The sequence below is a fragment of the Macaca fascicularis genome, chromosome 11 (assembly GCF_037993035.2).
Source record: "Macaca fascicularis isolate 582-1 chromosome 11, T2T-MFA8v1.1".
Taxonomy (NCBI): Eukaryota; Metazoa; Chordata; class Mammalia; order Primates; family Cercopithecidae; genus Macaca; species Macaca fascicularis.
The window spans coordinates 58278207-58766335 of NC_088385.1; the positions used below are offsets into that span (position 1 = coordinate 58278207).

Sequence of the window (488129 nt, forward strand, 5' to 3'; positions counted from 1 at the left end):
GAGTAGAAACCCTGGGCTTTTGCTTGTGGGGGAGGGGTTAATGTCAGTTCTAAAGAAGATTTACATTTTCACTGTTTCATTGGAGTCAGTTCAGTTTCATGCAGGAAATGGCTGAATGGAATAATATTTCTAGGAAGCCATACAATTAAGTAGAAAGCGTTAGTAGTTCTTGACTCAGCTCTGCTATTAACTGCCCTGGGCAAGTCCCTATACCTAGCTACATTTCCACTTCCTAGACTTCAAATATTCTGTGTATATTTACCAATCCATTGAAGATAAATGAGATAGTAGTGATTACAAATGTCAGGTGTTGAATTTGCTGCCACCTTAAAGCTATCCCAGGCCTATGGGCTAAAAGTGAAATAAGAACTTCTCTACTTAGTATAATACTTAGTATAACAAGCTCAGGAGGTCTTATCCCTAAATAGATAAGATGTGGAATGAAATCACTTTAAATAGACCTGATTTCTAAGCAGGGTTAGGTTTGGTTAGACATGGATAAGATAAATGTATTGACTATGAATGTGTTCAGCTCTTGTATCAAGGACTTGGCAAGTAGTCCTTGGTTAACACCTGCTGCTTTCAAATTTCTGAATGGCTTCCCATCTGGATCTGGAAGTCCTACAGCTTTTCTCCTCCAAGGCCTATTCTTGACTTGCAGATGACAACAGTTTTTTACAGCCAGCTTTTCTGTTTTGTTCTGCTCCCTCTAGAGGTCCCTTCCCCTACCTCTGCCTCTGTCCAAATATCTTAATAGTGATACCAAAGAAGGCAGAAGTCAGGTTTTGCCATTTCACTTGTATTCTGCCCCAGCGCCTCTCTCAGTCTGGAGCAAAGTGTAACTGAGTGTGGTGTAACGAAGTTCTGTGGATGATGTTGATGATGACGAATAGTGGGGAGCGATTTTCACAGCCAGGAGCTTGGCTCTCGGCTTTTGTGGCACCTCAGACTCTTCCCTGGGATGTGTAGTGTTCCAGGCTGGCAGCATGCTGTGAACAATGAAAATTGTATTCTGTAGTCTCTTTCAATATGCTGTGACTTGGCAAGGGCTGAAAGCAAATCATGCACCTGCATAACCTTTTCAGCTTGACAAAGAAGCTCTCTCACTCCCCTTCTCACCCCTCCCTTCCACAGGAAATGCTCCCAGACGACAGCATGAACAAGCCCTAATTAAGTCTTTCCTCAGATCCCAACGTCTTTTCCTCCAACCACATCTTGGGTTTAGATGTGTAAGTAAGAAGAAGTGGAGAAATAAAATCAGGTATAAGATGCAGTTGGAAACTGGGAGCTATTTAATGGCAAGTAAAGCCTAAGACCTCGTCCCTCGTGGCCCTTTGGACAGTTCACACAGAACAAGAGACATAGTAAACTGATGGAGGAGTTAAGATGCTTTTGATGAAAAAACTGGTTGCAAATTATTTAAGAACATTTTCTCAGACTTTATGCATTTCTTATATTTGTGACTGTCTCTGAATAGAAGAATCTCAATGTCTTTCAGGATATTTAAGGATCATATGCGTAAGGTGCCTCATGCTTCCTTGAGAAGTCTGTGAACATATCCTTACAATTATATGCAAAATTTTGGGCTTTGTTTACTTATCTGAAAAAGATAATCCATAGATTTTCTAATGTCTCCAGGGAGTTCAAGACCTACCACTTTCCGCAAAGTTTAAGAACCACTGGTATTATAGAAGAGAAAGAATGGGTCTAAAACAAAATCTGGAAGGATGGCCACGTCAGGAAGCCACAAAGACAGAGTGGAGCCTATGAATGTTAGAGAAAGAGGAAATTTCCAGGCATCCCCATGGGAGACAGTAGGGTGGTGAAGCTCATGCACTGTGGAATCATTTCATCTGAGCTCAGTCTAGTGTCTCCATCTATTAACTGTGCTGGCCGTGTGACCTGGGGAAGTTACATCTCCAAGCCTCAGTTTTCTAATCTATACAATGGGATGATAGTGCCTACCTCAGAGTTGTTGCAAGGATGAAGCGAGGCCATCCATGTAGCATACCTCCCTGCCTCCCTATTGGTATGATGTGCGTGCGTGTGTGTGTGTGTGTGTGTGTATGTGTTGTCCCTACCTCTACACATGTATTTTCCATTTTCTTGCCCACTTTATGCCTCTTTCTGGGCTAACTGAAGATTCAAGAAACTCTGAATTCTGTTATGCTTTTTTTTCTGATTTCTTTAGAAAAATAATCAGTGTGAGGTGATGTCCTTGGCTGAATACCCCAGCTCCACTAGGACTTGTCTGCTGCCCAGGCTGAGAGCCATGTATTTGAGTTTTTCCAACCAGGGTAAGGAGCAGTAGATGGTAGGAGCCTCGTGCCTAGAGCCAAGCGAACCAGCTTTTTCTGGGAAGGAGAGACCAAATCATCCTTAAGGATGGGGATGGTAGAGTCTGTCTTCTGCAGTGCCCCAGATAGCAGCAACCTTAACTGCTGCCTCTGTGGCCTACTTCCCTTTGTAATTTGCACAATAGGCCAGAAGATGGGGCTCTTGACCCTGGAGTCAAGGGCCAGAGGCTCTGACTTTTTCCACATTTGTACTGGAGAGAAGTCAGATTCACCAGACCTCCCAGGAATCACCACTACTTCTCAATTCCTTTCCCTACCCTACCGACTCCATCCAATTCTGCCATGGCTGGGACTTGCCTTCCAGGGGAGTGGGGGATGTGGGCACATCTTTCCTTTGGCCACCATCCTTGGCTCCTGAATTACCACGTTGCTAGAGTCAGTCTTTCTGATGCCCTGCCTCAGGTTTCCCCCTCTAATCCATTCTCCCCTAAGGGCAGATTTTGGAGATGGTACCATTTGTATAGGCCAATACAACATAGTGGTCAAGAACTCTAGAATCAGAGAGCTTGTCCTTGACTCATCTCCTCAGGTGAATCTTTCCCCACCTCCTCAGAGAAGTTCTCCCTATCCCATGCCAGTTACTCCTGTTCGCATAACCCTTTATTTACTTAACAGTAGTGATTATAACTAGTGATTATCTTGTTTGGTGACTTGTTTACTTTCTCCCACTTGATTGTAAGGCTCATGAGGCCAAGGACACTGTCTTAATTGCTGTTTTCCCAACATCTAACACAGGGCACGATACATAGGTTCTCAGCAAAAGTGTTTTGAATTAATAGATGAATGATGGAATCCCAGCTTCATGACTGCCTGACCTTGAGTAAGTTGCTTAACTTCACTGAGCCTCAGTTTTCTTACCTGCGAAATAGAAAAAGAGTAGAGACATTATGACTATTAAATGACACAATGCATTTATACCACTAAACCCAGGTTCTGGTGCATGGAAGTTTTCCCTAAAGCCTTCAGTGTCCTACTTTTTAGCATATATGAAAAATAAAGTCTGAATGAATTAGCCAGATCTCCACAATTTGATCACAGCCTTCTTTTTATTTTTTATTTTTTTGAGACAGGGTCTCACTCTCTCAGCTTGGCTGGAGTGGAGTGGTGTACTGAAGCCTCTCCTGGGCTCAGGTGATCCTCCCACTTCAGCTTCCTGAGGGGCTGGGACTACAGGTGCATGCCACCATGCCTGGCTAATTTTTTTGTATTTTAAAAATAGAGATGGAGTTTCTACATGTTGGTCCAGGTTGGTCTCGAACTGTTGGGTTCAAGGGATCCATCTGTCTTGGCCTCCCAAAGTGCTGGGATTACAGATGTCAGTCACCATGCCCAGCCCACAGCCTTTCTCTATCACAACTTTTACCTCCCACTGCTCTTCTCAATAACTTTCTGCTTTGGCCCAAATTGTGGCTACCCTGAATGGGCCATGTGCATTATTATTCCCTTTTTTTTTTTTTTTGAGACGGAGTCTTGCTCTGTCACCCAGGCTGGAGTGCAGTGGCCGGATCTCAGCTCACTGCAAGCTCCGCCTCCCGGGTTTGCGCCATTCTCCTGCCTCAGCCTCCCAAGTAGCTGGGACTACAGGCGCCCGCCACCTCGCCCGGCTAGTTTTTTGTATTTTTAGTAGAGACGGGGTTTCACTGTGTTAGCCAGGATGGTCTCGATATCCTGACCTCGTGATCCGCCCGTCTCGGCCTCCCAAAGTGCTGGGATTACAGGCTTGAACCACCGCGCCCGGCCTATTATTCTTAAGTCTTTGTCAAAGACTTGAGATGCTTGCTCTTCTTACCTTAGATCAGCTAAATCTTACCTATGTTTTCAGACTTAGCTCAAATCTGTGTCCTCTGTGAAACCTTCCTCAAGATCATTTTCTCTTCTGAATTTTTGTAATCTTCGTGGTTTATATAATATTATTCATTAACATATATCCTGTTTCCCTGATTAGCCTGTTAAGCTCCCTTGGAGATATATATCTTAGATTTCTCTGCCTCTACAGTGTTACTTGGGCCTGCCTGTTCATTAGTAGGTGTTCAATACATTTTTTATTAGATTGAATTAAAAGCATTCGTATTTACTAAGCACTTTCTATGTGCCTGGGATTCCTTGAGGCTCTGTTGAGTATACAGAAGGGCATAAGAAAAATAATCGTTGCTTTCAAAGAACTTATAATATTCTAGTAAGCTAAAGTCAACATATAAAGTACTTAAATAACCACAGCACGGCAACTACTATAAGAAAAGTGCTTTGAGAATTCTGGGGAGGGTGAGATGACACCTGTTTGGGGTATCAGGGACAGTAGAATAAAGAAAGGCTTCTTGGAAGAGGTGGCTTTTGAGATTAACTTTGAAGGACGGTTAACATTTTGATGGACAAAAATGGGGATGAGGGTAGGATGTGAATTCCAGATTCAAGATGACAGGAATAGTAAAGAGATGGATGAAGTGTGTGGCAATGAACACTAAAACTCAGAGATGAGACACGAGGCTTATACAGGACATCAGAAAAACAATTCTGCTTCAGGGAAACTGAAGCCCAACCTTGTTTCCAATTTCAGGACCAACACAAAGGATGGTAAGCAGTGGTGGAAACTTTTTTTTTTTTTTTTTTTTTTTTGAGACGGAGTCTCACGCTGTTGCCCAGGCTGGAGTGCAGTGGCGCGATCTCGGCTCACTGCAAGCTCCGCCTCCTGGGTTCACGCCATTCTCCTGCCTCAGCCTCCTGAGTAGCTAGGACTACAGGCGCCCGCCACCGCGCCCGGCTAATTTTTTGTATTTTTAGTAGAGACGGGGTTTCACTGTGGTCTCGATCTCCTGACCTTGTGATCCGCCCGCCTCGGCCTCCCAAAGTGCTGGGATTACAGGCTTGAGCCACCGCGCCCGGCCGGAAACTTTTAACATGTATCAGACTATGTTCCCCAACTGTAGCTTCTTTTGGGGCTGATAATTATTTGCAACAATTCTTCCCCTGACCCCAAATTTGGACCTACCTGAAGTCTGGTATTGTAGTGCATATAAAACAAAAGTCCCCATGGCCAGGCACGGTGGCTCACGCCTGTAATCACAGCACTTTGGGAGACTGAGGCGGGTGGATCACCTGAGGTCAGGAGTTCCAGACCAGCCTGGCCAACATGGTGAAACCCCATCTCTACTAAAAATACAAAAAAATCACCCAGGCGTGGTGGCAGGCACCTGTAATCCCAGTTACTCAGGAGGCTGAGGCAGAAGAATAGCTTGAACTGGAGAGGCGGAAGTTGCAGTGAGCCAAGAACATGCCATTGCACACCACCAGCCTGGTCAACAAGAGTGAAACTTTGTCTCAAAAAACAAACAAACCCAAAAACCCCAAAAGGTACCTTTCTTTTTCTTGAGGCGAGAGGGTTGCTTTGAGTTTAGCCAGCCTCTCTTTTCTAATAAATCCAAACCAAATTGAATGCATTATTCATTATATTCTAACGTTGCGTTAGGTCAGTAGTTCTGTTGTTAAATAATAATTTGCCTTAGATCATTTCCTGGAAAAGTTGGAAGCCTTTTTGTAGAATTGCTTCAACAGTCATTCTCAGCTCAACCCTGTGTTTTTTGCTTCTGACTTGAGACTCAAGAAGAAGACCTAAGTCATAGTGAGTCTGTGAGGGGGCCTGACACTGCCTGCCTTCTTCACTTTAATGCTCTTTAATCTGGCCATTAGCTCAAGGAGAAACAATTAATTTTAGAAGGCCCTCTCCCCTCATCCGCAATTACTTCCTCCTGCAATCGCGAAGGATGTTTCCCCGGAATTTAAACATCATCTCCCAAGGAATGAAATCAGAATAGGCAAAACCGACACTTTCGCAGTTTTCAAGGGTCAGGTGCAGCTGCAAATAGAAGCAGAGATTTTCTAGCAAGCAGTTGGAAGGACCTTCACGCCCAGAGGCCTCTGAAGGGAGGGAGGCGGTTTCCAAGGCAACCGGGCCCTGGAGCGGTTGGCTCCCCGGCTCCTCCCCCTCCCCGCGGTAGCCCAGGGTACCGCCGGACAGCGTCCTCTCGTGCTCCGCGCCCTGATTGGCTGCGCAGGCCGCTCGCTGATTGGTTGCGGCGGATGCCTCGCGGGCCGGTGGCTATGGAGGCGGCGGCGGTTGATGGTTGACCGTTGGCTCCGGGGTAGGGGTCGCCGTTCGAGTGATCTGCTCAGACCTGACGAGAGGGCGCGGGCTGCTGACGCTCGGCCTGGAGCCCGCGGGTGAGACCTAGTTCGGTTCCGCCATGCCGGCCGCCGGGAGTAACGAGCCGGACGGCGTCCTCAGCTATCAGGTAGGGCCCCGCCTCCCGCGCCTCCCGCTCCTCCCCGGGGCGCAGCCTCCTCATCCTCTACCCACCCTCCTTCCTTCTGTCCCCGAGCCCAGGCTTCCCAGGCCGCTCCCTGAGGGCGAGGGGAGGCCAGCCCGGGACACCAGGGGGCGCTCCGGGCGGTTGGGGACCGGGCCGGGGCTGCAAGAGAGTGACCTTGGGCCGAACCTGGGAGCTGGCCCATCTCTGCCGCATGCATTGCGCCGCCCGCCCAGGAGCCCTGACAGCCGGCGGGCTGCGACCTCTTGTTCTCCTAGCGTCTTTCCGTTGGAAGGGGCCGGCGTCTGGCCTCGAGTTGTCCTGCCCTAACGTGGGCAGAAAGGGTAGCCAGGGACCTTGCTCTGGTGGGGCACGTCTTCTCTTTGTGTTTTTATTTCTGGGGGTTTTTGGTTCCCCAGTGGTTCAGAGGAAAAGCCGGAAAAGACTGTGGAGACTGGGACTAATCCCCGATAGGGTGACCCGGTTTGTGACTCCCTCTGCCCCATTGCACAGACACTTGAAAACTTCTGGGTAGGGACTGCAAACTGGGCTGAGGATGTGTGGAGGGGTCAGGAACAGGTGCTTATTTAAGGGAATGAGAAAACCAAGGTTAAGTAACTGGTATTAGAACTGTTGGGGCGGCTAACGTAAGGAAAAGCATTGGACTAAGTGTTAGAGTCTGTAGGTTGAAATCCTACCTCTGCCTCACACAGACTTTGTGACCTTGAGTAAGTCACTTGCCTCTTTGAACCTCAGTTTCCCCAACTATTAAAATGGGAATAGTTATGTCTGCTTTGCTTGCTTCACAGGGTTGTTTTGAGGATGAGACGAAGTGCTGTTTGTGAAAGGGCTTTGTGGAGTAATGTTTATTATGTGACACTCAGTTAATGAGTTGCAGCCCATTGAATTCTCACTCCCCGTTTCCTGTGCAATCAGATGGTTTGGTTTCTGCTTTGGAAAGAGGGCTGGAAGAGGAGGCAAGTCTGAAGTGGAGGGCTCTGAAGACGGTAATGGGCCATCTCAGGAAGGATGACACATCTTGGAAACAAGTGCCATGTTGACCTCAGGGATGTTTTCCCAGAGGAGACAGGGGAAATATCCTGAGTTTGCAACAGAATGAGTATCAGACACTGACTCTCTCCTCTTCTTCCTGGTTAATAGTTTGTTACTATTAATAGAAGATACATTCTTATTTCCTTGCTCTGTCAGAAAAGAATATCTAAGATTTTGGAAAATCCATATCTAACCCCCTTAAAGCCTATTAAATGTATTCAATCTTTGGGATACAATGGTAAGAAAAAATAGGTAATGTTCTTGCCCTCCTGCAGCGTATCATCTAGTGGGGGAGGGGAGAGGTACTATTTTTAATCAAATATCACACAAATAAATGTTATAAACTGTGATAAATGCTTTGAAGAAAAATAGACAGTACCATAAGCGTGTATAACAGTGGTTCCAGCCATGGTCTCAGAGATTTGCTAAGGAAGAAAATCTGGGCAAAGAGCTAAAGGATGAATAAATGTTAACTGAGGGAAGAGGGGGATCACAGGGCCTGAGAGGCAAAGAGAACAGCTACACAAAAGAACTGTGGCAGAGGGGGACACACCTGGTTAGAGACCTTAGATAAGGCCAGTGTGGTGGAGCAACAAGGAGCAATGAGGGGAATGGTATGTGAGGTGTGTTCTGGGGTAATAGCACACAGGGCCATTTGGAGCCCATGCTGAGGAAGTTGACATTTATCTGAGGAACAAGGGGAAGCCACTGAAGGGGTTTAAGTAGAGGGGAAAGGGAAGAGAGGGGGTCTCTCCTAACCAGGAGAAAGAGGGCAGGAGAGAGCAAATGAGATCATGAAAAGATTTTCTTTTTTTTTTCCTTTCTTTTTTTTTTTTTTTTTTTGAGACAGTCTTGCTCTGTCACCCAGGCTGGAGTGCAGTGGCGTGATCTCCACTCACTGCAAGCTCTGTCTCCCAGGTTCACGCTATTCTCCTGCCTCAGCCTCCTGAGTAGTAGGGACTACAGATGCCCACCACCACGCCCAGCTAATTTTTCGTATTTTTAGTAGAGACGGGGTTTCACTGTGTTAGCCAGGATGGTCTCGATCTCCTGACCTCGTGATCTGCCCGCCTCGGCCTCCCAAAGTGCTGGGATTACAGGTGTGAGCCACCGCGCCCCGCCCAGATTTTCCTATTGAAAGATTTCTTTGGCTGCAGTGGGGAGAATAGGTTGGAACGGATGTGAGGATACAGTGTCCTTAACATGCCCAATGTTAACAGGTTGTATTATTGAGGGCATCATGATCCTTAGGTTTCTGTTAGTGTTCTGTGAGTAGGATAGATCTGGAGTAGGATAGAAAATATCTCCTTTATATCTAGTTTGTGAAACTTTCATGGGTGGTAGGGTGAGGAGAAGAAAAGGAATACAATGGGAACAGTAGGACCTCATGAAGGCTGGAGTCACGTAATATAGACAAATGGGAACTTGAGAGATAGGGAGGAAAAGAGAATGAGGGTAGAAGGAGGAAGGGAGATGGGGATGACTTGCGGGAGAGACAGTCAACTGATTGGCAATGACCAGTTAAACCTTCTGTGTGCCAATTAGGCTGTGTGGAGATGGGCCTTGTAAAGTGAGCAGATTGTGTAACTTGATGTAAATGGAGAGGTTCCAGACATCACCTCTAAATATCATAAGGCTGTGCTGTTTTCAAAGATGTGAGCTACTGCCCTAGCCTTCTAACAGTTCCCTCTGCTTTCTTTCTTGCCATTCTATAAGACTACTCTCCACATGGCAGCCGCAGGGAGCTTTTAAAAACACAAATCAGATCATGTCACATCTTATCTTGAAACCCTTCAGTGGCTTCCTGGTGCATTTTAGAATAAAATCCAAACTCTTTATCATGGCCTACCAAGCCTGAATACAATCAGGCTCTAGTCCACCCTCCCAGGACTGCCTCTCCTCCACTCTCTTTCTTGCACCTCCTCTGGCTTTCTGTTTCTTCAATATAGTGAGTCTTGCATACTTCAGGACCTTTGTTCCTGTCATTCCCTCTGCCCAGGATGCTGTTTTACCCAGGTCCTCTCATGATTCAACTGGAGTATCACTTCCTCAGAGTGGCTTTCTCTGAACCTTCATCCCAGTCACTCTCTTTAAGATGATCCTGTTTTATTTTCTTATAACATATGACTTGTTATAACAACTGAACTGTTCTTCTTTTGGTTTCTTGTTTGTTTGTTTGTTTATTTATTTATTTATTTATTTTTTTGAGACGGAGTCTCGCTCTGTCGCCCAGGCTGGAGTGCAGTGGCCGGATCTTAGCTCACTGCAAGCTCCGCCTCCCGGGTCTACGCCATTCTCCTGCCTCAGCCTCCCGAGTAGCTGGGACTACAGGCGCCCGCCACCTCGCCCGGCTAGTTTTTTGTATTTTTTTAGTAGAGACGGGGTTTCACCGTGTTAGCCAGGCTGGTCTCGATCTCCTGACCTCATGATCCGCCCGTCTCGGCCTCCCAAAGTGCTGGGATTACAGGCTTGAGCCACCTCGCCCGGCCGGTTTCTTGTTTATTATGATCTCAGTTAGAAGCTTCTTGAGGGCAGGGGACAAGCAGAAAATCTGGTCACCTAGCACAGTGCCTGGTATAAAATTGGTGCTCAATTGCATATGTGAATGAGCAGCTCTCCCGTATCCAAAGCCAGATGCCTCCCCTTAAGGAGCTCAAGGTCTAGTCAGGATTGGCACAGAGTGACAGATGGCCATTACTTCATTACACAATGTCTCTTCCCTCTGTGTTGTGTCTTTGCTCAGGCATTGAAGCTGGAAAATCTTTCCCCTCCTCTCCACCTAGAATATTCCATTTTAACCTTCAAGGTCTGGCTCCATATCATTATATTATATTCGTCACTCACTCCCTCTGCTCACAACACCTACCAAGTGCTATCTTCCACGAACCCTTACTTGTGGAATATACATATTCATCTCTGCTGCTCACCTGACAGCTCCATTTACTGTCACTGTTAACTTTTATTGAGTGCTTGCCTTGTGCTGGGCACTATGCTAAGTGTTTTCCATGCATTATCTCACTTAATGCTCTCTTTAACCCTGAGAATTATGCAACTTTATTATCTTTTCCAAATGAGAAAGCAAAGATAATAGAGAGGTTAAGTAATTCTTTTTTTTAATTTTTTTTTTTTTTGAGATGGAATTTCACTCTTGTTACCCAGGCTGGAGTGCAGTGGCACAATCTCAGTTCACTGCACCCTCCACCTCCCAGGTTCAAGCGATTCTCCTGCCTCAGCCTCTCGAGTAGCTGGGATTACAGGTGCCTGCCACCACCCTTGGCTAATTTTTTGTATTTTTGGTAGAGACGGGGTTTCACCGTGTTGGCCAGGCTGGTCTCAAACTCCTGACCTCAGGTGATCCACCTGCCTTGACCTCCCAAAGTGCTGGGATTATAGGCATGAGCCACCTGGCCCGGCATAGAGAGGTTAAGTAATTCTAAGTGCCGGAGTTGCTTGTGGCCCTGCCAGACCCAGGACTGCGTCTCTCCAAAGGATGTGCCCTTAGTCACTGTGCGTTACTGTGGTTGTGTCTTTGATGCCTGTATCAGTACCTGGCCCTGAATAAGCACTAACTAAGTGTTTGGGAAGACAGGATGGGAAGAGACTGCAACAAGGGAGGCCAGCTAGGAGGCCATTGGTGTAATTCAGGATGAGTTAATGAAGACCTACATTAGTCGTCATTTCGATGAGATCTCTGAACGTGGTTATGAAATTTTTATTTATTTTTGAGACAGGGTCTTACTTTGTTGTCCAGGCTGGAGTGCAGTGGCATGATCTCAGCTCACTGCAGCCTTGACCTCCTGGGCTCAAGTGATCCTTCCACCTCAGGCTCCCTAGTAATTGAAACTACAGACATGAACCACTATGCCCAGCTTTTTTTTTTTTTAATTTTAATTTTTATAGAGACAGAGTCTCACTATGTTGTCCAGGCTGGTCTTGAATCCCTGTTCTCAAGCGATCCTCGCCCGTTGGCCTCCTGAAGTGCTGGGATTATAGGCATCACCACCACGCTCAGCCTGTTATTGAAATTTTAAGAGTCAATGAGCTTTTAATAGGGAGTAGTAATAGAGGAAGGAAGTCAGAAAGCTTTAAGGAAAGCCCCTACTTTGGACTGGAACTGGGGACACCTGGTAGCTTCACAGTTCTCCTGATAAGCACTTTCAGAACAAGCAGAAGGAGGTGTTGAAAGAGAAAACTGGTGAGGTTGGAACCCTTGAGCCAAGTGGTGCTGGGGACTGAAGGAAAGTTCAGGGAGGGTGAAAGTGGTAGATGGGGAAGCATGTGAATTTGGGCAATTTATGTGGATCAGGTCCACTCAGAATGGAAAATTTTGCAGAAATCTTCAGAATAATAACCCCTGGTAAATGGGTGATAATTGAGAAACATGGCTGATGGGAGTAGAGTTACACCCCATGTCTTATGATGAACCTGAAAAAGCTCTAAGACAAGAGTTCTGAAGGAGACCTGGATTCTAGTGCCCAGTGACTGTGGCACATGTTGGAGCTCAGTAAATATTTGCTGAGCGAATGAATGAATGGCTCTGTAGGGAGTGGGTCAACTTTTCTGCGGGTTATAGTCAGTTTATGGTAAGCAATCAGTAAATATTTGCTCATATTATTGAATAAAAATATCAACTGTAGATAGCAGTTTCTCTTCTCACTACGTTGCACATACCCCTCCACCCTCTCCTCACACATACTAGGTATTCTTTCCATATGTGAGAATTGGGGAACCTGTGGGCATTCTTTTTATCTGGTTTTCCCAGATCTGCTGGGGAGCTTCAGTAGGAGAGATGTGGGCAGACTTGCCAAGCAGAGACTTGAGCAGAGAATTGGGGACAATTCAGACTGCAAATTTACTTCCTTCAAAATTTGTAGGTAATTGTCTTAGCTCATGGTTTGCTTTGGCAAGGGTAGACAGGGTCATGGTAGTAATCAGGACACAGAAAAGCAATCATGTCTATTCTAAATCTGCTGCCAGGTAACAGCAACAGATCTTAGATAATGGAGAGGTTGGTTGTCTCCCATAGGTAGTAAGAAGTTTACTGATCCTGGTCTTGGTAGTCAGGAAGTCATAATATATGTATTGGTTTTCAATTTCTGCCATAACAAATTACCACATATTTGGTGGCTTAAAAAACACAAATTTATCATCTAACACTTCTATAGTTCGGAAATCTGATACAGGTCTCACTGGACTAAAATCAAAGTGTTGGTGGGACTGTTTCTTTCTGGAAGTTCTAGGAGAGAATATGTTTCCTTGCCTTTGCCATCTTCTAGAGACTGCCTGCATTCCTTGGCTCATAGTTCCCTTCCTCCATCTCCAAAGCCAGAAACATAGCATCTCTCAGAACCTACTTTTGTCATCAGATTTTTCTCTGACTCTAGTCTTCCGTCTCTCTCTTTCACGTTAAGGATCCTTATTATTACATTGAGATTATATAATGGTTTTCATAATTTAGGAGGATCTCCTTATTGTAAGATCAGCTGATTAGCAACCTTACCTCCGTCTGCAAACTTAATTCCTCTTTGCCATTATAAGGCAACATATTCACAAACTCTAGGGATTAGGATGTGCATCTCTTTAGAGGACTATTAATCTCTCTATCACAGTGTACTATCTAGTAATCTATACTGAACAGGAGTGACTCCAAGTGGGGTTCAGCAAAAGAATCACTGAGAAACCAGAGCTGTTTTGGAATTTTAAGCCTCTGGCAGGCTGCTGAACAGTTAGAATGGGAAGCTCATGGGTATTCACGAGCTCATGGCCACTGAGAAGAGGAAGTCTAGAATAGCTGCATGAGTCCTCGTGGATTTTTTTTTTTCTATAGGGTGTTTTCATTCAGTGAGAAAGTATTTGAGGGCATTGGAGAGTTGGGGACCCATGGGTTAGATTTGGTGATGGGCTCTCCAAAGGGCCAGCATTCTGAGGCTCTGCTGGATAAAGAGGAGGATGGAAGTGAATAAGGAGATGAAGAACTATTGGAGGTCTGGTCAGTAAAGGGCAGTTTGGGGTGCAGGATTCTGGAGCACTAACGATTTAAGAAAGTAATAATGTGGATCTTAAGCTATTCTTAACTGTGGGCATTAATCCCTGATTAGTCCCTCTGACTAAATGGCCAGGTTCTTTGCTTTTGGCAGTCTTAGCATACTGACTTACTAATGTTAGTAAGGAACACAGACTTGATTAGAGTTCTTATCCCACTTAGCTTTTGTGAGATCTTAGCCTTGATTTAGAACTGTTTTGAGAATTAAGTGAGGCAATATATGTAAAACACAATGTGAGGTATATAAGTGTATTACCTTGGTTTGCTGATTAGAAACCCTGGAAATGGCTGGGTGTGGTGGCTCACACCTGTAATACCAGCACTTTTGCTACTCGTGCTGCTGAAGCAGGACAATTACTTGAACCCGGGAGACGGAGGTTGCAGTGAGCTGAGATGGCACCTCTGCACTCTCCAGCCTGGTGACAGAGCAAGACTCTGTCTCAAAACAAACCAACAAACCCTGGAAATCATATCTATATTTGTTGATTTTTAAATAGTTGAATGTATTAGAACTCAATAAACACTTGACTTTTTTGGGGGGGCTCTTGGCAGGGTTAGCGGTGGGAGTGAAGTAGAATGGTATTGTATATACTCTCTGAAAACACTGAAAAAGATGAAAGGGTTCTTTGAGGTAAAAAGTCTGAGACCTACTGCAGGAAAGGAGGTGGGATTCATTTGGGCAGGTCCACCACCACGCAGGTCTAGAGAGGAGCCTCAGGGGAAGTGTGTTAGAGAGAGAGCTTGAGGTGGGCTCTGCTCCCCACCTTCCCTGTCCCCTGTAACCTCTGTGGCTGCTTCCAGGAGCTGGGGCCATTATGTAAGACTTAGCTCTGCCCGTGCCTTTTAATTTCCATTTACTGTAAGTGAGAATCTGGTCTGCTACTCAGTTATAATTCATTCATTTTTCAAGGCTCATAACAATGCTTTCTCTCTCAAGGCTTGCTTTGCAATTTCAGCATTTTAATATGTATTTAACCCTCTTAGTTCTTTTTATCTATCTAGTCCTTGAGGTAGGCACTCAAGTCAATTCACATTTACGTAGTGGGTCATTATCAGTGAACTAAGAGGAAGTTCAGAAAAGAAGATACTCAGAAATAGGGTTTTTTCCGTCCCCCTCCCCTCCCCTCCCCTTCCCTCCCCTCCCCTCCCCTTCCCTCCCCTCCTCTCATCTCTCCTTTCCTTTCCCTTCTCTCCTAAGCTTATATAATGTGTTTCTCATGATTCTAATCTTTTCTGAGTCACAAGCCCCTTTGAGAATCTGATGAAAGTTATGGACCCTCTCCCAGGAAAAGTGCACATTCACACATATTCCCACAGATCCTCTGAAGCCCATTTACAAGCACCCTAGAAATCCATGGACCACAATTGAGAGATCTTTTTTGCCATAAATAAATGATAGTATCAGAGGAAATAATAGCTAATTTGTGAGAAATCTGCAGCAAGCACAGACCAAAGAGACCTGATGTTCCTTTCTTTTCATTTTTAATGATTTCAAACACACTCTGTATGTGCCTGAAATTTATGGATCATTTCAAGCATATAGCAAAGTAGAGAGATTTTTGCATAGTGGGTCATCATGTACCCATGACTTGGCTTCAACAATGAACACACCATCTGGTTTTTTTTTTTTGAGACAGGGTCTTGCTCTGTTGGCCATGCTGGAGTTCAGTGGTGCAAACACAGCTCATTAGAGCCTCCAACTCCTGGGCTCAAGCAATTCTTCCACCTGAGCCTCCAGAGTAGCTGGGACTACAGGCCCATACCACCACACCCAGCTAATTTCTGAATTTGTTGTAGGGACGAGGTTTCACTATGTTACCCAGGCTGGTCTCGAACTCCTAGCCTCAAGCGATCCTCCCACCTCAGCTTCCAAAGCTCTGGGGTTATAGGCATCAGTCACAGAGCCTGGCCACACAATCTTGTTTCATCTATGTTCATCTATTCTCCAAATCTCAGACATATTATTTCATGAGTAAAAATTTCAGTGTGTAGCCCTAAAGATTAAAGACTCTTTTAAAAAACGACATAACTGCCATAACACAAGATTATTATACTGAAAAAATAGTTTCCTAATATAATCAAATTTTCATTTAGTTGTTTACATTTATGCGAGTACTTTGTAGTTTTTTTTTTTTTTTTTTAAATACTTGCTTTATTTGAACCAGGATTCAAACAAAGTCCACACATTCACATTCAAGCCTGACCTTTCAAATGCTTTCGCTAATGGTTATTGACAGTGGCTCTGTTTTCTTTGGCAAGACAAAGAAAATGGATGAACAATTATTCAGTGAATTTAGGCTGTGGTTAACCAATCTAAATTAAGGAAACTAAAAACAAGAAAGTTTTTCAATCTGAATTTTTCAGATGATTGACCTTGCTCTTTATATTTTGCAGTTACAATTTTAAAGAAATCAATCATCTCTCCTACCCTCCCTCCCTCTGTTCCTCTGGATTCCCACTGTGTTCTCTGCTATGTCAGGTGTCTGAAGATAGTACCAAGTATTATAATTAATTGATTCCTATCCTCTGGATATTAAAAACCAGTAGGGGAGCCAACATGAATAATTATTCATATATATAATTATTTATATATATAGTTTTATGAGAAAACATCTGATCAATTATCAAAGAGTTTATAAAACTAATAAACATTCATTGAAATGTATGGGATACTTACCATGTGCTGGACATTGTACTGGGTGCTGGGTAGATATTGATGAATATAAGACACAGTACCCATCCTTCTAGAACTTTTGAGGGGACACAGTCTGGATTTTGCTGATTGTATTCCCATGGTGTTGTTTTTCAAGGAACTGTGTTTTATTGTACTTTCAGTAAACTGGTATTTGGATTTAGAGGCTTGATCAGATTCAGGGACAATTTAATTGGTAAGATTACCTCATGGGTGGTGATATGGTCTCTCATTAGGAGGCATACAATGTCTGATTGTCTCTTCTTTGTGATGTTAGTGGCTGTTGAAAATCAGTGCAATCCGTTAGGGATTGCAAAATGGTTTTGTTCCATCATTCCCTTTTCATGTATTCTCTTCCATAATGAGAAGCTTCTCTCATCTACTCTGTGGTACCACTCTATGGTACAGTTTATCTAGGAAACGCCAGATAAATTATTTGCCAGTTTTCAAAGTAATGAGTTGGTTCATTAGTGCTATCCTCCAAATGTGACCAATTAGTTAATTTTAAAAGTGACCGTGTGAGGCCAGGTGTGGTGGCTCACACCTGTAATCCTAGCACTTTGGGAGGCTGAGGAAGGAAGATCACTTGAGCTTAGGAGTTTGAGACCAGCCTGGGCAACATAGTGAGACCCCCCAACTCTGCCACCTCTCTATTTTAAAAATAAATAAATAAATAAACAAATAAAATAAAAGTGACCTTGTGAAGTGAACTCATCAATCTTAACATATTGACATGGTCAATCTGTTGTAGACATTACCCTATTGATGCTCAAATTGTCCTATTTTTTGGCAAGAGACCCCTTTAAATTGGCTCCTGAGTCCTTAGGACACAACCCTAGTTGTCTTTGAGTGCTTCCTTAGTATCTAACATAATAAGATGTTTTAGATTTACCTTGTACATTTCCTGGCTGGGACCTATGACCAACCATTTCTCCAAGGAGCTCTGATTCCTTTTATTACAAAATGGTATTTTAAGAGACTATAATGTAGGTACTAATTATACTCATTGCTACTGATTGATCATTTTTTTCTAAGCCTTTGAGTGAGCAGAGCTAGAAAATATAAATTTGTAAATTTAAAAACATTAAAAATAAAAACACATTATATATTATTGTTGATACTTCCAATTCAAATTTAGGACTGCATGGCTCTTATTTACCTTTTGTCTTAAAACTGTATCTCCTTTCTCCCTTGCCAAGAATCCCAGTCCTCAGCCGCCTTGGGAGTGACAGAATAAGTTCACATAGCTACTTGTTTGTTTTATCTCACAACACACAACAAGCCTCAGAATACCAACACCAGCACTACAACCAAAAATAAGATAACCAAAAGCAGTTTGAGATCTTTTAAAATTCTTCTTTGTCCTTCGAGTATATGCCACTAAGGATGTTCAGTCAGTTTATTATGTTTTAATGTTACTTAGATTAATTTCTCTTGGAATTTACACTATCAATTTGACCTTTGTTTTCATTTTGTTTTTGATTTTGGGGAATTACTTTAAAAATTTTAATTTTACGTTATGTAAATTATTTACAAAATAAGGCATATTCAAAAAAGTCTAGCTTCTATCTTTGTCTCTTGCATCTTATTCTCTCCTTCCTCTCTAGGTAACTATGTAAAAAAATCTTTTGTGACTTTTTCTTCTTTTATTTGTTATTTATTTATTTATTTATTTATTTGAGATGGAGTCTCGCGCTGTCATCCAGGCTGGAGTGCAGTGGCGTAATCTTGGCTCACTGCAACCTCTGCCTCCTAGGTTCAAGCGATTCTCCTGCCTTAGCCTCCCAAGTAGCTGGGATTATAGGTGTGCACCACCATACCTGGCTAATTTTTGTATTTTTAGTAGAGATGGGGTTTCACCGTGTTGGCAAGGCTGGTCTTGAACTCCTGACCTCAAGTGATCCACCTGCCTTGGGCTCCCAGAGTGCTGAGATTATAGGCATGAGCCGCCGTGGTCGGCCTATTTGTTTTAAAATGTAAGCAAACACTTATGTTCCAACACCCTTTCTTAGATAAAAGGTAGCAAATCATACAGTTTTCTCCATCTTGCTTTTTAAACTTAACGTTATATTGTGGAGTCTCCATTTTTCCATGGTAGTAATAATATATAATTTTAAGTGTCTATAAAGTTAATTTAATAAATAAAATATCCTAAGTAGATATTAGACTATTTTATTTACTTCCCTAAAAATTTGTTTATTCCAGTTGGCCTCAAAAACTGTATTTGAATCTTCCCATTGGGAAAATGGATTGCCTTATGTTCAGAGTTGTCTTATTTGGGAGCATAGATGATAACTACAAAATAGTAACTTTGGAACAGTAAGCTGGAAACTTGAGGGGGTTCCAGAAGGAAGGTGATATTGTTTGGCTATTTGTCCCCACCAAATATGTTAAAATGTAATCCCCCAATGTTGGAGACGGGGTCTGGTGGGAGATGTTTGAGTCATGGGGTTAGATGCCTCATGAATGTCTTGGTGCCATCCTCACAGTAATGAATGAGTTCTTGCTCTGAGTTCACACAAGATCTGGTTGTTTAAAAGTCTGGGCCCTCCCCTCTCTCTTGTCCCCTGTCTTTCCATGTTATATGCCAGCTTCCCTTTTGCCTTCTGCCATGATTGTGAGCTTCCTGACTCTCTCACCAGAAGCAGATGCTAGCACCACACTTCCTGTACAACCTGCAGAACTGTGAGCCAAGATAAACCTATTTTCTTAATAAATTACCCAGTCTCAGGTATTCCGTTATAGCAACGTAAACGGACTAATACAGGAGAGGTGGGGATTTAATGTGCTGGAGAGTTTGGGGAAGTGGGATGTTAGATGACTAGATGACCTGACAATATGAGCAAAGGCATGAAGGTGGGAATGTGCACAGTGTTCTCGGGATCAGTCAGCTTGGCTGGAGTTGCAGGTTTGAGAAGGGAAATAGATTGCCAGGGAAATCAGCTAAGAGTTTTTTTGAAATAATTCAGGGTCTTGTGATTCAGGGTATTGATAGGATAGGTGCCATTATATTCATTCTTTTAAAACGTTTAAATTTTATTTTGAAATTGACAAGTAATATTTAAGTAATATTGTAGATATTCATTGGGGTGCATAGTGATGTTTCAATACATTTAATGTATAGTGATCAGATCAGAGTAATTAGCATATCTATCATTTAAAACATTTATTATTTCTTTGTGTTGAGGTTACTCAATATCTTCCTTCTAGCTGTTTGAAACTCTATATTATAGTCATCCTACTGTAGTATAGAACACTAGAACTTACTCTTCCTATACAGTTGTAATTTTTTATCCTTTAGCAAATCTCTCCCTACCCTCTTCCCCCTTGCCTTCCCAGTCTCTAATATTCTCTGTTATACTTCTTATTTCTATGAGATCAACTTTTTTTAGCTTCCACATATGAGTGAGAACATGCAGTGTTTAACTTTCTGTTCCTGGCTGGCTTCACTTAAGATAATGTCCTTCAGTTCCATCCATATTGCCTCAAATGACAGGATTTTATCCTTTTTATGGCTGAATAGTATTCCATTGTGTATATATGCCACATTTTCTTTTTTTTTTTTTTTTTTTTTTGAGACGGAGTCTTGCTCTGTCGCCCAGGCTGGAGTGCGGTGGCCGGATCTCGGCCCACTGCAAGCTCCGCCTCCCGGGTTTACGCCATTCTCCTGCCTCAGCCTCCCGAGTAGCTGGGACTGCAGGCGCCCGCCACCTCGCCCGGCTAGTTTTTTTGTATTTTTTTAGTAGAGACGGGGTTTCACCGTGTTAGCCAGGCTGGTCTCGATCTCCTGACCTCGTGATCCGCCTGCCTCGGCCTCCCAAAGTGCTGGGATTACAGGCTTGAGCCACCGCGCCCGACCATGCCACATTTTCTTTATCCATTAATCTGTTGTTGGACACCTAGGATGATTTCGTATCTTGGCTATTATGAATAATGCTGCGATAAACATGGGGATGCAGATATCTCTTTAATGTAGTGATTTCCTTTCCTTTGGATAAATGCCTAGTAGTGAGATTACTGGATTATATGGTAGTTCTATTTGTAGTTTTTTGAGGAACCTCCACTGTTCTCCACAGTGGCTGTACTAGTTTATATTCCCACCAACAGTGTATAAGGGTTGTTTCTTCTTCACATTCTCGCCAGCATTTGTTATATTTTGTCTTTTTGATAATAGCCATCCTAACTGGAGTGAGATGATACCTCATTGTAGTTTTGATTTGCATTTCCCTGATGATAAGTGACGTTGAGCGTTTTTTCATATATTTGTTAACTATTTGTTTGTCTTTTGAGAATTGTGTATTCGGTCTTTTAACAAAGATTTATTGAGCACCTATTATGTGAAAAGTCTGTGCTGGGTGCTAGGATACAGTGGCGAGGAAGATGGATGTAGTTCCTTCCTCAAGGAACAGAGGAGACTTTTTTTTTTTTTTGAGACAGAGTCTCACTCTGTCTCACTCTGTACTCATGCTGGAGTACAATGGTGCGATATCAGCTCACTGCAACTTCTGCCTCTCCGGTTCAAGTGATTCTCCTGCCTCAGCCTCCTGAGTAGCTGGGACTATAGGCATGCACCGCCACACCCAGATAATTTTCTTATTTTTAGTAGAGACGGGGTTTCACCATGTTGGTCAGGCCAGTCTTGAACTCCTGACCTCAGGTGATCCACCTGCGTTGGCCTCCCAAAGTGTTGGGATTACAGGTGTGAGCCACCACACCCGGCCAAGACATTTTATTACTAAGAGAATTGCAGTGCGCTGTGAGGGTATATAAATGGGGAACCTAGCTTAGTTTGGAAGTGGGGGTGCGTAATCAGGAAAGGCTTCTACGTAAGTGTGTTGAGGCTGAGATCAAAGAGAGGATGATCTTTTTGATCATTCTCAAAGGTGATGGCAGGTGGTGGGAGTGACAGGGAGAGAATGGTAGTTCCAGGAAGAGAGAGCAGCACTAAGTAAAGAAGGTGGGTGTGGTTCCACTAAAAAAAAAAAAAAAAAAAAGCCTAATATGATTTAAAGGGTTGGAGCATGTAGTGAAGAGTGGATGAGAGAAGAAAATTAATTTTTTAGAGAAATTGCAAAGGAAGAAAGACTTGGTAAGAAAAGGGAACTAGCTACCTGAAGGCATATGGTAGGCACTCAAAACATGTGGAATGGATGAATAAGTAACTTTGAAACTTCACCTGTGGGCTAATAAATGATGATGCCATTGGCAGGAATAAATAAATGAGCACAGGGTGTTAGTTTTGGAAGGAAAGTTAGTTGGGTTTTAGACACATGGTTCTTGAGGTGTGGCATCCTAGTGGCTTATCAATTACTGAACCACAGTTTCAGATTGCAGTTGAAATTGTAAGTCTCAAGTAAGGAAAACAAAGAAGAGAGAGCTCTTTCTTGGAAATTACGGTTAGAGGAAGAAAAGGCCTAAGGATGAGACAGAGGAGGCCTGGTAAGAGGAGCAGGATGGAGAATTTCAAGGACAGTGTGTGGTAAACAGGCTCAAATGCTGCAAAGAGGCCAAGGAGACCAATCTACAGCAAATGGGACAACCTGCTTCATAGCACTTGCAAAATGCCAGCATGTTACACAGAGGTATAGATGGAGTGTGGAGGTGGAAAAGGCATGAGTTTTACAGCCACAAGACCTGGGCTCATGACATGTCCTAGTAATCCCAGCTGCTCTGGAGGCTGAGGTAGGAGAATTGCTTGAGCCCAGGAGTTCAAGGCTGCAGTGAGCTATGATCGTATCACTGCAATATAGCCTGGTTGACCCAGTCTCTCTCTCTCTTTTTTTTTTTTTAAAGACCTAGGCTCAGTCCTAGGTCTGCCTTTTATGACATTTGTGACCCTGCGTCATCATTACTTAATGTTCTCTGAGTCTCAGTCTGCTCATTTATAAAATGAGAGAGAGAATGGCTGCCATATTTGCATCTAAAAGGTATTGTGAAGTTCAGATGTAAAAATGCATGTAAACCATTGTATTTTCCCCATAAGTATCTCAAAAGGATCTGGCATACACAAGATTTGTATATTTCAATGAGGTATGTGTATTACTGTGACTACTTATTTGTGTTTAAACAGAGACCAGATGAAGAAGCTGTGGTGGATCAGGGTGGGACCAGTACAATTCTCAACATTCACTATGAAAAAGAAGAGCTGGAAGGTAAGAACTGCTGTGATGTGTAATCAGGGAAATTGGTGAGGGGCAGCCTGGTGTGGGAAGACCTGGCTCTGTGTCCTAACTCTTTCTCACTAGCTGTACGACCTTGGGGAAAAATCACTTGATTTCCTTTAGCCTCAATTTCCTCATCTGGTAAATATAAGTGGGGATACTAATACCTGTACTACCTTATAGGGATATCATTAGGATCTAATTGCCCACATAGGGGATAGTGCTTTGAACACCGTGAATTCCAATATAAATATTAACAAATTACATGTTATTTGAGAATGTGATGTACTCAATTCAGTGCGTTGATTCTTGACAACTGCCTGGAAATACAAATATATACAAAACTTAAAGAGAAAATAAAATACAAATAGTTTTAAAAACTCAGTTTGGGCCAGGCGCGGTGGCTCAAGCCTGTAATCCCAGCACTTTGGGAGGCCAAGACGGGCGGATCACGAGGTCAGGAGATCGAGACCATCCTGGCTAACCCGGTGAAACCCCGTCTCTACTAAAAAATACAAAAAACTAGCCGGGCGAGGTGGCGGGCGCCTGTAGTCCCAGCTACTCGGGAGGCTGAGGCAGGAGAATGGCGTAAACCCGGGAGGTGGGGCTTGCGGTGAGCTGAGATCCGGCCACTGTACTCCAGCCTGGGCGACACAGCGAGACTCCGTCTCAAAAAAAAAAAAAAAAAACTCAGTTTGGCTATAAAACCCTATTTTTATCCCATTTCCAAAATTTACTGTTTCTATTCTAATTATACCCATTTCTGCCTGGTGTTTTCATCTAAACAAGAGGGAAAACAGGAACACACCTGTGACATACTCTGGAGTTCATAACATCAAAGTTATGTAAAAGCCCAGCTGAAGTGGAAAGGAAGGAAGAGGCATTTTGGATGACCCACTCTATCCAGTTTACCTTATTTCAGCTCTTCCTTTCTCTACACCTCACCCCCGGCTCCCCACATGACCGTTGTGTGGTGTCCTGCTTTCCTTCTTCCCTTGGGGACTAGCTGGTGTGTTAGGAGTGTTAGGAGTTGGACCCACACCTGGCCATGGTTTTCTGATTATCAGTGTTGATGCTCAGTTTCATTAGAGGAAGGCTCATGTCCAGTATAGCTTTAATGAGAAGCCACATTTGGCTCAAAAGCCTTTGTGAAATCTCTGCAGCATCCCTGCAATGTTGAAGGCTATGAAACAGCAACTTTCTGATGCCTGAGACAGCATGTGAAATGTTCTCTCTGTACTGCCTGTTCCCGTGACAGTTTTTTCATCAAAGTTGTACAACCTCCAGAGAAAACTTGTCCTTTTGATGGGGAGAACGGAAGCTGTAGAGGCTGACTCAGCCTCTGGGTCTGTTACCATGAGAACTGATGGTGGGTGGCTCTGTGGAGGTCAGTGGTGTTTGGGTATACCAAGGTGAAGTTTTCCAAGTTATTTTGACCAAATGGAAGAGAAAATGTGAGTTGCAGCAGTTGGGAGGGAGTGGGAGAAGGAAAGGGTGTGGAATGGAAGGCTAACATTTATTGAATGTTAGGCATTAGATTAGGCACCTTATACAAGTTGTCCTTTTCATCTTCATAGCACCCCAGGCAGGTAGGTATCATTATCCCTATTTTACACATGAGGAAACTGCTCAAGATCATCGAGCCTAATAGCAAGTGAGGCTGGGGAGAGAATCCTGCTCTTTTCATTCTGCCACACAGCCTGCAAGGGAGGACAGTAACTATCATTAACCACCCAACCTCAGTATCTTGCCCCATCAAATAAAATTTTTGTATGTTGCTCTTGCCTTTTCTTCTGTTCTGATAATCCCGGGATCTCTCTACCCTCTCGTTGCATCTTGGGGCCACGTTGCTGTCAGTTTAGTTGTCCTATAGCAAGCACCATTGGACCTTTGCCCTCGGCAAGGAGGTAACCATTTATGAACACTCTTGTCTACTTGGGAGTAGAATAAGAAACCTGGACAAGCTCTCTTGAATCTTAATAACTGGTTCCATCCATGGAGATCAGGCAGTGGGAGCAGCTTCTCCAGATGACATCATCTGTTCTTTATGCATGTTCTACTTTGCTAAAAAAGAAAGCCTCCTATGATGATAGCCTTACTAGTGCATAGTGTGCTGGGAGATGGTCCTTTGTACACAGACTTTTTTGAAAACTAGAAGCTTATTTATGTTAACACTTAAAAAAAAAGCATTACATGCAAATAGTGGACAAGCTAGAACCAGATCTCAGGCCTGATGTGCTTCTAGACCAGCTCTGGAGAAGAGAAGAGAAAGTTGGGATTTGCTGTAGGGTTGGCTGTGCTGTGGTTTCCACCCAGACTCACTCTGAAGGCAGCCCTAGGACTCAATGAGGCTGTTCTCAGGGTAGTGTTATCTCTTGAAGGCATAGAATAAAATGAGTACCATTTTGATGGAACACAGAAGCAAATTGTGTTCAGATTCAATATGCATGCCATGATACAAGGTTCTGTGGCTGCAAAAAAAATCTCCAGGTCTTCCTTCCCCTTTATTTCATACCTTCTGCCCACATGACATAAACTATAAATCACTGCCTTACCCCATTTTATTTATTTATATTAAACAACAACCTCTAGTCCAAGAATATGAGTTTTTTGTTTTTGTTTGTTTGTTTTTTGAGGCAGTCTTGCTCTGTCACACAGGCTGGAGTGCAGTGACCCAGTCTTGGCCCACTGCAGCCTTGACCTCCTGGGCTCAAGTGATCCTCCCACCCCAGCCTCCCAAGTAGCTGGGGCTACAGGCATGTCCCACCATGCCTGCCTATCCTTACCCCATTTTAAGAACTATTTCTGAGATTTAGTCTGTGCACATTGTTAGAAACTTTCTAAGTGTGGGTCTTTTTGCATAAATTAATTCTATCAGTAAGAGAAGTTGGATTAAGCCATTATGTTGCTTTTTTTTTTTTTTTTTTTAAATATGTGGGAAGAGTCAAAAGCAAACATCAGAACACTTTCCAAAGATAAACTCAAGAAGAGCAATAGTCCATGATGTGCTTCAGTGGACTTTCCCAGTCCCAGAGGAACAAGAGGCAGTTGCTTTAGTTAGAGGAATGGCTTTTTCCATTTTTTCCGGCAGATCATTATTCCAGATTAACTACTAGATTAATGAACTCTTCTAATATGTTTTTAACAGGGGTAAGAGCCATTTGGTCATATTTATAACTTTTAAAAAGGCTTACAGCTGCTTGACATGTGAGATTCACCTCCTCAGTTACTGACTTTGAGTTAACCTATGAGCCCAGAGGAGCCGAGCACCTTGTTGTATGTGCTAATGAGCTCAGTGTGAGTGCTGGGTGCAAAAAAAAATCTCCAGGTCTTCCTTCCCCTTTATTTCATACCTTCTGCCCACATGACATAAACTATAAATCACTGCCTTACCCCATTTTATTTATTTATATTAAACAACAACCTCTAGTCCAAGAATATGGGTTTTTTGTTTTTGTTTGTTTGTTTGTTTTTTGAGTCAGTCTTGCTCTGTCACACAGAACACTTTCTGGGCTTGAGTTAACCTGTAAGCCCAGAGGAGCTGAGCACCTTGTTGTATGTGCTAATGAGCTCTGTGTGAGTGCTGGGTAAACTGTGCATGTACTGCATTGTACCTTGGTAGGCCCAATCTCCATTTGCAGGGTAGGTCAAACCTATGGTTCCTGTCCTGCTTCACATGATTCATTGCCAGTTCACTAAAGATTGCTCTCTGCATGTGTATATGTACTTATTTTTTAAATATACAGTAAAATTACATCTTTCCCGTAATTTTTACTAAATTGGAATACTTTATTTGCACGCAGATAGTTCCAAAAGACTAGGTTTGACCCTTTTTGGAAAAAAGAATAGGGAGTTAGATGGGAAGAAATGGGATTTGGGCGAGTTGGTAGGTAGAAGAGCGGGGCAAAGAGCGGTTGAATGGCCAACAAAGTGACCACAGAATTAGTTTAATGAAGTCACTGGATGGCCAGATTCCAGTTAGATGGACTGGATTTTATTGGTGCTATATTCATTTCCTAGTGTCTGTTTGTCATCTTTTCTGCCAATTTTTCTCACAAAATCCAAATCCTTGCTTTAGAACCCCCACACTATAAAATGATGCCTGATTTTCTAACAGCCACTTGGTCCTTCTTAGCTCTGACCCCCTGCCGAACTTGACTTCTTTTTTGCCTGTCTCTCTGATATTTTCAAAAGGCAGGCATTGTGATTGGCTAATGTTCATGAGAATTGATTGTACTAAAGTAAGCTTTACCTTACTTCCTACAGAACCATTCAAGGCATCTACAGGATGTCTTCCCCATTATGCCTCAAACATACATAGTGGGAATTTAGATACCAAGCAAAACCATATATTATTCAGTCAGCAAACATTTACTAAGCCCCTTCTGTGGTCCCTTTCTGCAGTAGTAAGTCAGGACAGTGAGAACAATTGGGCCATCGTGTCTTTTCTGAAGAATAACCTAGCCTGAAACTTTCACAGGACTTGAACGTTAGAACCTGGACTAGCCATCATCTGGACAAGCCCGGGAAGTCATTTGGTCTGGCCTCCTTGTTTTACTTTAATAGTGACAGTGAGTAATGTAAACCAGTAACATGGAATCTAATAATGCAGTTTCTAATATCCAATCACTGCCTCCTCAATTTCTCCTTTAAAATTAAATAATACTAGCCATATACCAGCGTGAGCCCAGTAGAAGTATTTGGAATGGGCTCAAGGAGCAAGGAGAAGTAGAGGTTCTAGCCTGGCCAGTAATCCTTTGCGGGATTTGTTGGGAAGAAGAAACCCATGGTTGGGATGTCTCTATTGAAGAACTGAAAGTCACCTCTCACTGAGGCTGTTCTTAACCTAAGCCCAGCTCTATCTAGCTGTACTAGATTTTACAACACCCAGGTCATCATTTTAGAGGCCAAAGTGGTTGTTTAGTTTTAAATTTTGTTTTGTTTTGTTTTGAGGCAGGGTCTCACTCTGTCACCCAGACTGAGTGCAGTGGTGCGATCGTGGCTCAACCTCCTGGGCTCAAGTGATCCTCCCACCTCAGCCTCCCAAGTAGTTGGGACTACAGGCATGCTCCACCATGCCTGTGCTAATTTTTTATTTTTTATAGAGGTGGAGTTTTGCTATGTTGCTCAGGCTGGTCTCAAACTACTGAATGCAAATGATCCTCCTTCCTTAGCCTCCCAGAGTGTTGAGATTACAGGTGTGGGCCTCTGTGCCTGGCCTGAAGTGGTTGTTCAGGATCTAATTATGCTTTTTACAGCCCATAGATTCTTCATGAACTGCCGCTGCCTGTTTTTCTGTCCTTGTACATCTCCTTTCCTTCCCTTTTCTACCTTGTCCTGGCCCGACTGGCCATCCTTTTGCCTCAGAACCAGCTCTGCACATTCCCACCTTAGGACCTGTGCACTTGATCTTCCCCCTTCTTGGAACACTCTTCTCCCAGGTCTTCTTATGGCCTCTCCTTCTTATCACTCAGATGTCCCCTCTAATCATCTTAAAGTCTCCCTTCTCCATCCTACCCCTTTCCCTAGACACTCTAGCATTGCACCGTATTTGGTTCGTAGTAATAATCAATATTTAAATGTTTTTTTTGTTTGTTTTCATTTCTGACCTCCTCCAACCAGAATATGTGTCCTGAAAACTTTGTTCTGTTCACTGTTGTATCCCCAGCCCTTGGGACAGGATCTGGCACAATTGCTTGACTCTAGTCTGCTGCTAATGCCACCTGGGTTGGTCTCAGTAGTGTGCTACAGGGATTTCATTAACATACTATAATGGAACATAATGAGTTAACAAATGATATTTTATTAAGATGGTATTCAATTTAGTATTTTCACTCTATATGCTTTTTATAGTTTATACTGATAATGTCAGGGTCTGGAATCCCACATCTTAGCAGATGACCTCCTCTGGCTCTATATTTCTGTTTCTATGAAGTTGCAAGATGACTCCATTATGTTCAGAGATCTGCCTGTTAAAAATGACCTGAGATATACACGAGGCAACAGAAGACTCTCCTGAGACAGGAGGGTAAGAAGTGCAATTCCACCGGATACTAAACATTTTATCCTCCTGCCTCTTAACATTCTAGCAGATCTCTGATCATCTTATCCTCTAATCCTTACTGTTTCTTTTTTATTTTGCTTTATCACTTTGGAATTTGGAAAACAGAGAGGTCAAATAAAAGGAGAGACAAATAGAGAAAGGTGTTAGAGTGGCACCCAAGGCACTTTAACCTGACTTGGAAGTGGAGAGCACTATCAAGGAAATTGAGTGCAGCCTTAGGAAACCCCATTGCTGGGAAAAGAAGAAGATAAAGAGTTGGCAACTCTTCCCATCAAGTCTCCTTCTCGGGGAAGTCTTCCTGATGAAGCTCTCCATTCTCAGGTCAGTTAGGACTTTATCAGCCTCCCCATGCCCTGGTGAGTACTTTATTTGCCCTAAACACATTCACTTTGGTTACATGTTCCTTTTGTGGCCCCTTTCAGGTCAGAGTCAGAGGCCCTCTTAGGTCAGATTATGTACTCCTGAGGAGGTCCTAAGGGCTTATGCTCTGCAGGGAGGTACTTAGGAGATATTCTATTTGCTGAACATTTGTGGAACAATGACCATATGTGAAACACTGTGCTTGATTATGTAGGCATTCTGAGAGAAAGGTCTAACTTGGGACACTGAGGAAATTGCAAGTGAAGAGTGGATAATAAGAGAGATAGCTGCTTAACTTTGATGCAAAGTAGAAAAATAAGTACATGAGAAAAGCGCTAACCAAGGGTGCTGGGAATCTGCCTATCTATCTATCTATCTATCTATCTATCTATCTATCTATCTATCTATCTAGAGATAGGGTCTCATTCTGTCACCCAGGCTGGAGTGCAGTGGTAATGATCATAGCTCATAAGCTCATGCAGCTTTGAACTACTGGGCTCAAGCAATCCTACCACTTCAGCCTTCCAAATAGCTAGGACTACAGGTGCACACCGCCACACCTGGCTATCTTTTTTTTTTTTTTTTTTTTAATACCTTTTGTGGAGATGAGGTCTCACTGAGTTGCCCAGGCTGGTCTCAAACTCTTGGCCTTAAACAGTCTTCCTGCCTTGGCCTCCCAAAGTGTTGGGATTACAGGCTTGAGCCACTGTGCCTGGCCTGGCACTGGGAATTTAAAGGAATGAGGCAGCACATCTGATGGGGGAAATCAGAAATAATACCAAGAAGGAAGATGTATTTGCAGTGCATCTTGAATAAGTGAGCCAAGCCAATGTTTAGAAAACATTGGCACTTTTGTGGAATAGCAGTTTGATTCTGGTAGAGAAAAGAGTATGAGGTGATGGTGGGTACAGCAGTCAAGGCCATGAGGAGGAGATGGAGTCAAAATCAGGCCATTTGGTTGCTGAGGTACATGGCAGTTATACATCTCTAGATTTCTTTCCCCCCAGAATGTTGATTCTCTGTGAGCATGTGGGATTTTCATTTTTTATTTTTTTGAGTCAGAGTCTCGCTCTGTCACCCAGGCTCGAGTGCTGTGGTGTGATCTCTGCTCACTGCAACCTCTGCCACCCAGATTCATGCCATTCTCCTGCCTCAGCCTCCCAAGTAGCTGGGACTACAGGCACCCACTACCACGCCCAGCTAATTTTTTGTATTTTTTAGTGGAGACGGGGTCTCACCATGTTAGCCAGGATGGTCTCGATCTCCTGACATTGTGATTCGCCCGCCTCGGCCTCCCAAAGTGCTGGGATTACAGGCGTGAGCCACCGCGCCCGTCCGGGATTTCTACATTTTATTTCTCTTGAGCTCATTACTCAATTCTTGAGAGGTCTTTCATTTTATTTTCCCACTGAATGTATAATTTGTATTAAAAGTATAAAAGACTAAAAAGGAGATTGAGTACTGAGCATGAAGGTCCTAAATTCATATGGGTGAGCCATGCATGATCAGAGCTGTAACTAGGAGGATTTGTTTGCAGGGTTAATTTAATGTGAGAGACAGGAAGGGGCCCCTACTTTGTCAAAGTGGGAGTTTTGATGGCCCTAATCTATAGAAAGTACAGTGAGAGAGAAAGGGAATAGAGTTGAAAATCTAAGGTAATGCTCAGGTTTCAAGCCTAGGAAGTTGAGAAAATGGCAAGGCCATGAACAGAAACATGGAATGAGTATAAGACCGATTTGAGATGGAGGATGGTGAGTTTGCTTTGTGACATGTTAATCATTGTAGATAGAGATTTGAAGGTCATTTGCAGAAGTGAACTTTGAAAATAGAAGAGTGTTTAACACTAAAAAGAGAGAAGAAAAGGGCCAAGGACAGAAACCTGAGGAGCTTTCCTTTGGTGATTTGTTGGGGGATGGAGCAGCATAGTCAGAGTAGTGCAAGTGAACCAGGGGAGGGCAGTGGCACCGGAGCTCAGGGAACCCAGAGCATCCAGGTGGTTTGGATACTGCCTGCAACGTGTGGGCTCTCAAGAAAGTCTTTTGAACTAAGCTGAGAGAGATGTAAGATGATAGAGATTTGGTGAATGAGTGGTGTGGTGGCCCTAACGAGGGAAGCTTCAGCACAGACTGGGATCAGAAGCCATATGCAGAGGCTGTGGAACAAGGAAGTGGTGAGGAAAGGGAGTCAGGCTGTGTCTGTTTTTGGAAGTGGTTTGATAGAGAAGGAAAGAGGAAACAGCAGAAGCTTGGGAGGGTAGCACTGCTTAGGAAGGTTTCTTTTTAAGAAGTCAGGAGAAACCTGTGGCAGGGATGGATGGAAAGGAGAGACTGAGGATAACAGAAGCAACAGGACATTAGAGGGGTGGGAGGCAATGAGATAGAGAGTCATACTCATTAACATACCCAGCTTGGCAGAGGAGAGGGGGCCAGACTGAGGAAGAGAAGAACTTCTTCCGTCTCTTCTCAGGAAAAATTGAAGTGAGGGTTGGATGCAGTGGTTCACACCTGTAATCCCAGTACTTTGGGAGGCCAAAGCAGGGGAATCGCTTGAGCTCAGGAGTTTGAAACAAACCTGGGCAACATGGCAGGACCTTGTCTCTACTAAAAATCAAAAAAATTAGCTGGGTGTGGTGGTACACACCTGTGGTGCCAGCTACATGGGAGGATCACTCGAACTTGGGAGTTCAAGGCTGCAGTGAGTGGTGATCATACCACCACACTCTAGCCTGGGCCACAGAGTGAGACCCTATCTAAAAAAGAAAGAAAAAAAGAAAAGAAAAGAAAAGAAAAGAAAAGAACTGAAGCAATGTCACCTGCTCTCAGCAGGAAGGAAAGTGGATAAGGTTGTGGATTTGAAGACAGTGGCTAAGGATTAGAACAGCTCCTTTGGTGGAAGATGTGGGGAATGGGTCTGAGATCTAGAGTGCTGAGCAGCAGTAACCAGGCAGAAATGGGAGAAGACCAAGGCATGGTGCCTTGGGCATGGGAGCATCAGCAGCCCCAAATTCTGGGCTTCAGGTTTGGCAAGAAGGCAAGGGGAGGCCAGGTAGAGGTGACAGAGACCTGGAAATCTGGATCAAAACAAAAGCAGGCTTATAGAAGGAATGAGGCCAGATGTGGTGACTCCTGCCTGTAAACCCGGTGCTTTGGGAGGTGGAGACAGTAGGATTGCTTGGGGCCAGAAGTTTGAGATCAGCTTGGGCAACGTGGCCAGACCCCGTCTCTACAAAAAATTGAAAAATTAGCTGGGTGTGGTGGTGCACACCTGTATTCTTAGCTACTTGGGAGACTGAGGTAGAGGATTGCTTGAGCCCAGGAGTTCGAGGTTGCAGTGAGATATGACCAGGTACTGCCTGGGTGACAGAGTGAGATACTGTCTCAAGAAGAAAAGAATAGGAGGAAAAGAAAAGAAGGAATAGGAGCAGAGGAACTAGGGAGGGAACAATATTGGGTCACTTATTTTCTCATGTTCCCCTCTCTCCGTACAGTATTTAATGTCTTTTTTTTAACCCTAGCCTCACCCTCCTCATGACTTATAACTAGTCTCTTTTAGTACTGTTCTAGATTGTGTGTGCTACAATGTAGAAAATAAAATAATGGAAGCTGATCCTAGGATGAATACATCCTAGGCTGCTACAATTTATTCCAGGCATTGTGTTAAGCATTTTGCATGCATAACCTTATTTATTGCTTATGAAAACTCTGTGAGTTTAAATGCTAAGCTTTTAATATTTCTTCTTAAAGATGAGTCACAGAGAGATTGGATAAATTGTTCAAGGTCACATGGCAAGTGAATGATGGAACTGAGTTTTGGACCCAGGTGGGCTGATTTGAGCCTTACCTGTGCTCTTAACCACTTTTCTAAACTGCCTCTCTGCCAAGACCTGCCACACTTGTCATAGAGCAACTGCATTGCCTTTAAAAAAAAATCACTCAGTCAAATTGTCATTGTCATAACAATAACATCTGAATCAGCCTTTACAGTTTGGAAATCACATTATTTCTTCAGTCTTCACAAGATCTCTGTGAAGTTTGCAGGCATGTGCAGGACAAAGGAAGAGACCTTCAACTCCAAAATCTCTATATCTTTACTCCTGGAAGTCTTTGAAGTTTTGTTGTTCCAGAGTGTGACCAGACCAAAGAACTGTGATATTTTTTTTCTGTTAACTATGCTAGGCTTTTTTTTTTTCTTTTTTTAACTAAAGGAGTTCTTTCCACAGACCTTCTGCTTCTTTCCAGGTCATAGAACTCTATATGTGGGAGTTCGGATGCCGCTTGGCCGGCAGAGCCATCGGCACCACCGCACTCATGGCCAGAAGCACCGGAGACGAGGGCGGGGCAAAGGAGCCAGCCAGGGGGAGGAAGGCCTGGAAGCCCTGGCCCACGGTAATGGCCTTGGGAGACAGGGCGGGTGTCCATGGCCCAGAGGCATGGGGAGGCTGAGGGAACATGTGACTGACATTAGAAGCTGGTCTTGATTCTTGAGCCTTTTTGTAGGATTTTCAGCGCTTCCTTCCAAGAAGAAATGCCTCTAAGAGGCAAAAATATTTTCATGAAAACTTCACAGTTCTGACCTCCTAAAATCAATACCGTAATAGGTAAAATCCCTTGCTAGAGAATTAGCCAATCTTTTTGATCAAAATTCACCAGTTTTCCAGTTTCTTGTGGGTTTTCTTCAAGTGGTCTTCATTCATAAATTTTTCCTCCCATGAAGCTACTTCTACAGAGTAGCTTTTCCTCTGAGAATAAAGAAATATTTTTCTTCTGCATTCGTTGTCTATATATATTCCTAAAATTGTTAGGTAGGGAAGAATGCTATTTCTGTTCTAAGTGTGAGGCTAGAGCAGACCTTTCTCTTTGGTTGATTTCCTAGACACACCATCTCAGCGTGTTCAGTTCATTCTTGGCACCGAGGAAGATGAAGAGCATGTGCCTCATGAGCTGTTTACAGAGCTGGATGAGATCTGTATGAAAGAGGGAGAAGATGCTGAGTGGAAGGAAACAGCCAGGTAAGGCCCTAAAATGGCCTGCATCAAGATCTGCTTGGGTAGGCAAATGTATACCTTTCAGCAAGTGACAGGCCTGCCTGCCTTATTTCTTCTTGGGAGAAGCTGTGACTGACACGGGGACTGACATTCCAGCGTCCCCCATGGAGAGTTTTGGTGTTGGCATCTTTATGATATCTTTGGTGATATCTATGCCAGTTGACCTGGAGCATGGGATTGGTGAAATAACATGGGATAGTCAGTCAGGGGTCCCCTCTCATTTGTTTGGGGCTCAGAGTAAGTTTATGGGCTATCTTGGTACTATTATAGGTCTGGCTTAGAAGATGTAGACAGGGCCACCTTCGTGGGGACCTAGTTTAGCAGACGCAGCATAGGTCCAGACTTCTTCTGCAAGTGAACTATAGGGTTCAAATTCACCGGCAGTCACAGAGTTTTTGAGACTTTAACTTCCTCTGGGACAATTCAACCTCATAGAGACCCTTGGGATTATATCCAGCCTGACTGTAGGCTTCCTGGAGTGGTTATAGAATAACTATGCTTCTCTGAGACTCAAATCCCAGAAGAGCCCTCAGGATAACCAAGGACATGTCTAGGCTCCTCTAGTAACTGACCAGTGAACCTTACAGATGATGCCTGAGCCTCGAGGAAGGAGCGAGGTGGGTAATTAGGAAAGTGTGGCTTCAGCTCTCACTGAAACAGTTCTTGCTGGATGCCTGCTGTATTGTAAATGTTATGGGTTGAGAGATTTAAACAGGCCAATTGACCTGGTACTAAGTGAAAAGGCAATCAGTCTTTTGTTATTCCATCTTGGCAGACTTCTAAAGGTCACACAGAAAACTGAACACTAAAGGTCACATAGGACAATGATAAAAAAAAATATATCATTTTATTAATGTGATTTGTCAGTATGTCCAAATGATATAGATTAAATCTATTTTTTTAATTGTACAGGTAACTCATGCTTATTATAGAAAGTTTAAGAATAAAGACAAGCAAAAAGAAGAAAAAAATTGTCTGTAATTCCACAGCTGCAGGGTTAGTGAGGAATGTAATATTTGGTGTCTTATACATGTAGGTATTTGACTTTTAAAATTTTTTTAAAAATGAGAATGGAATTAAACTATACTCAATCTTGCAGTGTTCTATTTCCTGCTTTTTTCACTTATCAATGTACCCTGAACATATAGATTAGATTTTACAATGTTCAGTATGGCTATCCAGATATTTTCCTCTGTGGCTTACATTGAAGATTCTCTCTTAAAAATTCCTCATTTTCTATCTTTGGCATCTAGTTATTTGTAATGCTTTCAGGTGGCTGAAGTTTGAAGAAGATGTTGAAGATGGAGGAGAACGCTGGAGCAAGCCTTACGTGGCAACCCTTTCATTGCACAGCCTGTTTGAGCTAAGGAGCTGCCTTATTAATGGAACAGTCCTTCTGGATATGCGTGCAAATAGCATAGAAGAAATTTCAGGTAAGGTTGGGGAAGGAAACACAGATAAACTTTCTTATAAATTTAAGAAGAGTGGGAAAAAAAAGAGTGTGGTGTGGCAGAAAGAATACAGTGGCTTGTGTGACCTTGGGCAAGCCACAACCTTCCAGGCCTCAATGTCCTTGACTGTGGGAAGTGTTTCAGGCTAACAAACAACTCTACGTACTTCACAGGTGTATTATGGGATTCAAATGACATGGTGTTAAGTTTCCATTTGTCTGTTTATTCAGCAAATGTTTTATTTTGTATCTGCTATATACTTGGTAATGTGCTAGGCATGGGGGAATAAAGTCCCCTTGGGTACGGTGGCTCACACCTGTAATCCCAGCACTTCGGGATGCCAAGGTGGGTGGATAACTTGAGCTCAGCAGTTCCAGGCCAGCCTGGTCAACATGGTGAAACCCTGTCTCTACAAAAAATACAAAAATTAGCGGGGCATGGTGGCTCATACCCGTAGTCCCAATTATTCAAGAGGCTGAGGCATGAAGATCACTTGAGCCTGGGAGGTCAAGGCTGCAGTGAGCCAAGATTGTGCCACTGCACTCCAGCCTAGGTGACAGAGTGAGGCCCTGTCTCTTAAAAAAAAGAAAAAAAGAAAAAGAAAGAAATGATTCCTGCCTTCAAGGAGCTCACCTTCAAGTGGGGGAAATAGCCATGGAAATGACAATTAAAATAAGTGCAACAACAGAGACATGCTTGATAATAATTAGAGAAAGGGACAATTGGAAGTTGTGTGGAAAAAAGGAGTAAAGAGAATTAAAGACTTTAAAATATAGCATCTAGGGCAGATATGCAGGAACTTGAGCCAGAGTGCCTCTACCTCTTCAGTAAGATGTGAAGGGGAGATGTCTAATTGTTCTTCCTGAAGTGATTGAGTGTTAAGTTACTGTGTTTGGGGCCTGCATGGAGAAACACCTGGGCGCATGGTGTGAGTTTTCCCTTGAATTGGTTCTGTTTGGCTGGACAGGTTAAAGAAATATTTCTCCAAATCTTTCTCTATTTCAAGTATCCGAGTCATTCTGTCTCTCTGGGATCATAGGAGGACCCAGGGGAGGGGTAAGCACTGATGGGACATTGGATCCCCCTCTTTGTACCCCAGAAGTATCACTTTGCCTGGGAAAAATGAAATTCTCATGTTCATCATTGGAGTCACATTTTGCTAACTTTTGACTATTTGTCTGAAATCCTATGAATGTCCCTAAAAAGGTTGTTTGTTAGGGAGAAGAATCCCTGGGAGCCATTGAAGCTGTTTAAAACTTTGTAAACAACAGCAGTCACTGGAGAGTTTTGGACAGGGTGATGATCAATCAGATTTTGCATATTAGAAAGATAATGATGACAGCAATATGGAGGGTGAATTGATGGGAGAAATGCATTAGGCTATTGCAGTAGTTCAGGTGAGATCACCTGCACTGTGGGCAGTGGCAGTTAAGGGATGGATAATTTTTCTCCTGATAACTTTAAGTGATAAGAGAGATAGAGGGAGACATGAGGTGGATGTTCTTTTTTTTCCCCCAAGATGAAGGGTCCTGAAGCATGATTATAATATCGGGGGAAGGAACCAATGAATATAAAGGTTAAAAATACAGAAATATGGCTCTTCAGCTTGAATATGAAATAGATTTTCCTCATTTATTGCTTCTAGTACTTGGATAGTCGTGGATGGAATTAGAAATTGAGGATAGGTTGAGGTTTTTGGGAGGCTTTTGAAGTAGTATGTAGGACTGAAGTAAAGTGCTATGATTCTTCACATCAGGTACCTAATATATTCATAATATTTTAGTGATACAGAGTAAAGTGCATAAAGGAAAGTCAGCACTCTCTCTATATCATCTCGTTTAATTTCCTGTAACAACCTTCTGACAGATAATATGAGCTCCATGTTACAGATGAAGAACTGAGGTATAGAGAGATTATATACCTTGCTCAAGATCACACAGCTAGAAAGTGGTAGAACAGGGAAACAATGTGGGCCTTTAACTCCAGAACCCATACTGATAACTGCTATGTTGACTGCCACTTATCCCTAGGTATTGAGATTTTTTTCCCCTTCAACTCTGTTGGGCTTGATAGGTTTAAAGGTGATACTTGGTGGTAATTGTCTGGGGTGAGTGGTTAGTTAACTTAATTTTTCTTATAGATTCCTCTTCTAAATATCCCTTTGGAGTTCTACAGTTATAGTTCTTCTTGACAATTACAGCAATGTTAAAATCTTGGAGGAAGGGAATGTAGGGGAAATTTGGCAGATGACAGAACAAAGTAGGTGATAATGTGAACTTTCAAATTATACAGTCCTGAATTTGAATCCCAGCTCTGCAAACTGCTAGATGTAAGACGTTGGAGAATTTTCTAGCATTTGGGCCTCAGTTTCCTCATTTGTAAAAATTGTTGTGCTAGTGCTCACTAGTTTCTATGCCCAATAATAATAATTTGTAACATGAATAAAGTATAACTTTTCACAGTCACTATCATCAAATGGTACTTTCAGACATGAAGCTGAAATTGCACCTCAATGACCCTAGTGGAGCTGCTTCCCCCTACTCTATGCCCTTTACCCCGCTCCACCTGATGTTGGCCTCTTTGGGTTCATTAACCCTCAGTCTGAGTGTTCATGTGAGTGCCTACTTTCCAGACCTGATCCTGGATCAGCAAGAACTGTCCAGTGACCTGAATGACAGCATGAGGGTTAAAGTGCGGGAAGCCCTTCTCAAAAAGCATCATCATCAGAATGAAAAGAAGAGAAACAACCTCATTCCCATTGTTCGCTCCTTCGCTGAGGTTGGCAAGAAGCAGTCTGATCCTCATTCGATGGATAAACATGGTAAGATTATTAGGTGATTTTTCTCTCTTTATTAATAAGACATTGGGAACTAGTTGGAGATACTGACTTACTAGGGGTAGGGGCTGTATTTGTCTAATATGTTTCCATGTCCACTTAGGCACTTAGTACTTTTTCAAGACTGGTAAGATTGGTGACTGGGACTGGTGCCCATCTCTGTCTCATGGCATTCCTCAGATAGGTTTTAACGGACCCAAGATGAGGGACTTATGCCCCAGGGTGGCCTCAGAACTGATGTAGCTTTTGAGAGATAGCCACATTGGGGATAATTTGAGACCAGAGAAGGTAAACTGGAGCTTTTTAGAAGCAAACAAATGTCTTAGATTAGGGAGGCAAAATACAGTAGAGTAGGTTCTTGAGTCAGACTTGTAGGCTTGTGATTGTGGCTTTACCACTCACAAAATATATGACTTTGGGCACTCTACTAAGCCTCTTTAAGTCTCACTTTCTTACCTATAGAGTAAGAGTAATAATAGGACCTACTCCACAAATTTATTGTGAACTTCAATGAGTTAATCCATGTAAAGCCTTAGCCAGATGCATGGTGGATTATAAGCACTCAGAATTTCAGCTGCTGATTGGTTCCTTTTCCTGTGGCCAGGCAGGGTCTCATCTACATTTATTTCCTGGTCTCTACTCATATTGAATCACCATGTGCAGGGGATATGCCTGGGAATCTATATTTTTGAAAAGTTTTCCATAGGGGTCTCTCATATGCATGTCTGGTGAAGGATCACTGCCTTAATAGAGAAATAAAAGAGGGTCATAAATGTGTTCAGAAAGAAGGTGCAGAAGTAGCAAGAGCTCTGTCCTTCTCTTACCACTAACTAGTAGATAAGGAGAAAGATATGTGTGGGTCTTGACTTCATAGTCATCTTAACCTCTTTTCTATGTGGGCTTTGCAGGAGAAGGCAGAACCACCTGATACTGGGTGGGATGTATCAGAAGGGGAAAAGGGCAGGGACTCAGGATTTTGTTTGATTTTCTCCATATAGGTCAAACCGTGTCTCCTCAGTCTGTTCCAACTACAAATCTTGAAGTAAAAAATGGAGTGAATTGTGAACATAGTCCTGTGGATTTAAGCAAGGTGAGCAGAGTCGTGGGAAATTGGCTTCTAGGCCTAAGGTTCTTTTTAGTGAAATCCAGAGTTTAATTGCTGGAATCTGGGTAAGGTTTAGTGTTTCAAGACTCTTTCCCTAAGACTAGAGCTTTTTCTGCATAAAAGGAGGCCCATCTGTGCATGTCTTTTCCCTTCTACTTCAGCCTGGGTGAAGCTGACTCAACAGTTTCTTCCTCCAGATTCAACCTACTGAAAACTGAGACTAGCTACTTAGAATCTTCCCTAACACAGATCTCTTGATTTTTCAATTATTTTTTTGGTGCCTGCTCTCCAGCAGTTCCTTCTCACCCCCAAGGGTTTTGCCAAAACAGTATTTTGGATATCTATTTAGAGACAGATGTCTCCTAAAACTAATTCTTGGTTGAAGCTCTCCTTGAGGACTGTGACTTTGGTATCTGAGGCCTTCTGTAGTAGCAGTGCCTCACTGCAGCTTCTGGTCCAAGCCTTGGTCTCCTTGTCTCTAGCCTCTCCTTGCTCTGGTCTGTCTTTGACACTGTGTTTCTAAAACACAGATAGTGTCTTATCACTTTCTCTGCTCATAAGGCTGTCCATTTTATTTAGAAAACCTGAAACCCCTGACAAAACATTTGAGTGTTTAAAAAGGGAAAGAATGTGACCCAGAGCTTCAGAAACATTTTTCTTGGAGGAAGCTTAGGGGACTGGGATTGAAATAAGAATACCTGGTTTTAAAATCCAAATCTATACCTTAAAAGCTCTGTGGTCCTGGGCAAGGCAACTTCACCTCTCTGGGTTTCAGATACTTCATTTTTTTTTTTCCTTTAAGTGGGATGAATGCAGTCTGTCATATCTTCCTTCTGGGGTTTTTGTAAGGATCAAATAAAATAGTGTAAGAAAACATTTGCTAACCATAAAATGACATATGAGTGTAAGGTATGAGGAGGGTGATTGATATTTAAGGTGATGGGGCCGGGTGCCGTGGCTAACGCCTGTGATCTCAGCACTTTTGGAGGCTGATGCGAGTGGATCACATGAGGCCAGGAGTTTGAGACTAGACTGGCCAACATGGCAAGACCCCATCTCTACTAAAAATACAGAAAAATTAGCTTTACATGGTGGTGCATGCCTGTAATTCCAGCTACTGGGGAGCCTGAAATACAAGAATTGCTTGAACCTGGGAGGCAGAGAGCTGTGAGCACTGCACTGCAGCGTGGGTGACAGAGTAAGACTCTGTCTCAAAAAAAAAGTAAATAAAAATTTAAAAAATGATATTTAAGGTGGTGGTTCCCAAGTTGTCAGAGGATTCTTTTGAACTTTCAGGTAGACCTTCATTTCATGAAAAAAATTCCTACTGGGGCTGAGGCCTCCAATGTCCTGGTTGGTGAGGTGGATATTTTGGACCGTCCCATTGTTGCCTTTGTGAGGCTGTCTCCAGCTGTTCTTCTCTCAGGCCTAACAGAAGTGCCAATCCCAACAAGGTAAAGGCAAAGATAAAACTCATGCATTCTATCTAATATTCAAATTTATGTAGTGCTGGTAGAAGAAACCAGTTAATACTGAAGTTTAGAATTAATTAATTTTAGGAATGGTGTTTACAATTCAGCAGAAAAGCCAGATGTGCTGGTGTGTGCCTCTAATCCCAGCTACTTGAGAGGCTGAGGCGGGGAATTACTTGAGCCCAGGAGTTTGAGCCTGCAATGAGCTAGAATCCTAGGATGGCACCATGGCACCCCAGTGTGGGTGACAGAGTGAGACTCTGTCCTTTTTTTAAAAAAAGTCAGTAATCTCAGAAAATTGAGGTATATTTGATTAACCACCATGAAAAGGAATTCTGAGATTTCTCAGGCTGTGACTGCACAGTATCTTCAGTCTTGGAAACAGAGAATTGAGACCATTCACAGGACATAGCAAGGGCCAATAACTTGTTAAAATAGGAAGCCAAGTCTTATCTTCTCAGTTCTATAGAGCCATATTCCAGGGAAACGTCTCTGAATAAAGGTATTTGTTTCCCTTTACACAATTCTGGCAGGGTTTGCATGGTTTGCAGATATACAAGCATTTGTTCAAAAGGCTATTCATGCACTCTGAAGGTGGTGATGCTGGTGATTCGGAGCCCTGCTACTTACAGAGAGTATTCAGATGTCCAGAACACATTTAGACTCCTATGTAAGGCTTGATCATTTCAACTTCCTTATCCCTCTCCTCTCCCCATCATTTTCTTATTAGAACAATAAGTAGAATTCAGACAACCTTGAATTTGCACCACAGTGCCATGTTTTGAAAAAGCATATTTTCTACAGCTAGGAATTGTGTCTATGGAAACCCTAAGAAATGTAACCACATTATTGAATGATGCCACACAATAGCTTCCAATGCCCATAGTAGAGCTATTATTAGGTCAAAGCAACTCAAAGTGCTCCTTTATTACTGTCTCCTTGTTTTGTTTTTTTTTTTTTAAGGTGCAGTGATGATTTCTGTATGATAGGAGAGAGAAATCTTCTGCTGTTTAGAGAGTACTAATAGCCCTTCTTTATATTTACTCACATAATTTCCTCCTCTGTGTGTTTTGCCAGATTTTTGTTTATCTTATTGGGTCCAGTAGGGAAAGGTCAGCAGTACCATGAGATTGGCAGATCCATGGCCACCATCATGACAGATGAGGTATGTGCAACTTCTGCTTCAGTCTTCCATCTCATAAATATTTATTGAATATTTACTCTGTGCCAGGCACTATGCTAGTTGTTGGGGATAAAATACTTTCCATTGCAATGTCTGCTGGGAAGTAGTTCAGGGCACTTCTCTGAGAGCCTAGTGTGGAAGGACCAAGCTCTAAAGGATTTTTCTTCCTATGTTATCTCTCCTTTTTTGAGTAATCAAGAATGCAGAGAAATCTTTTTCTGGGGAAACTACTATTGCCAAGTAGGATACAGAGAGAAATATATTAAGGTTGGCTTAACTTTCAAGAGAAGATGGTTAATTAAATACATTCAAGCTATTTACATATAGAAACCTCACTCCTGTTCCACTAAATGAGACCGGTTTGTATAAGGTCATGGGTATGACCTCAGGCAGTGTAGTGTGAATGTCTTGACTAGTCTGTACCAAAACCACCAGACATTTTGACATTTTGACATAGAACCCACCGCGCATACTCTGATAAGGACTGCACTGCTTGGTAAACTGCAAAGTAGGGCTTTCAAGGCATATGCCTTAGGCGGCAGAGGGAGGTGTGGCGTGTTTTTTATCAGCTTTCTTTGATTGGTAGGCTTAATTCATGAAGGACTTTCATTAGTAATTCCATCCAGTGTTTCCAACCTTCATAATCAAGAAAATTTCCCTCTCAACCTGGGAAAACTGATTTAAAAAAATTTTTTTTTCATACATCTTGCCTTTCCTTCCATCCTTTGTGGAGGTAACATAATTGTACAACTTTAGAGTCATGTCTTATCTCTTCTTATACTAGCAGACATGTATTTAGCTCTTTTTGATGCATCTCTTTCCACACTCGTTTTTTAAATCCTTTTATCCTTGTACTTCTCTAAGTGCTAAAGTTTTCTGCATCTCAGATCCCCATGACAGAGATAAAAATCAAGAGATTGTATTCATTTTTCACCATATCCATTGGTGATTGTTTCATGTAAAGTTACTTTTAACTTTCCTGAGGGTTTTTTCTTCTCCGTAGATTTTTCATGACGTAGCATATAAAGCAAAAGAGCGAGATGATCTCCTGGCGGGGATTGATGAGTTCCTAGACCAGGTGACGGTGCTTCCTCCAGGAGAGTGGGATCCCTCCATTAGAATTGAGCCACCCAAAAACGTCCCTTCCCAGGTAATGTATGCACATCAGCCAATGTGGCTATTGTCACTTACTGACTGCCCACCATGGACAAAGCAAAGACCATGTGGGTATATGCTAAATATATCAAGATGCAGCCCTGTTTTGGTGCACCTAGAATATCAAAACAGTAATAAAAATAAATCTGGGCCGGGTGTCGTGGCTCATACCTGTAATCCCAGCTCTTTGGAATGCTGAGGCAGGTGGATCACCTGAAGTCAGGAGTTTGAGACCAGCCTGGCCAACGTGGTGAAACCCCATCTCTACTAAAATTACAAAAATTAGCTGGGTGTGGTGGTGGGTGCCTATAATCCCAGCTACTTGGGAGGCTGAGGCAGGAGAATCGCTCAAACCTGGGAGGCGGAGGTTGTAGTGAGCCGAGATGGTGCCACTGCACTCCAGCTTAGGTGACAGAGCAAGACTCCACCTCAAAAAAAAAAAGAATTTGCGTAACATAAATTGGCTCAGGTGTGATGGGGTTAGTCAGGATTACCTGAGGATGAATTTTAAGCCAAATTTTGAAGGATTAATGTGAAATAGCAGAGAGAAGGCAGAACATTTCTTGTGACTACATTGTATACAAGTCATCAAATGAAAAAATCAAGTTGTATAAAGAGAGCAAATAGAATGTCTGATATCTTTCTGACATATTAAAGATGGGAAAGGAACTCCTACTGTATACTAGACACCAGCCAGGTGCTTTATATATGCAAATTCAGCCTTCCCGGGAACATCCCTCAAAAGATATTGCTATCTCTGGTTTTACAAAATGTGGAATAAAACTATCTTCTAGGGCAAGATTTTAAGGTAAAGTAAGATTACACAGAGGCAGATTTGCAACTGGAACTTAGGTCATATTTGATGCCAAAGCCCCCATTTTTCTCTTTCTAGGCAAGGCTGAGTTAGGAGTCAGGTACTATGGAACAGGAAGAGAAATTATGGGGTATGTGTGTGTGTGTGTGTGTTTCAGTAAAGTCAATAAACTGCATCAAGTCAGTAAGTGTATTTGAAAGCTACAAACACTTGGGCATTTTTGGTTGCTTTTGGGTTATCCCATTGCCACTCCTTGCTGATAGCAGGATGGAAAGATAGATGTTACCTTTACTAATTTTGTAGTCTTCTGTTAAAAGGAAAAAAGGAAAATGCCTGGAGTTCCAAATGGAAATGTTTGCCACATAGAACAGGAACCACATGGGGGTCACAGTGGGCCAGAACTTCAGCGCACTGGGCGGTAAGTCCTGGGACGTTTTACAGCAATGCTGCTTATTGGGTAGAAGTTATGTAAAGCAATGAGGCATCCTCTTTCTTTCAGCCTACTTCTCTGTAGTGGGAATTTATTGGCTGAAGAATGACATTTCAAATGGAACCACTGACTAGAAGTATTATGAATATATCAAATATCGTATTCATTCAAGTTTCTCAAATCACCTACCATGTTTTGTCTCACCTCCAGTCCTTCCTACCATTGTTCGCTCTGATTTGAACACTCTTCCCTTTCCTCATCTCCTTGCTAACTCCTACCTATCCTTAGTCTCAGTTCTTGTGTCGCTTCCTTTGGAAAGCCTTCTAGGACTCTTTCTGGATGAGGTTAGATGTTCCTGCTATGTAATGTCACAGTATTGAGCTCTGACCTCCCTTCCCCACATTACAGCCTTTATCATACTTTATTATTATTGGTTGATCTATTGTCTTTTCTGCTAGACTGTTTGTTCCCAAAGAGCAGGGGCTCCATTATATTCCTAGGACCCACCACAGTGCCCTGAACAGAGTAGGGTCTCAATATCTACCAAATGAATGAAATGAATAAATACTTCTAGAATGATGTCTGTTCTGTAGCATGGAATGGACTAGGTATGATAAATGTTGAGTAATCATTTTAGGTTAAGAAACTCCCTTAGATTAGGAAGACAGGTACTATTTTAGGTGTGTGTGCCTCAGAATAGGCAATCTACTCTTCTAGGCCAACATTTTAAGGACAGATGTCCAAGGAGGAGGTAAGTGAGGGAAGCAGGTCCCCAGACTAGGAGGTTTTATTCCCTAGGTCCGAAGGTGGTAAACGAGAATGATATTTTGAGTTAGTGTGATATCCAGAGGTGTCCCCAGAGAAGGTTGAGACTATAGCTCTGTCTCTGTTAAGCTGTACTGTGTCTAAGAAGGTTCTGCTGGGTAGAGATTCTCAGGGCAGGACTCAGATTATGGAAAGCAGCTTTTATGTCCTCTAACCCCTTGCTTTCTTCTTTTCTGCCTCCTTGCTTGAGGTTGCTTTCCTTACTCTTCTATCCTCAGCACTCCACCCAGTGGAAACTCAGAGTTGTTTTGGAATTGTGGAAAGCATTTTATTTTTCCAATCTTGGAAATCCAGGGAGAAACCAGGAGAGGAGACAGAGAAACAGGAGAGAATGGCACTTGACTAGCAGTGTCCTGACGAGGAGCATGTTTTCTGGTAGGAAAAATGTGTTGGAGGGTAGGGGAAGATGGCTGTGCTCTGGGAGGGAGCATTGGTGGAAAGAAGGAGTGCTTGCAATGGAAGGGCCACTGAAAAGAGGGAGCAGCCTTCCCTTTTTAAAAAACATTTTCTTTAAAGTTGGGAGAGGTCTCAATTGGGTGGGGAGGCCTGGTATTGAGAGGCAGTTCAAGGGAAGCATGTGTCCTCAGAAGGGGTTCCAGGATAGAGACTCTCCTAGAGGAGGTGGTAATTTTTTCAGGAAAAGGTTTTGAGTATGGATTTGATATTTCAAAATTATAATTTATCTTTTGGATATAAAGGGTATCCATAGTTTAGGAACTTAAGAGTTTGAAAGTAGTAGAATTTAGGGCAACAAGGTTTTCCTCAAACCAGTATCTGTGCAGAGGTGAGATTTTAGGTTGCTATTGGTGCCAAAGAAAACAAATGGATTAGCGTCCCAGGCTTTGTGAGAGGGGGTCACTTATAATCAATTCCACCTGAGGGTTTGGGAGACCATTATATTGGATCTCAACAGTTATAAGATCTTGGAAATGGCATCTGATGTCCCCAAGGAAATCCCATATTGCCAGGATCATATGCTTATTCACAAACCGCAAGTATCTTAACTCACAAATTCAAATGGAGTTTGAAGGAGTTCTCCCATAATGTCATGTCAGGAACTTCTGGAACTGACAAAGCTAAAAGGAAGCTCTGGGCTCAGAGCTTAGCTCTGCTTCATATGGGAGATGCTTCCTCTTTCTGAGCTTCTGTCATTTTCCTTAGAGCCCTTAGTAAAGGGCCTCAAGCCATATGACCTTCCTCCCATTGTAGCTCCTTAGGCAAGGTGACATAATGGCTGCAAAGATCATATTTCCAGGCCAGCTCTGGGCTCTTTCTCAGTCTCAAATTATGTGGGAGGTAAATGTGAGCCTTTTTTTGCATGTGGACATCCTGTACGTTTCTGTACTTTCCTGGACTGCATATTAAAACCACATTAGCCTGGGTTTTATAATTTTTTGGACTATTAGTTGTGTTTCTTTGAGATGCAAAACTGCTTTATGCATGCCATGTTGCACAATCTTGGAGCAAAACTTGAATAACATCTTGGGGAATATTATCCTTGTTGGATGGAGAAGTATTTGAAGGCAGGGTGAAGTAGACTCTAAGAAGGTGGGAAAGAAGACAAAATTGAAATGGTACTGTGAGTTCTGTATGATCTGACCCTTCAAGCCAGGGTTAAGACAGATCTTAAACCTCCCTGATATTGACTAAGGCAGGGATGCCATAAGTAACAAAGAAGAAAGTATGACTAGAGTGTTCCTAGGCCACAAGCTCCACAGCAAGGAGGGTGCTCTGGAAAGGGTCTTTTCAGGGTAGATTTCTGTCCCTTATCGGAGATGCCACTTTTGGGAAGGGTTAATGGAAAAAAGAATCAGGAGCTGCTATCTGGATGATCCCCCCACACTTCAAACAGGTTTCTTCCAAAGTATACCAGACAAATGGATAGCTGGCCTGTTTCTAAAGCCCTCCAGGGAAGGGTTCCTTAAGTCTATGCTCCAGAGCCTAGTGACCCTCTACACGGGTAAGTCCTTTCTTGCATCAAGCTTAAATTAAACTCATATCCCTGTGTGCCTCCTGCCCCAGAAAACTTGAATGTGAAGGACAGTATTGAAAGGGAAAGGAAATCCCAAGTACAGAAAGAAGCATCCATGCCTGATGAATATCTGTTGTAGATGTGCAACCATAGTCTGATTTTATGCATGAATGAGGTATGAGGCTGACTTCATAAAGTGTTCAGAAATTATTTTATTAATTTATAGTTATACCATCCATAAGAGCTCAGATCTTTCCCTGCCTTTTAATCACTGCTAGACAGATAGATGTCTTCCCTTTTCATGGCTTCTCAGAAATCCATTTCACATAAATCTTTTGTCTGTTGCTCACAGACACTCCTCTCCTCCTGTGTCTAGGGGCTGAGTATTCATGGCAGCATCTCAGGTAGCCTCAGAGTGTGTGTGTGTGTGTGTGTGTGTGTGTGTATGTGTGTGTGTAGGGGGTCACTATTATACAGGGAGATTCTTCTCACAGAATTATGCTCTCCAGAGGAAGACGACTGGTAATGAAGAGGTGATAATCACATGATAATAAGATGCTATGTTAGCTAAGAACCCAGAAATACTTGAATCTTACCCCAGCTAAATTACTGCTGCCTGCAAGGTATTGAGGGGCTATTTACCTAGAGGAGAAAGCAAGACAAAGTGACACTTTATTACTAACTGAAGCATTGGCCCCAAACCCTGAGGCCTCATGATTTAGGCTAGATCATGTGTATAGCTCCTTTACCTAAGCTAAGTTGGCCAGATAGGCTAAAACTAGGGCAGATCACAAGACTGGCTTTGCTTCTCTTCCTTAAGCCCAGACCTAGATTATGATGTTACTGCTGTAAGTTGAGGAAAGGTGAACCCAACTATACCCACCAGAACCAGAGGAAAAGAGCAGGTGGGTAAGTGTCTGTCCTGTGTCCACCTGCACACCCATTGTACTAGCTAGATGAGAGAGAGTGTTCCAGGAGAAAGGGCTGGCTGGATCTTCTCCCCTGGCATACAGATCCCAGGCCTCCTCATACTCCTCTAGTCTTCTAGGTGAGAGAAGGAAAGAGAGCTCACCAAGTCTCCTTCCATAAGAGAGTAGCTTGTGTGCTTTTTTAAAGATAGCTTTTTGTTATAGAAAATTTCAAACATAAAGAAGGGAGAATAGTTTAATGATCCCCCAGGTACCCATCAACTATTATCAACATTTTGCCAATCTTGTTTCATCTGTTTCTTCCCAGTTAATTTTATTTTTATGTTTTCTAGATTATTTTAAACCAAATCACCAACATTTTACCTGTAAATGCTTCAGTATGCATCTCTTTGATTAGGACATTACAAAAATTATCATGCCATTATCAACCTAACAAAATTAGCAATCATTCTGTACATTGTCTAGTGCTCCATTCTTATTAAACCTTTCTATGATTGTGTTAGCAACATCTTTTTTAGAGTTCATTTGTTTGACATAGGAGTCAATCAAAGTTTGCATTTGGTTATTATGCTCCCATTTTGTAATAGTCCCTCTTCCTTTTTTTCTATGCCATTGATTGGTAGAAGAAACCAGGTGATTTGTGCTATAAAATGCTGAGTGGCTGTTTTTGTTATTCACCTGACAGCCCTCTCCCTGGTGCAGTTACTCCACTCTTAGAAAAAGTGATTGAATTGGGAACACATCTCCTCCTTAGTATGGGATATCTTGGTCTTGGTCTGTCTCATCTTTGAGAAGAGGAGAAGGGCGCTGAAGTCCTGCCACCAAGTCCTGTTGATTCTACCTCCTGATTAGCTCTTGAATCCATCCACTTCTCATCCTAATCTATGTTCCATTCATCATACTACCACAGAGTGGTCCTTCCAGAATGTATGTTTGATTATGTCACTCCTCTGTTTATAGTTCTTCAGTAACTTGACATGCTATTAGGATAAAGTTTTAATTCCTTAAAACCATTTCTGGCAGGCGCTGTGGCTCACACCTGTAATCCCAGCACTTTGGGAGGCTGAGGCGGGCGGATCACAAGGTCAGGAGGTTGAGACCATCCTGGCTAACACAGTGAAACCCCGTCTCTACTAAAAATACAAAAAAATTAGCCGGGCATGGTGGCGGGCGCCCATAGTCCCAGCTACTCAGGAGACTGAGGCAGGAGAATGGTGTGAACCTGGGAGGTGGAGCTTGCAGTGAGCTGAGATTGCACCACTGCAATCCAGCCTGGGCGACAGAGCGAGACTCTGTCTCAAAAAACAATAATAATAATAATAGTAAATAAAACCATTTTTAAGGCCTTTTTGGCTTAGCTTCTCCAGCCTTGTCTATTGGCATTCACCCTTCGCACTGTATTATCCACTCACATCTCTCAGCACCTTGATCCACCAAGCACTCTCACCTTTAAGTGTCACCCATGTTGGTCCCTCTGCCTCATCTGCTTAACTCCCAGTCCCTCCCTGAAGTCATGGCTGAAATGCCCCTCCCTGCTCTATGCGACCATAGCACCCTCACAATACTGCCTGTCTCCTGCGCTAGACTTGGTCCTGAAGAGCAAGGCTGTTCATGTCTTGCTCATTGCTGCATCTCCAGTACCTGGCACAGTGCTTGGCACCAAGTATCTGCTGCTACTTGTCAATTGCATGAATGAATTATTATACACATTTGTCACAAGTAAGGGGGGTAGTTGTTCAGAGTAAGAAAGTGCATGTGATAGGGGCTTTTTATCTAGAAAACATTTAATAAAACTAGCAATTTTAATATCTTAAGTTGGTTTTGCACATTTCCTCCTAACAGCTCAGAATTTAAAGTCTGAAGCTAATACTTGCTTTCATGTTAATTTTTTTGAACTTTTTATTGAATGGATAATATGCATATCTAAATTAATTCTTTGTATGTTTAGGGTATTCATTTAAATATACCATAAGTCATACCCTTGGTTGCAAAGAGACTCTGTGCTGACCAAAGAGAGATATCTGTACTGGAGTCAAACTGAAGCCAAAGTCTTACGTCAAAACAGAGCACATTTGAAATGCTTTCAAATGTGTGCTGTTTACATGCTTTTAGGGAAGAGGGACTATGTTAGAGGCCTGTCTATTGTGTTTCCACAGGCTATTTGGGGGCTTGGTGCTGGACATCAAGCGGAAGGCCCCCTGGTACTGGAGTGACTACCGGGATGCACTCAGCTTACAGTGTTTGGCCTCCTTTCTGTTCCTGTACTGTGCCTGCATGTCACCTGTCATCACCTTTGGGGGATTGCTTGGAGAAGCCACTGAGGGACGCATAGTAAGGACTTTTAACCACTTCTAATGGTCCCAGACAAGACCTAAAATATTGTGGCGGCGGCCAAGTCCACTGTAGGGGAAATTACCTGGTCTAGGACTGAAGATTTTTCCTCTGAATTACCATGGTCTTCTGACATCATACCAAAGAGCAACACAGTCCTCTCTTTAGAACAGACTCTTCTGCTTGAGCATCGGCTTCAGTAGCTGGTTGCCTAGTTGAATTTTCTATTGCCTCAGTGATGGAAATTGGATATATTGATGCCATTTTAAAATAAGATTTAAAGTGACTCTATATGTGAGCTTGTAGTGTGAATGGTATCACTGTGCTTTCTATATATTTTCAAATACCGAATTGAGTCACTGAAGAATAGGAGTTAGTTAAGGAATCATGTGTCAATGGACCTGGGCACCTGAATTATTAAAGTAGTATCTGTTTATAGGAGTATTAGATGGTGTGTGCACATCACTCTTGCTAAGATGAAATACAAGCAAATGGCCATCAAGGCACACAGGAGAGCAAAGTCAGGAATGTAGCTAAGCCAACATTACTCTGTACTGATGGGCTATGGACTCAGTGATGGCTTTTTTTCCTCTCAGAGTGCAATTGAATCCTTGTTTGGAGCCTCCATGACTGGGATTGCTTATTCCTTGTTTGCGGGACAGGCTCTCACCATCCTGGGAAGTACTGGGCCAGTGCTTGTGTTTGAAAAGATTTTGTTCAAATTCTGCAAGTAAGACATTTGTTTTTCTGAAAACCCTAACCAGATTTAGTGATTATGTTGCCAGGATTAAATGTTGCCAGGATTAAAACTCAGTACAGACAGACAATATCATCTGGATTGGAAGAAACCTGAAAGGAGACCATAATTTGGTCTGTTGTCCTGCCCCCAGGTAGCACCATACCTAAAATAGCAGATCTCCTGTTCTTTTTTTTTTTTTTTTTTTTTTGAGATGGAGTCTCGCTCGGTTGCCCAGGCTGGAGTGCAGGTAGAGACGGGATTTCACTGTGTTAGCCAAGATGGTCTCGATCTCCTGACCTTGTGATCTGCCCGCCTTGGCCTCCCAAAGTGCTGGGATTACAGGCGTGAGCCACCGTGCCCGGCCTCAGATCTCCTATTCTTAATGAGTTTGATTAATATTCCTCAGCCATTATTGAAGTCTTGACATTTTATGTTTAAAAAGACTTTCCCTAGCTAATTCAAACTTCTCCATTTCCATTGTGAGTTAGTTTTTAATTTGGCCTCATATCCCCCCGCCTTTTTTTTTTTTTTTTTTTTTTTTGCTAGCGGTAGTGGGGCACACGAGTGCTGTGGTTTCCCAACTTTTCCTATATAATCTTTTCTTTTTTCCTTTTATATTTCAAGTAGCAGCTCATGGGACTAGGGCCAGCCCCCCCTTTTTTTTTAACTGCAAGAATAAGATCATAATTACATTAGGTAGTAATGGCAGGAATGTATATGAGACAATTTCTTTTTTCAGTTTTCATATCCTTGCCCATATCCTGTGAGGCAAATCTGTATTATAACTGTGCCAGAGCATTATTTAGAATTAAAATACAGTCAGAATTAGGGATAAACTGGGTTCCAGTGCTGGTTTAGATGAGATGAATTAACCACATTTCTGACTCCTTGTCTCTTAATGCCATCCATCCGTGCTTTCTGATGAACTTTGGTCTTGTTTCAGAGACTATGCTCTTTCATACCTCTCCCTGCGAGCTTGTATTGGACTGTGGACCGCTTTCCTGTGTATTGTCCTTGTGGCAACTGATGCCAGTTCCCTTGTGTGCTACATTACCCGTTTCACTGAAGAAGCATTTGCCTCCCTAATTTGCATTATTTTCATCTATGAAGCAATAGAAAAACTGATTCACCTGGCAGAGACCTACCCCATCCACATGCACAGCCAGCTGGACCACCTTAGCCTCTATTAGTAAGTGTGCTTTCTGCTTATTTTTAAAAATTGAGCAAAGGGCCTGAGTTTAATTGCTGATGTAGAGTGCTAGGCAGTGCTTACAGCTTCTGGTCAAGAAGTGTCCTTCCCTTTGGGAAATGATCTCAGATACGGACAAGGAGTATTGGAGGGCTGTCAGAGGAGAACAATCAAAAGTGTTGACAGAGAAGATCGACTAGAAGTCACACATAGGGGACTCAAGAAATGCTTTCCAGACCATGTCTTTTGGTTCTAGGCACTGAAACAAAAATGGGCTGCAAATGTAACAGGGAGAATTTGAGTTAGTTATGGGGAGGAACTTCTTTTTGCAAGGACTTGTGAACCTCTGGACTATGTTATCAAGTGAGAGAATGGACTCTCTCCTTTGTTGAAATGAAGGACTCTCTTTCTCTGAAAGTATGTACAGGCAACTCTTAGGGATTATTAGGTGAAGATGTATTAATCATTCCTTTCAGATCCAGAAGTGTCTCACACTGTATCATAAAGATCCAGAAGCCTACTTACTTCCTAGATTTCAACTCAAGAAATTATGATTTCTTTATGTGTTCAATATGGTTTGGATCACTTGGAAAAGAAACACGGTATCTGGCTGTGTTTTCAACCATCTAGGACACTCTGGTCCTATAAACATTTCTTCTCTGTAATAGTATTCTCCAAATTATGACTAAAGTTCCTCTTCCCTTAGCTCTGTACATCAAGTTCTGGCTGTACAGTTCTGATGTGGAGGATCTGGTTGTGAAATGCACAACTTCAGTCTGAAACTATCTCAGAAGAGAGAGTACACTGTCTGGAGGCATCTGCGAACAAGCCGCAGATACACTTTCATCTATTCTAGTTATTCACTCATTAACCTTTTAAAAATCAGAATTAATAAAAAATTTACTAGAACTTTATTTTACTAGAAAGTAACAATGATTACGGAGTATCATCTTCAAAGCCTAGTGAATTGGCTCCTATTGGCATTAGAGTTCTCATTTCTGTAAGGTTCATTCTTTGACCTCTTTTTATCATTATTTTCTTTGTTTAACAAATATTTATTGAGCACTTATTATGTACCAAGCACTGTTTTAGGCCTTGGAAACATAGTGGCAAACATGACAAAGGATCTGTCTTTATGAGGCTTTTATCTGAGAAGACAGGCAAATTGACCAGCCCTGGATTGAGTAGACTTTGGTTCCAGAAACAAATTCTTTGTTAATAAAGCTCAAGATGGTATTTTTTTAAGTCGCATTCTACTGTTAATTCATATGGCGCTGATGTGAAGCTAGAGCTCCTCAACTCTTTAAATGATTTTATGTTAATATGTATGGAATTGATTTTTAAAAAATGGTTTATTTTTTAAAGCAGTTTTAGGTTCACAGCAAAGTTGAACAGCAGGTACAGAGAGTTTGCATATACCCCCTACCCCAGCACAGGCACAGTCTTCCCCAGTATCAATATCCCACACCAGAGTGCTAAGTTTGTTACAATCAGTGAACCTAAACAGACATATCATTGCCACCCAAAGTCCATAGGTTACATTAGGGTTGACTCTTGGTGTTGTGCATTCTGTGAATTTTGACAAATGTATAATGACATGTATCCTCCATTATAATATCATACAGAATACTTTCACTTCCTTAAAAATCTTCTGTGCTCTGCCAGTTGCTCTCCCCCTCCCCCCAACTCCTAACAACCACTGACCTTTTTATATCCTTATAGTTTTGAATTTTCCAAAATGTCATAGTTGGAATCATACAGTACGTGGCATTTTCAGATTGGCTTCTTTCACTTTGTAATATGCATTTAAGGTCCTCTGTTTTTCATGACTTGATGGTTCATTTCTTCTTAGTACTGAATAATACTTCATTATCTAGAAGAATAATGAATTATCTAGAAGAATTAATAATTATCTAGAAGAATAATAAATAATGAAGAATAATACTTCATTATTTATTTTGAATTGATTTTTTAAACCTAAGTATAGGGCTTTATAGCTTTCCCTGTTACTTTTCATTTTGTCGATTTCTTCCTATTATTCTAACCTGTTGAGAGCTTTTTGAATTTTAATTCAGTCATGCCATATCTTAGAAGGCATGTTTATTAAATTCACAGATCATACGAAGTTAGTAGGGATGGCTGTGTCAGTTGACCATATTGGGAGCCAGGTTGTGCATGAAGCATGCTAGGACTGGGAGGCAACAAACATGGTGGCTGATGGCACCGGTGTGGTCTGGTCTGGTCTGGTTTGGCTGGAGTAGGAGGCCTGGGGAAGCTAATGGAGCTTCTAGGTCTGGCTCCACCATGAGTGACCAGGGAATGGCCAAGGTAGTGGGATATTACCAAAGATAACTCAGTGTCAGGAAGTGCTTACGTCATGATTCCAGGAGACTCTGACTTCTAGAACAAGAGCATGATGAAGGGTATAGGGAATAAGATATTCAGGCTTGGAGGAAGTTGTTGAGAAGTAAATAGGATATTGAGACCTCCTTGCTATGCAGATTAAATTTCTTAGCAAAAGCCTAAGAGATAGAAATCAGGCCAAAAAAAAAAAATCAGGACTCATTCTGGGCATATCAGATGCCAAATGTGGTTGTCGGCACAGTTTAATCCAAGATCCATGGGCTGATTTGAGTCCAACTTTAGTAATGACCAACTGAAAAATTAGAGTGTGATGGGGCCTATAGAGGGGCCTCAACTACTTAGGTCTGAAGTATGCAAAGAAGCAGCAAGGCAGCTCCTGACAGCCTTTAAACCAGTTGTTCTAAAAACATTTAACTGAGTATTTGGCTGTTTTCCTCAGGAATCTTTTTAATTTTTCCCCTCAGCTGCAGGTGTACTCTCCCAGAGAATCCGAACAATCACACCCTCCAGTACTGGAAGGACCACAACATCGTGACAGCAGAAGTCCACTGGGCTAACCTGACTGTCAGTGTAAGTTTTGGAGCTGTCAGATATCCTAGCATTATGACCACAGGTTGAGGAGGGACTTCTAAGTGAAAGGGAGGAGTGGCCCTTTGGCAAACTCTGGCATTTACCGAAATAAAGCTTTTTAAAAAAAAATTCTTACTCATTTTCTTTTATCCTTTCAGAAGTTTTCTTGTACATAAAAGGAGGAGAAGATTACCCTTCTCTTTTCTCCCCCCATATCCTACCTAGTGACCCTGAACTAAGGGTAGGTGGGGATGAAACCATGCAGGACAGGGGGCAGATCCAGACATGTCGGGCTGAAGAGTATTCAAGTTTGGAGGTCCTCTGTGATAAGAACAGTACAAGTTGCCAGGGTCCTTCCAGAGCCTTGGAAGTAGTATTTGTTCAGAACACTTCTGGTTCTATGTCTTAGGACCATAAATAGCCACCCTACTTGAAAGTGGCCTCTGCAAGAGAGGACCCCGCAACTGCATAAAGGTCAAGGGGATGCTGCTTGCAGCCTCTGCTCCCAGCAACCATGGATGACAATGAGTGGTGGACTCAGAAGGAAACAGCTATTTATTCGGTTGTGTCTGCCTTTCATCACCCGGAATGCTTGTTCCTCCAGGAATGCCAGGAGATGCATGGAGAGTTCATGGGATCTGCGTGTGGCCATCATGGACCCTACACTCCTGATGTCCTCTTTTGGTCCTGTATTCTCTTCTTCACCACCTTCATCCTCTCAAGCACCTTAAAGACGTTTAAGACGAGCCGTTATTTCCCAACCCGAGTAGGTAGCATGTTCATGCATTTCTTTCATGTTAGAATCAAATATAACAGAACCTTTTCTCAGCCTCTATGCTGCTTATGGGGTTGATTGGCCAGGTGGAGAACTCCAGATGTCCTGATGAGCCACACTGGCATTCTCTCCTAGTGTCTGGCAGCCTCTTTCGTAGATCTGTGGTTGGGAATGAAGGGTTAATACTTAAAATCTTTTTGGTCTACAAGTGCCAGTTAAGGTTAAGGTGATAGTGATGGTTTTTAAAAAGTTATTAAGTCTTATTTCCAGAATGCTGTTATGTTTCATTTCCAGAATTCTGAGACACTTAACACACAATAGCTACAGCTGGCTCCTGAATACAGTAAATTGTGGTTGTGACCTTGGATACTTTAGGGGACCCAAAAATCTTCTCCCAGGGATGGCTTTTTAAATAGCTTATGAAATCGCTGACGACAATGACTGCAGCAACCAGCATGCTCCTGACTTGGTTTGTATTACTGGTTGAAACCTCAGCAACCTTTCCATGATGCAGATAGCATTGTTTGTATTATGAACAAGGCTTTTGCCAGTTTTGGCAGGGCAAGATTAGAGGCTGAGTGTGGAGTAGCTACGTGGGCCGTTTCTTTGAAAGGGAACTTGAGAAGGTGGAGAATGGCTACTGAGACCTCCTCACAGAAAGTTAACACTGAAAAGAATAAGTGCATGAATTATTTACATCCTTCAGTCACATGGAGACATCTATAATAAATGACCATTACATTTGCCATATCAAAAATATAAAAGGAAGATGGGTGATCTACAGTGACCACAAAGTTTGTGCCACAGAAAGGCCCCCTAAAGGCCTGGATTACATGTACTTTTACCACAGTATACCAAGCTAAACCTCAAACATACGAATCAGTGAGAAGAAGCCACATACCTTTTTAATTTGCCAAAAAGTTAGAACAGTCAGATATGAAGAAATACATTGGGTATTCGTAGTTTATTTAAAGAACAAAATCATGCTGGGTGTGGTGGCTCATACCTGTAATTCCAGCACTTTGGGAGGCCCACGCGGGTGGATCACCTGAGGTCAGGAGTTTGAGACCAGCCTGGCCAACATGTTGAAACCCCATCTCTACTAAAAAAACAAAAGTTAGCTGGGCATGGTAGCACACACCTGTAATCCTAGCTACTCGGGAGGCTGAGGCATGAGAATCACTTGAACCTGGGAGGTGGAGGTTGTAGTGAGCTGAGATTGTACCACTGCACTCCAGCCTTTGCGACAGAGTGAGATTCTCTCTCAAAAATAAAAAAGTTAAAAAAAAAAAAAAGAGCACAATCATTTGATGCCTTCTGAAATAGAACTGAGAAGAAATTTGTATTAGTGATGATACACTATTGTAGATAGTTTTAATAAATGTTTAAGGAGAAGATAATATTAAAAAGGGTGTTCATTTTGCTGGCGAGAGATCTACCATCAGTACATCAAAAATGGGGATGTGCTCCCAGTCCTCTACTGGGGAATGGGTGGTAGTGGCCTTCAGAGAAACCTATTTATGTGGCCAGTGGTCTCGCCTTACCTGCAGTAAATGAAAAACCTTCTTGGTGTTTCATATAGAAAATCAGCTATTGGGCGGAGCATTATTTATGGCATTTTTTTTCATTGCACACAATAATTTCTGACCTATACATGTATAATACAGCATTTTCTTTTCTTCTTTTTTCTTTCTTTCTTTTTTTTTTTTTTTTTGAGACAGAGTCTCACTCTGTTGCCGAGGCTGGGGTGCAATGGTGCAATCTTGGCTCACTGCAACCTCTGCCTCCCGAGTTCAAGTGATTCTCCTGCCTCAGTCTCCCAAGCAGCTGGGATTACAGGCATGTACCATGTCTGGCTGATTTTGTATTTTTAGTAGAGACGGGGTTTCTCCATGTTGGTTAGGCTGGTCTTGAACTCCCAACCTCAGGTGATCCGCCTGCCTCAGCCTCCCAAAGTGCTGGGATTATAGGGGTGAGCCACCATGCCCAGCCAATACAACATTTTAAATAAAAGATATTTTTAATTTAAATCATACAAAAATTCATAATATGAGTTTGTGAATGGGTATGATAGTGTGAGACCAACTGTAAAGGTTTGCTTTTTGGTTTTTAAAGGCTAAGCAGTTGGTATTAAGCAAGTACATATTTTAATGAAACTGTAACTCAGGAACAGTTTAAAATATTAGTTTCCCACTTATATTTCAAAGCGTAAAAAGGGCCGAATTATCCCTTTAAGTGCTGTCAAGAATTCACTTGGGTTTGTGATATTTGGTGGTACAATGCCAGATGCCCACAGCAGCATAATATTGTACTTTGCTAAAGGTAGACAGATGAATTCTCTATTTCTCAGCAGTCATTTCCCCAAAAAGTATAATGTTTGTTTTTAGTTAAAATAGTATTGTTTTACCGTACCACATGATGACTCCCTGGAAGTTGTCATTGAAGTGCCCCAAATTTGTATTTTCTCATTTCTGAGCTCTTTGCCTGCCTCCATTTCTACACTTTTCAGGGACCAGAGGCTCATCTCCACAATTTTTCCATGTATCGCCTCCTGATTTGACTTCACTGCTTATCTGCTGTGACTAGCAGTGTGATTTTGGACACTTTGAATTTCAGATGTGGCCAGGCACGGTGGCTCACATCTGTAATCCCAGCACTTTAAGAGAGGCTGAGGCAGGCGGATCACCGGAGGTCAGGAGTTCGAGACCAGCCTGGCTAACATGGCAAAACCCTTTCTCTACTAAAAATTTAAAAATTAGCTGGGCGTGGTGCCAGGTGCCTGTAATCCCAGCTACTTGGGAGGCTGAGGCAGGAGAAGCACCTGAACCCGGGAGGCGGAGGTTGCAGTGAGCCAAGATCACCCTACTGCACTCCAGCCTGGGCAACAGAGCGAGACTCCGTCTCAAAAAAAAAAAAAAAAAAAAAAAAAGAATTTCAGATGCAAAGAAACTTTATGTGATGTTATAAAAGACAATTCTTTCCATTTTGGTTATTTCAGTATTTTAGTTGCAACCTGGGATTAAATTAGAGTTTCAAATGTGATGAAAAGTAGAACGATAGCATTCTATAATTTTCCTACTGCTCTGCACCAAATTCCAGAGTCTCTGGAGTTTCTACTTCAAATTATTCAGTCGAATGAAACAGGATTTATTGCTGTTTGCTTAACATATATTTGTTTGGTTGAAAGGATTTTTCCAGAAACTGTAGAAAAATAAAGCACAATCAACTGGGTGAAATATAGCACAAACATTCGATTAGGATGTGGTGAGTTGTGAACAATCAGGATTCTGGTTATGACTGGGGCCCCTGTCTCATAGGAGCTTAATACCATGTGAGCCAGGAATGCAGTGTCCAAGGCCCATGGCCTGGAGACCTGGATGCTGGCTGTGGACCTTGGGCAAGTCCCTCATCCTCTCTGTGCCTCACCTCATCTGCACAATGTTGTGATGACACCTGCCATCTCTTTCCAATTATGCTTCAAGGATACAGTGAGATCTAATATGATGAACCAAGAGTATAAGGTGGTGTGCTATGGTGGGTCCTAGTTTAGCATGCTCCCTGCCTTTTCCTCTCTGACATTTTCTTCAATTTGGGAACAGATGGGATTGGCAGAAGGAGGGGAGCTCATGGTGTAGTAATACTCTACTCAAGTATGCCTACTGGTGTTACCTTCTAATGTTGAGTTGGATTTCCTAAAGCAGCCCACTTTGTTACTGAAGTTGCTGACTCCTGTGGAAATCCCCATACTAAGCAGCCTTACAAAATCCAGTCCCCATAGAATAGTGACTCCACACAGGCATCAAAAATGGATTGTCTTCGATTATGTTACAAAGCAAAGGCCTTTTTGGGGGATGGAGGATGATTGGGTGTTTGGATTGAAATGTAGATAAAGGGGCTGGGTGCAGTGGCTCATGGCTATAATCCCAGCACTTTGGGAGGCCAAGGTGGGTGGATTGCTTGAAGTCAGGAGTTCAAGACCAGTCTGGCCAACATGGTGAAACCCTATCTCTACTAAAAATACAAAAATTAGCCGGGCATGGTGGTGCATGACTGTAATCCCAGCTACTGGGTTGAGGCACGAGAATCGCTTGAGCCCAGGAGGTGGAGGTTTCAGTGATCTGAGATCGTGCCACTGCACTCCAGCCTGGGTGACAGAGTGAGACTCGGTCTCAAAAAAAAAAAAAAAAAAGTGGACAAAGATAGCTAGCATGTGTATTTTGAGCAAAATACAAATTTTATAATAAAATTTTATAAATAAACTTTGTAAAATCAATGGTATAAAATCAATATTTAAGATTATAGCTTATCTGTTACTTAATTTCATTAAATAGAAAAAGAAATTCAGCCCTTCTGGTGCCTAAACATATTGTAGGAAAGTGTACTATGGCTGCCCTTTTTTCTGCCTCACAAAACAGAGGGCTGTTTCTACAAGGCCAAGTTTTGTATAAATGCAATTTTTTTTTTTTTTTGAGATGGAGTCTTGCTCTGTCGCCTGGCTGGAGTGTGGTGGTGTGATCTCACTGCAACCTCCGCCTCCTCCCGAGTAGCTGGGACTACAGGCACGCACCACCACACCCAGCTAATTTTTGTATTTTTAGTAGAGATGGGGTTTCACCATGTTGGCCAGGATGGTCTCGATCTCTTGACCTCGTGATCTGCCTGCCTCGGCCTCCCAAAGTGCTGGGATTACAAGCATGAGCCCGGCCAAGTGCTATTCTTTATTTCAGATTGAGAGTTGGGAAAAACTGGAGCAAATAATGGGTTTCTTTCTTGCTTAAAAATGTATTTATATATATGTCTTAATATATACAAGGCAGTTTCCCCTGGAATAAAAGTCTAGAATGTACTGCTTAATTTTACACATGTGTGCAGACAATACTATCTGTGAGTGAAAAGTGGATTAATACGTGGATTGGGTCAACTGATTATTAGCCTGTTAGGAGTCCTCTGTGTGAGACATGGTGGTATAAATGTGAAGTTCTCACTGTATGCAGATGTTCATGTGAAAGATAGTACTTTCTTCCTGTAAATATCTTTTGATTTCCATTTGTATGGAATCCCAATGAACATATCTTTGGAACACATAATGTGTCAAAATTTGTATTTTGTTCATTGATCTAAATGCCCATGTAACTAATCAGAAATCCAATTTGGCTCAGATTGGGAATTTTCTTTTAAAGGAAAAAAAAAATACAGAAAAGACTACTGGAAGAATCATGTTCAAATGACATTTTACATCAATGTTTCTTCAATATTTTGGAGTTGACTTGGTTGTTTTCTCCTACCTACGATAGAATGTGCCTGTTTCTCTGTCTCTCACTTTGGGCTTGCAGGAAGTACAACGGGAATAGCCTGAGCCTCTTGCTCCCTGTATAATTTATTTGCTTTACCTGAACTGCCTTACCTGCAGTTCATAGTGAGAACACCTGGGGTTGTACTCTGACTCCACCTTTAAGTGTGATAGGGCCAAGTTGCTTTACTTCTCTGGGCATTTTTCTTTAGAATGAATGGGTTAAACTAGATGAGCTCCGAAGTCCCTTCCTGCCCTAACATTCTCTTCTATTTTTATTTTCCTGTGGTTACTACTGTTAGGGTCAGACATGTGAAATGTGAGGGACCATTTAGAGATTTAGATGTTATATTTTTTTATTATTACAGAGTGTACGCCCAAGTTTAGGACCTGTGTCATTTTTAGTGTCCCCACCCCATTTCTATTTCTGCTCCACTTGTCTTTACTTTCTTTGTAATCATCTCATTTTTTTTCCACTCTTGAAACTCACAACTTTCCAGTCCATGAGCTAGTTTGCTACCATCCCCCTCAAAAACAAATCTATTTAAAACACCCTCCTAGAAAAGCCTCCGAACCACCTTCAGCTAAATTTGTAACATTTATAGAATATTTTAAAATTTTAATTCAACCAGAGTTATGATCCCCAAACAAGTGCTGACGAAGCTATCACAGAAAGGATGTCTTTTTCACCTTGTAGGTATCATTGTTGCTAAATCACATCAGTACAGGCCTTCTGTGGGGAGACAGCAGGGAGCAGGGGCAGGACCAGGGGATGGGAGTAGATACAATTGTGATTCTATCCTTTCCTTTAGGTAAAAAATCCTAGGTTATAAAACAAGGTTCAGGGCCAAGCAGAGTGGCCCACACCTGTAATCCCAGCACTTTGGGAAGTTGAGGCGGGCAGATTGCTTGAGCCCAGGAATTTGAGACCAGCCTGGGCAACATGGCACAACCCTATCTCTACCAAGTACAAAAAAAAAAAAAAATTAGCCAGGCATGGTGGTGTGCGTGTATAGTCCCAGTTACTCAGGAAGGCTGAGGTGAAAGGATCACTTGAGGCCAGGGAGGTCAAAGCTGCAGTGAGCTGTGATGACACAGTGAGTTATTGCACCCCAGCCTGGGCAACAGAGAGACACCTGTCTCAAAAAAAAAAAAAAACAAAGTTCTGCACTCTTAGGTTGGTAATATAAGATGACCTGCACGGTGTCACAGAGATTTCCCACTCACTAAATCACTCTGAAAGAGTTTGCATAAGATTCTGTAGACTTGCGGTATTTAATGTGGGTAGTCAATAGCTACATGTGACAAATGGCCACTTGAACTTAGGCTTGCCAAATTGACACTGTACTGTACACATAAAATATATACCAGATCTTGAAGGATTGGTACCAAAAAAGAATATAAAACATTTCATCAATATTTTATATTGATTACATACTGAAATGACAATATTTTAGATATATCTATTAAATAAAATAATTTGATAAATATTATAGTTATTTTCACTTATTTTTATATTTTTTATGTGACTGCTAAACAATTTAAAATTAGACATATGGCTAACATACTTTTTTTTTGAGACGGAGTCTCACTCTGTCACCCAGGCTGGAGTACAGTGGCACAATCTTGGCTCACTCCAACCTCTACCTCCTTGGGTTCAAGTGATTCTCCTGCCTCAGCCTCCATGTAGCTGGGATTACAAGTGTGCACCACCATGCCTGGCTAATTTTTGTATTTTTAATAGTGACAGGGTTTCACCGTGTTGGCCAGGCTGGTCTTGAACTCCTGACCTCAAGTGATCCACCCACCTCAGCCTCCCAAAGTGCTGGGATTATAGGCGTGAGCCACCGTGCCTGGCCTGGCTAATGTAATTCTACTGGACATGCTACTCTACACTTACATGGTATGGGGTAGGCAGTGAAATACCATAGGTAGAAGATAATTCAGTGAAGCATCCAAATAGACAGAAACAACACAAATATTTTTGCTGGAGGCCGAAGCACTGTGTGGCACAGAACACCTCCCAGAAAGCAGAAAATTTTTCTGCCTGAAAACCAATGTATGTGTGAGACCCCAATTAAAAACAAAAGCAAATAAGGCCCAAACTGTCTTCCCTCAGCTTTGCCTGGGAGCTGCTACCTTTGCACTTATTTTTCTAGCATCTTCTAGGTGCCAAGGATATTAGCCACATGAGGGAGACGAGCATATGTGTTTCATTTTAGGCATCATTCTTTTGTGGTTCCCCCTACCCCAGGTATTGTTGAGTCTGTCCAAAGCTGGGTGAAATACCATGCAAGTCTTGCTGCTCTCAGTGTGCTGCTTCTCTCGGCCTTGGTGGAGGCTGAGCCTGTTGCTGGTACCCACCAGCCCAGTAGGTTTTAATGCTGCTTCCTGAAAGAGATTGTATTTGTTTCATTTTTCACTAGTCACAGTTGTTGTTTAAACTACATCCAATTTGGGGGAAGAATACTTGCCTCTGATGGAAAGAGAGATAGGGGATTTATTGCTTCAAGTGTTTTAAATTAAAGCTATTCTCACAAAAAAAAAAAAAAAAGAAAAGAAAAAAAAAAAGAAAGAGAGAAAAAGAAAAGAAAGGGAACTCAAATCAGGAGGAAATGGTGGTTTTTCCTGTAAGTGATGTTTCAGCCAGGCACATTTTCAATACAGGGTGCATAAATGGGAGGAGGACTCAGTTAATTAGATATTTTGTGTACAACCATATATGACTAGAACACAGACTTCAGTGAGCCTACATGGCAGTCATGAGAGGTACATATTAAATAAGTTCTGGGTCTTTGTTTCCTGTTAGGACAAATAGTTAACAAGTGGCTATTCTGTACTGACTACTTGCTCAGGCCTGGGTTAAGTGCTAGGGGGATGCAACAGAAATTTAGAAGATAGTATCTGTCATCAGATAGGAAGGAAAAACACATGAAACAATCAGGTGCCATATGCGACAGTAGTAAACAGTTGGATGCCCAACTGAGGTGTATGTGCTGTAGGAGTTCAGAAGAGAAAAGGGCCACTGGGCCCCAGGATGGTCAAGTGGGCTTCATGTTGGGGATGGGGAGGCAGTGGATACTCAGAGAATTTATATTACATTCAGAGAAGAACTAACAAAACCATGGAGGAGGAACTGGAAACCTTGGGCTTCAAACCAAAGTGAAGTCAGGCTAAGGTACCAGTGATATTACGTGTGGCTAAGATATATTTTGCTCTCAGTCTTTTGGAAACTTAGATTAAGGCAGGCACGGGTCATTTGCCAGGCACTGTATTTTATTAAAGCCACACTATAAAGTGAGGCAGTCCTTTTAAGATGGATCCCAAATTGGATGGGAATCTCCAACAAAATAGAGATATGTGCCATGGTGGAAAATAAAGCAGTAAAGAAGTACAGGAAGTTCTGTGGGGAGGGAGGTGGCCGATTTTAAGTAGGATCATCAGAGAAGAGCTCAAGGAGGTGATATTTGAGTTGAACCTAAAAGACGTGAGGGAGCTACCCAAGAGGTTACCTGGAGGAAAGGCATTTTAGGTAGAGGCATGAGCAAGTACAAAGACCCCGAGGTGGGAGTGAGCCTGGCATGTTTAAGGAAACAGCAAGGTGGTCTGTGTGTCTGGAGCAGAGTGGGCAAGCAGGAGAGCAATAGGAGCTGAGGTGGGAGATGTGATGATGCCAGTTGTGTGGCCCTCAGGCCAAGAAGGCTTTTTGGCCCAGAAGCCATTTCAGGGTTTTGATAGAGGAGTGACATGACCCAACTTATGTTTCAAATGATTACTCCAGTGGCTGCATTTAAAAAACACTGGAGGGCAAAGGCAGAAGCAAGTCAGGAGGCTGCTACCATTACCCAAACAGGAGCTGATGGTGACTTGGATCTGGGTGGGAGCAGTGGCGGTGGTAAGAAGCGATCAGACTTGGGATATGTTCTGAAGGGAGAGCCAACAGGACTTGCAAATAGACTGGATATTGGGTATAAGGGAGAAGTGGAGTTGATGCTGCTGCTGAGGTTTTTGGCTAGCACTGAAGACCTTGGCTGGTCCCAGAAAATCCAAGTTCTCAGAACTACAGTCCCAACTTTGCCCTAAATGCCCCAAACATAACTCTTCAGAGGCTGGTCTGGGTTATGTTAGCATTTGTCAGGAGGGTTCATTTTCCCTCATCATATCCACACTTTATGGGCATTAATTGGGCGATTAACATATTCCTGTTGTTTAAATTTGCTTGCATTAATTCAACCATAAGATGAAAACATTCTTCTGAGGATTTTTAAGCCTTTTACAATACTAACCTCTTTTCTACTGTATTTGACCTGCCAAAACATGTTTCCACTTCTTTCTCATGCCAGGTACGCTCCATGGTGAGTGACTTTGCTGTTTTCCTCACTATCTTCACAATGGTCATTATTGATTTTTTGATTGGAGTTCCATCACCAAAGCTTCAAGTTCCCAGTGTGTTCAAGGTAAACAGATCTCAGAGTGCTTGGTGCACTCATGTAATTTCATACATTCTGATGCCAAGTAAATTTCAAAGGCCTTTTCATATTCTAATCATGAGTTTTACAGTCCTCTAAATCTGAACCTTGCTCCTCACACCTTGTCATTTAGAAAAGCAAACTTCAGACTTGGTTGAATTCAAGTCAGAAAAGTCAGAGAACAGAAAAACCAAGGTTGTTTAATGAATGAAAAGTATTATTATTATTATTAATACCACTTATTGTTCTTAATATATTAATATTTAAACAATGGGATGTGCACGTTTACATAAATATATTCAAGACACTGTGGAAACATGGGTCTCTGGAACAAGCCTTGCTAACAGCACTTCCATTGAGCATCAGCTGTATAAGGGCACTGGGAAGGATGAAAAAGGTAAAGGACTTGGCCTGAACCTTCAAGGATGGTGCCCCTTCCTTGAAGGAGGAGAATGGAACTAAGAGGAGCATCATCAGGAGTCTGGGGCCCCTGCCAGAGTAATCATGACATCTCTTTTGAAATCATCTCAATCTGATTTCATTGTTTGTATAACTTTCTCTAATATATGGTATTTTTCAAGAACCTGTACAAAAAGTCAAACAAATATCAATACCTGGGGACTCCAAATCGATTTCAGTTTGGGAGCACTGACTAAGTAGACAAAGAAGATGGAAAAGCTGAGCTCAGTTCCATAGATCCCCATAGGGTGGAGAGGAGAGAAAATCTGTACGTACTCAGTACCTTGAGAAGAATTATGAAGTAGGAAAATGGGAGAAGTTGGTGAGGAGAAGGCCGACAGGAATAAAGGCAGTCCCTGACTTCTAAATGCTCCCTTCAGTTGTCCCTTTCCTTTCTCTTTTTTCTCTCTACCCGTGAAGTAGGCCTGTTGAAATACCTTCTTCCATATTGTCTGAAAATTTTTAATTTTGTTGAATTTGCTGAAATGCCACCAGTTGGAAGTTTATGGACTAACCAATCCCTCTTGTAAGTATAATACCTTCTAGAATATGGCATTCTCACCTTTGTGTGAATGAGCACAATCAGCTTTCTCTCTAATACCTAGCTGAGGTCAGTGCTTCAGGAGGAATGGATTTTGTGTAAAAATAGGTAATTTGGGAACATTAAGCAGTCTTTGGAAAGGTTCCCTAAGGGATAGGCCTAAGATAGTCAGAAGGCACTGAATTTCTGGGACATCTGTGAAGAAGGCCTCTGGGAGGTAGGACAGGGGAGAAAGGGAAACAGGAGAATGTCAAAGAATATGTTGCTCATGAGAGACTCCATTTTCAGGAGGCAGAGAAGAAGTTTTCTTCTTTTTGTCCCTCCCTGTTGTACCACATGACACTTAACTCCCAAGACCCAATCTGAGGGCTAGTACTATTACTAGGGTATAACGTCATTAAGGGTTTATTTAATAAGTTTTTGTGTTGGTCTGAGAACTTAACTACCACTTAGAACATTGTTACTAAGGAAACATAGATTCTGTAAACTTTTAGAAGCTAACCCATTCATAATTTTGGACTTGGTGGTGTTATTAAAGCGTCTTTAAATCCTAGAGCCATACTAATAAGGAACTAAATCAAATATAATAGTCTACGCTTTGTTTCTTGAGTTTGGGTCAACTCTGGGCCAATTGGTGTCCCGGGCCTTTTGTCCTCTAGCACCACTTGCCAAAAAAGGGTGAACTTGTCTTCCTCAGAGTACACTGCAGGAGTAGGGTAAGGATCTAGGTGAGTTTAGATATGTTGTGAACACCCCAATAAGATTTATAAACAGTTGTATTACAGGGGAATTAGAGAGGATCCTAGGTCAAACAAACCCCCAACTTTAGCCGTCTTAGGCTCCTTCTCAGGTCTCTGATGGCTGGACCCCTGTTTCACTACTGATGGGAGAAGACCGTTGGAGCAATCCAGTCCTATCAAAGCCCAAGAGATGCCATGCAGATGGCTGCACTTTGCCTTTGTTTATGCTGTAGACACACATTATATGGCTCTGGAGAGAAGTAGTAGGAGAATAGTCTAAGTTATTTATATTTGTCTTTGGAAGTCATTAAATTTTTTTGACAACAGATATAGTTGTTAATTATATTTTAATTGGATTAACGTTGAGATACAATTGTTTTCTCTCTACACAGAGGTTTGGAAAGTAAGTGGAAGGAAGTGCAAGATTAATGAATATTTCACAAGAAATTGATAATTGAAGATTGACTGTTTCAAAGGGGATTTGGAACTATTACTGAGCAAAAGCGGCTTGCTGCCCAATGTGCTAGAAGCCAATACTATGATACCAGGTTTTTGAGAGAAGAAAAGTGTTTTATTTCAAGTTTACTAACAAGGAGACAGGAATTCAGCTCAAATCTGTCTCTCTGCACTGGCTTTACTGCAATAATTAGAAAAGGTTTAGGGGTGGATTCTGGGATGGTAGGTTATTGGTAGAAGGAAAGGGGAGGTCTGGAAAGTCCTCAGGCATTCTTAGTTATCTCTTCATGCTACCTTGGGTCCCATGTGCCAAGGGAGTTTCCGCAAGTTGTTTCTTTTCTTATCTACCACTCTGCAAACCCAAGAATTTCTGTTAGTCGTTGGCGTCTTTAACTCTGGGGAATGGTATCAGAATAAGGTCATAGATTTCCTAAGGAGTTGCTGTATTTCATGCCTTTTTTTTTTTAAGAACCTTCACTCAAGAATAAAAAGAAATATGGATATTGTGATCCAGTTTGATATGTTTTACCCTAATAACTATAACTTAAAATACCAAAATAATATATTTTTTCCTCCTTAGCCAACAAGGGATGATCGCGGATGGATTATTAATCCCATTGGCCCCAATCCCTGGTGGACTGTGATAGCTGCAATTATCCCAGCTCTTCTCTGCACTATCTTGATATTCATGGATCAGCAGATCACAGCTGTCATTATTAACAGGAAGGAACATAAGCTCAAGGTAAAAAGAGGTTCTGACCTAGAAGGCTGCTATGGCAATCTGTTACATTTTTTTTTTTTTTTAATTGTAGGGTAAGCACATCTAGACCAGAAACTATAAAATCTCATAGAAGAGGTTCATAAGAGGTTTCCATTCTTTATTAACAAAGATTGCTTTGGAGATGAGACTAGAGTGGAGCATGGTGGTATGGTATGAAAGCAACGTGGACTCCATTACTGTCCTCTCACACCTGTGGGGAAGGTGATTGGGTAGAGTTCCTGGTGATCCCTATATAGCTATATGCTTTGGGTCAAGCAGCTGTACAGCTTGTCTTCCTGAGGTTCAGGTAGGGGCCTGGGCCACTGTTTCCTAAAGGCAGGTATTCTCCCATTGGTGTCTGTTACTGTAGTTTCTAGGCTGAAACTGGAACCCTAGGATCCTAGGGAAGTAACAGAGCAGGCAAGCAACATCCAAATCTGTCAAGGATCTGGGGGTATGTGGTAGGAAGCCAATAAGGACATTTATCTCTAACTCCTATAGTTTCTGCCATCTAGAATGGTCAAGATGTGGCATGGTGTCTGATTACTCTTCCAGAGAAGAATGGATCTTTGAATGTGTAAGACTCAGAGTAAGCTAGAGGCACTTGGAAAAAGAATCAATATTGGCATATACAGGACAGGCTAAGATTCCCCTTTTTCTTCTTTGTTTCCTCCTAACCAGGAGGGGCTACAAGACTCCTCTTGGATCCCTGAACCTCTTCCTTCTTATCCATACACCCCTTCCTGCTTTGGGCCTGAGAGCCCTAGCTCACTGTTCTATGCCGGACTACAGCTAGCCTACTGATGTGTTTCCTCACAGAAAGGCTGTGGCTACCACCTGGACCTACTGATGGTGGCCATCATGCTGGGTGTCTGCTCCATCATGGGCCTGCCCTGGTTTGTAGCTGCAACCGTCTTGTCCATCACACATGTGAACAGCCTCAAGCTAGAATCTGAATGCTCTGCTCCTGGAGAACAGCCCAAATTCCTGGGCATCCGAGAACAAAGAGTGACAGGCCTTATGATCTTTGTGCTGATGGGCTGCTCAGTCTTCATGACGGCTATCTTAAAGGTAATCATCCCTTCACTTATTCGGCAAATATCAAGGGCCTGATTTGTGCCAGGAATCCTGCCAGATGCTGGAAATACAGTGGTGCCAAACAGATATATGTACAAATTCCTGCCCTGAAAGAGTTTATTCTAGAGGGGTAAGGCAGATAATATGTAGTTAAGAAAATTAGTTAAGAAAACAAAGATGATAACTACAGAATGTGAGTAGTGATATAAAGGAAATACACAGTGCTTTCTGGCACTATAGAGAATTCAGAGGGGTCTATTTTAGTTAGGGTGGTCAGAGAAGACTTCTCTGAGGAGATGCTATTTAAGATGAGGTGTAGGCCGGGCGCGGTGGCTCACACCTGTAATCCCAGCACTTTGGGAGGCTGAGGCGGGCGGATCATGAGGTCAGGAGATTGAGACTATCCTGGCTAACGTGGTGAAACTCTGTCTCTACTGAAAATGCAAAAACAAAATTAGGCGTGGTGGCGGGCACCTGTAGTCCCAGCTACTTGGGAGGCTGAGGCCAGAGAATGGCGTGAACCCAGGAGGCAGAGCTTGCAGTGAGCCGAGATCGCACCACTGCACTGCAGCCTGGGAGACAGGGCGAGACTCTGTCTCAAAAAAAAAAAAAAAAAAGATGAGATGGAGCCAGTCATGCCATGGATGGTGGGAGATGGCATGGAAGGAGGGGAGAAAAGCGAAAAGCAGTCTAGTCAGGCCCTGAGGTGGGAAAGAGTGATACGAAATGTCAGGGCCATGTAGCTCATGGGCATTGAGTCAAGACAAGAGCACAGTGCAATGAGAAGGAAAGAGGGGCAGGGGCGGGTCACATAGGGCCTTGTCGACGGTGGGTAAGGTAACTTTTGAAGGGTTTTAACAGGAGAGGGACATGATCCAGCTAGTTTAAAAAGATCACTCTGGCTGATGTCTAGGGAAGAATAGAAGCAGACAGACCAGTGAAGCTGTTGCAGGTAACAGATGCTGGTGTCTTGGATAAGGAAGCTGGTAGCAGAGACAGATAAAAAGGCGTGGCTTCTGTATAGCATGGTGGCAGACCCAAAGGTCTCAATTGTTGACTGGATGTGGAATGGGGTGAGGAAAATAGAAAAATTGAAGAAGCCTATTAGGTTTCTGACTTGACCATCTGGTGGAGAGTGATGACATTTATGAAGATGGAAAAGATTGTATGATTTTTGTGAGGGGTAGGGCTGTGATCAGATTTGGAGTGAGATGTCTGGGAGTCATCTAAGTGAAGAGGCTAGAGGAGGTTTCTGGAATAAAATATAAATTTGAGAGTCACCAGCACATAGGTGGTATTGAAAGCCGAGGGAATAGATGAGAGAGCTCAGGGAAAAGAGAAGACATAAAAGAGAAGTGGGACATGGGAGAAGAGCAGAGTTAGAGGTTGGGTAGAGGAAGAGATAGCAACAGAGTCTCAGAAGGAGTTGCCAGAGAGGTGGGAGGAAAACTAGGGGGATGTGGTATCAGGGAAGCCAAGTGAGGACAATGTTTCAAGAAAGAGGGATTGGGTAGACACATCTTGGAAGATGAAGACTAAGCTAAGGCCATTGGATTTAGCAACATTGGAGGCCTCGGGTTATCTGACAAGAGCAGAGTCAGTGGATTGCATTAGTTTCTGCTGCCTGTGGGTGATTTAGAAGTAGAAGCAAAAGCAGAAGCTGACCATGATAAAAATCATTGTGTTCTGAAATGAAATGATTACATGTAAGTTAAATTACAGGCCTCCGTGTCTGGCTCTTCCTCCACCCCTGTCTGGGGATGGGCAGACACACACACACACACACACACACACACACACACACACACACACACACAGCCCTCTTTAACAGAAATGAAGCCTTTTAAATCTTCCATAATCTCAAAATTTTTCCAAATCCTTAGGGATTTAGTGTATTTTAACATGCAACTTTTTTACTGACCAGTAGCTTGAGGCAGGAGTTGAGGGTATCTTATCAGAGAAGGAATTCAGTGGAACTATAGGGTAGAAATCCAATTATAGGTGGCTAAAGAGTGAATAGGAGGGAAAGAAGTAAAGAGTGCAGGCAAATCTTTCAGGAGGTTTTTCTGTGAAGCAGGATGGAAAAATAGCAGTGGCTAGGATGAGAAGTGGGGCTGAAAGAGAGAGTGTTTCTTTTTTTTTTTTTTTTTTTTCCGGTACAGATAGAGGATACTTTGAACATTAAAAAAATGTTTTGTGGGTGGAAGGCCTGCATTTGGGAGATTGGGGTAAGAAGGAAACTTTACGGCTGTATTACCAGGTACCAATCATTCTGGAGCACTGCCTTGTCTCCCTTGCCTCCTCTTTCCTTCTTTTTGGCAAATCTTCAACCACCCCAGCCTGTACCACAAATGCCCTTCAAGGGTAAGAACTGAGAGGGATGGGAAGGATTTCTGAACCATCTTCTTGTCCCCCCACTTTCCACTCAACCTTACCACCCACCTCTCCTCATGCCCCTTTCCCACCACATATTCCCTGTCCCCATCCCAACTCCCGCTCCCACCTGGTTGAGGCACCATCTGGAAGAGCCTAAACGTTGCTGCTTCTCCAAGATAGAACCATGAAGCCATGGCAGTGGCCATCACTGGGCCTTCCTCTAGCTGCTTCAGGACAGTTCTCTTAGGACAACTATTCAGTAGTTCACAAACAGCATAGAATTGGCATGTCTAGTCACTCTACAGCTGGAACATAAAATCCAATGGGGGTTTTTCTAGTTCTTTGTTTTTTAAAATTTTACTTTAAGTTCTGGAATATATGTGCAGAACATGCAGGTTTGTTACATAGGTATACATGTGCTATGATGGTTTGCTGTACCTGTCAACCCATCATCTAGATTTTAAGCCCCACATGCATTAGGTATTTGTCCTAATGCTCTCCCTCCACTTGCCCCCAACCCCCCGACAGGTCCTGGTGTGTGATGTTCCCCTCCCTGTGTCCATGTGTTTTCATTGTTCAGCTTCCACTTATGAGTGAGAACATGCGGTGTTTGGTTTTCTGTTCCAGTGTTAGTTTGGAGGGATTTTCTAAGTCTAAGAATTAGGTTTGGGAATATTCTTTAGCCCTAAAATAAAAACGAGTCCATTTTAGTTTTCAGCTCTGAGACTTTCCTTGCCTTGATTCTATAGGCCCAATTTCCCTACCTCAGAGTCAATCTGAAGATTACCTAGGTTGATAGACATGATGTGATCAGAAAGTCGTATTCAAATACTATGTGGATGTTCAAGTGCAATATAATAATGTCGGTGTTTCCCCCCAGACTGTTACCTCTCTGATAAGATACCTCCCCACTCTTGCCCTCAAGCCACTGGTCAGTAAAAATGGAAGCTTTTTTGGTTCACGTTAAAATGCATCAAATCCTTGAGGAGGTGATTGTGAGATTACAGAAGATTTAAAAGGCATTATTTCTATAAGAGAAGGGTGTGTGTGTGTGTGTGTGTGTGTTTGTATGTGTATGTGTATGTGTGCCCATCCCCATGGAGGAGGAAGAGCCAGATGGCTGATATAGGAGGCCTAACTTACTTGTAATCATTTCATTTTCGAACAAATGATTTTTATCATTGTCAGCTTCTGCTTTTGCTTCTACTCCTAAGTCACCCACAAGCAGCAGAAACTAATGCAATGTTTCTGCAGCTATTTTGTGGCTTTATTTCATTCTTGGAGATTTAAAAGTTTATATAGTTTTGAGTGTGCTGTGACACCAAATTTAATTTCTGGCCTTTCTTGTCCTTTTGTCTTCAGTTTATTCCAATGCCAGTACTCTATGGAGTTTTCCTCTACATGGGAGTTTCTTCACTACAGGGAATTCAGGTATTGTATGGTTCAGCCAGGGAAGTTTCTTCTCACTGCATGTCCTGTCCAGGGAGAGACAGCTCCCCAAGAGAAGCGCAACCAGTTCTTGAGAAAATTATTTCCTAGTCTTGCCACTTAGGCTATTTTAGACACTTATTTGGATACAGGGAGAAAAACAGCCATGTTGGCAGGAGAGTACAGAGACTTTCAGGGTGGTCTGGCTTGATGTCACGGCCCCAGTCATTCATTAATTATTCAACAGACAATTTTTTTTGGCACGTATTAAACATTAGGTGCTTTGCCAGGTGCTGGTAAACTTGGATCTGAAAGGTTGATCAAGAACCAAACTGGCTTTCACTCATGGACAGATCTAGTTTAGTGTCAGGCTAAAGTGTAAAAATGGGGTGTTTAACTTTGAGGGGGTTCACTGGCAGAGGAGAGATGGGGGAATAGTGCGAGTTGCTCCTGGTAAGCAGATGTCACTTCTTGTTATACTCTGCATTTTTCCATCCATCAACTCATTGCTCTAAGTCTTTCAAAAAGAAAAATCAGGAGCTTGTCATTGATAACTTGGGTATTCCAGATAATATAGTAACTTAGGCTTATGATTCTTTGTTTGAATGGAATGCCCAATGGCCATTCTTATATACTGAGTTCTAATATGAACTTGGGCAGATTATTTAATCTCTGGTTCTCTTTCTTCCTTTTTGTAAGGATGATCATTTTTTATATATCTAGGATGTTATGAGGTTTTATTTTATCTTTTCACTATAAATAATCAATGAATAGCTCCAAACTCCTAAAACAAGTAAGAGATTTGGTTTTGATAATAAGCAAAAAGATGTAATTTTGTTTCCAACACCCCCTGAGAAAGAGCTCTCTTAGGAGCCACAGAGTGGGATGGGAGAAAGAAGTTTGAACCTAGAATTAGAAAAGATGGATTCAAATTATGACTTTGCCACTTACTAACCTTGGCCAAATTGCCTGGTCTTTTAAAGTCTCAGTTTCCATTTCTGTCCAGAGGAAATGGTGTTACCTACCTTTCAGGGCAGGTGATGTAAGAGATATGAATGGGTCTAAAAGCTTCCGACCCAGAGAGCCCTCCAGAAAATAAATGCCAGTTCCTTCCTTTCAGTTCTTTGATCGTCTAAAGCTCTTTGGGATGCCCGCAAAGCACCAGCCAGATTTCATTTACCTGCGGCATGTGCCACTGCGCAAAGTGCACCTCTTCACCCTCATCCAGCTGACCTGTCTCGTCCTGCTCTGGGTCATCAAGGCATCTCCAGCTGCCATTGTTTTCCCAATGATGGTGAGGTGGTTTTAAAAAATAAATTTTTTTTTATCATTGTTATTTTTATTTATTTATTTATTTATTATTATTATTATTATACTTTAAGTTCTAGGGTACATGTGCATAACGTGCAGGTTTGTTACATATGTATACTTGTGCCATGTTGGTGTGCTGCACCCATCAACTCGTCAGCACCCATCAACTCGTCATTTACATCAGGTATAACTCCCAATGCAATCCCTCCCCCCTCCCCCCTCCCCATGATAGGCCCCGGTGTGTGATATTCCCCTTCCCGAGTCCAAGTGATCTCATTGTTCAGTTCCCACCTATGAATGAGAACATGCGGTGTTTGGTTTTCTGTTCTTGTGATAGTTTGCTAAGAATGATGGTTTCCAGCTGCATCCATGTCCCTACAAAGGACACAAACTCATCCGTTTTTATGGCTGCATAATATTCCATGGTGTATATGTGCCACATTTTCTTAATCCAGTCTGTCACTGATGGACATTTGGGTTGAATTAAATTCTTATTATCATTGTTATTTTTTTAATTGTGGTAAAACATTATAACTATAAAATTTACCATTTTTAAGTGTACGGTTGAGTGGCATTAAGTACATTCACATTGCTGTGGAGCCATTACCACCCTCCAGCTCTGGAACTTTTTACATCCTGCAAAGCTGAAACTCTGCACCTATTAAACACTAAATCCCCATTCTCCCATACCCTCAGCCCCTGGCAACCACCATTCTACTTTCTGTCTCTATGTATTTGATTATTCTAGGTACATCATATAAGTGAATCACAATTTGCCCTTTTGCGACTGGCTAATTTCTTTTCTTTCTTTTCTTTTTTTTTTTTTTTGAGATGGAGTTTCACTCTTGTTGCCCAGGCTGGAGTGCAATGGCGCGATTTTGGCTCACTGCAACCTCCACCTCCCAGGTTCAAGCGATTCTCCTGCCTCAGCCTCCCTAATAGCTGGGATTACAGGTGCCCACCACCATGCCCAGCTAATTTTTTGTATTTTTAGTAGAGATGGAGTTTCACTATGTTGGCCAGGCTGGTCTCAAACTCCTGACCTCAGGTGATCCACCTGCTTCAGCCTCCCAAAGTACTGGGATTATAGACATGAGCCACTGTGCCCAGCTTGTGACTGGCTAATTTCATTTAGCCTAATGTCTTCAAGGTTAATCCATGTTGTAGCATGTGTCAGAATTTCCTTCCTTTTCAAGATTGAATAGTATCCCACTATATGTAAACACTACATTTTATTTATCCATTCACCTGTCGATAATACTGCTATAAATATGGCTTTACAGATATCTGTTAGTGTCTCTGTTTTCAATTCTTTGGGGAATATACCAGGAGTGGAATTGCTGGATCATACGGAAATTCTATCTTTAATTTTTTTTCTAATCTTCTAGATCCACAACCTCCTGGTGGGTTTCTCAATTTTGTCAGAATACGTATAAGGCTTTGCATTTGTGTGTTATATTCATGGGTTAAAGAAATAGTAAATTACTGGGAACTCCTAGAAGGGATCCTATCAATTCCAGATGTATCAGGAAAGTAGTCACTAAAATCAGAGAGAAATGTACTTGAATTTAATAAGCCTGATTTGCCTCATTCCTTGTGCAGTCACCAAATATAGCTGATGAACACCAGTCCACCCAGACAGGATTAATTCTTTGTTTTCCTTTGGCTAAAATGGCCCTCATGGAAAGAAAGTGGAGCAGCAATTGGGATGCCCTGGACCTACCTTTATTGGGGAAATCAACTGTCAGATTTTAGGCAAGTCACTTTCTCTCTGGGCCTCAGTTTCCTCATTTATAAAGTGAGTGTCAGGCCAGGCCAGAGGGCAGAGACAAAAACCACTGGAGACACATGATGCAGGCCCAAAGCAAGGATTTGGGTAGGGGAATATATAGGCAAAGGATCAGAAGGAATAAAGATGATCTTCTAAGAACCCATCATCCCACTGTGAGGAATGCTTGGGCTGGCTGTGGCTGGTCTCACCATGGCCCAGCTCCAGCAGAAGCTTTCTACCCACCTGCTGTCCTGTAGCCTTCCTGCTGACCTCTAGCCGTCTGCAGATGAGGAGCTCATCTTTTCAATGACAGAATCCAGTTAGCTGCTCTCTAAGTTGTAGAGCTATTGTGGTAGTTAAAATATTGTATATAACATATGTTACCTGGCACAAAGAAAGCATTCAATAAATGGTGACAGTTATGATTCTTATGAGTTTGATTTTGCTTGAAATGTCCTAGTCTGCTGTAAAAATAAGGCTTTGCTTTTAAGTCCAGGAAGGAAATTTGTACCTTTCATTCACTTTCTTTTTTCATTTTTCTTCAGGTTTTGGCCTTGGTCTTTGTCAGGAAAGTCATGGATCTCTGTTTCTCTAAGCGAGAGCTGAGCTGGTTAGATGATCTCATGCCTGAAAGCAAAAAGAAGAAGTTGGATGATGCCAAAAAGAAGGCCAAGGAGGAAGAGGTCATAGTCCTTGCACCAACTGTATACCTGAGGGCCTCAAATTACAGAACATAGGAAAGGCCACATGAAAAGTTGGCATGTCTGGAATCCCAAGGGTTATATTTAGGAGCTAGGAAGTTTACCTCCAAAGATGCTCTCAGCTGAGAATGGATTAGGGATTCTTGCTCCTGTCTGTTCTTCATTTTTGGGTTTGACAACCAGTTATTTTTTCCTTTGTCTACAATCTACTCACCAGGCTCATACCTAGAATGTGAACATACAATATGCCCTTATTAACAGATTCAATGGCTCACATTCTTTCAAAAGGACTAATTTGACAAATATATAAGACCCATTATTTCCTAGAATGTTTGTAATGTATCTAATTGCAAATGGTGCTGTGGTTGGCACCATGCAAAAATAACTTGCATAGGACTTTCTATCTTTTTTCATTTCCCTCAGCACTTGGCATCTTGTCATCTACACAATGGACCCTCAATAAATGGCCTATATATGCAAAGAAAGAATGTGTAGCAAAATGAAAATACCAGACCAAGAAATGAGTGAGCTGGGAAGTGTTTCCAAATACAGTTAGTGCCTAAAATAGTGTCCTTTGAAAAAACTTTTAAAAGACTTTTTTTTTTTAGGCCAGGCACAGTGGCTTATTGCTGTAATTCCAGGGCTTTGGGAGTCGAGGCTGGAGGATCACTTGAGGCCAGGAGTTTGAGACCAGCCTAGGCAACATAATGAGACCCTGTCTCTAAAAAAAAAAAAAAAAAAAGAATTAGCTGGATGTGGTGGCACATACCTGTAGTCAGCTACTTGGGAGGCTGAGGTGGGAGGATACCTTCAGCCCAGGAGGTTGAGGCTGCAGCAAAGCTGTGATCATGCCACTGCATTCCAGCCTAGGCTGAGTGAGATCCTATCTCGAAAAAAAAAAACAAAAGAAAACAAAACAAAAGTCTTGTATTTCTAAATAAGCTTCAACAATTATAAAATATAAAGTCAATGGAAGAAAACTTTAAAGATAATATTGATAGAATTCACTACATAAAATGTTATGCTTTCGGGCATCCAAAACTCTAAACAGAATTTAAAAATAACAGATAAGTTGAGATGTGTTAATATCTTTACTATTCAAATAATTCTTATATATTAATAAGAATAATATGAAATTGAAATGAGCAATGGACATATATAATTTACAAAAAAGAAGTACAAATGGCTAGTTGCCCTATGACAAAAATTTCATTCTCACTAATAATCAAAGAAATGATTGTGCAGCATCTGGATTTTATGAAATGAAAATAAATATTAAAAAATAAAAAAATGAAAATTTAAACAAGGAGAATACATTATTTTTACTTGTCGAATTGGCAAAGATTTTTAAAAGATAAAAACAAGTGTTGGCAAGACTGTAATTGAAATGGGCTTCTCACACTCTAAAAGTGGTAATATGAGTTGCATAAATCTCTTTAGAGGGCAGTTTAACCACAGAGTCTTAAAAGTGTATATGCCCTTTGGCCCAGCAACTCTAATTTTTAAATTTATCCTAAGGATACAATTAGCAATGTAGACAAAATATTTTAATTGTGGTGGCATAAAGAAAAAAAAAGAAAATTAGAGTAAATATATTACAATAGACTATTGTACAACAGTTTAAAAATAAATTTTTTTTTTTTTTTTTTTTTTTTTTGAGACAGAGTCTCGCTCTGAGTGCAGTGGCCTGATCTTGGCTCACTGCAATCTCTGCCTTCTGGGTTCAAACAATTCTCCTGCCTCAGTCTCCCGAGTAGCTGGGACTACAGGCACGCCACCATGCCCAGCTAATTTTTGTATTTTTAGTAGAGACGGGGTTTCACCATGTTGGCCAGGGTGGTCTCGATCTCTTGACCTCGTGATCCACCCGCCTCAGCCTCTCAGTGTTGGGATTACAGGTATGAGCCACTGTGCTTGGCCTAAAAATAAAGTTTTAAAAAATACTTAATGATGCTATTTTGTAATGATACTTAATGATATGTGCTGTAGTCCCAGCTACTTGGGAGGCTAAGGCGGGAGGATCGCTTGAATCTGGGAGGCGGATGTTGCAGTGAGCTGAGATGACACCACCTCACTCCAGCCTGGGCGACAGAGAGAGATCTTGTCTCAAAAGAAAAAAAAAAAAAAGGCTGGGTGTGGTGGCTCATGCCTGTAATCCCAGCACTTTGGGAGGTCAAGGCGGGCAGATCACCTGAGGTCAGGAGTTTGACACCTGGCCAACATGGTGAAACACTGTCTCTACTAAAAATACAAAAAAATTAGCCAAGCATGTTGGTGCATGCCTATAATCCCAGCTACTCAGGAGGCTGAGACAGGAGAATCACTTGAACCGGGGAGGCAGAGGCTGTAGTGAGCTGAGATCATGCCATTGCACTCCAGCCTAGATGAAAAAGCAAGACTTTGTCTCAAAAAAAAAAAAAAAAAAAAGATATGTGGACATGTTTCTGACATTTTATGTGAAAAACATAGAGAACATAAAATGGAGCATACAGTAAGACTGTCAAAGAACCTCACTTTTACTAAAACATATACATATACACATACTGTACACACACACACGTGCATGTGTGCACCCCACACACACATGAAAAAGATGGGAAGAAAATACACCAAAATGTTTATTGTGGTTCTCTATGTCTCTCTAGGTGGTAAGATTATACATTTTTTTGATTAATTTCCTTCCTTCCTCTATATTTATTGAATCTTTACTCTGTTGTCACTGTTCCAGACCCACTAGTATACAGGACAGAGAGAGTCCCTGACCGACCCCATGGAGCTTACATTCTCATGGAGGTGACACTGTCAACAAGCAAACAAGTCTATATTTATTTTCTTGGTTATAGTGCTATAATTTATATACATACATATATAATTTTAGGTAGTGATATGTTTTAAGAAGGTAGGGAGTGAGAGAGTTACTTTATTTAGGATGATTAGAGATGACTCTTCTGAGGAGACATCTGAGTAGAGACCTGAATAAAGTAAGAAGCAAATTATGAGAATATCTGGGATTAAGAACATTCCAGGCCAGGGGTACAGAAAGTGCAAAGGTCTTGAAGGAGGGATGAGCTCGGTGTGCCTGAGGAACACCAAGAAAGCCAGTAAGACTGGAAGGGACAGAGTGGTAGCAGGGAGACCAGCTAGGAGGCTGGCAGCAGCTCAGGCAAAAGGGGAGGGTGGCTTATGCTAAGGTAGTGGTGATGAAAGTGGCTGAATTGGGTACTTATTTTGAAGATAGAGCTGATGGGTTTTGTTAATGATAGTGGGCATGGGTGAAAGAGGAATCAAGTATGACTCTTAGATTTTTGGACCGAGCCATTGAATGAATGGTTGTACTGTTTATTAAGATGGGGAAGACCAAGGAGAACAGCAGGTTTAGGAGGAAAATCAAGAGATCTGCTTTGGATGTTAAGTTCGAGGTGGCTGGTAGATATTATATTCCTTATTTTCCAAAATTCCTGAAGTAAGCACATATTTGTTAACATGTGTTACTTTATAAAATTGTTTTAAAAGCTAAATGAAATAAAAGAAAAAGATGAAGACTTGACTCCAAAATTTCTCCATCTGATAGCCAACATTCATGTTCATTTCTTTATGTTGTTTTCCATTTTTTGACATAGTTTTCACATAACTATGATAATTATATAATTGTGAGTTCATATTTATATATATAGCACATATATATTCTGTTTTTTTCCCTCAACCTGATTTCATAAGACACTTTCATGTTTCTATTTGTCTGTATCATGATCATATTTTAAAAATGGATATATAATGTTCTATAGTATTATCTCATATTTAATTTAAATATTTTTCCTTTGTTAAAATTTTTAGTTGTTTTATATTACTTTAAACATCTTTGTACAGATAGTTTTTTTCTCTGTAATTATTTTCTTTAAATTAGCGGGATTGTTTTCTTTTTTTTTTTTTTTTTTTTTTTTTTTTTTGAGACGGAGTCTCGCTGTGTCTCCCAGGCTGGAGTGCAGTGGCGTGATCTCGGCTCACTGCAAGCTCCACCTCCCGGGTTCACGCCATTCTCCCGCCTCAGCCTCCCAAGTAGCTGAGACTACAGGCGCCCGCCAGCCACCACGCCCGGCTAGTTTTTTGTATTTTTAGTAGAGACGGGGTTTCACCATGTTAGCCAGGATAGTCTCGATTTCCTGACCTCGTGATCCACCCGCCTCGGCCTCCCAAAGTGCTGGGATTACAGGCTTGAGCCACCGCGCCCGGCCAGCGGGATTGTTTTCTAAGAAAACATTTTATTATGGATTTCTAAAAAAAGTTATTTTAGGCTGGGCGTGGTGGCTCACGCCTGTAATCTCAGTTATTTTGGGAGGCTGAGGCGGGCGGATCACAAGGTCAGGAGATCGAGACCTCGGTGAAACATGGTGAAACCCCATCTCTACTAAAAATAAAAAAATTAGCCGGGCGTGTTGGCGGGCGCCTGTAGTCCCGGCTACTCAGGAGGCTGAGTCAGGAGAATGGCGTGAACCCGGGAGGTGGAGCTTGCAGTGAGCCGAGATCGCGCCACTGTGCTCCAGCCTGGGCGACACAGCGAGACTCTGTCTCAAAAAATAAATAAATAAATAAATAAATAAATAAGTTATTTTAGATTCAGGGCATGTGCAGGTTTGTTACATGGGTGTGTTGAGTTATGCTGAGCTTTGGGCCTCTAATGATCCTGTCACCCAAAAGTGAATATAGTACCCGATAGGTAGTTTTCCAACCCTTCCCCTGCCTTCCCCCTTTTGCAATCCCCGGTGTTTTTTTGTTCCCATCTTTGTGTCCATGTGTACCCAATGTTTAGCTTCCACTTATAAATGAGAACATGCATTATTTGGTTTTTTGTTCCTGCATCAGTTCACTTAGGGTAATGGCCTCCAGCTGCATCCATGTTGCTGCAAAGGACATGGTTTTGTTCTCGTTATGGCTGCATAGTATTCCATGGTATATATGTACTACAGTTTCTTTACCAGTCCGCCATTGATGGGCACCTGGATTGATTCCATTTCTTTGCTATTGTTGATAGTGCTACAATAAATATATGAGTGCAGATGTCTTTTTGACAGAACAATTTCTTTTCCTTTGGGTATATACCAAGTAATGGGATTGTTGGGTCTAATGCTAGTTCTATTTTCAGTTCTTTGAGAAATCTCCAAACTGCTTTCAACAGGGGCTGAACTAATTTGCATTCCCACCAACAGTGTAGAAATGTTCCGTTTTCTCCACTACCATGCCAACATCTGTTATTTTTTGACTTTTTAATAATAGTCATTCTGACTGATGTGAGATGGAGTTTCTTTGTGGTTCTGATTTGCGTCTCTAATGATGCATGATGTTGACCATTTTTTAATCTGTTTGTTGGCCACTTATATGTCTTCTTTTAACCAAGAACACAATCCTAACTACAATAGCCACAAAGAAAATGAAATACCTAGGAATACACCTAATCAAAAACATGAAAGAGCTCTACAAGAACTAGAAAACATTGCTGAAAGAAATCAGAGATGATTCTCTGAAAAAGAAGTCAGATTAGAGATGATTCTCTGAAAAAGAAATCATCTCTGTTTTCTTTCAGCAGTGTGTTTTTTGTTCGTTTGTTTGTTTGTTTGTTTGTTTTGAGACAGAGTCTTGCTCTGTTGCCAAGGCTGGAGGGCAATGGCGTGATTTCAGCTCACTACAACCTCCTGCTCCCAGGTTCAAGTGATTCTCCTCCCTCAGCCTCCTGAGTAGCTGGGATTACAGGTGCCTGCCATCACGCCTGGGCTAATTTTTGTATTTTTAGTAGAGAAGAGGTTTTGCCATGTTGACCATGGTGGTCTCGAACTCCTGATCTCAAGTGATCTGCCTGCCTTGGCCTCCCAAAGTGTTTGGATTAAGGCATGAGCCACTGTGCCTGACCTTTTTTTTTTTTTTTTTTTTTTTTTTTTTTTTTTTTTGAGATGGAGTCTCGCTCTGTCACCCAGGCTGGAGTGCAGTGGTGTCATCTCGGCTCACTGCAACCTCCGCCTCCCAGGTTCAAGCGACTCTCCTGCCTCAACCTCCCAAATAGCTGGGACTACAGGCGCCCGCCACCACGCCCTACTAATTTTTGTATTTTTAGTAGAGACAGGGTTTCACTATATTGGCCAGGCTGGTCTTGAGCTCCTGACCTCGTGATCCACCCGCCTCAGCCTCCCAAAGTACTGGGATTCCAGATGTGAGCCACCGCACCCAGCCAGCCTGATCTCTTTCAGTAGTGTTTTATAGTTCTCTTAGTAGAGATCTTTTACCTTATGGATTATTATTATTATTTTATCATTTTTATTTTTGTTTTTGTTTTTTTGAGACGGAGTCTCGCTCTCTCACCCAGGCTAGAGTGCAGTGGCGTGATCTCGGCTCACTGCAACCTCCGCCTTCCGGGTTCACGCCATTCTCCTGCTTCAGCCTCCCAAGTAGCTGGGACTACAGGTGCCCACCACCACTCCTGGCTAATTTTTTATATTTTTAGTAGAGACGGGGTTTTACTGTGTTAGTCAGGATGGTCTCGATCTCCTGACCTCATGATCTGCCCACCTCGGCCTCCCAAAGTGCTGGGATTACAAGTATGAGCCACCACGCCCAGCCTACATTTTGGATTATTTTAAACCTACAAAGGTAGAAAGAAAAGACTTCTTATTGTTAATAATTTGTTTATTTGAATTAGAATCCAAAGAAGAGCCATATATTGCAATTGGTTGATATCTTTCTTAAATCTTTTTGGGGGTTCCCTTTCCATTTTTTTTAAAACTGGAGAAACAGGGTCTTTGACCTCTAGGGCTTCTCACCATTTATATTTTGCTAAATGCATCCCTTGGTGTCATTTAAAATGTTCTTCTGTCTGCTATATTGTAGTAAATTGGTCATTAGATCTAGAGGTTTACTCAGATTGACGTTTTCTTTTATTCTTTTTTGAATGCTATTCCACATGTATAAATATCTGGTTGTCTCTCATTTTGTGGTAACTCAAATCTATGAAAGAACCTAATCATATTATTTATAATAAATGTGCAATGAAATTAGGTAGAAATTGTGGTAGAAGAATGGTCTGGTGAATTTTGGTCTTACTTGGTCCGAGATGTAATAATGTTTATTTTTCTTCCAGGAGGCCGAGAAAATGTTAGAGATTGGGGGAGACAAGTTCCCCTTAGAGAGCAGGAAGTTACTAAGTAGTCCTGGAAAGAGCATCAGTTGCAGGTAAAACTTCCAAACACCAAGGAGTTTACTTTTTGGGTTATTCTCTAAGTGTTCTGGCTTTGTGGTGGTGGTGGTGTCACACATGCAGCTGCTAGCATAAAGAGCTAAACATTCAGCTTCCCAGTTCCATCCTGTGAAAATACCTTTTCCATCTCATTGTTTATTGAATACCTGCTATGTACCAGGCACTATATCAGGTTATGGGAATCACAAGGAGAAGAGAGGTAAGAAAGTCAATGTACTGAGTGCCTCCTTTGTGCTGGGATTGTGCTGGAGGGTTTACTTATGTGTTGTCAGTTAACCTGTACTCATATGAATATCACTATCCACATTTGTATAAGTGAAGAAACTAAGTCTTGGGTTCTAGGCAGTTTATCCAATGTTACAATGTTGCTGAATAGAAAGATTAGGATTCAAACCCTGGTCTGTCTTCTATTCCTCAAACCAGTGCTCCTTCTGCCTTTCCTTGCCATCTTCCAAAGATGAAAAGGACGTGGTCTTTATTTCCAGAGAGTTCTCAGCCTAGTAGGCATGAAATTCCAATGCTTGGGCAAGCTTTTGGGGATAGGCAGAAATAGTCAATGTTAGCCTGGCTTGTGGCATCTGTAGTTCTGGGAGCAAGGGGGAATTGAACTGGGATCATGAAAATTACTTACTTCTCCCAATGATTTTAGCTCCTTTCTCTGTCAAACCTATTGCTCACCACAAATGACAGGAAACTAAATTGGTCCATTCATGGTTTTACTCCTGGCGTCTTGTTTCTGAATTGGAAGAGATACACATAGCACTGTGTACCTATAGGTACCATAGGCTGAAAAACCTAGAGGTCAAGAGGGAGCAGAGAAGGAAGAGAGCAGGATATCTGGGTCATTGAGATTCTGAAGAATTTATTGCTGAATCATTGAGTTGGTTGTGGTTTATACGGTGGGGGAAATTAGGACACTCTTTTTCTTAATAATAGTCTTGGTTCTTAATAAACTTTCTACACGTTGTTGTGGAAGGAGCTGTGAGCTTGATTTATCTGGTGGCAAAGTAGGAACAATGTTTCCCCTTTAACAGGATGCTGCCTCCTCTCTTGGCATTTTAAAAGGAGATAATCTGGCTTGCAGAAAACATCAAACTATTCTGTTTCTAGGAAATCAAGGGCTGGGTTCAAGGTCTTGATTCTCTACTTGCTGTTGTTTGACCTTGGATAGTCACTTAGCTCTGAGAGGTTTCATTTCTGCATCTTCAAAATGAGGATGTTAATAATCTCTGTTGCTATGATAGTTAAGATATTAGGAAAGTCCTTTGTGAACTATGAACAGAAGAGATTTGACTGTGTAAATGACATGAATGAAAAGTGCCTGGCATACAGCTAGTGCTCAGTAAGTGGTAGTTCCTGATGCTACACTGTTGATAGCATAGCGTTGTCAGCAGCATCTCCAGTGAGGCCCTTTGGAGAAGTGCACAGTTGTGGGGGCAGGACTGGCTGCCATGTGACACACCAGCCCAGCTTTCAGCACCATCTCATGGGCCACCTTGCCTCTTCCCATTCTGACCTCAGTGGCTGCAGAAGAAAGATCAGACTTTATCTTGTTCCCAGAGTTCCTGAGAGCTGTTAGCTGGGTGGTCTCAAACCTCATCTTTTCCCTTCTGGTGGGGCAGTGATCATTATAGACTGTGATACGTATTTTATTTGTATGTCTGACAGTCACTGTCGTAATCGCTGATTTCAGATGTGACCCCTCTGAGATTAATATATCTGATGAAATGCCTAAAACTACAGTCTGGAAAGCTCTCAGTATGAATTCTGGAAATGCAAAGGAAAAGAGGTAAAGCGAACTGTAACATCTGATTTTTATTTATTTCTGGCTTTTGACAATGGCAATATTGAAGGTAAAATGTGTTTTAGTTGTAAAATGGAATTTGTGTAATAAATGGCACTTCCAGGAATGGCTGCTAACTGCATAAGAATAGCTATAAACCTTTAAAAAGTAAGAATGTTTTCTAAATATTTGGTGAGGGTGTTTTAAGCAGCCCGTTTACACAGGTTCAAGGTCTGAATGGGATTATTTTGGCATATAAATTTGCTTTGCCTGTTTATTTCCTTTAATCCTCTTTCTAGTTCTCATTTCAGAATCTAAAGGGCATGTCTCTGGTTACTGCAACCACACTAGGTAGAAAATTGCTAAAATATTCAGATAGTGTTGATAGTACTGATACATTCTTTAACGTGTTTAACTTGTTACATAATGAGGACTAACAACAAGTAAAGATTTTTGAAATACTAAATTGTAACTGTTTTTTTTTTCTTTTTTTTCTTTTTTTGTTTTTTTGAGACAGTCACTCTCTGTCTCCCAGGCTGGAGTGCAATGGCACAATCTCAGCTCACTGTAATCTCTGCCATCCGGGCTCAAGCAATCCTTCTGCCGCAGCCTCCCAAGTAGCTGGGAGTACAGGTGCATGCCACCCCTGCCGGCTAATTTTTTTATTTTTATAGAGACGACGATTTACTGTGTTGCCCAGGCTGGTCTGGAACTCCTGGACTCAAGCGATCCTCCTACCTTGGCCTCCCAAAGTGCTGGGATTACAGGCATGGGCCAGTGCACCCGGCCGTAACTGTTTTTCTGTTTTGAAACCAAATTCTGCATATCATTTGCTAATACCATAGATCAACCTTAATCAGGTTAATGAAGAAAATGGAAGAACTTGAGGCATTTTTGCCTGCACTGAGGTAGGCTATATGCCCAAATTTATTGAATAGTTTAGTCCAAATACCATTTAAATATAAGTAAATAACTGAAGACAAAATCTGAGGCCTTCTTAAAGTCAACTTTTCTAGTTAAAAAAAGTAAATAAATAAGCTGGGAATCAGGAGACCTGGTCCTTTGATTAATTCCATGTATAACTTGACAGACCACTGTTTCTGGCGTTCAGTTTACTCAGCAATGGAGATAACAATAACTCACTGCCCCACTCCTGAGGCTACTCTGAGGAGAAATTAAAGTGCTCTGAAAAGTCACAGCCACCAGTGGGTGGTAGTGGTGATTTGTGTCTTCATCGAATGGGTTAAAATGAATCTCTGCTGAATGTGAGTGAAATATAGAATCTTGTTTCCTTCGGAGGAAAATCCAGGCAGCTGCTGAAATGTATAACGCACATGGTTATTTTTAGTTGAGAACTAGTCTACTTGTAAATGAACTTAAAATATAGCCAGATCCAAATTGTGGTGACATCTTCAAAGTATTGTGTTAAAAGGAGGAATGAATCATATGTTCCCTTTTTGTCTAATTGTAACACTTTTATTCAGTCTCTTCAACTAAGAGTCTTTGCTGGGATGGAAGATTTGGGCCGTGTGGTGCCTCAGGGAAGTTCTGGTTACAGAGAAAATGGCGAGTCTCTCAGAGAAGAAGCAAGACCAAGTCTGGCCCTGTCCTTGGTCATCTCAAAGCCATGCCGAAGCATTCAGTTATTTTTGGTGTGCATTGGAGGGCATCCAGCTATCCCCATACCAGCAGCCAGTCACCAGATATGAATGTGGAAGCAGAAGACCACCTCCTGTTGGTTCTTCTCCTCTTCTTCCTTCTTTTTCACTTTAGAACAGCCACCATTGAAGACCTAGCTTCCCATTTTCCAGACATTTTCTCTGAAATTCTCTGCTGGCCTGCCAAGCCATACGGATTCATTCTGCCGCTGAGGAGTCCTTCAGTGAGGTCCCTCTTCCTAAAGGATGGAGTGCGGAGTAGGAGGGGAACAGAGAGGAAATCCTCTCTGGCTCTCCAGTGCTTTTAGTGCCTGCAGGCTCCTAGGCAGCCCTGGGCCTTGGTTTGATTACCTCCCCTGGGGGATGCTGGTCAGACCCAGAGATTGTCAGGAGGTCAGCTACCAGGAAGATCCGTGATCTGGGCATTGGCAGTGCCTGCCACCACAGCCAGAAGATGCCTCTGACTTGGGTGCATCTCCATCACTCCCTAGCAGCAGCCTGCATAACTGGCAAGAACCTTGGATGATACAAGGGCCAAGAAGGGACATTTGAATTGTGTCGCTTAGATAGGAAAAGGATCCCCGGAAAATCAACAATAAGTGAGGATGAGCAACTTCTCTTGGTTTTCATTGAGGATAGAGTAAGAGATTGAGCTTAGATTGCAATAGAAGGAATTAGTTTAGATACCAGGAAGGACTTCCTAGCCTGAAGATTTGTCATAGTGTCTGCTTTCTAGATATCTGGGAAAGATTTGATAATAGTTGTTTGTGAATAGAAAGGAGGATATGGTGTTTTTATTGGCCATTTTGCGGGACTCTTCGACTTCTTGCTGCTGTTTCTTGAGGATACATTCCAATTCCATCCTGGTGAGATCCAAGTGCTTACGTACTGTCTCCTTAACTGCCTTAGTAGTGAACGATCATCAGTTCAATGGACCAAAATCACCTTCAGCCATGTGGTTTCTTCATCATCATGGATTTCTTTTGGTTGACAAACATTCTGGCTCTCAGATGCAAAAAGTCACACTGGGAAATGAACTGTAAGTGGTGAAATTAGTTTTGATATTTAATTTAAAACTACATTCATGGTTTTTCTCTTCTCTTCTATGTTGCAATGAATGTAAAGTATTTGGGATCCAGTGCTTATAAATCTTTCCCTCCTTTGTGCACAGAATGTAATGAGCAAGCCCATCAGCACCCAGAGAATTCTATCATGTTAGTTTTCCATCCTGGAAAATCTTTGTACAGTGGGAAGTTCCCCAGTGTGTTTTTCTTTCTTAGGTGAAGGGTTGGCTATATCACTTTATTGAATTTTGCATTCCTTAGACTTTTAAAATATACTAATGTATTCTAGTCTTACTCTAAAGACCTTTGATGTTAAAGGAATCCTTCATTTATTTCATATTCCCTATCTCCTAGGGCCACAATTATTTTAATACAGAGATGATTTTCAAAATATTTAACAACTGGTACAGTACAGATGCCAACCACTCAGAAGGGATGCCTGCTGTAAACAAGCAGTATGTATGGTTGTACCAATGCCTATTGGCTGAACATTATGCTACTTTCAGATATTAAAATGATGTTCCTTTGAATCGTGGGTATTGTTCCTGGTTTGTCTCATTTCTATCACAAGGCTGTTTTGGAAACAGCCTTAGCTTCCTTTCATATATATATGGTGCAGACAGGATAGGTCATGCTTCTTTGAACCTATATGGGCATTAAAATCTTCATGAGCCAAAGCTTCACATTTTATCACTTTAGGATAGCTGTAGTAATTGTACTCATTTACCTACCTAATTGGGAAGAATTAAAAGGCAGCCTGTCAGGAGGATAAGCTTTCTCGCAGACTTTTCCCTTGTCCCTCTCTGGCTGCTTCCTTAAGCTTGCCTCTTTTTCATCCTCATTGTTCCCTGAGAACATCTCCCCTTTCTTGTCCTATCTTGACCCTCCCATCTTTTCCTGCCACCTCTGTGTGGGGAGGTTGATGACCATTTCACCTCTTTCCCTAGCCTCAGCACAGCTGTTAGGAGTGTATCAAAACTGGGTGAGAGTATCACTCAGAAAAATGCTTCTCCTAACACACTGTTGCCTTGTGCTGCCTTTACTGCTTGAGGGGAGGAGCCTTCTTTAACTCTGTGTAGTATGGGTATAGGACCACCTGTGCACTTTAGGGTACTTCTCGAGCTAGACCCTCCCAGATCACTGCGCCTTAGGAATGTTAGCTACTTTAAAAAAATATGATTTGGTGTGTTGTTGGGGCGAACTCGATGGGGGATTGTGCGTGAAGATGGGAAGGGATTTGGGTGGTTTTGCCATGAGGTGATGGTTGGGGTTGGGCGAATGGGTTGGATGATCCTGGCTCTGTGGGTGTGGTGCTCAGTTGTCTCCGTACAGTTGCAGTTCACCTTTGTGCATGGTGGTTACCAGTCACTCTCGGGATTGTAGGTCCCAGCAGTGGTTCCAGCAGCCTGCACAGCAAGTGTGAGGACAGCTGGAGGAGGGTCTGATATCCCTGCAAGTGATGCAGAATAAAACTTCCTGGCCGGGCGCAATGGCTCACGCCTGTACTCCCAGCACTTTGGGAGGCCGAGGCAGGCAGATCACAAGGTCAGGAGATCGAGACCATCCTGGCTAACACAGTGAAACCTGTCTCTACTAAAAATACAAAAAAATTAGCCGGGCGTGGTGGCGAGCGCCTGTAGTCCCAGCTACTCAGGAGGCTGAGGCAGGAGAATGGTGTGAACCTGGGAGGCAGAGCTTGCAGTGAGCCGAGATCACACCACTGCTCTCCAGCCTGGGCGACAGAGCAAGGCTCCGTCTCAAAAAAAAAAAAAAAAAAAAAAAAAAAATACCCAGTAGGAGGTATCCCTTGATGGCTCTCAAATGCATGAATGATATATCAGTTTGAAGTTTCTCCAAGTTTCCATCAAGGATCTTGAATTTTTTCTCAATTATGCTTGCTAATGTGTCAAAGGCCAAGTACACTGCATCAAACTTGCCATCTATAGGATGCTAAAATTCTTTGATCAATCCAGTGTTTCAGCCAGTTCACTACTGACATCAGACTCAACTTTGTCCCCTCTCTTTCTTTTCATCAAGAGGTTTTAAGGGTAACCTCTTGAGTTGGAACTGTCTTGGAAGTGTGGCCCTCCTCTTGTGTGGCTAGAGAAAGAGATGGCACCAGGATCTCTTATGGCAAGTGCTCAAGGGGCATGGTTGGTTTTGTCTAGTCTGGTCTTTTTGGACGTGGTGATTTCCTGTCATCCTCATGGTCTGACATTGTTTCTTACAGGATACTGGTTGTGGCCTTTGACTCATTAGCTGATTGTTGAATCTCTTTGTGAGGTTCGATTTTTTTTTTTTTAAATCCATGGGTCCCTATGGACTGTCGCCTGTTGCAGATGGTGGTGATTCTTTTCTTTTTTTTTGGTCTCCAAGAGTTGCCTAGATGATTTCATGGGTCACTCCACATGATTGCAGGATTTCCCATTGCTCATCTGTGAATGTTGATTGGCCAACCTGTCTGACCTTTCAGCAGATGCATCCTTGAGCTTAGTTTCAGGAATTCCTCCTGGAATTGGTTTTCCTTGGTGGTAATTTCTCATGGTGGAGCTTGTTTCCGAGGCATGGTACAGTGCTGCAGAGGCAAGGCAAGGCTGTTGTGGTGATTTTCACAGCATCTGGATGGCAAATTGCCTTCACAGAGGGAAACCACACAGGACTGATGGCTTTCTCAAGGGATCTCCAAGCATTTCTGAATTTGGGGATTTCATTAGTTACTCCTGGAATCAAAATGATTGCAGAGTCGTACTTTTTTTTTTTTTTTTTTTGAGACAAAGTCTCACTCTGTCGCCCAGGCTGGAGTGCAGTGGTGCAATCTCATCTCATTGCAACCTCTGCCTCCTGGGTTCAAGTGATTCTCCTGCCTCAGCCTCCCGAGTAGCTAGGATTATAGGCATGCACCACCATGCCCAGCTAATTTTTGTATTTTAATAGAGACGAGGTTTCACCATGTTGGCCAGGCTGGTCTGAAACTCCTGGCCTCAGGTGATCCACCCTCCTCGGCCTCCCAAAGTGCTGGGATTACAGGCGTGAGCCACCGCACCTGGCCTCGAAATCTTTAAGGAAGTTATTTATCGTCACAAGTGTTGTCATCTGTTATTCATGGGCCACTAGATGAACCTGAACCATTAGTGGTTGTCCAGATCCTCCAACTTTTTCAGACAGTATTCCAATCAGGGTTTTATGACACCAGGGTATCCCAACTTTTTTGCAACATAGGCAGAAACACCAAGCTGTAGGTAACTGATGTGTATGTCACTGATCCCTGCAGGAGCTTTGAATGTATTAAATCTGTTTTCAGCAGTCCTTGCATAGGTGTTATCTCTCGAATCTCTGTAAAGAGCAGTAAGAGTATGTAACGTTGCATGATATAATCCAAGCCTGTGAGCTGTATTATCTGGGATTGTTGGAATTTTGCGTGTGTCTGTTCCATATCCCGCTAGTAACCAGCTTACATACCTTCCATCAGGTTGGTTTAGATGATCATCAACAGGTTGCCGTAGTGATGGTATGATGCTGGATGCAATCATTGTGCACATTGTTAATTTGGTATGGTGGTGCCACACATTATCACTGTACAGTATTAACAAGGCTGGAGTATGGCCCTCTGCTGTAGGGGTTGCGGCATGTGTGACTTGCACTGGAATAAGTAGGAGGCTTTCCCCAAAGGATATGGAGACTGATGTGTGCTCCATATCTTGAGGGGACCTGTCTTGGTTTCCTTTGGCAGGGTCTGTTAATTACTTTTGGAGGCCATGCCAACCCTTTTAAGCCATTCAATTTTTCTCAAACAATAGCCAGCCTTATTTCTGTTTCATCTCTGTGGTAGGAACCATTCCCTACTCTTACTCCCTCCTCTTGTCCAACTTCCACCAAACACTCAACCCGAGTCCTGGCTGCTTTCTTGCTTTGGTCTGTGGCTGGTGCCTATGGGGAAAGAGTCAGGGTGGGCAGTGTTTGGGGTAGGAAATGAGTAGAGGTGAAGCAGCAGCAGTGTGTGTGTGTGTGTGCGCGCGCGTGCACATGTGCATTTGCATGTGTGTGTGTTGACAGATGAGAGTGTAGCAATAAGATTTCATTGTTACTACTAGTCTTTGTGTACCTAGCTGGAGGGACATTAACAAAATATGGCCATTCTCCCATCTCGGGGGTTCCCATCTCAGACTTCTCTGATAAGAGTAGTTTGAGAACAAATACAGATTCGTCTATGGAAAAAGATGTTTAAACTCAGTGTGAAGGAGAAAAATGTAGGAGTGGAAAGCAAGGCAGGTAGTTAGGTGATTTCCATGCCCACATTTGCTTGGGCCAGAGAAGTGGTGCACCTCTTTTATGACAATGGGAGATTTCAGAAACAGTTTGAGTGTTGGCAGGCCAATGCCTGATAGGCTTGTGGTATAGAGGTAGGAAGGGAGGGAGGCCAGAGATTTGAGAAAGTGATGGTAAGTGGGATCTTAGCTCTAAATGAAAAGAACTGGACTTACTAAGTGGGTGGATTACTTGCTAGCCATAACTTTCAGGGAAGAGTAGGTCTGGAGAGAAGGTGAAGACCAGCAGAAACATACTGTGAAATTGCCAAATATGTTTGGTTGCAGAAAACACAGCCTGGCTCTTTGTGGCTACGTGAGACTTCCAACTCCTGAAGACAGGATTGCCAAGAGATGTGTTCTTTCCACATACGGCTTCTGTCCCCATCTCTTTATGTGTAGAGACCTGGATTTGGGGTAGTGGGTGGTGAACCATATATTTCCAAAAGATGGTGTGAAGAGTCACTGTTCCTCTTTGTCTGGGATGTGATTGGCTTTTGTTTTTTGATTTTTTTTTTAATTTGTTTTTTTGCTTTTTTTGAGAAGGAGGCTTGCTCTGTCGCTAGGCTGGAGTGCAATGGTGCGATCTCAACTCACTGCAACCTCTGCCTCCTGACTTCAAGAGATTCTCCTGCCTCAGCCTCCCGAGTAGCTGGGACTACAGGTGTGCACCACCATGCCCAGCTAATTTTTATATTTTTGGTAGAGACAGGGTTTCACCAGGTTGGACAGATGGTTTCGATCTCTTGACCTCATGATCCACCCGCCTCGGCCTCCCAAAGTGCTGGGATTACAGGCGTGAGCCACTGCGCCTGGCCAGTGGTTGGCTTTTAAATTAATCGTAAATGTTTGATAAAATTCTGGTATATGCTAAGTCCCAGGCTTGGCTGATATCTCAGACTATGATAGCTGTGACCTTCAAGAAGTCTCTGGCGGCCGGGCGCGGTGGCTCAGGCCTGTGATCCCAGCACTTTGGGAGGCCGAGACGGGCGGATCACTAGGTCAGGAGATCGAGACCATCCTGGCTAACATGGTGAAACCCCGTCTCTACTAAAAAAATACAAAAAAACTAGCTGGGCGAGGTGGCGGGCGCCTGTAGTCCCAGCTACCCGGGAGGCTGAGGCAGGAGAATGGCATAAACCCGGGAGGCGGAGCTTGCAGTGAGCCGAGATCCGGCCACCGCACTCCAGCCTGGGCGACAGAGCGAGACTCCGTCTCAGAGAAAAAAAAAAAAAAAAAAGAAGTCTCTGGCTTGGGGAACCTGTAGTTTCTGGTTGTACAAAAAAGATAGTTCTTAGTCCTGCTTTATTTTCTACCCACTCAACTCTCCAGACTTCCCCCTTAGTAAAGGAATTCGTAATTCTCCCTGCATCTTCTCTATTGATTTCAATGTCCAAGTTCTGAATCTCTAGTTTTCCTGAAACACAGGAGCAGGCTTGGCCCCAGAGCCCCTGGCTTTTTCTACGAGCATCAGAAATGCTATCACTATATTCTCTCTGTCGCTTTATCAGCTTTTCTAACTTTATTTTGTAAGGGAGTTAGCACCTGCTTCCAGGACTTTAAACAGTTGTTTTTGCCAGTTTGTTCCCGGATTTTCCTTGAAGTTCTCAGGTTTCCAAGCCACATCCTAGCAGGGCATCCAGGAATCTTGCACTGAACTTCAGCCTTTTTGACTTTCTTCTGGTCATAGGTGTTAGGCCTCCCATTAGGTAGAAGAAGTCCTTTAAGCAGATCCGAAATGGCCAAATGAGACATCATCCAAGTTCCTCCCTCCTTTACTGTCTCAGCTTTTTCAATCACCCCTTTCTCCTCTCTGTTCTGCCTTTTCCTCAGTCTGTCAAGTTCTTTGGAGGAAAGAATTTCTTGGTCAGAGGTCCTAAAACCACCACCAGCTGGGGGTGGTGAGAATGGTGAGGAGTTGGACAGTCCCAGGGCTTTTTTGAAAGGGGACTTTATGGTTATTTCCCCTATTTAGGGTGAGGGACTAAGAATTCTCAAGCCTTCAGTTTCATCCGTATTTCAGTTTAAGCAGAAGAGCACATTTCAAAGCCAAATAGAAATGATTTTCTACTAAGCCTATCCTTTATGATTCTTGGTTCCCTTGGTCTCTTAATATTAATTATAGAGAATGGGCAGTTGAGTCAGTTAACATCTTTTCATCAGAAAGAAGGGTAATATTCATAACCAAAAGAGATGTAAAGGAACTATATTACTGCTTGAAGTGTGAAAAGAAGAAAAGGAGTGTTATGTGAACCTTTTCAATAAGTAAATTCAGAAAATGGAATGATTCATCCATAGGCATAATTCTTTTAGCAGATTCTGTGCTCAAAGGGAAGGGAATGGTTTCTGATCCTTCTGAAGAGAAAAGGAAGAGCATTTTTCTTAAACCTAACCCAGTTTCAGCATTGGAGAATACAGAACTTTTTCTTCTAGCTGATGGCATTAATATTTCTTGAGAGAGAGAACCCACCCACGGCACTTTTCTGAGCCCAGCAGAAATCAGCGGAGCTTGGGCTTCGCTTAGCAGGTTTGCAATTGACTTCAACATGCAGGCTTTTCACATGTGCAATAATGCTGGAAACAGAAGCACCAACCTGATTGTGCAATTACTCCTTCTGTAGAAGAGGCCAAAATCCTCCTCCTCTTTCCTTTCCCCCTATATTCACTCCTCCAGGATCATAAAGCCTCCCTCTTGTTTATCTGTGTCTGTCTGTCTGATTGGTTAGATTTGGCTGCCCTTCCAAGCTCATGGTGTCAGATGGAGAACAGCAACCTTCCCTCGGAAGGGGACAACTCGAGGTGCTGGTACATTTCCCTTGTTTTCTATGTTCTTCTTTCTAGTGGGTCTTATGTAGAGATAGAGATATTTTTGTTTTAGAGATTCCAAAGTATATATTTTTAGTGTAAGAAATGTACCCTCTCCACACTCCATGATGTAAATAGAACCAGGAATAAATGTGTCATTGTGATAATCCCATAGCAATTTGTGGTAAGAACAAGACCCCTTTCCCTCACCACCAAGTCTCATGGTCTGTGTCTGTGAACCAGGGCAGGTAATTGTGACACCGCATCTCATAGACCTCTGCCTGCCCAGATTTTTGTGTGCTCACCTCAATGGGTGAAAAATAAAGTCTGTATAAACTGTTTGCACCTGTGGTGTTCTTTGAGTCCAAATGAAGGGGCTGAGCCAATGCTGACCAATTTCAGAGCTTGTGAATGAGAGAGTGAAGATGGGGGAAGAAAGGCGTGGTGACTGCTGAGAGTGCCCTAGGAGGGATGTGTGCATCTCCCTGTGCAGAGCGTGAAGGAGGCTGTCAGGGCCTCTCTCATGGGATGGCTAAGCTTATGTTGGGGGAGCAGCACAGCCTGAAAAGAAAGCTCATTCTGAAGATACAACAGGCTGATGAGAGTACTTGTTAATATTTAGGGACTCCGCCTAGAAATTCAGATTTTAAAAATCTGCAGTCACTCCAGAGTTGGCTTTTTTGGGTGGGGGAGGCGTGTTGTGTTTCTCTTCCTCTCATATCCCATTGTTGGAGACTTAGAGAAGAGGCGGAGAGGGAAGCAATGGAGTGAGAGTAGAGCGGGCAGTGAGGGGGTGAAAGGAAAGGGTGGGGGAGCCCAGCAGCAGCTTTATTGAGTGCCAAGAAAGGCACCCACTGAGAACGTCCTGAACATGTGGCGCCGCGTGGACATTTATTACACAGCCAGTGCCAGCACGGCCTGTGGCCTACAGACAGAGAGCTCACTACTTCTGAGGCCTTTTGCTATCTTTTGGCTATTCTTTACCCCAAAAGTACGCACATCATGCCCTTTGCCTCACAGAGAGACACGCTTAGATCGCATTGAGTAGAGTATGGGAAGGCTGCTCCTGCAGGAAACAGCAGCCAGTTCTGATGCCTGGGACTGTGGAGGGCTCGGGCACGGGGCAGAGAGATGACATGTGTCATTTTCACACCCAGGGTTGTTAAAGATTCCATTAATTGATCAGGGAAAAGTGCTTAGAACAGCACCTGACTCATGGTAAGCACATAGTAAGCAATAAAAAATTCAGAGGTAGGTGATTCCTGGGTTGGTTAATTCAGCAATAATCCTGTCAGGGCTCTGGTCAGCTTCTCTGCAGTTCTCTTGGGCTTTCCCCCTCATAGTCACAAAACGGCTCCTGAAGCTCCAGGTGTCACATCTGCAGCACAACTTCCAAATGCAGATAGGGTGAGGGGGTTTTCTAGCTTCCCCCGTTCTCTCTCTAAAAAGGGGAAAATCTTTCCCAAAAGGCCACCTTCCTCCCATGTCATTGGTTAGAACTGAATCACATACTCATCTCTAAGATGGGAAAATGTGGATGGGATTATCATGTTTGGTTTGGACCCATTAGACGCAATCCTGTGGGGTTGGGCCCATCTTCCTTAACCATTTTGCGACTCTAATACTTGTACAAAATCAGGGTTCTGTTATCAAAGGATAGGCAGGAGTTGCGAGTGATTACATGTCCCAAAGTGACTGCCAGTGGACCCAGGAGAACCTGCACCACGGGGCCTCTGCAGAGCTGGAGCCAGAGTGTAGAGGGCCACGAACCTCAGCAGCAGGGATGCTGGGAGGCCAAGAAACTCCTCTGAAGGTCAGTGGAGAGATTTCTAACCCTTCAGTACCTGAGTCCCACTCTACACCAATTACATAGACTCTCTGGAGGGGAGCCAGGTGCCAGTATCTGTGAAACCCTCTCCAGATGATTCTTCTTTGCAGGCAGGATTGAAGGTCAGCTGCCATAATGCTGCTTCTCTGCCTTGACCAGGCTCTTCTGTGTCTGCTTCACTTCCAGCTCTCCACTCTACAATACTCAGCTCTGCTACAATGTCAGTTTCTCCTGCCTAGACTATCACAGCCTTAACCACCTCCAGATTCTTTCTGCTTCAACCCCCACTCTTCACAGCTTCATTGCCTCTGTATTTCCAAAGTGAGATTCCCAAGACTGAGAATGCAATTGCTTGTCATTTCTCAGCAGGCCACACTGTAGGTCCCTGGCCAGCCTATGGGTTAGGGGCCTTTGGGTCTGAAGCCACCTTTGGGCCAACTGGGGAAGAGTGAGAGTCAAGTGATAAAGAGTATGGCAGGTGAAGGGTGTTCCTTGTCAGGGTTGCAACTTCGTTTCCCCTAGAAGGAAACAAGGGCAGAGAGACATAGTAATGATGTGTCTAGTTGTCTTAGTGATGTCCAAAGGCTGTTCCCCGGTTACAGACCTGGCTACAGAATTACCCCTTTTACCTTTTACTTGTGTTTAATTAATTAATTTTGCTTGTTGTCTAATTGGTTTGGACCCATTAGTTTGGTTTGGACACACAGGCACATACTTAGAAGAACAACCTGCAAGTCACTGCGTCGCTCCCTGGACAGAGCACGCTTTCCATGGTCGCGCTTGCTTGTGATGTCCGTGCTCACAGACAGAGGGAAGCACAGAGCCTCCCTGTCCAGAGGCTGAAGGTATGATTGAGGCCTTTAGCAAGAGATGGTGTATCATATATAACAAGCCAATCAGGAACAAACTTGCCTGAGTTCAAGTCCCAGCTCTGCCCCCATAGCTGTATGCCCTTGGGCTACTTGCTTCATCTATGCCTCAGTTTTTTCACCTGCAAAATGGGAGTGATAATACTACCTACTTTATAGGGTCAATAAGGAAGAGTCAGTGAATTCACACGCATGCTAAGGCAGGCTCCTCTCCATGTGCCCTCTGAGCCTCCTCTGGTAGCAGCAGGCCCTCCCTCCTCTTGCCCTTTTGATGATTGGATTTGCAGCTGTGTGGTGGAGTTGACCCCTAGAGTCCAGGGGAAAGGAGGCATAGTCACTGTGGCCTTTGTCTGTGTGGTTTATAGGTATTAACTCACAGGAAGAGAGAGTTTGCTCGGGCTCCTAGTCTACGCCAAGTTCTCCAGTGCAACTTCCACCTTTCATCTGGAGTTAGGGAATGTTTGCCTGGTAGGAAGATCATTAGTACTTTATTTGGCCATTGATCTTTGGTGTATATGGAGGGACTGGAGGGTGGGAGTGGAAATAGTGCTATGGTCAATACCCCTAAAGGGTAGTGACCATTTGTCTATTATTATTACCACAGTCCCAAAGCCCCTCCACTCTCTCAGAAATTACACAATGCATTATCATCACCAGATTTCACTAATAGCCATAGTGGACAAGGAGTAAATGCCTTGGCCTTCACTACCCAGGCTAAACAGTAGTAAAACAGTTTTCTAGTAATGTTGAGCTGTGGGATTCCAGCACTAGTTTTGAGTCACAGGGGCCTCCATGTCTAGTTTTATGTTTCATCATCACAGTCATCATCATCAAAGGCCTGCTTTGGGCATTTCATAACCTATCATGCAGGGTTGAAGCACTTCACTGAGAGAATCACTGGCAGTAGTGGACAGCACCTGGTGTGTGTGTGTGTGTGTGTGTGTGTGTGTGTGATAAGCATGTCACAAATACCCTTCTCTGATCTAATCTTCACCATACATGCAATGGGTACTGTTCCTTCTACAGATGAGGAAACTGAAGCTCAAAAAGGTAAATAAGTCACTGAAGTTCACATAGCTGGTAAGTGGCAGAGCCCAGGGTGAAGCCATGTTTGTTTGTCTTGAATCTGTGCTCTCAGCTTCCCCTCTCTACTGACTCCGTTAAGGGGTCTGACTACGGGATTGTGACTATGAAGGCTGCTTCTAAAACACATACCTGATATGTAAGTTAAAGGGCGTATTGAAAAATAAAACAGTAGAGAAATGTGAAATTAGAGAACATACCAGTTACATCACTTGTAAATAGCAAGAGAAGTTGAGAAAATGAATAAGAATTCAAATTCTTCTTCTGGAACAATTCAACAAATTCACATTCTAGAATTTGTTCCAGAAAGTATTCACAGGATATGGCAGATATGCCACTTTTTTTTTTTTTTTTAATGAATGAGCAAAGAAAGTCATCCCTGCTCCTGAGCAATCCTGGAAAAGTTTTCCCAGGAAGAACATAGGACTCATTAAGATGTGAAGAACTCAAGCACTGATGAAATATTTTGGTAATTTAAATAAATAATTGTCACATCATAATTTATTGCATCCCTTTCCCTACCTTGTGTTCAGGGAAACCGTGGTTTCACTCTACCTGACAGTGGTCAGACCCCCACAGAGAGCACTATGGTCTATTCAGAGGCTGCTGGAAAAACAGAGAAACCCAAAGCTTGCCCTGAGGAGGACTTGTTGAAGGAAATGGCAAAGAGATTCAGGGAGTCATGTCAGCTGGATGTATCTCATCACTGTCCTCAAAATTCATGTTTGAGGACATGAGTTTTGAAGGGCATGGAGGTGAAATGAGTTTTCTGAGGTTCCACAACTGAACTCACATCAGAAACGAGATGGTATATGCAAAGCACAGTGGTGAGGCCTGTGGGTTCTGTAGCATCAGGGAAGGGACTCTTTCAGAGACAGGAAGGCCTTCAAAGAGAAGACAGGGTGGGAGGAGGAAAAGAAGTTACAGGTTGGGTCCCACAGGCGGGATGACCGTGAATTGACTGGTTTGCTTGCAGTTAAGGGTTTTGTATGAGGAAGTAATTGTGCTTAAAATAGGAGACCTGGGAAAGAAGACCTTAAATGCCAGATTATGAGGTGGGGACTATCCTGTAAGCTCTAAGGCACCATCATGTGTGCTCATTGGCATTTTAGAAAAATTCATCTTGTAGCAGTGAGGGAGAAGAATTGGAAGAGGGAAAAACTTGATGTAGCTAGGCCACGGCAGGGCAGTGGCAATGGAGAGGAGAGGGAAGGTAAGGAGACAAATGAAGAAAGAACAGACTTGGAGCCCATGAGTGACTGGCCGTGGGGGAAGCGCAGGTGGAGTAAAACAGCACCCTGATGTCATGCATCTGAGAGAAAAGCTGTCATGTGAAATAAAGATTAAGCTCATTTGACAGAGCTCCAGAGGATGTAACCAAGACCAACTTATCTTCTGGGAGGCAGATTTGGGCTCAGTGTGAGGAACTCACAGCTAATGCTGTCCAAGAATGGAATTGGCTGCCCTGGGACCAGCAAGTACCCAGGGTTGAGGATGCCAGGAAGCTGCACGTGTGGGAGGATGGACTTGAGGGCCCGTGACTTCAAGACAGGGACAGAGAGGGCGCTGCAGACAGACACTGCCTGGGAGCAGAATGAGAGATGGGAGGGTGGTGACGAAGGAGTGGGTGGGGAACAGATGTCTTCGTTAGGAGGAGGGAGCAGACGGGTGCGGGGAAGAAAGCATGGGTGGGATGAGGCTGTCTGTGGCTGAGGCCCAGCGGGTGGATGAGGGCCTCAGCACTTGGAGTCCCCACTGCTCGGAGGCTGGATCTTTGAGTGACATGGGACCCAGGTTTCGTGGGTCTAGGTTAAAAACAGAGTTTCATAAGAACACAGGAAACTATTTTTCATGACTGTCCCGCCTCCAGCTGCGATCGTAGGACCTCCAGACTCTCTTAAAAGTCCCTAGGGCGGAATGTCTGACCTCCTCGTTACAGGCTCCAGTTCCAGCTCTCTGTGTCATCCCCACTGCTTAGCAAGACCCTGTGCTGCCACCAGCTCCACCACCCATTGCCCACATGTTGTGCTACTCCACCCTGCAGTGGGCCAACACCCCTGTTTGCAGATGGCATTGGCTCATGGGGGACCTGAGTGCAGCAGTGCTGAGCTGTTTTCCCTGATCTAGGAGTCAAGAGCCTTTTCCCCCCACATTGAGGCACCCTCTGCCAATGGATTCCCACAGCTAAGGTGTCAAGATTTCTCCAATGGGTTAAAGGGAGAGAGTTCATTGCAAGGCGGCCATTGCCTGGAAGGCCCAGGTCCCACAAAGAGGACCAAGCAGGTTGACCCTTACTGCTAATTCTCCACCCAGGTCCAATCAGATGTGGCCAGTGTCAGGGTCAGGCAGATGGCAGAGGCTGTGAATGAGGGCTGCTCTTAGATGGAGATGTGGGTAGGACTGGCAATGAGTGTCATCTCTAATACGCTTTGAGTGCTCGGGATATGCCAAATGCTGTACTTTAAGTGCATAATTCATCTAACTCTCACGACAGTAGGCATTGTGATTCCTTTTTTGCAGGTGTGGAAACTGAGGTTAAGAACAGTTAAGTATTTGTATGATGTACAACCAGTAGATGGCAGAGCTAAGATTCCAACCTAGGTCTGTCTGAGTCCAAAGCACATTTGTGCTTAAATATACATCACTGTTATGACCATACTGGTCCAGCTGGTCTAATTTTCTAGGCCCAGAAGACCATTTTGAGAGCTGAATATTTGGTTTTGCCATATCTACACTGACTTGTCTATTGAATCAATAAATAATGATGGAGCACATGCTTTGTGCCAGCCCCCATCCCTGACGCTCAGGCCGCAGTGGTGAACAACTCAGGAGTTTCCAGTCCAGAAAGAAGCAACAGAAATGAGTACATTACAGTGAGGAGGAGGCTGGTCTCACCAATACACAGTGCAGAAAGTCTTTGTAAGGGACCCCTAGGCTAATGATTGTCACACAGCCCTGGCCGGGGCAAGTCAAGAGACAGTTCTGGTTCTGGTCCTCACTCTGCTCATTACTAGCTTCAGTTTCCTTCTCTGAACTCCAGTTTCCTTATGAGGGGACAGACTGAGATGGTTTCTAAGCTGTCTTCCCATATTTCCTGAGTCTATAATGAGGGCAGGAATTGCTTGGCAGGATCCACCCTGGGCCTTAGGTGTGGTGAGTCAGGAACAACAGAGGTGTGACGAGGATGGAAGATTAGACAGATATGAGTCCAGGGAACCATGCTCAGGACCAGAGACATCCAAGAGAGTCCAGGCAAGCTGAAGTCTGGAGTCCAGCAGGTGAGAGCTGGAGGCAGCAGCATCAGGAGGAAGAAGCCCCTCACAGGACCTAAACCCTCAGGGACCCTATTAGGGCAGGCTGGTACCCATGTCCCTGAGTGCTCGCCCGGCTCTGGCATATTGCCATTGATGAAGGTCCAAAGTAAAGGGTTCACACAGTCTTTAATCCCTTGCCCGGAGAAGGGGACAGCTTCGTTCATCTTATCACTCGGTCACAGACACAGCTTTGCCTGTCCTTTAATGAGTTATTGGAAAAATCTAACCAGAGAGCATCTGCATTATGTTACTGCAGAGATAAGTCACACCCTCAGACGACACCGTGACCTTGCAGATCAAATCCCTGGAACCAGAGTCTTCATCCCATGGGCAAAGTCCCAACCAGGAAGGTGGAAATGAAAACCCATAGAGGAAGGAGAGGAGAGGCCTGTCTAGGCCTCCCGATCAGCCTTTCATTGTCTCCATGACAAATAGCTCACTGCCGACATCGCACTGTGGTTATCTCACCACCTGCTTTGAAGAGGCAATGGAAGAAATCAAGCCCCTGCCTCTGGGTCCCATACTTCCCACTGCCTACTCCAGCACAGCCCCTCCCTATATCTTCAACTACTGGTTCCTCCCATCCATCTCTCCCCTTGCACAGGATAAACATACTAAGGGCGTTACATGTCAGGGAATGCTCGGGAGCCTCATTCTCCTTGTCAAGCCCCTGCTCCAGATCTCCCCCGGTTCCTGCTCACATTGACCCTCACAGTGCATGCCCAGCAAGTCTGCCAGCTTCTTTTCCCTTTTGCCCATTGCTCCTGTCCTCCCCAGAGGATTGGAATTGGATGTGGCACATGGATGCTGTTGGGCTAGACATCGTTTCAAATAAAATATACATTTTGTGGAGCACTATATAGTAGGTATAATTACAGATGAAGACACTCAGTCTCAGAGAGGATAAGTAACTTTTTGAAGGTCACACAGTTATTAAGCAGCAGATCTCCTTCAAAGCTCTTTTTTTCTTTTCCATCACATTTGTTTTTTATTTATTTATTTTTTAGCTGGAGTCTTGCTCTGTCGCCCAGGCTGGGGTGCAGCCCAGCGTGATCTCAGCTCACTGCAACCTCCACCCCTGGGTTCAAGCGATTCTCCTGCCTCAGCCTCCCGAGTAGCTGGGATTACAGGCCCTTGCCACCACGCCCGGCTAATTTTTATATTTTTAGGGTTTCACTGTGTTAGTCAGGCTGGTCTCAAACTCCTGACCTCAAGTGATCTGCCTGCCTCAGCCTCCCAAAGTGCTGGGATTACAGGCATGAGCCACCGCACCTGGCCTCCACCACATTTATTTATCTCCCAGAGCCTCCTGCCCCACCAGCCAAGGAGATTTTGTCTAGCTTCAATTTCTGTATCTTAGGAAAATAAGTAAATTTTTATCATTCAAATATACAATTATTATTATTACTATTTTATTTTATTTTTTGAGACAGAGCTTCACTCTGTCACCCAGGCTGGAGTACAGTGGCATGATCTCGACTCACTGCAACCTCTGCCTCTCGGGTTCAAGCGATCCTCCTGCCTCAGCCTCGTGAGTAGCTGGGATTACAGGTGTGTGCTCCCACGCCCGGCTAATTTTTGTATTTCTAGTAGAGACGGGGTTTTGCCACGTGTTGGCCAGGCTAATCTTGAACTCCTGACCTCAGGTGATCCACCCTCCTCGGCTTCCCAAAGTGCTGGGATTACAGACGTGAGCCACTGCACCCAGCCACAATTATTTTATAATATAACTATGCTTTTCCCACTCGATTCTGTTCTTTCACCACCACCCCCTCCCAGAGAGGCTGCTGTGAGCATTCACAGGAAGAGATTCTCGCCACCCGCACCCCAGCTCCTGAGGGCCATGAGCTGCCTTGAAGTGGTGTGATTCCACCTGGGCAGGAGCCAAGATTCCCCAGTTCTCAGCCAGAAGAGCACATCCAGAAAGAAAGGTGTCTGCCAGTGCCTTCGACAGGCACACACGCAGCTTTCAGCTGTAACCACAGTCACAGCACAAGAGAGCAGAGCTTCCAGGGGCCCTAGCACGGAACACAAGAGCTCATCCTTCCTGTCTCCTTAGCCTGAGCTTTCGGGGTCAGAAAGCACCCAGGTTTCCCAGAAAGCAGCTTCTCTTCCATTCAATTTGGCCAGAACCAGAGGGGAGATAAGGCCTGGCTTCTTCCTTCATGACAGCCTTTCTGCATGCAGCATCTTCTCTGACCCTTGAAACTGAGGGCAGTTATTGCTATTGCCTTTCTAGAGATAAGAATATTCAGGGCCAAAAGACCAGTGAATGCTGTCCCTGCTGTACCTCGATGCCTCCTGCTTAGGTGTGATCATTTTCTCACCATTTCCTTTCCAAGTGGACATTTACCTGCAATTTGTTAAATGGGCCAATTTTTTAAAAAATCGTAAGAACGAAGTATAGAACTGTTGTCCAATATGCTATTTACTAGCTACATGTGGCTATTTAAAATAAAATTTTAAAGAATTTCATTTCTGAGTCCCACCAGCCACATTTCAGGTGCTCCATAGCCGCGTATGGCTAATGACTGGTGGATTGGATGGCACTGGTGACAACATTTCCGCCATTGCAGGAAGTTCTAATTGACAGCACTGTAAATACTTAGAAGGTACACAAAATTGTAATATCAAATACAACTATAAAGATACTCATTTTCTTATTGCTGTAGTAAGAAAATTACCACAACCTTAGTGACTTCAAACAATACACACTTATTTATGTATGTATTTTATTTTATTTTATTTTATTTTGAGATGGAGTCTCGCTCTGTCACCAGACTGGAATGCAGTGGCGTGATCTCGGCTCACTGCAACCTCTGCCTCCTGGGTTCAAGCAATTCTCCTGCCTCACCCTCCTGCGTAGCTGGGATTACAGGCACCCACCACCACACCCAGCTAATTTTTATATTTTTAGTAGAGAAGGAGTTTCATCATGTTGACCAGGCTGGTCTCTATCTCTTGACCTCGTGATCCACCCACCTTGGCCTCCCAAAGTGTTGGGATTACAGGCGTGAGCCACAGAGCCCAGCCCACATTTATTATCTCATAGTTTCCTTGGATTGGGAGCCTGGGCGCGGCTCAACAGGGTCCTCTGCTGAGGGTCTCTCAGGGGCTGCAGTCAAGGTGTCAGCTGCAGCTTCTGTCTCCTCAGAGGCTGGAGGTCCTTTTCTAAGATTCTGGAAGTTGTTGGGAGAATTCAGATCTTTGCGGCTGTGGGCTGAGGCCCTCCACTCTCAGAGACCACTGGTCTCCATGGCCACATCATGGCATGGCTGATAGCTTCTGGAGGCCCAGAATCCAGGCACAGACTTTCTAAATTTCAAAATATTTCTCGAAGTTCTTATTTCTCTAAGTGCACCTATGCTCAACAGCAGGTAAGGCTGGGCACGGTGGCTCATGCCTGCAATCCTAGCACTTTGGAAGGCCAAGGCAGGCAGATCACTTGAGGCCAGGAGTTCAAAACCAACCGGGCCAACATGGGGAAACCCTGTCTCCACTGAAAATCCAAAAATCAGCTGGGTGTGGTGGTGGGCACCTGTAATCACAAGTACTCCAGAGGCTGAGGCAGGAGAATCGCTTGAACCTGGGAGGCAGAGGTTGCAGTGAGCCGAGATTGCACCACTGCACTGCAGCCTGGGCAACAGAGCGACCCCGTCTCAAAACAAACAAACAAACAACAAAACAGCAGGTAAACCCCTTCTGGAGAGTACCTCTTATTCCTGGACCCTTTCTTCAAGAACTCACATGGTTGGGTCAGGCCCTACTAAGATAATCTCCCTTGTGATTAACTTACAGTCAACAGACGAAGGCCTGTAATTACACCAGAAAAATCTCCTCACCTTTGCTGTATAAGGTTCATAATCACGGAGTGGCATCCCATCGCCTTTGCTGCAGTCTGTTGGCTGCATCTTACAGGTTCCACCCACACGCGAAGGGAGGGAGTGTACAAAGGTGTGGGCACCGCAGGATGGAACCACAGGGGCCTTCTGAGCCATCCGCCTAACAATCAGGTTTAACAATATGAAAAGAAGACAATGGAAATCCATGATTCTACCACTGAAGGAAACCACATCTTGATACATTTCTTTCTAGCCATTTTCTGAGCTTATTTCTGTTTACATTATTAAAATCATGCTGTATGTAGCACTTGAATTGATTTTTTTTAGCTTTATTACACTATAATCATCAAAAATCATATAAAGTGAACAACTTGATGCTTTGATATATGTATACCTTGTGAAATGATCACCACCCCAAGCTAATTAATATATCCACCACCTCACATAATTATCTTACACATTTTTTTTGTGGTAGGAATCTGGATTTTTTTGGCCACTATCATGTCATCAAAAAGTCACTACAAACATCATTATTAATAACTGGATAACATCAAGGGATACACAATGACTTATTGAACCAATTCCCTATTTTTGGACATCTGCGCTAATTTCTAATTGCCTGTTATCAAGATTGTGACAAACATCTTTGTAAGTAAAGGTTTTTCTGTCACATCATTTCTTTAGACTAGATTCGGTAATGGTAATTGTTTGTTTAAAGGATATGCCGATTTGTAAAGCTCTTGATACTACTCTTGAACTAACTGCTTTCCCCAACAGAACCGACGGGTTCTCCCCCTGCAGGGAATGGGCGTGCCGTTTTGCTGCAGCAGGAGATGGTTTGGACTGCGTGGGTTTTGGTTGAGTAGAGATGATCAAGCATCGCTGAGCAGGCTCTCCAGCTCCCCGCCAGACTGAGTCCCCTCATTGTCCCCCCAAACCCCCAAAACCAGGTAGGAGTAGCCCAGATGCTTCATCAGCCACCAGGACTTGAACAAAACCTTTACGGAGAAGTTCAGTGTTTCCCCAGGCCAGAAAAAACAACAGATGCCAAGCTGGGCTAGGGCCTCCTCCAGGCACCGCAACATTGAGAAAAGAAAGAGTGGGTTCCTACTATCAGAGGTTTACCTGATGTTTGAGAATAGTACAAGTGCACTTTAAGACAAATAGGAACTTCAATAAATATATTGGAATTTAGAACACCCGGCCAGGCATGGCAGCTCATGCCTGGAGAATCCCAGCACTTTGAGAGATTGAAGTGGGAGGATTGCTTGAGCCCAGGAGTTCAAGACCAGCCTGGGCAACATAGCAAAACCCTATCTCTACCAAAAAAATTTAAAAATTAGCTGAGCCTGGTGGCACACACCTGTAGTCCCAGCTACCCAGGAGGCTGAGGCAGGAGGATCGCTTGAGCCCAGGAAATTTGAGGCTGCAGTGAGCTATGATTGTGCCACCACACTCCAGCCTAGGTGACTGAACATGACTGTGTCTCCAAAACAAAACAAAACAAAACAACAAAGAAAACCTGTGCCTGGATTCTGGGGAATTGCTACATTTTTTGGGGGAAAACCCGCCCACACATATCACTAGTTTATTTGAGGGCAACCTCCCCCTTCCATCTTGAGGTTGGCATCATGGAGAGGAGAGATTTGCTGTCTCAGTACTGAGCATGCTGAGGACTTCCTTTCAGCTTCAGCTATACAGGTGAGGGGCAAAAGCAAGGCCTGCCCAGCAACCACTGGTGAGCCTTTTGCTGGGTCCCAACTCCACTTCCATCTGGCCACGATCTCAGCTCCTCATCCCCGCTCTGCCACTCACTAGCTGCATGACCCACCCTGGGTAAGACACTTCCGCAGTTTCATATCAGTTTCCTTCTCTATAAAAGCAGGAAATGAAGGTCACTTCATTTCATCCCTGTCATTTTATGATATATTTGAAATTACTTTGCTACAATGCAATATATATATATATAGAGAGAGAGAGAGAGAGCGAGCGCGAGAGAGAGAGAGAGAGAGGGAGTGTTTAACGTTTATTTTATGGTGCATAAATATCATCCCAGTGGCATTCACAGAGACTGGGCCTCTGTGTTTAATCCACAAGCATTTCTTGGGTATGAGCAGAGCTGCTGCTGAGCCGAAATACAGAAATGATGCAGAGGAACAGAATCTGAGGTGCTGGCTCTGCTGAGGGAGTCTCAGGGACTCTGGGACCTCTTGATCTGCCCTTGGGTGTTTTCCTCTTGAATTCCTGTTTCCATCCTTGCTGCTGCCCTCGCCTGCTTCTCAGACTTCAGACTGATCTGTCATGGCTCATCGATTACCTGAGCTGAGCATCAGTATACCCTGGGGAAAGTCAGGCTTCAGTGAAAGCAAAGCTCCAGAAGTGTTAGCAGGAAAGCTCAAGAACATAGGGGAGTGTGCTCGCAAAACACGGGGCATTCCTGAGGACACAAGGCAAAGGAGGGCAGGAGCCTGGGATGGGATGGGCATATAAGAGTAAGAAAGCACAAGAGCCAAAAGAGGTTCTGAGGGCAGGGCTGACATTTGCTGCTCTCCCCAGGACACTCAGCCCGCAGAGCATCAGGAATGTGCCAGGAGCTACAGGCAGGGGTTTGGCGTGGCAGTGAGCTAATAATACCTGCAGAATGCCGGGAATGGTATCCGGCACATAGTAGGTGCCATGTAAGTATTTGATAAATAAATACGGATACAACATTAAGGTTTTTCCTGGCTGCCCTTTATCTTGGAAGGCAGCCTTGCTCCAAGCAAATCTCCAGTGCCTCAGACAAGCCACAGGATCTGCTTGCTGAAGGTTCAAAGGGCAGAGCTAATGAAGGGAAGAGGCTTTCTCTCCCGCACCTTCATCATCTCCACTCCACAGTCATCTCTTCTCCCTGCTTGCCCTTGGAGTGGGTTGTTATCTCCAAAGAATCCTTCATATGCCAAAGTCCAAGAACCGACCTGTAACTAGACTAGACTAAACTTCCTGAGACAGGGACCATGTCTGCCATGTCCATTTTTACATTCCCCGTAAAGCACCACATCTAGCACACAGTACGTGCTCATCGACTCTGTGAAATGAATATATGACCCAACCCTGAGGTAAGTTAGCTTGCAAGTATATCCTAATTAGGCACAATAATGTCTGGGGAGAAGTCAGACCAATACCACATAGATTAATTACAGAACAGTCTCAGTTGGGGCTATGTTGAGAATCTGCTTACTGGTGTCTGTGCAGGAAAGGGTTAACACAGCAGGTCTGGGTTGCTCAAACCTTGCACATTCCAAAGAAAGGCCTGTCTTCAGAACTGGGCCCTTGACTGGCTCCTGGGAGATGACCTTTGAGCCCTTGGAAGATCCTGCCTGGTTGACTTTTTTTCTATGCCCCAGACCATAGGCCACACTGTGTCAGTCTGACCAGTTTGTGCTAATAAACTGACTTATAGTGAATGTCTGGTTTTGTATGCCTAAGGCCCTGCCTGGGCTGTGCACTAACAGTTTGACCTCTCAGCAGCGTGGGGAACTAGAGACTGAGTGGCTAAAATAAGTCATATGGATACTGCCACCACATAAAACCCCCGGACAGCAAGGCTCATCCCTCATTGGTAATATTTTGCACGTGTTGACACGCGTAATTTTTGGGGATTTAACTGCATTCCTGTCAGGCCCACTGGGAGAGGACACCTAGAAGGTTGAGCCTGATTTCTCCTGGACGTCACCACCTACTTTGTCCCTTTGCTGATGTTCATCTGTATCCTTTCCCTGTAATGAACTGTAACTGTGAGTATATCAACTTTTCTGAGTCCTGTGAGTCCTGCCAGTAAGGCACTGGAGATTTGCTTGGAGCAAGGCTGCCTTCCAAGATAAAGGGCAGCCAGGAAAAACCTTAATGTTGTATCCGTATTTATTTATCAATAAATAATACGGATTGAACCTGAGGGGGGTCTCAGGGCACAGACAATGCAGTGTCTGTAATCAAAGAAGTTTAGAAGTGGATAATTTGTAATGATCCTTGTCTTCGGTTACTCTGATGCCTCTCCACACAATTACTTCATTCATTCATGCAACACATGTTTTTTGAACACCAACCGTGTGTGGATACTGCATTCCAGGCACTGGAACACAGTAGTCAGCCAAACAAAGATCCCTGCCCTCATGGAGCTCATGTTCTAATGCGGGAAGGTGAGAGACTAAGCAATACACATAATAAACAGGTGATAATGCTACGGTAGAAAGAGTAGAATAGGTACAGGGGATCAGGAGCACTGGAGTGGGGGTGGGGCTCCTTGAGAAGGTGAGATGTGGCTTGACAAAGGTGTGAGTTGGCCATAGTGGTTCCTGAAAGTTCTCTGGAGGACTCATTTGCCCCTTGAGTGCTTGGGCCATGGCTCTCATTCTTTAATGAGCACCAGAATTACTAAGGAAGTTTGTGAAAGAGGCAGATTTCCAGACCCCTTTTGTGTGTGTCCGTGGGGCAGGGGCTGGCAGGGAAGTTAAGATTATAAGAAGCACTTGACATAAACCTGATGTTGGAGGTCCGGGAACTGCACTTAGAGACTCACTCCATCAGGCAGGCCTGGACAAGGAATGAGAAACAGCCCTTGCTCTCGGAGAGCTCCCACTTGAGTGGTAACAGAAGGGAGAGCTGGGTAAAACATAGCGCCTGGCAGAGCATCTCTCTGCCGTTAATGCATCCACGGGGAACGTCAATGCCTGAACTGACAATTAGCTGAGGGTGGAGAACTCTGAAGGGATGCATTTTGAGGAGTTGGGGACAGGGATGAGGACTCCTGCAATAAAAATACAGGTTCCCAAGAGCAACGCTGCAGGTGATGGGAGACCAGAAATGATCTCTTCTGAAAAGATAAGAGGGCTTGGAATCTTCCTGGGTTTCCCCAGTGGTGGTTCTGTCTGCAGGACAAAGTCTTTGGTCATGGGGAGACTGGATAAACACAAGGGGCCTTGGAGAGACTAGCAAAGGCGGTCAGAGCCACACTCAACTGTCCTCAGATCCCCTTTCCAGCTGTGTATGTTCACCGTCGATGGCTCACATCAACACATAAAGCATGGGCTCCTGGGGCTACGTCACCCAGATGCGCCAAGAACTGGAAGGGGCTGCCAGCTGACGTCCCCCTGGGGCAGCCGTAGTTAGCCGCTGGTGGGTGCAGCAGTACAAAGCCCTGTTCCTTTGCCCTGAGGGAGGGCAAACTCTGTGCTGCCAGGCATGCCCCTGGAGCTCCCTCAGGCATCAGGCCGATGCTGGGACTTCACCCCAAATCAGACACTTGCCTGGCATTTACTCCTCCCCTATTCTGCTGTCCCCACTCCCTTCTAATATTTTCTTGGAATATTTCCTTAGTAAACCACTTGAGCGTGAATTATTGTCTCATCTGACCTTAGACAGAGAAATACTTTAAGCACCAAAGCAACCAACCCATGCCTCTGCTCCCAGTTCCTTAGAGAGGGTGGGGAACAAGCTCCCATGGCAACCCGGAAAGGCAATCCTCTCCCCTTCCCCAGGCTGGACTGCCCAAACCTGCCCGTCCTGACTTCTCTAGAAAGGGCATCTTAGTGTCCATGGAGAGGTGGCACCCGGGCAGGTAGCACCAGGTTTCAGTTACCACCCCTATTTGGTAAACCCAGAAAGCCGCCTAGACAGTTCTGGGTATGCAAAGCCCCACCCAAGACTGGGCTGAAGAATCGGACTCTCCTTCCCGTCTTTGCTATGCCTGCCCTCTGCTGGAGCAACTCATGAACAGCAGCTGGTTAGAAGGGAAGGAGTGAGCCAGAAGCACAAGGGCTCCAAACCACTCACCCTTTAGGGTCCAACTCAAATGTCACCTCCTCCAGGAAACCTCCTCTGATTCCCGCAGCTGAAATCAAGCTCTCTGCTGTAAGCCCCCACAGCCCGCCCTCTACGCGTCGCTCATGGCGCCGTCTGCCTTATGTCCTGGTTATGCACTACATGTTACCTCCCCAGCTCATTTGTGAGCTCCCAGGGGAAGACGATTTTTTTTGTTGTTGGAATTTACTCCCAAAGGATTTTGCACCTCCCTAGAAATATCTCCCACAACGAAGCCCTAAATTCACATCCTTAAAGAGAGCCCTTTGAATTCAAGTGTTGTATCTCTAAAAAGGCCCAATTAAAATGAACTATGAAAAGACATAAACAAGTTGCCTGGACTGCGAGTCATTAACCATTGAGGGCATTAGCACATTCATAGAACTCAGAGCGCCAAGAGCCGAGGTGTTATCAGAAACGTTTTGGGTGCCAAAGAAAGATGAGAAAAGGAAGAAGGGTAAAGAATAAAAGAGGAAAAAGTTGAGCATGAGGAACTTCTGAAGAGAGTTGACTGGATAAAGTTGGGGAGGGGCTGGGGGGTTGGAGGGAGGCAGAAGGGTAATAAAGTCCCATTTACCCTGGGGTAGAGATTCCAGAAGAACAGGTGGGGAACACATTTCAATAGGGCCATTTTATCTTGTGGACCCAAAAAGAAGTTACTGGGTCCAAATGCCAAAAACAAACAAACAAGCAGCCCAGTAAAACAAAATTGATAAATGTTTAATTAGATATCAGTAAAATATAACATTATGTCAACTTCATTAATTGCTAAATTTAGTACTTATAAACATTTATTCCATTAGAAAAAAATTTTGTGGTTTCGAATTTCTCACTTAGAATTCCTGGGTAGAGATGGTGACTTGTGAGTAATCTTACCCAATTGTAAATTAAATATTACTCATTGCCAAATAATTTCCAAAGCAAAATTATAAAGTTCCTTTCAAACTTACAGGTCAGGGCCAGGCACGGTGGCTCACACCCATAAACCCAGCACACTTTTGGGAGGCCAGGGCATAGTGGATCGCTTGAGCGCAGGAATTCAAGACCAGCCTGGGCAACATGGTGGGACCTTGTCTCTACTCAGCCTCCTGAGTAGCTGTAGTCCCATCTACTCAGGAGGCTGAGGTGGGAGGATCGCTGAGCCCAGGAGGTAGAGGCTGCAGTGAGCCGTGATGGTGCCGCTGCACTCCAGGCTGGGTGACAGAGTGAGACCTTGTCTCAAAAAAAAAAAAAAAAAAAAAAAAAAAAAAAATTACAGGGCATATTATATTTAATATAGGATATGAGTGTGTTTTGATATATTTGATATAATAAAACTAGGAGTCTCTGGGGCTTATAAAGTTCTTAAAATGGCCCTTAATATCAAAGATCCATTTCCTCCATCTACTTCACCGCAGTTTCACCCTAGATGATATCACAGTCCTCACCTTCCATAAGCAGACAAAGCACCTAGAGACAAACTGCTTTCTTTTCTTCAACACAACTTGAATTTACCTCCTTGTCCACCCGCATGGACAAATTAGTTGGTGATTAAATGCTTAGAATAGCTAACGATAAAGTTTTTCTGCTTTCAAGGAACTCTCCAGAGGGAAACAATGCTATCATTTCGTTTGTACATTTTCTGTGCATTTTATGTATTTCCAGTCAAAAACTAAATAATATTCTCCACCTTCTCCTTTGACACAAGCATTAATATTCTGTGTATGTTGCTCACACTGCTATATTCCTCTTTTTTTCTACTTAACAATTGAATCCCCCTTTTAGAGCCCATAATTATTAGTAAATTAACAGTAACTTTCCCTCCACAGTGGTCCAAAGGGGGAGAAAAGTACAGCTTTTAAGAGGTAGGAGCAATCTGTACCCAGTCAGAAAACACTGAGCTACAGAATGTAGCCAAAGAGAACCCCTAAGTCATTTTATGCAGAAATTATTTAGACACTGGCAGAGCATGTCAAAGTCAGGGATATGGACTGGGTGAGCTTGTAGAAGCCTGAAGGCCAAGAGTGACAGTTCTTCGGTGCAAGAGAAATGGTGCTGGGGAAAACCAGAGCCTTGTCTTTCTCCTCCCCTTCTCCCTCCTCCTCTTCCTCTTCCTCCTCCTCCACTCTTCTTTCCTCGCTTATTCTTGCTGGAAGGTAAAAAAACAAAAAAGGTTGCCAAGAAGGCTGCAGGAATAGCCACACACAAGCAGAGAGGCTGATTATTCCATAAAAGCTGCACACACACTGGTGGGGCGGGGATGGTGCAGGCAGCAGAGAACAGAGCTGTCATGTAAGCAGCCAGGGAAGCCAGGGCTGAGCCCATCCTTAGGAGGGAAAAGGAAGGAAGTCCCAGGTTTAGTCAAGTCATGTTTTCTTGACTTGTATCTAGAAGCTTGGAGAATTCTACAATGAAGTGCTATTTATTTCGTGGCTGCTGTGCACCAGGCAGTAGGACACAGCAGGGAGCCAAACAGATAACAGTCCTGGTTTCATGCCGCTGACTTTCTAGACAGGGAAAAGCCAGTAAGCGAACACATGGCACGTGTATGTGACATAAGAGCAGGCTGTGATCAGTGCCACAAAGACACAGAAAGAGGGTAAGGGGACGGAGAATGATGGGGTTATAGGTGAGGTGTGTGCGTTTAGCCAGGGTAGGCAGGGGAGGCCTTTCGGGGGGTGGTGTCTGGGTGGAGACACAAATAAGGATCCCATCTCTGGGTAATGAGGGTCCCAGCACGGAAGCCCTGGGTCTTGGCAGTGTGTGGGGCTTGGTGGAGATGAGGCCACGTGGGGCAGAGTCCCAGGGAGAGGCTCATCGGCAGGTGAGACCAGCACTAAAACAAACGAAACAGAATAGAATAGAAAAGAAACATCATTGTGCACCAGGAGTGATACAGTGGGGATTGTCTGGGGACATTTCTGTTGCAGATATATACATGTGCATGTAGTAGGTTACAACCGAAAGTCTTTTCCAGTCAGAAAAGCGTCAAAGGCCCTGAAACAAAGGTACAGAATCTGGACGCGGATTATCTTCATATACATATATAAGTGTATATACACACTATATATATGTGTATATATATATATATAAGTATATATACTTATTCTTCTAATAGTGAGTGAATAACATACTTATTATTCTAATAGTGAGTGAGCAAAACACCAGAAAAACCGATATTGAGAGAGTCTTAAAAAATATCTCACCAATACTTTTGGTGTTGGGGAGGAATACAACAGAGGCGAAGGGCCCTCACATCACATCGTATCAGGGGGATATGATATTAACATCACTTATCACTGGTGAGGTTAACCTGGACTGATTTGTTTAGACAGCGTTTGCCAAGTGTCTCCACCATAAAGTTACTATTTTTTTCCTTTCATTACTGTATTCTTGGAATGTGAGTGAATAAGTCCAGCCCACACTCAAGTGGAGGCAAGAATTAACCTCCACTTCCTGAGATGAATTTATCTACTTATATTATTTGGAATTCTTCTGTAAGGATGATCTGTTTCTTGTGCTCATCTATTTATTGAATCAATTTACACCAATATGGACTTATGTATATTGCATACTTTGGGTTGTAATCCAGTATATACTACTTATTTTGTTGCTCAGCATTATCCCAGTGGTGACCACTGAGAGCTATTTCAAGCTGGTTCCTGTGTCTCTAGAGATCCTTTCATTTTCTGAGCACTTCCTTGCTCTCTGACACTACAAGTTGCTGTTCTTTATATTTTTAATGTACTGCCCTGCATTCATCACTTTGTTGGGATTTTTCCTGGCAAAATTTTACATATTTATGCTATTATCTTAGGCATGAGTTGAAAGGGTGAAGTGAGGAGGTGGAGACTACTTGTCCCCCAACCATCTAAAATTGCAGAGTTTTAGCTGAGTATGAGGTCAGCCAGGTAAACTTACATTTGTTAGCCTATTTGCAGCTAGGTGTGTCTATTGACTTAACTCTGACCAGCAGTGCGTAGGTGGATGTGGTGAGCCACTCCCAAGTTCTTGCTCTTAAAAAGACTGAGCATGAAGCTGGGCATAGTGGCTCATGCCTGTAATCCCAGCACTTTGGGAGGCTGAGGTAGGCGGATCACGACGTCAGGAGTTCAAGACCAGCCTGGCCAACATGGTGAAACCCTGTCTCTACTAAAAATACAAAAATTAGCTGGGTGTGGTGGCGGGCGCCTGTAGTCCCAGCTACTTGGGAGGCCAAGGCAAGAGAATCACTTGAACCCGGGAGGCGGAGGTTGCAGTGACCTGAGATCACACCACTGCACTCCAGCCTGGGTGACAGAGAGAGACTCTGTCTCCAAAAAGAAAACAACAACAACAACAAGAAAAACAAAACAAAACAAAAGACTGAGCATGAACGAGCTCCCCAGGTGGCCCTCCTCCTCCCTGCCGGCTGACAGATGGTGAAATCCACAGCAGTCCTTTTCTATCAGCTGCAGCAGCACAGGCCTACACCCCTTGTTGGGTAGTGCTTCCCGGCAGCTGAACTGAGGGAGTCCCACAATCTGTTCTCTGTCCCTAGGAGTCCTGACAACTCCGCACAGGCACGACAAACAGGCAGACAAGGCAATCAGAGAGTGGACATCGCCATCAAGACAGTCCACACTTCGGTGGCCTGCAGCAGGTCTAGGGAAACTGTGCTTAGGGAGGGATGAGCTGCCTGGGCACCAGCAGGCTCTGAGCCCTCCAGCGACAGCCCACCTTGCCACTCTCTCCAGAGGTGGCTGGGCAGAGGTGGTGAGGCTCAGAGGCTTGGCTCAGGCAGTCAGATCGAGGTCTGAGACCCAGCTCCTTACTGTCAGTGGGCGGTAAGTTGCCTTGGTTAGTCACCAAAGGGGGACAGCATTCCGATTTCACTTTTGTTCCTTTTCTCTCCACCTCTTCCCTACTCCCTTTTAAATATGACAAATGCTAAATGATCAGAAACTGTGAAATGTTTGAGGAATAAAAAGAACTCAATGATATTTGGAATCCCTGGGTAAGGATCAAGGGAAACTAACATTCATTGAGTGTCTACTATATGCCAACAGTGTGTCACGCAGACTATATGATTTTATCTCTATATTTTATCTCTCACTGTTAAGTGGGAGAAGGTATCAGAGAGATTAGGTAACTTTCCCAAGTTGCACAGCAGACAATCGGCAGAACTGGGATTAGACTCAAGACTGCCTGTCCCCAGCTCCTGCTCTTACCTTGTCATCACTGGGTCTCCCTGGACACTCGGGGGCCTGCTGTACGTTTAGCGTTGGTTACCTGGCTCTGTTCTTTCTGGAGGAGTTATTTATTGGAACTCAGCTTAGGAGGCCCATCATTCAGTCACCTTGGCTCCCTTTTCTTCTGGGCAGTTGTGGTGGACACTGCTCTTCTCTGACACTGAACCTTCGTGGGTGTCATGCGTTCCATCCTGCAGCCCTGGGTTCGTCTGGGTCATCCCCTATCATCCCTGATGGAAGAGCTATCGGCAGGGTCCCTGAACAGAAGCCGCAGAGTCACTGCCTGGTGGTATGGAACAAATTCAGGGGCTTCTATGAAAACAGGTGGAATGCTTATGTTTTTTCTCTTGCCCGATGATGGCTGCTAACGTCATCTGAATGGCCTGGTGCTTGATGCGTGAGTGTCTGAGTCAGACAGCCTGGGTTTGTCTCCAAGGCTTGCTACTATTAAAACTTGCTACTATCTGTTGCTCTGTAACAAACTGCCTGGAGGCACAGTGGAAAGCATTTTATTACAGCACATGAATTTGTGGGTTGGGAATTCAGACAGGGCCAGCATGTCCATCTAGCATCACCTGAGGTCACTTGATATTCAGCAGTGACACCTGGCAATTGAGCTGGTCTGAAGAGCCTAAGACGGTTTCACCCACACATCTGGTGTGCTGCTGGGTAAGCTGGAGGGCTGCACTCAGGGGGGCCGGTGTCTCCTTCCATGTGGCTCAGGACCTCCCCACATGGTCTGTCAGCACGGGAGTCAGACTTCTTACGCAGCCGTTGGTGCTCCAAGAGACCAAGCTGCCAGGCCTTCTAAAGGTTAGGTGGGGAACTCACGGAGCACCCTCTGCTGTTCTCTATTATAGGCCAGAGCAGTGAGAGGCCTGCCCAGATTCAAGAGGAGGGAAGAGAGACCTCCCCTTCTATGGGAGGCGTACCATGTCAAATAGCTTCTGGTCATGTTTCATCCGTCAGTGCAGCTCACAAGTCTGTGTCCTCAGGTTCTTTTCTTTTTTCTTTTGTTTTCTTTTTTTTGAGACAGAGTTTCACTCTTGTTGCCCAGGCTGGAGTGCAGTGGCAAGATATTGGCTCACTGCAACCTCCACCTTTTCCTGCCTGGTTCAAGCGATTCTCCTGCCTCAGCTTCCCAAGTAGCTGGGATTACAGGTGCCCACCACCACGCCTAGCTAATTTATTGTATTTTTAATAGAGACGGGGTTTCACCGTGTTGGCCAGGCTGGTCTTGAACCCCTGACCTCAGGTGATCCTCCCACCTCGGCCTCCCAAAGTGTTGGGTATACAGGCGTGAGCCACTGCGCTGGGCCAGGTACAATTTCTTAACTTCTCTAAGCCTCATTTCTTCATCTGTAACAATGGTGATAATAACACAAATGGCATAGAATTGTTGCTATGAGAATTACATTAGAGAGCTTGTGTAAAGCACTTAAAATGTTGCCATGCATGTATTATGTGCTCCATCAATAGTAGCTGTTACAGTGCAAGGCTCGAGTCCACAGGCTCTGGAGTCAGACTGCCTGGGATTCAGTTCTGCCACTTGGCAACCGTGTGACCCTGAGAAAGTTACCGAATTTCTCTTTGCTTCCATTTCCTCTCTGTACCTGCCTCATACGACTGTGTTGTTAGGATTAAGTGAGATCATATGTGTAAAGCAATGGCACATAGAAAACACCCACATGGGCCAGGCGAGGTGGCCCATGCCTGTAATCCCAGCACTTTGGGGGGCCAAGGTGGGCAGATCACCTGAGGTCGGGAGTTTGAGACCAGCCTGACCAACATGGAGAAACCCCGTCTCTACTAAAAATACAAAAAATTAGCTTGGTGTGGTGGCAGGTGCCTGTAAGCCCAGCTACTTGGGAGGCTGAGGCAGGAGAATGGCTTGAACCCAGGAGGCGGAGTTTGCGGTGAGCTGAGATTGTGCCATTGCACTCCAGCCTGGGCGACAGAGTGAAACTCCGTCTCAAAAAAGAAAAAAAAAGAAAGAAAAGAAAAGAAAAGAAAAAAGAAAAACACCCACATGCTGTTTGGGTGGTGGAGTGTGTTCCCACATCAGGGGAAACAGAGCTTTCTCACTTCGGACTTTAGCAAGATGTGTTTCTAGGCTAATACTCTAGAAACATTTTTTTTGAGACTGGGTCTCACTCTGTCACCTAGGCTGGAGGGCAGTGGCACGATCTCACCTCACCGCAAGCTCCACCTCCTGGGTTCAAGCTATTCTCCCATCTCAGCCTCCCGAGTAGCTGGGACTACGGGCACCTGCCACTGCACCTGGCCAGTTTTTGTATTTTTAGTAGAGACAAGGTTTCACCCCATGTTGGCCAGGCTGGTCTCGAACTCCTGACCTCAGGTGATCTGTCTGCCTCGGCCTCCCAAAGTGCTGGAATTACAGACATGAGCCACTGTACCCCACCTACCCTGGGCACTCTTAAGGAAAGCCAGAGAAAAGTGCAGGTGCCACACGACACCGAATCTACCAGTGACCTTTCTGGTCATAACTTTGAGTCAGGTACCGGTGCAATAGGATGGAGGCTGCCTTGCAGAGGAGCTGGTGATTCCACCATAAACCAGTGCAAAAAAACATACTCTACCTTACGACAGGGCAAGGCAAGTTCCTCCTGGAAAAGCTAAGAAGAAAATCTCAAAACAAAACCAGAATGAAGGAGCAAAACTGTCAGAGGCTGTCAGGAAGGACGGGTACAGGTAGTGCCACCCAGCCTGCACTTGGGGTTTTGCAGAGTTCAGGGAGCAGCTGCTGGCATGGAGGCTCTGGAAGATGCCCAGTGGACTGGCATTTGGGTAATCCCAACACCACAGACTCCCGAGGTTACCGTAGAAGGAGATGGCATCATTGAGTCTCAGGGTTGGGAGGAGTCTCAGAGGCCCTACCAGATGTAGAATAACTTCTCCATTCAGGAAAGTGGTCGATGTCTGCTTGTCACTGCACACCAAGTGGAAGGTGACTCAGCTGGCATTCATTTCTTTTATGTACATCTCTGATGGTTATTCTCTCTTAATTAAGGAAAATCTTTCCTGGAATGTCCACCCAGTGGTCCTAGTTCTGGCAGCATACAAACACATCCAATAACACACGCTACTCTTCTAGACATCTTAAATCAGTTCCCCATCCCCCCGAGGCTTCTCTTCACCAAGACAAGCAACTCTAGCTCCTTCTGCTGTGTCTCATTGACTCCCCTGAACTCCATTTACACCCTCATGATTTTTCTCTTGACCTTCACTTTCTAGAAAAACAAAACAAAATAAAATAACGCAGATACCCCAGAGCCAAAAACCAAAATAACATTTAATTCCTGCGTGTTCCCTTTCTACTCTTTATCGCTCTGCTGACACCTTCCTATGTGGTTGCTATCATAGTGCTTCAGGATGCTACCTTTTTCACATAATGGGATGGATTTTAAAATGTCACAAATTCTTTGCTGATCTTCCCAACAAGAGATGGCACCTATTTCTCCCCCGCTTTGAATCTGGGCTGGCCTTTTTGTGTGCTTTGGCCAGTAGAACATGGCAGAATGGTAAGACTTCCAAGCCAGAATCAAGAGGCCTGGTGGTTCCCACTTTGGTCCTCTTGGATTCTGCCCCAAGACCGTCATGCAGAGAAGCAGCAGCCCAGGATGTGAGACCTGGTGGAGCGAAACGCTGCTCAGCCTGAACTTTCCAGCCATCGTAGCCGAGGCCCCGGACACACGAGTGAGGCTGTTCTGTACCATCCAGCCCTGAGCGCAACCTTGAGTGGGCCCAGGAGAGACCAGCAGAACTGCCCTTCCTACCCACATCATGGTATGAAATAATATATTGTTGATGTTTTAGGCTACTGAATTTTGGGGGGTTTATTATGCAGCAATAGATAACTGATATGTTTATAGTAGAAGTCATTGTATCAAGTGCTTTTTGCTCTACACTTACCCAGAGGGTTTTGTTATCTTGCAATAATAAGATATTTATCTACGGACTTTCTCTTGCAAGGTATCTCCAGCTTAGGGCCCCCTGCCATAGGGGGAGAGAGTCCAGCTATATCATTGTGCCAATCAGCTATGCCATTGCTAGGAATGTGTGCCCAGCTTGGGAACAAGCTGCCTAAGCCGGGAAACTAGACCCTTGTTTTATTTTTTTAATTTTTATTTTTTTGGAGACAGAGTCTCACTCTGTTGCCCAGGTTGGAGTGCAGTGGCATGATCTTGACTCATTGCAACCTCCGCCTCCCGGGTTCAAGCAATTCTCCTGCCTCAGCCTCCCGAGTAGCTGGGATTACAGGTGCACGCCACCACGCATGGCTAATTTTTTGTTTTTAGTAGAGACAGTTTCAACGTGTTGCCCAGGCTGGTCTCAAACTCCTGAGCTCAGGCAATCTACCCGCCTCGGCCTCCCAAAGTGCTAGGATTACAGGCATGAGCCACCGTGCCCGGCCTAGAGCCCTGTTTTAAATGACAGTTGTCATAGAAAAATAGGATGTCTGAAACTGACAGTAAAGAAGAGTATTCTTCAGTGGCAGGTATCTCACTAATATTGGGAGGGGAGGAGTCAGCAAGCTAAAGGAAACATGGCAGATGGGAGAGGCCAATGGCAGCCTCTCTTGTGGAATCAAGAAAGGAATGGAATAGCTTCCATTTCCAACACGTTGTGTTTTTTTTGTTTTTTGTTTTTGTTTGTTTGTTTGTTTTGTATCTTTTTTGGATCTTTGGATTCCCAGATAGTGAGGTATTAGCAGAGTTGCAGAAATCAATTCATTCCAGCAAACAATTCTGACCACCTACTAAGAACCATACCCTGTACACAGGGACACAGATTTAAACAACACGGTGTCTGCCCTCAGGTAGGTTCATTTAGAGTTGCTCAAATCCAGATGCGTTGGCTGCAACTAGCAATGAATGTAAAGATTTCAAGACATCTGCAGTAGCTGTGCTGTGACATGACAATATCTGTGGGTTTTATTGATGACAAATTCATAGGTACTGCTAATCCTATTGGAGTTTGTTGCCTACACTCATAATTGAAGAAGATGCTAATTTTCAGTTAGTAATCACAAAAAATAAAGATTTTTTTTCCCATTAGAGTTCACAGGCCCCTTAAATCTTTCAACAGATGCTAGCTTCAGAACTCCCGCGTCCAGTGCAATAGCAGAGGTGAGAAAACAAAACAGTCATTTCCGTGTTATCACAGCCCAGGTGCTCACCTCTCACCACACAAGAAGCTGAAACTGTTCAAAGTAGCTGGGGGAGCCCAAGCGCCTTCTGGGGTAACCCCAGAAACTGGACATTCAGGCACTCTTGGAGCCATCTGGCTTTCGCACCCCTTGATGAATCCACACCAATGTCTTCTCCACTGACAGTTCCTCCTCTGGCTCCTAATTTCTGCTCCTGTATAACTTTGACTTGCAGGGCTTTGTTTTGCCATGGTGCTTTATTTTCTGAATTTTTAGAAAACATTTGAAATAATTTTAAACTTACAGTTGCAAAAATGGTATAGATAACAGAGTGTACACTCATGTTCACCACATTTTTAACATTTTTATCATACATATTTGTTTTATCATTCCCTCTATCCATATATATGTATGTGTTATATGCATACATACAATATCTATAATACATACTGTACCTATATTATATATGTACACACACATAGTTTTCTAAAACAGTTTGAGAGCAGGTTGCATGTATCATGTCCCTTTACTCCTAAATACTTCAGTGTGTGCACTGAATAGGGATATTCTCTTACATTTTCACATCACAGTGATCAAATTCAGGAAATTTAACATTGGCATATCACTTTCATCTACGGTGCATATTCCAATGTCTTCAATTGCCCTAATGATGTCCCTCATGGCCATCCTTCCCGTATACAGCAGGGGTCCCCAGCCTTTTTGGCACCAGGGACTGATTTCATAGAAGACAATTTTTCTACCGACCGGGGGTGGGGGATGGTTTGGGGATGATTCAAGCTCATTACATTTATTGTGTACTTTATTTCTATTATTATTACATTGTAATATATAATGAAACAATTACACAACTCACCATAATGTAGAATTAGTGGGAGCCATGAGCTTGTTTTCCTGCAGCTAGATGGTCCCATCTAGGGGTGATGGGAGACAGTGACAGATCATCAGGCATTAGATTTTCATAAGGAGCATGCAATCTAGATCTTTCGCATGTGGAGTTCACAACAGGGTTTGTGGTCCTGTGAGAATCTAACGCCCCCGCTGATCTGACAGAAGGCAGAGCTCAGGCAGTAATGCAAGCTCTGGGGAGTGGCTGTGAATACAGATGAACCTTCACTTGCCCGCAGCTCACCTCCTGCTGTGTGACCTGATTCCTAACAGGCCACAGGGTTGGGGACCCTGCTATAACAGGGCCCAGCCCAGGAAGGAGCGCTGCATTTGGCTCTCCCACATTTTCGGCTCCCTTCCTTCCGGAAGAGCACCTCAGTCTGTCTTTGTCTTTCAAGTCAATATTTCTGAAGTATACAGACCAGTTATTTTATAGAGTATCCTTCAGTTTGAGTTTCTCTGATGTGTCCTTGTGATTAGGCATAGGTTATACATATTTGGCTAGAACAATGTATAAAGTTATATATTTTTCCTTGGGAAATCACATCTGACAGTGTGTGATATTCATTTGTCCCTTATTGGTGATAACGCATTGCTTAGTTTCTACATTATGTATTTACTGTTTCCTTTGTAACTAATAACTCACTTGTGAATGGATATTTTGAGACTATGTAAAGGTTGTGTTGTTCATCAAACCTCCCCCCATATCTGCCTTGATTTCAATGCATTGATGGCTCTTTCCTAAATCCATTTTTACTATGGCAATTGTGAAATGGTTACTTTTTAAAGTCACTTTTTCCGTATTTATCTGTCAGTGTCTATCACTTATCCGTTTCTTATTACTATGGACTCGTGGATTTTTATTTTATTCAATGGGTTATGACTCTCCTTAACTATTTTGATGTTTAAATTTTTATGGCCCAGATTTTGCCAGGGGAAATCTCATAAAGCTGATTGCTGTGTCTTTTATTACATATGCTCATCATATTTTAAAAGCACTTACTCACTCTCCGGCATACTAAGGCATTCCAGGCTCATCTTGTACCTTCCTGCTTCAGCTCTGGAATCAGTAATTTCTCCAAGGAGCCCTGATTCATAAACGAAGATATGCTCTCGGTCAGTAAGCACATAAAAACATGTCAATATTATTAATCATCAGGAAATTCATAATAAAATCACAATGATATACCTCTACACACTCACCAGAATGGCTAACATTCAAAGAATGACAATTAAAAACATGGACAAAGATGCAGATGACTAAAACGCTCACCAACTGCTGTTGGAGCCACTTTGAAAAAAATTAACAATTTTTTATAGCTACACTTAGAAAGCTTTTATACTTACCATGTGACCTAGAAATCGTAATCCTACATATCAACCTAAGAGCAATGAAAATATATGTCCACACAAAGACTTGTACATGAGTGTTCACAGCCACTTTATTCATAATAGTAAAAAATTATGAACAACTCAAATGTTCATTAACAGGTGATTGGATCAATACATTGTGGCATATCCAGGCACTGTACACCTCTGTAGGTAGCTTGAATACAGTGGGAGTATTTACACCAAGGAAACACCAAAGTTACAAAGCAGGACTTTTGCAGGTTGTTTTGCGTGGATCTGGTTTCCCGCCCACTACGGCCTCTGCTTTGTCTGCTCCCCATCCCAGCAGGTAACCCATGTCACTGGTTTCTGGTTCACTTTGCCTGTGTCTTTTTGTAACTAATAAGCAGATATGTGTTTGTTTTCTCATTTCCTCTTTTGTTTTTTTACACAAAATTGGTGTACTATATATGCTCTTTTGCATTTAGCATTCAATTTGTAGCGATCATCTCCATTCTTTCTACAGCTGCGTAGTGCTCTGTGTGTGACTGTACTGTAGTTTATTCAACCAGTCTCCTACTTTGGGGCATTTAAGTGGTTTCCAGTAATTCGCAGTTATACATAAGGCTGCAGTAAATAACTTTGTGCCTATGTAGTTTTGTATTATTGGAGGGGTCTCTTGAATTTAAATCCTAAAAGTGGGATTGCTGGGCCAACTATCAGTTCTGTTAGATATGGCCAACTTCCTCTGCATAGTGTACTAGTTTTTACCAGCAATGTAGAAGAGTGCCTGTATCCCCACGACCTTGCCAATCACATATGTTGCTAAGCTTTCAAATTGGTGCTAATCTTATGGATGAGGAATGGTATCTCAGTGTAGTTTCAAGTGCATTTCCCTTATTATGGGTGAACTGAACACCTTTTCATGCAAAAGGTATGGTACAGACTCTTGCTCCTGCCGGACAAATCCTTGCATTTGCAGAGCCCATTCGTGTCTGACCAAGCCTTGTTCTCTCCCTGAGAGAATCCGATGGGCCCCACCTGTCTGGGAATTGGTTGTCAACACAGCTGCACTCAGCTCTGATCAGCTGGCTAGGCCTGTCCAGTGACAGGGGATTAGGGGTTTAGGGAATTCTCAAAAGTGGGTGTGGAAAGAGCAGAAACTGTAAGTATGAAAGATGCTGAGTGAAAAATCAGCTCTAAAATGTGTGTTGGAGCCAAGATGGCCCTTTTGCTAAGGCTGCTGTCAGACATTTCCATCATTCAATACATATTTTTTGAGTAACTACTATTTGTAAAGTACTGATATAGGCACCATGGAAGAGACTTTTTTGTATTAAAAATGTATTAGGGAACATCTCAAACATATACAAAGTAGAGAAAATATATAATGAAGTTTGATGGACTCATGACCCAAGTACAATTATCAACTCAGTTCCATTTTTTTTCATCTATATACCATATGCCTCCCTCCCCATGGCTTTAAATCATCTCACCTGTAAATATGTTACCCTGATTCTCCAAAAGATAAGAACTCACAACTATAAGAACATAATCATAACATCATCATACCTTAAACATTAACCATCGGCCGGGTGTGGTGGCTCAGCCTGTAAACCCGGCACTTTGGGAGGTCGAGGCAGGTGGATCCCCTGAGGTTGGGAGTTCGAGACCAGCCTGACCAACATGGAGAAACCCTGTCTTTGCTAAAAATACAAAATTAGCCAGGCATGGTGGCGCATGCCTATAATCTCAGCTACTCGGGAGGCTGAGGCAGGAGAATCGCTTGAACCTGGGAGATGGAGGTTGCGGTGAGCTGAGATTGCACCATTGCACTCTAGCCTGGGCAACAAGAGTGAAACTCTGTCTTGAAAAAAAGAAAAAAAAATTAACAATAATCGCTTAATAGCAAGTATTCACTCAGATTAGGTTTGCATGTTTGTTTATTTTTAGTTTGTTTGAATCAACACCCAAATAAGGTAAATATATTGCAATTGATTTCTATGTCCCTCAAATTTCTTTTAACTTGTAGCTTCTTGCCTTCCTTCCTCTCTCTCCTTTCCCTTGCAATGTGTATGTTGAGGAAACCATGTCATTTGTCCCATCAGGATCTTGCTGATGGCGTGCCCCTGTGTTGTTATTTAAAATAGTCCTCCATACCCTCTAATTCTTTTAAGTTCATATTTAATGGAGGAGGGCAGGACTTTTCAGACAGGCACAAAATATATGGTTGTCTCTCCTTTTGAGATGTCAGCCAGCATGTTCAATCTATTATTCATTCTTGAGGGCAGGGGTCCCAACCCCTGGGCCATGGACTGGTACCTGTCTGTGGCCTGCTAGGAACTGGACTGCACAGCAGGAGGTGAGCAGCTGGCGAGTGAGTGAAGCGTCATCTGTATTTACAGCTGCTCCCCATTGTGCACATTACTGCCTGAACTCCACCTGCTGTTAGATCAGCCGCAGCATTACATACATTCTCATAGAAGTGCAAACCCTATTGTGAACTCCGCATGTGAGAGATCTAGGTTGCACACTCCTTATGAGAATCTAATGCCTGATGATCTTTCACTGTCTTTCATCACCCGCAGATGGGACCATCTAGTTGCAGGGAAACCAGCTCATGGCTCCCACTAATTCTACATTACGGTGATTTGTATAATTATTTCGTTATATATTACAAAGTAATAATAATAGAAATAAAACTCACAATAAATGTAATGCACTTGAATCATTCTGAAACCATACCCTGCCCTGTCTGTGGCAAAATTGCCTTCCATGAAATCAGTCCCTGGTGCCAAAAAGGTAGGGGACTGTTGCTTAGGGTATATGAAGTGGTGATATTTTAATCCTATTATTCCTTTTTTATTTATTAGCTAAAATATTTCCACAAAGGGACACTTCTCATTAGCTATTTGGTTATCCATATTTCTAGTTCCCACTGAAAAGCCTGGATAAATGCTTGAATCTTTCCCTGTTTTTACCAGTTTTCAACACAATAATTGGTTCCCTAGCATGGAAAATACAAATTGAATCCAAGATGAATCTTGCCCTCAAGGAGCTTCCCATCTAGTAGGGGGATAAGACATGTAGACAGAAGTGATGAGAGAAGCCAAGAGGGGCAGAGGACTATGGGCACATGCAGAGGATTCAAGATTGTTTATAGCACCACTATTCAAAATAGGCCTGAAGTGGAAACAACTCAAATATCTATCAACAGCAGAAGAGATAAAGGAATTGTGGTACATTCATGAAATAAAATAACACCCAGCAATGAAAACAGGTAAGCTAAAGCTACACACAATAACTTCAAAAAATTTCACAAACATATTATTGAGTGAAATAAGCCAAAGTAAAATAATATATACTATATGATTCTATTGACATATAAAGCTTTAAAATGGGCAAAACTAATCTATGGAATTGGAGTTCAGAAAAGTGATTATCTTTGAGGATCAGGGTGGAGTTGGTGACTCTGAGGGACCCACGGAAGGTTTCTGAAATGCTGTTAATGTTCTACTTCATAACATGGGTGCTGCTCACCTAGTGATAATTCATCAAACTGTATATTTATAGTGTTGGGATTTTTTGTATGTATACTTCACTCTAAAAGTTAATTTTAAAAGAGTTGCATCTTGGAGCAGTGGCTCATGCCTGTAATCCCAGCACTTTAGGAGGCCAAGGTGGGTGGTTCACCTGAGGTCAGGAGTTCAAGACCAGCTTGGGCAACATGGTGAAATCCTGTCTTTACTAAAAATACAAAAATCAGCCAGGCATGGTGGTGGACCTATGTAACCCCAGCTACTCGGGAGGCTGAGGCACGAGAATCGCTTGAACCCGGGAGGCAGAGGTTTCAGTGAGCTGAGATCGTGCCACTGCCGTCCAGCCTGGGTGACAGAGCAAGACTCCATCTCAGAAAAAAAAGAGTTGGATCTTACATTCTTAGGGAAGTAAAACTGCAGACAGGTGTGATGGAATTAGGATAGATTATATATGGAGGAATTCTTTTAGTTTCAAAGTAGCTGTCGCATTTCTAGAGCAAAGCACTGCAACATACAAGATATTTTATATATCCTGCAATGTATATATACATATATACTGTGTGTATACATATGCATGGTATATAAAATGGTGCCTAAAAGAGGAAAATAAAACTAGCTGTTAGATTTAAGCAAATCTTACATACCACTTACCATTAAATGCATCGTTATTCTATAAACCATTAAGGGGGGGAAAAATGCTGTAAATTAAGTATGAAGCAATGTCTTAATGATGGTCCTGGGCAATGCATGAATTGATTATATATCAGCTTCTTGCTGCCTTGAGATTTCTTTGATTTATTTCAAGGAATTTGGCAGATTTTCCTACCTTCCATTGCCTTGGCTTATCATAGACATTGCTTTTGCATGTATTTCAGTAGCAAATGGAACACAAGTTCATCTAAGTATGGGCCTCTTCCTTTCTTAGGTCCTATATAACTCTTTTTTGGTCTGTACAAAACAATTTGGAATTTTAGCCATTCCTCCAAAGTGAAATTTCCCCCTGCTGCTGCATTTCCCTGCCTTCTGTGACTACAGTAACCTTTTGTTGCAATGAGCAATCATTTAAGACATTTTAAGCAGCAATCAAACTCATCGATGGTGATGCCATATAATAGCTACGGCCAAGTTCACACATGGGAAGGCAGTGACACAGCTGCTGCCTGGCCAACAGCGGCTGGAAGAGGCTTCTCGATTTCAGAGATGTTAAGATGTGAAAAAATATGCATCCTAGAATCGATGAATCAGTGTGTTGAAGGAAAAGGCAAAGTCAGAAAATTACTATTTACAGAGTTAGAGGAAGTCTTACATACTTGCATAATTTGGGCTGAAAATAAGCAGTGATGTATTTCAAGGACTTAGAAGAAAATCAGGGAATAGGCCAAATGAAAATAACATAGTTTGCCTAAAATAAATATACTATGCTTGATGGAGGTTGGTATTAATTAACTTGACAGAGAGAAGCATGACTGCTCTCCCTTTCCGCTGGGGAGGCAAGGTGGTATAACTTAGAACAGTGGAATGCTGGTGAATATTAGCAAATGTGCATGGAGATGTAGTTTTTCCAGAGAGCTAGTTTATTATGTTTATTAAAAATTTCTTCCTGACAACTGATTTAATAGATGTTAATTATAAATTTTACTGACATAAAAGATGTGCAGCACATAATTCACAAATAATGTTAAATACAGACATGCCTCAAAGACAGTTCAGGTTCAGCTCCAGACCCATGCAATAAAGTAAATGTTTCAACAAAGTGAGTCACATGAACTTTTTGGCTTCTCGGTGCATATAAAATTATGTTTACACTATATTGTAGTCTGTTAAGTGTGCAGCATCATATGTCTAAAAAACAGTGTACATACTTTAATTTAAAAAGACTTTATTGCTAAAAAATGTTACTGTCATCTGAGCCTTCAGTGAGTCATCATCTTTTTGGTGATGGAGGGACTCACCTTGTTGAGGGCTGCTGACTGATGAGGGTGATGGTTGCTGAAGGTGTGTGTGGCTGTGGCAATTTCTTAAAATATGACAACAATGAAGTTTGCCACATCAATTAACTCTTCCTTTCATGAAAGATTTCCCTGTAACATGCAGTGCTGTTTGATAGCATTTTACCTGCAGTAAAACTTTTAAAATTGGAGTCAATCCTCTCAAACACTGCCACTGCTTTATCAACTTAAGTTTATGGGATATTCTAAACCCTTTATTGTCATTTCAACAATGTTCACAGTATCTTCACCAGGAGTAGCTTCCATTTCAACAAACCACCTTCTTGGCTCATCCATCCTAAGTAGCAACTTTTCATTTGTTCAAGTTTTATCATGAAATTACAGCAGTTCAGTCACATTTTCAGGCTCTACTTCTAATTCTAGTTTTCTTGTTATATTCACCACATCTGCAGTTTCTTCCTCCATTAACATCTTGAACCTCTGAAAGTCATCCATGAGGGTTAGAATTTACTTCTTCCAAACTCCTGTTGATGTTGGTATTTTGACTTTCTTCCACGGATCACAGAGGTTCTTAATGGCTTCTAGAATAGTGAATGCTTTCCAGAAGGTTTTCAATTTATGTTGCCCAAATCCATCAGAGGAATCAGTATCTACAGCAGCCATAGTCTTACAAAATGTATTTCCTAAATAATAAGACTTGAAGGTTGAAATTACTCCTTGATTCATAGGCTCCAGAATGGATGTTGTGTTAGCTGGCATGAAAACAAACATGAATCTCCTTGTACATCTCCATCAGAGCCCTTTGGTGACCATGTGTATTGTGGATAAGCAGTAATACATTGAAAATAATCTTTTTTTTTTTTTTTTTCTGAGCAGTAGGTCTCAACAGCAGGCTTAAAATATTTAGTAAACCATGCTGTCAACAGATGTGCTGTCATCCAGGCTTTGTTGTCCCATGTATAGAGCACAGCCAGAGTAGATTTAGCATCATTCTTAAGGAGCCTGGGATTTTCAGAATGGCCAATGAGCATTTGCTTAAACTTAGAGTCACCAGCTACATTAGCCCCTGGCAAGAGAGTCAGCCTGTCTTTTGAAGCTTTGAAGCCAGGTATTGACTTCTCTCTAGCTGTGAAAATCCTAGATGGCATCTTCTTCCAGTAGAAAGCTGGTCCTTTACAGTGAAGACCTGTTGTTTAGGGTGGTCACCTTCATCAATGATCTTGGCTAGATCTTCTGGATAACTTGCTACAGCCTCTCTATCAGGACTTGCTGCTTCACCTTGTACTTCTATGTTCTGGAGATGGTTTGCTTCCTTAAACCTCATGAGTTTAAGGAAACTGTGCTAGCTTCCAACTTTTCTCCTGCAGCTTCCTCACCTCTTAGCTTTCATATAATTGAAGAGAGTTATTGCCTTGCTCTGGATTGGGCTTTGGCTTAAGGAAACATTGTGGCTGGTTTGATCTTCTATCCAAACCACTGTTTCTCCGTATCAGCAATAAGACTGTTTTGCTTTCTTAACATTCATTTGTTCACTGGAGTAGCACTTTTAATTTCCTTCAGGAACTTTTTTGTTGCATTCACAACTTGGCTAACTGGTGCAAGAGGCTTAACTTTCAGCCTGTCTCAGCTTTTGACATGCCTTCCTCACTTAGCTCAATCATCTCTAGCTTTTGATTTAAAGTGAGAGATGTTTAAGTGAAAGGAATGTTTTTTCTTTCACTTGAACACTTAAACAACATTGAAGGACTACCAATTGGACTAATTTCAATATCATTGTGTCTCAGGAAATAGAGAGGCCTGAGGAAAGGGAGAGAGATGGGGGAACAGCCGGTCACTAGAGCAGCCAGGGCATACAATATTTATGGATTAAGTTCGCCATCTTATCTACGTGCAGGTCCTGGTGCCCAAAACAATGACAATAGTGACATCAAAGATCACTGATCATAGATCACCATCGCAGATAAAATAATAATGAAAAAGTATGAGCCTTGGGAGAATTACTAAAATGTGACACCAAGACACATGGTGAGCACCTGCTATTGGGAAAATGGCACCAGTAGACTTGCTTGCTGCAAACCTTTGATTTGTGAAAAACACCATATTTGCAAAGCACAAGAATAGGAAGGATGTCTGTATGTAATGCTCTGTTGTAAATGACCATACAGCCATTTGATTCTCACAGAGTGCTTTTGTTGATATTTTTCCTGAAATCTGTATCCATAACTAACTTATAGTTGCAACTGAAAAATGAGTACAGTTCTAATGTGAATGTTGGTTGATTTTTTTACATTAATAAATAAAATCAAAGTGGATGAGCAAAGACATATTAGAACTTCACTAATTTGTCAACGACATGAGTGACTGCTGAATTGATTAACAGTTTTCTGATTCTAGAAGACTATTTCCTCAGTGTTTTTGTGTTATGCAAAATGGAACAGCTATAGACATGACAGACTTTTAAGTTTAATCTATAGACATTACACACTTTTAAGTTTAATCTATAATGTTACTAATATAGATTATCTTTAAAAATCGTGCCATTGCGCTCCAGCCTGGGCAACAAAAGTGAAACACTGTCTCTGAAAAAAAAAATTTACTTCTGTTTAATGTTAATATATTTTGCTTTAAAAATCTATATTATTAACATTTTCCCACCATCTTCTTAACTCTAGATAATCAACACTATGCCAAACCAAGCCATAATTTGTAACATGTGCCAATTGCTATCTTGTAAATACTCTTATCTTGGCCAATTTCCAGCTAGGATTGTGACCTTACTGGATGTGGAGTTGGGAAGAGACGTTCAGCAGCACGGTGATATATCATATTTCTACCGTGTAGATGGAAGAGATTAAGTCAACTTAGGAGCACAGACAATAGTCAAAGGTAGTAATAATAACTAAGAAATGATACACTTTGAGTATTTATTATCTTGTTTTAAATACAACTTACTTAATTGTAAGTTTACATCAATTAATTTTTAGTGGTGGCTATGTTTAACAAATGTTCACAGGCTGAGCGTGGTGGCTCACACCTGTAATCCCAGCCCTTGGGAGGCTGAGACAGGAGAATCACTTGAACCTGCGAGGTGGAGGTTGCAGTGAGCTGAGATCATGCCATTGCACTCCAGCCTGAGCAATAGAGCAAGACTCTGTCTTGGGAAAAAAAAATAATAAGCTCACAAAATTCCTGAAATTTTAACTATCAGGTCTTGCAAGCCTTTATAAGTCAGCTCCAGCATACCTCCGCTTTGGGGTCGGACAATTTTAGGTTTAAATTTTACTATACCAGTTCCTTGCTCTCCAACCACGGACAATATAAGTAGCCTATTCAAGCCTCATTATTTCTGTAATAAGGCTAATAACACCTACATCATAGCGTTGAGTGAAGATGAAACAAGATAAACTTGTAACATGCCAGTATCAGTGCAAAGTAGGAACCCAATATTAAATTCCTTCCCCTCTGTCTGGTCTTTTCCTTGTCTGATCCATCCTGAATACTGCTTGTTAAACAGAGATATTGACATGTCATTCCTCTGACTTTCAGTGGTCTTAAGCACACACTGCAGTTTGCTATCAAAGTCCACATCTCACCAATCTCATTTTTTTCATTTCTCCCCAGGAGGCTGTCTATGCCCCAACCACAGATCTGATGGCATCTCCCACACAGTCCCCATAGTCCCTGGGGATCCCATCTCTACACCTTTGCTCATGGTTTTCCTTCCCATTGACTTCTTTGTAACATCTGTGCCACTTTCTTCCTTCCTCATGCAAACATACCTCCGTGAGATTCCTCTTGTTAGCCCCATCTCATAACAGTATCTGACCTGTACTGAGCGCTGGGGGTGTGCCAGGAGCTGTGCTAAGTGCTTTGTCTGCATTATCCCAATTGGTTCTTCCCATTTGAAGGTGACACAGTGGCACGGTGAGAGTACACAATTTGCCCAAGGTCATACACCTAAGTGGACAGTACAACTGGCATTCCAACTCAAGTAAGTCTGATTCTAGAAGTTGGGCTCTTAGACATCATATCCGACTTGTTGCCTGAATAACTACCTTTTAAATAAATTACCTCTGTTTGGGCCGGGTGCGGTGGCTTACGCCTGTAATCCCAGGACTTTGGGAGGCCAAGGTGGGCAGATCACCTGAGGTCAGGAGTTTGAGACAAGCCTGACCAACATGGTGAAACCCCGTCTCTACTAAAAAATACAAAATTGTCTGGGCGTGCTGGCACATGCCTGTAATCCCAGCTGCTTAGGGGGCTGATGCAGGAGAATCGCTCGAATCCAGGAGGCGAAGGTTGCAGTGAGCCGAGATCGTGCCATTGCGCTCCAGCCTGGGCAACAAGACTGAAACACTGTCTCTGAAAAAAAAAAAAATTACTTTTGTTTAATGTTAATATATTTTGCTCCTGGCTTTTTTTCATGTCTATGTTTATATGCTTTATCGCAAACCACCTTCTTGAGGGTGGAGGTTTGATTCATTTATCAAATATTTGTAAAATGCCTTCCCTATGTAACAGGTACTATACTAGGCATTAGGGACAGGGCCAGTCCTTGGTTAAATAAGTTACAAAACACCCTTAGAGTGGAATACTATGCAGCTATAACAAAGAATAAGGAGGCTGTTTATATATGAACATGGAAAGATTTCTAAGCTGTATTGTTAAATGAATATAAGTAAGGCACAGAAGACATTGTATACTATGCCACCTTTTGTATAAAATATGAGAGATGGTTGAGTTGTGTGTGTGTGGCCGGGCGCAGTGATTCATGCCTGTAATCCCAGCACTTTGGGAGGCTGAGGCAGGCAGATCATGAGGTCAGGAGATGGAGACCATCCTGACCAACATGGTGAAACCCCGTCTCTACTAAAAATACAAAAATTAGCCGGGCGTGGTGGCACATGCCTGTAATCCCAGCTACTCGGGAGGCTGAAGCAGGAGAATCACTTGAACCCGGAAGGTGGAGGTTGCCGTGAGCCAAGGTCATGCCACTGCACTCCAGCCTGTTGACAGAGCAAGACTCCATCTCAAAAAAAAAAAAAAAAAGAATTGTGTGTGTGTATGTACTTGTTTAAAACAAAAAGACCTAGTCCTTATTATTATGTCCACATCCACAATGTTAGTGAATGACCGTGTGGAGCAACGCCACTTCACATCCCTTCCTCCTGCTGCCCTGTGTGTTTATATGGGAAATAAAATTCTATTATGTTTAGCTACTGAGATTACAGCGTTTACCTGGTATTGCAGTTTGTATTGTCTTCACTAATACCCTACTCCAGTATACAATTTTCATTTTTTCACAAACTAAAATTGTAAGTGACTCCTTCAGACACTTAATAATTTATCTCACCTGATAATCATATTTTTGTATACAGACTGGAACACTTGCTGAAACAGATTCACAAATTGCTTTTTCTTTTCTTTTCTTTCTTTTTTTTTTTGAGACAGAGTCTTGCTGTGTGGCCCAGGCTGGAGTGCAGTGGCGTGAGATGTCATATGTGACATCTCACTCTCTAAGCGATCCAATAGTTCCATTTTCTTACAAGAACTGCATTTTCTTAGACCTTTAATGTCTGTCTGTAGTGTTAACAGCTGCCAGCTTTCCTCTTACTTTTCTTCTTTTTAAAATTTCACTTTTTTATGAGAGATATTATCATATACGCAGAAGAGTGCACAAAACAGAGAATACAGTTTTCAATAAAAAAGTGCAAAATGAAGATTTGATAACCACCATCCAAGTCAAGAAACTGCACATTTCCAGCCCCCAGGAAGCTCTCCCATCATCCCTTTCAAATTACCGCAGAGGTAGACACTATCCCGACCTTGGGGAGAAGCATTTCCTTGCTTTTCTTTATAGCTTTACCACCTATATGTGATCTCTAAATTATCTAATGTATCTGCTTTGGAACTTTATATGAAGGGATATATTTTGTGCCTTATTTCTGTGTTCAACATTATGTTTGTGAGAGTCATCCATGATTCTTTGTGTAGATCTATTAATAGTTAATCTATTTTCATGGCTGTAGAGTAGTCCTTTCTGTGACCATACTGAATTTCACTTAAGTATTCTACCGTTGAAGTGTCTTTGACTATTGTAAACATTGCTTCGGTGATTCTTCTTTTGCATATATCCCAGTGCAGGTGAGCACGTGTTTTCTAGGGTATATGCCTAGGAGTGAACTTGTCAGCATATGGCCTATGCCTGTCTTCAGCTTTACTGGAGAATGCCATACTATTTTGCAAGTGGTTGTACCATTTCATGTGCCCACCAGTGGTATATGAAAGTTCTTGCTCTGCATCTATGCCAACACTGGTGCTTTCAGATTAAAAAAAATTTTCAGTCAATCTGATAGGCATTTCATTTTGGTTTTAATTTGAATGTTTTTAAAGGTTTAAAAAGGTAAAAGCCTCTTTTTAGACTTATTGGCCATTTGGATTTTCTTTATTGTGAAGTACCTAGTTAAGTCTTCTATTTCCTTCCTCCCTTCCTTCCCTTCCTTCCCTTCCTCCTCTTCCTCCCCTTCCTCCCCTCCCCTCCCCTCCCCTCCCCTCCCCTCCCCTCCCCTCCCCTCCCCTCCCCTTCCCTTCCCTTCCCTTCCCTCCCTTCCTTCCTTCCTTCCTTCTCTCTCTCTCTCTTTCTTTCAACAGAGTTTTACTGTTATTGCCCAGGCTGGAGTACAGTAGCAGGATCTTGGCTCACTGCAACCTCTGCCTCCTGGGTTCAAGCAATTCTGCTGCCTCAGACTCCCAAGTAACAGATTACAGGCGCCTGCCACCATGCCCAGCTAATTTCTGTATTTTTAGTAGAGACAGTGTTTCACTATGTTGACCAGGCTGGTCTCGAACTCCTGACCTCAGGTGATCCACCCACCTTGGCCTCCCAAAGTGCTGGGATTACAGGCATGAGCCACGGTGCCCAGGCTTTCTGCCCATTTTCTAATGGTTGTTTTACTGTTGATTGTAGGAGTTCTTAATCTTAGACCCATGCCAGTTACATGTTTCAAATATTTTTCCTACCCTGTAACTTGTCTTTTCATTTTCTTTATTGTATCTTTTGAAAAATAGACACTCTTATTTCAGCAGGTCTGAATTTGTCTTTTCCTTTCTAGTGCTTTTCGTATCTTGTTTAAGAAATCCTTTTCCCTGAGGTCATGAAGTTATTTGCCAGTATTATATTCAAAGGTTTTATAGTTCTGGCTTTCACATTTAGATCTTTATTTCACCTGGAACTAGGGGTCTAATTTCATTATTTTCCAAGTAATTACCCAATCATTCTAGCACCATTTATTGAAAAGTCTGTTATTTCCCAGTTGATCTGCAGTGCCCCGTGTGGTCATACATCAAGAGTTCAAATATTGGGGGTCTATTTCTGGGCTTTCTATTCTGCTCCATTGATTTATTTGTTTAACCCTGTGCCAAAACCAAACATTTTTTCCCCATTTCAGTTTTCGTCATTCATTCAACACATTTGGAATGCTTAATAGACAACATTCTAGGTAGTGAAGATAAAGCCCTGCCCTCCTAGAATTTATGGTCTAGTGGGAGAGTCACACAATAAACATGATAAATAAATAAAATACATGGTATGTTAGATAACAATACATGCTGAGGAGAAAAATAAAGCAGGGAAGGGGATTAGGAAGAGTTGGGGATGGAGTTGGAATTTTGAGTTTTGGTCAGGAGATAGTAATGTTAATATCTACGGGGAATAAGAGGGCCCCCCATGGCTGTCTGGAGGAAGAGAGCTCCAGGTAGAAGGACCCACAGGTGCAAAGGCCCTGAGAAGGGACCATGCCTGGTGTGTCTGAGTAACAGGTTTGGCCAGTGAGCATGTGTGGTGCCAGCAGATACAGGGAGATGAAGTTGGAGCGTTAACGGGGCCTATCGAGGGAGCCCTGTCATTCACCGTACGGATTTTAGCTTTTACTGCCATTAGAGGCTTTCGAGTAGAGTAACTTGATCTGCTCTATATTTAAAAGGATCCCTCTTGATATTGAGTTGAGAAAAGACCAAAGAGGGGCCAGGGTGGAAATAGGAAGACCAGCCAAGACTCTGCTGAAACAATTCAGGTGAAAGATAATGGTGACTTGGACCAGGGGCGTAGCCCTGGTGAAAGAGGTGAGATTCTGGATGTGCCGACGGATTCCATGTGAGGCTTGAGAGAAAGACAGCAGTCAAGGAGGACTCCAGGATTTCTTCTCAGGGACATTTTCCACAAAGGAAACAAGTCTTTATTATCTGATGAGCATTACTGCACACAGAATGCTGACAAGCAGGGAACAGGAGCTTCACTCTGAGGCAGGTGCTGGGCTGAACTGATCCACCACTGCCTCCATCTGTGAAAGTCAAGGCAGACTTCCTAGAGGAGGCTGAATCCAATCTCATTTTTTTGAAGAACAAATGAGAGTTCGCCAGAAGAACCCTGGGCATTTCAAGCATGGGAACAGCATGAGTAAAAGTCTGGGAGAGTGAAATAGTACAGAGCAGACATTTCCAAACCTTCTCAGTTTACTGAGCCCTTAGTGTCTTGGTGAATTTTTCATGGCATTTCTAGTCCAAAAATAATGCCTAACTGTTCCATGATTGACTGATTAGGTCCAAACAACTTAATAACTATTTATATCCTAATACCTAAGTAGCTGCTTAAAAAATCATACACATAAATTGAAAAAAAAGAATGTTTTAATTTTATTCTTAAATAACCACAATGACATACTAATAGAATGTGTACACATGCTGGGTACTACTCAGTTTCCCAGACGCTAGGATCAGATTGGACACCACCACCATGCTTTCCTGTTTCACATTGATTTTTCATATGGTATGTGTATTTTATTATAGCAACTCTTGAAAACCCAGTTTTGTGAAGAGATAATGTCACTGAAAGGAATGCGTGTATTTAATGTTGAAATTGTGAACTACTTAAGTTAAAGGTTATGCAGTATCTGACAGATGCTGAGAATTGGTATATTTCCCTCAAAAAGTTAAAATATTTTTCAAAGCCTCTGTGAATTAAGTGTCCTGGGGTGCCTTGGTGCACATTCTGGGAGCCACAGGGTATTTGGGGGAACTAAAAGCATTTTCTTTTTTTTTTATTTGAGATGAAGTCTCGCTCTGACACCCAGGCTGGAGTGCAGTGGTGCGATCTCGGCTCACTGCAACTTCCGCCTCCCGAGTTCAAGAGATTCTCACACCTCAGCCTCCGAGTAGCTGGGGTTACAGGCACGCACCACCATGCCTGGCTAATCTTTTGTATTTTTAGTAGAGACGGGATTTCACCACGCTGGCCAGACTGGTCTCAAATGCCTGACCTCGTGATCCTTCCGCCTTGGCCTCCCAATGTGCTGGAATTACAGGCGTGAGCCACTGCACCCACCCAATTTTTTGTATTTTTTAGTAGAGACGGGGTTTCACTGTGTTGGCCAGACTGGTCTTGAACTCCTGAGCTCAGGCAATCCGCCCGCCTTGGCCTCCCAAAGTGCTAGTATTACAGGCATGAGCCACCGTGCCCAGCCAAAGCATTTTCATGCTAGGAGAGAACATGTTTGTACAGGGGAGAGTGAGAGGAAATGAAGCTAAACTATCAGGCAGGGGCAACTTACGCAAGACATTGTCTGCCATGTTAAGCTTTATCCAGCCAATGGAACACCAGGAATGCATGGTCTTGGTCTCAGGAAATGTATGTTATAATTTGAAAGACAGATATGTGTACATATATACACACATATACATATATACCTGCAATACATTGTGAATATTCCCCTGAGAAAAAATATGTACTAAATGCTTGATTTTTGACTCAGGAGGAGGTTAGAGAAAGCATTATAAAGTATAGAATATATAGGTTGGTCCCTGAAGAATGAAGAAAAATTTACCAGAAAAATAGAGTCAACTGCAAAAGCAAATCAACAGATGTGATAGCGCATGGCATGTTTGTGAACTGCACAGGACTGGTATGGCCAATGAATTAAAATGGTAGGAGGTGACAATGAAAAGGTTGCCTGGGGCCAACTGTGAGTGGTTCTGAATGCAATACTGTGGAGTTTAGACTTTCTTCCAATAACTGTATGAAGCTGTCAAAGATTTCTAAGAGGTGACTGATTTGATTAGTTTTGTGTTCTAGAAAGACAAATCTGGCAATGTGAAGATTGACTGGAATGTGAAGAGATGAGTCGTAGGGAGACTGGCTAGAAAGATGGTTGTATTGGTTAGCTAGTGCTACACTACTGCTGCATAACAAACCACTCCAAAAGTAAATGTTTCTCCCAGCATTTCTTGCTCATGAGTCTGTGGGTTGGCTGCAACTCAGCTGGGGTAGGCTAGAGTCCAGGCACAATTCTGCAGGGTAGGTCCAAGTCTGTCCCATACTTTTCTACATTAGCTTTGGCCCAGAAACTACTTGGGGGCATGCTCTTCTGATGGTAGATCTTAGTGCAAGAGACTAAGCCAAATGGTGCAAAGGTACATGTAAAGCCTCTGCTTGTATTGTGTCTACTTTCTGTTGAACTAAGCAAGTCACATAGCTAATCCAAAGTCACTGACATGATCGCTTGAGACCAGGAGTTTGAGACAAGCTTGGCCAACACAGCAAAATCCTATCTCTACTAAAAATACAAAAAATCAGCTGGGCGTGGCAGTGCAGGCCTATAATCCCAGCTACTCAGGAGGCTGAGGTGGGAGGATTGCTTGAACCCGGGAGATAGAGGTTGCAGTGAGCTGAGATTGTGTCGCTGCACTCCAGCCTGGGCGACAGAGCAAGACTCAGTCTCAAAAAACAAAAACAAAAACAGAGTCACTGACATGACACAAAAGAGAGGGAAGAATGAACAACACTCCATTAACAATACTCCTGTACTGGCCAAGTACAGTGGCTCAAGCCTGTAATCCTAGCACTTTGGGAAACCAAGGCGGTGGATTACCTGAGGTCAGGAGTTCGAGACCAGCTTGGCCAACATGGTGAAACCCTGTCTCTACTAAAAATACGAAAATTAGCTGGGTGTGGTGGCACATGCCTGTAATCCCAGCTACTTGGGAGGCTGAGACAAGAGAATTTCTTGAACCCAGGAGGCAGAGGTTTCAATGAGCCGAGATCGTGCCACTGCACTCCAGCCTGGACAACAGAGCAAGACACTGTCTCAAAAAACAAAACAAAACAAAAAACTCCTGTGCTGTAGTAGAAACAAGATATAATTAGGGCAATAACAGCGGAAAGGTGGGCATAGAATCAAAGGTATTAAGCAGCACCAGCTCCTAGGACTTAGGGTTCTTTAGAAGTGAGGTTTCTATCTTGGGAATATGGATTATAAACTAATACTTACAGGGTGCTCAGTAGGCCCTAGGCACCATTCTAAGTGCTAACCTACACTGATTAATGCAACCTGTCATAACAAACCTATGAGATAGGAGCTACCATTATCTCCATTTTACAGATAAGGAATCCAGACCAGGCACAGCGGCTCATGCGTGTAATCCCAGCACTTTGGGAGGCAGAGGTGGGGGGATCGCTTGAGCCCAGGAGTTCAAGATTGGCCTGGGCAAACAGGGTGAAACCCCATCTCTGCAAAAAATAGAAAAATTAGCTGGGCTGATGGTGCATGTCTGTAGTCCCACCTACTCATGAGGCTGAGTTGGGAAGATCACCTGAGCCCAGGGAGGTTGAGGCTGCAGTGACCCATGATTGTGCCACTGCACTCCAGTGTTCCAGCTTGGGTGACAGAGCAAGACCCTGTCTCAAAAAGAAAAGAAAAGAAAAGAAAAGAAAAGAAAAGAAAAAGAAAAGAAGGAAGAAACCCAAAGTTCAATGGTTATATAACTGCCCAAGATTAAAAGGCTGCTACATGGTGAAGTGTGGATTTGAATTCAAGACAACTGGCTGCACAGTCCACATGGCTGGCCACAATGAACACGATCTCTCAGTTGTGCCTATCGAAGAGTGTACTTACTACATAAGATGCATAGCAGTGCCATCTATACCATTACAGATGCCGATTTTGAGGCATGAAGTATGCTCTTGTAGATGCAGCTTGACCAAATTAATTGGCAAATTATTTGCAAAGCTACAATAATCCAAAAGTAGGATGAACCAAGAAAAGTTCACAGGCTAACACATGAGGCCTATTGTCATAAGTTGCAGTGGAAAGGAGGGCTAGAGGGAGCGACATCTTCCACATCACCAATGTTTCTGCGGGGCTTGCCAGTGTGGGAGGAGATTAAGAGTAATCTCAGAGATAAAATCTTCAGACTGGAGTCTGCTGGCATCATAAAAAGCTAAGGGATTAAAATCCGTCTCCATTGAAGGGAACAGTACATTTAGAGGAAGCAATAATGTCTGGAATGAGGGATGGAAGATTAAGTAAACTATGATTGGGTTAAAAGGTAGAAAGAAGTGAGACAGAACATCCAAAGAAGGAAGGTAACTTCCATTGCTGGATTTCCATCAGGAAACCTTAAATAACCTCTAAAGGTAGTGGTGAGAATGGGGATTTAACCAGAGGGTCCTAGACTCCCAGAGGTGGAAGGTACACAGTCCTACTTTATACTTTAAACATCTGTATACCCTAGACATTGTTAACCTGGGCCTCAAGGATGAGTTTCACAGTCAAATGCAAAATTATGCATTACTCTGTGTGTGTGCAAGTGTGCGCGTGTGCATGTACATGCGTACATGCATGAGTATATGTGCATGGATCTGAGCATTTTTCTGGGAAGAAAAAATATCCATAGTGTCCATTCAATTTTCAAAGAGGCCCTTGAACATAAAAGTATTCAGGACAACTGATTGTATAATTTTTCCTTGAATAAACATGGCTGGCTCCTTCTTTTGGTGGCCTATCTTGTTGCTGATCAGCTCTGTCATAACATCCTTCCTCATATTGGGCTGGTGTTTATCCTCCAGGAACTCCCACCCCCGGTCCTGGTTTGCCCTCTGGAGCAACACCGGATAAGTCTAATCCCTCTTTCATCTTTCTAAATGGAAACTCCTTTCTCAGAGTATTGAATTTTTTTTCCTGATATGAGCTTGGTTGTTAAAAGAAATCCTTGACATTTTTGATTCTTCTAAAGATTCTCATGGAGTCAGCAAATATCCTCATATTTGAAGAGTTTGTAAGCTTAGCTACCTGGAGGTGAAAGGTAACAGATTCCATTACTACTTAATCTGATGTAGTCCCATTGTGTGTAATTTTCATGTTTGTTAAAATATTGGAGAAAGGATATAGAATTCCATCCTCTCTCCCTGTTTGGCAAATAATACTTAATGATAGCTCCAAAAGGTCTGATTTTCAGGAAATGCAGCTTTAACAAGGAGGACGTAACATTCTGATTGTAACCACAGAACTTTAGAAAATGCAAAATAAAAACAAAAGTAAGTTTATTACGTGGTCTTTATGTCATAGGATTGAATTTTTTTTAAATCCATGATCTCAAACTTTTCTTTTAAACTTATTTACACATTGGCTTTCTTATAAATTATACTATATAAAGCCTTTAGTAATTATATTTTAACCATATTTGTGGATTTCTCTTTCTTTCCTTCTGTTTACAATCACGTTGATTTAGTTACCGTACTGGAAATCAATGCTCCATTTCCTTTTTTGTTTTCTTTTTGAGATGGAGTTTTGCTCTCATTGCCCAGGCTGGAGTGCAGTGGTGCGATCTCGGCTCACTGCAACCTCCGCCTCCCGGGTTCAAGCGATTCTCCTGCCTCAGACTCCGGAGTAGCTGGGATTACAGGCATGTGCTACCACTCCCGGCTAATTTTGTATTTTTAGTAGAGATGGGGTTTCACCATGTTGGTCATGCTGGTCTCGAACTCCCAACCTCAGGTGATCTGCCCGCCTCAGCCTCTCAAAGTGCTGTGATTACAGGCATGAGCCACCACCCTGGCCTCCATCTCCTTATCTAGTATAAGATCTGCTTCAGTTGAAGCCAACTGCTAATTCAGCTATCTGGAGCAGCCTTAGCAGGTAATCACTAAATGTTTGTTGATATAAGCTGAGAAAAAACAAATGCTCACTCATTCAGTGAGTATGTATTGAAAACCTACTGTGTACAAAACATGCAAAGTGCAAGGAGTCAAAGCGTTATGGGTGGATGGTATCCAGGTAAAATAATTGGACAACATGCACAAACAAAGCAAGGAAAGAATGAAGCAAGGAAAGCACAGATTTATTGAAATGGAAAGTACCCTCCACAGACTGGGAGCAGGCTTGAGCAAGCAACTCAAGAGTGCTGGTTACAGAATTTTCCAGGGTTTCAATACCCTCCAGAGGTTTCCCATTGGTTACTTGGTTTACACCCTATGTAACTGAAGTAGTGGCCTGCAATCAGTCTGATTGGTCAGAAGGTGACCAATCAGAGGCTGAAGTGAAGTTACAAAGTTACCCACGAAGTCTTGGTGTACAGCCATTTTGATTGCTGATTGGTTGCAGGAGAGGACCAATCACAGGTACTTTCACTTTTCATCTGCAATGCAGAAAATGGGGGTGTGCAAATGGATTAGCCTCTGATCCTTTTGTTACTTGGTGTGGAGAGGTGGGGTTTTCCCTTTTGATTCACTTTTAGGAAGTCACCGCAAATGCACCTTAGGTTCCCTGCCTCCAGACCCTATTCTCCTGCCTCAAAAGAACTTACAGTTTAGTACCCAAGTTAAGACACATATTTACATTGATGTAGACGTCAAATAACGCAACAAAGAATATAGCTGATACACCAACAATGTATATAAAAGAATCGTAAAATATATACCAATTAATTAAAAGCAGAAAGAGAGAGGAAACAAAGAACATATGGGAACAAATAGGAAACAAAATAGCGCAATGTTAGATTTAACCCCGATATTGATAATCACATCAACTATAACTTGTCTAACCCAATTGAAAAAAAAAAAAAGATTGTCAGATTGGAAAATAAAGTAATACCCAACCATATGTTGCCTAAAATAAACCACCTTTTTGTGGTGGTGGTGGGGGAGGGCTTTTAAATTGACAAGTAAAAATCGTATATATTTACGGTGTACAATATAATATTTGGAAATACGTATACATTTCCAAATTTGATTTAGTGTACACTAAATCAAGCTAATTAACAGATGCATTTTTTTGTGATGAGAACACTTAAAATCTATTCTCTTAACAATTTTCAAGTACTGGTATATCTTGTTTTACTGTGCTTTTTAAATTTATTTTTTATTTTTTTATTTTAGTTTTTGAGATGGAGTCTTGCTCTGTCACCCAGGCCGCAGTGCAGTGGCACAATCTCAGCTCACTGCAACCTCCACCTCCTGGGTTCAAGCGATTCTCCTGCCTCAGTCTCCCGAGTAGCTGGGATTATAGGCACCCGCTACCACGCCTGGCTAATTTCTGTAGTTTTAGTAGAAAGGGGATTTTGCCATGTTGGCCAGGCTGTTTTGAACTCCTGACCTCAAGTGATCCGCCTGCCTTGGCCTCTCAAAGTGCTGGGATTACAGGTGTGAGCCACTACGCCTGGCCTATTGTGCTCTCTAAAATTGCACTTCACAGATATTCTGGTTTTTTTCAAATTGAAGTTTTGTGGCAACCCTGCATCGAGCAAGCCTATGGGTGCCTTTTTTCCAACAGCACGTGCTCACTTTATGTTTCTGTGTCGCATTTTGGTAATTCTTGCTATATTTGAAACTTTTAAACTGTTATAACATCTGTTATATCTGTGGTTAGCGATCTTTGATGTGACAGTTGTAATTCTTATGGGGTACCACGAACCATATCCATACAAGGTGGCAAGCTTAAATGTTGTGTGTGCTCTGCTCCATCAATTAGTTGTTCTCTGTCTTTCTTCTTCTCCTTGGGCCTCTCCATACCCTAAGACACAATATTAAAATTAGGCCAATTAATAATTCTATAGTGCGGCTGGGCACAGTGGCTCATGCCTGTAATTCCAGCACTTTGGGAAGCCAAAGTGGGTGGATCACCTGAGGTCAGGAGTTTAAGACCAGCCTGGCCAACATAGTAAAACCCCATCTCTACCAAAAAATACAAAAATTAGCTGGGCAGGGTGGCATGCGCCTATAATCCCAGCTACTTGGGAGGCTGAGGGAGGAGAATCACTTGAACCTGGGAGGCAGAGGTTGCAGTGAGCTGAGATTGTGCCACTGCACTCCAGCCCAGGTGACAGAGCGAGACTCAGTCTCAAAAAAGAAAAAAGAAAGAAAGAAAGAAAGAAAAAATCCTATAGTGGCCTCTAAGCATTCAAACAAAAGGAAGAGTTGTATGTCTCTCACTTTAAATCAAAAGCTGGAGATGATTGAGCTTAGTGAGGAAGACATGTCGAAAACCGAGATAGGCTGAAAGGTATGTCTCCCAGGCTAAAGGGTAGGGCACAATCATAGTCCATCTTAACCTCAAACTTCTGGGCTCAAGTGATCCTCCTGTCTCAGTCTCCCAAGTAGCTGAGATTACATGGCCCACGTCACTGTGCCCAGCTATGTTTTAAAGTTTTTTGTCGAGAGAGGGTCTTGCTATGTTGCCCAGGCTGGTCTTGAACTCCTGGCCTCAAGTGATCTTCTTGCCTTGGCCTCCCAAGTCCTGGGATTACAGGCATGAGCCACTGCACCTAGTCAAGGAAAAATTTTTGAAGGAAATTTAAAGTGCTACTCCAGTGAACACATGAATAATAAGAAAGCAAAACAGCCTTATCGCTGATATGGAGAAAGTATCAGTGGTCTGGATGGAAGACCAAACCAGCCACAATGTTCCCTTAAACCAAAACCCAATCTAGAGCAAGGCAATAACTCTCTTCAATTCAATGAAGGCTGAAGGAGGTGAGGAAGCTTCAGGAGAAAAGTTTGAAGCCAGCAGAGGTTGGTTCATGAGGTTTATAGGAAGAAGCCAAGAAGCCATCTCTAGACCATGACAGTACAAGGTGAAGGAGCAAGCGCTGATGGAGAATCTGTAGTAAGTTATCCAGCAGAACCAGCTAAGATCATTAATTGATGAAAGTGGTCACACTAAACAACAGATTTTCAGTGTAGAGAAAAAGCCTTCTATTGGAAGAAGATGCCATCTAGGACTTTCACAGCTAGAGAGGAGACGTCAATGCCTGGCTTCAAAGTTTCGAAGGACAGCCTGACTCTCGTGTTAGGAGGTAATGCAGCTGGTGACTTTAAGTGGAAGCCAATGCTCATTGATCATTTTGAAAATCCTAGGCCCCTTAAGAATGATGCTAAATCTACTCTGCCTGTGCTCTATACATGGAACAACAAGGCCTGGAACAACAAAGCACATTTGTTGACAGCATGGTTTATTAAATATTTTAAGCCCACTGTTGAGACCTACTGCTCAAAAAAAGAAAAAAAAAAAAAGATTCCTTTCAATATATTACTGCTCATTGACAATATACCTGGTCACCCAAGAGCTCTAACAGAGATGTATAAGGAAATTAATGTTGTTTACATGCCTGTTAACACACCATCCATTCTGCAGCCTGTGGATCAAAGAGTAATTTCAATTTTCAAGTCATATTATTTAAGAAGTACATTTTGTAAGACTATGGCAGCCATAGGTAATGATTCCTCTGATGGATCTGGGAAAGGAAAATGGAGAGCCTTCTGGAAATGATTCACCATTTAAAAAGCCATTAACAACATCTGTAATTCACAGGAGAAGGTCAAAATATGAACATCAACAGGAGTGGGAAGAAGTTTATTCCAGCCCTCTTGGAGTGTAAATTAGGAACCATTGTGGAAGACAGTGTGGTAATTCCTCAAGGTTCTAGAACTAGAAATACCATTTGACTCAGCGATCTCATTACTGGGACTATACCCAAAGGATTATAAATCATGCTACTATAAAGACACATGCACACGTATGTTTATTGCAGCACTATTCAAAATAGCAAAGACTTGGAACCAACCCAAATATCCATCAGTGACAGACTAGATTAAGAAAATGTGGCACATATACACCATGGAATACTATGCAGCCATAAAAAAGGATGAGTTCATGTCCTTTGCAGGGACATGGATGAAGCTGGAAACCATCATTCTCAGCAAACTATCACAAGGACAGAAAACCAAACACCACATGTTCTCACTCATAGGTGGGAGGTGAACAACGAGAACACATGGACAGGGCAGGAAACATCACGCACCGGGGCCTGTCGGTGGGTGGGAGGCTGGGGGAGGTATAGCATTAGAAGAAATATCTAATGTAAATGACGAGTTGATGGGTGCAGCAAACCAACATGGCACATGTATACCTATGTAACAAACCTGCACGTTGTGCACATGTACCCTAGAACTTAAAGTATAATAATAAAAAAAAAGCATAAAAAAAGATTATGATTTGCTGCAGGCTCAGATGATGGTTAGCACTTTTTAGGAATGAAGTATTTTCAAACTAAGATATGTATATTTTTTAGACATAATGCTATTGCACCCTTAGTAACTACATTATAGTATAAACACAGCTTTTTATATACACTGGGAAACCAAAAAGTTTGTGTAACTTACTTTCCTGTGACATTTGCAATATCTTGGAGGTATGCTTGTATACAATACATTGTTATTAACTATTGTCACTATGATGTGTAACAGATTTCTGGAACTATTCTTACTGTCTAACTGACATCTTGTATCCTTTGGCCAACATCTCCCCAATCCCCTTATCCCGCAGCCTCTGATAACCACCATTTTACTCTTTACTTTTATGAGGTTGACTTTATTAGATTTCACATATTAGTGAGATCATATGGTATTTGTCTTTTTGTGTTTGGCTTCACTTAACGTAATGTCATTCAGGTTTATCTATGTTGTTGCAAATGATGGGATTTCCTTCTTTTTTAAGGCTAAATAAAAATACCAAATTTTCTTTATCCATTCACCCATTGATAGACACTTAGTGGACTTTATATCTTCGCTATTGTGAATAATGCTGCAGTGAACAAGAGAGTTCAGTATCACTTCAAGGTACTAATTTTATTTCCATTGGATATATACTCAGTAATGGGATTGCTGGATCATATGGTAGTTCTATTTTATTTTATTTTATTTATTTATTTATTTATTTATTTTTTTGAGGAGCCTTCATATTTTTTTCCATAATGGATGTACTAATTTACATTCCTATTAACAGTGTACAAGAGTTCTCTTTTCCCCACATCCTTGCAATAACTTATTATTATTATTATTTTTTACAGTAGCCATTTTAACAGGTGTGAGGGGATATTTCATTGTGGTTTTGGTTTGCATTTTCCTGGTGATTAGTGATACTGAATTTTTTTTTAAATATACTTCTTGGCCATTTGCATGTCTTCTTTTGAGACATGTCTATTCAGGTTCTTTGCCTATGTTTTAACAGGGTTCTTTGTTTCCTTATTATTGAGCTGTTTGAATTCCTTATATATTTTGGATATGAGCCCCTTGTTAGATGTATGGTTAGCAAATATTTTCTCCCATTCTGTTGGTTGTCTCATTATTCTTTTTATTGTTAAGGGACCCATTTTAAATATAAAGACACAAAGAGGTTAAAATTAAAAGAATGGGGGGAAAAGAAATACCACGCTGATGCTATATTAGACAAAATAGATTTCAGAGCAAAAAATATTAGAAGGATAAAGGTCATGCCATAATGATAAAGAAGTGATTTGATCAAGAGGACATAACAATCCTCAACATCAATGTACCTAATAACAGAGCTTCCAAATAAAGGAAGCAAAAACTGATAGAACTGCAAGGAGAAGTAGACTAATCTACAATTATATTCAGAAATGTCCTTTCTCAATAAATGATAGAACAAGTATAAAGAAAATCAGTAGGGATATGGGATACTTGGACATCACTATTAATCACCTTGACCTAATTGACATTTATAGAGCATTCCATCCAATGACAAGAGGGAACACACTCTTCACAAATGCATACAAAACAGCTGGGCACAGTGGCTCACACCTGTAATCCCAGCACTTTGGGAGGCTGAGGCGGGTGAATCACTTGAGGTCAGGAGCTCGAGACCAGTCTGGTCAACATGGTGAAACCCTGTCTGTACTAAAAACACAAAATTTAGATGGACATGGTGGAGCACACCTGTAATCCCAACTACTCCGGAAGCTGAGGTGGGAGAATCGCTTGAACCTGGGAGGCAGAGGTTGCAGTGAGTCAAGATCGCACCACTGCGCTTCAGCCCAGCTGACAGAGTGAGACCCTCTCTTGGAAAATAAAACAAAAACCAAAAACCAACCAACCAACCAATCAACCAAACAAACAAACAAAATACAGAACATTTACCAAGATAGATCATATTCTGGGCCATAAAACAAGTCTCAAAAGACCATCCATTCATATAAATCTTGTTCTCTGACTACATGCACTAAAATTAGGAATTGACAACAGAAAGTAATCAGGAAAATCCCTCAATATTTGAAAATTAGGTCATATGCTTCTAAATAACCCACAAGTCAAAGAAAAAGCAAAAGGGGAATTAAAAGGCATTTTTAACTGAATTAAAACAAAAATCCAATATATCAAAATTTGTGGGATGCAGCTAAAGTAGTACTTACAGAGAAATTTATAGCACTAGGTGTCTACTTTAGAAATCAGGAAAAGTCTTAAATAAATGACCTCAGCTTTTACCTTAAAAAATTAGGGGAAATTTGGGAGGCCGAGTTGGGTGGATCACCTGAGGTCAAGAGTTCGAGACCAGCCTGGGCAACATGGCAAAACCCCATCTCTACTAAAAATATAAAGATTAGCTGGGTGTGGTGGCGGGTGCCTGTAATATCAGCTACTTGGGAGGGTGAGGTTTGAACCCAGGGGGCCAGAGGTTACAGTGAGCCAAGATCATGCCACTTTACTCCAGCCTGGGCAAAAGAGCGAAACGCTGGCTAAATAAAATTTAAAAATTAAAAAAAAAAATTAGGAGAAAAAAATGAAACTCGAAGTAAATAGAAGGATGGAAACAATAAACATTAGATTAGAAATCAATGAAATAGAACACAGAAATATCAGTGGAGAAAAATCAATGAAACCAAAAAGTATTTTTTTGAGATCAATAAAGTTGATTAAACTTTAGCCAGACTAACTGAGAGAGGGGGAGAGAGATAGATAGAGATAGAGAGAGAGAGAGAGAGAGGATACAAATGACCAATATCAAGAATGAGAGAGGTGACATTACTACAAATTCTATATATAGTAAAAGAATAATACAAGAATTTTATGAACATCTTTTTAAATAAAATAGACAAATTCCTTGATAGATAAAACTATCAATAAGAAATTTAAAACCTGAAAATCCCTATATTAAAGACAATAAATTTGTAGTCAAAAACTTTCCCTCAAGCCAGGCACAGTGGCTCATGCCTGTAATCACAACATTTTGGGAGGCTGAGGCAGGAGGACTGCTTGAGCCCAGGCGTTTGAGAACAGCCTGAGTAACATAGCGAGAACTCATTTCTATAAATAATAAAAAATTTAGCCAGGCATGGTGGCGCATGCCTGTGGTCCCAGCTACTAGGGAACCTGAGGTGGGAGGATCTCTTGAGCCTGGGAGGTTGAGGCTGTTGTGAGCCGTGATGGCACCACTGCACTCCAGCCTGGGCAACACAGTGAGAACCCTGTTTCAAAAAAGCAAAAATGGGCCAGGCACGGTGGCTCATGCTTGTAATCCCAACACTTTAGAAGGCTGAGGAGGGGTGGATCACCTGAGGTCAGGAGTTTGAGACCAGCCTGGCTGGAGCCCCTTCTCTACTAAAAATACAAAAAATTAGCCAGGCGTGTGGCGGGTGCCTGTAGTCCCAGCTACTTGGGAGGCTGAGGCAGGAGAATCACTTGAACTGGGAGGCGGAGGTTGCAGTGAGCCGAGATTGTGCCACTGCACTCCAGCCTGCCAACAAGAGCAAAAACTTCATCTCAAAAGAAAAAAGAAAAAAACCAAACAAACAAAAAACAAAAACAAATCAAAACCCAAAACCCAAAAACTTTTCCACAAAGAAAACTCCAGGCCCAGATGATTTCACTAGGCAATTCTACTAAACAGTTAAGGAACATGTAATATGAATTTTACACAAATTCTTCCGGAAAATTGAAGAGAAGGGAATACTTTCTTTTCTACCAGGCCAGCATTATTGGGATATCAGGACTAGACAAAGGCATTAGAGGAGAACTACAGACCAATGCACTTCATAACATAATTGCGCTAATTCTTAACAAAATGTTAGCAAACCAAAGCCAACAATATATAAAAAAGAATAAGTCATGATCAATACATTACCCTAGGAATGTGAGTTTAGTTTAACACTTGAAAATTCACCACTATATATACGACTAAAAAGAAAAAAACATATGCAGAAAAAGCGTTGACAAAATTCAACATCCATTATTGATAAAACCCCTCAGCCAAATAGGAATAGAAGATTCCTTCCTCAACACGACAAAGGGTATTTAGAAAAAGCCTACAGTCAACATCATGTTTAAAGGCCAAAGATTGAAAGTTTTCCCCCAAGATGAGGAACTAAACAAAGATGTCTGCTCTTACCACTTCTATTCAACATTGTACTAGAGGTTCTAGCCAGTGCATAAAGGCAAGGAAAACAACAACAACATCTAGATTGGAAAGGAAGAAGTAAAACTGTGTATTTGCAGATTGTATGTTTATCAGTAGAAAATCTAAAGGAATCTACAAAAAGCTCTACTAAAGGTAATAAATGAATTTAGCAAAGTTTCAAGACACATGATTAATATATAAAAATTAATTATATTTCTATACCATGCCAATGAATAATCAGAAATTGCCATATAAAAATAGTATTCAATAACATCAAAAATAGGAAATATTTAGGAATAAATTCCAGAAAGGTGAGCAAGACCCATATTTTGAAAACTATAAAAAATTGAAATTAAAAAGGACTAAAGTGTCCATGGAATGAAAAATTTGATTTTGTTATGATATAAGTTCTTCCCAAGTTGATCTATAGATTCAATGCAATGTTGATCAAAATGTCAGTGGATTTTTGTTGAAATTTGACAAAGTGATTCAAAATTCATATGGAAATGCAAAAAACCTAGACTAGCAAGATCAGTACTGAAAAAGAAGGGCAAAGTCAAGGGCTGAAACTACCTGATTTCAAGATTTATTATAAAGGGAGAGTAATCCAGACAGCGTGGTATTAGTGCCAAGACAGACAAATATATCAATGAAACAGAAGGAGAGTTTAGAACTAGATTCTTACATACTTGAGTAAATGATTTTTTACAAAGGTGCAAGGGTAATCAGTGGAGACAGGATACTGTTTTCAACAAATAGTATGGGGACAACTATATATCTAAGCAACAAAACAACAAAAGAACTTCAAACTACATTTCATACCACATACAAAAATCAATTCAAAATGGATGATAAACCTAAATGTAAACTCTAGAACTATAACATTTCTAGAAGGCAACATAGGAAAAAATATTTGAGGCCTTGTGTCGGGCAAAACTTATTAGATATGACACTAAAAGCATGATCCATAGAAGAAAAATAATAAATTTAACTTCATAAAAATTAAGAAGGTCTTTTTTTTTTTTTTTTTTTTTTTTTTTTTAAGAGACAGGTTCTGGCTATGTTGCCCAGGCTTGAGTGCAGCAGCTATTCACAGGCCCGATTATAACACATTATAGCCTCCAACTTCTGGCCTCAGGAGATTCTCTTGCCTGAGCCTCCTGAGTAGCTAGGACTACAAGTGTGCACCAGGGCACCTGGCTGAAGAAACTCTGCTTTTGGAAAAACACTGTTAAGAGAGTAAAAAGAATAAAAAGATAAGCCTAAACTGGGAAACAATATTTGCCAATCACGTATCTGATGGATTTGTATCCACAATATATAAACAACTCTTTAATTTTTTTTAAAGAAATTTAGAATCAGAGTCTCCTGTGTTGTCCATGCTGGACTTGAAATCCTAGGTTTAAGCAATTATTCCTGCTCAGTGTCCAGAGTAGCTGGGACAGCAGGCGTGCGTCACTGGGCCCAGCCAGGATATATAAACAACTCTAAAACTTAATTAACATGAAAAAAAATTTTTTTTAAATACACTAAAGACTTGAAGAGACACTTCGCCAGGAGGATTTACTGATGACAAATCCATGAAAAGATGTTCAATATCTTTAGTCACTAGTGAAATGGAAGACAAACCCACAGTGAGATAAAACTACACACCTATTTAAACAGTTAAAATTAATCACCCCAAATGTTGATGAGGATATAGAACAACTGAAATTCACATGCTGCTAGTAGGAATGGAAAGACATAACCACTTTGGAAGGCAGTTTGGCCCTTTCTTAATAGGTTAAATATACAACTAAAACAGGACTCAGTTATTCCATTCCTAGATACTTATACCCATGAGAAACAAAAGCATATATATCTATACAAAGACCTGCACACGAATGCTCCTAACAGCTTTGTTCGTAATAGGCAAACACTGGAAATAACCTAAATGTCATCAACAGGTGATTGAATAAACACACTGTGGTGTATCCCCATAAAGAATACTACTAAGCAGTAAAAAGGAACTCTTGATAGGCAACGACTGAATAATCTCAAAACGATTATGCCGAGTGGAAGAAGCCATACAAAAAAGAGAGTTTGTACTGTATGATTCCATTTATTTAAAATTCCGGAAAATGCAAACCAATGTACAGTAATAGAAAGAAGATCAGTGGTTGCCTGGAGAGGGTGTGTGGGGGCGAGCGATGCAGGGAGTGATTACAAAGAAGCACACGGAGAAATTTTTGGAGGTGATGGGTGTGTTCATTACCTTGGTGGTGATGGTTTCATGAATGTACACATATGTCAAAATTGTACAATCTAAACACATGCAAATATACTCCAGTAAAGCTAATTTTAAATGTATTGTAGAGGGCACATTATGTGATAAGCATACCGTGTGCCAGGCTGTGTTAGCAATGTGTGAAGTGCATTCTCCCCGTTAATACAAACAAGAAGTTTATCAGGTTGCTACTGTGATTGTTTCCTTTTACAGACGAGAACATTGAGGTCTGGAGAGGTTGTTACACCCTCTTTCCCTCTTGTGATTGGTGGTAGGAAAATATTAAGTAGAGGAGAAGCACAGTAAAGTGCCAAGAGCTCTGGCACTCCTTACCTAGATTCTGGAGTGAGGGTGGAGTGAGTGGTTGAAACGCTCATGCCTACTTTATAGATGGACAGACTGAGGATCGGAAAGACTGAGGTGGCCTGGGGGCTGTCAGGGAGGCAGCGCCTCCCCGCTCCTAGCAATAGGTCCCTGTGGGCTGAAACACGAGCCTCCACCTGCCGCTGATTGACTTGATTTTTTCAGTGGGCCCAAGATCCTGTAAATTGAGTTCCCTGTGCTTTTGGATGTCAGAAACTTCACTGAGAGCGGCACTGCTGCGGGGCAGGAGAAAGGTAAGACTTGGCACTGACGTGGGCCACGGAGCACGCGAGTCACCACGACAGCTTTCGGGTCTTGAAGCCCGGCGCTGGCCGGGAGCCAGCCGGCGTCTCGCGGCGGGTCCCGGCCCTCAGCCCGCGGCCCCTCCCGGCGGCTCCGCGGGGGTGTCGCGGAGGCGGACCCGGGGACGCTCGCTGGCGCTCCCGGGCGGCGCCCCCTGCCGGCGCCCTGCTCCCTCTTGCCCCTGATCAGCTCCCGGCGGCGCGGGGACGCGGGCCTGAGAGCCAGCGGGCGGGCGGCGCGCTGCGGGCGAGCGGGCGAGCGGGCGCGCCCTGCAGGGGTAGGTGGGCCGCGGGGGCGCGGGCGGGCGGGCGCGAAGCACGGGGGCGGGGGCGGGGGCGGGGGCGGGGGCGGGGGCGGGGGCGGTGGCGCGTGCGGGCGGGGGCCGGCCCGGGCAGGGGGAGCGCGCGGAGGGGTCGGCGCGGGGGCGGGGCGGGCGGGGGGCCCGGCGAGCGGGGCGCGCGCGCGGTGGCGCGCGGCGGGAGCGAGTCATCAATTATGCAAGGAGTCGGGCGGCGCGGGGGGCGGGCGCGGGGAGCGCTCCAAGATGGCGCCCACCGCAGTCCCGCCCGCCGCAGCCTCGGCACCTTTGCAGTCCGGCCGCGCCTCCCGGGCCCCGCGTTAGGGCCGCCGCTGCCTCCCTCGCCGCCGCCGCTGCCGTAAGTCGCCCCAGAGCCCCCGCCCTGGCGCTGCTTCCTGTCCTCCGGGTTTCCCTTCTCACCTCGGGACCCTTGAGCGGGGCTCGCCCATCTCCAGTCAGGGGCTTTGCCGCAGAGTGCGCGGCGGGGCTTGACGGGCCGTGGAGCTGGGGTTCTGCTCTCCTTGTTTTGGACGGGTGTTTGGAAGTCTTGCTTCCTTCTACCGTGTGTACCGGGGGTCTCTTAGGACAACTGAGGACCACCAGTCCCCACCCCGGACACCCTGCTCTCTCCGTCTCGGCTACAGTGAGGGACACGGCCTGTCCTTGGTGCCCCTTCCGCGGTGCAGCCCCCCACCCCTCCCCCAGTGCCGGGGCAGAGTTGGGGCCCCTAGCAGGCTTGCACTGGGAAGGGCAGCGCTGTCGGGATCTTCCTACAGCTGCCCCTCAGCTCTACCCCTCCCCCATGTCTTACTGCATCCTTCTCCCTCACCCGGCTTCACATTGCTAAAAACTGCAGAAGCCAAGGGCTCCTGGGTTCTTCCGGCAGCCAGCGCTCCCGACTCCCTCTGTCCTTTACTCGGATGCATTCGTCCCCCTCCCAACAGGGTGCTCTGGGATTGTGATGGGGGCTCCCGGGACCTTCCTCGGCAGGCTAGGATCCCTGCATTTGGAAGCACATCACTTTGAGAATATCGCCTTCCCCCATCCCACCCCCACCCCCACCCCTATGCCACCCGATGCAGAGCTTGTTCCTCTCCTCTCCCTCCCCCACCTTACCATCAGCAGCAGCACCCTTGGCTTCTTGTTAGCGTTGGGGTACAGGACTGTTTGCCCAGCTCCGTGGGCTTGGACCCTCCTTTCTAGTTCTCACTTGGTACCTTAGGGCACCGCAAAGCCTCTGCAATTTCTCCTGAGAGCTCAGCTCCATCCCTTCCGTTGCCAGCAGCAACCACCAGTGGAGACTTGGCTAACTTTCCCGGGGTTAGCCAGGACTGTCAGACCCTTTCAGGGGCCCCAGCTTCGAATTGGGATGGAATGGGAACCATTTTTCAGCCCGATAAATAGGATTCTTCAAACCATGCATTGCATCCAACTACTCCACCCTATGCCCTCTTCCTCACTTACACTGCAGTTTTTGAAGCATGGGGGAATACATTTTATGTGCGGAGATTCCAAGATTCTGCATCAGCGTTCATAATAAATGGATGTCATCTGTTTGGGGGGAGGGTAGAAGAAACTTTGGATTGCATCTGGCTAAATTCAGGGGGAGGGAGAAATAATTAGCATGGAGCAAGCTCTGCCACACAAGGAAAACTGCTTTTCATGCACAGTGGGCTCCGGAGAATCAGGGATGGAAGCAGGAAGTGTGGGTGGGGGCTTTGGGGGTAAAGGGGGAGAGTGCTTTTTATAACTGTTTTCTCAAGTTTGAACCTGGAGAGCCTTTAGAGAGAGGTAGCAGTGTGTTAGGGCTGGGGGATGTTTTAGCTTTCCAATGGAGATATCGGGTGTGGTAGGTTTTTCACTATCTCAAAATCCCTCTGCACTTCTCTTTTCTCCACGTGCATTAGAAGATATGGCGGGGGGGATATTGTGCTTTTTTCTCAAAAAAAAAATTTTTTTTATTTGTAATGCAAATGGCTGGATAACATTACCACACGGTATCATCCTGGTAGGAATCTTGGGGGAATCAGACTTAAAATGCTGAAAGCTTTGTAGCACATTACATGTAACCTGGTTCTTGAAATACTGCAGCATTTTTCTTTGGAACTCATGACCCATAAGGCCTTCATTTCTCCCTGAAAGAGGATTTGGTTGCTGGTTGGTGGGGTGGTGGTTGTGGGTAGTGATCCTTTGGTGTTCAGCACGCATTCCCTGTCCTAGAAATTGAGGTTCTCCCTGGAGAGGGCTGCAAGCATGTTCCGTGTTCTCCGAACATCTGATTCAGGGTATATGTAAATGTGTTGTGTTTCTGAGTAGAGCTTGTGGTGGGTATTGCAAAGCAGTTCATAATGGTGCAGGTCAGTTACTGGTTTCTTGGCTTCAGTTTGAGCAGCTTTGGTTTTCATTTGGGGTTTTGTAAACTTTTATCAAAATCCTTTGAGGATTTTGTTTTCAATTAATAAAGGATAATCAAGTGGAATACAGCATCCTTAAAAACAACCATCTGGTTGCTGTTGTTTTCCTTGTAGGACCCTTAACAAATTTTTCTCCTGGTCCAGCTTTGGGTTGCCTCTGTTTAGGCTTGTACTCGGGTTTCTTGCTGTGGTGCTGAAAGGACAGTTCCCCGACCAGTCCTGCGGCGAAGTGCACACACGCTGGACATGATTGGGTTTTTCTTTGCTTTTTATTATCAGCAGACTTTCCCATGGATGTGTATGTACATGCGCAGCTGGGTTTGTACTTGAGGTTGAAGGCCTAGTTATCATATTTTATTACTCCCACATAGCTCTTCATTTTGGCTGTCCCTCATGGAGACAATGTTTTACAGGCTGCAACAGATCCATATGTAAGCCATAGTGACATTTTGCTGACTGCATTATTTCAGCACACTTCAGTCATTTCAAATAGCAAGCAACTGTTAATATTCTTGGTCTCCACAAGAAGTAATCCGATAGCTGACTAAATTAAATTGGATCAGAAGAGCATCTTCTGTGGGTTGATTTGAATAGTGAACTGGGCAAGGCACTTGACACAGCAGAGGTATTACTAAAGTAGATTTGTCCAAAAAACTATTTTAAAATCATAAAATAGGAAGGAGGCCATACAATTCACTTGGTACCACCTCCCATCCAATACAGGAATCTCCTTTATGGGAGATCTTTGCTTTGAATACATCCATTGGTAGGGAACTTACTGCCACATAACGTAGCTCATTCCATTTGGATTCCACTGTGATCAAAGTATTTTAATCTCATTGAAAAGGTAATATACATAAAGTTGAAAGACACATAAATTGGGGCTATATCAGGGCAAATGCCATTCTTGTGCTTGTTTCCAGGAAAAGATTGAGAATTATTGTTCTGTAGAGAATGTACAAGAAACGTGCACTTAGTTGAAAAGAATGCAAAAATAGAGACATGTCCACCTAAAGCAAGAAAAACATTCTGTGAATGGAAAGAAAAATAATTATCTTTAATGTGCTGGTATTATGTAACAAATTGTTCTAGAAGGCACATGCTTGAATTAATGAATATTCAATTCCTATGGATTATATTTAAGGACAATAAAGCTATACTATAAAGTGTTAAAAATCCAAAGTTTAAGGCCGGGCGCGGTGGCTCAAGCCTGTAATCCCAGCGCTTTGGGAGGCCGAGACGGGCGGATCACGAGGTCAGGAGATCAAGACCGTCCTGGCTAACACAGTGAAACCCCGTCTCTACTAAAAAAAAAAATACAAAAAACTAGCCGGGCGAGGTGGCGGGCACCTGTAGTCCCAGCTACTTGGGAGGCTGAGGCAGGAGAATGGCGTAAACCCGGGAGGCGGAGCTTGCAGTGAGCTGAGATCCGGCCACTGCACTCCAGCCTGGGCGACAGAGCGAGACTCCGTCTCAACAACAACAACAACAACAACAAAAATCCAAAGTTTATCCAGAGTGAGATCAGTTACCATAATTATAAAAATACATACTTATTGCAGAAAAATTTTAATATATGTAAAAACAGAGGGAAAAAGTCGTCCCTAGTTTTACCATCCTTACCATCTTTGCTTCTACCATAAGCAAAACAATTATCTGTGTTTTATTATGTTTTTCCAGTCTTTTTTATTTCCCATAGAGAGGGAAAGAAGCACTTGTAAAGTTATCCAGAATGACAGTATTTTAAAACTGAGCCCTTTAAGCTCTTAATTTTATAGTTCACTAGCTAGTCATTTAGGGACTTAAACAGATTGTTGTATTTCAATTTACCTTTTTCTTAATCCTTTAGAAATGTTCCAAAAAAACTTTAATGTGAAAGAATTCACTCATAGAATTGGACTTCTATAAAGTCTCTTTTTTTGTATTTAGCACATTAACTGAGGAAAAAATAAACCTTTTCTTAGTCAATGAATCAACAAATAGTCTCACTCCGCACCTACTATGTATAAGGCACTGTGCTGAACACTAGTACAATGCCTCTCTAAGCTGGTGAGCACCAGCTTGAAAAGTAATACTGTGCTCAAAAACTGTGGCTATTAAAGTGTCGAAGGAAACAGAACTTTTACTCTATAAGTTTATTAATTGCTGAAATGTGTGGCAGTCTGTTAGGGCCAGCCCAGTGATTTAACCTAAAAAAGAATAGTTTGTGCAAGAATGGGAAGTAAATGCAGGCAAAGAAAAGACAAAGAAGGTTTCTGGAAAAATTATCCCTTTGTGAAGTTAATAGAGACACAGCCAGGACATGTATTTAAGTACTATGTTAGAGATTAAGGTGAAATGAAAATGCAAGAAGGTTGCTATAGTTACACCATTGAGAAGAAAATGTCAGAAGCAGTATGGGCTTTGGAATCAGACAGAACTGGATTCAAATCCTGACTCTGCTACGTATTAGCTTTGTTACCTTGGGCAAGTTATTTAATCTATTGGAGCTTCAGTGTTCCTATCTATAAAAGTGGGAATAATAATACCTACGTTGCAGGGTATTTGTGGGGATTAAATGAAATCTCTGTTTCCTTATGGTTTCTGACACGTAGTGCTTAATATATATTAGCCCCTTTTCCTCTAGGGATTTGGCTGCTTAATGTGTATTTATATATGTATTTGACATGGTATATATGTACTGTATTGAATTTCAGTAGTCTGAAAAGCAGACGGTTGCTTTATCTTCAGTCTGGCATAGAGGATGGAACCCGTAGGTACCCTAACTTGGATGGACATTGCTAAGAAAAGTTTTACTGCACAATTGCTCTGCTGGCTTCCACCAACACAGTGCAAATGTGGTTACCAAAGTAACTTTTGCGTTGTCCATTCCCAAACTACAGTAGAATAGGACTCTCTACCCAAAAGGAATGCTTTGGCACTCTCCAGCTGGCAGGCAGCTGGGCTGTTTTTAGCTGTAGCCTGGGATCTGAAGGTGAAAGGGACTCAAAGGCTGAGGCCTGCCTTATGCTGACTTGAGCTGGATTTTTACATTGTGGTCAGTGATTATACGTGTTTGGAGTTGGTTTTGTCTTCAGCACCATTTTACGTTTCCCCACTGTATAGTCTTTGAACTGCTTTATTTGTATGGGTCTCATAGGTGACCTGCCACCTTTGGTAAATGTTACTCTGTGTTTGTCTATTTATAAAAACTTTCAAAACCCTTCTATCAGTCGATTGAGAAGGAGGTAAGGCAAATATCCTACCCACTTTATAGCTGAAGAAACTGAGTATCGAAGAGCTTAAGGAAGGAAGTTGTCCAGGCTAAGGACTATCTACCTGGTGTAGTGGAGACTGGTACCTAGGTTGGTCGACTCATGTTTAATGACTTTTTTCTACTAAATGGTGTTATATTCTGATGTTCATATAACCAAGTAATGTGAACAATTTTAGTTTTATTTTAAGAAATTTTCATTAACCTAGGTAGCTAAACATATCTCAGTGAGTGGGCATAATGAAAGATTCTGGGATAGACAGAGGGAGGGCAAAAGTGCCTTTGAAGGAAAGCATTTTGGAAGCAGGAAGGATGAGGGGAAATTAACAGAAGATGTATCAGTAAGTAGAATATGGATGAAAACAGGAGGCGCTGAAGTAACACTCTTCTGTTCCTTCTGCAGCTATCCTAGCTACTTTTAAAAAGGTCATATCTTGGTGTCTGCTTATCTTTCTCTGTGTCTCTTTCATGTAAACACATATAGTTGGCTATTCATGAAAGCTCTCCCATTGCCAACCTAGGTTGTAACCAGGACTGTAGGGAATTATGACCACTGTTACCTGGACTTCTTTGCTTATGCAAGGCTGAAACTGGTGTGAGACTCAGAGAACAGAATATGCTGGGGATTGGTGATGGGTGCGGGCAGCAAGTTGGGGCCAAAGAAGTTCTGGGAGGACTTTAGGCTAGAAGTACTACAAAGGTAAAAGAGGATAACAGTTAAGATTTTCCTTGGGTATATGGAGATGTATCATACTGAGGAGAATAGAATGAAATAACAGCCAGAAGCCTGAGAGTCTGAGAGGTACTTTTAGTTTGGTACTGAAGCTCTCTTGATCCTGGAAGGAGTTGATTGGGGTGGGTTGACTAAAATAGGCAATGGAGAGATTTGGATCACTTTATATTCTCTATTGATGGTAGGCATCCTGTGTTCACTGGGCGTGTCCCAGGATCTGGAAGTGGAAAGCAATGAACTCCCTCAAAAGGCACATTCACAGGCTCCTTTCATATTCAGCTGATTAGTGCAGTTTTTGTGTTATAGTTTTTTTTGGGTTCCTGGGGAGTAGGAATGTTAGAGAAATGTGGATGCTTACTTATCCAGGGATGGATCATCAAGCCGGTGAATTACACAGTTATTTATTTTTCTCCTTTTTCCTCCATTATGAGCACTTAACTCATCATTAGCATTTCTACCAGCGTGAACTTTGGAAGGGAGAAAAAGCCAAAATTAAAATGTTACTTTTACTTTTTAGATAATGATTGATAAAGGAAGAGATGGCAACTACTTCGTCAATGAAAAAGCACCTCATATTTGATCTATTCTTCTCTGTTTATTTTAATAGTATAGACAGTTGAAGGCCGAGCCTCTAAAAGTTTAATGCCCACTGCAAGCTGGTGTAAATAGCATTTTTCTTTCATTTTACTGAGCAACAACCCTGTAAACAAGTAGGGTTTAATTTATTATATATTTAGCTCCTTGTTTCAGGATTAATTCCTCAATTAAGGATAAGGCAACAAGCTTTTGTGTTACATTCACTACTGTCTTTTTATCTTAGCAGGAAGCTGAATGCTTTTAAATAACAAAAATTGATGCATTATTAAATTGCAGAAAAAAAAATAAATCAAGCAGGTTGCAAATGAGACTGGTAGGGCATTCTCAGAGGTCAGAATACCCAGAAATCACATTTGCTACAGACTTCTCAATTGGATTTCCTATGATTTGGTGAATACTATAAAGAGGCATAATGCCTTGTTTGTAGGAAAGATGTCTTGAAGATAATTAGTCATTTTTTAAGATGAGTATTGTAATAGGGAGGGAAGAAAGTGTTTGGAGTGTGACGAATCATCATAGGGAGAAAGCAAAAGAAGGTGAATGACAGAGTGAAAATGGGCAAGGGGATTTGGGTGTGAACGTGGGGAACTGCTCATATTTTAAGAGTAGGTATTCACTCCCCTCTGACAATTCTTTTGGGTACACCTCCATGTTACTGAACCATATTCTCATGTGCTGGACAGGGCACAGAACCTTAGGAAGGTGGTTTTTGTTGTTGTTTAGTTTCATTTTATCCTTAGCTCTGCTAGAACTTTGCTGCAAATTGCTTTCTTTATCTGATCTCTGCATTGAGAAAACTGGATAATATTTTCTTGCTTTATGGAAAAAAATGTAGTAATATTCTTAAACGTTTCTTTCATTTCCTCTTGATTTTTAGTCACATAATATAAAAACATTTTCTCAGAAGGCTCTGTTGACAGTTTCTCTTCCATTCTATGTCTTGAAATATTTGTTTGAATATTTAACAGAGGCACAGAATTCAAAAATCAAAAAGTTCGAAGTTAAGTCTTCTTTTACTGTCTCCTAGTCATGCAGTATGCACTCCATAATAGCAGTTACTGTTACTAATTTCTCTTGTAATGCTTCCTGCATGCATACATACACATATACGTATTATCTCCCCCTGCTCCTCACACAGTTATTTCCATTGTCTTTTAAGGAAGACTTAAAATAATTTGGGGATTTGGACTCTCATTTTAGATCATCTTAGATCAATTAATTACCCCTTTTCCTTAAGAAATACATGATCCCTCTGTTTTATTTTTCTTACTAAAATTTATATTCTAATTTCTTGGCTTATTTAATGTACAAAGTTTGTTTGGGCTGAAGCAGCCTTTCCTACTAACCTACATTGCTTTTAGAGTTTTCCTTATAGAATTATCTGTTAAAAATAAAAGTGCAGGGGGAGACATAGCCTTGAGAACTATTGGTTCATTGCTGTCTGTGAGTGAACTCTAAATCACCTGTCTTGACCACATCAGTCAACAAATATTTAGCAAGTAGCAACTATGGGATATGTAAAAGATAGATAGACATTATGTTCTAGGAACTTATTTATTTTGTGAAATAAGTCATAAACAAAATATTAAATAAGAAAAGATTTTCACAATGGTTGATGATTAAAAAGTTGAAAAGGATTTATTGCTAAATAAATGGTATAGTTAATAAATTGATTTTTTTTAGGAAAGAGAGAGCATTTCAAGCTGGTATGATTAGAGACAGGTTGATGGAAGAAGCATGATTTGAGCTGGGCTTTACAGAATGGCTGGGTAGAACAGTGTGAGCCAAAGTGAGAAGGCAAGAATGTACAAAGTGTTTTGGGGGAGCAGTGAGAATCTCCTTGTGGCAGATAAGCCTGCAAAGATAGGATAGAGTTAACCAAATATTAACGACTTTTTGAAGTTTCATTCATGACATGGAGAATGTAGAATTTTGAGAGTATAGAGTGACAGATGATCGAAGCTATGCTGTTGTGTTTTAGGAATACTGGGCAGCAGTCTAATTGGATGGAGTAGAGCAAGGAATAGACATCTACTTAGTTGGCTCTTTGATTTGTCCCAGCTGTGTAGTGATGAAGGATTGGAGTAGTGTAGTGGTGATAAGGATGGGAAGGAAGGAAAGTAAATATAACTTTGTATATGTGTGTTACATGGATGTGTATGTTTAACATTTTTTCTAATGTAAGAAATAGTTTATAGGAAGACTCAGCAGAACTGTGTGTAACTGTGTGTGTTTAACATTTTTCTAATGTAAGAAATAGTTTATAGGAAGACTCACTCAGTAGAACTCAGTGAATGACTTTACATGGAAGAAAGGGAGAGGGAATAAAGATTATTTTATTTTATTTTGAAGATTAGAGATAGAGAATCTCCTATTTTGAAAATCTGGGGAAGTATGTTCTGTAATACATGGTAGTCTGATCCATAGCATTTTGGTTAACAAGCTCTCTTTATTTCTAATTTTCTAATTGTTTCTCTGCAGAGGGTTTTCTTAAGCTTTTAATGTTATTTCTTGTAGGAAAACCTGAATCTTCTGAACTTTATTATCTAAGCTCTCACTGATAAAGATGATTGAATCTTTGTTTGTGGGTCTCTACCCTTGTTTTGGAGTTTTACAGTCTGTCCATTCATAGACACTTAACTTGTCATTTTCCTTGGCATTCTCAACTAACCTTCAGTTTGGAGGATAAAGGAACAAGAATTCTGTACCTTTTTATAGACTTGGTAAATGACTCTTCTGTCCTTACCAAAACTCAGTATATTTCATTTTTTGATCATTTGTTTATATTCCATGTACTTCATGACAGCCATAGTATTTGAAATTGCAGGCTGAGTTAAAGTTAGTAACTGAAAGAATTCTAGTAGGTGAAAGCAGAGGGAAAGAAAAGGCCTTATGAGCCAGTGATGTTGCATTCTGTTTCAGGTACTGAATCTTAGGCTATCGATGAAAAATGTCAGACTTGACTTACATGATCTTGGTATAGCTGGGGTACAAGACGGTGACCAGAGGGCCCTAACGTACAACTTCAGTATACAGTGGTAACTTAGAGCAAAGGTGGAGCTCAGGGAGCTTGGGTTCTGCTACTGCCCTTTTTCCTCAGAAATGATCTTCGAATAAGAAAAAATAAAGGGTTATTGGATTGTCAGAACATGGACATCAAAATAACAGAATACACCAAGAAAAAAAAAATCAGAAATTTAATGCAATTTAAAAATCTCATTTAATTTGTTAAAATTATTTTCTTCTTACCACAAAAGTTACTGAGTTCTTGCAAAGTCCATCACATTTACCACAGTTTGCACTCAGACATTTGGCAGAAGTCCCCATGGTTTGCTGGGGAACCAGTGGAGCAGGCACAGTTCATGTACAAGATGTTAATAAATTTAGCACTCTATTTAGGGGTGTAAAGCACCCTTACAGTAATTCTATTAGGAGATTCTCTGTGCAATCCCATTATAAGTGCATACCTTTCTCCTAGTTTGAATGCTCAAAGTAACAGTAATTAAGAACTGTTATACAATAGCCTCTTGGAAAGGCATTCTTAAGGTAGCCTGGGATGAGGAAAGTCCATAAAGACCACTTAACTGAATGACAGCAATCTGTTTTATTAATCTGGATGTTCTCATGCAAGTAATATTTTAGTAGACCTATAGATTTTTATTATTTCTTAACCATCTTTTTGTTTGTGTGATTTCTTCTTCCTTGTCTCTAGAAATGCAGGAGAGGGTTGTGTAAAACCCAAGAAAGGTTTTACTAAGTGCATAGACTGAATGATTAAGTAGTGTAGTAGGGAAACAAAGTACAGTGATCATATGAATGTTTCACTTACCTAAGGAGGCCTTTTTTTTTTTTTCTGACTCATGCAGGAAATGTCACCCATAAGTGCCCAGGGGTAAGACTTATTTTGGGATCTTAAGGTAGACTTCTGGCGTTAGAAATTGCTCAAAAGCTTTGTAGGTCAAAGAAAATAAATTCATCTTTGTGTTATGAGTGGATATCAAAGATTTGCTATTAATTAGATATGAGTGTTTTCCATTTTAATTTTAATTAGATTAAAATTAAAGTCTGACCCTTGGGGGCTGATGTGCTTCGTTCCTAGCTAGTTGCCTTGTCTTTCACCTCGCACTTCTCCACAGGCTGCCTGCTGGTTCCAGTGCTGAGGCTCGGCAATCAAATGGGGATGTGACTTATCTGCCCCACTTGGGCTCTACCCTGGAGCCCTATCTTTGCCAAGGGTGGTGCTCAGAGAAAGGTGGTTTTTTTTTTTTTTTTTTTTTTTTAAAGAGCAATGTGTTTAATACTCAATGCAGTCTGTTGCAAAATCTCAAGGAAAAAAACTCATTCCCAGAGATGAAGGAGTGTGTATGTTTCTTTTCTAGTCAGGATGCTAGAACCATTAGCTCCTTATAGGCACTGCTTCTGTTTATATGGATGTTGAGTTGTCAGGCCTTTCCAGTTTTTTTTTTTTTTTTCCCTTCCATGGTTTAATCCTAGAACCTAGAAAGAATTTTTTTTTTGTGGGAATTGAATGCTGACTTTGGGAGTGTTAGGAAAAATCCAGTGTGGATCTGTAGAGTTCAGAGCATTGGTGCTCAACAAAGGAATGATAAATGTTTGAGATTATGGATATGCTAATTACCCTGATCTGATCACTGTATATTATATGAATTGAAACATCACTATGTACCCCATAAATATGTACAGTTATTATGTGTCAATTAAAAATAAAGTGAAGGTAAAAATTTGAGAAAGTTGGTAACACAAAAGGCCAAACATTGTGTGATTCTATATATGTGAGGTACCTAGAATAGTCAAATTCACAGACAGAAAGTAGAATAGTGGCTATCAAGGGTTGTGAGAGGCGGGTAATGGAGAGCTACTGGTTAAGGACTACAGAGTTGCAGCTTGAGAAAATGAGATTGTTCTGGAGATTTATAGTGATGATGCTTGTACCACAATGCAGGTACTTAATGTTACATACTGTATACTTAAAAAATGGTTAAGATGGTAAATTTTATGTATATTTTACCACAATCAATCAATCAATATAAAACAAAAAATAGATTATGGATGCTAGTCCAGATTTTGGACAAGAGGGTATGTGGTGTTTTTATGGCCAAAATATAGGGACCAGAAACCCCGCATTCTCTAGTTTGGCTTTGGGCCAATACACAGTGCCCCTGGGACAAGCAGGTACTGTTTCCTAGTTGGAAATACTACATTTCCATAGTATTCCTGTTAGAATACTACAGCCAAATAAAGCACTACTTCCTTCACAAGAATAAGCTCAATAAAACTAATCTTTGAAAAGATTTTGAAGTTCTAGCTCATGAATGGCAAAAATTATTTTCCTTTTTTTCTTTCTTCTTTATCTACCCGAGATAGTATTTCATTTTTCCCTTTTAACATTTTAAACAGGTTTTGTTTTATTTTTTATTATTTAAAAAATTTTACAAACAGTAAAATTGAAACAAATCTTGGTGTACAGTTCTGCATTTTTACACATGTATAGATTCATGTAACCATGCCACAATCAGGATACAGAACAGTTCCATTACCCCAAAACACTCCCTCCTGCTGTCCCTTTGCAGTCAAACTTTCCCTAATCCCCAGCCCCTGGAAACCTGATTGGTTCTCCATTCCTGTGGTGTTACCTTTTCCAGAATGTCATAAAAGTAGAATCATACTACACTATATAACCCTTTGAGACTGACATCTTTTGCTAAGCATAATGCCTTGGAGATTTAACCATGTTGTTATATTTTTCAATTGTTCTTTTTTATTGCGGAGTAGTAGTGCATATAACTGTTCCATTGCATATAACATTGTATATAACAGTTTGTCAACCTGTTCATCTGTTGGAGAACATTTGGAATATGTCCAGTTTCTGGTGATTATGAATAGTGCTGCTGCAAACATTCATGTACAGGTTTTTGTGTGACCCTGCCTTTATATTTCTCAAAGCTGATCCCGAAGAGTAGGATTGCTGGGTAATATAGTAAGTGTATGTTTACCTTTATAAGAAACTACCAAAATGTTTTTCAGAGTGGTTATACCATTTCGCATTCCTAACAGCAGTGTATGAGAGTGCAGCAGCGTATGCGAGTTCAGGTGCTCCATATCCTCATTAGCACTTGGAATTGTCAGGTTTAATTTTTTTTTTTTTAATCTCAGCCATTCTAATAGGTGTGTAGTGGTATCTCATTGTGGTTTCAGCTTGCATTTCTGTAATGGCTAATGATGTCTAACATCTTTTCACGTGCTCTCTGTGTACCTTCGTGAGGTGAAGTCTTTGGCCCATTTAAAAAAATTGGATTGTTTGTATTCTTACTATGAGTTTTGAGATTTTTGTTTTAAAAAATTTGTTTTTGAGATCTAAATCTTTTATCAGATAACTTACATGGGCATATTTTCTCCTACTGTTTAGCTTAGCTTTTCTTAATAGTGTTTTTTGTAGAGCTAAAGTTTTAAATTTTGATTTAGTCCGATTTGTCACTTTTTTTCATTTATGGATCGTGCTTTTGATGTCATATATAAGAACTCTTTGTCAAATTCAAGATATTCCTGGTTTTCTGTTACAATTTTGTGTAGTTTTGCATTTTACCTTTAGATCTGTAATCCATTCAAGTTAATCTGTGTATTAGGTATGAGATTTAGACCTAGATTTATTTTTATTTTTTTTGCTAATAGATGTGCAGTTAACTGAGCACCATTGTTGTTGAAAAGACTATCTTTCTCCTGAATTGATTTTGCACTTTTGTCAAAAGTCAATTGCCTATATTTATGTGGGTTTATTTCTGGGCTCTCTGTTCTGTTCCATCAATCTGTGTGTGTGTCTGCCCCTTCCTCAATACCACACGGCCTCTTTTTTTTCCCAGGTTTTTTTGTTTGTTTGTTTGTTTTATGATTTTTTTTTTCTTTTTGAGACGGAGTTTCACTCTTGTTGCCTAGGCTGGAGTGCAATGGCACGATCTCAGCTCACCACAACCTACGCCTCCTGGGTTCAAGCAATTCTCCTGCCTCAGCCTCACAAGTAGCTGGGATTACAGGCATGTGCCACCACGCCTGGCTAATTTTGTATTTTTGCTTTTTAGTAGAGGTGGAGTTTCTCCATGTTGGTCAGGCTGGTCTCGAACTCCTGACCTCAGGTGATCCGCCCGCCTTGGCCTCCCAGAGTGCTGGGATTATAGGCGTGAGCCACCGCACCAGGCTCCAGATTTTTTGTTGTTGTTGTTGTTAGCTTTTATTTTAGATTTGGGGGTACATGTGTAGGTCTGTCATATAGATAAATTACGTATCACCGGGGTTTAGCATACAGATTATTTTGTCACCCAGGTTATAAGCATAGTACCTGATGGGTGTTTTCTTGATCCTCACCCTCCTCCTAACGTCCACCCTCAAGTAGGCCCAGGTGTCTGTTGTTCCTCTCTTGGTAAATATGAGTTTTTCATGTTCCTCAATTAGCTATTCTATTGTCATAGCTTTCTTTTTTTTCCTGTAAGTTATTGGGGTACAGGTGGTATTTGGTTACATGAGTAAGTTCTTTAGTGGTGATATGTGAGATTTTGGTGTACCCATCACCTGAGCAGTACACACTCAACCATATTTGTAGTCTTTTATCCTTCACCTTCGTCCCCAAAGTCCATTGTATCATTCTTATGCCTTTGTATCCTCATAGCTTAGCTCCCACATGTCAGTGAGAACACACGATGTTTGGTTTTCCGTTCCTGAGTTACTTTACTTACAGTAATAGTCTCCAGTCTCTTCTAGGTCACTGCAAATGCTGTTAATCCATTCCTTTTTATGGCTGAGTAGTATTCCATCATATATATATATATATACACACACACACACACACATATATATACGCACACACATATATATACACACACACACATATATATATGTGTCAATCACAGTTTCTTTATCCATTTGTTGATTGATGGGCATTTGGGTTGGTTCCACAATTTTGCAATTGTGAATTGTGATGCTATAAACATGCATGTGCAAGTATCTTTTTTGTATAATGACTTCTTTTCCTCTGAATAGATACCCAGTAGTGGGATTGCTGGATCGAATGGTAGTTCTGCTTTTAGTTCTTTAAAGAATCTCCACCCTGTTTTCCATAGTGGCTATACTAGTTTACATTCCCACCAGCAGTGCAGAAGTGTTCTCTGATCACTGCATCCACGCAAACGTCTACTGTTTTTTGATTTTTTGATTATGGCCATTCTTTCAGGAGTAAGATGGTATCGCATTGTAGTTTTGGTTTGCATTTCCCTGATCATTAGTGATGTGTTGAGCATTTTTTCATATATTTGTTGGTCATTTGTTTATCTTCTTTTGAGAATTGTCTATTCATGTCCTTAGCTCACTTTTTGATGAGATTGTTTGTTTTTTTCTTACTGATTTGTTTGAGTTCATTGTAGATTCTGGTTATTAGTCATTTGTCAGATATAGAGATTGTCAAGATTTTCTCCTCTTGTGGGTTGTCTGTTTACTCTGCTGACTTCCTTGTGCTGTGCAAAAGCTCTTTAGTTTAATTAAGTCCTAACTATTTATCTTTGTTTTTATTGCATTTGCTTTTGGGTTCTTGGCCATGAAATCCTTGCCTAAGCCAATGTCTAGAAGGGTTTTTCATTGTTATCTTCTAGAATTTTTATAGTTTCAGGTTTGGTTTTTTTTTTTTGAGACAGAGTCTTGCTCTGTCGCCCAGGCTGGGGTGCAGTGGCCAGATCTCAGCTCACTGCAAGCTCCGCCTCCCGGGTTTAGACCATTCTCCTGCCTCAGCCTCCCGAGTAGCTGGGACTACAGGCGCCCGCCACCTCGCCCGGCTAGTTTTTTGTATTTTTTAGTAGAGACGGGGTTTCACCGTGTTAGCCAGGATGGTCTCGATCTCCTGACCTCATGATCCGCCCGTCTCGGCCTCCCAAAGTGCTGGGATTACAGGCTTGAGCCACCGCGCCCGGCCTAGTTTCAGGTTTTAGATTTATTCCTTAATCCATCTTGAGTTGATTTTTGTATAAGGTGAGAGATGAGGATCCAGTTTCATTCTCCTACATGTGGCTAGCCAATTATCCCAGCACCATTTGTTGAAAAGGATGTACAATCCCTACTTTATGTTTTTGTTTCCTTTGTCTAAGATCAGTTGGCTATAAGTATTTGGGTTTACTTCTGGGTTCTCTACTCTGTTCCATTGGTCTGTGTGTCTGTTTTTATACCAGTACCACACTGTTTTGGTGACTATGGCCTTATAGTATAGTTTGAAATCAGGTAGTATGATGCCTCCAGATTTGTTCTTTTTGCTTAGTCTTGCTTTGGCTATATGGGTTCTTTTTTGGTTCCATATGAATTTTAGAATTGTTTTTTCTAATTCTGAGAAGAATGATGGTGGTATTTTGATGGGGATTGCATTGCATTTGTAGATTGCTTTTGGCCGTGTGGTCATTTTCACAATATTGATTTTACCCATCCATGAGCATGGGATGTGTTTCCATTTATTTGTGTTGTCTATGATTTCTTTCAGCAGTTTTGTAGTTTTCTTTGTAGAGGTCTTTCGACTCCTTGGTTAGGTATATTCCTAAGTTATTTTATTTTATTTTATTTTATTTTCGGCTATTGTAAAAGGGGTTGAGTTTTTATTTTATTTATTTTATTTATTTATTTATTATGTTTTTTGAGACAGAGTCTCGCTCTGTCAGCCAGGCTGGAGTGCAGTGCCACAATCTTGGCTCACTATAACCTCTGCCTCCTGGGCTCAAGCAGTTCTCCTGCCTCAGCCTCCCGAGTAGCTGGGATTACGGGGGTATGCCACCATGCCTGGCTAATTTTTGTATTTTCAGTAGAGACGGGGTTTCACCATGTTGGCCCGGCTGGTCTTGAACTCCTGACCTTAGGTAATCCACCCGCCTTGGCCTCCCAAAGTGCTGGAATTACAGGCGTGAGCCACGGTGCCCGGCCAGGGTTGAGTTCTTGATTTGATTCTCTGCTTGGTTGCTGTTGATGTATAGAAGAGTTACTGATACATTAGTCTTGTATCAGGAAACTTTGCTGAATTCTTTTATCAGTTCTAGGAGCTTTCTGGAGGAGTCTTTAGGATTTTCGAGGTAAATGATCATATCGTCAGCAAATAGTGACAGTTTCACTTCCTCTTTACTAATTTGGATGCCCTTTATTTCTTTCTCTTGTCTGATTGCTGTGGCCAGGACTTCCAGTACTGTGTTGAAGACGAGTGGTGAGAGTGGGCATCCTTGTCTTGTTCCAGTTCTCAGAGGGAGTGCTTTCAACTTTTCCCCATTCAGTATTGTGTTGGCTGTGGGTTTGTCACAGATGTCTTTTATTACATTGAGGTATGTCCCTTGTATGCCAGTTTTGCTGAGAGGGATCATAAAGTGATGCTGAATTTTGTCGAATGCTTTTTCTGCATCTATTGAGATGATCATGTGATTTTTGTTTTTAATTCTGTTTATGTCCCTGTATCCCTGATATGAAACCGACTTGATCATGGTGGATTATCTTTTTGGTATGTTGTTGGATTCGGTTAGCTAATATTTTGTGAAGGATTTTAGCATCTGTGTTCATCAAGGATATCAGTCTATAGTTTTCTTTTTTGGTTATGTCCTTTTCTGGTTTTGGTATTAGGGTGATGGTGGCTTCATAGAATGAATTAGGGAGGGTTCCTTCTTTCTCTGTCTTGTGGAATAGTGTCAAAAGGATTGTATCAATTTTTCTTTCAGTGTCTGGTAGAATTCTGCTGTGAATCTTTCTGGTCCTGGACTTTTTTTATTGGTAATTGTTAAATTACTGTTTCAATCTCGCTGCTTGTTATTCGTCTGTTCAGGGTATCCTAATTCTTCCTGATTTAAGCTAGGAGGTTGTATTTTTCCAGCAATTGATCCATCTCTTTTAGGTTTTCTGGTTTATGTGCATAAAAGTATTCATAGTAGCCTTGAGTGATCTTTTATATTTCAGCGATGTCAGTTGTAATATCTCCTGTTTGGCTTCTTATTGAGGTTATTTGAATTTTCTCTCGTCTCTTCTTGATTAATCTTGCTAAAGGTCTATCAATTTTATTTATCCTTTCAAAGAATTAGCTTTTTGTTTCATTTTTGTATTTTTTTGGTTTCAATTTCATTTAGTTCTGCTCTGATCTTGGTTATTTCCTTTTATCTGCTGTATTTGGGTTTTATTTGTTCTTGTTTCTCTAGTTCCTTGAGGTGTGACCTTAGATGTCCGTTTATGCTCTTTCAGTCTTTTGATATAGGCGTTTAGGGTTATGAACTTTCCTCTTAGCACCGCCTTTGCTGTATCTCAGAGGTTTTGATAGTTTGTGTCATTATTGTCGTTCAGTTTGAATAATTTTTAAATTTCCATCTCGATTTTGTTTTTGACTTAATACTGATTCAGAAGCAGGTTATTTAACTTCCATGTATTTGCATGATTTTGAAGGTTTCTTTTGGAGTTGATTTCTAGTTTTATTGCACTGTGGTCTGAGAGAGTGCTTGATATAATTTCAGTTTTCTTAAATTTATTGAGGCTCATTTTATGGTCCATCATATGGTCTCTTGGAGAAAGTTCTATGCACTGTTGAATAGAATGTGTATTCTGTGGTCATTGGATGAAATGTTCTGTATGTATCTGTTAAGTCCATTTGTTCCAAGATATCGTTTAAATCCGTTGTTAAATGGATTTATAGTTAAATCCATTGTTTCTTTGTTGACGTTCTGTCTTGATGACCTGTCTAGTGCTGTTAGTGGAGTATTGAAGTCTGCCACTATTATTGTGTTGCTATCTCATTTATTAGGTCTATTAGTAATTGTTCTATAAATTTGGGAGTTCCAGTGTTAGGTGAATATATGTTAAGGATTGTGATAGTTTCCTGTTGGACAAGGCCTTTTACCATTATATAATGTCCCTCTTTGTTTCTTTTAACTGCTGTTGCTTTAAAGTTTGTTTTGTCTAATATAAGAATAACTACCCCTAGGCTGGGGGCGGTGGCTCATACCTGTAATCCCAGCATTTTGGGAGGCAGAGGCAGGCAGATCACCTGAGGTCAGGAGTTCGAGACCAGCCTGGCCAACATGGCGAAACCCCGCCTCTACTAAAAATATAAAAATTAGCCAGGCGTGGTGGCGGGCGCCTGTAATCCCAGCTACTTGGGAGGCTGAGGCAGGAGAATCTCTTGAACCCGGGAGGTGGAGGTTGCAGTGAGCCGAGATCGCGCCACTGCGCTCCAACCTGGGTGACAGAGCAAAACTCTGTCTCAGAAAAAAAAAAAAAGGAATAGCTATCCCTGCTCACTTTTGATGTCCGGTCATGTGAAATGCCTTTTTCCACCCCTTTACCTTAAGTTTATGTGAGTCTTTATGTGTTAGGTGAGTTTCCTGAAGTCAGCAGATGGTCGGTGAGTTCTGCAGTTTTGTATCCATTAAGGGGAGCATTTAGGCCATTTATATTCAATGTTAGTATTGATATGTGAGGTACCGTTGCATTCATCGTGCTGTTTGTTGCCTGTGTAGTTTTTTTTCTTGTTTTTTTGTTTTTGCTTTTTAACTTGTATTTTTGTTTTATAGGTCCTGTGTGATTTATGCTTTAAAGTAGTTCTCTTTTAATGTGTTTCCAGGATTTGCTTCAAGATTTAGAGCTCCGTGTAGCAGTTCTTGTACTAGTGGCTTGGTAGTGGCGAATTCTCTCAGCATTTGTTTGTCTGAAAAAGACTGTATCTTTCCTTCATATATAATGTCTAGTTTCACTAGATACAAAATTCTTTGTTGCTGATAGTTGTTTTGTTTGAGGAGGCCTGAAGATAGGGTCCCAATCCCTTCTAGCTAGTAGGGTTTCTGATGAGAAATCTGCTGTTAGAATCTGATAGGTTTTCCTTTATAGGTTACGTGATGCTTCTGTCTCACAGCTGTTAAGATTCTTTCCTTTGTCTTCCACACTGTCTTGATTACTGTAGCTTCACAGCAAGACTTAAAATTGGGTAGTGTGACTTTTCCATCTTTGTTCTTTTTTCAAAGTTATTTTGGCCATTTTAGTCCTTTTGCCTTTGCATGTAAATTTCACAATCAGCTTTTATACCTGCAAAAACTGCTGGCATTTTGATTGGAACTGCATTAAATCTATAAATCAGTTTGAGAATTTATGTCTTAACTGTATCAAATATTCCAGTTAATCAACATAATACATCTCTTCATTTACTTGGGTAACATTTTATTTCTGTCATCAGCATTTTATAGTTTTCAGCCTATAGATTCTGCACGTTTTGTTAGGTTTATACCTAACTTTTTTTTCTTTTTTTTTTTTTTTTTTAGACAGAGTCTCTCTCTGTCGCCCAGGCTGGAGTGCAGTGGCGCAATCTCGGCTCACTGCAAGCTCCGCCTCCTGGGTTCATGCCATTCTCCTGCCTCAGTCTCCCAAGCAGCTGGGACTACAGGCGCCCGCCATCACGCCCGGCTAATTTTTTTGTATTTTTAGTAGAAACAGGATTTCACCGTGTTAGCCAGGATGGTCTCGATCTCCTGACCTCGTGATCCGCTCGCCTCGGCCTCCCAAAGTGCTGGGATTACAGGCGTAAGCGGTACCCGGCCATACCTAAGTATTTCTTAAACTAATATTTGTTTGTTTGTCTGTTTGTTTGTTTTCAGACGGAGTTTTGCTCTTGTTGCCCAGTCTGGAGTGCAATGGTGTGATCTTGGCTCACTGCAATCTCTGCCTCCTGGGTTCAGGTGATTCTCCTGCCTCAGCCTCCCAAGTAGCTGGGATTACATGCACCACCATGCCTGGCTGAAATTTGTATTTTTAGTAGAGACGGGGTTTCACCATGTTGGTCAGGCTGATCTCGAACTCCCTGACCTCAGGTGATCCACCCATCCCGGCTTCCCAAAGTGTTGGGATTACAGACATGAGCCACACCGCACCTGGCCTAATGTAAATATTTCTATTTTAGGTTTCAGTTTCTAATTTATTTCTTGTATATAGAGATATGATTTTTTTAATGTGTGAATTTGTATCTTATAACCTTGTTAAAGTCACTTGTTCTAGAAGCTTTATTATAGGTTCTTGGAATTTGCTATATAGATAATCATAGTCCATGAAAAGTGATAGTTTTATTTCTTCCTGTCTAACCTGTATGGCTTTTCTTTCTTTCTTTTTTTCCCCATTTTTACAGACTTCCAGTAAGATATCAAATGTCGGTAGTGAGACTGGACATCCATGCCTTCTTCCTGATTTTAGGGAAAAAGCATTCAGGTTTTCACTATTAAGTATGATATTACCTCTTAGTTTTTTTGTTTTGTTTTGTTGTTTTGTTTTCGAGACAGGGTGTTACTCTGACGCCCGAGTTGGAGTGTAGTGGCACAAACACAGCTCACTGCAACCTCTACCTCCCAGGCTTGAGCGATCCTCCCACCTTAGCCTCCCGAGTAGCTGGGATCACAGGCACATGCCACCACACTTGGCTAATTATTTTAATTTTTTTGTAGAGACAGGGTTTTGCCATGTTGCCCAGGCTAGTCTTGAATTCCTGAGCTCAAGTGATCCATTCACCCTGGTCTACCAAAGTACTGAATTATAGGCATGAGCCACCATGCCCTAGCTGCTAGTTTTTGTAGATTCATTTTACCAGATCGGGTAAGTTCCCTTCTATTCCTAGTTTACTGAGAATTTTATCAGGAATGAATGTTGAATTTTGTCAAATGCTTTTCCTATATGACTTGATATGATCATATGATTTTTTTCTTCTTTAGTCTGTTAATATAATGAATTATATTAGTTTTCAGATATTGAACCTGCCTTGCATTTCTGGGGTAAATGCCACTTGGTGGTTATGTATTATCCTATATTGTTAGCTTTGATTTGCTACTCTTTTTTTTTTTTGAGATGGAGTTTCACTCTTGTTGCCCAGGCTGTAGTGCAATGGTATGATCTCAGCTCCCTGCAACCTCCGTCTCCTGGGTTCAAGTGATTCTCCTGCCTCAGCCTCCCAAATAGCTGGGATTACAGTCACCCACCACCACGCCCTGCTAATTTTTTGTATTTTTAGTAGAGACGGGGTTTCACCATGTTGGCCAGGCTGGTCTTGAACTCCTGACATCCCATGATCCAACCGCCTCAGCCTCCCAAAGTGCTGGAATTACAGGTGTAAGCCACCATGCCCAGCCAATTTGCTAATCTTTTGTTGAGAAGTTTTGCATCATCTGTGTTCACTAGGATATTGGTCTGTAGTTTTGTTTTTTTCTTGTCCTGTCTTTGTTTAGTTTTTGCGTCAGGATAATACTGACCTTATAACATAAGTTGGGATATGTTCCCTTTAACATTAAAACATATTTTCGGAAAAAGATTGTGTAGAATTCTCCAGGGAAACCATCTGAGCCTAGGGTTTTCTTTTGTGTGAAGGTTTTAAACTATAGGTTAGATTTTTCTAATAGATATAGAACAATTCAGGTTGTCTTTCTTTTGGGGTGAGTTTTGGTACTTTGTGGCTTTCAAGGAATTGGTCCATTTAATTTTTGTTGTCAAATTTATGTGTATAGATTTGTCTGTAGTATTCCCTTATTCTTTTAACATCTATGAAGTTTATGGTGATATACTTTCTTTTGTTCTTGATTTTGATAATTTGTATATTCATTCTTTTTTTCCCTTTGGCTACAGGCTTATTAATGTTATTCATCTTTTCAAAGAACCAGCTTTTCCTATATTGATTTTCCTCTATTTTTCTGTTTTCAATGTAGTTGATTTCTGTTCTTTATTTTCTTTCTTCTGCTTTCTTTAATTTACTCTGCCTTTTCTGTTTTTCTAAGGTGGAAACTTGGATTGTTGATTTGAGACCTTTCTTCTTTTCTAATATAATCTCTTAATGCTATACATTTCCCTCTAGGTACTGTTGTCACTGCATTTTACAAATTTTGATACGTTGATTTTTGTTTCCCCTGAGACTTTCTCTTTGACCTATGGATTATCTAGAAGTATGTTGTTTGGAGTGTTGGGAGATTTGTCAGTGTCTTTGTTTTATTGATTTCTAGTTTATTCCATTATGATTAGAGAATATACTTTTTATCATTTCAATATTTTACAATTTGTTAGGGTTTGTTTTATGACCAAGATATGGTCTAGCTTGGTGACTGTCCATGTGTACTTGAAAATAATGTATATTCTGTTGTTAGGTGGAATATTCTATGAATATTGATTATATCTATTAAAGTTGGCTGATCATGGTGTTTAGTTTCTCTGTATCCCTGATTATTTTCTGTCTACTTGTTTTATTGATTACTAAGAAAGGAAAATTGACTATACTTGTGGATTTGCCCATTTTATCCTTAGTTTTGTCCATTGACTATACTTGTGGATTTGTCCATTTTATCCTTAGTTTTGTTCGTTTTTATTTTGTATATTTGAAGGTTCTTTTGTTAGTTACATACACATTTTGGATTGTTCTGTCTTTTAGTGAATTGACTTTTTAAAATCATTATTTAGTATCTCTATCCCTGGTAATTTTCCTTGCTTTGAAGTCTACTTTATCTGATATTAATATAATCATCCTGTTTTTCTGTCGGTTCATATTTTCATGGCATTTATTTTCCGCTTTTAACTTAAAATACATTTTTCTCTTGAACTAATTTCAGATTTATAGAAAGGTTGCAAAAATAGTAAAGAGAGTTCTTGTATTTTCTTCACCCAGCTTCCCCTAATGTTAGCATCTTATGTAACAATGATACATTTATTAAAACTAAGACATTTGCATTGGTATAATACTTCATTAGGTAAGCTACAGACTTCATTTGGATTTCACCAAATTTTCTACTAATGTCCTTTTTTCTGATCCAGGATCCGGTCCAGGATACCATGTTGCATTTAACATTCTTTTTTGTTTAACCTACATATATCATTGTATTTAATGTGGGTTTCTGGTAGATAGCATATTGTATGTTCTTTTTTAAAAAAAAAATCCATTCTGACAACGTCTCTTCTTCTTCTTATTTTTTTAAAAATTGTATTGTGGTAAGAACATTTTACATGAGATGTACCCTCTTAACAAATTTTACATGTACAATATAGTATTGTTGACTATATGTTCAATGTTGTACAGGAGATCTCCAGAATTTATTCATCTTACTTAACTGAAAGTTTATGCCCGTTGATTAGTAACTGCCCATGACAATCTCTTTTAATTGGTATGTTTAGACGTATGTTTGGATGGTCTATCATTTTATTATTTGTTTTCTATTTGTTTCCTTTTCCCTCTTTTGGAGTATTTTTAATATTCTTTTTACTGTTTTCATTATATAGTTATTTTAGTGTAGCACTAGGAATTACAATATACACACTTAAGTGTTCAGTCTACTTAGAATTAATATATTACCACTTTAAGCAGAATATAGAAATGTTAGTACCACCGGGTGCAGTGGCTCACACTTACAATCCAAACACTTTGGGAGGCCAAGGTGGGCAGATCACTTGAGCCCAGGAGTTTGAGACTAGCCTGGGCTACGTGGCAAAACCCTGTCTCTACAAAAAATACAAAAATTAGCAGGCGTGGTGGCTCAAGCCTGTGGTCCCAGCTTCTCTGGAGGCTGAGGTGAAGGATTGCTTGAGCCTGGGAGTTTGAGGCTGTAGTGAGCCATGATCACACCACTGTCTTCCAGCCAGGGCAGCAGGGTAAAACCTTGTCTCAAACCAAAACAAAAGAAAAAAATGTTAGTACCATGTAGATCTCTTTTCTGTCTCCCTTTTATGTTGTAATTTTCAAAAATATTGCATCTGCATACATGAAAACCCCATCAACAATGTTATAATTTGTGCTTTTTAACCATCCTTTATATATATATATTTTTTTCCATTATTTTTTGTGGAGACAAGGTCTTACTCTGTCACCCAGGCTGGAGTGCAGTGGTGCAATCATAGCTCACTGCAGCCTCAAACTTCTGGGCTTAAGTGATCCTCTCACCTCAGTATCCTGGGTAGATAGGACTATAGGTGCATGCCATCCATCTTGCCTGGCTAGTTTAAAGAAAAAGGTTTTTTTTGTTTTGTTTTTGTTTTTGCAGAAATGGGGGTCTCACTGTGTTGCCCAGGCTGGTCTTAAACTGTTGGTCTCCAGGAGTCCTGTCATCTTGGCCTCTCAAAATGGTGAGACTACAGGTGTGAGCCACCACAGTTGGCCTCATCATTTATATTTTAAAGACCCTAAAAGGAGTAAAATGGGTATTACATTTACCTTGATATTTACCACTTCTATTGCTCTTCCTTGTTTCCTGAAGTTCTAAATTTCCCTCTAATATGATTTTCCCTCCATCTGAAGAATTTCCTTTAGCATTTCTTTTAGAGCAGTCTGCTAGTGATGAATTATTTTGGTTTTGTTTATATGAGAATTTCTGTATTTCATCATCATCTTTTAAAAATATTTTCACTAGATATACAATTCTGGGTTGACATTTGTTTCTTTTCATTTTCCCCCCAGCACTTAGAAGTGTCTCACGGGGCTATGCCAGGTGCGGTGGCTCACGCCTGGCTCCTGGATCACTTGAGGTCAGGAGTTTGAGACCAGCCTGGCCAACATGGTGAAACCCGTCTCTACTAAAAATACAAAAAAAATTAGCCAGACATGGTGGTGGGCACCTGTAGTTCCAGCTATTCAGGAGATTGTGGCAGGAGAATCATTTGAACCCGGGAGGCATAGGTACAGTGAGCAGAGATTGCACCACTGCACGCCAGCCTGGGCAACAGGGTGAAACTGTCTCCAAACAAACAAAGTGTTTCAGTGGGTTGGACATGGTGGTTCCTGCTTGTAATCTCAGCACTTTGGGAGACTGACATGGGAGGATTGCCTGAGCCCAGGGGTTCGAGACAGTCTGGGCAACATAGGGAGACCCCCACCTCTACAAATAATAAAAAATTAGCCAGGCATGGTGGTGCATACCTGTAGTCTCAGCTGCTTAGGAGGCTAAGGTGGGAGGATCACTTGAGCCTGGGAAGTTGAGGCTGCAGTGAGCCATGATCATGCCACTGCACTCCAGCCTGGGTGACAGAGTGAGACCCTGTCTCAAAAAAAAAAAAAAAAAAAAAAACCTTTGTTATGATTTCTGATGGGAAATTTCAGTCATTCAAATTATTGTTTCCCTATGTGTAATGTATCCTTTTTCTCTGACTGCTTTCAGGAGTTTTGTTTTAGTTTTCATTGGTTTGATCGTGATGTTTTTGAGTTTATCCTGTTTGGTGGATTTTATCCTGTTTGAGTTTATCCTGTTTGGTGATCACTGCGTTTCTTAAATCTGTAAATTTATGTCTTTTTAAATTTGGGAAGTTTTAGCCATTGTTTCTTGAAATACTTTTTGTGCACTACACTCTTTCTCCTTACATGTTGGACCTTTCATGATACAAATGTTAAGTCTTTTGGTGTTGTCCCATGGGTCCTTGAGAGTCTGTGCTTTTTTCCCTTCTTTTCTAATTTTTTGTCTCTCTGTTGTTCAGCTTGGATAATTTCAGTTTGTGTATTTTCAAGTTCATCAACTATTCTGTCATCTCTATTATACTATTGAGCCCATCCAATGAATTTTAAAGTTTCTGTTATTGTATTTTCTAATTTAAAATTTTCCATTTGGTTCTTTTTAAAAAAGTGTTCTATTTCTTCATTGAGACTTTTTATTTTTCCATTTATTTCAAGACTGCCTTTCTTTCTTTGAGCATACTTAGAATAGCTGTATTAAAGCCTTTGCCAATTCTAACATCTTGCATTGATATCTGTTGATTGTCTTTTTCCTTGTGAGATGTTGAAATTTTCAAGTTTTTTTGTATGTTAGTTTGAATTTGTATCCTGAACATTTTCAAGTTGTTAGAAGACTTTGGGTCTTGTTTAAATCCTATAGAGAATGTTTCTTGCTTATTCGTGTTAGCAGGCAATCCAGTTAGATTCAGGCTGTAAATTCCTTCCTGCCTTCTGTGGGTTGGGGTCCAAAATCAGTTAAGTTTTCAAAGTATTTGCCATTCTATTTCTATTTATTCCAGGTATGTACCAGCCAGTGGCCAGTTTCAGATCAGGGCAGCAGTATACTCCAGAGATTAGTTGTCAAAACCTTTGGTGTGCTGTTTGGGGCCAGATGCATGCATGCACAGCTTGGAGATGAGCCCCAGAATTCATATACAGTCTGATTGAGCTCCTTTCTCTTCTTGTTGTTTCCCATACTTTCCAGATCTGAAGGGTTTCCCATCCTGCTACCCTGCCTAGAAGTCTTGGACTTTTAGTTTCTCTGTTCTGCCTTTTACTTCCTATGACCACATCTCTCTTGAGAACCAAATGGCAAGATATGGAGAGTCAATAAAGCAAGGGAGGCTTTCCCTGTGCTCTTGGGATCCCAGCTTCCCTGGTCAGGGAAAAACTTTTCCTGTCGGCTGCCACTGCTGCTTAACTGCTGTGAGGTAGGGCCGGAGAGAGCAGGAAACACACACACAGTTCAGATTTTCTCCCCTCCCTTTCATGTGTAGGGGCTCCCTTTTCTGTTTCTCACACCAGAAACGGAGGTCTTCTGCAGCTTTTTCTGTCTGTGTTTGGGGCACAGTTCTGGATTTGGCTGCCTTATTTGAGTCCAGGCCAAGAGCTACCAGAACAACACACACACACACACACACACACACACACACACACACACACACACACAGAGAGAAAGAAAAAAAGGCAAAATTCTGCTGATTTTGTGATACGTTGAATTGTGGGTTTATTTTCCTAAACTATCTGCTATCAATTATTTTTCAGACTCATTAAGTAACGGATGGAGCAGCTGTGTCCAAGGATTTTAGTTGAATACAGTGGGAGATACAGGGTAGAGTGGACTTACTTCATGTTGTCTGGAGTGAGAAACTTTGTTTATTTGTTAAACACATGCTCAGAGAGGAACAAGGCTGGCAGGTGTGAGAAAGGTGGTGGCTTTGATGCAGGTTCTCAACCTTGAGAGATCAAGTGACTAGACTGACAGGGCTCAAGGTCCTGGGAGGAGACACCCCGAGGAATGACTCTGGTATTTTTGGTGCAGGATGCCCTCTCCTCCTCCTTTTTAATTTTTAAATTTAAATAAAAAGTGTTTTTTTAATATATAATATCTGCACTTAGCACCAGATTAAAAGCTATAAAGGGAACAAAGTGAGAGAGGTAAGTCCCCCTTAATTACCTGCCTCCTAGCCACACAGTTCCTTTCCCTGGAAACAACCACTTCCCAGTTTTTCATGTGTCTTTACAGAGACTTTGTACTTATTACCAAACTAGAATATGGATAAGTGTGCATATATTAACAAAAATGGCAGTGTACTGTCCACACTATTATATACCTTACTTTTTCTCTTAATATGTCCTGGAGACCTTTCCATATCAGTGTCAATAGAAGGCCTCGTTCTTTTTAGCAGCTGTGCAGAATGCCATTAAATGGATATACTATCATTTATTTAATAAGTCTTTTATTGATGGGCATTTGTTTCATTAATACATGAATATTTATTCAGTAAATAAAGAAATATTTATTCCATTAATTTCAAACTCTCCTTATTATGGGAAAGTTGCATTCAATATCCTTGTATACATATTTTGCATATGTGAGGCTATATCTGTAGAATAAATAGCTGGGATTAGAATTGCTGGGCTAATGATGTGTGTCCATTTAAAATTGTTAATAGCACATCGATAACTTATTTCATGTAACTACAAATCATCAACTTTTAAGCCTTGGTATGGTAAGGAATATTAGAATAGATAATAGAAGCCTTCATATAATCTTAAAACTTTATTCAAACTCAGGTTAACATTTAACTCAGGTTTTACCAGGTCTTTTACCAAAATTATGTGGAAAAAAATTAAAAGGATTAACTGGCATTTTCCTTCTTTCCTTACCCTTCTAATTCTAGTAAACGATGTGCCAACAAGCTGTGAAAGGAATATTGTAAAATGACTAAATAGTAAACAACCAAAAGGGAAGGATATAATAGTCAAGAGGATTTAGATGACCAAATTGATTGGACAGTCAGTTCCCAATCCTCAAATGTTCGTTGGATTAAAGCTTTTCTTCTAAGAACATTTTGTCTATCATGTGTTCTCGCCTACACAGGCATGTCTGTGTAAGTAGAGAGGGCAGGTGGAAGTTGTTATTTACTGTACCGATGTACTGATAGTGGAATAGAAGCTCTGCAAAAGTCATAATCATTTTTTTTCCTGGTCCCTAGATCGGGACATTCATTGTGAAAAAATTTTGTGCAAGAAGCCGTCTTAGAGAAGTATTTAATATTATGGAGACCAAAGAGTTGTCATTTAGGGTTGTTTTGATGGATCGTGGTGATTATTTTAAATCAAGGCTTTCTTGGAAAATCTGAGATGCAGATTTTTCAATACAATGGAGCATTTTCTTAATAACAATCATTTTAATGTTGTACTAGTGACCAAAAATCAGATCAGTAGATGCTTAAAATTTTTCATGTTTACTTGGGTATGATTGTATTGGTTTCTACTTCAATTAATTTCAATAAATCATAAATGAAATTAGCTTTAAAATTAATCTGAAAAAGACTATTTTAAAGTGAATATTATGTTCTTTGTATGAGAGGACTCTACTTGGGTAGATTATTAAGTAATAAAACAGGTTTTGGTAGCTCTTTAAATAGTCATCTTTCTTTAATTTTTTCTTTATATAACTCTATATTTGAGAAATTGGGATGTGCAGGTACTGATTTATTAAAAAAATGCAATGCAGTAGAAAATATAAAAGAAAGAAAAACAGCTATGTTGGAAGGCTGTGCACTTAATAGAATGAAGCAATCATTGCATAAAACATTCTTGGAATTTCTGTTTTGAATTTTGCCTTCTGAACCTGTTCCACATCAGCCAGACTTAAAAAAAAGAAAAAAACTACGTGTGTTGGTACATTACTATTAACTAAATTCCACTCTTTATTTGGATTTTACCACGTTTCACACTGAGGTCCTTTTTCTGTTCCAGGATCCAGTCGAGAGTACTACATTGCATTGTCATTGTGTCTCCTTAGTCTCTTCTGGTCTGTGACAGTTTCTCAGACTTCCCTTGTTTTTTAATGACCTTGATGGGTTTGAGGATACTGATGAGGTATTTTGTAGAACACCCCTCAATTTAGGTTTGTATGATGTTTTTCTCATGATTAGACTGGGGTTATGGATTTTTGGGAAGACTACCACAGAGGTGAAGTGCCTTTCTCATCACATCCTATCGGAGGAATATGATACTAACATGACTTATTACAGATAATGTTAATTTTGATCATTTGGTTGTGTTAGTGTTTGCTAGGTTTCTCACTATAAAGTTACTATTTTTTTTTCCCTTTCTACACTGCATTCTTTGGCAATGGGTCACCAAGTCCAGCCCACGCTTGGGGAGGGAGGAGTGAGAATTAAACTTTACCTCCTACAGAGGGTGTTATCTACTTTTATTATCTGGAATTCTTCTGCAAAGGAAGATTTGCCCCTTCTACCTATTTGTTTATTTATTGAGTCATTAATTTGTATCTCTATGGACTTGTATTTATTTTATACCTTGGGTTATAATACAATACCATGCTATTTATTTTCTTCCACTGATTGTTCTAGCTTTGGCTACTGGGGCCTCTTCCAGGTTGACTTCTGTGTCACTTTGACATGCCCTCATCCTTTTGCTACTTGAGCACCTCCCTACTTTTTAGAACTAGAAGACATTCCAGGTTCATCTTGTATTTTCCTTGCCCCAGTTCTAGAATCAGCTTTTTCTAAAGAGCCTTAGTTCTTTTTATTGGAGAAACCAAGTTCTGAGCATTGGGTTGCATGCTGCTAGTAGGCCCTCTTAGTGAATAGAGCTGGGAAATAAAAGTATGTGTGCTAACTCATGTATATATACATATTTCTAATTATTTCTGTGTCAGTCTGTATACATACTAAGCTAAATGTGGATTCACACTGTTATCTCTGATTCCAACTCAGTACTGCAGAGTTAATTCTAGCTTTTTCCCCTTGCTGATCTGCATTTCACTCTCTGGCAGTGAGAAACCTGCCTCTCATCATCCACAGTGGTGGATGGGGAATTTACTTATTTGTTCAAACCCTTATGCATGTAAAGCAGTTTCAGATTTGTTAACTCATACTCCTATGAGCTACAGATTTACCAACTAGAGTTCAGTGTTTATGTACAGATTATTTTGTCATTAGCCTATAGTTGTCAGTCAAAACACTATTTTCTAAGGTTATATAGGTCAGCTTTTTTTTTCCTCTACCCCCTTCAGTGAGCTTATGTCATACATTTATAATGTGTTAGGTTAATTTGTCACAGTCTACATCCTATCCTGGGATTCCCTGACATCCTGGTTGACTCTTAAAAAAATGTACATACCTTAAAGTTCACTCTTTGTAAGGTACAGTTCTATGGATTTTAACAAATGCGTAGAGTAACATATATGCCACCCTAGTAACACATAGAATAATTCTGTTATCCTAAAAGTTTTCCTATGCATCTCCTGTAGTCAAACACCTTCCACTGCAAACCCTGATAACTAGTAATCTGTTTTTCATCCCTACAGTTTTGCCTTTTCCAAAATGTCCCCTGAACGGAATCATATAATTTGTAGTCTTTAACCTAGCAAAATGTATTTAAGATTCACTCATATTGTTGCAAGAATCAATGGCTTGTTGCTTTTTGTTGTTGACTAATCATCCATTCTATGGATATACCACAGTTTCTTTATTCAGTCACCTGTCAACAGACGTCGTTGCTTCCAGTTTTGGATGCTTATACACAAAGCTGCTATAAATATTTCTGTACAGGTTTTTGTATGAACCTGGTTTTCAGTTAACTTGGGTAAATAACTAGGTGTGTGATTGCTGGGTCATATTATAAGTTTATATTTAACCTTATAGGAAGTTGTCAAACTGTTCAGTATTAGTGTTTAATCACTCCCCTCCCTGCCTTTTTTTGGACAGAGGGAATAATCAAACAGTTGTTAAGATTCAGGCTAAAAAATGTCAACTATCTACTTGTCTATGTAAAATTCAGCTTATCAAGTAACTGCATGAAATTTGTTGAGTGGTAGATACAAGAGATCTTGTTCAAGTTTTTAAAGGAGTTTGCTATCTAATACGGAAGGTGAGAGTTTGTAAGCACCATTTAGGATTAAGTTGGGTTGGGTTCTAGCTTTTTGTGTCTAGTGTCTATAGTAGTGGTAGTATCCAATTGATTTGTGGCTAGTGATGTAATTTATAAAGGTGACTCAGTGACTACACAGAGTGGTCAATGTCATTGAAAGAAAAGTTTATTACTTACAGTTCCCAAGACAAGAGGGCATTCTGCATCACACAGGGCCATAGAGGGAAGCACCAGTGTCAGTCAGGAGGCAGAAGGAGCGAGGGAAAAGCATGGTCCAGAGCTCTTACTATGTTTTCTTTGGGAAAGGCAAGGCAGGGCAGGGGAAACAGGTTAGAATTGGCCAGTTTGAATAATTCCAGTGGGCTTTAGGGCTGTCCTTAGTTGTCTGGTACCTGGCCCTGGGTTGACTTAGGGCAGGTGAAATATTGGCTTGATGTGTGAGTTAGATAAAGTAGGTGGTTCAGAGAATGGACTTTGGCTCTCAGGGGAGTTTTAAACAACTTTGGCCATTAGTTTGGCCTTGTGATCTGTGGATGCCAGATAGACAAATACAGAATCAGCAAAAACACAGAATACCCAACACGACCTTCCTGCATAGAGCTCTCCATACCTACCAGTTGAATTATTTAATTCAATGCATTATTGACTACCAACTTTGAAACAGGTACAGAAATTTATAGATGAAGACTTTACCCTCAAGGAGCTCATGATATATCATGAAAAACCATTCATTCATTCATTAAGCAAACATTTATTAAATATCTACCATGCACCAGGAACTTGCTAGTCTTTGAAGATTACAGGGCTTTAATCAAACAGACAGAAAGTTTATAACAAAATAGAGTATGTTTCTCTTCCTTATAAACATTAGTATTTAGGACAAAAATACATTCTCTCATTTTGCTGTGTGTTTTCTTTCTCTTCCCTCTCCCACCCCCACTTGTTTTCTGGATTTTTAAAAAGATTTATTTATTTTTATTAAATTATTAATTTATATTAATAATCTATTATATATTATTATATATTCTGTTAATTATATATAATTTAGATTTATTTATTTTTAGATTTTTTTTAGATTTTTTAGCTTGGATTATGGATTTGAGTTTTCACATTCATGAACACGTAAGCAAAAGCATGTGATTGACAGATTTTCTTTTAAGGATCTGGGGCAGATATTTAAAAAAACTCAAAAGTTTTCGTTTAGTTAGTTGTCTTTTTACTATTGCCTCTAACAGGCAGTAACGGGGGAAGTAGCATAGTTACATGTATGTGTGGCTGAAGGAGTGGGAACATGAGGTGCTGTGGGGGAATATTAACTTGTGAGGAGAGTTAGAGACTAAGGACTAGGAGTCAGGAGACTTATTCTAGTGTTGGTTTTGTTGTTAACATATACACTTTGGGTAGATGTCTTCCTCTTTCTAAAGCCTCAGTTTCCTTGTTTAGAGAATAGGGTTCATGATTACAACTTGTTCTATCTTGTATTGTTGTTAAACATGAAATGAGATAATAAATATCAGCCTTAAAGTGCAATACAATTGTAAAGTGTAAGGCCTTATCCATAAAAGCCTCAGAAAATATTGAGGGAATGAGTGAGTGTATCTCTTTGTTTGAGATAGAGTCTTGCTCTGTCCCCAGGGTGGAGTACAGTGGTGCGATCTCGGCTCACTGCAGTCTCCACCTCCCAGATTCAAGGGATTCTCCTGCCTCAGCCTCCTGAGTAGCTGGGATTACAGGCATGTGCCACCACACCCAGCTAATTTTTGTATTTTTTGTAGAGATGGGGTTTCACCATGTTGGCCAGGATGGTCTCGATCTCCTGACCTAGTGATCCCCCCGGCCTCGGCTTCCCAAAGTGCTGGGATTACAGGTGTGAGCCACTGTGCCCGGCCCTCTTTTTTCTTTTGTTTCTGACATTACTCCAAGAAATAAGCACTGAGAGACCTTGGTCTTCTTTTCTGAATTGTCTAGTATTAATAATTTATAGCTATAATTTAGTAATGTGTTATCTTGTATTTAGTAATATTTTTGAATGACTTAGTCTCAGCACTTCAAGGACAGTAAAGAGGGAGCATATGTATTTTCTATCTCCTAGAGTGCAAAGTACATTATAGTTGCTTATCAACCAGTTGTTGATTCACTGATACTTGTTGAATGTGTAGAACATCCAAATAAAAACTTTGGAGACTAATGCTAAAGCAGGATATATGCAAGTGAATGAGAAATTGGTATACAGACTAGGAGAGATCATCATGGAATGGAGTTGATAAAAAGGACTTGATAGAAAGTTCAAGGGAGATCCTGACACAGACCTTTAAGGCATTGTAGGTTTAGTTTGGGAAACAGAAGGGCATGCCAGGTGGGGGATTAGAGGCAGGAATGAGAGTGGCATTAGAAGATGAATGACAGGTGGAATGATAGTAAAGGTCAAATTGGTGAATTTTTAAGACTACTTTACATTTATCATAGACTAGTGACCTCCAAATTTTGTTTAGAAGTGAGTCATTGTCATTATGTGGACTGGCCCTTCAAGGTTGAGACTTAATGCTTACAAAGTCCCTTGCTTCTGCAGAAGAAATCTCTGAGGCTACTGATGTCACTAATAATCCATGTAGAGTGTCAGAGGTTTTTTAGCTATTTTGTAGCCTGGTTAAGCAGATAGGGTAAGAATTAGCAATCTTTATGGAGACGTGCCAAAGTCTGGGTTACTGTCCTTCTGGAAGGTGAAGAGGATTCTTACTCTGTAGGGATTCTCACAGTCTGGGAGTGGTGGGGGAAACGGATGGTGGTGACTGCATGCTGGCCCCAGCTGTAGGTGACGTATAGAGATTGTTTCAAGTGGAAAGAAGAGTTGAGTATTGGCATCAACAGGCTGGTGTTTGTGTGGGTCAGCAATTTGGTACTTCTCCCCTGAAATAAAGATATCTTTCTTATTCAAGAATTATAGCAGGTTGGCAGATACCCACCTGTTTCATGTTTGCCTTCAATCTAGTTATATATTAGTAAGTACTGGTTATATATTATTAAATGCTAGTCTGGATAATATTTTTACTGATGAGCTGGGCAACATGATGTAGACACGATTACCTGGTCTTGAGAATTTCAGTCCAGGGTTCTTAAACCTAGATAAACATAAAAGCACGTATAGACAAGTTTGAATGTCTGTTTATAATGGAAGATGTGGTAGCTATCTTCTGATTTTGAAGAACTGCCATGAAGAACAGGGATTTGACTACTGTTTGGCCTCAAAAACTAACAGTAGAGTAATTGATGGGTGAAAGCTCATAGAGGCAAATTCTAATAGTACTTGAGAAATAGATTTCTTTGTTAGCGGATGAAATGGGCTGCCTTGGGAGGTCACTGTTCTCTGTCTGTCATAGCTATTGATATGGCAGAGGCTATTTTTTCCTGGTAATTTGTGAAGGAAGTACAAGCATCAGTCAGTGGTAGAGCTATCAGAGTGTCTCAATCTCGGCCTTTGGCATTATTGACATTTTGAACCAGTAATTCTTTCTTGTGGGGTTGTTCTGTGCATTGTAAGATGTTTAGTAGCATCCCTGGCCTCTACCACTACTTGCCAGTAGTTCCCCCAGCCCCCAAGTAGTGACACTCAAAAATGTCTCCAAACATTGCCAGATGTTCCCTGAAGGACTAAGTCACACAGGTATAGAACCTCTGGGCTAGGTGAAATTCAGGTGCCTCGCAACTCTGGTAATTTATACTTTTTTGTTTTGCAAGTGAATTCTGCAGCATGGTTTTTGTTTGTTTGTTTTTTCAAGTGAAAATGGTTTAGAGGATGTACATAATTGATGTGGTGGTGTTCTGTTACCTTCCAATTCAGGGAGACTTTCTGGGGATGGAAGCTTTTCAGAATCTTTGAGTGATATTGTGCTATTGGAATTTGCAGGACATTCTCTCTGGTGTACTCTTGGGAGAGGGCTAAGAGGTGGGAAGGAGAAGCTGAGATGAGGTTTGAGTGGTGACACCTGGGATGACTAGTGTGAGGGAGAGGAGGACAGAGGATAGGTGTGAATTAGTCGTGGCAGCCAGATCAGGTTATGGCCATGCAGAGCACTGAGGTTCTCTTCCTGATGACTGTCTTCATCCTTCTTTTCTCCCAAAGCCTGTGCAATTCTATGGTGGAGGAGGGAGTGCCAGGGAAATTATAAGGTTTAATCTTGTCTTGAGTTTTGTCTCCTCCATTTCCTAGTTTTGACCTGGCCAAGTTTCTTAACCTCACTGTGCCATGATTTTTTTTATTTAAAAAAATTGTGGTAAAATATACATAATATAAAATTTACCATTTTTACCATTTTTTAAGTGTATGGCTTAGTGGCATTAAGTACATTCACGTTGTTGTGTAACCATCAGCACCATCCATTTCCAGAAGGTTTTTATCTTCCCTAACTTAAACTCTAGCTATTAAACATGAACTCTCCATTCCCTGCCCGCAAGCCCCTGACAACTGCCATTCTACTTGCTGTCTCTATGGATCGACCACTTTAGGGATCTCATATAAGAAGAATCACACAGTATTTGTCTTTGTTCAACTGGTTTATTTTACTTAGCATAATGTCTTCAAGGGTCATCGATGTTGTAGCATGTGTCAGGATTTCCTTCCTTTTTGAGGCTGAATAATATTCCATTGTGTGCATATACTACATTTTGTTTCCATTCATCTGTCAATGGACACTTCAGGTTACTTCCGTCTTTTGGCTATTGCGAATGATGTTGCTGTGGCATTTTGTTTCATTTTCATTGTAAAATGATTTTTAAAATGCTTCTTCCACAGCATTCTGGCATCTGTCTGGAAAGGCTCCTTGCAGAGTGCTGGGCACTGGTTCATGACAAGTGACACTTCCTCTCCTCACCATTTTTATGTCAGTTCATTGTACTTTTGCTTCTTTTACATCTCCCTCCTAGTATAAGTAATCAAACCAAGCAGTGACTAATGGATTTTTTTTTCCTGCCAATTCAAGTCCATTCTAGGACTGACAATTTCCAATCAATATTCTCTGAACTGTTTGTTTCAAGACTTGTCAATCTTTGGAAATTTGAGTTTGTTCTAATACTGCCTTATATGTTCAGGTTCTCTTTAATGGCTCTGGGAGTCCTTCACTACATCTCATTGTCACACTTTTCTCTAAAATAATTTGTTACAAAGCCTTGCTAATGGCAGCTTGCTGTGCCCAGGGTCCTGAGGTCCCATCATCAAGGGTTTTGATTCATCTGCCATTCAAAAGACTGTTGGTATCCCGAGGGCAAGTTTTAGATACACTTGGTGAATTTCATTGCTTTGTTCCTTTGACTTCTTCCTTTAAACACCCAGGCTCCCTCCCTCTGTGGGAAGGCGTATTTTTGGCTGGCCCTTTTCTGTCTGTGCCATCTGTCACAGGGGTCATTGCTCAGAGGCTGGCTTCCTCCCTGCTGGGAGCAGGTGGTCAAAACCAATGGCTATTGACAGGGTCAGGTTGGGGCAGCTTACCAATATGCCCCCCAAGCAGTATGCATAGTTGTTATCCTTCAGAGGAACAAGAGAAAACCTTACTTGGGGGTCTTTTTCTGCATTAAAGAGGAAAAGATGCAGATGTGATTCTAAGTTGTTGGTTTATTCTTGTGGTCCAGCCACTTGTCAACTGTCCTGTCTGTGCTCTTCTCTCTGCGTACTTCAACTGGCTCTGGACTCTAAGACCACTACTTGAAGCAGCCTCCAGTGTAGCAAGAAAGCAACATCCATGAAAATTATGGATGATATAATTACTCAAGCTGGTTCGTGTCTAAGATGCTAGAAGTGATGATCCTGACCCTTGATCAAACAAAATAAAATATCCCTGAGGTCTTTTGATGATCTCCGGTGGTAAAGACCATTGTTACAAAGTCTTACTTAAAGAGATTATACTTCCAAGCACTTAGGATTCTGGCCCTGACTCACAGGAGAGCCAGCCCAGTGCTGAGTCACTTAGCCGACTTCATTCATTGATCATGTGCTTGTGCACAGCTTGGTGGCAAGGTGGGAGAGAATTACTATTTTCAAATGTTCCTTCCTGAGGTAGCATAGTCCAGAAGTAAGCCGAGAGACAGGATGCTAGAGTTCTATTCTTGGCCCAGCTATGCACCTTCAGCAAGATACATCCCCCGACTCCCCTGTCTAATATAGGAGGATCCAGGGAAATAAGTAAAACCAGTAAAACAGATAAGAACAGAAGAGTTTTTAAAAATGCTTTTCCCAGAGAGATTATGGCTTCCAAACCCATGTCTCCCTGGCTGGCCAGGTTTTGTTGCCACCACTTGTTCAAGGAACTTACCATAGCCTCCACTGATAAAGAAGAATTTCTTCTCAAAACAGAAATTCTGGAATTCTTAGTCTTTGTTCTTTTTCAAACCTTTAATGCTTCTTTCCTGCAGTACTCATTACATCATGCTTGGGTATATTAATCTGTTTTTAAAAGCACAAATGATTTTTCTGCTAAGTGGGGGAAATAATTCAGAACAACAGTTTATAGAATAAGTAGTCTTAGATACGTAGTCTCAGGTTACTGAAATCAGCTTGACTCAGTGTAAGGCATTGCTGGTTTCTTTGGGGCCTCCCTAGTTCTCCTCTGAGTTCTAGTGTTGGTGACACTCCCCTCCCTTGTGGGTGTACTCTTACGTCTAACCTCAGTCCTAGACATAATTGTGCCTTTCACCTCTTCTCATCTCTGGAGAGGTAAAATCTTTTCTACCTAGTCCTCAAGCATTGTCTACACCCTAGGGTCATATCATAACAGTTCTTTTTGCGGACACCTGAACCACATTGTAGTAGTATCTCTAAACTTGCTCATAGAATTTATTTTTAATATGCAATATAGGAAGCATACAGAAAACTACAGAGAATAATATAATATTTACTTTGGATCTTTCTTTTATGAACAAGAGAATTCATGATGAGTACATTCGAAGCCCGAGGCACCATGTCAACCCCTCTTCCCAGGGCTTTTGAACAAGCCATTTTTGTCCAAGGCACTTTGCAGCATGCTTAGCTTCCCTGTAGGAGGTCTGCCTTCCATGACCTATATTCATTATTTTGTGTCCTCCGTGCTTTTACAGCACCCCTTCCCAACCCTCACTGTGACCTTGGGCAAATTGCTTTACCTCTCTGAGCTTTATATTTCTAATCTATAAAATAAGAATAATAACAACACCTGCCTGCTCTGGGTTATTTTGAGATTCAAATGTGGTAATATATGTGAAGTACTTTGTTAAGCTGTGTGTTACACATGGCATCGATCATCTGTGTAAAGAAACTACAACAGTGTTTTCCAAGCTGTGGTAGAGGGTGCTGAGGGGAGGAGGGTAGCCAAGGGAAGTGGTGGATCAGAATCCCCACCGGCTTTTTCAAACTGCTATGTATCTACCAGTACTGGTATGTGTGTGCATACTCATATATACACATATATATTTACAGATAACAATTAGAAATATTTTGAAGGTAGGGACCAAGGGAAATAATCTCTTATCTAGATTCCCTGCCAGCATCTTCAAGGTTCTATGTTTTCTGGCCTATTCTATCTCCCACATAGTTTTAAACTGGGATGGTCATTAAAAAATGTCAATTTCTTAGTTTCTGTTTGCTCAAAGTTCATATTTTAAGTAAGAAACTTCATCAACTGTTTGACTGAGGAGGTTTGCTTTCACCAATTATGCTTTGTAAAATTCCTCCCACCAATTCTTAATCTAGAATGTCTTTCTCTCCTGCGTGCTCTGTCTCTCCTGCTGCACGTGGTCTGAAAAAGGTTATCCTGCTGTGTAAGCATTATGGGTGCCTCAGCACTTCCTCTGTGGCATATTAAACTTGAAGACAGTTGGGGCATACTCACTGTTGGATTGTTTCTGTACCACTATGGGTCTGTTCTCTATAGACATCCTGGTTACTGGTCATTATCTCTTATTGTTCCATGTTTATGTAATCATCTGCATTTTATTTGATTATGATACTCTGGCCCAGACTAGGGAAGAGATACTTTGGTGAAGATATCTCTGTATAATTGTATTTAAGAACTATTCAGTTTTTTTAAAAATATTTTTTTAAAAATATTTAAAATATTTGAGATTCAAGAATAAATCTTTTAAGGTCAAATGTTGAAATTAAACACATCCTAGAACCCATTCATTATACTCCTAGGTATCTACCCAAGAGAAACTTATGTGGGCACATGGCAATCTGGACAAGAATGATGATGGTAACATTGTTGATGATAGCACATAATTGTTGGAAACAACGGTTCATCAACAGAGAGTAGATAAATTATCTTAGAGTCAAACAATGAACTACTACTATGGGCAAATGCATGAATTAGAGGAAAATGTATCAAAAGAAATAAATGTCAAACATAATGTGGAATAGAAAAATGCAAATTTCAGGATATGATCAATATGTTACATTTATATAAAGTTTCAGAACATATAAAACAATCCTTATTATATATGGATACACTGTATATATGGCAATAATATATAACCCTGCAAGAGAGTGAGCGACACCTAATTCAGTATAGTGGTTGCTTTTGAGGAGGGTAGAGAGGAATTGTATGGAAAAGAAATTACACAGGGGCTTCCATTGTGTCTGCAAAGTTCCATTGCTATCTGTGTTTTTGTAATGTCTGAAATATTTCATAAAACAAATCAACTAATAAAAAGGATTAAAAATGTATATGGAATATGATCTACAACTTTTGAATGTTATTGGCAAAGGAAAGAACATGGATGGATTTAATAGTGATTCTCTAAGTGTTAGGCTCATAGATGGTTTTTATTTTTTATAGTTTTCTATATTTTTCAAGTTTTCTACAATGAAATATGTATTATTATTATTATTATATTTTGAGACTGAGTCTGGCTGTCGCCCAGGTTGGAGTGCAGTGGCGCGATCTTGGCTCACTGCAACCTCCTCCTCCTGGGTTCAAGCGATTCTTCTGCCTCCGCCTCTCAAGTAGCTGGGATTACAGGTGCCTGCCACCACGCCTGGCTAATTTTTGTAGTTTTTAGTAGAGACAGGGTTTCACCATGTTGGCCAGGCTCGTCTTGAACTCCTGACCTCAGGTAATCTGCCTGCCTTGGCTTCCGAAAGTGCTGAGATTACAGGCGTGAGCCACCGCACCCAGCAACTTAGAATTTTTAAAGCCAAAGAATGTTGTTTAGTATTATGTAAAATCATGTGATAACAAATAGTGATTTTTCAAAGACTGACAGAATAGTCTGCAAGTTAACCACTTCCTAGTCAGAAGAAATTCTCATGGGGCTAGAGGCAGACAATCAAACTGCAGAGAAATAAACAATTTTGATTTGTTGTTATTTTCTCTTTGTCTTATTCCTAGGACTTCATATATCTCACTACTCATAGAACAGATTTCTGTTTCTTCTTAGGTTGGGTATCACTAAGGGTGATATAAAAATAGGAAACTAGCCCTTCCCTGTCTACAACACACTTGCCCCTAGTGCTGGGTTATGTGGCCCTCTAGTACCTTATCCTTAATGCTGTTGTGTCACTGTATTGTAATTGGCTGGTAATCCATCTGTCTCTGCTGGAGTTTAAGCTCTACAAGGATGAGATGTAGGTATTTTGTTCATCATTGAATCAGTGCCAGTACCTAGAACAATGTCTGACACATAGAAGGCACTGGTAAATAATTCTTGAATGAATGAATGAATGAATGAATGAACAAAAGGTCATAACTGAAGGGGACATTCTGGAAACTGAGCCACTTGATGGGAAACTTTAAACTAGGTTTTTCACTCATAGATACAAGAATGGTAATTAGGCTGAGTAATAAGATGTGAGTAATTCTCTCTGGAACTCTTAAGTGGAAAAGTGAAAAGCCAGAGCCTTAGATGCCAGTGCCTTACTAGAAATAATGAATGAGAAAATGGGGAAATAAAGAAAGTACACCCAAGATAGAGATAAATAATATTTTAAAAGTTTAAGGTGGTTCCTCCTTCATTTTATCCGATTTTAAGTGTTGTTTTTAAATCTTGCCTTAAATGATATGATTTCTTAATATTAGATATGTTTTATCAGTATTCATTTTTTAACATGTGTATAGAAAAATGCAAAAATCATGACCGTATAGCTTCACAAATTTTCAGTGCACAGCAACTCAGAAGCCCCCCCAACTTCTAATCACTGCCTTTCCCCAAAGATAACTACTACACCCAGAGTTTTTGTTTTTGTTTGTTTTGAGACGGAGTCTCACTCTGTCGCCCAGGCTGGAGTGCAGTGGCGCGATCTCTGCTCACTGCAAGCTCCGCCTCCCGGGTTCGCGCCATTCTCCTGCCTCAGGCCTCCCAAGTAGCTGGGACTACAGGAACCCACTACCATGCCTGGCTAATTTTTTTTGTATTTTTAGTAGAGACAGGGTTTCACCGTGTTATCCAGGATAGTCTCGATCTCCTGACCTTGTGATGCGCCCACCTTGGCCTCCCAAAGTGCTGGGAGTATAGGCATGAACCATCACGCCTGGCCGAGTATTTGCTTTTTAATAATACAATCTTTATAGAATGCCTCAACCCATTATGTCCCTGTTCGTATCTGGAGTAAGTCAGTCTGTTGGCCCAACACCATCTTCTACCTAGTAATCTGAATGAAGGCGTGGCAACTTTAGTGCAAGAAAGACTACTCCATTTTATTGACAACAAATGTCATACTCCCAAATTATCATTTAACTTGTACTGCAGAGATCCTAAACTATGGATGTGTAGAAAGGTGGAGAACAGAAATTTACTTATATAGTTTATTTGGCATGAGCCCTGGTGTCCTTGGGTATTGAAGACCTCAAAACTGCTGGGTGTGTTATTTAAGAGATATTAGAATCAGTTTGTTTCCCAGTTTCAACATTGTCTTACTTAAGACAATAGCTGGATACCATTCTTTCATTTATGCCACAAACAACTATCCAGTGGCCTACTGTGTTCCTCTTTCAGGGCAAAGCATAATGCAGTGCAAGGCGTTGTGGAAAATATGATTAATAAGCATACTTTTTGCCTTAAGGCGCTTATAACCAAGTAAGGAAAATGAAATACATAAATATAAAAAGATACAGGCATACCTCATTTTATTGGGCTTTGCTTTATTGTAATTTGCAGATACTGCATTTTTTACAAATTGAAAGTTTGTGCCAAACCTGCATTGATTGAGCAAGTCTGTTGGGACCATTTTTTCCAGAAGCATGCGCTTACTTTGTGTCTCTGTGTCCCATTTTGGTAATTTTTGCAATATTTCAATTTTTTTCATTATTACATCTGTTATGGCAATCAGTGATATTTGTTGTTACTATTGTAATTGTTCTGGGGTGCCATGAACCACACTCATATGACAGGCAACTTAATAAATGTTGTGTGTGTTCTGACTGCTCCACTGACCAGCTCTTCCCCCATCACTCTCCCTCTCCTCAGGCCTCCCTATTCCCTGAGACACAACAATATTGAAATTAGGCCAACTAACAGCCTTATATGGCCTCTAAGTGTTCAAGTAAAAGGAAGAGTTGCACATCTGTCACCTTAAAGGCTAGAAATTATTAAACTTAGTGAGGAAGGGATGTCAAAAGCCAACTTAGGCCAAAAGCTAGGCTACTTGTGCCAGTTAACCAAGTTGCTAATGCAAAGGAACAGTTCTTGAAGGAAATTAAGAGTGCTACTCTAGTGAACACACAAATAATAAGAAAGTGGAACAGCCTTAATGCTGGTATAGTGAAAGTTCGAATGGTCTGGATAGAAGATCATACCAGCCACAACATTTCCTTAAGCCAACGCCCAATCCAGAGCCAGGCCCTCATTTTCTCTAATTCTGTGAAGGCTGAGGGAGGTGAGGAAGCTGCAGGAGAAAAATTGGAAGCTAGCACAGGTTGGTTCAAGAGATTTAAGCAAAGAAGTCATCTCCAGAACATGACAGTGATAAGATGAAGGAGCAAGTGCTGATGGAGAAGCTACAGTAAATTATCCAGAAGATCTAGCTAAGATCATTAATTGATGAAGATGACCATACTAAACAATGGATTTTGAGTGTAGAGAAACAACTTTCTGTTGAAAGAAGATGCCATCTAGGACTTTCATAGCTAGAGAGGAGAAGTCAATTCCTGCTTCAGAGTTTCAAAGGACAGGCTGACTCTCCTGTTAGGAGCTAATACAGCTGGTGACTTTAAGTGGAAGCCAATGTTCATTTACCATTCTGAAAATAATAGGCCTCTTAAGAATTATACTAAATCTACTCTGCCTGTGCCCTATAAATGGAACAACAAGGCCTGGATAACAGGATGGTTTACTAGATATTTTAAGCCCACTGTCGAGACCTACTGCTCAGAGAAAAAAGATCCCTTTCAACATATGAATACTCATGGACACTATACTTGGTCACCCAAGAGCTCTGATGAAGATATACAAGGAGGTTAATGTTATATTCATGCCTGCTAACACAACATCAATTTTGTAGTCTGTGGAGCAAGGACCAATTTTGACTTTGAAGTCATTTTTAAAAAAATAAATTTTGTAAAGCTATAGCTGCCATAAATAGTGATTTCTCTGATGGATCGATCTGGGAAAAGTAAACTGAACACCTTCTGGAAAAGATTCACCATTCTAGAAGCCATTAAGAATATCTGTCATCTATGAGAGGAGGTCAAAATGTCAATGTCAACAGGAGTTTGGAAGGAGTTATTCCTTTTTTTTTTCCTTTTGAGACGAAGTCTCGCTCTGTTGCCAGGCTGGAGTATAGTGGCGTGATCTTGGCTGACTGCAACCTCCGCCTCCCAGGTTCCAGAGATTCTGCTGCCTCAGCTTCCTGAGTAGCTGGGACTATAGGTGCGTGCTACCATGCCCAACTAATTTTTATATTTTTAGTAGACGCGGTTTCACCATGTCGGCCAGGATGGTCTCGATCTCTTGACTTCATGATCCACCCTCCTGGGCCTCCCAAAGTGCTGGGATCATAGGCATGAGCTACTGCACCCGGCCAGAAGGAGTTATTCTAACCCTCGTGAATGACTTTGAGGAGTTCAGGATGTTCATGGGGGAGGGGATGGCAGATGTGGTGAAAATAGCAAGAGAACTAGAATTAGAAGTGGAGCCTAGAGATGTGACTGAATGGCTGCAATCTCATGGTGAAACTTGGACAGATGAGGGGTTGCTTTTTATGGATGAGCAAAGAAATGTTTTTTTTTTTTTCTTTTTTGAGACAGGGTCTCACTTTATCGCTCAGGCTTGAGTGCAGTGGTGCAATTATGGCTCACTGCAGCCTCGACCTCTGAACTCAAGTGATCCTTCCACCCAGACTACAGCGTAGCTGGGACTACAGACTTGAGCCACCACACCTGGCTAATTTTTGTATTTTTTTGTAGAGACAAGGTTTCACCATGTTGCCCAGGCTGGTCTTGAACTCCCGGGCTCAAGCAGTCTTCCTGCCTCAGTCTCCCAAAGTTCTGGGATTACAGTGTGCTGGGCTGAAAGTGGTTTCCTGAGATGGAATCTACTCCTGGTGAAGATGCTGTGAACATTGTTGAAATGACAACGATAGATTTAGAATATTCCCTAAACTTAGTTGACAAACTAGCAGCAGAGTTTGAGAGGACCGACTCCAATTTTGTTTTTTCGTTTTTGATTTTTTTAAGAGACGGGGTCTTGCTCTGTCACCCAGGCTGGAGTGCAGTGGTGTGATCTTAGCTCACTGTAGCCTCGAACTCCCTTACTCAAGTGATCCTCTCACCTCAGCCTGCCAAGTAGGTGGGACTATAGCTGCGTGCCACAGTGTGACTCAAATTGTGAAAGATGGTCTACTGTGGATAAAATGCTGTCAAATACCATTGTATGCTGCAGAGAAATCTTTTATGAAAGGAAGAAGTGATCAATACAGGAAACTTCATTGTTGTCTTATTTTAGGAAATTGCCACAGCCACCGCATTCTTCAGCAACCACCACCCTGATCAGTCAGTAGCTATCAACATTAAGGCAAGACCCTCAACTAGCTAAAGGCTCAGGTGATCATTAGTTTTTTTGTTTGTTTGTTTTTGTTTTTAAGCAATAAAGTATTTTTTGAATTAAGGTATATGCTTTTTTTCTTTTTTTTTTTTGAGTTGGGGTCTCAGTTTGTTGCCCGGGCTGGCAGGCTAGAATGCAGTGGCCCAGTCATGGCTCACTGCAGCCTGGACCTCCTGGGCTCAAGTGATTCTCCCACCTTAGCTTCCCGAGTAGCTGGGACTACGAGTGTGCACCACCACACTCTGCTAATTTAAAAAACATTTTTTTTTTTTTTACACAGGATCTCACTGTGTTGCCCAGGCTTGTCTTGAGCTATTGGCCTCAAGTGAGCCTCCTGCCTTGACCTCACAGAGTGCTGGGATTATGGGTTATGAGCACATGTGCCTGGCCTTTTTTTTGTTTGTTTGTTTTTTAAGACAGTGCTTTCCCACACTTTATAAACTATAGCATAGCATAAACATAACTTTTTTATGCACCGAGAAACCAAAAAAAATTTGTTACTGACTTTATTGTGATACTTGCTTTATTGTGGTGGTCTGCAACTGAACCCACAATAAGCCTGAGGTATGCCTGTACTTTAAAGTAGTCTTTTAGAAGTGATCTAAAATACCAGGAGGGAGGGAGAGATTTTTTTTGACTGGGGGAATAAGAACAACTGTCCCAGGCAGCAATAGGTATGATAGCATTCTAATCAATAGGAATGGCACAGCCAAAATATAGGAGTGGAAAAGTACAGTAGGAGTGAGGAATGTTTTTGTGAAGCATTAGACACAAGCAGAGAATGTCTATTAATAGGTTGAAAAGAGCCCTGAGTGCTCGTTTAAGGATTTGAGACTTTATTCAACAAGCAGTGGAGAGTCTGATGTTTCTTAGGAGAAAGGAGCCATGGCTATCAAACCCAAATTTCATATTAGTTTCTGATTCATCCACCAGCTAAGGTTACTGTACCATCCTTGAGATTGAATGGACTGGGCCAACTTTGAGGACTAGTGAAATCATTTGTTATTAATGAAGTGGTTAACAATAGTTAAGATACCATAGCAATTATGAACAATCTTCTACTTTAATTTTTCCTGTAGGGTCTTTTGCTTGTCAAGTCTTCTCTGAGTGTATGAGAGAGAGAACTTTGAACATCTCAGGGAAATGTGTAAGCGTAAGTTTTGTTAATACAAGTAACAAGTGAGATTGGAAATGCATTTGGCCCTCCATATGTGTGGTTTCTCCATCCGTAGATCCAACCAGCTGCAAATCAAAAATATCTGAGAGAAAAAACAGTAAACATAATAATATAATAGTAACAAAATTTAGAAACACAGTATAACAACTACTTACATAGCATTTACATCATATTAGGTATTATAGATAATCTATAGATTAAAGTAAACAGACGGCTGTGCATAGGTTATATGCAAATACTACGCCATTTTACATAAGAGATTTGAGCATCTGGGGATTTTGCTATCTAAAGCGGTGGTGGGCGTGTGTATCTTGGAACCAATCCCCAATGGATACCAAGGGAGGTCTGTATATTCTTATCTTACTACCACTCTGCTTGTCCCATTTTAACATTTTTTTCCTGAATGAGAAATATCATACTGTACAGAAAAAGCACACAGAATGAAGAGTCAACTCCTGAGTCTGAGTCCTGGCTCTGCTGCTTACTATCCTTGTGACCCTGAGCAGGTTACTTAACCTTGTGATCTTGTCATATGGTGGTTAGGAGATTCCAGTTGGAAAGTAGTTGTGAAAGCATTATTAACAAAATTGGGATGTATGTTGCCTTGCTTGTATTTGGAGATAGTGTCTCCTGTAGGCATTGTTGACATTGTTTACAGATGCTTCTGAAAAGACCAGTGCGTGTCCCACATCTTGTCCACTGTGTGGAAAGGCAGTGTGTTATAGAAAATCACTGGGGTGGAGAGCAGAAACACTGAATTCCAGCCCACACCCTGCCACTGGCAGTGTAACTCAAATGTAACTACGACCTCATCAGCTACCCTGCTTTTGTCTTAAGGTACTGTAAAAACAAAACACAACAGTCACAAAAACAACAGAAACAACACACACACACACACACTCAAATTCGATTCTAAGAGACTTAAAGAACAATGCAGATCTTTACTGGAGAACTGTTGAAGATGCATTGGACATTTTACAACTAGTTTTCTTAAATAGTACTTTTTGCCCACATTGTACACTAGTTGTCCTATCTCCTTTTTTTCTTTCTCCTGCACCATGCTCTGCCACATCAGCCACATTCCTAGATTGCTCCTTCCTGGCCTTTTTATTATTGCCGTCATTATCATTATTTGTAGAGTTTTTCACTTTCTCTTCCTACCTATTGTTCTTTTTAGCATAAGGAAGACAGCTAACTTAAACAAGAAAGGAATTCTCTCTTCTTAGAAAATGGACAGGTGGCCACTTAATATTTTGTGCCTGTGTCACTGACTGTTTGATACAAGGCAATTTCACCTTTTCTGTGAAGCTGCATCTAGCAATATTTGTTCCTTTAAACTCCAAGTAAGGATGAGTTGAGGTAAAGGATAAGGAAATGCTCTGTAAATATGAAAGCACTATACAAATATGAGGTTGCATTAATTTGTAGCCTCAGCAACTGTTTGCAGTTTGTCACTCTGTCAGCTCAATCTCCTAAGATCCTAACAAGTCTAAAATCTTATTCAGGAAAGTTCCACTCTATTTTGAATCATGGCTGGCCACAGTGGATTGTTGCTGCCATTCATAGCTAGGCTACTGTGTATTTTTATATTTATAGTTGTATGCCACTTTGTAAGCTTTTGACAAACATTCTCTCATCTGATCCTCACAGTACCCTATGAGATGATTTTGTCACCCCCATGGTTGAAGCTGTACCTCAGGCCTCCCCATCGTTTTTGCCTCTTCTGCTTGCAGTTACCTTATTTGAGCACCACTACAGCTACCTGGGTAACCCATCTTCTCTTCCCCTGTAAAACTTCCTAGAAGAGTGAATGATGCTTCTGAATTTAGTCAGTAGGATATCCTCCAGTAACCGTTTGGTGGGTCTGCCCTTCTGCCTGTTAGCAATTGATTCAGCAAATGAAGAGCAAAAAGCACACAAGCCTGACATGGCCTTTGTAATGCCTGTATCCAGACTTCTTAGCCACACTGAAGGCTGGGTGGCCTCACAGCTTTTGATTTGGAGTTTGATATTGCTTTAATGCCCTGTTGTTTCACAGTCATCTTTTTTGGTCAGTGAAGCAACCTGCGTGTTCCCTGAGTAGCAAAACTTCATGCGAGCTGTCAGTTCTCTTGTTGTCATTAGAAGTCTTCATCTTGTTTTCAGAGCTGCTTTGGAGTAGGAAAGAACTTGATCTTAGTCATTGTCAAAGATGTCATGGCACAGGAAAGCATGTTGACTTTGGAGAGGGGCTGATCCCAGTGTGATCCTGGGAATTCCTGTATTTTCTTCGAGTCTCACTTTCTTTCCTCACTTGTAAAATGAAGCTGTCAATGCCTGCCTAATTAGGCTGTTATGAAGATTACATATAATGTTTATAGAGTGCCTATATATGTTATTATAACGTTCATAGGTATTACACCAGCTTTGCAGACAGGCCTATGACCACTTTCATATATCTTTTTTACTTCTCTGTATTTTGGCATGTCTATTTCAAGAGAACTTTATTAGTAATTAACTCCAGATCTATATTGTTGAAAGAATTGCCATTGAATTCTGGAGTTGAAAGAGAGCCAATTATTATTCTGTATAATAGTTTAGAGCCATCCTTATACTCTGCAGGGCTTCCTGAGAGGAATGAGGTGGACTTGAGGCTTATTCCTGCTTCAACCAGAGCAGAAATACTTTTGTTTATATTATATATTGACATTTCATGTAAGACATGATTTGAAAAAGACTTCCACTGATGGAAAACAAAAAAGCTTTAAAATTTTAATGCAGCTTTCTTCCTGTCCACACAGAAATCTGTTTTCCAGCATGACAGACAGATAATGACTTAGGAGAGTGTATCCTGATACCAGGTTTAAATTCTAAGCTTTCCAATACCTGGAACATAGTAGACACTCAAGAAGTTCTCATTGAATGGATAAATTCTTGGTCATTGTGGTAAGGGTCGACTGAATAGTGCTAGACCTTTGTTCTAGCCTGTGTGTGTGCATTTTCATTCCTTTATTTAACACATAAATATTTGATGATAGATTTGAGTCAGGATATTATTCTTTCTGATTTAAGCCTCTATATATTTTGAATCTTGGTAATCCTCTCAGAGAAACCAACTTTGCTTAGTCTGTCAGAGTCCAGGAGAGTTCATTAGTTAAGTGTTATGAACTCATAGGGCTGGAAGGGATCTTAAAAGGGATGCAGGGAAGGGGAAAGAGTGCTGATCATAAGAAGTAGTGTAGTGAAGTTGTTAAGAACACAGACCTTGGGGCCAAACAACTTGGGTTTGAATCCCACTGTGGGACATAGAGCAAGTTACTTAATTAACCTCTTTATGCCTCAGTTTTCTCATCAGTGATACGGGATAAGAACAATAACTACCTCAGAGGGTTGTTGGAAGCATCAAAAGAATTATATATAAGGCTATTAGAACTGTGTCTAGCAGGTAGTTATTGGTCCATATTAACAACAATTATTGGAAGTATTATTAAGACCTACTTCATATGCATCAGCTCATTTAACCCTCAAATGAGGAAATGGTGGTCCCCAAGAACACATTCAGGAACACAGGATGCCACTAATGGATTTTAACCAAGGAAGTTAATTGATCAGAATTATATCTTTTAAAAGTCACTCTTGGGACAGGTAGACTGAAAAGGAATGAAACTAGAGGCAGTGAGACCAGTTAGACGGTTGCTATGGTAACTATACAAGAAGTAGGGAGGCTTTCTCCTGAAAGGGTTAGATAGTTAATATTTCAGGCGTTGTGGGCCACACAGCCTTTTGCAACTACTCAGCTCTGCTGTCGTAGCACAGAAGCAGCCACAGACAATACTTACATAAATATGGCTGCATTCTAGTAAAACTTGACTTACAGTGTTTCAGTATGGGATGACAAGATTTGAAGATGGATGGTGCCAATGACAGTACAACAATGTGAATGTATTCCATGCCATGGAACTGTATACTTAAAAATGGCTAAAATGGTGAATTGTGTATTATGTATATTTTACCACAAAAAAAAAAAAAAAACTTTGTGGGAAGAAATGAAACACTTTTCAGTTATAGAACAATGGGCAGGAAAAATTGTTTGCATTATAACTTAAGTCAGAGAAACTGGTGAAGAAAATGAGAATAGGTGTGGAGGCAACAACTAGAGACCACAAAGGGTTTTCTGTTTGGGATATAAAGGGAAAGGCTCCCGTGCCTTGTGGAAGAAATAAAAGAAACATGGAAAGCAAGTTGAATTTGAAGAAAAAATAGGTGATGGGGGAATGGAGAGGTAAAATAGAGGACAGCTTTGACTTGTAGTGTCTGCAGGGCCGGGGAGGTGGAAGCAGATAGTAGCTTGGTAGCTGTATGGATGTATATACAAGGTGGAAACCTGTCTTCATTTTGGACTGATGGAACTTGCTCAGAGAAGCTTTGGGATACTTTTATAATCATTATAATCATTGGATTGACTTCATTTAAATAGGATCCATTCTTACCTAAGCATCTTTCTTAGTGTTTTTAGATTAAAATATCTAAGTACTAACTTGGTGGCATGCACCTGTAGTCCCGGCTACTTGGGAGGCTGAGACAGGAGGATTCCTTGAGCCCAGAAGTTTAAGTCCAGCCTAGGCAACACAGCGAGACCCCATCTCTGAATTAAAGGAAAAAAATATCCAAGTACTTAAAGTGTAAGTGCTTCACAAGTATCTCCTGATAGTTACTTATGGATAATCATACATTTATATCCACACTAGGCCTCTGTCAAAGTATTCTGTGAACAGATCCTTCAAAGGTTTCTGTGGGAAGACGTACATGTAAGTCAACCAAGAGCGACTATCTCAAAAGAATTAGGAAGAGACCAGTTCTTGAGAATCAGAGGCAAATAGCTCAGCTTTGGGTAAATTTGATGGGGTGAGACGTAGGAAGGACAGACTTCAGAAGTGGCCTCACTAGGTGGAAATCCAGGGAGACAGATGAATGTATGGGCAGTTCCCAGTTAACATGGATGCGGACATTCACTAGGCTGATGAGGTCCCTGAGACCTGGTAGGAGGGAGAGCAGATCTTGATGTTATCAAGAGAGGCTGAAGACTGCAATTTTTAATGTTTAAAATGATTAAAACTAAGCTTTGACAAAATTGTTTTTATTTCAATTTCTAGAACTGTTATAGATTTTCCAAAGTGAAATCTGTAAGTGACAAAGTAGAAAATTGGCAGCATAGCATCTCGTTGTCATTGGAGAAAGGAGGAGCCCAGGGAGTGGGGACAGTGTAAACCATCCATCTGGCTGCATTTTTCTCTTCTCCTATGATAAGAGCCACCCACCTTCCTCCCAGTGCAGAGCTGCTCCTCTGGCTAATTCCAAATGAGCTATATATCAACATGCAAAGAGCTGTCTCGCAGTCCTCAGAGTCTAGCTATAGTTCTGTACCAAGCTTCTTATCTTCTTTTGCTTCTTGTTATTAAATCTTTCCCTTGAGGAGCAAAGATGGTGGCGTGAGGTGTGCTGCCACAAACTGGCCTCTGGGGAGGAGAGAGGTGGGAGCTGCTGACCCATGGGAGGCCAAGTGCATCTACAGGATTGGGCGAGATTTTTTATCACAGGAAGAATTTTTTTCATGACCTTTAGGTGCTTTTACCTTCATCTCAAAAACAAAATTCTGAACTCAGAACTTGGAAAATATAGAGTCTCACTATGTTGCCCAAAGGCTGAAGAGCAGTGGTTATTCACAGGTGTGACCATGGCACACTGAGATCTCAAACTCCTGACCTCAAGAAACCCTCCTGCCTCAGCCTCCTGACTAGCTGGAACTATAGGTGTGCCACCACTCTTAGTGTGAAAATGTGTCTCTATGTAGTCACCTAGAGTGGGCAGTCCTGCTTCTTTAATTAAGCTACTTTCTCTGTGATACATTCATGAAATGTGGATGTATTAGTCCTTTTTACACTGCTGATAAAGACATACCTGAGACTGGGAAGAAAAAGAGGTTTGATTGGACTTACAGTTCCATGTGGCTGGGGAGGCCTCAGAATCATGGCAGGAGGTGAAAGGCACTTCTTACATGGCAGCAGCAAGAGAAAATGAAAAGATGCAAAAGCGGAAACCCCTGATAAAACCACTGGATCTCGTGAGACTTATTCACTACCACGAGAACAGTATGGGGAAACCGCCCCCAAGATTCAAATGATCTCCTGCCAGGTCCCTCCCACAACACGTGGGAATTATGGGAATACAATTCAAGATGAGGTTTGGGTGGAGACACAGCCAAACCTTATCATTCCTCCCCTGGCCCCTCCACATCTAATGTCCTCACATTTCAAAACCAATCATGCCTTCCCAACAGTCCCCCAAAGTCTTAACTCATTTCAGCATTAACCCAAAAGTCCACAGTCCAAAGCCTCATCTGAGACGACGCAAGTCCCTTGCGCCTATGAGCCTGTAAAATCAAAAGCAAGCTAGTTACTTCCTAGATACAATGGGGGTACAGGTATTGGGTAAATACAGCTGTTTCAAATGGGAGAAATTGGCCAAAACAAAGGGGTTATATAGGGCCCATGCAATTCTGAAATCCAGCGGGGCAGTCAAATTTTAAAGCTCCAAAATGATCTCCTTTGACTCCAGGTCTCATGTCCAGGTCACACTGATGCAATAGGTGGGTTCCCATGGTTTGGCAGCTCCACCCTTGTGGTTTTGCAGGGTACAGCCTTCTTTTCAGCTGCTTTCACAGGCTGGTATTGTGTGTCTGTTTCTTTTCCAAGCAAACAATGCAAGCGGTTGGTGGATCTACCATTCTGGGGTCTGGAGGACGGTGGCCCTTTTCTCACAGCTCCACTAGGCATTGCCCCATTAGGGACTCTGTCTGAGGGCTCCAACCCCACATTTCCCCTCTACAGTGCCCTAGCAGAGGTTCTCCATAAGTGTCCTGCCCCACAGCAAACTTCTACCTGGACATCCAGGCATTTCCATACATCTTAAATCTAGGCAGAGGTTCCCAAACCCCAATTCTTGACATCTGTGCCCTCGCAGGCTCAACAGCACATGGAAGCTGCCAAGACTTGGAGCTTACACCCTCTGAATCCACGGCCTGAGCTCTACATTGGCCTCTCTCAGCCACAGATGGAGTGGCTGGGATGCAGGGCACCAAGTCCCATGGCTGTCCTGGGCCTGGCCCACGAAATTATTTTCTCCTAGGCCTCCTGGCCTGTGATGGGAGGGGCTGCCATGAAGACCTCTGACATGCCCTGGAGACATTTTCCCCATTGTCTTAGAGATTAACATTTGCTCCTGATTCCTTATGCAAATTTCTGCAGCCAGCTTATATTTCTCCTTAGAAAATGGGTTTTTCTTTTCTATCACATTGACAGGCTGCAAATTTTCCAAACTTTTACTCTCTGCTTCCCTTGTAAAACTGAATGCCTTTAACAGCATCTAAGTCACCTCTTGAATGCTTTGCTGCTTAGAAATTTCTTCTGCCCAATACCCTAAATCATCTCTCTCAAGTTCAAAGTTCCACAGGTCTCTAGGGTAAGGGTAAAATGCCGCTAGTCTCTTTGCTAAAACATAACAAGAGTCACCTTTGCTCCAGTTCCCAACCAGTTCCTCATCTCCGTCTAAGACCATCTCAACTTGGACCTTATTGTCCATATCACTATCAGGCTTCTGGTCAAAGCCATTCAACAAGTCTCTAGGAAGTTCCAGACTTTCCCACATTTTCCTGTCTTCTGAGGCCTCCAAACTGCTCCAGCCTCTGCCTGTTATCTAGTTCCAGTTGCTACCACATTTTTGGGTATCTTTTCAGCAACACCCCACTCTACTGGTACCAATTTACTGGATTAGTCTATTTTCGTCCTGCTGATAAAGACATACCCGAGACTGGGAAAAAAAGAGGTTTAATTGGACTTACAGTTCTACATGGCTGAGGAGGCCTCACTGTCATGGTGGGAGGCAAGAGGCACTTCTTTTTTTTTTTTTTTTTGAGACAGTCTTGCACTGTCGCCCAAGCTGGAGTACAGTGGTGCGATCTCGGCCCACTGCAACATCCATCTCCCAGGATCAAGCGATTCTCCTGCCTCAGCCTCCCAGGTAGCTGGGATTACAGGCACCTGCTACCGCACCTGGCTAATTTTTCGTATTTTTGGTAGAGAAGGGTTTCACTATGTTGGCCAGGCTGGTCTCAAGCTCCTGACCTCGTGATCCACCCACTTCGGCCTCCCAAAGTGCTGGGATTACAGGCGTGAGCCACTGCGCTTGGCTGGCACTTCTTACATAGCAGCAGGAAGAGAAAATGAAAAGATGCAAAAGCGGAAACCCCTGATAAAACCATCAGGTCTCAGGAGACTTATTCACTACTATGAGAACAATATGGGGGAAACTGCCCCTGTGATTCAAATTATCTCCCACCTGGTCATTCCTACAACGTGGGAATTATGGGAGTACAATTTAAGGTGAGATTTGGGTGGGGACACAGCCGAACCCTAACAGTGGGTATCTCTTCTCTACACGTTACCTCGATGATTTGGAAGAGGCCACTTTTCTTTTTCTTCCACCTTCCAGATTCAACACAGAGAGCTCCTAGGATTGCAGTTATCCTGCCAACTTCTCCAGGGAAGAAGGAAGCAGCTGATATGGGTCTTCTGCTACTATTTAATTAATTATAAAGAAATTATTTTTTAAGCTGAAGCTGATGTTTCATTTGAAACAGGTGCTTAGCTGGTGGTATTTGTGAATTCTTGGATTTTTGTTCCAAACAAGAAGACTAAATAAATAGCAAGTATGGATGAGAAAAAAATCTTTCCCTTGAGCTTCAGAAGCACATATCCTGCTGCCTATATGATGCCTCCATTTGGAGGTACTAAAGCACCTCAGACTCAGCATGTTCAAAAGTGGTCATCATCTTAACCTGAGAGCTCTGCATCACATCTTATTCCTTGTCTCGGTGAATTTCACTACCTTTCATCCCTTTGCCCTGATTTGGGTGTCTTCCTTGGTTTTTCTTATATCTTACCTTCCTCTTTTAGTTAGTCAACAGAACTGTCCAGTACATCATCCCTGCTGCTGCTACCTGGCTTAGGCTATTACCTCTCAATGGAATTGCTGCAACACTCTTCTTCCTGGTCTTCCTCACTCTGATCTTATTCCTCCCTCGTCTCGTTCTGTACACTATAGCTAGAATAACCTTCCTAAAATGTAACTTTGATCAAATCATCTCCTTATTGCCTTCAGAGTTAAAGCAAAACTCCTTCCCGTGAGAGCAGGGCTTTGCATTCCTGATGTGGTACCTGCTTACCTGTTAGCTGATTTTCTGAAATCCGCTTACACTGAACTGCTTGCAGTACCCAAGTGGCTTGATCTCTCTTGTCTGTAGTCCCTTGAAGATGCTATTTCTTCTTCCTGCAAAGCTCTACCCATTTTCTTCCCATAACCCACCCTACCAGCCCGTCTGTAGGCTTTAGCTAAGATGTTACTTTCTCCAGGAAGCTTTCCTTGATCTCTCCAAACTTGGTTAGATGTCTTGCTTGTATATTCTGTAAAAGCCTATTTTACTTTATTGGAAGATTTAGCATACTGTACTTTGCCTGTTTACATGTCTACTACCTTAGAAGACTATAAGGTCCTTTGAAGGCAGGAGTGAGCTATTATTCATCAGAGTATCATTTATGGCATATGGTGGGGGACATAGTAAATTTTTTTTCTCTCTTTTAAAAAACTTGTAGTAAAATATCCATAACATTTAGCATCTTAACCATTTTTGAATATATAAACTGGGCCGGACGAGGTGGCTCACATCTTTAATCCCAGCACTTTGGGAGGCTGAGGCGAGTGGATCATCTGAGGTCAGGAGTTGGAGACCAACCTGACCAACAAGGTGAAACCCCATCTCTACTAAAAATACAAAACTTAGCTGGCCATGGTGGCAGGCACCTGTAGTCCCAGTTACTCGGGAGGCTGAGACAGGAGAATTGCTTGAATCCAGGAGGCGGAGGTTGCAGTGAGCCGAGATCATTTATAAACTTTTTCATTATCCCAAACTGAAACTCTGTACCAACTAAATAGTAACTTCTCGTTCCCACACAGCCACTGATTACCCCATTCTGCTTTCCATCTTTATGCATTTGACGATTTTTAGTACCTCATATGAGTGGAATCATACAATATTTGTCCTTTTGTATCTTGTTTATTTCACTTAGCATTTTTTCAAGATTCCTCCATGTTGTAGCATGTGTCAGGATTTCTTGCCTTTTTAAGGCTACATAAATATTTCATTATATGTATATTTCACATTGTTTATTCATTCATCCATTTGTTTATCCATTCATAGACATTTGGGTTGTTTCCATCTTTTGGCAGTTGTGACTAATGCTGCTAAGAACATGTGTGTACAAATATCTTTTTGAGTTCCTGCTTTCAGTTCTTTTGGAATTGCTGGATCTTATGGTAATCCTATGCTTAATTTTTTTGAGGAACTGCAATAATGTTTTCCATAGCAGTTGCACCATTTTCGTTTACCACCAGCAGTGCACTGGAGTATGAATTTCTCAACATCCTCACCCATACTTGTTATTTTCTGTGTGTATGTGTTCTTAGGTAAGAAATTTTGTGTTTTAATACTAGCCATCCTAATGGGTATGAAGTGGTATCTGATTGTGATTTTGATTCACATTTGCCTTATGATTAATGATGCTGAACATCTTTCCATGTACTTATTGGTCATATTTATATCTGTTTTTGGAGAAAAGTCTATTCAAGTCTTTTGTCTATTTTTAATTGGGTTTTGTTGTTGTTGAGTTTTAGGAGTTCTTTATATATTCTGGATATTAATTCTATCACATATGTAATTTGCAAATATTTTCTCTCATTCTCTGAGTTGCCCTTTCACTCTCTTGATAGTATCCTTTAAGCAACAAAAGTTTTTCATTTTGATAAAGTTCCATTTATCTATTTTTTCTTTTATTGCCTATGCTTTTGGTGTTATGTCTAAGAAGTCATTGACAGATCCAGTGTTATGAAGCTTTTCCTCTATATTTTCTTCTAAGAGTTTTATAGTTTTAGCTCTTATATTTAGTTCTTTGATCCATTTTGAGTTAATTTTTGTGTATGGTATAAGGTAAGGATCCAACTTCATTCTTTTGCAAGTGAATATCCAGTTTTGCCAGCACCATTTGTTAAAAAGATTGTTTTCCCCATTGAATGGTCTTGGTACCCTTGTCGAAAATCATTTGACCATATATGTGAGGGTTTATTTCTGGGCTCTTTAATCTATTCCATTAGTCTATATGTCTGTCTTTATGCCAGTATCACATTGTTTTGATTACCATAGATTTGCAGTAAGTTTTGATGTCAGGAAATGTGAGTCCTCCAACTTTGTTTTTTTTTCAAGTATGAGACAAGATCTTTTTTATTTTTCCCTTAAATCTTTTGTAGATATGGGGTCTCACTATGTTGACCAGGCTGGTCTTGAACTCCTGGCCTCAAGCAATCTTCCTGCTTTGGCCTCCCAAAGTGCTGAGATTACAAGTGTGAGCCACTGCACCCAGCCTGAGACAAGACTTTAATGCTACTTGCTACCTTTTATTTGATCTTCCTTCTAACATATTTTTTTGTGTGCCCTGTTTGCTTGTTTGCTTTATTTATTTATTGAGACAGTGACTCACTCTGTCACCCAGGCTGGAGTGCAGTAGCATGATCTCGGCTCACTGCAACTTCCACCTCCTGGGTTCAAGTGATTTTGGTGCTTCAGCTACCCAAGTAGTTTGGATTACAGGCATCTACACCATGCCCAGCTAATTTTTGTATTTTTAGTACATATGGGTTTTTGCCATGTTGGCCAGGCTGGTTTTGAACTCCTGGCCTCAAGTGATCTGCCTGACTCGGCCTCCCAAAGTGCTGGAATTACAGCACTTTGTAAGGCGTGAGCTACCGCACCTGGCCCTGGAGTGTTTGCTTTAACAGCCCCTCCTAGATGACTTCTCTTCCTTTTGTTCCTGTTATAACTGCATTTCAATACTGGTTTTCTTTTCCTCTTTCACGCCATGTCCCTTAATTTGGATTCTTCTTTGTGTTCAGGCCACAGTTGGCATTTTAAGGTCTTTTTTTTTTTTTGCCTTTTTTAGAGACAGGTTTAGACACAAGAGTTGTGTCACTCAGGCTGTAGGGCAGTGGCACCATCATGGTTCACTATAGCTTCTAACTCCTGGGCTCCAGTAATCCTCCCATCTCAACCTCCCCAGCAGCTGGGACCACCAGGGGGACCCAGATACGTTTTTTTTACTTTTTGTAGAGGTGGTGTCTTCCTATGTTGCCCAGGCTGGTATCAAACTTCTGACCTCAAGGGATCTTCCCATCTAAGCCTACCAAAGCACTAGGATTACAGGCATGAGTCACTGTGGCTGGTTGAATTTTAAGGTCTTAATCCTCCTGGACAACCAAAAGAAGAGAGCCCTACCTATTTGTTTGTCCCTATCTTTGAGTCTAGTTCAATCTCTTTTAGAACTGCCAGAGCCAAAAGTTGCTTTTGTTGTTCCTTTATCATCTGGGATGCCTGTGTCATCTTTAGCACTGCAGAAAGATGCACAATGATACAGTAGTGGTATGATGGACAAGGTCATTGACTTAGAGATTGGGTGTTTTAGTGAAAAGAGCATTATATTGGAAGCCAAGAAACCTGGGTCATAGCTGTGCATCTGTCACTAATTGGCAGTTAGACAATTCAGCCTCTCTCACATAACTTGTGGATGAGGCAAATTGAACTAGGTGGTCTCTAAGTTCCTTCTAAATCTAACAAGTTTGTTACTGTGCAAGATGACTTCCTCAGAAACAGAAGACATTTAAGCTTGTTTTAATGGATGAATAGAAGAAAGAAAGATGTCAGGAGGTTTAAAATAAGGAAATGAAAATATTTTTAGGAGTCAGTGAAAGTAACAGTGACCAGACATTTTATTAAGTGATGCTGGGTCAATTATATAACCATGGGAAAAAAATGAACCTTGTCCTCCACTGTACGCCATACGTAAATATCAGTTCATATGGTTTTCAAAACTAAATGAGAAATGTAAGATAATAAAGACTCTAAAACAAAGGAGAATACCTACATGGCCTTGGAATAGGAACAGATTTCTTAGAACAAAAAAGTACTAACATGAAGGAAAAGACTGATAGATTGGATTTCAATAAAATTAAGAACTACAGCTTATCAAATGACACCATTAAGACAGTTGAGAGGAAATATTTGAAATATTGTATCTGACAAATGACTTCAATGGAGAATATACAAAGAACTCTCACAAACTAGTAAGAAAAACGCAGTTTAACCCAATAGGAAAAAGTGAGCAAAGACTTAAATCGGCACTCCACAAAGGAGGTTGTCTAAAGGGCCAATCAACCTACGAGACAGTGATCAGTATCATCAGACGAATACAAATTTAGACAAGAGTGAGCCAACAAACACATGAGAAAATGCATCAGTATCATTAGGGAAGTGCAAATCAAAACCACAGTGAGGTACCACTTTACACCCACTAGGATGGCAGCAATTAAAAAAGAAAAAAAAAAGAAAAGGGAAAATAACAAGTGTTGTCAAGGATATGGAGAAATTGTAACCTTCTTATATTGCTGTTGTGAATACAAAATGGTTCAGCCACAAAATGCAAAATAGTTCAGGAAAACAGTTTGGCAGTTCCTCAAAAAAGTTAAATGTAGAATTACCAATTCCACTCTTAGGTATAGACTCAAAGAAGTTGAGAACAAGTACTAAAACAAGTACATGTGTGCATTGTTCATAGTAGTCAAAAGGTAGAAAGAATTCAATGTCCGTCAACAGATGAATGAGTAAACAAATTGTGGTATATACATTTTTGGGATATATATTTTGGGGTTTTTTTGCTTTTATTGTTATTTTTAATTGGCACATAATATGTGATATGGTGTGATATTTTGATACATGTATACAGTGTGTAATGATCAAATTAGGGTAATGGCATATCCATCTCAAATGTTTATCTTTGTATTAAGAACATTCAAAATCTACTTTTCTAGCAATTTAAAAATATACAATAAGTTGTTGTTAATTATAGTCACCCTTTAGTACTATAGAACACTGGAACTTATTCCTTCTAGCTAGCTATACTTTTGTATCCATTAACCAACTTTTGGCTATCCCTCCCTCTCTGCTATCCTTCCCTGACTCTAGTAAATCACTAATTGTACTCTCTACTTTTATGAGATCAGCGTTTTAGGCTTCCACATATGAGTGAGAATACTGTATTTTTCTTGCTGTCCCTGGCTTATTACATTTAACATTATCTCCTCCAATCTCATTCATGCCATGAGTGACAGAATTTTGTTCATTTTTTAATGGCTAAATAGTATTCCATTGTGTATATACACCACATTTTTGTTATCCATTCCTTTGTTGATGGACACTTAAGTTGATTCCATATCTTATTTACTATGAATAGTGCTGCAATAAACATGGGAGTGTGGATATCTCTTTGACATACTGACTTTTTTTCCTTTAGATATATACCCAGTAATGGGATTGTTGGATCATATGGTAGTTCTATTTTTATTTTTCTGAGGCACGTCTATACTGCTTTCCATGATGGCTGTATGAATCCACATTCCCACCAACAGTGTATAAGAGTTCCCCTTTCTCTGCACCCTTGTCAACATTCATTATATTTTGTTTTTTTGATAATAGCTATTTTAACTGGGAGAGATGATATCTCATGGTGGTTTTGTTTTGCATTTCCCTGATGATAAGTGATGAGCATTTTTACATATACTTTTTGGCTATTTGTGTGTCTTATTTTGAGAGATGCCTATTCAGTTCATTTGCCCATGTTTTAATTGAATTATTTAGTCTTTTGCTGTTGAGTTCCTTATATATTCTGGATATTAATCCCTTGTCAGAGGAATAGTTCGCAAAGAGACTAGTTGTCTCTTCACTCTGCTGATTGTTTCCTTTGATGTCAGAAGCTTTTTAGTTTGATATAATCCCATTTGTCTATTTTTGCTTCTGTTTCCTGTGCTTTTGAGGTCTTCTTCATGAAATATTTGCCCAGACCAATGTCCTGAAGTATTTCTCCTATGTTTTCTTCTAGTAGTTTCATACTTACATGTAAGCCTTTACTTCATTTTGAGTTGATTTTTGTATGTGGTGAGAGATAGGGTTCCAGTTTCATTCTTCTACATATGGTTATCCAGTTTTCCCAGCACCATTTATTGAAGAAATTATCCCTCCCCAATGAATGTTCTTGGTACCTTTGTCAAAACTCAGTTGGCTATTAATATGTGGATTTAATTCTGTGTTCTCTATTCTTTTCCATTGATCTATGTGTCTTCTTATGTTAATACCATGTTGTTTTGGATACTGTATCTTTGTTATATATTTTGAAGTCCAATAGTGTGATAACTCCAGCTTTGTTCCTTTTGCTCAGGATTACTTTGGCTTTTCAAGGTCTTTTGTGGTTCCATACAAATTTTAGGATTGTTTTCTCTATTTCTGTGAAGAATTTCATAGGTATTTTGATAAGGATTGTATTGAACCTATAAATGGCTTTTGGTGGTATGGTTATTTTCACAATATTAATTATTCCAGTTCATGAACATGGGATGTCTTTCCAGTTTTTTGCGTCATCTTTGATTTTTCACCAGTGTTTTATAGTTTTCCTGGGAGATTTTTCACCTTCCTGGTTAAATTTGTTCCTAGGTCTTATTATTGTTATTTTTTGGTGGCTATTATAATTGGGATTGCTTTCTTGGTATCTTTTTTGCTAGTTTGTTGTGGATGTATAGAAATGCTACTGACTTTTGTATGTTGATTCTGTACACTGCATGAAATACCATAGAAAGAAATGAAGTACTGATACATGCTACATTATGGATGAGCCTTGAGGACACTAGGCTAAGTGAAAGAAGTCAGACACAAAAGCTCACATTGTGTGAGTCCATTTATATGAAATGTCTAGAATAGATAAATCAGTAGAGACAGAATGAAGACTGATAGTTCCCAGGAACTGGTGGTAAAGGGTGGGGGCTGAAGGTTGGGAATGGAGAGAAACTGCTTATGTTTTGGAACTAGATAACAGTGGTAGTGTGAATGTACTAATTGCCACTGAATTGTTCACCTTAAAATGGTTAATTTTATGTTACGTAAATTTCGTCCCAATAAATTACTTTTTTAAAAAAATATATGAGATGCTACTATACCCACCAGAGTTGGTAAAATTCAGAAGACTGTCATTCCAAGTGTTGATGAGTATTTGGAACAACTGGAACCCTCTTATACTTCTGGTAGGAATATTACTAAAGCTAAGTATCTGCCATTCTCTGACCCAGCATTCCACTGCTAGCTGTATGCCAAAACAAAATAAATGTATGACTACCAAAAGAGACCTACAAGAAGGCTCTTGGCGGCTTTTATTCGTAATAGCTTAAAACTATAAACAACTTAAATGCCCATCAAGGTAGAATGGATCAATTGTACTACATTCATACATGGAATACTATGCAGAATGAACTGCTGCTACACATATAAGAAGATGAATTTCACAGAAATAGTCTTGGGTGAAAAAAGCCAGAACCCAAAGAGTATGTTTATATTCTACTTATATGAGGTTCAGGTAGAAGCAAAACTAATATATGGTGATAACTGTCAGAATAGCTTTTGCTAGGGGTGATTATTGATGGTTCATGAGAGCTGTCTGGGATGCTGGAATAAATTTTCTACATCTTGATTTCAGTGGTGGTTACATAGGCATATACATATGTACAAAATAAGCTGTGCACTTAAGGTTTGTGAACTTTATTGTATTATACCTTCCGAAAAATTTCAGAATACAGTTACCAGCGCAGGCATTCTTGCAGAGAAGCCCTAGAAGAGAATGTTTGTGATGCATAAGGTTGTAGAATGCCTTGAGTGGCAGTGAAATGGCAGAAATTTGGAATCTGTCCTATAACTCTGGTAAGTTTGACAAAGGGAAATGACTTAATGAAAGCAGATTCTTAGGGAAATGGATCCTTGAAAATATGCCTGGTGGACTGAGGGCTGGTCCACTAGTGGGGAGACTATTGCAGTAGGACCTGAATTAGGGCAATACTTTGAAAATGGAAGCTCTGAAGGAAGAGCAATTGGAAAGGCTGATGACTGGTTGGGTACGGATAGCAAAAGGGGACAGGGCAGAGATGACTGAGATTCCATGCCGGATGGCTGGTCCAGAAATAAGAAAGCCAGGAAGAGGAATCAGTTTTGGAGTAAGATGAGTAGTTTTTAAATGCTTTAGTTTGGAAGTCATAGCAGGCCCCTAGAAGCAACTGTGGGACTCAGGAGGACAATCAGGGCCAGTGAGAGAAATCTGAAAATTACCAGTGTACAAATTTATTTTGAATAAATGAGATCCCTAAAAGACTGTAACAGAGAAATTTCAGAAGGCCAGCCCTTGGAGAAGGAAGAGTTGATGAGGAAGAGGAGACTGCAGCTGTAGTTCAACCAGGAAAACATAGTGTCACTTAAGCCAAACAAAGAGAGTGGGGGTGGAGATGTAAAGGGAGAAGATATAGGAAAAGTAGCGATTGAAAATGGGATGAAGAGCAGGGGTAATTGAGAGGACACAGTCTTGGAGAAGACAGGAAGAAACAGGATCTGAAAGCAAAGACAGAGAACTTAGCCCTGGGCTGCTGTGAAGAACCCAGGTACCTGCAATTAGATCACAAGAATTTGTCAGCATCTTCAGTGACTTACTCTTGCAGTGTTCTTTGTCCTCTGCGTAGGAACAGAGAGTGACCTAGGACTCAGAATGAGTGTGGATGTAGGAGCCAAGGAATCTTCATGTATTTGGTCTCATTATGGGTTTCAGGCATAATCCTATTCACTGTGAAAGGGATACAAAAGAAGTTTAAGACCTCTGGGAATTTATTCTCTAAAAGGTACAATTCGGCAATGATTAAGTGCCAAAACAAGTTTATTTAGTGTGTTTCAAATCTTCTTCTGGCTGTATAACTTTGGGCAAGCTACATGAGTTTTCTCTGACTCTGTTTCTTTATCTGTTAAGTGGTGATAATAATATCTGCCTCATATGCTGCTCTGGAGATTGAACGAGTTAATACAGGCAAGGTGCTTGGAATAATGCTTGAAACATAGTATGTGATAAATGTTAGCTAAGGTCATGGTGGAGTGCTGTAGGAGTGTAGAAGGGGAAATAATTAGTCAAGGCTGAGTTGGTGGGAAGACTTGGAGGAGTAGGGATTTATTGGGGGGCAATGCAAGGATGGGTAGGAGAAGAATGAAGGAAAGGGAATTTTAGGTTGGGGAAAGCATTGGGACTGGTCTTAGATCAGTAAAGCCATAGCATCTATGCGATTTACTGACTAAACGAAACTATTCCTGTTGGGGAGTAGTGGGAGATAGGAAAGGAGGATAGATAACTGATACTTATTATAATGAAAGAAGTTCTGAGATGGGGCACCAGAGCATTTTGGTTGTGATTTTTATCCTGGACCTGTGACTCAGGGCAAGTTGTCTGATCTCTTAGGACCCTGCCTTTCCTCATCTAAAATCAAATGGACTAAATTTGTAAAATCTCTTATAGCTACGAAATCCTTTCATAATTCCCACAGGGAAATGATTTCTTTGACCCCTCTGTCTATAGGATGGTGGTGTTTTTGCGCAACATGAAGCCAACTGGTCTATGTGGGGCAAACTTGTGGTTATGGCCTACTTTAGCCCCCTGCTGTGAGTGAGTGAGCTGACCGTTCCTCGTACAGACACTACACACTGTCTTGCAACACTTAGCAATCACTACTGCTCCAGAGATCTGGAATCTCAGCAGGTGGATTTGTGGAAGGAGCTCTTGGGTATCTCATTCCCAAATTATTTAGAGTTAACTCTACTACTGTTCTCTTGAGGAGCCTCAAGGTTTAGTTTCCTTGAAGTGGACCTTGAGGGCTAAGTAGGAGAGGAAAGAACAATCTGTAGCCTTAAAAAAATTCCCGGATTGTCCTTGCGGTGTTCACAAAACTAAAGAGAAAAAAGCAGTACCATGAGCACCCAGTGAACTGCCAGCAAAGCCCTAAGCCTTTCACAGTAAACTTACCTGCTCAGGTCATTTTTGTGCCTGAAACAGAATAGTGCTGCTTTTGAAACCAGGGATTGATTCCTCCATTTTACTGCATGTGTTTAAATAATCCAGGACTCTTATAAACATAAATGGAAAATGGGCTTTTTAAATACCATGCTTAGAAATCACTGACTCTCATAAGACATTACTTCAGTTTTCTTTTTAGAAGGGAATTTTTGTTTGTGACTCTGTTCTCACGTCTCCGTCCTTCCTGGTTTGAGCCCCTCTTGGGAGTCGCACGCAGGCCCTTCTGCTGCTGCTCAGCCTGCAGTGCTGCAGTGCTGTTGCATCAGAGGAAGTTCTCTAGGATTCCACTCCCATTTGCTTTTTCTAGTTGCTAAGCAGGCGGCACTTAGAGCAGTATCTGCCCTCTGAGCTTTATCATTAAAGAAGATACTTTTGGACTTTTATACTGGATGGATTTTACACAACTTGATGATTGAAAAATAACTTGAAATGGAAGAACTAAAGCAGATGGAAGCGGTTTTATCTACATTTTGTGTCTCCAAAGTTTGAAGGGTTTATTTTGTTTTCAGAAACTGAAATTTGAGAAGAATGATAATTTATCCTCGTCTTGCCCTTGAAAGGAAGAGTTTTTCTTTGGGGAGTGGAGCTTTAGGAAAGGAAGGTGACTTGAACTATAAGGACTTCACAGCTAACATATGCCCCTGGGTAACGTTACATATCCCTTATTTGTTTAGAATAGAAGTTCCTTGAGGGAATAGACTATATCCTTTTTGTTGTATGTGGTTCCTAATAGTGAGTTGCATCTAAGTGAATATAATAAACACTAGCAATTCAGTAGACTCCTGATCTTTGATCTCCCTTGGCAGATGGGTCCATGCCACAGATTTCCTGAAAAGAAAAATAACCATGTCATGGAAGAAACTATGTGTTTTTTTGCAAAGGTTGTGAATTAAGGTTGAGAATGAGATGGTTTAGTCTGGCCTCTTTTTAGAGCAGTGATTGATTAATGCTGTCTGTGTTGCTGTTTCTTCCAGAGCTGACCTGTCCTGGACGCAGCATAACTAACGAAGCTGCTGCAGGATGAGAAGATGGCAGCGCGGCTGCTCGCACCACCAGGCCCTGATAGTTTCAAGCCTTTCACCCCTGAGTCGCTGGCAAACATTGAGAGGCGCATTGCTGAGAGCAAGCTCAAGAAACCACCAAAGGCCGATGGCAGTCATCGGGAGGACGATGAGGACAGCAAGCCCAAGCCAAACAGTGACCTGGAAGCAGGGAAGAGTTTGCCTTTCATCTACGGGGACATCCCCCAAGGCCTGGTTGCAGTTCCCCTGGAGGACTTTGACCCATACTATTTGACGCAGAAAGTGAGTTGGAGGAGGAGGAACAGCTGCAGATACCCGTTTCCTAACAGGCTTAGGGAGATGGGGGAGAAAGAACTGTGTCTCTTTGCCAAAGTTCGGATAAGTAGTTAACCTTTTGTTTCAGTTCTGGCTTATGGGGATTATTTTTCATTTTAATTGCTACTAAGGGTCATTTGTGGTCTTGGCACTTGTCAACTCTATTAATAAGACTTCTGGTTTTGGCTCCAGGCCAGATCAGAAAAAGGGGAGGTAAATGAAATGGGACTACTTAAAAGAGTTTTTAAAAGATAGGACAACCTCCCTCTCTCAAACACACATTCAAAATTCTGTCTTTAGTATAAAGACGATGTTACTGTTGTGACATCAGTAGAGTAGTATGGTGGAGATGGTGTATTTGCTCTCTTGTCTAGCCCCCTCTGTGACACTAGAGCTGCTGGGGACAGGAATAAAACTGAGTAAAGCAAACAGCCAGTGAGAACAGACCCAGGTCACTGGCCCTGTTACACCGTTGTCTGGATTGATTCTTGCAGCACCGATCTTGCAGTAGAGTCAATTCTGTTATTCCTGCAAGTAGGGAACTCAGGTGAAAGAACTACCAATCTTCATTTGGCCAAGAGTTTCAAACTTCCTGAACAAATATTTGATTAAATCTTCAGCTTCTTTCTCATGATTATCTTCTGAAACAAGGCAACAAGCAGAAAAACAAAGCCTCCTCGTTGATCCACCAGCTAAATAATTGAATCTTGAGGACTGGCATCAGACACCGTTTTAGGGGACTCCTCATTTGACAGATTTTTTTTTTTTTTTTGAGATGGAGTCTTGCTCTGTCGCCCAGGCTGGAGTGCAGTGGCGCGATCTCAGCTCATTGCAACCTCCGCCTCCTGGGTTCAAGCAATTCTCCTGGCTCAGCCTCCTGCGCGGCTGGGACCACATGCTTGGAACAGCTATATAATAGAAAAAAGTGGAACCATTAGTCTATTCTTTCACTGAGAAATCTAGAAAGTTTAATGAACAAAATGATACGATGTAAAGAACAGTAGATTGGAGGTAAGAAATCCTGATTCTACCATAATTTACCGTGTTTATTATTTACTTTTTTTTTTTTTTTTTTTTGGAAGCAGAGTCTCGCACTGTTGCCCAGACAGGAGTGCACTGGCGTGATCTCAGCTCTCTGCAACCTCTGCCTCTTGGGTTCAAACGATTCTGCTGCCTCAGCCTCCTGAGTAGCTGGGACTACAGGTGCATGCACCACCACACCTGGCTAATTTTTGTATTTTTAGTAGAGATGGGGTTTCACTATGTTGGCCAGGCTGGTCTCAAACTCCTGACCTCAAGTGATTCACCCGCCTCAGCCTTCCAAAATGCTGGGATTACAGGCGTGAGCCACCGCGCCTGGCCTTTTATTTATGTTTTATTTTTCAGTAAATGTATTGTCCAAGATACCACAGATAATTTATGGGGAAATAAATGAAGAAAAAACCTTCTCAAAACTAGTTTGTGACTTTCAGCAAGACACTTCATGTCTCTGGACCTAAACTATTTTTCCAACTCAAATGCAAATTAATTTCTCATTTTCTTTTCTTTTTGTTTTGTAGTTTTTCTTTTTTTTTTTCCTTTAACTTGTATTTTAAGTTCAGGGGTACATGTGCAGGATGTGCAGGTTTGTTACATAGATAAACGTGGGCCATGGTGATTTGCTGCACAGGTCATCCCATTTCCTACGTATTAAGCCCAGCATCCATTAACGATTCTTCCTGATGCTCTCCCTACCCCCATTCCCTGCCTCTGACAGGCCCGGATGTGTGTTGATCCCTTCCATGTGTTTTCTGTTCCTGTGTTAGTTTGCTGAGGATAATGGCTTCCAACTCCATCCATGTCCCTGCAAAGGACATGATCTCATTTCTAATTTCTCATTTTCTTAAATCTGACAGGAGATATGAAAAAATATATAGAGCTAATCATTGTTAGAGCCCAATTTTCCTTTGCATACTCTTTTTCCCTGGTTTCTGCCGTGTAGACAGCCTCTTTTCATTCCCAGTGCCTCAGATTTCAGTGGCCTGGCTTGAGAGTGAGGACTTTACCAAAGAGAGTGGGTCTCTGGACCTGATGGGTGCCATTCATTGGATAGGCCAAATTGTTCTTGATGGTGCTCCATTAGAAGACTGGTTCTTCATGGTAGAAATTCTGACTTCAGCCTTCAGCTTCACCACAAGGCTAAATTGTTCCTGGAAAGGATAACTTTAATAATATATTTTTGGTAATCTTGAAAAAATATATACCACCATACAGAAAAGCTCACAAAATATAAATGCGTAGCATAATGATTACAAACTAACAGCATGTCAGGAAAGAACATTGCTAGCACTTTAGATATCATTGTACTTTTAAATGAAGGATATTTTACTTGATTAAAAATAATATTCTTGCTCAAGTTTACTTGCCAATCATTACCAGCAGTGCTGATACTTCTATAGGGGTGGAAAAACTCCACCTCTATTCTCCTAGGGTCCCAGCTGGATCTTAGAATTAAATTGACATAACATAGATTAACAGGAGAAAAGCATAATACATGCTTTATGTAGCACAGGAACCCTCATGAAGAAATGAAGACCGTGGGCTGGGCGCAATGGCTCACACCTGTAACCCCAGCACTTTGGGAGGCCGAGGCAGGCAGATCACAAGGTCAGGAGGTTGAAACCAGCCTGACCAACATGGTGAAACTCCATCTCTATTAAAAATACAAAAATTAGCTTGGCATAGTGGCACTGGCCTGTAATCTCAGCTACTCAGGAGGCTGAAGCAGGAGAATCACTTGAACCCAGGAGGTGGAGGTTGCAGTGAGCCGAGATCGCGCCACTGCACTCCAGCCTGGGTGACAGAATGAGAGTCTGTCTCAAAAAAAAAAAAGAAAGAAAGAAAGAAATGAAGACCTAAAGAAGGAGTTAGAGTCGGTTATTTATATACTGGATTGGACAAAAAATAGTAAATTGTGAAGAAGCAACTAAATTATGTGGGCAGGCTTAAAATATAAGACTTTTTATTATAACAAGGTCAGTACAGTATTCTCTTGGTCTCACCTTCTCGCCCTTGAAGGTAAGGATGTTGCCGTTCCTTCAGGTTCAGGGAGTGTCTTCCACACAGGAATTTCATCTTCCGCTCTTAAGAAACAGCAAGAAGGTCAGAGTGATCTTTTTGCACCTGCTGTTTTACAAATATCTTTAACTTAGTCAATATGCCAGAAGAGTATATATTAACCCCTTCACTTCTTGCTAACTAGGACTTGTACTAAATTAGCAAGATCTCTTTTACAAGGAAGCACACTGGGAATTAACCCACAAATCAAAAAGTCATAAGGGTAGAAATGACTTTAAGAGGACATTCCTTTACGTTTGCTCTTCAAGGGCTGCCTTAAATAATTCTTGGCAAAATAGAATCTCTTTTCTTTGCTAAATGATACCAGTGGAATCCTTTATGTTTTCCTCATTGGTCTCATTTTCTAACTGATTAATTATCTTTGTGACTCTCACAAAAACTTGTTTCTCATTTCCTTCCCTCTTTCTCCTAGTGGGTAAGAGAGAACTCGTTTTCTATTAGTACAGTTCTGGTTTTATCTCGGATTTCACACTCCCAAGGGACACAGGGCCCTAAAAGTTTTGCACCACATTTTCGAGATACTGTTATTTATTCCAGCTGGTACTGGTTTGGCTATCATAGGCGTCTGAGGGCCTTGTTGGGTTTCACACTGACTTTTTCAGCTGGTTCCTGCAAACAATCTGAATCATTCTCTCTTTGAATTGCCTCAGACTTCTCAGTGCTACTTTACATTTTCTTTGTCTCTTGGTACTTCGGTTCTAACACCTCCTTTCTTTGGTTTTCTTGTTTTTCAGCTGTTTGCTACAAATAATTGTTCAAGGAACATTTACATTTTTAAATTCAATTTTTAAAATAGGTGATATATTTAAGTGGTTAAAAATTCAAGGTACTTGGTAAATAAGTTTCCTTTTTACACCTGTCTCTCATCTGCCTATTTCCTATCTCCCTGCACAGGCAACCACTGATAGTAGTATCTTCCAGAGTTTCTTTATGTGTATGCAAGCAAAAACAAATATGTGTTTTATGGAACTTGAACTCCATTAAAAGCCTTTGTTATTGGTTTTTTCCTGTTGTTTTCTTAAACCTATTGAAGTCTTAATTTTGTTTTTTGTTTTTACTTTTTAATTATTATTATTTTTTTGGAGACAGAGTCTAACTCCAGGTTGGAGTGCAGTGATGCAATCATAGGTCACTGCAGCCTCAACCTCCTGGGCAATCTCCATCTCTGTCTCCCAAGTAGCTGGGATCATATGCATGCGCCACCACATCTGGCTAATTTTTGTATTTCTCCCAGTTTTAAAAGATTTTCTTGTTTAGTGAAAAATTAAGAACTTTTTCTCTATTGCTCAAAGTGCCTGTCTTCGCTAAACATATGCTCTCCGATGCTTAATAATAACTTGTTGAATACGAAATTGCCATATATATTCGTAATGACTATCTGAAGTAGGCATCCAGGAAATCTGTAGGTTAAGCTGAAACAAGGCCTTCAGAATTGACTCCAATCCCTTTTCAATTTCTTAGAACAATTGATACATGTGTCTTTTTTGTTTAATGGGTATACCGTGTTAAAAGAAAGTCATATAAACAAAAATTTAAATTACAAGATTGATCGACGTGCTTTTCAATAGGGCACACTCCTATTGCATTAAAAAAATTATATATGGCCGGGTGTGGTGGCTCACACCTGTAATCCCAGCACTTTGGGAGACTGAGTCTGGCGGATCACCTGAGGTCGGGAGTTCGAAACCAGCCTGACCAACATGGAGAAACCCTGTCTCTACTAAAAATACAAAATTAGCCAGGTGTGGTGACAGATGCCTGTAGTCCCAGCTACTTGGGAGGCTGAGGCAGGAGAATTGCTTGAACCTGGGAGGCGGAGGTTGTGGTGAGCCGAGATCACGCGATTGCACTCCAGCCTGAGCAACAAGAGTGAAACTCCATCTCAAAAAAAAAATTATATATAACTTTCTAAAGTTCAGTTTACCTTCAACTTTTCAGGTTTACGTTTTTTTGCAAAGAGATATCTACTTATTAGAGTAATAGAAAATTATAATTTTGTAGCCTTAGACATCATCTAGTTGATCCTCCACATTTTATAAATTTTTTGAGGTGAAGTACTTTGTCAAAAGCCCACACCACTGTTGGTAATATAACCAGGACTAGAGCTCATGCCTCCTGACTCTCCATGTATTACATCACATTTCTAGTTCCTCACTTGTCTAATTTTTTATTAATTGATTCTCAGCCTCAATTGGCTCAGTTCTGCTGAAGCTGGGCAGGCAAATAGGGAGAAGAAAAATAAGCTCTGTTTTCATTTTTCCCTAATAATCCCTGTGATTTATAGATCAGGTCCTAAACCGTGCAGTGGTAAGAGCAGTGCTTCTGGGGGAAAGGATTCATGTCAGCCCCCTGTATTGTATCTTCTCAAGTGAAGGAGCTCTGAGTTGTGCTATTCCAGGGACTTGGGCTTATTATCAGTACCGCCAGTTTTTCAACTGGACATGTGATCTTGAGGCAATTTATTTAACCTTTCTACCCCTTGTTACTTTTTAAAGGAAGAGTATATCCTATCTGCCATAGTCCATCCCCAACCTATGGTAGGATAGTATACAATCATGTGTCACTTAACGATGGGGATACGTTCTGAGAAATGAGTCATTAGCCCATTTCATCCTTGTTTGAACGTCGTAGAGTGTACTTACACAAATCTAGATGATGTAGCCTACTGCACCCCTAGGCTAAATTGTCCAGCCTGTTGCTCCCAGGCTACACACCTGTACAGCATGTTACCATATTGAATGCTGTAGACATTTGTAACACCATGGTATTTCTGTATCTAAACATAGCTAAACATAGAAAAGGTAATGCATTGTGCTACAGCTACAACTTTATGACAGATACAAGGTCACTGGGCAATAAGAACTTTTCAGCCTCATAATCATTTTATGGAACTACCATTCCAAACATTGTTGACCAAAACATTGTTATGTGGTGTCTGACTATAGTGGAAAGAGTGCCTAACTGGGAATATAAAACCTTGTTTTAGTTCCAGCTTTGCTTCATGTTTGTACTTGGCTAAATCACTTTAATTTCCTTACCTACAATATTTGCAAAATAGAGTTAGACCCGTATCTTTATCTTTCTAATTGTGTTTCACACTTTTGCCTTCACATGTTGTATTTTAGCTGTAGCAAACTACTTCCTGTTTCTTTAGTGTGGAAGACCGCTCCACCCACCCACCTTCTTCTGGTCTCCCTCTCTTCCTGTTGGAATGTACTCTGTCTTTTAGTTTTACCTTTTGATATTCTACCCACACAGGCCCAGCCCAGAGGCCTCTTCTTCCTTGTAGCCTAACTTAATTATCCTACACTTGGAGAACTGATTCCTCCTTTTAAATTTTTAAAACACATTAGGATCTTCAGCCCTACATTGGATAAGAAGTTGGTTTCAGGTTTAACTCAGGTTAGATGTGGAGGGTACCTGTGTTGCCAATAATGTTTGCAATTTTCTCCTTACTTCACTAATATTAGTGCCATCAGTTTAAGTGATACACACACATGCAGTCCTATATGAGCTCCTGGCAGAAAATCCTTACCAAAACTATGCTGACACACTTTCAACAGGTGTACAGCACAGAGACCATTACAGAAGGATTTATGTTCAGTAGATGTGATTTGAAGTATTGCTAATGAGTTGTATTTCCTGCTTTTGCACAATAAGCCTAAATGCTGCTTTCTGTTTTAAATAAAAACTACGTATTTTAAAACTTTGGTTTATTTTCTTGTTAAAAATTTTTTCCCAACAATGTAAGGAAACAAAATGATGTTTCAGTTATTTTATTCACCAAATCAAATTGAGATAAATGCCTTTGAGACATTGGGAGGTGGGCCCTTCCCAAAGGGATGGGTCATTGACGTGCATGTATGGTCTTCCCCCTCTAAGTATGGTTACCTAGAGGAGAAGGAATTTAATTAAGCATTCCTAAATCAGATTTCTCTTTTGTAGCCTTGGCAATAGACCAAAGTTGGGAAATCTTATTTCTGATCCCATCCCTGTCTAGTTCCAGGTGATCTTGGGCATACCATTTAATTTAAGGTCTCAATTCCTCCAATCTAGAAAATTAAGATTATGCTAACAGCTAACATGTCACTTATTTTACAGGTTGCAGTATAGACCATTTCTCTAAGAAAAATCCAGGTCATCTAATTTGATTGGAATGTGGGGAAGTGACAGAGGAGCAGTAGAAGATGAGGCTGGGGAGGGTGAGCTGGAGCAAATCCTGGAGGGCTTAGAATGTTAGACTCAGAGGTATGGTGTTTGTTTGAGAAGCAGTAGAGAACTACTGAAGGTTCCTGAACGGGAGTAAAGATACGTGGTGATAGCTGTGCTTAGGAAGGTGAATGGGACTACAATAATGTAAGCTGGGCCAGAGGGAAAGAACTGAAACAGGCAGATCAGCTATGAAGTAATAAGGGTCTGAGTTACAGTGGTGGGAGTGGAAATTAAGGGGAATTGATTAATTTAATGGTTATTATAGAGGTGAATTGATATGATTTATGATAGATTATGGAGGGTTAAGGAAGGAATCGAGCATGCAATTATTCATTTGACAATTTGATAAATTGTTACTGAGTGTTTTCTATATGCCCAGGCTCTGTTCCGTGCCCTTGGGAACAAAACAGACAAGCCATATACATTCTTGGAAGTTAGTTTTTGTTGGGGAAACACATAACAAACAAATATGGAAATAACATTATTACTGATAATGATATGTGCATTAATGAAGATAATATGTTTCAGCTACTTTAGAGGCTTGTGGTGCTCTAATTTGGTACAGAGACTCATCTTGGAGAATCCAGAAGAATCAAAGATTATATGGTCTCTCAAATATTCAGTATCTTAAATAGGCCTTCAGCAAGTACTAAATTATAATCTTTAAAAGAGCCAATTTTGAAAGCATTTGCCCCTCTTGGATTTTTACATAGATAGGAATCAAATATACTTCAGCATCAATGTGAGCTATGGGGGTACTTACAGAGAAACCCAGCATTTTCTCCAGGTTTAACTCAGGTTAGATGTGGAGGGTACCTGTGTTCCAAATAACGTTTGCAATTTTCTCCAGTCCTAAGTTCTCATGCAAGTACTAAGCTGTGATTCCAAAGTTCTGAGCCATATAGGGTATAGACATAGACAGCTTTTACCTGAATTCTAGGATGTGTGTTATTAGTCAGTCACCTCAGCCATAAAATTCCACTGACTGGTAATTTTAGGAATTAGTTTCTGTTGGTTTCTCCAGGGTGTGATTTGTGAAATCTTCATATCGTAATAAAAATTTACCTGTGGAATGGGACTATTTAATATTGGCCATTTAAATGTTAAAGAATGTTTCAAGATTATAATGATATCGATCACCTCTGACAATAATTACGCATATTTTAAGTGCTTTCTTAGTCAAGGAGAGAAGACTGTGTCATTATTTTACAGAGGGATGCTTCTCTTATGAATTGTTTCCAAATTGACAAATGAGTAGTAAATGTTTCTTTACATATAACCCTATTTGACACAACTTAAGATCAGGATTGTCCCATCATATGACAATTTCTGCTAACTCTGATTTTACCAGAAGAATTTTTGATACAAGCTTTGAAGATACATTTCTATTCCAGATACTGTTGAGCCTGCAAAGTTTGGCCTATGGAACCAAGTTTGAATAAAAGATTCCTCTGATTTCAGAGGATAGGGTGCCCCATCTACTGTTCAAGACCAATCCCTCACCCCTGTCTTTGACCCTGTGCCTTTCTACCTCCTCTGGAATTTCACTCCTTTGGTTATCCTCTCTCTTTTCTGTATTTTCCGTCTTTCCTCTCATGTAGGTTCCTTTCCCATCGTCTGTAAACACACTCAAAGCCTCTCCCATCCTAATGAATCCTCACTTGACCTCCTGTCCCCAACTAGTCTACTCACTTCCCATGCCACTGAAAATCATAAAGAGGAGCCTTTACTCACCACATACACATATCCTACCTACTCCTCCATCCTTGAAGCCTGACTGCATCCTCACCCCTTTCATGATATTATAAGATCTTCCCAATAACATCTCAAATTGCCAAGTCTAAGTTTTTTTTTTAAGTTCTTAACTCACTAAACCTCTCTGCAGTGTTTGACACCATTTGTTATTCCCTGACTCTTATATCTCTTTACTTCCTTGGCCTAATTTTCCTTTTATCTCAAATGTTTCCTTCTCTTTCATTTTATCAACCTTTCCCTAAAATGTTTATATTCCCCCAGATTCAGTTCTTGGCCCATGTTCCTCTCAGTTGGCACATTCTCCCTGGATGATCTCATCCAGCCTCAGTTTGAGGACTCCTGACTCTAGCCTAGCCTAGAATGTTCCTTAAACATTCAACACCTTGCCAGTCATCTGTGTCTGGATTTGCCACAGGTTGCTTAGTATATTCAGAATTGAACTCATTTTCTTCCCCTCAAACCTGCTTATCTTCTTTTATCTACTTTCCTGGTTGATGGCACCATCAAAATTCTAGATACCATTTTTGACTCCCCAATTTTCTTCAGTCCCTGAGGATTGTCAATACCAGGGATATCTCAGTATAATGATGCACGTTTTCACAAGTGTGAAACAATTGTGGCTCCAGAAACATTAACTTACTTCCTCAAGTTCCCTCAACTAGTATGTGGTAGAGTCAGGTTTCTGTTCCAGGGATCTGTGAATTTCACCTTTGTGGTCTGTCTTCCATGCCCTGCTGTCTATATAGGGCATATTGCAGAATGATTTTTTGGTTTTGTTTGCTATCATTTTTAGAGAATTTTCTATCATTTTGCATTGCCTCAATATGAAGTCAGTATAGTCAGCCCTCCATACCCATGGGTTCCACATTTAAGAATTCAACCAACTGAAAATATATGGGGAAAAACACATCTGTACAGAACATATACAGACTTTTTTTTCTTGTAATTATTCCCCAAACAATATAGTTTAACTATTTATAAAGCATTTACATTGTATTAAGTATTATAAGTAATCTAGAGATGATTTAAAATTTACTGGAGGATGTGCATAGATTATGTGCAAATACAACATCATCTTATATCAGGGATTGAGTATCTGTGGATTTTGGTATCCCTGGGAGTCCTGGAGCCAATCCCCCATGGATACTGAGGAACAACTCTATGTTGTTGTGTTTAGTTCATTTGTTTCATACCGTATCTTCAGCATGGTATCTGAGACATAGAAAAGGAGAGAAGACTTTTCAAACTAAAATTAGTGAATTTTTATGGGTAGATGAGCTAAGGGGTAGAAAAATAACCATATAGTTTCAGCTGGGCACCCAGAAGAAAGCTGGATATAGTTAAAGGTTAGGTGATTTTAGCTGTAGTATTTCTTTATGAAGTGATTCATACATTCAACAAACATGTATAAACTATCTACCTTGTGCCAGATAGGCATCGCATTATGTACTCTGCTTGCTAAGCTGAGAAAATCATAGTAGATGGAAGAAAACCCCTCCCCTTCACAGATCTCAGGGTCCAGTGAGAGATACTGGTATGTAAACCTCAGTAACAATATTCTGTGTTAACTGCTCTAATAGAAGTAAGTACAAGTGTTATAGGGACACACATGGGGGAAGGACAATTCTATTGAAGAGAGTTGAATGGGGCTGTCTTCATAGAGGATGTGATCTTTGACCTGGACCTTTAAGTATTAAAGTATGGTTAAAAAAAAAATGTACCTGTCAGAGAAGAGATGAGAGAGTAGTTCAGGTATGAGGAATAGTGCATATAAAGGCTGAGAGACACGACACAGGTTTGTTTAAAATAGTGAGTGTAGTTGTGACTGAAGCATAGAGTGTGGTTTGGTAAGACAGGAGATAAAGCCTAGAGGCAGTTGGAGCCAATGAGTGCATCCTGAGGGGTTTTGTTTTCTCTCACTTCCAGAGTTCCCAGGTTGGAAATAACCTTTGGGACCCATTTGGAGCTAGTGCAGCCTTGGTCTGGATTCTTGTGCACAAGTGTCCTACTGGCTTGTGCCAAGTGTGTGGGTCCAAATTAACAGAAATATTAGCCCCTTCTTGTCTTCTTCCTCTTCTTTTTTTTTTTTTTTTTTTTTTTTGAGAGAGTCTTGCTCTGTCGCCCAGGCTGGAGTGCAGTGGCACAATCTCGGCTCACTGCAACCTCCACCTCCCAGGTTCAAGCGCTTCTCCTGCCTCAGCCTCCCTAGTAGCTGGGATTACAGGCACACACCACTACGCCTGGCTAATTTTTTTGTATTTTTAGTAGACAGGGTTTTGCCATGTTGGCCAGGCTGGTCTGGAACTCCTGACCTCAGGTGATCCACCCGCCTCAGTCTCCCAAAATGATGGGATTACAGGTGTGAGCCACCGCGCCTGGCCAGCCCCTTCTTGTCTTCTAAAGGCCACCCCATGTTTGGAGCCAAAGAGCTGAAGGAGTGGCAGTATTGTGTGATAGCAGCGGCAGCATCATAACCACATTTAACGAGAGCCTGTTCTGTACCAGCCACTGTGTTGAGGACTCCTTATGACCCTTCATTTAATCTTGATAACAACCTGATAAAATTGGAATAGTGATTGATGGCACCCACTTTATCAATAAGAAAACTGAGCCTTAGCAACCTTGACATGAGTTGCGTAAGATCATGACAGCTAATGAGCAACAGAGCTGGGTATTGAATCCAGGTCTTTCTGACCTCAAAGCCTGTAAACCACTCTGCTTTCTTGCTTTCTAAGAGAGAGGAGAGTGAGAATAGATTCTAGAATATGAATTCAGTAAATAGAGGGGTTAACATGCTTTACATAATAAGCCTGCATTTTGCTCTTGCTTAGAGCAACTGTAGTCTGTGCACCTTAAGAGGTTCAAGGAGAAGGCGATCAAAGTCAAATTTATATTGAAGGACAACAAGGAAGAATGGCCATGGAGGAGGATCAGACCTGCCCTGCCCTGGGGAGCAGGCTTGTGCTGGCTCAGCATTGAAGCAGGTGCACAGTGCTGCTGTTCTGCCAGGTATGGCTTCCTGTGACCAGATTCCTGTGACATGAGCAGGAAGGGTGGCAGCTACTCCAAATGTGGGTTGGAGAGCATGGGGTTACAAGGTCAAAGCAAATGAAGAAGTGTATGCAGAAGCACCTGGAAAACTGTAAAGCCACAGGCGGATTTGGTGCTAGCATTATCTTCATCAAACTGAACTTGGAGAAAAGACCATAAACAGCTGCTGTGACCTCTGAAGCACGTGCAGGGGGTTCCTTTTTGCAACAGTTAAAGCTATTAAGTAGAGGAGATTCGTTCATTGATCTGAGGGTTGGACCAGATGACCTGGTGCGGTGAAGAGTTTAGAACTAGAAGCAAGCCAGGAGGTCTAGCCCTGGCAACTCCCCCGCCCTCCTCCTGCTCACTAGTGCTGTGACTTTAGGCAGAGCATTCTGTGCGTGGTTTTTTGTTTGTGAAACGAATAGTTAGATTTGAGTAATAGTTTTGAAGCTTTTTAAAACTGTAGTATGCCATGATAATTAAGAATATAGGCTTTGTAGTTAGATTGCCTCAGTTTAATGCTAAATTTCACCACGTAATAGCTGTGTTGTGGGCAAGTTACTTAACCTCCTGCCTCAATTTTATCATCTGTAAAATACTACTTACCTCATAGAGTAGTTGTGAGACAATTATTATATAAAGTATCTTAGTAGGGTGACTGCCTGCCACTCAGTAAATGCTTAATAAATGTTGAATGTTATTATTTCTTCAAATAGACTCATAGGTAAAATTATCAGTCACTAAGAAGGAATTTTTTAAATATGGGATTTAGAGGTCTCTTTTGCTCAGTTCTCAGTATAGTGGAATAGAGGCATGGAAAATGATGATTCTAAATAGTCATGCAGCTCAAACAGGAGTACATGCCTAGGGAAAAATTTTGCTGGTGTCCTTCTGTCCTGGTTTGGTTTAGCATTTCTAAGGGGAGCTGGATAGCACCACGACACGGGTACTCTGGAAATGCATTCCAGTTATGCCTTTGCTGGAGCCTTTCCTGGGACACACTAGGGCCATATAATATAACCTATATTGTAATTTTACTGGAGGAATTCACTAGGCAGATTAGCATAAATCAGGATTCTTTTCAGCATGGCGTAGTCATTTTTACATAACAGGTCATTTGTTTCTGAACAGCTTCCTAGCCTGATATAGAATCTGTTTAGATTCTGCATTATATTTTCCCTTATTAAAACAGGGAAATTTTGAAAAGACACTTATTTGTTGCTTGCTATATTGGCTGTATGCATACTCATAAATGAATGCCAAATTGCTGTTGATTAATGAACAACTGGCCAGTTGCCTAGTTCAGAAGAGGTGCATAGGTCTGGGGGAATTAAGTACATATATTTTGTTTAGGCAGACAAGAATTTAAGGCCAGAGAAGTTGGCTAAAAATGAGAGGACCAGTTAGTTCCAGAGATCAAAACAGTTAAGATCTAGGGACAGTCATAGTCATTGCCAATAATAGTTATAGTCAGATAGACTCAAAGGTTCCCAGCTGCCCTCTTGTTGATTTAGCTCAATCTCTGAGCCCCTAGGTGTTCATTATGAAGCTCATCAGATGGCCTGCAGGTTACCTTTGCCCTAATGGAGATGTTGACCTCTCAGGATGGGGAGAATTGGTTGAGTGAAGAGCTGCTCTCCTGGGCCATGTATTTCCCAGCAAACCAGGAGCTGGATTATAAATATTTCTTGAAGAAGCGTTCTCTTTTATGATATGCTCCACCCCTGCATTGAGTACTCTTCTATATAAAGTCTTTTCATATGTATGCATCCTTTATTGTTTTATTTTATTTTATTGAAACAGGGTCCTGCTCTGTTTTCCAGGCTGGAGAGCAGAGGCGTGATCACAGCTCACTGCAGCCTCAACCTCCTAGGCTCAAACGACCTTCCCACTTCAGCTTCCTAAGTAAGCTGGGTCTACAGGCACATGCTACCACTCCCAGCAAAATTTTTAAATTTTTTTGTAGGGATAGAGTTTTGCCATGTTGCCCAGGCTGATCTCGAACTCCTGGGCTCAAGCGATCTTCCCATCTTGGCCTCCAAGAGTGCTGGGATTACAGGATTACAGATGTGAGCCCATCCTATTTTTTTTTTTTTTAATTTATACTTCTTGTGTGGCTAAAAAAATTATTTCAGTGGGTAGGGGTGGAGACATGCTAATAAACTAGCTGTACTGCAGTACTGTGATGACTGTGTGTGTTTATTGTTTTGCATGTGCAGTATGCTGTTTGGTATGTATGTAAATGTGCTCTACCTGGCCATGCACAATGTTCCTTCCCCTAATAGCAGGCCCCAAAGAGAAGATATCTTACCCTGAGTTAACAATGGCAATGCTCCTACATTGTGTGCTCCAAGCCCCACATTGCTAATTAGAAATGAAAAGCCTGTGCTTTTCAGAAGGCTCATTTTATGCCAGCATGACACATTTATTAATACTCCATGCCATAACTTGTTAAGAACTGTTCTACCGCTCTTAATGGGCCTTGTGCTGAAACACATTCAGTGGCTGTTGTTGTAAACCGATATTTCCCCTTGGGCAGTAACCGCAATCCAATTTCAATTTCCCTTTTAACTCATTTACTTCACAAAGATCTAATTTAAGACAGATTAGGTAAAATATTATTGGACTTCATGGGCACCAAGTGGTTGTTGTTTAAGAAGCATTGTAAAAATCCAAAGCTTGCTGTACTTTCCACTACATCTGGGCTTTGAAGGATCTAGTGTTGGAGCATAGTGTTGAACAAGAGATGACAAATGTCCTTTTCTGGATTCCCACCAGCAGTTTAACAATGATTACAAAGGTTTAATCAGCCATGTGAAACATACATATATACATGTGTATATGTATATATGTGTATATGTGTGTGTGTGTGTATATATGTGTGTATATATATATTTCAAAGTCAACCCATCACCAGTCATTCCTTTCCATTCTCCCATGTTCACTGTTCTCCTGAGAACAGGGGATAAAAGTAGGGGAGATAGTGCAGGGAAAAGCATCGTGTGATGCAGTTCTGCCTTGGGGCTGCTCTATGCTCCCCCCTGCTGACATAAGTATGGTACTATCAAGCACTGTTGACCCTGGACTTGACAGACTTCAACATAAGGAAGCAGAATAACTAATTCAAGAGAGTTCTACAAGGATAAAATGTGAAATAATTAATAATAGGCTCTCCCCTCAAATTTATGGTTTGCTGCTTTGTTGCACTTAATCCTGGATGCTCTGTGAATTTTCTAAATCATAGAATTACAGATATCGGTGCTGGAAAGGACCTGTGCGTGCCCATCAGGCAGCCCTCTCACTTATTTTATAGATGAGGAAAGTGAGATCTAGAGACATGCAGTGGCCCACCCAGGCCATATAGTTAGGTAGAGGCAGGTGAAGAAGGAGAACACAAATGTTTTAGCACATGACCTGAGAGATCACCTAGGGGTTCCACAAATCTGGTGAGCACAGATTCCTGGATTCCTCTGCACACTTATTTAATAGAACCCCTGGAACAGGGATTTATGACTCTCTGTTTTTTAAAAAGCTACTCAGCCCAGGCCGAGCACAGTGGCTCACACCTGTAATCCCAGCACTTTGGGAGGCTGAGGCAGGTGGATCACGAGGTCAGGAGATTGAGACCATCCTGGGTAACACGGTGAAACCCTGTCTCTACTAAAAAATACAAAAATTAGCCAGTCGTGGTGGCGGCCGTCTGTAGTCCCAGCTACCTGGGAGACTAAGGCAGGACAATGGCATGAACTCGCGAGGCAGAGTTTGCAGTGAGCAGAGATCACGCCAGTGCACCCCAGCCTATCCAGCCTAGGCGGCAGAGCAGACTCCATCTCAAAAAACAAACAAACAAACAAACAAAAAACAGCTACTCAGCTCAGGTGCAGTGACTCACAGCTGTAATCATAATCCCAGCACTTTGGGAGGTCAATGCAGGAGGATTGCATGAGGCCAGGAGTTTGAGACCAGCCTGGACAACATAACAAGACCCTGTCTCTACAAAAAATAAAAATAAAAAATAAGACAAAATAGAAAGCTAGTCAGATGATTCTTATGCAGACAGTCTGGCCTTAGTTAGGAACTAGTATTAGTGTATCCCCTGGGGCAGATCAGCTTTGCCGTCTGTTTTTGTATGGCCCACAAGCTAAGAGTAGTTTACATTCTTAAATGGTTGGATGTGTGAAAATGATATGAAATTTAAATATCTGTGCCCATAAAGTTTTACTGAAACACAGCCACTCTTGTTGGGTTGCATGTCGTCTATGGCTACTTTTACACCACAGTTACACGGGTAAGTTGTTTTAACAGATACTGTACAGCCTACAAAGCCTGCAGCGTTGACTGCCTGCCCCCTTTCAGAAAAAGCTTGCTGGTGCCAGGTATATTACTTATCTCTTTCTCGTGTAACCACTGCAAGCCCCAGTATTAAAAGGGAAATTCCTAAGCTTTGAGTACTTGTGTTTGTCCAAAGACTATCTTGCTTGTCTTTTTTTTTTTTTTTTTTTTTTTGAGATGGAGTCTCGCTCTTTTGCCCAGGCTGGAGGGTAGGAGTGCGATCTTGGCTCACTGCAACATCCGCCTCCTGGGTTCAAGCAATTCTCCTGGCTCAGCCTTCAGGGTAGCCAGGACTACAGGCGCACGCCACCACATTCGGCTAATTTTTGTATTTTTAGTAGAGATGGGGTTTCACCATATTGGTCAGGCTGGTCTTGAACTCCTGGCCTCATGATCCACTCACCTCGACCCCCCAAAGTTCTGGGATTACAGGCGGACTATCTTACTTTTCAGATAAGATCCATTTGTGAAAAACTGCATGCAAAATATCTGTAAATCTAATTACTTCAATAATAAAACATGTTTTATTGTAATACAATTTCCTACTAAAGTATGGGAGATTTATCTTCATTTCAGTTTAGTGTGCTAGATGTTTATTTTTGTTAATAGAAGAACTGTTTTTATACTTGATGAAGATATAAGGTGTAAATATTTAGAAAGGGGTGATGGTGAATGAATTTCATTTTAAGTGCAACATTCAGTACCCAAATTAATTAGGAAATTTCTATTTCACACATCAAATGTCCGTAGTAAAGCCTTCTGCTTACAAAATCATAGTTTTTGAATTCACTAAAGATGCTTAGTTTCTCGCGGAATCATCAGTCTCCCACTTGACAGCTCATGACTGGTTCTAATTCAGAATCCTACTACCTCCTAGTTTTTCTTCAACCAAGGTATAACAGTTTCCATTTCCTAATGGCTTCCTTTTGTTTTTCTTCTTCTCCTTTCCCTCACCTAAAACAACATAAGCATTTGTTCATGAACCAGTCAACAGACATTTATTAAGCACCTGCTGTATGCCAAGCACTGCCGGCACTGATTTAGTGATAGGAAATATCCTCCATGCTACCTCTAGACCTATATTTCCATCATGACCAAACCAAGAGACAAGAGAAATGGAAAGTATAGAGTACATTACTTTAAAAAATCCTACCGGGCATGGTGGCTCACGCCTGTAATCCCAGCACTTTGGGAGGCTGAGGCAGGCAGATCATCCAAGGTCAGGAGTTCAAGACAAACCTGGACAACATGGTGAAACACTGTCTCTACTAAAATTACAAAAAAATTAGCCGGGCACGGTGGCAGGCACCTGTAATCCCAAGTACTGAGGAGGCTGAAGCAGGAAAATTGCTTGAACCCGGGAGGCGGAGGTTGCAGTGAGCTGAGATTGCGCCATTACACTCCAACCTGGGCAACGAAAGCAAAACTCTGTCTCAAAAAATAATAATAAAAAAATAAAAATCCTGTTGCCTGTCTCCTAATGAGAGGTTTTGTAGGTGATTTTGTAAAGGCCTGGCCTGGTGGTTTTTAGGTCTTGGGGCATGGGCCAATGCTTCTTTCATTGTTGCTTAGCTGCCCTATCCACCCTGGGCACTCAAATTTCTCATTCACCAGAGAATTCATCCCCCACACCAGCTTCATTCTCTGCCATGTTGTCACTAAATTGCCTCCCAATCTGGCACAGTAGAAGCTGTTAAGAGCCTCGAAGCTTGGCATAACATGCTGCTCTTTGTTGCATGACCTTTGATGGGTGGTGTTCTTCTCCTGAGCTTTTGTAAAATGTATAGAGGATAATAATTCCTCCTTCACCCATACCTCATGGGAACCTCATGAGGTTGAATGAGGAGGTTATTTAAAAGGCCATTTTCATAGAGGGAGTTGCTATAGAAACACAGAGGGGTACAAGTACTTCAGAGAAGGGGTTTGGGGGAAGCCCTGGGCTGTTTGTTTCTTTGAGAAGTCAAGATATGGAAGAGCCATAGCTCAGTCCTTGATGTGTTTGTTTCAGGTGAACCCTATGTCTCCTACTTCCCCTTACTTTTAGGATTAGGCTTTTTCTGCAGCATATCCCACCAGAACCAGTAGGCTCCAGTACAGGAAGAATTTCACTGCAGTACAATGTCAAACATTAGGGCTGGTATAGTGGGCATTTGTAGAATGAATCTAGCTCAATACTTTTCCACTGGGAAGAGAATGACATGACTGTGGTAGATTAGGAAAGGAAAGAATAGAAGATAAGAAAAGAACTTTAAAAAAGCATCCCCTAATAACTGTGTATTGGGAGTACATAGGCTGATCATTGTATTGGAACTGTGTAGGGAAGCATAAGATTGGTTCCTGCCCTCAAAGAACAAAAGCCTAATTGTAGGGGATGAAGGTTAAAAAAAAAATGATGGGAGCTTTTCATAAATGACTTTTCATAAATCGGGTTAAGAAAGACCTCTGTTGCTAGTTGGTTGAGTGCTTTTATTATGAAAGGTGTTGAATTTTGTCAAATGATTTTTTCTGCATCTATCAAGATGATCATGTGATTTTTCTCCTTTATTAATATGTTGCATTGCATTGGTTGATTTTCAAATGCTAAACTATCTTCGCATTTCTGGGATAAATCCCACTTTTTATATGCTATTGGATTTGGTTTGCTGGCATTTTTGTTAAGGCTCTCTGTGTCTATATTCATAAAGGATGTTAGTATAGAGTTTTCTTATGACGTCTTTGGTTTTGTATCAAGGTAATACTGGCCTTTAGAATGAGTTTAGAAATGTTCTATTCTCTTCTATTTTATGGGAGAGTTTGTTTAATTCTTTAAACATTTGGTAGAATTCATCAGCAAAACCATCTGGTCCTGGGCTCTTCTTTGTGGGGGTTCATTTTTTAATGCAAGGTACAGAAGAGTATTTATGGAACAATCCCATGTGAGAGAGAGACTTCTTAAGGACATTTTTTTTTTTTTTTACACAGAAAATTTTTTTTTACACAGAAAATTTCTAGAAGGATATACAAAAAAACTGGTATCAAAGGTTATCATTGGGTAATGAGATGGAACTTGGTCTTATGTTCCTTTTTTCTTTTAAAAAAAAATCATGATCATGCATTGCTCCAAAATTTAAAAATAAAAAACTACTTAAAATGACTAGCATTTGGCCATTTGCTCTTTCACTCACAGGGTGAGATGTTAGGACTGTGTGTCTGCCACTGGCCTGTCTCCTTAGGAACTTGCAGTCTCGTAGGCCCTTGCATCTGTCTCCATGGCCTGCTCTCCCTCTTCCCTATTTTATTGTCCATCAACACGGAATTACTGGTCAATTCTCTGAAAAAAACCGCAGCTACATGCTACTATGCTTTCAGACATGTGATTTTTGTTCCCTTACCTTTCCATCCCTTCCCCCTAAATCTGCCCAATTTTTCTTCATTCTTGTTTATCCTTTAAAGTCTCTTCCAAATACTAGTTACCTTCCTTTGTGCACTTCGCAGCTCACTTTCTTTTTTATTTCCCAGCCAAGGGGGAAAAAAATCTCGCCCTCCTGCTGCCTCTCATACATTATGCATATTTTTGTTATTGAACTTTGTACTTACCCTGCATCATAATTACTATCTCACATATGTGTCTTCCCTAAAAGTACAGTTTTATTCAGTGTTGTGTCCTGGTAATTAGCACAATGCTTGGCACAGAATAGATGCTCAAAAATATTTTAATTCAATTGAGTTCAGAAGACGGGGCATTCTGGGTAGAATGAGCCATATAAACAAAGGCCAACGTTATGAATTACGAGAACCTGTTCGGAAGACATGAGCTAGTTTGGCTAGATAGGAAAATTCGTGCTGGGAAATATGATTTAATTATTTTGGCAAGGCTGATATTGGGGGCTCTCGAAAGTCAGATAAAGCAGATTGAATAGTGGTAAGTAAATATTGATTGAATGAAGAACATTTCTCACTTCCTTCCAGTCTTTGCTGAAATCTCTCTTTTCAATAGGCTTAATCTGACCACCTCCTTTAAAACTGTTGCCTCTTCATTCACCCATCCCCTAACTCCAGCATTCTTGATCTTCCTCTCCCTGTTCTTTCTCCTTTTCCCATAGCACTCATCATCTTCTGTGTAGCACAGCCTATAAGATTTACTCATTCATTACGGTTTCTATTTATTGTGTGTCTTTCCCACTAGAATATAGACTCTTTGGGCCACGACTATCTTGTTCACTGGCTGTTCCCAAGCACCTAGAACATTGTCTGGCACATAGTAGGTATCCAATCAATATTTGTTGAGTGAATGAATCCTAAATTAATGAACTTCAGTATCGTGTACAGAGCTGGCATAGAAGCTTAGGTATGATTCAAATGGCCTGTTTCTGAAAGAAACAAGTTTATTCTGTAAAACTGCCAAGATTGTGCTAGCTATTTGTATTATAATCTGGGCAGGGCAGAGGGAGGGAGGTGGGGCAAAGGGAGATATATTATGTTAAGGTTGCTTGTTTAAAAACCAAGTTGGGAAGTAAAAATTATTAAAGACTTTTGAGTTTATGTATTCCTTACCTAGAAATCGTTGTTTCATGTGGTGACTCATACCCATGATTTAATAATTTCTCTCTTTTTCTTTCTCCACAGACCTTTGTAGTATTAAACAGAGGGAAAACTCTCTTCAGATTTAGTGCCACGCCTGCCTTGTACATTTTAAGTCCTTTTAACCTGATAAGAAGAATAGCTATTAAAATTTTGATACATTCATATCCTTTTCTGCAAATGTGGAGTGAGTGCAATTGCATGGTTGCTTGTTTACCTTTCTAATATTTGACAACTGGAGTATATGTTAAGTTTTTTACTGATAGTGTAGTTAACTAGCCCATCAGTCAGAGGTTTAAGAGTGAACTCCTGCCACATCCCAAGCTGAGCTTCAGAAAATTATTTTTTTTTTCCTTAGGATGATATTGTGGGAGTCTGAAATTTTGTCGGTATCATTGTACGGACAAATTAAAATAACCTTTGTTGAAGTCTTAACTTTATTTACTGCTCAGACTTCAGTGATTTCATTCTGTGGCCAACTATTCAGCTTAATATATTAGAGAGTTTTAAAAGTACTTCTTGAGTTACAAATAGTTGGATGAATGCTTTAGAAATCAGCTTTGAATTTTTTTTTTTTTTTTTTTGAGACGGAGTCTCACTCTATTGCCCAGGCTGGAGTGCAGTGGTACGATCTCTGCTCACTGCAGGCTCCACCTCCTGGGTTCACACCATTCTCCTGCCTTAGCCTCCCGAGTAGCTGGGGCTACCAGTGCCCGCCACCACACCCTGCTACTTTTTTTGTATTTTTAGTAGAGACGGGGTTTCACTGTGTTGGCCAGGATGGTCTCGATCTCCTGACCTCGTGATCCGCCCGCCTCAGCCTTCCAAAGTGCTGGGATTACAGGCATGAGCCACCGTGCCTGTCCAGCTTTGAATTTTTAAAAAATTTTTTGAGCAGTGAGCTTAGAAAGTGAGATAGTTCTCAGATGAAATAACCTCTTTGTTATAGAGGTTTAGATGCAGATTGTAGGATAAATAGAATTTTTTTCTGGTATTTTTACTCGCCTTAAATAAAAAAATGCCAGTTTATTCAAGTGGCCTGAGTTGCACCTTATTAACATAGGAGAGTGCATGTGGCGAATGAAAAAATATTTGATGGATTTAGTGATGTTGCATGGTGACTTGAAACTTCCGTGGCTGGTTGGTATTTAACAGCATGTAGTCCCATGCTTCAAAGATTATTGTGCCCTCCAAGTAGGATGAAGGAACCAGCCGTGGCACCTTGGTGAATTGGTTTAGTAAGCTTTTGCCACATTTTATTAACTCTTAAGAATTTAGCAACATGATTGTGAAATCTGTAGTTTATAAGCAACACACTTCTGAAACCCAAAGGTTTATAAGGAAATAAATAATTCACAATGGACTTCTTCCTTTCTGTCGGATCAGAAGATGGAGTGTTTTTTCTCTTCTGGTTCCAAAAACCATGAAGACAAATCCAGCTGTAATGAAGAAAAAGAAATCCAGCTGTAAGAAATGTTTTCTCTTTTTAAAACTCCACTGGTAGAATAAAGATAGTGAATGCCATTAACAAGAGAGAGTGAATTAGTGGCAAGTGGGATATGGCTCCCAGGCCTGTTAAGTGACAAGTAGAGTTTGAGTAACTTGTGCTGACCTAAAATGGTTTAATTTTTCTCAGAGACAAGAACAGAAAGGCCTGAGAAAAATTCTGGATGGAACTGAAATGGCAGTATGGTTTGCTCTCCATAAACATTCCTGGACACTTTCAGAATGGATTTTGCTCTACTACCTAATCTTCAGAAGTGTGGTGGTGCAGATGTCCTTGAAATCTTTACCTAACATGCTGCAGTTGGTTTCCCACATTGGACATATTCATCACATATGGGCTGTATGGGCTGATACCTTGCCCCCAAAGACAATTCAGCCCTTTAGAAGGACTAGGGAATGCTGGGTGTGGTGGCTCAGGCCTGTAATCTTAGCACTGTAGAAGGCTGAGGACGTAGGATCCTCAAGTGATCACTTGAGCCCAGGGGTGCAAGACCAGCCCGGACAACATAGAGAGACCTTGTCTCTTAAAAAAGAAGAACAACTATGGAAAAAAAGTGAACCATTGCAAGTAGATTTTCAAATAACTAGCTATGTAAGGTAATTAACTGACCAATAAATGAACACCTAGTTATATAGATTTAATTGATTTTCTTATCTGACAACTTTGGTTGAGAAAATGCAAAGGTATTGTACTAAGTGCAAAAAGTATTTAGAGGCTTAGTTCATAGTTGAGCTGAAAAGTGGTTAGAGGGGAGCGTGTTTCATCCAAAGGGAGTAGAACAATGACAGCCTTTTTGAAAGAAGGAGAATATCCCTCCTGCCCCATCCATCCACAGTTCACAGTGGCATTCTGTGTTTATGGTGGTGACCACAGTTTTCATTGTCACCTTGTGTTTTTCTCTTCTGTGCTTCATCTCCTTTCAGGTTATTGATTTAGATCTGATACCCAATGGAAATGTGTGTGTTTTTTGAGAAAATAAAAGGCAGGCCAGATTTTGATATTGCCCCTTGACTCTTCTCTACAGTATTTAGCATGATCATTATGTGCACTATTTTGACCAACTGTGTATTCATGACTTTTAGTAACCCTCCTGACTGGTCGAAGAATGTGGAGTAAGTAACTCATTTATTTGTGTGCTTGTTTGTTTTAAAGATTTTTAGTCACTGAATCTTGCTTTGCCACAGTTTACCCATAAAGGAGAAAAAAAAATTAGTTATTGCCTCTCTTTATTTCACAGAGAAGGCTGAAAGTACGTGTGGAATTTAGGAAATAGCCCTCCCTAAAAGTCAACTCTAGGAAGACAGAGTATGCTCTGGAATTTACTGCCCTTCACCCTTTCCTGTGCCAGGCAGTGCCACTGCCCTGCATCCCCATCACCATCTTGTATCCTCAGTTCCTGGTGATGCTGTTTTCTCCAATTTTAGGTTTCCCTGTTTTTTGACTTCTCTAAAGTTAAAAACAGCTCTGGGGCCTCCTTACTTGCTTCAAAATGATCATGTACTAGATAGCAGCACAGTTACTTCCTTGGAATACAATTCAGGACCCAATACAACATTCCAAAAGTCTTGGTTTGTGCATTTCAATAAGTTTCATTCAAAGCATTTCTTTCTCCTCGTCGCTTCCTTCCTGCTGCATTGTCTGTGCCCTTTCTGTTTTGTCTCTCTTAGTTGAAGCGACACTTCAGACAAGTCCTAACTTAAAAGGTTCATTTAAAGTTTCTGTCCAGAAATTACCTCAAGCTATTCATTTCTTTGACAGGTACACGTTCACAGGGATTTATACATTTGAATCACTAGTGAAAATCATTGCAAGAGGTTTCTGCATAGATGGCTTTACCTTTTTACGGGATCCATGGAACTGGTTAGATTTCAGTGTCATCATGATGGCGTAAGTTCTCCCCTTACTTTATTGGTGTTCTGGGTGTGATTCTGTGTGTAGAGTTGTACTCCTGGGTCTGTTTGTAAGTGTGCATTTGTGGACACAGCTGTATGAGGAATTAATGGATAACAGTGTAAGGCCCTATGGGCTTATGTTTATGCTTCTTGCCTGTGAGGGCCTCTTGTGGTTCAGGCGATGATAATGTGTTTATGTGGGAGAAGGCAAGCAGAGGCTTTACAGCTGGGAGAGAAAGGAGGAAGTGATTTCCCATTGATACTGTCTCATATTTTATTCCTCCTTGTAACGTTGATCAAGGTTTGCACACCTATCATTACAAGGCCTCTGTGAAGACTTGAAATTTTTTAGTTGTAGACTTTCAGCTGAAAATGAGTTTCCTGGGTATGTCTTACTGTATGTAATTTAATGAGGCTGGCCAGGTGTTGCAGACTTCAGAGCACATTTTAGAGTCAAAACATGAGCCAAGGTATCCAAACTGGCACTTCCTGAAGAGTTACTAACCAGAATTTCGAACTATTGCTCAAGATCAGTGTAACTCCACATTGGTATGTTACTGCTCTTGCTCATTTGTGTTGTTTTAGCAATAAAAATGTATATTTGGGAAACTTAGCTGATGATAGATGAGTTATAGCAGGCTATTTATTATTCTTATTTCCAGGTTGGGAAAGCATTTTGTGGTTTGAGAGTATAGCAGGGGTGGTGTATAGGTTTTGCGTGTATGCATGATGTGTAAGAAAGAGTGCATTTGAATATGTATTGATCTGAGCATCTGGTGGAAAGATGTATTTCAACTGTAAAATGTGAATAAATGATATGCATTGAATACTTGACACTGAAACTGACTTTCTGTTAAAAAAGGCAATGTCTTAACTTTCTAGCATTATGGATACACATTGGTGTTCATTTAAAATTTTCAGGTGTCCTTGCTAGGCATAGAGCTTGTAATTAAAATGAGCACTTAACACAATATTTGCTCTGATCCCATGATTTGGATTTTCCTGAGCCCTGCTTTTGTATGTCACAGGCCAAAACTTCATTTATAGACATGACTACCATCATATGATTACAACTCTTGAATAAGTCATATATACAGACATTTAGTCAATGTTGCCATTGTCAACTAGGGAGTTGCTTTAATATAGATTTGTTTTTGTGGGTGCTGCAGAAATTTGTCTCTCTCTCCTAAGAAATTGTTCACAAAACCTGGGGATATAAGTCTTTGATACCTCCTGGCCTTCCTTTTTACTAAAAAATGTGAATGGGCTGACAGTAAAGCTGTTCTGATTGGGATCAGCACATTACTATGCTGATTAAAGGAGTAAATCCCAAGAACCTCCTGGTTCTATCAATTCTTTCCAATATACTTTTGAATTCTTCTTGCCCAATTAAAAACAAATGTTCCTTAAATATTTGTATTTTGAAACTTTTCTTTTTCAAGGAAAAAAATGAAATCATAGCTTGTGTATAAGACCCTTTCTTCCCCCAATTCTTAAACCCTCGCCCAGTGGTACCATTACAAGTTAACTTTGGTTTGATTCTGCAGGTATATAACAGAGTTTGTAAACCTAGGCAATGTTTCAGCTCTACGCACTTTCAGGGTACTGAGGGCTTTGAAAACTATTTCGGTAATCCCAGGTAAGATGGTCCGGGGTTGGTGTTAGGTGTTGGGATAGGGCCCTGACGTGACGTATTGTACTTTTTGTTTTGTTGTGGTTTTGTTTTTTCCTTTGGTGTTTGTGTTTGTGTCTGTGTTTGTCACTTGTGTCTGTGTGTGACCTCCCTTACTACAGATATGTGACAGAGTTTGTGGACCTGGGCAATGTCTCAGCGCTGAGAACATTCAGGGTTCTCCGAGCTTTGAAAACTATCTCTGTAATTCCAGGTGAGAAAATTTGTACATAAGACTGACTTTACCACATCTCCTCTTTCTCCTCCATTCATTTTGTCCACCATTCTAAAGCAGCATCAGTACAGTTGATAATGGCCTTGCATTCTGCATGTTTTTCCTGGGAGACATTCTCTGGAATGGCCGTTGGGTCCTCAGGCAGTTTTCTCTGAGTGCTTGCCAGGCATGCAACCCCCATTCCATCCATGCTATTGAAAAAGCACGTGCTTAAGAATCACTTGGATCTCACCATATTTGAAAAAACTGTCACAGAGCTAGCTGTCTCTTTGTATATAAATCATTTGCTTCCTGGCTCCATGGAATTACAGTAATTTTGACATTTGCTGTCATTTCATTGCTTGTGATTTCTAGGCTTCCTATCGCATGGTTTGCTGATGGGACGTTATTCAAAGAATTATACATTTACTATTACTGTATTAATGAAATTTTTTAATCACAGAAGAGATCGCCCCAATTATCTAATCCAGTATGAGAGACAAATTTAAGAGACTTGGAGTTAGTGAACCGCACTTAAATAATCACTGTCTATCATGTTCTACTGCTATCTGTCTCACTAGAATAAGAACCAGTAGACATCTTCTGTACATATTCAGGGCTCATTCTCAAACATAAATCCCAATGAAAGCTTATGCAGGCACTGTTAAAAAAAATCAAAGGTAAGATAAGATACAACTAAAGGTATGGGCAATGAAAAGTACAGAAGTTTAAGGGGAAAAAGCAATCAGTGGGTGGGTTGAGAGTGGATTGACAATCTCTTTAAAATTTTTGCCTTTTTCTTCTTGGTTCTGGTTGGGCTAGCCCAGTGGTTCTTAACCTTTTGAAGGTTTTAGATCCCTTTGAGAATCAGATGAAAGTTCACAGACCCTCCCCCACCGAAGCCCATCCATGGACCCCAGGTTAAGATTCCTTAATTTAATTTAAATCATGGGTACTGGATAATACTTATCTTTCTAGAGACCAGCCTTGAAATCTTAAAGGAAAGATATTTTAGTTAGTATTGTGAGCCTAAGATATACTGGCAGTAACTTGGCAGAGGTGAAGACTGTGTTGTTGCTCTTTGGACTTTAGTTGTGTTTATGGGTTTTCAAGGAAGACTCCGTAGAGACCAGGCTTTCCACAGCAGTTTTGTAGAAATAGGAATGTGGAGAAAGAACAGAGGCATCCTATTCTTATCCTATCCTATCACATGGCTCTTCCCCTTGTGGCTGACTCAGAAATATCTCTTTTTTAAAATTTATTTTCTAGAGACAGGGTCTCACTCTGTTGTCCAGGCTGGAGTGGTATGATGATGGCTCACTGCAGCCTCCACTTCCAGGGCCCAAGTGATCCTTCCTTCTCAGCCTTCCAAGTAGTTGGGACCACAGGTGCCTGCCACCACACCCAGCTCATTAAAAAAATTTTTTTGTGTGTGGCAATAGGGTCGCCCTATGTGTTGCCCAGGTTGGCTGCCAACTCCTGGACTCAAGCAGTCTTCCTGCGTCAGCCTCCCACAGTGCTGGGATTACAGGCATGAGCCACTGTATCTGGCCCAGAAATATTTCTTTTTCCCCTTTTTAACATTTATCTCAATAGCAGATAGAGAGGGAGGCACAAAGATAGAATCCTGGAGAGGGCAGACTTGGAATGTGGTTTACTGAGAACCTCAAAGAAGGTAAATTCATCTTCACCACTTACAAATTTGTGCCATGGAGTTGGCCTGTAAATTAGTGCCCTACCAAAGATGAATTCCTTTATTTTTAGCAATGGTAGCTGACTCCCTATCAACCAAAGGCTGGTTGTCAGTTGGAGTATATACTTGTTGGCAAAAAAAACTACAGCCCTAATCTACCAAGATTTAGTTCCTAGCCATTTTAAATCTGCTTAACAGAAAGCCCAGCTCATTCTCCAGACAGCCTCAGATAGCTCATTGATGGTGGCCTAATCCTTAGGCAAGCCCTGTCTTATTTTTTGAGGCACTGGAGTGCCAAATCTTTACTTTCATTTTTCCTATGGTCTCTCTCCTCCTCTGGCCCCTTTTAAATATGATCTTGTGTTTTCTGCTCACTTCCCCCAGCGTACTCTGCAAGGCATCTGTCTCTTTATGTTCTTGTGATCTCAAAACTTCTCTCCCAGAATTAAATTGGAAAGCTGTATTCTGTTCACTAACTAGGGCAGCAGATGCTATCTCTAGTCTAGCTCATAGCTTCTGTCTCTGTCTTTGCTATATTGTTAACTTTTGACCATGGCATTTCTGCAAGATAACTCTTGATTGGTGTCACATTATTTATTCTTTATATATATCCTCAATATGTTACGTTATTTATCCTTTATATATATCTGGAATATATGCAGTATCTAACACCATGCTGGGCCCATAGTAGTGCTCCATAAATGATTGTAGTAGCAGCAGTTATTATTATAAAGAAGAAACCTAAGCCAATAGAAAGGGTTTGTATCAAGATTTAGACATCAGCTTCACAGTTTGAAATAGAGTCCCAGATTCCTATTTCTAGAAGCACCCCCAATTGAGCTGGCTTTGGGAGGCTATCTGGGGTGGAAAATAACATTAAGGGATAGTAAAGCCAATAATAGATCACTGTCAGTAGCTGGTATATTTGGTTCTTGAATTAAAAGTGTGGCTCTCAATCTCAATCTTTTTGCTCCCGATTCTACCTTTTAGAGTTAGCAAGAGAAATCTGGTAATGCAGTTTCCCTCATGGGGAGTTTTCTCTCATCCCATGGGAAATTCTGAAATTGCTGATTATGCTTTCTCCCATAGAGGGCTGTTGGTGCTATTCCTACCTGCCTGCTATGCAGTCTCCTTCCAAGGCAGGAGCACCAGTGTATGAGTCAGTGGATCTGGGCCATCTCTTGCTTGGAAGTCTAAGTCATTTTGATTCTTGTGTGGTAGAGCTGGCCCATGATTCCTCCTTATTAAAATCCATTGTTTTGTATACCAAGTTTTCTTGTGGATCACTTCAGTGGAATTGTTGTTCTCTTTGTCTTCTCCTCTTCCCAGTTTGGTTATAGGCTATTGCCAAGGGTGCCAAAAATAGAATGGAAGTGAGAGCGACCACTGACCTGGAGCCTGCAAGGTCTCACAAAGCTCCCCATGTGTCAACTTCCTTTATGAGAGCTTTTCCTTTCCTAGAGCACTCACCCACCCCCAACCTGGGCTGATACTGTCCTTTCTCTTTGTGTCTTCGGTAGATATTCTGAGTATGTCAGGGCTGCTAGGACTCCTGAAGATTGGACAGTGAAGTGCATCAGTTAGCTCTGCCCTTTTTTGTAAGAAATGCTTTGCTTTAGAGCTTTCTTGTAGCTCAGAAAAGATGAAACCCACCTTCTGACCCTTTTTTCTTGCTAACTTGACTTGGGTACATTGCTATTTATGCTTTGCGTTTTGCTTCAGAGGCATCAACTTGGAGAACAGTGTATACAAGCTCTGTGCTAAAAGGGTCAGTTACAGAGGAGACCTTTTCTAAATTTTCTTTAGTCTGGAATTTGTCAGGTTCACCTTGACATTGAAATATCCTGCCTAAAAGTTTATATGTCTTAAAACTTTGTTTTCACTTTGTATTTGTCTGAGTCCCGCATTAAGTGAACCTCTAAGTGACTCTGTCAGAAGCTTCGTCCTCTGCATGCTTTGATCATGTGCCACAGGGCTGACATGCCCAAAGAAAGGGTGGGAATCTTGAAAGAGTTTCTCAGGTTTTTCTTAGACAGCAGCATTTAATAGTATGAGTATTAATAGAACTGGTTGGGGGAAACTCACTTGTCAGTTCCTTTTCTGTCATTTAAATGGCTCCCCCAAAGCACTGCTTATCTGCTGCTCATTAGCACTTATTTAATTTCATTCCACCTTCTTTAGAATTGTACTTTCTTGGTTATTTTTCTCTTGGCAATTTTATTTCTCAGCTTTCATTTCTGTTACTTTCACTCCTAACCAGTGGGATCAGACAGGAAGCCGGGAAAATGATAGGCCTTTCCTTTTCCCATTCTAGTGAAAGCATTTTCTTTAAACGTGTACTTTGTGAATGTGGCAATTTCTGCTGCATAATGATGGGAGATAGAAAGTGTTTTAAGACTATATCCTGACTCATTGTCTCTTTTAAACTGTTCTGGTTATTAATTCTATTGCCTTTGTATTTCTTCTTTTCCCACATTGCTTCTTAGGAAAGATAAAGTTTAACAGTGGTCATAAGTGAAAAAACACTAAATGCTCGCAGGGTCCCACTGACCCATCTTTGAGAGCTAGTTTAGTTTTGGTCGCACTTTGTGATGTGAGTCAGGTCTCAAGTAAATAAATCTTAGCATCCCCCAATCTCTCTCAGATTACTGTTGCTCTAAAGAATCTTCAAGAACTACCACTGTAGGCTGGGTGCAGTGGTATACACCTATAGTCCCAGCTAATCAGGAGGCTGAGGCAGAGGATCACTTGAGCCCAGGAGTTTGAGGCCGCATTGAGCTATGGCCACACCTGTGAGTAGCCACTGTATTCCAACCTGGGCAGCACAGTAAGATCTTGTCTCTTAATAAATAAATAAATAGATAGATATTATCATGAGGATTGCAGTTGCAGTAGGAAAAGTCAACACAGCACCACTTTATTCCTACACTTTGTCTGAACCCAAGCCTGACGCTGGGAACAGGGCAGTTGTTCTTTCCCTGGGTTGAGAACTGCTTGTTACTGCTAGCGAGGCCTGTTCCAATATTAACTTTGTAGGGGAATTAGCTCATATTGCTTCAAACCACTTAAATTTCTCAACCTGAGCTACAAACTAGGGAATATGAATTAACTTTATTTATTTATTTTATTTATACATATATATTTTTGAGACAGAGTTTCACTGTTGTCGCCTAGCCTGGAGTGCAATGGCCAGATCTCAGCTCACTACAACCTCCACCTCCTGGGCTCAAGCGATTCTCCTGCTTCAGCCTCCTGAGTAGCTAGGATTACAAGCATGCGCCACCACGCCCAGCTAATTTTTGTATTTTTGGTAGATATGGGGTTTCACCACGTTGGCTAGGCTGGTCTTGAACTCCTGACCTCAGATGATCCACCCACCTCGGCCTCCCAAAGTGCTGAGATTACAAGCGTGAGCCACCATGCCCAACAAATTAACTTTATTTATAATCTGGCCATCCAGTGGTGGAAGATTTTGACCCCAATATGCTTGACTGATTTTTCTGGACATAGCACATAGGCAGGCATTGTTCATTTGTTCAGAGGATTCCTGGGCATTGTGAAAGGTGACAGGAGGTTCAGAGGTACCTTTGGACATAGAGTAGAATTCTTCACTAGCTTCTCAAAATTCCTTAATTATCCAGCTTTCCCTCTTGTCACTGACCATTCTCTACATTGAATCCAGCTGTCTTTTCTTGGCCTATAGTAAATGTATTAACTGTTTCTACTCAGACACATTTACCAAAGCAAGCTAATGTTAGCCTTTTCCAAGAGTTCTCACTGTCCAATTTGCCCCCACGTGGCTTCTGTTGCACACTCTGTTGTGTAGGAGTCTTCTGAAGAAGTATTCTGCTGTTTTGGATAATCGGTTTCCAGTCAGTATCTTGCTTGTTCTGGCATATGATGTTGTGAGCCAATAGAATGAAAAGACAGTGTCTGTGTACAGCCAGAATGGTGGCATTCTACGTTTCGGCTTGTGTTGGGTCAGGAATTCTACTAACAGCTTTTTGCCTTTATTGACAGGCGTTGATGGTACGAGGGAGCACTTTCAGGCAGTCACAGCTGGCAAGACTATAGAGCTTGAGCTTGGGAAATGAATTGATGGTATCATCTCCATAAGTTGGCCTTGATGTCTGCAAATGTGGCCATTTGCAATTTATCCTAATGGAAGGAAGAAGAGTCTTGGCTGAGGCCAACGTATAGTTCAGTGACTGTTTATATTTAATACTGCTGTGTGATCATGTGCCTTCCTTTACCTGAAAACATGAAGCCACATTCACTTTTCTTCTTCTTTTTCCTTTGCCTTCTCATTTTCTCGTGGTGATCCGGATGGGAATCTTGGAAAGTAAACTTTTTAGATGGCTGTAGTGTTATTTAGTGATTATCCTTGCATAATTAAGATTTGTTTATCTGACACTCTGTGAAGTATAAGCAGCTGAATACTGTTTCCAATTAAGCTTCTGCTTTAGACATCTTGAAAGCTAACTCATCAATGAGATGATCTAAGCCCCAGACTTCAAAGCTGAGGCTTGAAAAAGTGTCTTTTTAGCTTCCTTGACTCATGTTTACACATTTCTTCAGCAATAACATCTGGTTTATGGAGAAGAGATGTTAAACCAGCTGATTGTGAGCATTTAGGTCCATCTCCAGGAAAGTAAATTCCATGCAGGCTTGGCATATCAGATTAGTTGGGGTCATCTCTGGTTGCAAGTAACAGGACACAGGAATAATTCAGGGAACCCAAGGGCTGGAATGCACTTGTGCTTCTGGGAAGCCGGTAGAAACCAGAATGCAGAGCCAGAAAGCCATGGGTATGTGGAAGTACTTTGACTACATCTGTCTTCTCTCCATGTGTCAATTTCTCTCTCTCAGCATACTAACTTCCTTTACTTCTCAGTCACATCTTAATATAATGACAGAATATGGCTACCACTTAGCTTCCACATTTATTTATTACCATTCCCACCACATGAAAAGATTACTCAACTGTCTCTTATCCTGTTCCAAATTCCGGTAGGAAAGGAACTGCATTTAGGTCAGATGTCCATCCAGACATCTGCAACTACTGAGAGAAGGTGACCTTGTACAGACATGGCTGCTGACAGCTCATTATTAAGGAACAGGGGATAGTTGGAGCTCATGACCTAGAATTTCCACTTATATGGGCCTGGAACTGTCAAAGACTTCCCAGCCCAGGAAAATCAGATTCTACTAATGCTAAAATTGTATGCTTTTCAAATGATGTACTTACAAACTCATTGGTTTGGCTATTTTATGATATTATACTCTTGTTACTAATACAAAGGACAGCTTACAGCTCATTTCTCAATTCAGTAAAATAGCAATGGTAAAGTCCTTTAACAGTCATCTAGTGTTTGGAAAGGTGATTGTCTGAATTGTCTGGAGAGATGGCTGTATACGCTTCATAAAAAAGTCCAGGAAAAGAAACTCTACAACCATTTTTAGTGATCCATTCAAGTATTCTTTTTTAAATCAGTCTTTGAATTTGAAAACAGTAAACTTGCATAATTTTAGAATCCTAGGATTGAATTATTGACTCAATATAGACCTGCTCCAACCCAGTCAAAATATAATGAGGACTTCTCTGTTCCTTAGCAACTAAATGGAAATAAATTCCATACTTCTTGATGGCTGCCTTCTACTTTTTTCCACCAGTACCTTCTTACCTAGCTGTGCGATTATGATATGATTTCCCAGGGCTTTAGGTTTAAAAGATAGTTTGAAATTTCAGTTACTTAATCTCAAACAAATAAACATTTCTGCCTTATTTTGAAAGACTTTTAGAGAAGATTCTTCAGCTTCTCCACCACTGCCCACTGCTCTGTAGTGGGGTGTTTATCCATGTTCTGTAGATGAGAAAATGAGACTCTGAGAAGTAACCTTAAATTTGTTTGAAACACAATAGGTCATAAGTAGTGACTGAGCCAGGGCCAGAATACCCGCTTTTGGATTCCCTGTCTGATGTTCTTTCTGCACAGCCCTGTGAGGAGAAAAATAATCAGATTATAAATGCTTTGTTTTCTGGAGCCCAAGCAAGCTCTTCATAATCCCTTTGTGGCCACAGTCTCCATGGAAGGCTCACTCTAGTAAAGCACAAGACTCTGCATACTTCATCTCTACAGTCTACCTCTTGGCTCTTTTTTCTTTAATTCCTCTTAGATCGCTTTCAAGATATTTGTGTAAGAGGAGAGAACTTTCTCATTCATTTACTCTCCCAATAAAAATTTATTAAGTGCCTGCCTTTGTGACAGGTCCTGTGCTAGGCAGAGCATTCATTTCTATTATTGGACTCAGAAAATTCTATTGGGCTCGACTTTGAAAAGTCTAGGTGATTACTTGCAAAATACAGCAAAAGAAGAATCATGTCCGTACCACCCACTAGATCACCATTATATGAGGTTAGCCCTGAGCAGTGCCATTTTCCCAATCATGTCCCTTTGAGGAGGGACATGTCCTCATGAGGAGGAGAATAGTGATAACGAGTATTGAGTGCCAGCTATGTGCCAGGCACTTTACTAGATACTTTATAAAAATTACCTATTTAAATCTAACAACAACCCAATGAGGTTAGTATTGTAAATCCATTTTTACAGATGAGTAGACTGAGGTTCAGGCAATAATGGTCAACATTTGACTCATTTGCTACGTACTAAATGCTTTGTCAAGTTTTTTGTTGTTTTTGAGATGGAGTCTCGCTGTGTTGACCAGGCTGGAGAGCAGTGGCGCGATCTTGGCTCACTGGAACCTCCGCCCCCCCACCGGGTTCAAGTGATTCTCCTGCCTTAGCCTCCCACAGTAACTGGGATTACAGGTGTATGCCACCATGCCCGGCTAATTTTTTTTATATATATATTTTTAGTAGAGACGGGGTTTCACCATGTTGGCCAGGCTGGTCTTGAACTCCTGACCTCAGGTGATCCGGCCTACCTTGGCCTCCCAAAGTGCTGGGATTACAGGCGTGAGCCACTGTGCCCAGCTGCTCTGTCAAGTGTTTTATATGAACCACACTTAATCCTCACAGCAGCCCTATGATACTCAACTATAATTTTCCCTACTTTAAAGATGAAAAAACTGAGATTCTAAGAGGTTAGAAGGCGTATTGCGTAGGTTAGACAAGTAAGTGGCATAACTTAGTTAAGATTAGTGATTATCTACCCAGCCACACCCTTCAAAGCCAGGAGTAGGATTCCCTTGAATTTCAGTTCAGTAGTCTTGCCTTCAGAAGTGAGCAGGGATGAGATTCTTCCTGAGGCCTGTGTGTCAAGGCTTAGCACCTGCCTCTTGCTCATCCTGGTGCATTGGCTACCAAGAGTGCTCAGTGCTTTGTTGACTGTATCCTATGGATAGCCTGATATCTGGGCACATAAAGACTCATTTGGACCCAAAAAACATGAACCTACAATCATGTTTTTCTGTCTCTCCTATCACTGATCTCTCCCTGTCCAATTAAGAAATACACCTTCAGTCTACATTTGAGCCAGTGTCTTACATTTAAACTTCAAATTAATTTTTTTATGTTTTTATTTTTAATTTAGGACAGAAAAAAGATTATTGTAGAAAGCAGGGAATATATATGATACAGAAAAAGTATATTTTTTAATGGAAAAAGACAAAGTATAAATACTGGATTAATAATAACCTTTTCAATACCTTGGCATTTCCAGAATCCTTGAGAAAATACTATTGTACCTTCTCACTTATTATTGGCTTTTAAACTTCCCCCTAGTGGTTTTGTTTTCTTCCCCCTAGAGGCCTCCTCAATTCCTGATTTTTCCATTTGTTTCTTTGACACATATTTACTAAATACCTACTGTGGGCTAGGCACTATAGATACAGCTATGAACAAGATAGATGTAAAAAAATCAATTATAACCATGACAAATGCTACAGAAGAAATTATAAGATGCTACTGAAACACTGGTAACAATGGGGAAGGAGAAGAGTTGCAAAATCAGAGAAGGCTTTCTGGAAGAATTGACATTTAAACTGGGCCTTGAAGGATGAGTAGGATTTAGGCACAGAGGACAAGATAATATAGCAGGGAGCATTCCAGGCAGAGGGAGCAGCAGGTATGAAGGCCCTAAGGCAAGTAAGAGCTGGGCTCATATGGGGAACTAAAAAGTAGTCAGAGATGGGAAAGTGTTCCCAGGAAGAAAGGAGCCACATGTTGGTAGAAGGACCTTTCTTTTGCTTTTTCAGATGTATTCACTTAAAAATCGATACTTCGGAATACTGATAATTTTGCTGCCCTATTATTATTCTCATGGTATAAATATAGAGTGGCCATATTTCAAGAGTGGTGCTGTGGGGAGGAGTAGCAGCCAGTGGCTAAGAGGGAGGCTGGGGGAGGTGGGGAGGGCTTTGAGGTGCCTCTAATTCCGCGGATTCTGTCTCCTCAGGCCTGAAGACAATTGTGGGTGCCCTGATTCAGTCTGTGAAGAAACTGTCAGATGTGATGATCCTGACAGTGTTCTGTCTGAGTGTGTTTGCCTTGATCGGACTGCAGCTGTTCATGGGGAACCTTCGAAACAAGTGTGTTGTGTGGCCCATAAACTTCAACGAGAGCTATCTTGAAAATGGCACCAAAGGCTTTGATTGGGAAGAGTATATCAACAATAAAAGTAGGTGGCCTTTTCTCTGCAAGAGGAATAGGAAAAGTCTGTTCCTAGTTCATGTGGTCAGAAGCTACACAGGGCTTAAAAAAGTAGTTGGAGGCCGGGCATGGTGGCTCACACCTGTAATCCCAGCACTTTAGGAGGCTGAGGCAGGTGGATCACCTGAGATTGGGAGTTTGAGACCAGCCTGACCAACATGGAGAAACCCTCTCTCTACTAAAAATACAAAGTTAGCGAGGCATGGTGGTACATGCCTGTAATCCCAGCTACTCGGGAGGCTGAGGCAGGAGAATCACTTGAACCTGGGAGGTGGAAGTTGCAGTGAGCCAAGATCGCGCCATTGTACTCCAGCCTGAGTTGGCAACAAGAGCAAAGCTCCATCTCAAAAAAAAAAAAAAAAAAAAAGAAAGTAGTTGGAGCTGGAAAGGAATGGCAATGCTACTAGAACTAGCCTTGTGAAATTATTCCTTTCCTCGAGGTAGAATTGTATTCAGAAGCTCTCAAACATCAGCCCTCTCTCCCGTCTTTGCATGTACCCCTAAACTTTTACTTTGAAATTCAGGCTTAGAAGCTTGACAAAAGTTGTTTTTTTCCCTAGCTGAGTTACTTGGAGTATTTACATATTTAGTCCAGAATGTATCTATGAAACTCAACTTTTCTTAATACTACTAAGACTATCGCAGTCCATCTAGTCTAGGGAATCAGGTGATCTCCAAGGCACTATTCAATCCTATTGCAGTTGAGGAGTTTTTAATCATTTTATTTGAGGAACCAAAGGAAAATTTGATGTAGTGATACTTTAGACTCATGAAAAAAGTTAGCTATGTCACTATTAGTCATTCCTGAGAAAATAAAGTCAGTTTAGTATCCATAAGAAAATGTTGCAAAGGAGATTTCAGGGACATATGCTGGAAAGGAAAACATGCCTTGTAATTTAAAATAGGACCGAGTATCTAGTGACCAATGAGCTCTAAAATATCTTTTATAAAGACAAGTTGTAAGGATGGAAGAATAGAGTGGTATAAAGGGGTGTAGGACTCAGAAAACTTACTTTTAAGACCTCTTTGATTCAAGTACCAGAATCTGGCATATAGATTAGAAGTATGAGTAGAAGTTGGGTATCTGTGAAAACTATATTGCATCAAGAACTTTGGGATAGCACTTTTAATTTGTAAATATATATAAGAAAATCATTAATGGGAAAGAATTCTTATCAGCTGGCCACAGCTGTTGGAAAAGATTTTTTTTTTTTTTTTTTTTTTTTGAGACAGAGTCTTGCTCTGCCGCCCAGGCCTGAGTGCAGTGGCCGGATCTCAGCTGACTGCAAGCTCCGCCTCCTGGGTTTACACCATTCTCCTGCCTCAGCCTCCCGAGTAGCTGGGACTACAGGGGCCCGCCACCTCGCCCGGCTAGTTTTTTGTATTTTTAGTAGAGACGGGGTTTCACCGTGTTAGCCAGGATGGTCTCGATTTCCTGACCTCGTGATCCGCCCGTCTCGGCCTCCCAAAGTGCTGGGATTACAGGCTTGAGCCACCGTGCCCGGCCTGGAAAAGATTTATGAGCTAAAATCAATAACTGTTTCTGCTAGAGCTGGTTAAGAACAGTGTAGGCCGGGCGCGGTGGCTCATGCCTGTAATCCCAGCACTTTGGGAGGTCGAGGTGGGCGGATCACGAGGTCAGGAGATCGAGACCATCCTGGCTAACACGGTGAAACCCCGTCTCTACTAAAAATACAAAAAATCAGCCGGGCTGGGTGGCGGGTGCCTATAGTCCCAGCTACTCGGGAGACTGAGGCAGGAGAATGGCGTGAACCCGGGAGGCGGCGCTTGCAGTGAGCCGAGATCGCACCACTGCACTCCAGCCTGGGCAACAGAGCGAGACTCAGTCTCAAAAAAAAAAAAAAAAAAAAAAAAGGACAGTGTAACCTTATTCTCTCATTCATTTAAATCTGCCTGTTCATTTCCTGCCTCTTCAAACTTTTCTAGCAAATTTCTACACAGTTCCTGGCATGCTGGAACCTTTACTCTGTGGGAACAGTTCTGATGCTGGGTAAGTAGCTCACCTAGTTTGATTCTCTTTCTTTAAAAATGTACCTATTATTAGTTGGGTCAAAATAGGCAAAATGTTTACTTTTCTCTGTGCTCAAGTAGTAGACCTTACAATTGCATCTGACCTATCGGTTGGCATAGATTTTCTGTTTCACATTTGTCCACCTAAAGTTGACATTTCACTAGTAAGTGACTGTGCTTGTAGTCTCAATGCAAAATGAAAGAATCCAAGGATAGAATCAATAACACCAGATAGCTTACCTGCCTGTTGGGGATTCCTCTCATCCTATATTACAATAGAGAGTAAAGATACCGTCTTAGTGATAGTTATGGATCCAAGGATGACCCAAAATATGCTTGACTTGACAGCATAGAGGAGGAAAAAGAGTAGCAACATAGTATTTGAGTCCTGATCCTGATAATTCCTGCTCTAAGACCTTTGGCAAGCCATTTAACTTATCTGAGCCTTGGTTTTTTCATCCATAAAATGGATTTATTTAATAAGCCATGCTCTCTCTTTCTCACAGGGTTACTGGAAGAATCCACTTACATTACATGAAAGTGCTTTGTAAACAGAGGGCTTTATAAATGTAGGGTGGTAGTGTCATTTTTCAGAGTATATTGGTCCTCTAAGAACTGGTGTTTTAACATGACTACAATGTCTAGAAATCCATTTAATTTCTATATTAAAGTAGACTACTAGAGATTACATTGAAATAAATATGAGGTGAATCTAAAAGCAGGAGAAATGGTGTAACTAAGGTAACTGAAATCCCCATTATGACTTAGGTTGTCACAGTGAGTATAAAGAAAACAGAAACGATTAAGAGGAACTTCTGGCCGGGCGCGGTGGCTCATGCTTGTAATCCCAGCACTTTGGGAGGCCAGTGCAGGCAGATCACGAGGTCAGGAGTTTGAGACCTGCCAGGCCAACACAGTGAAACCCTTTCTCTACTAAAAATACAAAAATTAGCCAGACGTGGTGGCAGGCGCCTGTAATCCCAGCTACTTGGGAGGCTGAGGCAGGAGAATTGCTTGAACCCAGGAGGCAGAGGTTGCGGTGACCCGAGGTCATGCCATGACACTCTAGCCTGGACGACAGAGCTAGACTCTGTCTAAAAAAAAAAAAAGGAACTTCTAGCCGTTTGTCATTTGGGATAGTAGTGAAGTTAAATTTGATTGAATTGCACATTAATATGAATCTAGAACAGTACTTCTCACGCTTTGGCACGCATAAGAATCACCTGGCATACCTCTTAAAAATGCAGATTCATAGATCCCATATCCAGAACTTTTAATTCCTAGATTTGGGTAAGGACACAGGAATCTGCATTTTTAAAGAACATGCCAGGTGATTCTGATCCTAGGCTGTCCCCAGAAGTTGGCTAGCTGCTTATTTCCTTCTTTTTCTTCCAATTTGTTGTCCTGGCTCTATCAATGGTTATTTATTATCTCCAAGGTCGTGGATTAAATAGAATTATGTTATTTGTTATCTCCAAGGTCACGGCTGGTGGAATTATGTTAAAAGTCCTGAACTTCCCTTTCTTTCTTTAGGCAATGCCCAGAGGGATACCAGTGTATGAAAGCAGGAAGGAACCCCAACTATGGTTACACAAGCTTTGACACTTTTAGCTGGGCCTTCTTGGCATTATTTCGCCTTATGACCCAGGACTATTGGGAAAACTTGTATCAGTTGGTGAGTAATACCTCTTTTCCTTTGGCCATAGAGTTTGCATGAGCATATACAGGGTTAGGGACATTCTGTGTGGGAGACATTCTGTGTGAGAGACATTTAGTAAAGACATTATACAAGATCTAACTGTTGTGTTTCCCACAGTCAGCTGGTTTTTGATGTTAAGTGAATTCTCTCAGTTCTCATCCCTGTTTCTTGAATGCTCAGTCATGTATAGCTGTAGATTCTTACAACCTTGACGGCCTCTTGTCTGACCTGAGAATCTGCTATCTCTATCTACTTCCTACTGTTTATCCTCTGCAGCATATCTCCTTTTGGAAATTTGGGCTCAGGGTTTGTTTTTTTTTTTTTGCTTGTTTTCTTTTCTTTTGTTTTTGAGGTAGGTACTACAGGCATGTACCACCACACCTGGCTAATATTTCTACTTTTTGGAAAGTTGGGGTTTCACTCTGTTTCCCAGGCTGGTCTTGCAACTTCTGGCCTCAAGTGATCCTCCCACTGTGGCCTCCCAAAGTGCTGGGATTACAGGCGTGAGCCACCGTTAGGGCTTCTGTTTAAGAAATATTAAACACCTCTTTGTGCAAGGCACTATATAGATGGAATTTCCATAAGGACCTTGGAGTATAAATATATCAACATTTTTGAGATTTGTAACACATTTGGACTTGTTCAAGCAGGTTGTACAGATAAAAATAGGGTCAGTAACGTTCTGTTGGGCTACACTGGTGACTCTGGACAAGTCATTTAACTTTGCTGGTTGTAATGAAGTTAGTGTAAGTGATTGCTAAGGGTCTTACAGCTTAGAAATTTTATGACAGTCCATTGTTTTCTGTTTGTCATTTGGTGATACCAGTTACTTTGAAAATGAAAAACTTGTCCCCTCAGGCATGAAGAAACCTCTTTTAAGGGAAGTTTCTATTTCAAATCTCTGAGTTAATTCTTACCTTTCTGTTGGACAGCCTAGAGTTCCCCCAGGTTGAATGTTTCTCATGAAATATTTGTGATTCATGCTGTTTCTTTTTTTTTTTTTTTGATACAGAGTTTTGCTGTGTCGCCCAGGCTGGAGTGCAGTGGCGCAATCTCAGCTCACTGCAACCTCCGCCTCGTGGCTTCAAACAATTCTCCTGACTCAGCCTCTCGAGTAGCTGGGATTACAGGCATGAGCCACCACGCCCAGCTAATTTTTTTGTTTGTTTGTTTTGTTTTGTTTTGTTTTTGTTTTTGTTTTTTGAGACGGAGTCTCGCTCTGTCGCCCAGGCTGGAGTGCAGTGGCGCGATCTCGGCTCACTGCAAGCTCCGCCTCCTGGGTTTACACCATTCTCCTGCCTCAGCCTCCTGAGTAGCTGGGACTACAGGCGCCCGCCACCGCGCCCGGCTAATTTTTTGTATTTTTAGTAGAGACGGGGTTTCACCGTGGTCTCGATCTCCTGACCTTGTGATCCGCCCCCCTCGGCCTCCCAAAGTGCTGGGATTACAGGCGTGAGCCACCGCGCCCGGCCGCTAATTTTTGTATTTTTAATAGATACAGGGTTTCACCATGTTGGTTGGCCAGGCTGGTCTCGAACTCTTGACCTCAGGTGATCTGCCTGTCTTGGCCTCCCAAAATGCTGGGATTACAGGTGCAAGCCACCGCACCCGGCCCATTTTGCAGTTAACAGAATAAAGATGAAAACTCTGTAATAGTGGGTTGCATGTACATAATCTAAAACCTAGTTTCCTTCTGCCTTTTTTTTCTTCCCTACTATCCTTTATGTCATATTGTCATATCCTTTTAAAACTCATCCTATTGCAAAAGAATAAGGAAGGGCGTCACTCAAGATGGGGATTTCCTGGCCAGATGCAGTGGCTCATGCCTATAATCCCAGCACTTTGGGAGGCCAAGGCGGGTGGATCACTTGAGGCCAGGAGTTCGAGACCAACCTGGCAAACATGGTGAAACCGCACCTCTACTAAAAACACAAAAATTAGCCAGGTATGGTGGCGCATGCCTGTAATCCCAGTTACTCGGGAGGCTGAGATGGGAGAATTGCTTGAACCTGGGAGGTGGAGGTTGCAGTGAGCCGAGATCATGCCACTGCACTCCAGCCTGGGTGACAGAGCAAGACTCCGTCTAAAAAAAAAAAAAAAAAAAAAAAGATGGGGCTGGGTGCGGTAGCTCACACCTGTAATCCCAGCACTTTGGGAGGCCGAGGCAGGTGGATCATGAGGTCAGGAGTTCAAGACCAGCCTGGCCAACATAGTGAAACCCCATCTCTACTAAAAATACAAAAAATTAGCTGGGCATGGTGGTGGGCACCTGTAATCCCAGCTACTCGGGAGGCTGAGGCAGGAGAATCGCTTGAACCCGGGAGGCAGAGGTTGTAGTGAGCCGAGATTGCACCATTTCACTCCAGCCCAGGTGATAGTGTGACACTCCATCTCAAAAAAAAAAAAAAAAGATGGGATTTCTTGCAACTTGGACCTGATTTCAGAGACACAATGTGTCTGTTAATGCTATTTGAGGACCAGTAGATAAATAAGCTGCAGTCTTGTATTCTTTTCTTTATACTTGTCTTAGCCCAAAATCAAACTTTTTTTTTTATGAAAGGGGTATATAGGGAATATTTAGAAAAATGAGAGAGGATTTTTTTCTCACAATGGTTGGGAGATAACTACTGCCATTTAATGTGAGTTGAGGATAAGTGAAACCATTCAACCATTGAGAATACTGAGTGCCCACAATAGGAAGGAGTACTGCACAAGGAAACACAGTCCTGTTCAAAATGCAAATAGTGCCCTTACAGAGGAACTCGGCCCATTAGCTGTTTTCAGCCTGGTTCATTTGGTACAAGTGACTCAGAAAATGGCCTTTGTCTTTGCAGACCTTACGAGCAGCTGGGAAAACATACATGATCTTCTTCGTCTTGGTCATCTTTGTGGGTTCTTTCTATCTGGTGAACTTGATCTTGGCTGTGGTGGCCATGGCTTATGAAGAACAGAATCAGGCAACGCTAGAAGAGGCAGAACAAAAAGAGGCTGAATTTAAAGCAATGTTGGAGCAACTTAAGAAGCAACAGGAAGAGGCACAGGTTGGTGATTAATTCTTTGCAATAGACCTTCCTGCCAGATCATGGTGACTAAGGCCCCATCTGATTTTCACTGCAGTTGATCTTTTCTAGGCATATTTTCAAATAGAGGTCATTGGTCTGATGAAAATAACCCAAGTAACAACTGCAGATGGTTGATCCAATTATTCAGTTTGTCTTAACGGCCAAATTGTTTGTTCATATCATCTTTTGTTGAATTTCTCAACTGTTCAATGTGCAACTGCCATGATGACTGGGAAGAAAAAAGTGACCAGGGTGGTTTATATAGTGTTTCACATAAGCATATTCTTTTTCTTGGGAAAAATGTTAAGATTCCTGTGGTCATAAAAAGTATTACTTCTAATTTAGAAGAAGATACAGGCAAAATATTAAAGTAAAACTTGAAAGACATTTGTGATCTCATCACCTTAACACTTAACTTTCTAATCCTTATCTAAATATACATGTATTTATACATTTTTAAGACCCATAATATATAATGTTACTTAGCATTCATTTCCAGACTTGCTCAGAAGGGATCCTCTGGTACCAAGGCAGCAGCCAAGTCCTTGTCTGAAATGCTCAAGAGAATAACTCCCAAAGTTCTCACCACTGGGTTCTGCTCTGTTCACTTAGGACTGTGTGCCGGAATACACAGAAACCCTCTAACAGTCTAGGTTTCCCGCCTCCTTTTTTCCTCCTTTCCCCTAGGTAGGGAAATGTTCTGTACTAACTGGTTGGCCTTGGGTGGCTCCAGCTAATTGCTCTGATCTGGCTTCCCTGCTGTGGCTTCTTTCCTAGGCTGCTGCAATGGCTACTTCAGCAGGAACTGTCTCAGAAGATGCCATAGAGGAAGAAGGTGAAGAAGGAGGGGGCTCCCCTCGGAGCTCTTCTGAAATCTCTAAACTCAGCTCAAAGAGTGCAAAGGAAAGACGTAACAGGAGAAAGAAGAGGAAGCAAAAGGAACTCTCTGAAGGAGAGGAGAAAGGGGATCCTGAGAAGGTGTTTAAGTCAGAGTCAGAAGATGGCATGAGAAGGAAGGCCTTTCGGTTGCCAGACAACAGAATAGGGAGGAAATTTTCCATCATGAATCAGGTAAACTCTTCTTTTTCCTATACCTTTTCCAAAAATGTATTTTTTATTAAGGTAAACTGTGTATATATGTATTATACCATCTTTACCATTTTAAGTGTACAGTTCAGTGTTAAGTACAATTATATTCTTCTTTTTCCTCTTTCCTCCCCTCTATCCCCTCCTCTTCCTGGCCTCTAGTAATCACCAGTCTACTCTCTACCTTCAAGAGATCTACTTTTTTAGTTCCCACATATGAGTGAGAACATGCTATATTTGTCTTTCTGTGCTTGGCTTATTTCACTGAACATCATAACCTCTGGTTCCATCTATGTTGCTGCAAATGATAGGAATTCATTCTTTTTATGGCTGAATAGTATTCCATAATGTAAATATACCACATTTTCTTTATCCATTTATCTGTTGATGGGCACTTAGGTTGATTTCATATTTTGTCTATTGTAAATAGTACTACAATAAACATGGGAGAGCAAATATCTCTTTAATATATTGACTTACTTTCTTTTGGTTATATACCCCATAATGAAATTGCTGGTGTATTAGTCTGGGTTCTCTAGAAAGATAGAACTAACAGGATATATTTATATATCTTATTAGTGTGTGTGTGTATATATATACGTGTGTGTATATATATATATATAAAGGGGAGTTTATTAAGTATTAACTTACACAATCACAAGGTCCCATAGTAGGCTGTCTGCAAACTTGAGGAGCAAGGAGAGCCAGTCTGAGTCCCAAAACTGAAGAGCTTGGAGTCGGATGTTCAAGGGCAGGAAGCATCCAGCATGGAGGAAAGATGTAGGCTGGGAGGCTAGGCCAGTCTCACCTTTTTATGTTTTTCTGCCCGCTTTATTTTCACTGGCAACCAATTAGATGGTGCCCACCACATTAAGGGTGGGTCTGCCTTTCCCAGCCCACTGATTTGACTGTTAATCTCCTTTGGCAACACACCTCACGGACACAGATCAATATTTTGCATCCTTCAATGCAATCAAGTTGACACTCAGTATTAACTATCACAACTGGATTATATGGTAATTCTATTTTTAGTTTTTGAGGAGCCTCCATACTCTTCTCCAAACTGGTTGTACTAACGTGCATTCCCACAACAGGTAAACTCTTTACATTGGTTCAATAAACCTAAAAAAATCTGGTTTTTCTAATCCCACTTGATTTTTATTTTCCCCTTTGGCCCTGTATTTTCCAGGCCCATCCCTGCATCCTCGTTTCTACCTCACTAAGCTCCATATTGTTCTCCTCTGGGAGGAAGTGTTACCAGCACATTTGGAACATTCTTCATTCTAAACCTGCCCTCCCTTCTCTGATGTAGAAGCCAACCCTAGACTATGTGATCACCTTTGGCAGACTTGCTTGGCAGTAAAGTATATGTCACACCAGCAATCTTCATGTTCTAAAACATCAGGGAGAGCGTTTCTCCTCTAAGCATCAGAATTTAGCTCAAACATCTCTGTTTAAGAATTGCATTTAATTATAGGGGACAATAATAATAGGAGTCATGAAACAGGACATCTTATTTGAGCATGGCAAGTTCTACTGATTAATTATTCTGGATATATAGTATCACACTGATAAGTTAGCCTATGGTAGATTGAAAGCCTCCAGTTTTTCCCAACTTTGATAAATAAGGAAACTAAGCAAAAAAGAGAAGAGAAGACTTAGGGTAATTGTTGAGCATTCTATTACTATAGATGTCATCACATAGATAGGTATTTTTGGATTTCAGAGAACACTACCAAAATCCAATTCTTAGGCCATTTAATTTCCCATTTTAAAGAAATGCTGGAAAGTTGGTAGGTATAGAATAGATTATAGTTACTGTTCATGGCAGTATATCCAGTGTCTTTTCTTTTTTCCCAGAGATGATGCATTTTCCCACTTGCATCTCTCACTTTCCAGTTCAGTCTTTTGCCAGTCTTACTCATTTCAGGGGATGAGCAAAATCCCTCATGTCCATCCTTTTCTTTTCATTCCTTAGCCTTATCTTAGTTTTGGCTTTACGATTGCATTATTTTGTTCTACTGCGTTTGTCCACTGCAGTTTTGTTTTCTCTAGTCTTTCTCCTTCTCCTTTGTATTTTATATACTGTCAACAGATCACGTCCTAAAATGCACTTCTCATCATTCATGTAGTAGGCATTTATGGAGTACCTACTACATATCAAGGATTGTGCTAGGTCCTAGGGCTTAAAAGGTGATTAAAACATCATCTCTACCCTAGAGAGCTTACCGTACAGTAAGACAGCCACATACACTAAAAAATTATGTAGTAGCATGTATTATTCCATAATTGAGATACGCTGGGGGTGTTAGAAAAGCACAGATCTATCCCAACATGGAGATTCAGTAAAGTTTCTGGGAAAGGTAAATTTCTGAACTGAAGCTTAAAGGATAGACAGGAATTAGGTAGTGTATGTGTGTGTTGGTGAGGCAGCAATAAGAAAAAAAGGACGATCTAGGTTTAGAAGGGAAGCATATTCCAGTTTAGATATCCAAAGTTTGAATTATTTGTTGGATAACCAAGTAGAGATTTTTTTAGACAAGGATAGGCAAATAATAGCTCAGGCAAGAGGTCCTGAGCTGAGAGGTGGTGATTGAAACCGTGAGACTTGCGGAGATTACTCAAAGAGAATGTGTCAGTTGGAAGAACAGTGAGCCAAAGACATGACCATTGCTGTTCACCGGCATAGGAGATGGAATTCAGGAAAGAAAACAGATAAACAGTGTTAGAGAAGCTGAGACGGCCAAGAGTTCAGTGAAGTCAGGACAGTAGCGATGTTGGAGAAGGCAGGGCAGTGATCAATGGATTGAAATTTAACAGAGATGCTTAGTGAGGTCAGAACTGAAAGTGTCCCTTGGATTTGGCAATATAAAGTCATTGAGGACTTTAAAGACATGTTTTAGTCCAGGTTAAGGAAGGATGCCATGTTGAGTGGGGAGTGGAGACAATGAGTATAGACTTCTCATCCCTGCTTCTTTAAAGAGTGTGGGTGGAAATAAGCATGTTTATAATCTGTGGAAGAAAAAAAAAAAAACAGAAAAGGGAGATGCGTTAGAAAATGAAACAGAATAGATAGAAGTAGAGCACAATCTTGGAAGATACCGAAATAGGTGTGGTTTTTAACAGAAAAGGGACCCTGATTCCCTGAAACCTTAAGAAAACAGGGAAGGATGAGGTGGATAAATTTGTAGAAAAGGAGTAGGAAGTTGAGGAAGATAACCCCTGACAGTTTAGTTTTTCGATAATGTCGGGAATTAAAAATCGAGGAGTTTGAGACCAGCCTGGGCAACATAGTGAGACCTCTGTCTCTGCAAAAAATGAATTAGTTTTTTGATAATGTAGGGAATTAAACATCTTATTGAAGGGAATGAGAGGTTGTGTTTGGAGGTTTAAAGAAAATACTGACAGTTTAGAATAGTTTTTAAGAAGAATGGGAGAGGGAATTCCCCTAATTAGATTCATTCTATTTACTAATTAAGTCCCAACTCCTTAGCCTGGAATTCATAGCATTTCCCCATCCCCTTAGTACGGACACAACCTATGTGTTCATTCTCCAGTCTCTGTGCCCTATCAGGCACCCTATACCTAAACCAGAATGAGCTACTAGATATTTCTCATATATGATGTTTGTTTTCTACCCTCTGTGGTTTGCTCAAGAAACACCCACTCTAAAATGTCCTGTTGGCCAGCACAGTGGCTCACACCTGTAATCCCAGCACTTTGGGAGGCCAAGGTGAAAGAATCGTTTGAGACCAAGAGTTCAAGACCACCCTGGGCAACATAGAGAGCCCCTTGTCTCTACCAAAAATTAAAATATTGGCCGGGCGTGGTGGCACATGCCTATAGCCCCAGCTACTCAGGAGTCTGAGGCGGGAAGATCGCTTGAGCACAGGAGGTTGAAGCTGCAGTGAGCTGTGATCTTACCACTACACTGCAGCTTGGGCAACAGAAGAAGACCCTGTCTCCAGAAAAACAAAAACAAACAAAACAATCAAAATTAAATGCCCTATTTTTCTGTCTTTGAATTTCCACATCATAGTTATTCTTGATATCTGCCTTTCAAGAAACCTTCCCTGACTCTCCTGTTTTCTAGTTGGAAATCTTCATTTTATCTTTCTGTTATGTTTTATATATACCTCTTTATTTGTTGCTTTTTACTCTACATATAGAAAGTACTCTACATATACTCTGTGTACATATTTATTTATGTTCATATCCTCTTCTCTCTTAAATAAAGTGTTAAAGTCAAGGTCTGCTTCTTAGCACATGGCTAGATACTGTTAGACAAATGAATGCAAGACTTTCAGAAATTTGATTTAACCCTTTCTGAGACTTCTTTATAGCCTGAAGCCATCTCTATCTCACCTTCACCTCTCCTTTCTTCTAGTTCAGCCTCTTTTGGGGAAAGAATGATAGTAGCTTTGTTGTCATTTTACCCTTGTCTTCAGAGACTCACTGAGCTATGAATACCTTAGTGCTGTTAACACTTTCCTATTGAATGGTCTCTGATTATTCTATAGGCTTTAGTACAAAGGTACACTGATTGCTCCTTACAGCAAAAAATAAAACCAGGCTTTTGAGATGTCCTGCTTTGCATGAAAATATTCACTTGGTCTAATTTCTCCATTCAAAAAAATAGTAAATTCCCAGAGGCCAAAGCTGACTGCCAAGACTAGCTTAGATGCTCCAAGGGATAGTAGTATTCTTTGTCCCAGGACTTTCCTGAAGTTTCTCTGGAAGAGTGACTGAAGAAATCGAGGCCTAGAAAGATTAACTTATAACTATAACTAGTTATAGAAGGTTATATAACTAGTAAGTGTTCAAGCCAAGATTTGAACCCAGGTTCATCCAACTCCAGCGCCTGTGCTCCTAACCACCCCTTCTTTACTCCTACACACGTGCATGATCATTTCTTCTGTTAGCTGAATAGTGAGTGTGGCTTCAGTTTTCTCACAACATAGTTCAGTTATGTGTCAGTTTCTTTTATTTCCATAGCTTCTGAGTTCTTTTTTTTTTTTTTTTTTGAAATTTTGAGATTCTTTTCATTTGAAGGTAATCGTAATGCTATTAAATTCACAAATGCTAATTTAAATACTCAATCCTATTTATCTAAAACACACGTTGCAAACACACAAATTATTTATTCTCTCCGCATGTCAGTACCCATTCATATCACGGTTTGGAAATTGGACGAATAAGATTCCCCTTAAACTGCAAGTCAGCAGGTGTTTCTTTACAGTTAACTTTAGCAAAATTCATACAAAATAGTAATTAACAATGATCTTTACTTGTTAAGTCACAAGGAAACACCTTCAAAACTGCATTTTGTTTAAGTTTCTGTACTAAAATGTAAAAAAACTGAACTACACAATATTGAAAAGTTAAAAATTCCTTATTTTTTTATTCCTGGTACCACTACCACAATTTACAGGGCAATATACCTGATGTAATGAAAAGAAAAAGAAAAAGACAAAGCTACAACAGATAAAAGACCTCAGGAATGTACCTCTAATTGACACTACATGGCATTAATCAATAGCTGCACTTTGTGCAAACTGTGAGCTATGACAGTCCTGAACAAGAAGGGTTTCCTGTTTAAGCTGCAGTAACTTTTCTGACTATGGATCATCCTTCTTTACAGATTTTTACAGTTCCTCTAATGCATTTGGGACGACTGTCTCAAAGTAACCTGCAGCTTTCCTGACAACCCCTCACTGTCTCTCCTACTAAGAACTGTAGCCCTTTTCTGCTGTTTTTAGAACCTTCTGCTACCATATCCACCCCTTCCACCACCAGATCCATAACCACTACCACAGGGACTGCCCGAGCTTCTTCCACCAAAACTTCCCCCTTTCATGGGTCCATAATTTGATTGCTGTTGTCCACTATAATTTTCAAAATCATTATAGTTCCCACCGCCACCATGGTTACGACTGCCAAAATTTCCTCCTTCATTGTAACCATCATAACCTCCACCACCGCTACCATATTCACCACCTTGGTTTCCATATCCTGGTCCACCACCACCATAGCCCCCTCTACTACAATAACCAGGACCACCTCCATAGTTGCCACTGTCACTTCCAAATCCATTATATCCACCATCACCTCCTCCATAACTACCTCTGCTGCCACCACCTCCACCACCATAGCCTCCTCTTCCACCAAAGTTTCCACCACCGCCAAAATTACCTCCACCACCTCCAAAGTTTACTCCGTGACCCATAAAATTGCCAGATCCACCTCCACGACCTCTCTGAGATCCAGCAGACTCCATCTCTTGTTTAGAAAGGACCTTTTTCACTTCACAGTTATGCCCATTAATAGTGTGGTATTTCTGAACAACAATTTTATCAACTGTATCATGATCATCAAAAATTACAAAAGCAAATCCTCTCTTTTTTCCACTCTGCCTGTCTTCCATAATTTCTATGGTTTCAATCTTGCCATACTTTTCAAAGTAGTCTCTCAAATTATATTCTTCTGTATCTTCTGTAATACCACCAACAAAAATTTTCTTCACTGTTAGATGGGCATCAGACTTTAAATAATCTTCTCTAGAAATAGGAACACTTTTACACTGTTGGTGGGACTGTAAACTAGTTCAACTATTGTGGAAGACAGTGTGGCAATTCCTCAAGGATCTAGAACTAGAAATACCATTTGACCCAGCCATCCTATTACTGGGTCTATACCCAAAGAATTATAAATCATGCTGCTATAAAGACACATGCACACGTATGTTTATTGCGGCACTATTCACAATAGCAAAGACTCGGAACCAACCCAGATGTCCATCAGTGATAGACTGGATTAAGAAAATGTGGCACGTATACACCATGGAATACTATGCAGCCATAAAAAAGGATGAGTTCATGTCCTTTTTTGGGACATGGATGAAGCTGGAAACCATCATTCTCAGCAAACTATCACAAGGACAAAAAACCAAACACCACATGTTCTCATTCATAGGTGGGAAGTGAACAATGAGAACACTTGGACCCAGGAAAGGGAACATCACACACAGGGGCCTACTGTGGGGTCGGGAGAGCGGGGAGGGATAGCATTAGGAGATGTACCTAATGTAAATGACGAGTTAATGGGTGCAGCACACTAACATGGCACATGTGTACATATGTAACAAACCTGCATGTTGTGCACATGTACCCTAGAACTTAAAGTATAATAAAAAATAAAATAAAACACATTTAAAAAAAAAAAAAAAAAAAAACCTCTCTGGAAACAGCTCTTTGGTTCCACTACATGCCCATCAACCTTGTGTGGTCAAGCACACATTGCTGCATCCACCTCTTCAACACGAGAATAAATCACAAAACCAAAGCCCCTGGAATGTTTTGTTTGGGGGTCTCTCATTACCACACAATCTGTAAGTATGCCCCATTTCTCAAAATGTTCTCTTAAACTATCATCTGTAGTTTCAAAGTTCAGACCACCAATAAACAGTTCTCTCAACCGCTCTGGTTCCTTTGGATCATGGCCCTCTTGCCAACTGCGGCGATGGCGATGGCCGGAGTCGGGCTAGGGGCAACCAGGCGGCGGTTTTACCTCCATTTTGAGCCTGAGTTCTTCTTGAGACATCTCCTGCTCACCCATCTCCTACCTATTTCTCTATATTTTTAAGGCTCAGGGCAGTTTATAAGTATTAAGTTGAGCCTATTTTTTCAAAGTATTTTAATTGCTCTATTGCAGCAGTTTTCAAACTTTCTGGTCTTAGGACCCCTTTATCTTCTTAAAAATTTTAGGTACATATGTACCTAAAAACCTTTTTAAAATGTGCTTTTAATTTCTCATATTAGAAATTATAATTAAGAAAATTAAAAAATATTTATTTACTAATTTTAAAAATATAGTAATGATAAACCCATTACATGATTAACACAAATTATATATTTTTAAGAAAAATGAACTGTTTTCCAAAACAAAAAAAAGATTCTTTTTTTTTTGTATTACATTTCTGCAAATCTCTTTAATCTGTGGTATAATAGAAAACAGTTGAAATATCATACTGGCTTATGCATGCATTCAGTTTGTTGCAATGTGATTTTCTTTCGTTAAAGTATTTGCAGAAAATCAAGTTTCATACAGATGTATAGTTAGAAAAGGGAGGAATATTTTAATAACCTTTTCAGATAATTGTGAATGGTCCTCCTTAATGCTGTTCCAAAACTTAACAGTGATAATTTTTTAAACAGTTAGTTGTGACATGGAAATTGTATTAGTAACTTTGTACTCTGTTATAGTAAAATCCCTTGCTCCATTTTGTGTCATAGATCTTTAACCCATGAATGATTTCTAGCATCATGCATTGATCATTTGAGAAATTTTCATTTCCTGAGTTTATGCAAGTCTTCCAAATACACATGAGATTTTAAAACTATGTTTATTATTACCACCAATCTCATCAGAAAACGATTTAAATATTATGAAGCTGTCAGGCTCCCAGTATCACTGTGTGCTTATGAGAAGATGAGTGATAAAAGCACATATCATCTCAGTATTATTAGGAAAGAATTTTGACCTCGGGAGCCTTCCTTAAAAGGTCTCAGGGACCTCCAAGGGTCTCCAGACCACACTTTAAGAACCACTGTTATACTAGAAAGGAAAAGTGAAATATGGCATGGAAATAGAATATGTAAAGTCACTCCTTCATCACATTCTAGACATCTCAGTCATTGTAAGCCTCATCTTGACAGACAATTTACGTGTATCCCCTATGATCCCTAGAGATAATTTTTCTGTGGAATGCGAAAGTTACACCCTCAAATCCAGAACATCCCAGAGCCATTCTCCCAAGCAAACATCTAAACCTAAGTTGGAATTTATAGTTTAACTGTGACTGCCTGAAGAGGACTAAAAGCTCCTGGTTGGTTGACAGGAAGATTTTGAAAAGAGGAAGTAAGGCCTACTCATCTCATAAACTACACAGGATCCCAGGATTTAATAGAGCCATGGATCCTGAGTCATCACTGAAAACCTCTAGTCTGGGAAAATTGAGACTGGGGAGGGGTTGGGGTTTCAGCCCTCAGGATATAGCTCCTTAGGGAATGCCCTAAATCAGGATTGGATCCTGGGTACAAGGAGAAATGGGGCAAGTCACCTTTACCCCTTTCACATTTGTTCATTGCAGAACTACTCTTTTGCAAAGAGTGAAACAAGGAATTAGAAAATAATAGAACAGTTTTTCATTGTATTATGGATCTTAGGATCCTGATTTTTAAGTGTTCATAGGTTCACCGAATTGGTCATGACCTTCATCACTGTCTCATCCTTATCACTATCCTCAAGGTTAAGAATAGTCTGACGTATTAGATCTCATGTAGTATATGATATTTCTTCCTGGCCTCCAAGTTTCAAGAGGGCAGGGACCATGTCATATATCTTGTTCACCACTGTATCCATAACACTTAGCCCATAATAGGTATTTGGTTAAATAAAATTAAATTTTGGCCAGGCACAGTGACTCACACCTGTAATCCTGGCACTTTGGGAGGCTGAGGTGGGCAGATCACTTGAGGCCAGATTACTTGAGGCTGAGGCATGAGAACCTGGGAGGCTTGAACCTGGGAGGCAGAGGTTTCAGCGAGCCAAGATTGCACCACTGCACTTCAGCCTGGGTGACAGAGCGAGTCTCTGTCTCCAAAAAAAAAAAAAAAAAAAAATTATATAAAATTAAATTTTATTGTAAAATACACAAAACCTCTTTCCTAATGTGAAGACCTAATGTACCAGATAGTATCAGCACCCAGCATTGACCTAAGGCAGAATTATGAAATCAGTGTAGTTTAGCTTGCTGTGAGAAGTGAAGCAGTGACCCAGTGCAGGTGTGGAACAACCCTAAAATGGGTGGCTAAGCTGCAGTACCTAATCTAAATGCATGTTAATTAAGTTAAACATTGTAGTTACTGTGTACAAAGCACTCTAGGAGATACAAGGATGAATCAGTCAATGTGCCCTTAAGGAGTTTGTAGTTGGTTAAAAATGAGAGATAGAACATGTGTATAAGGAACTGTTGTAAAAAGTAGAGCGTAGGCTAGGGACAGTGGCTCACGCCTATAATCTCAGCACTTTGGGAGGCCAAGGCAGGAGGACTGCTTTAGCCCAGGAATTTGAGACCAGCCTGGGCAACGTGGCAAAACCCTGTATCTACAAAAAATATAAAAATTAGCCAGGCGTGGTGTGGCACATACCACATGGTGTGGCACATAGCTATGGTTCCAGCTGCTTGGGAGGCTGAGGTGAGAGGATCACTTGAGCCCAGGAGAATGAGGCTGCAGTGAGTGATTGCACTATTGCACTCCAGCCCAGGCAACAGAGTGAGACCCTGTCTTGAAAAAAAAAATAAAAAATAAAGTAGAGCATAAATATTCTGAAAGGGGGTTTGGTGCTATGGAAAGATTAAGGAAGTTAGTAGAGGAAGAAGCAGAAGGACTGGATCATGGAGAACTGAGAGGATTTCCCCAGCTGAAAATGCAGTGTGCACTGGAAGCAGAGGAAATAAAGACCTGTGGCAGGGTGGCTGCATGGTAAGGTGTATGAGAAAACAGTGAAAAATAAAGTAGAATAAGTAGATTAGAGTCAAAGCTGGGAGGGTCTTGAATGCCATTTTTAGGACGGTGTGATAGTGTTAAAGGTGATAGTGGCATTTAGCAAAAGGGCCATGAGTACCTGAGTCCTGGTTGTCCCAGCCATATTTCTCCCCAGTGATGCCCTCAAGAGAGATATATGTGCCCAAGGCACAGGTTATTAACACCTGGGCTTGTACCCTGAACCTCAGTGTTCTATGTTACGCTTGCCTTCAAACATGTTTTTCATATGCAGATCAACCAGTCCAAAGCCCACATTCCCAGCTACCTCCTTTATCTAACTCACTCACTAAGCCAATATTTCCCTGCCCTAAATCACCCCAGAGCCAGATACCAGACAAGTAGTTACCACCTCTGTAGGCCAGAGACTTCCAAAATTATTCAAACTCCCCAATCCTAAATTTGCTCAGACTTACCTATCCTGCCTCATCGCTTCCTTCCTTGGGAAACCACGGGCTCAGGCTAAACTTCCCCCCCTCACTCCTTCTGCCTCCTGACCAACACTTACATTTCCCCATATGGCCCTCCATGGCATGGCAAGCCCACTCTTTTTGGGAACCGAAGTAACGAACTCCTCTTTCAAAGGCAGTTGCCTCTGTGTCTGTCACCTTACTGTGATCTGATTAAAACAAAATCCCAAGTACATTTTAAGACACCATCTTCTGGCCAGCCACATTGTTTAGAGCAGTGTTTCTCAAGCTGCCTGTGGTAGAGGACTCATTTCTGCTTTTCCCAATTCTTCATGAACTGATACTATTGTAAAATATAATAACAATCAATTTCTAGAAAAATCGTCACATTCTTAGATGTTATGACTATGTCTAATTGTCATAAAAGTTTCTAAATGCCCCTCTCAGTTTCCTTACTTGTCTCATTGCAGACCAATAACAAGTCATGGACTAGCTGCCTGTGAATCACACCGAGTAGAGCTGGTTCAGGGGAATGAATCAGTGATTCAGTGGGGGTGCCCAAACATATATGTAAGAAGAATAGTAAGCTTACCAATCCGGCAACATGGAAGAAGAACAGGCAAGGGCTTCCTCTGTTATGTGCTCCTTTACCACACAGTGTATGTGTCCTTTTAACACACAGTGACAACATCTACTCATAAATGAGCCTCAGTCAACATTCTGGAATCTAACCAATGTAGCTCCTCCTCTCTGGTACAAGGATGAGGCAGAAGAACAAAATAAGTAAGGATAATCCTGTTTTCTAGAGACCTATATATAGCATATGGCGTGTATCTAACAATGACATTTATATAAAATTGTCTACGATTAGTGCTTTTCTTGATGTGGTCCCCAGTGATCAAATTCATTTATTGCCTTAGAAGTTCGTGGGTTGCTTAAAGCCAAAGCAGGAAAAGCCTACATAACAAGTGAAAGACACAGGTGAGAGAATGGAGTATGCAACTAGAATTATCCAAAGAAAATATACCAACCTGGGGACAGGGGCTTTGTACATTACAGGAAGAGACAGGAACTGAAGTATAGAACCAGAAATGGAATTGTAGCCAACAAAAAGATAAGGGCAGAGTTGTTAAAGAGGAGTCCCAAGGCCCTTCCAGTGTTAATATCAAAAGTATTAACAGGATGGGCACGGTGCCTCACTCCTGTAATCCCAGCACTTTAGGAGGCCAAGGCAGGAGGATCACTTGAACCCAGGAGTTCAAGATCAGCCTGGACAACATAGAGACCCCATCTCTATTAAAAAAAATTTTTTTTAATTAGCCAGGCATGGTGGCAAATGCCTATAGTCCTAGCTACTTGGAAGGCTGAGGCAGGAGGATGCAGTGAGCTATGATCATACCACTGTATTCTAGCCTGGGGAAAGAGTGAGACCCTGTCTCCAAAGAAGAAAAAAAGAAATATCAAGAAAGGTTTCTTTAGCACCCGTAATATATGCACTACATTGTCATAGTCTCAGCCCACAAAGAACCTTAACAGCCCAATCATTTTATAAGAGGGTTAAGTCCTAACCTCTAAGACAAAAATCTCTTATAATTAAAGATTATGGTCAGGCGCAGTGGCTCACGCCTGTAACCCCAGCACTTTGGGAGGCCAAGGCAGGTGGATCACCTGAGGTCAGGCGTTAGAGACCAGCCTGGCCAACATGGTGAAACCCCGTCTCTACTAAAAATACAAAAATTAGCTGGGCGTGTTGGTGGGCGCCTGTAATCCCAGCTTCTCAGGAGGCTGAGGAGGAGAATTGCTTGAGTCCACGGGGTGGAGGTTGCAGTGAGCCAAGATCGCACCACTGCACTCCAACCTGAGTGAAAGAGTGAGACACTGTCTTAAAAAAAAAAAAAAAATTAAGGAAGATTGTCTAAGGGCAATCATTTGTCAAGTTTGTTTCTCTCAAAACAGTGTTCCTCAAATTGGGGTTGCATCCCCTTGGGGCACCTGAAGACTTGCCTAGCACAGTTTTAAGGAACCCAGTTTCTAGATCTTTAATTTATATATACCTGTGCCTCAGATCAGTCCTGTGGTCCAAAATCACACCATCTGCCTTTCCCTTTTCCCTCTTCATACCCTTCTCCCTCCCACTTTACAAAAGGAAGGCATACCTCTGTCATCCCAGATCTTACGTGGTGCATTGCCTTAAGGTATGTAAATCTTTGGAATGCCAAACAGAAAGACAATTGAAAATATTAATGTCTACAAAGTTTTCTTTAGTCCAGGAACCTTAAATCTATTGTAAGGTTTTTCTGAATTTATCTATTGTACATATTTCTGTTAAGAGTGAAACAGAATTATAACTGGGGATGTTGAGATGTTTTAATTTCAGGAGATTGTTGCCCTTGCAATACATACTAATACATTTATTAATAGTGAAAAATGGGATCATACTTTTTCAAATGAAAATAAATCTAAAGCAATTTAGCCAATTGCTTTGACATTGAGGACTGACTGCTCATTAGATCATGTGGTTGAACATTCTCAGAAATGAGCTAAATCTGTGACTTTAAGGTAGATTTTGATAAAAAAATATTTAAATCATGTGATAAGATAAAATCATATTAAAAAATAAATGTTGGCAATGATGGAAAGACATTAATAATATTTTGATTATTTCAACCATCTGTTGGGTTAAACGCGCTTCTTTTAAGTACAAGAGTAACTCATATGAGAATAACCCACACAATTATTAGTAAATAATAAAGCTTTTTTGATGTCCTCAGAAATCAAGAAAGGGAATGTGTATAGGTAACAAATCTTTTGGCAAATTGAGTTTTCAGTTCTTTGCTTTCAGTAAAATTGAAAAAAGACTTAATAGCCAGCCGATAGATTATTACAATAAATTTTGCTGACAGTTTGCTATATACTTTTGGTATATAACTTGGAAGGAGTCTAAAGAATTGAGTGACATTACTATAACAAAGTTTTTCCATTCCAAGATAATATTTATGTGAATAAGGTTTTAGCACATAAAATCGATTATTAGAAAGGTGGGGAGGATTGATGTTGAGCCATGTCTCATTCTAATGATTAGTAATACTACCAACAAATATTTAAACACCAGTTGAAAAGAAAATCTCATCCATCTTATTAAGAAATGCATTTTAATACAATTTTCTTTCTTAAGCCTATTACCTATAAAATGTGTACTATATTTGTATAGCTTGATCAGCTGTATTCATAAGAATATTAATAAAAACTCAATCCAGGAGAATTTTTTAAATGTCTTAAAGACTCATGGTCATAGAAAATTTTTAAATATTAAGTACAGTTTATTTATAATTTTTTGTATAATTTGTTGGAATTGTAGCCAACAAAAAGATAAGGGCAGGGATGTTAAAAGAGGAGCCCCATGGCCCTTCCAGTGTTAACATCAAAAGTTTAACAGGCTGGGCGTGGTGCCTCACTCCTGTAATCCCAGCACTTTGGGAGGCCAAGGCAAGAGGATCACTTGAACCCAGGAATTTGAGATCAGCCTGGGACAACATAGAGAAGTAAATTCAAGGGTGAGCAGTAAAATACATTAAAACATAAAAGTGTACATTCGAATAAAATTCCCTAGGGAATATGGAAAGGAAGTATGAAATTGAAGGAGAAGAATAAATAAGAAAAAATTTGTGCTAAAGAATTCTTTAAATACATTTATTTACCATAAACTTTATGGTAAAGAAGAGTTTTATTTAAAAATGTCAGTGCTGGACATTATATAACTTACAGCTGTTTGAGAATTATATAGTTTACAACTATGTAAACTTTTGATGAACAAAATATGTTTAAAATGGGGTGGATAGAAAACTATGCAACCATAAAAAAGGATGAGTTAATGTCCTTTGTAGGGACATGGATGAAGTTGGAAACCATCATTCTGAGCAAACTATCACAAGGACAGAAAACCAAACACTGCATGTTCTCACTCATAGGTGGGAATTGAACAATGAGAACACTTGGACATAGGGTGGGGAACAGCACACACCGGGGCCTGAGGTAGGTTGGGGACGGGGGGGAGGGATAGCATTAGGAGAAATACCTAATGTAAATGAGGAGTTAGTGGGTGCAGCACCATGGCACATGTATACATATGTAACAAACCTGCACATTGTGCACATGTACCCTAGAACTTAAAGTATGATAATAAAATAGTTTAATTATTAAAGTAATAATAAAAAATAATGAGTATATAAATATAAAAAATAATTTAAAAATATTTTAACTTAAAAAATAAAAAAATAAAAGGAAAAATAAATAAATAGATAAATAAAATGCAGTGGGGGGGGGGAGCATACATAATTTTCAACTGAACTAAAAGGCTTGAAGGCCACTCTTGTAGTATTTGACCAAGACATGTACTTGGAGAGAATGGCAAATGATACACGCACATTTTAAATTATGTCTTTTTGGCCAGGAGCGGTGGCTCATGCCTGTAATCCCAGCACTTTGGGAGGCCGAGGCGGGTGGATCACCTGAGGTCAAGAGTTCAAGACCAGCCTGGCCAACATGGCAAAACCCTGTCTGTACTAAAAATACAGAAATTAGCTGGGGTGTGGTGGTGGACGTCTGTAATCCCAGCTACTTGGGAGGCTGAGGCAGGAGAATCGCTTGAACCCGGGAGTTGGAGGTTGCAGTGAGCCAAGATAGCGCCATTGCACTCCAGCCTGGGCCACAAAAGCAAAACTCCAGCCATATATATATATATGAAATATTTATTTATTGTTATATATATAAAATAATAAATTCCGTCTTTTTGCCCAGTGTGGCATAGACTAACTTAAGTTAAAGACATCTCCTCTGAGCCCATGGTAAAAAGAAAGAAACAGCCATGTGCTTCTCCCTGGATAAGTTGCGTCTAACATGAGATAAAAGCGTCTTAGGGAGGCGTGCAAGAACAGTGGGTAGACGTTTTGCATCCGTAACTGGTCAAGCACAGGTAAGTAACAATGGGTGATGAACTGTAGCAGTCAACATGCACAAGTGCTTTCTGGACACACTTGTGTTCTGATCACAGGACTGCGAGGGTGGGGCCGGCTGGGAACCTAACCACTTTGCTGGGTATAAAGGTCCACTCTCGTCTCATTTCCCCCTCCCTCTCTCTTTCCCTTTCTGCGCCTGCAGTCACTGCTCAGCATCCCAGGCTCGCCCTTCCTCTCTCGCCACAACAGCAAGAGCAGCATCTTCAGTTTCAGGGGACCTGGGCGGTTCCGAGACCCGGGCTCCGAGAATGAGTTCGCGGATGACGAGCACAGCACAGTGGAGGAGAGCGAGGGCCGCCGGGACTCCCTCTTCATCCCCATCCGGGCCCGCGAGCGCCGGAGCAGCTACAGCGGCTACAGCGGCTACAGCCAGGGCAGCCGCTCCTCGCGCATCTTCCCCAGCCTGCGGCGCAGCGTGAAACGCAACAGCACGGTGGACTGCAACGGCGTGGTGTCTCTCATCGGCGGCCCTGGCTCCCACATCGGCGGGCGTCTCCTGCCAGAGGTGAAAATTGATAAGGCAGCTACCGATGACAGTGTAAGGAAGAACAAAAATAGATCGAGGCTAGGCATGGCAGTCTCCCCAGCCCTTTCCCCTCCTCTTTCCCTGCTCTGCCCATCCCACTTGGTCCGTCTGGACCCCACTCCTGTTAAGACCCCAGCCTTTTCTGTGTTCTTCCTGGTCTACTTCTATTTCTCTCTTCAGTCCTCCCTCCCCCTATTACTCGCCCTGTCTTCTCCTTTCCTTTATTCTTTGCTCTATTTTCCCCATCTTCCCTCCTTGTTTGACATTCCTTCTCTCCTGTCAACTCCTTCCTTTATTTTACCGTTTTCTTTCTGTCCATCTTTATCTTTGCAAGTCTGTGTGCCTATGTTTCCCTCCTCCCACCTGCTTTGACTGAATGCCTCTGGCCCCGGAGCCTGCCCGGATGGAATGAGAATGCCATCGAGCCACCACCAATGACCAAGTCTGAGCCGGTTTGGAACTACCATTGCTTCTCTTCCCCCACGTCTTCTACCCTCCTAGAGAAACAGCTTGGAATTTAGAGATCTTATCCTTTAAACTTCAAAAAAGTAATTGAGTTTTGAAAAATGTTCTAAGTCTCTTCTGCAAGAATGAGATGTGCTTTTTCTAAAGAGGAATGCTCATGTGATGTCAGGGTGGGAGATGTGTACCAGCAGAGCCAGGCAAGGAGAGGTTAAAGAGGCCAATAGGAAACTGGACCCGGACTTTTAAAAGGGATTGAAATTGAAATAAAGGAGGAAAAAGTGGGAGGTTGGGGCAAGAACACATTGTATATGGGGGAGGAAGGAAAAGGGAAGCAAAAGATGAATTTTAAATGTAATCAAATGTCAGGCTCTGGAGGAGTTGCATATAATAGCTTCACAAAATCAGTTATCTAGAGGTTTGGATAATGGTGCCCCTCTTTGGGAAGAGCCATCTCCTAACATTTCTTTAAATTCTAAGCTGTTTATACCTTTTTTTATTTTTAAATTCTTATAACCTCAGTGATCCTAATCCTTCATACCTCTAATTTCTAACTTTCCTCAGTCCCTCTTCAGCTGGTATAAGCTCCTTGAGATAGCATGTTAGTCTATTTCGTTCTAATACTTCAGTTTCTTCTAACACAGCATGAAGATAGCCAATCCTTTAATTAGCATGATGCATGTATGGAGGAAAACTGGACAATCATGGATAAAGTTTTTCAGAATTATCTATTTTTAAGCATTTTAGGGTAATTATTGAATGTATAGATAAAATATCAAAAGGCAATTTGTATGTGTTTGGGATTGTCTAGTCTCACCCTTCCCTTTTATTTAAAAGCAAAATACAGCCAGGCACAGTGGCTCACACCTGTAATCCCAGCACTTTGGGAGGCTAAGGAAAGAGGATCACTTGAAACCAGGAGTTGGAGACAAGCTTGACAACACAGTGAGACCCTGTTTGTACAAAAAATAAAAATAAAAAACATTGGCCAGGCATGGTGGCATGTGCCTATAGTCCCAGCTACTTGGGATGCTGAGGCAGGAGGATCACACGAGCCCAAGAGTTTGAGGTTACAATGAGCTATGATCACTACACTTCAGCCTGAGTGACAGAGTGAGACTGTATCAAAAATTAAATAAAATAAAGCAAAAATACTCTCCCCCTTACATTTGTGTAGCTTTTTATAAGCTACAAATTACTCTTACATGCATTATTTAATTTGTCCTAAATAAAAATTCTGGGCTGGGCGTGGTGGCTCACGCCTGTAATCCCAGCACCTAGGGAGGTCAAGGCGGGTAGATTGCTTGAGGCCAGGAACTCGAGACAAGCCTGGCCAACATGGATGAAACCCCATCTCTACTAAAAATACAAAAAATTAGCTGGATGTAGGACGCTGAGGCAGGAGAATCGCTTGAACCTGGGACGCGGAGGTTGCAGTGAGCCAAGATTGCACCGCTGCACTCCAGCCTGGGCAACAGAGTGAGACTCCATCTTAAAAAAAAAAAAATCTGTAAGGGTGACTAAGTGAAGATTAATATTTCTGTTTTTCAGACAGGGAGAAGGTTCAGAGAATTTGTGTTCCTTTGGGTCTTACAGCTCATCACTGATAGAACCAGAATCTCAGACCCCTCAGAGACCCTAATCTTCTGTGTGCCAGTTAATTTTAATTTGTTCTCTGCCTAGACACTTGGCCGTTGCTCTTCTGGAGACCTATTTATTTAAGATCAGCAACAGTAAGAACAATAATAATCTTCTGGTTTCTCTTCAGATCGTATAAATCTTTCACTTTTTATAACAATAATAAACAGTGGCCTGGGCATGGTCGTTCACGCCTGTAATCCCAGCACTTTAGGAGGCTGAGGTGGGCAGATCACGTGAGGTGCGGGGTTTGAGACCAGCCTGGCCCACATGGCAAAATCTCCATCTCTACTAAAAATACAAAAATTAGCCAGGCATGGTGGTGTGTGCCTGTAATCCCAGCTAATCTGGAACCCAAGGCATGAGAATCGCTTGAACCTGGGAGGCGGAGGCTGTAATGAGCCAAGATTGCGCCATTGCACTCCAGCCTAGGCAAGAAGAGCAAGACTCTGTCTCAAAAAAGAAAAAAAACAGTAGCTCCAGATAGTTGGCCAAAATAAATGTTAGAGATACTTATCTTTACATTTAATTTTTATTTGATTTTCACTAATTCTGTGAACAGGGATAAATTTTGGTCTCCACAATTAGATAATTATGTTCTCAGAAAAAAACAAGAGATAATATCAGTGACAAATGAAGGATGGATCAACATGGGCAGTAGAGTTGGGGCAATTCAAATGTTTAGAACCAAACTGAATTTTGATATACTGGCAGTTTTTAAAAATGTTTAAGCCAAATAATGCAGCTTGCCTTTTCTCTGACCAGAGAGGTATTAGAGAAGGTATTCAGGAAGAAGGAGCTTAAACTTCAGCTGAAGAGAGATGATCAGGTTTGGGGGTTTTGTTTTTGTTTTTTTAGCACCTTCTGTTACACTGTGTGGGAGAAAAAATTGAGAGTCAGTGAAGCAGATGGCTGTGGAATGTAAGGCTTTCTGTACTGCTTTACACTGTGGTCTGTAAAGGTCTGCCTTTGGGCTGGGGGACCTACATACCCAGTACCCTATAAACACTTAGGAGGTTCTCTGTAGTGACCTCAAGTGATGATGGTGACAGACTTGAGAATTCCCAAGGCCAGGAGGTCACAGTGGCAGGCATATGAGGTAGGCAAGACCATATCATTCCCAAGGGCCTCATAACTAGGAAAAACTATTTTTATTTATGTGTTTATGTTATTAGAAGTCATAAAGAAACTGTTATGTCTGGTTGTTAATGGTGTGGGAAAATGCCTAAGTTACATTAATAGGCCCAAAGGAAGAAAACAGCAAAACGCGATGCATATAGTTTGTGTGGTGTGATACCAAATTATATAAAGACAAACTACATAGAGAAAAAAGATGACCAGCCGAAAGTTAACAATGGTTGCCTTTGAGAGAAGAAATTATTGACTTTTTCTTCCTTATACTTTTCTGTCCTTTCTGGTTTTCTGTAGTGGGCATACTGATTGTAGCCATCATATATTGAGTTCTTCTTATACTATGCTGAGTACTTTATATGCATTATCTCATTTTATTCTTATAATCACTTCATTCAGTAGGTGGTTTTATCCTATTAGCAGATGAGACTCAGAGAGCGCTCTAGTGACTTGGGGAATTGGACCTTAAACCAAGGTCTTTCTGGTACCAAAAGGAACTTCCTGACACCTTAAATATTAGCTCCTTTAGAAAGTGGGAAAAACAGTCACTTGTTTTAGAAGGACACAGTATATTAATAATTTTATGTTACTGAGTATTATAAATTTAATTATAAATTTAAAGAGATTCTAATTGTTTAATATCTCTTAAATTAACTGGAAGCCCAAGCCAGATGAAAATTAATACCTCTTTGGGCTAGGATGTAGTGATTGTTACTAGCAGACACTTTGGATGCATCCACAGCCAGAGATTAGCCTGAGCAATTAGAATGCTTCCAGTCGTGTATACTCATGCTTCATAGAGTGGCACAGGAGCCCCTGATAGTGCACGCACTGGTCTCACACAATATTCCTGCTTAGGCTATGCCAAATCTCTATTTTTCCTTCAGGCTTAAGTTAAAAAATAGGCTGTAAGAAAAAAAAGACGTTCAGACATCACTTCATTAGATAGCCTCATCAAAAATTATTTTATATCTTCATTAGTTATTCAGTTGTGATTGAGTGTTGAGATTTTTTGATCATTTTGGAATTTCACCTTTGCTTTTTGCTGAAGCAGAGGATAAAGGAACTTTTTCCTGCATCTCCATCTCTGAGCTGGAAAAGTAGATGAGAATCATTGCTCTTCACTCGTTGCTACTGGCAATCCAGAAATCACATGCAATTGAGAAATCATGTTGAGGTACCTTGCAAATGTATAAGCGTTATCTCATTTAATGCTCACAGCCCCGACCTTATGAAACAGATACTGCTATTGGCTGCGTCTGACTGAAGAGAAGCCAAGGCTTAGAGGACTAAAGTAACTTGTCCAAGATTGCACAGTAAGCAGTAGAGTTAGGACTGAATCCAAGCAATCTAACTCCTAAGCTTTTACCATGAACCATTACAATATACTAACTCTGAAGCCCAAGTTCTGTATTTATGCATGTGAGCCTGGGAAATTAAACTTCTCTAAGCCATTTTCTTCTCTGTAAAAAAGAAATAAAAGGACCTCTGTTATAGGGATGTTGTGAAGATAAAATATATATATGTTATTCAATATAATATGCTTCATATATAAAATGTGAACCATATTGTGTGGCCCATTCTTGCTGTTCGGAAAGCCAATTTTCATTCCTTTTCTTACACGTTTTTGGCCCTGATAGCTGTGAGAAGTAAACAGTACCGAATTGCTTGACTTGGAGAAGGTGGGGCCCCTTCTAAAAATCCTTTGTTTGAGAAAGAGAAATTATTATACAATTATTTTAAAGCAAAACACTATGCAAATTTGAGAAAGGCTTGGGAAGGGGATTATGGCTAGGTTCTAAGGACACTTATAAAATGCTATAAATTTTAATTCCAAGAAAGGTGACTGGCTAATAAACTTCCAATTATGTATTTCCATGTGAAAACAATTTAGAATCAATAAGAAGTCAAGCTTCCTTGGGCAGTTCTCTAGAAATGTGGGCAGAATCTGCCATCTACAGCTATTGTAGGATATTTCTTTGAGAAAGATTGCTGTAATTCAGGAGGTTGGAAGTCAGTGGCTAAATGCCCAAATAAACAGCATTTGGGTTAAGAGAAATGGAACAAACTTGTACTGGGTTTAACTTTCAAAGAACTTACTTGAGATTCTCAGTTGCTTCCTCAGTTACTGAGGGTTTTCCTTCAAGGCTTCTTACAGATTGAATTAAAAAAAACAAAAAAAAACAAAAAAAAACAAGGCTCCTAACTTTAAAATGTTAATTCTCCTCCCCAATCACCAACAACACAACATAAAACAAAAAAACATACACCTCCATGTACAAAAACAAAAACGAAAAACACTGAAGAGATAGAGAAGGGGAGGGAAAGGGTATGTGATCTTTCCTGTGGCCCTTGGATCACAACATAGTTGAAGGAAGAAGCCCTCTTCCCACTGCCAGGTGATGAGAATTGAGCAGCTGAGCCTGTAACAAAGCTACATCTCACAGAAGCCCAAGCAGAATTCTAGGTAGAAGCTGACTATGAGAAACTGACAGTGAAGCTGCTTTACCTGGGAGAGAGGCTCCTCCAGATTTTCTTCCCTTCAGTTGTCTGTGATTTAACATAAGAAACAGTAGCTCATGCCTATAATCCCAGCACTTTGGGAGGCCGAGGGGGGCGGATCGTTTCAGGTCAGGAGTTTGAGACCAACCTGACCAACATGGTGAAACCCTGTCTCTACTAAAATACAAAAATTAACCAGCCATGGTGGCAGGTCCCTGTAATCTCAGCTATTCGAGAGGCTGAGGCAGGAGAATCACTTGAACCTAGGAGGCAGAGGTTGCAGTGAGCGAAGATTGTGCCACTGTACTCCAGTCTGGGTGACAGGGCGAGACTCTGTCTCAAAAAAAAAAAGAAAGAAAGAAAGAAAGAATAGCCAAGAACCTAGCCTTTCAATCCCAGCTTTCAAAACCTTACTTAGGGAAGAGGGCCTGCCCACCCCTCTTGGTGTACCCTAACTTTAACAGATTAGATTTTCCTGGTAGTACACATATGTTATTCTCTGGACACCATCTTAGCCCCCTCTTAGCACTTTTAGTGATGTCCTTCATAGACAATTTTAGTTTGTGTCATGTTAGTTAACACTGGCGAATGTATGTTGCCCTCTCTCTCTCCATGAATCAGCCTATTTTGATGAATACTATGAGACATCTACAAATGGACAATGACTAGACATATATAAAAATAGAACATTGACCTATGACCTGCCCAAGAAACCAACCCCCTTATCTACAATAAACAGTCCAAGAAGCCAGCCTGTTGTAAGTCAAACTTGCAGGAAGCCAGGTTGCTGTCTCTGGTGACAATCCAGGAAGCTAAATAATAATTTCTGTAGCAATAGTCCCCTAATGGGAGCTAGGCATGGTGGCCCATACCTGTAATCCCAACACTTTGGGAGGCTGAGGCAGGAAAATTGCTTGAACTCAGGAGTTTGAGACTAGCCTGGGTAACATAGTGAGACCTCATCTCTACAAAAAAATTAAGAAATTAGCTGGGTGTGGTGACACGTACCTGTAGTCCCAGCTACTTGGGAGGCTAAGATGGGAGGATCACTTGAGCCTGGGAGGTCAAGGCTGCCGTGAGCAGTGATCACATCACTGTACTCCAGCCTGGGCAACAGAGGAAGATCCTGTTTTCCCCCCCAAAAAAAAAAAAAAAATTCCCAAATGGCCAGGACTTAATAACTGACAGCTTTCCTTAATTTTTGTTCCCATTTTCAACTTAGGTTCGACCAGAGAGAGCGAAACATGCATCCCTCAACCCTCATATGAGATGTCCCACTTTTTATTACCTTGCCTCCAGCTTCCTCATGCCAACAGCCTCCAATCAAGCCACATTTGAAGCCTTCCCTTTTCTTACCTATAAATCTTTGCCACTCCTCTGCCTGCGTTTGAGTTTCTGCCAAAACACAAATGGCAGTTATGGTGGCTGACTTACTCAGTATAGCAAGGTCTAAATAAATAGCCTTTGCTTTTCTCATTTGGTTGATCTTTATTTCCACAATACAGATAATATTTTATACATATTTTATACTCCATATTTTTGCATTCCATATTTCTTCTCAAAGGAATTCTACTGCATAGTCAAATTGCGGTAGGACATTGGGTAAGCCTCATCCAAAGTTAACCAAAGTTGTGGGTAAAAAGGAGGTGGAGAAGGAGTTATCTGAGCAATTGAGGAGCATCCCCTAAACCCATCATTACCACAAGACTCTCCTAAAAAGTACTCTCCTACCCCTTTCTAATCAGTTCCTTCCACTTCAGGCAACAACTTCTGACTCGTGTCACTATAGATAGATTTGTTTTCTTTTGTATGTGTAGACTCATACAATATGTATTTGTATTTGACTGCTTTCACTCAACAAGATATTTTTGTTTTTGAGACATATTCATGTTTTATATACCAGTAGTTTATTCTTTGTTATGGCTGAGTGATATTTCATCGTATAAACATACCCCAATTTGTGTATTCATTCTCCTGTTGATAGACATTCAGGTGGCTTCCAGTTTACAACTAGTGTGAATAAGCTTGCTATGAGCATTCTTATAAAACTCTTTTAGAACATAAATGTTTTCATTTATATTGGGTAGATACGTCAAAGTGAAATTCCTGGGTCATATGGTAAATGTATGTCTGATTTATAAGAAATTGCCAAACAGTTCCTCAGAATAGTTACACCATTTTTTTATCCCACCAACAATGTATTAGGGTTACACTTGCTCCACATCCTAGCCAAACTTACTGTTGTTAGTCTTTGATTTTAGCATTTTAATGCAAATAAAGTGTTGTTTTATTGTGCCATTAATTTGCATTTCCTGATGACTAATTATCTTTTCCTATGTTTTTTGGTTTCTCATACACCTTTAATGAATTGTTTATTCAAATCTTTTGCCATTTTGATTAATTTTTTGACTTTTTATTATTGATTTGTTAGTTTTTTATGTTCCAAATACAAGTCAGATATAAAAATGTTTAATGTTAATGAAGTTCAGTATATCAATTTTTTCTTTTATGATATGGCTTTTTGCATCCTGTTCAAGGATGCCTACCCCCAAGAACCTGAAGATATTTTACTTCTGTAAGTTTCATGGTTCTGAGTTTTACTTTTAGGTCTCCAATTTATCTCAAATTAATTTTTGTGTGTGAAATGAGATAGAAGTCAACCTGTATAGATATCCAGTCTGTTAGCACCATTTGTTCAAGAGACTTTCCTTTCTCCATTGAAGTGACTTGGCACCTTGGACAAAAATCAATTGATGTATATGTGTGGGTCTATTTCTGGACTCTGTTCTGTTCCCTTGATCTGTTTGTCTATGCTTATGCCAGTATACATTTGTCTTGAGTATTGTAACTTTAATTCTTGAAATGAGGTAGTATAAGCCCTAAGAACAAAAAATAATATTTTTAAGATTATTACGTAGCGTCTCAAGAGATTATTTTCCTATTCTAGAACCTTTGCATGTCCTTATAAAATTTTATTTAATTTTTAAGTTTTGTGGGTACATAGTAGGTATATATATATATGAGGTATATGAGATACTTTGATACAGGCATGCAGTGCTTAATGATCACATTATGAAAAATGGGGTATCCATCCCCTCAAGCATTTCTTCTTTGTATTACAAACAATCCAGTTATATTCTTTTAGTTATTTTCAAATGTAGAATAAATTATTTTCACTATAGTCACCCTGTTGTACTATCAAATAGTAGGTCTTATTCTTTCTTTCTAATTATTTTTTTTTGAACCCATTAACTACCTCCACCTCCCCGCTACCCTGCCCCACTACCCTTCCCAGGCTTTGGTAACCATCCTTCTACTTTCTATCCCCAGGAGTTCAATTGCATTGATTTTTAGATCCCACAGATAAGTGAGAACATGTGATATTTGTCTTTCTGTGCCTGGCTTATTTCGCTTAATATAATGACTTTCAGTTCTATCCATGTTGTTGTAAATGACAGGATCTCAGTCTTTTTTCATGTCTGAATAGTACTCTGTTGTGTATAAGTACCACATTTTCTTTCTCCATTCATCTGTTGTATGGACACTTAGGTTACTTCCAAATCTTGGCTGTTGTGAACAGTGCTGCAACAAACTTGGGAATGCAGATAGTGCAAATATCTCTTCGATATACTGATTTCTTTTTTTCCTTTTTTTTCTTCTTCTTCTTCTTCTTTTTTTTTTTTTCTTTGAGACAGTCTCACTCTTTCGCCCAGGCTGGAGTGCAATGGCACAATCCTCAGCTCACTGCACTGTAACCTCCGCTTCCTGGGTCGTATGTTCAAGCGATTCTCCTGCCTTAGCCTCCCAAGTAGCTGGGATTACAGGCATGAGCCACTGCTCCTGACTGGATATACTGATTTCTTTTCTTTTGGGTATATACCTAGTAGTGGGATTCCAGATCGTAAGGTAGCTCTATTTTTAGTTTTTTGAGGAACTTCCAAACTGTTCTCCATAGTGGTTGTACTAATTTACTTTCCCACCAACAGTGTACAAGGATTCCCTTTTCTCCACATCCTCTCCAGCATTTATTATTGCCTATCTTTTGGATAAAAGCCGTTTTAACTGGCGTGAGATTATCTCTCATTGTAGTTTTGATTTGCATTTCTTTGATGATCATGGTGTTAGACACCTTTTCATATACTTGTTTGCCGTTTGTATGTCTTCTTTGGAGAAATGTCTATTCAAATAGTTTGCCAGATGGATTATTCTATTTTTTCCTATAGAGTTCTTTGAGCTCCTTATATATTCTGGTCACTAATCTCTTGTCAGATGGATAGTTTTCAGATATTTTCTCCATTTTTTGGGTTGTCTGCTCACTTTGTTGATTGTTTCCTTGCTGTGCAGAAGCTTTTTAACTTGATGTGATCCCATCTGTCCATTTTTGCTTTGGTTGGCTGTGCTTGTGGGGTATTACTCAAGAAATTTTTACCCAGACCAAACTCTTTACTCCTGGAGAGTTTCCTCAATGTTTTCTTATGGTAGTTTTTGAGGTCTTAGACTTACATCTTTAATTCATTTTGATTTGACTTTTGTACATGGCGAAAGGGGACTAGTTTCATTCTTCTGCATATGGATATCCAGTTTTCCCAAAACCATTTATTGATGAGACTGTCTTTTCCCCAGTGTTTAATCTTGGCACTTTTGTTGGCAACAAGTTCACTGTAGGTGTGTGGGTTTGTTTATGGGTTCTCTATTCTGTTCCATTGGTCTTTGTGTCTGTTTTATGCCAGTACCATGCTGTTTTGGTTGCTATAGCTCCATTGTATAATTTAAAATCAAGTAATGTGATTCCTCCAGTTTTGTTCTTGTTGCTTAGGATTGCTTTGGCTGTTCTGGGTCTTTTGTGATTTTATATAAATTTTAGGATTGTTTGTTCTGTTTCTGTGAAGAACACCATTGGTATTTTGATAGGGATTACATTGAATCTGTAGATTGCTTTGACTAATATGGACAGTTTAACAATATTGAACAATCCATGAACATGGAATATCTTTCCAGTTTTTTGCGTCCTCTTCAATTTCTTTCATCAGTGTTTTATAGTTTTCATTGTAGACATGTTTTATTTCTTTTGTTAATTCCTAGGTATTTAATTTTATTTGTGGCTCTTATAAATGGGATTACTTTTTTTATTTCTTTTTCAGATTGATCACCTTTGGCATATAGAAATGCTACTGGTTTTTGTATGTTGATTTTATGTCCTGCAACTTTACTGAATCTATCAGTTCTAAGAGTTTTCTGGTGGAGTCTTTGAATTTTTCTAAGTATGAAATCATATCACCTGTAAACAAGGATAATTTGACTTCTTCCTTTCTAATTTGGATGCCCTTTATTTCTTTTTCTTGTCCAATTGCTCTAAGTAGGACTTCCAGTACTATGTTGAGTAATAGTGGTGAAAGTGAGCATCCTTGTTGTGTTTCAGATCTTAGAGGAAAGACTTTCAGTTTTTCCCCATTCAGTATATTAGCTGAGGGTCTGTCACATATAGCTTTTATTATGTTGAAGTATGTTCCTTCCATACCTCGTTTTTTGAGGGTTTTTAACCACGAAGGATGTTGAATTTTATAAAATGCTTTTTCAACATCAATGGAAATAATCATATGGTTTTTGTTCTTTATTCTGTTGATATGATGTATCACACTGATTGATTTGCATATGTTGAACCATTCATGCATCCCAGAGATAAATCCCAGTTGGTAATGATGAATGATCTTTTTAATGTGTTGTTGAGCTTGGTTTGCTAGTATTTTGTTGGTTTTTTTGGGAAATATATTTTTGCATCAATATTCATCAGAGATACTAGCTAGCCTGTTGTTTTCTTTTTTCGATATTTCTATGTCTAGTTTTAGTATCAGAGTAATACTGGCCTCGTAGAAAGAGTTTGGAAGTTTCTCTCCTCTTTTATTTTTCAGAATATTTTAAATAGGATTGGCATTAGTTCTTTAAATGTTGGTTAGAACTCAGCAGTGAAGCCATCAGGTCCTGAGTTTTTCTTTACTAAGTGGCTTTTTATTACAGCTTCGATCTTGTTACTTGTTATTGGTCTGTTCAGGTTTTGGATTTCTTCATGGTTCAGTTTTGGTAGGTTGAATGTGTCTAGGAATTTATTCACTTCCTCTAGATTTTCCAATTTATTGGCATGTAGTTGCTCATAGTAACCACTAATGCTACTTTGAATTTCTGTGGTATCATTTGTAATGTTTCCTTTTTCATTTCTGATTTTATTTATTTTGGTCTTCTCCCTTTTTTTCTTCATTAGTCTGGCTAAAGGTTTGTCAATTTTGTTTATCTTTCCAAAAGATAAACAACCTGTTGTTTCATTGATCTTTTGTATTTTCTTCATTTCACATTCATTTATTTCTGCTCTGATCTTATTTCTTCTACTAATTTGGGGTTTTGTTTGCCCTTTTCTAGTCAAGATGCACCATTAGGTTATTAATTTGAAGTTCTTCTTTTTTGTTGTAGGTACTGATAGCTTTAAACTTCCCTCTTAGTAGCGCTTGTGCTATATCCCATAGGTTTTGTTATGTTGTGTTTCTGCTATTTGTTTCAAGAAACTTTTCAGTTTCCTTCTGAAGTTCTTCATTGACTTTGTCCCACTGGTCATTCAGGAGCATATTGAATCTCAATGTGTTTGTATCATTTCCAAAATTCCTCTTGTTGCTTTCTAGTTTTACTCAAAGATGTTTGACATTGTGGTCAAAAATGCTTGATGTTTCAAATTTTTTGAGTATTTTAAGACTTATTTGTGACCTAACATATGGCCTATCCTTGAGAATAATCCATGTAATAAGGTGTATTCTGTAGCCTTTGGATGAAATGTTCTGTAAATATCTTTTAGGTCTATTTGTTCTATTAGGTCATCCTTAGTGTAGGTTAAGTCCAATGTTTCTTGGTTGAGTTTCTGTCTGGGAGACCTGTCCAGTGCGGAAAGTGGGATGTTGAAGTCTCCAGCTGTTATTGTATTGAGGTCTCTCTCTCTTTGAGACAAGATCTTGCTCTGTTATCCAGGCTGGAGTGCAGTGGTGTGATCTCAGCCCACTGCAGCCTCGACCTTACAGGTTCAAGTGATCCTCCTGCCTCAGCCCTCTGATTAGCTGGGACTACAGGCATACACCACCATGCCTGGCTAATTTTTGTATTTTTTTGTAGAGACAGGGTTTTGCCATGTTTCCCAGGGTGGTCTCAAACTCCTGGGTTCCAGAAACCCACCCACCTGGACCTCCCAAAGTGCTAGGATTCTAGGCATGAGCTATTGTGCCTAGCCTGAGGTCTGTCTCTTTAGCTATAATAATATTTGCTTTACATATTTGGGTGTTCCAGTGTTGGATGAGTGTATATTTATAATCATTATATCCTTTTGCTAGACTGACCCCTTTATCATTATGTAATAGCGATCTCTAACTCTTCTTATAATTTTTGTCTTAAAATCTATTTTTTCTAATGTAAGTATAGCTACTACTTCTGCTCTTTTTTGGTTTCCATTGGCATGGAATATCTTTTTCCATCCGTTTATTCTCAGTCTGTGTATCTTTATAGGTGAAGTGTGTTTCTTGTAGGTAACAGATCATTGGGTCTTTTTTTCCATGCATTTAGCCACTCTGTGTCTTTTTATTGGAGAGTTTAGTTTATTTACATTCAATGTTATTATTGATAAGTTGGGACTTACTCCTGCCATTTTGTCATTTGTTTTCTGGTTGTTTTGTGGTCTTCTTTTACTTCTTCCCTTCCTTCCTTGTCTTCCCTTTAGTGAAGGTTATTTTCTCTGGTGGTATGACTTAATTTCTTCCTTTTTATTTTTTGTGTATCTGTTGTGTGTTTTTCAATTTGAGGCTACCATGAGGCTTGCAAATATTATTAATGTCTTATAACCCATTATTTTATTTTATTTTATTTTATTTTATTTTATTTATTTTTTGAGACAGAGTTTCATTCTTGTTGCCCAGGCTGGAGTGCAATGGTGTGATCTTGGCTTACTGCAACCTCTGCTTCCTAAGTGATTCTCCTGCCTCAGCCTCCCAAGTAGCTGGGATTACAGGCGTGTGCCACCACGCCTGTCTAATTTTGTATTTTTAGTAGAGATGGGCTTTCTCCATGTTGGTCAGACTGGTCTCGAACTTCTGACTTCAGGTGATCTGCCCACCTCGGCCTCCCAGAGTGCTGGGATTACAGGCGTGAGCCACTGCGCCTGGCATAACCCATTGTTTTAAACTGATGACAACTTAACACTGATTGCATAAACAAACATGCAAAAAGAAAACTAATAAAAACTGTACACTTTAACTTCATCCCTTTGCTTTTTAACTTTTTGTTGTTTCTCTTTGTCTTATTGTACTGTCTGTCTTTAAAAGTTGCTGTAGTTATTATTTATATTGACTTATCATAACAGTGTAATTGGGAGTTTACATGCCACAATTATAGTTTTACAATATTCTGTGTTTTTCTGTATGCCTACTATTACCAGTGAGTTTTGTATCTTCAGATGATTTCTTCTTGCCATTAACATCCTCTCTTCTTTCAGATGGAAGAACTCCTTTTAGCAGTTCCTGTAGGACAGGTCTGGTGTTGATGAAATCTCTCGGCTTTTGTTTGTCTGGGAAGGTCTTTATTTCTCCTTCACGCTTGAAGGATATTTTTACCGGATATAGTGTTCTAGGGTAAAAATTTCTTTCCCTCAGCACTTTAAATACATCATTACCACTTTCTCCTAGCCTGTAAGGTTTTCACTGAAAGACCTGCTGCTATATTCATTGGAGCTCCATTGTATGTTGTTTTTTTTGTTTGTTTTTTTTTTTTTCTTTTCTTTTCTCTTGCTGCTTTTAGGATCCTTTCTTTATTCTTGACCTTTGGGAGTTTTGTTGTTAGATGCCTTGAGGTAGTCTTCTTTTGGTTAAATCTGCTTAGTGTTCTATAATCTTCTTGTACTTGAATGTTTATATCTTTCTCTAGGTTTGGCAGGTTTTCTGTTATTATTCCTTTGAATAAACTTTCTATCCTTATCTCTTTCTCTACATCCTCTTTAAGACCAGTAACTCTTAGATTTTTCCCTTTGAGGCTATTTGCTAGATCTTGCAGGTGTGCTTCATTCTTTTTTGTTTTTTTTTTTTCTTTTGTCTCCTCTGAGTATTTTCAAATAGCCTGTCTTCAAGCTCATTAATTCTTTCTTCTGTCTGATCAATTCTGTTATTAAGAGACTCTGATGCGTTCTTTAGTATTCAGTTGCATTTTCCAACTGTAGAGTTTCTGCTTGTTTTTAATTATTTCAGTCTCTTTGTTAAATTTATCTGATAGAATGCTGAATTCCTTCTCTGTGTTATCTTGAATTTCCTTGAGTTTCCTCAACATAGCTCTTTTGAATTCCCTGTCTGAAAGATCACATATCTCTGTTTCTCCAGGATTGGTCCCTGGTACCTTATTTAGTTCTTTTGGTGAGGCCATGTTTTCCTGTATGATCTTGATGCTTGTAGATGTTTGTTGGTGTTTGGGCATTGACAAGCTAGGTATTTATTATAGTCTTTGCAATCTGGGCTTACTTGTGCATGTCCTTCTTAGGAAGGCTTTCCAGGTAGGTATTCGAAGGAATTTGAGCCCCAAGTCCAATAATGCTGTGGTTTTTGCGGATTAATAGAAGTGCCACCTTGGTGGTCTGGGATAATAAAGATCTGGAAGAATTCTCTGGATTACGAGGCAAAGATTTGTCCTTTTCCCTTACTTTCTCCCAAACAAATGAAGTCTCTTTCTCTGTGCTGAGCCACCTTGAACTGGAGTGTGTTGATGTAAGCACCCCTCTGGCCATTACTACTGGGACTGCTGCCAGCACAGCACAAGGTCTTGCCCAAGGCCCGCTGTAACCACTACATGGCTGCCATCTATGTTCACTCAAGGCCCTAGGGCTCTACAGTCAGCAGGTGGTGAAGCCAGCCAGATTTGTGTCCTCCCCTTCAGGGCAGCAAGTTCCCCCAGGTCCCAGGTGGGTCCAGACATGTTGTCTGGAAGCCAGGGATTGGAGCCAAAAGCCTTAGAGATTTCTTAGCACTTTGAGAAGCCAACGTGGGTGTATCACCTGAGGCCAGGAGTTTGATACCAGCCTGGCCAACATGGCTAAACCTGTCAAGAGGACAGGGACCATGTTGTATGTCTTGTTCACCACTCTATCCACACCACTTAGCTCACAATAAGTATTTGTTTAAATAAAATTAAATTTTAGCTAGGCGTGGTTGCTCACGTCTATAATCCCAGCACTTTGGAAGGCTGAGGTGGGAGGATCACTTGAGGCCAGGAGTTCCAGACCAGCCTGGACAACATGGCAAAACCCTGTCTTTACTAAAAAATACAAAAATTAGCCAAGCGTGCTTGTGTATGCCTGTAATCCCAGCTATTCAGGAGGCTGAGGTGGGAGAATTGCTTGAACCTCAGAGACAGAGGTGCAGTAAGCCGAGATTATGCCACTGCACTCCAGCCTAAGTGACATAGCAGACTCTCTCAAAAAACAAAAACAAAAAACCTTAGAGATTTGCCTGATGTTCTGTTCTGCAGCTATGCTGGCACTCAAACCACATTACAAAGTCCTTCCTGCTCTTCCCTCCTTTTTCCACAGGCAGGAAGCCTCTTCCTGTGGCAACCACCACAAGTCATTCTTACATACACAAATGTTAGTATAGTAATGCAGCAAGGAATTCCCAGGGAAATTGGTTATTTTTTTCTTGCACTTCTTCTGTAGCTTTGCCAAACAAACAAAACAAACAAGACCCCGAGATCACTGATCCAAATCTGAATCAGTGAAATGGTCTGATGAAACACGCCTTTTTTTTTTTTTTTTTTTTTTTTTTTTTTTTTTTTTTTTAGATGAGGTCTCTCTGTGTTGCCCAGGATGGTCTCTAACTCCTGGGCTCATGTAATCCTGCTGCCTCCACCACCTGAGTAGCTGGGACCGCAGGCTAATGAAACACTTTAATAAGATAAATCATAATCTGCCAGGAACTTTCTTCTGTTCAGTCCTTAAAATCTGAAGATGTTTAGAACAGATGGGCTTTCTGATGTAGCTCTCCAGAGGTAATTATTTTCTTTTTAAAACAGCTAGGATCATTCTCTTATTGACCAGACATGTGCTTCTCCAGTCTCATACAATCTCCCCGTCCTCTGAGGGCTGGTGATTGTCTCTGTCCTCTTACCTTCACCATCTTAGAAGGAAGAGCCAAGTCTACATGGGTGATATGGTACTGTGAACAACATGGTTACTAAAGAGCTAGGTTTTAAGCCACCCCATTAAGGCTGAACTGATGTGGAATAGTCACAAGAACATAAGTCAGGGACATTAAGAAGCCCTTTGCTGTAATCTACCATACCAGTTATTGCCCAGGGTAGAGCATGTAATAATATTTTTTATAACAATCTGATTATATTTTCTGCCATTTTTTATTGGGAATTTGAACGTTGCAGGTTAGCTCATAAAACTGAAAGGGCAAGATAAACATAGGATACAATATATTTAATTAAGATAGCAAAACCTTTCTGTACTTTCTTAAAATGGCTTGTAGGAGATCCGGAGCAGATCTTCAACTTGCTAATGTTCAGTTAGGCCCAGATTTGGTATTTGGAAGAGGCAGTTTATTAGAATAATGGTGCTCCTACTCAAGGAGGAAACAGCATCTATAATACTCAGTGTGATCAGGGACTTGACCTTAATGAGATTTCAAATAGAAGTAAATTTGACTGACTTTATCATGTGGATCAATTCTAGCCAAATATTGTGGATTTGAGATTAGGACCAGAAAACTCAGGGTCTACTTCTGATGGCAGTACCCCAGGAGGATCTGGTCTTTCTACTCTATGCTTGGAATGAACCAGGTGAGATGTTTGGGTCCCAGCCAGATTCTTGGGGTCATTGTAGATTCACACAGACTTAAATGACTTGGTCTTATCATCCAAATAAGGATGAACCATGGCCAGTTCATTTCATTCTATTTCTTGAAGTGAATAGGACTGCAGGATCAAAGTTAAAGACTGTAATGAAGATCACACACTGGACTGTCTATCAAGTAAGGCCCAGATTTACTGTTATAGACTTAACTCACTCTATTTGCTTTTTTTTTTTTTTTTCTTTCTTTTTGTAGGCTACAACTGAGGTGGAAATTAGGAAGAAAGGCCCTGGATCTCTCTTAGTTTCCATGGACCAATTAGCCTCCTATGGGCGGAAGGACAGAATCAACAGCATAATGAGTGTTGTTACAAATACACTAGTAGAAGGTATGTGCCCTATGATGTCAGTCCAACCTGCTGAGATATAAATATGTAATGTGCATGGTAAATATAATCCCTGTCCCTTGGTCTGAGTTTTACAAAGGCTGTCTCTGAGCTTTAGGAACGGAGCCTATTCCTATATAGAAACTAGAATCACAAATTCTCTTCCTAAATTTACATGCAGAGAATCAAATATATGGGCTTCAGATACGCTGTCAGCATTGTACACAGGTAGGTAAGAGATATGAAAGGAGCTGCATGAGTGACCTAGAGGAACTCAAGACCCCTGTCATTGTCATCATGAGGAGCCGGTGGGGTGCCGTAAGGCATAAAGGAATGTAGATTGAAGAACTGCAAAGATATAAAATGATAGAATTTCCCTCATGGCCTGTATTCCTAAACATACCTTCCTTTTTTCCTTTTTAACTACTTACAGCCCTTTTAGTTTTCCCTTAAGGAAGAATGTACTGTGCATTTTGATTGCACCTAGTTCTGTCTCTCTTCAAACACCCCCACATATCCATAAATAAATTTGATGTGTGACTAGGTAAGTTGAAACCCTTCTTTCTTTGAGTGCTCCATGCCACAGGGAAAGAGCAACCACTTTGAATCATAGCACGTCTGCAGTAATGTTGCTGTCAGTGCCTGAGTTCTCTGTATTAGGTGGGTTCTCTATGACACAACCTGGTGTGCTGAGGAATACCTGAAGATTTTCCATTAGGCCACAGTCCCCCTAGCAAGAATCAGCTCCTCTCTAGTTGTGGTCTGTAGTCCAGGATCTGCATGCTTTCATTAGAGGTAAATTCAGAGACAGATTTCCTCTCCCAAGATTCTGGTGGATTCTGCACCTGTCTTCTTCATTGGATTTATATTGATTTAGCTGAGTTGTCTCATGGTAGATCTAGACTATTCTTGAGGCCTCAAATTGCTGTTCTTCAGAATGCAGATGCCCAGAATAACCAAAGTCCCTGAGACAGGAAAACTCAAAATGGTCCTGGTATCCTTGAGACAAGCGTTTTTTCAGTCATTTAAACCCAGTGCCACTTCTACTGTGTGTGTATGGATATATGTGTGTGTGTATCGTGTGTTGGGGAGGGGTTTGCAGTGGAGGAAGAGTCCCTAGAAAAGAATTCTCTAAGGGTGCTTACTTCCCCACATATGTGCAAAGAATGAGACTATAACTAGACTGACCTTGAGAATATATCAAGTAAAAAAAATGAATTAACTGCTTTCAGCTGCCTTAACAACCTCTATTTATTCCTGTTTTCTTTGATTACCATCGAGGTTATTGTCTGATAGAACATCTTCAAGCTTTCTAGCTTATACTTTAAGATTGTGGGCAAATAACTACAGGTTCTAAGAATTCCAAGCTAAGAAATCCTAGCCTAAGAACTTTGGCTAATTTTATTATTCACATAGAGACCAAGACAGGATTTCTCTGGGTATCTGTGGCAACTGAGAAAAACTAACAGCCTCCAACAGCTACACTTTATTATTGGCAGAGACATCAGAACAGCAGAACTATCAATACAATGCAACAGTTAGTTATTTATTTATTACTGCAGTGGCTTAGCCCAGGTCCCAGCAAAAGGAGATGCTCAAACAACATTTGTCAAGCAGACGTTGGCTGTGCTTAGAATGGTAGGAGTGCTGGTGCTGCAGGGCTCCTTTCGGAGGCCTTAGAGCTTTCATCCCTTTACTGGGTTGGATACAAACCATACGGGGATTTTAAAATTCTCTTTTCTCCCTCTTTTCCCTGTTCTTTCTCTTTCTGTCCTGCTGTGCTTATTCTCCACCCTCTACCCACCATCACACACATTAAAAAAAAAAAAAAAAAAAAAAAGGTGTAAGGATAGCTCAGGAGACAGAGACACATGTAGCTGTGTTCCTGAGTAGGAAGATGTTATTCTAGTTCTTTGTCCTCTTTCCTAAGCCCTGATGTTCACATAGTTGTACCTGTCCTGCCATTTCTTGCTCAGGCATTCCTCCTATCCTCTCCCCTTGTATTTGACCCTTTTGCTGAAGCTGATGGGACAGAACTGCTGTAAGCAAAGATCGATGAATGGCTGACCAGAATAACGTAAGAGGGAATGAAGCATCCATGCCTGTTTAACCATTGGTCCCTCTGTATTTAATGCTTGCTACAGCATTAAAAGCCAGCATTGAATGAATTGTAGTTCTTGCTCTCAGACTTTCAGTGAGGAAACTTTGACATTATTTTAATCCAAGGATTAAAATAATTATTATTTAAAACCCAAGAGGCAGGCTACGACGTACCTAATAGTTTAGAAACCACAGTGGAGAATTCCAGAATCCTGTCAATAATCCTGTCAAAACCCTGCCTGTTCTGCCCCACCCCATCCTACTGCAAACATGCTTACCAGGATCCAGTACATTTAGTAGCGTTCACCACTAGCAGAGCTATAAGCTTTGGGGATATTTCAGAGGACTGGGCGTGGGGTGTAGGTAGAGTAGTGTAGTCTCACTCCTCAAAGCAGTAAAGCTGTGGGAGAAGGGGAGATCGTGGTGAAGTAAGAAAGAGGTAGTGATGTACTTGACATTGATTTGCAATATCAAGGAAGTACTTGACATTATTGATTCTCAGGTAAAACAATTCCAAAAATTCCCCTAGAGGTAACTGGCCATAGCTGTTTCTGCCACTATTTGTGTATTCCTTTATTCATCTGACAAGCATCAAATGTCAGTATAGTTACTTGGCTGGTATCAGTCTTTCCTGTGTGGCAGTAACCTTAGCGAGGGTGGGAGCTCTTCATCAGTGTATCCTCGGTGCCTAGCACATTGCAGGTGCTTAAAAGTTGTTGAATTGAGTTGAAAGAAGCTCCTGCCTTCAGAAACTTCATGGTCTACCAAAGCCATTATCTTGGTGAAATTGTGAGGTCCTCTCTGAAAACAATTCCCAGTACCCCTGAGGTTGAGACCTAGAGTAACCTCACTGAAAATGTCCAAAAGCAAAGTAAGAGAAACCCCACAAACATTTGGACATCTCGCTCCTAAATGTTAACCCATTCCCCCAAGCCAAATACTGGGCCATTCCAGGCATGTGGAACCCGTAACAGTTTGCAAAGTCATAAGTCACTTGATAAGCCTTCTTATTCCCCAAATGATCTTTTCCAGCTCCTGAAGTTCCACATTGTCTTACTTTTTGTCGGAGTGAAAGATTATCCTGAGGATCTTCCCTTCTCAGTAAATGTGGCTAAGAGATGTCTGGTATCCCTCGAGGAATTTTCCTGGTGCCCTGTAGGGCAGGAAAACCCCTTTTTCTGTGTGGCAAGACTCAAGACCTAGTTCATTTTAAAACATTACAATTGTGTCAACTGTCATAAATGTGAACAGTCGCAGCTTCAACCTCCACGTGCCAATGAGCAGCAGTCATTTGGAGAAGGGAGGAGATAAAAAAGGGAACGGAACTAAATTTCCAAATATGTACTGTAAGAATTTATGGAAATAAGAGAACCTTGTCATTTTCTTTTTTGGGGGTGAAAACTATATTTACCTTAGGAAGGGAGGGAGTTCTCTGAGGAAGAAGCCGCAGCAGATTTTCCTCACAGACTTCCTTTCCCACACAGCCTCCCACGTGGCGCTTACAGGGGTCCTTAAATCTGAAAAACCAAGGCAACCATTTTCTTAGCAACCAGGGAGCCAATCAGAAACTCAACCAAAACCACCTTGTCTAAAATAAAGCATCGCCATCCAGCTGGTTGGAAAAGGAAACGTAGGCTAATTTAAGGCAGCCATCTTGGTTTTGGTGAAATGTTAGGGAATTTTTTTTTTTTCTTAAATGATTTGATAGTGTCAGCAGAATTGGGCAGGGAGAGAGTAGCTGTTACAGCCAACCCTGTAGAACCTCACATTCTGACAGGTTTTCAAAGTTCACCTCTTAAAAAGCATCCTCTTAGCTCAGGGTCCTTGGAATTTTGTAATCCTGACAGTTGTATTTCATGCTTAATTTGAGGAGAGCTTTCTTATATAGGGCTTCATACCTAGATTGTTGTAACTGCCAGTTGAGTGTCTGTCTTTGATATCTGATCATTCTTTTGAATCTTTGCTTTGGAAATGACCTTTGAGATCATCTAGTCCAGTGATTTTTCAGTCTGTGTGTATCAGAGTCCTGGGATTCTAGGGGAGTGCCTCAGGAGAGGAAGAAGTCTATCTGAGTGGGCTCCTGCTTCATCTAAGGCAATTCCTGGTTTATTTTATGTATTGGGAATTATGTGAGATCTTGTTTGAAAATAACACGTTCTGTTTCTAAAAGAGACAGAGAAGATAAGACAAAGGAGAGAAAGAAAAAGGGAAAAAGATGAGGACCCAGGGAGGGAAGGAGGAAGAAGCTGTAGAAAGAGAAAAGCAAAGGATGAGAGCAGGAAAGGGCAAAGGGGCAAGAAAGGAGACAGGAGGAGACAGAACGAGGAAGGAAGGGTGAAAAGGGGAGAGGAATGTGACTTGTATTTCTAACTTGACTATGAGCTGTAAACTTGTTGAGGGTGGAGACAGTAACTTGTACTTCTTATGAGAACGTAACAGATGTGTTTTACATGGTGGCTTGGTTGCTGATGCTGGTTCTGCTGATGAAGATAATAATAATAGCAAACATTTTCATGGCACTTTCTATCTGCCAGGGTATTCTGGGGCACTTTGTATATATTTTAGCTCTTTAATTCTCACAGCAAATCAAAGTAACTTGTTCAAGGTCCCACAGTTAGCAAGTGTCTGAGCTAGTATTTGAGCTCAAATATGTCTGGCTTGAGTTCATACTTTTGCTGGCTTCTCTGACAATAATTGAATAATACAGTGTATAATAGAATACCTACCATTTATTGAGGACTTACCCTGTGCCAGATACTGTGGTGACTGCTTTACACTAACATCTCATTTAATCTTTAGTCAAACTCACATAAAAATGAGGTTACAGGACTCATTCACTCCTGTAACCTGTAAAGTAGATGCCTTGTTTTACAGCTGAAGCAGCTGAGCAGAGAAGTCAGTTACCTTGCCTGGTATCACACAACTTGTAAGCACTCAAGCCAGTTGAGGCCAGGGAGTCAGACCTGAGAGGCCAAGCTCTTGACCTCTGTGCTCTACTCCCATAACTGATGGGTTGAGTTTCATTTATAACTAGATCTTTATTAACAGAGAGGTGACTTGTATGGATCATGCCTCCTCTCTACCTTAGAGAGAAGGACAATCCTTAGGAATGTCAGCACTCAGACCACCTTGATTCCATATTAATAACAGTGATAATGGCTGAGAGTGACTAGTGTCTCCCCCTGGTTTTCTCGCTGTGATTGAGGGGCCATCTTTGTTCTTACTTACTGTAGAACTGGAAGAGTCTCAGAGAAAGTGCCCGCCATGCTGGTATAAATTTGCCAACACTTTCCTGATCTGGGAGTGCCACCCCTACTGGATAAAACTGAAAGAGATTGTGAACTTGATAGTTATGGACCCTTTTGTGGATTTAGCCATCACCATCTGCATCGTCCTGAATACACTGTTTATGGCAATGGAGCACCATCCTATGACGCCACAATTTGAACATGTCTTGGCTGTAGGAAATCTGGTAAGATGGAACACTGTCTCCTGATACTAGGAATGTGTTTTGCCTATAGGACTTCTTTTTCTGGTACTGAAAGCTGGAGTTTCTTTGAAGAGAAAGTAATAGTTAATTGGAAGACAAATGCTTCCACATATGCCGGGACACTAGCTGCTTTTCTGCTCACTGTTGTGATCCCTTTCCTCTTTCTGCAGAACTTTGAAGACGTCATTTAGGAGCTATTGGCAGAAAACCAATGTTGGTGACAGAATGGGAGGCCTGGTATAGTGGGTTGGTTTCAGCAGCCTGAGCCAAGTACTTCTGGATTTTTTCCTCATTCTGTTTCTCACACTGATTCCTGCATTGCTCCAGCAAATCAGTTCCCCTTTCACCTTAAGTACCAACTACCACAAAATAGGGGAGCTCTTGTAGTACACTACATATAACTGTGGATTTGCCTGCTCTGTCAGGCCTTAATTATGTAAATGGGTACTATTTATGGGAAAGTTTTCACTCAAGGATGGTTTCCCCTCCAATCCAACTTCTAGGCCATTATCCAGTTTCTGCCATTAGTTGATCTTTGCCAAATTTATTTTAATATTAGCTTAAATTATGTATTTAATTTATTATATAAAGATAAGTATGTCTTTTTAAAAAACTATATTACAAAGTGTATATTCTGAAATCAAGTAGTTGTGATTTGAGAATTATGTGTTTTCTTTGCTACAAAAATCAGGAGTTAATTGAATTTTGATAAGACAGTAGAGAAGTAGTGAGAAAGAATCCCCTAGGTCACCTGGGCCCCCTAATTCCTTAGGTGTTAACCACAGGCATGTCCAAATCTGGCTGTTACTGTTTATTAATAATTTGAGCATGATTTCTGCCCAGTTTTTCTTGTGCGTTCTCTCTCTGTCTCCCTCTCTCACACACACACACCCCACACACTTTTGACCTTAAGTCCTATTACTGTACTATTAGAGCACTACAATATCATTTTCATTTCTTATTCTGAAAACATATGGCAAAGAGATCCTTTGTAGCCCATTGTATTCCCTGGTATACATCCAAGATGATTCTGTGGTCTTTCCAGTCTCCATGTCTGTGGTTGGTGACATGCTCCAGCCTCTCTGCTATGATGTAAACCCTTGTGTGCAGTCCAATGGAATGCCTGGAGTCTTGAAATGGGACACTCCCACAGACTGTCCAGGAAGTCTCTTGACTGGCTCTGAAAGGTGCCTGTCGGTGGGCACATGCTGTGATTGAACATAGTACCTAGGCCATCAAGCAGAATTTTCAGCCTGTCAACAATATCATATAGATACAAGCTTTATTTTAGTAGCCAAGAGTTAAATAATGAGAAATATGTCTTGATAATTTTTATTGTTTGGTGTTGGTGGTTCTGTTTTCCCTGTAGAGCTTTGTTTTTCTCAAAATCTTTACTTTTCCTTGCTTTTTACAGAACCAGTCTTTGCTTTTCAAGGGATTTTGAGAGGCTTTTTTACCTACCCCCACTAGAACTTCAGTCAGACCAGGCTAGCAAATAATGTTATTTTTCCTTTCATGAAAATTTAGAGATTTAGGATGACCCCTAAATTAGAATTGTAAGTATTCAGAAGACTTTGCTCAGAACCATCAGTAAAGAAAGAGAAAATAAGAGAAGGTTGACAGTTAATATTCAGGAACTCCGTGAGACAAGCCAACCCAGAACCAAGTTCTAAAATAAGAAAGCTCTTAGGTGACAAGAGTTTTCAAACGGCAAGTAAATGTACAATTAGCAGAGGGGAGGGAGGGTAGTATATGGTCTAGCATACTTTGTACTAGATGTGAGGGTAAAAGGAAAGAAACCAAGAATGGTACCTAGATGTGGGGGTTGAATAACTGAGGGAAAAGTGAAATGACTGCAAAGGAACTGGCTTGACGTGTAAAATCAAGAGTTCTGTTTTGGACATGGTAAGTGTCTATTCACTGAGTGGAGATGCCAAATAAGGAAGTTGGGTACGTGCTGGACCTCATGAGTGTTTTCTGGACAATACCAGAAACTCAAAACATACCTTGCTGCCAATCAACAGGAGCGCCGAGATTGGCAGAAAGAATACAGAATTAGAAATCAGAAGATTTGGGTTTTGGTTCCTATTAGATATTGTACAACCTTAAATAAGTCTTTGATTTCTGTCCAGAAATGTTGTGCATCTGTAAAGTTAGGATAATACCATGCCATCATTGGTTGGGAAGATAAATGAGAACCTACACAAGTCTTTGGGATAGCTAAAAGTACCTTATAAATCTTAGGAACTTATAAATCTTAGGAACTGTGTTAGTATAATTCAATAGGAGAATTTTCAGAGATTCGGAGATTTAGGTAGAGCCTTTGACTGAATCTGAGAGTAAGAGGATGGAAAAAAAAATGAGACTGACTTGTGAAATGAAGTATGACCTTGTCCTGTGGTTGGAATGTGAGGCTTTTCCTATAGCCCTGATTGTGAGTTAAGTTGTCTTTGTCTGTAGACATACAGAAAGATGTTTTTAAAGAAAGATGAGAATAGTGTTCTGCAAATTGAAGATCCCTGCCTCTTCTACCCTCCCCAAAAGAGAAAATAATAATAGGAAGAACCTTAGAGATAATTCAATCCAATCCGCATGTTTTATAGAGGAAGTTGAAGCCCAGGGAAGCTGTGTGACTTACACAGCCTTTGTGTTATACAGTAGATAAATGTAATGATTCTTTTCCTGCCTTTTTTGCAACTAACTGAATACAATAGTAAGTTTATCAGGTGACTTTTTAAACATTCTGAATCTTACAGGGAAATTTCAAGTACAGTACAAAAAACTTTTTTTTTTTTTTTTTTTTTACAATGAAAGCCTTGTCACGTAGCCTTATCACCCCCAAATACTTATAGTATGTATTTTTTATACACGAGTACATTCTCCTACATAACTATAGTATAATTGTCAAAACCAGGAAATTAACACTGATGCATTACAACCATCTAATTCTCAGGCCCTATTCAAGTTTTGCCAGTGATCCCAGTGGCATCCTCTATAACAAAAGGATGCAGTTTTAGGATTACCCCATTACATGTAGCTATCTTATCTCTCTAATTTTCTTCAGCCTGGAGGAGTTCCTCCATCTTTCCTTGACTTTCATGTCTTGACATTTTGAAGACTACAGGCCATTTGTTATGTAGAATTCCCTCAATGTGGGCTTGTCGATGCTTCCTTATGATTAGACGCAGGTTCTGCATTTTGGTAGGAGTATCAGATGAGTGAGCCTATCTTCATCATGTTGTATCTACCAGTTGGCACACAGCTTCCATTTGTCCCACTACTGGTGGTGTTCATTTAATCACTTGATTAAGGAGGTGTCTGCCAGGCTTTTCATCTGTAAAGTTACGCTTTTTCCATTTACAGTAAGTCCCCACTTAACATCCTCTATAGGTTCTAGATTCTTGGAAACTGTGACTTTAAGCTAAATGATATACTGTATACCAAAACCAGTTTTACCATAGGCCAGTTGATATAAACAAGAGTTAAGTTCCTGTGGCATGTAGCACATCACGTGGCTTAAAGTTGCTGTTTTCAAGAACCTATTGAGGACATTAAGTGAAGACTTACTGTATACTTAATAGGTATTTGTGAGGAAGATCGTTTGAAGTGATTTAAATATCCTGTTCATTCAGATTTTGATTTATTCCTTTATTTATATCAGTATGGATTAATGGTTTTCTCTTTTATTTGAGCTATAATCCATTTGATGTTTAGACTTACTCTGATGTGGCCAGTGGGAGTCCCTTCAAGCTGGCTTCTGATCCCTTTGACATGTCTTCATCACTTCCTGGCTTTCTGGTACCACAAGGATACTTTTGTGTTTTTCCTGCCCCGGGGCTGGAATCAGCCATTTCTCAAGAAGCCCTGAGTCTTTTAGTGAAAAAATGGCATTTACAAGTAGAGATCTAGGCTGAGTATCAGCTGAGGCAGGAGGATTGCTTAAAGTTTGAGACCAGCCTTAGCAACACAGTGAGACCCCATCTCTAAAACAAAACAGAAAAAAAAAAATAAGGAAGAGGTAACGATCTGAGATCTAGGTATGCATATTGCTGTGGGAGCAGCATGCACGCCCTCTTAGGACAGGACGAGCTGTTTATATTGAGCTGGCCATGGATATTGAAAACCATGAGTTGATTCTGTCACTTCCAATTCTAATCCAGCACTGCAAGATTCTTTGTAGTTTTCTCCCTTTCTGTATTTGTAACTCCTCCAACAATAAGAAACCTCATTGCCACTGTCTTTGGTGTACTTATTTGATCAAAAAGCCACTGTTACCTCTTACAGCATGGGTACCCTCCTCACCCTATAGAGACTGTGGGTTACCCCCACCCCTTCAGCACCGAGCTGTGTCCTCCGTGTGGACACCTCCTCACACTTATCAGCTTGGAACCCACACCAGTCCAACTCACACATGGTTTGCCCCACCCTGCTCGGCCCCTGTTGCCTCACAGTAGGCCTTCGCCTGCATGGACATCCTTCTCACCCCACACCAGGCTTTCTCCTGAGGTAGAAGCTCTGTTTATCCTGCACAGACTTTAACACCCCTCACCAGGCCACCCCTCCTCACCCTGCTCAGACTGCCACCTGTCTATGTGAACACTCTTGGAAGTTCTCACCTGGTTCAGTGGCTTTATCCCAAACTAGGCAACACCCTCCTCACCCTGATGAGCTCCACACCCTCACTCTCCACCTCCCTGTTTAGACACTTGCCTCACCCCACTCAGGATCTGACACCCTACATCAGGCCTTCCCCTACGTGAGTCCTTCCTCCATTCACCTGGCTCTGGCACCCCTTGTGAGTCTTCCCCTGCGGGGAGTCCCTCCTCAGCCCACTCCGGGATCTTGTCCTGGAGATGCTGACTTTACCTTGCTTAAGCTCTGACTCTCTCTGCCGAGTCCCCCTCCCCCTCAAGTGTGGACGTCCCCTGTCCCACTTGGGCCTCAACACCTATGTGGGGTAGCCACTCCTCATACCACTTCCAACTGCCCATCCTGGACTGTCGCCCAAAGCAGATGCCTCTCCTTGGCCCACAGGCTCTGACAGTCCATGCCAGGCTGCTCCCCTGCATGGACCTCCTCGCTCCCCTCCATGTCTGACTCTCTTTGCTGGGCCGGGGGGCTTCCTGAGGCTCCAGCACTAGGCGTCAGCCTCCCTCTACCTGCATACCCACCTACAGCCTTCAGGACTGAGTGGTTCAGAGGGAGGGGGATGGAAAGAAGAGCTAGGGCTTAATCTAACATGTAAGTTTAAGTTCTCAGATTCTAAGCAAAAGAAAAAAAGCAAAAGTTATTTTCCTCCTTCACCAAACATAAATGAATGTTATCATTTCTTAATTATAGGTTACCTAGATTTTCAGCTAAAAGGAATTCTTTTCAGATTTTAATTTTTCTTTCATCTGTGCTTCTATAGCCCCATATGGATACTTCTTTTTGAATACTTATCACATGATTTTTAGTTATTGTTCTGTCTCCTCCTGGTTGGGTAACCAACCACCTTAATTTGCAGAGGCCTGAGGAAGCTCTTGCAGTTTTAAAACTGGACAGTCCTTGTCTACAGGTACGAGTTGATTACCCTAACTGGAGACGCAGGATGCAGGATTTTCGGTGTGAAAAGTGGCAAACCAGGATGAGTTACTTACATTCTGGTGACTGAGTTCCTAAGGAACCATTATTTTTCATGGTCACATTTTTTTTTTCATGTCTCCATTGCGGTACACATAGAACTTTTAATCAAATTGAATTTGACTAACTTTGGGCAAGGATCTACTACAGAACAGGAGCTGACAAGCGCTTTTCCGAGCATAAAGAGAGGAGCATGCCAGAGGCTCGTCACTTTCAAATAAGCCTAAATTTTATCTGCATAAGCAATTAGGGCTGAAGGAGGTGTGTGACTTCTCCCCAGACCCTTCCCAAACCCCACAGTGACCCCCGAGTGAAATATACCCCAATCTTATACCCCTATACAGGCTTTACTTGGTGACCTGGCTTTACAAGTTATCAGGCCTATGACGACAGGCTTGTCCAAACTAGACTAGGCATGGCTCATGCCTGTCATCCCAGCTCTTTGGGAGGCCAAGGTGAGAGGATAACTTGAGCCTAGAATTTATTTTATTTTCTTTTTTTTTTTTTTTTTTGAGACAGAGTCTTGCTCTGTCACCCAGGCTGGAGTGCAGTGGCGTGATCTCGGCTCACTGCAAGCTCTGCCTCCCGGGTTCACGCCATTCTCCTGCCTCAGCCTCCCAAGTAGCTGGGACTACAGGCGCCCGCCACCACGCCCAGCTAAATTTTTTGTATTTTTAGTGGAGACGGGGTTTCACTGTGTTAGCCAGGATGGTCTCAATCTCCTGACCTCGTGATCTGCCCTCCTCGGCCTCCCAAAGTGCTGGGATTACAGGTGTGAGCCGCTGCTCCTGGCCAAGCCTAGAATTTCAAAGCTGCAGTGAGCTGTGATCATGTCACTACACTCCAGCCTGGGCGACAGAGCAAGACTCTATCTCAAAAAAACAAAACACAACAAAACCCCAACTAGAAAGGTACGATGACTGTGAATTCAGAGTATTTTGTAGAGAATAGAGAACCATTGTTTTATAGAATATTCTGAGGAGATCAGGACTCCTTTATACTCTTAAATAAAAGTGCTATGTCTATTGATATTTATCATATTTGAAATTAAAACTGAGAACATTTCTAAGCATTCATTTTGTAGTTAAAGAATTATAATAATATAGCTAGGTAAGTCCCAGCTACTTGGGAGGCTGAGGCAGGAGCATAGCTTGAGGCCAGGAATTTGATGCCGAAGTCCTCCAGGAACACAGGCTATGAATAGCCATTGCTCTCTAGCCTGGGCAACGTAGTGAGACCCCATCTCTACAAAAATAAAAAAATTAACCAGACATGCAGCTCATCTCTGTAATCCCAGCTACTCAGGATGCTGAGATGGGAGGATCACTTGAGCTCAAGAATTCAAGACTATCCTGGACAGCATAGCAAGACCCCATATGTAAAATAAATAAATATATAAATAAATAAATATCACAATAATACACCCATTACACATGAACATAAATAACATATTGGTGGGGGGAAACTATATTTTCTAAGAAAAACTGGAAGAATGGTATCGTTCAACATTTTGTAAATCTCTTTCATGTCTGTCTTGTTTGTTTGTTTTTTGAGGCAGAGTCTCACTCTGTCTCCCAGGCTGGAGTACAGTAGCACAATCTCGGCTCAGTGCAACCTCCGCCTCCCGGGTTCAAGCGATTCTTCTGCCTCAGCCTCCCGAATAGCTGGGATTATAGTTGCCCGCCACCATGCCTGGCTAATTTTTGTGTTTTTAGTAGAGACAGTGTTTCACCATGTTGGCCAGGCTGGTCTCGAACTCCTGACCTCAAGTGATCCACCCACCTGGGCATTCCAAAGTGCTGGGATTGTAGGCGTGAGCCACTGTGCCCGGCCTCATGTCTGGTTTAATAGAAGATAGTTAGATTCTCTTTTTCTGCTTCTACATTCAGTCTGTTGTGATATGTTATTTTAGCTAAAGTATAGGAAGAAAAGCTTGCCTCACACAAATAAGTACAGTAGTCCTCTCTTATCCAAGGGGGTTACATTCCAAGGCCCCCAGTGGATGCCTGAAACCTCAGATAGTACCAATGTTTCTAAAGCTCACATATATGTGTGTATGTGTGTGTGTGTGTGTATATATGTGTGTGTGTGTGTGTGTGTATATATATATATAGCCACATACCACATAACAACATTTTGGTCAATGACAGACTGCATGTCTGACAGTGATACCATAAGATTATAATGGAACATATATAAAAACTTGTTATATGCCATTTGATATTGGCCTTGCAGGTCAAGTAGGGGAAATGATTGATGTTAAGTAAAGGTGCTGGGACATTTGGTTTTCCATATTAAAAATATACATATATAAATGAAAATATATATATAAGATCTAGATTTGTGTAAGTACATTCTGTAATGTTCACACAATGACTAAATTGCCAACAACACATTTCTCAGAACATATCCCTGTCATTAAGCAATGCAAGACCATACTGTGTTTTGTGAATCTGATAACCAAGATGGCTGCTAAGTGGCAAAAGGGCAAGTAGTTTATACAGCATGGATACACTGGACAAAGGGATAATTCACGTCCTGGGAGGGATAGAGCAGGATAGCTCAAGAGTTCATCATGCTACACAGAACAGCATGCAATTTAAAATTTATGAATTGTTTTTCTAGAATTTTTTATTTAATATTTTTGGACTGTAGTTGATGGTAGGTAACTGCAACTGCAGAAAGCAAAACCACAGATGGGGGGTACTTCTGAAGTTGGAAAAGAGAGGACCATGTGCCTCCTGAGAGGGTCTTAGGGACTCTAAGGATCCTCAACTACCCTTTGAGAACTGCTGCATAGGAACATAAATTCTAAAGTGAATATTTGATGACATTCGGGAGAACAACACTATTGCATTGGGGATTAAGTTTTAATACATGAACTTTGGGGGACACATTCAAGCCATAGCAGACACTTACATATAATTACTGATACACTGCATGTAATTCTTCCCTTCTCTTTGAGAAACATATCACAGTGCAAACAAGAGCATCATAGGATAACCTTAAATCTGCTCTTCTCAATTTTTAAAAAAGCAATTCCTTCACATAGCTAATAGTTACAGATGTATTTTGACACACACCCAACTGATGGCAACACGCCATGTGTTGAAGCAACATGGTGACTGACCTCTGTCACAGACAATTCCTGATACCTGGGGTCATTCATCCTGGTGATAGGCAACACCACATGACTGTTTCATTGTTGATTTCCCTTAGGAACCAGAGTTCCCACAGTATAGATATCCCAGGGTCAATCAGCCAGTGCTTATTCATGAATACTTCCTGTGTGTTTACCAGGAGCCAGTGGGATAACAAATCAAGTCTCTACTTAGTGTGTGTTAGGCAGGCTAGCATTTCTACTTGGAGAAACTTCCAATGGGTTTACACAAAGGGTGAAATGTATGTCAGGATTTGATGAGCTGTCTCTGCTTTCCCTGAACTCACTCAGAGGGATGTTCCATCTATAGATGCTTAACTTGTACTATGAACTTTGATTTTACTTAACTGGATCTCTTTATGGAATTTTTGTTTCAATTTGAGACTGTTGCATCTTCAATTTAGAAACATGAGGAACTACAGAAAAGCATATGAATACCAAAAACCTGTAGTCCACTTATCCATTTTGATGTATTTCAGTCATCATTCTGTTTTTTTATTGCTGTTCATTAATTCAGTATATTTTCAAACAGCATCTATAATCTAAGTATTTTTTACTATTTTTAATTTTGTCCTCGGACTGTATCTTCAGTTTTCCTTAAACTGTTTCATATGGAAACTTGGTAAACAGGTAGTTACAAGTACTAATATATTATGACAGTTTTAAATCTCTTGTAAAAATAAGTCCTGTCCTCAAAAACATAATATTCAGTAAGAGTCTGATGTTATATGGTTAGCCTAGAATGAAGGAATTGGTTTTGTCAAAACTGGCGTTCATGGGACTTGACTTTCATCCTGCATATCACCTCCTGAGGCCTGCAGGATACAGAAGGCATCAGAAAGTGCAGGCACTCTGTCAGCAGAAAAATGGGAGACAGGTAACATAGGGAAGATGTCATTTTTGCACACAATAAGCTATAATCTAAAACATTTATTACATCATTGATTATCATATTGAAAAAAATCAAAAGGAAGCACCAAAGTCTCCAACAATAGGAACATTCTTTGAGGATGTATTTACCCAATAGAATTTTATTCATTATTTGTTGATTTATTATTTATTTATTCGATAGGGCTTGTTCTGTCACCTGGGCTGGAGTGTGGTGGCATGATCCACTGCACTCCAGGCTGGCTCACTGCAACCTCTGCCTCCCAAGCTCAAGTGATTCTCTCACCTCAGCCTCCTGAGTCCCTGGTACCACAGGCACACACCACCACGCCCGACTAATTTTTGTATCTTTTGTAGAGACGGGTTTTCACCATATTGCCCAGGCTGGTCTCAAACTCCTGGACTCACGCTACCTGCCTGCCTCGACCACCAGAAATTTTGGGATTATACAGGAGTGAGCCATCGTGCCCAGCCGCCAGTAGAACTTTGTACAGGCAATAAGAGTGAGAGTTGGGAGAACTGTGTAGCAACATGGATAGACTTACGATCAGTGAAAACTCAGACCCAAGATATTATGTATTCTATGATTTTCCAACTCTGTCAAAATCCATGTGTATTTGAAAAAAAAAAAAAAACCAGAAAGAGAATACATAAAAATGATAGTTGTATGCAAGGTGGTGAGATTATAGATATTATTTCCTGTATTTTGCACATTTTGGCAATGTTGTATGCTTTTACACCTTGCAGCAAATGTCTAGGTTTGGTAAGACATATAATGTCAAATTAGCATTAATACTTTAGTTTTCTAATCTAATTGTAACACAAGTGATTTTTTTAAGCAAACATCACAAGTATTATATACATTCAAATGACTGCTAACCCTTTGAAAGGAGTCGCCTTGTGTAGTATTGCCATTGCTTAGCATATTTTCTCAACTGCACTCTTGAACAGTGTAAATTGAGTGGTTCTGGCAACAAAGATGGGAACTTTGGGGCTGCAGACTTCATTCAAGAGGAAAATAAGATTTTCCTGCATCAGGTGGGGTGCTCATGAGACATCCAGGTATTGATATCTTCAGATGCAGAATTTAACTAAGGTTAACTCTTGAGTTTCTTGGACATGTTGTATTTAAAAATAATGATAAAATCATTCTCTTTTTACTGTTTCTTTTTCTTACCCCTGCATCCCCCATTTAGGTTTTCACTGGAATTTTCACAGCGGAAATGTTTCTAAAGCTCATAGCCATGGATCCCTACTATTATTTCCAAGAAGGTTGGAACATTTTTGACGGATTTATTGTCTCCCTCAGTTTAATGGAACTGAGTCTAGCAGACGTGGAGGGGCTTTCAGTGCTGCGATCTTTCCGATTGGTATTCCATATTTCTCCAATTTCTTTTAACATTTCCTATCTTGCAGCTGCCAGAAAGAATTCTGCGTAAATTAATTTGATGATTTAAAAAAATATATTAGCTGTATTTTACTCCCAATTCCAGTTATTTGGCTTAGCTACTCAAATACTGAAAACTTTCCTAAAATACCTGATATAGAAGTTAGTTGTTGAAAATCAAGAAGCAAACAGAAATCAATTTTAAGAAGCTCTTTAGAAAATGCTGCTTAATCTAAGAGCTGTCTAAGATAATAAGTGAAAAATAAGACCCAAGACACTAGATGAAAATGAACTCTCCCAAAGCCCAATGTAAGGCCTAATTTGGGTTTGCTAGTGAATCTATTTTTTTAATCTGAACATCTCCTTGAAATGGCAAGAATTTCTCCTTGTTCAAAGATTACTTTCTTCATTTCTTCTATCATGGTGGCCCTTCCAAAAACTGCTAATAAAATAATGATTTTTAATACAGATGGTCCCCAACTTATGATGGCTTAACTTAAAATTTTTCAGCTTTACATTCTGCAAAAAAGCAATACACGTTCAGTAGAATCCATACTTTGAGTACCGATACAACCATCCCGTTTTTCACTTTCAGTATAGTATTCAATAAATGACAGGAGATATTCTATAATTTATTATAAAATGGGCTTTGTGTTAGATGATTTTGGCCAACTGTAGGCTAATGTAAGTGTTCAGAACATGTTTAAGGCAGACTAGGCTAAGATGTGATGTTCAGTAGGTTACGTATATTAAATGCATTTTTTACTTACAGCAGTTTCAACTTACAATGGGTTTATTGGGCCATAACCCCATCATAAGTCAAGGAACACCTGTATTATATTGAAATTAGTTGTTGAACATTGGCTTTATTTTCCCTATCATTAGCTAAAAAGGAGTTTGTATTAATGTATTTGAAGAAGTTAGTGTTTAAGTTACTACAATGACTCTGAAAGAATAGTTAATAGTATCTTCAAGACAGCTGCCCATAAACATAAGCGTAAGTGATATCCTGATTAACTCCTCTGAGAAACTGAGTTACCATGGGGGCATCCCACTCAGACAGAGGCCACTGCTGCTTCCTTGGCATTCGAATTGGCTTAGGTTTTTCACTCCCTGTTGGGAAAATAAGCACTTGCAACTGAGAATATTTAAGGTTTCTTCACTGAAATATTCAGCAGTTCTAAGAAAGAGAATTGGAAAAAGTGAAACTATTTGTAAAACAGAGATTTCACTCAGTCCAAGTCACAAATAACTGCCAAATTTCTGAAACCTCTGTTTACTACTCTTTGTTTAGGATCCAGTCCACAGTGGACTTTTTTGAGAATAGTTATTATCTAGGTGACAACAGAAAGGATTGAGAGTAGCCTTAGAACTTACATTCTTAAATTAAAAGCCACTCGGTAACAATATGAGTGGCCCAGATGTATGCGTGTAGGGTAACACCTGGTAAATCTTGAACTCTCTGATAAGACAACTTTTCAATTAAAAAAAAAAAAAAAAGTTCAAATTGTGCTGTTGCTTTCTACCAAAATTCCTATTACATTCTATGTTAGTTATTTGTTAGTTTATGACATCTAATGATGATCTCATAATTATAATTTTATTGGCCACACTACCATAGCCTTTATGCATTCTAATTCTCAGGCTGGGCCAGGTGTGGTGGCTCACACCTGTAATCCCAGCACTTTAGGAGGCCAAGGCAGGTGCATCACTTGAGGTCAGGAGTTTGAGACCAACCTGGCCAACATGGTAAAACCCCATCTCTACTAAAAATACAAAAATTAGCCGGGCGTGGTGGTGCATGCCTGTAATATCAGCTACTTGGGAGGCTGAGGCAGGAGAATCACTTGAACCCAGGAGGTGGAGGTTGTAGTGAGCCGAGATCACGCCACTGCACACCAGCCTGGGCGACAGAGTGAGACTCTGTCTCAAAAATAAATAAAAAATAATTAACAGGCTGTTAGCCAAGATCTTGTAATTATTTATTACAGAATATAGATATTTCATGATTGACAGGTACTAAAATTTCTGTCCTTTGAATAACAGTATAGGCTCTTTTCTTTCTTTCTTTTTTTTTTTTTTAGACATAGTCTCATTCTGCTGCCCAGGTTGAAGTGCAGTGGCATGATCTTGCCTCACATCCACCTCCACCTCCCAGGTTCAAGCGATTCTCATGCCTCAGCCTCCTGAGTAGCTGGGATTACAGGCCTGCACCACCACACCTGGCTATTTTTGTATTTTTGATTAGAGACAGCATTTCACCATGTTGGCCAGGCTGGTCTCAAACTCCTGGCCTCAAGTGATCCACCTACCTCAGCCTCCCAAATGCTAGGATTACAGGCATGAGCCACTGCAGCCGGCCAGTATAGGCTCTTTTCATAAGATGACTGATGTTTGTGGAACTGCCCCTGTTTGAGAGTTGTGCTTTTCCTCCAAGTTATTCCAAGCATATCACAGTGGTTTTTTTTTTAATCAACCATTGATTATTTATTGGCAAGAAAATAGATACTTAGAATTTTTTAATGTTTGCTTTTTTGAGGAAACAGATTTTTTTTAACTGTCTGTCCCATACTAGTCTTTTGGTTTCCTACAAATCACATTTTCTTTCACTTGTCCTGTGAGAAGTGAAGGGAAAATCAGTAGGAAAGGGATATGTTCATGGTTTTCAGGGTTTTCATATGTTCAGGGTTTTCAAAAAGCAGATTGACTCAGATCTAAAGTAAAGGAATAAGGCAGTATTCCTGGTTTCTAGTTACAAATTTTTCAACTACTCTGAAATTAATCAGTTTTCCCTTATTTGTGTCTCAGTTTCTCCCCATTTAGTCTGAGACACTCTTAGAAAGTCCTGGGAATTTTCCAAGGGTGCTCAATATATTTAATCTGATCTTACTAATTTTATGTTTTTATTTTAGCCATGTGGTAAGAAAATTGATTAAGTATCATTTATTTTTTTGTTTGGGTTTTTTTTTTTTTCCTTAGCTCCGAGTCTTCAAATTGGCCAAATCCTGGCCCACCCTGAACATGCTAATCAAGATTATTGGAAATTCAGTGGGCGCCCTGGGCAACCTGACACTGGTGCTGGCCATTATTGTCTTCATCTTTGCCGTGGTGGGGATGCAGCTCTTTGGAAAAAGCTACAAGGAGTGTGTCTGCAAGATCAACCAGGACTGTGAACTCCCTCGCTGGCACATGCATGACTTTTTCCATTCCTTCCTCATTGTCTTTCGAGTGTTGTGCGGGGAGTGGATTGAGACCATGTGGGACTGCATGGAAGTGGCAGGCCAGGCCATGTGCCTCATTGTCTTTATGATGGTCATGGTGATTGGCAACTTGGTGGTTAGTACTAATTTGTAGATATTTTTGTTCTACACCTTGAATATTCTACCCTTGGCCCAGAAGCCCAAGTCCTTCTACTGCTTAGTCCTCCTACTACCTGTCATGTTTGTTGATTTTTATTCTTTCTTGGCCCAGAAACCCTAAGGTACCAATGAAGGAGAGGAGACAGATACTTACAGAGTGCCTACTTAGTCATGACCCCCACCCACAACTTGTCAACCCTTTTCATAGAGTTAGGAAAGCAAACTCAGCAAAATTAAGTGACTTTCCCAAATAAATATAGGGCTTGTATTTGAACCTAGACTTCAAAGTCTGTGCCCTTTCACCTACAGAAGCCTTCTTGTTTCTTAACCACAATTTCTCATCTTTGGCGCTATTGAAATCTTGGACTGGATGATTCTTTGTTGTGGACTGTCCTGTGCATTGTAGGATTTAGCAGCATCCCTCCTGGCATCTACCCACTGGATGCCAGTAGCATCCTCAGAGCTGTGACAACCAAAAATGTCTCCAGACACTGCCAGATGTCCCCGGGGGGGCAAAATTGCCCTCCATTGAGAGCAACCGCTCTAAACTGTCTTAGAGTTTAATTTATATAAATGACAAATCACTTTATTGCTTTACTTTGTTTTGTCCACCTGCTCTCTTCTACCTCTGTCTTTAGAAGAGTCACCAACAGGCCGGGCGCGGTGGCTCAAGCCTGTAATCCCAGCACTTTGGGAGGCCGAGACGGGCGGATCACAAGGTCAGGAGATCGAGACCATCCTGGCTAACATGGTGAAACCCCGTCTCTACTAAAAATACAAAAAACTAGCCGGGCGAGGTGGCGGGCGCCTGTAGTCCCAGCTACTCGGGAGGCTGAGGCAGGAGAATGGCGTAAACCCGGGAGGCGGAGCTTGCAGTGAGCTGAGATCCGGCCACTGCACTCCAGCCTGGGCGACAGAGCGAGACTCTGTCTCAAAAAAAAAAAAAAAAAAAAAAAAAAAGAAGAGTCACCAACAGATCTTAACACCTTGTTTCTTAAAGTGTGATCTGGGGACTAGAAGCAACAAGATCACTTGAGAGTGTGTTAGAAATGCAGAATTCTAGGCCCCAAATCAGAACTACTGAATCGGAATCTGCATTTTTAACAAGATCCTTGTGTGACTCATATGTACACTAAAGTTTGAGAAAGAACTATCTTACAGATCAGGGCCCCAATCCCACCTGCAAGTGTAGGGCAAAGAGGACTGGAAGAAGACAAGCTTATCTGTCCCTTGCACGCTCATCCACATTAGTTCTCTTCCTTTTTCTGCCATAGAGAAGCATGACAGTAAAAGACTCCTACTCACCAGCCTCCGAACCAGCTACAGCTATTCTGTTCTTCCATTTGACCTGCAAAAAAATAGCTACTGTGATGTTTAATTCCTCCTGTTCTCCATTCCCAGCCACCTTTCCCTCAGTCCTAATCCCTCTAGTCTTCTCACTACTTCAGTGACTATAACAATGGCTTCCTGGTATGTAGCATGATCAACATTTCCAAGCCCTGACTTTGTCACCCTTTCTTCATTCTCCTGTTCTTAGTTGTCTCAAAGACATCCCCCCATGGCTGTCTCCAGATACCTGAGCACTTGACAAAAATCAGCTGTTACCACTACCCGCTGATGACACTTTTCAGGTTCCCCTTTGCTTAGTAGTCCCTCTGCCCATCTAGTTTCTAGGAACCTATAACGTTGGAGTATTTTCTGTCTCTTTTCTCTCCATTCCAAGCAAGTATCTTATGTGTCTTAAATGCATCTTTCTTCATAGTATTTTTGTGGGGATCTTTCTTCATAGAATCTAAGATCTGCCCCTTCCTTTGCATTTTTATAATTCATTCAGTACTTTATGAAAGTGTAGTCTCAAGACACCCTGCATCATAATTACACAAGTTTCACTCACAAAAAAAGGCCAAATCCCAGCCTCTACACCAAATCTACTGAATCCAAATCTCTTTAGAGAGTAGGCTAAGGAAATATTTTTAACAAACATCCACACCCCTCACTCCCTGAGATTCTAATGCATGCTAAGATTTGGGATTTCTGTAGCCTGATCCAGACCCTTATCAATTCATGCATGTAACAGCCTCCTAACTTCTGCCCTTCCCCTCTGTATGTGGTTAGTCTGAATGACTTTTTCAAATCTCTGTCATCATCTGTGACTCCTTTACTCAAGAACCAGTAGTGGATCTAATTAAATAAAACTCAGATCCTTCAGCCTGGCCTTCAAAGGCCCCTCCAACTCACCCCCATTTACCAACCATATTCCTTTTTAACGCTACAAATGGTGCAGATAATCTGAATACTTATAGTTCATTTATTGTTTCCACCCTCCCACTCTGCACATGACTGTTATCTCCTCCTAAAATGTATGCCTTACTCTTCTTCCCAAGTATGACAAAGTAAGGACCAAGTATAAATCAAGAAATGAGCACCTCTCCCACTCCTAAAAAGTAAGTCTTAATAAAAATAAATTAATTAATCTTAATGTTCAATGTAGTAAAATAGGAGATGAAAACAAAAATAAATAAAGCTTGTATCTGATGGCTTGACCTTTGGCTATGCAGAAGAACATAAAAGTCACCATCACTGTCTTGCTAAAGCGATTTTATTTTTGTAAATGTTAGGAAAACAAAATTTGTTCTTAAAATACAATGACATGAAGTGTATTTCAGTCCTACCTTCTTGATTTTGTTGTGGATGGCACTTCAAGCCTAATTTTTTTTTTTCTGACGTGGGTCCTCTAAGAACTCTGCTCATGAATATGTGGCATCTACGCACTTTGCGACCCTCCCCAATAATGTATATTCACCTTTTTATTTTGGGGAAATTTCCTTCCAAAATGGATACAGTCTTTGTTTTTTCTAATTATAAGAGAAGTAGTATATTTTGGGGTACATATATATGTATGTAAAACTATAAAAGACCCAAGAAAAGAGGTGCTAAACTCCTTGTATTACAACCAAAACCAAACACATTCCCACCCGGTAACATGAGTATTTAAAATACTACGTGGGCCAAACACAACACAACAAAGCCTCTTTGAGTCTGTCACATGAAGTCCGTTGGCTTCCAGTTTGCAACCCTGAGTTTGGTGGATAACTTTTCTACATTTGTTCTTTTTTTCCAATGCTACTGGCATAGGTGCTGAACCTGTTTCTGGCCTTGCTCCTGAGCTCCTTCAGTGCAGACAACCTGGCTGCCACAGATGATGATGGGGAAATGAACAACCTCCAGATCTCAGTGATCCGTATCAAGAAGGGTGTGGCCTGGACCAAACTAAAGGTGCATGCCTTCATGCAGGCCCACTTTAAGCAGCGTGAGGCCGATGAGGTGAAGCCTCTGGATGAGTTGTATGAAAAGAAGGCCAACTGCATCGCCAATCACACCGGTGCAGACATCCACCGGAATGGCGACTTCCAGAAGAATGGCAATGGCACAACCAGTGGTATTGGCAGCAGTGTGGAGAAGTACATCATTGATGAAGACCATATGTCCTTCATCAACAACCCCAACTTGACTGTGCGGGTACCCATTGCTGTGGGGGAGTCTGACTTTGAGAACCTCAACACAGAGGATGTTAGCAGCGAATCGGATCCTGAAGGCAGCAAAGATGTAAGGTCCCAGCCTAGAAACAGCCTTGATCCTGTGTGAGAACAAACAGGGTGCTGTCAGCCTTGGGGATTGTTTCAGCTATGGGCTTGGTAGAGAGATTCTGGAATAACCAACTTACGTGGAGAACTAATTCCACCCTCCCAGTATCATTCTAGGCCTTTCCTAGATGAAGTGGAATCCTAAGATGATCCTGGACCCACCTCTGTCACTTCTGGATCATCCGGGTCAGAGGCTGGAATAATCCCTTGAGTACTTCCCTGCCATTCATCTTAGTTATAGCCCTGAAACCAACCTATAGCCGCGTTTAGCTTTGGGTGGGTCATTGTCTTCCGTGAGTAGGTTTTGATGTTATATCCCATCTGGAAAGAAGTTTTGAGGGCCCATGGATGTGGTTTGCTTATCGCGAGTTGTAGTAAGAATTCTAGAGAAGAGTCAGAACTGGCGCCTCATCCCCACCAGAGGCAGAGTTCTCAGTGTGGAGTGGGCATGTTGCCGCAGAGCTGCCTGATGTCCCTTTTCCTTGCATGTCTAGAAACTAGATGACACCAGCTCCTCTGAAGGAAGCACCATTGATATCAAACCAGAAGTAGAAGAGGTCCCTGTGGAACAGCCTGAGGAATACTTGGATCCAGACGCCTGCTTCACAGAAGGTGAAAGGGGGCGAGGAGGGGATGAGCTTGGGACACTCGTGTTGCTCACAGACACAGCTCTGCCGGGGCTAGTGGTGGGCGAGGGGCAGCTCAGTGGCTATCTTCAAGAACTTTGCTCCCCACCCCACCATTTTGAAGGAAACTTAGATTATTTCCCCTATTTGTATCTGACAAGTATATAACAAGTTTCTATTCTCACTTTTCATTGTCCATTTTCTCTTGGCATCAGCCCAAAAACTTCCTTTCATACGACCTGTTCTGTCATGGCTGTGCCTGCCTCCTGACTACCCTTTTCTCCTCCCTCTCACTGCTGCTTTGTGGGACATCTTCTTGACTCCAGAGGGCCTTGCCCCGTTAGCCTTTGCAGCATAGCCTCAGCCCTGCCACCCTCTCCATTTCTGAATCAGGCATTCTGATTCAGCCACTGTCCTCCTGGCTGTGTGGTGGGGCAGCACCTGGCAGGGCCTGGGAGATGGAGGAGAGGGCAGGTCTGGGCGGGGCACGTTTCCACGGTCTGACCTGCCTCTCCCGCTGGTGCCAGGTTGTGTCCAGCGGTTCAAGTGCTGCCAGGTCAACATTGAGGAAGGGCTAGGCAAGTCTTGGTGGATCCTGCGGAAAACCTGCTTCCTCATCGTGGAGCACAACTGGTTTGAGACCTTCATCATCTTCATGATTCTGCTGAGCAGTGGTGCCCTGGTAAGGTCCAGGGGAGAGTGTGAGGAGGGATTGGCTGGGGAAGGGTGTAGAGAAGCCAGTGGGAAAAGGCTGAGGCCCAAGCCCAGTGGCTCTGAAAACAGATTGGCTGTGGTCCCAAGAATAATGATCTGTTAAGGTGCTTTGGGCTACTACTTTGAGCCTGTGGGATTAGAATCCATACCTGTTCATGTCCTGATCCTCTGTAGACTTAGCACTATCCCTCTCATGTGTCCCCACTGCCTGGTTTACCCATCTTTAGCAGCCCCTACAATGAACTTCCCTCTCTTACCTAATACCCCAAATCTCTTGTTCTTTGCTTTTCAGTTACCCAGGATGGGAGGGAGGTGGTATTCCTCCGCTCACTGTCCCTTCACAGCCTACTGGATATAGAGAACCCGTGACATTAGCAAATGTTTAGAGTCAGATCTCTGGTACAAAGGTTATTTATATTCACATTGTCCTAAGTGCTTATTAATCAGTGAAACATACAAGGCCCAGAACACACAGGCTCCTCCACTGCTGAGACTAATTATCTTGGCATTTGCTTTTATTTTTAGCTGGGTTATAACTGAGGACACCTGGACAGGGTGTGGTGTGAGGGAGTTGCTTGCTGGTTGAATAGTCTTGAGGACAGCAGGGACTAGAGACAGTACACACTTTCCTTTCCTTAAGGGAAAGGTGACGAATGCATAATGCTGAAGTATATTTAAAGAAGATGGGCACATTCATGTAGGTGTGGAATCAAAGCTTAATCTGGAAGCAAAAAAAAAAAAAAAAACATAACAAGGGAGAGTCCCCAAATTCAGTGTTAAAGATTTTGACAGTGACTTGGGAAGTTTCACTGACTTGTGAGGCAGGAGAATAAAAGCTGAGAGAGGCAGCAGTGTGTATTAAAGACAAGCCCAAGGTGAAGAAGACAGCTTTCATGAAAAGGATCATGGGAAGCGAGGGGAAGGTTTACACAGGAAGGTGTCAGGATTAAAGTAGGAGGCAAAAAAGATGGCTTGGTAGCCACTGATCTGAGATCTGAGAGAAGGGGAGCCAGACCGCCCCGCCTGCGCCTGGGCCATTTGTTGCATCAACGAGCATTCACACAACACTTCCTGAGGTGCCGCAGAGGCACCCAAGATGACAGCATAGTCTCTGCCCTTGAGGAAAGAGAGGATCAGACTAAGCCAAGTGATTGGAGAAATGTGTTTTTTTATTGTTGGTATTGTTATTCTTCAAGTCTAGTAAACAAAAATCTAAACAGTATGACCCATCATTTGGTTCTTCTCTTCCCCATCTCTACAAAAAAGAATAAAGCAGTAGTGAACCAAAGGTTTTGAATGTTCTTTACTGCTCACCTTTGACAATTTTTATTTGTCGTAATGATTAGGCAAAGGATATTTGGTTCAGTACGTACAGATCCTGTGTAACAGTAGGCATGATATTTAAGAATAACAAAGTGAAGCCACTGCTAAAATATCCAAGAAGAAACTAGAACGTGGTTATGATGGGACTAAAGAGGGTGGGGATTAGGGCCTTCAGTGACATGAGATCTGTCTTGGGCATCTCACATACCTTGGATTATAGAAGGGATTCCTAACAGATGGGGTTAAGGGGAAACCTGACATGGAAGCTGTTGCCTTTTTGATTGAGCAAAGGGGATTTATTTGCACCAAGACCCTGAGTAGGACTGTGGAACCCATAACCCCTGTCCCACTGCCCGTTGATGAAAGTGGAGCTCCTGATATCCATGTGCCTCCAGTTTGGAAGGTGAGACTGCAGACAGCCCAATTCTGTTCTTCCTTCTGGAGCTGTTCAGAGCAGGCACCTCCCATTGTATCACAGAGGACTTCCTCCCCACCTCCACAGGTTTTCCCATGCTTTAGGAATTCCCTCCTCTTGGCACCTCACCTGTGTAGTCCATCACTCTGCAGATGGGAATGCTCACACCACCATATAAGGGATTATCCCACTCATGAATGCCAAATAAAGTAGTGCTAAGATTTTCTTCACCTAAGTGTCTCCCACCCATATGACCCTTCACCCATACTGTGGTGTCAAGGGACTAAAAGGAGGAAAGATTTTATCATGTCTTTTATATATACTGTTGGTGAGGATGGGGAGAAATTGAAACACTCATATGCTTCTGGTAGGAATGTGAAATGATGCAACCAACTTTGGAAAACAGTTTGGCAGTTCCTCAAAAAATTAAACAGTTACCATATGACTCAGCAATTCCATTCCTGAGCATATGCCCTAGAGAATGAAAACATGTCTACATAAAAACCCATACACAGATGTTCACAGCAGCATTGTTCACAATAGAAACAACACACACGTCCATCAACTGATGAAGGATAAACAGAATGTGGTATATCCATATATTGGACTATTACTCAGCCATAAGAAGGAAAATCTAGAGAGAGAAAGTAGGTGAGTCGTTGCCTAGGGCTAGGGGGTTGGGGGTTTAGGGGGTGATTGCTAAAGGGTATGGGGATTCTTTTAGAGGTAATGAACATGTTCTAAAATTGATTGTGGTGATAGATGCACAACCCTGAATATACTAAAAGCCGTTTTAAATGGCTGAATTTTATGATGTGTGGATTATATCTCAATAAAGCTGTTAAAAAATAAAAAGCCTGTGTAGTGGGGGAGTAAAGCTAAGGAGACAGGGAGCTGATGATAGGCCAGCCCATGTAGGAGGGCTCCTTGAGGACAGCAGTGCTCCCTGTGGCCTGCTTGCCTTTAGGCACTATCATAGGCAGCTGCTGCCTCTCTTTTAGGCCTTCGAGGACATCTACATTGAGCAGAGAAAGACTATCCGCACCATCCTGGAATACGCTGACAAAGTCTTCACCTATATCTTCATCCTGGAGATGTTGCTCAAGTGGACAGCCTATGGCTTCGTCAAGTTCTTCACCAATGCCTGGTGTTGGCTGGACTTCCTCATCGTGGCTGTAGGTGTCTTGCTTTCTGTTTCCCACCCCTTTCCGCAGGAACACAGAAACAGAGAGGGGTCTTTCTTTTTCTAAGGGCAGTAGCTGCCCTGGGCCCAGGTTATAGGTCAAGGTGTAGATGTAGGTGTGGGTAAAGTTCCCTTGCACTCAGATCTTCGTTTTAGGAAGGGGCGCTCTGAAGTCCCTGCATTTGCTCCAGGAGGACTAACCAACCAACTCTTTAGTCTGGTGGGTTTGGCTTAACTTAGATTCAGAGATTAGGAGTGAGAAGTGGAATCACAGATCTCAAAGGCCCTTGTTATTAGGCTGGGGACAGGAAGTTCTTGCCCCAGGCCAACAGGATATCCTCTTTTTGTGGCTGGGAGAAGGGGTGAGAGAATGAGATGGGGGCTGCTGGGACAAAGGTGGTAGTGGGATCTCTGTGGTCTCTCCTGCTGACCATTCCCATGAACACATCCATCCAACTCAAGTCTTGATACCAGACTCATCCAAACAAGTCAGTTTATTAGGTGAGGGGAGTTCACACTGAAATAAAGTCCCCCCTTCTTCCCACACGTTGCCATTCTACAGTGATCATGAAACTTGAGAAATCCTTTTTTCCTCCAGGTTCCAAGACCATCTCCGAGGTTTGCTGGCCATGACCTCCTGTGTTTTTTCCAGGTTGGAAGCGACATCCTTTCTAATTCTTTCTCACCCCACCATCACTTGTCCCTTGTCAGCTTTACTAAGGATGATGACTATTCTCTTATTCTGTATAATAACTAAAGCTTCTTTCTTTCCGCCAAATCAGCATTTTAAAGAAAGGATGAATGGGATTTGTAGGACCAAGGCCTGTGGAAAATTTAGTCCCCTCTGAGGGCTGTTAAGTGCCAAGAAAGTAGAGTGGTGGAGGCTAGACTGGTCATGTAGAATGCAGGTTTCATTGGCTGCATGGTGAACTACCTGTAGAGTACCTCTGAGATCCAGGATAGAGCAGCATAGAAATCTCTCCAATGGCAGGCACCCAGCACTGAGCCAGTAATGATTTCTGCTCTATAAATGCATTTCTTTTCCAATACATTGTTTGCAATTTCCATGGTTGATGACCCCCTTCCCAGAACTGTCACTGTGCCCTCAGTTGCATCCCCATTTCAAAAAGCCTGCCTTTGGGAAATGCCTAAATGAGGTGAGGAGCCCAACCCTAGAAGGTACCAGTGTGAGACCCTCGTAGCGAGAGATGTTAGCACTCCCTCCAGCAACTGTTGATACCATCCTGTGGTGGAAGGACCTGTACCTCCCACAGACAGAAAGCTGGAGCTCTAAGGCTTAAAGAATGGGCTTGAGATAAGACCCAGAGAGCCAAAGTGAGACTGGGCCAGTTCTCTTTCTAGAGAAAGAGGAAGTGCCGTAGAGTCTTCATTTCACAAGAGCTCCTCAGGACTACCTAGCGTCAGGTGGGACACCTGAACTCAAACTGGTACTCCCAGCTGCCTGGGGAGGCTGTGATTTGAAACAGAGCTTCCCCACCATGACCCACCCTCACCAGAACACGTTCTTCCTCTTTTCCCTAGAGTGAGCTACCTAGAATTTGAGGATATTGATCAGGTATCCCACATGCCCCTGCTAAACAAATAAGCTGTGAAAGCACTAACAGTCCTGCACATTAGCATTTATTTTTTGAGATGAGGTCTTACTCTGTCACCAGCCTTGAGTGGAGTGGCGCCATCTCTGCTCACTGCAGCCTCTGCCTCCTGGGCTCACACAATCCTCGCACCTCAGCCTCCCGAGTAGCTGGGGCTATAGGCACACACCACCATGCCTGGCTAATTTTTGTGTCTTGGGTAGAGATGGAGTTTCACCATGTTGCCCAGGCTGGTCTCGAACTCCTTGGCCTCCCAAAATGTTGGGTTTACAGACATGAGCCACTGTGCCCAGCCAGCATTTATTTCACAAACATTTTTATGACTTTATATGAGGTAGAAGGGGGTAAAGAGCATAGGACAGGCATGCAGTCAACTCATACTAATTCATAAGCCCTCTAGCTTTTGGGGGTTGCTTGATCATTACATTACTGTGGTATCCAACTGGCTCCTGTGAAGACCTCTGTGCCAGTTATTAGTAAATAATATAGTCGAATGCCATTATCTGTGTAGAATTGCTCCAGAAGCAATAAGGAGAAGCAGAGGTTATCCCTGTTGCAAGCATGTTCCCAGCCCCTGGGGAGCTTACACTAGCTTCCACAGCAACTATGGCCTGATTCCAGGCTTGTGCTAGGTGGGGGGACATTCCCAGGCCATCACAGTGGCTTCAATCGCTGCCACTTTTGAGTTGTGGAGGGGCAATTAGTCTTGGCCTGTCACCTGAACAGCTGGAACTGCTGGACTTTTTGGTGTCCATTTGAGTAAAGTGTCTGGTTTCTTTGGCATTTTAGAACATGCAGCAGGTTACGTTCTAACTTAGCACCATCCACTGGTGACTTGATGTCTGAGTCTGTTACTCATCGCACTTGTTTCCCTAATTGATTTTTGTTCTTCCTTGTTGCCCCTTAAAGCTATAAGTACTTTTCAGAGTCATGGGATTATCCAGATGACTTCAAGGTTAATTCAAGCCATACAAGTTCTCAAACAAGGAAAACATTCTGTTTTGCTCAGCTCCTTGGCTGCATTGGAGATTGTGTCCTGTAAAAGAATTTTGGCATCTTTTCCCCAGGACGTTTATCCCACTGTATATGGAGATCAGCAAGCCTGTCAGTTCCAGAGATGGGGACTTGCGGAGACCACTTGCCTCATCCTGAATTCAGACTGCTGAAACCATTCTCCATTTGAAAATATTCACATCATTTTGGAAGTCACCTAATGTCTTTCCCCCTTTTTTTCCAGTCTGCAACCATAGATGCCCTGAATTTATTTTTTATTTTTTAATGTTTTTAGGTAGGTCTCACCCTGCTGCCCAGGCTGGAGTACAGTGGCACAGTCATGGCTCACTGCAGCCTCAAAGTCCTGGGCTCAAGCAGCCTTCCCACCTCAGCCTCCTGAGTAGGTAGGACTGCAGACACATGCCATGGCGCCCAGCTTCATGCCCTGAATTTGATGTCTCCTCAATTCCTTTGTTTGTTTGTTTGTTTGTTTTTTAGGTTTGATTCTTTCCTTAAAGAATACTTTAAGCAATGTTAGGATTATCTCCAGGAAGGGCTTAACAGAGACTCAAAGGATTATAAGAGAGCCCTCGACTGCTAAAGAATAACCCAGATAAGACCCTTATTGATCCTGTCCTGAGCCAAATTAATCAGCTGAGTAACAGCTTATCTCTCAGCAACGTTTAGAGCCAGCCACTGAACTGGCCTTTAGACCTCCTCCTTCATTCTCCACACTGTGGGCCTATTTGTTAGCAGATAAGTCACCCACCCTGAAGAGCTGGGATCTTCTTACGTTATATGGTGCCTATAGCCACTCAAAGCTTAGTTTCTTGCAATCTTTACCTGACAGTTTCGTAAGATGAAGCTGACCCAGGGGACTATTGAGCCCAGGTACTTGGTTGAGAAAGAATAGCTTCCCTTCAGGTATACCTGTTAAGACCTCATGAAGAATCTGGCAACTTTCAATTCTTTTGGATTTAAGAGTTGGCTGTACTTGGTAATAATAGGGAAGTATACACCTCCGTATAAATTCTTATTGATAATGATGGATGGATAGAGAGAAAGGGATTGGTTGGTGCTACTATGTTCTAGATAGGGCTTTTGTGGCCCATAGTTTAGGCAGACGTTGAACTCTGGACCATCTGCCTTTCCAAGAAAATTAGGGTAGCCTAATAGGGCAACATTTACTTCCAGATTTGCTTTGGACACTGCCTAGGGCTTCAGAGAAGATACCTACACTGGTGGATTATGAGCACATGCATAGATCAAGGTTCATACCCCTTTTTATTTTATTATTTATTTATTTATTTATTTATTTATTTATTGAGATGGAGTTTCTCACTTGTCGCCCAGGTTGGAGTGCAATGGCACCATCTCCGCTCACTGCAACCTCTGCCTCCCGGGTTCAAGCAATTCTCCTGCCTCATCCTCCCAAGCAGCTGGGATAGGCATGCACCACCACATCCAGCTAATTTCTTCTTGTATTTTTAGCAGAGACCGCGTTTCACCATGTTGGCCAGGCTGGTCTCGAACTTCTGATCTCATGTGATCCACCCACCTCCGCCACAACGCCCGGCCATACCTGTTTTAAATGGAAACCTTTAAACCTGCTCATCCTGACCCTTGCTAGGTCATTCACCTTCCACTTCTATCCCCTGCCAGTCATGCTGCTTAATTATACATGTCTTCATTTTTTTTAAATTGTGTGTGTGCAATTCACAGACACAGGATCAAATAATTAAAGCCCTAGGATAAAGATAAAAAGCAGCAAATGAAACTAAGTTGTAGATTGTTTCTTTTTTCCTCTCTAAATTTTCTTTAAAGTATCATCAATTTAAGTAAGCTAAGCTGATCTGCAACCACCACTTCCCAGCAGGAAGAATTTAAGAGCTGTTGATGGAAATATCTTAACCTATCCTAGAATTTGTGTTGTAAGAAACCCAGAACCCAGCCAGGCATGGTGGCTTAAGCCTGTAATCCCAGCACTTTGAGAGGCCAAGGCAGGCAAATCACCTGAGGTCAGGAGTTTGAGACCAGCCTGGCCAACACAGTGAAACCCCATCTCTACTAAAAATACAAAATTAGCTGGGCATGGTGGCACATGCCTGTAATCCTAGCTACTCACCCAGGAGGCTGAGGCAGGGAGAATTGCTTGAACCCAGGAAGTGAGGTTGCAGTGAGCCAAGATTGCGCCTTTGTTCTCCAGCCTGGACAACAGAGTGAGACTTTGTCTCAAAAAAAAAAAAAAAAAAGTAGAAACCCAGAACCCAAGCATTCTGGAGTCTGACTAACTAAAGGTATTTTTAGATCTGTTCTCCCCTGAAGAATTCGGTAACTCTCAGCTCAGGCCCAGGCAGGCATAAATGTAGTTAGCATGGTGTTGAGGAAGCATCGTGGTAACTGCTCTGAGAGCTCTGGTAGAATAAGGTAAGTTTGCCTCTGGCAGAGCAGGAAAGTGACCACATGTCTAGGCCTGGAGGTCTGCAGGCTTCTTCCCCCTGGTACGGCAACATATTCAAGTCTGGATTGTCCAGATAGGCCTGTTGGAATGTTGTCATGTAATCTGCCCACTGGGGACGTGACCTGTCTGTGGAAGAAAAAGCATTGGCCTGGGAGTCAGGCAGTGGAGGTCTTTAATCTTGGTTCTACAACTGCCAGTGTAACCCTGGGCAAATTCTTGTGTACAGGTCTCAATTTCCTCATCTATCAAATTAATTTTTTTTCCAAGAATTCTTCCAGCTGTTATTCTAATGATAAGAGTTATAGAAGATTGACATGGAAATGACAGACCTGAGGATAATTCATTTTGGACTGTTCTGGAAGGAAAGATTGAGAATTATAAGGAAAAGTATGGGTTCATTTGTCCAGACTCACCCAAGTTCTTGTGGCCATGGAGGGGTCCTGGTTATAGTTAAAAGTCAAAAGGATTATCATAGTTAAAAGTGAGAGATAGAAGGATATGTTTAAAAGATAGAGATACAACTCACTTAAGTGAGTTCTCATGGAGCACAATTCTTCTTGGGAACTGCAAAGTCAGCCATGGTACTTATTGAACGTTTTCATTGTTCTTAATGTCATGATGCATAAGATTCTCAAACAAATGGTTTTTTGTCAACCAGGAGTAAGAGAGCTTGTCCCTGTTGGAAAGCCAATGGTGAATGAGCTGAGGAGGGGGCAGCTTGTGTGGAGTATGTGTATTTATCTGTATTCTTTTCCATAGGTACCATTAAATTTGTCTGGCTTAATTTAATGGGGACTTCTGGGACCTGCAGAGACTGTAAAGGGCGAGGGTAAGGCTCTTGTCTGTTCAGGCTCCTCTCCTTCCAGTGGAACTTCCTCACTCTCTCCCTCTCCCGTCAGCCTCTCCCCTTTTCCAAATTGTGTGTATGTTCTACCGCCTTCTCAATTTTCTCTTCCCTCTTGTTTTTTCTTCTGCCTCTCAACCACCTTTCCTTCCAGGTCGTTTGAGTCAAGTTGAAATAGGCAGCTGGTGTTACCCACTTGCTCTACCTGGGGGGCCCAATCTGTGTCTTCAGTGCTAGGGGCTTTATTCTAACACTCTGGAACCTCTGTTTTCTTTTCTTTTTTTTTTTTTTTTTTTTCTTTTATTTGTTTATTTTTTTGTTACCTTTTTTGTTTTTGTTTTTCTCTTCTGTTTCTGTGTAGGTCTCTTTAGTCAGCCTTATAGCTAATGCCCTGGGCTACTCGGAACTAGGTGCCATAAAGTCCCTTAGGACCCTAAGAGCTTTGAGACCCTTAAGAGCCTTATCACGATTTGAAGGGATGAGGGTAAGATACTAAGAGCAGCTGATCCTTCTGCATGCCAATGGAAACTGTTTAAGCATGCTAGAACTGATCACATGGTGGAAAGATCATTCAAACACGAATTCTGTGATGCAGCTGCTGATTTGATCCTCCACTCTCTCCCCCACACCTGCCCCGTGCAAAGGGGAATTGCGTTAAGCTGCCTCATCACATTAATATTGGCCCCACCCCCAACAACATGCCATCGCAGAACATGTTAACATTGGCTATTCTCATTTGGCCTGGCTTACCTGTAGCACTTGGGGCGGCTTTCTGGGCTGTTGATTTAATAGGGAGAATCACCAGGTGCAAAGAAGGGGAATTGTAACCCACAGACCCACTGAAAAGCACAGGCTTCAGGCAGGGAGAGTGCTGTGTAGGGGCATCAGCCAGGTGGGGACTGTGGCCTTGAGGTCACTGAGAAAGCAGCTGAGAATGGGCTTGAAGACATGATGGCAGGCCCGGAATTGGGAATGGAGCAGAATTTGGCATGGCCCTGGGAGAAGAAATGCTTTTCTTTCTATTTGGATTCCTCTTATTGCACCTTGTTGTTCTCAGCCCAGTCCCATACGGACTGGCAGCCTCTGTCTGATAGCAAAGCTTTTTTCCTCACCCCCAACCCCTCTGCCCATGCTGTATGGTCCCCTAACACTGTCAAAATGACAACCAGGTATGATGCTAGATGATTGAATATCAGCTAGTTCTCCTGAAATTTCTTGATACCTCCTATTCCTGCTTTGGTGATACTCCACCCAAAACAATACAAGGTGTTGTCACCCTGCCGACTTAGAAACAGGGTACCTTCTTGGTGCCATTTCCTTGTCTCTTGGTTTAAATAGTTGTGCGTGTGCATGCGTGCATGTGCGCGCACACACACACACACACACTAAGAAGTCAATTTCTTAAAATCAAAGGGGCAACTGGCTTTGGTGGTAATAGTTGTCCTGTGGTGATCAGAGAGAGGTCTGTTATACTTAACGAGACCAAGAAAACTCGCTTCAATTCAGATGTTGAATACATGCAGGAGAGCAAACCAGAGGATATATTTTTAAATGTGCAAACGTCAGAATGTAGGAATAAAAATTAAACTGTTACAATAGTCTACATGAAGCAAGACCGATTGGAAAAACTAGATACCAGGACAGTGCTGCTTCATTCATTCCTCATCTGTGACCCCTGGCTGTTCTTCCATGAAGCCACCCACAGTTATATAGGAAGATGAAAACTTAATTGGGACTTGGGAATTTTATTATGTTAATTTATCCAGACAAATGCTTTTTGTAACAAATTCATGTTTCTTCTGTAGCACAGTCACAGTTTGGTTTACTAAATGTAAGCTTTCTGCAACTCTCCTGAAACCATCTGCAGGAAGGGCAGTTCCACAGTAGTGTAAATTTGTTTTAATTTTTTTAAAAACTTGGGATTTTAAGACTTTGTCCCACAGATAAGAGAGGTTTTAGCATGTGTGCAGTAAGGTCATTGCTATGCTTAGGCTAAATTTAGGAAGAGAGTTTATTACACAAGATTCAGTGGTTTAGACAGCCACGGTGGGATTGAACATGTGGTTAAAATGCTCGTCTCTGCTCCCTCCCCCTTTGCACCTTTTCCAGAGCTAGTTAAATGTTTTAATAAACCACACTGGTTTTTTTATAAAGTTGATAATCCACTTTGGTGACTGAAAAACTGAGGACAAGATGCAACCAAAAGAAGTCCACTGAAGACAGTACTTGCAACATTGTACCGGAGCTCCTCCGCATCCCCTTACGGTGATCCCTGATCTCCCAAAAGGAGATCAGTGATACCTGAAGAAATCCCCTCATCCCCCCACCAAAAAAAATGCCCATCTGACGCATCTGATGCTTGTTACTAACTCTTTCCATCTAGATGCTCATTACTGTCAGTCCTGGCCAGGCAGACAGAAGCAGTCCTCATGGCCGCTGAGGCCAGTTTGCTCATGAGGCAGTTACTTGAATAACCTGGATGCAGGAGCCGTTTTGGGAGCCACAAAATAGTCTACATGAATAGTCTTCCCTTTAGCTGCCCCTTTTTTCTCCACCTTTCCTGGACCCTCAGTTTCCAGTCCCCTAAAAAATTTTATTTGTCAACTTGAAAGTAGTTTAGGAGCCCGGAGGTCCCAAATGAATAATCAGAACAGTAGATAGTTTTATTTGAAAAGCATTACGATGTTTTGTTTGAAAAGCATCTACATCAAGATTTTTTTCGGTAAGATAATGGGGGAGAACAAGTTTGAACCCAAAGCTGGAATTTAAAACAATAAATGTACATTGAGGGAAGCTTTGGAATAAGAGCGCCACCTCATTTGGTTGACTCCAGCCAACTAACAGACGGTATTGACCATGGCTGGTTAGGCAGGTGAAAAGGGATCAGGGATCCATTCCTGCCCTGCAGGTTTCCTAGCGCTTCTGTGGAAGAGTAACTGCAAGAAGAAAAGATTGGATCTGGCTAAGCTTATAGTAAGTTTCCCAGTAATAAACAAAATTAGGTACACATGTTTTATTTAAATGTCATTTTTCTATGGGGCATTTTTTTTTTTATTCTTTGGTTTTGGTTCTTCCATATGCCAACACTTGAGAGATTACCTTTAGAAAATTTTAAATAAGAAATCTTCATAAACTGAACACCATCCATGCAGATGGGCTCAACTGTCACTGTGCTGCTCCAATTACAGACTCAGAGCTTCACTTGAGAAGGGAGCATATGACCCAAGCCTGTCCTGGGACACTGACTTCAGTCTCCTCTCCTTCCTCAAACCAAAGACCAGGAAAACTGAAGCACTTGTGCTATAGGCAAAGGAATACTTAATGTAGTTCTTTGCTTTTCTCTCCTCCATAGTAATCTTCATTTAAAGATTTCGCTGTGCTGTTAAATTTTTGAGGGTATATAATATTAGTGCCATGAAACATGCATGCATTTTTGTTGATTGTCAGTACATAGTTGTCCATTAAAGCCATGTTCCCTCTGCCAGATATTAAAAGCTTGCTGATTTATAGTATTTAATGAGCAACAATAATTTCCAAGACATTATAGAGAAGACAAAAATATTGTAAGAATTAATATCCATTGGAATTTTCTCATCAATTAAATGGGATTTGTATCAATTGCCAAGTATAAACTTCCATTGATAAAAGTAACTTTTTATGGATTACTAAAACCTAGCTTTGAGTGATATTTCCATGTCTAGTTCTTAACAATAATAGATTTCATGATAATTAAAGGCAATGTAGAATAACTAGAGAGCTTGTATAGAGAAGAGAAGATCAAATTCATTGACTATCAGTGGAAATTTGAATTATCATTTATAATATATATTTAGTGTGAGACTTCAAAATAAGAAATATGATCTCTTGCCCAGTGGTTGCTGAGAATAACAGCACAATGATCATTACATACGGAGCACAGTTAAATAGTTTCTTCTTAACATATTGCAGCTTATCAGCTAATGTTCAAAGCAAGGAAGAATTATTAGTACATTTAATCAACTCTGGGCTGGGCATGCTGTCTTCATGCCTGTAATCCCAGAACTTTTGGAGGCCAAGCTGGGCAGATCACTTTGAGGTCAGGAGTTCGAGACCAACCTGGCCAACATGGCAGAACTCCATCTCTACTAAAAATACAAAAATTGGCTGGGCGCGGTAGCACGCATCTGTAGTCCCAGTTAGTTGGGAGGCTGAGGCAGGAGAATCGCTTGAACCCAGGAAGGGGAGGTTGCAGTGAGCCGAGATCGCATCACTGCACTCCAGCCTGGTCAACAGAGTGAGACCCTTTCTCAAAAAAAGTAAATAAATAAAAATTTAAAATTAATCAACTCTGTTTTCTGTTTTATTCATAATACTAAGGTAAAAAGTTTTTCTCTGGTTATGATTAAAGTACATTTGCATCTTATAAAACTTTGGATTTTATAGGATTTTATATCAGAGAATAAGGCTCAGTGAATATTTTTGTATATTGATTCACTTGATCAAATGGATCAATATATAAAATTTTGTATATACTTTATGAGAATAAAAGTTCTAAGAGATCACTTCGTTAATTTTTCTTCCCTGTGGTAAATATTAACCCATATTTAACTGTAACCCATAGTATGTAGGACAGGTTAGACTGGGTTTGAGTAGAAGCTTAAGATCATTCTCTGCATAGTCAGAAGAGTTCCTGGAGGAAGTAGGTTCTGAATTGAGATTAAAAAGCAACATGCCTCGGTTTCAAGTCTTTGGGACCTACTTCCTATGCCACATTTGTAATGGTCTAACAGAAGGTCACAGTCTCCCACCTAAGGTCTGCTGCGAAATGCTGTCACATAGACTGGAGCTTTTGAATCTTTACATAATCTACTCCCTTATTGTTTGAGAAATTATTTTTCCATTTGTGGATCATCCTCCTTTTTCCTGTTCTTTTGCACATTTCATTGCTTTTTGGTGCTCCCGCCAAAGGGTGAGCAACTGTAGAATGAGGAGGTAAATTCAAATCTGAGTACATGACAAATTTGGTAATATAAATCAATATGAATATCACTCTCCAAAAAAAATTGAAGATTTTCCAGATTTCAGATATCCTGGCTTTCCTTGCTCAAAGTAATAAACAATTAACAAAGTAATAAACACTTTATACTAATGACAGAGCTGTCAGATCTAGAAGAGATTTCTTGGTCTAAGAATTAAGAAATAACTGCCTCTCAGTCTAAAGGCCTTAATATATGAATTGGAGAAACACAAAATGAATATTTTAATCTAAAAAGAAGAGTGACTCCTTAGCAGAAGAATATCATTGCATTTTTTACACAAGATAGAACAGGTAGCTCTGATCAGCCACATGTCCTGATGAGTGACAATGCAGTCTTAAGGCAAAACCAGAAGATAAGCAAAACCTAAACCCTAAACTGTATGCTGCTCTGACTGACACTGTAAAGCAAAATCAAAGTTGAAAACAACCCAGAAACTTTGATTCCTAAGGGGTTTTTTCCTTTGCTTTTTTTAAATTCCTGAGCTTACTGTAATCAGTGACTTTTAACAATATGCCAATTTTTTAGTTTCCAGAGCAGTGATGATCTAACCCAAAACTCTCTTAAAAACCTTAAGTCATCCTATTTCTAATACATTGTGATGAGTGGAGTCAAGCCCTGGAATGAGCAGAGAGACGACAGCATTAGCCAAGCAGGGAGCGACTCTGATTTAAAAGCCTACAAAGTCAGAATAAAAAGGCTGGAGAAGTATAATGAACCTTGAGTGAAAGCACATCTGTTCAGATTTTATTTTATACTGTTTGGTAGAGGGAATATAGCTTTTTTTTTTTCTTGAGCCTGCAAAATATGCATGCTCAGCTATTGCCTGAAATAAAATAACTGGCCTTGCGTAGTCATAAAAGAGACATTATGTACTGTTAACTGGCTCTCTATTAACCACAACGGGTAGTTCTCTGTGATTCTGAACAATTATACCTTGTTTTTCAGAGGGGGAATGTCTGTTGAAAGGCAACTAGCAAGCTGAAAGTTACTCGTATTTTCCCACTGGGCATGTTTTATGAATTGAGGAAGAGAGAGACTGGACTAAGAAATAATTTTTTAGTCCCAGGCTGATGCATAGGAAAGAAGACGTAGGTCAACTTGCCTGGGGAATTTGTGTTAGTCAAAATAAAGATGTAACTTTTTAAAATTCCTTCAATATAGGCCTAGACTTAGAAATTTTTGGTTCTACTTGTCAGTCTGTCCAGTTACTCTAATTCCAAAGGGAATGGAATGTTTCCATACAGAACAAGCCACACAATGTCATTCCCCTCCTGGAAATCAAAAAATGTGCTTGCTCCCATTTCCACCCAACACTCAGCAACCTCCCCTTCCAATGCAGGTGGTGGTGAATGCCTTGGTGGGCGCCATCCCCTCCATCATGAATGTGCTGCTGGTGTGTCTCATCTTCTGGCTGATTTTCAGCATCATGGGAGTTAACCTGTTTGCGGGAAAGTACCACTACTGCTTTAATGAGACTTCTGAAATCCGATTTGAAATAGAAGATGTCAACAATAAAACTGAATGTGAAAAGCTCATGGAGGGGAACAATACAGAGATCAGATGGAAGAACGTGAAGATCAACTTTGACAATGTTGGGGCAGGATACCTGGCCCTTCTTCAAGTAGTAAGTAATGTTTTTTGTTTTCAGTTCTATGAAATTCAGGCAGCTAGCACAAATCCCATTTGGCTTCTTTTCAACCCTGCTTCTAGAATCACGATTATTCTCAATAAGTCCAAGAGAACAGTGTTGTTCCCCAAACCAGTTTCAGAAAGAGACCTTTCCTGAGTATTCTCTGACTTCTACAAGATCTCACTCAAAGGAAATCTCTCACTGTGCTCAGGAGCAGAGCTGTCCCAGCAACAAATAAAGATTCCTGCGATGTAATAAAGTGGCAGAGAGATCATCTTCCTTTCCTGATCAGAGTGTAGTTAAAGAGAAGGGCAAAAAAAATCAAGAAGATAAGCGCATAGACAAAGTAATGGCAATTGTGATGGAGCACTCCTACACTCCAGTTAACTTAGGAAAAAACCAGGGCAGTGCTTTGGTGCCACACTCACCTCAGCTCCACCCCAGAGAAGGGTATCAGATTAATGTATCACAGGAAGGAAGGATTTAGCTATCTAGATAATTCTCTTTTGCCTAATTTCATTCTTTCGTGCTTAGTTTTCACTTCCTCTCTCACCAGTGTTTCGGAATGTGTGACAAGACAACATAATGCAGTGAAAGCTCGTAGGCTTTGAAATTAGACTGATACTGATTTGAACCATACTCTGATACTTATTGGATATGTAACTTTGGACAAATTATTCAACCTCTCTGACTCTCTGTGTCTTCATCTATTAAATATAGATAATGAAACCTGGCATGGTTGTTAAGAGGGTTTGTGATTTTTAAAAATTTCTTAGCACAATGCCCAGCATATAACCATGCTTAATTAATGAAAATTGCTATTAAGTGTTTTTGTTACTATATTGCCATGCCTATATCATACAGTTCTTGGGAGACTAACTGCAATAACACAGATGAAGCTCTCAACCTAACCTAACATATAGTAAACACTGTCAACTCATAGTAGAAGGCAAAGTTCATGGAATGAACTATAGTTTTTCCTACCCCAAAGCTTTTTTGCTGTTGTATCCCAGTTCAAAAAATTGGAGCCACAAATTGAATCTGAATTGGAACATCTCCAGAAAACCAGTGCACATCAACAAGCCAGTCAAACATGGTAGTCACAGAGTCCCTGCCATATGCAAAATGCTGTGCGTGACAGTACAGTACTAGGGCCCTCAGATGAATAAAGACCTTCCTGTGCCCTGAAAAAACCTTAGAATCTGGTTGAGTACGTAAAACATGGAGAATAGTACATGGATTATCCATATTTCCAGAATCAGTCTAGATACAGTAGACTGAAGGAGTAGAATTGGGAAGGGACCGTCAAGGATAAAGCTGGTATTGCCACTACATAGGCTACACATGTGTATATCAGTAAAGGGTAAGTCTGATCTTGTTTTTCTTTTAAATGCAACTATGGGTTTTTCCAACCCCTGTCGCTTAACACCTTTTTTTTTTTTTTTTTTTTTTTTTTTTTTTTTTTTTTTGCTTAACACCTTTTTAAAAAATGATTCCTCAGTGGAATGGAGTGCTAAGTTCCAAGCATTTTCAGTAGATTCCTGCCGTTCACTCATAAAAGTTTTCCCTAACTTTAGGTAGGCTTCTCGGGCCCATGATTTTGAGTCCTTTTGTAAAGCCTTAATCCCACTACCATTTTCAGCATGTTTATTTGCCACACTTTGTTGTTATTTTCAGGAACAAAGCCCTCCTGGGACCTGTAGTAACAAACAGAAAATTCTGTGTCCAAGGGAGGCTGCACCCAAACCCCTGTTCTGTGTTCTCACTGAACCTAAGCCTGGCCTTTGGGACCCCTGCCTAGACTCCTATCCCTTAATAGGCACCGTCTAATGACTGACTCTGTTTGCCAGGCAACCTTCAAAGGCTGGATGGATATCATGTATGCAGCTGTAGATTCCCGGAAGGTAAGGATGTACATGGCAAAAATACCACATTCTCAGATGGGTGGAAAGCAAGCAGCATGGTATACCGATCCCACCAAGAAAGAGGAAGGGATGGAGGAATGGAGGAGTTGACGTTTCTCTTTGGAACATTTATTGCTTGTTTTATTGATTATAGATCATTTTCCTTGTCTCAGTAAGTCATCACTCTCTTACATTGGCCCCCGATGATTAGACTGTTAATTTTTACTTGGCCCCAGTGAAGCTGTCTATGCTTCAGTCCTGCTTCATAGCAAAAGTATGGCTCCTAGCAGACAGCCCTCCCTCCCTGTGGCTTCATGATTTGCATGTTCTCCACATGAGTCGGAGGAGGACTGGTGCCCTCTCAAGGCAGGACATGCCAGTGTAGAGAAGGAGGCAGGCAGAAAGAATCTAGGGCTCTCCCATCGCAGGATGTTCAGCAGCTCAAATGGTCACAGTTATGACTGATGGTCTTGGCATGTCCAACTGCAAACTAGGAGCTGATTCTCTTCCTTTTATCCTGTCCTTTGACAGCCTGATGAGCAGCCTAAGTACGAGGACAATATCTACATGTACATCTACTTTGTCATCTTCATCATCTTCGGCTCCTTCTTCACCCTGAACCTGTTCATTGGTGTCATCATTGATAACTTCAATCAACAAAAGAAAAAGATAGGTCTCCTCCCCTCATTGCCAGTGGTTGGAAGTCAGCCCAGATAAGAGGCATCTTTGTCCCTATCTCTAGAAAGAAAATGTCCCTCTTTCTTTCTCTAAAATCTATATTGTCAGCTCACTGTGACCCTGGCCCCCATACATTAGCCCCAACACACTCTTTCTGTTCAGGGCTGGATTTTGCAGCACGTAGTTTACCACACGTACTAGCAGTCTTTTATTCTTGAGGCCTATTACTGGTCTTGGTCTCCCACCAGAAGCAGGTAGGTCAGAGAGTGCAGTCTAGCAACAGAGATGAAAAGGAAAGAAACAGATGAATAGCTATCGCAAGAAGTAGAAACTCTCTAGACTTGTGATTATCTAATCAATCTCTGAGCACAAGCAAATTGGGATTTGAGAGACCACCCTTGGAAAGTTCACTTCCTTACTTGTTCTAGATGGTTAACAAGTTTTACAAAGCAAATTGAAAAAATTGCTCTTGTTACTCATTTTGTAAGTCAAGTCTATCCCAGCATATTCCAAGACACCCTCCAAATTGCTTTCTTGCACCAGAATTTCCAAATTTGGGGTATCATCTAAAATAAATTGGGTATCAACCAGGACATGAAGATTTTTTTATTCTAAAATGTTTTGTCTAGAATGTATCAGGAAAACTGGCCCCCAGAAAATGAGACTGTGAGATATGACTGCCTTCAAAGTCACTGCTCTCAAGTTTACCCTTTCATGAGGGTCTATAATTGGATAGTCCATTTCCTTTCTACCTCGGGACTGGAAGATCTTAGAAATCCTGTGCTAAAAACAAGGGCAAGTATCTCTTTAGAGCTGAATGATTATCCCAGGTCTACCCCACCCTGGGATAGCTATTAGCTACAAAGGAAAGGGATAGGTCTCCCCTCAGTTCTCAGTATTGATCCTTAGGTCCAAACTCATAGCATGTTGAGAGCCAGTTGTAATTGTCTGTTTTTTTCTTCCTTCCTTTACTTTGGAGGTCAGGACATCTTCATGACCGAAGAACAGAAGAAGTACTACAATGCCATGAAAAAGCTGGGCTCAAAGAAGCCACAGAAACCTATTCCCCGCCCCTTGGTAAGTGCATTGTGCAGGCTGAGGACTTAGTGACAACCCATATAGGAAAAGTACTGCTAGGGTTACTGCAAAGGAAGGAAAAAGGTAAGTGATTAGGCTGCTTTGTGCCTAATCCTCTCCTCAGCACCCATCCAAAAACTCTGAATAGGAGAGCAGAACAGGGATTAAGCATGGGGGCTTTTACATCAATCCTCGACCTATCCTCTGAACTTTCCTTGGGCAACCGCCAAGAATCAGCATGTGAACCACATTGGCTTTGGCCCCGGTAGAGAGATGTTTTTAGAGACAACCAAAAATTAACAAGAGAAGATGAAATAAAATTGCTCTCTTTCCTACCAGTTCAAGATAGGATTTGGTCATAATTTTTTCAGCTTCTCTCTGCTCATTAAGTATGTCTTTGCAGGATGTGTCTAGAAGCTAAAGTCACGCTTCTGGCTATTTGTGGGAGCAGAAGAGGGTAAAACTATGTGAGTCTGGTGCCCTGATTCCCTCTCTTGAGCTGAGCCTTTTATAAAACAGATTAGGGGGCTGAGATTCTGCTCCATTGTTCCACTGGTGGTGGTTGTCTTGTTTCAGAGAAGAAGGAGATGCCCTCCTCCTGATTCTATATATCCGGTTGCGGGGGACATCACCCCCAAAAGCCAGGCCCAGAGTTCCTTCTTCTGTAACTTCCATTTAGCAACTTCAAAAAACAGACACAACACCACGAAAAAACACTCAGCAGAACCTTTAATACAAAAGCTTCCCTGGCAATCTAATTTGTAGAAATAGAAGTAGAGTGACTATGTTTGAATCAAGAGTTATAGTTCCAGAGCGTTTTCTCCCCTCATCCCCACACACGCTGCACATTGGCACATCTACGGCATCAACCTTTGAAGGAAAAGAAATTCTAGGGCTTTGCAGAGCAGATTAAAAACCACCAAGTTAAAGTAATCCTGAAAATAAGCACCAGCCCAAGTATCTAGGTACTTAAACAAAAAAGCAAGGAATCTTAAGAAAGAGAACAGTTGGGGTTTTTTATTTCCTTGATGTTAAGACTTCATTTTGTGATAGAAATGGGACTAAAGGGAATAGAAAAGGGTTAACATTTCTAAAGTTCTGTTTAGTACTTTACATATGGGAACCTGAGTGTATTTTCTTCCACATTAAAATATAATAACTTTCAGCCTAGGCAACATAATGAGACCCCATCTCTACAAAAAAAAATTTGTAAAAACTAGCTAGGCATGGTTATGGGTACCTGTCGTCCTCACTACGTAGGAGGCTGAAGTAAGAGAATTGCTTGAACTTGGAGGCCAGGACTGCAGTGAGCCATGACTGTGCCACTGTACTCCAGCTTGGGCAATAGGGAGAGACCCTGTCTCAAAAAATACAGAATAGAATAAAATATTTTTTTAAATGTAGGAAACATTAAGAAAGGGTGATTAACATTCATTTAGCAAATATTTATCAGTCTCCACCACGTACCAGGCACTAAGCATTATGTGATGAACAAAAGGTAGACACTGCTGTCATGGAGCTTATAATAGTTGGGGAGATAGATAATAAATAAGTAAGCAAACAGCTACAATAAAATGTGGAAGATTGTGGGGAAAAAATTAACTGGAGGGCTATAAGTGGTGGATCTACTTTAATATAGTAGTCAGAGAAAGCCTCACTAAGGAGGGTCTACTTGAGTGGGTGAGAAGGAACTGGCTGGGCACGGTAGCTCATACTGTAATCCCAACTTGGGAGCTAGAGGCAGGCAGATTGCTTGAGCACTCCAGTCTGGGGAAGAGAGCAAGACCCTATCTGAAAAACAAAAAAAAGAGATGGAACCAAAGAGTTGGGGAAAGAGATTCCTGGCAGAATACACAGGACCCCAGAAGCAGAAAACAGTGTGGCCAGGGGGTGGTGAGCCAGAGGAGGGACATGAGCAGAGTCAGACTGTGCCAGGTGTCTCCCTGTAAGCCAGGTTAACAATAGGGATTGTGTTGCAAGCCCAATGGGAAGCTCTTGAAAGGTTTTAAGTAGGGGAATGATGTGATCCATTTGTTTTTTATGTTTTGAGACAGAGTCTCTCTCTGTCAACCAGGCTGGAGTGCAGTGGCGTGATCTCGGCCCACTGCAACCTCTGCCTCCTGGTGGTTCAAGCAATTCTTGTGCCTCAGCCTCCCGAGTGCCTGGGATCACAGGTGTCTGCCACCACGCCCGGCTAATTTTGTGTTTTTAGTAGAAACAGGGTTTCATCATGTTGACCAGGCTGGTCTTGAACTCCTGACCTCAAGTGATCCCTCTGCCTTGGTCTCCCAAAGTGCTTGGATTACAGGCATGAGCCACCACACCTGGCCATGATCCATTTGTTTTAAATCATTACACTTGCTATTGTATGAGGACTGCATTGGATGATGGCAAGAGAAGAAGTAGACCAGTTAAGTGGCCAGGCAAGTCCAGATGAGAGATGATGGTGGCTCAGGTTAGAGTAGAGCCAATAAAGATGGAATGAAGTGGATGAGCCCAAGTTCTATTGTTCTATTTTTGGAGGAAGAATCAATAGGCCCTTCAGTGGATCAGATGAGGGAGAAGAAAAAGACAAAGATGATCCTTAGATTTCTGGCTTGAGAGCCTGGATGAATAATTGAGATGAGAGGAACAAGCTGGGTGAGGGACAGGGAACAAACTTGACTCTGCTTTGGACTTAAGTGTGAAAGGCTTGGACATGATAAGTTTGAGATGCTTATGAGTCATCAAGAAGAAGTGGCAAGTAAGCTGCTCAGGTTCAGAGGAAAGGTGTGGGCTGGAGAAGAAAAGCTTGAGAAGGATAAGTACATAGATACCACATAAGCAGCAGGAATACATGAACTCTCGTAGGGCAAAAATTTAGAGAAAGAAGGGATTAAGAGAAGAATTGCTTGCAGATGAGACCAAAAAAGGAGCAGCTGGGTAAGTAGGAAGCCATCCAGAGTGTGTGATGTCACAGACACAAAAGAGAAGTGGTCAGCTGGGTATAGTGGTGCACACCTGTAGGCCCAGTTTATTGGGAGGCTCAGGCAGGAGTATCATCTAAGGCTAGGAGTTTGAATTGCTGTGTGCTATGATCGCATCTATGCATAGCCACTGCACTCCAGCCTGGGCAACACAGTAAGACCCGTCTCTAAAAACAGAGAGAAAGGCTGGGTGTGATGGCTCACACCTGTAATCCCAGCATTTTGGGAGGCCGAGGCAGACAGATCACTTGAGGCCAGGAGTTCGAGACCAGTCTGGCCAATATAGCGAAACCCCGTCTATACTAAAAATACAAAAAATTAGCCAGGTGTGGTGCTGTGTGCCTGTAATCCCAACTATTCGGGAGACTGAGGTATGAGAATTGCTTGAACCCAGGAGGCAGAGGCTGCAGTGAGTCAAGATTGCACCACTGCACTCCAGCCTGGGCAACAGAATGAGACTCTGTCTCAAAAAAACAAACAAAAAACAGAAAGAGAAGCTTTCTTTGGAAAGCTCTTGGTGAGGTAATATTGATGTTGGTCTCCATCCATGTTCCTGAATACTGGTTAGCAGAGCTGACCAGTATTACAGAAAAGAAGGGAGAGGGTACCTCGATTAGCAGGGTGACAGCTTCCATAGGTTGGCTTGGAAAGGTTTTCATGAATCTTTTATCTTTTCCTTCCCTTCCTCCCCAGAACAAAATCCAAGGAATCGTCTTTGATTTTGTCACTCAGCAAGCCTTTGACATTGTTATCATGATGCTCATCTGCCTTAACATGGTGACAATGATGGTGGAGACAGACACTCAAAGCAAGCAGATGGAGAACATCCTCTACTGGATTAACCTGGTGTTCGTTATCTTCTTCACCTGTGAGTGTGTGCTCAAAATGTTTGCGTTGAGGCACTACTACTTCACCATTGGCTGGAACATCTTCGACTTTGTGGTAGTCATCCTCTCCATTGTGGGTGAGTGGGGTTGGGGAAGTAGGCGAGGGGAAAGGGGACCTGACTGATTGTGAGGATGAGATATCCCAGAAGAGGAATGAGTGACACAGGTCTGAAGTGCAGGCAAGACACCCTCATAGCTTAAACCCATGTGTGCCCCTGAGTCATCTCAGGGGCGTGCCTAGCAGGTTCCATGGTCAGTGAGTTTCTACTGAGTGTTCTTAGTAGTCTTGGATTATAAATTCTGTGGCTCAGGGAAAAAAGGAAAAAAAAAAGATTGGTTCTTGCTTTTAAGGAGTTTAAAGTCTAACAGGGAAGGTAAAAGAAAGTTGTCATTAAAAAATGTAGCACAATAGAAGTATAAAATGAAAAAAGGAATGATTGTTAACTTGGCTGTTAATGATATAGTCTAGGTAAGTTCTGGTAGTGATGGCCATGGTAGTGCTGCTGCTACTGGCAGGGCTTGTTTACTGAGATTTTTCTATGGGCCAACTACAGTTTGAGAGTTTCTTCACCTGTTTTATCTCATTTGATTCTTATCACATCCCAGGAAGCAAGCTTCTTTATTATCTTGACTGTATAAATGTCCACAACCACTCGCTAAGAGGTGGTAGAGGCATAACTCAAGTTGATCCCAAAGTCCATGTTTTTTAACAGTGACTATGTGCATTTTGCTTCAACATAAAAGTGTGGGGGGCATGATGTCCTGGCAGGCAGGCAGAAAGAAATGCCACCCTGTTGATTGCCCTCCCAAAATGTTTCCTTGCCTTCCTGAAAGGCATCTTGTGTGATAAAACTCAGCCTTGGTTCCAGGTAAGTTTGACTCATTTACACTAGGGAGAGTGCTCAAGACCCATGGGGCCAGCCCCAGAGCTCCAGTGGCCATGCTGGGCCTAGTGCAGTGGTGAGTAAGGTAACAGAAGGCAGGGGTCTCTCCTTGGCCCATGCCACCCTCTAGTTCTGTCCTTCAGAGCAGCATGTCCAAAAGTGTGTTGATGTGTGGAACACTAACCCTATACATTTCTCCCCAAGAAAAGAATCTCATGAGGAAATTACTTTAGGTAACACTGCCTTTAATTTTCCTTTGGAGGTTCACAGTGCACATTACTGAATTCTCTTGGAAGTCCTACAGTAAAGAATTCTGGGCCGGGTGCAGTGGCACATTCGTATAATCCCAGCACTTTGGGAGGCCAAGGCGGGCAGATAGCTTGAGCCCAGGAGTTCAAGACCAGCCTGGGCAACATGATAAAACCCCGTCTCTGAAAAAAAACAAAAAACAGAAATGAGCCAGTCATGGTGATATGTACCTATAGTCCCAGTTACTTGGGAGGCTGAGGTGGGAGGATTGTTTAAGCTTGGGAGGTCAAAGCTGCAGTGAGCCGAGATCACGCCATTGCACTTCCTAGATGACACAGAGAGACCTAGTCTCAAAAATAAAGAAAGAATTCTGTTTAAATGTAACATAGCATCCCACCTTTATTAGACCACAGTTTCCTTTTTTTCAGTAATAATAATGATAGCTCACATTTTAATGGAACACATTGTGTGCCAGGTACCATTATAAGTGCTTTAAATATGTTAATTCATATAATCCTCTCAACAAACCTCTAAGAATCCTGAGGAACTGAGGAGGTTCCCAAGACATGGGCTGGTAAGTGAGCAAGTGAGGGTTCAAGCCCAGCCCGCTGGCCTCAAGTCCATTCTCCTAACTTCTCACAAAACACACTTTGGACAATGCTACCCTTGTCCACTGCTCTTGAAACTTTCCTGGCCACTTATTGGGTGACGCAGAAAATCCACAGACCAAATCATACCCCCTATTTTCAAATGGTACTCTAAAAAGAGGAAGATGTTTTTGATGAGGAGGATTTTTATTAATCATTGATTTGTTCAGAAAAGTATAGAAATCAACTTTTTAAAGTAAGAAATGTATTAGAGTTTTCTAGAGGAACAGAACTAATAGGATAGATGTATATATGAAAGGGAGTTTATTGAGAACTGACTCACACGATCACAAGGTAAAGTCCCATGATAGGCCATCTGCAAGCTGAAGGGAGCCAGTAGTGGCTCACTCTGAGTCCCAAATCCTCAAAAGTAGGGAAACTGACAGTGCAGCCTTTGGTCTGGCCAAAGGTCGGAGAGCCCCTGGCAAACCACTGGTGAAAGTCCAAGAGTCCAAAAGCTGAGGAACTCAGAGTCTCATGTTCGAGGGCAGGAAGCATGCAGCGCAGGAGGAGATGAAGGCCAGAAGACTCAGCAAGTCAGCTTCTTCCATCTTCTTTTGCCTGCTTTTTCTAGCCGAGCTGGCAGCCGATTAGATGGTGCCCAGCCACATTGAGGGTGGGTCTTCCTCTCCCAGTCCACTGACTCAAATTAAAAGTAATGGCAAAAACTGCAGTTGCTTTTGCAACAGCCTAATCTCTGGCAACACCCAGAAACAATACTTTGCATCCTTCAGTCCAATCAAGTTCACACTTAATATTAACCATTATAAGTCCACCCCTTGCCAACTTGAATCCCTACACATCTCCTGAAATCATACTTAATATCCAAATAAATACAGTAATAAGGTCATAATTATGCCTAACATAATACAGCTGTCCTTCATACAACAAGAAGCACACTAATCCTTAACCTGAATGCTATTACATAAAGTTAACAACATTTAATGCTGATATGAAGTCAACAAATCTTATGTCACATGATAAAGGAAAAAGAAAACTAAAATGAAGATATTTTCCTAGTACAAGTGTATACATGCACAAACATATTCTTAACAAAATAAGGAGGAAATACTTACGACAACAGTCCTCATTTCTGCATCTGGTCACGTGGTCGTAGCTGGCATTGATGACTACCTTCTACTACTCATTCTATATTCACTTTGCCTTCAGCAAGCCCAGGGCTGGTTGTGGTTTTTAACCTGGTGGAGTGACCCAAATCTTCATTCCTAAAGGGTCTGGGGCATTTGTAGTCCTGCCTGGATTGGGCTGTTGTAGTTTCCCATTGACCTTAATCACAGGGCATGCTAATACTAAGAGACACCCTAAAGGATCTCCTGTATTCCATGCATACTCTTCCATACCTCCATTTTGGAGCAGTAGACTGATTTCATCTTGATTTTCTGGGTCAGTCACCCCAGCCAACACTATAACTCTCTTCTTAGACTGTTGACTTAGAGGTAGCCCAAAGTGGCTAGGTGGCAATCTTAACTTCAGGTTTCATGGAATCATTGTTGTGTTTCCTAGTGGCAGCATTCCTCCCTCTGGAACTAAGACTTCTAGGCCAGCAGAACATAATGTCGCAGGACCAGGAAGCAAAAATTTTGCTAGCCGGTCACTAGGGGTGATGGTGAGTGGTGCCACTTCCATTTCCACCCCTTGATTCCTGGACCCATGAATCCTGGCTGTGGGAGAAATAGTACCATATATTGGACACTGATTCAGAGCATACACAGCCTTCTGGAGAACTTTGCCCCAGCCCTGCAAAGTATTGTTACCTAGTTGGCATTGTAATCATGACTTCAAAAGGCCATTCTACCATTTTATCAATCCAGGTGCTTCAGGGTGATGGGGAACATGGTAAGACCAGTGAATTCCATGAGCATGAGCCCACTGCTGCACTTCCTTAGCTGTAAAGTGAGTGCCTTGGTCAGAAGCAATGCTGTGTGGAATACCATGACGGTGGGTAATGTATTCCGTGAGTCCACAGATGGTAGTCTTAGCAGAAGCACTGCTTGCAGGATAAGCAAACCCATATCCAGAGTAAGTGTCTGTTCTGGTGAGGACAAACCGCTGCCTTGTCCGTGATGGAAGAAGTCCGATATAATCAGCCTGCCACCAAGTAGCTGGCTGATCACCCCGAGGAATGGTGCCATATTGAGGGCTCAGTGTTGGCCTCTGCTACTGGCAAACTGGACACTCAGCAGTGGCCATAACCAGGTCAGCCTTGATGAGTGGGAGTCCATGTTGGTGAGCCCATGCATAACCTCCAGCCCTGCCACTATGGCCACTTTGTTCATGGGCCCATTGGGCAATGACAGGGTGGCTGGGGAAAGAGGCTGAGTGGTGTCCACAGAATGAATCATCCTATCCGCCTGATTATTAAAAGCCTCCTCTGCTGAGGTCATCCTTTGGTAAGCATTCATGTGGGACACAAATATCTTCATAGTTTGTGACCACTCAGAGAGGTCCATCCACATACCTCTTCCCCAAATTTGTCACCAATCATGCTTCTTTGAAGTCCCTGACCATCCAGCCAAACAATTTGCTACAGCCCATGAATCAGTATATAATTGCAAATCTGGCCATTTCTCCTTCCAAGCAAAGTGCACAACCAGGTGCACTGCTCGAAGTTCTGCCTGCTGGGAAGATTTCCCTTCACTGCTGTCCTTCAGGATGTCCTAGAAAGGGGCTATAGTGCTGCAGCTGTCCACTTTCGGGTGGTGCCTGCATTTCGTGCAGAACCATCTGTAAACTAGGCCCTAGTCTTCTCTTCTTCTGTCAGTTGATCATAGGGAACTCCCCATGAGGCCATCAGTGCAGGCTCCTGGAGAGAAGGCAGGGTGGCAGCAGTGGGGACCATGGGCATTTGAGCTACTTCCTCATGTAACCTACTTGTGCCTTTAGGACCTGCTCGAGCCCCATCAGGTGCATACCATTTCCATTTGATGATGGAATGCTGCTGTGCACACCCAACTTTATGGCTAGATGGATCAGAGAGCACCCAGTTCATGAGAGGCGGTTCAGGTCTCATGGCAACTGGGTGACCCATGGTCAAATGTTCAGTTTCCACCAAAGCCCAGTAACAGGCCAACAGCCATCCCTCAAAAGGAGAGTAGTTATCTGCAGAAGATGGCAGGGCCTTGCTCCAAAATCCTAAAGACCTCCTCTGTGATTCATCTATGGGGGCCTACCAAAGGCTCTAAACAGCATCCCTATCTGTCACGGACACCTCAAGCACCATTGGATCTGCTGGGTCATATGGTCCAAGTGGTGGCAGAGCAGCTTGCACGGCAGCCTGGACCTATTGCAGAGCCTTCTCCTGTTCTGAACCCCACTCAAAACTGACAGCCTTTCAGGTCACTCAATAAATGGGCTGGAGTAACACACCCAAATGAGGAATGTGTGCCTCCAAAATCCAAATAGGCCCACTAGGCATTGTGACTCTTTTTTGGTTGTAGGAGGGGCCAAACGCAGCAATTTATCCTTCACCTTAGATGGAATATCTTGACAGGCCCCTCACCACTGGACTCCTAGAAATTTCACTGAGGTAGAAGGTCCCTGAATTTTAGTCTGATTTATTTCCCATCCCCTGGCACGCAAATGTCTCACCAATAAGTCTAGTATGTTTGCTACTTCTCGCTCACCAGATCCAGTCAGCATAATGTCATCAATGTAATGGACCATTGTGATATCTTGTGGAAGGAAAAGCGATCAAGATCTCTGCGAGCAAGATAATGACACAAAGCCAGGGAGTTTATATACCCCTGAGGTAGGACAGTAAAGATACATTGCTGGCCTTGCCAGCTGAAGGCAAATTGCTTCTGGTAGACCTTATGGACAGGAATGGATAAAAAGGCGTTTGCCAAATCAGTAGCTGCATACCAGGTACCAGGAGATGTGTTAATTTGCTGAAGCAATGAAACCACATCTGGTATAGCAACTGCAATTGGAGTCACCACTTGGTTCAGCTTATGATAATCCACTGTAATTCTCCAAGACCTGACTTCTGCACAGGCCAAATAGGAAAGTTGAACGGGGATGTGGTGGGAATCACCACTCCTGCATCTTTCAAGTCCTTGATGGTGGCACTTATCTCTGCAATCCCTCCAGGGATGCAGTATTGTTTTTGATTTACTGTTTTTCTAGGTAGAAGCAGTTCTAATGGCTTCCATTTGGCCTTTCCCACCATAATAGGCCTCACACTACCAGTCAGGGAGCCAATGTGGGGATTCTGCCAGCTGCTAAGTATGTGCCAATTACACATTCTGGCATGGGAAAATGACCACAGGATGAATCTGGGACCCACTGTAAGTCAGACCTGAGCTAAAACTTCATTAATTACCTGACCTCCATAAGCCCCTACTCTAACTGGAGGACCACAATCATGTTTTGGGTCCCCTGGAATCAATGTCAGCTCAGAGCCAGTGTCCAGTGTCCAGTAGTCCCCAAAAAAGGACCAGTTACCCTGGTAAAAGGCTGGAGGTCTCCTTGGGGAAAATTGGGAGAAAGATTAACAGTATAAATTATCAGTAGTGTAGTGGGGTCCTTCCTCAAAGGGACCTGGCCTCCCCTTTATTCAAGGGGAATATTATTGTGAGTCTGTACACTGCTTCAAGTCTGGAAATGGATTGAGGGGGCATGATTCTCTATTTTTATAATTCAAATTAGTCCTTTGTCCACTTGACCTGGAAGTTTTCTGCTTATACAAATTAAGAAAGAATGTAGTAGGCTTCCTATCAATTTCACTTCTAGGAACACCATGATTAATTAGCCAATGCCAGAGCTCTACACTAGTCAGACTATTCTGATTGCTGCTTTGCCTCTGCTACCCGTTATGGTAGCTACGCCCACCTTACCTTTGACAGTTAAGTGCCCCCACTTGGCCCTTGCCACCTCGGGATCCAATTATTCCCATTGCATTTAAATTATCCAGTTGAGTGACTGCAGTTCCCACTGTAAGATCTGGCATACAGGGAAGAGCAATCACAGAGCTCTTCAAGGATGCAGGTGCTCCCCTCACAAATCTATTTTGCAAGGTATTAGTGAAGGGTATGTCTTCTGGACCCTACCAGTTGGGATGAGTAGGTTTAAGGTGACTAATCTACTCTAGCATTCCAATCTCCCTATACCTTTGGATCCCTTCCTCTACATTAAACCAAGGGAGATCAGGCATATCCAGCTCACTCACGGTGGGCCATCTTTCGATCCATGTTTCAGCTAACCAAGCAGATAAACTATTAGAACCTTTTTTAACTCCCCAAGCTGCAATATTAAATACAGAATCCCTGCTTAGTGGGCCCATATCAACAAATTCAACCTGATCCAACTTTATGTTCCTTCCACCATTGTCCTACAACCTTAATATCCATTCCCATCCCTGTTCTCCAGATTTCTGCTTATACAAATTAGAAAACTCCAGCAGGCCAGGCACCGTGGCTCATGCTTGTAATCCGAGCATTTTGGGAGGCTGAGGGGGGCGGATCACTTGAGGTCAGGAGTTCAAGACCAGCCTGGTCAATATGGTGAAACCCCGTCTCTACTGAAAATACAAAAATTAGCCGGGCATGGTGGCATGCACCTGTAATCCCAGCTACTCGGGAGGCTGAGGCACAAGAATCACTTGAACCTGGGAGGTGGAGGTTGCAGTGAGTGGAGATTGCATCACTGCACTCCAGCCTGGGCGACAGAGCAAGACTCCATCTCAAAAAAAAAGAGAAAGAAGAAAAAAATCAAGCAGTTCTTTTGGAGTGTAGCTCATCTTGTGGGTCACACTCTGAACCTCACCTCTAGGGACCTGCCATGACTTGAGTCTAGTTACAGGTCTAGAAACAAATAGGGGTGTTGGGGGTGGGTTCAGAGGAGAATCAGCATTGTCTTGCCTGGCAACTGCCTCTGGGGAGACCACTGTTGCCTCAAGCATTGCAGGGTTAATCTCAGACAAATGTGGAAAGGCTGGTGGCAGCCTGGGTGAGGGAAGGAATATTGCCACCACTGGGGATGGGGAGGCTGTTTCCTCTGGCAAAAAAGGCTGTCAGAGTTTACAAGCTCAGTGTCCCCAGCTTCATCAGGGTCCTCCCACACATCCCTATTCCAAGTTGCAGAGTCCTGTTCTTTTCCAATCAATGCCCTCACTTTAACAATAGATACCGGCAGGGGGTGGTGGTGTACGCCTGTAATCCCAGTACTTTGGGAGGCCAAGGCGGGCGCATCACGAGGTCAGGAGATCGAGACCATCCTGGCTAACACGGTGAAAACCCATCTCCACTAAAAAATACAAAAAAATTAGCCAGGCCTGGTGGCGGGTGCCCGTAGTCCCAGCTACTTGGGAGGCTGAGGCAGGTGAATGGCGTGAACCGGGAGGCGGAGCTTGCAGTGAGCCAAGATCGTGCCACTGCAGTCCAGCCTGCGTGACAGAGCGAGACTCTATCTCAAAAAAAGAAAAAAAAAAAAAATAGATACCTAGTGAGGCTGTGCATGCACCTTTCCTTGCAGGGCAGCCACTTGCATGATAACAGCTTGTGTCTGATTTTCTGTATTTTCAGCCACTTGCATGATAAGAGCTTGTGTCTGATTTTCTGCCATTTCAGCCCTTTGTCTATAGAAGATAAGACTCAGGGCAATCTTAGAAGACTTGAGGCTCAGTATGTGCTTCTGGAGCTGGGAGTTAGCATCCCTGAGCTCCTCCTTTTCTTTCATCACTTTCTCCAGCAAACTTAGGAGCAACCAACCAACTTCATTATAGTCCTTGGTTCTCCACATAGTCACTAAACTCTTTGCCTTTCAAGAGCGATGAATCATGAATATCAAATACCATCTATTTTGCAAAACTCCCTAAACAGTTCACACCAGGGACTATTAGTGTTCTCCATGCTATCAGAAGTAGAATCCTTCGCATTTTGGGGTCTAATCAGATTAAGCAGCCAACTCCAGAAACCCCAAAAGCAACTAAAGAAATCTATCCTTAAAATTCTGTTCCTCTAGAACCACTCCTGGTAACAAAATCCATCAGGGTTTTCTAGAGGGACAGAACTAATAGGATAGATGTGGTCTCACATGATCACAAGGTGAAGTCCCACAATAGGCCATCTGCAAGCTGAGGAGCAAGGAAACCAGTAGTGGCTCAGTCCGAGTCCCAAATCCTCAAAAGTAGGGAAGCTGACAGTGCAGCCTTTGGTCTGTGGCCAAAGGCCCGAGAGCCCCTGTAAAACCACTGGTGTAAGTCCAAGGTCCAAAAGCCAGAGAACTTGGAGTCTGATGTTTGAGGGCAGGAAGCATCCAGCGCAGGAGGAGATGAAGGCTAGAAGACTCAGCAAGTCAGCTGCTTCCACCTTCTGCTTGCTTTTTTCTAGCCGAGCTGGCAGCCAATTAGATGGTGCCCACCCACACTGAGGGTGGGTCTTCCTCTGCCAGTCCACTGACTCAAATGTTAATCTCCTCTGGCAACACCCAGAAACAATAGTTTGCATCCTTCATTCCATAGTTAATGGCAATATTAACTATCACAAGGAATTGGGGTAAAACTAGCTCTGAAACCACCTGCAGTACCCCTTAAATGGTGTTTCTACTGCTTACATTACTGTCTGCCCCATTTCTCTCCCTTTTTCTATGGGGACAAACACACATTCATCTTTCAAAACCTACCTCAGGCATCATCTTCTCTCTGAAGCCCTACTTGCCTACCATATATGGGCTGCAAGTATCACATATACTTGAATATATGTTACATAACCTGACTTATTTGGTCAGGTTATGATTTAATTGAGAGAGCTGAGAAATCATCATGGGTGGGTCCTGGCTAAGGTAGAGATTTTCTTGAAAGCTCAAATACCCCATGGAATTCTAGCTCCTGAAGAGGCTCCAAGAGGTTACCTGACCCACTCTCTGAACTTACTGCATCTTGTCTTTTCCTGAAAAGCTAAGATTCTTCAAAGGGGATTCTATAGCCTTGTGCAGTTAACTGCCCCAGTATTTATGCATTCTTATGATTGAGAAATGTTTCCTTAAATTAACTCCCTCATGTCAGCTGAAGCTCCCATTGTCTTGTTAGTGCCTGGACAGCAAGAGAAGGTACTGAACAAAGAGAACATGTCAGTGCCATCCCTTTGGTTGTCATTTCCCAGACTTTTCGACTCCTCTTCCTTCCTTCTGTGGCCCCTCATTTGGGTTCCCTCATTGCTCTGTAGCGTTAAAGAACAAGTGGCCTGGTTGAGGCGAATCCCAGGATGAATATAACTAGAAAAAGGCTCTCTGATTTGTACACTTTCACCTTTTGCCTTTATATCCTAATGCCTTGGCATCTTTACCTGCTGATACTGGTTTCTTTTCTTTTTCTCCTTTTTTTTTTTTTTTCTTTTTTTTAAGACAGAGTCTGCCTGTCGCCCCAGCTGGAGTGTGATCTCGGCTCACTGCAACCTCTGCCTCCCAGGCTCACGCAATTCTCCTGCCTCAGCCTCCTGAGTAGCTGGGGTTATAGGCATGCGCCACCGCACCCAGCTAACTTTTGTACCTTTTTTCTTTTTGAGACGGAGTCTCACTCTGTTCCCCAGGCCGGAGTGCAGTGGCGTGATCTCGGCTCACTGCAACCTCTTGTCTCCCGGGTGCAAGCGATTCTTGTGCCTCAGCCTGCCAAATAGCTGGAATTACAGGCATGTGCCACCACACTTGGCTAATTTTTTTGAATTTTTAGTAGAGACTGGGTTTTGCCATGTTGGCCAGGCTGGTCTTGAACTCCTAGCCTCAAGTGATCTGCCCACCTCAGCTTCCCGAAGTGCTGGATTACAGGCATCAGCCACTGCACCCAGCCTGATACTGGTTTCTGATTCACGACTTGCAGCACAAAATCTATCAGCTCAGAGTTGAAAGTCACTCCTGAGAGTCCCTTTAGTTTTCTAGGCTAGTTTGGTAGACTAGGGAGGTAGGGCTATGTGAAACCAAAGATGTTCTTTCAGAGCAAAGAAGAAGATACTTTGAAAATTGCTAGCACTAGCAGAATAACTAAGACATCAAAGTTAAAGGATAATGAGGTCATGAGGTGGAGCCAGGACCTCTCACTTACTGTTTGTGGATATGGAAATTTGATTCCATTGTGGATAGTATTAGTAACATCTTAGAAAATCATATGTGCACAAATCTGGAAAAAAAAAACTAATCATTCTTGAGTAGAAAAGTAAATGAGGACCTATTCATAAAAGGGAATACCACTCAATTGTTAGAATGAATAATCTAAAATTATTTCAACATGAGGGATCAGTCTCACAATTGTAATGTTAAATCTCAAAAACAAGGTAGAGACCTAAATAGATGGACCTCAGAAGACAGATACAGCCTGGATGTGGCATTTCACACCTGTAATCCCAGCACTTTGGGAGGTTGAGGAGGGAGGATTGGACTGCTTGAACCCAGGCATTCAAGAACAGCCTGGGCAACATAGCAAGACCCCCATCTCTACAAAATGTTTAAACTAAATCAATAAGACAGATACAGTATAATTTCCTAACCATAGTAGGAAATTATATATATATATAGGATTCTTACATAGTAAATCTATAAACACACACACTAGAATGATACATACCATCTTCAGGATTGTGGATGCTTCATCTGGGAATGATGAAAGAGGAAGAAAAATTGGCAAAATGCTAGCCTGTATTAAATCTTTGCTCCATCCCAGTTACTCGGGAGGTCTGAGGTAGGAGGATCACTTGAGCCAAGAAGTTTGAGACCAGCCTGGGCAACATAGCAAGACCCCATCTCAAAACAAAAAACAGCATCAAAAAACAAATTTGTGTGTTAGTTATGCAGTGTTTGGCACATAGGTGTCTATTTTATTGTCTACTTTTCTGTATGTTTAAAACGTCACTTTTTTTGTTTGTTTGGGTTTTTTTTTTTTTGGAGACAGGAGTCTTGTTCTGTCACCAAGGCTGGAGTGCAGTGGCATGATCTCGGCTTACTGCAACCTCCACCTACCGGGTTCAAGTGATCCTTGTGCCTCTGCCTCCCAAGTAGCTGGAATTACAGATGTGCACCACCATGCCCAGCTAATTTTTTATTTTCAGTAGAAACAGGGTTTCACCATGTTGGCCAGGCTGGTCTCCAACTCCTGGCCTCAAGTAATCCACCTGCCTTGGCCTCCCAAAGTGCTGGGATTACAGGCGTGAGCCACCATGCCCAGCCAAAATGTCACTTTTTGAGAGTTCAGACTGAATAGTAAGGCACTTATTCTGCAAAGCCCTTTGAACCTAAGGGTTCCACAGTGCCAGGTTAAAAAAGTAAAGAGAAAGGGTGTCTCCAATCTCAATAACATAACGTCTTCTATTCCTCTTCTTAGGAATGTTCCTGGCAGATATAATTGAGAAATACTTTGTTTCCCCAACCCTATTCCGAGTCATCCGATTGGCCCGTATTGGGCGCATCTTGCGTCTGATCAAAGGTGCCAAAGGGATTCGTACCCTGCTCTTTGCCTTAATGATGTCCTTGCCTGCCCTGTTCAACATCGGCCTTCTGCTCTTCCTGGTCATGTTCATCTTCTCCATTTTTGGGATGTCCAATTTTGCATATGTGAAGCACGAGGCTGGTATTGATGACATGTTCAACTTTGAGACATTTGGCAACAGCATGATCTGCCTGTTTCAAATCACAACCTCAGCTGGTTGGGATGGCCTGCTGCTGCCCATCCTAAACCGCCCCCCTGACTGCAGCCTAGATAAGGAACACCCAGGGAGTGGCTTTAAGGGAGATTGTGGGAACCCCTCAGTGGGCATCTTCTTCTTTGTAAGCTACATCATCATCTCCTTCCTAATTGTCGTGAACATGTACATTGCCATCATCCTGGAGAACTTCAGTGTAGCCACAGAGGAAAGTGCAGATCCTCTGAGTGAGGATGACTTTGAGACCTTCTATGAGATCTGGGAGAAGTTCGACCCTGATGCTACCCAGTTCATTGAGTACTGTAAGCTGGCAGACTTTGCAGATGCCTTGGAGCATCCTCTCCGAGTGCCCAAGCCCAATACCATTGAGCTCATCGCTATGGATCTGCCAATGGTGAGCGGGGATCGCATCCACTGCTTGGACATCCTTTTTGCCTTCACCAAGCGGGTCCTGGGAGATAGCGGGGAGTTGGACATCCTGCGGCAGCAGATGGAAGAGCGGTTCGTGGCATCCAATCCTTCCAAAGTGTCTTACGAGCCAATCACAACCACGCTGCGCCGCAAGCAGGAGGAGGTATCTGCGGTGGTCCTGCAGCGTGCCTACCGGGGACATTTGGCAAGGCGGGGCTTCATCTGCAAAAAGACAACTTCTAATAAGCTGGAGAATGGAGGCACACACCGGGAGAAAAAAGAGAGCACCCCATCTACAGCCTCCCTCCCGTCCTATGACAGTGTAACTAAACCTGAAAAGGAGAAACAGCAGCGGGCAGAGGAAGGAAGAAGGGAAAGAACCAAAAGACAAAAAGAGGTCAGAGAATCCAAGTGTTAGAGGAGAACAAAAATTCAGTATTATACAGATCTAAAACTCGCAAGTGAAAGATTGTTTACAAACTTCCTGAATATTATCAATGCAGAACAGCTGTGGAGACTCTAACCTGAAGATCTATACCAAACGTCGTCCGCTTACCACATAACACAGCTGCATCTTGAGCAGTGACCTGCCAAGGGCAAAGGACCCCGCTCCCTAGACTCACAGATTTTCTAATGCTTGGGCAGGTGGTTACTGCATGTTCCACATCAGTCAATGCAACTTAGGACAAAACTAACCAGATACAGAAACAGAAGAGAGGCTGCCGGGACCAGCATATTTCCGTTGCAGCCAAATGGATTTTATTTTTTCATTTTATTGATTCTCAGAAGCAGAAGGCATCACTTTAAAAGTTCGTTTGTTCATGCAAACTATATTTGCATTCTTACATTAGTTAAGCTAAGCAGCAAAAAGAAAACACACACACACACTCACATTTAGCCCATGTCATTTAATTGTCAGTTTCTTTGACATAAAGCGCATCTTCTCCACATGGGCTTCACATGGTTTGGAGATGGGTGGGGGAAAACAATCAGGTTTCTTCAGGCTGAGGAGGACTTGCTCAGGCCGATTCCAAACATTGTGCTCGTTCAATGCGTAGAAATGATTTGCATGATGGCATGCCGTGATCAGAAGTCATGCATGAGATCCATACACCACAGGACACTACTAATCTAGTCCCTTGCATTGGGTCAGCCTTTGGACAGGACCCAGCCCTGCACCGTTCACTGTATTTGGAGAAAATGGTAAGAGTTCCATACCGGCTATAATTCTTTATTATGAGTTCTTAAAAGTCCTTCATACACCTTCTGGGTAGGGAAACAACCAACTAATTGACTAACACCACCACCAACAAAAAACAAACCCAATCCAACAAGCAGATGGATCCGTTGTGTGTATATGTTTAACAGACATCTCTAACATACAGCCATTGTTGCACATTTTGCAAGATGAACTATTTAATGCTGCTCTGTGTCCAGTACATGGGGGAGACTTTGATCCCAAATGGCTTGTACTATTTATGTCACTGTAAAACCAAATCCTAGGGCTAAAAAAAAAAATTCATTTGTATCTTGCAGTATTTATGATGATCGTTTAGCCTTCATACTGGAGAATTGACACTTATTTGGGATAGAGTTAAAGTGCTATTCAAAGTAGCACCAGTTATCTCTAGGGGTAATTTGGGGAACTTAAAACGACCTTTCATTGGGAGTTATGGGGTGCTCATTTCATTTCGTATCATGTCCTCTGCATTGTGGCTTTCTCCAGGCATGGGTAGATACCGCGAGGGGTTCAGATACTCTGAACTGGCCTCTCTCTTCTGCAGAGGGGTCGTCGCGTGCTCACACACTGCATGGCTCCCCTGCCTCCATCACATTTCTCCACTGAGCAGGGCTTCCCTTGCCCACAGAGGTGGGTGAGGGTAGCAGCACTGGGGTTACGGCTGTGATTTCCTTCATTTATTATTAGAATAATAGTCACTGGTGGGACCTGAGGTAGAGATGGAGCCGCCTCTGAACCAAGCTCACTTGGTTTCTTTACTGCACTTGTTTTCATGAGAAAGCAATTTAATATTAATTCTTTAGGATGTTCCAGCTTCCCCCAGCGCATTCCCTTGCAGCCAGTTTTGCAGTCTGCTTAGCGACCTGCCCATTGTCATTGAAGTGTGGCTTCTGGGGGAGCATCATTTCTTCCATTCCATCTCCTGCTTTAGGAAAGACAGTTTTCAGTCCAGGGGTGTCTCACCTAATGACTGGATTTCAAAGCCAAGATGCTGCAGTTGAATGTGTCAGTAAGTCTATACAAAGAGTGAAAAGACTTTAGCATGTGAACCAAATCAAAATAACTTCTTCCTGAACCATACACTAGAGGGGGAAGAACCACCAACCCATAATCAGACACACCGATCTGCCTTGCAGTAGAAGCACTTTGAAGGTAATTTCACAGTCCACCTGACTAGTTTTGCATAGAACAAACCACAGTAAGTCGGTAAGCAGAGCTTTCTATCTTGTTGGACCACTAGAAACTCCGTCCAGCTCTCTCAAGCGTGCTTCTGCAGCAGCACCCGTAGAATTTTTGTACTACACCCAATACCAGACTGGGAAGGCATCTCTTTCAGTGACCCTGCTAACTGCTAGGATGAATGTATAGTAACATGTACAGGCTACATTGTAAACAGCACAAAACAGAAGCTGACATGTGTGGTTATTCTTTTTAAGAGAATTATAAATACTGTAATATAATTTTATTTTATTGGCATGCCTTTTTGTAAATATAAATTATTAACTTATTAAATAGGAAATGGCTTCTGGCTTATGCCATTGTCATGTTTATTTTTATTTTTTATACTTTTCTTTCTTCTTAGAACTTAGATGCTGTCAGCCAATGTACATCCCCAAACCAGACAGACAGACAAAAAATTTTTTATTGCTAATGGTCTTTTCCAAAACAACAAAAAATATATATTTTTGTTCCAATGTGCAATAAATTCTAACCACGTCTATGCAAGATTTGGCTAAACTTAATAATTGTTCTTAGGTCTTGAGATGGGCGACAGAGCTGTAAGATCTCGCTAAGTACACCATGTGCTCATGCTAGTGATGTCATTAAGCTACTAGAGCATAGTGATGAGATTTTTCTGAGATGTAACCGTTTCCCTCCGCTAGCTCCTGACCCCAGCCCAATAGGCTGTCTCCTCAGTAACACATGGGCCTTGGTATCTGGCACCCATCAGCCAGCCTCATAGGAAAGAAGCCACCTCCGCTGTATTTGAAGTTTCACTTAAAAAAAAAAAAAAAAAAAAAACTTTTCCCACCTTTTTATCCTTCACCCACTGTCCTTCCACCTGCTCACTCACTCTCTCACCCATCCTGCTCCACACTTCTTTGGTAGTAAATGACACCATCACCAGCAGTTTACACCCGCAGTTAACAGGCATTGAACTGAAAGAATCAGCGATGACGTTTGTGTGCATCTTCGCTGAGTGGGTAAGTGGCAACGCTTTGCCAAATATTAACGAAGCCAATCAAAAAGCAGCAGCAGCCACAGTATCACTGCACATATATATAGATATATATAAATATAATATAAATATTTATTTTTTGTAGCCAGGTCCTTGGTGCAGTATTTATACTCCACAATCCACCTTTTAAAAAAAGGACAAAAAGCAAAAAGATGTGTGATGCTGTTAATTTAAAACGCAGAGCCAAAGCCACTGAGCAGCAGCTGACATGGTTGCTGGTTTGTGTGTGAAAAACATTTTTCCCCTCTTCTTTCCTTAACCTCCTTGTTGCTTAGGATGAGGAGACTGTGTAATTTAAAGCAGAGGATGAGAGGAGGAAGAAACTTCCATGTTAACATGGCCTACTCTCACTCCTTTCTAAACGAGCCACTTTTGGCGTCAGAAGTTGACTGGAGAGAGAGAAAAAAACAAACTCCCAGTCAAAGCTCCTAAAGCGACAGTGCCCAGAGTTCTTTTATTTTTGCTGCAACCAACGTAAACCTGTAAAAGACCAACAGTGAAGATGAGTGTATTAGTGAATGCATGGAGGCCAATGCTGCCCTAATGAGACGTGATAAAAAGTCCATCACTCCTCTAAGCCAAAAGGAAACAAAATAAAAATGACCCTTTTTACTGTACAAGGGAAGCCTGTCTTGGTGTGTTTGTTGCTTGACTATCCCAATTCTTGAGTCCTGGGAGGGGTCTGGGAATTGGGACCTTAGCACATTTGGGGAAAAGAGGGGCATGGAGGGAAGACAAATCAAAGGGGCTCTCGCAAAGTTCTGGCTGAGAAGGAGAGATTGGAAGAAAAGCAAGGTCCTGACCCCCCAGATCCCCACTCACCCATTGCATGTGGCATTCCCCACTACTGGCCGGTGCTTAGAGGCCCATAAAACCCCTCCTCACCTAATCCACCTGGCAGAGCCCTCAGAGATGATGTCAGCCAACCCAGCTGGACTGGCCTTACTTCTGCCTTTTTCACCTGTATGTTTTTAAAAAAAAAACCTACCCCCATGCCCCAAAGCTAGGGCATGCGCGATGCCCAACAGCCTCCACTCTGCAAGCTCATACTGGGCCCTGCCCTCCATCACCCCAGACAGGCCCACAGACAAGGGCCGGTCTCCTTCACATTTCTGTGGGGGTGGGGGCACCCTTCCCCTTCCTTCTCTCCCTGTCCTCCTCTGGGGACATCCCTCTCTAGGCCTAGGCCATGTCTCCTGGTTCAGGAACACACTCTCAGGAGGATCTCGAAGTGCCCACTCTAGTCCGCTCCAGTAGCTGCACTCTGGAGCGAGATGGCTGGTAGGTCAGTCCCCATCCTTCTCCCCTCGGCCCCCAGCCTCCAGGCCTGCTGTGGAGGTGAGACCGCCATGGGTCATGACTTTGTGACTTGAGACCTGGGCATCTTCTGTAATGATGCCTCTTTCTTTTCTCAGATGTTGCCCACAGTTTAGCAAAAAGCTTTGTTCATTTTCAGGTACCCCCCCACCCCCTAAAGAATTGGCTGCAACTTGCCAGCCAGGGGGACATCAGGAGAGCAGAGGAAGTCTGGGTTGGGAGGGGCCCAAGTTTTGCAACAGAGTTTCCATTGTTCAGCTCTGTGCTTTCTTGGATTCCCTTTCCAAGATTACCATTTCCTCCATTAAAACTCCTGAGGCACCCCTGCCCCCGCCCCCACTGCTGTTTGCTGTACATAGAGGCTAAGTGGGGTGGGGTGGGTGGGTGTGCACGTGTGTGTGTGTGTGTGAAGAATGTACATAGGTAAAGGGGAGTGTGGTCCAGTGGTTCCAGAAAAGGGACAGAACTCCTGTGTTCTATCCCTAGCTTGACCGCTGGCTCGCTGTGTGGCCTTGGGCAAGTCACTTAACCTCTCTGTGCCTCAGTTTCCCCATCTGTAAAATGGGGATAATAATACTGACCTACCTCACAGGGGTGTTGTGAGGCTTTAACTAAATGTTTTGTAAAGCGTTTTGAGATACAGAGGCAAAGGCGCTAGGGAAGGGCAAAGTATTATTGGACTTAAGGAAGCTGAAATGGTACCATAAATGCTGCTATTCTGAGAGCCATTTTAAACTGCACTGCTCCAACCACCCCCGCTTCTCATCACCAGGACAGCAGGTCGAGAAAATGACTTTCCTTTCACTTGCTTCTGGGGTTTGTGATTATTCAAGACAATTTTTCCCCTTGCTGTATCTCCTTCCCTCACCTCCTCGACTTGTTCCCTGTTCTGTTTATGCGGAAATGGCAGAAATGCTTGAGAAATGAGAATGTGTAAGTGGATTGGAAGTTTATAGTATGAAATTTCAATTTTACTTTGTACTGTACATCTTTTTACTTTAGAATTTGCAATAAAGGGTTACGTCAATCTTGTTTTCAACTCTCCTCTTGGACTGGCCTGTCATTCTGTCATTGCCCTCACACTGAAGCCCAAGGTGGACAGGCGCCACCACCTCGCAGGATCCCTGTGGCAGGGACAGAGTCTGCGTGAGGGCTCACCCTGGCTCAGCCCCTTGGCTGGGCAGGCAGTGCCCGAGCCACTCCCAGGTGTGTGGGAAAGGTTTGGGATTTCACTCAGCGTGTCAGGAGGCCTTGCCTGAGGTGGGCAGCACTTTGGAGGCAGCGCCTTGCACGTGGGCACACCCCCTCTGTAGTGGTGCTGCCTCTGCACACTCCAGCAGATCCCCAGAGCAGCCCCGAGGGGGAACTGCCCATGTTGTTCTGGTCCCCATCATGTTTTTCAAGCCCCTTATTGCGCACACACCTTTCATTCTGGAGCTCAAACTTTCAGGTCAGAGGGTCGTAGGTTCGAGAACATGACTATGCCACGAACTAGCTGTGGCAGAGTTTCCGCATGTGTGATGGAGACAATACCTTCTCCCTTGGGTTTTGAAAAGTACATCAAATAATGTATGTAACTGGTTAGCATGAGGCCTTGGCACACAGTGCTCAATAAGTGGTAACTCTTCGTGGAAGAATAATTGCAAGATAAGAAGGAATCTGCCTGGCGCGGTGGCTCACTCCCGTAATCCCAGCACTCTGGGAGGCCCAGGCGGGTGGATCACTTGAGCCCAAGAGTTGGAGACCAGCTTGGCCAACAAGGCGAAACACCGTCTCTACTAAAAACACAAAAATTAATGGGGCGTGGTTGTGCACGCCTGTATTCCCAGCTACTCAGGAGGCTGAGACAGGAGAATCGCTTGAATCCTTGAACCCGGGAGGCGGAGGTTGCAGTGAGCAGAGATCACACCACTGCCCTCCAGCCTGGGCGACAGAGCGAGGCTCCATCTTAAAAAAAAACAAAAAAACAAACAAACAAAAAAAAAAACTAAGCTGACAAGAATTGGTTGGGGCACCTGCCACCCTGGGGCCTGGTACCTGAGTCCCTCTTCCACCGGCAGTCCCACGAGTTTTGCTGCTCCTTTCCATCGAATTAACAAACTCTGCCCTTTCGGTATTTCATAACGTTTATAAACCGTCCAAAGCACCACTCTCCCAAGACTGGGCTCCCATTTTACAGCTGAGGGCAGGGGCACTGTGAGGTGAGGGAGAATCTGGCCCATTTGCAGCCCAGGCTCCCGGGGGTGCGCCCCGCTCTTTAGGAAGGAGCGGCTTTGTTTCCCAACAGCCCTGCACCGTGACGAGCGGGCTGGGGCTGCCGGGCCACGCCTCGTCGCCTCCGGTGATCCACAGCGTGAGCAGGACGAGCAGCGCCCCGGTGCCCAGCGCCCCCACGAAACCGGTGAGGAGGCCGAGCGCCAGTGGCCCCGCCCAACCCATGGGGCTCCGCTCATACAGGGGCTGCGGCAGGCGCTCCACGATCAGCTCCAGGGCGTCCCAGTCCCGCGCTGAAACCGCGGCACGCCGGGGGCGCAGGGCCGGGGCAAGGGCCGCGCGGGCGGCGCCGCCGGGCTGCTGCAGGAAGCGCTGCCCGAACTTGCGCAGCTGCAGCGTCGCCTGCTGGTGGAGGTTCTTGCCCAGCTCCCTGGCCACGTCGGGGCGGCCGCTGCGCCGCAGGGCCCGGGCCAGGCGGTCCCAGGACAGGGACGCGGCCTGGGGGGCCAGCCAGGCCGCCAGCGCCTCCCGGCAGCCGTCGGACACCTCTCCGGGCCCGGCTGCCCCGCCTGCCGGGTCCTCGGCAGCCTCTCGCCGCCGCCGCCGCCGCCGCCGCCGCGGGCTCGGAGACCCCGACGTGGTGTTGAGCGGCTCGGGCCGCGCCAGCCGGTCCTCAGAAAGCCGGGACAACTCGCCCTCCACGTCGGGCTCGGGCGCCTCCAGGAGCGACCGGAAATGGCCGCACTCCTCCGGGGTCAGCAGTTCGGCCAGACGGACGGCTGCGTGAGGGCCCATAGCGTCCACGGCCCCTGCCGGAGCCCACGCCCAAACCCAGAGCGCCAGGACGAAGGCGCCCGCCGGAGTCCGCGCCTCCATCCCTAGCGGGAACCAGGGACCGAGGGCTGTGTAGGGACGGGGACGGGCTCCGAGCGCCCCCGGTGAGCGGTGGGGGAGGGGTTCCGAACGCCCGCGGATTGTGGGAGGGAGGAGGCTCCGAACACCCGGGAACCCAAGTGGAGGAGGGCATTGGGGACGAGGGGGCTGCCAACACCCAGCGACGGAGACAGGGACTCAGACATGGCACTTGTTGGAGGGTCTCACGAACTGGGATAAGAGGGCTTGCAACCCAGGAAGGGGGTTCTCAGCCCCCCAGGAGGCTAGGATTCTGGGCCTTTACATTGTAGCTCCTGCCCTAGGCCTCCTAGTACCCACTAATACCTCAAACTGAACAAGTTACCAACATCTCTTCTAATTCATGTACTCCCTAACCCCTCCCCTCTTTACCAGAATCCCTAGACCCCTTGCTCTCCATTAACCTCGATATTCAATCAATTCCTACATTCTCTTTTTTTCTTTTCTTTTTGTGCAGATGGGGGTCTTGCTATGTTGCCCAGGCTGGTCTCCAACTCCAGCCTCCGCCTCTGCCACCACCTCCCAAAGTGCTGGGATTACAGGAATGAGCCACCGTGCCTGGCCTCAATTCCTAAATTCTCTTTTTGTCTACCAAATACTAACGTTTAGTATTTATTAAATGAATCCATCATCCCATTCCACCACTCTAGTGCGAGTCCAAACCCTCCTCCTCTCTTGCTAGTCCTCCAGCCCCCATCACTGCCCCCACACACTGGGGCCTTGCCTACCTGCACTTACTCCATTTCCCCCAAGGAAGCTTGGCTCTGGCTCTCCTGATCGCGGCCTGCACTCCTCCTGCTGTCAGGCGCCTTTGGGAAGCCCTCCCTGACTCTGAGTCACACCCCTTAGTGGTGTCCCCATTAGGGACTCCTCCTGTCTGCCCCACAGCACACTGCAGCTGGGCCTGTGTACTGTCTCCCCCACTAGACTGCAAGGTCCCTACATTGTCCCCATGGCAACTAGAGCATAATAAAGTGTTCAGTAAAGATTTGTTGAGTCAATGTGTGTATTTTTTGTTTTTTTAAGAGACAGGGTCTCCCTCTGTTGCCCAGGCTGGTCTCGAACTCCTGGGCTCAAGGGATCCTCCTGCTTCAGCCTCCCAATGTACAAGGATTACAGGCATGAGCCACCATGCAGGGCCATTGTGTGAACTCTTAACTTGCAAATCAGTGCTGTCCTCAGCCCCCTAAACTCCCACAAAGGCTTCATCATGGAGCCCCAGCTCGTAACAGGGCAAGGAAGGCCCTCCATGGTGAGGTCCCTGCTGACTCCTCCAGCCTCACTCCTCCGATTCCTGCCCTCACGATCTTGTAACACATCAAGGCTCGTGGCACAGCACGTAAGATACAGTTTCCAGCCTCCATACTTTGCCCAACTATCCCCCTCCCCTCCCATGTAGGAAGTTTTCCTGATACCCCACCAAGACCACCACAAGTCAGGATCTTTTCTGGATGTTCTTTCTGTTTGTGTTTTGTTTTGTTTTGTTTTGAATCACAGTCTCCCTCTGTCACCCAAGCTGGAGTGCAGCGGCATGATCTTGGCGCACTGCAACCTCTGCCTCCCAGGTTCAAGTAATTCTTGTGCCTCAACCTCCCAAGTAGCTTGGACTACAGGCACACACCACCACGCCCAGCTAATTTTTGTATTTTTAGTAGAGACTGGGTTTCACCATGTTGGCCAGGCTGGTCTCGAACTCCTGACCTCAAGTGATCCATCCACCCTGGCCTCCCAAAGTACTGTGATTACAGACATAAGCCACCATGCCCCCAGCCATTTTTTGGCATTCTTAAGATAACCTGTGCATCCTCCACCAGGGCACTCATCTGGAAATTAGAGGACTTATTCAACAAACATCTATTCAATGTCTTCTGTGTACCAGATAATTGCACTAGGCGTATGAATATAAAGGCTAATTTGATGTAGTCCCTCACCCCCAGTAGCTTTATCCAGTTGCATTTTTAAATGATCAATTTCTGAGCTTTTCCCACCTAGACATGGGCTCCAAGAATAGCAGCTGTGCTTGACCCCTTCTGTATCCTCAGTGCCAGGCCCAATGTTGCACACAGTAAGGTGCAAAATAGAGGAGTGGGGCCAGGTGGGTCTGGACCTCCAAGGGCTGAGAGGCTTGTGGTAATGGACTCTGGGGCAGTGCCTTAGAGCCCCCACCTCCAGGCACACTCACATTCGTGTCCTCTTTGCTTTGCAGGGTCTCCCTGGTGCTCACTCTGCCTCCTGTATGTGTGCAGTGAGCCACAGCAGGGAGCCCGGGGGCACCACTCCCCTGTGCTCTTGCGCATGCTCAACAGTCTTGCCTAGACTATTCAAGGACCTAGGAGTTGTGGGTCCAAATCCCTCATGGGCATCTCTACAGAGCTTTTTCAGCAAGTGTTTCTTCCTAGGTTGTTTAGTCTCCCAGTTTATGATGAGCTGTCACAGATAAGAGTTAGGGGACTGGGCCGGGCGCGGTGGCTCAAGCCTATAATCCCAGCACTTTGGGAGGCCGAGACGGGCGGATCACGAGGTCAGGAGATCGAGACTATCCTGGCTGATACGGTGAAACCCCGTCTCTACTAAAAAATACAAAAAACTAGCCGGGCGACGAGGCGGGCGCCTGTAGTCCCAGCTACTCGGGAGGCTGAGGCAGGAGAATGGCGTAAACCCGGGAGGCGGAGCTTGCCGTGAGCTGAGATCCGGCCACTGCACTCCAGCCTGGGCAACAGAGCGAGACTCCGTCTAAAAAAAAAAAAAAAAAAAGAGTTAGGGGACTGATGGATGGGGGGATGGTAGACAAAGGACACCACGTGACCTGAAACACCGGAATTCGGCCGTCTCCACACCCCGCCCTCTGCCCACTTTATCTCCACTGAGAACAGAATACAAGTATAACCCTAGCTCTATTCAATGAAGGCTGCTGCAGGTTCTGGATGGCCCCTCCCTCTCTTCAGCACCCCCCTTCCTCCATGCATTCATTCGTTCACTCATTCAACAAACATGTGAGCCCTTCCTTGCCCCCCTATTTTGTGGCTCTGGGGATACGATGAGCCTGCCCCAGAGTTGTGTGTCAGAGCTCAGAACAGCAGGAAGGCCCCTTACCCATGGCTTCTCCCCTATAGCCTCAGTGCCCATTCCCGTAGGTACTCGCTGTATCACAGTGAGTCACAGGAGTCCTTGCTCCTTGTTACTAAGGGACTAGGAACACCCCGCCCAGAGCACCGGCAGACCTGGGTGTCCAGACATCTCCCAGAGGGCTCCCACATCCCACTGCTCCCAAGAAATCTGCAAACCACATGTCATCGCTTTAATACTGTGTAATACTTTCTTTTAAAATACAGTCTCTTCTGAGGTAGACAGACCACAACTGCAGAGCATCGTCAGACAGGAGCTAAATACGTCCATGTACAACACGCAGCAAAATGAGGTAGAAATGGTTACAGTGGGAGGAGAGGATCCCAGCCCCAGTCTGGGTAGAGGAAGGGGAGAGGCCAGCTCGGAAGTCACCCTCCCCACTCCCTGCCCCTGGATTCTTTGGTATGCCTCCCCCCCAACATTACCAGAGCTGGACCGGCCCTTCCCCTACCCACCCCAGAGCCCATGAGGTAGGTGCCACTAGGCTGGGGGCAGTCTCCTTGTGCAAAGCTCCCCAAGCCTGGGGAACAGGAGCCTAGTAGAGGAAGCAGTGGGGACTCTACCTCTCAGAGCTCCCTGCCTCTTGAAGGGAAGGCTGGGATCCCACCCCAACTTCCCTGACACCCTCCATCCCCCCACCCCCCTATACATACACACCTGAGAGAGAACCCCTCACTCCATGCTCCCTCCAAGGGTCTTTTGCAGCCTGCAGCTGTGACCCTGCAGCCCACTGCTTCTGAGGCACCAAAGCCCTGCTGGCAGCTGGCTCCAAAGAGGGGGGTCAGAAAGCGACAGGGGGTCGGGGGGAAGCAGAGCAGCCTTCCGGTCAGCACTCCTAGGCCAGCACAGGCCCTGGGTGCCAGGGCCCCTGAAAGGTCCCCCACAGACACCCTTCCAGCCAGGAGGGGAGGCAGTAGACTCTAGGAAATGCACGGGCAGGCAGGGAACTGGAAGGGAGACTGAGGTGGGAGAGAGGAAAAGTGGTGGGGCGGGGCGTGCCCCCTGCTTTGGATAAAGATAAGAGTTATGAAATGGGCTGGGGGTGGTGGGAGCAAACTGCTAAAGCCTCATCACGGTAAAATTGGTGGGAAGGAGAGAAATATGGTTCTCGGTAGGGTTCCAAACCTAGTGGAAAGTTCGGGCAGGACTGAGACTAAGCCCCCAAGGTCAGAGAAAACACCCCTGCCCATCTCCCTCACCCTCTCCCAGCCCTGGAGCTCCAGACCTAGGACTCCAGGGGAAGGGGGGAGACACATTTTCTCACAGAGCCCCCCAAGTAAGGGATGCTCACTCCTTCTCAGAGCCTCCAGCAGAGGCGGCTGAGGTCCAGTAGCTGATTTTGTGGCCAGACTGTCTACCCAGATGGAATCCTCCCCAGTCACCGGGGACTTCTGCCAAGGCAGGGCCAGGGGACATGACCTTTCTGGAGACTTTCTGCTTAGGTCACCTTCCCATTTGGGCCCTCCCAGCCTACTTTCTGGGTCTCGGGAAGGAATTGGGCAAGAGCAGCCTAACTCTGGATAGCCCTTCACAGAAAACACTCAGCGGAGGGGTTGGGTGGGGCAGGGGGCGGGGAGCGGCAGGAGAGAAATAAAGCCTCCCCTCTCTCAAACCCCACATTCGTGCCTAGGCCTCAGACCCTGGGGAGGAAGCCCTTAGGAATACATTCTGCTTCTGACCAGGATTAGCTGGGGTTTCACTGAGGCCTCTGGGTCTTCCTCTCCCCTTCCCCATAAGTCTCATTTTTTGAGTGTCTGGGAGAATGTGCTCCCCTGGATGGAGTGGGAGGGTTGGGGTGGGGGAGAACAGGTGTGAGGGGCACACAGGAGAGCAGCCAAAGTCTAACATTCTTTCTGAGGTCAGTTTCTTCCTGAGTTGCCAAAAGAAAAAGAAAAACAGCAAATTCTACACATTTTACAAAAATAAGCCTAAAATATGAAACAAGCTACATTTCTGGGATCTCCCCTCAAAAACAAACAAAAACTCCCCTTCTTTAGGGTTTTTTTTCCTTGATCCCCCTAGACCCTAGGTTTCAGATGGGTACAGGGGTAACCCTCCTCCCCTCCTCCTCAGCCCATGGGCCTCCAGAGCTCCTGCAAAGAGCCACTGCAGTCCAAGTAAGAACAGAAGGCATGAAGAGGCATTAAAGCTCAGGGACCAAAAGGCGAGGAACGCTGGAAAGCCAGGGATGGAGACAGAAGCACAGAGGGTGAGGGAGGGAGAGCTGGGGAGGGAGGGGCAGGAGAGAAACAGGGCCAGCATTGGGGGGAGGGCTGTCAGCGACAAAGCAAAAGGGAGAGAAAACCAAGAGAATGCAGAGAATGGGATGGAGATAGTGAGGGAGAAGGAGGGTGCCATTCAGATAGCGAGGAGACAAAAGGGTTGTGGCAAGAGAGCAGGAGTTCCTAAGGCCCCGGGTGCCAGCCCATGCCGGATCTGCCCGGTCCGCCGGGCGGAGATGGCGAGCTTCCAGTCCACAATAAATAGGAAAAACCTGAGTACACGGCGCATATGGCATCTATCTGCCTGGCAGAAGCATTTTCCTTACCACGAAAAAAAAAAATCCACCAGCAGACCCCCTCCTGTCCTCCATCCCACATTCACCACTCTGGCCCCTGCCAGCCGGGTTTAGTCAGCGACATCCCTCCCACGCGGAGGCGGCGGGGACGGAGGGACGGCGGCTCCCGCGGCCTCCACCGCGCGCCGTCAGTGTCCGGAGCCGTACATTTTGTCCCACTCCACGAACGAGTCCAGTTCCTTGGCGGAGGCCCTAGGGCCCATTTTGGACAGCGCTGCCTCCAAGTCCTTGTAGGAGAGGGGGCGCTGCAGCCCCGGGAGGCCCGCCCCGGCCGCCGCCTGCTGGCACAGCTGCCCTAGCTCGCCCCCAGAGAAGCCCTGCGTGCCCTGCACCAGCGCCGCCAGTTCCCGCTCACTGAGCGCGCAGCCCTGCTGGGCCAGCGCTCGCTGCAGGATCTGCCCGCGGGCCGGACTGTCTGGCAGCGCCACATAGAAGCGGAGAGAGAAGCGCCGGCGGGTCGCCTCGTCTAGAGCCGCGGGCCGCGAGGTGGTGCCCACAACCAGCACGCCGTCAGCCCCAGCGCCGCAGCCCCCGTCCAGGCAAGCTAGGAGCGGCACCTGCAGCGCGCCCCCTGCCGCCGCGCTGTCGTCCCGGGAGGGAAGCAGCGCATCCAGCTCGCTGATGAGGAGTACGGAGGGTGGGCGGCAGCGCGCGGCCGCGAAAGCAGCCTGGAGGAGGCGCGCGCCCTCGGCGGCGCCGGGCGCAGCTAGGGTCGCGCCGCGCAGGCGCAACAGCGTAGCACCCAGCTGCGTGGCGAGGCAGCGGCCCAGCAGCGCTTTGCCGGAGCCCCTCGGCCCGAAGAGCAGGACGGTCCGCGGCGGGCGCAGGCTGCCGGGGTAGGCGGGCGGCCTGAGTAGGGGCCACACCAACTCCTCCTCCAGCGCCGCCTTGAGCGCACCCTGGCCCGCCACATCCGCCCACTGTACCGGGGGCCCGCAGTCCACCATCTTGCTCGTCACCAGCTCCAGGGCCCCGGGGTCCACGCCTTTGGGAGGCTCCCCCGACGGCACGGCGAACCCCCCACGAGGAGCCGGGGCCCGCTCCGGGAACTTTTCAAAGGGCTCCAGTTGCGGGCCGTAGACGGGGGAGCCCAGGACCTTGAGGGGGACGCCGGCACCGTACTTGCCTGACGCCTCCACCGCGGCTCCCGGCGGCTTGGCCCGGAACCCGTTGCCCCGACACTCGCCGTTGTCGGCGGCGGGGTAGGAGGCCCCGTCAGCCGCAGGGGCCTTGGGCTCGTACGCGTACTTGCGGTAGCGGCCCTCGGGCCCCTCGTCGGCGGCCTTGCGCTTCAGCGACAGCCCGGACTCGGCACCCGGCGCGGCCGTGGGGAAGCCATAGGCTGTGGGCGGCGCCGGCGCTGGCAGGGGCGTGGGCGCGGGCAAGCCCGGGGTCAGGTAGGGGGCCGGGGGTGGGCCTGGGGGCGGTGGGAGCGCGCCGTAGCCGGGTTGCGCCGCGTAGCCCCCTGCGGGATAGTTGTACAGCGGCGCTGAGGGCCCGTACCCGGGCGGCGGCGGGGGCTGCAGAAGTGCGGCCGGGGGCGGCGGGGGCAGCGCGGCACCCGTCTGCGCGCAGTAACCCGGCGCCAGGTACCCCCCGCCGTAGCCCGCCGCGTACTCGGGCGCCGCCGACGGGCCCCCGCACGCATTGCCGGCGTAGAGGGGTTCAGGGAGGTTCCCGGCTAAAACCGGGGAGCCGCCTAGGGCCCCGGAACTGCCCCCACCGCCCGACTTGGTTCCTGGGAGGCCCTCGTGGAGTGAGGCCAAGGGGTAGGGTGGCTCCGGCCCTGGCCAGGGCTCGGGGTCCCCTTTGGCGCCGTTGAGGAATGAGGCGTCGCTGTACCCGCCCAGGGCCGGACGCTCGTAGGGAGAGTCCAAGACCCCAGAGTATTTCTCTGCATAGCGCTTTAGGAGGTTGGAGGCAGTGAGGGCGGAGATGTCGTCGTGTGCCCAAGCGTAGTGGCAGCGTTGGCGACCCCCAGGGGGCAACTCCAACTTGTGGGCCGGCGACGGGGTGGTGGAGGAGACATCCAGGTGCTGCTCTGGCCACTGGTTGAGGGGCTGGGCGTGTTCCGGTGTCCAGTGCATCTTCAACAGAGCTGCGGGCAAGAAATAGGAGGGCTGGTGAGGTCTAGCCACCGAGGACCCAGCGGGCCACTGCTAGCCATAGACAGTCCTCCTAGACTGCGGCTTGGACAGGCTGGGCTTCCGGCATCCACCACCTACCGCCCCACTGTCCTGGGGCCCTCCCTCCAGGCACCAAATAAACTCCTTATGTCTCAGGATTAAAGTTGTCTGAAAATGTTTTCCTCAGCGCCCAAAGGGGTCTGGAAACTATGTGGCTCGCCCTCACTTCACCTTGTAGGCAATGGTCATTATTTTTGTCCTGGCCACTCCAGCCATGTCCTCTGTAGGACACGTGATCCTTACTTTCCAATGAAGGATCGGACAATGGGTGGGACACCCCAGCCCTCGGAATAGTCACATTCAAGTGAAGCTCGCTCGGTAAGAGATGTTTGTCACCCACCATGTGCTGGCCACTACAGAGGCACCAGGGTTATGTAAAGAGATGTATGAGGCCTGCCCAGAGTCCGCGGCCTAGTGACCCAGAAGTTTGTTATTCCTAAGTGCTCTGTTCACCTCAGCCTTTCCTGAGATTCCAAGGCCCCTTCTGGGCCTGAGGTCAGAGATGCTGTCGTGTGTGGCACTGCCTTATCCATGGGAAACCTCAGTGGCTGACCCAGAGCATTCATTTCCTTCCCACTTGGTTTTGGCTTCTGCCTGATGAAGTGAGAGCACGTGGATCCCAGACCCAGCTACATGTAATGGCTGTGTGCCTGGGGCAGGTGCTGCTACCTGCTTTATTCCCAATAGGTCTCACCACAGTACAAAAATATATAGAACAAATAGGTCATATGCTGGAGAAAACGGGGGAAAATTATTACACAACAATGCACATCATAGGATGTGGACCATAAATTTGTCTCTGAGCTTCCCAGTAGCCAAATAGGGAGAGGTAATCAGACTCACTGCAAAGTAAAAAAAACACCATTACTCAAAGCAAAAGTGTTCCTGTCTTAGAGATCATAGAACTTTTTTTCATAGTCCTCAGGAAGACCTGTGAGATGTAATAAACAATGTCCTTGCCATCCATGCTGTAAACACAGCAGAGATGTTCCATGGCTGTTCCTGACACTGTCCCTTAGCACCTCCAAGCATGAGCCAAACACTCTGTTAAAGGGGATCCGGGGCTTGCGGAATGGCTCTACCCAGGCACAGGGCTCCTGTGGGCCAGCCTGATAAAATATCTCAAAGACTAAGAGGCCCATGGCACACCCAGTGACAGCTGATGCCGATGATGATTTCTCAAAACTAAGCTGCTGATAAGTTTCTTAGCAGGTTCACATATTCTCATAGGTTCAGTATTCTTTCTTTAATGGATTTTTATGGAGCAAATCCCAAATGTTTTGCTAGGCATGGGGGAAGATTGAAAGGTGAACAGGATGGTTCAGCCAGGTAGAGAAGACAGGTAGGTAGACAATGGCCTCTGTGAAGTGGGAAAACAGAGGTATGTGCCAACGGCACTGGGGCTCAGGGCAACTTCCCAAGGAGGTGGTGCCTTTGCTGGACCATGAAAAGTGAGGGATCAAGTCGACCAGACAGGCTAAAGTGAGCAGGGCATCCCAGATCACAAGAACAGCACCTTCAAAGGTGCAGGGTGCAGTGCCTTCAGAAAGCCAGGGCTGTGCTAGCTCACGTGCCATATTCCCTTCCTCAAGGCACTTTACTGCCACCTTCTGGAAAGCTCATAAATTTAGTGTCTGCTGCACTAGAATTGTGACTTGTGCCCTGTTGGAAGTAAGGCTGTTGTGCACAACCTACATAACCATACACTTCGAGTCCGTAGAGAACACCAAGAAATGTTGGGTCACCAGAGCTTTGAAAGTGGGTGTATATAGTAGAAGAGGAAGGTGAAGATAACCACAGCTGGCCTTCCTAGCAGCAGCTTGTTGACAGCACCCCACCCCTGTTGATGCTGTTTACTTAATGTGGCTGTGACTGACATCAATGGGAGAAGACATTTGAAAATAAAGCTATTTACTATCATCCCCACTGCCCTAGGGAAGGCATGAGCCATAGAAGTATAGCTTAAAAAAGAAGGTAAGTGACTTCTCGAGGTTGTCCTGCCCCCATTTGAGAGGTACTGCTGGCCACTGGGCAGAAGGGAGAACAGAGACTAACAGAGCTGAGTGTGAGGTCCTTGGGGGCAGATATGCAGCCCTCCAGCTCTTGCTGAGAAGTATCTCCAAAGATCAGAGGCATTACCTGGTATGAAAGAGGGTAATTTCCTGGAACATCAAAAATCACAAATTGTTCTGGCTGCAGAGTCTTAGGAGGTAACATCAAAGTTATTGGCTGGGCTCAGTGGCTCATGCCTATAATCCCAGCACTTTGGGAGGCTGAGGCTGATGGATCACCTGAGGTCAGAAGTTGAAGACCAGCCTGGCCAACATGGTGAAACCCCATCTGTACTAAAAATACAAAAATTAGCCGGGTGTAATGGTGGGCACCTGTAATCCCAGCTACTCAGGATGCTGAGGCAGGAGAATCTCTTGAACCCGGGAGGCAGAGGTTGCAGTGACCCGAGATGGCACCACTGCACTCCAGCTTGGGCGACAAGGGCGAGACTCTGCCTCAAAACGAACAAAAGTTACACAAATGCAAGTATTGTGTAAATCTGTTTTTTTGTTTTTTTGGTTTTTTTCCTATTTACTATTTTCTGTGCCTTGTTTCCTTAATATGGAAAGAGAGATTTGACCTTGATAGCATTTACCCTGAGCATATTAAACTGGACAAGCTGGGGAAAGAGTGACATCCTCCCCACCAAGGGCACAGACACCATGAAGAAGGCTCAGATCTGGACTTGTCCACACACATCTCCTTTGCCACCACCAGCCCCTGTGCTCCTAAAGCTATCAGTGATGCCCCTCATCCCCTAGACTTTTGGGCCAGGCTCCCTCTCACCAGCCCCTGGCCTGGCCTTCAGCAATCCTCACTGAAACCTCCACCCGCCAGTGAAGATCCTCTGGCCCTGGCCATCACTGAGAACTGCTCCACCTTGGAAACTGGACTCCAGTAAGCCACCTCCAATCCTCCACCCCATCCTCCCAGCTTCATACCCACAATGTCTCCTCTACTCCACAGCTCAGACCCTCTTGCCCTTCCAGAGAGGGGACCTTGTCCGTGACACTTACCTAGACCACCTGATCTCTATCCTCAATCTTCAGATACTGGCCCTTCCACTCCAGGTAAATTTCCTCCCATTTTAGCCAGGGCAAAAAATGAAGTCATTGGGTAAATCTCCCTTACCTCTAGCCCTCTTTTTATGTTTATCTACATCTGTATCCATCTTGCACCCAGAAGGCCTCAGGGTCCCTCTGCCCCAGTCCTTGGCCCCATTAATTATCCCTCCTAGGTACTGGGTCCCTCCCCACAGTTAGCTTAATTCGTTCTCATCTTCAAAATGACCTCTCTTGACCATGGGTTCCCCACTAGATACCAGCTCATCCCTTTTTCCCTTCTTCACCCTTCTTTAAGGCATCATTGTCTACATGCAGTGACATGGCATCTGCTAGAGATCCTTTCAATAATCTAACAGGGGGCCAGGTATGGTGGCTTACGCCTGTAATCCCAGCACTTTTCAAGGCTGAGGCAGGTGGATCACCTGAGGCCAGGAGTTCAAGACCAGCCTAGCCAACATAGTGACACCGCATCTCTACTAAAAAGAAAAAAAAAAAAAATTAGCCAGGCGTGGTGGCAGGCGCCTGTAATCCCAGCTACTTGGGAGGCTGAGACAGGAGAATCACTTGAACCTGGGAGGTAGAGGTTGCAATGAGCTGAGATTGTGCTATTGCACTCCAGCCTGGGTGAGAAGAGCGAAACTCCATCTCAAAAAAATATATATATATAAATATATATATATATATATATATATATATATATATATAACCGGGAAGCAGGGCACCAGGTCAGCAACTTCTGCTAAACTTAGTTCCGTAGTGCTACATTTTCCTTTAACCCCTTCCTAGAGAAAGAACTCAGCTGCCCAAGGACCAGCCCCAACCTAAGGGCGGGAAGAGGGCAGAAGTTTGAGAACAGTGGGTAAGGTTGCCTTACCTGCACACAGGCTCAGAATGATGTCTCACGTGAGTCTGAATACACACCAGCATGCATGTGCACACCACCAGGGATGTGTACAGATGTGTGCAGCTGCAGGCACATGTGCATATGGTCATGCCTGTGCCTGGCACACACATGTTTAAAGTGCGATCTCACTTAGATGCTTCCTGACAGACCCAGGCCTGCCAGGCCTTGCCTTCCTCCCCTCGCCCACTATAGGTGGAAAATGCTGCCTCCCTGCCCTCGCCCCCCAGGCCAGTTACAGCCCTCTTGCTGTGACACAGAGACCCTGGGCCGGCTACCAGTATGCCTCCCGCAGGAGCCTCAGGAAGGATCTCCCCAGGACGGGGACCCCCTGTCTCCTGTCCAGGTTCACAAGTCACACGCCAGTGATCAGTGCTACTGGAGGGGAGGAAAGGCCTTGAGGACATGGGGAAAGTATAGGCTTTGAGTGCCAGAGACCTAATTCGAATCCAATCCCAGACACACACTGTGTGACCCTGGGCAAGTTGTCTGACCTCAGTGAACCTCAATTTCCCCATTTGTATTTGTATTTTTTTTTTTTTAAAGTAGAGACAGGGTTTTGCCATGTTGGCCAGGCTGGTCTCAAACTCCTCAAGTGATCTGTCTGCCTCAGCGTCCGAAAGTGCTGGGATTACAGGGTGAGCCACTGTGCCCAGCCAATTTCTCCGTTTGTTAAAGGGCATAGCATATGTCATTCTGAGTGGCTGTGAGGATTTAAAGATAATGTATATAATGGACACAGTCCAGTGTGGGGCACAGATTACAAATTCAGAACCCAAGCAGTGCTTCAACCTTGCTGAGTGAACTAAACAAGTAACTTCTCCTTGGGCCGGGGGAAACTTGGTGAATGTTCTGTGAAAAGAGGTTCCTTCCAGTTCTAATATGATGGGCCAGTAGCTCATGCCATTTCCCCAAAACCCAGGCAATAGGTACAGAACCTGTTCTATGTTTTACATCTCTAATGCAGCCCTCCTACCAGCTCTGAGATCAATACTGTTATTGTCATCCCCAGTCTACAGATAAGGAGACTGAGGTACAGAGATTAACGCATCTTCAGGGTCACATGGCTGTTACAGAGAGGAGATAGGACTCAAAGCCCAGGCCCTGAACCACTTGCCTACAAGGGCTCTCTGGCCCAGCCCTTTGTTCTGACAGCCAGAGAAGAGCCTGAGGCCATTCCACACTGCACACCTACACTCACCAACACTCACTTCCTGGGCCTGTGGAAACAGTGGCTGCGCCCCCAAGTGCTGTGTATTTACCTTGCAGACCAGACAGGAGAATTTGTGTCCTCTCCCGGTAAAACGCCCAAGTAGAGCCTCTCTTTCCCTGTGAAAGGCCATCAGATAACCAGACACACCCCTGGGCTGGGCACAAAGTTCCTTATTTGGGTTTTGTAGCTTTCTCAGGTGGTAGCTGGGACTCCGCACGGAGAAAACACTCTCTCTGAAACTGCCCGGTTTGGGGAGCACAGTCTTGTTCCTGAGGCAACTGTTTCTCTGCAGACCTTGAAGGTGAAGCGCTGCTGTGCACATAGGAAGCTGAAACCCCGCTTGACTCTACCAACAGGACGCAGTCCTTCAAACTCACAGGCAATCAATAGTTACGGAAAGAATTACTGGATGGGAGAGTAAAGTCATTCCTAAAACCCCTCCCCTCATTTTTAGGAAGTCTTACAAGGTTCATGAGAGATGATTCAGCCTTCACAGCCGGCCAGAACACTCAGGCACCGATCTTCCCTGTGGTCCTGCTGCCCACGGGTCCTGTGGGTGCCTCTCCCATCCCTGAGGACCGCAGGCTCTCCATGCACAGGGCCCGATGCAGGCAGTAGGTATCCCCCCAGCCCACCCTGGCTTCCCGGGTCAGCAAACACCCTGAGCTGTCACTCTCTGATCACGGCCAAGACACTTAACCTCACTAAGCTCCACTTTCTTCACCTGTCCATTGAGACCATTGGTTTAGATCGGTAGACCTCTAATCTTCCTTTCTCATTAGAAACACTGAAATAAATTTTGTACAGGGTGAGGTAGGAGGAAACCCCAACCCCACAGCATCAACACCCTCCTCCAACCCCCAAAGGAGACCCCTAAGATTCCTTCGGGATCTTCCAGAAATTCTCTGATTCTGGATTCCGTCACCCATGGGGGTGGGAAGGGATTGGACCAAACTGGGCTGGGGGCAGGGTAGGCAAGGAGGGGCAGCTGTGAGTCAGCTCCAGGCTGGTGTGGAGAAGGGGCCATGCCTCTGGGCAAGCCTCCTCTGAGCTCCATTATCTCAGCCTGGAACAAAGAGGCTGGAAGGGAGAATCCCATTGTTGGCCTCCCTTATGGAAATCTCATTAATCTATTCACCAAGGCTCCCACAGGCCTTTTGTCCCAGGCTTTTTGTCTACTGCTTACAACGGGTGCCCCAGGGGGTCTCTGGCTGCCTGGCAGAGCTTGAACAGGACTGTGCCCCTCCTCTAGGCCCTCTTCCTCATGCCAACCCCCCAGTTACTGCAAGGGAAGAGGAGAGGGAGGGGTAACGAGGGGACTCTGGAAGACTGGTCACCTGTCACAGCCCTGGCACCTACCATACAGGAACCTGTTCCCCCAGTTCTGGGCCAGAGAACAGCCTTCAAAACCTGCCTGGGGGCTGCCCTAGAGCTCACAAGGGGCCTAGCATGAGTAGGACTCAACACATGTTTAGGGATGAGCCAGAGGATGCCATGGGGTGGCTGCATGATTCTTCCTTCCATGATACCTTTGGTGTGCCAGCCACTGTGTGCCAGCTATGACTCCCAGCTTGAGAGGCAAACCGGACCACATTGGGACCCATGCCTGCAGACTTGATCAGCTAACAGGGAAGAGAAAATAAAGTGTTTCCTCAGAAAGGAGGGAGGGAGGGAAGGAAAGAGAGGAAAAAAGGAAGGAAGGAAGGGAGAAAAGGAACGGAGGGAGGGAGGAAGGGAGGGAGAGAGGGAAGAGAAGAGAGGGAAAAAGGAATGAAAGAGAATGGGAGGGAGGAAGGAAGAAAAAAGAGGATTGGTCAAAAGACAAAATTTCAGGAGGAATAGGTTCAAGAGATCTATTGTTCAATATGGTGACTAGAGTTAATAAAAGTGTATTGTATACTTGAAGATTACTGAGAGTAGGCCTGGTGCGGTGGCTCATGCCTGTAATCCTGGCACTTTGGGAGGCCGAGGGAGGCGGATCACCTGAGGTCGGGAGTTTCAGACCAGCCTGGCCAACATGGTAAAACTCCATCTCTACTAAAAATACAAAAATTAGCTGGGTGTAGTGGCGGGTGCCTGTAATCCTAGCTACTTGAGAGGTTGAGGCAGGAGAATAGCTTGAACCCGGAAGGTGGAGGTTGCAGTAAGCTGAGATCGTGCCACTGCACTCCAGCCTGGGCAACAGAGCCAGACTCCATCTCAAAAAAAAAAAAAAAAAAAAAGAAAGAAAGAAAAAAAGAAAATTACTGAGTAGATTTTAGGTGTTCTCACCACAAATAAGTATATGAGGGAATGCATATGTTAATTAGCTCAATGTAGCCATTCCACAATGGATACATATTTCGAAACATCATTTTGTATACCATAAATATACCCATTTTTATTTAAAAAAGTAAATTTTAAAATAAAAATATTGTATTACCCTTTTTTTTTTGAGACAGAGTCTCACACTGTCATGTGGGCTGGAGTGCAGTGGTGTAATCTCAGCTCACTGCAGCCTCCCCCTCCCAGGTTCAAGCGATTCTCCTGCCTCAGCCTCCTGAGTAGCTGGGATTACAGGCGCCCACCACCACGCCCAGCTAACTTTTTGTATTTTTAGTAGAGATGGGGTTTCACCATGTTGGCCAGGCTGGTCTCAAACTCCTGACCTCGTGATTCGCCCGCCTTGGCCTCCCAAAGTGCTGGGATTACAGGTGTGAGCCACCGTGCCCAGCCTACCCTCTTTTTTTTTTTTTTTGAGACAGAGTCTCACTCTGTTGCCCAGGCTGGAGTGCAGTGGCGTGATCACAGCTCACCACAGCCTCAACTTCCCAGGCTCAAGCGATCCTCCCACCTCAGCCTCCTTAGTAGTTGGGACCACAGGTGCCAGGTACATGCCACCGAGCCTGGCTAATGTTTGTGTTTGTTTGTTTGTTTGTTTGCTTGCTTGCTTTTGTAGAGACAGAGTTTCACCATGTTGTTCAGATTGGCCTCAAACTCTGGGGATCAGGCAGCCTACCCCCTTCAGCCTCCCAAAGTGATTACAGGCGTGAGCACCAACCCCAGCCTGTATTACCCTTAAAACACAGACAACTGTTGATTTTCTGTGCAAGTGAAGAATTACAGGAATAAATATAGTTGACAGATTTTTTTTAAAAAATAAGGTGATATAGCTAAAAAAGAAAAAAGAGGAAAAGAAAGTATGCAGGAGGTTCAGAGACAGCTGAGGTACTTTTCGCTGGGGAGTCAGGAATTCATTTTGCAGCAGTCATGGAGAGCACCAGGGCATGGAGGAGACAGCAGGTCCCAGCTAAGAGGTTCCAGGAGAAAGCAAGGAAAGTGCGGAGCTGAGCAGGGAGCGCTGGCACCCACTCCCCACAGCACCTCAGTTAAGCAGGTATTATTTGCAGATAAAACAGTGCCAGACAGATGTGGCTGGCCCCAGGTCACACAATCCTCTGGAGGCGAAGCTGGGACCTGAAAGCAGATCTCCTCCCACTTCCACAGGCTGTGGAAAGGCAAGGATACAAGGCAGGGAGCACCCCCCTGAGCGGGGCATGAGAGCCGAACACTCTCCTTCCCTGTCCCTAAGCTCACTCCTTGGTGGGAGAGGGGATAGAACAGAGGACGAACAGAGGATAGGTGAGCTGTCTGAAGTCTCCTCCCTCTTGTGCACTGATCCCACCCTCTTTCAACGAAGACACTGTTCCCTCAGTTCCCCCTTCTCCTGCCTGATCCATTTCCATCTCTGCTGGGTCATTCTCATCAGCTCGCAAATATGCTGTTATAGTTCCCGTTTTAGGAAAAAAAGCCCAAAATATATATACATTTTTGAGACAAGGTCTTGCTCTGTTGCCCAGGCTACAGTGCAGTAGTGTGCCCGTAGCTCACTGCAGCCTCCGCCTCCCAGGCCCAAGCATTCCTCCCACCCCAGTCTCTTGAGCAGCTGGGACTACAGGCACATGCCACCACACCTAGCTAATTTTTTATTTTATTTTATTTATTTTGAGACAGAGTTTTGCTCTGATGCCCAGACTGGGAACGCAGTGTCACGATCTTGGCTCACCGCAACTTCTGCCTCCTGGATTTAAGTGATTCTCCTGCCTCAGCCTCCTGAGTAGCTGGGATTACAGGTGCCCACCACCACACCCAGCTAATTTTGGCATTTTTAGTAGAGACATGGTTTCTCCATGTTAGCCAGGCTGGTCTTGAACTCCTGACCTCAGGTGATCCACCTGCCTTAGCCTCCCAGAGTGCTGTGATTACAGGCATATGCCACTGTGCCTGGCCCCAAAATAATTTCTGAATCCCCCTTCAGCTGCATTCTCTCTCTGCTTGCTTTTACCTTTTCTACGCTACTATTTCCGATTCCTTTCCTTCCATTCGCTCTTGAACCCCTTCCAAGCAGGCATTTATCCCCAACACTCCACTACCTTAGCCTCATAACCACACAGCTGAATCTGATGCTCTGCTCTCCTGTTGCAAAACCAGGGCCCTGTGCTCTCCTGGCTCCTGCTGTGCTCTCCTGGCTCCTGCTGTGCTCTCCTGGCTCCTGCTGTGCTCTCCTGGCTCCTGCTGTGCTCTCCTGGCTCCTGCTGCCCTCCCCTCCACAGCCTATTTGCTGCCCTCTCATCACCCACTCCCTTCTAAACCCTGCAGACCTAGGGCTCAGTCCTGCGACCTTCTCTTCCCTCTCCATGGTAATTCCTTGCATGATCCCATCCCATCTCCTGGCTTTCACCATCACCTGTGTATTGATGTTTCCTAAACATAGTTCTCCAGCTGAGATTTCTCCCCTGCACTCTGTACTTTATTCAACCTTCTTCCTGACACCTCCACTGGAATATTTAATTGGCATAATTAACATGTCCAAAAATGAAACTCCTGGCTCCCACATCCACAACCTAGCCCTCCTCCGTCTTCCCTATTGCAGGAGGTGGCAGCTGCATCCTTTCTAGTTGCTCAGGCCAGAAACTTTGCGATATCCTTAACTTCTCTTTCACTCTTCAGAACAGCAAATCAGATTCTTCAATCACTTCTCACCACCTCCAGGGATGCTGTCACCTGGACCACAGCAGCTGCCTCTCTCTCTTTTTTTTTTTTTTTTTTTTGAGGCGGAGTCTCGCTCTGTCGCCCAGGCTGGAGTGCAGTGGCGCGATCTCGGCTCACTGCAAGCTCCGCCTCCCGGGTTCCCGCCATTCTCCTGCCTCAGCCTCCCGAGTAGCTGGGACTACAGGCGCCACCACCACGCCCGGCTAATTTTTTTGTATTTTTAGTGGAGACGGGGTTTCATTGTGTTAGCCAGGATGGTCTCGATCTCCTGACCTCGTGATCCGCCCATCTCGGCCTCCCAAAGTGCTGGGATTACAGGCTTGAGCCACCGCGCCCGGCCCTCTCTCTCTTTTTTTTTGTTTTGTTTTTCGAGACAGGGTCTCACTTTGCTGCCCAGACTGGAGTGCAGTGGTATGATCATAGCTCACTGCAGCCTTGACCTCTGGGGCTCAAGAGTCTTCCTACCTCAGCCTCCCAAGTAGTTGGGACCACAGTTGTGGTGGGCCACCACACCCGGCTAAATTTTTAAATTTTTTTGTAGAGACGAGGGTCTCACTGTGTTGCCCAGGCTGGTCTTGAACTCCTGGGCTCAAGCAGTCCTCCCTCCTTGGCCTCCAAAGGGCTGGGATTCCAGGCGTGAGCCACCATGCCCGGCCTCACTTCCATCTCACTTCCCCCTTTCTACATTGTTCTCTCTTTTCTTAAAACAGTTGCCAGTGTAACTCTTGAAAGCATATTCCATAAGTCGTTCTTCCACCAAAAACTTCCAGTGATTCCCATCTGACTCAGAATAAAAGCCAAAGTCCTCTCATTGGTATACAGGGTCCTCATGGTCAGCTTCCATTACCTCTCGGCCTCACCTGCTACCACTGCCCTTCCTCCCTCCCTTCCACACCCTGGCCTCCTCGCCGCTCCTCCCACCAAGCTGCCTCCCACCTCAGCACCCCTGCCTCTGCCCTGCCTGGAACACACCTTCCCTGGGCTCACACCCTTCCTAGCGTCAGGTCTCTGCTCAGCTGTTGCCTTGGCAGACACTGTCCCCTTCAACCTGATGTTCCCTGCAACACTCATCCATCAGATTATGGAACAACAGGTTGAAGGGGCCAATCCTATTTGTTGCTTTATTGTTTGTGTACCCACTAGAAAGTTCATGAGAGTGGGGACTTTGTTTTGTTCACTGTTATATCCCAAGCACCTAGGACAGTGCCTGGCACAGAGTAAGTTCTCAATAGACTACAGGATGGATGGACAGACAGATGGACAGATGGATGGATGGATGAATGAATGGACAGATGGATAGATGGATGGATGGATGGATGGATGGATGGATGGATGGATGGATGGATGGACAAATGGACAGACAGACGGATGGATGGATCGATGGATGGATGAGCCCAGAGTCTTGAAATGGCCTCTGTGTCCAAATAAAGAAAGCAATTGGGGTGACTAAATTTGAGTCCACATGTGATGGTGAGGGTGGCAAGGGGTAAAGCCAGGGAATCACCTCAGGAATGGATAGGGGAGGGGAGTCCAGAAGGGGAGTTTGTATCTGTGAACACCAGAGGAAAGTGTCCAGTCCCCGAAGGCACCCAACTCAGCCCCACAGAGACTCCACATGGCCTCCTTCTCTTTAAATCTCTCTCCTTCTGTTACCCCCACCCCATTGGGCCTCTGTGGGAGAGGACAAAAGGGGTGCTGGAATTCCCATCAAAGGCCTCTGGACACATGGTAAAGAGATCAGGGCCCTCGGGATCCTGCTTCCTGGAGGTGTGGATGCTGCCCCGCCAGTGTGGCTCCTCTCTGGGGTGGGAGGTGTGGTGAGGGGTATGCTCTGGCCCTGGTCTCCTCGTATGTCAAATGCCACACAGCAGGAGGTTGGCCTGGGAGAAGCTGGCCAAGTGGCCCCCATCTGGGTTCTGTGTGCGCGTGCACACACTGGCGGGCGGGGACAGCACAGAAATCCCTGCCTGTGTCCACGGTCAGGGCCACAGCCAAGCTGTGACCATCTGTTGTTGTTCTGAGAGGCCAGGCCAGGGGCCCAGCACCCCTGAGGAATAAACTTTCCCTTTCACCCAGCTTCTAGTGTTTGCAAAGAACTTTCATAGTTATCCATCGTTTTTGTCCTCACAGTGTCCCTGCCAGATGGGCATTATTCTTCCCATTTTATAGAAGAGGAAATGGAGACTCAAGTGTGGAAAGAGATTCTCCCAAGGTCATACAAGCTGTAAGGGGGGAAGTGGGACCCAGCCCATGTGTCAGCACCTGCCTACCCCAGCCTAGAGGCGGTGAGGCTCTCCAAGGTGCCTCAAAGCGCCAGGCTTCATTTCAAGCTCAAAATAGGCAGATCTCCAGGGCCAGGCTCTCAGGCACAGCCTCCCACCCATCCCGTGGCTCAGCTCCTGCCCAACCCTCCCCCACCACCCCCTCTTCCAGGAAGCCTTCTTGGACTGACATGCCCAAGGAAGTTCCTTAGATGCCTCAAAGTCCAGAGCTCCCTACAGCCACTTCTTTCCCACTGTGGCTGCCATGCTGTCCCTGAATGTTTATCTCCTCTGTGGTCCAGGACCTCTTGAGGGCAGCCCAGTCACCCAAAGGAACAGATGATTCTCTTAACTGCCGATGGCCCACACTGCATTTCCCTTCGAGGCAGCCCAGCAACCTGGGGAAGGAACACAGTGTGGTGAGAAGAGTCCTGCCCAAGGCCACCAGCCAAAAAGGGGCAGAATTGGCACTTGCACCCAAGGACTTTGCTTCAGCCCTGAACACAGCCTCTAATCCTGTACTGTCCAATGACAGCCACTAGCCCCATGTAACTATTTAAATTTGCAGTCATTAAAATTTATAAAATAAAAATTTTACTTCCTCAGTGGTGCTAGCCACATTCCATATGTTCAACAGCCACATGAGGAAGTGGCCACCATAGTAGACATCACAGACCCAGAACCTTTCCATCACCACAGAAAGTTCTGTCAGATGGAGCTGCTCTATCTTGAACTTCCATGGAGTCTTGCTTCTTAAGGTCTTCAGGTACACTTCCTTCGGATTTAGATTCTTTTTTTTGTTGTTTTCTTTTTTTAAAGACAGAGTTTCATTCTTGTGACCCAGGCTGGAGTGCAGTGGCGTGATCTCCGTTCATTGCAACCTCCACCTCCTGGGTTCAAGTGATTGATTCTCCTGCCTCAGCCTCCCGAGTAGCTGGGATTACAGGGGTGCTCCACCATACCTGGCTAATTTTTGTATTTTTAGTAGATTTTAGCTAAATTTTGTATTTCCAGGTTGGGTGAAAGGGAAAGTTTATTCCTCAGAACAACAGTTTTTGTATTTTGTATTTTTAGTAGGGTTTCACCATGTTAGCCATGCTGGTCTCGAACTCCTGACCTGGCGATCCACCTACCTCGGCCTCCCAAAGTGCTGGGATTACAGGAGTGAGCTCTGCAGACTTCTTTCCCTAGGATTCCCAGGCAGTTTTACAGCTACCCTGGGCTTTCCGTAGAACCAGGGGAGGGAGGATGGGCTAGCTGAGTCAACTCCCTCTGCCCCAGCCCCGCCTGTCTGCCCTGCCTCGGGAGAGGAGGGACAGGCTGAAGAGGAGAGGAAGGTAGGACAGGGCACTTTGTCATCTGGCCTTTGGGCCTCGCTGCCCTCCCCCATCAGTTGCTCAACACCCCTCCCCCACCCCGCCCACCATCCTCATCCTCATCCTCATCCAATCCCAAGGACAGATGGGGGCCAGCAGAGAGAGAGAAACATGACCACAGTGAAAGCACTCTCAAGTGGTAACACAGTTCTGGGGTCACAGCTGTGTCCCCAGAGGCCTGGTCAGTCTCTCATGTCCGGCCTTGATGTCTGGCCAGACCTGGGCTAAAGTGAGTCTCACTTGGTAGGGGGCGGATATTTCGGAATCCTAAGGAGAGATGGAGGAATCTGTTGGTGCCAGATTATTCCAGCAGACACACCCCAGTTAGAAATGCAGTCATTCTTGTGGTCGCTCATCCATCCATCCATTCAACACACATTGATTAAGCCCCCACCATGTCATGATGTAATAGGAGGACGTAGAGGTGGGCAGTGGACTCCCTAACTGGATTGACCAGGTAGGGACATGACTGGTGGGCTTAATCCTTGTCCCAGGCTAGATGAAGGTCCTTTGTCTCTGCCCAGCGGTCTGAGCAGGGTGGACACCTCCAGCCCCCTCCCCTCAGGCACACAGGCGGGCGGGTGGGTGCGCAGACACACACGCTCCCAGCTGCTGCCAGAAACCCCCCTCCTGTGGTCTCTCTGGCCAATCACAGCACTGAGGAGTAAGTCCCACTGTCCGGTGGCCCCCAGGGAGTGTATTAGCACATTTGAACCGCTCAACCTGCAACTGACAAAGCCTGGGGCCTTGGGAGGGGACACAGCAGGAGGGGTGGGGGCCTGTGGGGAGCTCTCCTCCCCTCTGCCTCTCATGGGGAAGCTCAGGACTAGATTAAGCATTCTGGGGCACAGAGGAATTTGGGGGCCCCAGCTCCAGCCGTGAATAAGCGATCCATAAAATCCCAATTTACACACTCACTGATCAAACAGCCCATCTACTACGCCAGGAGGTTGGGGGTGGCTCCTGGGCCTCCCCTGCTCTCAAAGAAGGTCCAGGGGAGCTGGGAACTGGACACAGGACACAGGCTCCCAGTGTTTTCCCTGCAGACTCAGTCCCATTCCCAATCCCCCTGAGGGGCATCCATGCCAAGGGCGTGGGGCCTGCCGGTACCCCCAGTGAGCTGGCTGCCTTGGGATGGGCTGGGGGGCTGCCTCAGTCAGGCAGCCATCTTTGTCCACCCTCTATGAATAACAGCTCCTTTTTTCTCTTGTGTTGCCCTGGGGCCGCCAGGCCTGACTCCAACCTCATCAGAGCTGCTAATCACTTTTCCAGCTCTCCTCTCCTCCCCGCCCCCTTCTTCCCAATAGCCCCTCCACGTTTTCTCTGGACCCTCCGCCAGGAGCTGCCCTGGGATGCTCAGAGCGCCTTCCTTCCACAGTCTCATCTCACCCCAAAGCTAGGCAATATCCAGGAACACAAGGGGCTCCAGGCTGGTACTGTGTCCCCAGCCCATCTTCTGGGAGACAGCAGGTAGAGAGAAATAGCCTTGCTATTACCCTAGTCCCTGCCACCAAAGAAAACACAATGCGTCTCCCTCTTGCCTAGGTGTTGTTTGCTCCCCTTGGTTAGGCTGCCTGCAATTTCACCAAGAGAACACCATTTTGGTTAACAAGGATTCTCTTTTAAACCAAATGGAACCTCTGGGAGGCTCCAGGCTGTCAGCCAGTCACACCTCCAGGAGGATTAGCAAGGCTGATTCTCCTTCTCCCTCCCTCCTGCTCAAGGTGAGCTGCATGGGCCATTAGAAGTGTGCATGGAGGCCGGGGAAAGCGAGTCTTTGGGGCTGGGAATTGCCCACCACACCGCACCCCACTTCTCACTACACGTGAGCTATGTTGGAACAGGTCAGAGAGGGATGTCAGCTCCTGGGCCCTGGGGGAAGAAAGGAGTAAGGGCTGCCCTGTCTGTGCTTCCCAGAGGCCACTGCACACTGGGCTGGGGGCTGGATCTCAATTGTCTCATTCAGTCCCCTCAGCAGACTGGTGGGAGGATTGTGGTGTGAGCCTGTACTATGGTGAGACACACCCCTTCCCTTCTCCCCTTTCTCCACTTCACTGGCTGCTCCAGGTACCCCACCCCAATAGAGTCTGGACCCATTAGTAACCTGGTTAAGGCAGATGTCTGAAGGGCGCCCTGAAAGACTGACCCACGGCTTGCAGGGGTCTCTGAGCCCACTCTAGCAAGCCCTTCCTCCCTCCCATGACTCAGGCATTGCAGGGCGTGAGCACTGGCCTCAGAGTCAGCCTCTGAGATGTGGGACAATGTCTTGATCTGTTTCCTCCATTGTGAAATGGGAGGTGGAGAGGCAGCATCCCCCTCACAGGCTGGCCTGAGGGCAGTGAAGGAGAGGTGGAACTTTCCTGACTAGCTGGAGGGGCTACCTGTGCAGGACCTGGGGCAGGCTCCAACTCGCTCCTAGAGACTGGCTAGGTGCAGTGGCCTGGGAAAGAGGTAGGGGCTGCTCTCCAGGCCCAGAAGGACCCCACTGATTTGACAGAGGACTCCAAAGAGAGAACACAATCCTGGAGCTGCCTGCGGGGCCCCAGAAGAGCACTGCCTTGCAGGAGTGAGTTCCCTGTCCTGCCCTGACCAGCTGACCATCGCTGAAAATGCAGTCCCTAGCCACAGCTTCCCAGGATGTCCTCGCCTGACCCCTGGCTGCTCTGAGCTGTGTCCTGGGACATCTGTCACCAGCCTCTCCTCTGCTCATAGAGGGAGGAGCACCAGGACCCTCCCATGACCCTCCCAGCCCACCCTCTGCCACTTAGAAACTGCCAGGCAGGTCTCATGTTCCTGCTTCAGGTCCCTCTTGACAGCCCACTGTGCCCAGACGTAACTTCATCTTGAGCCACATTCTTCACTGTCCCCGGAAATCTTAAGAGGAGATATAGGAATCCAGGTGAGAATCTTAGGACTCTCTGGGAGGGTCCACAGAGACCTCAGACTCAACACGCCCGGGGAAAATATCTCCACTTCCTCTCTCCAGATTCCATCTCTTCAGCTAGGCTGGAAACCTAGGATCCCCCGTGTCTGTCTCTCCAGCCTCCATTCATCTAGCGGGTCATGAAGTCAGGTTAACACTCTCTCTCTAAAACAACCCACAGCTCTCATGTTCCCCACAACAGCTGGCCCCACCTCTGAACTCTGTCTCTGTTCTCTGCTCTCCTAATCCTTCTTCTGTATAGATGCTAGGATGGTCTTTATGTCTAAAACAGAATCAGCCTCCTACCAAGCACAGAGACCAGATGTTAAACCCTTCAGCCTGGCACCAGAGGTGGATGCGTCTGTCCTTCCTTCCAGCTTCAGGCCCTTCCAGCTCCTCCAGTCACATCAGCCCATTCTTTCTGAGGCTGTTCCTGTCTCCCTCTTTGGTGCCCCAAAGCATGTCCTGGGCATTTCTGCCCTTGCACTCCAGTGCCCAATTTAGAGGTGACATCACTTGTTAACTGGGTTCCTATTCCCTCCGCTGCTCTGCGAGCCCTGGTGCAAGCAGCTCTCCAGCCCTTTCTGCAGCTCTCTCTCTACCCTGACCTGCCCCTTCCCAAAGTCCCCTCCCTCAGAAAACACTCCCTGACACACAGTGGTAGAAAGAGCAGGGCCACTGGGAACGAGGATGACCTGGACTTTTTTTTTTTTTTTTTTTTTTTTTTTGAGACGGAGTCTCGCTGTGTCTCCCAGGCTGGAGTGCAGTGGCGTGATCTCGGCTCACTGCAAGCTCTGCCTCCCGGGTTCACGCCATTCTCCCGCCTCAGCCTCCCAAGTAGCTGAGACTACAGGCGCCCGCCACCACGCCCGGCTAGTTTTTTGTATTTTTAGTAGAGACGGGGTTTCACCATGTTAGCCAGGATAGTCTCGATCTCCTGACCTCGTGATCCACCCGCCTCGGCCTCCCAAAGTGCTGGAATTACAGGCTTGAGCCACCGCGCCCGGCCTGACCTGGACTTTTTAATGATCGTCATGACTTTTTGTCAGCAATTATTTTTTAAAAAGATGACTTGCTTTTTCATTGAGGAACAGGGATTTGCAGTTATCTCTGCGCTTTGTCCTGTCTGGAGTCAGTTCCCCTCCCTGAGGCTCTGTTTCTTGCACACAATGCAGCCTTGTACCTGTGCACTCAGTGCACTGAGGAGAGGGCACAGGTGCTCGGTGGAGACCACTGTGGGCTGTCGTCTGTCCACTTGGGGCGCCCCTGTGATCTGGGGCTGGCAAGGTCCTTCCAGCGCCTGTTTCCTCTTGGGTCTGCATCTGGGGCTCCTCTTTGCTTGGGACTTGGCCCTGCATGAGCGTGAGATGGAGGATGAGGCCAGAGCTCTTCACCACTTTCAGACTTAGGCCCCTTTCGCAGTCTGCAAAACTTGTGACCTGTTCTCGAAAATATTTTCTCAATGAATAAAAGAAAAATACATGGGACTACAAAGGGAATTAATAACATTGGCTGGGCATGGTGGTTCACACCTGTAATGCCAGCACCTTGGGAGGCTGAGGCGGGCGCATCATCTGAGGTTGGCAGTTCAACACCAGCCTGACCAACATGGCGAAACCCTGTCTCTACTAAAAATACAAAATTAGTTGGGTGTGGTGGCACTTGCCTGTAATCCCAGCTACTTGGGAGGCTGAGGCAGGAGAATTGCTTGAACCCAGGAGGAAGAGGTTGCAGTGAGCCGAGATCACACCATTGAACTCCAGCCTGGGCAACAGAGCAAAACTCCATCTCAAACAAAAACATTGGAATACAGTTATCTGCAGAACTCCTCAGGGTCATGGACCACAGGGCTCAGCCCAAGAGCCTAGAGTCTCCTGGAGGGCCCCACACTTCCCCTCCATGTAGCCAGTTTTAGGATCCAAGGTCTGTTTGGGTGGCATGTGGCCTCCAAAAGGCTTAAGCCTTAAGTCTGGGTGATCCTGTGTGCCCTGGCCCCAAATATGGCCCCTTCCCGTGCATGGGGGTGGGAGGGAGACATGCCCCCACAGGGCCAGTCCTGACCAAAAGCGAGGAAACAGGCCCAGGCAGCCCACCCAGAAGTCCCCAGCAGCTGCCTCGGCCCCTCCTGCCCTCTTCCCAGCCCTGGGGGGGCTGAGCCGAGTAACTCCAGCTATGCAGCCCGGCCGGTCCACCTGGGTGTAAGTGGGCAGGGCTGTCCTCAAGGGGGTGGCCCCCCCACACCTGCAGGGCCACAGGGACACAGAGGGAAAAAGATACTGGGGGGAGGGTGCTGGAAAAAGACTGAGCGACCACAGCAGCTCCTGTCTGCCTGCTCCCATATGGGATTCTCAACACAAGCCAAGTCCAGCCCTGAGTGCTTCACACACATGAGTTCATTTAATCGAGCGAGGACATCATTCTCATGTTGCAGATGAGGAAACTGAGGCTCGGCTAACTTGTCTAAGTCACCAAGCTGGGACAGATGGCACCCCCAGCAGTCTTGCTCCAGATACTTCTCTGCCTGCCACAGCAGGGGGTGGTGTTCCCACTGAACAGCTGAGAAAACCGAGAGAGCAGTTCATTCCCACCCTCTTCCTCAGTCTCCCCTCCCCACCCTCCCTTCTCTCTTGAACCTCCCCCCACAACTTAGCCACCAACCCCACAGCTTAGCATATCTCAAACTTGTTCTCATGGGACTAAATAAATCCTTGCCCAGGTCTGAGAGGTGCTGGCCTCACGGCTAGGACCTGGGACTCTGGTTAGGGTCTCAGCCAGACTCTGCAGAGCGATCAGAAAGGGCGGCAAGACTGAGACCATGCTCAGAGGCGTGGGGAAGAGAACGGCTCCCGAGGACCAGATTTCTGCACGACTGTGGTGGCCCCTGCAGCTCTGCACAGCCCCTCCTCCCCTTTTCCTCAAAAGAAGCATCTCTTCCATGAAAGATTTTTGGCTTCACAGGACTTGGCTCCATCTGAGAACACGTGAGCCATCTCTAGAAGCGCTGAGTCCCCATCGGTGGAGGCACTTGGCACCAGAGAATGCCTTTCCTGGGAGGGGCACTCCCGGGCAGGTGGAAGGGCTCCCCGCTCCTCTCCACAGTTCTTCTCTGATAGCTAACGATCACTACAAACTCAACAAGTCCCAGAATGGACTCCTGACCTCCTCTGACCTCAACCTCCCAGCTGCCTTCCCCATTTTAGGCAGCTCCTTTTTTCTCAACAAGCGGCTCAGTCCCCAAAACTCAGGCCTGAAGAGGGCCACAGTGTGGAAGACAGTGGTACAAGAATGGCCAGCCCATGCCGGACACGGTGTGCCTGGAAAGGAAGCCCCTTCCTGGAGGAGTGAGGACCCGGCCACTGATGAAGTGCTGTCTCTCCAGAGAGCAGGGAGGAAGGCGCGGTTTCTCCTGGTGTCCAGAGAGTTCCCAGGGAGTCCCTCTGCTCCAGCAGAAGCCAACAGACAGGCTGGGTGTGGAGGGAGCCGCATGATATAAGGGCTGGGGAAGTGGGATCCTTTTTCAGGTATAACCTAAATCCTACTAGTTTTCTTTCCCCACTGGCCTGGAAAGAACAAACACCTCCAGATTCTTAAGCATCCAAGGGTCAAATAGGGCAATCAGCTGCAGGTGGACCCTCCCCAAGCAGTGGCCCTTGTCTCACTTTGCTTCTAATGACCACCGACACAGCCTCCCGCAGGAAAAGGCAATCTGCTCAGGACTCCTCTGAGGCAAGCCCCTACTGTCAGATGCTGGTCCTCCCCATTACAGCCTCTGAAACCTGTCCTGTACCCTCGTCATAGCCTAGAGCCTGCCATTCCCCAGCTCACATGCCCTCTGTGGCTTCCTTCTGCTTAGAGAATACAGGGACAGTGGTCCTAAAAGCGTAGCTTGTCCCTTTGGCTCTTTGCTGGTCCCCAACATCTTGTGAGCTCCTTGAAGGTGGCACCACATCAGAAAATAATGGTTGCTGGATGAATAGCTACCTGGATAAAATATTCAAGGCCTCACAGCCATGATACATGCTAGGCGCTTATGGCAAAGCAACACCAAAGCTGGGGCCACCCTTGGGCTCTCCCTGGCCATGTGGGAGGCTGCAGGTGGTTAAGGAAGCCAAAGCATAAAAGCCCCAGCTCAGAGCCTGGTCCATAGGTGTCCACTGCATGTGTGGGGAGGCTCAGGAAGGCCGATCCTGGCTGGACACCCGCGGGAGCAGCTGAGGGTCACCCAGAGCCTTGCACGGTACTGGACACAATGCGCAGGTGCTCAACACAGGTTTGTTAATAGTAAATGAAATCTCGTGGCTCACGTCTGTAATCCCAACACTTTAGGAGGCCAAGGTGGGCAGATCACTTGAGGTTAGGAGTTTGAGACCAGCCTGGCCAACATGGCAAAACCCCGTCTCTACTGAAAATACAAAAAAATTAGCTGGGCATGGTGGCCTGCACCTGTAGTCCCAGCTACTCAGGAGGCAAAGGCATGAGAATAGCTTGAACCCAGGAGGTGGAGGTTGCAGTGAGTGAAGATCGTGCCACTGCACTGCAGCCTGGGTGACAGAAGAGACTTAGTCTCAAAAAAAAAAAAAAAAGAAAAAGAATTTAAAAAGAGTCAATGCAGCCTCTTTGTCGCATCTTCACATCCATCCCTGATTAATCACAACACTGGGCTGGGGACCATGTGGACCATGTGGCCTGAGTCTGCCCTGGCAGTGAGAGGGGACAGAGGGAGGTATGCTGCTACCTTCCAGATTCCTGTAGGCAACCATGCTGCCTCTCCTCCCGCCCACCTCCCCACCCGCTCTCTGCGCTGACTCCATGTTGGAGGGGACTTCAACGATGGTCTGGCAGCCTGGTTGCAATGTCTCACACCTGTAATCTCAGTACTTTGGGAGACCAAGATGGGAGGATCGCTTGAAATCAGGAGTTCAAGATCAGCTTGGGCAACATAGTGAGACCACCATCTCTACATTTTTTTTTTAAGATGGCCTGGGCAAGCACTGCTGTGGGCCAGAACTTTCACACACACACATGTCCTTTCCCCATCCTCACTCCTACACCAGAAGGTTGTTCTCTGGAGTCCCTGGGCCCTGAGCCACTAAGCGGGTCACCAAGGTAGGCTTCAGAATCAAAGGGGCAGACTATTTGAAACCAGGGCCACATCACCATCATACGAGGTTCTTATCCTCATTTTAGAAATGATGAAATTGAAACCCAAACAGAAGAAGTCACTTGTCCGGAGTTACATCTGATTAGCAAAAGGGGGTTGCTGAAGCCCAAGGCTTGGTCTCTAGGGTAGGAGTCATGACTGGTCATCATAAAACTGGCTTGGGGCTACGGAGGCAGGCCATGGCCACTGCCCAGCTCTCCCACTCACTGAGAACCCCCACTCTGCCTCCAGCCCTGAAGATGAATATTCCAAAGGCTGACACTGTCCATACCTCGATGGAAACGGAAAAGACAGAAGGCACTCAGGGGGGTTGCACTGCAGTCTCCTTTCCTTGGCTGAGCAAACTGGGGAAATGCCGGCCTCAACAGTAACCACAGCCTTGACCACCTGCACCTAGAGTCATTCAAGACTAGGACTCAGGTTTCCTAGCTCCTGACTCCTTTCATCCTCATAATATCCTGCTTAGGAGGTGGACACCATTCTTCACTCTATTTTCTCACTTCACAGATGAGATACAGAGTGTTTAACAAGTGTGTGGAAGCGTTAACTATGATTCATCAAGATGCTTATGAAACTGCTCGGAGAAGAGCAATTGCCACTTGTTCCTGGAGACAAATGGACCCTAAAAAAAAAAGTGCCCGGACAGCCTTCTCTCCAAGCCACATAGTCAGAGATGAGATGACCAGCCCAGACCCTGACCCAGCCAGTGTGAACTCTTCCCACTTAAAACCTGGCCTAGCACCTTGGTCTCATACCCTTGGTACCTTGGTTCTGGAGGTCCCGCTGCCAGTAATAAGACTGTGGAGTGAGCACTGGATGGGGAGGTCAGGAAACCCAGGCCGCAGGCATGACTCTGCCCTCAGCACATCAGAGAGAGCTGGACTGGGGTAAGAGTTTCTTGACATAAGGTCCCTATGGGCTTTAGGGGATCCAAGAACCCTCTAAAGCAGAATGCAAAGTCTGGTGTCGATTAATGGAAGTGCATTTTTCTGGGGATGCCTTTCATCAGTGCCTCCAAGGGCTCTGTAAATCAAAAAAAGTTACGGACCCCCAGAATGGTTAATCTTGGAGGCCCTTCCATGCCCTAGTATTCTTGGGTTACATATGGGTTTAAACGTGAAGTACACTCCCCATCCTTCAAGGCCAATTCAGTGGCTGCTGTGGGAAGCTCTAACACATTTCTTGCTTCTTTGACTGAAAGGAAAGACTGGAAGCCCAATGCCACAGAGCCTGGCAGGGTCCCTCTGCCCTGATCTCCCTCACCAGACAGCCAGCTCCCAAAAGGGGGTAGGACCAGCCCAAGGCTAAGATGGCAGATGCCAGCACCCCATGCTTGGCCTTTTGTGGCTCACCCCCCCCACACACACAGTCTCTGTTCCCTGGAGAGCAGGGCGTCTTAGGGCTACAGAGCACAGGGGCCCGGGGCCTGGAGTCCACATCTCCCTGCTGCAGCCCTGGAGCTTCGAGGAGCCATACTCCTTCCAGGAACCTGGTTTTCATTAAATCGGGTAAAGGAGTCATTAACTGCCAAGTCCAGAAGAGGCAAAGTTCTGCTAGAAGGCACAGGGAAGGTGAGGGAGACCAGCCTGTCCCTTGCCCTCCCTGGCTGACCAACGGCGGGGGGAGGGGAAAGCAGGGCTCCTAAGGGTCCAGCAATGGCAGCAGTCAGAGCTGGCGGGGAGAGTCGGGGGAGTCCTGGCCCAGATAATAAGCAATTGTTAATGTGATCCATATGGATCCTGACTGGCCTCTCTGTTTAACAGGATGATAATGGCAGGGAAAGAATGCTGGTCTGTGGGGAAGGGAAGGGGCAAAGTCCTCACTGGACTTGGGGGGATGGGGTAGGGTCATGGGGAGGAGGAGGAGGAGGCGAAGAAGGGAAAGGGAGAGGAGGAGCCCCACCCAGGGGTCTCCACCACCCAAGAGCACAGAGCTGTTCACCTGAAAGTGGCCAGATTCCATGCTATGCAGACTGCCTGGCTAAAGGCCCTAACAAAACCCCTTTTATTCAGCCAACCAGTATTTATGGAGCACCCACAAGGTGTCAAGCCCTGCGGCAAGCCCAGTGGGGGCAGGGCCAGGGAGTACATGCTCCACTGCAGTCAAAGCCCAGAGTGGATCCCGCCACAAAGGCGGAAGGGAGCACAGGTGCAGGCCACGGAGGGAGGAGCAAGTGACAGAAGCTCCGGGCTGGGGAGGTGATGCAGAGGAGTCGCGCATCCGAGTTGGGCCCTGAAGAATAAGGAGGTTGTGGAAAGACAGGGACAATGGGGAAGGCATTTGGCTGGAGGAACAGCGGGAGCAAAGGCAGAGAGGCGTGAAATTGCGTGGAGAGAGCCCTAGATCTCAGCAATAAAGCTGCGGCCCCGGCAGGGCAGGGAGGGGAGTCCTGATCCATAAAAAGCTGTGGCCATGGGTGAGCAGAAGAAAGTCAGGAAAGGGCTCTCCGACGCCACACTCAGTCTGGGTGGCTCTCCCCAGCTTTCCCCCAGGCTGGCACTGGAATTGACAGTCACGGGATCCTCACCCAGCCCTCAGCCACACCACGGCCAGAGAATCGGGCAGGGCCTCCGAAGCCAAACTCATTTCTGTGTCTCTCATCTCCTTCTTTTTCTTCTTCTGGGGTGGGGGTGGGGGGCAAGAGGAACCCCCGCGAGGAGTGCGGGTCATCTAGGCCTCCCTAGAAGCAACTCCTCTGCCCCACACAGCCTAATTCCCTTTGGCCCAAAAGGGCTTCCCCCAGAAGATACTACAGCGAGGACACGAGGGTCGCTCCCGTCTGCCTTGGACGCCAATGGAATCAAGTGGAAAGAAATGAAATGGTGTTAAACATGGGAAAGGGGATTTACGAGGCCTGTCACCCGTCCAGCACAGCCACCCCAGCAAGCCCCGCCCCTTTCCTCGCCCACCCCAGGAAGTCCCGCCCCGCCCCCTGCCCGCGGCTCGCTCGGCCGCCCGGTACCCGCGTCCCACAGCTGGGTGGCGGCGGCACCACAGCACCAGGCTGCCCGGCGCACCCATCCTTGGGGGCTAAGGCACAGCGGGGAATGGCGTCGGCTCCGTACTGAGAGACTCGGGGAGGCTTTAGGAGGATGCTACGGGATTTCGGGGTAGGCTGTGGGAGGGTCTGGGACTCCCTCTGCAGGGTCAGAGGGCTTCGCACCGTGCCATCTGCGGGCCCAGCCCACTCCAGAGACTGGGCGGCTCCACAGGGGAGGCCCCACGGCCCAGGAACCGGGAAGCCCCCCTGCGCCGTAAGCCCAGAACTGGGCTGGAACCGGGTCCCCACTCCTCGCTGTCCGGCCGAGAGCAGGAGACAGCTCCGCCGCCACAGCCCCAGCGGACGACAACACAAACATTCTTCCGTCCTCTATTCTCCTCCAAATTAGGTATCCATGGAGACAGGGCCGGCAGCCTGACAGCCCTACGGCCTAATCCTGATTTAGTGACCGTCCCTTTAACAGCCCACCCACCCGTCCACCCACCCCTGCGTTCCGGGCTGCCGCTGGGCGCAGGGTCCAGGCCGCGCGCTCTCTGCCCCGCGCAGACCCCTTCCCAGACCTCCTCCTCCGGCGGGGGCAGGGGGACCAGAGGGGCTGGGGAAGGGGACCAACATTTGTTGATCACCTACAAGGTGCTCAACAATCTGCGAAGGACCCTCTGCGGAGGGGGGTCGCTAGCATGCGAATCCCTGTGTAGACCAGGAGAGGGCTCTTGCGGTGGGGAAGTTTGAGGGGCCCTCTCTGGAGAGCTGGGAGCTCCGGGGGTACCCCTTGTTTCCTGTAGCCACAGGGTGAAGGTGAGTACAGCCTCCTACAACGCCCTGACTCTGAGATGGGGGCTCTGTTCTCCCAGGCCAGAGGAGAAGACATGAGGAGGGTGGGCGCTAGGGGCGCGGGGACCCTAAGTAGCCTCGGTCTCCTGTCACTGCCCCGTCACCATGCTGGGGAATCTCCGGGCCAGTAACCCAGCCCCCACCCCTCCCACACACACAGGGGCCGCTGGACAAAGACCTGACGGAGTGGGAGGGGCCTGCGGGCCGGCCCTCGGGCTCCGGACGCTGGATCCTTCTGGGACCCGAACCCGCAAACCCTGGCTCCCCACCCCCAGGCCAGCAGACGCCCCCAAGCCGGCTGCTCGCTTTCGCTGCAGCCTCCGCACTAGTGGGGGCTGTGAGACGGGTGCCCGTCGGCGGCCGGGCGGCGATCCCCTGCTCTGCCTGCCCCTTCCCCCCGGGAAGTGACCCTCGGCTCCCACGCACCCGCTAGGGTCTCTCGCCAGCCCTGCCCTCCGACCCCCGCCGAGTTGAACCCCGCGACCCGCAGCCCCCGCCCTCTCGGCCCTCTCCGGCCCCGCGCCGGCGGACAAAGCTCCGGACACCCCGACCAAACGGTCACCTCCCCCCGCCCCATCCCGGCCCGCCCGCGGCCCCGTACCTCGGCATCACGGCCGGGTCCTAGGTGAGTGTGCGCGGCCTGGGGGCGCGTCCGGCCCGGGGACCGGGGCGGGGGCGCGGGCCGGGGACGACAGGCCTGGGCTGGGGGGCAGTGGCGCTCACCATCCTGGAGCTGCTGCGCTGCGGCTGCTGCGGCCGCCGCGGGCGGGAGCCGGACTGGGCAGTGGGGGTGGCCGGACAAGGGGCGGCCCCGGCTCCCCCCGCAGGCAAGACCCCCACCCCCACCCCCGCCTCCCCTCGCCCGCCCCCAGCGCCCTCCCTCGCAGGCCCTCGCTCCCCTCCCCTTTCCCTGCTCCTCCCTCTCCTAGTGCCCCTCTCTTCCCCCAACTCCCGCCCCTTCTCTGGCCCCTCCACCCCCGGCTTCTTCCCCGCCCTCCCCCACCTCGCCCCCGCCCCGCCCCCACCTCCCCTGGGCTCGCCCAGCCCCTCCTCGCCACCCTCCCGGCTGGCCCCGCCCCCTCCCGCCCCTGGCTCTAAAATAAATTAGCCACAGAGGGGAAAAAAGAGCAAATGACCCTCGGTGTGGAGAGTGTCCTTCGCCACTCTCAGACCCGTCCGCCCCGCCTCTCCCGGCCGTCGGAGCGGGAAGTTGGGGTAGGGGTGGGGGTCGGGCCGGCGGGTAGGGGTGGGGGACGGCCCGGAGACGGGGCCGAGGCCGGGACTGAGCAGCCCAGCCCGTCGAGCGTGTCCGCTGGATGTGGGCGGCTTCCTGGGTCGAAGGGCAAAGGGGAAGGCAGCTGGCCTGGGCCCGCCCCGTCCGCGGGCCGCCGGAGACCCCCTTTCCCAGGACTGCCTTGGCCCCCTGGCCACAGCCTGGAGAACTCTAGCTCACTTTCTACGCCCCCAGGTGAGCTGAGCACCCACTGAGCGCGGGACTCTGCTGCGCCTGCCCTCCCGGGCAGCAGAGGGCAGGACGCACCGCCAGGCAAGGCCCCGGCTCTGCGCTGATGCCACTCTGGGCGCGGGTGGGTGCGGGGCAGGAGGGCGAGCACTGGAGGGGGCAGCGGACTGTGGGGTGTAAAATCAAAACAGAGGGCTCCACTGGAGGGCTTCCCCAAAAGGCGGCAGTCACACTGGGCCAAGCAGGATGACTGGCAGGAAGCAAAGATGAGGGATGAGTCCCAGACCTCTAGTCAACTGAGAGGTATCCAAAGACATTCATTCAACAGATACACACTGAGTGTTAACTTTGTGCCAAACATTGGACTGGGCACCAGGGATACCCAAGAGAGTCCAAGAGGCACGGCCCTGTCTTCCTGGAGCTCCTAGTGGAAGGGTAGACAGAATTCTGCCCAATACACACACACTCAAGGCTTCATCAGGGATAAAGGCCAGGAACCCTCTTTGCCCCAGGAGAAGGTGGGAGGGGGGCTGTGCTGATGATGGAGGGTCCAGAGAACCTTCCTGATGTTGAGCTTCCAGACATCCAAGGCTACGGTGTTTCCACCCAAGGGCAGTGCTTAAGGATCCTCTCTCCTGTGAGCTTTTTTCCTTTTGAGTGGCTGCCTAGCCTGAGTGTCAGTAGGGCAAGATTGGCCCTCACCCCCTAGCCTGCAGAACTCCAAACACTACCCCCTCCCTTCTTCTAATGCGGATTCCCCTGCAGGCTCTGGGGTCTGACAGGTCTGGGGCACTCCTTTAGGTGCCACCCAGAGAAAGGGAAGGGGAGGGCCTCAGTAGCTCCCACTTCTTTCCCAGCCCACATATGGAAGCAACCAGCACCCACGCAGGTTCTGGAACTCGCCAAGGTCAGTGTCTTTTCCACCTCCACAATTCTCTCTTCCTTTCCACTCCACACCCCTGGGCCCTGCCCTGGCACAGGAGGAGGGATGTGTCAAGGCTCAGAGTGCTAGAGTAGCCCCTGGCTTCAGAATCAGGCAGGATGAAGGGAGCCACAGCCACCATGCTAGGAGACTGGAACCCTTGCTGGAAGGATAATCCCAGGATACCAGCTGGAAGGAACTCCTTGAATATTTCCTTATTGTTGGAGCATTGGAGGCCCAGAGAGCAGTGACACACTTGGGGTCACACGGCAAAGCTGGATATAGAATCCACTGCACTTTTTCCACCCCTACCTGTCAGGTTCCCCAAAAGCCAGAAACAGGAACTAAGGGAAAGACTAACGTCCTCATGAGCTGGGTGCCTCAGCCAGCAGGATTAGTGCCAGGAAGCCAAGTCTGGCATTGCCAGTGGGGATCCTGCTCTACCATGCTCCAGGGAAGGGGGGATGACAGGAGTGGGGTTGGACTGAGGGGCTCAGCCTGAAGGAAGGAATTGATCATGCGCTCCCCTGGAGTGGGGATCCAGTTCTCCTTCATCTTCTAGGAGTCTGGGAGTAAAGGAAGGACAAGCTTAAAGCTAATGAAGGCCTTGCTGGTGAGATGGTGAAAGACATTGGCCCACTGAAGAAGGCCTTCACTGGACTCCAGGGGCAAGGCCAGCAGCTTGGCAGTACTGAGTTTTTTCCAATGGGCAGACTGCTGTGGGTCACATTAAGAGGTTTAGTTAGCAGGTGGGGGTGAGGCTGATCACGTCACCCCTCCACCTCCCACCCCGCACCAGTGCTCAGGTGATGAGGTGTGTGGTTCCCCCTCCCAGAGCTCATTAAAGTCCTGTTAATATATCATCCAGCCTCCTGGGCTGACAAATCCTCAGTCCTGGCAGAAGGCTGTTCATCACATCTCTACCTCCTGCCCTCTTGGGTGGGGCCCTGAGAGACTGATCTCTGAGGACTCTGGGCTGACCCCGCTCCTGGCTGTCCCCAGTCAAGGGATCTGTGCCCTGAAAGCCCCTGCTGAGGTGGTTGTGATCATCCGCAGGCAGGTCAAGTGCCTGGCAATGGATTGGATAATAATAGTGGTAATGATGGCGGTAATGTGTGGCTTCTGCAGAGGGCCCTCCATTCTTTCCCAGCCCTTTTGCTGGTATCCAAGGTGGAGAATCCCACCCCTATCCCGCCCCCAGGGGAGACAGGTGCTATGCTTGGCTGTGTGGCTGAGTGCAGGCACCTGCTGCGGGCGCATGCCTGTGGGTGTGCAGCAGAAGTGTGGGAGTGTGTGACCTTCTTGGTCCAGAGACCTGCAACAAGGGCTTTCTAAAAACATTAAGAAGAAAAATAACTCCGTGGGTCTGGGGAGAATCAGCACTAAGGATTTTGGAGGGAGAGGGGAGAGTTAGAGGGAGGAAGTAAAAGCTAGAGAGAGAGGGTGGGAGGAGCAAGTAGGGTGAGGAGGAAGGAAAGAAAAGGGCCCTGGGTGGGGGGAAGGATGGGGTGGGGGGAGGAAGGGAGAAAGAAACGGAAGAGAGGAAGAGGAAAGGGCGGGGAGGCCTCTTTGTGGTCCTCTGGACTGGCCACTCAGGAGTCATTATGAGCAGGAAAGGAAGGAAATGTGTCCTGGCTTGGGGATTGGGGTGCGTGCCCAGAGGGCACCACACCCAGCTGGGCTCCCCCCCCCATCACACTTGCCCGGGACTCAGGCTGCTGTCCCCACAAATGGAAGCTCTAGCCCTTCTCATTCTTGCTGTTTGCCCATCAAAGCCCAGTTCCCAGTGCCTCCCCAATCCCGATCAAACCACCCCCAAAACTCTTACTCTTCATGAACATATACCAGCTTTGCCTTCCCACTGTGCTAAAAGCTGTGTCTGGTCTGGATCCTATCCCCACCCCACATCCAGCCTAGGAGCCCTCAAGAGCCTCTAGGCAAACTAGAAAACATGTTCCTCCCTCTGGGCAGATGCAGCTCAGACTTGGGAGGAGGAGCTGGGTGGCTATCAGTCTCCACTCACTCCCTGGGGCCTGACACTTGGGGATCCTCATACCTTACTTCCAAAATCCTTATCCCACACGTGGCCCTGCTGTTTGTTCTGTGAGCAGAAGCACATCTACCCCCCACCATCCTGCAGCATAGCTTTTTAGCCAGCACCCCAAATTAATCCCACCATGTACCTTATAGTAACACAGAAACTCACTAAACACTCATACCTTTTTAATACCTCAGAATCTTTCTGCCTGGAATCTCATTTCCCTACTCTGCCTGGTGAGCTCCTATTCATCCTTCAGAACCCAACTCAGGTATGCCCTTCTCTGTAAAGTCTTCCCTATCTGTCCCGCATCCTAGCAGAGCTAGTAGCTCCACTCCCAGAGCACTTCCAATCCTTTTATCCCCCCTAGTTTCTAGGGGTTGAGCCCACTCCACCCTCTCCAAAGGCAGAAGCCTCCCCTAAGTCCTACATGATCTACCCTCTAACATGCTAGCCCATCTGGAACCTCCGGAATCCCACTGGGCTTCTTCACTCCCTAAAGCTTACAGACCCAGGGCAAAATAAGGAACTGCAAATCCAAGTGGCCCAGAGGTCTCTCCACCCCCACTCTGCCCTCTCTGGGCCTGAGCCTGACAGGAGATTCCCAGCACATCTGGTTGTACTTAAATCATCCAGCACTACTGGAGCAGGTTCCCTGCTTCTCTCCCTTCAGCCCCGGCCTCCTCCCCTTCCTAAACCAGCCTTCCAGGTCTCTCCTCCAGGATGCCTTCCCTGACTCGCCCATCCTTGGTATCTGCAGCCCACCCTTGAATCTCCACCTCTTTGGGCCTGGAGTCTGCCAGGGTGTGGAAGGGAGGGTGTGTGCATAGCAAGACTCAGTGTAGAATCTCATCCTTCCCGAGCATTGGTCCTAGATAGAAACCCTCCCTTCAGTAAGGAAGGGAGCCAGCCAAGAGCCTCCGCTCTGCTCCCTTGGCCTCAGGGGTGGCTGTCTCCAGTTATGGGTGTGTGTAGTGGGGAGGAACAAGTTCAGATCCAGGCAGAGCCATTCCTGTGGCAACTCTTGCTGTCAGCCATCTTCCAAAGAGCTTTGCAAAATGTTAAAGACCAAAAGAGAAATAAATACAGAGAATATAGCAAGTATAAGAATGCACAGTCTAGGCCGGGCACAGTGGCTCATGCCTATAATCCTAGCACTTTAAGAGGCTGAGGCGGGTAGATCACCTGAGGTCAGGAATTTGAAAACAGCCTGGCCAAGATGGTGAAACTCCTTCTCTACTAAAAATACAAAAATTAGCCGGGTGTGGTGGCAGGCACTTGTAGCCCCAGCTATTTGGGAGGCTAAGGCAGGAGAATCACTTGAACCCTGGAAGTGGAGGTTGCAGTAAGCCAAGATCACGCCACTGCACTCCAGCCTGGGCGACAGAGCAAGATTCTGTCGCACAAAAAAAAAAAAGAAAAAAAAAAAAAAAGAATGCATAGACTCTAAAGAACAAGTTTGTAACCTAGCATGACCTGCTCCACCAGGGCTCCAGGTTTGAATGCGCATTCATTCTTTTATTCAATAGCATGTACTGATGCCTGAGTGTACTAAGTTCTAGGAATAGTGACTCAAGTAAGATCCCAGGGTCAGTGGCGGACAGGGAAAGGTGGATGAACACATGCTGCATGCTGTAATGGACATGAGTCAGGGAGGTACCTGGGTGCCGAGGTTGAAGGTCAGAGACCCTGGGCTGAATACAACCTTTGTCACTTTCCTGCACTGTCTCTGGGGAGCCACTGAACCTGGGGGAGCCTGTCTCCTCACCTGGAAAAGGACGATGATGTGACCTCACAGGGTCGTGGTGGGATTCAGATGAGATAATGTGTGTGAAAACACCTTGCAAAGTGCTAAGTGAGTTGTTGCTATCATGATTAGGCTCAGGGGCTGCCTATCTGACACTCATTTTTCTAATGCCTCAACAGCTGTCTCTCTTACCCTCCCAGGGCAGGTGCCACGTTGAAGAAACTTCTGAGGGTGAAGGACACCCACCCTAGAGCAGTGGGCAGTTAAGCTGCCCGCACAAACACACACACACACTCTTTAGTTACACAAGCAGAACACCTTTTTACAAAAATTCGAACGGCATCATGTGCCTACAACCCCAGTTACTCAGGAGGCTGAGGCAAGAGGATTGCATGAGTCCTGGGCAACATAGCGAAACCCATTTCTATTATTTAAAAAACACCAAAAAGAAAAAATAGATAAGCAGAAAACAAAAAATTAAAAATCCAACACCTTTAATCCCACCACCCAGAGATAACCACCAGTAATATTTTGGAGTCAATTAGCCAGACACCTGTGATCCCAGCTACTTGAGAGACTAAGGTGGGAGGATTGCTTGAGCCGGGGAGATTGAGGCTGCAGTGAGCCGTGATCACGCCAAGCACTCCAGCCTGGGCAATAGAGCAAGACCCCATTTCAAAACAAACAAACAAACAAGCAAACAAAAACCATTTTGGAGTCAGTTAGATATTATTTTATTTATCTCTCTCTCTCTAGAGAGAGAGAGAGAGACAGGGAGAGAGAGAGAGAGAGATCTCCACAGTGTTTTATAATATAGTTTTCTTAATAGATTTTGGCGGGGGAGGGATCCTTGCTCTGTTGCCCAGGCTGGAGTGCAGTGGTGTGATCATGGCTCACTGCAACCTCCACCTTCCAGGTTCAAGCAATTCTCCTGCCTCAGCCTCCTAGCTGGGATTACAGGCATGTGCCACCACAGCTGGCTGATTTTGGCATTTTTAGTCAAGATGGGGTTTCACCATGTTGGCCAGGCTGGTCTCAAACTCCTGACCTCAAGTGACCCACCCGCCGCGACCTCCCAAAGTGCTGGGATTACAGGAGTGAGCCACCGCATCCGGCCAATGGACATATATTTTGAACATCTTTTCCTGTCTATAATATGTTTATACCACACAATTGTTAATGACAGCTTAATATTCCATCAAGTGGACATGTCTGAACTAATTTAAGAAGTTTCCTGGCCGGGCATGGGTGGCCCTCGCCTGTAATCCCAGCACTTTGGGAGGCCAAGGTGGGCGGACCATGAGGTCAGGAGTTTGAGACCAGCCTGGCCAACATGGTGAAACCCTGTCTCTACTCAAAATACAAAAGTTAGCTGGGCACGGTGGCGCACTCCTGTAGTCCCAGCTACTAGGGAGGCTGAGGCAGGAGAACAGCTTGAACCTGGGAGGCAGAGGTAGCAGTGAGCCAAGATCTCACCACTGCACTCAAGCCTGGGCAACAGAAAGACTCCTCTCAAAAAAAAAAAAAAAAAAAGTTTCTTTTGTTGTTGATTTTTTTCTGGAAATAGAAGCTTCATGAACAAACTTGTAACTTCCACCTTTGTGCACGTGTCTAATCATTGCCTTAGGATAAAGTTCTAGTAACCAGAGGTTAGGAATGCATATTTTTATCTCTGAGGAGCCAGGAGCCCAGGCCTCTGGGCAGTTCTCACCTCTCCTCCAGGCAGCCCTCCCAGACCTCCAGGGTTGAGTACATCTCCCATGGTCCTTTCCTCTCCAAGTAGCTTCATCTCTTAAAGACCTGCCCTGAGACCCCTGAAAAATGCTGAGAAGGTCTTGCTGGTGACAGCCAGGAGGGGCCAGGGTGGAGAACACAAAGCAGGCTTGTCTGGGGCACGGGAAGAGGCCCCGCCCTCCATGCTGCTGGCCCAACATTCCTCCTGGACAATGGCCGCCTTGGGAATCCCGGGAATGAAGGAGGCGGGCAGCTTCCCCGAACCTGCGCCCTCCACCCCCATCAGGTTGTGCCCTTTCCCCAGATGGAAAGCAGGGGCACTTTACATTGTGGCAGGGTGGGGAGGCCAGCTAGCATCCATGTCTACAGCCCCCGCCCCTCCTTTTACCAACACTAATCCACAACGCCCCGCCCCCTCATCCCCATGGACCTTGGGCGAGTCCTGCTCCCTCAACTGTAAAATCAGGAGCTTGGATTCAGTGGTTGCAAAACTCCCCACAGATCTCAAAGACCAAAATATAGTGACTAAGACATGCACAGGCTTTGCACAGAGCCAGGTTGCCCGAGTTCAAATCCTGGGCTGCCCTTTACCCTGGGAACATAAGCCCCTGGGTTGCCCGCTTCTCTCTCTGCAAAGTATGTTTGTTGATACAGCTCCACTCCCTCCCAATGGGAAGGCAAACTCCTCAAAGTCTATGAATCCCGATCCATGTGTAACTGCTCAAAATACTAGCCAGATCTCCAACCCCAGACCCCCTCATGCCCTGTGCGGATTTTGACCCCTGGACATTTGCCCAACAATTGGCCACACTTCTGGGAGCTGCGATGGGCACCTGATGCCCCTGAGGAAGCATCCCTCCCCAGCGTGTTTCCATCTTCCCTTGCATCAGTCATAAGGCCATAAAGCTGTAAATGGTAAAGGCTTACTGGGGCACAAAAAAACTTTAAATATAGGATAACTCTTATTTATTTATTTATTTAGAGACAGAATCTCACCCTGTCGCCCAGGCTGGAGTGCAGTGGCGTGATCTTGGCCCACTACAACCTCCGCCTCCCGGGTTCAAGTGATTCTCCTGCCTCAGCCTCCTGAACAGCTGGGATTACAGGCATGCGCCACCTTGCTCAACTAATTTTTTGTGGGTTTTGTTTGCTTGTTCGTTTGAATAGAGACGAATTTTCGCCACATTGGCCAGGCTGGTCTCGAACTCCTGACCTCAAGTGATCCACCTCCCGAAGTGCTGGGATGATGGGCATGAACCACTGCACTGGCCGGAAAACTCTTATGTTAGGTCATATGTCCTTATTTTTGTTTGGGAAATGCAGGCATTTCCAATGCCACTAGCAATTGCCAGGCATCATGGTTGGCATAGACTCCAGGATCTTACGAACCCATTGGAGGGTTAGAACAAACACGCTTCAACAGGGATCCATTCCCAAAGCTACCCCTGGAAATATTTCTGAGCTTTTTGCCACAAATCCCTGCCCACTCTCCCTCATAGACTTGTTCCCTGCTTCCCCTTACTTACCTCCTCCTCAGCCCTATTCCTATACTCCCCTGAATTCAGATCCTCTGCTGCAGGTGCCAAAAAACTCCCCTCATAATGGCTTCTACCATAAGGAAAATACATGGTCGTATTTCATCCAATTTAGACACCATTGATATTAAGAAGCACTGCTGCTTCATGTGATTGATTGATTGATTTTCAGAGATAGGGTCTTGCTATGTTGCCCAAGCTGGTCTTGAACTCCTGGGCTCAAGCCATCCTCCCACCTCGGCCTCCCAAAGTGCTGGGATTACAGGCATGAACCACCATACTTCATATACTTTAGAAAGAAAAAACACTAAAACTCCTGATTAAAGTGACGATGACTTCTTATCACTTAGAATTTTTATTTTACACTTACTGAAAAGGCTCTCTTAGACTTACTACTTTTGTACTTATATAACAAGGAAAACATGGGTGAAATAAATTGGTTAAGGTTTTCCTAAAACTTTACCCCATTCAGAGTCTGATTCTTGGATCACTTTTCAACTCCCAACTGTCAATATCTGTTTTTCCACACAGAATCAGCATCTGGGCCATCTTACAAGTACTGGTGATACAGAGCATTTCTTAAAAGTGCTCTGCCAGGCTGGGCATGGTGGCTCACAACTGTAATTCCAGCACTTTGGGAGACCGAGGTGGGCAGATCACTTGAGGTCAGGAGTTCGAGACCAACCTGGCCAACATGGTGAAACCCCGTTTCTATTAAAAATACAAAAAATAGCCGGGGGTGGTGGCTCACGCCTGTAATCCCAGCACTTTGGGAGGCCGAGGCGGGTGAATCCCGAGGTCAGGAGATTGAGACTATCCTGGCTAACACGGTGAATCCCCGTCTCTACTAAAAATACAAAAAATTAGCCAGGCATGGTGGCGGATGCCTGTAGTCCCAGCTACTCGGGAGGCTGAGGCAGGAGAATGGCGTGAACCCGGGAGGTGGAGCTCTCAGTGAGCCAAGATTGTGCCACCGCACTCCAATGTGGGCGAGAAAGCAAGATTCCGCCTCAAAAAAAAAAAAAAAAAGCAAAAAAATTAGCCTGGCATGGTGGCGCACACCTGCAATACCAGTTACTCGGGAGGCTGAGGAACAAGAATTGCTTGAACCCAAGAAGCAGAGGTTGCAGTGAGCTGAGATTGCACCACTGCACTCCAGCCTGAGAGAGTGATATCCTGTCTCAAAAAAAAAAAAAAAAAAAAAAAAATGGGCCGGGCGTGGTGGCTCACACCTATAATCCCAGCATTTTGGGATGCTGAGGTGGGCAGATCATCTGAGGTCAGGAGTTCGAGACCAGCCTGGTCAACATGGTGAAACCCCGTCTCTACTAAAAGTACAAAAATTAGCCAGGTGTGGTGGCGGGCGCCTCTAGTCCCAGCTACTCAGGAGGCTGAGGCAGGAGAGTCGTTGGAACTCAGGAGGCAGAGACTGCAGTGAGCCGAGATCGTGCCACTGCACTCCAGCCTGGGTGACAGAGCAAGACTTTGTCTCAAAAAAAAAAAAAAAAAAAGTGCTCTACCAAATCATCTATTGCTGCATAAAAGATTACCCCAAATCTTAGCGCTTTAAGCAATCAACATTTTATATTATACTTTCTATGGGTCAGGACTCTGGATATGGCTTAACCTGGTGGTTCTGGCTCCTGGTCTCTTATGAGGCTGCACTCAAGCTGTCTTCTGGGGACTGCAGGCATGTGGGACTGGAGAGCCTATTTCCAAGTTCACTCACATGGCTGTGCACAGACCTCAGTTCCTAGCTGACTACTGGCTGGAGACCACCTCAGGGCCTCACCACATGGGCCTCCCTATAGGCCTCCTAACTGTCTTTATGACATGGCCCTGGCTTCCCACCCCCACAGCAAATGATCCAAGAGAAAGCATAAGTAAGCATTCAAGATAGAAGCCACAGTTTTTTTATTTTTTTATTTTTATTTATTTATTTATTTTTTGGATGGAGTCTTGCTCTGTCGCCCAATCTAGAGTGCAACAGCTCAATCTCAGCTCACTGCAACCTCCGCCTCCCAGGTTCAAGCGATTCTCCCACCTCAGCCTCCCAAGTAGCTGGGATTACAGACACCCACCATCATGCCCATGTAATCTGTCTAAATTTTGTATCTTTGGAAAGATGGGGTTTCACCATGTTGGCCAGGCTGGTCTTGAACTCCTGACCTCAGGTGATCTGTCTGCCTTGGCCTCCCAAAGTGCTGGGATTACAGGCATGCCCTACCATGCCTGGTTAATTTTGTATTTTTAGTAGAGACAGGGTTTCACCATGTTGGCTAGGCTGGTCTTGAACTCCTGACCTCTGGTGATCCACTCGTCTTGGCCTCCCAAAGTGCTGGGATTACAAGCGTGAGCCACCGTGCCCGGCAGCCATAGTCTTTTTATAACCTAATAGCAGAAGTGACATCACAGAATTATTTATTTTTTTTTTCAGACAGGGTCTTACTCTGTTGCCCAGGCTGAAGTGCAGTGGCACGATCTCAGCTCACTGCAGGCTCGACCTCCTGGGCTCTAGTGATTCTCCTTCCTCAGATTCCTGAGTAGCTGGGACTACAGGTGTGTGCCACCATGCCGGTCAATTTTTTTAGTTTTTTGTAGAGATGAGGTCTCTCTGTGTTGCCCAGGCTGGTCTCAAATTCTTTTTAAGAGTGGACACGCAGGAGATCGAAACCATCCTGGCTAACACGGTGAAACCCCGTCTCTACTAAAAAATGCAAAAAATTAGCCAGGCGTGGCGGCGGGCGCCTGTAGTCCCAGCTACTCGGGAGGCTGAGGCAGGAGAATGGCGTGAACCCAGGAGGCGGAGCTTGCAGTGAGCCGATATCGCGCCACTGCACTCCAGCCTGGGCGACAGAGCCAGACTCCGTCTCAAAAAAAAAAAAAAAAGAGTGGACACGTGGCATGATTTGCCCTGTGAGACATAAGGGGATGTTTTGTGAGGGGCTTCTAAAAAGATTTCACAGAGGCTGAAAGAGAAACAGTTTTTCTTGGCCTCTGAATGTCATTGTCTGCCTGTGGTGTCTGAAACTGCAACATCTACCTTGTGACTCTGAGGGAAGTCAGGATACAAAGACAAAAATCCAGAGGATAAGGATGGCAGAAAAAAAGAGAAAGAAATGTGGTAGAATATTTAGAGTGAAAACCTATTCAGCAGTAAAAATGAGCCGGGCATGAGCTCACGCCTGTAATCTAATGCTTTGAGAGGCTGAGGTGGGTGGATAGCTTGAGCCCAAGAGTTTGAGACTAGCCTGGGCAACATAGTGTGACTCTGTATCTAAAAGAAAGAAAAGAAAAGAAAAGAAAAGAAAAGAAAAGAAAAGAGAAAGAAAGAAACTATTGATACAACAAAATGTGTGAATCTCAAAACCACCGTCCTAAGCCAAAGGGCCAGACCCAGAAGAGTACATACAATATAATTCCATTCATAGGAAGGCCTAGAATATGCAAAACTGATCTAAAGATAAACAACAGATTATCTGTAGCAGGAGGTGGCCGGGGGTGGGGGGACTGACTGCCTCTGGACAGGAGGGAACTTGCTGCGTGATGTCAATATTCCACATCTTGATTGGAATGGTGGTGACCAGGTAAACACTTGTCCAAATTCATCGAACTGTAGTTTTAAAATCTGTGCATCCTGGCCAGGTGCAGTGGCTCATGCCCCATAATCCCAGCACTTTGGGAGGCCGAGGCAGGCAGATCTCTTGAGTCCAAGAGTTCGAGACCAACCTGGACAACACAGCGACACTCCATCTCTACAAAAAACACAAAAGTTAGCTAGACATGATGGTGCATGCCTGTAGTCCCAGCTACTCAGGAGGCTGAGGTGGGAGGATCACCTCAGCCCGAGGAGGTCAATTCTGCTGTAAGTTGTGATCATGCTACTGTACTCCAGCCTGGGTGACAGAGGGAGACACTGTCTTAATAAATAAATCAATAATAAAATATAGTAAAATCTGTGCATCCTACTGCATATAAATTGTATTTCAATAAAGTTGACGAAAGAAGAAAAGAAAAAGAAAAAAAAAGCAAACAAAGAAGTACAGAAGTAACTTAGGTCCTTGATAACACTGTTGAGCCACTGACTTCACCAACAGCCTTGGGACTTCTTGTTTTGTGACATCATAAATACTGTATAAGCCATTTTTAAGTTGGGTCTGTCATAGTTGGAAGCCCAAAACATCTTTATGTCAAGAGGGAGGACAGGCATCCAGACCTAGCCTGGGGAAGTGGGTTTTGAGGAGCAGGTGAGAAAGCAAGAGACTCTGGAGCGCTGCTTGATCTGGTGAGGTCTGCTCACTGCTCCACCGTCAGGCCCAGTATAGCTAGGGATTTCTTCCCACAGTTCCCCAACCTTCTCCAGCCCATCTGTGAAACGGAGATCCTGGTAATCAGAGGACCTAGTCTCAGGCTTCTGGAGAGGACTGATGCAGAGACAATGCCTGAAAGCTCTTAGCACAGAGCCTGGCACAGACGAAGGGCACAGAATGTGGTGTACCTCCCCTGGCCCTGGCAAGGATGACCTGAGCCTGAACCAAGCAGGGGCAGGCAGAGAGGAGGGCACAGAACTTAGAAACCTTTAGGACTGTAAATGATTGATAATGCCAAGCACTTGGGCATGGGTGACAATGTGGATGGGATCACTTCTCAGGCTTTTGGCAAAGATTACATGCAGTATCTGTTTTGATCACCAGGTAGGTGCCGGTAAAAGGAGAGAAGAGACGCAGTAGGAGAAACAGGTTTGAGGGGTGAAAAAAAGTGTAAGTTTGAGGTATCTGTGAGCAGTACAGAGTGGTGGGCAAGAGCAAGTGTTCTGCCACCCACTAGCTATGTGATCTGGGTCAAGCTACCACCTTTCTCAGAGCCTCAGTATCCTCATCTGTAAAATGGGAATTCTAAAAATACTTAGCTCATTGGGTTGCTATAAAGATTAGATGAGGCCGGGCACAGTGGCTCAGGCCTGTAATCCCAGCACTTTGGGAGGCTGAGGCCGGTGGATCACAAGGTCAGGAATCTGAGACCAGCCTGACCAACATGGTGAAACCATGTCTCTACTAAAAATACAAAAATTAGCCAGGTGTGGTTGTGCACATCTTTAATCTCAGCTACTCAGGAGGCTGAGGCAGGAGAATCGCTTGAACTGGGGAGGCAGAGGTTGCAGTGAGCTAAGATCGGGCCACTGCACTCCAGCCTGGGCAACAGAGCAAGATTCCATCTCAAAAACAAAACAAAACAAAACAAAACTTTAGATGAAACAAAAAGAAAAAGCAAGATTAGCTGAAACAATATAATATATTGGCAGTGCTTGGCATAATGCCTGGCACATAGCAGGTATTCTTTAAACGGTGATAATAAGGTCATCATCCCTTCATCCCTTCACAGCCTGCGTCCTCATCGGCCTAGGAGGACAGTCTCCTGCTGAGCCTCTGCACTGGAATACCAAACTCAGCGTGGGGCTTTTTCCGCTTTCAGCTTACCCTCTCTTGCCTCAAACAGGATGATCCCCTTCGGAAGATTTCTTCTCCTTTCCTTTTTCCTTAACCCCTCTTTCCTCCCTTCCTTCCAGTCTCTACTCTGTCCTGCCCCTAACAGGAAGCTTTCTTTGACTGTCTCTCCATTTTCTGCCAACCTCCCCACTGCCTCCGTGTAGGTTCTGGCCTCCCAGCCCAGAGCTCTATCCACACCACTCCATTGCCCAGGCCCCCAGTACAAACCGTGGGCTTTCTCTGTGCCAGCTTAAGGGAGGCCTGAACCCATGGGGATACCTGCCTGCAAAGGGAAGATGCCGCCTTCCACCGCAGCTCCACCACAGCTGCGTGGACCCGCTGGGAAAGGGGTGGGGCTGGCGAGGAGGAGGCCACCTGCCAGAGTGGCAGCAGACAGGCCAGCTAAATCCTTGACCTATGATTTAAGGGGTCGGGCACAGTTCAATAGAGCACTCCAGGCTGAGTCCCAGCTCATTCACACAGGTCAGAGGGATGAGGGGCAAGGCGGGGAGGAGGGCCATCTCCTCCGAGATGGCTTCCTCCCTAGCCTTCTGGGGCATAATCCAGCCTGAAAACTACCAGTTCCATTCCCATCAGCGTAGATGCCCCCTCGGAGAGGCCGAGGGAGGAGGGCGGTGCGGGGAGAGGGGAGGGCAGCAGGGCAGGAAGGTGGACATCTAGGCAGGCACAGCGCCTGGCACACAGCAAGGGCAGGAAAGGCTCCTCCCTCTGCTAACCGCGGAGCCCTTTGTTAGGTCCCGAGACCCAGCGGAGCTGCCCAGCTTCCAGATCGCCCCTGATCTCTGCTCTCCTTTGCCTTTGGAATTTGCCCTCAGACCTGCACCCTACCAGGGAACAGCGGGATTGTCTGATGGAATTCCACTTGCAAACCGAGAGAGGTTTTGCCATAAATTCTAGTCCGGCCCCGGGAATAGGGCCACGCCTGGGCCCCACTCCCCGCCCCCCGCCCGCCTCCCCGACCACCGGCCCAAGGCCTCCCCAAGCCGCGCCCCGGGCTGCCTCTGGGAGCGCTATGCAAATGAGATGCAAAGTAGGCCGAGGCAGCCGCGAGGATTGGCTGCCGCGGAGGCTCAGTCCGCCCAATCCCGGGCCTCCCGCCAGCCAAGGCGCCCCCGGTCCGGGGCCCGGTCCCGCCCGTAAATCAGCTCCGTCAGCGTTAATGGCTCCTGACTAATTGCCTGGACTTGGGCTCCGGGCTCGGGTCGCCAGCATTAAAATTCAATCAGGCCTAGCGCTGAGCTATTAAATATTCATTGGGAGAGCTTCCCGAAATCGGGCTGGGGGATGGGGACGGACGGGGTTAGAGGGACTACCCGAATCCCCAGCTCTAGAGGAGGTGCCGCTCCTTCCCAGTGCGCTCTCAGCTTCTGCCCCGGCTGCCGGGCTTCCATTCGGCTGGGCCTCATTTGTCTCTGGAAGTCCCTGCGCCCTCTCTAGAGACTTTTGGGAGACTGAGCTGCCCTGCAGAAGGAATGTTAAGTCATGCTAAGGACGCTGTGTCTCCTCCACGCCTGGTCACCTCGCCGCACTGCCCTTTCCCCAGTGCTCACCATGAGCTCCTATTCATGCTGGAACCTTAGGTCCCACCCGGAGTGGAAGACATCCAGGGCACAGAAGGCTTAATCTTTAGGAAAGCCCCGACTTCCCTGGCACTGCTGCCGGGGCTTTATGGAGCTACGCTGGCCATCCTCAGCGTGGCTAGAGAGAGCATCAGTCTGGGCAGCACCGGGTCTGTGCTGGAAGGGAGGAGTGGGCTTTGTACAGTCCTCCCCTCCTCTTCCCTGCCCTCAGGAATGCAGCCTGTCCAAGCTCCTGGGCCCCTGGCCTGATGCTGAGCAGGCTGCCTGGAAGTTCTCAAAGAGGGTACCCAGGGGGAGGGGGCTGGGCCTGAGGGGGCCCTTGGTAGTGTCAGGGACTTAAGCAGAAAGTGCGTCCTCCACCCACACACACAATAGTTAGAGGATTATGAAGAGGGCTTAGCAGATGTGATGACAGCCATGGCCCAAGGACTGGGTGAGCCACTCAAAGACCAGGAGTTTTTCTAGACCCTCTATGATATTTTGACACATCTCTTCCCGCGGCAGCTCTAGTCCTGAGACAAGGAAGTGTTTGGGTTAGGAGGAAGAGAAAGTCTTGGGAAGTGTGCTAGGAGACACTCGTTTCCCTCCTCTGGTTTTTCAGGGACTCCTCAGGAGCAAACCACCTGCTCACAGGGCTTGTCTCCTGCCCTTTGGACTGCTCCCTGCTCCGAGCGCCTGAGGATGGTGCAAGGAATTAACCCTGTGGGGCATGGGGGGAGGCTCCGACTGCCAGAGCCACAGAGCACCCGCAGTCGCTGCAGGGGAGGGGTGGAGGCTGAGGGTACCGGTCTCTACAAGGCCAGAAGCCATCAGGACTCCAAGAGGGTTGTAAATTCAGGGAACACTGTTTTGATGGACACTGGAAAGAACTTCTTGGTCAGCTATCTCTGAGGGCATCAACCCTTGGCCCTGCAGGAAGCCTGGAATTCCTGCCTGAGGACCCCTACTCCCCCAGGGCTTAGATGATGATCTTCTTACAGCAAGTGGGGTCCACGAAGCACCCTCTCTTCAGAAACCAGGCAGGCCCCAGGGCTGGGTGCAGGGCTGAATGCGTCTGGCAGCGATTAGGAGGGGAGCTGGGGCTGGGAGGCCTCAGACTTCAGCAGGTCAGGAGTGACCCCAGTCAAGTGTCCGATTCCAAAGCCAAACGTCACAGGCAATCTGGGATTCCAAACTCACCCCACGTGTGGTTCCCATTAGGGCTGGCTGGGGTCTTCCTGAAGGCCAGGCCAGATTCCTGAGCCCCTCCCCCAGGACAACCCCTCCCTCTCCAGGCAGTCTGGAATGTCTTACTAGCCCTATGGGGTGGCCTGCCAGCACCCACCCTTGGGGATTTCCAGGGGTATCCAACCCTAAATAGGCCTCTCTACCCACTAGATGACGATGTTTTGCAATCCCTCAGAGGGAACAAAGGGATAGGAGACTTTAAACCTTTAACTTCCCAGGGTGGGCTAATCCCTGAAGATCCCTACAGTGTGCCTGGGAAGTCTTCCCCATCTCCTGGCCAGTCACTTTTGTTCAGGCCTCAGCCCCTCTGGCCTGGACAACTGCAACTGCCCCCATTGACCTTCCGCTACCAGTCCATTCCTCCACACTGTCCCTGAGCGAGTGGCCTAAAACTCAGGCCTGTTATTCAGATTATTTCCCTCCTTGCAAAACTTCCAATAGCTTTTCAGCAACTCCGAAGCCATTGAAGACTGGTGGCCAGTGGGCCAAATCTGGTCACATTATGTCTGTGTCCTGTGTAGTTCGGGCTCTAACAGAATTAAATTTTTTTAATAGTTGTAAACATTTAAAAGCCAGGAGGCAGCACAAAAATCTACATTTATTAAAAAAAATTTTTTTTGGCTGGGCGTAGTGACTCACGCCTGTAATCAGAGCACTTTGGGAGGCCGAGGTGGGCAGATCACTTGAGCGCAGGAATTTGAGACCAGCCTGGGCAACGTGGTGAAACCGCGTCTCTACCAAAAAAAAAATACAAAAATTAGCCAGGTGTGGTGGTGTGTGCTTGTAGTCCCAGTACAGGAGACTGAAGTGGGAGGATTGCTTGAGCCCAGTAGGCAGAGGCTGCAGTAAGCCTAGTGGCGTGGCGCCATTGTACTCCAGCCTGGGTGACAGAGTGAAACCCTGTTTCAAAAAAAAAAATTTAAGGCGGAGTCTTGCTTTGTCCCCCAGGTTGGAGTGCAGTGGTGCAATCATAGCTCCCTGCAGCCTTAATTCCTGGGCCCAAGTGATCCTCCCGCTTCAGCCTCCTAAGTAGCTGATGTTACAGGCTCTAGCCACTGCACATGGCTCTATTTTTACATTTTCTTGAAAACATTGGCAACCTGTTTGCATTCCTGGATGGCAACAACTGGCTGGGATTAAGTAACAACTGTGGCTTTTAGAAGGGATCCCTGGGGCTTTCCTATGCACCATTGAGGGAATTCTGGAAACCTCACCAATCCCTATTGTCTCCCAGGTCTGAGGCCCAGATGAGTGAATAGCCTCTTTATCACTAGGCTGGCCCTTGCCTTTTTATTTTACTTCTTGTCAGCTTCATGTCTTTGGCCATTTATGTTCCTGTCTGCCCCTTCCTACAGATACTTCAATTTGTTATAACAAACTCAAGTCGAAATTCCTTGACCTGGTATGTGTCCCTTCAGACTCCCTTTACATACGGGTCCCCTCCTTATCCCAGTCAACTCCTTCCCTCCAACACTCTTGCCATGCTTCCCCAGGCTGCAGCTGGACTTTCACACTCCCATCTTTGCACACACTGCTCCTTCTTCCTGGAGCTCCACTTCTCTTCCTTCTCTGGTGAACTTTTAAACTTTTATAGAGATGGCATCTCAATCTGTCACCCAGGCTAGAGTGCAGTGGCACAATCATAGCTCACTGCAGCTTCCAACTCCTGGGCTCAAGCAATCTTCCTGCCTCAGCCTCCAGAGTAGGTGGGACTACAGACAGGTGCCACCACAGCTGGCCAATTTTTTAATTTTTTTTTCTTTTTTTCTTTCTTTCTTTTTTTTTTTTTAGAGATAGTATCTCACTATGTTGCCCGGGCTGGTCCAGAACTTCAGGCCTCAAACAATCCTCCCTGGGGCAGAGCCTCCCAGCCCTGGTGAACTTTTATTCCTCCTTCCAACCCCAGCCCAGAAGCCGCTGACTCTGGGGCTTCCTCTTGACCCCTGCAGAAGTCAGTTACCCTCAGGTTGTCCAATGGTCCCTGTGATTTCAGAATTCTCACCATGTATCCCCTTCCTATAGTGACAACCCTTGCAGGGTTTTGAGGAGGCCTGCTCCCGGCATCCCCAGGTTCCCTGTGCTGAGAAGTCAGGCCATCAGACTGGTGGCAGTAATGGTTAGGGGAAGGAGGTGTAGTTCAGTCCTGCCGGAGCTGGCCTCTGGGACAAACACAGGTTTGTTGGAGTCAGCAAGGCTACAGGAGAGGGAGGCAGCAGGCACCTTCTGTGCCACAAGGTGAGGTTTTCTGGGTCCTGGGCAGCACGGCTGTCTGTGTCACCGGGGGACTGGGATGAGTGGCTTTCTGTACCAGGGCAGTCAGGTGCTTTCCGCTACCCTGTGAGTATTCTAGTGAGCAGAAATCCAGAAGAAAAAAAGTGGAGCAAAACATCAGAACTCAGGGTGCTAGGCAGAAGTGTTCTCCTGAGAAAAATGCGGCAGATTATTTGAGACTCTGATAGCTCTGGGGATGATCCACAAACACTCCTGAACTCCTCCAGTGCCCCCAGCACTGTCATCAGACATCTTCACCCGGTGAAGCCCATGCTGCTGGAGACCCCAGGAAATGGCGTTGATACCAGCCTCCCATCCCCAGCCCACACTCCCTCTTCTCCCACAGTCCCTGCCACCTCCAGGTTCCCAGCTCTGTCACAGCACCTTCCCAAGGCGAGGGTCAGGCCTGATGCCCCTGGTCTTCCCAGGCCTAACCATTCTCCCACGCGCAGGTGTTGCTTCCCAGACTGTGGAATCAAATCCTCTGGATACACCCAAGAAGTAGGTACTGGGTCCCCATTTTACAGATGAGGACATGGCTCTGAGCGCCGGCCAAGATTATCATAACTCCAGACCGCGGGGCCTGAAACGCTGAGTCCTGCCCCCTCCCCACCGGCTTCAGGCTCGGGCCTCGGCTCTGCGCGTCCCTCCTACACACACCCCGGACTTATCTGTCCAAGTCCGAGATCCAGATCCGCGCGTCCGTATCCCCAGGCGGGGGTGAACTACCCACCCGTGTGCACGTCGGCCAAGCGAGTGGCCGAGGGACAGCCCCCATGCTTCCCAAGGCCTGGCTCCACGAGGAGCAGAACCCTAACGGTGGGATTCTGTCTCGCAATGCTGTGTGGCTCCGACTAGGGCCCGCCCCCCACCAAAGAGATGCTGGTGGGTGCTTTCGGTTTACCCCTGCACTCGCCCCAGCGGGGCTCGCGGGCCACCTGGAGCTCCCGCCCCTCGGTGGCCAGGGCTGCGGGTAAAAGGGGGACGTTCGGACGCGAGGGCGCGGGGCCAGCGCACGAGCCTCGGAGCCTCCCCCAGGCTGTGGGGGAAGAAGAGGGAGGAGGGAGCAGATGGCAGCAATTAAGACTGGGACCCTCCCTCGCCGTAGCCCGGGGCCGGAGGATCGGCTCGGCAGCTCGCTCAGGCGGGAGGGGCGGCGGCCTCCCCGGCCGGGAACCGGCGGAGCTGGGGTCCGGGAGAGGCGGTACTGGCCGCTGGGGCGCCGGAATCCCAGCTTCTATGGGAGAGTGATGTGAGGGCCGGGTGGAGTCACCTCCTTCTCCCGGGGGCTGGGAGATTCCCTTTGGAAAGGCCGAGTCTCCGGCCGCCCCCACCCCTAGAGTTGTTTCAGGTCAGGGCCGGCCGCAGCCAGCTCTGGGCCTGCAGGTCCTCAAAGTTCCGAAGATTTTCAGGTCGAGCCAGTGGCTCAGGCTAGGGAGAGGGGAGCTGTACGGTTGTGCAGGTTGTGACCCATACAAGGTGGGAGGCGTGGTTGTGGGTGAATGGGATTCCAAGCTGGGCCTTGGCAGGTGCTGACTCGTTCTGAAGGAGGGCAGGGGGCACCATTTCTCACAAAGGTCTCAGATGAGCCAGCCTGGCCTGCCCTTGATTTAGGGCTGCTGAGGGTAGACACAGTGGGAGAGCAAATGGCTAGGGTTGGCCCCTGTGGGTCAGGGCCAGGGCCAAAGTGGACAGGGGGACTCTCCTGGCCCAAGGTAGAAACAACTGGATCAACTGGGCTCCCTGGGCCTTTCTTTCTTCTTGAATTCCTCTCCCACCCTCACCCTGAATCTTGTTCCTCTGTCTCTAACATAGTTCTTAAAACAGCCCCTGCCCCTGCCCCCACTCAACTGCCCAAGCTCCTGTTACTTCCCTGCACAATGGAAAAGACTCCTGTCCGCTCTCCAACAATCTGTTCACACTGCAGGCAAAGAGACCTTCAAAAACACAGATCAGGAAAACGCCAGGGCGTGCGACTCCTCGCTTCACAGCCACCCAGGGCTTCCCTGCAAAGGAAGCCCCAACCTTTTCCCCCAGCCCCTACCTACACAGACCTCTCTTCCTATCCTTCTCCCCACTGCCCAGACACTGCTTACACTGGCTGCCTTTCTGTTCCTTGAACTTGACAAGATTTCCCTCACCTCTGGCCTTGGCTTTGCTGGTGCTTTTCCTGGATCGCTCTACCCAGATCCTTCCCAGGAACCTCACCTTCCCATCATCCCTGACCACAATAATAAAGCAGCCGCATCTGCCCGATCCAGTCTGTCACTTAACCTTATCTATTTCTTCCACAGGACTCACCGCATTCTGTAGTCATCTGTCTTATTCACTTGGTTTGTGGTCTGTTTCACTTACCAGAATGTCAGCTTCATGAATGCAGGGACCTTGTCTTTCTTGTTCTCTAGCACAATGCCGGGTACAAACCAAGAAGCACTCAATACATGCTCCATACATTTCAGGAAAGGAGTCCCTGGGACCAAACTAGTTCATCTGGTCACCTCTGAGAGGGCTTCTCTCTGGGTGGGGCCAGCTACAAATACCTGTACTCACCTGGTACACACCTAGATGCCTTGCACACACGGGCAGACCCATGGCTTGCTACAACAATAATCTTGGCTAACAGCGAATCAGCTGACACTTGAGGGCTTACTGTGTGCCAGACATCATTCTAAGTGCTTTACATAGTTTAATTCATTCCATCCTCTTGTGAAGTAGACACTGATAGCCTCAGTTTACAAGCAGATATACCACACACACAGATCCACACCACAACACACAGCCAGCATAAGCATTGAATTCATTATCACTATCCAACAGATAGATGAGTGGGGTAAAGAAATCAGGGTGAGCCTGGGACATTTAATAACTACTGCGGGAAGATGGGAAGAACACCAGGGAAAGCTCAGCATGGGGGTCAGGCACAGAGCCAGTTGGGCAAGTGGTAGAAGAGGAAGGTGAACCTCAGCCCACGCCCATATTCTGGGTCCCCACAGCACTTGGAGTGGTGCAGAAGCTGGTTTCTGGTTCAGTTCTGCCACCCACCGGAGGGGTGATCTTGCCCACCAGAGGGCAACCATTTACCCTCTTGAGACCACATGAGCAAAGTGGTGGGGCAGGCATACATAATACCTATCTCCCAGGGCCCTCACCAGGCTCAAACTCCAACATGCTCATGAAAGCCGTGTAGGGCTTGCTGATGAAAAAGTACAGGTTGCCAGCTGGGAAAACTGGGGCTGGAGCTACGCTTTGGCTCTTCTGGAACCCCAGCTCACTGCTGTATGACCCTCCAGGGTGGGGGCTGGTGGAGGGGCTGGGTCTCACCAACGATTACCCCTTCTGTACCTGGCCTGGTGCTCAGCTAGAACTCCGTAGGTATTTGTGGAGTGAATGTCTCAGTGAGGGAGTGACCAGGGCATAGGTAAGAGGAGGAGAATGAATACATGAGCGAGAGGCAGAGTGAATAAAGCAGGGACTGGAGATGCCCTCTGCCTCTGAGCCTCAGTTTCTTCATCTGTGAAAGCCAGTGGTGGGGCTTGGCCCACTTCTGTCTCTGGGCTCCAGTGTGAATCAGATGAGATGGGGCCACTCCATGGAAGCCCCTCCTTGCTATCTATGCAGGGCCTCCAGGGTGGACGGGGGAGCTGAACTGACCAGTGTTCCCCTCCCCCAGTCCCTGTCCCCCGGAATTTATAGATTCCTCATTGTCCTGCACAAAGGCCTTCTTGAGAAGGGGGCGGGGTGAGTGAAGAGACGGGAGAATTGGAAAGGCAGAAACTGAGCGACAGCCGGCCACACCCAAGGCCCATGAATCCGCCCAGGCCCCTGTTGGAAAGACTCGCTTTGCCGCACTTGAAGCGGCTTGCAGGGCTCCTGCTGCTGGGATCAGCTCACCTTCTTCACAGCTCTGGATCCTCAGCAAGATGGGGGTGGAGCTGCGGGGGCATGAAGACAAGACCCAGTGGTCAGGGAGGGGCGACTCACCTTGCTTTATCCCCCTGACCTCAGAAAGTCCTTAATCTTATTCCTGTGCTGCCCCCTGTAATTCTAGTCCACTGCTGTTGGTTCTGAGCTGAAAAAGGAGATTTCTGTGGGTATTCTGAGTCTCTTTGTGGGAGGGGCCTGGAGGCTCAGACTCTAAGAAAACGACCTCTGGGTAGTGGATGGGAGGCTGAGGGTGGAATTGACAGATGGTGCAGTGTTAACAGATGACGGGAAACAAAATTACTCAGCTGCCATGTCTCTCCTTCTTCCCCATGGAAGGGGATGGCCTTTGGACTGGAAACAGACAATGACCTCAATCAGGAGGGTGTCAGAGGACAGGGAAAGAGAGAAGTGACGGGGCATTAGGGCACCATGAATAGGTGTACGAAAGACCTGACTCAGAATCCCATCCCTGCCACACACCAGCTAGGTGATCTCGAGCAGATCTCACAGAGTCTCTGTTTTCTCATCTGTAAGATGGGTCAATGAAAACCCTGCCTTATCTTCCTCACAGGCTTTTGTGAAGATTATATGGATCCTGTGCTTGAAAAATGGGCTTTAAAGACTTGTGAAGCTGTAAAGATGTAAGAGGTTATTTACTGGAAACTCTTAAGTACCAGCCCAGTAGTTGTTGATGGAATCATTTTTAAAAACTTTTTTTTTTCCTTATAACAAAATAGAATAGAGTAGAAAACATCACAGTGCCTTACAGAGTTTTAGGAAACACTGCTTTTAGTTGCATGTGCATTCATGTGTCCTGGATCCAGAAGTAAATGTATTTACTGTGGATGATGGTCAAAAAAGTGAAATACTCAGAGTAGAGAATATTTTTCAGTGATGATCTCCAGAAGGGAGTAGTGGATGAATGGAAACTGACAACGTGAAATGTATACTAGGCTAAACATAAATGCAAAAACTTTTGTAAACAAAAATGTACACCAGCTCTGTGCAGCTCAGTGTAACTGAGGTTGGTAGTGATAGGTGGAAGGGCTTACTTAGGACTTAACTGTCTGCCCTCTTGGTGGGTAATGAAGCTCTCTCTGCTTTGTAAGATGCCTTGAGCGTGATTCCTGAGAATGCTGTCTCTGAACTCCCACTACACCATGACCGTGGCTCCCTCACCATGGCCCTGAGCTGTGCCAGAGAGAATGGGTTATTCAGTGAGAACCTTGAACTTATGTGCCCAGACCTCCCCTCCAATCTACTAGGAGTGCAGAAGGATCTGCAACAGGTATGCTGTAGTGGTGGTCAGGACACCCCTGCCTGAACTTCACCCATGACCCTTGTCCTCACCCCCACCCCAGGGGTCATAGTCCAGTGAGGGTGAGCTGGTCAGAGTGGACCCTAAATCAATCCCAGACCTTCCCGGCCGGCTCTGAGTTATGAGCTGTGGGCTTTGTGATGTAGATCATGGTTGAGGAGTAGGGGGCATGACCTATGGCAGGTCACACAGGACCCCTAGAAGGGGCCAGAGCTGGGGTCAGAGGCCACCTCCTTCATTCTCTGTCCTGCTCTACTGGGTCCCATCCTGCATCTAGTCCTTCAGCTGGGCTGGACCATTTCCCCACTGACTGCTGGCTCCAGCTGTAACTGCCACCAAGCCTGGAGGCTGGGAGGAGAGGGGCTTCTGCTGGAAAAAGATCCCAGAAGAAAGGAAAGGGATGAGATGCACAATATTTGGTTCCCTAGAGGTGGCTGGTCCATGCTCCAAACCAGCCTCAAAAGTCTCTTGAGTTCCTTCTCTGTAAATTTGCCCCTGCACCTTCCCCTTCCCCCACCCCACCGCAACCTTCTCTTCTGATTGAATTCCACAAGTCAAGACTCCGGGCAAAAATCCAGCCCAAAGGATTAGATGGCTGGAGATTAGGCATGGCAGTCAAAGAGCAAGTTAGGGAGAACCAAGCCATGCTCCAAACAGTGTATGTTATCAGGGCTTAAGAGAGAGCATCAGAGGGAGAGAGAGATGGAAAGAGCCAGACGGCGAGATGAGAAAGATCAAGCTGAAGAAAAGGGGACAGGAAAACAGAAAGAGGAGTACCAGCAGAAGACACTGAAGACAGCTATTGAGAAATAGGAGCGGCAGGCAAAGGAACATCCTTGTGAACTCCTGTCAGACCCCAGAGGCTGAGAGGCCCAAAGGAGGGTAATCCATAAAGTGCCTTTGCTTTTAATCCTTAAGACCAGCAGCCTGAGACTGCGGAAGGCCCTGGCTGAAGTGTACCTGTATCATCCAGGAGCTATCCTTTATTTTACACATTAACCAACAACTGCACACCCCACTACCACAGTCCTTTCTATCAACAAAGGCATACACAGAGAGGATCAATACCAGGCCTGGGGAACTTGGCAGGGGCTGGGAAGGGATCCCTATGGCGTCCTCTTGAGGAGGGAGGCCTGGACAGGGCACTTCAAGACAGGGCATCAGTGCAGGTAGAAGGTAAAAGAATCCTCACACTTGGCCAGGCGCCGGGGCTCACACCTGTAATCCCAGCACTTTGGGAGGCTGGATGGGCAGATCACCTGAGATCAGGAGTTCAAGACCAGCCTAGCCAACATAGTGAAACCCCATCTCTACTAAAAATACAAAAATTAGCCAGGTTTGGTGGCACATGCCTATAGTCCCAGCTGCTCGGGAGGCTGAGACAGAAGAATTGCTTGAACCTTGGAGGCAGAGGTTGCAGTGAGCCAAGATGGTGTCACTGTACTCCAGCCCGGGCTATAAGAGTGAAACTCTGTCTCAAAAAAAAAAAACGAAAAAATAAATACAAAAGTAAGCCGGGTGTGGTGGCTCACGCCTGTAATCCTGGGTACTCGGGTGGCTGAGGCAGGAGAATCGCTTGAACCTGGGAGGCAGAGGTTGCAGTGAGCCGAGATTGCACCACTGCACTGCAGCCTGGGCAATAGAGCACAACTCCTGAAAAAAAAAATCCTCACACTTGGGGTGCCCATCCAGGTTGGATAAAGCTGATCTACAGAAATAACTACAGAAATAACTCCCTTTCCTTTGGACCAGAAACAGAACCCCACCACACTCCTGCTGAGCATCTGCCCTGCCAAAACCCAGACACTGCACCTGACCCTAGAACCCTCAGCTATAGCCTCAAGCCTGTGGGGTGGGGATGCTCTTCCAATTCCTGCCCAGGCCTGCCACCTGCTGGCTGACAGTGGCCTCGCAGTAACAAGACCCTTGCTGAGGCTGGGGTGATTGATGCTAGAGGTAGCTTCTCTGGGCTTAGGGGAAAGAGGATTTGAAAAGCAAAATGTGAAATCCCCATTCACCTACCCATGTCTTCTTACAGCCTCTCTGCATAGGTTAAAAAGACTCTGTCCCTGGGCCGAGCACGGTGGTTCACCCTTGTAATCCCAGCACTTTGAGAGTCCGAGGCAGGCGGATCACGAGGTCAGGAGTTCAAGACCAGCCTGGCCAGCTGGTGAAACTCCATCTCTACTAAAAATACAAAAATTAGCTGGGCATGTTTGCGCGCCTGTGGTCCCAGCTACTTAGGAGACTGAGACAGGAGAATCACTTGAACCGAGAGGTGGAGGTTGCAGAGAACCGAGATTGGGCCACTGCATTCCAGCCTGGGCGACAGAGTGAGACTCCCTTTCAAAACAAACAAACAAACAAACAAAAACAAGACTCCTTGTCCCTGACCATCACTCCTGCATGATGCTGGGGATGATCTTCAGGCCAGAGGAGAATCTGGCGGGAAACTCACATTTACTGAATGTCTAACAAGGTACTAGATGCAGGAGACACAGAGATAACCAAAGTGCTGGAATTACAGGTGTGAGCCAAGGCGCCTGGCCAAGAATGAGATTAATGATAACTAGCATGAAAAACACAAGCGCTGATCTGTGTGCCTGACGCAGAGTAATTTTCAATTAATAGCGATTGAATGAATGAATTAGAACTACCACCAAAGGATGATGAACTCTGTGTGCAGAGGAAAAGAAGGAAACAGACAGGGAAATATTTCTGATTCTTTTATTTTTTTTTTCCCATCATTACCAAGTAGTAATTATCTAGGTGGAAGATTCAAACATTATACAAGTTTAAAAAACAAACCCAGCTGGGCACGGTGGCTCACGCCTGTAATCCCAGCACTTTGGGAGGCCAAGGCGGGCAAATCATGAGTTCAGGAGATCGAGACCATCTTGGCTAACACGGTGAAACCCCATCTCTACTAAAAATACAAAAAAAAAGAGACCCACCAAAAATTAGCCAGGCGTGGTGGCGGGCGCCTGTAGTCCCAGCTACTCAGGAGGCTGAGGCAGGAGAATGGCGTGAACCAGGGAGGCAGAGCTTGCAGTGAGCCTAGATCGCGCCACTGCACTCCAGCCTGGGCGACAGAATGAGACTCCATCCCAAAAAAACAAAACAAAGCAAAACTTTTCTTCACCCTTCTCTTATTCCTCCTCTTTAAGTTAACCACGTTATAAAGAGCATCATTTTGTCTAGTGATTCCCCATCTGGGCTGTACACTAGAATCACATGGAGATGTTTTTAAAATCCTGTTGCCCAGGTTGTGCCCCAGACCAATTGCCTCAGCATCTCCAGAGTGGGTTCCAGGCATCACTATTTCTAAAAAGTCCTTAAGTGGTTACATTGTGCAGCCAATGTTAAGAATGACCATTCTGGCTGGGCGCAGAGGCTCATGCCTGTAATCTCAGCACTTCAGGAGGCCAAGGCGGGTAGATCGCTTAAGCCCAGGAGTTACCAGCCTGGGCAACATAGTAAGACTCTGTCTCTACAAAAAAATGCAAAAATTAGCTGGGCGTGCTGGCACATGCCTGTAGTCCCAGCTACTCAGGAGGCTGAAGTGAGAGGATTGCTTGATCCTGGGGAGGTCAAGGCTGCAGTGAGCCATGATTGTACCACTGCACCCCAGCCTGGATGACACAGCAAGACCCTGTCTCAAAAAAAAAAGAAAAGAATAACCACTCCAGCTCTTTCTATGCATTTACAAAAACATGTAAATAGCCAGTCTCTCTCTCTCTCTTTCACTCACTCTCTCTCTCTCTCTCTCACACACACACACACACACACACACACACACATATAGTAGAGATGGAGTCTCACTATGTTGCCCAGGTTGGTCTTGAACTCCTGGCCTCAAGTGTGTGTGTATATGTGTGTGTATATATATATATGTATACAGTATATGTGTGCCTGTGTGTTTTGTATGTGTATGTGTCATTACATTTGGCTTTTTTTCCAACCATGAACAATGTGGCTCAGAGAAATTTTCAGGGCAACCCATGTAGAGATTTATCTTCTTCTCCTTGAATGGAGGCATAAACTACATGTGTGGTACTTCCTCTAACCCTTCCTCTATTGATGAACATTTAAATTGTTTCTAATTTTTTTTTTTACTGTTACAAACAATGTTTCAAGGTATCTTCAGTATATCTTTGTCAATATTATTTCATTATTTATTTGTATTTATTTATTTTTTAGAGACAGGGTCTCCCTGTGTTGCCCAGGCTGGTCTTGAACTCCTGGCCTCAAGCAATCCTCCTGCCTCAGCCTCCCAAAGTGCTTGGATTACAGGCATGAACCACTATGCCAGGCCTACTCAGACTATCTTTGCTCACATATGCAAACTCTGTTTTGAAAAATATTTCTAAAAGCAGAATTTTTGGGTCAATGTGTATGTACATTTGTTATTTTGATAGATACTGTCAAAATGCTTTCCAAAAATACTTCACTAATTTACATTCCCCCCACAGTGTAAGCACTTAATATTATTAATGTTTAATTTTTACCAAATTGATGGGCCAAAAGCAATATTTCATTGTTATTTTAATTTGCCTTTTCCTGCCTATTTGTGAGTTTAAGCATCGTTTCATATATTTATTGGACATTTGTATTTCTTTTCTTTTCTTTTTTTTTTCATTTTTTTGAGACAGAGTTTCACTCTTGTTGCCCAGGCTGGAGTGCAATGGCACGATCTCAGCTCACCGCAACCTCCGCCTCCCGGGTTCAAGTGATTCTCCTGCCTCAGCTTCCTGAGTAGCTGGGATTAGAGGCATGCGCCAACACGCCCGGCTAATTTTGTATTTTTAGTAGGGACAGGGTTTCTCCATGTTGGTCAGGCTGGTCTCAAACTCCTGGCCTCAGGTGGCCGCCCACCTCGGCCTCTCCAAGTGCTGGGATTACAGGTGTGAACCACCGCGCCTGGCCTGGCCATTTGTATTTCTTTTATGAATTAATTGACCATGCTATTTGCCCATTTCCTATTGGCCTTTTTTTTTTTTTTTTGAGATGGGGTCTTGCTGTGTTGCCCAGTCTGGAGTGCAGTGGTGTAATCTTAGCTCACTACAACCTCCATCTTCCAGGCTCAAGCCAACCTCTCAGCCTCCTGAGTAGCTGGGACTATAGGCACAGGCCACCATGCCTGGCTAATTTGTGTGTGTGTGTGTGTTTTTAATAGAGACGGGGTTTTGCCATGTTTCCCAGGCTGGTCTCTAATTCCTGGCCTCAGGTGATCTGCCTGCCTCGGCCTCCCAGAGTGTTGGGATTACAGCAGTGAGCCACCACATCTGTCTCCTATTGGGCTTTTTTGCAATTAATTAGGAATAGAGGAAATTCTATTTCCAATAATATGACTTGCTGGATTCTGGACTGATTTTTCAGTATAAATCATGTTAAAATGCTGGTTGAAATATGCAAATTATTTTAAAAGTGTAGATGAGCTAGCCAGATAGCAAGAAAGTATTAGGCTAAAGTCTAAGGAAGGCAGGAACTCAGGGAAACAGACAAAGGAATCCTTCTTTAGTGTGAGGATATTTGTCGAATAAGGCAAACTTGAACTTCAACTTTCACAGTCTCTATTTTTGATAGAACCAAGGTAACGAATATAATAGGAGATTCCCTAAAAAGCTGTGACTCCAAAGGATTCATCCTTCATGTAAGATTGAACCTGAAATAAATCTTCCACTGTCGCATCCAGAGGACTTTAATGAAAGCTGCCTCAGTGCTGAGCTGATAGCGAGGCTGTATCTCTGAGTTGTAACCACCAACAGATCTTTGCTCTTATTTGCAGCCCTAGATGACCTAAAACTATCCAAGTTAGGTGTTTAGTTTAAAGTGGTTCAGGACTGGTTAGTACCTCTACATGCCTGGAAGGAAAAAAAAAAAAAAAAAAAAGCTCATATTCTCTGAGGGAAGATACCTTAGTCCTCAGCCTCAAGAAATTTCCAACATCATTTTCTAGGGAAAATAATAAATAGCTCAGAGGGGAAAAAAAATCTCTAGACTGGGCGTGGTGGCTCATACCTGTAATCCCAGCACTTTGGGAGGCCAAGGCAAGAGGATCACCGGAGCCCAGGAGTTCAAGACTAGCCTGGGCAACATAGTGAGACCTCTCTACAAAACAGAAAAAGAAATTAGCTGGGCATAGTGGCAGGTGCCTGTAGTCTCAGCTATTTGAGAGGCTGAGGTGAAAGGATCACCTGAGCCCAGGTAGTTGAGGCTGCAGTGAGCCATGATTGCACCACTCACTGCACTCCAGCCCGAGGATAGAGTGAGACCCTGTATCAAAAAAAAAAAAAAAAAAAAAAAAAAAAGATAAATCATAAGAAATCCATACCTAAGCATTGAAGTAAAACTTAAAAACATCAAAGACAAGAAGAAGACCTTAAAGACTTAAGAAAAGAAGGCTGGGAGCAGTGGCCCACGCCTGTAATCCCAACACTTTGGGAGGCCGAGGCAGGCAGATCACCTGAGGCCAGGAGTTTGAGACCAGCCTGGCCAACATGGTGAAACTCCATCTCTACTAAAAATACAAAAAATTAGGCCGGGCGCGGTGGCTCAAGCCTGTAATCCCAGCACTTTGGGAGGCCGAGACGGGTGGATCACGAGGTCAGGAGATCGAGACCATCCTGGATAACACGGTGAAACCCCGTCTCTACTAAGAAATACAAAAAACTAGCCGGGCGAGGTGGCGGGCGCCTGTAGTCCCAGCTACTCGGGAGGCTGAGGCCGGAGAATGGCGTGAACCCGGGAGGCGGAGCTTGCAGTGAGCTGAGATCCGGCCAGTGCACTCCAGCCTGGGCTACAGAGCGAGACTCCGTCTCAAAAAAAAAAAAAAAAAAAAAAAAAAAAAATTAGCCAGGTGTGGTAGTGGGCACCTGTAATCCCAGCTACTCGGGAGGCTGAGGCAGGAGAATCACTTGAACCCGGGAGGCGGAGGTTGTGATGAGCTGAGATCACGCCATTGCACTCAGCCTGGACAATAAGAGCAGAACCCCATCTCAAAAAAAAAAAAAAAAAAAAAAAAAAAAAAAGACAGTGCCTAATAACTGTGGTACATCAACATAATAGAGTATTATACAGCAATCAAAATGAATAGACCATAGTAACACAACAATGTGAATGAATCTTAGCAATATGATATTAAGGGATAAAAGTAGACAGCAAATGACTACATAAAGCATTATATGCTTCTAAATAAATTAGCTAAAATTGTATATGCATATATACATAATATAAATACTCTGAAGAAATACATGAAGAGGCAGTAAAACAATGTATAAAGGAGAACAAAAGAATAATGGACAGGAGACTAGGATTATAGCTGCCTTGGATGAGGAGAGGCCGGGGCTATATCAGGGGAATCATGTTAAACTGTAAAGTATTATCAAGATTGAGGCCAGGTGCAGTGGCTCACGCCTGTATTCCCAGGACTTTGGTGGGACTGACTCACAGTTCCGCAGGGTTGGGGAGGTCTCAGGAAACTTACAATCATGGCAGAAGGGGAAGCAATCACAACCTTTTCCACAGGGCAGCAGGAAGGAGAAGTGCCATTCAAAAGGGGAAAAGCCCCTTATAAAACTTATAAAATCGCTGGGCGTGGTGGCTCATGCCTGTAATCTTGGCACTTTGGGAGGCCAAAGTGGGCAGATCACCTGAGGTCAGGAATTCAGCACCAGCCTGGCCAACATGGTGAAATCCCATCTCTACTAGTAATACAAAAAAATTAGCCGGGCGTGGTGGCGCATACTTGTAATCCCAGCTAGCTATTTGGGAGGCTGAGGTAGGAGAATCACTTGAACCCAGGAGGTGGAGGTTGCAGTGAGACAAGACTGCGCCATTGCACTCCTGCCTGGGCGATAGGAGTGAAACTGCATTGCAAACAACAATAACAACAAAAAAAATCCCATCAGATCTTGTAAGAACTCACTATCACAAGAACAGCATGGGAATAACCGCCCCTATGATTCAATTACCTCCCACTGGGTTCTTCCCATGACAGGTGGGAATTATGGGAACTGTAATTCAAGATGAGATTTGGGTGGGGACACAGCCTAACCATGTCAGTCCTCATATGGTGGAAGGGGTGAGGCAGCTCTCTGGGGTCTTTTTTTATAAAGGCACTAATTACCCCCTAAAAAGTCCCACCTTCTAATACCATCACCTTGGGGGGTTAGGATTTCAACATATGAATTCTGAGGGAGACAAACACTCAGATCATAGCATATCCCATGTTCAAGGAGGAGAGAAGATCTAACATTATGAGGCAATAAATTTTCTCCAAATTACTCTATAAATTCAAATAAATTCCTATTGAAGCTCTAGCAAAAATTTTAAAAGAACCCAATAATCTTATTTGCAATTTTATATGAGAGAATAAAAATCAATTTCGAAAAAGAAAATCAAGTATGGAGAACTCACTCTATCAGGTAGTCAGAGAGACTACAAGGTTAGAGTAATAAAATCAGCGTAGCATTGGCACAGGAATGCCCTAATAAGATGCTATAAGATAACTGAAGTATGGCATAAAACATAAAAGAGAACTCAACGTTTACATGTGATAAAAACGACACCACAAATCAAGGGAGAGAGAATTTTTAACAGATGGAGTTATCTTGCTAAATGGAGAAAAAAAATAAGGTTGGATTCTTTATTAGTCTGCTCAGGTTGCCTTAACAAAATACACAGGCTGGATGGGTTACACAACAGAAATGTATTTTCTCACAGTTCTGAAAGCTAGAAATCCAAAATCAATGTGTCAGCAGGGTTGGTATCCAGAGAGGCCTCTCTTTTTGGCTTGTAGATGGTACCTTCTGACTGTGTCCTCACATGGCCTTTTCTTGTGAAGGCACAGAGAGAGAAAGAGTTCTGGTTGTCTCTTCCTTTTCTTTTTTTTTTTTTTTTTTTTTTTTTTTGAGACGGAGTCTCACGCTGTTGCCCAGGCTGGAGTGCAGTGGGGCGATCTCGGCTCACTGCAAGCTCCGCCTCCCGGGTTCCCGCCATTCTCCTGCCTCAGCCTCCTGAGTAGCTGGGACTACAGGCGCCCGCCACCGCGCCCGGCTAATTTTTTGTATTTTTAGTAGAGACGGGGTTTCACTGTGGTCTCGATCTCCTGACCTTGTGATCCGCCCGCCTCGGCCTCCCAAAGTGCTGGGATTACAGGCTTGAGCCACCGCGCCCGGCCTGTCTCTTCCTTTTCTTATAAGGACAACAGTTCTGTTGGGTCAGGGCCCTACCCTGCCCGAATAATCTCATTGAACCTTAATTACCTCCTTAAAGGCCCTATCTCCAAACACAGTCATTTTTGGTGTCAGGGCTTCAATATATGAATTGAGGTTGGTTGAGGGAGACACAACTTAGTCTATAACAGATTATTTCTTCAATATTATAAAAGTGAATTCCAGATGAATTAAAGACTAAATATCCAAAATAAAACTGCGAGATTAACAAAAGAAATGAAGATCTTTGGGATCTTGGAGTAGAAAACTCTTATTAAATAAGACCCTAAAGCGCAAAGTATAAGGAGAAATTCTGATGAATTTAACCATATCAAAATTCAGGAGTTATTTCAGTGAAGGTCACCATAGATAAAGCTAACAGAAAGATCTACATAATACAGTTGTCTCCTCTATAACCCATCTGACAATGGGTTTATTATCTAGAATATTAAAAGAATTCCTGAAAAATCAATAAGGAAAGGATGGGAAAATTCAATAGAATACTGAGCAAAGGCCATGAACAGTCAATTCACAGGAGGGAAAACAAGAGTAGCCAGCAGGGCATGTGGAGAGATGCTCACCTTGTTGATAATCAGAAAAATTCAATGTAAAATGGCAATATCACTTTATAGTTCTATCAGATTGACAAACATTAGAAGACTGAATAATGACATGTGTTGTCTAAGATGTAGGGAGACTCTTATGCACTGCTGGTAGGCACATATGGCAAAACAGAGCGCAACCTGACAGTATCCACTCAGTAAGTGTGTATGTGCCCTGTGATCTAGTGATCTCAGAGACCCCGATGGGTCCACAACTAGATACGTATGAAGTTGTTCACTTCAGCATTATTTATAGTGACAGGAAGTTGGAGGCAACCTAAGCGTCTATCGCAGGAAGATGTGATAGTTTAAATGAGGTAGATGCACACTATGGAATTCTATAAGCAGGAAGAAAGAGGGAAGAAAGAAAGAAGAAAGTGGCGCACCCCACATCTTTCATCAAGACAGTGTTAAATATAGTGAACCCCAAGTTTCTCTTCAAAGCATCAGTGTGTCAGTATGTTCAGCTCTCTTATTCTTTGATTCTCCATTTTAAATTTTAGCTTCCTGGTTCTCTTTGGTCTCCTTGCTCCTAGTTTCAGTAAACAACTTTCCTGCCAGTCCTAATCAGTAGTTCACATCTGTTCTCTGGTCACCTGCTCTATCCTGACTCATCCCGTTTATCTGCTTTGTCCTGAGTCATCCCAGTCACCTGCTTTGACCTGAGTCACCTTTAGTTACCTGTTCCTAACCATCCTTCCCACCAAACTACCCACCCTGCCACTCTGGCTCATACCCCTGCTCTATTTAAAATAGCCAGTCCGAATTAGCTTAGACTGTGTGGCCCAACCCTAGCCAATAGGGGAACACCACAGCAGTAGGGCCCTGGGTCAGGAATAAGAACTCCTTCCCCTCCCCTGTCCAGGTGTGCTCTTGCCATTGCTGCATTCATGAGTCGCACCCTTCTATAGAAGTAAAAATTGCCTTGCTGAGAAAATTAAATTTATGTTTGAGTGCTATTTCCTTGCAGCATCGAAATTTTATTTACAACAGCATGAACTTTTTTCCTAGAATCCTTACCCATCAGACTTCTGTTTGCGTTTCATTGGCCAAAATTGCATCACATGATTACACCTAACAGAAAGGTAACTAGAGAGAAGGGGAGTTATGAACAGGGATTTTGTTAGATAATCAGAGATGTCCAGTTTATCATCTGATAGATTTTTTCCTAACTGCTGCATAGAATTCCATAGTGTACATCTATCCCATTTTGCTGTGATGGCTAGAGGTTTAGCAGCCATCTTGTGCCTAGGAGGAAAAGTCAAGAGAATCCCAGAGAAGGCCCTGACATCATCAAGTTTCTTAACCAACATCAACAGTTTCCTATTCCTGAACTTTTTCATCATATATAAAAAACAAGCTCCTCTTTGTTTAAGCTACATGTATCAGAGTTCAATTGCAGACAATGGAAATAAATCTGGGCCGGGCATGGTGGCTCACGCCTGTAATCCCAGCACTTTGGGAGGCCGAGACAGGCAGATCAACTGAGGTCAGGAGTTCAAGACCAGCCTGACCAACATGGAGAAACCCCGTCTCTACTAAAAATACAAAATTAGCCTGGGTGGTGGTGCATACCTATAAACCCAGCTACTGGGGAGACTGAGGCAGGAGAATTGCTTGAACCCGGGAGGCGAAGGTTGTGGTGAGCCGAGATCCCACCATTGCACTCCAGCCTGGGCAACAAGAGCGAAACTCCATCTCAAAAGAGAGAGAGAGAGAGAGAGAGAGAGAGAAAGGGAAAGAAAGAAAGAAAGAAAGAAAGAAAGAAAGAAAGAAAGAAAGAAAGAAAGAAAGAAAGAAAGAAAGAAAGAAAGAAAGGAAAGAAAGAAAGAAAGAAAGAAAGAAAGAAAGAAAGAAAGAAAGAAAGAAAGAAAGAAAGAAAGAAAGAAAGAAAATAAAGAAATCTGATCAGTTTAAAAAAGAAATAAAGGAATGGAGAAGCAGGCTTAGGTCCAGGAACAACTCCCAGCTTTGAGAGTCACATGATCTCTGCCTGTGATTGAGAAAACAACAGTCACTACTACAGGAAGCTGATGAATCAGGAAGCTGCTCACCAGAGCCTTGCTGCTGCTGCCATGACCTGTGACAGCAAAACGGATGTCCCATGCTATGTAGCTCTGTTCCAAATTTATATCTTGCACAAGAGCAGAGCCCAAACCACAGAGTCATAGCTCAAAGGAATCTGGGAAGTGTTGTTTAAGCTTTCCAACTTCCGCAGCGCAGAAGAAGCACTGAAAGGAGTTTTAGATTAGTGTTGAGGAGCCCTTCTATTACGGACAACACACCACTGAGGTCAGCTTTTTGGTTACTAAAAACCAAATGCACATCCAACTGATACACTGCACCTAAAGCAACAAGGATGGAGCTTAAAAACACACTATTAAGTGAAAAAGAAAAAACTAACAGAATACATCCTATAGCACAATTTGTAACATGTTAGTTAAAAACACATACAAGCAGGGCATGGAGGCTCATGCCTGCAATCCCAGCACTTTGGGACACCAAGACAGGAGGATCACTTGATGCCAGGAGTTCGAGACCAGCCTGGGCAACAAAGTGAGATCCCCATCTCTACATACAAAAGTTAGACAGGTGTGGTGGCACACACCTGTGTGCCTCCGAGAAGCTCGTAGCTTCTAGAGAGGCTGAGGTGGGAGAGTCGCTTAAGCCCAGGAGTTTGAGGCTGCAGTAAGCTATGATCATGCCACTCCACTCCAGCCCAGGTGACAGAGTAAGACCCTGTCTCTAAAAAGAAGAAAAAATTAAAAACACACAAATCAATACTTATATTTTTCAATGAAATGTACATTTTCAAGGATATACAAGTGTAAGCTGGTAAAGGGTGGAGGAGAATGGGATGTGGGGATTAAGAATGAAAGAGAGAAACTAAATAAATTAAAACAAAATAAGAGAGAGGTCTTGTACAGTCTGATGATAGGAGTGATACCAATGGGGGAATATCATTGGCTCAATTTTCTACATCTGTGGACCAAAACCAATCCATCAAGCTTAATATGTGATATAAATATTAAAGAATATTTTGATAGCAGTTTATCATTGTATTAACAAATCATTTAATTTAAATATTTCATATTTAATTTATCACACTGAAACTATTAAGTTTAATACATCATAATTTCTGGTCAATCCCTTCCTCACTACTGCCTGCCGCACTTTGTGCCCTGACTGCCCACCTGCACCAGACACATAATGTCTGTACTCACAATTTTGTTTGTTTGTTTCGTTTTTTGAGAAAGAGTTTCGCTCTTGTTGCCCAGGCTGGAGTGCAATGATGCAATCTCGGCTCACTGCAACCTCTGCCTCCCGGGTTCAAGCGATTCTCCTGCCTTAGCCTCCCGAGTAGCTGGGATTACAAGTGCCCGCCACCACACCTAGCTAATTTTTGTATTTTTAGTAGAGACTGGGTTTGGCCATGTTAGCCAGGCTGGTCTTGAACTCCTGACCTCAGGTGATCCACCCGTCTTGTAATCTCAAAGTGCTGGGATTACAGGTGTGAGCCACCCCGCCTGGCAACAATTTTTTTTTAAAGGGGGTCTTGCTCTGTTGCCCAGGCTGGAGTGCAGTGGCGCAACCTCAGTTCACTGCAGCCTCGACCTCCCAGGCTCAAGCAATCCTCCCACCTCAGCCTCCTAGTTGCTGGGATAACAAGCGTGGGCCACTGGGCCCAGCTCTATACTCATAATGTGACAATTATGTTTTTATTTTCCCAGAACCTCAAAAAATAAGTCCAGGTGACCCCTGGAGACCCCACCCCAGAGTCATTCTGAGAGTACCAACCCTATTTAATGAGATACCTGCATTCAACTCACACCCTCTCCCACAACCACTCCTTCAGCAAGTCGCACTTCACCCAGTGAGGAGGGGCTTTAGGCTGGGCCTGAAGAGCTGGGCCGAGACCCCACGAGGTTACATCTCCGCCGACGTCCCCAAGGCTGAGGGTGGGTGTGTCGGTCAGGAGGAGTGGTCTTTGTGAGCCCGCCCCGGCGGGGAGGAGCTGCCTGGCTCAGGCCTCGCCCACCCGGAGGATCTTGGGGCTGGTCTGGGTCAGCTCCCGAGATGTGACCACCCGCCCCACCGGGCCCTCCAATCCCTTCCTACCACTGCTTGATCCGGCTCAGCCAGGTGGTGTTTGCAGCAGCTCTTTCTGAAAGTCCAGCCATCTGTTACCTGCGTTGCTTCCTGGGGAGGGATAGTCCACCTCGGGGCATTCGGAGACCCGGTGATTGTGCTCCGCGGAGCCTGGGCTGTGCCCCGCGTTGACTGCCTCATAGATACCCTCCGAATCCCAAGTAAGAAAACACGACGACCCTCTCTCCGTGAGTCTCACTGGGGTGCTGACCTAGAGTGAACCCTGCCTGCTTAGGGCTCCTGGCCCAGTGCTTGTCCTTTTTCAGGGTGGATGGGGCGAGATCCCTGCTGGGGTGAATGTTTTCCCTGGGAGGGGGCTGTGCACTTCACAGCTGCTGAGTCCCCTCCCTAGGATCCAGGGAGACACTCACTACTCCTCTCCATTCTGCGTTTTAGATGCCAGCTGCATGAGAGGGGGGACCCACCTTCTTGTCCCCTGCCTGGAAGAGAAAGAGCTGACATTGCACAAGAGAGGACTGGACATGTCTGAGGCACTGCCCTGCCCGGGCAAGGACACCTCCACCCCAGGCTGCAGGCTGGGGGCCCTGTATTGGGCCTGTGTCCACAATGATCCCACTCAACTCCAAGCCATACTGGATGGCGGGGTCTCCCCAGAGGAGGCCACCCAGGTGGACAACAATGGGAGGGTGAGATGTCCTGGCTTTCCAGGACAGCTGGGGGCATCTCTGCATCCCCACCACACCGTCCTGGCCTGGCTTCCTGAGAGGGGTTCAGGGGCAATACCCCCCGCAGTCCTTAGGAGGAAGGGAATGGTTGAGGGTGGGTCTTTACAGGGGTTGGGGAAGACTCTGGGACAGATGTGGGTTTAGAGGGCACAAGGGGCCCTGGGGAGGCTCAGGGGGAAAGCAGGGGATCTGAGCTGCCCCTCCCTCAGACAGGCCTCATGGTCGCGTGCTACCGCGGCTTCCAGAGTATTGTGGCCCTGCTCAGTCAATGTCCTTTCCTTGATGTGAACCAGCAGGACAAAGGAGGAGACACGGCCCTCATGTTGGCTGCCCAAGCAGGTGTGAGGCTGCTATACCCCACTTCCGACAGCCCCCCTTTTGATGCAGACAGGGCCTCAGTCCCTTGTTGCACGATGTTCTCCACCAGGCTTTGTCGTGCTGGGTGGAGGGTGGGTTGGCAGCTTCATCACCCCCTTTCCTGGGGACCAAGCTTACCCTTGCTGCCCTGCAGGCCACGTGCCTCTGGTGAGTCTCCTGCTCAACTACTACGCCGGCCTGGACCTGGAACGCCGGGACCAGCGGGGGCTCACGGCGTTAATGAAGGCTGCCATGCGGAACCGCTGTGAGTGCGTGGCCACCCTCCTCATGGCAGGTGTGTGGGACCTGGACCGGGGTGTGTGGCCTCCAGTCCCTCCTCCAAGCCTGCCCACCAGACACTAAGTCAGCTGTGATTCTTTGCAGAGAGGAGAGAGGTGGAGATGGGGGATCAATCTAGTTCATCTTCCTAGAGGTGGGGAGCATGCTTTGGGCTTCGTACAATCAACCAAGTCCTGTTATTGATAGCTCAGACACTGCGTGCGGAGGTCCCAGGAAGGAAAGTGTGGGAGGGGAAACTAGCCCAGCTGGAAAACTTAACATGAGAAAAGGCTGGCACCTGGAACCAGCCCCTGTTCCTAGCTGAGTGGCTTCCCTCTCTCTGGGCCTCACCAGTATTGTGAGGGTGTTAGCTTTCCCTGGGATGACCTCCAACTCTGACAAGCCAGGCTTCCAGGGGACCCAGGCAAGAGTCGTCGAGGCCTGTGGCTCTGTGGGGTCATTCAGGGGGAGGTGTGGTGAAGTCCACATTGTCCGTGGAGTTGTTTGGGGGCCCTTCTTCCCCACAGTGGGGCTTTCCTCTGTTGGTCACTCTGGGGGATCCCTGCCTCCACTTTTCCCTTCCCCACCCACCTCAATGGGTTTGGAATGGAAAAGGAGTATAGGAAAAAGGAGGGCGCTCTACACCCTTTCCTTCACCTCAGAGTGACTGCTCCCCCACAACCCCAAGATAGGAGAGGGAGATGGTGAGAAAAGAAGAACCAGGAGAGGGAACCAGCTGACCATCCCCACCCACCTGCCCCAGAGGGTGCCGCTGAGGCCTCTGCCTGTCCTGGGCAGCTTGTACTCCTGCTCTGCCCAGCTCCTTGGACTGAGGAGATCCCTATTCTGCCCCAGGTGGAGCCCCACAATAGGTCTCTCTGAAGTCTTTTCCCCTCTCTGGACCTAAGTGTCTTAATCTTAAACAGCAGGTTGCAACACTGGCCTCCCGATTCCACCTTCAATGGGATGGGACTCCATGGCTTTGAATGTAACCCACATCAGTCTTGCTCCTAAAGAATCTGCCCTTCCGCAAATCACCAACCCCTATCCTGCCCCATGTCACCCCCTGTGCCCCTTCCCAGGTGCTGACCTGACAGCAGTGGACCCTGTTCGGGGCAAGACGGCCCTGGAATGGGCAGTGCTGACTGACAGTTTCGACACCGTGTGGAGGATTCGGCAGCTGCTGAGAAGGCCCCAAGTGGAGCAGCTTAGCCAGCACTACCAGCCCGAGTGGCCGGCCTTGTCCGGGCTCGTGGCTCAGGCCCAGGCCCAGGCCCAGGTTGCCCCTTCACTCCTAGAGCGGCTGCGGGCTACCTTGAGCCTCCCCTTTGCCCTGTCTCCTCAGGAGGGAGGTGTTCTGGACCACTTTGTGACTGCCACAACCAGCCTGGCCAGTCCCTTCGTCACCACTGCCTGCCACACTCTGTGCCCTGACCACCCACCTTCCCTGGGCACCCGAAGCAAGTCCGTGCCAGAGTTGCTAGGCACTGCCCCGCCCCCTCCTCTGGTTCCCCAGTCCCCACCAGAGAGTCCCCAGAGTTCCCCGTGGGTCTTTGTCCCCTACCAGAGCCCTCAGGGCATATTGAGCAAGTGCCTTCAGTGGCTACAGCCCAGGGATAGCACCAGCCCCAGGCCCCAAGTCCCCAAGATCCTCCTCTCCAAGGCATCCTCATCACCCCCCCGGTGCTGGCCAAAGCCCAGTCCTGCGGGACATCAAAGTCTGGCCCTTCCTCTCTGGCGATACCAGGAGCTCAGGATAGAGAAGAGGAAACAGGAGGAAGAGGCCAGAATGGCACAGAAGTAGGGGAAGATGGGATAGGACAGGCTGGGAACAGGTAATCAGGCCCCTCCCCGGGCTTCTTTCCCCTCCGGAGTGCCTCCGGCCTCTCCATCCACCTCTGCCTAAGTAAATCTGCTCTCAACCTATATACATACAAGGTCATTCATTCCAGCATTGTTTGCAAGAGTGAAAGAGTGGAAACACCCGAAGTGTCCATCAGTAAGGGACTGGCTAGATTGGTTATGGATGTAATTGCTGTCTACCCTTACAGTGCATACGCTACAGTGTTTCCAAAATAAGACTAAGGAGGCTGTTTATATTCTGATACGAAACTACCATCAAGATATATAAAGTAAAAATAACTAAGGAGTGGAACAGTGTATACGGCATATTATTATTTGTCAAAGTAAAATTTTCACGAAGATAAACATGACTAAGACAAATATATAGTGAGTACCAAGATTTATTTAACTACTTAATGAGTGAATCAGCAGGATGGATCAAAAAAAGAAATGAAAAGCCATTATTGACAATCAGTGAAAAAATGAATGCTGGAATAAGATTGCAAAAAGTTAATTCACACCTGGCAATAAAGCCATAACCATTTTTATTTTTTTCTACTAGACCACAATAATTTGCCACTTATCAATCTTTAACAGGTTAATCTGTCCTTCTAGAGAGCCGGGGTCCTTATCAAGAGTAAATATTAATAGCATGTCAAACAAAGTTAACTTCCCCTAGCTGACCCATAGGTGGGGTTATTAGCCAATGATCTAAAATATCTTTGAAAGGGCACTAGCTTTTTTTTTTTTTTTTTTTTTTTGGCCTTATTTACAGGTTTTGGATATTTTTCTCAGCACTTTTGTTATGTAAATATATTTGCTTGTATGTTTATAATAATGATAGCAACTACTTAGAAGGTGCTTACTATTTATAGTAACACATTTAACCCTCCCAGTAATCCTGAGGATTTTATTTTTGAGGACATGAGGCACAGAGAAGCTAAGGAACTGCCTAGTCCCACAGCTAGACACTGGCAGAACTCAAGATTGAGATCTAGCCATCCAGTGTGGCCTCCAGGCTTTTAACGCTAACCCCCAATGTGGTACTGGAGCATCCCTGGAAAGAACACAGTAGTGTTCTCCAGAAAAGGACTAAACAGATTTATTCACCTTTCTTTACTTTTTTTTTTTTTTTTTTTTTTTTTTTGAGACAGAGTTTTACTCTTGTTGCCCAGGCTGGAGTGCAGTGGCGTGATCTCGGCTCACTGTAACCTCCACCTTCTGGATTCAAACGATTCTCCTGCCTCAGCCTCTTGTGTAGCTGGGATTACAGCCGTGCACCACCATGCCCGGCTAATTTGTGTGTTTTTAGTAGAGACAGGGTTTCACCATGTTGATCAGGCTGGCCTCGAACTCCTGACCTTAAGCGATCTGCCTGCCTTGACCTCCCAAAATGCTGGAATTACAGGGGTGAGCCACTGCGCCTAGCCCTAATATCCCTTTTCTATCCCAGGATTCTATCCACAATCCCGTGTTATATTTCGTCATCACATTCCCCAGAATCCTCTTGACTGTGACAGTTTCTCAGACTTCCCTTGTTTCTCATGATCTTGACAGTTTTGAGTCATTTTGGTCATGTATTTTGTGCATGTCTCTCAATTGAGGTTTGTCTGATTTTTTGTTGGGGGGTGTGTGTGTGTGTGTGTGTGTGTTTGTGTATGTTTGATAGAGATGGGTTGTGTTTTTTTTGTTTTTTTGTTTTTTTTTTCCAGACAGAGTCTCGCTCTGTCGCCCAGACTGGAGTGCAGTGGCCGGATCTCAGCTCACTGCAAGCTCCGCCTCCTGGGTTTACGCCATTCTTCTGCCTCAGCCTCCCGAGTAGCTGGGACTACAGGCGCCTGCCACCTCGCCCGGCTAGTTTTTTGTATTTTTTAGTAGAGACGGGATTTCACCATGTTAGCCAGGATGGTCTCGATCTCCTGACCTCGTGATCCGCCCGTCTCGTCCTCCCAAAGTGCTGGGATTACAGGCTTGGGCCACCGCGCCCGGCGGAGATGGGGTTTTACCACGTTGCCCAGGCTAGTCTCGACCTCCTGAGCTCAAGTGATCCGCCTGCCTTGGCCTCTCAAAGTGCTGGGATTACAGGTGTAAGCCACCACGCCTGGCCTGTCGCATGTTTTTCCTATGATTAACGTAAGACTGGGTCTTTGGGTTTTCAGAAGGGAAGATTCCAAACAGAGGTAATGTTTTTCTCACATGATGTCAAGGGAGGCATATACTGTGAACATGACTTAGCACTTGATATCGACCTCAATCACCTGGCTCATGTAGTTCGTCGGTTTTCTCCACTGTAAAGTTCCTTTTTCCCCCTCTCTGCACTGTTGTCTTTGGAAGGAAGTCTTACACAAGGTCCACACTAACGGAGTAGGGAGTTATACACCATCTCCTTGAGGGTAGAGTATCTAGATAAATTACGTGGAATTCTGCACAGAGCATTTTGACTTTCTAATTATGTCTACCAAATTTTGAAACATTAAAAAATAAATCCACTCTTTGAATAGGGAAAATACACAACCCCCCCACCCCCGACACACACACACACACACACACACACACACACACTGAGATGAAAATGACTAATAGGGTCAGATGATACATGATTTCTCCCAGAAGAGCTCTGAAGGCCACTCTGGTGGACTGGAAGGGTTTCAAGGGTAACTTTGCTGTCTGCCACCTGTTTGATCCTGAATAAGGCACTTAAATTTCTCTTGACTCGGCTTTCACGTCTGTTAAATGGAGAAAATGGAAAGATCCACTATGGGAAGGATCCACTAGCTAGTATGGGTGAACCAGTTCCATAAACTATAAAGTACTATTAAGAGGTGAGGTATTAAGGAAAAACCCCAGGGAAGTGAATTGGATTAAACTGCTTCAGGGCCTCCAGGATGGAGCTAGAATTCTTTCCTCCCCACCCACTGCTGAAATCATGACATAGGAAGACAGCCTTGGCATTGGACATCATAGACAGAGAAAGAAGCTACATCGATAGTCGTGGAACAGCATCGTGGCAAAATGCCTCCCTGGGAGTTGGCCTGTGACCTTGGACAAGTTACTTACACTTTCTGAGCCTCACAGGTGTCATGTGCAGAATAGAGGTAAGAGTAACATGTTCATCATAGGGCTGTTATAAGAATTGAATGAGATGACGCAGCACTTGGCCTTATCTATATCTAGATATATATACCTGGCCTTATCTATATCTATATCTGTATCTATTTTTTTTTTTTTTTTTTTGAGACAGGGTCTTGTTCTGCTGCTCAGGCTGGAGTGCAAAGTTGTGATCATGGCTCACTGAAGCCTTGAACTCCTGAGCTCAAAGGATCCGCCTGCCTCAGCCTCCCGAGTAGCTGGGACTATAAGCGTGTACCACCATACCTGGATAGCTTTTTAATTTTTTTTTTGTAGAGATAAAGTCTCACTATGTTGCCAAGGCTGGTTTTGAACTCCTGGGCTCAAGCGATCCTCCCACCTCAGCCTTCCAAAGTGCTGGGATTATAGTTGTGAGCCACCACGCCTAGCCCATTTTCCCTTCCTTCCTTCCTTCCTTCTTTCTTTCTTTTTCTTTTTCTTTTTTTTTTGTTTGTTTTTGAGATGGAGTCTCATCTCTATCACCCAGGCTGGAGTACAGTGGCTTGATCTCAGCTCACTGCAACCTCCACCTCCCGGGTAGCTGGGATTACAGGCATGCGCCATCGCACCTGGCTAATTTTTGTATTTGTAGTAGAGACAGGGTTTCACCATGTTGGCCTGGCTGGTCTTGAACTTCTGACCTCAGGTGATCCACCTGCCTCAACCTCCCAAAGTGCTGGGATTACAGGCGTGAGCCACCACGCCCGGCCTCCATGTTCTTATTTAATCTGCACAGCCTTCCTATTTTGCAGCGGAGGAAATTGAGGCTATAAAGGTTCGTCAACTTGCTCAATGTCACCAGTTGGTAAGTGGCAAAGCTGTGCTTGGAGCTCAAGTCTGTGAGATTCCAAAGCCTGCGCTCATTCCACTGCAGCGGGTGGCATCTGCTTAATGCAGGGAGGATTAAACTTTGAGCCTCTGATTCTTTGAGCCTCTCCCTCCACCTCCAACCTGTTCAGGGGCGACTACTGTACCTTCAAGGGCAGGGAACTAGCCCTCTGTGGTTCTCTTGGCCCCTCTGTTCTGGCCGGGGTGCATCTGGTGGAACCCACAGTAATGCCTGGGTTCCAGGTTGGAGCATGTTTTCCAGCAGAGGGAGCCTCTCTGCCTTGGAGAAGACCCACCCCTCCAATCCCTGGCCATCTCCAGGGCAGTTAGAGTCCCCAGACTTCACTCTAGCAACTCCCCCTCTCAGGCCAAGCCATTTCTCTCTAATCCTCTAATAGCTCCTAACAATAGCCTTCTCTCCTCCATCCCTTCAGGCTGATCAGAGGGAGAGAAGCCTCGAGGCCTGGAGTTGCTCTGGCCTGTGCCTCCCAAGTCAACCTCTCCTCTAACATCCCTGCCTCCCCCTCCCTCGTCACAGCTCCTGAGGCTTTCGAACTCAGTTCCTGTCAGCAGAGGCCAAGAAATCCACGGTGAGGTCCCTGGCTATGCAGAATGCAGGCACCGCAAAGCCTTTGGAGTCAGACAGACCTGGGTTTCAGTCCTGGCTCTGCCTCTCCCAACCTGAGTCACCTCATGTGTAGCATCAGATGAGACCATAATCGCTGCCGCCCAGGGCTGTCTGTAGCCCGAGCAGTGAGGGGTATGAGAGGCACCGCCTGGCACATGGTCAGGGCATGGTGGGTCAACAGCAGCCTGGGATTGTACCTGAGCAGCAGGTGGGGAGGGAACAGCCCAGGGTGCAGCTCCGTGGAGGAGGCTGGTGGATGTGCCCTTGGGGCCGCATGGCCTGCCCTGTGATTCTAGGATACTATTCTGGTGGCCCAGGAAATGAAAACACACGTCTCTGCATCCCTCACCCTAGGCCCACTCCCAGCCCACCTCGTCACCACATGCTGGCGGCTGGAGGAGCTGCTCCCGGAGTGTGTACATGTCCTCCCTCCACCTGGCAGGCAGAGGGCTCCTATATGTGGGACTGCAGAGTTGGCTTTCCCGACACACACTGGGATGTCAGCCAGGCTTGTGGGGACTGCTGGGGAACCCTACTCACTCCCGTGTGGGCAGGGACCATGTCTGTGTCCCTAGCCCCTGGCTCAGCATGGGACCCATCCCAGGCTCAAAACATGTGCATAGGGAAGACCCTTGTTCAGGCTCCTCTAAGGTTCTGGATGCTCAGAGGGGCCTTTATCATCTCCCTCCTTCTCTCAGGGGCCGCTCTTATCCATGGACTGGCAGTGGGCATTCCAGGGCATGCCCCAGGAAGCCCCTTGCCAGAAAAAGGCAAGGGAGTACATATATGTAGGGAGGACAGAGGACAGCTGGGGACTCACTGGTCTGTGTCCTCTTTTCTTCATACTGGGGAACCTGGACAGGATGCCCCCTCTCCAGCAGTCACACTTTCCAAATGGTTGGGGCCACACATGCATCTCCCACCACATCAACTACCAAGCCAGCCACACCCTTACCCTGGACCCTGGCCTGTCTGGACCTTCCCCCTATCAGATCTCAGCTGGTCACACTGAGAGAGACCTAACTGGCCACAGCTCACACAGAAGTTTACACCTGCTCTTCTCTCACCTTTCCTTCAGGGAGACCTTTTCATTGCTGAGGAAAATACCCAGATCTGAAGGAGAGGGCTTGAGGACAAGGTTTAGGCCCTCCTCAACACCCCCGCTCCTGCCAACGTCTACTCCAGCAGGTTAGACAGACACATGCAGACAAGCCGTCAGCGAGGGGCTTACAGGCTCGGACATCTGCACAGCCCATTGGTCCGCAAACACCCAGCTGCACATAGCGGGGCCTCGCATGCAGGCACACATATATACACTTGGTCACACAGGTGCACAAACACTCATTGACCAGGAAAAAATAAAAACAGCCCCCTTTTCCCTAGATTCCTGGCCCATGCCCTGCTCTGCCCTGTCTGCCCCACAACACTGCATCCATTGCCCCAGCCATTCAGCACCGAAAATTGCCTGTGTGACGGGTTGGAGTTTCATGGTCCAGCTATCGGAGCAGGAGTTGGGGTGCTAGGGGGGCCCAGGCCCTGCCCTTAAGTCCTCCCTTCAGAATTTGGCGTCCTCCTTAACTGTGAAGGGCCATGATGCCTCCAAAGGAAAGGAGAGCTGTGAGCAGGTCTAAACCTCACTCCTTCTTTGTTCCTATTTACTCCAGACTCACCTTGGATACCCCGACCCCTATTTCCTACATCCATGCCAGTGCCCTGCTTTTGGGGGAAAAGGGGCAGAGGCCTGTGGATTTGGGGGTCCTGGAAATAAGCACTCACCTGAGGGCCCTCAGTCCCAGGCCCTCTGGTCCTGGGAAGGGCAGAGCCTGGGCACGGATGCTGGAGGGGTGGGAACGGGGCAGGATTTATGGCATTTCCCCTCCAGCTGGAAACAAAGGCAGATTCCTGTGTCCAGCATGAGCAATCCGGTCCCACCCGCCGGAGCGGCTGGAGTTGAAGGAAATCCCGCTGGCTCTGACCTCTCCCAGATGTGCAGCCCCTCTTCCAAACATTCTCTCCCAGCCGGGGCCATTACCTACTCTTAGATATTGGGGACCTTTTCTGGTCCACACTGGGGATGGTCACCTTAATACCTCAAACTCTCTCCCCAGGCAGTAAGGGTTCTCTCAACACCACCCAAGAGCCTGCCAGGCTCCCACCCCCTTGCCAGTCAACTCTGCCCTTCCTCATCCAAGCAAACTCAGGCCTTGCTGTTCATTGGAGTGGGGAAGTCTTGATGCCTCCAGGAACTCCTATGCCATCTGGAATGCTCAGCACAGCCGTCAGAGCATCTCCACCTTCAGGAGTTTCAGCTGAACGCCCCCCATAACAAGATGGTTCACCTTAGGTGATTGATATGTCTTCCCTCATTGCAGCTCAGGGAAGCGCAAGGTGCCACTATCCTCAATCAGTACAGTCAAGAGATACTTTCTAATGCCGTAAATAGGAACTAGAGGTTGGGGTATATTACTTAAATTTATAAAATTATAATATAGGCTGGGCGTGATGGCTCACACCTGTAATCCCTGCACTTTGGGAGGCCGAGGTGGGCGGATCACGAGGTCAGGAGATCGAGACCATCCTGGCTAACACAGTGAAACCCCGTCTCTACTAAAAATACAAAAAATTAGCTGGGCGTGGTGGCGTGCACCTATAGTACCAGCTACTTGGGAGGCTGAGGCAGGAGAATGGCATGAACCCGGGAGGCACAGCTTGCAGTGAGCCAAGATCGCGCCACTGCAATCCAGCCTGGGCGAGACTCTGTCTCAAAATAAATAAATAAATAAATAAATAAATAAATAAATAAATAAATAAAATATAATGATCAATAATTAGAGGGAGAGGAGGCCAAGGTGGGAGGATCACTTAAGCCCAGGAATTCAAGACCAGCTGGGCAACATAGCAACACCTCATCTCCACAAATAATTAAAAAATTAGCTGGGCATGGTGGTGCATGCCCGTAGTCCCAGCTACTTGGGAGGCTGAGGTGGGAGGATCACTTGAGCCAGGGAGTTTGAGGCTGCAGTGAGCCAGGACCTCGCCACTGCACTCCATCCTGGATGACAGAATACACAGTGAGACCCCGTCTCCAAAAAAAAAAAAAAAAAATTAGAGAGAACCTAAACGGCCTAAATCCTGAACCTTTTAAATCTAGAGACAGCAGTGTACACATATTACTGAGGGTTTGTTCAGGTAAATGTCAAAAAAACTAGTATCTGGAAATTTGAGACAAGGATTGGCCCTAGCAACGCGGTCTGGGGATGGGTACGGTTGCTTCTCATTATAAACTCTTCTGCAAAGTTGTATTTATTTTACTCTAAACTTATCTGGGATTCTTTCAATTTTTTTCAAAATGTCTGTCTCCTCCTTTGCAGCCTCTTCGGGGGCTATATTCATCTGTATCATAACCTCTCATGTAGCCAGTAGTAGAAAGAGCAATATGTATTATTCATCTTTGAGCAGACAAGGAAATAGAGGCTCCTCCACTGTGTACGGCCAAGCCTCAGGTCTCCTGACTCCTGGTTCAGCGCCCTTCCTCCTAGCCCACACCTCTGCCCCCTCCCTCCACAGAAACCAGTGTCCCTGTGGGTTTTACAGTCGGCTGGTTGAGGGCTTTTGCTCATAGTTTGCCTAGTTTGAGAATGTGGTAGAGAAGGAATTATCAATCTTTTCCTACAGGAATGAAAACAGGCTCACACACAGGTGTTCCAACTCCAAGTCTGAGCTCTTTCCACTAACTCTCCTCTTCCTCAGTGCTGAGGCCAATTTGGAGGGTGACAGTTAAAGCCTATAGGAAGCCTGCAGGGAAGGGCAACGCGGAGCTCACTGAACTGCCGGGCAGGCAGCGCTGAAACAGCTTCTCCACAGAGACCAGGCTTCAGGCCCACCCACCTCCATGCCATCATGTGGGCACCGTCCAACCTTAAGACTCTGCTACCCTGATGTGGCATCCCTTCCTCAAGAGGTTCCATCCTGAGAAGAGTCATCCTAAGGGCGGGGGTGGGAGGGGAGTGGACAAGCCCATGGGGAGATCTGGAAGAGCTGGAGAGGAAGAGGAAGATGACTTGGCGGCTCAAAGTCTGGGAATCTGCCAGCCTCTTCCTGAGTTGCCGGGCAGAGCTCTGGCTACCCCCATCCTCCCCAAACCTAGGCACCAGCCAAACTGTCTTTTTTACCTGAGTTCTAGTGACCGGTTCTGGGACCAGCTAGTATTCCCGAATCTTAGAGCCAAAAGAGAGCACGTAAGGCAGGCAAGGACCTTCAGGATTGTCTGGTCGAAACCCCTCAGTGTACAGAGGAGGAAACTGAGGCCCAGATAAATGATTCAGGCTTGGAACCTAGGCCCCATGTCTCACGGTTTATGTTCTTTCAGGACACAATCATGCTTTCTGCCCTGAGCTGAAGAAGACCTAGAGAGGTCATTTCTTCTCCCTTTTCCTCCAGGCAAAACCCAGACTCCATTTGCCCACAAAATTGATCATCTCCCCTATGTGTTGAATAGATGGATAAATGGAATTTACAGACATCTGTCCCACTTCTCCCCTAAAGGAGACCCACAGTTCTTCCTCCTTGGGTACCCTGCTCTACTGTTTTCATGTTTCTTTTGTTTAAAAAATCCCTAGGTTGGCTGGGTGTGGTGGCTTACACCTGTAATCCCAGCACTTTGGGAGGCCGAGGCGGGTGGATCACTTGAGGTCAGGAGTTCGAGACCAGTCTGGCCAACATCGTGAAACCCCATCTCTACTAAAAATACCAAAAAATTAGCCAGGCCTGGTGGCTCATGCCTGTAATCCCAGCTATTTGGGAGGCTGAGGGAGGAAAATTGCTTGAACCTGGGAGGCCAAGGTTGCATTGAGCGGTGATCGTGCCACTGTACTCCAGCCTCCAGCCTGGGCAACAGAGCAAGACTCTGTCTCAAAAACCAAAAAAAAAAAAAAAAAGAAAAAAGAAAAAAGAAAAGAAAAAATCCCTAGCTTGTCTGATAGAATTCTCCCACCCTGCAATTTCAGTGAGGCAAAGCCCATCTCATGCCCTGCTAGTTTTCCTCCCTTGTTGTTTCTCCTTACCCTTCCTGGTGCAGAACCAGCTATATAATTTGTGAGGGCCAACGCTGAATGAAAATGCTGAACCCTTTGTTCAAACATCATTAAGAATAGCATTAAGAGGTGGCTCAGCCGGGCGCGGTGGCTCAAGCCTGTAATCCCAGCACTTTGGGAGGCCGAGGCGGGCGGATCACAAGGTCAGGAGATCGAGACCATCCTGGCTAACACGGTGAAACCCCGTCTCTACTAAAAAATACAAAAAACTAGCCAGGCGAGGTGGCGGGCACCTGTAGTCCCAGCTACTGGGGAGGCTGAGGCAGGAGAATGGCGTGAACCCGGGAGGCGGAGCTTGCAGTGAGCTGAGATCCGGCCACTGCACTCCAGCCTGGGCGGCAGAGCGAGACTCTGTCTCAAAAAAAAAAAAAAAAAAAAAAAAAGAGGTGGCTCGGCGCGCAGGCTCCAGTGGCAGCAAGTTCGAACCCCGCTCCTGCTCCGCTTTGGTTCTCGCTCCTCCGGCCCTTGGGCCTCAAAATACCAGTCCCCGGCAGTTCGTTGGGCATTGCACTCTCCCCGCCACCAGCATGCCGGTGACCGCGAAGGATCTGGCAGAGGACGCGCCATGGAAGAAGATCCAGCAGAACACTTTCACATGCTGGTGCAAGGAGCACCTCAAATGTGTGAACAAATGCATTGGCACTGACCTGAGCGACGGGCTGTGGCCCATCGCGCTGCTCGAGGTGCTCAGCCAAAGCACATGTACCTCAAGTACCATCAGCGGTCCACCTTTCGCCAGATGCAGCTGGAGAACCTGTCCATGGCGCTTGTGTTCCTGGACCAGGAGAGCGTCAAGCTCGCGTCCATCGACAGCAAAGCCATTGTGGATGGGAACCTGAAGCTCATCTTGGGTCTGGTGTGGACGCTGATCCTCCACTACTCCATCTCCATGCCTGTGTGCGAGGATGAAGGGGATAATGATACCAAGAAGCAGATGCCAAAGCAGAGGCTGCTGGGGTGGATTCAGAACAAGATCCCCTACTTGCCCATCACCAACTTTAACCAGAACTGGCAAGACAGCAAAGTCCTGAGAGCCCTGGTAGACAGCTGTGCTCCAGGTCTGTGCCCAGAATGGGAATCCTGAGACCCACAGAAGCCTGTGGATAAATCAGGAGAATCCATGCAGCAGGCAGACGATGGCTGTGTGTCCCACAGGTCACCACTCCTGAAGAAATCATTCACCCGGATGTGGATGAACACTCAGTTATGACTTACCTGTCCCAGTTCCCCAAAGCCAAGCGCAAGCCAGGGGCTCCTCTCAAACCCAAACTTAACCCGAAGAAAGCCAGGGACTATGGCAGAGAATTGGAGCCAAAGAAGCAGACGACCTGAAAATGCCAGTGGGCACAAACATAGAAAGTGCCAACAAAAGCTGCCCTCTCCAGCCAGAAGACCAGGAAAGAGCAGCCCAATGAGGCAGAAAACTTTTAAACAATCGCTGCTCTACTCCAGCGCCACACCACAGAAAAAACTGTGCAGTCCCGCACTTACACCCGCAAAGGTGAAAGGGGAGCCTAGACTTTGACCACAGTCTAGTAATAAGGAAGCCACTCCCCAGGAAGGTGTCAGTAGAGGCCATGGGGGAGCAGTAATGAGGCACTCCTACTCCCTCCAGCAGAACTGCCACTCCCACGTGCCAGTAATGAGCATCAGTAGAGGTTGAAAGGAGAACCTAGGCTTCTTCCCCCACTGTAACGAGATGTGTACCCTCTCCTCCCCTGCCAGCATGGTATCATAAAACGCCAGCTATAACAGAACAGTTACAGAAGACTCAGAGTTTCATTACATGATACCCCAAATATCCAGTTTCAAAAAAAAAAAAAATCACTTGTCATACCAAGAACCAGAAAGATCTCAAACTGAATGAAAAAGACAGTTGATGCCAACACTGAGATGATAGAGATGTTAGAATCATATGACAAAAATTTTAAAGTGGTCATTAAACAAAGGTTTCAGTAGCTGGGCGTGGTGGCTCATGCTTGTGATCCCAGCACTTTGGGAGGCTGGGGCGGGTGGATTACCTGAGGAAAGGAGTTTGAGACCGGCCTGGCCGACATGATGAAACCCCATCTTTAGTAAAAAATGCAAAAAATTAGCCGGGCGTGGTGGTGGGTGCCTGTAATCCTGGCTGCTTGGGAGGCTGAGGCAGAAGAATCACTTGAACCTGGGAGGCAGAGGTTGCAGTAGGCCAAGGTCACGCCATTGCACTCCAGCCTGGGCAGGAAGAGTGAGACTCCATCTCAAAAAAAAAAAAAAAAAAAAAAGGCTTCAGTAAGCAATTAAGAACAATCATGAAACAAATGAAAAAAATAAAAAATCTCAACAAAGAAATAGAATGTCCCAGCAAAATAATAATAAAAATTTAGGAGATATAAAGAACCAAATGGACATTTTAGAACTGGAAATTGCATTAACTGAAATAAAAACTCATTGGATGAGCGCAACAGCAGGGTGGAAAGATGGATAAAAGAATCCTTGAACTGGACAACAACTGGTTGTTTTGTTTTGAGATGCAGTTTTGTTCTTGTCACCCAGGCTGGAGTGCAATGGCGTGATCTCGGCTCACTGTGGTCTCTGCCTCCCGGTTTGGGGCGATTCTCCTGTCTCAGCCTCCCTAGTAGCTGGGCTTGCAGGTGCCCGCCACCATGCCCGGCTATTTTTTGTATTTTTGGTAGAGACAGGGTTCCACCATGTTGGCCTGGCTGGTCTCAGGCTCCTGACCTTAGGTGATCCACCCACCTCAGCCTCCCAAAGTGCTGGGATTACAGGCACGAGCCACCACACCAGGCCTCTATAAGTTTTTTTCTATGTTTAAAACTTTTAATTCATTTTTGTACTTAAAAATTTTTTTTTTAAATTAAACACACACATTAGCCTAGGCTTACACAGGGTCATAATCATCACTATCCCTGTCTTCCACCTCCACATCCTGTCCCACTGGTAGGTCTTCAGGGGCAGTAACGTGTGGAACTGCCATCTCCTGTAATAACAATGCCTTCTTCTGGAATACTTCCTGAAGGACTTGCTTGAGGCTGCTTCACAGTTCACTTTTTTTTTAAAATAGAAGATGCACACTCTAAAATATAATAATAAAAAGTATAGGATATTAAGTAGATAAACCAGTAGCATTGTCATTTATTATCAGGTATTGTTTATTGAACATAGTTGTACGTGCTATATACGTTTCTATGGCTGGCAGCGCAGTGGGTTTGTTTATACCAGCATCACCACAAACACATGAGTAATGCGATCCATTACTATGACGTCAGTAGGCAACAGGAATTTTTTGGCTCCATTTACAGTCTTATGGGACCATCATCGTATGTGCAGATTATTTTTGACTGAAACTTCATTATGCAGCAAATTACTATATTAGCAAATAAAATTGAGCTATATATAATGAAGAAGTACACATCATAACCAAGTGGGTTTATTCCAGGGATGCAAGGCCTGGTTCACTATTAGAAAATCAATCAACATAGACTGGGCACTGTGGCTCACACCTGCAATCCCAGCACTTTGGGAGGCTGAGGGGGGCAGATCACTTGAGGTCAGGAGTTCAAGACCAGACTGACCAATATGGAGAAACCCCTTCTCTACCAAAAATACAAAATTAGCTGGGTGTGGTGGCAGGCACCTGTAATCCCAACTACTAGGGAGGCTGAGGCAGGAGAATTGCTTGAACCCAGGAGGTGGAGGTTGCAGTGAGCCGAGATCACGCCATTGCACTCCAGCCTGGGCAACAAGAGTAAAACTCTGTCTAAAAAAAAAAAAGAAAAAAGAAAAAAAGAAAATCAGTCAACATAATCTACCATATTAACAGACTAACAAAGAGAAATTACACAATTCGTATCAATGGATACAGAAAAGGCATTTGACAAAATTCAATAGCCATCCATGATAAGAACGCAGAAAAAAAAAAAAAAGAGGAATGGGGGAACCTTCTCAATCTGATATAGAGTGGCTACTACAAGAAATCTACAGCTAACATTATGATTAATAGACTGAGTGTGTTCTCCTAAGAGAAACAAAGCAACGATGGCTGTTCTGACCACTCTTATTCAACATAATGCTAGAAGTTTTAGCCAGTGCAGTCAGGTAAGAAAAGGAAATAAAAGATAGGCATATTGGAAAGTAAGAAATAATACTGTCTCTATTTGCAGATACAGATGACTGTCAATGTAGAAAATCCCGAAGAATCCATGAGGGGGAGAAAACCCAAATGCCCCACCCCCTTGAATAAATGAGTTTCAGCAAAGTCACAGTATACAAGATCAATATGTAAAAATCGATTATATTTCTATATAATTTAATGAACAAATGGATACAAAAATTAAAAATAGCATATCCTGTTTATAATTGTTTTAAAAAAGTGTAAATGTAATAAAACACATACAGGACTTAAATGCTGAAAACTACAAAAACACTGATAAATAAAAGAGACCTAAATAAATGGAAAAAAGAAAAAAAGAATATCGTTAAGAATTTTAAGATGGGCTGGGCGCGGTGGCTCAAGCCTGTAATCCCAGCACTTTGGGAGGCCGAGACGGGAGGATCACGAGGTCAGGAGATCGAGACCATCCTGGCCAACATGGTGAAACCCTACTAGTCTCTACTAAACCCTTTAGTCTCTACTAAAAATACAAAAAACTAGCCGGGCGAAGTGGCGAGCGCCTGTAGTCCCAGCTACTCGGGAGGCTGAGGCAGGAGAATGGTGTAAACCCGGGAGGCGGAGCTTGCAGTGAGCTGAGATCCGGCCACTGCACTCCAGCCCAGGCGACAGAGCGAGACTCCGTCTCAAAAAAAAAAAAATTTTAAGATGGCAGCGACAGCACATTAAACCAGGCACGTGTCCCTGTGCATCTGCACAGGTCACATTCCCATGAAGCCAGCCCCTCCCTAGTATCAAGAGTGATGTTTGAGGCTGGGCGGGGTGGTTTATGCCTGTAATTCCAGCACTTTGGGAGGCCGAGGTGGGTGGATCACCTGAGGTAAGGAGTTCGAGACCAGCCTGTACAACATGGTGAAACCCTGTCTCTACTAAAAATACAAAAATTAGCCGGGCGTGGAGGCGTGCGTCTATAATCCCAGCTACTTGAGAGACTGAGGCAGGAGAATCGCTTGAACCTGGGAGGCAGACCTGAGATCATGCCACTGCACTCCAGCCTGGGCAACACTGCGAGACTCCCTCTCAAAAAAAAAGAAAAGAAAAAGAATGATGCTTGAACTTAATACTCATAGCAGGTCCTGCAAGGTGAAGGTGTCCATTGCCCTGCCTTCCTGACAGACTCCATGTCACCTGCCTTCCACAGATGAGAATCTCCTCGAGGTTTCACCCCACACAGAATCTTCAGGCCTCTGCTTCCTGCACTGTTGGGAAATCCTTCTGACTATCTAAATTGTCCTTTGGGCCTGTTTCCTCTTGTTCTGTCCTCACTGAATATGGGGAACAGCTGGTCCCTCTGAGTAATTAATTCTTGCAGACTTGGACACAGTCTGTAATTCCTTTTCCCTTTTCTCATTGGGATGACTCTCTAGGGCTTTCTCCAACTCTGGATCTCCAACTCTGACACCTCCCCCAGGTTCTCTGTGTGCTTTGGAAGGCATGGGGTTCACAAGAGCCCCAAAGAGCACTAGGGGCCAGAGGGCTCAGTGCTCCGGGGACAGGGGGAAGACTCCAGCACTGATGAACAGACCCCAGCCCCCCTGGGTCTTCTCTTCCAACTCCCAAAATGTACTCTATTTTTATCCGTTTCACAAACTCTGCAGATAGTCTTCCATCCCTCGCTGACTGTCAGAAGTGACTCTCAGCTCTCGTCCATCTTGAAGTCTTTGTGCTCAGTGTGCCTCTCAGACCGAAGGCTTCCCTTGGGAAGCCCCCACTCTCGCTTCTCAAGACAGAGATCTGGGGGTTGGGGGAGGAAAAGGTTGACCAGAAGCCATAGCAGAGCAGGGAGAGACAGTGTGAAAGACAGACCTGCGGCCAGGCTCCCAGTTCTCCAGCTCATAGAGAGCCCAAGTGGCCGCTATAATCTGAAAGAGCAGATATCGTAATCCCATAGTACTTCCTATTGGCTGCAGGACACAGTTCTGTCCTGACACTGAAATTTGGGTGTGTCAGGGTTCTGGGAATTCACGACGCTCACAACTTGTGAAGCAGCTGCAGGGTGGGGGATGGGGAGGGTTTCAGCAGAGGAAGTGAGGTCAGTCAATAATTGATGCCTGTCTGAGCTTTTAGCCATTATCTCCCCCAGCCTCTATTCCTGTCAAAAGGCGGGGCGGGACGGGGGGAGGGGTCCCTGGCCCATCTTGTAGAATCCCCATATTAGAGTAAGACACCTTAGAGGTCTACTCCTGCTTCTAATACCCACGTCTTTCCAAGTGTCTCTGAGGCCACCCCCTCCCCAGCCTTTTCATTTATTCATTTAATTAACAAACGCCTTCATTGAGGGCCTCCTCTGAGTCAGGCTCAGCCAGCCAGCATCTTTGCTATGAGCTGAGATAAGCATCATTTCCTTCTATTCTCACAACCACCCTATGAGGCTGGCACCGTTTACTATGCCTATTTAGCAGATGGGGGACTGAAGCATGGAGAGGTGTCACTAGCCTACGGTAACACAACCAGCCTGCCTTCCTAGTAGGTAGTTTGACTTCAGAGTCTCTGTGGATAACCAGGAGGCTAGGACTAAGACCAGAGTCCTGCAGGTAGTCAGGTGGTTGGAGCAAAGCAGGGCAGTGAGGTCAGTGCTCCCAGCCTGTGCAGGCGCACCAGGAAGAGTCTGTGTGCCCCTCCGCTGCCTATGTGAAGCCATTCTGCTTCCCTCCCCAGCTGCCTTGTGTCAGCAGTGTTCCAGGGAGGCTCCCTTCCCCACCTCTATTTAAAGTTCCATTTGCTGGGGTGGGGGCCCTGCCTGGAAGGGGAAGGTCCAAGGCAGCTCCCATCGTGTCCCTCCATTCTGACCGTCCCTGGAGGGGCGGGGGTGTCTTTGTCACCCAGCTGCACAGCGGCCAGGAAGGGCTCAAACCATCCTCAGGGCTAACCCAAGGCTGTCCCTCTGGGCCTGTATACCCCTGTGCTGAGTGCGGATGGGGAGAGGCTGCTGAAGAGAGGATGGGACAAATGAGGGATGAAGGGGCCCGAGGGAGGGGACTGAAGGATTTGGGCCAAGTCGGGAGTTCCCGAGGGCGGAGCCAAAACGCATCTGGACTTTTGCTAGCCCCAAACTCTGCCCTCACTGCTCCAAGCCTCCTAGACCGAGGACCCCGGGCTGAGGGTGGGGTAAGGATAGGTAGTGTCCCTCCCCGTCTCACCCCCGCCTGTCCCTTCCTTGGTGGCCCCTTCCCAGCGCCCAGATCCCAGGCGGCCCCTCCGATGCTGCCAGCCATCCCCCTCTACCCCCACCCACTGCTCCGGCCGCCAGACATTGCCTACAGTTTCGCCTCTGTCTCCCACGGCTATGGATCCAGACCCCACGGGACCCCTATGGGACCCCCACAGGACCCCCACAGCCCGAGTCAAAGGCCCGCCCCCTCGGGGAGGCGGATGTGGGAGGTCCGGCCCGGGTGCGGGCCAGCGATCCGGGAGCTGCGGGCTGCTGGTAGGGGAGGCCCCCTGAGGGGCTGGGAGCGGCGCGGGGGAGGGTCCCGGTCCTGCAGCCCCAGCGAGGGGCGAGCGGCGGCCAGTCGGCGAGCTGGGCAATAAGGAAACGGTTTATTAGGAGGGAGTGGTGGAGCTGGGCCAGGCAGGAAGACGCTGGAATAAGAAACATTTTTGCTCCAGCCCCCATCCCAGTCCCGGGAGGCCGCTGCGCCAACCGCGCCGAGCGAGCCCCTCCCCGGCTCCAGCCCGGTCCGAGGCCGCGCCCGGACCCCAGCCCGCAGTCCAGCGCTCGCGGTGCAACCGCGGCCGCGCGGTGGAGGGGAGGTGGCCCCGGCCCACCGAAGGCTCGCGCCCCGCCACCCGCAGAGCGGGCCCAGAGGTGAGTCGACGTCCGCGGACGGGACCGGGTGGCGGGCGGCCTGACCCCCGCATCAGTGGGCCGTTCCTTCGGGCGGACCCCAGAGTCACCGCAGAGTGGTCGTGGTAGGCTCAATCCCAGCTCATTAGAAACGCAAGCTGCCCCTGGCTGACCCCGCACAGCTTACCCATGACCCTACCTGAGAGGAGGGGACTGGACGAGACCCGACTGGAAATCAGAAACTTGGCTCTAAGTCAGTGACTTCACTTCTCTGTTCTACCCTCTTCATAAAATGGGCAGTGGGATTCTTGTCTTGCTCTACTCACATAGAAGGGATCACACGTCCTCCAGGCCGCTGTGTGGACCTGGAGTGAATGTCCACTTCCACAGCTGTTGAGACTCCCCGCAGAGCTCACCTTTCCCAGACCAGTCCTTCCAGTTGTTGCTTGAGGAATCTGACACTATCATTCCAACCAAGGAGCCTCACCCCCAGCCTCGCATGGTCAGTCATCTCCGTTCCACGACCTTCCTTCAGGACCCAGGCCAAAGGGGATCCCAGTCTCCCTCCAGGCTGGGACCCCAGATTTTCCATCTGCCCTGGAGGCCAGTGCTGTGAAACCCACGGCTGAGCTGGCTGCCCCAGCTCCTCTTTCCTTCTCCAAGGACAGGGGTATAATGGACAGTTGCTCTCACCCTCTCTACCAGCTTCTGGCTGAGTCAGGGTCGGTCCTCATACCTGTTCTCTCACCTGTCCTCCCATTTCATTGGTTTGTTAGAAATAGCTACCATTTATTGAGTACTAACTATGTAGACACTTAGATACATTTTTTTCTCATGTAATCCTGGTCACAACCTAGTGGAAGAGGGGTTACTATGTCCATCCTACAGAAAAGGAAACAGACATGAATAACTTGTCCAAAACTCCTTGGATGGTAGGGTAAATGGCATGGTTGGGGTCTTGATAACATTTAAGTGCTTACTGTATACTACTTATACTCTGCTAAATAATTTTGCTACATTTTACCTATGAGATAACACTATTATTCCCACTTTACATATGATGGGAAGCCTAAGCCTCAGAAAGTTTAAGTAACTTGTTTCAAATCTCATGCCTCTAAGAGGCAAAGGCAGGATTTGAACCCAGGTCTCTATGCTCCTGAGCCCACACCCTAACCTCTGTGCTACTCTGTGCTGCCTCCATGGTCTGCCTGAGACCTGAAAATCCAGGCTTGTTCCGCTGCATCACCCCGCTGTGAGGGGCTAATAAATCACGTGGATGAATCGTAGGGGCAACCCAATATGAACAGCTGGGTCTGGTCCTCTGCTGTTGGGGTAAGGCCTACTGAAGTGCAGAGTGAGTCCAGAAGGTTGTGCTTGAGATGGTGCTTCTCCAGCCCGGTGACAATCACGGCTGTGCTGAGCCACTGCCGTTGATGGGAGTGGGTTTTATCAATCCTTCAGGTGTGCTGGGGAGAAAAAGATTGATAAGCACCTTTGGGGCATACCACTACTCTGGCTCTCCCCACGGAAGGCTCAGACTTTGACTACGCCTATGGCAAACTGATGATTTCTGGGCAGCAACACTGTTGCCTGGGGCAACATAGTGAGACCCTATCTCTACTAAAAATAAAACTGGGCATGGTGCTGCACCCCCCTGTAGTCCCAGCCACTTGGGAGGCTGAGGTGGGAGGATCACTTGAGCTCAGGAGTTCAAGGTTACAGTGAGCTATGATTGCACCACCGCACTCCAGCCTGGGCAACTGAGCAAGACCCTGTCTCAAAAAAAATTAAAAACAAACAAAAACGCTGTCTGCATTTAAACAAATCTGAGTAGGGCACCCGTTAATAACAACAGCAGTGGGCAATTTGTTCATGTCCACCGAGACCCATGTCTTTTTCTTCCTTTGAGGAACTCATCTAACCCCAAACAATTGGAGGAATAACAACGACCAAGGAAGGATTTATTATCAGCAATTTAAGTTTATTAAGACACACTCAGTGACTATGGACAGGAAACCTAACATCTCTGAACCTCACTTTCCCCCATTGGACTGTTGTGATGATTAAATCAGATAAACCATTCAAGTTCAGTACTTAGCACATAATTAGTACTCAGAGAAGGTTAACTGTTATTATTACTTCATAGTGTTTAGCTAACGTTTGAATTTAGTTTAACGTTTGTAATTTCTGGCCAACAATAGTGATGCTTCTGTCAGCAGGAGATCTTTCACAAAGTTTTGCTTAGAAGTGAAAGGATCCTGCCAGGCCCCAGGAGTCTGTTTGTGCTACAGTCAGATTTTAGGGCAAATTGTAAAGAGTCAGCTCTGAGTTTGAACTGGTCAGGACTCAGCACCCTTCTGTTCTTGACCTCACACTGGGTCCAGTTAAAAATTGGACAGTCCCAATTTTACTCCATCACATTCCCAGGATTAGACCAAAGATGGGTTCTGCAGATGCAGACAGGCCTCGCTCCACAGTGTCACCAAGTCCCGGCTTTGGTGTTTACCCTTGGCTGTCCCTTCTCTAGTAGATGGGGAGGGTCCTGGGTGGGAGTGAGTGTCCCCCTCCTCTGCGTCCCACTCCCACTCACCCAGCAGGGCCCTGTACAGCAAAATGAAAGCAGAGGAACCAGACTTAGCATTGTGCAGGACCCATTTCTCAAAGAGTGGTGCCCACACAAACTGATCAGAACTCCCTGGGAAACTTTTTAAAAATGCATGTTTCTTGCTGATTCCAGGACTGAATCAGAGTCTGTAGTGAGGGTGAAACCAGTGAATATGCTTTACTAATTGAGCACTTCAGGTGATTCCGATGCATGATAAAGTAGAAGGAGGGTGGACTGGGGCACGGCCAGAGAACTAGAGGTACGGACAGAGGGTCCTAGAGGAATGCCGGATTTTAGCCTTAGTGTTAGCCACTTTTTTCTTCCCACCTCAAACCCTCTTTTTTGCAGCTTTCTGGGCTAGCAAAGGCCGCCAAGGATGGCTTCCTGCTAGTACCCCAGTGGGCAGATTCAGCCCCTCTGGGGTGCTCTCTCCATCCCATCCCACCACGGGCCCTGCCACACAGTGCTGGCCAGAGTCCTCACTGGCTGCGGGAGGGGCAAGAGGCAGGAGGTCAGGCAGAGGCTGGGGACACAGCTGCAGCAGCCCAGGGCTCTGTTTCCTCCCCCAGCCTGGGCCTCTGGGGCAGAGGAAGCCCAGGCAGGAAGGCCAGGCGTGCCACCAGCCAGAGAGGCCTATGAAGCCCCCCACCCCATCCCTGGCCATACTGCCCTCAGAGCCTCAGGATCTCGGGTCTTCATTTGGCACCATTCTTAAACTATGGGCCTTCTGAAGCCTCTGTGGCCATATGCCCAGCCCTGTGAGGATCACCATGTCATGCCAAAGGACAGTCTCCCTGCCTTGTGCGCTGCCTGAGGATCCAGTCCCCAGACACACACCTGCACACACTCCACCATTCAGAAAGTCCTGTTGCTGTCTGACTAGAGTCCTTCTAGCTGCAGCTTTAGCCCATATCTTCTGGTTCTAAACCTCTGAGAAATGAAGACTGGGTGGCTTCAGAAGCACTGGTTGGTGTGGGACCTGGATTGGGGACTATCACAGACCGGAATTACTCCCCCTGACACTCTTCAACAAACTTCTGAAAAAGTTCAACCCTAGTCAGCCATGGAAGGTCAAACATTCAGTGTCTAAGTGTGTTTCACTTCCCCTGCCACATCACTGGCCCTCCACCCACCCTTTCCTAGATGGCAAGGGGAGAGAAGGGGGCCAGGGAATGACTCTGAGAGGGCAGCTTATACTCTGGTGAGCTTGCAGAGAGGTTCCTCTACACCTGGCATGACCCGGCGCCATCCAAGCTTTGCGTGGTTGTTACAGCCTGAGGGCTCAGACATGGGCTGCCACCACTGGATAGGGACAGTGTGGGGAGAGCACTTGACTAGGAGTCTGGAAGCCTGGGTTGTACTCCTGCTGGTGCCAGTGAGTCCTGTCTGACCCGGGACAAGTCTTCTTCCCTGTATAAGCCTTAATCCTTTCTTCTGTAAAACAAGGAGCTGGATTTTGTGATCCACCTAGAATTCTGTCATGTGGGTGTCCCAGGCACAAGGAACTAAGGGTAGCAAGGAACTAAGGGCATATTTAAATAGCCTCTCCAGACCCTATGGCTGCTGCAGCCCACCCTGAAAATATGCCCTTAGATCCCTGCTGTGCGTGACTCCTGCCTGTTCTATCCAGACCCCAATCTAAACAATCTTGATTCCTGTTCCTGGCTTGGCAGGACCCTGAATGGCAGGAAGTGAAGACAGGAGCCTGTTTATGTTTGAGGCAGCCAGGGCTGGGGGGGCACTGGGAAAGGGTAGGCAGGGGTGAAGGCTGTGAGGGTGTGGGAAAGAGACACAGAACAGAAGGGGAGCTGCTGGAGAGATGCTCCTTCTACCCCAACTGGGTGCTCCCTGCGCCTCTCCCAACCTGCCTCCAGTCTGAGCTCAGCAGCAGGGGTGCAGAGCTAGGGTTTCCCCAAGCTCTCGGTCACTTAAACATGGCTCTCCACCCTTCACCTCTAACAGGATGGTTTCCATGGGGAAGTGAACCAGGACTTCCCTTGCAGGCCCCGCCCCAAAGCTAGGCGGCAGGGAGTAGGGAGGCGGCCTCCCTGCCTCCCCTCCAAAAAAAACTCTCTGTGATTTCCTCTGGGCGGGAGGGAGCCACAGCTGGCGGCTGTCACATTTTGCAGCTCTTACTCCACCTCTCTTGCTCCTCTCTGCAGGGACCATGACCTTGGGCTCCCCGAGGAGAGGCCTTCTGATGCTGCTGATGGCCTTGGTGACCCAGGGTGAGTACTGGGGGAGCAGTTAGGAAACAGGAACCTGGATAGAGAAAGGGCTATCTGGGCCCAGATCAGCTCTGCCTGGGGCTGAACTTGAGAAACTGGGGAGAATTTAGGAGCTTGACTGGAGAATAGAGGAGAGTGAGGCTCCATTAAACTCAGCCCCCAGTTACCCCAGCCCTCCTTTGCTCTCCTCTGGGTCCAGACCTGCAGGCTGGAGCTCTGTCAGGCTAGGGTGGAAGCCTATATGTGGGGCGGAGGGAGAGCAGGTGTTGGCAGGCCAAGCCTGGGAGCGCTCTCAGGACTGGGGCTGGGGGCGCAGCCCAGCCTAGAACTGGGAGGGGAGAACCTAGGAGCCAGGAGGGGACAGAAGCCTGCTTCTCAGTGTCAGCTGCCCTGAGGGGAGGGCTCTGAGGGAAGGATGACTGAGGATGGAAGTAAGGGACCAAAGCTTCAAGGTGTTTGTCTGGGGGGTCAGACGAGAGGGACAATGGGACAGAAATGGGTGTCAGGCTCAGCCTGGGGGAGCTGGGCCCAGAGTGGCTGAGCTTCCGGTGTGTCTCCCAGGTGACCCCGTGAAGCCCTCTCGGGGCCCGCTGGTGACCTGCACATGTGAGAGCCCACATTGCAGGGGGCCTACCTGCCAGGGGGCCTGGTGCACAGTAGTGCTGGTGCGGGAGGAGGGGAGGCACCCCCAGGAACATCGGGGCTGCGGGAACTTGCACAGGGAGCTCTGCAGGGGGCGCCCCACCGAGTTCGTCAACCACTACTGCTGTGACAGCCACCTCTGCAACCGCAACGTGTCCCTGGTGCTGGAGGGTACGTCCAGCTGCCCCAGCACTCCCTCCCCATCTTCTCGGCCCCTGCCCTCCCTTCCCTCCTTTCCTCTCATGCTCTGGCCAATAAAGGGGCTGGGGGCGGGGGGACGGGCAAGACTCTGGGATTTAACTGGCAGAATGGTCTGCCCAAGGTGGGGGAAGTTGACCTAGTGCAAGCTGAGCCTCAATGTCCCCTCCCCCAGCCACCCAAACTCCTTCGGAGCAGCCGGGAACAGACAGCCAGCTGGCCCTGATCCTGGGCCCCGTGCTGGCCTTGCTGGCCCTGGTGGCCCTGGGTGTCGTGGGCCTGTGGCATGTCCGACGGAGGCAGGAGAAGCAGCGGGGCCTGCACAGCGAGCTGGGAGAGTCCAGTCTCATCCTGAAAGCATCTGAGCAGGGCGACAGCATGTTGGGGGTACGGGCCTGGGGACCTGGGACACAGGGTGGAGTGGGGCAGATAGCAACTGCGGAATCAGAGGGGTCATCCAGAGAGTAGAGCCGGTGGGGAGCTGGGCGAGTGAGGAGCTTGCAGTGACCCAGCAGGTCCCAGGTTGAGGATGGAGAATGGGGCTGCGGCTGGTTAGGGCAGCTTTTGAGTGGCCTCTCCATACCCCCAGGACCTCCTGGACAGTGACTGCACCACAGGGAGTGGCTCGGGGCTCCCCTTCCTGGTGCAGAGGACAGTGGCACGGCAGGTTGCCTTGGTGGAGTGTGTGGGTGAGCAGTGGGTGAGCCCGGTGGATGAGGACCAAGGGCTCTCATGAGCCTTGAGGGGTGAGGGAGTTCTTGGCTTCCGGAATCACAGGCAGTGCCAGGCCTGGGTCAGAACTGGAATTCTGCTGGGCAGGGAGTGGGCTGGAGACGGGCCAGGGCTAGGTTCTTTCTGCAGGACCGGGGTGGAACGAGAGGCAGCTGGGGGTGGCCTGCCGCTGGGTTTGGGTCTGGATTAACTTAAACCTAAGGGTCAGGGGTTCTGTGGGTGGGGTGGGCGAGGGAGGCAGCACAGCATCAAGATGAGGGGCTCCTCCAGGGCTCTGTGTGCCCAGTGTGTAACCCTCACCTTCCCCTCTGGCCATCAGGAAAAGGCCGCTATGGCGAAGTGTGGCGGGGCTTGTGGCACGGTGAGAGTGTGGCCGTCAAGATCTTCTCCTCGAGGGACGAACAGTCCTGGTTCCGGGAGACTGAGATCTACAACACAGTGTTGCTCAGACACGACAACATCCTAGGCAAGGGGAGGGGCCGGCTGTGCCAGGCCTGGGGCTTTGCCCTCCTGCACTCAGGGCTCGAATTCACAGACCTCCAGACATTAACAGAACCCTGAAGGACTCCCAGCCCACCTGCAGCACCAACCTCTTTTTTTTTTTTTTTTTGAGACAGGGCCTCGCTCTGTCACCCAGGCTGGGATGCAGTTGTGCAATCTCACTGGAACCTCAATCTCTTGAGCTCAAGCGATCCTCCCACTTCAGCCTCTTGAGTAGCTGGGACCACAGGCATGTGCCACCATGCCCAGCTAACTTTTTTATTTTTTGTAGAGACGAGGTCTCCCTATGTTGCCCAGACTGGTCTCAAATTCCTGGGCTCAAGCAATCCTCCTGCCTTGGCCTCCCAAAGTGTTGGGGTTACAGGTGCAAGCCACTAAGCCAGGCCCAGACCCAACCTCTGACTCCAGCTCTGTCTCTGACCTAAGCCACATCAACCCCCACCCCAGACCTTGCTTAGCAGTGACCCAGCCCATTCCCTCTCCCCCGACCCCACCCTGACCCTGACCACTCCAGCCTCCCTTAGCCCCAGCCCCTTGGCTGAGTCACCCGACCCTTCTGTGCACAGGCTTCATCGCCTCAGACATGACCTCCCGCAACTCGAGCACGCAGCTGTGGCTCATCACGCATTACCACGAGCACGGCTCCCTCTACGACTTTCTGCAGAGACAGACGCTGGAGCCGCATTTGGCTCTGAGGCTAGCTGTGTCCGCAGCCTGTGGCCTGGCACACCTGCACGTGGAGATCTTCGGTACACAGGGCAAACCGGCCATTGCCCACCGTGACTTCAAGAGCCGCAACGTGCTGGTCAAGAGCAACCTGCAGTGTTGCATTGCTGACCTGGGTGAGCTGGGCAGGGCAGGGGCAGACCCTTCACAGGTGGGCACAGCCCGTGCTCTCTCCTCTCCTTTGCCTATGGGCGGTGACCATGATTGGCGCTTGAAAACAGAGGTGCATGTTGTCTCAGTTCTCCTCTGCAAGACCGCATGAGTTGTCTGAACACCCTTTTCAAACCAGACTCCTTCCACCATACCATCCTGGCTCCAGGAGTTGGGAGAAAGGAGGCAGGAGCCAGAAACCTGGATTCTCATTCCTGGCTTCGCTAACTATATCCCTCCCCGGCACCAGCCTCCGGCTCTGCTCCGTGAAGTGGGCATCATAATGCCTGCCTTGCCCACTCACATCTCGCTGGGTTCTTGAGAACCTAAAGAGCACTACATAAGCAAAGAGTACCTGGGGCGGTGGTTCTCTCTGTGGTCACTGTCTTCCAGCCCATCTCCATGCAGGTCTCCATCTGCCTCCCCCTCTCTGTCCCACTGCTTCTCTCAGTCCCCACCTTGCCTGCCCCCTGGACCCCAGGTCAGGGAGAGGGACAGGAGTGACAGGCCTCACCCCCACAGGCCTGGCTGTGATGCACTCACAGGGCAGCGATTACCTGGACATCGGCAACAACCCGAGAGTAGGCACCAAGAGGTACATGGCACCCGAGGTGCTGGATGAGCAGATCCGCACGGACTGCTTTGAGTCCTATAAGTGGACTGACATCTGGGCCTTTGGCCTGGTGCTGTGGGAGATCGCCCGCCGGACCATCGTGAACGGTGAGTGTCCACCCTACACAGGGTAGGGAAAGGGCAATTGGCCCGTGGAGCCAGGGGCTTCCTGCCATGGCCAGTGCCCATGGCCTGGGAGGTTTGCAGCCAGACCTCCTGGCACCCTTTCCATGCTGCCCACCAGCTGATTCAGCTGAGTGACCTTTTAAGGTATAAACCTTAAAAACAGATAACGGGGTCTGTGAGTCTGGCTGTGAAATCTTGGGTACGTGATAATAACAGAAATATTAATAGCAGCTAACATTGATTGAGCTTAAATATGTGCCAGATGCCATGCTATATACTTTACATGTATTATCTTATTTGATTCTTTGATATGGGCAAGGCAGTGGTATTGCTTAGTGGCTAAGACCATAGGCTTGGAATCAGACTTCCTGGGTTCTATTGCTGATTTTGCCATGACCATGGGTAGGTTATTTGGCCTCTCTGTGCCTCAGTTTCCTCATTTGTAAAATGGGGGCGGTGGCTTATGCCTGTAATCCCAGCACTTTGGGAGGCCGAGGCGGGCAGATCACCTGAGGTCAGGAATTTGAGACCAGCCTGGCCAACATGGCGAAACCCTGTCTCTACTAAAAATACAAAAATTAGCCAGCTCTGGTGGCACACGCCTGTAATCCCAGCTACTCGGGAGGCTGAGGCAGGAGAATTGCTTGAACCTGGGAGGCAGAGGTTGCAGTGAGCCGAGATCGCACCACTGCACTCCAGTCTGGGTGACAGAGTGAGACCCTCTCTCAAAAAAAAAAAATGAATAAAGAAAGAAAGAATAAAAATAGCTTCCAGTTGTTGAGATAATCTAAGTATTTAGAACAATATCTAGAGCTAAATATTAGTGGCCGTTATTGCTGTAGATAGAATGAGTGCCTGACCTCATATTGTCCCCATTGTACAGTTGAGGAGATGGGGGCACAGAATGACAGCGGGCTTGAGGCAGCATCAGGGTCTGAAACCGGCCAGTCTGCTCCGGGGCCAGTGCTCATCATCACTGTGTGCACTTAAACCTCTCTGGCCTTTGATTTCTTCATGCACACAATGCATGTGAGTGCCTGCACTGCCTGCTTATTGCTGCCTCGTTGTTACTGTGGGTTGCCACAGGGGACTCTGATTTAGAGGGACTGCGGCAGGTAGAGGGACCTGCCCCGGGCAGCCCTGTGGTTGATGCTCTCTCAGCCCTGGGGTGGATGGAGGATGGGTGGGTCTTCTACACTGGTGGGAACATTGTCAACCTTTGAGGAGGCTGTCCATGGTGAGGGACTTCCAGGAGTCTTGACAGGTTGGGGACAATCCTCAGGATATGGCTGGAGCCCTGCTTCTTGGGGACAAGGATGTCTTCATTTCCTGAGTATCTACTAGGAGCCAGCCCCATGCCAGACTTCATTTGTCCTCAGTGGTCATCGACTGAAAACGGAGGCTGTGGTGTCACCAGTCCCTTGGGGAGACTCACGAGACGCTTAGATTCCTTAAGACTCTGGGGATGAACTGCCAGAGTGGGCTCTACGGAGACCGGGATGGGGGAAAGGGGAACCTGGAAGAAGCCAAGGCTCTTTGGACCAAGCTGCAGGGCAGAAAGGAAAGGCTGGGAGAGGCTGCCTGGGGCGGAGGGGGAAGCTCCATCAGCCCCACACGGACTCGCGGCACATTATAAACACTGTAATCTGGTGTCAGCCCCGGCACTGATTAAAGGCCCATTAGACACACTCAGGCCTCTGTGCAGCACTGATTAGGGCGTGAGCGGCACAGGGGCCGGCCTGGAAGCTGGCCATGGGGAGAACAGCTGGCGAAGGCTCTATCGAGGTTGCGGCCTGTGTGGCCATGGCCCCCAGCCTCAGGCTGGGAAACAGGATGGGGCACAGGGCTGTCTGCAACTCCACAGGCATTGTTTTCAGAAAGCTCCTACTAAAAACTGTGAACTTGGGATACCAAGAGGAGGGGGTCAGTGCTGGCTGCAGGAGTCAGCAGAGGCCTGTGCCATCCCTGACACTGGGTGATGTTATGTGGACCTGGATAAAAATAAGTGCAGCTCGGAGGTCAAGAGCACATGCTTTGCTGTTAGACTTTGTGGGCTTAAATCCTAGCCCTGTCACTTACTATCTGTTGATCTTAGACAAGTTTCTTAAACTCTCTGGCCTTCATTTCTTGGCTTATGAAGTGGAGCTAATAGTATTACCTACCTCATAGGGCCGCTGTGAGGATTTCATGCAGAGCTCTTAGGATAGCACCTGGCACACAGTGCTCAGTAAACATTTGGTGTTATTATTATCAGGCATGTGTGATAGTTGGGGCCTGCGAGCAGTCCCAGGCACTGGGTGGAAGGCAACTGAGGAAAGACTGGGGACAAGGCTGGCCTAGGAATCCGAGATGGATTTGAGTCTTGCCTCTGCCATTACTAGCTGTGGAACGTTGGGCCCCACTTTTCTGAGCATCAGTTTCTTCATCTGTAAAATGGATGTAATACTAGTAGCCACCCCATAGGGCTATTGTGAGGACAAATAGGATAAAACACGTAAAGTATTTACAGCAGAATACCTGGCACATGCCAAGTGCAAAACAAACGGCAGTCATTAGTATTAGTTAGAAACACATTTATTGCATTATACTGTCCCTCTCAGGGACATGTCCAGGCCACTGGTTTCTGGCTGTTGGGATGGAGGGTAGGAAAGGCTCTCCTCTGGGTGGTATTGGGCCTCCTTGGGGTCCCAAGTGATTGTCCCCTCCATTGTCCATTTGCAGGCATCGTGGAGGACTATAGACCACCCTTCTATGATGTGGTGCCCAATGACCCCAGCTTTGAGGACATGAAGAAGGTGGTGTGTGTGGATCAGCAGACCCCCACCATCCCTAACCGGCTGGCTGCAGACCCGGTGAGGCCTCTACTGGGATTAGGATGGCATGGGGTGGTGGCTTACGGCTGGGATTTCTGGGCCCAAGAACTTATGTCTGAGGCCTCTGCTTCATCTCGGGTAGATAGTGGGTGTCCTGGTTAGGGCACCTCTCTAGGTACTCCCTCTTTCAACCCTGGCCCATGCTCCCTGCCCCCAGCGCCATCTGGTCATTCTGAGAATTTAAGAACCTTCACCTTCCTTGTGAAAAGTCAGAGGCTCTCTGTGGCTCTGTGTGTGTGTGTGTGTGTGTGTGTGTGTGTGTGTGTGTGTGTGTGTGTATGTGTTTGAGAGACAGGGTTTTGTTTGCTCTTGTCACCCAGGCTGGGGTACAGTGACCCAATCATAGCTCACTGTACCCTCAAACTCCTGGGCTCAACTGATCCTCCTGCCTCAGCCTCCCCAGTAGCTAGGTGTAGTACACACCACCATACCCGGCTAATTTTAAAAATTTTTTTGTAGAGACAAGGTCTTTTATGTTGCTCAGCTTATCTCAAACTCTTGGGCTCAAGTGATCCTCCTGCCTCAGCCTCCCAAAGTGCTGGTGTGAGCCTCCACACCTGACCTCCACACCTGACCACTGTGGCATTTTTGTTGCTGTTTGTCTTTGTTTGTTGCTGTTCTGCTGTTGTTTGTCCTTGTTTTTTCTCAAAACACTTCACTTATACAAAGACACACACACATATATCAACACATACAAGCATGAATATCCTTCTGAACATACACTCACAGATATATACACATGCACATATACGCCAGACTGTTGGCCCCGTGAGGACAAAGAACATGTCTTTTGCTCACCCTTATATCCCTGTTACCTGTCATAATATTTGGCTCACAACAGGTGCTAATAAATATTTATTGAAATAATGAATATATTCTGTACATGTATACATGTATGTATACATAGACATACATTTCTGTACAACATACATACATATCCACAAAAAGTCACATGTATGCATTCCTGTACACACACACACACACACACACACACACACACACACACTCTCACTTTCAGGAGCCAGAAGTGGGGCCAGCTCATTCCAGGCCCTGGGATGGGTTGATGAGCTCCCTGGGATGGGTTGGTGAGCTTCTTGGGATGGGTTGCTCCCTGGACACTTGCATTTTTAGGGTAGTTCCCACTTCTCAAACTTCCACAGTCCCCTGGGCCCAGCCATGGCTGATGGAGGGGCTGGGAGACACTGCCCTCTGCACCGGGGTCTTAGCCTGTGGATGGGGATTGGAAGCCCCCAGGCTTGAAGAATCTGCCCCTTCCTGTGGATCTTGGCAAAGGTGGGGATGGGGGTAAGGTGTTTCACAGACACTGCTCGCCCAAGGGGGCTTGAGTGCTCCTGAAGATCTGAGTTCTCTCTTTCTGTCCTCCCTGTCTTTCTCCATCCCTTTCTCACTCTACTCTCTTCCTCTTCCATTTTTTATTTTTTGTCATCCTCTGTTCTCCCTTTCACTGCTTGTCTTTCTTCTCGCTCTCCTGTCCAATGCTCTCATTTCCCTCCTCTCATCCTTTCTCTCCGGCTTATGTCTCCCCATTACTGGCTATCCTCCTCATCTCCTTCTTTCCATCTTCTCTGACCCACCTCCCTCTGCATCTCTCTCCCAACCCCCTCCTCTCCTCTGCACCTCTCTCCCAACCCCCAGGTCCTCTCAGGCCTAGCTCAGATGATGCGGGAGTGCTGGTACCCAAACCCCTCTGCCCGACTCACTGCGCTGCGGATCAAGAAGACACTACAGAAAATTAGCAACAGTCCAGAGAAGCCCAAAGTGATTCAGTAGCCCAGGAGCACCTGACTCCTCTCTGCCTGCAGGGGGGTGGGGGGTGGGGGGTAGTGGATGGTGCCCTATCTGGGTAGAGGTAGTGTGAGTGTGGTGTGTGCTGGGGACGGGCAGCTGCGCCTGCCTGCTCGGCCCCCAGCCCACCCAGCCAAAAATACAGCTGGGCGGAAATCTGATCCCCTGCCGTCTAGCCTGCTCAAAGCGGCAGGCTCCCTGACGCCTGGCTCTCTCCCCACCCGCTATGGCCAGCAGGGTGCACCCCTACCACTCCCAGGACAGGATGCAAAAGAGGCTCCAGAGTCAGAGTGCCAAGCCAGGGAATCCCAGTCCCAGACTCAGAGCCTGGGCCTGCACTTTGCCCCCTGCCCTTGATCAACCCCACTGCTCCACCAGAGCTGCCAGGGTGGCACAGGGCCCTGTCCAGCCCTCGGCACACACTTCCCTGCCAGGCCTCAGCCTCTGGCACAAGCTCCAGAGAGCCAGGGCCCATCAGTTTCTCTCTGTGGGTTTGTATCTCAGTTCCATGATGCCTTGGGCTTTCTGTCTCCTCAACAAGAGCACAGCTTGCTGAATGTCAGCTGCCTGGGAGAGCTGGGGCCTGAGTTACTAGGGCATTAAAACCTAAGAGGTCCTACTGAGGATGTGGCAGGATCACAGGCCAGTGGAGAAGGGGCAGGTCAGATGGGTAAGGCCCAGGACTTTCAGATTAACTGAGAGGATGTCGAGGCCAAGCGTGGCAGAGAGAAGGTCAGTGGGTGTCAGGAGACCCAGGTCTGACCCCAGGTATTTGTTCCATGTGACAAAAGCAGGCCTGTATCAGGACCTTTTCTTTTCTTTTTTCTTTTTCTTTCTTTCTTTTTTTTTTTTTTTTTGGACACAGAGTTTCGCTCTTGTTGCCCAGGCTAGAGTGCAGTGGCATGATCCCAGCTCACTGCAACCTCTACCTCCCAGGTTCAAATGATTCTCCTGCCTCAGACTCCCAAGTAGCTGGGATTACAGGCACGTGCCACCACGCCTGGCTAATTTTGTATATTTAGTAGAGATGGGATTTCACCATGTTGGCCATGCTGGTCGTGAACTCCTGACCTCAGGTGTTCAGCCTCCCAAAGTGTTGGGGTTACAGGTGTGAGCCATCGTGCCCAGCCAGGACCTTTGTTTCTTATCTACATATTGGAAGATTTGGTCCTAATGTCCTTTGAGGCTTCTTTAGCTCTAGTTCTCTGACGTTTCAGCCTATATCAGAGCTAACTTCCTCAGTCTCATCTATTACTTATGCTCCAGCCCCTGCCAATTTGCCTCAAGATGGGGGTTTGAAAATAACTTTACCTGACTCAAGGAGTGTCTCGAGCACCTCCTAGTCTAAGTCTCCAAGCTCCAATTCTTACCTAAAACCATGCCAGTGGCCACCCTTGGGCTCAGACAGCTCTGGGCCTTTTGACCACAAGCCAGCCCCTCGGTCCTCTCTGTGGCATAGTCTACTGTGCCCTAGGACCGCAGGGCGGTTTCCTCTAAGTCTTCTAAGATCAAAAGAAATTTGGCTCCATCCAAGAAGCCTCCAGCTCCCCTACTGGCCCCTGGCTCAGGCCCACACCCCTGGCCAGGCCCAGAGAGTGTGTCTCAGGTGTATTCAATAGCTCTAGAGAATCACACAGAGAGTCTGGCATTTGGAAATGTCAAGGATGTATGTATGCTCACGTATGGAGCAGGTTGCCCTGGCCCCTGGGTGCAGGGAAGTGGGTTGGAGGGGAGCTTGAGGAATATAAGGAGCAGGGGTGGGGACTCAGGCTATGGACAAGGACAGCCCTAAGATTGGGAAGATCTGGCCTAGTAGTCTTCAAACCAGGGATAGGGAAGTGAAGAAAGCTCTCCCCGCTCCTGCTGTAATGACCCAGAGTAGCCTCCCCAGTCTGGCATCTTATGTGTGTCTTCCACCATCCTCACGGTGGCACTTTTCTAGGCCTGTCTCCCAGCATTGAGCAAGGCTCAGAGGAGAACCAGGAAGTGAAACTGGGTGAAAACAGAAAGCTAAATGGATGGGCTAGGTTCCCAGATCATTAGGGCAGAGTTTGCATGTCCTCTGGTCACTGGTATCCACCCAGCCCACGAATCATCTCCCTCTTGAAGGATTTTATTTCTACTGGGTTTTGGGACAAAATCCTGCCGAGACCCCACAGCCAGAACCTGAAAGCAGTAGCTCCCCAAAGGCTGGAAAATCCCTAAGCGAAGGACTGGGGCAGGAAGTGGAGTGACAGGAGACAGGTAGAGAGAAGGGGCCCAATGGCCAGGGAGCGAAGGAGGTGGCCTTGCTGAGAGCAGTCTGCACATGCTTCTGTCTGAGTGCAGGAAGGTGTGGCAGGGTCGAAATTACACTTCTCCTACCTGGAGACACTGTTTGTGGGAGTACTGGGCTCGTGCCTGGCACACAATAGGTCTGCAATAAACCATGGTTAAATCCTGAGCTCCAGAGTCTTCCCAGGCCGACGCCTCTGCAGTGGCCCGTCCCAGAGGTCCAGATAGAACCAGAGGGATCGCGGGAGGAGAGGGGCCCAGGATACACGCCCAGCTTTGCCCTTACACAGGTCACAGTTTCCTCACGCCCCTGCTCAGACCCCCGCGGGGGCCCAAATCTCAGTTCCTACCCCAGATTGGGAGCAGCCTGGTCGCCGCACCTGCCACGTCGCCCTCTGCTGGCGGAGGGCTGCCCAGCGGCCGCCGCCCGTCCCCACACAGGGACCGCGGGCCTTTCCCGGCCGGGTGGGACAGCCTTCCCCGCCCCCGGGCGCCAGCGTCCGTGTGCTCGCTGACCTGTTGTTCTGCAGGGACTGTCCCCCGAACACCACACCTAGCAAAGAGCTTTCTGCTTCCAAACTGGCAATTTGGACGCCCCCTCAATTCCTTGTTCTCACTTCCCTTCTCAAATTGGGTCCCCATCTTGCCAGGAGTCAGTCCCCATTCCCAGCATGGGAAGATCCCCTTCCCTGGGGACCTACCTTGTCCTGGGATCAGAAAGCACTTCACACACACATCCCATTCTCATCCCCGGAAATTCGGGGCGGGGACATGCCATGGCGGAGGCAGGTACTAAAAGAAGCTGAGAGGGTCCTGGCCTGTGGGACTGCCCAGCCTAGAAAATCTGTGCCTTTGTGCTGGATGCCCTCTTCGGGAAACATGGGGAGGGTACCTGACACCACAGATGACTTTGTGGCCCCTTGCACCCCCAAGGCAGCCTCATGCCTGGAACCTCCTACCCTGGGTTCATGGGTACCCACACAACACAGTGTCTTCCCCGAGGATTGGGGCACCCGGCCTCAGACCAGCTTTGAGGAAATAGGAGCGTTGCTAGCATGCGGCAAAGGCAGCCTTTCCCCTCCCACTGTGCCTGCCAGACTCTGTCCTTATGTCCTCCCCATGCTGTCCAGACTATGGTTGGAGAGTTGGGAGAAGGGCAGTGGGGAAATTGCAGAGAAGGAGGTACGTGAACGCTGAGCAGGATCCGTGGCAATACTGGCTCACTGCTCTCCAGTTCTTGCGAAGAGCCCTTGGGAAGTCACCCCGTCCAAGCCCCTGCCTACAAGTAGACCTCAGGGAACCTGCCTGCCTTTGGAGGAAAAAAACCCACTGCTCACTTTGCTTCTCTGCAGCTTTGCCCTGACTTCCTCGGGGACCCCAGGCCCCAGTTTCCCTATCTAGACAAAGAGGGAGAGGACCATCTGTGTGGTATCACCCTGAGGGGTGATAGGTGCCATAGCATGCCACAGTGGGGCTGAGGGTAGCTCCTGGAGCATGAGCCTTGATGTGGAGGGCCACCCCTTCCCCTGCCAAGGCCTCACCAACAGTTCTCCTCTCCACCCTCCAAGGCACCATCCTCCCTCAGTCCTGCCTTGCACCAGCCTCCAAGAAGGGTGCTGTTTCCTCCATATCCTCACTAACATTATGATCAACAGCCCAAGAGATGGCAAAGTCCTCACACCTAGAAGTCCCTGTCCTGGGGGTGGAGTGCAGGGTGCACGTCCTGTGTCCAGTCTCCCAGGGCTGGGACTGATGCTAGCTGTGCAATCGTCACTCTGGGTGGGCGACTCTTGGAATGAGCTGCTTCCACCAGGGCCACATTCAGTTTGCTCGAAATAGAGACAGAGGGCTTCTTGACTTTGCATATGATTTGCATAATGTCATAGACACACAGTCTATTTTCAGGCAGTTTTCAGGTTAAAGTGTTGTCACTGCTGCCCTGCAGGGTGTCATGTCTGGATGAGTCTCTTCTCTGTTCTTTCTCACCCACCCACTCTTACTGACCTACATCCCCAGCTGCAGGAGCGAATGGTGAGGCAGGGGGAGAGTGGGGTTGTCCAGGGAGACACATGGGCAGGGAAATAAAGGGAATTTCCTTATTACCAGCATCACCAGAAACAGAATCTGGTTGCTCAAGGGCAACTAATAGGCAGAGGGTAAGGAACAGGAAGCCAGGTAACCCATCTTCTGTTCTGCACAAACCCTTCCCACCTCTCCTACCAGGAGAACAGCCAGTTCCTGTTTCTCTATTCAGTCTTCTGCTGGTTTGAAGAAAGATGTCTAGATAGATAAACCTGTTTCTTTCAGCCACCCATAAAGCCTTGCTTGGCCCAGACATCCCTCATGGGCATTTATTTTCAATGCTAAGATTAGATCTTCACCTCTTGGGAAATCTGACCTGCAGTCTGTTCCTCTCCTGGGAGCCTTATCTGAAAGATAAGGATCCTAGTCTCATGATCAATATTTTTGGAGCACCTGGCACACAGTAGGAGGTCGGTCAGTGCTGCAGTCCCCTCCTCTTCTTCATCTAGAGGTCTGTACCAAGTACCTCATTGTCCCACACCTGGATGCTCGACACACACACCAGCCTCTGAAGGCTCAGATGCAGAAACAGACTTACAAGAGCCAGTTGATGTAACTGTCACTAAGTTATCTGCGACCTTGGCCAGTTGCTTGGCCTCTTCATCTGGAAAGGAGGGGGACTGGTGATTGGTGGAGACGAGGGGCAAAGACAATTCCCATATTATAGTTTGAGCTGTTTGGCGACCTTCCTTGATCACAGACGGTCGGGGCTGGAGCCCCACCCAGGGCTCCCTCCTGTAGACCCTCTGGCTTTGGGGCATGTCTGGTGTGCTGTCTTCCTGTGTATATCAAAGGATCCACCAGATGCCAAGGCAAGGAGCCTGAGAACCTTATTGGGTCCTGGGAAAGGAGAGACCACTCAGTCTGGCTGCCTAGCCACCACGCACTACCCAGAATTCCCTGTCCTATGTCCAGCCCCCAGGACCTGCCTCATCCCCTCAGGCAGGCGTTTCCTGTTGATAAGAAGCTTAGTCACAAACACTGATAAAGACATGAAAAAAGGAAATCGACAGGCTTGGGTATAATGGGCATTTTGTCTGCCTTTTCTACCCCTCTTCCTTCTCCCAGCACTGCCCACTCCACACCCCCACCTCATACTGCTTCCCAGAACTGAAGAGAAAGCATTCCCCTACCTCCACGTGGGCCCTATTTTATAGTCTCCAGGAATCTGGCCTGAAGGCTTACACAGGTCTCAGAAGGGGGGCCCAGCGTGGCCTGGGTCGGGATGGGAGCCCTGAGGCAGGAAGCACTGGGTGCTGGGAGGCCTCAGGCCAGGGAAATGGGCAGCAGCACCTAGAGGAAGGACAGTCCAGCACAGGTCTCATCGAGGACCGTCCTCTTCCCTCCTCCTCTCCTCCCAGAGGCTTGGATCCAAGTGGTGGTTAGGTGGCTAGATAGTCTATAATTAGTGCGTTTTCCATAATTTTAGTCTCAAGCTTGTTGCTGGAAAATCTCATTAATTTTGAGTCTACTAATTTGGAATCTATGATCCTTCAGGCCAAGAGGCTGAACTGATGTTTAGAAAAATAAAGAACGCAAACAAGTTTTTGAGGCAGGCCCTACCACCCTTCTTGGGTTCTGATTTGTAAGTTCAGCTTGACAAAGGTAGTTGTCCTAAAGCACTGGGCCTGCAGTTGAGATAACCTGCCACCAGGTGGGTGATGAGACTTTGCCTGCCACTGGTGTTTTAAGTAGTCATTGCTCACGGACAGATGTTGTAAAGATTTTATATTCAATGACTCTTTGCCCCTCCTCTCCAGAGATGCAACTCCTTAAGAAAACAGTAAGGCAAACATAGAAAAAAGTGGCATAGATGGTTCTAAGTGGCCAGTGTTTAAAAGAAAACCAACAGCCAGCATATACAACTTGGAGATTTTCTTGATTTAACTGTTTTCCAGTCCTGGTTGCTACCCAACTAGGGCCTTATCCTGGCTTCAGGCCCTCATATCTCTATTGCATTTTTGACACTTGATGGAAGGAGCAGAGGAGTAAAGAGCAAAGAGTTTTATCCAAGTCAAAATTCTAGCTGTTGTAGCCGGGCCCAGTGGCTCACTCCTGTAATCCCAGCACTTTGGGAGGCTAAGGCGGGCAGGTCACTCGAGGCCAGGAGTTTGAGACCAGCCTGGCCAACATGGTGAAACCTCATGTCTACTAAAGATATAAAAAATTAGCTGGGTGTGGTGGTGGGCACTTGTCATCCCAGCTACTCTGGAGGCTGGGGCGGGAGAATCGCTTGAACCCGGGAGGCGGAGGTTGCAGTGAGCTGAGATCATGCCACTGTACTCTAGCCTGGGAGACAGGGTGAGATGCTGTCTCAAAAAAACAAAACAAAACAAAAACAAAATTCCAGCTGTTTTGTTGGATTTTACTTACTTATTTATTTTGAGGTGGGTCCTGCTATATCACCTAGGCTGGTCACAGACTCCTAGGCTCAAGCAATCCTCCTCAGACAGCCTCCTGGGTAGCTGAGACTACAGGTGCATGTCACCATCCTGGCTAATTTTTTTTACTTTTAATTTTTTTTAGAGATAGAAGTCTTACTCAGATGTTGCTCAGACTGGCCTCAAACTCCCAGCCTCCACTCATCCTCCCACTTGGGCCTCCTGAGTAGCTGGGATTACAGGTGCAAGCTACCACACCTAGCCCACCTGTTGTTTTAGTAATTCAACAAATTTATACTAAATTTATATGGAAGAGTATAAGTTCATGAATAGCTAAGTCAATTTTCTTTATTTTAAGTTATTTTCTGACTGTTATTCATTCACATGATTCAAAAGCCAATGCATCTACATTGGAGTAGTGTGGGAACAAAAAAAATAAAATAAAGAACTAAAGGCCAGGTGTGGTAGCTCACGCCTATAATCCCAGCCCTTTGGGATTGGGAGGCCGAGGTGTTTGAGTCCAACCTGGGCAACAAAGAAAGAATGAGTGTCTACAGAAAATTAAAACAGTGTATTATTCCACTCTTTGAATGTACCAGTCCCCTATTTTTGGAAGTTTTGTTTTTTTCCAGTTTGGGGCCATTACAACCAAGGCTGCAGTGAATAAACTTGTGTATATATCACTTTTCTTTATTCAAGTATTTCTATAAGATACATTCTAAAAAGTGGAATTCCTGGGTGAAAGTATATGTGAATTTGGCCAAGTCAGTTGTAAAGAAGTGCAAAGGGGGAGACTTACCCCAGAAGACAATAAGACAAGTCACAGAAACATAGAATAGTACCAGACAAGTAGACAAATAGACAAGTAGAACATAATAAAGAACCCAGGAACAGGCCAGGCACGGTGGCTCACGCCTGTAATCCTAGCACTTTAAGAGGCACGGTGGCTCACACCTGTAATCCCAGCACTTTGGGAGGCCAAGGCAGGCAGATCACCTGAGGTCAGGAGTTTGAGACCAGCCTGGTCAACATGGTGAAACCCCGTCTCTACTGAAAATTTAAAAATTAGCCAGGCATGGTGGCACATACCTGTAATCCTAGCTACTCAGGAGGCTAAGGCACAAGAATTGTCTGAACCTGGGAGACAGAGGTTGCAGAGAGCTGAGATCACACCATTGTACTCCAGCCTGGGCTATGGAGTGAGACCCTGTCTCAAAAAAAAAAAAAAAAAAAAAAGTGAAGATGATGGCTAAAAAATACAGGGTTTTGTGAGGGGTGATGAAAATGTTCTAAAATGGACTGTGATAATGGTTTTACAGTTCTGTTAATATACTGAAAATCATTGAATTATGTGCTTTAAATGGATGAATTGTATGGTATGTACATTATATCTCAATAAAGCTGTTAAAATGTGAGTGAAGAAAGGCTGGATTGTTTAGATAGTGTTGGAAATACTGGATCACTGTTCACATAGAAAATGCAGTTGGGACTCTCCCTTACATCGTCTACAAAGATGGACTCCACATGGATTAAGGACCAAAGTGTAAAAGGCCACACTGTAAGGCTAGTAAAAGAAAATGTAAGAGAACACCCATGTGACCTAGGGTTGGGGAAAGACTTAAAGAAGACCCTTGGCTGGGCGCGGTGGCTCACGCCTGTAATCCCAGCACTTTGGGAGGCCAAGGCGGGTGGATCATGAGGTCAGGAGATGGAGACCATCCTGGCTAACACAGGGAAACCTCATCTCTACTAAAAATACAAAAAATTAACTGGGTGTGGTGGCGGGCGCCTGTAGTCCCAGCTACTCGGGAGGCTGAGGCAGGAGATTGGCTTGAACCTGGGAGGCAGA

The 488129-nt window shown here is 44.2% G+C and overlaps 6 protein-coding genes, 1 long non-coding RNA gene and 1 pseudogene across 26 annotated transcripts; 4 read left to right on the top strand and 4 right to left on the bottom strand.

The window, feature by feature from the left end:
• The first annotated feature begins 6416 nt into the window (after positions 1-6416).
• On the top strand, positions 6417-89869 carry SLC4A8 (solute carrier family 4 member 8). Of its 2 annotated transcripts, XM_005570893.5 has the most exons (25): positions 6417-6643; positions 22517-22598; positions 33270-33416; positions 33904-34039; positions 35348-35508; positions 38159-38347; positions 39361-39452; positions 40764-40921; positions 42017-42104; positions 43126-43272; positions 44409-44509; positions 50404-50578; positions 51175-51308; positions 52261-52506; positions 55335-55440; positions 56045-56206; positions 65849-65962; positions 68751-68912; positions 69750-70001; positions 73746-73814; positions 74932-75105; positions 77439-77576; positions 84718-84809; positions 86528-86623; positions 88102-89869. In XM_005570893.5, exons 1-25 carry the CDS (start codon positions 6596-6598, stop codon positions 88112-88114), a joined length of 3282 nt encoding a protein of 1093 aa, XP_005570950.3. In that variant the 5' UTR covers positions 6417-6595; the 3' UTR covers positions 88115-89869. The 2 variants fall into 2 exon arrangements, with proteins under 2 accessions (XP_005570950.3, XP_015286425.3); XM_015430939.4 differs by lacking the exons at positions 50404-50578; positions 51175-51308; positions 52261-52506.
• Positions 89870-123169: 33300 nt separating this feature from the next.
• Positions 123170-125597, bottom strand: LOC135966237 (uncharacterized). Its single transcript, XR_010579398.2, has 3 exons — positions 125512-125597; positions 124477-124534; positions 123170-123866 (listed from the first exon to the last, which is right to left on the bottom strand). It is a non-coding gene; the product is annotated as an uncharacterized lncRNA (long non-coding RNA).
• A 30839-nt stretch (positions 125598-156436) lies between these two features.
• On the top strand, positions 156437-367457 carry SCN8A (sodium voltage-gated channel alpha subunit 8). Of its 15 annotated transcripts, XM_065524217.2 has the most exons (28): positions 157301-157427; positions 182111-182192; positions 224439-224768; positions 245856-245973; positions 248339-248429; positions 249076-249204; positions 251004-251095; positions 261206-261427; positions 263407-263470; positions 265024-265165; positions 268024-268230; positions 269029-269322; positions 285509-285904; positions 303736-303868; positions 309199-309437; positions 320322-320495; positions 323492-323848; positions 327007-327477; positions 328010-328127; positions 328669-328823; positions 331595-331768; positions 338049-338171; positions 344045-344329; positions 346186-346239; positions 346771-346908; positions 347890-347994; positions 351654-351924; positions 363955-367457. In XM_065524217.2, the coding sequence occupies exons 3-28, from the start codon at positions 224493-224495 to the stop codon at positions 365100-365102; spliced, it is 5976 nt and encodes a 1991-aa protein (XP_065380289.1). In that variant the 5' UTR covers positions 157301-157427; positions 182111-182192; positions 224439-224492; the 3' UTR covers positions 365103-367457. The 15 variants fall into 15 exon arrangements, 14 of the variants coding, with proteins under 14 accessions (XP_065380290.1, XP_065380288.1, XP_065380289.1 ...); XM_065524218.2 differs by lacking the exons at positions 157301-157427; positions 182111-182192 and adding an exon at positions 156437-156722; XM_065524216.2 differs by lacking the exons at positions 157301-157427; positions 182111-182192 and adding an exon at positions 156949-157048.
• On the bottom strand, positions 274730-277081 carry LOC102141818 (heterogeneous nuclear ribonucleoprotein A3-like; annotated as a pseudogene).
• A 4020-nt stretch (positions 367458-371477) lies between the features above and the next one.
• TMDD1 (transmembrane and death domain 1) lies at positions 371478-373586 on the bottom strand. The gene has a single exon (XM_074006920.1). It carries the CDS (start codon positions 372568-372570, stop codon positions 371608-371610), a length of 963 nt encoding a protein of 320 aa, XP_073863021.1. The 5' UTR covers positions 372571-373586; the 3' UTR covers positions 371478-371607.
• A 2313-nt stretch (positions 373587-375899) lies between these two features.
• On the bottom strand, positions 375900-407092 carry FIGNL2 (fidgetin like 2). The gene is made up of 2 exons (XM_005570897.4): positions 406915-407092; positions 375900-380408 (listed from the first exon to the last, which is right to left on the bottom strand). The coding sequence occupies exon 2, from the start codon at positions 380395-380397 to the stop codon at positions 378439-378441; it is 1959 nt and encodes a 652-aa protein (XP_005570954.2). The 5' UTR covers positions 380398-380408; positions 406915-407092; the 3' UTR covers positions 375900-378438.
• Positions 407093-445960: 38868 nt separating this feature from the next.
• Positions 445961-449089, top strand: ANKRD33 (ankyrin repeat domain 33). 3 transcript variants are annotated; one of them, XM_065524225.2, is made up of 4 exons: positions 446352-446569; positions 446742-446882; positions 447949-448348; positions 448549-449089. In XM_065524225.2, exons 1-4 carry the CDS (start codon positions 446449-446451, stop codon positions 448703-448705), a joined length of 819 nt encoding a protein of 272 aa, XP_065380297.1. In that variant the 5' UTR covers positions 446352-446448; the 3' UTR covers positions 448706-449089. The 3 variants fall into 3 exon arrangements, with proteins under 3 accessions (XP_073863022.1, XP_045221229.2, XP_065380297.1); XM_074006921.1 differs by lacking the exon at positions 446352-446569 and adding an exon at positions 445961-446191 and having other exon boundaries at positions 447949-449089; XM_045365294.3 differs by having other exon boundaries at positions 446350-446569; positions 447949-449089.
• Positions 449090-465931: 16842 nt separating this feature from the next.
• ACVRL1 (activin A receptor like type 1) lies at positions 465932-481986 on the top strand. Of its 3 annotated transcripts, XM_005570901.4 has the most exons (10): positions 465932-466365; positions 471112-471177; positions 471739-471990; positions 472193-472404; positions 472607-472706; positions 473069-473215; positions 473817-474092; positions 474649-474846; positions 477586-477716; positions 479394-481986. In XM_005570901.4, the coding sequence occupies exons 2-10, from the start codon at positions 471117-471119 to the stop codon at positions 479526-479528; spliced, it is 1512 nt and encodes a 503-aa protein (XP_005570958.1). In that variant the 5' UTR covers positions 465932-466365; positions 471112-471116; the 3' UTR covers positions 479529-481986. The 3 variants fall into 3 exon arrangements, with proteins under 3 accessions (XP_005570958.1, XP_045221232.1, XP_045221231.1); XM_045365297.2 differs by lacking the exon at positions 465932-466365 and having other exon boundaries at positions 471037-471177; XM_045365296.3 differs by lacking the exons at positions 465932-466365; positions 471112-471177 and having other exon boundaries at positions 471408-471990.
• Positions 481987-488129: the final 6143 nt, after the last annotated feature.

Excerpts from the sequence above, each read along its gene's own strand:
- SLC4A8 (XM_005570893.5), top strand. The coding sequence starts at position 6,596 with ATGCCGGCCGCCGGGAGTAACGAGCCGGACGGCGTCCTCAGCTATCAG. Across the intron at positions 6,644-22,516 it reads ACGGCGTCCTCAGCTATCAG|AGACCAGATGAAGAAGCTGT; the intron begins GTAGGGCCCCGC and ends GTGTTTAAACAG. Across the intron at positions 56,207-65,848 it reads GCCGTTATTTCCCAACCCGA|GTACGCTCCATGGTGAGTGA; the intron begins GTAGGTAGCATG and ends TTCTCATGCCAG.
- SCN8A (XM_065524218.2), top strand. The coding sequence starts at position 224,493 with ATGGCAGCGCGGCTGCTCGCACCACCAGGCCCTGATAGTTTCAAGCCT. Across the intron at positions 268,231-269,028 it reads AGCAACAGGAAGAGGCACAG|GCTGCTGCAATGGCTACTTC; the intron begins GTTGGTGATTAA and ends CTTCTTTCCTAG. Across the intron at positions 346,909-347,889 it reads TCAATCAACAAAAGAAAAAG|TTTGGAGGTCAGGACATCTT; the intron begins ATAGGTCTCCTC and ends TCCTTCCTTTAC.
- TMDD1 (XM_074006920.1), bottom strand. The coding sequence starts at position 372,570 with ATGGAGGCGCGGACTCCGGCGGGCGCCTTCGTCCTGGCGCTCTGGGTT.
- FIGNL2 (XM_005570897.4), bottom strand. The coding sequence starts at position 380,397 with ATGCACTGGACACCGGAACACGCCCAGCCCCTCAACCAGTGGCCAGAG.
- ANKRD33 (XM_045365294.3), top strand. The coding sequence starts at position 446,449 with ATGGTCGCGTGCTACCGCGGCTTCCAGAGTATTGTGGCCCTGCTCAGT. Across the intron at positions 446,570-446,741 it reads CATGTTGGCTGCCCAAGCAG|GCCACGTGCCTCTGGTGAGT; the intron begins GTGTGAGGCTGC and ends GCTGCCCTGCAG. Across the intron at positions 446,883-447,948 it reads GGCCACCCTCCTCATGGCAG|GTGCTGACCTGACAGCAGTG; the intron begins GTGTGTGGGACC and ends GCCCCTTCCCAG.
- ACVRL1 (XM_045365296.3), top strand. The coding sequence starts at position 471,603 with ATGGAAGTAAGGGACCAAAGCTTCAAGGTGTTTGTCTGGGGGGTCAGA. Across the intron at positions 473,216-473,816 it reads CAGACACGACAACATCCTAG|GCTTCATCGCCTCAGACATG; the intron begins GCAAGGGGAGGG and ends TTCTGTGCACAG. Across the intron at positions 474,847-477,585 it reads CCGCCGGACCATCGTGAACG|GCATCGTGGAGGACTATAGA; the intron begins GTGAGTGTCCAC and ends GTCCATTTGCAG.